Below are 440,070 nucleotides of genomic sequence, written 5' to 3'. Positions count from 1 at the left end.
AATGTTTGTAATTAATTTTTATCATTAGTTGTTTAATAGTGTAACAACAAGTTATAGACATCTGCTGTGTGAAGAAACAAATTTTTTAGATATATTGCAAAGATATCCAATTGATCACCCATTGATCTCGAAACAGAGAAGACTTCGAGTGCTCTCACCAATGGTTCGTTGAATTTCTCTAACAAAAATGCGTCGCTTTCAGAGCAGTAGTGGAACGAGGGAAGGATGCGTGGCGGACAGCTCTGTATCGCTCGGTGGAAAGAGATACCTGGAATTGTCTCGGTTATACCGGTTCGTGGGGCCAATCGAACGAGAGGCTTTCTCCTGGATCACTCGTTTGCACCGAGTCTTCTCGTCCCTTGGAGGGGATATTTATATAGGCTGTCCATTCCGGGTGAGCCCCTTCAAACTGTCCGCGATCTTAAGCCTGTACACGAGAGTAGTTTAACAATTTTAAGAAACTTATATTAATATTCGGTGTGTAAACGCAGTTTGAATCTTCGGTGAACGCCCTTTTGGAAAAAAGAAAAATTATTAGAATTGAGGAAGAGGAAAGAGAAGAAGAGAGTGGTGAAGAAAGGAAGGGATACGAGGGACATGGCTCGATCGTGGTGCGTTGTGAGAGAGTGCAACCGAGACGAACAGTAACGAGCGAAACGTAGTCGAGTTTAGCGCGAGCTTATCGTTCCGAGGCGGAAGTCCTCGAGTCTGCATTTGTGCTTGGTTGTTCGCTGGGACTACAATCACCCTGCACCATGGTGAGTAATTATTACGATTAGGGTAATATTGTGTTTAAGAATTGAAGAAATTTTGAATGCATTCTTTTCATTTATTTTTTACTTCTTCTTGGTCCTTTTTTTGTTTGTTTTGGAACTAAGTTTAAAATGGAATGGGTTGAAGTTGAGAAGAAGGGATACTTGTAAATTTTAATATAATCTTATTATAAGTTTCTTAATGGCTTTTTTTATACAGATTTATACAATTTCTTAAAAAAAAATTTCTTTGATATTATACACTATTGAGATAGGCATATAAAGCTACATTTTTTTGTCTAAATTAATGATAGTTCGAAAAAATATACTAGATTTCTGTCTTTTTTTAATTTAGGTAAGTTAGTGTGATTAGGTATACCGGTTAGTATTAATTGGTTTAGCTTGTCTATATTCGCTAAATCCAATCTATGAAATATATATCAAGTTTCGATGAATACGTAACATGAGTCAAGAAACTGAAATTAATTTTCATTTCCTTTTTTGACTTAGAATCGATTTATTTTCTTTCTTCTTTATAAATTGTTAGGATTCAGAAGTCTAATTTCGATTGACGTACGAAGAGATAAGTTGAAGGACAAATTTGCATTGTATACATAAATATTTAGCAATTTCCCGGATATTGCCTGTCGATTCCGGTTGTAGGTATACTTTCTATTGCAAAAGGTATTAGTAGATCGTGCATTGACTTACGCATATGCGTGTATAGAATAAAGGAACTAAATAGTGGAAAGTCGCATTCCTCTTTATTGCTAATCCACCTACACTAATATGAAATGTAGGCGAGTTATCGTCGATTAGTGACGCTTCAAAATCAATTTACTTTCTCATTTATGCTTACTAGTATAACAGTTTAAACATACAATCTACTTAACTTCATTTTAGTGAAATTTACTCATCTTCAGTAATAATTAAATTATAATCTACAAAAAAATTGCCAGACATACAAATTTTCTTTATTTTTTTTCTGTTACTTTAAAGATCCACTAATTATGAAATACGTAGTGCATCAAATACTTGGAATAGGTAAAAAAATTGTGTAAAGGATTCAAATGGAAAAAGCAAGTCACAGTTTTCTCTAAAAGGGAACAGATGTTTTCCATGATTGAAAGAAAAAACAAGTTTTCCTTGAAATCCGAATGAAGAAAAAGAGCGAAATACGGGATCGAGTAGTAGGCAAAATCAAAGCTGGTGCTATGCTATTTGCCGTGCCGGCGGGAAGGAAATGGGGGTCAGTGTGTGAACAGCTTCGCTCCTTATGTCGCAATTCAGGAGGTCGCCGACCGTCTTCCTCCTCCGATCGTGCTGCTATGCTTCTTTCTCTTTTTTCTTCTCTTTCTTTTTTTTTTTACTCTGTTAGAAAATTGGATCGTTGCCAAAGTTTCCATCCCTTCTCTGATGGGCATTTTCTTTAGCAGAAAGAGAAATTCTTTTGTCATTTTCTTTATCTTTATTCTTTTTTCTCAGTAAAGAATTATTATTGGTGGTAAATTTATTGTAACAAAATGAATGTTTATTACTATTATCATTCTTTGAAAATTTTAACATTTAAAGAGAGATCATTTTGATTTGATTTCACTGATATCAATTGAAAATATATAATATTTTTATTGCAATTATATATTTGAACATATTTTATATTGTCTGTTTAAAATTTGTATTGTTATAATTAATATCGTTTCGTAAAATAGTATCGTAAATTAATTCATACATATTGAATTTTCTCTTCTTTAAATGTTAAATGTTAAAATTTTCATATTTAAAATCTTACTGTTTTAACAATTTTTAATATGAATAAAATGATGCCGTCATAAAATGATCTTCTTATTTCCATTTTTCAGTAATTAATTCCCTTTTGTCATGTTTTCTTAATTCTACTTCTTGTAAATCCCCTAAACAAATTTTGCTAATTTATGCAACATTTTACTCTTCCTTGCAACTCTTCAGTTCAAATTATACGGAAAGAAAATTATACAATATTCGCAATACTTTTATTTTTAAAAATTATCATAATAACATAATCTCAACCAATAAATATAATTTACGCTATATGTACTTAGTCCAGCTAAAAGCGTAAGTCTAGTTCAAATAAAGTAAAAGTCAGCAAAAAGAATAAGGTTTGAAGTAGTCTAGACTAGGTAGGACGCAGACTCCTGTTTCAAAGTGATTCCAGCAGGGGCTGAAACCTCGAAGAGAGAAAACTCTTGTTAGCTATAGAACAAATGGTGAAGACAGAAAAGGAGGAATCAGGGAATTTCAGTGTACTGTTAGTAACGTTCGCGAGAAGGGTATCAAATCGCAGGAAGTATTCTTTGTTCTATTACTAATTGCTTTGTCACAAGAGGTGTTCAGTGTTCACGTTCTTTGATGTAAACGCATCCTTAAGGACGAAGTCTCGCCTCGCTGCATCGTGGTCGTGTTAATTACGTTGATACAGGAAACACAAACGAACAGAAATATCTTCATGATAATTTAATTTTATTTCTTCTTTCTTCTTTTTTATAATAATCTTTCAACGCTGGTAATAATTTTTTGATATATTTGTATTTTATTATGTCGAAAATTTATATTTTTCTGCGCAATAGACTCCATTTTTGTCTCATAACTTAAATCTAGTATTAATTCTTTGAAGCTTAAAGCAATTAATCTTCGCTTCATTTTCTGGGTCATAAATCTTATTATTAATATCTATTATAAACATCTGTAAGTTCAAAAAAGTTTGTGCAAGTTCTTTATATTTCAATAGTTTCAATATTTTTGTAGTGTTAGTGTACTCTAGTGTCCTTAATCGAGTTTTAATTAATGGATACGTTTGGAAAATCTACTACTATCTACTATTATATATCTCTACATACTATTAATCAATCAGAAACTCCTATAGTCATAGAATTATAGGTTAACGAATATAAATAATGATATAATCTATTTTTAATAAAATTTAACCTAAGAAGTAACAAAAATAGGATATTCTAAGATGAAGACACTATTTTGTCCAAGAGTTAACAGGTTAAGAGGTAACAAACTTAAAACAGGTTAAAAAAAACAGGTTAAACTTAAAGATAGTGATCAATAATCCCATGCTAATCATTTGTTCATCATTAACTAAACACGATCTTTGGGAAGATACGATTTCCGTTGAGCAACCAGAAATTGGCAGTCTCTGCTATGAAACAGAAAGACACGCGGGAGGGGAAAAGAGGCACGTTAGCTTGAAAACAGGAAGATTAGAATCTATCATAGAACGGAGAGGCTTAATAGACAATGAAGATTTGCGGCGTCGATAAGAAGATCCACAGGAATCCTTTTTCAGTTTTCTCTCGTCGCTCCTTTGTTGAAAGTCCACTCGATGAATTCGTCGTAATTACGACGCCGTATACGCGATCTATATTGCGTAAGCTCAACACTTATTACAATATCTACACTCCCGTTCAAAGGTTTAGAGTCTCCTTACCTTCTTAGATGAAACAAATTCTTTTTTACATTTGTCTGAAAAATAAGAATATTATAACTCTCAGGTGGGCAAGCAACAGAATATAAACAAAATTTTGATGAGCAATATAAGGACGTTAATATTTTTTATATTGCTGTGTTTTGCTTATGATTCTAATAGTACAAACCAATTTCATTTTTCTCCTGCATAAACGGCCAAATTAACAGAGTAAGAAGTCATAACCTTAAAAAGGTTCGACGACTAGGATTCATTTCAACGCCTTTTGGAACCGTTCACGTTCTATGGACAATTTAGCTTCCTTTCTCCTCGTTGGAATACATCAAAACGTTACTTTCCAGGAAGTGCTCTAATGCATTTCGTTTGGAAACAACGGCTTTATATTTGCCTTACGAATGGTCGCTATAGTGACCTACACATATCGGCCTTATACATCGTGAGGTCGATATTTTTTGAATTTATTTTCGAATATGAAAGATTTTTTTTTTTAATTAAACTTTACATCGATGCGTAAGATCGATCATTGCTTTTGAGCTTATTTTTCAATATTGGATTGTGTTCATACATTTTTCACTTTTCCGTTTTGATACCACTTGTGTGATATTGAATTATTGGTAACATTTTCGAGGTGGCTGTTATGTTTGATACGCAGAAATATATATGCGGCACCAGAACTTAGACCTTTCGCTTGTTGGAAAACTACGTACTTTGTTAACTAAATTATCTGGACTTCAGACTATAAATGCACAGGTATTGGAACATTGGATAATTAGCTGTTTCATATTTCAATTACTATTATCGTTGAAAGAGTAATTTAATTTTAAAATGTTTCGCTTTTTTAAAATAGTTGCTGCAAATACAAAAACTTTCGCAAATACTAAAAATTGTAAAAGTTCTGTATATTTCCTATATGCTAATTAAATTTATTGCTGGTTATAATAATATTCATAAAATAAAGTACTCTTCATAAATTAGGTGACAAGATATATCTATCAATCTATCAAAATATAATTAGTATACTTCGTAGCAATTGTCTGATTCTTATTGATAATAACAAAGCCTAGGATTGTACTAGTACGATAAATTCATGAAAAAATTCAGTAGCTCCATATTGATAAAGAAATGTATGTGAGATCAGAAGTGGTCCGATGTCCAAAAAGTTTGAAGGTGAAAGTATACATGAAAAAGAAGAAAGTCCATTCGATGAATACGTTAAGTAGAACGAACAAGACATCGAAAAGGACACGGGAATCGGGCCTGTTTCAAGTGGGGAGGGGTGTGAGAAAGGAAGTTTGATTGTCCGGATTGTATCTTTTTCTGTCGATTGTTCCTTTGTGAAATTATCGTGAAAGTCTTTGTGATAATGTTCCAACCTTTGTATTTTAAATCTTACATAATTGTTGTATTGGAGAGAATAAACAGTATTCTGTTATAATAGATAAGTTCGTGATGACATAAGTTATTGATAATCGCAGGTTACATCGTGTGATGGGAACGATATATTGTTTCGTATAACTTATTTTTTTATTGTATACCTGTTATGTTTGTAAACGTTTGTTACGTAAAGTAATGGTTACAAGGAAAAGAAAGTATGCTTCTATGAAACTTTTAATGTATTTAGCTTTTGAGAACCATTTTTTGTCATTTTAATGAAACTTAAAAATTGTACTAACAACATAATTGTCATAATTAGATAAAATATATTGTATTTCCGGTTCCTTTTCGTAATCTATTGTTTCATTTTCAAAATGTATGAATTTGTGATCGACAGATACTCATTAAACTCTCCAAATGTAAAACTTTATCTCCAAAACGACAGCCATCTTGATTATCATGAAACAGAAACCTATCAATAATCTAATCTCGACTATCGACTATATTATATATCAGACACTTATTAATCAAAAATTTCAACCTTCGGTTCATTACCTTAATTAAGAATCATGAAACGTAAGAAGAATTATTTAATTTTAATTATCACACATTCATTGTGATCAACAACTGACTAAAACTCTTCTGATTACAACATGGTGTTAACCTAAAAGTTTTATACAACTTGAACATTTCTAACTTCTAAAATTTCTTATTAAAGGAAATCATGCATCTACTTTGAAAATAACCTCAATTCTACCGATTATTGAAGCTTTCATCCGTTTCCAGCGATAAAAATGAAACTGACAGACAACTAATAGGTCTTAATCCAAGCAATTATAGTGGCAGCGAGTCTTTCCTCGGTAGGACACACTCTCGAAACGAAAGTCTCGCGAGAGGGACAGGTCGAACGGTTGCACAGAGATACGTAGAAGTAGAGCGTGAAACAGCGAAGGACGTCAGTGTGGTATTTTCGCGTGTCGTTTCCTCGATCGGGTTACAGCACGGGTAACCATTCGGCTGGTCACGTGTCGTTTCGTATCTGACCGACCGGAGGATCGAGTTGACTGGCGTGTTATCACGCTGCTGTTCATTTGGAACGAGTGAACATTGACTGGCGACCATTCCGGCATGTTTTCTCCATCGTTTGATCGCGTGCGATTTCTTTAATCGCCTGACAAAGCCTTTTGATTTAAAAGTATCCAACATGAACTTTAGAAAGGAAGATAGATTTCATAAAAATGAAGTAAATTGGTCTTTTATACAAAGTGCTTCAGAAATAGGTGACCAAACTTTGGTATCATATTTTACTCTCCCTAAAATGGTGTCTTTACTGAAGCAACAACCTTTTGTCTAACTATTGCATATTCCGAAACATTTCCAACAAACAGCAATTTATGGGAATATTTTGTCTACACTGAAGCAACATAATCTAAGGAACATTTAGGTTTTGGTTCGGTTTCAAGGCAATTTGTTGCCTTGTTCAGTATATGTATACTGAAGGAGCATTTGTTTCTTCCGTTACGTTGCCGCGCATAGGAATTTTTCTTTGATTTTACCGCTCTGAATAGAAACAGGCAACAGTGGTGACTTTTTCAAGAAACGTGGATTAGCAATAAAAAGCTCCTCGTTGTTGCTTCAGTAGAGATGAGGCTTAAGATTCGAAAGATTTGTAACATGAAGTGCAAGTAGAGGAAATTGTTGCTCTGATAATCTTAATGGTTTTAATGATAGGTTCTTTGGCGAACTTTATGGTTGTGCACAAGCCTTAAGTACCACTTTCTGCAGCTAGCCAGCATCGAATACTCTGATGAACTAGGAAGCATTCCAAAAGTAGGATATGTACTGGGGGTAAATAGAAGAACTTGCTACGGAGCCAGAGAAAGCTTAGATTTACGGGAATTGTGAACTTTGGACCATTCGGTAAATCACCTTCTGCATTCGACCGGTGTTCACATTCCAAATTGAAAATTTTCCATGAAATTCAAGCATATTAAGCTTGATGCCATTCCATTTATCTATTTATCCATCTGCCTTCCATTTGCCTTCCATTTCCATTTATTTAGCCATCTATCTCTTCTATCCAACATTGTTATATTATTTACATAAATCTGGTCATGTATGTTTAAAAACGTACATTTTTGACATGATTCGCAAATTTGTGAATGTGACATATGACAATGATTTGACATATTTCTTATATTAAAAGTAAGATTAAGTTAGGTAGCATTGTCAAAAAGCAAATAAATATATCAGAAACAAATATACAAATAGGAAAATAAAATATATGAAGAATAAAAATATATATTATAAAAAATTGCATATCTGAAATGGATCAATAGCTTTAACATTAGATATGCAATATGTAGACTACGGTAGACTAATATATACTTATCCAAATTTATATTTTCATAAACACAATGAAATATGTGGAGTCTAAAGAGGGATGTGTTTCATTTGCTAAATACTATGATGAATAATACACATTGCATATTTTGTATGCGAGTATTTTTATGTATAGATTATACGAATTCTGTGGATTTTTGCATTTTTAATTTTCTCATAAATATCTGTAGTCTAGTAAGATGTGACAATACTAAATTTTTTAAATTAAATTTTAATATGCCCATTTTAAAATACAAACGATGCATACAATAAATTATAATATATTCTAAAGTATAAAAAGTTACATTTATTGGACAACCTTTCTTCTTTTTCAAAGTCAACTTACACGGCGAACGAAAAAGAAGCTTGCGAGAACGGTTAACAACTAGTACTTCTTCCTCTTATTTGGAAGAGGTCCACTCGACGATCCTCTTCCATCGTTAAAGAAGCATTCTCGTGATTTTCTCCTCATCTTCAGTCCACTCAGATGTAAACAGAGATGTGGCTTTTGGCAGTATCCGAATAAGAGACAGTTTTTTGTCTAATGACTACCTCATGAATATTTCCTCAAAGAATGTCGAGGCTATCTAAAAGATGCTAAAGACTCTAGCTGTTTAATTTTTCATAGCTTGGCCATCCCTTCATATCGTTATTTACTTTCATAGTTTGCTTCCATAAAAATGATGATTGATTATGTGTAAGATGACAGAATACTATGCACTAGAAACATGATCGTCCTATTTCAGTGTTTCCTAACCTCTCTCATGTTCGGATTCTCTCTTATAATGTTTTATGAACAAATATTTTATAATAGCTCACCTTTATTATACTTGCATAAAAAGATTTTCTTTGTGAGAAGATTAAAAAACAAACACATTAAAAATAGGAACTTACATAAAGTTGCGTACCCGCGAATCTGATTATATACGTCGCATTAATTGTTGTGTCGTATACTTACAATTGAGGAGAAAATGGAAGAAATATGAGAGCATTTGTATCTACTGTTATCGATTCTGTTTTATTATGAGTCCTTATATGTTTTAATTACTTATTCAATTGTCAAATTAGTATATCTGTAAAAAATATATTGAATCTGAAGTATGATATTCACGTGTACTTTTGATAAAAAAAAGATGAAAGCTTATATAATTATATTAAAAAAATAGATATCTTTTTATTTACTTTATATACTAGGCAAATTGGTATTCTAAATTGTAATCTTTGCAATAAAGACCATATTATTCATATGTATCTTAATCCGAAATATAGTGTGATTTCATCATCAAGTATTTAAGTAGTAACATCAGTTAATGCGATATTACAGTCGCATATAATTCTCAATAGAGAATAAGTACCCGTTAATGTATAATTCATATCCATAGAAAGGTTTCAGGCTTTTCTTCTCAAAGTTTTATTCTCTTTATTATTCTCTCATCGACACAAATCAAATTGTAAATTATAAAGACAAATGGCTAATCAATATCATAACTTCTAGAGTAATCGCTTCTCAATTGTGATCATCTGAAGTGCAATAATATTGAAGTATAATAGAAGTATAATATATAATATACACATTATTATTATCAATATTTTTCATAAAATGACAAAATATGAACAGTACTAAGATTTATGTTTATGTACTTAATTCTTACTCTATATGAAGCGATTGATTCCATTAACAATTAAAATTTAAAGTTCAATCCTTAAACAAACTTAGGTTTGCTCCCTTTCTCAATACATTTCGTAGGAAAAGAAGCTGTGTTCCTAATGTGCTCTCTTCGAGATCAATCCGTCGACCGCGCCTTCGCAGAAGCGGCCACTTCTCTCCAAATGAGAGAAAGGTGGCACGACCTCGTTTCCAACTCCAGCGTTTGTGTCTGACCTCGTCGATTGATAATCTTTCGAATTAATCCTACATCTTACAGTATATCTTAGGTTACTTCTGAGAGAAAAAAGCTATGAGTAAATAGATTTTTTCATTCTATCGAGAGAAATAGATAGTTATATTTGCTGTAAGTAAAATTTTTAATGCGACTCTGTTACGTAATATCAGGACAAGGAACCTAAGACTTAAGACTAAAATAAATCTACTTCTTTCATTTTTAGTATAACAATGATGAGAAAATTAATAGTAAGTTTCTCCTATATGATGCTAACGAAATATAATATACATAAGAAAATTAGTCAAGAAATAACTATAATGAGCGATGACTACATAAACATAACCTTTTCAGCATCTCCATAGCATTGAAATTTTTCGAAAAAGGTTATGTATAGTAGCGAAGAAAGAAAAGAAAATTCATAAAGTTCCGAGACACGTAGGAGATCAGATACGTACAACCAATTTCTCGGCCGTGTTGAAGGTGCACCTCGGAAAATTCTGACAGAAGAAAGGAGAGAGAAAGTCGTCCAATCGGCTAACGAGAGAATTACAGGGAACGCCCGTATGAATCGAGGGAAAGATCGTCGGTAGGAGGATCTTCTATGCGTGTATTGGCTTTCTTTGATAGTGAAAGGAAGAGCTTTTTTCAATTGGAGATCCGGCAGATCGATTTCTCGTCAGAGGGAGCCACGAAAGCGTGCCGATGCACGTTAGGTGTTGGAAAAAGAGAAGTAGGCAACACAAACTATGTAGATCGTGAAGTTCATTATTGAAAACTTGTTTAAAATTAATACCTGAGTTGTCATGGTAGTCGATACGTATGTCGCATACTTTCATGAAAATGCACGATCACCTCTTGAAAATACTCTTCAAGTCGAAAATATAGAACAAATCTTTTTCGTTTGTGGCTTCGTTTTCGAGAAAATCAAATTTCATAATTTCTTTAGCGCATGAAAATCTGGCTAATTATCAACTGAATATAAGTAAATAATCAACAGGAGCTTATTCTAAATGTGAAAATAATCGTTTAAGGTCTCGTTTCCAAAAAAAAAAAGAATACAATTTGGACATGTCTAGTTAAGAATAGACCTGGTATGCGCGTACTCGATGTATGTATATGTGTATGTATATAATAACTATCTTTGTACTAGATTGAACATGAATGATCGAGATTTGATTCGGTATATCTTTTGTTGAACCTAAATCTTTCAGTTAAACTTCAAGTAGTATTACATTGAATGTAATAAAGTAATACATATGTATAATACCATTTCCATAAATGGCGACAGCTTGAAACCAAGTGATCGAAAAGGGGGGGGGGATAATTTGTGGTCATAAATGTTGCACAAGAGGAGTAGATAGGAGATCTTGATCTGGTTATGATTTCTAGAAATATTAATAAATTCACTCTGCATAGGACTATGTCGAAATCGAAATTAGTTAATGCAAAGTATATAAATTATTTATTATAAATCGTCTTACAGGTGAAATCTATAAAAATTTGAAGCTATTAAATTATAAATTTTCTGTGTGAAAATCACTATACGTAAACTGACAAAAGATAATACATACTACGTGATCGATGTTCTGATATCGAAATATGTATCAACACGGTTGCGCAGTCCGTGATGAAATTCAGCCCATCAATTCAGATTTAATAATTCATGAACACAATGTAAATACAAGGATTGATGAACTGTATCCTTCATATTCACCTGTCATCAATTCCACAACAAAATGCGCTTCAGTAGCATTCTACCTTTCTTTACCTTTTCTCTTTTTCATGTGAACACGACAAAGCTTCTCGATCCAAGTAATACCCTTCTCAGAACGAGGAAAAGTTTTCTTCTAAGACGATATTTAAAGCGTTCTTTCTGCTACAATAAAAAGAACTCGTTGATAATAAATAAATTAGTGCGAGAGTTCCGCCAAGTGTCTAGTGGCCTGTTCCTTCGAAACAGCTCATAAGAAACTGCCTTAAGGCTTGCGTAACACCAGACCGCACCGATTTTACGACGTTCGCTGCACGGTGACCGAAATTTTGATCAGAAAGCCGTCACGGGAATCCGATTCGCATAATACTGTGATGCAATGTAAGTCAATTGTGAATTACGAACGTCCGTATATACAGTAGGAATGAAAATTAGCTACTTGAGTAATGTTCTTTTACTTCTGCACTGTTATTTAAATATTGTTCATTTAAGATTATATATCATAAAACTTTATATTTAATAATATTTTTGTACTTTTTGAAAATATGCTAGATTTTTATGTTTTATTTATTATTTTTATCCTCTAAATACTAAATTTAGTTATTTCAATTAGTTTCAGAGTAGATTTAATTATAACTAACTGTGTTTTATTATTTTACTGTGAACAAACAAAATTGAATATGATGCATAAGTAATATTTACTTGATCAAATCCAAGAAGCAAGTTTTTCTGATGCCAATCATTTAATGATTTTTACGAAATTCCCAGGAATTTTTAGTCAACTTTTGTGAAAAAAAATGAAAGAAGATATCGATGTGAAACTTTTCTATTGTTCTCTGCCATTACTGGGCCATTATTGCATCCTGTAATTCCACATTTTGCACTCGGTGTATGTATTGGATTTCACAGTTTATGGGCCCGTTTCCATTGCGGGAACGACGAAGAAAGCAGAAAGACCACAGCCCGTGTCCGGCACGCGATCTTCCGCGATGTAAATCGTATCTACAGCATAATGTAATCGGAATGATGTCAGTAGTACGATCGCGGCATCGTTTTGGCAAGATTCTTTCAACGAAGGAAAGTCGGTAACTCGTTCAGTACTGTACAGGCATCGAGATCCGTGATCTATTAATCGTGATTTTAACAACATATATGTACGACGTACATATACGTTAATACTATACTATTATTACCACACTATTAATATAATATGAGAATTATTTTTATCAAAGAAAATTGAATTGAATTTTTTTATGTTTTTTTTCTTTTTAATATTTTTTGTGATATTTACTGAAAGTATGTTGCTTTAATATGAGATCTGTGATTCCAATATTGAAGCTAAAATTATACTGTTTATCATTTATGGTCTTTAAGGTTACTAATATGTTCGTTCGTCTGAGAATTTATGTACTCTTCAATTTTGAATGAAAATCGATGGCTTCGGTACAGTGATGTTGAGAAGTTTCATCGTAGCTGCTTGTTCTATACGATGTTTTCAGTTTGCGTTTGACAAATAGTTCTGTCGAAACAGAATATAACCAGTTTGTTATTGCTAACGAAGACGCTTGGAACAATACCAAAGAGTGTTTCCCCACTTTTCAGATAATTGCAACGACGCTTCTGCAATATTGTAGCATTGTTAAGCAAAGCAGAACTTGAAATTCTCTATGATTATAGAGTAAATTGAATAAGCCTTTATTTAATAAAACTGTTCTTCCATCAGACGACTTATTATCTGCCTTTAGTAATAATAATGTAATTGTGTAGAAGATTATGTAGTAAACAATGGAGTAATATTTGAACGTTGAAAAAGTTTTTATTATAACATTCCAATTCTCAATTACCTCTTCGATTTTAATTTCTTGATCACGATGTTGGATATGATATCTTTTCTATAGATAAATTAAATAGCTAAAAATAAGTAATAGAATGAAAAAGATAAATCTATAACATCATGAATATTATGAAATAAATAAAGTAAATTTATCTATCGGATGTAGTATCTACCTTCACGCTAGTGCACAGTCGGAAACCGTATTGTTATCCGCAAAACTGTATTATTTGAATTGATTGTTAAATATATAAATTATAAATATTGGTTTTTTGTTTGAAATATAACAGAATGAGGAATTCAATTTTATCTGTAATTGACAAAATCATAAGTATATATTGGTAGAAATGCACACCAATTAGAAAAAGAAGAATATGAATCTGAAAATGAATCTAATGTATTTCATAAATTGCTGAAAATAAAATTGATTTAATATCAAATTATTCGAAATAGAGATATTTGTAATTTTAAATTATTTGAAACGGAAACTAGTTATGAGTTAATTAACAAAAAACAATTTATGCCTCGATATTATAATTAAAAAGATAGTAAATCAAATTAATGTGATTAAAGAAAAATGCATTAAATAGTAATTAAATCGCAAATTGAAAGGACGAACGGCGAAATCTGTTTGGAAAATTCGAGTGAAAGATTTATAGTGGAAGTTCAGTCAGCGTAGGTATTTATTAGAAATCATCCGTTTCGTGAGTGTTATAGTTCGTTAACTATGGTTGCACTCTAAATATTTTCACACGCAATACCAGTAATGACGGTGATGACGATGATAATTTTTTCGTTAGAATAACGAATTCTTTTGAATGTGTCTGAGATCATCGCTTGTGTTTACAAGGATGATTAATTACCCCTCTTACTTATGAATGAATAATAAATGGAAAATTTAACCTTTAAAAATTTCTCATCTAGTGAATACGCTAAGGGTAATTAGTCACCTTTATATTCTCTTTACTATATTTTAAAAATGTAAAAATTGTAAATTAATATTAAGAATCATTTTTCGCGACTAATTCGCAATGTGTTATTACTTATTGATATTAACAGTATTATATATTTTTTATAATTATATATAATAATATTTATAGAGAGATTGCATGAAAAATCTAGATCGAAGAAATCGAAATCGAATAATCGACTTCCTTACGTAAAAACGAAGACGTTACGTGAACGTTACGTTTAGTTACGATTCTGTGATATGAAAATGCGAACCACGTAAGCTAAGTTTGCTAAACACCAAAAGGAGATCACGATAAGATAATTTTGTATTCACAAATCGTATACGACAAACAGAAGCGTGTAAACTGCTTACGTTGCCGAAATTGGAAATTAATTCTTTTCACTCTATGTCTAGGTATTATCCTACCATATTTTATCTATTGTCACTTTAGTATATCCTATGTTCCAACGTGTGCCGATTTAAAATCCCCGCCATTTTTCACATTTTGTCTGCAAAAATATTATTTTTATTCATCCTTATTATATAATATTTGCTAATGCATATAATATTATTTGTAAATTAAATTACCTTCTTAAAAATATTTTTTATTTTTCTTTTTGTATCTTTTTTCTCATTTTTTCTTTCGTCATCTTTTACCTACAACTTTTGCCTTAAATGCACAAAAAAAAATATAAATGTTTCAAATATCATTAAAGTACCATATAATTACTAGAAACTGAAATGTCTATACAACTATAACCGAATCTAAATGATTGAAATCGGAATTTGAGAACAGTCGATAAAGTTAATCATGTGAGTGGGTTTGAGATAGCAAATGCATATGACGCATAACGTAGCACACTACTTTTTCTAAATTTCCGAGTTCGCAGCTGGAAGGACGACTACATTCACTGATTATAAGTTTTCTATGCGCTCCGCATAGTTTCCGCCTAGAAACTTCGAAAAGTTCTTCGCGTTAGTAAATGCAATTGGTTAACAGAAATTAAAATTCATAAAAATAAATTTCTTCGTTCTCACTTGATATCATGTAAGATATCAGAATGTTCAGAAATTTTAAAATACTTTGTTCAGAAAAATTTGTGAACTGAAATCAAATTTGAATTGGTTCTTTTAACCGCTGAAACGAGCAGAATTTTTTATTACAAATTTCTACAAATATTTGAAACCTGTTTAAAATTATTTCGAATTTATTTAGAATTCATTTTTTCAAGAATCAAGAAAACTGTTATTATTGGGAAAATTGAAGAAGGAAATTCATTTCCTACTTAGTATTTGCCTTACTTTTTCCAGAGAAACTGCTTCCTTTCTCTCGAAACAATTCATTTAATCCATGCAATATCTCAAACACATTATTCACAAAACCAACCGATCTCCCAAGTATTTACAAGTGTTATTAATTTCTATCAATTAGGAAAATTTCTCTTCCAAATGGAAGATTACCGTAGTCGACGTTTATATAAATCCCATTAACACCGTGAAAGTATTTTCTATCATGTTTCTTTTATCTCCTTTTGCGGTTATGTTAATAGTTATGCCAATTGAATCGTGGTTAAGTATTTGTCATGAGACGGTTCAGTTCCTTGCGTTTCTGCGGATCATCAAGACTTGCGGTCGCGTTTTTTCTACCTCCTTACCGACCGACCAGAAAATCATCGTTCCGATCGTCCAACTCTACGATTCGCCATTCTGTTCATTATAATCTCTAGTTGCCATTAAAAATGTCGAAAACAAGTAATAAAATGCAAATTGTGTATAGAATCCTTTGACGGTGTAATAAAATAACAAAGAACTCGTATAACATTAAAGCTGCGTTCTGAATGAAAGCTTCCCTACAGAAGTTGATGGAGACAAAGATAGCCACTTAGCAATGCAAATATTCGGACAGTCAATGTATATAACAATATAATATATTCCAATATACATTAGGTATTTCTAACATATTCTAATATATCTCTAGTATATTCTACATTGTTATGCTTTGCTTATAGTTTTAATAGTACAAGTAAACAAATCTGCATTTTAACTCTTCATACTCTGCATTTTATGATTTCAGATTGTGCGGAGGTGTTTAGCATTAACGATATCGACTTGTTTGATACTGTCGGTAAAATTCGACGTTGTACAAGCCGAAAGATGGTCGCGACAAGTGTCAAACAGCGAATGGATACCGTTAGCGAATCCTAGGGCGACACAAACTCAACTCGAACAAAATAGCCCAGCTACGGCATCCTTGGCAAGCGGAAGCGCGCAGCTACCTCAACTTCCGCAGCTCTCCTTGCCGCCAGCACTTCAGCAACAGTATCAGGAGCAGTTACTTCAATTGCAAAAGACTCAGGAAAATATACAGAAGCTGTTGTTGCTGCAACAGCAACTTAGAGCTCAGCAACAACTTCTTCAGGTATAACGAAGAATGTTTCTTTTCTTTGTACGATTAAATACAATAGACTGTATACATATTTATTTGATAGATGCTTAATTCAAATAGACTTATTTTAATTTTTCTAGAATTATTCTAAAAAAAGAAGGATAACGTCAGAAGATTTAATATCTGGGTTTATTTTCAAACTTCAAACATAACCCTGTGTGTCTTCAATTTTACTATTTTGAAAGATTCTCTTTTCATTCAAATTCAAGTAAACTTGGGTCAATTTTTGTCAATTTGTTCAATAGATTAAATATCCATCTCTATTTTTCAATTTCAAATGCAAATATCTTCAATTCTGTAATCTTCAAAAAATCTCTCAAATAATTCAAATAAATTAATATCAATTTTTCTGATTTAGTAGTTCTGAAAATTAAGCAGAGTAAATATCTACTTTTACTTTTAAACCTCAAATAAATTCAAATATGTTTGATTCTATCGTTTTCAATCTCTGTTAATACAAATTTATATCAATTTTTCTAGATATATCTGAAAAATTAAATAGCCACTTCCATTTTTAAATTTCAAATTCTAATATTTTCGATTCTGTTATTTTTAAAGAATTTTGCTAATTCAAGCGAACTCCTTTTAAAACTTACAGAAGTCTTTGTTTCCCCAGTCTCAGACTTTCCTACCAAGCGGCTTTAGCAACACAGACCAGGAGAAGCAACTGCATCAAGTCGGATTAGAGGGTACGCAGGTGGCGGATCTTTCGTCGGAAGATCTAGTGCCACCTCTTCCTGCCTCTGAAGCACTACCACCAGTTTTCCCAGCGCAAAACTTCCTCAACCAACGACCTAGGCCTCACTCGCCAACGAAGCAGGATACAAGCCTTCCCCAGGAGTTCACGAATTTATCCGGTCAGGACATCAAGACTAGTCAGCTGTTGCAACAAGGGCAAAATATTGGAAATGTCGGACAAATTGAAGAGAATCAAAGACAAGACACGAAACAACTAAAGGAACCGAGTCAGGCCTCTTTGCTGCCTCATGGCGAAAGTGGCCAAGATGAGGAGGAGGAGGTTGGTCTTGAGTTTTATTTTGAAATTTCCAAACCTAATCCAAATTTCTAAATATTGAAATTTTCAGACTCCCAAATTTCCAAAACCTATTCTATTTCTTAATAATTGACAAAGATTCTTCACAGTTCTATTTTTCACTCGATTAAAGGACAAACATATTTAACTCCTTTTTTTCGATACTTGTTCTTCATAGGTACAATTAGTTTACGTGCCAGCCGAAACCTTGGCACAACGAGGTCAGCCGAAAAGAAATCGCGGAAGGAAGCAGTATCCCCTCCGTCAACAACATCAACAGCAACAACAACTTCAACAACCGCAGCAACATCACGAAAGTCCAAGTGTTGATACTTTGCACGATCAGGATGCGTTTGCCCGTCAAATACTACAACAAATCCAACAGGAACGGGAAGAAAAGGCTCAATTCTTCAAAGAAGAGCGAATGAAGGAGATCGCCAGGCTAAACGAGGAACAACGAGCACTAGAAAGAAAAGCTCGCCTTCAACAGGAAGCCCTACAAAGAGAGCAAGAGTTGCAAAGACAACGTGAGGCAGAAAAGAAGAAAAAGGAGTTAGAAAAATTGGAAGAATTAGCTAAACAACGAGAACTTGAAAGAATTCGTGAAGCCAGAGAGAAGCAACGGTTGGAAGAACTAGAGAGGCGAAGATTAGCAGAGATTCGAGCAAAAGAGGAAAAACGTCGAGCAGAGGAAGCAGCCAGACAGAAAGAAGCTGAAAGGCTAGCTGCTTTAGAAAGACAAAAAGAACTAGAAGTCCAGCAGGCTCTAAAGCAACAACAGCTCCTTGACAAACAGCGTGAAAACGAAGCCAAAGTGTCTGGACCAGAGAACCATGATATTCAAACTCATGCTCTTCCCTTAATTAGAGATGAACATCAACAGTTCCATCGTCAACATGTGTCAGAAACTTCTAGACAAAGTAAAAATAAAGTTAGAGGCAGACAAAGATCGAAGACACATTACCAAGATCAACAAAATTACAGAGAACCGACTACAACGCCATCTCCCAATCAGCCTCCTTTAGCAGTATATATGGGAAGTACCAGTTCAAAGACAGCTAATGTTAAAGTGTCTGACGTATTAAGGATATTAAAGGATGCCAAAACCATAGCTGTTCTGGACACAGTTGGCCCAGATACCCCTCAAGTATTCGTGGGTCCAACTAGTTTGGATCCACCAACAGGTTATGCCAAGTTTGATCTGCCTTATTTATCGTCTATCGATCACAATCGCGTGGAGAGGAAGGTCGACAAATTGCCTTTCTTCGTGGCACCACTCAGCTTCGATCCTCCTCCTGGATATTCCAAAATTCCCTTCCCAGCGCCACATATAGGATCAGTGGTAGTGAACACCTTAGACAATGCTCCAAATCCAAAAGACAGTGATGATCAAAACCCTAATCCAACTCCCATAATAGAACCTAACTCTTACATAGATGGCTTGGACAGTGTATCAGTTTCTACTACTCCTTCGTACGAGCCTCAAACAACTATAAGCTACTCTCCAGAACCATTAAGTACTCCTAAATATGAGCAGACATATACAGCATCACCATCTCCCGGATACTCTGGCTCCAGATTCAGATTCAGACAGTTTTATAGTGACAATAAGCCAGCTTCTGTGGTTAGTACTTCCTATTACGACGACCAGAGGGTAACTACAAAGAAGCAGAAGTACTATGATGAAAACTCGAGAACGACAGAGGTTTCTATTCAAAGTCCAAAAGTGGAAACTGCAGTGAGTCAAGTCGAAGAAGTTTCGTATTCTACTACACCTAGTTTCAAAGAAGAAACGATTGGTCAACAGGATCCGTCAGGCCAATTGACGTTAATTAATCAACAGTTGGCTCAGCAGAGGGAGACACAGGAATACAATACTGGAGGGCAATACAGTCAACAGAATTCCCAGTCCAACACTGGTCTCATTGATAGCTTCGGCGGTGAAATCACTACCGGTGACATTAACGACGTTAGAGCTCCCGTTGGACCCACGCAATATAGTTTACCAGCTGAACTACCAGCGATCTCTCCACATCTTCCTGGTCTGGTGAATTCTTTATTGGACAAGAATGAGGCGAAACTGCATGCTGCTACGACAACTACGACTACGAGCACCACTACCACTACAACCACTACAACACAGCGTACTCCTACGACAACGTATAGGCCACGTAGTAGACAGAGGTGCTTTTCGTTTGAATTCTTTATGAGAGAAGTATATTGAAACGTTTAGATTCTGAAAGAAATTTAGTTGGATAAGTACGTAGTTTATTTGAAGTTTAGATTTTGAGTAATCTTTGCTATTATAGTATACCTTGTTTATCCATACTTTCTTTACATGAACAAGTTTCCTATATGGACTATATCGTATGAATTGCGGTCGAACTTCAGTTATTCAAAATAAATGCAATAGAAATACGTACACTTATAATGAAGATAGGGACAGTCCAAAGACCAATAACACGAAGTGAAGGGCCTTGTCTTCCAATCTGTTCAGATAAACGAAGTTCCAATATAGTTAAAAAATAACGAATAATTAAATCTCATTCGGAGGACATTTCATGGTCTACAACTTCAAGGTCGTCTTTCATTATATTGTTGCTCATGATCTTCAAGTAATACTAAACAAAAAAAGTTAAAAGAACCTAGCGAAAAGAATCTAATTAAAAGAGAACGATTAGTTATGTCATAAAATTGAATGAGAGTGGCCTACTCTGGCAAATTTTCTATAATTAGTAAAAAATATATTAAATTTCGATAATTTTAGGAACAGATTAGTTTCTACAAGGCCAAGAACAACAACTGAAACCCCATCGACCAGATCGAACATAGATAGAAGTCGAAGACCGTACAACAGATCCAGATCTAGATTCACGACCACCACAGAGGAGTATCGCGAATCCGCTTACGAGCCAACTAAATCTAGAATCCCGGAAACTACGTTGAGGTATAATGTAGAGCACAGAAGACCAGCCAGTAGAACACATAAGTACAGGAGTCGAGATAAGACCAGTCAGCAATCTGAGGTAAATCGTCTTGCGAATTTACGATCATGTATAAACTGCTAAGCCAGCTGTAGCTCTGCTCTTGAAAATTAATCGAATCCTGACGGTATTAACAATAACTAGTAAATTCTTAAAAACAAGAAACTATCGGTTTTTATAGAAAGAAGTATATTTATTAATATTTTAATAAAGAAATTACGTTTATGTATTAAGTAAGAAGTAAATAACATATTAAAATTGACACTATGAAGATTGACGACGTGATGCTAGCGCTACATGAGTATTAACATTATTAACTATTAGTGTACAATATACATATATCTATTTATTTATTCATTTCTGCAATTATTTATTGCTGCCAGTTTTGTATTTTATGAAGTTGAAAATTAGATTTTGTCATAAATATAGAAAAAATTATATTTTTTTAATTCTTTACATTTAAACTACGCTCGAAACTAAACTAATTGATATTTTAAACTAATTTGATATTTTATTATAAATTCTGATATGATTATACATACTTCCAACCTCAATAATTTCCACACAATTAAAATACTATTCCAATGTCAATAGGTCCTAGGACACGCTCAAAACCCGCAGACCGAGCAATCGTACGAAACTGTGCCCCAAAGCGATTCGAATTCTCCTATGTCAAACGGGTTCATCGAACCGACCAGGCCAGAGTCGAGTATTCTTCGTCAGCTGGATTCATCGTCGAGCTTGAACGACTACACTCCCGAGAATTACCCGTCTACCATTGGCAGCACCACCGAGAACTATCCATCTCTTCACGATGTCACAGTGAATCATGCTACAGCGTTGGTTTCTGATGTTTACTCAAGAAGTCATAACTATCCTCAGAATATTCAAGAGGATCCACGTTATCGATCTAGTTATGATCAATCTACCTTAGAACACACTGGTCTTGAGAAGACTCCAGTGAATGGATTTAATTATCAAATTCAAAGTGGAGAATCACTGGATCAAGGAATTGTTCAGAGACCAAAAAATTATCAGTTAGATGGAAAAGCAGAAAACAGCGATTTTGAATTGGCTACAACTGTTGATCCAAGACTAAGGACACCGGAAGAGCAACGTTATTCTCCGGTTTACGAGGTGAACGTACCACAGAATCAACCGGAGTACAGTCTCACCGGACAGGATAATCTGCATCGCGTGGAGAGCGATAAGATTCAAACCGGTGTTGGCGATGGTAATTCTAACGAGCAGCCAATATTTATCCCATTGCCAGAGAATAAACAAGAGGATTATGAGCTGTCTGTTTCCTCCACCGAGCTTCCATTGTCAGATGTAAGGGATTTGTCTGATAGAGTTGAAGTTTCTTTAACCTTCATCTGTTGCTTACTTAAATCTTTGTAATTAAATTGTCCTTCTACTAAAAAATCAATATAAAGAAGAGATAAATAGTTATAAATTTACAAATTCCTTGATCAAAGATTTTACTTTGATTTTCTTTTTTTGATTTTGATCAGAGACAAATTTTTACATAGAGAGGAATTTACAAATTCATAAGTACGTATATTGATTTTTTATTAATTAAATTTCTGTACATTCAGATATAAGGTTATTTGCACTGATACAAATAACAAAGCAACGTGCAGACTATATTGATTTTATATTATTTATCACAACAAAGAAGACAGACAAAGGTAACTCAATCGTGACGTCAACACAATTTCCATTTCAGATAACAACAGAAACAATCACAACGAGTACCACTCCTGTGGTGATTCGACAACGAGTTCGAGGGCGCGTTGGCACTCGATTGCATCATGATCCTTCGGTTCAGACCCGAAATAGGGGTTCACAGGATGAGTACGTTCGTTTCAACGTGGTGAACCAGGATTCTACTCGAATCACATCCAACAGGCAGAGAGTCAGATCCAGACCTCGTACTCAGAATCATGGATCTCAAGTTCAGACAGACGGCAACGAATATATTAAGATTCATGCAGTTCAGCAACAAAGACAAGCCACTACAACGCCAGCGCCATCTACAACGACCACTACAGTGCGTCCAACTGAAGAGGACATTGATTACGGATTTATAAGGCCACCAAACTTCCGACCGGTACATCCGGTGGATAACAGATTTCAGACGGCTGTTACATACCGGCCCCAGCTTCCGGAGGTAAGTGAGGATATCGGAGGTCTTTAATAGGAACATTAAATCTCGTTTTTTATTATTTGTTCAAGTCTGAGTAGAGGAATTATTTGAAGTATCTTTTAATGAACAATTTAAGCAAGAGACACAATGGCGTCTTGAACAACAAATTTATTTCTTAACACGATTCTTTAATATTCAATGATGATTAATTTAATAACATTACATTACGCATAACACTTTGAAGAGACCAGAAAAAAATCTTTAAATAATTTATCAATTTATACAGTTATTATCACATCGCAGATATTTATGTAAATTAAATTAATAATTTAAAAAATGAAGCATATAGAATTGTTCTATATATTGAATGTTATAGTATATAGCATAACTTAGGTATTTTATATATTGTTGCATATTATATGCATTTTTATATGTTCAAATTTTCTAGTCGTTGTACTTCATATAATTATTATATTCTATAAATATAACATATAGGCAAAATTTAAAATGTATATAATTTAAAAATTGCAATTTAAACTTTACCAAAGAAAGCATAAAATTTGTAAGAACGAAAACATAAAATTTACTAACTACTAAACTTTACTAATAAGATATAGAATTTCTAAAATTTGTAAAATTCTCCAATTGCCAAGGATCTATAAAAACTTTCAAAAGATAACCATTTAAAATAAAACTTCTCGTTTCCAGGTGCCGCAGGAATCTCTGCTACCAAACGATGAGGCCGCAGTGGAATCGAGTCCTCCACAGACGCAGCTGTTGAAAAACCGTCAGAAGTATCATCCAACCCCCAATCGTCGTCTACCACTGAAACCTACAACCTTACCATCGCCCATAACGACGCCAGAAGTCACCACCACTACTGAAAGAATACCTGTTGCCACAGTGATTCCAGACGACACGATATACACTGTTAAGCCAAGATCTAGACCAGACGAGATAAAACAAACTAGAATAAGAAGTAGAATACGACGACCTGGTAGAAAACGTGTATCTACCACTAGTACAACAGAGTCCGTGCTAGAAGCGCATAACGAGCTGCCATTGGACGAAAACTATCCGCCTATACGACCACAATCTGTGACCACAGAGCAACAACAGGAGCCATACGACGATAATTACGATAACGGTGGAGGATTCTCCGGTGGAGTACGTAATCCAACTGAACATCAATTCTACGAGTCCTCTAGCGAGAACGTGAGTACAGTTGGAGGAATAAATGTTGGTTGGTTGTAAATTAGAATTATTGGGTGATGACATTTTGTCCTATACAACATGCGTAGTTCGTGTATATGGGATAAAATCTTACAACCCAATGCTCTGTCAATCAGTTGTAGTCGACTTGGATATAAAGAACCAAATGATCTAAGTCAATGAGTAAATTGAAGGACTTGAAAATTGTCAGTATCCTAAGAATGTCTCAAATTACGTGTTTGGACATGCTACATCTATTTCATCTAATATACAATATATAATGTTTCCAGCGACTAGTTAGGACGATTAGTAGGGACGTTAACGACAGACGATGCGATGCGTGATTAGAAACTCGAGCACAGTTTCTGTTGGTGTTCGTACACGGTATAACTGTAGTCTCTTGTTTCTGGCCTGCCTCTACGCCAGTTCGAAGGCTCGTTCACTGGCCCGCTTGTGGGTCGCGTTAAGGGAGAAATAATTGTCGCGTTGTAATTCACGATATGGAAATTTTATGGTTGAGATTATATTGAGACTCATTTTGAGAAGTACATAGTGGGAATTTTTAAACGATGCAAGAGCGTAGGAATTATAGTATATATATATATATATATATATATATATAGTATGATATTATTCGTATGATAATATTGATAATAGCATTTTATATGTAATAAAGATATTGTAATATATTATATAATGGTGAGTTACTAGGCCTTATGATTCCCGCCTTAATTAATTCGCCTATTCGCTCGCGTACTATGCTTCGCTCCGCCTCGCTTAGTCTATAGGGGCTTCTTTGTACGGTGATGTTAGGGTCGATCAAACGTATTTTCAACTATCCCATCTTTACGCGTGTACGCGGGAACCCCATAATAAACAAACTCTTAAATTTTTCGAGAATAGAAACCAATCGGTCTATATCTTCGCCGAGCACCTCGGTGTCGAGTTCGTTAATATCAATTTCGTTTTCGACGGTTTTATTGCAACTATTGACGGCCTTTGCCCTGCTAATAGTGAAACTATTTTGAGAAATATCTATGTTAAAACCTTGGTTTAGGATCTCGCGGCCTATTATGATGTCGCACTCTAGATAGCTGTCATCGAGGATATGGAAAGTTATTTCCAACGCAAAATCGTTGATGCGCACTACGGACGAAACTTGCGATGTGCAGTTAATGCGATTGTTTCCTATCCCTCGCATTACCACTACATCGGTCGTTCTTTTGCCGGAAAATTTCGAAGCTATGGATTCTCTAATTAGCGAACATTCGGCTCCAGAATCGAAACAAAATGAAAACGACTCACCCAGATGGCTTAGTTTACCCGTTGGAGACTCCACCACGCAGGAGTTGACTCGACGTTCGTTATCAGAGTCGCGGTTTGTTTTCCGCAGTAACGGGCAGTTAGGCGCGATATGGCCCTCCTCGCGGTACTTGAAACAGGACACCTTGGATGATACAGCTGGTCGGCTTTTCTCCGGGCGTCGTGTAGTTTCCTGTCTCTCGGTCTTCATCCTCGTACGGCACTCCGCTATTTTATGCCCGGGGACACCGCAATAATGACACTTAATCCGGGGGTCGGACAGCTTCCGTCATTTTGCTTCGGGGCCTGCCGATGGAGTTCTTGACGAAGGCGTCAGCCTCTTCTTCGCGTAGTGAAAAGCGTTCATTTCCGTCGCAAATTGGTCCAGAGTCTTGACGTCGCTTGTAAGCGCTATCTTCTCGACACGCTCGTCGCGCAAACTCAGGTGATAAAGAACGACGGCGTTGACTATTTCAGTTGTTGTCAAATGTTCCCACCTTGCTCCAAGGAGGGAGCGGAGACGCATACCATAGGCTCCCGTAAATTCACCCTCCAGCTGAGGTTCGGCCAGCATCTTCATTAACGCTGAGGTTGCCGTCTCTTTCCCACCGAAACGCGCAAGGAATTGTTCTTTAAACCTTGCCCAAGTAAAGTCTGCGACGAACGGTATCTGCGTGAGCCACTGCGAGGCAGTGCCCTTCAGCGCACGGCTTACGGTGAGAAATAATTCGTTGTTTTTAATGGGCCTTTTCTCCATGAGCCGACTGGTGGTTAAGCACCATGCGGCTGGATCGGCGCCTGCGTTTTCGGGATTGAATTCTGGTAAGGGTACTTCCTTCGGTTCCACGCTCACCCTTTGTCCTCTCGATTGATTCACGATGGCTATGAGCTGGTCCAACGTTACAAACGGCGACGATCCCACTTCTGATGTCGGGTTGACGTTGGGGCTTGGGTTATGGGCGTGTAAAGAATCTTCGCCTGGGTTGTTCATTGTTGTTGCACAATCGAGATAGCGTTTATTATCACGGATACAGATGAAATAAGATCGACCAGTGACCGCGGTAACTAGACGCTAATGGCAATGACCTTAGGTTCGATATAGCGAATCCACGGTCCACGGGCTCACTCTTTGTTAAACTCAGAATAGAATTTTATGCACAAAAGTAACGTTCGCTATGACGCTTGGTATATTGCTCTCTAGACGATGTCACTCTCCAAGAAGATCACAAGAATAATTGACTGATGGAAACTTTCCTCTCCTTACGATCGCGTTGGCTTTGTTGAACGTTGGCCCGGGATACCAATAAAACTGCAGCCACCGTTGCTAGGTAGACCCGCGTAGCTGCGACATTGCTCTTACCCGGGGTTTAATTGTTAACACAACGTGTGTCTCATAATATTGGCACTTTTCTGTTAGGTGGAACGTTCATCTCGTGACCGTGGCTACGCTCAGCGACCGGTTGTCGCCTCGAGCCTAAGCTCATTGTCTCAAGTTTCGAATGACTGTGTCTGGGTTATTTCGTGAATGCTATTGAGGTTTTTCCAAGTAATTCCAACGGGTGACCCCGTTGTACTTTCATTTCCGACATATATATATATATATATATATATATATATATATATATATATATATATATATATATATAATGAAAGTACACCGGGCCTTCTATGTTCGTATGATCCACATTGGTGGCACCTGATACGGAGGTCTGATGGCCTGCGTCGTTTAGTTTCGGGGCCCGCTGATGGATTTTCTGACGAAGACATCGGCTTCTCTTCATAAGAGAAAACTCTCATTTCATTTCGAAATTGATCCTCTGTTTTGATGTCACTCGTGAATGCTAGTCGTTTAAAGCGTTGATCTTGCAAGCTCAGTCGATGAAGAATGGTGGTGTTGATAATTTCAACATTAGTTAAGTTTTTTCACTTCATCTTCAGGAGGGAACGAAGACGATTACCGTAGGCTCCCGGGGATTCGTTCTCCAATGATTGTTCCCTGCATATCTTCCGAGGTTGTCGTCTCTTGGTCACCAAAACGCATAATGAAAAGTTCCTTAATTATTGGCCAGGTAATATCTTCATCGTTCAGTACTTGTGTAAGCCAATGCGCTGCAGAACCCTCTAGAGCACGATTCAAGGCAGAAAATAACTCGCTGCCTTGTAAAGGATTTCCTTTCATCATCAAGTTGACGGTAGTGCACCATGCAGCCGTGTCGGCGCTCACGATATCGGGGTTAAAACGTGGTAGCGCTAAATTTCTAAGTTCCGCACTCGATCTTTGTTCTCGCGGCTGAGTTGCTCGCGCACAATGGTCATGAGCTGTTGCATCGTTACAACCGGCACTGATCCCACTTCTGATGTCGGGTTATCATTAAGATTAGGGTTAGGGGCGCATAATCAATCTTCACCGGAATTATTCATCGTTGTCACACAATCGAGGTAACGTTTATTAACACAAGTATGGATGTTACAAGATTAGCAAGTGGCTGTGGTAATTAGACACTAATGGCAATGGTCTTAGGTTCGATAACGAATCCGCGGTCAACGGGATAACAGATGTACTTTACTCCAAAGTCTACATCGGACTCGACTTACTTCTCGCAATACAAGGATTACTTGACTAACTCTTTATTGAAACGTAGATTATTCACCGACCGTACAGACACTAGATAACTCGCTAATGAGACTGCAAGAAAGGGAATGAATTTCCGTCGCGATGACGCTGCAGAGGAAGACTATGATGGGGTGTGTCTAAGGGCACGAGATTATCGGATCCATTGGGGAAAGCCTCCGTTCGGAAAGTGAGGGGAATGGACGTTGTTGTTAATTGGTCAATTTCTATGTTGGTGGTTAGAAAAGGATGCTAGCCGCCCTTGGAAGAAAGTTACTAGCGGGAAGCGTCATGCGAGAGGAAAGCAGACCTCCCGTATCTTCCCGTAGTAGGTGACAGATTTACGGACTGTTAGGATAAAGACTGTTTATCAATTTGAAGGATCTTAGTTAACTAAATCCTAAGATTTATAACGGATCCTCAGGCTAGCTGGAGATATACTGTGAATGATGCATCGACATCTGGCAATCATCTTGCCCGAAGAATGGGGTCTGTGTGTGGCGAGCCACAGGGCAGAGACCGTTGGAATGTCTACTGTTGGGTGTCCGTACAACTATTTTTTTTTAGGGAGAGCTATGCAATTCTATACCTCTGTTAGGCAAAACATTCATCCCGTGACTACGGTACGTTCGGCGACTAGTTGTCGCCTTGAGCCCAAGCTTATTATGTCAAGTCTCGAACAATTATATTTCGGTTAATTTATAAAGACTACAGTATTGGGAACTTTTCCAAAGAATTCCAAAGGTGAGGTCCGGTGTCTTTTCATCTCCGACATATATAACAATTATAGTATTCATTTTAGTATTTTGTATGAAATGCATCTTGGATTATAATAAATTACATAAATATTGTAATAAAGATTATAATTATAGAAATAATATACTATTTTCTTATTATATAAAAATACCATAATGTACTACATTATACTACATATATTATAGTACACTACTGATTACACTATCATTTTAACAAAAATTTAAAAAATTTCTCCGGTCTACATATTTTTTTCTTAAAATTAAAATATTACCTAGAATACAGTGTATCAGATTTTCACTATAACTTACTAGGAATCCTTGTTAAAAACTCTCTTCGTTAACTTTACTTCTAAACTCTCTCTCGGTATACAATAAAGCCTTTAAGGAAAATTTATCCCTTTTCACATACACACAGCACTCATAAGCAAGTTTAACTTCTTAAAAGGAAATTGCACTAAACATTACAGCGTATCGATTTCAATGAAACTTTATATACAGAAGAATTAATAATACGTACTTCGTTCTAATGGAACTTACATAAAGCGACCTCGAAATACCAAAATCTGTACCTTTTACACTAATTGAGATATATGTATATCGGCATAATATATAATGTAATTGTACTTTGTATACGTTATAATATTTTAGAATATATATTTTAATTTTTTATATATTAGAATTCATAATTATAATGACCCCTAGAGGACTTTATTCTTTTTATATTTACAAAAATAGGTAAATCTTTCATACTAAAAAATATAAGATAAATAAAAATTTATTTATGAGAGGAGTAACAATTTCACAATAAGAAATAACAAATAAATAAAATATTCCATTTAGGTAGAAAATACACCCAGTTCTCTTTTCCAAAAATCTTCTTAATTTAATTTTTCTTAGAGACATGACAAAAGTTATGACTTATAATACCATCAACTTTCCTTTAAGCAAGACAGCGTATTTCTGAGTGCACATAAATCTATATTAATAATTATCATTCAATCACGCTGCTTATCCAAACCTCCATCCAATTAAAACTTCTCTGAATTTTCAGTATCCACCCGAGTTCGTCCTAAACTTTGGTAACTATCCAGCGCAGGCTGTTCAACGTGACGAATACGACCAAACTCAACTAGCCAATAGTTCACCAGGGAAATACAGCCAGACTTCAAGAACGAGACCTTCGGAAGACAACCATCAGACGACAGCAGACATTTACGGAGCTGAGAGTCAATGGTCTACAAAGCTGACGAGAACTTCGTTCCAGCCGAGTTTTGCAGTGAATCAGGTCCCAGAGGAGGCTTCTAAGAGCAGTCAATGGTTCCATGAATCCTTGAAAAATGTTAACCCACCAGAGATAATCACAGCAGCACCAGAAGTTTCATCTGTAACACTGGTAGTCTCTTCAGATGATAAGAAGATAGAAAAAACACAAAAAGAAGAAGAAGAAGATGAATCAATGTTAATGGGTACCACAATATTTGGTAGGAAAACTGGTTTACAGGATCATACTGAGAAGATGAATATGACTGAAATGAGCACTAATATAACAGAGATTAAACAGAAGAATAATAGTGAGGTTGAAGGTGATCAGAATGGAAATTCTTCTTTGATGGATAAGGTTGACAATTCTACTGAGCAACAAAGTATTAATTCCGAGAAAATTGTGAGGAAAAGCGATAATTCCGCAACTGGGAGGAAGGTAAGATATATTTGGATCTAGATCTAGAGTAATCTGGACTTATTAATTGTTAATAATTTTGAATAAGATTTTTGCAAAGTTTGAGAAGGTTCAAGGAAAGACTGTAATGGTTTATTTATAAGGGTGAGTCAATAGATATGTTAGATATTATTCTGGAAAAAATATTATTGGAATTAATAATCAATTATTAGTTGATATTATTGAATTGAGTTTGATAAGGAATAATAACTATATTTAATGTTTTATTTGCGTAACTTATTTATCTACTGATCCTTATAATTATCAATGTAAATATAACTATTTTTAATTAGTATTGAGCGACTCTTTGTAAATTTTCTTTTAAATTTTCCAAAATTTAGACGGTTTAAAACAAAGGAGATAAAAAAGACATAATTATAGAACATGGGCATCATAGTAGTTTTTTGTATCTGTAGGTGATGAAAATTTTTTCCACCTTTTGAAGGAAAATATGTGGTTTTTCTTTCCTGAAGACAGGGTAGAGGTACGGGAGGTTATTGGAGATCGTTAAAGGCAAGGTGAAGGAAAGCTTAATATTACTATGAGAGGTTGGTAGATCGTTATGGGGAGAGAAGGAGGATATTAATATCGACATGAGCAGTTGCGGTGAAGACAATCCTTTATTAAGGTGAACAGTGTTATTTTTGACGACGATAGGAGATTTAATAATTAAAATTATCACCAATATTACAATAAAAATTGAAAGAAGCAAGGAAACAGAAGAGTAATTGATTTGATAGTTTCATACAAAAAATAGAGAAAAATATATATGTATTAAAATATTTATCTAGCTTAAAAAATCGGTGAAAAAGTTGAAAAGAGTAAGGAGCATAGAATTAAAAGTTAATAAAAAATGTAATACTATACGAAATGTATAAATAATAATCTAATAGCAATGTTATAATAATACTACATAACATATTATAGAATAATACTATAATAAAAAATAATAACAAGAAATACGTACAACTATCTGCTTCAGATCACACGGAGAAGAAGAGTCCGCGTTCGAGTCAGACCAGCGGTGGACGATTTCGTCACTGCCGAGTCCCAGCACTTCAACTCTGCCCTAAACGGTTTATTCCGAGACCAATATAAGTACAAACCCATCCGTGAACCGAAACCTCTTGCAGGAGCTTCAGCTTCACCTGAGAAATCGATTTTACAAGACTTTCTATCAGATATTCTAAAGAACGACGAACCTACGAAAGTCACAACCACTGAGGTACCTGAAACCGCATGGACAATGTCTCCAGCCATGACCACTCCTATAGTGATCCCTGAAGATGTTAGTGAAACTACAGAAATCCAGTTTACCACAATTCCAACCACTTATAAGATTGAAGAAACAACAATCACAGAGTCGCCTTATGAAGATCTATTTATTAAATTAATTAAAAAACCACATAATAATATAAAGATAAACGAACAAGAGAAAAAAGAAAAGAGCGAGAATAAGATAGTTACTGGAGAGAAGGAACAGCAAACCTGGGAAACAACGAAGAAATGGAACCGGAAGAATTTTCAAAACACTCTCGGTTTTGTCTCAATAGCGGGTAAATATACAACCAAAGGTAATGATGAGAGCAAGTCGAATGATGAATTAAATGATTCAGAATCATTTCGAAATATAGAAGAAATAAGTTTTAATCAGAAAGAATCGAATAGGAAGAATGATGTGCTAGAGGATCGCAGTGAGATAGACAGAGACAGTACAATAGAGTTCGAAGAAAGTAATAAAGAATCAAAAGACGAAGATTATAACCATCCTAAGAATCACAGGGCCAAATGGAGCGAGGTGAGATATCCGTCTGCCTTCGATCACTCCAAATCATCCAGCTGGAATTACGATTCAAAAACGAGTGGTAGATCTGCAACAACATCGATTCCGGGGTTAGTAACGAAGAAGGAAGGAGACACCAGTGTGAAAACACTCTCAGACTACGTCCAAGCGATCTTCGATACCATGAAGAGTGCTGAGGAGGAAATAACAGTAACCAACACGGAAAATCCAGATGAAACCACCACCACTGAACTTCCTGTATTTAATACAGAGATTCCAAATCATGTTAATGAATCAAAGCAAGAAATATTAGCGGATAATGAAAAGATTTTTAAATTAAAAGACGATGAAGTTAAAATGACTACTCAAGTAAGTTTTGAAGAGTCACAGACAATTGGAGATGTTGATGAAAATGGTAAGGAATCGACGGGGACTGAATCCACAACGAATATCGATCTGGAGAACGCGACGACCTTGGGACGAATCGACATGATTGCAGACACAACGATGAGTTCTACGTCCGAGAATTATTTCGCAAGTGATCCTCCTCTGTCGACAACTCTGAAACCGAGTAGCACCACTTTATTAATTAATTCGACAGAATCAATATTAGGAAAGGTCCTGCGAACCTCAACCACTACCAAGGTCTCGCATATGACGGAGATTTGCTACAGAGGCCGATGTGTGATGACGAGGCCCAGTCGAGATGATCAGTTCAGATGAAGAGAAAAAGATTGGTAATCGATAAAAATGTAAGAGAATAAATAGCGTCGTTCCCTTCGATCTTATCTAGGGAATGGATTGTTTTTGTATATAGAGAGGGCCTCATTGACCGCGTTCTTCGTATCATGTCTCATTTTATTTATTTAATTGGAACTTTCTCTAAAAGCGATTTTCTTAGTAACTTTTTCTTCATGGAAGGTGCAGAGTGTAAGGCTTAACTCGTTGAGGATTAATTAGTAAAATGATGTGTAAAAATATATTGTGGATAGAAGTGTTCCTTTTGTTTACTAAAAGTATAATAATTAATAAACGTTAATTGTCAGATAATTTTATTGGATGATCTCACTCATTATGAGCGAAGCGGTGAGATGTGTAAAAGTCTTTGTAAGCAAAAATATGTCTCCTTTTCACTTGTAAATAGAACTATGATATTGATTATTGAATAAATGATTTTTATCTCAATGAGTGTAGATTAACCATATGCAGATATAATATAAAGAAGAACATATAAATGGAAATAAATCTAAAAAGTAGCTTCATTAACTCCTTTTTAGTTCTAATTAGTACTATGATATTAATTACTGAATAAAATATCTTCAGTCTCAAAGAGTTAAGACTAATCAAATGTATAATGTGAAGAAGAAGATATATGTAAATGAATAAATGTGGAAATGATTGAATTAAGTGAATTAAGAGATGCAACAGAGAAAGTAGTAAAACGTTACCCTAGTCAGGGTAAACTGATTCGATAAGAAATATCAAGCACCGTTGACGACGAATCGATAATGTGTGACGAAGTTTGTTTATGAAAATCGTGCCAGGGGATTCTCTGGTGTTTCTGACTCGGTTCGAAGCCGGAAACAGAGGCCCTGCTAGTGTTCCATCAACGTCTCTAATCTAGAGAGAAAAAAAAGGATAAAGAAAAAGATAAAAAATGAAACGATAAAGGGCTAAATCTATTTAATTGAAATCTACCTGTCACCTGCTGTTGGTATGCGTGTAAGTTAAACGTTTAAGTACTTTATTAAAAACAGAAGTAAGTAAAAACCAGTCTCTTTTTCACACAACCCTACGTAAGTTCCTTGACACTTCCTATGGTTGGTTTGTTAAACTGATCTCATTGACCCCTTTTTTGTTTATGCTGCAAACCTCGATGTCTGATTACAATTACTGTTTATTGAGCAGGTCACCTTATCTGAAAATTATTGTATGTTTATAAAAAAGTTGAGTACTATTTAAAAATTGAATACTGGGTGCTGTAGTTAATTTATGAATTTTTGGTGCTTAACTTATTTAACTCTAGAAATGAAACAGAGGATGTTGTAAGTGGCTAAAGGATTTTAGATTTTTTGGTGATATTACATAGATGAAGTTTATGATTAATAACTTTATTGAAGAAAATCCGTTCCTTATTAAATCTGTAAAAATTCCTTTAGATTCAATGCATTAGAACTATGCCAAATTATGACAAACAATTACTTTCAAAGAAATTTCGTGTTTCCTTTTTTTTTTACAGAAATATTCTTTTCTATTCAGAAAAATCGAAGTCGCATTTTAAAATGAACGAAAGAATATAGACGAGTAAACTGAAAATTTAATTAAAAATTTTCATTAATTATGGAATGTATAACGCTACACACACGCGCATAGATACACATATAAACATATACATAGAGTCCTAAATCTGACCCCGATTCAAGGCACAAAGGATAAGGTTTGAAGAACAGAATCGTTACAGCCGAAGGGATTAAATCATTCGTTGGAGAACAGAGCCAAGAATAAACGGTTCTCCTATTGTAGTTCCGCGATTTGAAGAAGGGTGGGAACGGGATGGCTGTGCACGTTTTCCTTTCAAAAGGAAAGACGCACAACTTCTTCAAACTCGCCCCTTTCGCGTTAAATTGAGCCAACAAACTCCCAGGACCAAAGTTCAATGGAGTTCATCAGCCTGGTTGCATCTCTTCTAATTAACCTTCCATTGTTTTTCTGCGAAAACTCTAACGACGGTCAGGTCGCTCGTAGGTTTAATTTTTATTGCACAATCCAATAATTTCTGCAAATGAGTATTATTAATTACCGTTTATCTGAAAATTTATAAAAAAAGAACAGATGAAGTTAACAAGAAAAGATTAAATATACAATATTTAACGTAAATACATAATATATAATAAAATAAGATAACTGTAACTTATAACAAGTATATGTATAATTCTTAAGTACACATACATAGAATGCATAAATGAGATATACAGGCTCTAAAAGCGAATGTTTTCAATTTTCGATCTTTATCATCTTAATAAATTTAATCAAAAAAGAAATGATCAAAAATATACATTTTACTTATAGTATATTATTGTATAATCTTTAATACTTGCCATTCGTTATTTAACTTATTACGTATTATACTTATTATACTTATGTTATATTTCGTGTTATATATTATATTACTTGTAATATACTGTAGTCTCTGTCATTTAAATCATCTAACATTTAGTGTTTGTTTACACTATAGTCTTTAACACTTAAATGATTAACCATTTAAGCTCTATTTCAGTATTAATTTTATAATTTACAATTTTTTAATTTTATAATTTATAAAAAAATGTGGAATCCATTATGTTAGTGAGTTTAATAATTCTGCTGTTATTTGTCTAATAGGAAAATTCCATATATGTATATAATTGTCAATATGGCGGTTGGAATTAATCGGTCAAATTAATTTGATTCGTCCGTGGCATTCGTTCGATCATCTTTAGAATTCTATTTCGAGGTTCTCGGGGTTGTTTATCGATGCACGGAACCCCTCTTGAAAGCCATCACGCCCAACGAAGAAAATTATCAAAGCGTACCGGAAGTCACATTACGATCATTTTCCAATAGCTACGCTTTCCTATCCTATCTACATTGTATCGAAGGGCCATACCATCGATTCTTGTCGATATCTGTGCCACGGGTACGACACCACTGTCACTTCTGATGGCCACTTTGAGTCCGGAAATAGGAAATAATCAACTCGACGATGTCTCGAAATAGACTAACGACGGGTTTGAATTTAGAGCGTGCCCTTGACACTGCCAAAAGATTCAATTTTCCCTCGTCATCCATGTCATAATTCGACACTTTTAATGGGTACTACGACAGTCAAAACACGATTCGGATATTCGATTTCTGGTACATGTTGCATGTTATGTCATTTCGCGATCAATCGACACTCCATATCGACTTAACTCTGCTATGTCCTTGAGCTTATTTTCAATACAATTATGATTTTTTATTGTCAAAATATTTCTTTAACTTGAAAAAATTGTTAGAAAGTTTATTAATATAGGTATAATTTCTTGTCCCACTTTGAATTGATCGGAAACCATATTGATTAACTCCATAAATTGAAAAGTAAAAAAGTATAAGGTTACAAACAAAGTCTATATTATATTGTAGAAGTTTATTATATGCAGTAAATTAAATAAAAAGTAATATTTAAGACAAAAACAGTCACTGTAAGAAAAAATCTTTTTCGTTTTGTAAAGACCAATTTTCGGATTCGAGTATATATCTGTTGTTATCATATTAGGTTAGCTATTAGATTATATAGCAAACAAAAGATTGCAGTATAGATTAATAAGGATTATAATTTACTACAAATCTTAAATGGAAAATGATTTAATGTTAAAAACTACAGTATATTACAAGCAACAACATATAGCATGTTACAAGTGCTAAATGATAAATGGTAAGTATTAAAGACTAGGTATAGTATATTACAAGCAGGGCGTACAGTTATAATCATTTCTTCCCCTCTAAATTCATTAAATGGTAAAGATGAAAAATTGATTATATTTTCCAAGGAATTTTTTTAGTTTCTTTTTTTGTAACAATATATTTTAAAAGATCTTTAAAGGAATTCATAAATTTGTGAGATATGAAGGTAACAGAATATTTGGAACATGTACTAAAGAGAAGTTTCATAGCAGGCGTAAATGTCTGCCGAATCCTCAACCTAATTTTCATATGCCACGAATACTCGACGTTCCCGGTGGTGTCACATGGCATAGGAAACGACGGGGAAAAGTGGAAAGAGAGAAAAAAAAAAAGAAAAAGTGGCACAAATCGTGGTGAGTAGTCAAGCGAGAAATGGCGTTGCACCGTTGCGTTGGATCGATCGCAAGTCGCTTTGTGTCTGAAGTTCGTCACAGATGGCGGCACTACATAGAAATGTTTCCCTACTTCGAGGAAAGAACAGGGTGAGTCATAGAACATCAACATCGGCGAGAGCAGTGGTACAACCGCGAATTTCGCGAGACAGTTCGCGCGGTTTCACAGTAACTTCATGTTACACGAGGTAAATCTAAAGATTTTTTTTTATAGTTTCTTTAAATTTACATTCACGTCTTGTTAAATCAATTTCAATCATCGAATGATTAAAATATCAGTTATTTATTAATAATTGTTCCTTAATATTATATATTTTAATATTTCTACTCTTAATGTGACTAAAAAATATTTCTTCATAAATTCTGAATTTTTAATTTTAAGTTGTTAATTTTCTATAAAGGAAATAATTGTAAATATTTTTTTAATATATAAAACAATTTGGAAATTGTAGAGATCCTCATTAAAGATCGTTAGATTTTCAATATTTAATCATAAGATTGTTATTTCTTCAAAAGGTTTTGTGAAATCTGTTAGTGATTGATCGCGATCAATCATACTCGATGATCTACTAATAATTGATCAAATTAATCAAAACGTTCGATTAATCATTAATCAATCCTAATAAAAACGACCATCGATCATAACCAAGAACATATTTAACTTAAATGTCACGTGATTTTAATCATTTCTACGGACACTTTTATATCAAACCTATTCTACTTATAGACGAATTGAATACGACTTACCATTATTACGATTTCGCCTTCATCCAGTCTTAATTGTCTTCGTCAATAAAACACTCACATTTTTCACGTTTATATTCAAGCTAACGATCAAGAAACTTTGCGATGTTTCATAACCGCTACCGGAAGAAAATTGCAAATTATTTCAGAAAATTGCCCCATGGTAATCCGTCGCAAGAGTGGCGCCACTATGCGGCTAGTGCCGTGAAACGATGCAACGGAGACGAAGGGCGAAGAGAGTTCGCGAATAGAGGGTGCATAGAGGGAGCGAGTTCAGTTCAGGCGCAAAGGTCCTCGGTTAAGGACGCGACGGTCCTGCTAATCGGGACACTATGCCAGGCGGCGAGGGGTCCCCGATCAATCTCCTCGACCACCGTACATCGACCACCTCCGGCGAGTGCGCGAACAGTGACGAAGATGAGAGGACGACAGGCACCGCTTCCAGCACGATGACGACCGTCCTCGCGGGCGACGGTCTTAGACGGAGGAAGGTCATACACGCGGCCAAAGAAACCTTCGACAAGGGTGAGTTTTAATAAATCTCCTCCATTTGTAGTACTACTGATCCCAAACTCATAAATCATCTTGTCATTCCTTATGTTTGATTTTTCATCAAGCAAACATAATGTAGTAAAATTCGTTCGGCGTAACGATAGTACATGCATTCATGTGAATACGAATAATTCGTAGCGATAATTAGTACATATTCTCAGTGATAAACACCAAATGCAACCAATCTAGTAACTGACAGAACCCAACGACTATACAGTCGAATTCGGTCATATTATTGGACGACAACTAGACATACAATACATCGGTATTCGGACCGTTATTCTTCGCCCCTGCGAATATACGTTTCAGTCAGAAAACATAAGAAAGAGTATATTCGCTGTCCGCAGTGCGCGCAGTCACGGATGCTATCTTAGCGGCGTTGGTGCGCGCGTTCTCAATGCCGCGCCGTTGTAAATACATGGGGCTGAGTGTATGTACAGAAGGTAGATGGGTTTCGTTACGAAAGCTCGCGCAATAATCGCGATGTGGGAAGGTGTCTATTAAATCACTGTCAATGATTTTCGTGTTTGCTTATTTTCATCCAGGAATCGATTCACCTTCTGAACCAAAAATGGTTCGTACACACGCCCACCCGGTCATCCCCTTCTTCTTAGCCCGCAAGCCCCCTCTGAATTCAGCTTATCCCCCTTTGCACCCAACTCCACTCGGCTGCGTACGCATGTCTTGATTCGCGGTTCTTTCGCAACCGCGTTCTCTTTGAGCATTGTGACCATTCTTTGGAGAGCGAGCCAATTTGTTTATATTATAGGTGAATATATTATCATGTTCTTTAGAATGACGTTAAAAAGAATCGGAATATAATTGTCCTCTGAATGTTGGATTCTTGAAATATATTTACAAATCATTGGTAGTTCATTTTGAAACATCATAGAAAAACAGCTGAGACAAAGATGAAGAACCTATATAAATATGGTACATCGTATACATATGTATCTCTGAAAAACTCATGTAATTGAAACTTTCCACAGTTTTTGAAGACTTAAGAACTTTGCTATTTCAAAACTTTAAATGAACCAATTACTTTGGAAGTACTGTATTATTTCAAGAATTCGTCTATAAATCATAGATTCAACTCTTTTTGTCACTAAAAATTTTACGAATGACGCAAAACTTAGAAAATCACCGTGTGTCGCCTCTCCTCGTGTCGACTCTTCGAGATTTAGATAGCGAAGTGGGGGTTAGACCAATAGAATAGGGGCCGGTAATCGCGTGCAAGCTGACGAGAGAGCGCATTATCGCCTAAGGGCATTGCATTTTCGAGCAAATTTCAGCGATACCAGTGTGGTTTAGTTGGAATTCAAACGTCGTATCTCGCATCAATGCTAGCGTTCGAACGGTCGAGTTTCTTCACCCTGTGACCGTTAGGATACAATCGGTCATGATTTGACCTTTAAAGCGATTAATCTATTTTATATCGTGCTTTTTTCCTTTGCGTTTCTAGAAATAGCTGAAGATCGACTACATATTTTTTCAAATGATTTTGGGCAAAAAATAATGTTAATATTTAAAAATTTCTTTTGAATCATTTCTCTGAGGATTTGAGATAGGAATTATCTAATTATGGAAGAGCAGCTAGATCCACAAATGAATTTTATTAGATTTGATCATGCTACTCCACAGAATTTCGCTGAAACGGATACTCCATATCTAAACGTGATAACTCGGCTCTCTGTGGTTTTATCTCCTACGCCGTGTCGGAAGTAATTGGATCCATCTATTTAAACGACTTTGTTCGGGGAACCGTATTTACATTTCCTTTGTGAATTATTCTATGAATTATTTTCAATAATATTGTTTTACTATGAAATTCTCTTTAAAAAATAATTCTAATGAGTTGTTTCATTTTTGTCAAAAATTAATTATATTATATTTATAAAATTTTAATCTGTATTAAAACATAGAAAATTTTCAATAAAAACTATTAATAAACCGATTTGTGATCTAGAAAATATAAAAAATTTCCTAATCTTGACTCATCACTAAAAAAAATTTCTAAAGGAATCCCTAAAAATTACTTCCGCGTAATACATCCAGTGTTGATTAACAAGCATCATCGAGAGGTAAATTAGAATTAAAGAACATACCACAAAAGCATACCATGTAAACCCTACTCTATTTCTCACCATGAATCACGTGAACGCGAACATCGCGTGATTCTAAAAATCCGTGCAACACCAAGAGACCTCATTCTATGGCTGTAATTGTGCATTTTCATTTAGGTTCGCATTTTCGATATCGGTAATCCGGCGAACGTAATTTTATGCGGCGTTGATAATCTCCACGGGACGAATACGTTTGATCATCTCATCGATGCACGACTACCTCGCGCCACAATGTGGCTATATTATTATTGCAGGGTGATATGCATAGTAGATGAAATTACCTGATTTAGTGGGATTTATTTCAACGATATACTTTACTTTAAGTATTATGAAGTTTAAAATGTGATTATATTAAATTAATTAATATTTTTTGAGGTTATGATCAGTTTTTAAGTTTGATATTTTTTAAGATTATTATTATATGATTTAATAGGATTTAATATATTTTATCTTAAATTTTCATGATTTTGACAATTAATGTAGATACTAACTTTTCTTGTATTGATTAATAAAAATAGAACATTTCTGTTCTTAACCGCAAAATTTTATACACTATCATGTATGAATTGTAGTTGGAATATCTAAATCCATTTTTGCGAACGATACCAGAAATGTTACAAAAAATGTATTGCAAAACAAGAGATCATTTTAATATTTATAGCTTTTCCCCTACATAAAAAGTCGCGATTAAAACTTGAATGGCGGTTCTTTTCACACGTTATATCTCAGGATGCAGCCTCTTCATTCTATATAAACAGCTCGTTAAGCACTGAGGAAGGTCACTGTATTAAAATCATTTCCCTCAAATTCTCCGCATTTTTAAAAATCCTCCTTCACTGAGATTGACTTTCTCAGCAATGACCACACATTTTCTAAACGATTAATCAATTTCATCATCTTACTTTTATAAAAATCGTAGGTTTTAGAATTCAAAAATTCATAGAATATACATTTCATATATGTTATTGAAAATTGTTTAAAGTGTAGTAATTTCATAATAATAAAACTGCATAGTTGCATTAAAAAAATATATGTTAATATATAGTGTATAATAGTGTAAAAAACAAAGTCAAATATTCTATCAAGTTTCTCTCATTAAATCAAACAACTTATACACTAAAATATCTTCTCATAATAGTTGAAGAAGCAATCTTTATGTGTTGCATGAAACACAAAAATGGTTAAGACGCATACTTTACTTTTGGAAAAGCAAGTTGACGTCATATGGCCTTGAATAAGATTTTAACTCCTCATATTGCTAAAAATGCCTCAAATTACGTGTTTTTACCCTCGAAACGTGCAAACTTTAGTTCCTGATCGTTATATCAGTTTCACCGATTATGTGTAGCCTTTTAAGAAAACTATCCTTTTCAGGGTCACCCTGTACATATACCGGGCTGTGAAATGGTGGTATGAAGTGTAACTGTATATACTTGAGCGTGACGTAAGAGAGTGCTCCATCCCCTCTATTACCTGCCAAAATGAGGCGTGTGAACAGTTCTCGAACGACTCCTATCGTCAATACACGAAATGGAGATTTCTAAAGACGCTTAAGTGATTTCCCAGTGTTTTTTGAGTGTTCGAATCATCAATTAGTAATAGGCCGACACAATGATATTCTTCGATATTTTATTTTCATATCATTCGACATGTTTCATGTGTTTTACATCCTTTGAATGGTTGATCTGGTTCTTCTAAAATAATAGTTTATTTCATTACGTTATTAATATTAGTATTACTTAAAAAAGTAGGAACTATATATATTAAAAAAATAAGATAGTGATTAAATAAAAATGATTTAATATTTTAAGTAATAATAATGTTAATAAATTGATTTATTAGAAATTAGAAACTTAGGTATGTTTTTAGAAAGTTATATTATTCGTATCATTTTTCAATGTCTTTCAAATGGCAAATTAAATAATTCTTTATTAAAAATAAGGAATTACAAATTCAAGTTACATATGCAATTCTCTCTAAATGAAATTAACGTAAGTCAATTAACAGGAATTAATTAGGTGGGTTAAGTTAAACAGAATACGACGCTATTTAAGGTCAGGAATGCGAAGCCATACGGCGAAAAGACACGTACACTGTAGCTTGAAAAGCACGTGCCACTGATGCTACCAACGCATGGAACGCAAAGAAATGGGATGATCAATACACCAGTCATAAAGTGCCACACGTTTGACATCGATTTGCTTTAAAAGACACGTAACATTCATGTCATATCTCGTAAATTAATTATACCAACTAAGTATGCTAAAAAAGATAGTAATAAAGTCCTAAGAATCACTCTGTATATAGTATATGGAGTTACTTCTACGTGTAATTTTCATATAAAAATATAAAATGTGTATGTGTGTGATAAATTATATCATTTTAGAATATATAATTTTGTATTACATTATATGAAATGATAAAGTTTTATTGTCAACCGATATCTACATACTTAAATAGTAAATACTGCTATTCCAGAATATTATTCTACGCTGCCGTTTAGTATGTATATATACATACATATCGAGTTAATTTCAAAACAACTTCAATCTCTAAATGCTATAATTCTATAATTAGACTAATAAATCCTATAATTCCAGAATATTATTCCACGCCTCGTATCTGGTAACAAAACTTTAGAGCCACCGAGTATAGTAATTTAACATCGAATAACAAACTCTACGACTTCAAAATGTCATCACACGCAGTATACATATAACAAATTTTCGACCAAACATTGCAATAATGATCCTGTATAGTGACTCACAAAAATATTTGGACACTTACCATAGAAAATTTTTTCCTTACTGCGTCTCATTATAGTGCTAAAGAAATTTTAAAACGTTTCGAACAACGTATATGTTTTAATACATATATATATGCATATATACGTATAGTCAGCAACAAAAATACGCGGTCAGTAGTAGAACTAAGTAAGTAGAAATAAGTATCAATGAAGTTTCGTTAAATGCAACTTACTTGCACAAAAATATGAGAACTAATTTCAATTATTGAGTAAATACTCTGTATACTATACAGATACGTAATAAATAAAATTATTATATATATATTATTAATACTAATTCGATTAAACTTCATTGATATCTACTTCCTTATATAACTTATCTTTGTCTCCAACTATATCTCATGTTCATTTCGAAACAACTAATATAGACAGAACATTTGTAAATTTTCCTTTTATACGCTTTAAGACGCTAAAATTTTAAGGGAGTCAAAAGCAATCTTCATATAGCATGACACAAATCTTTCTGAGATTTACGATTTACAATGCCGAGTTATAGACTAATCTACCAAAACTGTTATTTTTAAAAGATGATAATCTAGAATCTCTATGGAACTTTGTCTAAAACTTTCAACTTATTTTGTGCATCGTATTTTTTGTTCATTTTCATTAACGATTCTCTTAGAATCACGGTTTCAGTTAAAACTTAACGGTTCTACATATCTCCTTAATGATTTCGTAAACATTTTTAAAAATTCTGATAAATCTGTCGGTGCACATATTTTACTTTCACTACCTTATTTTATTTTTGTCCCTGACTATATTCATAAACATTTTCTTTGTTAAATGTTCGAATATTTTCATAAATCACTGTCCTTCCTTTAACCGTTCCTAAAGAAATCTTTCTAACTTTCGAAAGCAACGCTCGTTTCTACGATATTCCGTCTCTGGATGTTCGAAAGGTTTTAACTGATACTTTCCTCCTCCATGGAAACCAAGGCAACCGTCACCGTGCCTCTTCTAGAAGATAGTGTTCAGAGACGCGTACATAATATCACGCAACACTTGAAAGAACAGGCTATAGGTGAAATACGGTTGATTCAGTAGACTGGAACTATTGTATGAGATGTAAAATGTTGAAAGCGTACAAGCCTCTGTATCCTGCAAGATAACATTTCATCAATTCAACCAGAGTTTCGGGTTTATTCATTTCTTAAATTTATGCATAATTGCGGTCTCGAGATGACAGGATCTCGAACAAAACTCGATCAATTATTGTAGCAGCCACTCAACTGGATAGCGCAGTATAAAGTGTAGAGTACTGTAAAGATTAGGTCTATAGAGTCGTGTATAATTTGATGAATTAATTCGTGTCTATAGTGGATGACGAAAGTATTTAAACATATATTTGTTTTTCTCGATAATTATTTAGCGTGTAAATCGATTAGATGTAATAGAGTGTTTAGTATTCAATAGATTTACTTAACACACGAAAAAGCCATTAATATATTTTGTACCGTTTCTGTTAGGTATCAGGCATTTTTACTTGTAAATTGAGATACTTTGATTTTACAAATCATGTGAAAAATTTTATATATGTAGTCAACACATGGAAAGATAAATGTATTATTATGATACATATAAAAATTCACTTTTACATACATGCTTTAGAAAAGTTGCCTTTTTAAGTTGGCACTTAAAGCTTGGCTGTTCTATGTGCTTTATATTTATTTAAAAAAAATAGTATATCAGGCATACATAGTATCATATAAATGATTATGAATTTCTTAATAATAACTGAGCCAATTGTTACCATTAATAGTTACTTAATATAAGAATATAAAAATATGCTATAGTAAAGTTACTGTGTTTGTTATTTATATATGAAGATAAAAGTGGAAAAGGTTGCTTATTCTTCTGTCACCTATCTGAAGTTCGATAACGTAATAATATTCATGTTAACCATTGTATTCAATAATCTTTTAATGATTATTTATTATTATTTTAATAATTCAATGATGATTTTTTAACATTATTAAATATTACTTCATGTATCTATCATCTAATAAATCTCACATTACTTTTTACAAGAAGACATTCCATTTTGTAGAATATATAAAAAGTTTCAGTAAAATCTTATTATAAATAGAACTTATGTACGATATTTACAAAAATAAAAAGATGGTGCATTAAATTCTTCGATTTTATTCTGCTGCAATTTTAATGTCGTTCAATCAAACGTTGTCCACCGCAGTTAAATGGTCATAAAAGTTAAAAGTATAATAGGAATATAAAAATCATAATAACCACATTAAAAACATATCATGGCTAATTTAAGATAATTTTGTGGAGAAATAAAATCTATAAAATCGTTATTGGTCGTATGATAGAAATATGACACATTGATTGGTAATAGTCCAAAAATATGCTTATTTTATTTCACATTTACTCTTCGTTGATGTTCGTGCGATTTATAGAAGAGAAACTTTGCTAGAAATTCTTTAGTTCAATTTGCTTTCGTCAATATTCTATTACGTTGTATAATGATAATAATATAAAAAGAATAAAAGATGAATTACTAATATACAGTAGTAGTTAAATATTAATAATTTAATTTTTTACTGCAATTTAACTGTTAGATAAAGATACTTTTTTGTCATTGTTATATTTCACCTTTATTACCTTAAACAAATAAATCTCCATATGAAGTAACTTCTTATATAAATTATATACAATTTAAATTTTAAATAGAAATTAAATTACAAAAAAAAGAGAGGAAATCAGAATTACTTTGAAAAAAGAGTACATTTCGTTTTAAAGGAAATATACTTTTTGCACAACCCTGCGAAAAGTAAAACAAATGCTAGTGTGTTATTCGATTCTGCAAAAAATTAATACCACCGTTCTTTCTATCGATGGTAAAGCAAGTAACACACAAAGAACAATAAAAATCGAATTCCCCTTTGGAATTTCCGCTTCCTACCTCGCGAGCACCTCTGCAATGTCGTTTATCACCGGAAGAACGAGTAGAACGTTAAAAAGGGAAAAAAGGAAACTTTTCGTGCTCGTACCGCGTGTTGAACGTGCAAAATGATGTTCTAACGAACAAAATACAGTGCATTATACAACAAGCTCCGCCAGCTCGGAAAATGCAATTTTCCATAGAAATGGATAACGGAGGGTGGAACTCTTAACTTTCAGAATATAAACCATACAGAAGTTTATGTCCAGGTCTTTCCTGACAATGTTGCAGAATCTTACAAAATTTCTATTTCTCATTAATATATTTATATTTATATATAATAGAATATTAATAAAATAGGAAACATCATATATAAATATAATGTATTATATAATATAATAATATGTTTTTTATATTTTTTATATTAGGCTTTGGATGAATTTTAATGTTCTCAATTGAGGGAGCTACCTCCGTCTCTCTTAAGGAAAGCAATAGATATTATAAATTTAGTACAAAAATAGTAGTCACATTATTTAATTTTCTATAAAATTAAACAATAGTCAAATTATTTTCTATAAAAAGAAAAATAACTAATTCTAAATTTCAGACGAAATTTCGGGATGATACATTCTTATGTAGATTGAAACAAACATAATTCCTGCATCCAATGAAGCTACGATATCACGGCGGTCGCTGAGCAATTTCCTGATTCGTAACCGTTGGCCAGAAAATTACCTTCGGCATGGTAGCGTGAAACTCTTTTTATTGCGGTCTTGCGATAGGAGCTGGTTGCGAGGAAGTTTTCAAATCGCCATTAATACAACATGTCCTTGGGAGGTTTGATAGAAAACGTGGATTAAAAGCATTTCTTAATCTTACTTATTGAAAAAGAAAACGGATCACACAATAACGTCGCACTATCTCTTAACAATTGTCTATTTTTAAATTCGTTTAAAAGATTCATCTTCTTAAAAATTTTGGTAAGTTTGTCAGTTAATTAATGAATGTTGTCAAGTTACTTAATGAAGAGAAAAGGAGATGACATAATACTGTCACGCTATTTGTTGGTGTTATATATATCTTTTTTTTCCTTTGTTATTGTTATATATTTATAGTTGTCTATTTTTAAGTCTGTTAAAAAAATTAATATTTTTAAAAATAATAAATTTTTTAATTTCGGGAGATTTTTTAAAATTAGATCCACCTATAAAAATGTCAAAAAATGAACGATAATCCAACAAATGATAGAGTTTTAATAATTCAAAAGGTAGCGTTGTACATTGAAATTTATTAATGACTTCGCAACGCATGAACTAACCTAAATTTAATTTATTATCGAACAAAGGAAACTCATATATTTTACAGCCGTTCCACGTAGTTGTATCTTCTTTCTTCTGTTTTCTTATTTGTGACAGTTTGAACGTCCTCCGATATAACGACCCTATGCTCTGTTCCTCGTATTCTATAAAAGGAAACGGGTGACTGGAAATTGAAATAAGTATTATCGTTATATGAAAAAGGCAGTTCAAGTATTTCGTTAATGATCACCGCTGAATTGCCTGCGACTTGCTTCGAATTCGTTAAAAATTCTCAGTGCTTGGCTTTGATACTCGGCGATCTTTCCAATTCTTTATCTTCGAGTTAATTATATCTGTCGAGTATGTCTCCAGAAAAAATAGCTCTGCTTTTTCATTACATTAAAGAAAAAGATGTGCTATATAAGACACATGAAATGTGATAATTGAATATTTTCGAATGGCATAAGAAAATGAAATAACAAAATTTTGTATAGAAAAATTGTATAAGAAATTTATAATATAGCTATCGCAGACAAATTTCATATATCATTATAAATATATGTTACTACACGTGTAAACGACCTGTGACCCTAAATTCATCTACATATGTATATCAGTCGATATTAACAAACATCGCTTCAATTCATAACCTCACAATATCTGTTCCACCAGTAGTAACGTTTTCGAATATACATTACCTCTTTAAAATAGATAAAATCGATAAATCAACAACAATCAGAAATTCAGATTCGATTCATTTACATATTATTGTTTAATCGAAGAAGAGGACTGTTAGATTGGTTAGGCGAATTACAGCTCGGGGGCCGCTTCCATATCTCGTTATATGGATCGTCGCGTTTCCATCAATTACGCGAGCTATTAAACCCCGCAATTTGCCGCTTTATTAAGGAAACCCGCGTTCTCGCTTCATCACGTTCACGGAAAATTAATCCTTAGAAAAATAACACGACGCTAACGATGTGTCTCGTTAGGAGACACCAGGACTGACATGGATCGATATTTAATAACAACACGTCGTTACCATTTTCCTTTTCTTTTGCAGCATCTCGTCTACTCAGGCGGAAGATACCATGCACAGGCCACTTGATGACCCCCCGCCGCCTATGGATACAGAAGGTTCCAACTCAAGTACGTTTTCGAATCATTACATACTTCTATTATGTACCACTGTAGTCTCGTTGTGTCCTCTATTTACCATTTCCTTAAAAAGGTTACAAAAAATTATGAAACACATTTTAATAAGTTTATTATTTAATATTATTACTTTTTCATTTTTGGATAGCTTAGTGTTTCTGCATTTTGTTACATATATGATGGATTTTATACATTTATTATTTATATTTGCAATGTATCTGTTACACATCAGTTTGAAGTTTGAAGTTAACCAAATTCAACACAATCAGTGCTTTGGCAAATCTCTCTAAATATCTCCTTATATTATCAACTATTATAAATATTTATTATTTGGTGAAAAAAATTTTGTCATTCAATATACGTAATTTTAAACATTAAAAAAGGTTAAGTTTGCTTTTATATATTCAAAAAGGGAAGAAACGAAAATGCTTTAAAAGAAACACCTAGTACAAACCACAAGGCTTCTTTTTTCTTCGTCTATTTTTTCATGTAAAATGATAGAACAATTTTTCACTGTTATCGTAAACTATTTCCATGATTGAAAAAAATGTCAGCATTCGCTGTAACACATGTTCGACCAATATAACCGCTAATTACTCGACGATTGTCCGGATTGAATTATCCGTGACGAAGCAAGAAGCCAGTGGTGAGAACGTGTGCAAAAACATTCCAACTTGGTTCTACGCCCGAGCACACCGGATCCTTATATGCATCTGAATGGCTCATCTATCACCATATTCCTGACCAATTGAAATCAATACACGACGAGCACAGGGAATCCATCGTGTACAGTGTACGGTATCCACGTGACGTACAAACAAATTTTGTTGCACACATTCTCGTTATTCTACGTTACTACATACCCGGTTTATAATTGGGACTGGCTTTCTTGTTTACGGAAACGCGTTCTACGGCTATTGATTTTATCGTTATTGATCAAACGATTGCGTGTAGGAACGGGCGGAGCTTAGAAATGACGTGCAAATCCTAAATCATCAATTTATAATTAGTAGATTAGTATCGGGGCTGTCTAATACAATGATATAATGACCAATTAATAATATTAGGATGTTAGCGAGTTATTGGCATAATCGAACAATTTATGTATAATTTGTAAAATTTACTTGTAAAATTTTATTATTATCGCATTTCATATAACTACTTTACTTATTATTGTAAATAAAATATGTATATCCATGTACTATAAAACAACTATTAGAACTATGATTCGATACCCATTTGCACTACAGTCATTTGACGCGTCAGCCATCTAGAGAGGAATCTCAAGAATATCGTTAACAAGCGTGTAGGAATGAAAAGAATTGGGAAAGGTGGCGTTAGCGAATAAAACGGCCAACCAGTGAAATTGATTCCCCTACGATATGTTTCCAATTCTATCCTTTTCACATTATTGTTATACATTTGTAGCTATTTATTTATTTATTCTACGTCGATACATTTTTATATTCTAAAGTTTTCGTATTTTTACGTTCACATACATTTTCAGGCAATTTTTCTATTCGTGATACGGCGCATTATCGTTGTGCCGATATGTCAATAATACCGACATCGGAACTGCAATTTGGCAAGATCATCATTGTGTATGCCTTCACCATCGTCTGCTTGGTAGAAAAGTTTTGAAACAAATAAACTCCTGGCAACCGGTCAAACAAACTGTTTGATGATGTTGTTACAAGTTGCTTCGAAAGGAAATTGTAACGAGAGGTTTCAAGCCTGCCACTTATTCAAAGCTTGTTACGTGCTTTTATTAAGATGTCTGCTATTTCTTTTACTATGTATAGTAGCTCACAAGCGTATTCTAACACTTACAATAGGAAACTTTTATGTATATATTGTATGTGTTGTAGAAAATATTTTGAAATCTCATTAGCATCATAACGAGATAAGACTGTTATGATTATATTAATAAAGTTCGAGTATAATGTGAAAATGTTTATATGTAAAAGTTACAAAATATATCAAATTAATTAAATAATTAGTCATTTATTACATTAATAAGCTACAATATTTATCAAAAAATTAAAACTTACAAACAAACAAATTAAATAAATTAGTATATGTTGTGATAGCTTAAGGTGTAATAAATGTTAAAGATGGTCCTAGTGAATATCGAGGCTTATTAATGAAATCTCTAAAATATGTACTACACTAAATATCTTGTATCTTTTATAGAATTTGTTAATACCCAAAAATATCTTAATAAATTTTAAGAATTATTCTACACATATTCAATTCTAGACTTAATTCTAGATGTAATTTTCATGTAAATTATCAAATAGTGAATTGTATAATTTTAGAATATAATTCTGTGCGTTACATATAGTTATTGTGGTCGAATCTCATTACACTGTTAGAGACATTTCAAAATGTTCCATATCATGCACATAATATATTCATGAAAAATTTCTATGTATAAACATTCATGAGCTACTCTATGTACATGACACAGAATATGATGTAACGAGGTCGTAAGATCGGTCAGTAGTCAAAGTATTCATATTTCGGATACCGGGACAAAGAAAATGACAAGAACACTAGTGGATAAGGAATTTAAACCTCGACGAAGGTCATATGTATATCTATACATACAAAGAAAGTTTTAATATAATGTCATTTTATATGCATTTTGTAGGATAAATTTATATTTATGTTACTATTTCTTTTTTCCTATTTCCATTCAAAATATTTATATTTATATCGCAATTTGTTGAAATAGTGATTAATATTTGTAGTTTTCCTTCTTTGATATAGATATATATCTATATAGAAATATAGACCCTATAGTTTAATTCTTCAATTTCAGATTATCATGATTAAAATCATTTGTGTAAAGTTGATACGACGTGGATACAAATATATAAAAAGAAAGCAGGTTGACATTCAAATACTCACGGAAGATGTCTGTGTAATATGAAAAACGGTAAAACATGTAAAAATATAAGTACATAAGGGCTATAAAAATATACAAAATATGAAAGATGTAGTAAAACAGTAATAACGAGGCAAGGAAGTGAAAGCAAAAACCCATGAAACTTGTATTACCCCTCGTTCTAACGAATAATTCATTGAAACGGAGGCAGAAGATCAATAAGTTAAAGTGTGTATAAGACACGAACGAAAAAATACAAAACTAACGTGCAAACAATTATTCAAATCAGTAAAATAACGCAAAGAGCATCGAGATCTTTAAAGCGTGCTTTACCAATATTAAACATAAATATAACTCTTACTAGAATGGACACATACAGGATGTTCGCTGTGGCAAATTTCAATGATATTCATTAAAATGAATACAAAATTTTATGAACGAAACTTTTTTGTTTGCTCGTGTTTATTTATAAAGTATTCTTATTTATTTTAAAATTATACTTTTTAAAACAATATTGCTTTTTTAATCGGATATGCTTTTTCTAAATTAGTTTTCTTAAGAAAATCTGATCAAACAATGTCATGCCCGGAAAAAAGACTTCACCTAACTGTATTTCGACCAACCAAATGATCAAAGAACGATGAAAAAATCCATCTTGTATAACAACGTTGCAGAGGATTAAACGCATCTAACCACCGTTAAGATTTATTTATCTTCGCGTTCTTTTTGGATTTACGTGCTGCTCACTGATCGTCAGTTAATTTAATATAAGGTGACCTTTTAAAATGCGTCATTTTTATCCCGTAACGATAGTAGTTCCGATGAGATATCCTAAGACGTGCCCACGCGCGATTTCTATTCTTTGTTACGTAACTTTTTCCATATACCATCCGATACCAGCAGTCATTTGTGTTCCGGAAATTCAGCCTCCTCCGTGAGATTTTTTATTCGACTCACGTAGAAAAGTTGGCTTTATTAGCTGTTTTTCTTTTTTACGCATAATGTGGTAGAAAATTGAAAATTGTTGAGGAACTTGTTTAGCGAAGAAATATAATAGATAGGAAGAAGAAAATAGAAGTATTCTTTTCCACTTTACAATTTCATTGTTCAATATTTTATACTAAATACAGAAGTTTTAACTTGTGTCAGAGACTACATTACACAGAGACCGATATCACAGTACTACTCGTAATATAGTGACTCAAAATTAGAATTAAAGTTACATCAAAAGTTAATTGTAAACTCTGAAGTCTTTTTTCTTAGTTCCCTCTTAAACTATGTAATACAATCTAATTAGCGTTGTCGGTATATAGCGTAAGTTTTAGTTAGCACAGCAATTATAAATTAAATCTTCGTAACAAAATAGCGTTAAAGTTAGTCTTTGTATTTGTTTGGCTACGCTCCATGATTCGTCATTGTTATTTAGTGTCATGTTTTCATACACTGCTTTTTATGTATAAATATAGCAAATATTAGCAACTTCTGAGAAAGAAGGATTTCTTTCAATTCCAACAGAGTAGATAATACGAATAATAGAAGTGAATTTCGGCGGCGGTATTAGGTCAGACATGCCATCAGGATATCTTTGCGCGTAGATTGTCAATATCAAGCAATCTGCTGCCGTTTGGAAGACGGCCAGGGCGAACGACTTTACTCCCTGTGCCAGAACACATATATAATTCGCCCTACGATCTACAGTTCCATAGGGAAATAAGTTTACCTTGTCCAGCGAGAAGTACGAAATAACGTTACGGTTCTGATTTGTGGACATTCGAGTGTATCTTATTTCTTACGAGGAACCTGATTATTTCGATGATATGGAGATATGGAATAAAATCAGTAAACTAGTAAAATAGAGTCTCGAGGCAGCTAGCTTGAAGAACTTTGAGAACTCAAACAACTTAAAAAAGAATCCTAGAAGCCCGAGAAATTTTGCAACTTAAGAAACTCTACAACATTAAAGAGTTCTAAAACTTGAAGTTATCAAATCCCAAGAAACTAAAAAAATAGAAATCCAGAAATTTAAACTCTAAGAACCCTAAAACTAAAAATTCATAAAAATTTATTCTAATCGATAATCGATATTCGCCAAATATAAATGATTAATTGTACAGGAATGCGACGTCGTGATGATGTTTCCGAGCGGAGCAAGCGATGAAACTCTGATGTGGCTCCTAGGCCGTCTTCGGGCGGGAACCCCGGGCCTAGTGGTGCATGTGCGACATCATACTTCGTCAGACACTTATGGCTTTTATTTAACAGCTCCCTTTAGTGTGTAAGTATATTTCTTATATATTGTAAGTTATAATCACTATATTCTATTGATTATATGAAATCTCAAGAACCAAACTGATTTGATTAAAAAAATTGAAAATGATACTTATTTATTGATAGACTATTGAAAGCTGCCGAAGAGGTGCATTTACCAAAGACTTTACGTCAAGAGTTCGGTGGAGGATTGAAAGAATTCGTAGGTTCTGAATCGAGCTGTTTCGAAGGCAGCGATGACGAATCTCGATTCTTCACTACTCAGGAAAGGCAATCGCTGGTCCTGCACCTGCTGCATACTCTTAGGGCGGGTCCGCAGGATCTTCATAGTCTATCCGGGCTTAAGATGGTGGAAGGTCAAGCAATTATTCCAAAATGCCTTTCTGCTGGGATTATATCCCAGGTTAGTGTTATTCGCTAAACGATCTTTAATCAGCAAATACAGAATAATATAAGTTCTTTTAAGAATTCTTGTAAATAATCAAAATGTCTTACTTAAATTGAATCTATAAGAATTCTTAAAGAAATTTATATTATTGTGAGAAATTATTAATTATTATTAATTGTTGATAAGTTCTACTTCCTTGAAAATTTTTTAGCTTTTCATAGAGAAATTTGATTGTTTCTTTTCAACTTATTGTTGTACCTGTGCTTATAAGAAGAAATATATTTTCTTCCAGGTCTTCCCTCTTCACGAATTGCCTGCGTTGGAGAAACTGCAACGAACGTGGGTTCGCGCGTTTCTTAGCCCCCAACCCTTGGACGACATTTGTAAATACTTCGGAGTCAAGATTACCATGTACTTCGCATGGCTCGGTCATTACACCACCGCTCTGATCGTTCCAGCTGCAGTGGGTGCCATATATTGGGTAAGAAAAGAAATAAATATTCCTACAATCTACAAGTATTAACTATAATGTTTGTAGAACATGAGAATATTTTTTCCAAGTAACTATCCATAAAAGCAATTCTGTAATACCGAGCCGTGAAGGTCTCAAATTTTTAGCTAAGAAAACTTTCAACAAAGCTACAAGTCAAATTTTGAATACCCAACAATTCTCATATTTTCATTTTATAATTTCCAATAATGTTAATCTTGTAACTAATAGCTTTTTTATAGAGTATGTTCATGATTATTTTAGCTTCTCGAAGAAGATCGAACTCGTCTAAAGCGTTTCTACGAATAAAATTATGTTCTTTCTAACCATTTTTAACCACTTTGTCCTTAATTTCTAGTTTTACATATTCTTGCGTTTAGAATATGTAATGAGTTATGATAAGTGGAAATTCAAAAATCCACAGAATGCATATAATACGCAAAAATATGTGAAATATAGAAAATGTAGTATTTATTGTAATATTTACTAGATAAAACAGACTTGTGTCTAGATTCCACCTTTTCAATTATATTGACAAGGATATGAATTTACATAAATACCTTCAGCCTAATAACGACGCAGTATAATATTGTAATAAGATTTTGTGTAAGTGTAGTATTGCATTGTTAACATCTATCCCGTTTTAACTTGATCTTCCAGGTCGGCATCATCGGCAGGAATCAAGCGGTAGAAGACGTAGCGTATGTTCTGTTCTCCGTCTTCAATGTGATCTGGGCCACGGTTTATCTGGAAACCTGGAAAAGAAGGGGTGCCGAATTGGCCTACAGGTGGGGTACTTTGGATCAAAGAGATGACCTACTTGTCGAGCCTAGGCCCTTGTTCACGGTAAGTTTCCCGGTGATCACTAGCGCCACTCTCGCTTTCTCCCACACGTTTTTCGCTCTTTCGCTTTAAAACACAGTTAGTTGAAGTTAGTTGTAATGAGTGTAATTCCAATGCTATGATTTTTTTCCTCTTCTCTCTTTTCCGAAATTGAAGGGCACTTTGGAAACTTCAGCTGTAACAGGGAGATTGGAGCCAACATATCCTAGATGGAAGAGAAACATGTTCCGGTACTTTGTCAGCGTTCCGATTATCGCAGCGTGCTTATTCTTCGTTTTCATTGTGATGATACTCAGCTTTCAGATACAGGTTCGAGACATTTTTTGTACTTTTAGATGAACAAAAACTTATTGAATATGGAATACTTGATTAAATACATAATTTGTTAATTACATGATGAAAAAGTAGAAGTTTACAATAAGATAGATCTAAACAGATCTAAATTCCTGACACATACTTTAATGTTTTTTTAGATGCGTGTTATTGGAAAGAAAATTTTACTTTTGGAATTCCTTCTAAAGAAATTTACACAACATAAAACCATTTCTTAATTAGATATTCCTTTCAGCATACATCTGAAAGAGCATAATTTTTGTTTCATTCTTATACATATATATGTGATATAATGTAGATTTAACACTTCATAGAATAAAAATTTCATCGCTTTCCTAAAATTAAATACTTTTTGAAAACAAGGAAATCTAAAACTGGTGACAATTTTCTGTTATTAACAAAAGCATACTATAAATTATAAATTGTGAGTTGTAAAAGTTTATTTAAGAATAATAAATTAGATAGAATAACTTAATTCATTTTTTCCAGCTGACAAATTAAAAATTCCTTCCAACTTCTTGTTATTTGAATTCGAGCTTTAATAAATTCCTTCGAAATATTCAAGACATAAATGGAGCGATCAATGGACATTCCCAGTATTCACTGAATCTGGCAACGTGCCTAAAGTCGCGCTTGCAAACTTTTCTTACAAAATCCCATCGAGAAACAAAAAAGTCTGGGAACAATTTAGTTCTAGAGGCTGAGACGATATTTCTACCCAACTATCCAGAACTTGATGAGAAAAAACGCCGAATTCTTTAGCAATTAAAATCAGTTGAATAAAAGCCAAGTGCTGCACGATCAATTTGTCATTATGCTGATGAACTTTCGTCAAATTTGTTAAACTTCTTTGCGTAACGCACAAATTCCATTGCTTAATAGAATTACATTGTTTCCAGATTCTCTAAAATATATAATAATACTTTTATCAATACGCAACACTATGTTTTATAATAATGCACCGTTATCATATGGTGTATGTATTAATATTTTATCTTAAAATATATTATACGTCCACCTAGTATACTTTATATAATATATAATATATTATATAGTATATTATATTTATATAATATATTTTATCTCAATAAGCTTTTTATATTATCTGACAATATCATAAACCTCCACTTTTTGACTTTCAAATCCATAACATATTAGTAAAATTAAAAATTACCATTTTTGCATTCTCTTAATTAGAATTTCGTTTTTTAGAGAAATATCATAAAAGACTAATTGATCAATACTTCTCAATTATTTGGCCAGCAAGTAACAATTCTATTGTTTTCAAAATTCTGCTCTTCTACTTTTTTTTTTAAACTAAGCCAGATTCTCAATGTTTCACATATACCTATAAATGTATATGAAATACATTTTACAAATGATTACAGGATTGGTGGGACGCTCGTCTCGAATCGAGAGGACACGCATTCTGGTTGAGTTATGTGCCAAAAGTTCTACTGGCGGTAGTGATAGCTTTAATGGACGAAGCTTACTTCAAAGTCGCTGTATGGTTGAACGATATAGGTACGTATAGGACGTCTAGATGCGCCAAACAACGATTATGTACATTATCTTGGTTCCCATAGTATTGCTATCACTTTCATTCTCGACACGATTGATCAGCCGTGTGCGAGATACGACATGCGAGAGTGGATGAACATTTTCTATAAAATTCTTCACATTGATTTTGTGTATCTTCACGAGACACATCTGCACGTCTAGTTTTTCTTTTCTTTTTTTTCTATCAAAAGCCTATAGCATAAATACTTTTCGAATCTTTCCACGGCTTAGCTTCTTCTAGAGATTAATTCAGAACTATGTATAATCCCTGACTAACGAACATGATTTCAACAGATCTATAAAACAGAGTGTTTTTGTGTCCTCTTTCGTATTATAAAAATGATATCAAACAAACGAGATACGTTATATTATAGATTTTGTTATAATTATATTCCTCTTTCTATTCCACTAATTATTTTCTCAATTTCTTCCTTTTTTGCTTTTTTAATCTTTTCTTTTTCTCTTTCCTATTTTTCATTTCTTTACATACTGGAGAGCAGTCATGTTACAGTAGATAGTATTTGTTATTTTTGTGTGTTGGACGCAGAAAACTATCGGCTAGACACCGAGTACGAGAATCATCTGATCTACAAGGTGGCACTGGTAATAAGGAAGAACTCTCCATTTTCAATGATTAGAATTATTATTATTGTATGTTGTACTAGCTGTATTATTGTGTGTCCTCCTCTAACCGAATCATAGAAATTATACTATTTTCTTTTTCTTTATTTTTCCTTCTTTTTTTTCTTAAAATTCAACGTTTACATTGATTGATATTGACATTGCTTCTCAACCATGGCGATTCTGGAAAACCTAATACATGTCATTGTGAAACATATATCATTCAGTAATTCAAATAATGTTTTAAATATTACTGTGAAGCATGTGCATTTTTTAATGATAAAATATTCACTTATACACTTCAATTCAATCATATACATTCAGTAACAAAAAGAAGATACAATTTTCTTTTGAGATTTCACGCTAATGAAGTATAAAAAATTATCGTTATTATTACAATGTTAAAATTTTTCAATAAAGATAGTTTATTCTATTCTAGACAAATTTAGAGGTGGACCATTAATTATAGTATTAAATAAAAGCTCTTCGGCTTCGATTCGATCAATTGAAAAGTAAAAGTTTGCTCTGGCTGTCTCTGTCGCTGCATGAGAACTCAATACTCTCCTAGACTATTTTTTCGCTTGCGCTTCTTCAAAACATTGTTTAATTGTTAGAATATGACGTGATTTTATATATATGCGCTTATATTTCGTGCATTCTAGTGTGTGTTTAATTCACCACGACAGATAGAGTATACAGAAGAGACTATGTATTTCAGTTTCAGTTTGTAAACTCCTTCCTATCGCTATTTTACATCGCCTTCTACCTACAGGATCAAGAGAGACTTAAAGAGGTAAGGATCCCTTTAATCCCGGTTTTTCCTTCTTCTTCTTCTTTTTCTTCTTCTTCTTTCTTTATTCTATCGAAGTTCTTCTTCGAGAATGTCCATAGACAGAGTTTTTAGACAAACTTAGATATCGTCTCGTTTTTTCTATTGCAATTTATCTATCCTTGCAAATTCTTGTCTCTGTAATTAGTATCTAGAAGATATTAGATTGTTTTTGATAGAATGCAAACAGGAAAAGTATATTAATCATGATCACAATTTAGAAAACAGTGACTCTGAAAAATAAGTAGAATAGATCAGTCAAATACTAGAACCTAAATTTTAAATATATTTAAATGTATCTTGGAAATTTCTGCTCCAAATTAAATGAAACTTCAATAGAATATAAAGTCTTAATTGTGATGAAACAAATAAAAAATAATAAAAATCTGATCTATGAAAAATCCTATATTCTGAAATTTACTTTAACTCACAATTTAAACAAAAAATTCAAATGAAGGAATATAAAAATTTGTACTTAACAAATTAAAGAGGGTATAGAGAAAAATTACAATTTTAAGAGGTCCAAAAAACCATCTGTATTCTATATTCTAAAACTTACCCTTCGTTTATTCAAAATTAAAGAAACTAAATTATTAAAAAAGTTCGTAAGATTATAAATATTTTTAAGAAACAAATAATAAATCTTGTTGGTTATGATTTCAGCAATTAGCCGCACTGTTGATAGCGCGTCAAGTGATTGGCAATTTGAAAGAGTCCGCCGTGCCGTATCTGATAGAGCAGCTGCGATTGGCTAGACTGAGTTTCGAACTTTTTGGCGCGTTGAGTCCCAGCGAGGCTAGGCCGCCACCTGGTGAGGAGGATGACGAAGTACGAAAGAATACGGAGGATAAGAACGAACGTTCCGATGGCGGAAAATGCAAACAGCCGAGAAACGTCAGCCAGGCCGAACTGGAGAGTTCTCTCTACAGAGTAGGACATCCCACTAATTCTCTACTTAGTGACGTTACGTTCAAGGTTTGAAATAGATTTAGCTAATTTCTTTCGTTTCTGATGCACTCACGCAGTTGCGCACTGAACCTGATCCGCCTTGGTGGGCTTTTTAAACGAGAACTGGAATTAGACAACAAATTGAAAAACTTATAATTACAGTGACTACAAAAAGTATTTGTACATATTCTTATTTTCTAATGAAGCATTTTTTTATTTTCAAAATATTAATTTTTTACCTTCATATGAAAGTATTATTAAATGATATGAGATTTAACATACTTAGTCATAATTAAGTATTATATAAATATAGTGATAAATAGAATGTATACTTTTTCTAGCTACTGTATCCCTAAAAGAATAAAATCATTATATATTTTTTAATTATCCTATTGTCATTGTGTGTTCTTTCATTATTATATTGTAATAGATGTTTATATATTTTAGAAGTTGAATAATGAAGGATGCCAAGGTGGACACAGGTTCTTTTATTGATCACATCATAATACTCTATTTCTCCTTTACGGTATCTTTTTAACGATCCTTCGCTTGCGTGTACAGTCATTCTTCGTTCAATTAATTTTATTTTGGGGGCAATCGAAACATTTGAAAGGGATTCTGGTGATAGAAGAAGAAGGGTAGGATTAAACGGAAGAGGTAGAGCTAATGAATGTTGTCCTGTGTCGTCTGATCGGTTCTTTTTGCAAAATTTTAATGATTTTTTTTTTCCGTTTCCCACTGATTCTGTCGACAACGCACAGGTATCTACTAAAAAGGTAATGCCATCTGATCATCCTACCGTTAAATACTTCATCCTTTCGATTACCGACTGCACTTATCATCGCATTAAACGATAAAATAGAAAGAAAAAAATGTTATATAAACTGAAATATACAGTGTCTTTTATCATTCTTTCAACTGAATCAAGCAGTGAATGTTAAAGAAATGTTCTCTATGTAATAAAGATATGTTCAATCATGTTTTACTTTTACATTTAAAAGACGCCTACCCACTCACTATATTGGGTTCAATTTTCTGCCTGATTGATTCACAATCCTGAAGTACACTGTAAAAAGCAATAGAGTAATCAAAAGGGTGAATGGAACGACTCACAGCTTATCACGCTAACTCCATGTTAAGCGCTGGCTTCTTATGTTTTGTTCGAAAAGCATAGTGACCCTTGCACTACCTATGCTAGATACATATATTGTTCACCTAATAGAACATTTTTCTGAATGATATCTCTTAAATTATATATGTAATTAAAAATTTTGTTGCAGGTTTCTTATCCAAAAGTATATTATATTATATAATATTAATAATATAATAGAATGTACAAGTAGAATAATTATATATATATTTCAGATAATAAACCTGCAACGAATTGCCCAGGAAACTTAACTAATTATTTACAGTATCACTCTATTTTAAGAGTAATGTACATGTTATAATTATACTGATAATAATAATGATAAGTTTGCCTCTAAAAGATTTTCACAAACGATTTATGCAGAAATATTTCCATTCGCAGTACGACGGAGCATTTTCAGAGCATCTAGAGATGCTGTCACAATTGGGATACGTCTGTCTGTTTTCTTCAGCTTTTCCATTGGCTGCCATGGCGGCGTTACTTGGAAATCTTCTTGAACTACGCGGCGACGCTTTCAAACTCTGCTTCGTACTTCAAAGGCCATTTGGTCGAAGAGTTTCTAATATTGGAACTTGGCAAGTGAGTAGTAAATACATAAATAAATACAGCAAAATTTCATCTATAAAAGTCTCTGTAAAACCATTGTAATTATATTTATTTATTTATTTATTATTTATTAATTATAATTATCATCGTAATTAATAAAAGTTCAATTTACCAAAAGTTATCATAAATAAAATATACTAATATAAAACATACTACTATCAATTACAAAATGTTTATAGAATAATTCAATTTTTAAATAGAAATAACATGAAATTTTTTTATTTATTAGAATGCCATGGAAGCAATGGGCCTGGTCGCGATTTTAGTCAATTGCGCTCTGATCGGGTTAAGCGGGCAGGTGCAACGAATGTTCCCGGAGATGTCGGCCACGCAAACGATCTTGCTGATAGTCGCCCTGGAGCACATTATGCTGGGGATACGATTCATAATAATCTGCGCGATTCCGGATATTCCGCATTGGGTGGCCACGGAAATGGCCAAGGTAGAATTTTTGAGAAGAGAAGCAGTCAGAAGACTGTCGTCTACTCCGTCACCAGAACAACATCCAGCAACAGTGATAGGTAAATAAACAGTAATATCACGTTTTTAAATGTAACGAGCTACGTAATGTAAGTCTTGTCGCAACATTCTCCTCCTTACTCCGCTTCTTCTCCAACTAGAGACAATTCTCCTGCTTACGGGACCCGATCAGTATTGAATTCAATATTTTTAAAATGTTAAGGAGTTCCAAAGAATTCCAAGAACTCTGTGGAACCTAAAACAATCAAAAGATGATGAAGAAAATCTAAGAATAAAATAAGAACTCGCGGAACTTCGTGGAACTTAAGAATCTCTGGAACTATGGGAGAAGTTGGAAAATTCTAGAATTTTTTAAAAATTTCGAAAACTTAAGAGATTCGAAGAATCTAACAGACTTGAAGAATTCTAAAAACTTAAGGAACTTAGAATAGATCTGAAAAAGCTCAAAGAGCTCAAGAAATTCTGTACATTCAAGGAATTAGAGAAACTTCGGTATTCAGAGCTCAAGGAATCCCAAGGAACTCCAGGGAATTGTAGAATTCAAAGAATTTAGGAAATTTTAGCTACTCAAAGAACTCAAGAAACCTGAAGTACAATTTAAAAAACTCAAAGAACTTTAGAAACTCTGTAAATTTAAGGAATTAAAAAATTAACCTAAGATATTCCCAAAGCTCGAAGAATTCTAAGGAATTTTTAGATAAAATTTCATAAATTCTCAAGCTGACCGTATAATTTTTTTATTTCTAATAACAATTATTCACCGACTGATCGGGTAAACATGACGCCCACAATCTCTCGTCCTCCCTCCTACCATCTATTAATTTCGCTCGAACTCAGGGAGATTCGTGGTGAGTCCAGCAGACGGTGAGAGCGAAGAACAACAACTACTTTCCGACCGCACCGGAGAAGTAACATCCTCCAGTCTTCCGGATACACCGACCCTAGCGTCGTCCACCCAGACACCCAGTAGTCCCCCGACACCTAGCGCAGCATCCGTGCCAAGGATCTCAGAAACACCTTCCGCAGTCCAGACTCCTGGTAGCGCAGGCAGCAGTGACTTAAGCACCCAATTCTTGACTGAAAACACTATGGGCAGCGTTCGTGATATTCACAATTCACCTAGATGCTCTATTCCTGGTGCAGAACGAGGTTCGATAGTTTCTTCTTCTTTCTCCGCCCCCCTCCCTTTATAAGAAACGCTTGATAGAAGAATGTATTATATATATTTAATGTAATGTATAGTTTAGTATGCTTATTTTTAATTTAGTAAACATGAATTTTTTGTTAAATAGATCTTTAATGTTTCCTAACTATATAAAAAACATTTTCTTTTTATTTACAAGTAGGAAGGCGTTCAAGGGAATGGCTTCCGACTGAGTCAGAGGCATCGGGTGGAACTGACCACTACAGTCATCACTTAACAATTGGACCTCATGGAGGTGTTGATTGGGTTCGAAGATTAGGTCTCGAAGCTGGTGGTCGAAAGTCCAGCGATTCCGAGATCAGTGGAGCTGGTACGGTTAGTGGAAGCGGGGACGAGTTGACTCTTCACAGGTCCACTGATTGTATCGTCTCGAAAGATCTTGCATCCTCGTCGGACAGTGATCTTCTTAGGTAATCTAATATCTTTTATCCTGAAGTGTAAGATTAAAGAGAATGTCTTCTTAAAAATCTAGTGTATCAAACTATACTCATAATTCTGTTTAAAGATCTGCCCCACCATGGACAGTGGCTCACAGAAATCAAAAGTTCCGATTCTCCCCCGAGAGAGAAAGGGAACGAGAAAAGGCAGAGAAGCAACAGTATCAGCAACATCAGCGAGAGATGCAGGATTACAAACAGCAATCGTCCTATTACGCCGAGAAAGAGAAGGACTCGAGCGGTCTTTCAGACTCAAACAAAACAATTTCAAGTCAGGAGGAGGAGAAACCATCGAAAGAGGACAGGGAAGCGAAGAAGACCAGGGTGAAACAGAGTCTGATGAAGAGGGCCAGATCTGTGGCGATCTTCTCCTTGAAGCTGAAAGAACGGAGAGCAAGAGAGGCTGAGTTAAAAGCCAAAGTGGCGGAGAAAGAAGCTAGGTGGCAACAACCACAATCGTGCGTCGGTGGTGAGCTCTCTTGCATCCCCATAGAGAAGCTTATATCCGTGGACGACATCGCAGCCATGGAATTACGCAGACTTAATCATTAGTCGCTTGACGTTTCCACTTTCGTTTTACACGCTAATGTAGAAACGTTCGTCTGCGCCAGTGATACTCGCTACGGAACGAATATTGTATATGAATTTCACAGAATCTCTGAGGCCATATCAACAATGTATTTAAAAAGAGAAAAGGGATTCTGCGAATTAATCGATTTATGACCTACGTTCGTATGTAAATATCAAAGGAAAACTAGTAACGCACATAAAAGAAACAGGAAGTTAAATGAAGAACAAAAATGGGGGTAAGAACACTTGTTTATTCCTATAATGAATACTTTTTTTACATTATTTTTTGTACATTTTTGCAAAAATCTCTCTTCTCTGTTTACCACTTAAATATGGAACTAATATCAATTGAAATTTTCAATATCATTGTTGAACGAAAACTTGCTCAATTTGGAGGATAATGCTACTCACTGTTTTATCATTCTGGACTATAATGTTGACAACGATGGCGCTGAACTACAATGTACTTAAGCGAGCATTTAATGCAAATGGTTTCAAAGCTTCGAGTATTGACTTTATTTATGTTTTCCAATAGAGAAAGCTCATTTTCTTAAAAATTTTGATTCATTAATATAACAAGATTTCGAGTGAGTATCATTTGCGCAAGTGAACCATGTGCACCGAAAGGCTCATGAGAATTTCTAAAAATGTTTAAGAAATCATTAAGGAGATATGACCGTTATGTATCATCCGGAGTCGTGATTCTAAAGAAACGGCGCACAAAGTAAATTGAAAATTTTAGATAAAGTTCTATAGAGATTCTAGATTATCATCCTTTTAAAATCACAATTTTTGGTAGATTAGTCGATACCTCGGATAGTAGATCGTAAACTTCAGAACGATTTGTGCCATACTATATGGAAATTGTTTTTGACTTCCTTAAAATTTCATCATCTTAAAACGTATAAAAGGAATAATTACAAATGTTCTGTCTATATTGGTTGTTTTTAATTGAAAATAAGATACAATCGGGGATAAAAATAAATGAAAATGTAGCGGAATTAGGTATCAATGAAGTTTAATCAAATTAGTACTAGTGTTATATGTATATAAGTTTTATTTATTATATATGCTTATACTATATAAATTACTTAGTAAATTAATTTACACTTTTCTGTAAACAAGCCATATTTACCGAAACTTCATTGATATCTATCTCCATTATCTGCCCATCTATTTTTGCCGCCGACTGTATGTGTAAACATATACATTTTCCCTTTTAATATAGTTTTATATTATGTTAAATTGTTCTTATAATTTGCAAATACTACTTTATAAATCTTATATTAACTCTATGAAAAAGATAAAAAGGCAAAAGAAAGAAAAAATTGAAAACAATTTTGAAAGATGCGAGATAATGTTACAAGAAAGTCACCTGCGCACAAATGCATGCAGGATTTTAACTCATAACATATGCGCGGGAAAAATATTAGAATTTAAAGTTTTTCTATATTTTTGGAATGTTTCAATAAAATTCTCATGATAATTAGTTCGTTACTTGAAATTAAGTTTAGGTACGTTTTAAAATGACCATTCTAAAATGGGTTACCTATCGATTTTAAAAACGAACATTACATTATAAAAACTGGCGTCGAATAATCGACTGGAAATTATCATAAGAGTTTAAGATGCATAGAAAGAAACACTGTTACGACATTTGTAAATTATTTAAGCAGCTGCTGTTGGTAGCGGGAGCCATTCATATATCCAACTCGAAACTTAAAGAAATGACAAATGATCCTATTGTTGTTGCTGAAGTATAAGTTGTTAATTATATGTTACCTAGATGTTTATGGGTTAATGAATTTTCGCTAAATAGTTCTCTACGAGGTCTCTATATGATACAACGTACAAATGCACACAGAGTTCATACACGCCTACGATTAACTCCTTGCCTTATGACTTATTTTTTAACTAATCTCATTCAAATTTACTATGTTGTTTTAAATGAAACTGTTTTAAATGAAAATGTTGTTTCTACAAATGAATCTTTAACCGTACGTAATTTCTTTAAAACATTTCGGACTTAATCAGAGTAACGTCCACGTGATTCAATGTAGCTGAATTCAGGCTCAAACATAATTTTCTATATATTACTAGACTGAAGATTTTTATGCAAATTCATATGTTCGTAGATCTAATTAAACAAATGGAATCTAAGAAGAAATTTATTTTTTCCACTCAGTATTATAATAAGTACTATCTTTTGAATATTTTGTATATTCTTGAATATCATCATATCAGCATTTTTGGACTTTTTAATTTCCTATAAATGCATAAAAATTCACGGTCTATTATAATTCGATAATCGGTAAGTTACGAAAATGATTTTGTATATGATATAAGGCAAGTGGTTAAACAAAAAATAATTAAATGCAGTTTTCGTTCAACGAAGCACGATACACTTGTAAAATGTAAAGAAATATTTTGTTTTACCGTTCGATCGAGACAAATCGGTGAGATAAAACAGGAGCCTTAGGTAAAAAAATTACTATGAATGAAATTAGCTCGGTTGGTAAGCGACAAATAGTAGGGACCGTTTTTGTATATAGGAAATTGTTTACGTTTACAAGGCAACGCGAATAGTGAAAAAATTTGGTTCTGTGGCCTAGTTAAAGTCCCCGTCCGTTTGCTGAAGTAGTGCAGTCGTTCACTTGAGAGGCACTTTTTAACAACCTTACGTTTCGACTTTTTAACGACCACCATTGAGTAAATAAGTAGTGTTGTGATTAGGTATATGCGTCAACATACAAGCACTGTTGAAGCAAACAAAAAACATAAGTATCGCATTATACTTTAGCGTGCCCTTTGGGAACTGCAAGACTAGAAAAACGTCGCGAAGTCGATAGATTAGCCGCTTTCGTAAGGCGAAGTTTAAGGGAAAAAATGTCAGCGGAAAGCATCTGTGTTTCTTAGATGTTTTGTATAAAACAGAAACTGAGCCAATAAAAACATTCTACGAAAAAATGGTGTTTTGTTCATTTATACTTTTTCCTAACACAAATATATTACAATTATAATTATAATCTGGTAAAGTAAAACAGATAATAATTTTCCTTTTAAAAAATTTTAAAGTATCAAAGAATTAGTTCTCAACAATCACAATTCAGTTAGGAAAGTAGATCTTACTGAATAGAAATATGAATGTTAAAAAGAAAATGAAATGATTTAAAACATTGCAAATTTTGTTAAACAACTGTCTAATTACTATAGTTATTTATCTGTATAATAAAACGAAATTATATTATATTTAACAATGAGATTCTATCGGGAAAGTTATTGTTAGTGAAAGTATAGCTCAGATTTCAGTCCTCTGGTGGTAAGATTGCAATCTACTGAAAATAGACGGATTAGTTTACTACATGCACTCTCGACAATTTTTTGAAAAAATTGCAACTGGTCGGAATCGGGAAGAAAATAAAGTGAAAGCGAAGTGAAGTTCGCTTTTTATAACTTTTTTATCTGAGCTTGTGATGCAAATTTAAACAATACGTTTTATAGATTTATATCAGTTATATGTACATGCTGAAAATGTCATCGGTTAAAATTAAATAAAAAACCAATTAACGTTACTATGAACTACAAGCGGTTAAAAATATTGAAAATCACAATTCTTACAATATTCGACCTATCTATAACAAATCTACATCTTTCAATGCCTGATGCTTGTTTCTCCATGTCATACATTTATTAGAAAATACATTATGTTTTTCGAACACAACCTATAAATTAAGAAAACTGAATATATCTTTTGAGGTTAATTAGGCAAATATATCTGTTGCCACTTAATCAACTATATTAGGTTTAACAGCTCAATTTATATTACGGTCATATATTTATACATTTCTTATTTCTATGGTAAATACATACCATGGTACCATACATATAACGCTTTGAGATGCATTTACAGCGCAGAATCGCAGTGTAGCAGACAACTGTGTGACGGGAGGGTATTGTAGATTATAGGGTGAAAAATGTTGCGCTGTATTATGTTATCGCGTAAGTTTACGACAATTCTTTTCAAAATCATCGATTGTTTTCAGTAATTAAGTAAACTAACGATAAGTGCATATTGTAACATTGTAACATTTCTTCATTTGGAAGAAATTCTTCTCTAAATATACTAATATGTTTCATATATATTTACGTTTAATTTTATGGCTCATTCTCTCTAATAGTTCGTATTGCATAAGATGTAGCAATTTCAACTAAATTAGCTTTATTTTCTTACACTGAAGTATAGGTGTCATTTTCAAATTCTATTGTAACACATTTCATAACCTCACGTATCAACAAAAATCTTCAATAATAATAAAAAATTTATCTTTTACAAAAGTTGTGACTTATGTAACAGATAAATATTCATAAATGTAAATATAGTATAAATTAAATCACATATTTAGAAAATTAATATGGATAAATATTTTCTTTTTAGCCTCTTTTAATCAGGGCTTAGCATCCCTGATACGCAATAACATTGCTTTATCAGGATGTCCTGGAACTTTAGTCAATCAAGCCAAACATATGACCACAGATGCAGTAGAGCAAAAAAGTGGACCTTCCTTGCCACAAAAAGTAAAAAGGAAGCCCTATAGTCCTTTTCAAGATACCAACAATATCGCTGAATATGCAGTGGCACGATTAGATGATATTATAAACTGGGGTCGCAAAGGATCACTATGGCCTCTTACATTTGGTCTAGCCTGTTGCGCAGTTGAAATGATGCATATTGCAGCTCCAAGATATGATATGGACAGATATGGAGTTGTATTTAGAGCCTCTCCAAGACAAGCTGATGTTATTATTGTTGCTGGTACTCTCACAAATAAGATGGCACCTGCATTGAGAAGAGTGTATGATCAAATGCCTGAACCCCGATGGGTCATTTCAATGGGAAGCTGTGCCAATGGTGGTGGTTATTACCATTATAGTTATTCTGTTGTCAGAGGATGTGATAGGATTTTGCCTGTGGACATATATGTGCCAGGTAATATTTGATGTAACATTCATAAAAAGCTTAATGTTATGTCTTAGGCTTAATCTTTTATCTTAGTCAAAAATTGTTATATATATATATATTTAAACACATTTCAGGATGTCCCCCAACAGCAGAAGCTTTAATGTATGGCGTCCTTCAATTGCAGAAGAAGGTGAAACGTATGAAACATGTACAGTTATGGTACAGAAAATAATGTAAATGTACATAATAATTGTAATAGATTATATATACATGTTGGTATTATAATACAAAACATGATGAAAGTAAGAAATGAAACTATAAATTATTTTAAGTAGTAATTAAAAATTAATAGATCACTGTTTTAAAATGACTAATTTATTACACAACCATGTCTTTTCCTAAGATTTGTTTATTTTTATGGATTTTCTATCATCATGTACAACCACCAAAAATACATATAAATACTATAAATAAAGAACTCAAAGATGACAGTATTAATTCAAATAATATAATTTTCATATTGATTACATAAATACACGAAAACGATAAAGTACTTTTTTACAGGTATGTAGTCTTGTTATATTTTTTTCTCTGTTTTACTCTTTATTATCTTTACTATTTAAAATATGTACAATATCTTAATTTAAAAACAATGCAAAGTTAGGCGGAACATCTTTGCCACTTAGCTTACCACATAGTAAGGCCCCTTTATTTTTTTCTTTTCTCATATATTGCTCTATCTAATACTACTTACGATTGTGTTTATTTTAATTATACATTATATACATACATTGTTGAATAAAAACACATCAACTGATACGCACCACGCATACAATAGGTACGATATTTCTTTTGTTTCTCAAAGAACGTTTTGCAACCTATTGTACTTATCAACATATTTTCCCATATGTAAGGGTACGTTTATGAACATACAATTATTTCTGTTGTGTCCACAGCCCGAATTTTAAAAGCCTACTTTGGTCATTGAAGAGCATAGTACGTTGGAAATAGTATCAATATTTTATTCTTATTTTCTTCATTTTTACCAATTCAATCTTTATTTTCGTGAAATGTTCAATTTTATTTAAATTTATCTTCATAGATGTACAAATTCATAGTCTCTGAAATATGCACCCACGTATCATATCTCTGATCCATATTTATCTAGTTCTTTATTATAATAATTTTATCAGTCTCGATTTAAAATTTAATTCAAAACATACTTGCCAACGTGCTATGTAAACCTAAAAAGTTGTATGAATTATAAATTTAAAAAAATATGTGAATAAAATCAATGTAAGTTACAAAATAATAACGTTAGGTTATTCTTAGAATGTCAAATTTAGATAAATTACTTACAGAGAGCAACTAAGATATAAAGAAAAATTGATTTGGCCGGAAATATTGTTCTCCGTGTGAGAAATAAGATTTTCCAAGACTTAAATTATTAACGCATTTTAATGTGCCCTTTAATTTAGCACCAACAACAAATATTTCTTAACATTCGTATCAAAATCTATCACTTTTATAGCATAAATTAAACTTTTTGTTAATTTTAAAATAGTATTTGTGCAATGGTATGATAATTACATTGAAAAATGCGTTTAATTATTTTGATACTTAGAGCGATAGTACTGCCACTTTTCTCTCTTCTTTGCAGATTTACACTTATGAGGAAAAAAGTCTCGAGATAATTTACAATTTACAAAATAATAAAATATATCAATATTTTATACATATTTTCACTTTTTTGTGTGTATCTCTGTGACATAGAAAACGACTACAATAAATTGTTTGTACAAACTTATAGTATATATATAATCTTTACGAAACTCTGCAAATGAAATTCTGTGTGATTTTTAGTTACCCGAAAATATTTAGATAATAAACAATGAGTTTTTGTGGTATCATTTAATACCCACATTGAACAATTAAATTTTTGCTCTCTTCGATTTAATCGCAATTAATTAGTTCGTTTGTGATTCAACCTACTTCACTCTCTCGTTTAGGAGAGTCTCATGCTTTTATCATTATCTCTGATTCTATTGTTCACTATATAATTCGATAACCAAATTGTACAAACCTAACACCTTTCTGTGCTCCATCAAATAGTTTACACGCTTCGAACATACAAACTATCGAGTTTTTGGATATTATTAAAGAATTGCTTGTGACGTTGAAGGTGGTGGATTACTCGGCAAAGCAGGCACAGGCCCATCAGTCCACTGTATAAGATTATGTTCGCCCATCTGTGTACTTTGAAAGTGATCTTTCAAGAGTGTTTGCGAAAACGTGCAATGCATTTGATATGCTTCGCTTTCGCGATTCGGATCTCCACAAATTCTATACAAATCTATCGACAAAGATGAGTCATTTAAAGGTGAACCTTCTGTTGTTTAAATACATCCAAATTTCCATATACCTTTAAGTATGGCCGTAGCCCATAATTGTACATGAACATCAGGTATTTTAGAAGCTAATTGCATCGCAGGAGTAACCATGTTCATGGACTCTCTACTATTTCCTAAAGAAAGAAATATGTGTCCAAGAAGTACAAGACTACATGACGTGAGTCTGTTTAAATCTTCAGAATTGGCCATTTTTAGAGTTTCCCGGAGGTATCTCCTATAAATATATTTATATGTTTAGGTACATTTGATGGCTTTTTGAAAGATATTAAGTATAATAATAGTTATCGATTCGTACTTTGCTTCGTTGTATCTCGCTCCAAAAAACGCTTGAAGACCTTGAACATAATATGCTGCTGCCCTTAAAGAGTGCGAATGAGATGGTAAAGACTCGGGATTTATTCGTTCTAATAAAGCACCTAAATCAGCATCCCTCTTTGTCCTAAGATATACTATTGCCAAATTCAAATTCGCGAAAGTCCACAATTCCCTTTCTTGCGATGTCTGTAAAAGACATTATTTTACACAATACTACTAAAAAGTCACATTTAGTAATATTTAATTTGTTTATTATCCTACTCTTAAAGCAGCAGTAAATTGTGCTTCCGCAGCTTCCATACAATTCATAGACATTGCATATAGTCCCAATAAAGCATGCAATTGTGGCTTATGACCTTGAAGTAACCTTGGCTGCCTTCTACAAAGCTGACAAGCTTGAGAAATTTCTGCAAGAGCTACACTTTTATTTCCCATTACTAGTCTGCACATTACTATATGCTCCAACAACATTAGTTGAAAAACAGAAAGTATAGGTTTGTTGTCAACAACTGCAAAATACAATATGAATGTTAATTTAACTAGGAAGTCATAATAACATTACTAAAATGATAAGTTGTTGCATTCACTTTTGAGCTTTTCAATTTGAGTCAATGCTTTATCTGTATATTTCTGAGCTTTGTCCATATAACCAGCTTGCATTGAATGCATAACTGTTACTAAATACACCAAAACATATAAATGGTCCTTTGGCATCCATATAAACATATCTCCAATATTAGAACCCGTAACTATTTCATCTGGTGGCCAGCTAGGAGACATTATAGTTTGTATACTTTGTTGGAGTTGCTTTAAACAAGGTTTCACACTCTTAACCTGTCAAGAAAAATTTAAAATAAATAAATAGTTAGCATACATTTATTAAATACAAAATATTATTCATTGCTTACTTGTCCTGCCATTAAATAATGACAAACTTGAAGTACTAAAAAATATACTTTTAAATACTCTTTTTGATGTGGACTACCCTGCCAATTTTCAACATGGTGTCCAGCTGAATTTAAAAGTGGATGAACCTCAGTAAACTTTTTGTCTATTAATAAAAGCATACATCGGCTCAATAAGAATAGAACTCTCGTATAACTTGCATTGCTGATATGAGAATAATCAACACCTACTGCAAGTAGACTACTAGCTGCGACAAAATCTTTTTCTGATGCATGTATTTGCTAAATCACACAAAAATATCATTAAACAAGAACATCATTATTGACATTAATTAAAACAGTCTCTAACTTACTGCAAGTTGAAAAATAAGTCTGCAATGCCAATACACATTGTGTTGAGAAAGTTCTATAGCCTTCCGTAATATAGGTTTACTTAGATTTGATTGGTGCTGTTGCTCATATAGTTCTGCAACCACACTTGCTGCTTCAAATTTAACGTCATCAAAAGTGTTTATATTCTGGCTCAATCGCCACTAAAAAATGTCAATATTACATATCAATTAACAAATATCAATTATCCAAATATTAAATTATCGATTATTCAAAAATTAAACCATTGCTTAAGTACATACAGATTAACATATCAATTGATTTTTAATCACTCATAATCTTATACATGTATTACCGACTGTACCAAAATAAAAAGAAAGGTTAGAATCAAGATAAACAGATGTATCGAAATTTCCACGTAGTAGACGATAAAAATAAAATACAATATTAGAAGAAAAGGTTGAACGTAATTAATTAAAGTACAAATAATAGTACAACTTACCGCTTGTTCTAAATGAGACCGCGCCAAATCGATGTTTTTGGTATGCGTAAGAAGGATGTTACCAAGTTGAAGATGGGTGCGTGCTTCAACTCTTGGAGGCGGTTTAAAATTGAAAACCGCTTGTAAACACTGTATGCATGACTTGATATTCGGTGGACTCGAGGTTCGAAAGTTTTCTGCTAGTCCTAACAACGACAGATACCAAGCGTCCTGTGAAGACGCCATTTTGACATTTCACGGGTAAAATCTCCAACCGTGATAAGACACGGTCACTGGATTCGCACACGGGATTCAATTACACTTGGAACAAAACTGGAATCACCGTTCTGAGAAGAGAAGTTACGATCACGATTCGATTTACAATTTTCGCGGTGTCCCGTCAGATTCGTTTCCCCTGGAAACCGCTTATTGCGTAATGTTTACATACATATGTAACAGGACATTTTCTATTATTATTGCTTCACATTTTTTATACACGTACTAAGAATCATCGTTTCCAGGCACAGATAATTGATATTTCGATAACAAGAATAGTCTAGATAGACATCGACATTATTCATTTTAATAATTTCTATGTACAACGGTAGTGAACTATATATCATTACTTCGTTAGCTTTGGATACTTTGGAATATAACTAAATAGGGTTTTATTTTATTTAATAGGGAATATTGGTTTTCTAACCTCTGGGTGGTGGCGTTCAAATGATAACTAGATCGCGATTTCTTGAGCACGGTTGTACCCACGATCATATAAACAGGACTTGATACTTTTTACAGAAAACCGAAAATTGAGTCGTGAAAAATCAACATGGAAGACAACAAAATTTTCGCTTTTGCAAAATAGACAAAGATGGGTAAATTGTCTTAGTCTCTGTCTGAGATATTCATAGCATGTCACACATGTGCGAAACGAGACTTTTCTTACATTTCATATTGATTTTTAACGATTCAATTTTAGAATGCTTTCTTCTATGTGGCATATTGAGTGTCGAGACCTGTTTACATGATCGTGGCCTTGATGCTCGTATACCGAAAATCGCATAGAAGAAATTGTGCTAAAATTGGGCGTGAAATTTCAAAATTCTTAAACTCTTCCACCTGAGAAAAATGTTTTCTATTACGTAATAGTCCCCTCGTAACCAAACAATTTTTGTTTCAAATGTTTCTTTGTATCTCAAAAATTGAAAGAGTTATTTAAATGATTCGTTTTTGGTGATACACCTTGTATAATATAAACAAAAGATGAGTTAGGTTTGGGTTAGGTTAGGTCATTTTATCCAGCCGGCAACCAATACTAACGAATACGCTGCCACGAACTTACAATTATAGACAGAATTCACTGTAGTGGTATCAACAATTTTTTGTAAATATCTCGGAAACTAGGGTCGAGCACCGGTTACATGTGTAATAGAAAAAAATTGTTCAAAATCATGCCTCCGATAACATGTTCAAAAACCATCGAAATCGATAGTGAGAATAAACTTCTAAATAATTACCATTTAACCTAGTACGTGATTAATTTCCTATGCGTAACATGTTAAAAAATCATTTGCTGTTTATTATTCGAAAAGTCTTCACTCTAGGTGTTACAGGGAACAAGAGGTAACTCGCTTTTACCATTCTCAAAGTGTTGACATAGTAGTAGGATTTAAATATCAGCAAGAGATAATATGTGTAGATTTATTAAGATAACGCATATTTGAAGCTCTGTATCTGTTCCTATAACAATGTTTTACAGTTCATTGCTCGCTATGTTTCGATGTATCTCACTCAGTTTTGATGCATTCCGTTCGGTTTCTTCGTCGTACGTTACCTACGCAATTTAAGTAAATGGATGTGCCCGTTGCACAATAAGGGAAAGAGTTGGGTTAGGTTTAGATGACCCCAAAACGTGGGTACGAAAAAACATTGCATCATTGCATGTCGATGTCATATTTATTCTTTTTCTCGTCTGTGATCAGAGCTTGATGTTTTCATAATGAAAAAATGCATAAATAATTAATGAAATATTAGCTTTTGGAAGTTTGTCCCGATATAGTATCATCGATATATCGATACATATAAATATGTAAATGAATAAACTGAAAATGCATATCCGTTTTTTATTCATTTAAATAAAATTAAATATATTCAATAGTTTTCTTCTAACGTTAGTGTTAGTATTGGATAAAATGTTTATCAAAAAATACGAAGTAATAGTAAGTATAATATGAAATGTAATGAATTCTGACAAACAAATTTGCTAAATAAATTAATCTTTGAAGAGATTGAGACACATTTCGAAAGGAAATTGTTAGGTGATATTGTGTTTGCTTCAATTAACTTCATTTCAATTATATATGCATGTAATAAAATTATTATATGTAAATAAACAAATAATCAAATTAATATACATGCGTGCACATATTTGAGCATGCAATCCCAAACTCTGATTTATCTTTAATGCTTTACTCTATTTTTATTCTGATTATTATATAACTATCACTTAATTATTTTGTTTACATCTTTATGTAACAAACAGAATGTTTATTAACAATATTGCCTTTATTAATATGAAAATTTATTTTACTTATTATTATTATTATCATCCTATTCTTTCTTTAGTAAGTTTTTTTAAACAATAGTTGTTTTCTTTATGTATAAGTTTCCTATCACTTTTAGCAGATCTATTTAAAAAGTTAAAACTATGGAAGGTCATTCATATGTATCATGTATCAAGATTAATGGAATTCCTATTTTACCACCAATGGTATGCACTATATTATATAGGCATTATATTATATATAATTACCATTTAAGATTAATTTTGTGATAAAATATATCTTTTTTAGATAACTGAAGATATTAAACAGGAAATATCCAATTATAAGAAAAGTGCAATAAATATAGAAAAAAAGTTGAATGTTTTACACATTGCTAAAGAATGTAATAATAGTGATATTTATATAGGAAAAGTTACAAAAGAATCAAGGGATATAAAATTTAAAAAAAGAGTTCATGGTTCAAGAGAGAATTTAATTTCTTCTGAATACAAAAATATTAATTATAATGAAACTAATACTGTGGATAGAAACAATGTTCCAATAGAAATTTTTGAAAGCTCTAATGACAATTTAGAAAAAACATTACAGTCTAGTAAAAATTTAAACATGGAATGTAAGTCTGAAAATCAGGTAAATTTGGCTCCTGGTACTGTTTCAAAATCAAAATCAATAACTGCTAACGTTGATAGAGATCGCTGCTTAAATGAAACAGCTTCAATAGAATCTACTAGTACAGAAACAATATCAGATATTTGGAAACCACAAGTGCCTAAAACATTAAATATTATTCCATTAACACTGAATAACACTACATGTAACGGAGATAGAGATTGTCAAGAAAGTAATTTTGATAATTTAGGAGATACTCCTAAATTAGTACGTCAAGGTTCCTATGTGTTAGACACTCCAAGTCCAATATTATTAGCACACATGCAAATGGAACTTGCTACTTCAGCTTGTGCTCCATGTTCAGAATATGTTCCAACATCTTACGGGAATACGAACCAACAAAAAGAATGGAATGTTACACAAGCTAAAATTGAATGGGAGTACGAACCTGAAAATAAAGAATCTGTTCCTATAAGAAACTCTAATCGTAAAACTAATCGTAAAATGTGCAAGTCCGTTTCTTTACAAACGCAACCGGAATCTTCTTTTGTAATGTGTCCATCGACAAAGTCTGCGGATTGTATTCAAACGATGTTAGCTAAAGAGTGTATTAATAGAAGTGATATACAAATTAATCATAATGAAAAGTATATTGTAGATAATAACAATGAAAAGATAGAAAGATTACAAACATGGAACAAGTATAATAGCTCTTGCACTTTTAATCCAGTATGTAAACTTGGTGGTTCCTTGGAAGATCTAAATGAGCACAATAGCATTTATGCAACTAATAATTTGATGGCAAAATTTTCAAAAAATACAGATATAGATAATCCAATCCCTAAATTGAAATCTACTATTGCATCTGATAAACTTCTAACAGTTTACAAAAAGGTACAAGAGATGCATAAGAATCAGATGGCTGAATTAGTGTTTCGTCAACACAGAGAACAAACATTACTACAAAAGGAATTTGAAAAACAACAGTTACTTTTATTGACTGAGATTAAAAAATCCTTTCCAAAAATTTCAGTTTCTTTGCTCTCTGAAAATATCTTGTCTCCTGCTTTTAATGATGAAAACAATATGCAAAATGTTAGAACATTAAAAAATAATCTAGAACAAAAGAATGAAGTAGAATATTCACAAGATAATAAGACGAACATAACTTCCTGTCCATTGAATTATATTTATCCTGAAGTAAATTATGATAATGCTCCTTGTTCTACTAGATATTCATATACAGCTCAATCATCAGAAACAGAACCCTCAGTCAACATTAATAATTCTCTGACAAGAACAAATGGAAGAAATACAGAGATGCAATCAAATGATGTAAATTACAAAAAAAGATTATTAGAGGAGGGTGAAACAAGTAAACGTTCAAACGTTAGTCGAGAATTATTTCCTTTAGATAGCAAAACTACTCATGTACCAGTCCTTGAGAGGACAATATATGAAACTAAACATGCAAGTATTTATATTCTGTATTTAGATTTCCATTTAACTAGTAGTTCAAATTACAAAGTTATTTTCATGCTACAGATTAAAGCAGTAAATGTAATAAACGCATATGCAAGAGGGTATTTAGTACGTAGAATGATGCGAACCGAACGTGTGATCGCTTTAAAAAACACATACAAAGAAGCTTTACATTGCATGCTTAAACTTCATGTTGATGCACCTCTCAATCGTTCAGAATTTAACTTTTTACATCGGCTTCAATTACAGGTAATATTGTTAAATATTATAATAAAAAAATGTCACTCAATGCAGTTTGTTTTTTTATAATATTAAGAAGTTTACTAAAGTCTTGTTTCCTTTTTATCATATCGTCTATAAATTTAAGAAGTAAAATTTTCTTTTCACTTGTATCAATTTGATAGTAATTAGTTGACAGTAAGATAAAATAAAACAAATAATTTCTACTTATATTATTTTAATAATAATCTACTTAAAGTGTTTTAAAATCCATTATTTTATTACTGTTGATAAGTAAAACAATTGTTATTTAAAATATGAAAATTCTTAAGGAAAGGATATTTATCAGAATTTTATGATTTCTAAAAGTGTGACGCAGCTTCTATGAATATAGTGGAGTTATTTGCCCAAAATCCCCAGAAAAGAACGCAAGTAATAGCGCAAGATCGTGAAATTAAAAAATCCCGTATAGAACGTCCATCATCTGCAAGATCATACTCGTTTGCAACTCAACGGACTTTAGCCAGGAAAAAACTGAAGGAGTATGACTCTGCATAGTAAAATTTACTTTGTTTTTTTACAAAAATTTCTATGAATTCTTCAAATGTAGAATGTTATGTTATTGAAACAAAATAAATTATGTCATTATTTGCTATTAGATGCTTGTATTAAATGAATTTAATACCATAAATTTATCAATGAACATAATTAGTATGTAGTATGAAATGTATATTTAGTATTGCAGAAGTATGCTTTTTATTCTCAATATTTAGATTCTCAATATTTAATTTTTTCTATAGCAAATAGAATTTCTAAAATAATCGTATATCCAGTATATAGTTTCCATTTTTATATTAGCATAACATACTGCTGTTTAAACCAACAGCTATAATTACATATATATAAATTCCCATATATTTGTTGTTTATTTTTTTCCTGGTAGGATGGAAGAATATCAACCAACTTCGTTTGTTCGTTCATGTTTGTCTAGATCTAGATGTCAAACTTGGACTTCAGATATTAAGGAAAGACTTATCTCTTCAAACATATTATGTAAGTTATTTCCTTTTATTATAATGTCAGGTCATAATATTTGTTACTGCAATTAATTTACAAATTATATTAATACATATACATATGTATATATTATTATTTAACTCATTTACTACATGATACATAAGTCATCAATATCAGTGTATTATCGATAATTATATAACTTGCAGATGAGAGTATTAAAAGAAGTACCAGCGCTGGGACTGTACGAAAACCTTGGCGGTAAATTGATATAATGGTGCCTTCTATTATTTAATTTAATATGTGTACATTGTGTTAAAATATGTAAACAAACCCACTTTGTGCCTGAATTTTTTAATAAATTCGTTTCATACAAAATTTATTTTCATGTTTACAGGAATCATTTATACAATAAATAAATTTGGTCATGTACACAATTTGTTTTTGGTTTTCAACATAAAATTGAACTTTATATCAATAAACAAAGAAAACAAAAATTTGTGTGGCAAATGAATAATAAAAGCATATACATATATGTAACAATATTTTATAGCAAATTCGATTTATCCAACCACTGGTGCGCGCGCATATGCATACGCACACGCAGGCGCGTGCGCACACGTATACGCTTTACAACGGAACGAATACAGAGTAGTGTGCAGTAATCAGGAGAATATTTTGGCTTATTTTGCAATACATTTTAGGTTGAAAATTAAATCATAGCAATTTATTTTCGGAATAATTATGCTTGCAATAATTGTGATTGAGTTTTAACGAGAGAATCATGTGCGACAATGTGAATAACAATCCATTTGCTGGGTTGTTTTCAACTATCAACGATGCCGTGTCATTCTCCTCTCAAAGTCAGGCAATTATCAACGAAAGTAATAGAGTTAGTTATGTTGAGCAACTTGAAGATAAAAATGTTGACAATATTACGGAAATCAAAAATTTGCAAGGTTCCAAAGATTCTAGAATCGATAATCAGGTTAACCGCCTTCTTGGCGATATACTTGGAATAACATTATACGAAATAGGAGCAAATGAACACCAAAACCGAAGATTAGTTCTCGTTAATGTTGATTCGATCGAGCGAGCAGTTTTTGACCGATTAATGTTACCTGATCTTGAATCTAAATTAGTACCTATAGACAATTCTCAACAAATTCTTAACGATCCTCATACAACAGAAAAACAAGTAATACCTTATTTGTTTGAGAGTTATTGTCGATTGCAACTGTATCAAAACAAACCAGAATTATCTGATGTCCTTTGTAAAATAAATCAGACTATATTACAAAATGCAAGTATTGTGCTACAAGAGCCAGAATTGTTTGAAGAACAAGAGGTATATCAATGTACATTTAAATAATTAATGAGATTTATATTTTGCAAAGTTAAATATAATAAGTTTAAAGGACTTTCATTTATTTTTCTTGTTTTTTACAGATTTATAACCAGTTTATTGCGTTATGTATGGATGAAACTGGGCCCAAATCAGAATTTATATTATTTGTCAATGGTATTGTGTCCGAGATACAAAATGATAATGGAGACAATGATATGGATGCAATAACTGTGTCTTTTAATCCTATTCTTGATATAATTTACAAAGAAGCAGCACAAAGTAATCTTGTCCTTTTTCGTCAATATTGGTTTACTATATTAAATCTTTTTTCCTCGATAGAACCCTTAGCTAAATTAGTAATTGATCATAGTACTCCTAAAAGCAATCAAGGCCGAGCATATGCAGATACATTATTAGGTGCACTTTTTAGCTTGAGCTGTTTACCAAAAACAATAGATGAGCCCTTTTATTTTTTCGAGAAGCCATTGCAACAGGCAAGTAAACTGTATAAAAAAGAACAAAAGGAATTAAATTATGCATAGAATAATATTTATATATATTTTCTATCATGTAGACTTCAGTTGAAGGAAATATTTGGACAGCCTTAGATGCATTAAACGAATCATTGCAAAAGGTTTTTCATTTACTGTTAAAGTGTTCGACAGAAGTTCGTCATTTAACTTTACAATGGATAGGCAATTGTCTTCATTCAAATGCAAATAGGGGAAAAATTTGGAATACCCAGAATGATGTGAGCTTCGACTCACTGTTATGTGTTTCTGACGGTTTTATGTTAAATTTAGGAAATGTGCTATTGCGTCTTTGTCAACCATTTTGCATTAAACAAAATGATTCTAAAGTGCCTAAAATTGATCCAACATATTGTGCTGCAGATGTAAGTCAATTTACAAAAAATGATACAACTAAAATTAATTGTCAAATTTTTAACAATGTACTATTCTATAACAATTAACTATCTAGGTTAATGATCAGGATGAATGTATAAATTCAAATATACATTTAAAAGGAATGTCCTCAGAAACTTGTTTGATACCAATGTCAGAAGGTGGTGCCAGACCAGTTGCAAAAACATTTGGTTTTACTACTGAATGCTTTTTCTTAACTCATAGAGCATTAGATCTTGGATACAGAGTAGTGTTAGACAAACTTTTAAGGTTTGACTTTTAAATCTTTCTTCTCAATTTAATTAAGACTTATAATAAAAGAATATTGGTAATTAAGAGAATTATGTGTTGAATTTTAGAGCAAACCAGGATTTGGTAAGAATACAGAGAATATATCAGGATGCACAGAATGGTGGTAGATCGGAAGTATTTGATATAATAACTCAACGCATGGAAGGAGAAATGACCAAGTATATATTTATGATCCATAGGAATAAAAAAAAGATTTTTCTCTCCTTTTTTACCATAAAAATTTATATTGCATAACTTATATACAATTTATATATCAAATTTTAGGTATTTATCTTTAAGAGCAAGTCTTTTAGTACCAGAGATGTTAAAACTCTTAGCAAAATTTCATGCAACAACAGCATTTTGGTTAGTACAAGTATATTTAAATGATATAAAGATTGGAGAAAATGAAGAAAATTACATTCCAAAGGAATGTAAAGAGGTGAAGTTCCCTTTACCAGAAACTGTTCCAGATACTTTGAGGTATCTTCTAAATATTGTACTTTGTTTCAACTATATATATTAATAATTACAACTAATATTTAACAACACCATTATTTTTACATAGATGCATTCCTGAATTTGTGGTAGAAAATACTATTAGATTTTTGTATTTATTACGACGCATAAATCCAAATGTTTTTGAAGAACAAGGTCCATCCTTTCTAACGCCTATATTAACAGAGGTGAGTTAACAACAATATGTTAAAAACAGCAAAAATACATACGATTTATTAAAATAATCGAGTATGTGATATCAGATCATAGTATTAATGGAGTCTCAACAACGTTTATATAATCCTCATCTACGTGCACGTCTAGCAGAAGGCTTAGAGGCACTTTTACCTACAAATGATGAAACTATGAGCCCTGTAACACCAAACTTAGGGACATTCCATAGAGAACAATTATTTATCACACATCCATATAGACAATATGTATGTACCCTGCTTGAAATTCATAAAATGAAATATTTTTTTTTATCATAAAACTTTATTTTATTATGTATTATTTATTATGTATTTAGATTGTTCCGAATTTACTTAAAGTATTCGTGAGTATTGAAATGACTGGACAAAGTGTACAATTTGAACAAAAGTTTAATTATCGGCGACCAATGTATGTTGTTATGGAGTACTTGTGGAAATTACCAGAACATCGTAATAATTTCATGTAAGCAAAGGACAAAGATAATATATCTTCATAGTCGTTTATTAAATTTATTATTATTTATATTTTATAGTAACTCTATAATTTATATTATACGGTGTTGTATGATAATGATTTTATGTACAGTTCTTTAGCAGAAGAAGCAGAAGCCAATATGGAAGCAGCTCAGCCTCCATTATTTTTGCGTTTTATAAATCTTTTAATGAATGATGCAGTTTTCTTACTAGATGAAGCACTTTCAAGTATGGCTCAATTGAAACAATTGATTCAAGCAAGGTATTCAATTTGGTTATTACTTATTAATTTAATCAGCAATATGTAATTTTACTTTGCTAACTTGTATAAATCTTATATTTACTAAATAAGATTAATGAAAAATAATTTCAATCAAAAGGGAAAGTGGAGAATGGAACAAACTCCCACAACATGAACGTGATCAACAAGCCCATTATCTCTTACATCTTGGAATGATTGCACGATTTGACAATATATTAGGTAGAAAAACTATATACACATTAAAAATGTTAACTACAGAAATAAAATCCATCTTTTGTCATCCAACCATGGTGGATCGTATTGCCTCGATGCTTAATTATTTGTTGCTTCAGCTAGTTGGTCCAAATAAAAAAAATTTAAAGGTAACAAATATAATTGAATTATTAGATGTTCCTGTTTAAACTGTAGAATGCTGGAATTAACCATTTTAATTTTAGGTTAATGGACAGAAAGAGTATGCGTTCCATCCAGCAAATTTAGTATTAAATATATGCGAAATTTATATAAATCTTAGTCAGAGTGAATCTTTTACGCTTGCTGTTTCACAAGATGGTCGTTCATACAGTCCAGAACTGTTCAAACTGGCTGATAACGTTCTTGGTACTTATATTTATGCAAAATTTAATTACTATCAGATGCATAAAATATACCATGATTCGTATATTCTATATTCTTCTAATTTTTATAAATGATTGAAAATGCTGACTAAAGACAATAAAATTTCAGTTCGTATCGGTGGTGTGGGTATATTAGGCGATTTAGATCAATTTGCAAAAAATGTCGAGACAGCCGCAAGTCATAAGAAGGAGGAAGACGAAATTTTAATCGATGCTCCTGATGAATTTCTAGATCCAATTATGTCTACTTTAATGACAGATCCTGTTGTTCTTCCATCATCAAGGATAACTATAGATCGGCAAACCATTGCAAGGTTAGTATTTCTTTGTCATTGCTATTATTCAGGCCGTTTGTTATAATAAAATATTTATTTGATTATTTTTATCGTTAATGTTGTTTAGGCACTTATTAAGCGATCAGACCGACCCGTTCAATAGATCTCCTCTTACTATGGATATGGTAAAATCAAATGTTGAACTTCAACATAGAGTACAAGAATGGATACAACAGAAGAAGCAAGAAAAGACGAGAAATTACCATTGATTACCAAAGAATGAAACATAGTCAGTAAAGTTAAGCAAGTCAATATTAAAGTATAATTTTCACGTTTAATATTTTCTGAATTTTTTAAAAAAGAATTTAATTTTCAGATTTATTAAATATAATCAATGGTAAGTCCGATGTTTTGCGGTATTTGATTTAAATTTTGTTGTTTCATAACTTACAGAGAGGTATATATTTTTCTATATAAATCCTCATAGATATGTACAGATACTAAGTGTGTACTGTAATTATTGTCATTCTATAAAATTTTTAACACTGTACTTTGTGCAAAGAATTGTCTTGTAATGGTATATATATAACAATGTAAGCATAGAGCTGAACGTTGTTGTTATTGTATAATACGTGTAAAAACTATTCGTTATAAAGTTTTCTTTTCGACTCGAACAAAATAAATGTTATTGATGAGTTTAGAATAAAATTAATTTCTACCATCCGAGTAAACTATATATAATAATTTCAAATTTTGTAGATAAACGTGGTGAAAGTTAACTTTTGAGTAAGGGAAATATTATTAAAAAAACTGATAAAACTCTGATCCTTTAGTCATTGATTATTGTTAAAATTGTTCAAATATCGCAATATTTATAAGAAATATCGTATTGTTTACGTTTACAAAATATTGACAAGTTCATTAAAATCAGTAATATACCATAATGATTGCTGTTTTACGCTCTCTCTGATTACATTCCCTCCATATCCTGTATAATAAAAGTGATATTAAATATTAAGTAAAGTAAATTAAGAATTAAGGTAATGAAAAGGTATACCTATAAATAGGTCTACTACTGAAATAGTTTCTAAATCTGTTGCTCCATCACCAATATGAACAACGGTTGTAAATCCTTTTTCATTTTTGAGTTGCTCTATTATTTTTGCTTTCCCACCATTTATTGCAGTAGGTTGATCTTCATCAAATCCTGCATATTCTCCTACAAGTGATTTCATAAAACATTTGGATATATTATATTAAATTAATCTTATATCAATATGAACAAACCTGTATAATAGAATTTAAGTCTGTTTGCAAAAACATTTTCTAATGGAATATCAAGACATGTGGCAATTGGTGCAATTAAAGAACGAAATCCACCGGATATCAAAAATACTTGCTTTTTACGAATTTGTAGAGCTGTTATCAGTGTTCTGAAATTTTTATAAGCAATTGTAAAATCACCTATGTATCTAGTTTCATTGTTTCTCGTCGACTTAAAAATTATTTCTTACTTAATTCCAGGTGAAAGTTTTAATGGACGTGAGGTCAGAAGTTGCTTTATTTGCATAAAGCTTGGTTTTATAATATTCAACCTCTCAACCAAAGACTGTCGATATGTCAGATCTCCTTGCATAGCCCGATTTGTTCTAAAATCATTTTCGGATGTTATATATATACAAATAAGCAATTAAATACATACATAGATCATCTTTCCGTTAGAGCGATCACCCGCAAGTAATGTAAATAATAATGATAAAAAAAAATTATATTTTTTAACAAAAAAGATTAAAGTAAGAGAAAACTTACAACGCAATAACATCGTTTTCTTTTCCACAAAACTTTGCAAGTTCATCAATTCCTTCCTCTTGTATCACAGTCGAATCGACATCGAAGGTAATGGCATCGGCGTTCCTCCATATAGATCTTAATTCATTTGGATTAGCCATTTATCTCGTTCAATTCAACAAATGGTACGCCTAACTGACGAATCTTTTATCGTTACTGCGTACAAAACTGGGGTAATAATCATACTCGTTTAGTTTACATACATTGGTCGACCTGCTTTAATCACTGATAAAAAATGTCTTTTACGAAATTCGTTATAATATTCCCCAATTACATAAAATCATTATATGAATTAAGAAATATACTATAGCTCCGAAATTTCCAATATTCCAGCTTTATTAAAATTATGAGTGTTTTTTAAGGTTAAAACATTATTGATACGTTATGCAATTAGAAAATATACTCAAGAAGAAAGAGGAACGTTACGGATGAGAAGGTGAATTTTAAAGAAACTATTGTATTGTTGTGTATAGATATAACCCATTTGAAATTGAAGAAAAATTAATCAAATATACGAAATAAAACGCTTAGTATCGATAAATTGAAATATTTAATAGAACGTGTACGCTGCAATGCTAATGTGTACGCCTGCACAGGCCACAGGCCACAGGCCACGGATCAAGTATAGAATAGATCTGCTATCTTACGTTTCTTACTGTCACATGTACTGAAATACCGATTGTTGAAAATGAAAAACTTTGTTATATTAAGTATTTAAGATTTAGAGCGGCACGGTCATACACGACCGTACAGAGTGTAGAGTATTGTAAAGCGATTGAAAGGTAGAAATTATCACAAACGAGCTAGGGATGTCAAAAGAAACCAGTGAAAGTTGATAAAGTTGGAAGTAATGTTCCAAATTCATATTATCATTTGCTTCTGAAATTGTAAAGTACAAATACCGACTTTTGGGTAAAGCACCATGTTTAAAAGTTTGAAAAAATATAAGCATATTCTTTGAAGTTTAATTTGCACTTTATTTTCATTTTAGGAACTTAGATATTTAAAAATAAATAACGTGTTGCGAAGATCATGAGACTCGTAAAATTAATTTAATCAAAAGTGCAAATTTTTTTCGAATTAGTACATAATAGAGGACAAGATTTAATGACTCATTTTGAGATCAATTTTCAAATAAGTTGATCACACGTTTGTCTGTAACTTTTTAGTAGGGAAATTAGCTTGCTATACAAAACCGATAATTATTTTACAAAGCGCGCAAATAAGACGAAAAGAATATTATGTTCGTTTATGATTGATAGTTTCCCAAGTGAAAATTTGTTTAATTACTCAGGATGCAAGAAAATGAAATAACATTTTATTAGTATGAAACAAGATTGGTTTGTTATTTATACGAGTAATATTAAGAAATACAAAAGGAATAAGCGATGAAAAGTCAGAGTAAAGTCTGCCTCCTTTTTTTGTATAATTTTCATTTATTACATAACGTAAAATTAACGAAATTCTAAAGAAACTTATCAAATTTGTTATATACATATCGCATAAGTATGTGTGTCTAGAATTTAGTGCGTAATTTTGAATTTGACATCACTTTCAAAAGATTAATTATTTGTTGGTGGTAGGTAGTAATACTGATTAAAATTAAAACAAAGTATAATTGTGAAACCAGAAATGATATAGTCATAAACAAAGCATTCATAGAATTCAATAACTAATTTGATATAATATAATAATTGTTGATCGTTACACAGATTGATCTGCGTGGTTTACTTAGCCGTGTTCGAGTAAAGTGCTGCGCTCTAGTTAGCGATTGTAATGTTATCGAGATTGATGAACGAGTTACAGAATGAGAAAATGAAAAAGGGTAGTTGGAAGTGGAGACTGAAGCTATTCCGTAATACTATAGTATTTGGCTGGTACTCGTTCGGCATTGAGAGGAGCGCGCGCGCGCGCTCGCGCGTTACGATCAACAGAGGATCGAAAAATACTGAGGGCAGTTAGTCGCGAGCTTTGCGATTCATCGGGTGATCACCACCACATCATCGGTAACGTGGACTTTCACGATCGTGCGAACAACGATGATTTTTTAAAGCATACTGTTAGCCGGTGTTGAAAAAAAGGAAAATAAATAATTGGAAGAAACTAGGAAATCGAAATACACGTACACCTTGCAGATAATAGAGAAAGAAGTGGTAGAAAAAAAATAGTCGGAAGGAAGGAGAAAGGGAAGGGGATAGGGAAAGGAAAAGGAAAAGGAAAAGGAAAAGGAAAAGGAAGAGAGAAAAGAAAAGAAAGAGAAAGGGGGTGAAAGACAGTGCGGCGCGATCTTGAGCGCGGGAAGACGCACGGAAAGAGGCAATAACAATGCAACATTTTTGTACGATTATTCGCGTAATTTTGTTCATTCTAATTTATCGATTAACAGAAATCAATGGTAAGGAAATGGAGAGAGAAGAAGATTCATTTTGTCGTCCATTCCCTGAAATTATTTTGCAAGGAACTAAGATTGATAGATCCGAGAACGGAAGCTTAGTGCACGATAAGTTGGTGTATCCTGCTGGATTGTATCGAGTATTTGAAAATAAAACATACGGATGCACATGTAATTTACGAGCATGTTTGAGAAAGTGTTGTAAAAAAGACGAGATTTTAGGGAAAGGCATTCGGCCTAACTGTACTCGCTCATCAAACGGGTTGCCTGCTCCGGTTCTCGTTCTCAAGCAGCATCAACTCGCTACTGAAATTAAAGGAATATCCCGTATAGACGAACTGTTTTTTGTCGTGGAGGATATGCAGTGTCCCACGAGATTTATGCTCGAACCAGAACGTTTCGAAGATGATGAGTTCGTCCTGCTACCAAACGGTACCCTCGAAACTCCGACCGACAACTATGCAGCATGGAGTTACTGTTTCGACTGGCAAGAATCTTCCAAAAAGGTCGTCGCTCTAATTTGCTCCTCTAATTCGTCCATAGTAAATGCTTCTTCTGATCCGGAGGAGTCTTTCGACATTGGCATCGTTATTTCTATACCATTCTTTGTCGCGACCTTTTTCGTTTATGCGATTATTCCGGAATTGAGGAATCTCTATGGAAAGACGCTAATGTGTTATGTGGCTTGTTTGATACTCGCCTACTCTTTTCTCGTTTTCGCCAAACTGCATTACTTAGAATTTGTCTTCTGCTCCACAATAGGTAAGCAATCCTTCATTTTATGCTGCTTGCTTCTTCTCTCGCTCTCCCTCTCCCTCTCTCTCTCCTTCCCTGTTATACTTCTCTATCCCCTACGCATACACGCACTCTTTTTCTCCCTATCTCTTCATTCGTTTCCCATACCATTATCCCCTCTTTTAGGTACTTTGATTTCTTTGATTAATCAAACATTACGCACAGTATGAAAGCTATGATATCGTTGTCCTATCAGTTCAAATTTCCGGCACACCTTCTTTCTTTCTCTCTCTCTCTCTCTCTCTCTCTCTCTCTCTCTTTTTCTTTATGATAATTTTCTTTCACGAATTCGCGATAAAGCAAAGCGAAGGAACTGCGAGTAAATAAGATAATGTATCAAATTCTCTGTTATGAGAATTGCACGTTGATCGTTTATTTGGTACGCATTAAATGTATATTATTTTGAGAAGTTTCGATGAGTTTTTTTTGCAAGATTTCCACCACAGTTTCGAACGTCTGGGGAATTGTATATCGTTTTCGTCGAAAGATTAATCGAATTAACACTATGCCTCATTCGCGTGATGTCGTTCACTATATCATGGAATCGCACGCGCGCGTGCCTTCCTTTACATACATATACGTATTATATGCCATATAAGTATATATATAGATCTATTATGTATATGTATAGTCGTGCCCATAATTAATTTGTAAGTTATTGCTTATCATTTTAGCGAATTGACGAGAAAAAGACAAATGACGCAAGAAATCACATGATATACATTCGTTATAAGAATGAAGTATACAGGTGTATATATATCTACGTATATTTATCAACATTTTCGCGTTTATATGTTAATAGTAAATGCATATATTATCGGCAATCTTTATTTGGTACTTTGACTTTATTTACATATAACGTAAGCGTAATTTCAAAGTATTTAAAAGATCAGATACAATTGTCATTACAAGGCAATGAAGTTACAACTCATCGACATAAATATGATAATAGACGATTAACAATGTAAACTGTAGTTAAACAGAGACACCGGTTTTGTGAGCAATGAATAGTTTGAATATGATCATTGGTAATTTGAAAAATGCTTATTGTTAATGTCATGATGATCATTTACGCGAGAACGTGTAGCGTTCTCGTAAGGTACTCCATTAATCTTGCACGATAATTACGACGATGATTTGACGTTCGCGATGACAGCGATTCCATGTCGTTTTCCGAAATCACGGAACGTAAATAATATGCGTTTAACAATGTGATCGATCACGACAGAAATAACGTCGCTTCAGTTCTAGTTGCAGCTTTGTTCGTAGATTTAATAGATATACGATCGATATTTAGATTATTCTAGATAGGATTAGTTTTTCCGTTGATTCGCAAAATTGCTAAAAAATCGTCCTATCGATGCTCAGATTAGCTGAATGACGATACGCGTTTGAAAGAAATTGATAAGAGGCAAACTAACTATCGAAGTTACATGTACTTAGATTAGTTTGATCAAAGGGAAAGAAAAAACTTGTACAACTTCGGAAACTTGCAGAAACAAATAGGACGATAATTGTTCTTATTTTCGATGTTGCCGTTTTCCTTCCTATTGCCAAAACTGAACAAATTTTTATTTGTCCTTGATCAATAATCAGAATTTGCATTTCGACATAAGTTTTGTGAATTCCCTGTTTCTTATCTTACGAACATGGAAATGAAGAGCGAAGATGAGTCGTGACGTCTCTCCTTGTCATGTTGGGCACTGCCTAATGAGAATTTCGTCTTCGCTCTATCTTTTATTTATCTTGCTTTCTCCTACTTTGTCGTGGCATGTGCTATACTATATTTACGTATTTACATATTTACATATAATGAGCGCAAGCGGAAAAATATCGAAATATCTTGTGGGAACTATCTGCTCGATATCTACAACTGCGATCCAATAAGAGTTGGAGTTCTTGATCCTGGTGTATACGTAGGTATGTACCTCGATCGATCTTCCCGTCTTGCCCTCGATCGATCGGATTGCTTGACTAAAAATTGGCCCGTACATTGTACGCAGATACTTGCCACGCTTTGTTTTACCTGTCTTCTTCGACATGTGTATGCGTTGGTAATAATTTGCGAGCCATTCATCTTTGATATTCGTCGAGTTATCTTTCCTGCCGTACACTCATTATCCCTTCTCCTCTCATTCTGCCCCATCTCTCACTCTCTCTCTCTCTCTATGTCTCTTCCTACATTTTCTTTAATATTCCTTTCGATTCATAACCTTGAAACCTGTTTCGGCTGTTGGGCAGGAATGAAACGTTTAAGTTCAAAAAGAATGATAAAAAGAAGAAGAAAGAGAAAGAAATAGGGAAAGGGAAGGATCGAAGATGGGGGTGGGAGTGAGAAAAAAAAGAGAGGGAAAAAAGGATATAAGAATAATACAGGAGAAGGGAAAGAAAAAAGGAAAACGACAAAATCCATGGTAGTAGTTAGTCGGTTACAACGTGACGCGGCCAAGAGACGTTATAGACGTTGGCAATCGTTATATCGTTTCCTCATAACGCGATAATGTCTGTGGTCATTACGAATCCGGACGATTCACGATAAACAGTTGCTCAGCGAAAACCTACCTACTAAGATGTTTCGTGTGGTGATCATCGGCTTATTATCTACGATACTCGTGATACACACGATGGGACAACGATCCACGCGACTCCATGATACAACAATGTTTCCTCGTGGAGATCTCGTCGAAGACATCGCGTACGGATCGACGATGAAAGTGGAAAGTAGCGAGCAACCGGAATTGTTTCGATCGAACAAAAAGTATGTCAAAGAGGAGAGAAATGTTTCTACGATACCAAGTACAGAAAGTGTTGACTATTGGACCGAGTCGGCCAGTCACGAAGTAAGTCTGTTCATATGTTGCTCGTACGGACAGCGTTTGAGCAAGGACCGATGCATCGAAACGGCATCGAATGATACCTTTCGCTTCCCGGCTCTTTACGATTCCAACACCTTATCCTTAATCGACGAGGCGCCGAATTATCAACGCTATTTCAATTTGCTCATTAAAGATCCTTGCATCGGTCGTCAACGCTATAAACTTAACCCGAATAAGAATCCGATGGATGCGTTCATGTTTCTCGACAATGGTTCGATCTATATGAAACACGAGGGTAATATTCTCCGAGATGCCGACTACTGTTTTGGTATCCTCGATACCGAACTGTTCGATCTGATTCTTTGTTTCAATTTGGACGAGAACGAGGATACGCAGGGACCGACGAAAGTCATGGTACTGTTTCCTGTTGGATTGATCATATCGGTGCCATTCTTGTTTGCCACGTTTGTCGCCTACCTATTGATACCAGAATGGAAGAATATACACGGCCGTACGCTTCGTAACTATGTCGGTACTCTGCTGGTCGCCTATGTGATACTCGCGGTCGTACAGATGACTCCGCAGCAACAGATTTCGGATTCTCTTTGCATCGCATTTGGTATTCGTCGTATGCCGATTTTAACCAGTTTACCGTCATTTTCTCGATATTCTATGCTGCTTCTTATTCTACCTTTCCTCCACCTTACCATTGTTTCTAATTACGTAACGCAATTATTTTAGTCCGTACGTTCGTAGCACAACGCGGGTATTCCCATATTTATTCGCATGCTTACACATCTTACTCTATTCTTTGCAATTCTTTTTATCGTATTAAATCATGTTCACTCGCTTAGTGGCTCTATAAATTCATACTGTGTATTATATGACAAATGCGTTTTTACGAACGGTGTACTTAAATCGAATTCTGTTTCAGCGTTCATCATCCATTTTTCTTTCCTGGCCAGTTTCTTCTGGTTGAACGTTATGTGTTTTGATATTTGGTGGACTTTTGGGTAAGTTATATTTACATACGTATGTAAGATTTCGATCATTTACATATCGATTCCAAGCCTTTCTTCACCTTCAACATTTCTTCTTGATTCGATGGCGTTAAGTTGAGTCTAAGTACGACGAACTAAAGTGTAATTTGACTAGCAAGCTTACGACTTATGACCGCTTAATCGTTAAAAGCTTATTATAATCGATGGTATACGTGCCGTGAAACGTGTTACAAATACTATTATATCTCCTATTAGCCTTCTAGCTAAAGCAATTCGATAGTTGACGAACGTCGAAGAAAATTGATAGCGGCATAAACGCGAATTAATATCCGGTTCGTGACGGCACGTGTACACTTTGCAAACATTCTTAAATTAAGTTCGATCGGTCCACGAAGTGGAAGTGGCTCCTTTTTCGAGTACTTTTACTACTTAGACGTCTCCGTCCATGACGTATCGATTTAATGTCTCACGTTGTCGTTATCGTCAACAATGACAACAACAACGATAACATGTCTTTTCTCTGTTCTCTGTTCCAATTTTCGATCGATCCGATCATGTCTCTTCGTATACAGACCATTTTTTCCCAACCTGTTACTATTATGATAACCACCTAAAATTCATAATGGAATAAACGCATTCGTTGGTATCGCGTTCGTTTATTTCGATATATTAAAACGACAATGATGAGTGTATTTAAGTGGTAGAATCACGTGTAGGAGCGAAACGATTGCGTGTTAAAAATTGCAAGTAACGATCTTTACTTGCCGGAACGAATTCTTATAAAAGTAGCAGCTCTACCTACATATATATCTGTAAAGCGCCAGGTGTACAGCAAACAAATCGCGGCGTATTCTCTAAACAAACCTCGAAAGCTCGGAATTGCTCTTTTCCTCGACACCGACGCCGACGCCACACCGACGCGACGCCATACCGACGCCACTTCCATGCCATGCTAATGCCACACAGTGTCTATATACACACATAGTACGCGTATGCTATTATGTATATGTATATGTACGATGTGTACGTGCCGATATCGATTCCGATATTTTGCAAATATTAAAACTACGATAAAACACGAAAGTGCAAGGAATTCTAATTTTCGAAAATAAAATCAATGGATAAGCAACTATTACATGATTTGTATGATTTACATGATTTACAGATGTCCGAAACAGATTTCAGTTGTTAATCGCAACACGTACTGTAGATTATTTTATATTAGACTATGATGCATAACGATATTTCAATGTCTGAATTTTCTTCTCTCATCAGCTGAGAAGATTACCGCACGATAATGTTACATTATTTATTGTCGGCTATCTTTCCAACTTTCCTTCATTTGTCGAATTCTATGGAATTCGCTTTTTCAACGAAATCACACATTCTATAGTCATTGTATAGGCATATCGGTATTTTTAAACGTTCCGCGAATAGAATAACGTTTCAAGAAGAGAATCGCGTGACGAGAATGTCGCGCCCGAAAATTCTAACCACTATGCTACATTTTAATATCATTTGTAGTGCATGTATAATCGTAATACTACGAATGATCGTTCGTAGTACACACGTATAGTTGCTCTTTTTGCCAAGCCCTTTTTATTATATACATAAATTTAAGTAAGTAGAGATACTTAGATGTGTGCGAGTATAATTAAGGGCGTGACTTATACGCGGTGCGTTATACGTACCCATGTCGTCCCCTATTTAATGACCTATTTAATGTGATGATATACGTAATATGTACTTACTTATATACAATATACATACACACATACGTGTGCGGACACCAGTAACATCACTCGCCATCAATCACAAATTACTACCGCACTTAATTCGGACGATATATCCGTAATACTCGCTCCTCATATCTTTTCGCAAATATCACCCATCTGTTCGCAATTATTTTCTCCCGATAAAGTTAACCTCAACGAACGAACGAACAAACTAATTCCAATTCTAATTCTACAAATCGTCTATTTCTTTCATTTACGACTATTTACAATTGTTTTTCATTTTTCGCTTTCTTTATTTTTCTTCTTTGTTTTCGATCATGTCGATCAGTTGCGCCTATATCTCTTGAAAAATTCCAATGAATCGAATTGCGTTTTTATTTTCGAACATGTACTCGAACGAAGCTCGAATAAATAGGGTAAAATGAAACGAAACGGAATAGAATACGGAAATCATGATTTCGATATCACGATCGTGTTAAAGAAAGGTAAAAGCGTTATGTTTTTATGCTGTGCCTGTAAAAACGAAGAGTTAAAATCTCACTTTCGTAAGATGCGATAAGTAGGAAATACGAAATGCGTCATCCGGACCACAACTTGCGCGTATCATATATCCTATATGTCGGAACTAATCTGAAACCTGAAAGTGAAAGTGTGTCAATTTTTCTTTTCTATTTTATTCTGTTTGCTTTCGTTTTTTGTCGGTTTCCCACATTTTCTTATCCAGGGATTCCTGATTTTCAGAGGTTTCCGATCTCTACAGGGCAGCGTGAAGCAAAGGGAGCGAAAAAAGTTTTTAATATACTCCGTTTACGCTTGGGGTTGCGCATCGCTACTCACCGGAGTTTGTGCTATTATGGACTTTCTTCCTGACATTCCAGAGCATTTTATCAAGCCACAACTTGGCAGATTTAATTGCTGGTTTACGAGTAAGTGCTCATAAACCTAGTCTCGATAATTTGATTCTAATTTTTTATAATTTCGATACTGTTATAGCTAACAAGGCAAGAGCGATATACTTTTACGCGCCAATGGGCGTTACCGTGTTTTGTAACATATGCCTTTTCATCTCCACGGCGTTGAAGATCGTGCAACATAAAAAGGACACTGCTCAGCATCTTAAAAGCATAGACAGTAGGCGCCACGACGACAATAAACAATGGTACATTTTCTTTTTTATTCGTTTACGCAAAGAAATTGAAAAGTTCTTTCCGTTTGAAAGCTATTCAATTTTCTTACTTACCTACAAGTAACACTAAACTACCACTATGAAGATAGAATAGCTCCGTAATTACAAAATCGCGACATTTTGCTTTCTTTTCTTTAATTACATCAATGTAATTGAACGTTATCCCTCTTATTACACGCCTATGTCGATAAAATTATTTTCGGACCTTCTCTCGGAACGCGTAAAACAAAGATTTTCCCATGGTTCGATTTGTTTTCGTAATGACGGAAGAGACGAGTCCCTCTCACGTAACAAATACATCCGTCCGAACAGGGTCTCGCTCGTGATCGCACATTTCATCTTTCAAACTTGCCATCGTTTACATCTACGTACCAGCTGCTACTACGTACTTGGAATACGTATTACAAAACATGTACCATTCAAATTCTTTCTACAACGTTATTCATAGATAAGATTGCGCATATAAGATTTTAGGATACCGTATACGAAAATATATATACATACGTTATACATACGTTACGGGCGCAGTTCGCAGGATATATAAGCTCGATTTCGCCCGAACATTGTCAGTATCACATATACACATGCTATCGGCAAAGTAGAAGGAGTAGTTGAACATATGTCGTTGTAATGCGAGCAAGATTGACATTGTCCACTGTCAGTGGTATTGTCAGTAACTAATTTCTTTGCGATCTTTGACAATGCCGGCTCCGCATATTACTAGCCACATCCGCGGATATTTCTGTAATATACACATACACATACCTACTTTAATTTTTCACTTTACCATATTTTAATTTTAATTCGTTTTATTCAGGTTCAATCTATATTTGAAACTCTTCATCGTAATGGGCATTAATTGGTCAATGGAAATAATATCATGGCTCTGCAACAATTCACCGGCTTACATTTGGTATCTTACAGATCTTACCAATACCTTACAAGGTGTACTCATCTTTTTAATTTTCGTTTGGAAAGATAAAGTCAAACGACTGTTATTAAAAAGATTCAGTTGTCACAGAAGTAACATTCTTTCAAGAAACTCGACTCGCAGTGGTTGTCATAGTTCAGCGATATCTCGTACTTGCACATTGACAACGACAACACAGTTTCAGGAGAAAATCGACCCCTATTCGAATGAATCTTCTTCCGACAAAGCAATCGTTATGAATTAACAAGAATCACGATTAGCCTGGAAAGATTTAAATATATGTGTACTTTGATGTTTGCGCGATTCATAAATACGTATGGCCCATGCAACTATTTTTCGCAAAAACATCACAATTTTCTTCGTTTAATTTCATTCACATATCACATTCGTTACGTTTACATGAAAAACGTGAGAAAAATAGTGCAGCGAATTATATTGAATTGGAATGAAACAGAACGGATCGAACAGAAAAGGAATGGAAATTAATAAAAAATAAAATAAATCAATAAAAATAATATAGAAAAAGAAGGAAACATTGAAAAATGTTATTAGGTTGGTGCTCGTCACAAATGTGCACTCACTTAGTATTCGATTCACGTTGAATATTTAATCGATTGATGAAGAAACGAATAAATGTTGAATGTATATTTTATCGAAGCATATCTAGTCATCGTTAATGGGCTGTCTTTCTAACATTTAAACTTGCTACCGTATGATTGTCTGATATTTGCATATGAAGCGTTCAACTTTTATTTTATATCGTATAAGAAGTTGTAATCACCGCCGAGAATATGCAAATAAATAAATTAAGAATCTTTAGAAATTTTCAAGTTTAATATCATTGTACCGCCGAGATAATGTACGAATAGATTAGGGTTACTCTACTATAGTGACACTCTTTTCTCTTATATAAGTTCTAATAGTAATAATTTTATTCAGTGATCAATATGACAAAAATTTCATCGAATTTTACGTTATAAAATAAGAAAGTAACAATACCACATTGTTATGTATATCAAAATGTATATTATTTACTATTCTTATTATGTTAAATATGATAAACATTTTGTACATTTTTCTTATATGTATACTATACATGTTGTACATCTAATTAAACACACATTATATATATATATATATTTCTTTTTTATTCTACAAAGCTATTAAAATACAGTACAAAGTAATTAATATCTAAAGTAATACTATAACGAATCTATTTATTAAACATCACATATTATGAATTTCCAACTTTGTTATAAACCACACTGTTTGTATTAAACGGGTAAATGTCATAGTTGCTTTGCCGGAGTGACAAAATTCCGGTAGCATGGTAATATGAACTCCATAATTTATTACACCTCGGTCCCTTCTTTCGCTTTCATCCATTTATGCAAATACATCTTCTCTATCGGCTCCAACGCCCTCTCCATCCTCTAAGCTGGAGAAATTCAAAAAGTGGGCAGGTCTGTGAATTTCGTGATAGAATTCTTTCGGATTCGCCAATTGCAGCTCATATTTCATATTTGGATCATGTCTCACACCTGTGATTACCGAAAAAGATAATGATAAGATTGTAAAGTATAATATTCAGCTACCAACAAATGAGAGTATTCAAATCAATCACATATATCTTACCCATAAAGTTATAATTCCAAGACCCTTGACTCGGAACCATGAAAAATCCGAGGAAACGATCAGACAACAACATTTGTACCTTTTCATAATGACTCGGTAGATAACCTTTAGGGTTATTTCCTTTGTCGGTATTTTGCTTTCCCCATTCGAAACCACTAAAACATGAACATATGTATAGTTTGACAACAACCAGAGGAATCATGAGATATTTAAAGACAATTAAACCACATTTTGTTCGAAATACGAACCTAGGTGTTAATTTGTATGCCGTAAGAGAACAAGATCCTGGCGTAAAACTACAAGTAATAACGATAGTTTTTTCTCCATCCCAAATTGGATTTTCTGCCATTATTCGAGCATGCGTAGATATATCCTAATAAAATAATGCCGTATTAACACAATATATAATACAATGTATCATAGAACAAAAAATAGCCTTAAATCAAATTCGATTAATAAACATGTATCTAACAATATATTAACCTGCGGTGACAATTGTGGCAACTCGTTAGGTTGAGTATGAATCCAACCCAGAGGTTCCATCTCTTTGAGATATTGATGATTCGGAAGTGTATTAGGTAAATGAACAGTTTGATGGGTACCCCATTGCGGAGCCATAACTATACATCGTATTTCTTTAACTTGTGGATTATCTGGTGGACTAATCCCATATAAATACCCCGCGATCTATATAAAAGAGAAAGAAGAAAAAGGAAAGATTAATTATATTTTATCTGTAATTTCTCTGATATTGAGCCGTACATATATGTATACTTATTAAATCAAGTATTTCATAAGAGAGACATACCTGCGCTCTCAAGTCCGAAATGGTAACAAATTTCTTAAGAACATTCTTTGGCAAAATATAAGTGTAACCAGTCTCCTTAATGTCATCAGACGATACATATATATGATTGGTCCGAAGATGCAAATTAGTAGCTGAAATTGCTCTTACTCGCCATTCAGTCTTAGAACTAAACGTTTGCGTTTCATAATTAGAAGTTGTTGCTGTAATAATTTCGTCCCCGTGTTTGTTTACTGTTCGTGTAGTTGTCGCTGTAAGCTGCGATTGTTCTTTTGTTTGCTTTTCTATTTCAGCGATTTGTTGACGTTGTGCAGATGGTGCACTAATTTCCATACCCAAAATGATATCTCGAATTTCTGACTGTGTCAGCGATGCAACATTTACACTGAAACCAATACAAATTTTCCAGTTACTCTACAGTCATACTTTGTATATATTGCTATAAAGAAAGAAAAAGGCCAGATATTGTACGTACTTGTTCTTTTTACCATAATCGGCTAAAATAAGATCTTTTAATTGTACTTCGACTTTAATCCATTCATCATCTGTTAAAGAAGGCCATATATGATGTGGTTCTGTTATGGTTGTCTTGTCAGGTTTTAAAACAACCTTTGTTCTCTCAGTGTTGACATGTAATGCGCGAAGGATAAGAATCAAACGTGAGAAAGCCTATAAATAAATAAATAAAATGATTTATAAATCGGGGTTTAGAAAGCATATTAAAAAGGGAAATAGGATAAAAATAAACAGAGATGGAAGAGGAAGAGGAAAACATTTATTAATGATAATTACCGTGTACGATGAAATAGTTTTCAACCAATCATCATACAAGTTAAATAACACCATTTGAGGTTCTGTTGCCTTCAATATTAAGTCACCAAACTTTTCGACTTTCAAACAAGCCTGGAATGGTAATTGGAGCTCCGATCCTTTTATAACAATGTTCGGGAAATCGAGCAAATGCACTTCCAAGGGATCCAACATTCCCTTTCTTGTTACTATAATCTGCTTAGGTTGTTCTTCAACCGGTAAAGATCGAATAAGCGCAGCTACTTCTTCAGCAGTTTTCCATTTTGCCAACTGTTACATGAAGATGCAATTTTAACTACATTAACTACTTTTTTAATATAATATAATTTTCTAATTTAATTATAATACGTATGCTGAATACATATTACGTACCTGACCTAAACGCTTTTGACCAGCCCAAACAGAAGTATGAATAATTTTTAAAAATAATTGGCCAGTCCGGGGATTAAAAATAAAGATAGCTCCATTTATAGGCTTTGTCGTTAAATTACCTTCAAACGTTTTATGAATTGTAACACGGTAAACGTTAGTATCATCGACAAACCTAATAGATTCGAAAAATGAAAGATCTTTAATATAAGTGCATATTTTTGTTTCATACTAATGAAAATATGTAAAAGAGATAGAAATACCAAATAATTTGATTCGAAAAGAGTTCCCCATAATTTTGTGAAGATAGATATGGTTCTGTAGGTTCCGATGAATAAAGTTGCAATGCTTTTCGAATGCGTTCTCTCAATACGTATAAAGCCGGGTTAGCCTTCATTATTTTTGCCATTGCTTGCTGTATAAGAGGTTTACATCCTGGGAACCAGTTACCATAGGCGCTAATAAACAAAATTGCTATATTTACAAGATATTCCTGCAGTGGATAATACATTTTTATTTACGGATATTGACCGGTTACGATCATTTTTTCGAGCAGCGACGGAGGAAAAATCGCCTACTGTCTTTTGACTCTAATACGCATGTTTCAACTTATCCATTTGACTTTCAAGGAATGCATTCAAGTAAAGAGAATGCATTCCGACTCTGTATCCGAAGTATACGAACAAAATAAGACAATTATGGAATGAATAGTTGATGCAATGGAGAGGTATAATAGACACTATTCCTTAATAATCGTCGATCAGTCAATTTCTGCGAATTTCAGTACATCGTTACTGAATACAAATAATACTTAAAAATATATACCTATGTAAATTATAAGCCAAATCGATAGCAATTAATAGCCCTGTTGGTGATGGATAAATAGACATATTGTCTGTTGTGTAATCTAAAAATTTGGCCCTAGCATATCGTTCAATATCGTGAGAATCATAATCTCCCCACCTAAGCTGTACGTCTATCCAATATTTTTGTGTGGTAGTGTTATCCATAAGATCTCTGTTAAAGGAATGAATCATTAATAATAGATACTGAGTCCAATTCTAAGTACGATAATACGAAATTTATATAAAAAACTAAAAAAAAAAATGTGACTACTTACTTTGAATCAGCGAGTAGCGATGGCCTAGAGACATTCCACTTATATGCAGAGAAAAGCAAAATATCGGCGCAGGAAGAATTCATCTTGTACGATTTTCTAGGATGAATGGTCTCTTTTTGAACAGTCTCGATTTCCAATGCATCCAATTCTTGATCAAAAACTTGACAAAGATCCATCACTATCGATTCGTGTACTTTTTGCCACAAGTGAGCACGAAATATTTGAATTAGTGAAATCTTTAGCGTTGGAATTTTACCATGCATAAATATCCCTGTTAAATCCAGTTGTACCTAATGGTAAACAAACGATCCACTTATGTCAAGAATATATCTCTGACTATGATCCATCAAATAATTATAATCCATTAACATGATGAAATATTACCTGAAAACCAACGTATACGTTTGCTCTGTTAATAGTTGGTGACCACCATAAAGTGAATCGACGATTTGGAATTTGATTTAAACCAGACCTTTGAGCGTTAGTCAGTTTCTTATATTTCATAGATTCTTCAAATCCAGATGCTTTCTCCCTAAGTAAAAGAAACGACAAGTAACAAACTATCGATTCTCTTATCAATTTTAAAATTTTGAAATAAATTAAAAATAAAAAAAAAAAGAAAAGTGAAGAAAGAAGAAATCAATCTTCTTTGTTTCAATAAACATGGATACATATATTAAATGAGTAAAGTATGTATGTATACTTAAATTTGCAATTATTAAATCTGTTTTTTCGCTCTTTGGCTTGCAGTGTTGTTTTGCTTGCAAAACTGCTTGCTAATTGCATGTTTATATTCACGGTTATTAATTCTTTGCCAAGTTAACTAAGTTATTCCTTATTATGATTTCGAAAAATTACAAAATCTTACCAAAAGAGACCTTCCCATGTTGGGAAGTATGTCCCTTTAAAGAGTGTATGTTCCAAAATACCCTCTACACCGCCAAGAGCCTGTATCATATCTGTTCGGTAATTATTTAAATTCCATAATTTACCATCATGACGTTGATGGGTCCACCAGAATGGATTTTGTTTTAAGACCTGCAATTACGTATAAAAAATATAATATTTTCACACGCATAAATAAGATGAACGCAAAGATTAATATTACAATAAAATACGTGAGATAGTACCTGATACTGTTTAAATTCTGTACGTATTCTCCAACCCTTATCGTAGGCAAGAGTGTGTCTGTCTTTCTGGAACAGTGTATTTATTCTAGGGATACCACGATCCCAACTATCTTCAAGATCTTCCAAAGTAAGTCTACGATTTTGTGCATTTGCTTCTTGTCGCTTCAACGCATATTCCGCCCATACTCGTTGGGAATCTATAAACTCGGATTCCCAGGGTTGAATATACCGATATAAGTTTGGAATTAATTGATCTTCATCGTGACTCATGCCAGAGCGAAAATGCGTAATACCAACGTCGGTTTGTTTCGACCATCTTAAATCCGACTATAACATTTTATAGTTATATTATATATGTTGCATTTGAAAGTGTCTGAAAGAGTTAGTTATCGAAGAAATTAAAAAAAATAGCAATCTACCTGAGGTATAAGTACATGTCCCATCGAAAGCATTCCAAGCCCACCCAATTCCTTCGGTGTATAAAACACTACTGGTGGAAATCGCGAAGGCATTTTTGAATTAAGACCAATCTTGATACGCGTTTGAATTTTATTTTCGCATTTAACCAATAAATCTAGAAGTTCTTGTGTATTTACTACAGCTTCGCGGAAGTAGGTCATGAGTCCAATTAAAGCTGTATTCCATTTGTTAACGATCTTCGTGAAGGTTGTGGATCCAGAAGCCATAAGGATTTGCCTAACTCTGTTATGAAATCGTTGCAGACTTTCATCATCGACTCTCAAGAAACACTGAGCCGTTCTTTCTTTTGTAATTTCGTTTTGTAAATTCCACACACCATCCCTATGTGTGAACTCTTCGTGCGTAGTTCTACATTTTGGCAAAATTCTGCACTCAAATCCACTCATGTTAAATAACAAATTAGGATTATCTTTACTATATACACTAACAAAACTATTTTCCCATTGTATCGTAGTCGTGGAACGGGGTAAACGATTTTTAATATCCCAAAATACAGCGCGACCTCTGGAAATAAAAAAATAAGAAATTAAAAAAAAGGAAGAAAAAACAAAACGAATTCAAGATTAATCTACAGTAAATGAAATGACAAAAAAAATTAAACAATCGTTCAATCATTATTTACTTACAAATTAACGTCATGCTTCATAAGACGCATTCGCGCATCTCGGGGCCAACACTTTTTATTATTATAACCAACGATATTTTCATTATTAGGATCTGGATGTTCCGTTAAATATCTCTGAATTAGATCTCTCGCTTCATCGGCAGAAAACCTATTAACATAGAATACAAAATTAAACGTCAACTGACATCCCAACAACTTGATCAAAAATAGACAGAAATCTATGTTATGTATACATGAAGAATAAAACGATTCGTCGAACGATATGATATAAAATCTTACCTCAGAAACAAATGTATTCTATCTACATATCTGCAATATAATCTAATAGGATGTGCTGTTTCCGAAGCTACGTCTTGGAAAGTTAAAAAGTCATTTGGCATTTGGGGTGGGCCAGCCATTTCACTAGCTCTTTGTAATCCAAGAACCAACAAGTCTAATACCAGACCGTAATATTGCGCTATAAAAGACGCGAATTGTAATCCTCTAATTATTCCATAACTGTTAGTATGATTCATATCCTAGAAACAATATTATATTTTTACATATATTATATTTTTCTTTCTATTTAACAAAAAAATCGATACATGCTCTTTAATGAAATAAAGGATATACCTTATAATTTATGACAACGTTATTCTTTGCAGTCATATAATCGGCTATGTTATGATCAACGATCAATCGAAGTACTCTATTCAATAACGTCAAATCGATTTTTTCATACAGTTTCTCGAATTTTGATTCCAACAATACATTACATTCCCCTTCGCTAACATCCCAAACATCTTGTAGATTATTAATACCCTGACACCATTTATATACCAATAGAGGAGGTGGTTCTGTATCTGAAGGTTTAACCCATGGTGGAAATAATCTTCGCTTATCTGCTTCATACCACAAGTATTGATCTAAATAGGCATCCGTAATCTTTTCAAGCGGCTCGACGTCATAAACGGGAATCAGATGACTATAAAGATCCATGAATTCTATTCCCACCTACAAAGGGAATAGGTGTAAGTTTAGTAATAATGAACAAATCCAAAATGTAGAGATTAGAAAAGGCAAGTAATGAACAAAATTTTACCTCTTTGAACGTTCTTTGGGTGAGAAGATGACGTTTGATTCTAGACAGTGCTTCGTGAGGATTGTCATATGCTTGTTCTATCAAACCGAGTTCTTCGCGCTGACTTTGATTAAGCCTCGATTTGACACTATATGCTTCCTTTAATCGTTCCAAAGCTAATATCAAAAGCTTGGTGTCATGTTTATAAGACAATGGTGGGAAAGGTATAGGAGCAAATCTTCTCGATTCCAACCAATGTACAGTTGTAGTATATATAGCTACTGCTTCCTCTGGGGAAATATACGGACCATCCTGCGTGCACAACAGATGAAATGTTTATAAATTGATGATTAAATTTTAGAAGACATATGATAAATACACGAAGAGTGTACCTACTTCGTAATTGTTCATTTCTTACTGTACCTTCAAATAATTATGCTGTCGTTCTTGTTCGGCTTTCAGATAAAGTCGAGTGAGACGTCCAAGATTCTTTTTACAAACAGTTTTATCCACGGTAGCGCCACGTCTAATACGTTCTCGATTATAATGCGCAGTATTGGTCCACCAATCTGCCTTCATTTTAACATAACGAAGAATCATATTTTCGATCGGTATTGGTAATCCCGGAACCTACGGAAAGTAGTTAGTGAAAAGAAACCATAATAAGTTTTAAACAGAAATCATTAGCAATAAGTAAAGAAATCGGAAATTGATTACGATAGACGAACCTTCCACGGAATATTAGCTTTCCAACATCTCCACGCCTCGCTAAGATGCTGAAGTATTGTCCGGGCTTTATTCTGTTTGATTCCTTCTGGCATCATATCCACAATGTCGTGCATCACTGATGCTCTTAGCTCAAGATCAAAATGCGACTCTACTCGTTGTTTCGTTACAGTTTTCGCGACTCCCTTCGAATGGCGACCTTCGAATTGCCTAGACAACAAATTCCCTAACCATCTTTCCAATAATGGAGTAATACCCCTCATGAAGAAAAGCCATACTCTCCAGCCAGGTGCCCAGAATCCACATCCAGGACCTTTCCCGACAGGACCCTATTCATTTACATATCAAAAGCAACCAATGATTCGTTGTATTTTATTTAAATGATAAGAATAGCACACGATTTAATCTAACATCCTTACCGTATTAAAGCGATAATAAATTAAATGTTTTAAGTCTTTGCACATTCTGATTTGTCGCATTAGTTTATATTTATACCGATACATTCCAGTTAATTGACCAACGTGTGCAAAAATATATTGTAAACCATCCGCGAGTTGAAATGCATCAACATTATTCAAACGATATTGTACGTGAGAATCAATGATCAATTTTGTCAAACGGAGAATTTCACGACACAAATGGAAAGCTGAAAAAAGTCAAATACCCAGAAACTTTATGTCGAAATTCGTAAAATGTATACACTGTTTTTATGTGTTTAAACTGATAACTCACCATTTCCAAATCTAGATTTCTTTCTCTCCTTCGTCGTTAGAGTTTTTACTGGTTTTAGGTTAAAATTGTAATCTAAATGAAGATAATTCAAATTTTTTCTATGAATTAGTAAATTTAACATGTTATATCCTTGTCTACAGACTTGTAAACCAGCTTCGACCCAATCAATTGTAGTTGTTTGGAAAAATTTCGTGGATTTGAACGACCGGAACAAATAACGTTTCTTTTGTGGTTTAGGATGTCTGTGTTTCAGTGCATTCAACACAAAGTATTTCAACAACTTTTGATAACTAACTCGAACTTTAACGGGTTGTCCTGGTGGACAATGTTCTCTATACCAAGATTTCACTAGAGGAATGTCAATGGCCCTTCTTGTTCTACCGGAACGGGTATTAAATGGCCTTGGTGCCCATAATAAAGCTATACCATTCGCTGTGTTATCTGTATATAATGGAGTTTCTTGAAGGAAAGGTTGCACTTCTTCAGGAAGCACAAAATCTTCGTCATCTTCGATTTGTGGTTCCACAGTCTGAAAAAACACACGTAATTCATGCATTCTACCGATATAATGATTACTCCAATTAATTATACACTGTAAATCATGCTATTTACCTTGAGGGAATTTCTGTGAGAAATAGGGTTAATCAAGGGATCAAAATAAAATGCAGGTAAATCAGGATCTTCAGTTTTTATATAAACAACATTTGGTGCGTGATACCTGTAAATATCATTTGAGAATTTCATTAGAAAATCAAATTACATATTGCTATATTTTAACAATTTTTACAAAGATTGTAGGTGATTTCAGCAGTTGCCTTTTATACTTTACAAAGGATACGAATAACAATCACCACTACATTTCTTTACCACACTGCTAGTAAGACTTTAATATACTAAGCATAGACAAGTCTCAAAACTTATGTGGAATTATTTATTGTAGATATTTATTGAATGATATTACTTACCATGATAAATGTACAAAATGTGGCATGTTGTTATATAAATAAGGAAACGCAATACGGTATTCTGTTCTTATAGGCTGTCTAATAATAATTTTATTAATATCATTAAACTCATTCCAATCTTCATCAGCCGCGTTTGAATCCTTCACCAATGGTTCAAATTTTGGTCCACCTGGTATAGCCATATTTAATGCCTTCGCAGTAAAAAACGACTTTGGGTCAAAGAGATAAAAAAAGTTTTGGTCAACCAAATCTGTCAATAACTGATTAGCTAAACGATATAAAGTCGCCATTTGCGGTAAGGTCAAATTCCACCTTCGGTAAGTAGATCCATTTACGTGCCTGTAATGTTATTAGCAATTAAACAAGGTTTGATAAACAATATTTACATCGTAAAATGTATTTCATATACAAAGCAATAATTCAGTTTAGCGTTTTGTCCAGCTAATAGTAACTCGTAGTACTCATCTCGGATAAGACTGCCGAATTACTACAGCCATCAACTCACATGTTAGCTGATTTCAGGACCCCTACGCAATTCATCATAGAATATGATACTAACTATACGATACAAACAGATGTAATGAAATGTCTGTAATTAATTCAAACAATATTTAACACCTACTTCGTGCCAACAAGTGGTTTATGTTCATAGAACCATGATGCCACGGATTCATCCTCCTCTGAATCCAATTCAATTTGAATAGCTTCCAATGGTTCTACATCCAAAACATTGTCTGCGTAATCCAATGGAGGTTCTTCATCATCAAATGGCGGAAATCTCATTCTTTTGAAATGCCTACGATCCCTTTTTTCTCTTCTCATCATAATCCACATTGTACTAGATAATAAAAGTAGAATATGTATATATATATACTACACACACACACACACACGCACACACGCTTTATTTCTTAGTGGATATTGCATAAATACAAATAAACAGAACATTTTTCTCAGCTTACCCCCATTGTGCAATATATACAGGTTCAATAACCCAAGGAATTTCATTCACAAATGTAATTGCACCTGTAATATGATACAGCACTTTTACATCTCGAATTTGTTCCCAAGGCATAGGCATATTTTCTAGAAGTTTCATAACTGCATGAGGCATGTATTTTAATGCTCTGAAACAAAATTAATTAAATAGAGGAATTGTTTAATCTTTCTTTCACTTTATGAAGGACATCAAAGTTCAAATATATCCATTTAATTACCCTAAATAAACACGTTTATCATGTCTATATTTCCGACTGCTCATGTCTCCATGATCTCTAATAATTTTTCTTATATGTTCCGGGGGCATATGTTCTTTTTGAGCATCCACAAAACCAAACTTTCTTTTCTCTGCAAATCTTTTTGATTGAAGTTGTTGCCATTTTTGAGCTAAAATTGCATAAAATATATAAATATTTATAATATATTAATATAATTAATATATATATAAATTATATTATATTATATTATAAATTATATATATTATATATATATTATATATATATATAATTTACAATATAACACCAATATACAAAAGATTAAATTAATTTCAGCTTTATATAAACATTGTATCATAAATCTTTAAATTTATATTGTAATAATTTTATATTTTTTTTAAATTCAAAAGATGTTAATTTTTAAGCACCTTTTTCTTGAAGTTTATCTTCTGACAAAACTTCAGGTTGTTTAGGCATTTGTGGCAATGGGGGTCCAGCTATTGCTTGCATATGAGCATGATGTGCAGCTTGTGCATGTGCAGCTGCTTGAGCATGAGCCTGAGCTGCAGCTAACTGAGCATGGGCCTGTTGTTGAGCCATCATCGTGGCCCAAGGATTTGGGCCCAATAAATATGGTGGAATCGACATTTTCTTTAAATTAAATGACTAGAAAGAAGAAACGAAAAAGCTATTTATAACAAAAGAATATAATTCAAGTATTTTGGTAAAATGTTTGTATTTAACATAAATTGGTGATATATACATCCTATAATTGTAATAAAATATTATTTGGATTTCATATACATATGTATATAAAACAATAAATAATACATATTGATACAATTACAAACAGTTCCAAACAGAGATCCAAACAAAAATGCTGTTAGAAACAAGTAAATATAAAACCGACCAATTATAACCAATATGATACGATAATATAAATGTATTACTGCATATACATATCGTTATGTCGCGTGGAACATTACACGAGAGATATAAATAATTACAAATTTAATTTAACCAATATTTTATTTTTCATTTAGAAATAAATATTGATTTTTACTATGTAATTTAACAATATTTTTTCGAAAAATTAATAAATCGCAAACTTACTTTGATATTATATGGTAGACATTCAGCACGAACATAAATCAAACAGAACTAAATAATATAGATGTTCCACTCTATAGCATAATATTTAATTTACTAGCCATATACAATGAACGACATGGCAACACCGCTATACATGCCATTAACATTCAACTATGAATTAACATTACACCATCACTATGACCTAAGACAATTTGTTTACAAACAATTGTATTACACGCAAAAATAAGATATGAAAATGTAAAGATTTATGTAAATATGGAGCAAACCTACGCTATATTCGTATATCACACGCACATACACATGTTACACTACACTATGATTTAATTCATTATTCGTACGACTGTTTATGATCATTTGCTATAACAATGAACAAACATTTCATAAAATTATGAGAAGCTATATCAATTAGGTGAACTTATATCACGGTTAGGTTATATTGCAGGCACGAATTGTATTTGCATCACAACCAGATTCTTCCATTGTTGCCATTCAAATGGCTTAGTGCCATGCTAGTGTCGGTTGTGTTTAAATTTATCTTAGCTACTTATTGTAGATGTCGCATCGATAAACCTTTTCACTTTTTATTCATTTAAAAATATGCATGTCGTCAAAATATTTAAAAATGCAATAGAATTAAAAAAACGAAAGAAATTGTTTCTAATATAAGTTCACGTTGAATTGAATAACAATTCTTTATTTCAATTTAATATTTCCTTTCTAAACGGATATTTCAAATTGAGCTAAGGACCAATTCATAGAAATAGAAATGATTGTTATTATAGAATCCATTATTAAAAGCGTAAAACTATGTAAATTCAAATTAATGAAAAGTGTTTAGTTTTAGTGTAGTTTTAAGTTTATTTTTATTTTCAAAAGTAGAACAAAACCTTTGTGAAATTTCTATATATTTCATGATTCACCATAAACATATACATATGCCTATGTGCTAGAATGCAGTTGGCATTCACGTTGGACCATAGTTTGTGTCCAGAGTATATACTTGAATCGTCTCGTGTTTCTTTTTTAAAATTTTCCGTATTTCTTCCTGATTATTTTGTCATAAGATAGAAAAGAAAAAAGTAAGGAATATTCATGAGCCCATTTAATTGTAGATATATTTGATAGTTCACGATTATATATAGATAGTTTAATCTACCCATCAAAAAATCAGTGTGGAACACGCAAATAAAGGGAAATAGAATCTACAATTGCGTGTACGCAGATACGTAGATATCTACATTATTCAGACGCATTACGATCAATTAAAGTTTTTGACGAGAAAATCTTTTAAATGATTACTTTGTAAGAAGAATGGCTGGAGTATTTGACATAGAATTACACGACGGGGACTCCATAAGTCAAGACGAGTCGGACGATGATATTGTCGAAAATAGAGAAGTTTGTTTCTTGTCAAATTTCATAGATTTTAGATCGCTGTATCAAATCTGATATGTGTTTTCTTTTTTCTAGGATGAATACAATCATACTACAAATGTAAATACGATATTAGAGTAAGTAATCAAATGTTTGAAAATATATGATATCGAATTTATCGCTAAATCGTACCTTCTAAACAATAATAAAAGTGCTAAATTGTGTGTACAATTTCAATACAAAAGTTCTTCCTGCTTTTCTTCTTAGAAAATAAAAAAAAATTAAATCTTTTATAGATCTGATAATTTAGAAAGAGTACAGTTATCGGAACAGAATGTTAATGCAGGCCAAGAAAAAACTGGTCCACAAGATTTTGAACTATGTAAAATTCTTGGAGAAGGTGGATATGGAAAAGTTTTTCAAGTTAAAAAAGTGACTGGAAAAGACAAAGGCAGTATTTTTGCTATGAAGGTAAATATTTTTATATTTGTACATGCGTGTAAAAAGCTTTATAGTTCTTTATTTATATAGGTACTACGGAAAGCATCTATCATACGAAATCAAAAAGACACAGCTCATACAAAGGCAGAAAGAAATATTTTGGAAGCAGTAAAAGTAAGTAGATTTTATTGTGAATTTTAATATGATATTTATTCACTTTATTCTTTTTTCAGCATCCATTTATCGTTAATTTAATGTACGCATTTCAAACTGGTGGTAAATTATATCTAATTTTGGAATATCTTTGTGGAGGAGAACTCTTCACATACTTAGATAGAGAGGGCATTTTCTTAGAAGATACAGCTTGGTAAATTAATTAGTTTCTCAAGTAATTGTAGATGATAATAATATACATGTATTTTATTCTATTTGTCTGTAAAATTTATATACTTATTAATATCTTCAGATTATATATGTTAGTATACTTTTTGTACTTATAACTTGTCTTTTGTACTTATAGTTTTTATTTGTCTGAGATTATACTCGCATTGCAACATCTCCATAATCAGGGTATTATATACAGGTACAATATCCTTAATAAATAATATTATTAAAAAATCATTATATACATGTATATCTAACTGGATTAATTATTTTCACAGAGATTTAAAACCGGAAAATATCTTATTAGATGGCGAAGGTCATGTTAAATTAACAGATTTTGGTCTTTGTAAAGAACATATAGAAGAAGGTACAGTAACGCATACATTTTGTGGAACCATAGAGTATATGTAAGTAAAAAATTTTCGTTGCATTAATCCTGAATCCCATTGTCAGTATTAAAATGTAAGGAGAAAACTATTTGGCTGATCAGATTTCTGAACAGGGATTTGAAAACGCTGATCTTTCGCTTGTCAGGCGGGTATTTACCCAATTAAGCTACTTAAACCATCTGTGAATATTTTCTATCAAATTTTTAAATCTCAAACGGCCGCTGCCTATAGCTCAGAACTTAAGCATTTGGAAGAAAATATTCCGCGATGACTTGGATAGTTCAATTGGGTAAGTACCAATCCTACAGGCGGAAGATCCGAGTTCGAATTCCAATCCAGTAATAAATTGACCGGCCGAATATTTTTCTCCCTACAAACGTCTTCCATCTAGAAAAATAATTTAAAATAAATTATAAGCTATAATGATTTAATTCAAAATGTATGTATTACAATTATTATTATCATTAACATGATTAGGGCACCAGAAATTCTAACGAGAAGCGGACATGGAAAAGCAGTTGATTGGTGGAGTTTAGGTGCTTTAATGTTTGACATGCTTACCGGAATGGTATGTAGATTAAATAATAAATAACAAAATATCGTAAAAAATATGAAAATTCAATCAAATTACGCGACTACATACATTTTAATCCCTACAGCCACCATTTACGGGAGATGATAGAAGAAAAACAATTGAGAAGATTTTACGTGGAAAGTTATGTCTACCATTGTACCTAACACCCGATGCGAAAGACTTAATACGAAAGTTATTGAAGGTATGTCTTTAACTCCTCTTTACAAGATAATGCTAATTTGGTTATTTACTTAATTGTTTGTATTATGCGTAGTAAAAGTTAATATATATTTTGCATTCGATCAATTGTAGAGACAAGTGTCACAGAGACTAGGATCTGGGCCTGATGATGCTGAGCAGATTATGAAACATAACTTCTTCAAACATATTAAATGGCAAGATGTGATTTCACGTAAATTAGAACCTCCTTTCAAGCCTTCATTAGTGAGTATCCTTGATTGAAATAAAACGTGTTGCAATAATACATGCGAATAAATATGTATTTAAATGTTCGCAGAAAAGTGCCGATGATACTTCGCAATTCGATGAACAATTCACGGCAACTGTACCAGTTGATTCACCGGTAGAAAGTACTTTAAGTGAATCTGCTAATATGATCTTTCAAGTAAGTTTCGAGATATATTGTAAATATATCGTATTCGAAGTAATCATTAAAAAATTATAAAACTATGCACATTCAATGATATGGTTATAGGGCTTTACATATGTAGCACCCAGTGTCTTGGAGGAGATGTGTGCACAACCAAGAGTTGTGAACGCTAGAAGCCCACGAAAAGGTCTATTAAATACAGAATTTAGCGGAAGTCTTCACAGTTTGTCATCAAGATCACCCGATGCCCATCTCCATACAGCATCTCATTTTCACCAACATAGGTATTTTCAAACTTGATATTCCATTCACCATCTTAAAAAACAAAAATATCTTATATGTAAATTCAACGGTAATTATGTATTACTCGTTTGAAATATGCACTTCTATGCTTGAAAAGTTACTTTTTAATTTCTAGGCATCACGTTGTAGATTCAAATAATATGGAAGATACCGAAATGGCGGATATAGATCCGCTTTTTAATTTCTAAGCATTGCATAATAAATTTTAATGATGTAGAAGATATTGAATTAACAGTGGAATCATTTATAACGAGATACATATAAATAATCGAAGAAAACGTTGGATCTTCCATTTTAGATTCAGCAAAATCTTTGTAAAAATTATGTCCTACATTGCTTGTCTTTTATTCTGACAGTTGAACTATTATGTTTAATTATCGAATTTAATGCAATTTGTTTACACACACACACACACACACACACACACATATATATATATATTTAAAGACAACCAAGTCTAAATGTCGAAGAAGTTACGCTTATAGGGCAGTGCAATTCGCGTACAAATCGTATGTAGGCCTGCAATTGCTCTCTAATGTGGCTGATCATTGTTTTCAGTGCAAAGAAGAAATATTATATGCGTTTTCCTTATGTAAATATGTCCAGTTTCCTGATAATAAGTACATTCTGTTTAAACAAAATGCTATATCATTGAAAAACCTGAAGGATATTTTTTATGACATACCTTACTGTTGCAACGACTAATTCAAGTTTTTAAAACGTTCCATTCATCGACAAATACGAGTTTATCGTTAGTATATAAAAATTAAGTTAGTATATAAAAATAAATTTGTTTAGCTTGCATATATTTAGAGGTTTGCCATAAAAAGAATAAAATGAATTTACCGCCTCTTTGGAATGCATTGCTCGTGCAAATATGTAAATCGTGCAACTTTTTCATTTCTTTGTTGTTCAATAAACTAATTGTAAGTTCAAAAAAGTTATTTACACAAATATACATTCCGAAGTAATTCACAAATTTCTTAGGCGATAAACATCGTATTAAATTTATATAGATCATGTTGATTAAGACTAGAATATTGGATACAGCTAAATTTGAAAGTCTTGTTCTGCCATTAGAATAAAATTAATTTCTTAGGACCAGGGAAAGAGGAGAGCATGCAAATAAAATAAAGAAAGGAAAAGGAAGAAGAATAACAGTATAAAAATAAAAATTGTATTGATCTTTGTTAAAGTAGAATCGGAGAAGGATTATAAATATATATATTTTCCTCTGTCGAATAGTTGTAATCGTCGCAAATGGTAGCGTTTTGTAAGAGGAAAAAATTAGAATATCTCATGGTCGTATATGATATCCCATTTTAGAATTCAAACTTTAAAAATATATTTTATTTTTAATAATGATTAATGGAAATAGAATTAATCGAGATATTTTATACGACCTTTGATTAAAATTTGAAAAAAATGTTTTGTTGTTTTTCCCAACTTATATTCGATGAATTATTTAAGCATATGTATATTTCACTCAAGAATAAATTTATTGCTAGTCTTTATACATCTTTCATTGATTATATGTACATACATAACTTTGAATACATCCATCGATAGACAACAATAAATCATTGTTTTTATTCAGTAGTCAATCCGATTCTACTTTTTACATATAATCGTTGTGAAAATGACAATTATGCAAAAAATTTTAACTGCCCAAGTGTTCACAGCTACCGGCTGGATAGTATTAAATTTTCCATAGAAAGACTTATACGCGCTCATCTGCGCATGCGTGTGTAGTAATAAGTATGTAAAATTCTTGTTAATAGTTAATTATGTTATAAAAGTAAAATGTTGAGAGTGAGAAATTAACATCCTGTAAGATAAATATATGAAGGAATGAAAATGCTTTCTCGCTTTTTTCTTTAAAATATAATGCGTTAATGAATTTACTTCTACATATATCTTTTCATGACAAACTTATAACAATAAGAAGTGAGCAAAGCATTTTCAAATATATATGCCTAAATATCCAATAGTATCATTCAACTTAATTTAGTGACTATTTTGCTGTTTTGGTATCTGTAATTAGAACATATCAAAAAGCTTGACACTTAATTTCGTATAAACATTTATCTATTATACTATCTTAAATTGACATAGGCTACATTTTAAAACTAAATCATTCTCGTGTATATAATATTACAATAGAAATCCTGTTTATGTATTTATTAAGCAGTTACATTCTCCTGAAAACATTTTTCAAAACAAAAGTCCTATTAATACTTAATGATATTAATGTTACATATTCATAATAAAATACCAATTATAGCCATCTACGGACGAAATAATAACAAGTCTAAAATAACATTTGTGTAAAAAATTTCTTTAAACAATCTTGTTCCGTCTGAAATATATATTTATGAAACTATTATTTCTATTGTTCATTTGAAATTTATTAATAGTTACATATATTGTGCTTTTTATTTCATCTATATGAATATACAAGGTGAGTCAGATTAAACTATTGCACCTGAAATGAGCTATTGAGCATATTTATTGAAACATTTATAGTTTTGAAAGATAAGTCATGGTATAGGAAATATTTTTGTGTACATGTATAACATAAATTCTCAACTTTCATACTGAGAGTTATAGTTTTGATCGTAAAGCATATGAAAAAGAATGCAATTAATATTTGCTGGAATGACATAGAATATGTGACTCACTATGCATATATTGTACTTCTCGTACTTCACACAACTTACGTGAATACCAAATACAGCGTGCACCTTTATACCACGCGTATATTTTTGATGTGGAAAAATACATTTAATTGTAAGATCGTTTAATTCTCTTTTTGCTTTGATTTTCACTGATTTTGTCTTCGTTAAACTCTATGAACTTTCTTTTTCTGTACATATAACAATCTTTATTTTTATTTTCTTTCACATCTTTATCATAATATTTCTTGTATTTGGGTTTCCTTTCATGCTTAAATTCACTTCTTCTCTTCTGATTACCTGTTCTATCTTTCTCTTTTTTCCGATGACGATCTATAGAGTCACCATTTGAAATATAATCTGCTTTTTCCTTTTTCTTTTGTTTCCTCTTAAGCTTTTTTGATGTGTAATCATTTAAAGTTTTATCAATGGTATTCATGGAGCTACTATTACTACTTATGATGCTAGCACTCGAAGTATTAGTATTACTATCACTACAGCTATCATTGCTGCTGCTACTACTGTCAGTTTCTGATTCGCTATTATTTCTTTTGCGTTTATTTCGTTTCTCTTTCAATTTCTTCTTTTCCGCTTTTTTGGTTTTTTTCTCAAGTTGCTGTAATTTCCTACAATCATAAACATTATTAATTTAAGCATGTATGATCTCAAATTAACATTATTTTGAAATAAATACAGGTACTTGTCAAAATATAGATGCAAGAAATACATACAATAATAACTTTTTTTTTTCTTTTTTAGACAAGGTTTTCAAGAATGTAATTTCAGATTGCTCTTCATCATCTGATACCATAAGATGTTCATGCTCAGGGACTCGTAAATGTTGTTGAGCACTAAGAGCAGATCTACAAATAAAATTCAATATATAGTTTTAAAATAGGGAACTATTTATTTAATAGTTAAAACAACGGAAAAAGGAAAAGATCTTCCTAAATCTGTGCTCACTTTTTAAGTGCTAATCCATCTTCTCTCATTTGTTGTACTAAAGCTAAAGCATCTGGAGCAGATGTACTTGGTGAATTATTTGCCATTACTACACTCATTGCTTGACTGTACAGAGGACATTCTTTATCTGTGATCAAAATATGTATTGTTTAATATGGATAAATATGTGTGTGTGTGTGTGTGTACTTCAATATTATATTTATTATACAAACCTGTATTTATGTGTCCCCATTTATGACATTTGATACAACGAACATTTCGTACTTGAATACCAAATGGTTGATCTCTTATTTCGCTATCTCCTTTACAATAACTTTCTCTTGGTGCATTATACTTGCGTTGCCACTCAAATTTATACTCTGGCTCGTTATCTTCTTTCTCTCTTTCCTTTTTTGCTCCAGGTGGCGGTTCATACATAAAATTTACACTAAGCTTATCCTTGCTTTCTTTACTCAACAAAGCTCTATAAAACACACAATAAAATAAACAAAAAGTTATAGATAAAAATATATCAAAGAAATTTGCTGAATGAATATAATTTTGGTCACTTGTTATTGTGAAGATCCTGTTCCTTTTCATATTGAACACGTAATTCTTCTTGCTTTTTCTTATAAGCCTCTGCTTGTTGTTCAGCCATCCATACCTTAAAAAAAGGATCGTAAATTTAATCATAGTACGAACCATAAATAGCCTAAAAAGTATCAGTAGTTAAACCGTACTCGTTTCAAGTTGTCTCGGGATGCTGGATGGAAAAATTTTTTGCACATGTAATTATTAAATCCCTTTCCCATTTTGTATTGTTAAATAAACGTGTGTCAACGTTTACAATGAGTAACAAAGTATATGCGTAACCGCAACTTATCCTTTACCAGGATAAAATAACATGTATGTACGTATAACTTTTACTTATAGCCACAGGAACCTGTCAAGGAAGGTTAGTGTAATTGATTGCGAACATCGTAATTGTATTCTATATCAAATATTTCCTTCTTGTAAATGAATTGTTTTTTGTGTAAAAAAACAAATTTTAATAGAGTGGAAAAAGGTATCGTTTTAATACAGAGCATCCGATTAGTGTCATAAATATTACAGATTGCCACTGTATCATGTATTGTTGCGAGTGCAACTAAATACGTTTTAAAGATCATAAGGTTATTTCAGTTCAATATAAAAGTTGGAAACAAATTGCTTTCCTACTGATAAATATTAAGACGGATTAGATAAGAAAAACATTACGTGAAGTTAAAAGTTCTCTTTTGATTCGGTTAAAAGTATAATTTCAAATGCAATGAAAATAAACGAGAAAAATATGGTAGCTTTTGCAACTTCGGCAACACCAGTAGATCGTGAAGGTTGGTTAAACAAACGTGGTGAATTGAATCGTGGTTATCAAAGAAGATGGTTCGTTCTCAAAGGAAATATATTATTTTATTTCGACCGACGCGGTGACAAGGAACCTGTGGGCATGATAGTTCTTGAAGGTTGTACTATTGAATTAGCAGAAGACGAAGAACAATTTGGTTTTCAGATCGTATTTCATGGTCCAAATAATAGAAATTATGCTCTTGCAGCAGAATCTCAGGTAAAAGTATTTCTTCGTAAATTTGATTTTTATAATAGAAATTATTGTCTCTATGATAATGGTCAGTAGAGAACGAATCTATACTGTGCGGAATTTATAGGAATCTATGGAACAGTGGATGAAAGCTTTAGCATGTGCAAGCTATGATTACATGAAATTAATGGTAGCAGAATTACAAAGACAATTGGATGCAGCAGAAGAAGAAACAACAATGGTGGTGGCTCCTGCTCAGTCTCCAAAAGCTCCTCCAAGACAACGACATAATCCTTTCAATAGATCCGAGTTGCATCATCGCTCGCAGAGCGTTAGATCTGCTCCAGGAAGAACGGAAAATGTTCCAAGAACGAGGATAACGTTTCGCGAATTGCATAATATGTATGGTAGAAGGATTTTAGCAGACTTGAATGAATGGAGGCACACGAGAAAAACTGTAGAAGCTCCCTTAATTAGTTTTTAACGATGTATTATATACAGATTGTAAATATTTAATCGGAAATAAGGTGATGTGCAGCCGGCGAAAGAAATATAACGTGGTTGCAAAATCGATTATCATATGTGTATTATTTACACATTATAATTTTGCTACGATTCAGTTCATATTGAGAAAGATGGAATTCTACATACGCGCAACCTTGGATATTCCTGCGATCGATCGATCAACGATATTACTCGATATTTTAATTTAAGACCTGGCTATATTTCTTCCATCGATAATACGAGTATTAAGTATCATTGGAATGTACTGTACCATTTATTTTTATAACAACGAAATATTTACAATCAAAATGTAACAAAATACTTTTGATCATTAATAGAACATTACAAATTTTTACTATCGTAAACAATAGAAAGTGACCGTACAATATGGTCGTGCATCATTCTCAATTTAAGTTAAATTATATCTAAAATTCATTCACATACCGACGTTTCATTGTGAAATTTCAAACAAATCAAAATAATTAAAATGTATAATTGGAACATTAATTTCGGACCAGTAAAAACAATATCAATTAAAGAAAAGCGACTATTTAGATTTAGAAGACTAACGTTTTAATCCCGGCGCATTCACGGTACTTTAACTACTTAAGAATAATTTTATTGAAATTGTACAAGGAATTGCAAGTAAAACAGAATGCCGTTACCATTACTCGAATTTGAGTGATGAACGTATATGAAATTGTTCAATATCAGTTAATAGTTGAACAAATAATAAACCATATAGAGTTGTGTAAGTGGTTAAAAAACCGTACAAATATCGCTTGGCTTTAATAAAAATACTTGGCAATGCACTAACAACTTTCTTATTAAATATTCCATTAGAATAAATATTGCAATCCTATGTATATTTGTATAAATGAAAAATTCATCGAGTTACAAATCTAGGACGTTATTTAAATTTGAAAACACTTTTCTTCCTCACATCACCCGGTAGATGTCTGGCACCTAATAAAAGTCGGGCTTTATCTTCTTCTTGCGGAGCGGATTCTTCCTGTGGACCTCTTGGCTTTATTTGTAATTTCTGCTTAATAGCTTGACTTAATATTACACGTCTAGAATCGCTTTTCATAGCCAAAAGAAGGTCGAGCCATGTCCAAGTAACATTATGATATTCTAACGTAGGTATTACCAGAGCAAAATCCCGAACATCTTCCAAATTTTTCTCTTTATTTCCCTATTGGTGAATTGCATGTGTATGCGTGTGCGCGCGAAAAAACAAGTGATTTATTAATATTAGTTTGGTAACTCGTAATTTGTTTGAGAGCAATATGAAATAGAAATATGATGGTTTCGTGAAAATTGATTGTATATACCTTATAAGAGACACGAACGGGTACTTCAGGTATTTTGATATATATAAATAGTTTATTTTTATCTGCTCGTTCTTTCATTTTTTCCACGTCATCCCTTCTTTCGATTGGCACATAAAAAGAGGAATCTCGTTGCGGTGCAGGTGGCTCCTCTATTCCTTCCGGATCTCTCTCAGGAAAACAGAATTTGAGCATCGTATTGAAAAACTTTTTCGTTAATCCTAACAGTAAAACGATTGATCTTAATTAGCATTGGAAAACAAATGAAAATGTTAGGATAGAGAAAAAATTAGAAAGGTGTAGGAGGAGGAGAAGGAGGATATACGACAATATGCAAGTTACCTACCTATCGTTAGTGGAACAACATTGATTTCGAAATGTTCTTTGACGGATATTCCAGCAACCGGTGCTTTTTCTCTACAGAAAACGCGAAGAGCTCTTTGTCTATCAACAGGCATATTACTCTGCAGTTCAGTGGGTGTCAACACCTCCGTGTAAATTTGATTCGGCAATAAATTTGTCATTCTAACATATCCTAATTCAAGGAGATGTTCAACCGAATCGTCGGTTTTGCTAGTTTTGGTGTATAAGAAATTGGTTAATATAAGATCGGCGATTCCTAATTGACCATCTGCATCCGTTAATCTCCACTGAGCGTGTTTGAAGCAAATTTCTGCTACTCTAGCAACTGCTGCCGGTTTATCTTTCAACGTGGTAGAAGCTGTGGTTGGGGCGGTTGTTTCTTTATAACAGCTTAACATTACATCAAGTTCTTCCGCTTTTGCTCCGAGTTGTTCTTTACATTCGAAAACTCTAGCTTCTAGCCGTTCCATTTCTGCTAATAACTCAGGGCTAGATTCCTCCGCAAGAGCTTTTTGCACCAAATATGTCTCACGCTCCAATCTCCTTAATTTTGCCACTAAACCACGCACGGTATTTTGCAATTGTTGAATCGGCCGTTTTTGATCTTCAACAGAGTGTAACTGCAATTGAAATCGCATTCTCTGCAAACGTTCAGACGCTTCTTTTCTCCTCGGTTCTACGTAAAGAAGCAAATTGTTAACGATATCTAAAATCATGGCGTACTGCAACGAATTCGTGCAAACATCCAAATCGTGATGCATCAATGTAAACGCGTCAGCTGCTGAAAGATCTTTCCTTTCCCATGGGCTAACTTCTTCTCTTGGCGGTGGTGGAACTTGATCGATAGAGCCAACGTCTAAAGCTTGTCCATAACCAACGTAGAAGAATTCGCATTTACATCTCGAGACAATACGTTGTAGTTGGTGTTGAGGGCCACCGCCACCGCCAACCGTTTGACTTACCACACCACCGACGCTCTGTCCTGAACCAACCAGCGCCGGCACATCTGGTAAACCAGCTATCACAGTCGAATCTTTCTCCTAATTTAATAGGTCAAGAACTTTAGTTAACATCAATTTTAAACAATTTTACTTGTACAATTTACCTTCTAATTATTTTCAACTTACTTGTATATTGTCTAATGTCAACCACATTATATTATCGTCAATATTTTCGTCAATGTTGGCACTGACAGTCGCATAATACTGCATACATTCTAACGATCCGACCCAGGTTGTCTTTGATACTAAAGTTCTCTCTTTCCACACAGGTTGATGAACTCTTTGCAATATTTCCGCTTTAGCCGCGGATAAGATCACGTAGCCTCGCGTTTCGATACCTTTCAATAATACCTGACTATTCACTAAGGCGACTGCAAAATACAAAGCAATACAATTTTTTCTTTTCTTTTTCTTCTTCTTTTTCAGCTATACACCGAAGTTAAATAAAATTAGATAATCGTAAAATGCACACACATACTTAGCCAATTTTTGTGAAGGACATCATCTTGATGACAAGCTGCTAGTCCACGTAATTGTTGACCTCTCGTTTGTACCGATAAATCGTCACTGAACGCAACCGGTTTATTTGCAGCTTCGGCTATTAATCTTTGCAACATACCGACAGCTTCACCCTGTTGCGGTTTCGTGGCAGACGACGCATTTACTTGTGTCACCACGTTTTGCACCTCGACTGATCTTGTTCGATTTTTGTGCGGTGTCGATGAACTTTCTCTGTGAAAGCCTTTCAAGGCTGCGGTAGACAGATTTTTCTTCAGCTGCTGAGTTTTTATGAAAGAATCAAAAAGTGCAAACGCTACGTCTCTATTCGTCTTTGTCCAAGCCCCTTTCAAATCATGTACGACAAGTCTATGCGTAGGAGTATCCCCTCCGGTGACTCCGGTTACCATTGCCTCTCTGCCGTAACTGACCCGAGCTACGCTCAAACAGTAACACTTTTCAACCGGTTGTCGGAGCGATGCGCTCTCCTTGTCTTCGTGAAGCGCGCTTTTCAACCAAATTTCCGCATCGCTAAGTTCGCAATTCATATACACGACCGACCATTCGGCTCTCGGTCGATGTATTAGTCCGTCATCGATCGGATGCAAAGACAAATTGTGTTCGCAACTACACACCACTCTTCCACCAGTTACTTCGAAACCGCGTTGCATAGCGAATGACATCCAATAACTAACATGGAATTGATGGAAAGCCAGTGTCAACCGAACTTTCCTGTAATGCCTGCTCAACTGTTTCTTCCTAGGTCTAATATTCTTGAAAAGTGGCCCTTTCCTCGTCGGTCTTGTTGCGCCGGAGAGGATGAGTTTTAGATTTTCGAACCATCTGAGAGTGCTGCCGTAGAGTAAGGCGGTTGGTGCACTTGCTAACGCTGGAGATCCGGTTGGCTTCGTCTCCAGAGAAAGGCTGACATTCAAGTTTTGAGATCGGAACGCTCTGAACGAGTCGTGCTCTTGATTGCTCGAATATTCCGGTAATCTGTCCGGAGCACAAGGTATCGCAGCATGATGGTCTCTAGGATCACCTAAGCAAACCCACGCTAACTTTATGCTCAAACGTACATTCGGTAAATGAAGTAATCTGCAATCGTCGTATTTGCTGGCCGTACGGACATAAACATCCAAATCTCCTTTTACGATAATTCTTCCCTGCGTCCAATCGAGCTCCAATCCTGTCCATGTAAGTTCCATCTCCTCTGTGGTATTATACGGATCCAATGAACCATGTAGCAAAACTGTCAACTGCTTTACGCAAAGCGTTAATCTTCCGTGGAGAGCCAATCGCATTTTGTCCCAAAATGGTAATGGAGGGCTCGGATCTCGTGACGGATGGATGATTTTCTCGAAACTGAGATTGCATTGCGCTATGACCGGTTCCCAACAAGGCCCAAACGCATATCTGAACTTGTCGATATCCCAGTTCAGATCGTGATAATACTTCAAAGATGTCATGCCTCTTTCCACGACAATATCCTCCCAAGGAGTACCGATTTCGATTCTCACAGTTCGCCTGGCTCGTGGCGGTGCTAAAGCTTCGGCGCCGGCTAGTCTACCCCAAACGCTTAAACTCTCAACCAACAGTAACGGTTGCGGAAAATCCCGTAATTGTAATTTCCATTCGGCGCACTTTAAACTGATTCCCCTTACCCATAAGGTACTGAATTCAAGACCATCTTCTGGCCAGGGAGTTTCCGCGTCCATTTCTCGAAGAGCCCTCGTTGCATTTTCCATACCGTCGATCGATGGGTCGACTAAAGCCAATATCTCGATATCCGACATAGACCAAGCAAACAGACGCGTTCTAGCTGGGCCGGCACGCTGCATTTGTTTCCATCGTTGTACATATATCTCCGCATTTTTTTTATTTAAACTAGCGTATAGTTCCTCAACTTTACCTTGAGGAAGTAACAAATGCGCTCGACAGAGTTCTTGCACTTTAGTATCAAGCATTGCTTGCCTTTTTAAGCTCTCTTTATATTCGTCCTCCAATAATTCATAATTATCTCGTAAACGTACTTCAAACGGATCATCGCTTACTTCGAATATCCATTCTTTAATCTATAACATGTGAAATACTTTGGTTATATTTATTATAAAGAACAACTACTTACATGTAAATCTACGTGTACTATATAAACGTACTTTTATAATTAAATCGCACGGTAAACGCTTTTCTTTTCCCTGACTCGATGACGATGACGATGAAGAAGAGAACGATGACGACGACGACGACGATGACGACGACGATGACGACGACGACGATGAATGAATTTCTTTTAACCATTTTTTTATACTGAATAATTCATTCTGAATCGCGTCAGTAAATTGATGTTCGTACGGAAAGCAAGCTTTTATTGATTCGATGTTGAGCATCCAAGTTTCGTTCCAATCCAAAACAAAACCTTCGTTACTTTGTCGTTCTAGTCGCACTTCTTCGCTGCTCAATACTCTGATTAATTCGAATCCTTCGATCATAATTATATCAGCCATATCTAAAGTTACACGCATATAATTAAGTCTCCATTCTCCTTGCGTCCAACGTAACTGGTCCGATGAAAGCTCTAAAAAGTGTTTCGGAGAAATATCTATAGATAAACTGATTCCACCAGTAGCTAATATATCTATTAATCGTTTTTGCTGTTTATCAGTGTCTTCATCTGTAGAAAGAAGATTTAATAAAGTAAAAATGTAGTAGTAGAAAGATATAAAGAAGAATAATACAATAAAAGAAATGAAGGGTAAAAAAATAAAACGAATAAATGGATAAGGTATAGATCAACCTTGAGTGGTGTATGTCGATGAGTCTCCACTTATAATAGATCTAAAATCTGCAGACTCCAACCAAAGTTGTAAGAGGCGAAGATGTAAGTTTGGACTCCATGCTAGACTGGTACCATCTAAACTAATATTTATCGCTTCAGATGTAACTGCACTTTTGCACTTTCTTATAGCTAAAAATGGATGTGCCAATGCTTGTGCGTGCTGACAGACAATTGGTTCGTTTTTATTCAATGTGATCGCGCTAACACCCTCTGTTACGACCACTAATCGTTTTGTATTGTGCTCTAGATTTGCAGTATCCAAACGCATCATGACAGAGACTAAACAATCAATCGAGACATTGGTCTTGAACATCCTGATTAAAATTCTTAAATAGAATAGATCAATATATATGTAGTATTATATATATATATGTGTGTGTATATACATACGACTGTTTTCTGCGATAAAGAATAAATTACAATTTGTAATTTTGAGATTTAATTGAACAACGCTATCTGATTTTTTCGTATTTTTCATTGTTTCGGCTCTTCTATTGTACATTTGGCAACATCTGTCAAATAGCCAGTTTTTAGTAAATCGATTAGAATATTTATTTTTTATTTTTCTCACATATCTTACTTGTATGCCTCTTTAAGAAATCTAGCTAGTTCCAAACTCCATTCAGTTACAAGAGCATCAACGGCAATCCCTATGGCATTGGTACGGGTCGTAGCTAATAATACTCCAATAGACAAAGGCGTCCCCCATCGATGAGATGTTTCCGAAATAATGGTATTGGAACCGTTTAGGGTACAATACAAAGATTCCACTACTAACTCTGTGTTCCAACTGTCTATTATATCTATGAAATTAAACGATCATCAAATAATTACTAATAATTTACTATAATTAATATTAAGTTTAGTATGTATTAAGTATTTTAATATAAAGTAACAACTAAAACGTATCAATTACAAGCCACATTACACATACCCGTAAGTGTATTTAGCGAAAATTTCATATGTGCTACACCACACGAAGCTTCGTGAACATCCAATAATTTGATGCATAACGACGAATCATAAAGTTCAGTATTTACTCTAATGTCTAACCATGGTAATTTATTTTTTAATGTTATACTATCGACAGGTCTTGAAACTTCATTATCGGTATTACACAATATCGACTCCCAGTCTTTATGATCATAAATAATAGAAAGATTACTGATCTGTGTAGCAATTTGTAAAATGTCTTGCTCCATCTATGTGCATAAGTAATAATCATATTACATGATAAGATAATATAAATTTGTTAAAATACAATGTGAAACAGTAACAATCTGTAGACACAAGTCCCATAGTACCTTTGAATTTACTATTAACGATCGTAATGTCAAAACAGGGAGTTTACTACGAATTGATAATCCATCCAAATTTAAGGTGAAATTTAATAGCTGGTCAGATGGTTGGAATTTCGTGCTAATTTGTAAACCCTTCATTGTACCTTCCAAACCAAGTACTACGCCATCTTCTCTACCCGTAATTATGGAAGAATTACCTACTTTCAGGATAAAATCCTGAAAATATATTTAATTATGTTTATCTTTTTTAAATCTTTAATAATACGCGCTTTTGTCTATGAATTTGGATAGATCGGTGGTAGATAGTAATGAATTCACCTTTGGTATAACTGGTGCTAACCGAGCTAAGAGATTAGTAGAAGGATCGACACGTGCATCTGAATATGAAGATGCAGCATTAGTTAACGAACTTCTGTCTTTGAAGAATGTAATGAGACCTGCTCCTCCAGAACCCTCTGTCTGCGTTATTCCGATGTACAATTTCTATAAATTATATCCTGCTTGATTCCAATCTAATCCCATTGCAAAGGACAGTTGTTCAGGATCATCCATTAAGTGTGCTAAACACAAATAGCTATCGTTCAAAGCATTGAGCTACATCGTTAAATCACAACATAGTATCTCATTACTTTCTAGCCTTTGCAATTTGCGTGTTAGGACAAATAAGCTTGTGTAACATATACAAATCCTATAGACAGTCTCTTCATACCTCTACCGAAAGTTCCCCTTGCGCTTTTAGAGTCGCTTCAGCAGTTCCAGCAAAGGATATCTGTGAAAGACAAGCGTCTGATGCATGACGCAACAATTTCATGGCACCACCTATGATAGCAGCAGATGCAAGAAGAGTACGAGCTCCATGAACAACACTACCATCTAAAGTCAAACTCTCTGCACTTCCATTAGCTAGCCAACCATTACCCAAAATCAGAAGACTTAAATTTTCTATGTGAACAGCCATAAACTAAAACATTTCAAAACAGTTGTCAAGTTAGCGAGTAGTCTTAGTTGAAATCATTTCATTAGTATAGTATGATAAACTTGACAAAAATAAGTTATCGTATTCATTAGTATATAGATTTAGTATGATATACATACTTGTACAAAAGTTATAATTATCGGTGGAATTTTTTTATTTTGAAAATCCATTGGCTTCCTTGGTTTTCTTACTATCTGTACAGGTTTTATTGGAACATCTTTATTGATTCTGACATCCTTCATAATCACAGCTAAAAGTTTTGCGACATCACTGCTAAAAAGACTGCTTCTTATACTGATCTCTTCCACTTGCTAAAATTATAAGAAATTAAACACCATATATATAAATATAATTTGATTTTGTTAAAATTTAATAGATCGACTCCCTAAAGCTTTGGAAGATGAGAACACAAATGACAATGTAAATCCTTCTATCTTTTTATAGAGCAACTTACCAATGTAAAGCCATTTTTTGAAATATTTACGTCCCGTAATATAAAATATGGTAATGAAATGTGACCAACACGTAGATAAATTTTGTATCGTCTCTTTACTAACCATGCCAAGAACCTTGGTATCACCCTGATAGATAAATAAAGTAACATTACTAATCAATAAAAGGTACCAAAATATTATAAAAATTATAGTATAATATATATAATCATTATGTATCTTACCAAGTAAAACTACAATAGAGAATGAAACAAGTCATACACAAGGCGACTAAACCAGTCATTTTTACAAATTACATACTGCAGGAAGAATACGAATGTAATTGTTTGGTAACACTAACGCAAAAATTATTGTTAAAACAATTAAATAACAATACCAATTTCAGATCGAATACGCTTTAAAATTTTCTGATCACCAGCTGATCAAACTGCTACATACCCATATCCTATACCTGCTTATACGTATTTACATACGTTTTTACATATATTTGGTTCGTTCACAACATATCGATATATCGATGTTTTCGATAATGTGTTTGAAAACGAGCATAACTTGCTTATTCGAAACTTCGAAACACTCGGTATCATTCAAGGTGGTACATCGAAATAAATCACAAATTATTATTAGAATATTGTCAAGTGACGAACTTATTTACATATAGGGTTATCGTGCAACAAAGAGAAAGTATACTTTGCTCTACGAGTACCTTTACATCGTGCGTTAATATTGACAAAACTTGACGACTAACCTCACAGCTGGGAATTAAGAGTAAGGTTAGTCCATACATATGTATATTTTATTTTGACAATAGCGTAGTTCACTGTTTAATCGACAAATATATAACAGTACGTGATCGAATATCGAAACGATAAAAGATCAAGAATTCAAGTAGAGAATCTAATGTACAACGTACAAAAAAAGAAAATATGTAGTACGGGCTAGGGGAAATTCTAATTTCGTTATATGATATAAGCTGCGTGCATGTGTGCGGATGTGTGTGTCAAAATCGGGAAAGTTTTAATTCGACCGTTGTACGATTTTATATCTATGTTAATATGTAGACATATCATTCAAAGGGAAGACATAGGTGTGTAGAAGTTGAGATTACCACCCACGTTGGAAGAATCAGGATAATAATGATAATACCAACGATAATAATAATAACGATATAATAACGATAATAAAGTCGTGAAAGCGTTGACATTTGTAACGATATCATATTTTATTACAGAAAATTATAGAATATTGTATTACAGAAAATATAAACTTGTGAAAAAAGTCATAAAAATATCAAATTTTATTTGCCCCATAAAAGTGACGCACACAAATCGTAGTGGCATTAAATCATTCTATACCAAATGAAATGCGTAGCAACGGAGATTTCACATCAAGTATCATGTAACGCAAGCCACTTCTTTTTTAAAATACTTTACATGTATCTTTTTATACAACCACATAGTGATTGGTGTAGAGAATCTTATCATCTGCTCATCACGCATTTTTACATACATATGTATTACCGCAGAATGAACCAATGACACTGCCTATTTATTAAAATTTTAGACATTAACTTGTAAGAAATTATGACTTTGAGAGACGATATACGACTGGAAGAAAACACAAAATTAAACAAGCTCCTCGAGACTGCTTTTATAGCGAAAATGAACGTGTTATCTTACCGTTTCAAAATTTGTCAACTTTGAAGCTTTGAAATATGCGAATTTGTAAACGAATAAATACAGCGAATGCAGTACATGATATAAAGAAAAGAAAAGAGATATTAGAAAGGACGCTGGCGTTTGAAAGGCAGAAGTGGCTGGCAAAAAATATGCGAATACGTTGGTATCTATACGTGGATATGCATGTCGTATTTCTACAGCAAGAATCGGAGACATTTAAATTATTGGAAAGAGGTAATTGTATTTTACGACGATATCCATGAAAAATCTAAGACGTACGTTTCGGCTGGTTTACACAGGTTTATTAGGTTGCTATGCGAATATCGATTGAAACCGCGCGTTCCATCGAAAGGGGCATAAACCGAGTTTTACCGAGAATTCTCGAGAAGAGTCGCACGATGTGGAATCTAGTTTCTCGACAAGTGGGCCTTGTCATGTACTGCAGGATCGTAGACGACCACGATGAATCAAAAGTAAGGAAACAGAATCAAAATTAAAGTAAGAAGCAAATTTTTTAAAATCGATAGGATAAAGGACAAGAAAGAAACAAGAACAATTCGAGAGGACATGACACGACGAGGAATCAAAGAAAAAACGGTGAGTGAAGAGTAGGAAGAGCGATGAAAAAATGGAAGATGTAAGGAGGATGAGAAAAATTAAAGCTGGAAGGAAGACGTTATCTTTATCGTCGTCGTCGACGAGGACGAGGACAAAGACGGGGACGACGACGACGACGACAACGACGATGACGAAAACGACGAATACGACGACGAAGAGAGAAAAGTGACAGATTCGAGGATAATTTAGCAGCGGATGCAAGTATTTACAAACGATCTCCTTACGTTATGCGAAACGAAGGAAGTAGAATTACGAACGATATTCTATCGAAATGGTGCTCGGGGCAAAGCAATACGTTGATGAGACCGGAACGCAGAAAGTTTAGACGCGTGCATGGACTTGAGCTTCCGTTGCATCCCCAACAAGTGACCGGCTGGGTGGTGATTTTAATTATTGTGGTAAATACATTCGCGGTACTGACGCCGCTTCTCGAACCCAATTTACGTCCAATTTTTTCGATCGCGATAGCTGCTATCTTTTTTACGCATATTTGCTCTCATTTGGCGGTACTTTTATTGGACCCGGCGGACCCACGCGTCAGATCTCAGCCAACGAACAAGGTTTTACCGGAATTCGACCGAGAGAAACACTCGCACGTGATCGAGGACGGTAGATGTCATCTTTGCAACATAAACACCGAAAGCAAGAGGACGAAACATTGTTCGATTTGCAACAAATGCATCGTCCGATTCGATCATCACTGCAAATGGCTCAACAATTGCATCGGAGCTAGAAACTATCGCGCTTTTCTAGTTTGTTTGATTTCCGCTATTCTAGCAAGCCTGTTCGTTACTGGTCTTTCCGTCATCGAATTGTCCTCTTCTTTATACTTCGATCGATTCGCAAATCTGACAATGGAGAATAACACAACCGATCCCGTCATTCCCTTTATTGTTCCTGCCTCGGACACCACTCTTATAATTGCCATTTCCGCCATTGGAATTCTCTCAGCGATCGTAGCAATACTTTTACTTCATTTATGCTTTTTTCACGGTTACATCGCCTGTCTCGGATTAACCACCTACGAATACGTACGAAACAAAAGAGAGAAGAATTCTGTCGCTGCCGCCGTCGCGATCGCTGCAGCCGCCACTGCTGCCGCGGCTGCGGCCGCTGCCGCTGCCTCCACCACCTCTACTTCCACAAACACCACAATCACCGCCGCTACTACTGCTACTACCGCCGCTACAATCACCAATCAACCAACAACAGTTACGGATAAGGCTTCCACGATAACCGTGCAGCAAATAGTTGCCGAGTCTACAAGTACAAGGGTACGACACGGTTTCTGCGAGTTCATTTCCGCCCCTCATCCTTTAGTATCACCCTTTACGAATAATGCAAACTCATGTTCGCGTCGCGGTATAAACGACAGCCGAAACGAATTTCTCGAAGGAAAATCTCCTTCAACTCGATCCTCTTATTCCGATCGAGAAAACGAAAAGAAAAATTTCCGACTTTGTTTCTCGGCGTACAAGCTCGAATCATCGCGATTCGATGAAACCAGGTCGGCCATGGACATTTCGACGGTCGCGGACGCGTCGCCATCGCCATCGACAACAAAGAATACCGAACAATCTACGATATCTCGAGATTGTAACGCTACCACCGCTGGTTTATCAACACCGTCACCTGTCTTTTGTTGCTTCGCCGCACTCAATTCGCCATTAACTACGCATTGTTGTACGGCAAACGGCAGACCGAACGTGTTGGAATCCAAAAAACGGTCCAGTTGTGACGATACGTCTGACCAGGTGGTGCGCGTTTCGACAAACTCGTGCGAAACCGTTGAAAGAATAGCAAGATTTCTCCGGACCTATCTAAGTAAAGGAAAAAGGAGAAGAAGGTGCAGAAAGAAAAGGAAGAATCGACAACAGTCGTTGGACGCGACCAACACGTCGCAGACACCAAAGTCCAAGGATATTGATACTACCGATTTCAATCGGAATCGCAATCGCAATCGGAATGTAATGACGATCAAGGACACGGTAGCAACGGTGCCATCGGTGCCATCGTGGTCATCGTCGTCGTCATCATCATCACTCTCCCACACAGCCACGGCCTCTTCTTCGTTCATCGTTCCGTTGGAAACGCTGGCGTCTAACGCAACAGCAACAACATCAGCACGACGATCTTATTCGAAACCTCATGCGTTGCATCGTTCATCGTCAATCATAGAATCTGATTCATTGGACTTACAACAGAATCGGAACTTGGTCCGATCACAGAAAACGCTCGGATCATCCACAATATATAGGAGATCGAACACACGATCTTTTTTTCGAAGAGGACAAACAGCCAAAATCAAATCACAAATGACGCAATCTATCAAGCTGTCTCCTATTTTGGAATCGGAATTATCGAAACCTGCCACACCACGATCGACGCATTCTTCTCTGTCGTCGTATTCCGGCTTCTCCAACCGTTCCATTTGTTCATCATCGTCGTCATCATCGTCATCTGTGCCGCGCCCTTTGTCGTCTTCACAAGTCGCTCGCGACCCGTTTCATTTTCACGGGAAATGTGAAATCCATCGTATTGATTGATTACTCCGATCGTTTCCTCCGCTGCTTCTTCGGCTTAAAATGGCTCTAATACGCGATAAGCAGTAAACTCTAAAACCGCCATGTCCTTTTCTTGGCAAACTTAAATGTGAAAAGGGAATATGGTAGAGAAAAAGGGAAAGAAACGGGGGGAATAATTGTGTGAATGCACCACATCTTTCATCCTAGATTTAAACATCATAAAGTGAGTACCGTAAGTGAGTAATCGTTTCCATATCGTAAGAACAGAATCTTTCGAACAAAACTCATGCTGCTCGCTTAAATTGAAAACTTAATGAATTACCTTCTCTTACGTACTCATGATCGTATATTTTTGTAGATGTCATCAGTTTCAGTAAACACGTCCGATCAACTCGCCACAGATTCTGCTACATCTGAGACGAATATTTGGGAAAATGTATTAAGTTCTCCACGATACGTAGTTGCACCAATGGTCGACGCAAGCGAATTAGCCTGGAGGTTGTTAAGTCGTCGTCATGGTGCGCACCTTTGTTACACGCCGATGCTTCATTCTTCCGTGTTCTGTCGAGATCCGAAATATCGACGAGAAGCTCTTACCAGCACTGCCGAAGATCGCCCATTAATCGTCCAGGTATACGATTCACATCTCTCTCTCTCTCTCTCTCTCTCTCTCTCTCTCTCTCTCTCTCTCTCTCTCTCTCTCTCTCTCTCTCTCTCTCCCGACTTTAATCGCCGTTCTATCCTTAACACATATTCGCATTGATCTCGTTTATTACAGTTTTGTGGCAACGATCCGAATACGCTATTAGAGGCAGCACTTTTGGCAGAACCGTACTGTGACGCAGTGGATATAAACATTGGTTGTCCTCAAGCTATCGCGAAACGTGGTCGTTATGGTGCTTTCCTTCAAGACGATTGGGACTTGCTTCGACGAATCGGTCCGTAACATAAATCTTAAATATAACGTTACATCTTCAATTTATTTTCCCCTTACGAAATATTACAGTAAGTACTTTGAGCAAAAGTCTCCGTGTGCCAGTTACTTGTAAGCTTCGTGTATTTGCGGAGATCGATAAAACTGTTAAGTACGCGCAAATGCTCGAGACCGCTGGGGCACGATTACTTACCGTGCACGGACGAACTCGGGAACAAAAAGGTCCGTTAACCGGTATCGCGTCTTGGGATCACATCAAAGCCGTCAGGTATGATTAACAATTCCTCTTTGTATCTTCATTTGGCGTACATCTTCCAGTAAGTTGCTATTTCTTGTTATTTCAAACGTTCAGACAGGCCGTCACAATTCCAGTATTTGCGAATGGTAACATACAGTGTCTGCAAGATATCGAAAGATGTATAGAGGAAACCGGTGTTCACGGTGTAATGTCAGCAGAGGGCAACCTTTACAATCCGTACATATTCGAAGCTTGTTATCCACCTAGTTGGGAGCCAGCGCTTGAATATTTAGATTTGGTGGAACGTTATCCAGCCCCTCCTTCTTACATTCGTGGTCATCTTTTTAAATTGTTCCAACACACGTACGTATGAAAAATCAATTATTTGTAGCTTCCGTTTATTTTCAATCTCTATGTACATTATATAAATAATTTTCGAAATTACAAATCGACCTATGCATTCAGCGTTCTTTTAACTAGAGAGTAGACTTTGTTTAGCAGAAAATAAAGAAGAGAGAGAAAATTTGGCCCGAAACTCTACCATGGAATCCTTCAGAAACGTCGTATACGCTTTGAGGGATCGGTATCTGCCTTATCACGAAGGTCGTTTAATCTGGCAGGAAGAAATGTCCGGTTCGTAGGCTCTACCATTATATTCGATTATATTATAATCCATTATATACTTCATTCTTCATTCGCATGACATACATACATCCACTTTCCTTCTGGCTGTGTATACACTTTCCCTTTGTATTTTTAATTATACTATCGTTATGTACCATCAAAGTATGACTGTTGTTACTTACTTGCATTCTATATTTCAGATCATAACTTAAAACTACCTCCCTGGTTGTGCCAACCATATATACGTCATCTTCCAGAGGAGAATATACAAAAGCTAGAAATTGAAAGGATTGAAACGGTTGGTTTCCACTATTCTACTGCAAACAATATCCTTTTCCTATCCCTACTTTTATTTCTATTTCTACTCCTATTTCTATCTATATCCCTATCCCTATTCTTTTCTTCCGTTTCCTTATCATATGATATAATTGTTTTTTTATTTCGATATTCAATTTTTGTAGCAAAATGAAACGGTCAAGAGAAAATTCAGAGACGAAGAAGGAAATGAGATATCACGAAAACGCTTGAAGAAGCTCAAACGAATATCGCGCCGCCCCAACAGACCAGCTATCATCGTGAAAAGAGGATCTGATTTGTGTTGCGATTGTCCAAATCCAGTGGTTTGCAAAACTTCATTTTAAACATAATTTTTTGTTATCAATCCGAATAAAATTTATTAATCTCGCCGTTACATTTTCTCCCGTAGAGTCTCAAATGTGTTCATAAATTATGCCGACAGTGCTGTAGAAACAAATGTTTCACGGAAAATCTGGATTGTGCCGGACACAGAAATTTAACTAAAACTAGGAGACAAATGGCGATAGAATTTGCTGCGAAACGGAAAGCTATTCAAGATAAAATATGACACTGTATAATATTTTAAGTTATAAAAACAAAAATTAAATAAATAAATATATACATACTACTACATGTACGTAATCATATTTTGTGAATATTGTATTAATTTTTATACATGATCACAGTTATGATAACTGCTATTATTCACAAATTATACTACAAATTGCTTCATCAAGTATTATAAAGTCATCTTTATATACAACTTACAGCTTATTATGATTCCTATAATATCATGATGTAAATTTTAAGGTAGTTTATTAAGTGCCCGAAAATGTCGATGCAATCGTTTTCATTAAAACTGCATCGCTTTTTTCTTCGGAAAGTATCGTATCTCTCTGTCTATTGTCATCATTATACCACTGTTTCTTATTTATAAGCATAAGAACTATAAGAACAGGTAAATGAATCAATGAAAAATGAAACAGTTTGCGTGAACTTCTACTATCAGAGTGTTTATGAAATTCCCAAGCTAGAAAAGAGAAAACGCAAAGTTAAATTTACTTTCATTCCTCTTCCTTTTTTTTTTTTCAAAATATCAGTACAAATATGTTTTTGACATACCAAGGTAAAGAAAATATGCATTAAGTGGTGTCGATAACAAGGCAAACCAACAGTTTGTTACATCACAAACTGGTGCTAAATAACAAAGACCCATTAATGCAGCGGTATAACGTAATGCTGTTTTACGACAAAGCTTTGGATTCGTGACTGCCATCATTCTGTAACCGGCACGCGAATAATCGGGCCTCAAATTCCATGATAAAGCATTGAAATGAGGAAACTGCCATGCATATAATAGACCAGACATTATCCAAGCACCTGGAGATATTATATTGCCGACACAAGATGCCCAACCCATTAATGGTGGTATGGCTCCAACTAAATAACAGTTGATATGTAATCTCAGTTAATATGGTGAAAAACATTTAAATACAATAACAAAAGTATCATAATATACTTACCTATAGAACCCACCCAAGTATTTAGAATACTAATGCGTTTCATAGGAGTGTAAATAAGAGTGTACAGAAGCAGATTAGCTGCTCCTAAAGTAGCTGTTAATCCATTAACTTCAGTATATAATAATAATAATCCACTGAAGCCAGATATCGTTGCAAACATTACTGCATGGCCAGGTCTACTAGAAAAATTCTGTTATAGATATAACACTAGTTCTAAGCTAAAGAATCTGGATGCTTCTGCAATTGAAACTATATCCTACATACGTTAAGTAACCTCTAACCAACACTCTGTTCTTTGTTCTTGACATCTGCGCATCAAAAGGAACTTCAAAACATTGATTGATAGCGTTTGCTGTTGCAGACACTAATCCAGTACCCATAGAACATGCAACAAATGTAAAAGCATCAAAAGGCCCTGGTGCTAATGCATATCCAGCCATGGTTGTTACAACTACCAAAGCTAAAAATAATCATTTGATTCTTCATTTTTTCTATTTAAATTATCATATAAAATATCAATGTTTTTGTTAAAGATATTAGTTTCTCTTACATGTTAATCGTATCTTAGATAACATGAAACAATGTTTTCGAAGTTTGCCAGAATCTAATTTTATACACTGCCATTCTTGTTCATTTTGCATATATAAATTTTCTTGCTTTTCATTGTTCGTTATATTTACACATTGGGTAGGCTTTTGGTGATCAAACGATGTAACAAAGTTAGATGATATCTTCTGATTTTTGACATTTTTTGTGTCTAATAAACATCGGTATTTATGTGTATGGGATAATTTCTTTACGCTTGATGTAGCCTTGGTAGAATACTAGGATAATTTGTCAGAAAAAGTAACAAAATATTGAAGACTTAATAATATTGGAAAAAAGTAAACACACATACTGTAGCGTTAGACAGTTTCAACGATGATAGACATATGTTACGGGAGATCCTGATTGAGCAAAAAATAAATAACATGATAAAAATACGTCGTATAAAATCGTCAGTGTTTCCTTTTTTCTATCCTGAAAATAACATGGGGACCAATTGGTTATCGATTATAATGTAACCAATAACGAAAAATGGCAAGTAAAATGCTTTAAGGTTTCCTTAAAATCAAATGTTCAACTTACATCATGATATATTTTTGTTTTTACAACTTTTAGTTCGCGTTACGTAAGAAAGCTTTGAACAAAAACACATTGCGCTGAAACTTTAAATAATTTTACTAGACTATTACAGTCTACGCTTGCTTAAATAATGGAATAGAAACTCATTACACTGAACGAGAGCTCAGATCATGCTGTCTAGTTGGACCGAATGAAAGAGACTGTGAAATGAAATCCTAAACGCATCAGCATACGATCGAATTTTAGAGGAACGCGATCGCAAGATAGCGCTTCATGTTCAGAATGATATAAATCCTTGTAAGCAAGTCTCGTTTCTTAGTAAAGTATTCGTGATCGAGCAATTTATATATTTACTAATATATGAAAAGAGAAAGACAAATAATAGAATAATATGTATACCTCACGATATATATTTTTCTCTTTTTCATCTCCTTTAATTATAAGATGGCTCATTAGTATCGTGTTCCTACTATCCAAACTTTGCACATGTGATAAATATGTATACTAGTATTATTAATGGATGAATGATATTTATAACAAATTAGTTAATAACAGGCTGAAAATTAAATGAGTAACAATGTATTCATTATTATAAATAAAATAAATTATTGGATATAAAAGGAATTTGATAAAAATCTTGCAAAATAGAAATTCTTAATCTTCATATAAAAGAATTAAACGCGATATACATATGTATGCAAGTATACTACGTACATATACTGAGACTCATTTTGAGAACAAAGATAGTAGATTAAGAGAAAATCAGAAGGAAAAGCGAGATAAAAAATTTGTATGTGCCAACAACAACAATAAACGAAGAGTAGTGCAACACCGTGGTAGAAATAGAAACAGGAATAGAGGAAGATACAATATTACGTCAACACGCTTAATGAATAATTAAAGAGAAAAGAAGCGCTCGTGTGTGTACTTTACGTTTTACAAACAAATCTTAATGGTATTTAGTAACATTAAGTATTCATCCAGTAGGATAGTGGAATCTTCGTTGGCGACGTGTGCAGCACAAAAGGAGAAATAGAAAACCGATAGAAGGATGATAAGGTTATACCAGTGTATGTTTTATGAAATTTGACATAAATTTGGCGTATTAGTAATACAAAAATTGTGATTGGAACGTAGAGAAAAGAGAAGGGAAGGAGAGAAAGTAAGAAAAAAGAAGAGAGTAAGAAAATATTATCAATTTTGATCGTTATGCCGTGGAATCATAAAAATGTGATGTTCGCGAGGGTCGGTTCTGCCCTATTTTACGGGTTATCTTCATTTATGATCACAGTTGTAAATAAGACAGTGCTGACGTCGTTCGAATTTCCATCGTTTCAAATGCTTGGCATAGGACAAATGTTGGCTACGATCATGTTACTTTTCGCAGCAAAGAAGTTGCGCTACGTTGAATTTCCTAACCTAGAAACAACAACGTGTGTCAAGATATGGCCATTACCGATCATTTACATCGGTAACATGATCTTTGGATTAGGTGGTACGAAACAGCTGAGCCTTCCGATGTTCACCGCCCTTAGACGATTTAGCATTCTTATGACGATGATCGCTGAATACTATATTCTCGGAGTAAGAGCGCGTGTTTCCGTTCAGTTGAGCGTATACACGATGATAGTCGGGGCAGTGGTGGCTGCGTTAAATGATCTTGCTTTTAATTTGGAGGGCTATCTTTTTATCCTATTGAACGATTTTTTCACCGCTGCCAACGGTGTCTACATGAAGAAGAAATTGGACTCGAAGGAACTGGGAAAATACGGACTGATGTACTATAATTCATTGTTTATGATTGTCCCAGCGATTATCATTGCCTACTGGATGGGAGACATGCATTCTATCATAGAATTTCCACATTGGAACAATGTGTTCTTTCTTGTACAGTTTGGCCTTTCATGTGTGATGGGTTTTGTATTGTCCTACAGCATGATACTTTGTACACTTTATAACTCTGCGTTGACCACCACGATAATCGGATGTTTGAAAAATATATGCGTTACTTATCTCGGAATGATGATCGGTGGTGATTACATATTTACGTGGTTAAATTTCATAGGATTGAATTTAAGCGTCGTCGGTAGCTTGGTTTACACTTGGGTAACCTTTCGAAGGAAGGAATCGACCGAACCAAAGTATTCTCCGCTTTCCGATGACCAAACGACAAATAAAGTGCAAGCTGTATGATCGATGTACAGAGCAACGAAATCGTGCCATGTGTCGCCGCGGCTCTTTCTGTTCTTCTCTTCCTTTCTCTCTCCGTTGCTCTCACTTCCTTGAGCCCATCACCGCATTTCTCTGTTTAGTGTTTGTATCTGTGTTAGTGTTCGACACGTATCACGTGTCCTTGTTGTGGAATGATAAAGCTTTTGGGAGCAGGAAAAAGAGGGAACGAAATGGGAATAGGGAAAGAGCAGCAAGCGTGACAAACCATAGTAATAGTCTTAAATAAGATATAAGATTCCATACCAAAGCGATAAGACCGTTACCGGATAGAAGAAATGAATAATAAGATGTTGCGCGCCATAGCGTATCACCTTTACCTTGTGAAATACAACTTGTACATACGTACTTCGAAATCTCGAAGGTGCAATATACTACCACTAATAATGCACGTGTACAAAAGTACTTTATAGTGAATAAATTTAATTTCTGGAGAAAAGAAACACGATCGATTCTCATTCAGTCCTCCGTCAGTTTCAGGCTGGCCACTTCGAAGATTATTCAGCAGCACTGGCTGCTCGTCATCCTTCACGATGGATTACGCGAAACATCGTGTATCTCTGTCGCCAGTGCAACGTGCAATTTTGGCGGCCGGTGCAGCCGCGATCTCATTCGTTGATCCTTTTCGCGGCGACATGATCGCATGCTTGGCAGAAACGACCGGTACCGACGCTCTTTCCTACTGTCATCAAAAAATGCTCGCAACCTCCGAGGGATCTCGCATTCTTGCCAGGAAACCACGTATATCCTCGTCTACGATTGACTTTTCCGCGCTAAGACGATTACCACAAGGAACCCTTGGCAGGATCTATTGCGATTTTTTGGACGTTAACGTAAGCTCTTTCGACTTGACTCCATTCGATTCGATTCGATTCGATTCGATTTGATTCGATTCAATCCGCGCACACCCTTCATTTTTCATATTTCATTTTCCATGTTTCGCTACACGTATAATTCGTAATGAAAATTGTTACTGCATCGCGCACTAGATAGAGGTATACGTAGACGGTGATCACACCAATCGATCGGTCGTTTCTTACAAATTATATCATATACTGAAATTGTTAGCGCGTTTCTGCAAATTGGAACAAAGATATTGGTCTGTTACAGAACGTGTCTCCCGATTCTAGACCTGCGGTCAGATTCGTTGAAGATACTGAATTAGCATATGTAATGCAACGATATCGAGAAACACATGATATTTATCATGCTCTACTTCTAATGCCAACCACAATGCTTGGAGAAGTGACGGTCAAGTGGGTAGAAGCGTTACAATTACGATTACCAATGTGTTTCAGCGGAGCGATATTTGGAGCGTTTCGGTTGCGTCCAAGGTAAATTCATCTCGAAACACGATACTTGCAACCGGTTGATGGTTTTGTCTCCATCTTCTTTTTATTCAATTCGCTGGATTTTATCCAATCCAATTAGTTGGATTTCTGTTTGGCGTTTTAGGCAAAGGAAATTATATCTTGAGCATCATCTGCCTTGGGCCATCAACACAGGAATTGGTACAAAATTTCTCTTGGGTATCTACTTCGAAGAACGTTGGGAGCAACCCCTTGCCGATTTTCATCGAGAAACAAACATCATCCCTTTGGTGCCGACAGGAACCATTAGCAATGAAATCTGAAATTCCTCGTACGCTTTTCCCTCTAATTGTCTACTATCTTACATATATTATAACACCAACAATAGACACAGCTTATTAGATAGTGTATAACAATTTTTATTTACCGTAACGTTGGAAATATGAAGAATATAATTTTTAATGGGATACGTATGATTCGTATTACAAATGTCGATCAATGTAATCGCACATTTAAAAAAATTTATGCTTCTATAGAAACGCACGCGTAGATATCAACGCTCGATACGATGAGAGTACGATCGATTCACCCGTGAGGATACAATCCGATTGGTAATGCTTGGGTGTAATATCCTAAAATATTCGGTAAGTGTTAGCAAATCGATCGATAATTACTTTTTAAAGTCGCGTATCGTCTAATTTGTATGAAACAACGTTCGTGATATTGATTGTCCCATTTGGTTTGTAGTAACGCCCGCAAACCGCTACTTGCTATCTTTTTGATATGCAGTTTTATCTATTACTCTACAAATATTTGCAGCGTAACGGCGTAACCCATTCAAATGCAAAACTCGAGCACGCGAATTTATTCATGTATACATGCGAAACAATGCAATATCCCTTTTTGTAAACCATCTTCCGCCTATTTTTGATAAAAAGTAAATATTAACGATCCATTGAAAAGTTCACTTCTGCTGTATTCGTTTGCGTGCTCGATCGTTTAAATTCACTTATTTCTCTTGCCGCGCGTTTTTCCAAACCGGTAAATCTTATTTATTTTTCATATGCAACGCCTTATTCTTCGCACATACAGAATGAGCAGTATTGTAACATTATTGGGCGCTAAACAAGCTGAGGTACTAGACATTCCAATTGTAACGCAATTGCAACGTCTATTTGTTTCGCTGTTGGAATATTCATACGTAAAGAATCACGGTTGCAATGTTGAATCATCGATTGTTTTTGCATATTACAACCGATCATTTACAGTTGATCGAAGGACAAGACAATATGATTTCTTATTACGGTGCTTTGTGTTTCACAATTGCGGAAACTCACTCACTCTCTTTCTCTTTCTCTCTCTCTCTCTCTCTCTCTCTCTCTCTTGATGTATGTGAGTGTGTACAAGTGTAAATGTGTGTGTATATTTCTATATGCATAAAAGTTGATTTATATATAAACCTAATTGAGCATTAAAAGTTAATGGCCAGAGCATCCTGAAGCGATTACGAAGAGTGTTTGTAATGGAGGAAAGAAATAGTTTTACGATATTTTTAAGGTGGATTGAAATATACATTAGGAATAGATATAAAAAAGAAATTAATGAAGCGAAAATACAGGTTAAGTCAGCATAAAAAGCTGAAATTTACGTACAGGATGCTTCTTGGCTGATTGTAACCATTTGGTCCGTGCTACTCGATCTCGAGTATCTCGAACGTTCAATCGAGGGCTAGTCTCTCGAGGTATAGGTGAATTTCCGCAAACTGGGGTCTGTCCTCGATTCGTGTACTCCAACATTTTTTCATTATACGGTAGAGGTCATCAGGACAATGATCGGGTTGTGAAAGAATTCGATGATGATTTCTTTGGTCGTTGTTGTCATCGGGCTGTCCATTACCACCGATATACGTTTCGTTTTGGTAACAGCGGCCACAGTTTTCTAAAACCTGTGCCACTGTTAAATCCGCATATGGTATCTCCTTACAATTTAGAAAAATTTCCCAAACTGTTACAGCAAACGACCAAACGTCGGCTCGGCAACTACGTTTATCCTGAGAGGAAAAACAAAAATGAAAATAAATGGGATCCGTAGCGAAGTTACGATAGCAGAAACATATACTCAAGGGACACAAGACGAGGAGACGTAGCTATGACGATGATGTAGAGATGAGATGAAGAGGAAATAAGAAACAGTCACTTACTAGTAACACTGCTTCCCATGCCATCCAACGAAGAGGAACTTTTACATTATGCCCGTCGATGAAATAATGATGATCATATTTGTTACAATATATGGCATGATCCGACACCTTTATTGTCAGATCCTGACCAACGATGCAATTCCTAAAATATTACACAACGTATATATCGAGGATATATATACGGATTCTGTCATTTTTTTCTCGATTTACTTACCTGGCTGCTAAATCACAATGTGCAATGTTCATGGATTCCAAATACTTCATGCCAGATGCAATTTGGGTAACAAAGCTTAAATGGTTGTCATAGCTGCGAATAGAATATAATAGAATAGAAAGGAAATTGAAAAGACAAATACACTATTGATATATAATCACGATATTTTACTCACTTAATATCGTCCTTGTTGTCCAAATTACCACCGCGACTTTCTAAGAAGGTAAGGAGATCTCCGAATCGACCGAACTCGAAAATAGCTCCAAACGGTTCCTCTTCTACCAAGGCCATCATCTTTGCTATGTTTGAATTTTGAAGCATCGCCAAAACATGCATATCCTTCGTAAAGTCCAACCTGTGTATTGCTCAAGTCAAAATGCCATAAGAATATAAAGAAAGGTTTTTCGAACCGGCGTTACATTTCGGAATTAGTAACATACCTTAAAGAATCTACAACGCCTCGCCAAAGAGACCTAACGATCACAATTTGCCGACTTTGGATCGCTCCTACTTCGGGATTCGTGATTCCCTTTGCTTCGCATAAATGGACCTGACAAATGGAGCATACGTATTCGATTAAATTTCATATTCGTAAACTATCAGTTTAATACATCGATATTGTTTCTTCTTACCAAACCGAAATTTCCTTCACCGAGTTTGTCTAAAATTCTTAATCTGTGTCTGGAAACACGCTGAACGTTGTAGGAATCAATGGTACTTGGTAAACATACGGTTTCCTCGCGAATGTGAAGCGGTGTAAACGGGCTCATAGTCGACGGGATCTCCCTTCTTTTTATCTACAACCATACATCTATATAAAAATCTCTATATAATACCTTTATTAGAATTTTTATAAACACATCTGATCCATTATCCTACCGTTAAAATGTCTGTTGCCGCATAATACCCCTCGTAGATTCTTTGATTCGTGTTTCTCGATTGAAGATGAAACGCTTTTTTCGTCGAATATGTCATAGTCGTTGGCATTGTTACTTCCGCATACTTGTTTGTCGTGAAGCTCGACTTGCGCTTGAAATCTGAAATGGATTCAATTGGGTAGAAGAAAAATGAGATTTGGCGTAATATAACGCAACATAATATACGTAATAATAATATATATAGTATCATATATGCATACGCACATGCATAATACAGTTTACTAGAACAAATATGCGCGAAAATCAATAGGTTAGGGTATATAAACTGTCGTATAAAAAAGGTTGGTTAGATTCACCTGAACATGATTCGGCTGTACAAGTGGAGGACACGTTTGAGTTTGCAACTATGAGATTTTCTTCGGAGAACAGACTGTATGTTCTCTCGTATAGAGTGGAATGGGCATCAGAATTATCGAAGTGAGAATCGACGACAGCAGCTTTGGCATCCGTTTGGAAATCTGTATTGGATCGATCAGGCAAGTTATCGGAAGGGGCAATAATGATAGGTTTGCGAATCAAGGATAATCCGGTTACGATCGAATTCGAGAGTTTAACATCCTTCGGAGAGATCGCAATGCCTGGTGCGGATGAGTCGCACAGTAGAGCTGTATGCTTTTGCAACAAAGCGACTTTGTTACGGCCTCTTTGTTTGATCAAAAATGTTGTACATGTTAAGAAAAGGACAAACACTGTCAATAGGCCGCTGACAAGGCCGATATACGTTTGGGAAGTACCAACGGGAAAGACATCCGGTATCGAGGCATCTTCGTCGATTTGGTAAAGATCCGTTACATTCAAACTCACGGAGTTGATGGTCGAGTGAATGACGGAGCTGCTGGATTTTGCTCGTGGTTCGCTTCGATTTTGCTGAATTTCCGATGATTGATCATCAGCTAAAATATTCAAATCGTTCGACCGACTTGTGCTACCTGCGGTCAATACGGTTATCAAAGCGGTTATTAATTCGCGTTCAACTCTTTCTTTTTTCTTATATTCTTGTACTCGTATATGACTATTATTTAAACACTTACCAGTATAAAAGGTGATTTCGCTGAGAAGCAACCATTTCGCGGCAAGACTGAATTCCACTTTTACGAATTGTCCGATCCTAGATTGTAAAGGGATCGATACCAAAACCGTTTCGGCAGCGGACGATCTAGCAACGATCGGCCACTCGGATTTTTCTGCTTCCGATTGATAGTTCTCACCATCGGTGGAAAACCAAACGCGCATTTGCGAAAATGTCTAAGAAAAAAAAATAAGAAAAATTGTCAGCTTTGGAAAGATATTTATAAAGGAAATTCTAATTTTGAAATTTTTGTGCATGTGCGTGTAAGCTCGTTGTAAAAAAAGAATAAAGAAAACGAACCTCGACGTCTAGTTGTGGTATACGAGCGACGTGTACGGTACAATTCTGAAATTCTCGTGGTTCTTGAAAGCGAAAAATAATCTGAATTGTAGTACGATCCGACCAACCGATCCAGTTCGTAGCATTGGTCGAAGAGGAGAGAATTTCAGAAATTTCGCCTAATATTCCATCCGTCAATTGACCGAGACCGTTTACGAGAACAAGAGGCTCGATCTCGACACCGTCATACGAAGCATCCTGAACGTTTCGTCCTCCGGGACCGGGACTCGATCCCTTGGGCGCGTTATAACTCGCGACATACTCTGAGGATGAGAAAAATAGTCGATGTTCGTATAATGCGTACATATGTTATAATACGTACACGTTATCAAGATCGTAACGCGTCGAATCGATAGACGAGAAATGACGAAACGCCTAAACGGTAAGGCGAACGGTAAAATATACGGTATAGAAATGCTCACGTTCCAATACGCATCCGTAAATTTCGACCCGCATGCAAACCGTCCGGGGATGTTGGCTGTAAGGTACGAATCGCACTTTGCTCGCGACAAACGGTAAGTCCAACTTCTGCTTTTCCACCAAGTAGGTGTTGCTGTTGCCCCGTAGTACCTGAAACGAACGACGCTCGATCGGTGTATCGACGTAGGAATATCGGTAGCCGCATTGCTTCTCAGCATCAACGGTCACCGGAGACGTCTCGCCTTGCTCTCGAGTACAGACTAGAGCGTAGGACTGTGTTTTTCCTTGAATAACCGCTCGAAAGCTTACGATATCGTAACTTTCTTATATTTTTCTAATTCCTTCCTCGCGACAACCCATACATATGTATATAAGTATGTATGTAAGTACTTATGTATTCGATGCGACTGTGCTTGAATTCGAAGCAATGCAGACGATTTCCGGTCGATTTATCACACACAGACACGAACTCTGTCACCCATCAAGTTTCTATACTGATGCCATTTCGTGTCGCGCCAGTACTCGAGAAAGAAAGCCTCCGCATACTCCTGACCTTGACCATTGCCAAACCGTCCTTGAGTTTCGGTCCACGCTATCAGATGATTTTTCGTCAGATCGATCTCCAGGTATTCTCTTATCGCGCTACTGATTTGCGCTTTTGGACACCAAGCGCCACCATTCTTCTCTTGTCTTATCCTGCAAACGTGCAAACACTGATATCGCCGTTTCTTACCGACTGCTACGCTACAGTGCCATACCACACCATACTGCGTATACGTATGTATTTATATCGTTTTAAACTTTATTTTTCAACCGAACATCTCTTATCCTATTTTATTTAAATTCCAACCACTGGTAGTGTTTACGTTTAACGGAACGAAACTGACGCGAAGCTGATAAAAGAATCGTAAAACGTTGAAATTTAATCGTTCGAAGGTAAAACGCATCGAATAGTACGTATAATTTTACCTTTATCGACAACGATCATTTAAAACAATTTACCTTGCGTTTTGGGGACCCACGGATTTCGTTTCGTAGCTAGAAGAAGCGGTGATCGCATCATCTGGAATTTTTCCCTCTTCCATGCCAAGGGGAAAGATACACTGATCTGCAAGTTGCGAACATACGTATTCACATACAAGCCTTATTTCATCGATCATATCTTTTTACAATTAATTTCTTCGATATCGTTATCTTTACTCGCTCATTTCCTCACCGAAAACGTTTTTCGTTGAATTCTCTCTGCAGCGAACAGTTGCCAGAAGCACTCCCAATGAGACAACCGTTAGGATGCACCGCATCTCGATATCCGGATCTTCTATCGTTCTCGATTTCTTTACAGTTCATGATAGACCGAGTCCTTTGCTAACATTGTTCGATTTCTCAAGCTGTAACTGTATATTGCTTAATTAACTAATCGCATTAACTGTACATTAACTATACTTACTATATTTTAATTTCAACTATAATAACTTTCAGCTTAAATATTACGTGTTATCGATCATAAGTGTAATACGAGTAATCGCTATTTGCTTTTCAAGCCATATCGTGGCGCAATTTATTTTACTGTAAAAACGAAATACACGCGATTGATGGTCGTCGTAGGTGTGGATGTTGCATGTGGTACGTGATTAATCGTACCGCGCCGAAGAAAAAGAAACATGATTTATGAAATTAAAGGAGGGAGAAAGGACTAGAGCAGCGCGTTAATACACGCGAGACGCGTTCGATGTTCAAGTGTATCCAAAGAGAAAGAGCAGCGGAACTATATCCATTTTAGGTATCTGGTCGTACTTATGAAAGAAAGATCTAAAAAGAATCGATCGTAGATTGTCGATGGTTGAGAGGCGAAGAAATTGAAACTATCGAAACCGCTATTGAGTATCGCTATTACTATCGATATTAGATAGGTTAGCGCTTGTACGGTCGGCAGTTAGCAGCTGGCAATTCGCAGGTTGCACGTTAATTAGATTCACCGATGGAAAATGAAGACAAAGAGGGTTAGGGAATGCGCACGGGGTCCCGGATAAGTATTGGGTGTGCGTGCAACAAGTAAAGTACGATCAATACGAGCGTGCCGCAGGAAGAGGAAGAGCATGACCATGTTCGACTCGTTTGCACCATTTGTTTCGTTTGTTCGGACTTTCGTTCGTTTTCGACAAACGGTTCAATATTTATAATATTTATGTTATTTAACTATGTCATATATATACGTCATTGTGTAAACATAAATACAAACACAAAGGCAAATGTAAATATATACAGGATCATCGAATCATCCTTTTCTCTTACGATTAGAGAAATCTTATTATGTCCCGTTAAGTATTTTTCTCTCGATCTATTTACTATTTACACGTTGCACACACGCACACGTATTCGTTTTAATAATTTCTACGATAGATGTAATAATATCCGTTTATACTCGATATTATTCAAAATGAGCCGACGAAATTGAATTTATAAAAATTTATAAAAATTAAAAAAGTTGAATTTTTCTTTTCCTTATTGAAACTGATCTGTTTCATAATGTAATTTTCATTCGATTCGGCTATCAAAACTATAATTACCAAATTTTTTCTACATCTATTACATCCATGTAAAATGGATCGCATCAATTGTTATTAAATATGAAACATGTGCGTCTTCTTTTTCGTAATTAATGCGATATGACACTTATTATGTTTGGATCTTTATACCCGATAGGTTTGATAAAAAGCTCAATGTCAAAGGGTGCTTACCTTTTAAGCTTGACGCATGTCACTTATTGCGTATACGGGATACGTGAACACGGCAAATTTTGAAAAACGAAAGAAATTTAGCATCGTTGTAAAGCTAGCCACGAATCAAAGTGCACCAACTTATCGTAATTTCAATTTCTCTTTTAACTTTTCTCCTTTTTCCTTGTTTCTTTTCTCTATACATATACGTATATACATACGGTGCACGTCCTAATTAGGAAAAGAAAAAACGACAACTCGTAAGAATCGTTGATACCCGCACTATATAATTGACAGATTTTCTCACGTTCGGTTAGTTTTTCGGCTCTTTTCGGCGAATAAATTTGTTCGTCTTGTCGCGTTTCTCGCGAAACGTAGTTCAATGCAAACTCCGCCACCCTGGACCAAAGCTTTAGCCCAACATCCATGGTATCGGCCCGTGGTGGTGGTGAGTTTGCTCGAAGATAGGAGCGGCGGAGAAGAGTGGGGCGAAAGGGGATATAGGGGAATATCATCCCTCCAATGTATGTATCTCCGATCGTAGTAACGATGTTGATATCGTTATAATGGTATCGATCTTTCATGTACGTTACACTCAGCATAGAGCATAATTAACTCGAAGAAAATTGGAGTAATCACCATCAACTTGTAGTTGTATCGATCGATCGTTCGTTCTCTCTTTCTTTCTCTCTCTCTCTCTCTCTGTATCTTACTCTCTCTTTCTCTTTCTCTCTCTCTCTCTCTCCCTTCATGTAACAAAAGAAATAAGGTAATTCTGTGGTATTTCGCGCGTTTAAATGTGTTGGTTATTTATAATACGAGTTTCGAAACAACTTAGCTTAAATTAACGAGTTTCGAAACAACTTAGCTTAAATTAATATGTTTCGAAACAACTTAGCTTAAAATAAAATGAGTCATTTTGTTTCCTATTGTTCTTATTTCATTTATTTGAAAGACTGAACTCAAGGAACTGACACTGCCATCTGAAATGTGACTTCTTATAATCTCTCGCATTTTGTCTTTACAAATTCAACTTCAAGCAAGAGATCCTATCACGAATAGTTACTCAGCATCGACACTCCAACGAAACGGTATCTCGAATGATCGGTAAAATTTGTTTTCGCGTGGCACGTAGATTTCTTTGTTCATAAAGGAACAAATTAACATCTCCATCTTCTTGGTGAATTTTTCTAATCAAACTCAATTCGAGAGATGGTTGCGTAGACACCATTAAAGCTTCTATTATCTGTTAATAGTAACATTGACCCAAGATTGTATCTCTATCGACAGATCAAATAAAATAAAAACGGAAAGATTGTGCTAACCTTATCTCTTAGCCGATTAGCATGAGACGAAAAAATAGCGATATCTCGAGATATTTCTTGCGCATTAAGTTGCATTCCCATTAGAACGACGATCGTAGTGTTTTTACATTTGGCAAAATTTCCAAGACTTTCTAGATGAGCCTCTTGTAAATCGAGGAAATCCTAAAGTGCGATATGCAAATTGAATGAATTACAATTCATACGTAAAATTAAAAAAATACGTGTATGCTTTAGCTTTTACCTTCACCAACATAGGCAATCCAACAATCGGTATGCCAACAATTACTTTTAAATCTTTGATCAAAAGATCATCGATAGTCAATTCGCTAATATCAGATTTTGCTTTGATGAGCTCGTTGAATACTTTATCTCTGTCTAAATCTAATAGTCCAACTTTTTCCAGAGATTCCACGATTTCTACATCGACGGGAGTAGCACGATTGGCCTCTTTTGAAAAATTACAAGTATCGACCAAGATTGGACCTATAAAAATTGCAACAACTATTACGTTTAAATAACACAAAATCAATTTGATGTCTGAATAATATATTCGAGTAAAATTTAATCAAAGCAATTTTGTTTGTTTGCTTGCTGACTTGCTTGCTTACCTCTCAGAAGACTCGATATCTGCGTGTCTATTATTTCTGCATGTTTATCAAATAAATTTCGCGCCACTAATGTCGCGCAACTGCCTACGCTCTCCAGATGTATTTCTCTACCAGGCCACGGCCACCGTTCGTCTTGTGGTCTGTGATCGATTATTTTTACTACAGAATCCATTAGATAAATGTCTTCGTCCGGAAGGTTATGATGATCAACGAGCACCAGTTCCATTTTCGTTTCCACATTCTTCTTTAAAGCTTTCAAATCTATTTGATCCCTATAATATACATACGATCATCTATCTATATAATTTACTTTCATTTTTTCATTCTATAACATTTGTTAGAAAATCTTGTAACTTACCGAAATGTTAGCAAGTTGGAAGATATGTTATGACGTTTCAAAAAGAATACGACTTCAGTTTTTACACGATACTCTCTTTCAGATATATTCATCAACGGAATAACTGCTAAATCTGTTTCCTTCTTTTTAATTCCGTCCAAATATTCAGAAAAAGCTTGAATCAATGCCGATACGGCCGAGTCTAAATCGCAAGATTCATTACCCAAAACGATGCAGATTCTTTTGTAAGCCAACGGCTTCGACTAAAATAATATACAAACCAGTCCCTCGTTAAATATTTACTTTGTCCCTTCTAAAAATTTTTTTATAAAAAGATTTTTATTCCTATTATGCCGATATCATTTTCAATTCATTTTTACATATAGTTGCGCAAAATAACAATTTGTTGATAAATAACTAAATATCTTATATTTTTCAAGTTTATTTTCAGTTTTCTACACACATATTCAATTTATTATCTAATACTGGTTAAATAATACAATAATTCCAGCTATTTTATCTCTTTTTAAGCAAAGTAGGATAACATATTTCGATTTTTTAATGACTAACAATTTTAAATGTTTCAAAGATTTGGCGCGCAAAAGATGCGAACTGAAATTATCTGTGACATACTACGTCACATGTAACTGCTACCAACTATAGTTGCAATTCGTGGTATTAATTTTCTCGGGCAAAATTTTCTTAAGAAAAATGTAATTATAATTTTTCTCGTCACCTACGTAGTGATAGATGTATGTGGTATAAATTTAGACGAAAAATTATGAATGTCAAATTATTATTATAAATATCAAAATATAAATAGATATTGATATCAATATTAATTTTAACATGTCCTTAATACAATATAATAACAAAGGAATAATTACGATGAAACTAATGATATGGAAAAACATAGAAAAGTAATAATTAGTGATATAAATAAATTATCCAATTGCATTACATTAGCTTATCATATATACTACATACTATTATTTAGTACTTAATTATTATTTAGTAGAAGTGAACACGTGTATTACTGTCTTGTTACAATTCATGAAAAATATAACTTTATTCACTACAGCAAGCCAATTAAAACAAAACAGAAATTTACCAAGACTGCTTTCGATGCGGATAGAAATGATTCCATGCTTCTTTACTATGTTGCAGGATTTGTTTATGTACATATAATATAACTAATCAACTGACTTCATATATTGCGAATTCATGTCTGTTAATTACGTGTGAATTTTGAGATCTCTTGAAAAAGCTGTCGGTTTATTTGGTTGCTAGTATAGAACAAACAAGTAGATCGTTGTATTAAATATAGAAAAAAGTTAGCGAAGAAATGTATTGAAAATTATTGGCAAGTGTTATTGAATTTTGTCGAGCACATTAGAGCATACTCGGAGGTATTCGAGTTGAATCGGAAATCTTCGTTAATACACGAAAGATACCGAAATCGAACGAAGCAAACGACAGTATGGCTGCGACCACTTGCTCCTTTGTCTCATAGTCGTTGATAGGTGTCGTACGTCGTACGTCGTATGTTTCGAGATGCGAAATACGGTACACATTCATTTCACATTCGTTCGATAGTTATTTTGATCCAATAGCTTTGATCTTTGGATAGACTACTGGTGCATTCACATTTTCTTGCAAGCATGTTTTTTTATTTTCATATTAGCATGAAAATAGCCATCGCAACGCGATATATTTGAAATCTGATTAACGTGATATTAGTTGTCTCACTAGTGATTTTGGTACTAGGAATACGATATACGTCCGACAAGGTGAATTACGGCGAGGAGAAACTAATGGATTATTTGAGAATAATTTTCGGGAGGATATTAGAGCATACTCCCTACACGAAGATGCGGTACAATATATCTGCTTGCGGTTCTATCGCTTGTTGCCTTTGTTCTGCACTTTCGTTTGTACGTCCCCAGTGATCAAAATTATCCACTTCTCATTATATATTCGATAGATTAAACGATTCGATAAATAATATATCTTCTCCACAAATGCATGCTGTTGCGGAGATAGTGATAATAATGACATCAAAAGAAAAAAAAATGCAAGCGTGGAGTGCGATTATATGAAGGGGGGTTGGGGTTTAAGGGTTAAGGGGTTAAGGAAGGAGAAACATGGAAAAAGATGAGAAAAAAGTACAAGGTGTGTATGGGACAATATAGGTTATAGATTTCAGAGATCAATCTTTATATTCGTTCGCGTTCAGTAGAATTAGGAATAAGGATAAGATTACTTTGTTTTCCATTTCGTTTTATTCCACTGTTCTACGTTCTATTCCGTGTTTCGTTTCCATTTCGTTCCATGTTCCGTTCCGTTTCGTTTCGTTTTTTACTTTGGAAATTTGACGTAACACCGTGAAAGAAAGAGATGCGATACACGTGTCATTAAATGTTTATTCTTGATAGATAACAAGAAAGAAGAGTACGTGATCGCAGATAACGTGGAAGTTACCCACGGGTAGACGGGTGCCTTCCGCGATGCGGTTTAACAAGCAAGAATTGTTGACCCTGGCTACGCAACCTTCACAGAAATTCGAGAAGGAGGGTATATTGTATGTACGCGAACGTCAAGAAGGCTTCTTTCGCAGAACTGAGAGTGAGTGATCAGATTTAGTCCTTGACAAATAGAAATAATATTAGCGTGTTTGGTTGCCTATTTTTTTATCGATTCAATTGTACGTTGTACATGTAATTTTAAATGCTCCAATCAACGCATGTTCTTTCCTTATCTAAATTGTATATTTGATCATTGAAAATAAACTCACGTGATACGCAAATTCTTCGTCTTGTATTTAATATAGAGCCAACCTATCATCTGTTTTCCAAAAGGATACGATTCGCGCATCACGTACATATATTATCAGTTGATGAGATTTTCAGTTTTGTGAGATTCGTACAATGCTCGCGTGTATAACATAGGACTCCCGTTTACAGTCACCGATTTACGCGGCTATTGCCATTGCTGCCCTCACCTTTGCCGCTGACTTCAACGCTGACGTCACCACCGTCTGTATAAGCCAAACGATCATACCATTTTTTTTTTCTCTTTCAATAATTTCCCAAGTATCAACCAACCGATGAGCATCAAATATCGCGATCCGTTTCAAGCTATTTGTCTCCCTTTCCCGCCGAGTACGAAGAATTTGTCGAGCTCTCGTGTAAACCTATCGAATGCATAAGCATTAAAAACCTTTCGTATATTACATACTTACACACGTCGAAGCTACGAAACATCCCGAATCAAAACATATGTATTCCTATTTACACATGTACACGTACTAAGAGCGAAACATTATTTCATTTACATTGTTATTCCTTTGTTCATCCTTTTTATATTATCCTTGCTGTTATTGCTGTTGTTGCAAAGATTTACCGTAGCTGTTTAATGATTTTATTAAAATATCACCTACTGGACGAGTATAAAAATTATTCGATATTAATACACATTAATACAGATATTGCTACATTGGTAACAGATATGACAACAATAACAACAGCAATAATAATAACACAATTTTGATACGGTGTGTCATTTTGATGACGTATACTAGATTTTAATACAATATGCATTTAATTTCAATAAATAGCTTGAGAAAAGATGATTGAAAGATACTGTTATGTGTTAGAATACTATTATCCAAGGTACCAGAACATCTTACAAGATGTCACAATAAAATCAAAATCGTGATTTTATACCTGCATTAAATGGCAATTAACAAATTCGGTATGTCGCGTAGCTACTTGAATATTCTGTGTTTGTATATGTATGTGTGTATATACGTATGTATACATATATATTGTATATGCATATGTACATATGCATATTTTTCTATATATTTATACATATAGTATGTTGCATTTTATACTTAACATTGTAGATTTATTGTACTTTCTATCTTCAAGTTTGTGGACTTGTCAATTATATTCTTATTTTCTTTTTCTATTTTTTGTTTTAAAAACTGATTTCTGCGAATCGAGCATGCTTGGAAATTGTGACTGACGATCGATGGAAGAATCTCCCGTCGGACGTGTGCACGATCGTTCATGGATTGAAACCGTCTCGCTGCGACTCGATCGAATCGCTTATGTTCGCTAAACAAAGCTACCGCGATATAACCAATTCGAAAATGTTCCTTGTTTTTCTGGTCGAGATCGACTCGAGAACGGTGACAAGTGACAACGCGTATTGTAATAGACGTGATAAGAAAAAGAGGAAAACAAAATTGGATAGTGAGAGAGGGGCAAGGGAAGACGGGTGAGAAGAAGGTAGCGTTCGATCTTCGACTGTAGCTTGTAGTATGTATACTGTATATACTGTATATACTGTATGATGTATATGATCGCATTTATGACTCGAAGCGAGACGAATAAAATAGCTTGTATCAAGGAATTAAAAGACGAAAACATACCGCTTAGTGTACAGCCACGTCCGACTGCATTCAGATATTAGAGCACGTTAATTAAGCTACCTGTAGCTACGTATAATTTGCAGGTACAGGTAAAAAATCTGACAACAAATATCAAAAGGGAAAAACACATAAGACACTACGAGACCTCAGTTGTGTTACAGCCAGTACGAGTAAAGGTATATTGGAGTTTTTTTTTGTTTTTCATCCAAAATTTTCTCCTTCACACTGTCTTAACTCGATCAATCGCGATTAACACGCTTCTCGTTACGCGCTAACTTCAGTCCAGTCGAATCAAATCAAATTGATTTCTATCGATCGAGATCTCGTTCGTCCTTTTGTCACGTTTATCGATACTTATATTCTTTTCCTCGATCACGCTATATCCAACCGCCACTTCCATCTGGCACGGTGCTATTCTACTTTTACTGCATACCGTATTTACTCGTACGCGTGTCTTCCTTTAACATTTTCCTTAATTTTTTCACCTTAATCTCTCGATGGAATAGCACGATCCCGCGTCCCGCGTCACATAAACCTTATTATTCTACCTATATTGTTATAGATCGCATGCATTCTTAGCTTTCTTAGTTCTACAAATGTATGTTCTTTGCTCTACTAGTGTATCGCATAGTTGCCTTGTTTGACGAATGCCTAGAAATCGTATCTCCGTAAAACAATAGCGCAGCTAACCAGCCTCAGCCTGTCGTGTAATTTTCGCTCATCCCTTTCCATTTATTTACCTCAGTGACCTATGTGTATGTACATGTATATCGTATATGATGTCGGGTTTGCATTAGGACTTGGATTTGGGGCGTGTAAAGAATCTGCGCCTGGGTTGTTCATCGTTGTTGTACAATCGAGATAACTTTTATTACCACAAATACAAGATAAACAACTGGCCTCAATAATCAAACAATAATGACAATGATCTTAGAGTCGATATAACGAATCCACGGTCTACGGGATAACGAATATACTTTGCTTCAAAATCTACGTCGGACTCGACTCACTCCTCGTGATACACTGTTCGCACGATTCACTCTTCACTACTGATGCACTAGGTCTCCAGCTAGTCAGACTGCAAGCAAAAGAATGAATCCTCGTCACCACGACGCTGCCGAACAAAACTATGATGAGGTGTCCTTACGGCACCAGGTCATCGGATTCGCCGTTAGGTCGTTTATTGTCAAGTATCGGTATGGCCGATTCATTAAAGGCGGGCTATGCAATTCCACGTCTCCGTTTGGTGGAACGTTCATCCCGTGACCGTGGCTACGTTTCGGTGACCGGTCGTCGTCTCGAGCCCAAGCTCATTGTCTCAAGTTTCAAATAACTGTGTTTGGATTGTTTCGTAATTGCTACAGCATTCGGGTTTTTCCGAGTGATTCTAACGGGGGGTCCTGTTGTCCTTTCATCTCCGACATGTATTTACTTGGATGCGTGAATGTAACTTTGTCGGATATCTTCAACTCGCTACTTGTGACTCGTTCTTTGTTCCCTTTCTATTTTATTGTACATACATATATCCTTTTCTAGCCCGTTTCTTTCTTCCTAAAGACAGAAGAAAGCAACTTTGGACGAAATACCTATTTTCATCATAGATGAACATGCTAACAGACTAACACGGAGTTGTCGCTCTTCTCTGTTGCATAGTAAGTTTGGAGAGATGGTGCAGATTACGGGGAAACCTATTGTTTTATTTCAAATCACGGGAGCAATGGTCGGAACCTTTAGGTGTGATAATACTGGAACAATGTTTTGTTCGCATGGAACAACCGAGCAATCAGATCCCGTATGGATTCAGTATAGGTAAGCACATTTGGTTTTTCAAGAAACGATGCCCGTAACGTCTGACCAATGAGCAGCAATATAGCAAGAAAGGATTGATTTCAGTATTCGACGGAGGTTTATTCCAAGCGTTAGGTGCAAATTCGGCCGAGGAGAGGGACAGTTGGTTACAAGCCCTTCAGCTTGCCAGCTACGAGTGTATGCGAAGTCAGTTATTGGCATTGCAGCAACGCATAGAAGCGTTCAGTGGGCACAAACACGACACCGACATCCAAATGTTACGCTTGCAACGTGGAATTTCGACAGGTTCGCTATCTTCGTCTTTTTCTTACTCTATCCTTCCTAATAGGTATTTATTATTCTAGTTGTTTAGAAGCTGTCGTCGGACTTGACCCCTGTTTCAGATCCTGCCGAAATACCGATATGCGAGATATCGTTGGCATGCGACAACCTCCTTTGCGACGGTCATGGTCGACCACCTAATCCGGTTCTAGAGGTAGATGTGCAAGTGAAAAGTTCAAAAACTTGGATCAAGTATGCGCGAACCGAGGTAGTGGAGGTAAATTTCTAAACAAACTCATTCCAATGTGTTATATCGCTTAGTTTTCGTACCAATCTCTCCCTCTCTCTCACACATAAATATACACAGCGAAGCAGCAATCCCGGTTTTCTAACGACTGTCAGCTTCCGAGCTAGCGACGGGCTAACCACGGAGACCAAAGTGAGGATAACCGCATACGATGTCAGGGAACGCGTGAGCCAAACGGCGACACCGATTGGAAGCGCGATCGTGACGTTGAATGCGATTCAAGATACACCTAGGTAATTTGACCGACTCTTGTTTCGACCTTTTTACCCGTCCCTCGATTTCGTTACCAATTTTCCCATTCTATCGCCTGTCTGACTAGTGATCGAACGTTTTTAGATTGAGGATACCTTTGAAGTCGGCAAAAACAACAACCGTTGGCTTTTTGACGATCAACGTGTGGAATTTGGAAGCGGAAGACAGAGGGAACAGTACGGAAAGTACCCCATCCAAGGAACCTTCTTGCGGAATGAATCATCAGGTAAATATCGACCTATCGCCAATTTTTTCTCTTTCATCGCCAGATTTTTCATGTTCTATAGTCCTTATTTTTGTTCCTTTCGTTCCGGTGTGTGTATATGTTGATTTTTCTTAGATACTTTCGCACCGACGATCACAATCACTACCACCTAGATTGGGAACCAAAATCAAGTTGCCGCATCAAGGACAACTCAAGCTTCTCTTTGCTAATCCATACATACAAACATACAGGTACAATTTTAATAATAAATTAAATTTGCGTGTATCTTTTCTTTCTTTCTTTCTCTTTTCTCTTCTTTCGTCACATTTCTCTGGAATCGCGTGCATCGTCGTTTCAGGTTTCACTCTGGTTTAGGCGGCGATATTTGCGTACACGAAATCATGGCAGAGAGTAAACTTTGTTTCCAATTCCCACAGCATTTACTGTGAGTATTCTTCGTTTACCGCAACATTTTGTTCCGCGTAAGCCTGTTGTATCAAGTAGATAACATAGAAAATATTTTTTCCATTTCTACAGTGCAATTTGGATTCAAGAAGAGAAAGAACTGCTGCAAGAAGTAGCCGGCATGGGTGAACTACGAGAGCCCTGGCATACAAAGCAAATCGAATTGCTTGATCGCCATCTTCATCTTTTACATCTTTATTCACAAGCTAAAGAGAATTTGGCCGCGTTCAAAGGTAAACGAAAACGTTTACCATATGAAACGCCCTACCTTGTGCGCCTCACTAATCGTTGAAATAATAACATCTCTAGGAAGTTATTTCAAGCGGTCGTCGCGCAGAAACGATAGGACGCTCGAATTTGCACCTGTCAACTTACACCTTCAAAGAATGTGGGTGCATAACGATACGTTAAACAGATGCGGATTTTATGACTTTATCACTGTCGGAGCATTCACTGCGCATTCACATAAAAGTAAAAACGGCGGACTCATTAGGTAACTTATATATAAACTATAGAGTTTGAACAGTGTGAATAGAATCGAAAGACGAGCGGATCAGAGAATGGATAGATCGATAGATGATTAGGTAAATATGTAGAATATATCCTCATATCGTTGACTGTATACCGTTTGACAGGTTGCTGCAAGCGCTAAAAGAATCGCCAACGCGTGGCAATCAGTTGTATCAAGGAACATCGAAGATAACGATGGCGCACGATGCTATTCAAGCAATTAAGCAACTCCGGCGAGATGTTGTCGACGCTATGCGTGCTTTGATGAAACTCGCGAAAGACAAACAAACCAGTGGAATGTTACCAATTTGCGAAGATATGATCACAAAGACCAGAATTTTGCTCAGTCTGTGGGATCCTGGCTTGGTCGAAGAAGCATTAACTTTTCTAGAGGAATACAAAGTAGCCAAAGTTCATGAAACTTCGAACGAAAATTCTCTGAATTTAGACTTTAAAACGAACCAATCGTTGTCTCCTTTTAAGAGAATTACGCAACAGTTGAACTTTGACTTGAAAAGTCCGGACTTTGACGATTTCGTTACACCTGATACTCCGGAATGTGTGAGAGATCTATGGACAAAAGAGAACGAGAAAAACGGTTATACGGCCTCGTTTCCTTCGAAAAACGAACACGTTCATGTGAACCATCACGTTAACACCACTAATCAAGATAACGTTACCGATGGAAAGGACGAAGAAAATTTTGTTATTTTTCCAGATGTCGAAAACGATGCTAAAAATTCGGAAATTATCGAAACTTGCACAGAAACGTCGACCAGTGGAAACGTCAACGACGACGCCGATGACATCAACGACAGTGGGAACAATCCCGTTGTTAACGATACTATCTTGGCTACAAATGCTAGCAAATGCGAGGACAACGACGAACGAGAGGCGGATATTAAAGGCGACATTGATCCATGCAAACGGTTCCTAGATACTCAAAAGATGTGCAATTCACCGTCTGCTAATTACTACAAACCTACCGACGAACCCGAGCCGTGGGATCTGACCCAATTAAATATTGAGGCGAGTGTAATGTGTTTAGTGTCGAAAGTCAAGTTTCTTTGTGGAAGATGTAGCAGTCCAGCTGTACGATTGCGGAATAAAAATATCGTAGGCAGATCGCATAGCTTGAAAGGATGCGCTCCGATTAATCGTAACAAAACTGTTCATGTTGTGACGATTCAACCGAAAAACGACATTAAAAATAACGACGAGTCGAGCAAGTTACTCGATGCATCTGTGGAAAATCGTCCGAATTTTCGACAACAACCGAGTCCAGGTTCTGAAAAGATACCAGCCTTTTCTAAAGCCAAAGAAGGTAAAAAACTAGATTATCGATAATCTTTTACAACTTTTATTCCTATCGTTTAACTAGTGTTTCTGGTGCGTCAGAACTACGATTTGTTATCTTACTACATTTACGTATTTACGCATGTAGAAATCACGTTTTTTTTTTTTAAATATTTAAATCTAGTCTAAGGAAATGTATAAAAGAAAGAAATGAACAAACAAATTAGAAAATTATTGATTGATAAATCGGTAATTTTTATTCTTGGTTCGTGTATACGAGTAAACACAATATTGTGTTTGTTTTAAAGTGTGCCAAGCTGTCGATTCGATGACGCGAATGATTAAAAGCAATTCGGGACAAAGGAATAAATTCACCGAAGGCTTAGATTTTGCCTCAATCGTCGATTGGACTAGCGAGCTCAGACCGAGTATGAAAAAATTACGCCAAGCTATGGATGGATTGCTGAAAACTGCTCGATTGACGCATTCGGTATTTAGAGTGCAAGAGGATCCGAAAATGGCTCAACGCGCTTGTAACGTTCGGTATAGGCGAGACGTATGCTTTAGTCAAGCGGTAAGTTTTTTTTTACCTCTCTTTTTGCCTCTACTATTCTTCACTTGATTGATTACGCTTCCCTTGATCACTTCATCACTCGGTGATTCTTTCACTTAACAGCTGCTTAACAGTTGGATAACGATACATGTAATAATTTCGAATCATAATTTCAGTTGACTAGCTTGGTATCGGGATTGATGGCAAAGCTTTGGTGTCAAAGACCCGATCCCATGTTTCTTCTAATCTTGACCACCCTTGGTCCTCTGGTCTCGTTCGAGGGACTTGTCAGTTATTACGGAGACGAGATAGATATGTGGGGAGACATGACTGTAGCGGTAGAAGATATGCATACCGTAACTTTCACGTTGACCAGGTGTGGAATTGAACCGAGGTTAGTATTGCCGTCTGTGTCTCGGTATTAATTCAAGCTGTTCATGACAATTGGATATTAACGAATCCCGAATACATAAAAGCGAATAAATATATTCTGCAATGATAAATAGTCGCACAAACGTTTTAGGTTCGAGGGAAATTGTAACACTCCGTTTCAACAACCACTACCAAGAGTACTCGGTTCTCGAACAGCATTAACAGTGGTACTTCCTGTGCCGGATGCGATCTATTCTCTGCTGCCGTTGGTTCCTTCTTCTAGGCAAACGATTTCCTTCAATGTTACCCCGGTCTTCTTTAACGTCGGTATTAACGAAATGGCTTCCTTGGCGGAGAGTCTCGGAACCACGAAACCACAGGAAAAAAGCAATATGGATAATTTCGAAAGACTGAACGAGTATTATTTGCGTTTCAAGAAACTGAATTTGCCAACGGAAACGTCGTCAAAACGACGTAAGTTTCTTCTATTCGTGTTTCTTAATATCTTAGTATCTAAATGTATAGTACAGTGGTGTTCGATTCGCTCACACCCTCATACACTTTTCATTCATTCACCTTTTCTCTATGCTTTATCATTTTAATCCATTAGTTGGCGCAAGATCGCCGCTCGGCCAAACGTTAGCAGAACTGATGACGAATCTAAAGACAAGTGTCCAGGCCAAAGTAAACAAGAACGTGGAGGTGTTACAATTATCCTCACAAATTTGTCGAAGAATGCGCGGTTTGAGATTTACCAGTTGCAAAAGCGCAAAGGATCGCACCGGGATGTCAGTAACACTGGAGCAAGTGAACATCTTGACCGCCGAATATCACCTGGCCGAACACGAATACATCAGAGCGCTCGACTGTATGCGAAGGTTAATTTCTTCTATCGAATATGAAATTTCATCTAGATAGCAGTAACCATTGTTTCCTAATAATATATAAACGGAAAACAGTACCACTGAGAATACTTGTTTCTAATTGCAGCGAAGGATGTCGACGGGAAAACACGTGGAAAAATATCGGAATTCGGAAATACGCGTTCAATAGCTTGCAGATACTGACATTTCCGAAACTGTATCGTCCACCGACAGGAACTTATGGATCCGCACAAACTTAAAAACTTGATTCGTAACAAAGCACGATTCTTTCACAATACGTACGATGTCAATGTGCGATCGAACTTGTGTCGAATGATTATGAAAAAGAAAAAGTTGTTATGCGTGTGGGTGTACGACTGTGTGTGCGCGATCGAATCATCATGGAAACGAAAGAGAGTGCCATTTTATTTAATACTATCGCGTGTTAGTATAGAGATCGTGAAATTATGAAATGATGTATTTTTATTATTTCTGTACATAGAATTTTACCATAGGTAAGGATATACTCGTATATAAAAAGCGGCGAAACAGTATATATATAAAAATTTTATCGAAATTCACGTTATGTGCCAACAGTTATATATATATATAATATATATATATATATGTTATCGTAATTTATTAAAAGGAAGTGGATGTGTGCTCCACCACGGTAACGACCGTGTTCCATTAAGTAGGATATATATATTTTCGTCGGCAAAGTTATATCGTTCGATCGTCTATTAACGTCCTTGCCCTTAGCGTCTTCCGATAAAGCGCAACAGATATCGAGAATATGACGATAGATGGTGCGAGTTCAAGGATGTAACAATTGAAAGATTACGTTCAAGGATTACGTTAGATTTGATTTGACGAATCAAAAGAAATGCTTTTAGCTTTGGAAACTGATTGTTCGATCAAAGTAGAGATCAAAGTTGAATCACATCGGTGTTTGTAATATACATATGTAATACTAGACTCGAGACCGCAACTGAAAAGTGCGTAAGTGCGGGATCGTGCATATTTCCAGTAAAAGTATACAAATTTTAGATTCTATCAGGGTAACAGTTGTATTTTAAATAAACTATTATCCTCTGATTTACGTACATAAAAACGGACACCAAAGGAAATGAGATACGTATATATACAATTTTTCTCTGACTCGATTTACTTTTCCTGTTTTCATTAACCGTCTTACGACGAAATTCGACGCGCGGTAATGAAATTGACTCGCAACGTATGGCCATGTGGAAATATAATTTCTTAATCGATAAGTAGAACGCCGTTAATGATTCGTGAAGATTTCGACGAATCGAAGAATGTTGAGCGGTAGAGGATCGGTAACGGTGTAACGAAGGCGGCACAGCTTGCAGGCACGAGACAATGCGTGGCCATGGAGCACGTTGACTGCGTTAGCAAGCGGACACCTGCTCCTTGTGCTCTCTACCCCCAACCTTTCATGGGAAGGACGATATAAAACTGGTAGGGCGGCCGTCGGAGAAGCCAGTGAGGTTTCGGTGGTCGACTCGGTTACGTTCGACGTTTGACGATCGCAAAAGAAAAAAAGTTATCGTCGCGTCGATTCGCAGGTCATATCTAATAACGAAAGAGATCTTTGTAGTTGGCCGATGTTGTTTCACGTTCGATGCTAATAACGCGATCAGTCGAAATATGAATAGGAAAGATTGGCTGTTGTGCGTAACGTTGGTTGCGATTATTACCCGGAAAGAAATTTGCGGCGATGAAAATGTTTCCGATGCTATAAGGTCACTACGGGAACAAGTAAACGCTCTTCTCGATCATCGACAACAGGATTACAACGCTCTCGAGGCAAGCTTGAAGCGTGCGATCGAGAAAAATACAGAGTTGTTCGTTCTAAAGAACGAAATCAAACAACTGAGGTAAAAGAAAATGTTTGTTGGTTTGTTGTTGTTGCATCGTGCGCTCCATAGCTGGTCGATTTCCAATTAACGAGCAGGATCTCTGCTCTGGTGGTGGTGTGTTCTCGTTCTCAGAAAGGAAGTGATCTCTCTACGTGGCGGTAACGGGAACGAGGCGAAAAACGAAAGGTTGCGAGTGAGATGGCTAGGAAGCGCGGTGACCGAACTTCAAGGGGAAGTTGCCCAAGTTCTTCGTACGAGAAATGCGAGCGAAGAACTTGCCGAGAGATCGAGAATGAAAGGCGAGCTGTCTCTGTTGAAGGGAGACGTAGCTGCGGTTGGAAGAGGAATTGGAAATCTCGGCGGCAGAATCGCCAAAATCGAAGCGATTCTCGGAACGATTCGCGTTGATATCGCTGCGATGAAGGAACGCTTTAGTCTGTTGTTTCGCACCTGCGCCGACATTGCCAGTCAGGTAACGTTGCCGCGTCCCCTCTTTTTTATCCTTCTCCTTTCCACTTCCACTTTCTCCCGAGCTTTACATTTTTCTTTTTCTCTCTTTTTTCACTCTGCCATCCTGTTCATTCTTGCGTCCGCCGCGTGGCCACCTGCTCGTGTCCGATCGATCGCACGCGCATCTGCCAGCCACTCTTTCTCTTCCTTTCCTTTTCTCTTTTTGTTTTTCTCTTACCATCTTCTTCGCTTCCTACCAACCCCACCCCTTTTTCGTCGTATCCCTGATCGCAAATGGTTGTGCGCTATAAGTACTCACATACATATACTTAGTTACCTTGTTTTAAGACAGCTGCAGAAACGCTGTAATTCGATGTACGTACGCATTATACGTATATCGCGTCCATCGTGCACGTAGAATGCCGACAAACCGAAACACCTGCTGTTTCCAGCCGCTTCGTGCGTCAGCCAATCCAAATCGATTTCAGTGGCAGATCGTTCCATCGTCCTGCAGCTGCTCCTCAAAACTTTCGTCTTTGTTTTGCTTGGCTATCGGTTTCATTTTCATCGGTCCCTTTCTTTCAATCTCTTTTACATTCCGCCCTCTTCTCGTCCTTTGTATTTTATTTCCTATATCTTCTTGTGTATTCTGCCTCTCGCTGTCGTCTCTTTTCCTCTACGCGATTCTCTGCAAATTCCTGACAGATTTTCGTCTACTCTAGAACGAATACTATTGAAACGTGTAGAACTACGTTACGCGGATAACAGCATGATACTAATTGATAGTGACGTTTAATAACACGATATAATTTGAATTTCAGTTGAATTCCATGCAAATTGAGGTAAAGTCTCTTAGATGCGAACCGTTTTCCACTAATGCGGCAAATTCGGTGGCTCAACGTAATGGAGGACGACCAGGAGGAGAAGAAGAAGCGGAAAGGAAGACGAGAACAACGGCAGCAGCGGTATCGTCGTATTTTAATGGAATGGGTACAAGGGATAGCGATCGCGAGACTACAGCTGCCGCGTCTTACAGTGTACGATCCTCTCGACGCAGATTCGCGAGAAAACACGGATATTGGAAAAGAAAGGAGGAGGAACATCGAACGCGGCTGGACGATCGTTTAAAGAGTCTGGAGCGTAAAATTTTGTTGTCGGCTCGGAGACGAGCGTCGTTGGAAAAGCGTATCGCCACGTACGAGAATCAAGAATGGACGAGTTTGAGCAAACGAATAAAAAGCTTGGAAAAGGGTCACGTCGAATTGTCACGGAAAATTTCAAATGTTACCGAGAATGGATTTTTCACGAAGAAGGTGAACGAATCGCTTGGCTCACGACTGATCGACTCGTTGCGAACTCTCGAGGACGCTATGGAAACAAACAACTCGTTCACGAGGAGAGAATTGACACGGCTCGATGTAAATGTCGCTCGAAAAGCGGCTGAACTTTCGTTAACCAGGGAAGAGCTAAGCAATTTACGTCGCACCGTGCAAGCGTTAAGTGTAAGCGCGTCTAAGCTTCAAGAGAGGAGCGACAAGCAACAAGAAGCGATCGATCGATTAAACGGTATCTATTCGACGACTGATTTTCAAAGATACTTGTCGAGTATTGCGTCGGATACCATAACCTCAAGCACAACCACAACTACTACCACCATCTCGTCATCATCGTCGTCGTTGTCGTCCGACAACTCGTTGTTCTCGAGTTTCGAACACCTGGAGGATCGATATCATTTAATTAGGAAGAATTTGACGGGCGATTGCGAGCAAACGACAGCGAACGAACCTATGGACGGGCTGCGACTTTCGGAAGCAGGCAAAGGAGGCAGACCGATGTTGGTGTTTTGTCGCGGAGGTTGGATGGTGATAGCGCGTCGTATCGATGGGACTCTCGACTTTGATCGGAACTGGAACGATTATTCCGTCGGGTTCGGCTCTCCGGTTAGTGAGTATTGGATCGGTAACGAAATCCTTCACAGGTTGACCGATCACGGTGACAATTGTACCAGCCTTCGAATAGACATGTTGGATATTTACGGAGAACGTTGGCGCGCGGAATATCAATCGTTCAGGGTCGAATCTGAGGAGACCGGTTACCGGCTAGATGTTTACGGGTATTCCGGAAACGCAACTGACGCTCTCTCCTATCAGAACGGTATGTCTTTCAGCGCGAAAGATCGAGACATGGACGCTAGCACGACTCATTGCGCGAGAAACTATCGCGGCGGATGGTGGTTTAGTCGATGTCAACACGCTAACCTCAACGGCAAATATTCCCTAGGTCTTACGTGGTTCAGATCGGACACCAATCGATGGATGTCGATCGCTTCATCGGAAATGTCTTTACGCAGAAACTCTGATTGTCGATCCCGATAGCGTTTTACTTGATTCGATTCGATTCGATATCGAACCACCTTTTTTTTCCATACCAAAGACTTTTGTTAATCGTCGCATCGCAGCTGCTCGTTTGCTCGTAAGCGGTCCAGATACTCGAACTCAAACGATAGATCGCCGGGGTACGCTACCTTTTTAATTATTATCGCCGTTATTATTCGCGACTTTGTCCCTTGGAAAATATTCTTCGTTCCAGCTATTTCAACGTCTATATACCCCTATATGTATAATCGTCAACGAAAATAATCGCGAGTCAAACCAGATATCGCCATGATTAACGTTCTAGAAAACTGTTATTTCGATACGATAACAGTTAATTATTCCCTTGTACGAAATAAATAAATTACTTTTTTCTCTGGTGTTTACTTCTTTACTACTTTAACCATCTTGCATTTTGCGCTACTATCTTGTGTAAGTTGTTTCTTTTCCTTACTGGAAATCCCCCTTCCCTTTGTATCAATGCGAAAGAAACGAGTTTGCTCTTTAATATGCATCATTATCATTATCATCATCATCGGAATGTCCAAGGATTGGAATCATAGTGTCGGAATGCGGTGCCGATCTCGATGAAATTCAATAGGGTCGGGTCAGAGATTATCGTTCTTTTATACACACGTGTATATATATAATATATTATATATATATTATTTATTTTACTTATATCTTCTACTTATTCTTACATCGTTTCTTATGAACGAACAAGCTGCCAGAACTTGCATAGGAAGCACCACATGCCTTACAAACGTATGGTTTTTCTCCCGTGTGGGTGAATATATGTTCCTTTAAATATTTGTGTCGATAAAAAGACTTGCCACAAATTTCACAATGATAATTTGCCTCGCCGGAATGCAGTCTCAAGTGATATTTTAAACCGTTCGAAGAGGCGAACGTTGCGCTACAAAACTGACAGACGAACCGTTTGTCACCCGCGTGAATTTTCTCGTGTCTTTTCGCGTAACTGGGAATCACGAATCTTTTACCACAATATCGACAGGGATAAGACTTTACGGCATCATGCGATTTCAAGTGAAATCGCAGTCCAGATTTCGAGGCAAACGTTTTACTGCAAATGTCGCATAGATACTGTACTTGCGCCGCCACGGACGTCGCAGTATCATCGTAACTTTGCACGCTAAACACGTTACCGCCACCGCTTTCTGTCGACACGCGATTTTCCTCGTTGTTTTCGCTTTTTCCTTCTTCAACGTGACATCGCTCGACATGCTGACGTTGCGACAATCTCGCTATCGTCTTTCCATCTGCTTTCGCATCTTCGCCACATACGATTTCCGATTTCCGCCAAAGATGCGTTGAATTCGAATTTTCCTCCTGTTCTTCTTCGAATGTACTTTGCGCTTTCGAGTCGGCCGTTTCGGGTCTCGTAGTACACGCATGCTTTATTACAATGCGATCCTACAATCACGACACATTAAAAAAGCATTAAAATCCGTGATGTGCACCGTCTTCTATATAATTACCAAGTAGTCTCTTAATTGGTGCTTTCGCAGAATTTCCAAAAATAACTTGTATTAAACTTACACAATATTGATTAAGATAATTTTACTTACCGAACCGATTTTCCAATTGGATTCATTTATAGAAACTGATTTGTTTGCACGGCACGATTCGTACCGTAATCTCAAGACGCGGTCCGATTTTCTGCATTGTTCGCGAAATTCGAATGTAACGGCTATCTTCCCTTCGCATTCGCGACAAATCGTCTTTGGTAGTCTATCGTCTTCGAACAGCTAATCCGAATATATGTGTATATATAAAAAAGTTATAGACAAATAATGTATATATATGTAATTACGTATAAAAGCATCGTATATCAAACATGTAAAACGACGAGAAATGAAAAAGAAGAAGAAAAAAGCAGTGATCGATGAAGCGGTGAAGAAAGAAAGAATAAAAATTGTAACGTAAAAGATATGGGGAAACTACTTACCCTTATAGGGCAGCAATCTCGAATGCGAGAACGCAACTGTTTCGAGGTTTCTCCGTCGTCAAATATCGATATTAAACGATTTTCTACACGAAGGCATAACCTACATGTTCCACTGTTCGATATGCAGGGTTCCGCGTAGTTTACCAACTGGTTCATCCTTTCTGCCATTGTCGCTGTTGCTCCTTATAATTGATACGATAAAGTTATTAGTTCAAATACTCGTTTCATCAAACGTACGACACACTCGCACACTGTTTCGTGATACGTGAATCTTGGTTAGGGAAGCGAAGCCGCGTGTCCACCGTTTCACCGTTTATCCCTCCTGCTGTAGCCCAGTAGCTCTTCGCTATTCAATATTTCATTCACAAATTTCGCGTTTCGTTTCATTAACGATTACTTTGTTCGTGCCTCTTGTTAATCTGTAGTATCCGAAACGATATAAACAAGGTGGAAGATACATTAAATCAAGTAGAATCGTTTTTATTATGGTACATCCTTCGAAAGAGATACACGAAATATACATACTTAATAACGAGAACGGACGATCGAAGAACGGACTAAAGTTAGTCGAGAAAGGAAGTCGGTTGCGAAAGATATCAGGGAGAATGATCGATCGCATTCGACACCTAATCTCGATAGGAAATCTATTGAGCACGATACTCGTTGCGTGTATTCGCATTTACACATAGAAAATTACAGAATACAATGATAACAATAATGACAATGGGAACATCGTAATTGATCGTAAACGGCGAATTGCTCGCGTTAGATTTCGATGCAGTCGATCTTCGATACATGCCTACCACGAGGTCCCGTTTCTTCTCAACCGTTACTGGTATATCGTATCGTATCTAACAATAAGTAGCAATACACTCGCGACAGTTCCTCAGTCTCACAGTCACCCCACGGTATTGTCACGCTTTCGTCTGCATCGAAAAGAGGGGTATGATCGTTTCAACTTTTAAACGGTTCACAGCCGTTATACCGTGTAAAATCGGAACGGTCAAAGTGGAATAGAATAGACTTTAGGAAGAAGGATGAAAGAAATAAAGAGAGGGGAATATAGGTGAAAAATGGAAGAAGCGACAAACAACACGACAAAGTGGACGAAGGAAAACATTCGATGGGAAGAATAATACGGTCGACTTTATCGATCGACGACAACAGGTACTTACTTACTTACACACGACAAGTCAAAGAAATTTACGTTCTAGAATTGGAAAATTTCAATATTCGGCGTAGCTCCGCAATCGAATATGATTGTCATTTTCTGTTTGTACGATACAGTCGCGATACTTGGAATACGTGAGATCCTGAGACTCGCTTTTTCGCCGATAAACCGATGATGGCCGAAGCGATATTAGATGAACAACCGTTCAAATGTTTTCCACAATTACAATTTCGCCAATTAATTATTAATAGATGATTCGCAGGGACGCAAACATCATTCCGGCCAATGAAATTCAATGGGATTCGATTTAAAAGTGGCGTAAACTTTTTCGCGAGTTCTCGATCTCGATGATGATTGTCAACGATTGTCCAAGATTGACCAAGATTGTCCAAGATTGCCGAAAATTGCCCAAGATTGTCCACGCAGTTCTATCTCAACGATACTATCCGTTTCTGATCACGCAGATCGTGATCTAGCGAACGAAAACTAGTTCTTAGCGCGAATCTTAAGGACACTTTGTTTTCTAGTGCCGCGTCATTATCCAGAAAAGCAGTCAGTCTCCTGCGATTTGCCTGCTATTACGTTCCTAAGTACTCTTACGTTTAACTCTTATGTTAACGTTAACATATTTATCCTCTTCTCCGTTTTTCCATTCTTTTACATTTTCACGATTCTACGCATATCGTCTCGTACACCACACACGCACACACCTGCATACGTTCCAAAATATACTATAACAATATACTTTTTATCGAGAATTCAACAAACAAACTTCCAACGCGATCGAGGAGAGGAAATGTTGCCAAAGTGGAGATATTTAAGCTATCACGCGTACAACTGTGCATGTTTGATATGTATACATGTGCATCGAAATACACCTAGTTGCAACATCTGACATTTTTGCACGACACTTTTACACAAACTAAATTTTTCAACTCTCAATCGCTTCTATCAGATTGCAACACACAATTTATATTCTATACAACGTGTTCCTATTTTTCATCGACGTTTGTTACGTTGTTTGCGTACGTTTTTCCTCCGCCATAAGCGAACGCAAATAACGATAAGTTTGCTTACTAGTAATAATAGAATAAATAAAGTTACTTTTCTCGAAACGATGTACAACGAGATAACCTGTTATTATCTTCCAGGTAGTGAAAACAGTCAAATTTTCGCTTTCAACGTTACGTTTACAAGAAGTGAAATTTAGAGAAAAAGCGGATGCATAATATGAAGAAATTGATAGCATTACCTATAATTGACATGAAATAGTCGAGGTGACCCACGCATCGCGTTACGTAATTAAATTTGATTGTACTTGCGGGAACATGCATGGAAAAATGTTTTTCTCCTTTCGAGCGCCTTTTAAAACGCATTTACTCTCGCCACTTGGTCGGAAGCTCGCGTTACTTTCAACTGCACCGACTCTACGTGCAACGATAGGCCATGTATTAAACACATTCGTTCGTGTTTTTTCAGAATGTCTTAAACATTACACAGACAAATTGACAACTATGTTTTACTTATTATGGGATTAGGCCACTTTAGAAGGTCTCGAATAAATCGATATTTTCTGCAAGAAATCAAAGTCCTTACTCGTGCTACTACGTTTCTACGGATGACCGATACATTTTAGGTCTAAGTATATCCATCTCAAGAGTAAAAGTTATTCGACGTACGTACGATACGACTAGGTACATACATAGGATAATGTAGTGAGATCGATCAACCAAAAGCCACTTCTCCAACTTCAACGAGATCCCTATCAAATTATTCTTATTTGCTGCTGTTTACCTTGACTGCGTCGCGTCGTGTCGCGCGGACGGTAACCACCAGTAACTAGTAATTAGTAACTAGTAACCAATTGTTCGTTATGACAATGGGTACGCGGTATCCTACGAAGGTCACGGTTCAAGCGTCGAACTGTTTGTTGAAGAATTGGTACTGTAACGAAACAAAAGACAAGCGTATAATTACTGATGTTCGTTGTGCCATCGAAAAATGATACAATATGTTACTTTGCTTCGTCGATTTCCGAAAAATCATCCACGATATATACATGATATATGCACGCGATACAAGTAGCTGCGAAGCATTGGTGCTTGTACATACATATATACGTAAATCGAAGGAAATCGGAAGATCGCGAACAATAAAAGATTCGATAGACTATGAGTGGTAGATCATAGCAGGCAATCAGAGAAAGGTAGGAAGGAATAAAACTGGACGAGCGAGCGAGCGAGCGAGCGAACTAGTGAAGAAAGGAATGAAAGAAAAAGAGACAGAGAGAAAGAAAAAGAGAGAACATGGGAGAAAAGTAGGATAAGCAGGAATTGTCCGTTTGCTGTAAGAAAAAGATATGTATATGTTTTTGCTCGACAAACTATCCAAATTGCAAAATGCGCCACTACGTGAATATACGTAAATACCGTGAACGACGTTCACTTTACGTCGTAATCACAGAGATGGTGTTCCTTTTTCTTTCTTTTTTTCTCTACTTTTCGTTTCTCTTTTGAAAGAAAAGAAGACACAGCGTGACGAGAACGATGGACATTATCGATCTACGAGTCGCATATTACTAAAGAAAAGAAAAGAGAGCATCGGCGACGTCTTTGGATAAGCTAGTGAATATTCTTACGCTGCAGCTGTAACGAAGGGTCAGTGGAAAGGCTGTCCCGGTAGCTGGAGTAATGGAGAAAGTGTTGGTGGTTGTGGTTGTGGTGGTGGTGGTGGTGGTAGTCCATTGAGGTTGAGGCAGATGGGGGGTTGTTGTCTTACCATGCTGGAGCCAACCTGCTGTAGAAGTCCAGTCCCTTGCTGAGAAGACGTCGAAGAAACGGACGGACGCCTCGAACCTCGTATACTGTTCATGCTTGAACTAACCAAGTATGGCACACTGCTACTGGTAATCGGCATTCCTCCACCCTATCGAGAGAATCATATCTTTACTACTCCCTTACTGCAACCCTTCTTTCTTTCTTTCTTTTCCCTCTTTTTTCTCTTTCTTTCTTTCTTTCTTTTTCTTTCGTTGCTTTTCCTTTTTTTTTGTTCTTTCTCTGCCCCGTTGCTTCTCTACAAAAGCTAGTTCTTACTTTTTACGATAAACGGTCAATTTGTTTGTTGGTTTATTACGTTTTATATATTTCCTCTTATCTTTTCCTAGTTGAAACAACGAACCGAAAGAAAAAAGGATAACAGGGTAAACGATAGGATGATAAAAGTACGATACCAAGGGAGGCGATAAATTTATATTAGATCCTCGTCGATCTTGAGGGCCGGTACTCGAATGGCGCCGGATTGGTAATCCATCGCCGGGTGTAACACCTGGAGAACTTTCGCAAGACGGTGCTACCCGGATTTTCGGTGTCATCAGAGTGTTGTCCGATAACCGCCTGCTCGTAAAGGTATTCGCCACTTTCAGGAAATTACTGTTGTCGTTGTTCGAGGACGAGAACCATCTGAACATGGCTGATTCGAACAATGTTGAAATTATTAAAGAACAACGTTCGTCTATAAAGGAAGTAGAAGAAAGTACCATTACGCGTACGTGAAAAATCACTTACTTATCATCGAGTTCTTCCTCGCCATGTTTTCCGCCGAAACCGTCGACGACATCGAATCTACGAAACAGCGGGATTTATTATAAAGTCACGCGACTTGCGATTCCGCCTATACACGCATTTCGAACGTGATTTGCTTCTTTCGTGTCATTCTTACTTGTGCTATTTTTCCGAGCCATGTCTTCGGCCGAAGAAGTTTTACGTTGCTCGATCCGCAAGTTTGGTATGTTGAAAGGCGCGACGTACATATTATCCGTACTATGTTGATGCCGTAAACTTCGATATCGTTCCGGACTCGACAACGACAGATTGTCCAGGGTTAACTGATTCCTTTGATTCCTGTTCGGAAGGACAAAAAAGCAAAGCAAACGACGAAACAAAAACGAAAGAACAAACGAAAAAATGTGTAACAGCGATTATCGATGCTTTGTAGAAATTTCGCAAGTTATACGTAAAATCTATATTATCTGTAACAAACGTTTCATCACCTTTCGATGTGATTCAGCATATCTTGTAACACCTTGAGAAGTAATTCAAATTGTTCAAGAGTCAGTGCCGGGTTGATAGTATGAGGTAGCAAAGAAGGCATCGCTCGAGTAGCCATCCAGCTGACAGAAAGTCCGTACTTTTTGTCGGTTAACATCAATCTGTAAATCTCTGTCGGAGTCGAATCGTAACCTTGGTCTCAGTATCGAGTATGCATCAATCAACAACAACAACAACGAGGACGATCGTGGGTATGCAAGTGCATCGTATTCGCATACAACCCCGTTTAAAAGTTTCAGAATAGTCGTTGTCTTTATTATGTTACATATTCATGTATATGGCTGTGGATCAACGCTGATTTGGTTACACGTTATTTATATATACATAGGTATAAAGCATGGACGCGATTTTTATTCGAAACAACCACTATTCCAAGAGCTTCAATCGGGGAAGAAGGATGCGAACGTACTTATGTACCGTGTGTACTTACGTACAACCCGAACGATTATCTCTGGTTCTTGAAGCTTTACATTGAACAACAACGGTAAGATGCAATCGATGATTTTCTGCTTCTCCAACCGATTTAAAATGCAGGGGATCGCGTTCATAAGTACTCGAGAATCTACTAAATTTTTTTCAAACGCTTGAAGGAGTTTCGGTAGTACGATATTTCGAACGGACTCGTCGTCTATGTAGTCGGTCACGTTCGATACAGCTACGAATGCTGCGGTCTACGAACCATTTAATACGCATTACTTCTTTTACCTCTCCTTTCTTTCATTTTTGTTTCTTCTATTCGCTTTCTTTCTTATTTGACATACACTTGTGTACACATACCTGTACTTGAGTAGTTGAGTTCTCGAAAGATGTGTATAACATTGGAAGTACTTCACCTTCTATATATTCTCGAGATGTTTTCATTAATATCAAATGCAAATTTTCCAACAGCGTTACCGTACCCTGAATCGATTTCCGATTCGAAAAAAGTGACCTACGCGACGATTCCATTCGTCAATTAATAATAAATAAATTCGCAAATGAAAAAAGAAAAACAAGACGGAGATATTTTTATATAGTATTTACCGTAACGATGGAAATACAATTTGATCGTACTCTTCTTGTGTACTATTTTGTACGATGTAAAGTACCGGTTGTAGTACAGCCGATTGCACTTCTTGACTTTCCAACTCAGTTTGTAAATACGTCCAGATATGTTGATACCAAAGTTTCTGTTGATTCAAATATATTGTTTTCATATGGTGTTTCATGTCAGATATCACTTATTACACCACGTTGCATTATATCGTTAGATTATATTGTATTCCGTTATACGTGAATCTATTTTATATGTATACTATACGAATTACCCTTGGTATATAAGGCAATATTCCTTTCAAAGTAGTCGTATAAAAATGCTCTTTCTGCAATACGTCTTTCATTTTGCTAACGTCAAGAAACTGAAGCGCATATACCGGTGGATCTCTGCAAAATAAAAGCAAAGTGGAAGATGATTTCGCGTAGAATAATTACAATATAAATACAAAGGACGTGGAATGTTCGTTCGAAAGAAACGTATTTACGTACTGAAAATATTTGATCATGGATAAAACTTGAATGGTCGGCCTCTTTTCTGGATCTATATGTAACAGTCGGGAAACAGCTTCTCGTAGCGGAAGAGGAACTAGAGGTAGTATAACCTCAACTTGTTCTTTCAGCTGTGGTAATGGAAAAGGAAACGACGAACAAGAAAATAAATAGTTAAATATATCAGAGAAGAATTAAAGACACGAGCACTGATAACTAAGAGATAACACGAGATAATACGAGAACACGATACTACGTAAAAAGAGTTGCTTACGTTTTCCAGCTGTTTCAGGTACTCGGAACAACTATGATTCCCTTGAATCAACGGGCGTCCTTGGTTGAAAATTGCACATATCGTCATACCAAAGCTGTACATATCGCTGTAGAAGCCTCCCACTTTCTTTTGCTGCACTTCCGGAGCTGTAGCGTGTAAACGCGTTACGAACGCAAAGAAAAAGAAAAAAGAAAAAAGCAGATGGAAGAAAGATCGGAATATTCTTACATTCTTACCTATATAATCGAGATTCGGCTGCGTCATTTTCGGCATGCGGTTAGTCCAAGGTTGCAATGGTATCATCGGTACTTCGTTAACTTTTTCTACGACAAGAAAAAGCGAACGAATCGCAAAAGATCGTGTCTCGAAAACTGCGCGTCGAACGAGATCGTGCGATCAGACTCACCGATAAATTCGAGCCCTGACAATTTCCAAGTACCTCTTTTGGTTATTATAATACTGGCAGGACAAACGTTCCTATGAAGAACTTTGCAGGTTCCGTGAAGAAAAAGCAGAGCCTCCGTGATCTGAATGAAAGGAAGAGGAGAGAGTAAAAGAGGAGAAAAAGAAGACTATTATTATTATATAGTACATGACATGAGTATAAATTAGATTGAGCCCCAGTCGCGTTCCTCACCTGCAACAACCCATATTTGATTTCGATGTCGAGCAACTCGTATTCTTTCGCGTACGTTGCACGATGACCAGCGACCGAAGAAGTTTGTTTCGTTACGTTACTCGACGACTGACCAACGTTATTCGCTTGTTGCTCCTGATAGGCTAAAACATTGGCAAGACTAGCCAGCACTGGTTCCGACGCGAATGCCAAACTATCCGCGCATTCCTCCACCTTGAACGCCTAAACGGATAATTATTGAGGAGCGACGCTGATTTTTCGTGCATTTGTGAAAAAAGTGTGTATCCAATGAAAACAGAGGCAGGGATCTCTTACTTGTAATATCTTTGGATGAGAGAATCGTTCCATTTGTCGTGCTCCATTCCGTAAAATTTCCGTCACGGTCTCCTTTCGTTTCGGTTTGTGCAGCTTGTCAACCGATCTTTTGTCAAAGAAAAATATCGACACTTCCTAAAACGAAAGAAAAAGAAGCAAGTAAACGGGCAACAACGAGGGGAAAAGAGTGAGGGATGGGAAGAAGATGGATACTGGTCGTTGAAAAACTGTATTACCTTTCGATCGGTTTTCGTGTATCCGTCGTATATGCGCCAAGCGTTTTCGGGGCCCGCGGTAGCCGATTGTTTACCGACTTCGTATAAATTTTGAAGGGGATTCGGAAGTATAACGCTCGGTGTCGAGCCACTGCTTTTTGACTTGGCAAACATAACGACTTTCGCGTTAATCCTCAATGTTCATCGAATCACCTTGTTTAATCGCTTCGCTCCGGCCAAATTTCTCAACTTTCGATTATCCTCTTCCAGTCACTTGCTTCTCCCACGGATACACCTGCTGGATTATCAAGCACAAACGTATTCTTAGATCGATACATTTTTACTCGCTATCGTGAGTCAATATCGACGACAACGACGACGATGACAACAATGGCGGTGATTTAATCGATTATTCCGCGTGTGCAACGATCGATATACATCAAATGGTATTCCAAGAGCAACATTTTTACTAATCTGCCCATTCACAGTCTTTTTCTTTCTCTCGTGAATTCGTCTCGCGGCTCCTCTCGTTTCTCCTTACGCAACTCCTTATCGATTTACCACCTTGTACCTTCGTAGGCAATCCTCTATACATATTGCACAATCAACGAGTATAACTTGAGAGATAAATCGAATTGGATCGCATCAGTCAGATTCGTTACGTTTCGAATGGTCGCGCAATCAGGAATAAACATAATCCGAACAGACTAACAGACATTCGAATTAAGCACAGCTGTCAAGAGGGGAGGAATCGAGTTTCCACCTTTCCATTTATTCTCATCAATTCGTTCTATTTTCTATTTCTTGCTTCGATAAATATAATTGGTAATATGTCGCTAATGCTGTTTACCATTTGCCGTGTATAATAAATGGAAAATAAAAACAAATTCGAGGACTCGATGATTTTTCCTGAATTTTAATTCGATATTTAATCAGTTTCGGAAAAATTTGCAGCAAGTTTAAAGATTGACTAACAACCATACACACACATGTATTATCGATTCGCCAAAGACAAGACAGAGACAAAGTTTGTTTCGGTCATGGACGGTAAGAGAAAGCAAGATGCTGTCACGCAAAATTTATCACATTCGCACCGAGCAAAGAATTGTAAAGAATTGGAATCGATTTCAGGATCAGGATGGGAAGAGAATAGCGCGTTTCACGTACGAGTATGTCGTTTTTCTCGAATAACGGGTAACGGAACGAAACGAGCGAAACGTCGAGATTCGTTTGAGCGCGAAATGATTGAAAATCTATGATTTGATCTGTGATTGAAAATCCATGATCGTGTCGATTTCGAACGACAATACCGAACAGATGGTTGGAAAAGTGGTTGTCAAATGTCAAAAAGGGCAGCTTGAACGTTTGTCGACAGCCAACAATGGTAGTTAATTAAGGTAGCGGGTTAGTCGGCGATTCCATCTAGACCATTCGAGCGACTGTGGCCAACTGAAACACGATTCCTCTGGCACAAGTTCGCGGGGAAACTCGCGATCGATTAGAGTGTAATTCGTCTATTGTTGGGTAAATTATTCAAAAATAGCGGTAATACGTCGTATCATTAGTTAAATAACACCGTGTTAATAGAATCGTCGGTTAGCTTCAATAAAACAGCAGATCTTGGAACAGCGAGAACAAAATCGGACAAAGTAAAAAGAAAAAGAAATCGAACGAGATGGTAAGAAGATGAGAGGGGGAGTGAGACTTTGGGGGAGAAAGGAGGAGAGAGAGAGGAAATAAAAAGAAAAGAAACAGCGCGAAAATGATTGGTGAAAAACGAGGAAGAAGAGCACAAGGCAGCTGAAGGTTTGGAATGGCTCACCTGTTGCCGACGACAACGGGAATCGTGTACCGCGTATAGAAGCACTATAAGCATGAAGAAACTGAAAGAAGGGTAATGCGCGATGCGCGGTGGCTCGGAGCACGCGCGCGCCGCGCGATCCTCGCGCGAGCAATCCAAAGGAACAGTCGGCCACGATTGACGCGTGGCTGCATCACCACCGACACAGATATAAATTTCGACACTGCTACCGATAATCGGATCCTTCGCTTTCCTCTAAACTATCCTTCCTGCGCATCGCTTCCGATATTGCACATCTCGACAACCGTCCCACTAAGATTATTCTCTTTTACCCAAATTTCTCTATTTCTTCCTTTCTTCGTCTTATTCATTTTGGTTTTGTTTTGATTCTGTTTCTTTGTTTTCTTTTCGTCATGACCGCCGTCCACGTAGTAGTAGTCGTTTCTTGTTTTAACTGTTGCTGCTGCTGATCTTGTCCTTGTCCCTAATTCTAGCCCTGTTCTCGTCTTCGTTCCCATCTTTGTTTTCGTCTTCTATTTTTGCTAGTAGCAATAACGATGTAAGGTGATATTCGCACGATAGCCGATAACGTTGATACCGTGTTCGTTTTCAATCTCTTTCTTCTTCTTGTTCTCATCGTCTCTTCATCGTTGTTGTTGTCATCGTCGTTGTCATTGTCGTTGTCGTTATCGTCATCGTCGTTGTCGTTGTCGTTGTCGTCATCGTCGACGTCGTCGTTGTCTTCGTTGTCGTCGTCGTTGTCGTCATCGTCGTCGCGACGTGCGAATTAACGTTGTCGGCATTCGATAGGAGAACGAGAAAGTCGCAAGAAAATAATAAAAAGACGCATGCGCGTCCTCCGATCCCGGCTGAGCTATGGCTTTGCCCACCACCTCGGCTCCAGCTTGGTTCCAGCTCTGGCCAGGGTGTAAGCCTCTGCCTGGAAATTATAGGTTTGGTAGCTGCAGACTGCAGGTAGCTGTGGGTCACGGGACACCGGACCGAAGACCGGGGTTAGGGGATGTCATAGCTTGCTCCGAAGGTAGGGGAAATTGACTAGTCGGTAGGGGTTACCATATGTCGCAACTTACGGTTTACGGATTACGTATTAACTACAGATTACAATTTGTAAGTGTGGAATGGCAAGAGGTCAGAGGGCGCAACGGAAAACAGGGAACGATTAAGAAAAAGTGAAAATAGTTCTAGTTCCTTCCTGTGTATTATACGTATATGTATATGCATATAATGTATTAATATGACTAATTTCTCTATACATACGTATGCGTGTATGTATATTATACGTTACAGATTTTGTTATCGATCCAACCATTTAAATCTGTGTCTTATACGTGTTATTAGAAAAAAATATATACTACATTTGCAATTTTTCGGTGTACCATGTTGTTAAAGATATATGTAACATTTGTTACATTTTCTTTTCATCTATGCGAAAACCGCGTCGTTTTCATCGCCTTGTTAAAGTACGTACATACAGTACATATTTGACTGAAATTTGCCCGTTTTTATCTACCGAGCTTGCAGTTACTCGGTCGACATTACCAATCGTTGATATCATTGATATTTATACATACATACTATGCAACTGGATCGCGGCCATATTGTGGCTTTAGTATGTAACGCCACTATCGTTTGTTCAGTGTACTTCACTCTCCTGTATTCCCTTTCGCCTGCGCAACACATTGTGACCATTTTTGGCAAAGTGTTCATACTGCGAAGGTAAAGCAGAATACAGGAAAATGAAGTATTATTTGGGATTTTGTGTTTCGCGTTCTGAAATACGATCAACATTGGAATCACATTCGATTCAATCTTAGGGAATATCGCGGCATACATTCTGTTACCGTTCAGGGATCTATACCGGAATCAATAATATCTCGTGTGACACGATAATAGCAAGGGGGTAATAGTTAGGTTGTTAGCTGACCCTCAAGTCAAAACATGGAACATGAAGGAGTATGGATGTCAGATCTATTCTGTATTTAGCCAATGGCTATGCACCATGAATGTTTTGATGCGCATAGGAATCAAGTCGAATTTACCTGAACAGGAAAGTTCAGTGACTTATCTTCGATCAGCGCAATTTAAACGCTTTTCGATCAATCCTCGCTCAACTTTTTAAACTCAACTAGTGACAGATCTAGTAAGCATAATAAATTTTCTGATCTTTCTCATTTTCTAGTATCGTTATAATATTTATCTGTAATGTTTATCCTATCGTATTCGACCTAAAAACCCAATAGTTAGAAATAGTTTGTTATTCTGAAAAGATACGTTCGCAAAATTCGGAAATCACTGGAACTCGTCATAAAGTTCCTTCTTTTTATTTGACTGATGCTCGATACGTAGAATATCTGAATCGGATATAGAGTTTTTTTACTTGTAATGTTTGTGAACGTGCTTGAAAATGTTCCAAATTAATTGATGCCTAATGTCGAAATTTCAACGTTCGCAAAACAACGTTTAAATACGTTCCAAGCGCGCCTTCGTCCTCCTCCCCCTTTAATTTTTTAACCCTTTTCCTTTTCAGCCTCGTTCGCTCGATGAATTCGATCTACACATACTCTACACGTACACAATACACATATATGTGTATGTGTTATTGTCGTCCGGCAATCACAATTGCAATCTATTACTTTTCGAATAACAACTTTTTCTTTTTCCATGTGTTGCAACCGTTGAAGAACAAGATATCACGATCCGTTCTCCTCTCCCCTCTTCACTCCAAGTTCTCACGCGCTCTCTCCGTTCCTGTCATCGTCTGTTTCAACTGTCATAGTCACTGCACTAACGCCATCAACCCTTGGACGTTTTCCTTGTTTGCTTTTAGACCGTAAATAAGATTCGTTTACACGCTGCATGGGAGGCATTAATTCACGGAATATGGATATTGAACATGATCCAGGACTTGCTGCTGTCTTGCAATATCTAATACGCAGGTTGGTTCAATGTTATCTCATAGGCGAAAGGTTTAGTATCATTGTGGATCTTTCCTATGAACGTGTGGTATACGTATGACCGTTGATAGAAAGAGACAGGAAAGGCATAGAGGTTCCACAGAAAAGAGAAGTTGAAAAAATGACAGAAGGATAGAGAGAGAAAATGAACAAACGAGAGCAGGAGGAATTCTAACCTCTTCCTCTAATTTGTTATTATTATATATCTCGATAGATCTGCGCTACGATAATTCGCTTTTATAAAAGCGAAACATTCGCTTTCTGTGAGAAAATCGTACCCCTTTTTACCCTATCTGTCTCTGTTTTCTCAAGATAATCGAATATTTCCATCTGTCTTGTCTCTTTGGATAACCTAACCTCCTCGTTCACCGTCCCTTTAGTCTTTTCTCGAGCAAGCAGTTCAGCTTCCAACAATCGAGATTATTAACGGATTTCCGTTCTGGAATGTTGCAGCGGTCAATTACATATCATATCTTCGGATCATGATGACTCGGATGAGGAATACGCCGCAAATTCACAACCTCCAAGAATTACGTCTTTGCCAAATACATCCAGGCTAGATGTTCGTTATTTAGAAATATGCGGCTTACCAGCCGTTACTTTCAGTTGTTGTTTCAGATTCTATTTTCTTCTCGTTGTCGTTTTCTTTTTTGTTTTTAGAAAAGTGAAATAAGTCTTGCCACAAAGCAAGCATGTGGATTTATAGATAATATTGATAAGCGTAACCTCTCTGTCACATCGATGATTCAAAGAAGAGCCCTAGGTCCTAGTTTTAGTACAGGTGAACGATGCAGAATAAGTAGCAATTTTTTACCAAATAAGATGCATCAGGTTGCTAAATATAATACCAAAGCATTTTGTGGTTCTTACTCCAAAGATGGAAGATTTTTCTTAACTGCCAGTCAAGGCAAGTTACATACATTGAAATTGTCTTTCTATTCGGAGCAAATCCTCCCTCCGTAAATCGTTTCAATTTTTCACATTATCGAATCTAACGTTCTATGTTTTAACAGACAAATTTTTACGTCTTTACCGAACACACGATGGAGATTTTGTACAATTCAAAACCATTCCTGCACGTGACGTAGGTTGGAGTATCCTAGACACAGCGTTCAGTCCCGATGGAAATTATATCGTTTATTCCAGTTGGTCGGAATGTTGTAAGTATTATAAGTATATAGTATGCTGTTGAAACAATACAAATCGGTTAAGTTTTTCTTATCATTCCTTGTCTCTTACTTTATTTATTCCAGTATATCTCTGTCCCGTTTACGGAGATTCGAGTGCCCAAGAATCCTTATCATTGTGTCCAGAGGATCGACGATTTTGCGTATTTTCGCTTGTATTTTCTAGCGACGGCCGAGAGATTTTAGGTGGAGCAAACGATGGTTATCTTTACGTTTATGATAGAGAGTGTCATCAACGTGCTTTCAGAGTATGTGTCTGTATATTATTATCACAAGTTAGTGTTCCACCATTTATTGCTTACAGATTTTTCTTTTTTCTTTTCCCTGTTTTTCTAGATCGAAGGTCATGACAACGATGTAAATACGGTTGCTTTTGCGGACAATACTTCTCAAATCCTATATAGCGCTGGTGATGATGGCCTCTGCAAGGTGTTTATCACCATTTTATGAAAGGAATTATACATATATACGACACACGTTGTAATATATTATATTCCGTATATTATGATATATTTTCTGTTTGATTTATTAGGTTTGGGACAGAAGAACTTTGAACGAAACTGATCCACATCCCGTTGGAGTACTAGCTGGTCATATGGATGGGATAACGTATATCGATCCACGTGGTGATGGCCGTTATTTGATTACCAATAGTAAAGATCAAACAATCAAGTTGTGGGACGTACGTGCGTTTTCCGATCATAACGGAGAACAAAATACACGTAAAGCTGTTGCAAATCAAAACTGGGATTATCGATGGCAACGAGTACCAAAACGATGTTAGTTAAGAATAACTCTATTGATTATCGCCCAGTATGTCACAGTATTATGCAAAGTTTTTTACGTTTCCGTTACAGTGCATAAAGCGAGAAATATGTTGGAAGGTGATACCAGCATTATGACCTATCGTGGTCACTCCGTTCTTCAAACTTTAATACGTTGTCATTTTTCACCTTCGTCTATTACCGGTCAAAGGTATATTTACACCGGATGCGCCGCAGGCCGGGTAATAAGTAAGTTTGCACTGTGCTTGTATCAGAATTCGAACGATCACGCGATTTTTGCATTAAAGTTTATAAACGATTTTTAATTCTTTTCAGTTTACGATGTTTTGACGGGTAGGATAGTTAGTAGTTTGGTAGGACACAAAGGGTGCGTGCGTGACGTTAGTTGGCATCCATTTCATCAAGAAATTGTTTCAACATCTGTATGTATTATATATTATACATATTTCAGTTTTATATGTAGATATTATTATGTACATCTAAATATAAATATTAGTAAGCAATGAGATGTATGGATGAGAATGAAGAGTACGATCGAAAGAAAACATTCTGTTTCAGTGGGATGGTGCAATTGTTAGTTGGCGATATGCTGGGAAGACATCACTCGATAATTCCGATTCGGAAGAGGAAACTGACGCAGAATCACCTCCGCGTACTTTAAGACGAAGTCAACGAATAGCTGCTCAACGAGCAGCTAAACACAGCAGAGCAGTAGCGTGTTGAGTATCGTAAATGTCAACTGGGAAATTAAATGTTCTCAGGAAATCAGTCTTTTCGTTCCTACGAGAAAAAAGTTAATAATGCCTAGTGTTTGCGGCAGAGCAATTTTGTATCGGTGACTATTGTTACTCACCGAAATTCAAGAGACTAACTGTTTCTACAAGACTGAGTTTTCACTGAATATACGCACCATTTTGAAAATCAATGCTGCCATTCTGATATCGGAATAATAGTGCGTCATTAAACCTAAACGCATATTTGTAAGACAAAAGACGCGGGTATGTAAAAGCACCGGCTATGTAACTCATTCTCGTAGAACCGAATTTCTTTTTATCCGATATTTAACGATTGCTTTCTTTTATATTAAATCCAAGTGGAGGAAATTTTTAGGCGTTATTATTTTTTACCGCAAAGTGGGTAATACACTATACGGACAGACGAACACACACACATATGTATATATGTCTCTCTGTATGTATATATGAATGTATGTATGTATGTATGTATGTATGTATGTATGTATGTATGTACGCATGTACGTATGTATGTATGTATGTACGCATGTACGTATGTATGTATGTATGTACGCATGTACGTATGCATATATGTATGTATGTATGTATGTATGTATGTATGTATGTATGTATGTATGTATGTATGTAACTATTGCTTAAAAGTGTTTGAACTCGGGTCAGGAAAGTGTCTTTGTTACGAAGCGAAGGTTTTTCTCCATCTCTTTGTTTCTACTTCTCCAATAATTCCCCTTCTCTACCTCCCAGCATTCCTTCTGCCGATAACCAGCTGTTTAATTTACCATCTCTTTGTGTCTGGTTCTTCTATTTTAGAAATTTTAGAGGAGAAATATCTTTGATTCGTATCGCATTATAACAGTTCACTAATTATAAGTTTCTGTTTTAATCTTTGTCTGTGGGGAGTAAGTTATTGTTATAAAAATATAAAGAACATTTGCTTTTCTTGTTAAGAAGAAGAAAGTTATTATTTTTCCTCCATGTAATTCCTTGTACGAATAAAATTATGTATAATCTTATGAATGACGAGAAAATGAGTACGACAACAAACGGAAGTGAAGAATATGCAATGAAAAAAAAAAAAAAAGAAAAAAGTGGGGAGAATTTGTAATCGGATATAAGTTTGTTTTCAAAGTGACCAAATGTGGAAAAGATGTTGTTGTGTACATTTTTCGATGTACGTATTTTACTAGATATGTTTAAACGTCGCGCACGATTTTCCAAAAATGTACAGATATACATAAATATATAGAAACATTATACAAACACTCCACATAAATCCATCTACACACGCATACACACACGCTCACACGCACACACACATTTACAGACCTATACACTCGCGCGTGTATATATTTAGATATACATACATTATGTTATATTAAACATGTATACTAATAAATTACTAGAAAATAACGTCTAATTTCCATTCTTCATGGGGGAGTATCTTCTTATGTGAATCGGGGTAATAAGTCTCCAATGCCAATAAGGGAAAAACAAAGAAATATGTACTCGTTACTTTATTCATTGCTCATTGCTGATCGCTCGTGCTGTATGAATTTGATTCATTGTTCTATCGAATATGTAATTTACAGTTAAAGTACAATAATAATTACGTGGAATATCACGAATTTTGTGAGTTTTAATTTGAAAAGATAATCGAATAGATTTAATAAAATCGTCGACGACGCACATGTTACTTTTCTGTTTAGGTTTTGCGTGTGTATAACAAGCGATATAGATTTGATAAAAGAGAAGGAAATCGCCAGTGATGAGATTTTAGAAGAAACCGTAAAAGAGCTTCGAGCTCTGGTTCTCGTCCATCTATAGGCATGAAATATAGCCGTATTTGGAAGCCAGAATAGCGGCTGACTGTCAGCTGCAATGCTTATGAGATTCTTTTGCAACTATGCCTTACCGAATAATTATATTGGATTGTGTTTTACGATTAGATTTTGTCACAGATATCCTCTATATACTCTATCATGTTTTCCCCTTTCCCCCTCGTTCTTCTTCTCATCGTCTTCTCGCGAGAACCAGATCGCTTTCGTTTCTCAATTCCTCTTGCAATCTGTCTGTCCTACTTCTCTTTCCTTTTTTTTTTTTTGTGAAATGTGGTAAGGGATTTTCTGCTTCTGATAAGAGATCTCGACTAATCCAACGTACGTCTACGTGAATCTAATAAGCAGCGTTCCTCGAATGTGATAGCATACAAAATTGCAGGCATTAATAGCATAGCATATCTTGGTAACAACAATATACAGTAACTGTATTATATTATATCTTATTATATTATAATTTATTTGTTATCTACTAAAATAAAGAAATCCCTGTTTCTTATTCTTCCCTTACTATTTTCTACTTTTACGAAATTTGAAAAAGAGGAAGAGAGAGAATTTTGCTGTGGATTAATTCGAATTGAAACGAGGAACGAAAGTAATAGAGTATGTTATTAAATGAAAAAGAAAAAAAAACAGATAATCAAAAACAGAGACTTTTTCTCATATCGCAATCGGTACCATTGTCGTGCACAATAAAGAAGCGTACTTTCCTCTCGTTCGATATCATCGCGTGGTGAAAAGATCGGATGAAAAAGACAAGATGAAAAGTAATAGCATTAACGATTGCCGGTGGCTGTGGCAACGCGGTAGTATAACGTACAATGTATTTTTTAAACGTCGAGGAATTCTTTCCCCCTGGAGGTAACTCAACTATCCATACCGTACGACTCCACTAATCGATGTAAGCCGATAAAAGGTAGATTAGACTTGGAGTCTTCGTAGCGGAGCGAAGCCGATCGCAAATCGTCAGTCGTGCGCGACGATCATCACTGTCAAAACGACGACGCGACCTCCGCCGTTTCATATTCTACTCGGTATATTTCACTTGAATCTCTGCGAGTTTTCTCAAGGGTAAGTCTAGAAGAAGCAAAGTGACAATACGAGAAAGAACAGTAATTGTATCTACATAATACTGGTGCAGAGTAAACTGAACGAGCACTATTAAGAAGTAGGTGTAATCGCGTGACAAGTAGTAAGTGTCCGATTGTTTTTTTTTTCCATCCATTTTCTGTCATCTTGAATTCTCGAAATCGTCCAATTTTTCATTTTACGATCGCTGACCCTACGTCTTTTTTTTTGCACCTACCTCGTTCCAATTACCCCGTTTTATTCTTTATCGTGTTTCGTGTATCGTGTACCAGTCGACAAAAGGAAAGAAAAAAAAGGGAGAAATTCTAACGACAGAGCAAACGAGAATCGTGACTACCACGCGAAGGAAAATGAATTATTCGTGCTCGATATAGCATGTGGCACGGTATACATACTTTGGTTGGTTACATATCCGATAATCAAACGAGGACGCATTATACGTTCGAAAAGATAGATATTCGCGCGTTAAAGAACAAATTAGCAAATATTGGCATAAAATTAAGAAGGGAGTAAGAGAGAAAGAGTGAAGGTGGACTGGAGAAAATCGAAGGAACGCGAGTTTTCGAACAAAGTCGATTGAAAAATCCGTAGTCGTAGACGTAAGTGAGACGCGAGAAAAACAAGGGGGCAATTATTTACCCTTTGCGATCCTATGCCGACGATTGTAATTCGTTATCATTAGCTGTAAAATAAGTACGCCCATGCATATATAAATATGTTATTATAATATACTGAAACTCGACAAGTCGACGACGGTGAGCGAGGAAATTAGCGCGAATCGATTGGAAAGGAAATAGGAAAATATTGCGAACCGCAACGGGTTAAAAGAGATAACGCGACCTTGCGAATATGTAACGAAATAGCGTTGAAATTTTAGTCGTGACGTTGCAACCATTTCGTTGTCCAGAAACGACAATGCCCGATCAAGAGATAACTAGCAAGACGAAGGACATCGGAAGGAGGCAAGCGATTCCTATCATTTACACCAGAGGAACTCATTACGACGTCGGCTTTGATATCGTAAGAATTCATTCTTTTTCTTCTATCGTTGTTATATTGTATTAGATCGTATCTCGTCGTCACACGTGTAACGTATTCGCGGAATTTACATCTTTACGAGAATATAGTACAAGAGGAAATAAAAAAAAACTGCTCAAGAAACGGAATTATTAGTTACATAAGACAAATGCCGCAACATTCGATTATATTCAAAAAAGCAGACGGAAAATCACTGATTATAAGTAAATATCGTTAACTTGAGTTATTAATCGGATCTGATTCTGAATAAAATATCGAAGTACGTATATACGTGTATATTTGATAATACCCAACGTATCGTACTAATTCCATCGTACTTCCATAAGTTTTATGAATCGAAGATAACGCTAATACGGTTGCTATTATATTAATTAGAATTACAGCGACCGTATAGAAAGTGTAGAACGCGAATCTATATAGTCGTTGGTCGTTAATTATGTCTCATTTCAGAGACTCGTTTAACGATACAGGTTTTCCCCTTTTATCTTTTACTCGGTATTTACATGATCGGGTATATGTTTGATCATACTATAAAAATTACTGTTTATCGTATTTACATTCCATTGTTTTATTCTTTTATTTTTACATCCATCCAAATAGACCGCAAACGGTCTTAAATCATTCTCACACCTGTGTCTCCAGCCTATTGAATATGTTGCGTAACAATGGTTATGCAATATTATTGCAATCTGTGGCGTTTACTCTTTTAAGAAAATAATATATGTGTAGATTTTAGAGTAACGCGTTCTCACATCGCGTCGCGTCATGCACCAAACGCGAAAAACGCCATATTCTCAAGTTTTCTTTTTAATAACCTCTGTCACCATCTCGAACGTTGTCTTCGATTTGGTAAAATAATGTATGCTGCGAGATGGGTGGGCCGAGGGTGTGAGTGGTGAAAGACTGGACAGCGAAGGAGGAAAAGAAACCTCTAAACGCTAAACCGGTTGGAATCAGCTTATCATAAACTACGACGAATGATACGATTTTGCTCAATCTCAAAATTGGTATCATCAGGCATTTGCGATAAAAATTTCTTTTTACACAGGGTCGTACGTTTGCCGATCTAATTCAAAAGTTCGTCGACGCGTATCGACCACTCAATGAAACCTATTTGCCACTTTACGAAACGGAAGCGGGTAGAAAAATTTATGACGAGACTCTTGCCTGCGTCGAACAGCAATTTCCCGGATATGTTAAAGAAATTCAAGGAACGGCCGACGGTGCGAACGTTCCCTTTCACAAGGTACGCTTATATATTATGCATTTCGATCCTTTGACAACCTTAGCGTATTTTCAGCCAACATGTGTAAACACGTGCGCGCGCACCTCCTTCCCTCACGAATATACATCGTGCGCATATTTTCTTTCTACTCTCGTGTAAACAAATATTACTTCCTTCAAGATATCTTTTCCCTTGGAAAATCCTTTTTCAATCTAGTAAAGATGTTGAACGATTTCTTCCTTTCCAGTTGTTTCTCATGCATTTAGATGATATCGTGCCAAATGTGGCAAATGAAGGACAAGGAAATGCGTTACCGGTTGGTTGTTCTACCATCATGTGTAATCAGCCTGGACAGGTAAGTCAAACGACGAGCCAAACTCAGAAAAATAGTTGTTTCTGCTCCGGTTCTGATTCTAATAGTCACTTCTAGACAAACGTAATAGTAACTATCTTACATGTGCTTTTGTCACGTTGATTCTGAAAAACAGGAAATTTTGGGACATAACGAGGATGCGCTTAGCGAAACGTTAAACCATTGGTATTTAGTTTCCGCGCATGTAATCGAACCAGGATGCAAGCAAGAGAATTTTACGTCTTTGAGCTACGCCGGTTTTTTACCAGGATACACGATGGGTTATAATCAGTATGGTCTCGTTTATACCATCAATACGCTTAGTGCCGCTACCTTGAGATCTGGTAAAACACGTGAGTACGTTAAGTCGCTGCACCGCGTTTTCTTTTAGTTTCTCTTCTCGATTATTTCGAATACAAATGTACATTTTAAATATACTTATTGTACCATTTTTTTTCAATTTACTTTCAATTCTCTCTCTCTCTCTCTTTCTCCCTGTCTTTCGTAAATGGGATAACAACATACAGCCAGATACTTCTTAACCCGGGCATTGTTAACTGCGGAGAATTATGTGCAAGCTCAAGAAATTTTAAGAAACGAAGGTTTCGGCGCGGCAGAAGGTTTTTCGGTAAATATGACCTTCCTAATGCAAGAAGGAGATAGAATGTTTCATAATGCCGAGGTCGGTCCTTGCGAGATCAACGGCACGCAATCGCAACTGAGCATTTTGACTGTTAGTCCTGGAGAGAATACAGTTCACTGTAACAAGTATATTTTTTCAATATTTTTAACAATGACTTTTCCTCTCCTGTCTGGCGTCTCGAATCTTTCTTCGTCTCCTTCCTTTTTTAGGTATCTCCGACTGAAAATACCCGAAGTCGACGGTCTCATCGTTGATAGCAGCATCAAAAGAATGGCTGCTATTTGCAACCATCCTCCAGCAAAGTGTCGCCAAGATGTTATAAATATTCTAAGCGACCAAACGGATGACGACTACAGAGTTTATCAAGAAAAAGATAAAAACGACCCTGTAAAAACTATAGCAACTGGTAGGTTTTCTAATTTATCCATTTCTATCGTTCTTTCTTTTCGTCCAATTTGGCTATCATTATCATTGAATAACTATCGATACAAACTCAAATAATCATACAAATATAGGTATCTTTGACTGCATTGAAAGAACCTGGTCTATTTATACGAATAAACCAAATTCTACGGAACCAATTTTGGTAATACCACTGCAATTAAACGGCGAATCGACTGTTCCTGATATGTAATTTGCCGTTCAAACCGATGTTGCGATGTAATTCGTCTCCAAAGTAATTTATTTTTTCTTCGCAAAAAAAAAAAAAAGAAAAACACAGAACACAAAATCATCCGCTCAGTCTTTTCTTTCTTTTCATTTTACATCGCATTTATTTATGTTTATTATTCTAATCCACCACATAAACAGTTTCTTTCAACCAATTATAATATTTTTATTCCACTATCCAATTTCGATAATAACCGTATTGCGTTTGTACTTTGCACCATGTTTGGTGTTTGCCGACGCAGCTCGCACTTCATACAAATATTGGAGCTTTACAAACTATTTCTTTTTACTTACTGATGTAAACGCTGCGTTATATACATTGGAAAACATTTCGTTAAATAGCGTTAAAGAAAAGTTGAGAGTTTCCAAAAATAACAAGATACTCTTCTTACTTTTCATTATTCCTTTTCGTCCTTTTCTTTCTCTTCTCCTTCACTTTCCCTTTCTCTTTTAATATCGAAAAAAAAAACAGTTATAATTTATTGGAACACTGCTACATTTACAACTTAAAAATTGTACCCGATGCGAGATAGTTCAATATCACGCGACTAAGCTTTGTAAATGAACGAAATATATAAAAGTATAACATCGCTTGCAGTAATATAGAAATACATTGATTTTTTGTTTCTGTTTTGTTAGAAACGACAAATTTTTATAGTATTCGAGTAATGGATTTCAACGACAATACGTAGGTATTACTATTTTTGGTCGCTTCTTCGATTCCATTTCCGAGAAAAATTCCTTTATATCTTCTTCTCGCACGACTTTCTTGTTTTCAGCAAATTTTTGCAAATATTGTTTCAATCGTTCCTTCATATTATTGTATTCTGCCAACATATGTATACAAGCGAACGTGAATATAAAATAAACAAAATTATAGAATGACTCGAATAAATCTTTAGTCCGTAATTACCTTCGATAGCAGTCAATTGTTCGACATGACCTAAAGAGGCAAGAGCTTTCATACCCTTCTCGTATTGTGATTCTCGACTATTTATTTTACCAGCTTCCTCGTACGCGTGTACACTGTCTGTTGGATCAAGGAGGAACGCGATTTGTTTTTCTCGGTAGAGCTACGATCGTAAAAATGTTTTTAATTTGCGAATACAGAAAATCGAGGATTTATTTTATGCTGCATGAAAAGAAACCTTTTACCTCTTTGCATGTTTCACAAGTACATAGAGTAGCTCTCCATCCTTCTGTCCAAAAACAACTTCCCCGTAATACTCTTCGTTTTGCAGAATTGTTTCTTGGCATTCTACAACTTTTTGATTCACTTTCAACGTTAATCAATTCCTCCTCTGTATCACCGAAAGAGACTTCTGTTCCTGTCAAAGCTACAATCATGTATATGCAAAACTGTATTTTTGAAATAAAAATATACTACAATCATTGCCGTATATATATATATAACAATTGCTAAGACACTACAAAATTTTCCAATATACCTGTGTATTTGTTGGCATAATTCCACAGGAAGTCATTCTTTTTCATACAGCCATCACAAATCATTTCATCGTATGCACCATCCGCTGGCATTTCCTTTTCACATTCTAAATGCTAGATGTCATTAATTGCAATTAGTCCAAAAATATTTCAACTGGTATGAGGGCATATTACCTTTGAATGATACCAGTCTTCGCAAATTATACATTGTAACATTTCGTCATTAACAGTATCATCTGGATCTGGATATGGTCTCTGACAAATGCAATAAAGGCCATCAAAGTTGTGATTATATTGATTTTCAGAATTTAGTGAATCCTTTGACTATAAGTAAAACAAAACATGAAACAAGAGGAGGAAAAAGTACAGAACACAAAACGTAACAATAACAGAGAAATCAACATACAGGATCCAGGTTACATTTTTTTCCTCCAAACTTTGAATTACCACAGTCACATCTAAAATGTCTTTTAGTATATAATTCAATAAGTTCATGACCTTCGTGACAATGGAAACTACAAGCAAGGCAAACTGCTGCACGTACTGATTTCTGACAACAGGTTTTACATGCATAAAGAGCTTGCCTTGTATAACCCTGAAAAATCAGATGATTCATCTTTAATTAAATGTTACTTGTTTACTAGAGAAGGTTAGCGATTGTGTAAAAGTGAAACCTTGCTGTAAGTGCAATTTTTGTCATCAGATGCACCAAGAACCGCATACGCGTCCTCTTCTAACTGATTCTCTTCTCGAAGTACATCTAACATTGTAACAGAATTTTCTTCTTCGATAATTTCCTCGATATTTTCAGACATTTTGTTTCGTTTGTGTCCAATAGTAAGCCGAATTAATTTAAGTCTTCTTAATCATGTATTGAAAATCTGGAATCAAGGTTATTACCTTTATTACCCTTTCTTCTCTCTACCTTTCCCTCTTCGAATACGATGCTTGTCAACTGAACGCTATCGATAATCGTTTATTTACATGCTTGCATGCGTAATCTCTAAAACGAAATGAATTTGAAAACACAACTACATTGGGATATGAATGAATCGTATATCGTAACTGTGTTGCGTTGTTTCGCGCGGCTTCTTTACGCTACTATTACAGTTGGTAAATTAATCGCAATCACTACCGCGACGATAGCGCTCTTACCTTTACGGTTCGTACATTTTATCCATATAGATTATATGTACATACCTAGATAGATACTTACATATAGGGTTATTCTAACCATGGATACTGAATACATACTACTCGAAACCATACAGCTATACGGGTGTGCGCAGTATGCACTGACATCACCTTCTCTATATATACACAAACATGTGTAATGTATAATCCATAACAAATAACTAGTAAACTAGTAAAAAGTTAGGAAATATTGTACAAAATATCCCTTTATTGTACTTTTTTAACATTTCAAAATCATCTTTATCGTTTCTTTTTATTTTGATACTGAAATTTCGTCATCTCATTTGAATTTCTATAAGTTTACGCGCCAACAATTAATACGTACAAGTTTTTATATATCATCTATAATACGGATCATATACAGATGAAAGATAAACCTGACGTACACCATCTATAATGGTATTAATAGATATCGAGAGATGGCAGGCACGTTCAGTAGCTTTGCTTTTCGCGCCTTAATTATGCCTAACCTGTCTTAAATATATAAAGTTTTTCAACTTTTTTTGAGCAAAAGGCTACTAATATAAAAGCGAATATAAGAAGCTATTCGTTCTTTTTCTTATTACTTGACAAGTTGTTTGAAGTCACGAGTAATGGAGGAAGTAACCAAATGCAGATACATCGATTGTGTCGACACACGGGAAAAGGGGCAAATACTTCATGAACTTCCCGTTTGTGATACCGGTCTCTGTGTGAGGTGGTTGATCAACAGTGGTCACGTGGACCTAATTGGAAGTGATCTTGATGTTTTACGGTCTATGAGATTTTTCATTTGCGATAATCACTTTACGGAGGATTGCTATCTTAGTAAAGGCACTCTAAAGGAAAATGCAGTCCCTTCTCCGCATTGGAGTACTGTTTCGAGGACATTGAGGAATTCGAAAACACGACGGGTAGGTATTTTCTTCTATCGCAATCTTTAAAGGTCGAGTGTACGTGTAATATTAATATTATTATTACAAACTACTTCTCCGGGGATTATTGTTATTGTTTCTATTACTATTGTTATTGGTAGCAGATATTAATAATTATTGGAAAGGAAAATCACAAAGATACAAGTTATAACGTAAATTAATATTTATAAATTGATGTGATTCCATTATGGAGAAATGATTCCCCAATTGTATATGCCCTATACTCTATTACTCTACAGAGCTCCATGAAATTTCAGAAAATTCAATTAAACAATCAAGAAAGTTCTATGGAGGAAGTAGTAACGGGTGAGCATACAGAGAAAAATGTTTCTTCAGAACTTGAAGTGGATCAGTGGTGTAGAACGTGCGCGACCAAGAAACAGAACCTTGTAAGCATGATGACGGGAAAGAGCACAGACATGAGCCTACTATCAAAATTGAAGCTTTTGATAGAAATCGACGATGAAGATGCTTTACCCACAAAAATGTGCAATGAATGTGTTGACAAGTTGGAACAATCGTTCAAGTTTTTTCAACAGATTTACGTAGCAGACAATACATTGCGTCATGTGTTTCCAAATACACGACCGAGTAGTACACCCAGAAAGCCTTTGTATTCAATCAGTAAACATATGAGAAATGAACAAAAGGAAAAGGAAAAAGAGAAAGAAAAAGAGGAAGAACAGCAACAACAGCAAGAGCGTGCTCCAAAAATTACTCGTGGTATCTTTAGACGTGGTCGAGGTAGACCTCGCACTAGGGGCTATGCAGCCAGAGCAAGAGCAAGGCAAAGATCCGGTCATATACCAGTCTCAGTTCCAAGTACTACTAATTCCAATGCTAATCTGAATGATAATAAGACGTACGAGAACAGAGTGAACGAAACCACCGCATTGAGGAGCGAATCTCAGAGTATGATGCTCGATGAAGAAAGACAAGGTGATACCGTATTTTCTTTACTCACCGATACATGCCATATGGACGAAGAGTTAGATTGGTCGGATGTATTAAAAGTAATGAATGATCAAAGATACCAGCAGGTCATTTCTAGACAAGAAACAGAGACAAAGTTGAAGGAAAAAACGCAAAAGATGGAAACAGAGGAACAGGTAATTGAATCGGAAATGACTGAATTACAAGCGGAGTCAACATCGGAACCGTCTAAAGTGAAAATGAAGACAGAAACTGAAATTGAGATCAAAGAAGAGATTGAGATGGAGATAAAAATGGAGGTAGAGCCGGAGGCAGAAGCGGAGAAGACGGAAGCGGAACAGAAGGCGCAGTCTAATGAGGACAAATCGACAATGGAGGAGGTTCAAGAAATACGTTGTGAATTCTGCAACGAATCATTTAAACTTAGACTTCAATTACAAACACATTTATTGACCGATCATTCTCAATTGTCAGGATATATGTGTGTAGATTGCTTAATTTGCTATGAAAGTGAATCGTCACTGTCGAAACACCGTAGTTTACATCACGGAGATCGAAGATATCGCTGCGAACATTGCCACCAAGAATTTCTTGAGAAAAGAATACTGAGAGATCATATTAAAAAATGTGAATTGCACGATAAAACCAATTACTCGTGCTATTCGTGCGAGTTAATATTTTCTTCGAAACAAGAGCTGACCGATCATGTGAAAACTCATTCGGAAAGTTCGCTCAAACCGTTTCACTCGGATCTCGATAATTCGCAGAAAATTGAGAATGAATTGGTATCATCTGTGGAAGCCGCAGTAAAGCAAGAACCACAATCCGAATACCCTTCTTCCGTTATATCTCCGAAAGATAATACCGTCAGCGAAATTTCCATATCGAATCCAGATGAAAAATATAGCAGTAGCGTGATTATTTCGAGCGATACACTTAAGACTGATGCAGTCGAGGAGGAAATGCAACAGCCAACTGATGGCGAAAAATCGGTGATGGTGATTTGTCCCGATTGCAACGAGCAAATGCACGATGCAATGGAACTCAGTGTTCATCGAATGCGTCGTCATTCGATGAATAGGAAAGACGCGACGTGTCTTCTTTGCGACAACAAATCCTTTTCTTCTTTGGACGAATACGAACAACATGTACTAGATCATTGCAAGCGACTAAGAATATCACCATGATAAAATGAACGTTTTCTTTATTGCAAAGTAACATCTCAACGATAAAGAAGATTCATTATTTCGATCCATTATTATCGGTCGACACAATGTGATTTTCGAAGATATCAAGAAAAATTAAAGAATACCAAATTAATCGCTCTACTAAAATATCTCACATTGTGCACATTCGTGTTACGTCGATCTAATTGCCTCTTAACTAAAGCAAGGAATATGTATATTTTAATCGGATCAATGTAATGTGGCTAAACATTTAAAGTAATCGACCAATTCGATCGTTTCTTTCATTTAACTGTCATATTGAATAAATCATGTAAAAAAAGTACAAAAGTCGAAGGATAGAGAGCAGTAATATGACAGTGGGTCATAGATTCGTGATAACAAACATATGACTGGTATCTATAAAGAAACGTATCGATAGAAGTAAATGTTTTTTTACGCGAGAGGTCATGACGTGCGCTTTACATAAAGTAACATATTGTAATATGTTTACATAATTAATGTAAAAAATACAGTTCTTTTATTTCATTCGAAAGGTAAAGAGAGGGGTTTTGTGTGTGTGTGTGTGTGTGTGTGCGTGTGTGCGTGCGTGCGCGTGTACGCACGCACTTGTATAGGTTTAATATACGCGTAAATATATATGTATGTAAATAATACAGAATGTGCATAGACACACAACAGAAGAAATTGCCGATAGGCGTGCGAATGCAACAGCGAATCGCAAGTGTTGTTTATTATTTACAATCGGCCAAATTCGGCTGATAGCTTTTAACGTTATTCAGCAATAAATATGTCTTTTGCAAACGATACTGACAAGGAGTCAAGAATAAAAACTGCTATTCCGATCCTGATGAGATTTTGAGCGATGAGCACGGCGCTCGATAAACGCAACCATTCTAGAGGAAGGGATGGTCGCGCCAATCGATATCTGAAACAAAAATCGAGGTGCAATTTAATCTTTTGGAAGAAATTACGCGCAGATATATGGTAGAATAGAAATACGTATTACATAATTAGTTATCAAGCTAACGTTGCTGCTAATGGTGTGATATAGTGCGGTGCAGTGCGGTGCGGCGCACCATCACGAGTATGAGATCGAATAGCGTCGCGCAATTTCAAGCTATTTAATTTCTATTTAATTTGATGATTATTGTTATTCGACAATTGAATTTTCGAGATTTTAAAAAACGGTCAGTGATAGATGCCGTTAGTCTACGTTTACCGTTTCAGCAAAAGTAACTTGGTAATGCAAGTAAAAAGGTGAGTGGAAGATAATGTATTTGTTATAATCCGCGGTTACCTTAAACCAAGGCGATGATAAAATTAATTGAGCGGTTGCTCTGTCTTCTCCATGTAAACGCAGCAATGTTTCAAGAAGGTTTTTCACGTCGGTCGATATCTCGTTGAAATATTCGTCGGGAAAACAAAAATCACACTTAAGTATGTTTGCGGTAGTTTCCTCGATGGAATCGTCCAAGAAAGGTGAAAGCCCGCTGTAAGTATGGAACAGATTTTAGAAGAGAACTTTTTAACATTTTAACCGATAAAACATCACGCATTTACCTTAATAATACGTATAGAAAAACGCCGGCAGCCCACATGTCCGTGTAGGATCCCGTTGGTTTACCGAGAACCGATTCCGGAGCTGCAAATTCCAAATCAACGGGAGGAGGGACTACTTGGTCTAGTGGTACTGCTCTGATGGCTTCACCGAAATCTATCAATTTTACGATACCAGTTTCGCTATCAACCAAAATATTTTCCGGTTTTAAGTCCAAGTGAGCTTGTTTACGCGAATGTAGCCACTGTAACGCTGACAACAATTGACCGGTGTATTTTGCGACAGTAGATTCCGTGTACTCAACTTGTTCGCCAAGATACGCGAACAATGTCGACCCTCTGACCCTGATAAAGCAAAAGAGAATCACTATGGCAAGTAATTATAATAATCAGATGACGATTCGAATGAGGTAAATGCAGGAAAAGAGAAGAACTAAAAAAGAAAAAAAGGAAGCGAAATGGATAAATACTGACAGCTCCAAAACGATAGTATCGATATCCGGTTGAGGTGTATCCTCGAAGAGCGCAAACGCTCGAACAATATTATCGTGACGTATACTTCTGAGAAGATCATATTCGGCACGCGTTAGCGAGAGCGGCTGCTTCGATCGAGATATTTGTTTTAACGCTACTTCTCGATCGAATCCTTTTTCCCTCGCACAGCACACTCTTGCGAATCTACCGGTTCCTAATTCTTCCAATTCGATATATTTGTTAGTAAACTGTTCAATTTCCATATCGTTGGTCAATTTTTTCTTCGAATTAGGTAACGCAACGATCGACGAGGTTGTCTCGTTCATCGTGAATCCGTTGGATCGATTGCACTCGATCGTGTCGCACCAAGCGTTGGTCGCATCGATTCCTGAAAAAAAAAGAAGGTAAAGAAAGCGTAAAACGCGATCCACGATATAATAACGATGGGACGAAATAGAGTAGCACGATGTAATAACGATAGAACGTACCTATGATACGAAGGGGAATTTTCGCTGAACAGGAACCCGTTTCATGTTCGACGAAACAGTGGTAGATCCCGGAATCAGAGGGAAGGCAAGGAGCAATTTCGAGACAAAGGGAATCGTTCGTTCGGAAAAGTCGATATCGATCGGTTCCCTCGATGATGTCACATCGTTGCCCCTCCTTTCTCCAACGGACGAGCGCACGTTCCACGCGACGAGCTTCCAGCACGAGCCGAGCCACGCCACCGGCCGTCGCCCTGATCGAACACGGAATAGTCAAGATCGCGGGAGGACCGTTCTCTTCCGCGTGTATATCTTGCGGAAGACGGACGCTCTCTCCCGAACCCTCCGCCGAATCGATTCTTCGCGGACGAAAAGACCATGCGCGGCTGATGGATGAATTCGGAACGAGACTCGCCGGAATCCAGAATTCCTCCTTTTTCATCCCGATTACCGGGGAGACGATCAGCCCTGGACCGTCCACACGGAAGATCTCCAATTCTTCTCCAGCGTGTAATTTCCCCCAATCTGCGGTTAATCTTACTCTGCTTCCTGGAACGATCTACGGAATCTGCGGATTAACTTGCCGAATCTTTTCCCTTGTCCCACTTCCCGATCATGCACCTTTGACCACGCGCCACCCATCTCTCACCGCCCATTTCCACTCCCTTCGAAATTCACCTCCTCATTCTCCTTCTTCCTTAACCACTATCTTCCTTCAACGTTCTTCTGACTTAAACCGAACCAACCGCTTCATTTATTCTTACTATATTACTCCAGTAATATATATATATTTCACTCGACGTTACATACTACAATACATACACCTTCAAGTTAAAGAGCAAGCAATCTGACTGAATACGGCGATACTGTGAAATACCGACCCAATACGTTTAATAAATTCTTGATAGCTACAACATACATAACCAATTAAACAGGTATATCGTGATAAAATTGCAAGAAACTATAGCTTTTAGCGATAGAATACCAACGCACAAAACTATCGTTTAAAATACTATCACTAGATTAGTTGATTATATGCTATGTATCTATACGAGCATAGAGCAAGGTGAAGATGGACAACGATGGCGACCTTGGTAACGACTACAACGAATTCATCGATGATCACTGCGCTGATTACAATCGCGGCGGTGGCGACGCTACAACCACGAGGACGACGACGATAAGAATAATACGTAATATGGAAGGGAAGGCAGTAGTGATGCAAGAAGCAACAAACAAACTACAGATTCAAAATGTTTGAGAACGTTTCATTCGGTGTAAAATATGTACAAGATAATACTGGTTTCCCAAATAAGAGTAACAAATTGTTAAAGCCTGTAGAGTATACAGTGAGTGCAGTAATATCGTACGTTGGGAAGACGTACAACTTATCAATGAGAAACGATGTATTTCATTGTTTGCGTTATTCGTTTCACAATCGATGGGAACAGTGGAAAGAAATAAAAGTTATTACCGTACCAACGAAAAATTATACGACAGAGAGCGAATAGCAACAGGCATCAAGAGGAAGAGAAAGAAGAATCCTTTTGCTGCAATTGCAAGAGTTCTAATTACGAATAGAGGCAAATAGAATTGTATATAGTATGTATGTATGTATTTAGTTAATAAATAGTAGTAATTGCGATATTGTTGCTCACCGGAATAGAATTGTTGCGAACAGGCGATCGAGGTCGAAGGGTGCTTCTAAATCCCTCGAGAAAATTCAGTCTGCTTTTGCTAGGGCTTGACTGCGTTTGCGGGGAATCCTGATCCGTAGCTCCGGTACGAGGTCGGTGTAACACCGATGTTGTTGCCGTTGCCGTTGCCGTTCCCGTTGCCGTTCCTGTAGCTGTCGCTGCTACAGCTGCGGCTGTAGCTAATGTTTTCGAAGTAGCAGAGATGGTACTACCAGCGGCACCGGCCAATTCATTTCTCCGTTCCTCGTTTGTTTTAGACATGTTCGGTATTGTTGATGAAATCGTTGAAAGTACACTTCCTCGACACGGAGAATCCGGACTCACGCCACGACTGTACGTCAGCAAATTATAAATAAAATTCAAACACGATACTGCATCCACCGAAATATCTACGCATTTTTCTTACGTCGAGTTATTATAACTCGAACGAGGAGGTATCATAACTCGAATCAACACTCGGACAGATCGATTGCGCGAGAAACTCGATATCGTAATATTGTTAGAATACTTTGCTATACTTGGCTACCTTGTAGCAGTACGTAGTTTCTTTTCTGTATCTTTTCCTTTTCTTTTCAAAGAAAGAAAATTCGGCGTTTAAAATATCGTATTCGTTCAACATCAAGTATAAAGCAATTTAAGATTTTAGTCAGGCGTAAGATATTGATGCTGCAGTACCCTGTGCTCGTGGGAAATGATAAGACAAAACAAGCTGTTAGTCAAACGACGATAGTAAGTAATGTTAAAATAGGCGTGGGGAAAGGATGCATCACAATTAGAATTTTGACCAATGTACAATTTATTCTAAACAAAATGTTTACGTTTTTCAAGTCATTAGTTTTACTTTACGCAGTCCCTTGTGAATGCACATTTATGTACAGCATACTATCCCTCGCGTTCATTTAATCTTGCACTTATAAACATTATTAAAATTATTATACACTTGCAGAGTTACGTTGTTAATAAGTAATATATAGCTTTTGGTGGGGGTGAGTCAGCATGTTGTACATGCTCGCTGTCATGTGTTTTTGTTTATTGCGTTTGATCTTTATCGTTATTATTTTACATACGCGAAATTATTCGCGTACAGTTACATACAGATACGCGCATATAACTATCTTCTTTTTGTATGTGGAAACCAATGAAACCCACCAAACGTGCTCCCATAAACGACAAAACGAAGAAATACGAAAGACCAAAAAGACACTGTACATAGCTGTGTTTGTTCGTTGTTTCATTAATTTTACCTCTTATTCGACAATTTTTCGTATTTATCCAACTCTTGTAATTGAATCTGTCTCGCCCCCACCCCTCCTCTTTCTATTTTCCCTTTCAACGCGCACTCTTCATCTTTCTCTCTTTCTCTCTTGCACGTAACACGCACGCATACACACACTCACAGAGACGCGTGCGCCTTCGCGTTTACGCAAAATACATACATGCAGTTACGCGGCAGGACGTAACTCACATAAACAGAAGCATGCAACAAACACGCCTTTTCACTTTACTGTTATTCTTCTTCAAACAGCAGGACACCAAGGAGTAGTGACGAGGATGTAACTGATGTGAGTGAATACATTTTGTTATACCTACCCTCACCTGCACAGATGTGCAAACATAGCCGAGAAATAAGAGAAGATTTAGAAGATTTAGTAGATCGTATCGTATCGTACCGTACCGTACCTTATCGTATCGTATCGTATCGTATCGTATCGTATCGTATCGTATCGTATCGTATCGTATCGTATCGTATCGTATCGTATCGTATCGTATCGTATCGTATCGTATAGTATCGTATCGTATCGTGCCGTATTGTATCGTATCGTATTGTGCCGTATTGTATCATATCGTATCGTACCGTGGTGTGCCGTATCGTACCGTACTGTACCAGATAATATCGTATCATGTACTAACGTACTGTATCATATTATATTGCATTGTATAGCGTTATGTTCCAGTGAACCATGGCAAACGCAGTTCTAGGAACGTTAAAAACTACTCCAAAGGAGGTAGGTAATTATTATAGAATATAGTAGGAGACGCTCTCGCGATAAAGCTACTCAGCAGCAATAGCGAGGTAGATTCCTGGACTGCAATGTTAAGGCAAACAAGAGGAAGCACGTCGCAATATGGTGAAAAAGTAGTGTATACATAAATTGTGTGTGCTTAAAGAACATATTGTGAGGTAAATTAGGGGCAGAACGAAAGGAAAACAGAGATTCAAACGAATTTCGGTTTAGGAGACGACTACGGTTCTTTAGCATATACAGCGCTTCTGTATCTCTTTTTATATAAAATATACAAAAATATTTCGGAACGAATCTTCACGGGTCGAGCGTTGAAAGAGTGTCAATGTAAAGAGACATTGTGTTAGATAAAGAGACGCTTACAATGGATCTTTGGTAAGTTCCTTTTGGTAGGCAATCGGCGACTGTATCGCCTTAAGAAAGTCATGTTGGGTCTGCAGGATGGCAGTGATCGTATCTACCCACTCCTGCTTCCGCGGCCCATTTTCTTCTGCTGCGCTACAAGAAAATGCAAGGCCAGGTTTTCGAGGATCCGTCGAGCGAATTATGAACTTTTCCGGGTCGTCGTAAGGATTTTGTAAGCACAGTTTATTCACCTGTGTGTAAAAACAAAATATTTATCTTTGCAGTTTAAGTCTATTCTACGTACGAAAAATCCTGTTGTCTTTTCTATTTTTTTTTTTTTTCTTCTCTTAACCACGTTAGCTGTTAATCATCGACTGTCAAGTGTTCTAAGAGATTACGATAATATACTAATCGTTCTAGTTTCTTCTCTTTTTACGAGACGAGAAGGTATCCGAGAAGATGAAAATACAAGAAATTACTATTTCTATCCGTCCTTGTTAGTTTTTCGACAAGTATTTGATGAGTATCGCGTCTATATAGATAAATTACAAATATCGTACGGGATGTACATGCATGTGTATATCTTGTTTCAATCCTATCTTTTCTTCGTTTAATTTCAATCAATAGATTTTAAAACCAATCGTCGGTATTTGCATTTCCTTGGAATTTATCGATTTCACGATCTAATAACTTAACTGAAGTAAACTATAACTCGTTTATCTGCAAATATTTGTAAGGAAGTGGTTTATCGTTTGGTGTATAGTGTACGTTGGCAAGAGAAGAAGAACTTGTAGAGAAAATGTTAAATAAGTTTCACGATATCGTTGCTTTACCTGGATATGAGCTTTGTAAATGTAGACAGGATTCGTGAACTGTGTCTTTTTGCCGACAGCCTCGCTAAAAATAATATTTTGCTCGAAGAGGAAGACTTGCCATTCTTTTTCCTTACTCGGTAAATTCGAGGAAAATTCCGATACTAAAAGCGGTCCGTGCAACAGTAACTTTCCTTGCGCTGTGATCTTTCCCTGTGACAGTTGGATAAAATAAATAAGCAGTTCAAAAGATACGAGAGATACGAGAAATTGTACGGTGAAAGAGGAGAATAAAAATATATGGATACGGATCGAGCTACATTTTGCAGCGGGATAAAATTTAACTTACGTCAAAACCTTGAAGTCTGGCAACATCCATCATGTCATTGGCCGCTTTTGGAATAATGCGCATTACATGAACCGCAGCTGTAAGCCCTTCGATCTCTGACATTCTTTGAGTTCGTTCGGTAAGTCTTAGTGCTTCTCGAAGAAGAAGTTGATACTTTGTGATCCTTTGAACCGGCTTGATTAAAAGATCGCACAATTGTAACCGATGTCCGAGCTTTTGTCTCAAGTCCTAGACGCAATAATACTCAGCAATAATAAAGAATTGAAAGCGCATGAAAATTAGAGACGTCTTTATAGTACGACAACTTACCTCGAAATAGGTATCTATATATTCGGAAACGATATATTCGGAGACTGGTTTGTTTTGACAATAAACAACGTACATATGTAATTTTCTTTCGTATCGTTTAAATAGCGGTCCGAGCTCTTCCGGACGTTCCAAGCAACGTTCCAACGCCTTCAGGAAGAAACTGTATAAAAGAACAAATGAATCCAATTTCATTTGCATCTGGCGTGTAAACACACCGTACTGAGTACGATAAAAAGAGAAGAAAGTAGAAACGAGGCTTACTCTCTATGCCACTCGTAGATTGCTTCTATATTGCCGAAAACCATTTTATCTTTTCCACCACGCAAATCATCCGGCAATGGAACTTCGGACTCTGGATCTCGCATCAACGACATGTACCCTTCGACTATTTGTTTTAGATCATTTACATAATCTTTTTCCGTTTCCACCAATTCTCGAATAACGAATTGTCGTTTCGCTAACACTGCACTTTCCACATCGCACTCTTCCGAAGTCCCGTGAACAGGGCTACTCGTTGTGGTCGTTGTGGTAGTGGTGGTTGTCGTCGCCATCGTCGTTACCATCGTCGCCGCTGTTGTCATTGCTGTTGTCGGTGCCGCAATCGTAGTAGCAGCGATAGTTATCGCAGTTGACAGGGTACCTTCGTCATAATCGTCGTCCCCACCGATACCAACGTTCGAACTTTTACCACTGGGTGTCCGCATCAGGCTTTGTCTTTCTTGATTTTCCGTATGTTGTTCCTATTTTCACGTTCGATGTAGTATGAAAAAGACGAAAGAACCATTAGCAACAAGAGGCGTGGTAAATCACAAAAAACAATGACCCTTAATTTTTTAATTTAACGAACTTACCATCCTTTCTTTCACGATCTGTTCGATCTCAGCTAAATCGGCCGTCGTAGCACCGTCAAGAATTTTTGCCGATCGCTCAGACGTCTACGTACAATTAAAAGCAATTCAATTTAAAGTCGTTGCCTACAAATAGTATATTTAATTTATATTCGCATCCATTATATCACGGAGACTTAACATTTTGAAATTCAAGTTAAACTTTATCGTGCTTACTTATTCGTATATCGTTCCTTAATCGTAAGAAAAACGTACGGAACGGAAGGTTCACCCGCGTAGAGGCACACTAGGTATATTAAAACGGTTTCATTGATGCAAAGAATGGAACGTTAAAATTTCCTCACGTACGATTCATTTGTATTCATCGCATTCGCGGTCAAACGTTGGGACCAGGTAAAATAAATCGAGTTACAATGGACGGAAGAAGGTTCTAGATTAAAAACTAAGAGGAAAACGAAGGGAAGAGAATAAGAACGAGCGAGATCGAAAGCTAGGGAGAAAGAAGAGAAATAAAAAAAACGGAAAAATATTAGGAGCGGCAAGAAAGAAGATAAAACTTGCTCGAGATTTTCCACAGCTTTCTGTTGCAATTGCAGATTCCGATGAACCGTTAGCTGTTGCCACGAGTATCGGTTCGGTGATTGGTTTCATCGGCGGTGGAAGTTCCAATTCATCCTCGGCATCGTCCGCCCCATTTTGCTCGGAATACGTTAAAGCCTCGGTGTCGTCAGGTTCCGGCATCGTATCCTCTTCCAACTCAGGTTCCGATTGCTCGGTTTCTCCTTCCTCTTCTTCAGCTCCTTCGAGTCCTGGCTCGAGTTCCGTGTCAAGATCCGCCTCTGACACGGAGGTAGACACGCGCATAGATGCGGTCGCGGTTGTTAACGCAGAGATGGAAACAGAAGCGCTTCTTAAAGGTCGAGACTGTTCGGCACCACTCGGCAATCTAAATCGTTTCTCCGAGGCGTTCTTTTTCAAGGAGGATCGTTCGCAAGACGTCTGCACGATCGAGATCGCAGTCGACGTCGTCGCTGTTGGTGCTGTCGCTGTCGGTGTCGTAGTCGGTGGGGATTTCTCCACTTTACCTTGGCTAAGTTTACGCAACGGTGGAGGTAGCCACTTTCTCCTATGGAATAAGAAGAAGGAAAAAGGAGAAAAACAATCGAGCTTCTTGTTTATCGTTCGCGAGACAACGTTATCGTCATCGTCATCGATTCGACATTCGATCGTTATTACATTTGGTTGTCTCTGCTTACCCGCTGAAGCCACGTCTTTTATTGCCTGGAGAATTCGTGTTCGCAGCACCACTTCCATCGTTTGCCGCAGCAGCTGCAGCTGCAGCAGCAGTGCCGACGATAATATTTTCTGTAAAAGGAGACATGAACAAAAGTAAAATAAATCGCCAATGCAAGAACTATCAGTCGACGACGATATTTACCACGAAAAGAAGATTTTCAACGCGATTTAATAGCAATTTTTTAATAAAAGGAACGTTAAGTAGAGGAATCGCCGCGTCAAAATAGTTGACGACGATCAAACGTATCGTATTTTAAACATTCGCAAAGATCGGCCAACTCGATCCGAACGGTAAATTTGTTTCAAATAAAAATCTTTCATTCGAAACAACAAATTCGCCGATAATCGTTTAGCAATCGAATCGACCAACTCTTCAGGTTAAAAGGTTAGCGACCATCGATTTAAAGTGCGTTCAATATGATCGACGCATCGACTTTGTTCCATCGGCATGTCAGTTAAAGATTCAACCGGTCAAGGACACAGTTATCCCCCGTACATCGTATTGATCCGACACGACCGACTCGGAGTACGCGTACAATAGACCGTTTTGATCGTAAGCTACCAATGTCCTCGCAAACTTTCAACTCGTTCGTTTATCATCCGAACTTGCACGTAAATTCATCCTCGCGCCGCCCACCGTACCATCCTATTATCATGTTATCGACCACTGAAAACATACATTTCGTTTTATTCTTATTTCGTTCTACTCTAGCCTCGCTTCTATTTTACAATTTCTTATCGCATTCTACATTACCCTGTATATTCGATACTCGAACCTATCTTACTTGACGATCTTTATCTATCTCTACGATCGATCTATTCGCCGTATCTAATCTAATCTTTCCTTAACCTAGAGTCAACGGTAGAATCTAATCTTTCGGTTTGCATACATTTTTTTTTTTGCAATTATCAAGTGAAATATTCCTCTCACCTGTTTCGTCTGGCAATGTAGAACTCGGTGGCACATTTTGAGAGGATAACCCACCACTCGCTACTATGCCCGTTCCCACAACCGATGACGAAGATCCCGGTATTCCTGTAGCGCCAGATGATACTGTTGTGATGCCTCCGCTAGATGCGGCAGTTTGAATTTGACTGGTTGATTGCTGTTGATGATAATGAGATTGTTGTTGCTGTTGTTGTTGTTGTTGCTGCTGCTGTCCTGGAACTTTTCTAGACGGTGAAGTTTTACTGGAAACCGGTGGAGGCTGTTTGAGTGCGCTAGTAGGAACTAGTCCCTCTGGCGGCGGATCGACTTGTCCCGGGGCAACCAGTAAACGTACGTGGGTCCATTCGGACGTATTCACACCGCTAATATTACTTCCGTTTTCTAACACCTCGACTTGTTGACCCTTCGTTACTGTCAATTCCTTGGATCCAGGCGCGGCGGAATGATCGGCAATAACCCAGGTCACTTCGGCTACGCCAGTCTAAAGATTCAACAATAATAATACCCGATAATAAGAAATTCTACGTGAATGTACGTGGATCGATCGGTAATGCATTATTATATAAACCGTGCGAATTAATGTAGAGATGGCGTTTTTAAAACGGGACGATCATTTTTAACCCGCAGGCCTCATCCGAACGACTCGTGATAAAACGAAAAGGCGTGTAGATGAAAACACGCAAGGGCGTAAGGAAAAAAGAGACGGAAGGTGAGAGGAGGAGGAGAAAGAGTAGACAGAGAAGAACGAAGAGGAGAAGCGGGTAGGAGTAGAGTACACATAGATGGACACAGGATAGGACAGCGTGCACCGATCGTCTTTGACTTTGCGGTCCAATGGACCGTTTAATGGATTATTCTAGCTTCGGTGATTTCGATTTGATCGAAATAGCCTGACTTTGATAAAGACACGTACCAGCAGCTGTTTCTTTCGAAAATACAGCGACCGATGGACGCATCGAAATACGCCAGTCTAGACCGTCTTTTCCTCTTTACGTCAGTTATCAAGACTGCATATTTTCTTTTATCTCTTGCGTCACCTTGCACACCGTGCGATTCATTTTACAAACTTCCTCTCGTCCGATTGATTTCTCTCGATAAAGTTTACTTGAAAACTTATCGTATATTTACAGTACAAATACGCGTGATATACATACGTAACTGCACGGTAAGCATTTCAATTCGGAAAGAACGAAAGGAAACAAGAGGGAAGATATCGATACAAGTAGATTTTAAGATCGATCGTTTAAATTCTTACATGAAACGCAACTTTTCGGTCGATTCGATTTGATCGATTAAATTCGAGATGATAAACGCGGTCGGGATTCTCTCATTTCTCGATGCTGCAAGTTACGAACGCATTACTATGAACCGTGATGATGGTTCTATAATAGTTATAAGGCCGAGAGTCAAAACAGTCAGAGAGGTCGGTCGTCCGCTTTCGCGTCGCATTCCACCGACGAAAATAGACTTTTTCCACGTGCCAAATTTTGCCGATTCTCTTTCAATCCTCTCGATGCTCTCAACATGCCGAAGATCCACCTAATTACGAACGTTGATCGATCGTTGTTACCACCATCGAATTATATCGATTTCCTTAACTGATTTGTCAATGTCCACGCGATTATCGATTATTCGTTTACTTTCGATATTATTATGCCGGGTATTGCTGTGCTATTGTTATATTACGTAATACCTTCATTCGCGCTTTCCAGACGAAAAACGCTTTACCGGTATACGGTAGCCCGCCCGTTTACATTTACACCCCGAACCATTCGGAATCGAACCATTTGAACGTAGCGAGTAACCTCGGCAACAATCAAATTTCAACTTGGCATCGAACGGTGTGCAATTCGCGTCCCGATTCGATTCCCATCCGTAATGATTTCGAGACGGATAGACAGAAGAGAGGAACATTTCCAGTGGACGTCTTTTTGCGTAAGAAAATCCCAAAGAATGAGTATAGATTGTACACGGATTCAAATTAAACACGCGAATAACTGAAAGATTAAGCAGAGTAAGTGAATAAATTTCTATATATTTCAAGATAAGGGGCGGGAGGGAGGGGGAAAGAGAAAGGGGGAAGGGGAGGGAAGTGTAGGAGAAAATGTGTCAACAAAAGAGGCAGGCGCAAATATGGAAAAACGTTTCATACGAGGATACGAGGTTTAATTAACGAAATGTATTTATCGACAAGTTCGATTCTCGATACGTGACAAATGGAAATAAAACGATGACAATGACAATGCAACAACTTGAACGACAAATTCTTCGATTCGCGGATATAGGAACGACTGCGGATGTGGCTACGGATACGATTGCGGACGTGGATGCGGATACGAGCTGCGACCGCGTTTCCTTATATATCGTCTACTTGCAAATGTAAACCGTGGATAAATTTAAACGAACGCTTGGACCACGTAAACGTTTGTTAACGACGGATTATGAAAATTAATCAACATTCTCAACCACAAATTTTCAATCGGCATTTTCAATTCGAACTTCAATCTTTTCTATCCACGAACGCGGAATAATATATATTAGCAAATTAAGGACATTTGTTCAATATACCGAATACGATTTTCGTTTCTGTCGATCGTTAACCGTTCTACGAGAGAAACCATTCTCCATGACGTTGTTCTATCGAAGAGAGCACGTTGTTCTTTCCTACATCGCGGTATGTTATTATTTCCTCCTATTATTAATGTACTCTGAAAAAGTATCATTTTCAGGTGAATTTGCAGTTTCTACGAACGGAAACATCAAACATCCTGATCGTTCTACGTACAATCTAAAGGGGAAATCGTAGTACGCGAGCGCGCGTTTATGTGGGTGAACGAGTACTCGAGTACCTGGGAGAGGGAGGGTTGTCGGTGCAAAAGTCGAGCCTGGAACGAGCTCGGGGTGTCGATGGTATGCTGCCTAGAGAGGGCTGCGTGTGGTGGAGTTACAGAACTCTGTCGAAACCAAGGTAACGAGATCTTCCTGCGGGCTTTTTTCACGATTGTTGTAGGTTTTCCTGCCGGTGACGTCATGACAGTTCGTTTGCCTCGTGTTCAATTCACGTGCACGAACGCGATAACCGTGTTTAGCGCAACAAACGGGAATAAACGTGTTATCGAACGTATGAGCGACATGTTGCTCTTTTTAATGATTTTTCCCGATTTTCAAAACGGGTTGGAATAAATTTTCTCCGACGATTCGCCGCTACGCTCACCGTCCAACGGATCCATTCGACCCAAGTGTCGCGCCCGTACTGATCCCGTTACCTATCGTTCCTCGCATCCTCATCCTCCTCTTTACCCTCGCCACCCTTTACCTTACCACCTATTTCTCACCCCTCACTCCCTCCCCGCTCTACCCTCTCTCCCTCACTTTTCTTCCATCGTACCCTCTCGTGCACTTGCTGCAACGCGCTTGCTCGCTTTTCGATTATTCTCGAACCCCACCCAACCATCTTCTCTCGCTCTGTTCGCTGCTATCGCTACCCCACTACCAAACACCAACGACGAACCCACCGCTATCGCTTCTATCTAGCCCGCTTACGTTTCTTGCTTTTATCGCTCTCATCTATCCTCGCGCTCCTTTCCACCCATGATCACTTATATCTAAACTTTGTCTCAACAAACACGTCTAGATATCACGAACATTATGCCTTCCGTCTTTATTCCGTTTTTCATCTTCCGCCTTCAGAGATCGCAACTAAATCGATCCTGGTTTTCCTTCTTTTCTATTCGTTTCAAACTGCAATCAAATACTTTCCCTCGTTTTGAAAAGCTTTTTTTTTTTTTTTTAAATATTATCTCCTCTTAATCGAATCGAATGAAAAATGTTTATTCTACCTTTATCCTTTTAACAGCCAATTGTCCACAAGTACAAATATGGATCGAACCATCTTTTCAACCTTATACGTTAAAAATCGAAACGTTTCGCAAATACGATCAGAGGCAATCGGCCGCGACTAACCACTGGCAAACCCAGTATAGCAGATATGCGTATAGTATTTGCTTGCTCTAGACGAACGATACTGATTATCGTGCAAGCAAAACCCGGATTGATTCCAAAGCAATCATTAATTAGCTCAAACTCTCGTAAGACAATGAAAAAAGAAAACAGAACATCGAAAAAGCGAGATCCAAATGAAAAAAAGGAAGAAAGATTCTACCTACCTTATCGGAATCTGTGGTATTGGTGGAACCAAAAGATGCCAGGGAATTTCGATCTAAATTCTCAACGCTATCATCCAGAGAAGCACATTCTTCGAGATCCCTGCTAGAACGTTGACTCGAACTCTTTTTCGCAGGGCTCTTCGGCATACTTAAACTGAAATATGTTTCCTGAATAACCTCGCGTAGTCTTTTCACCCACAGTTGCTTAGCATCCATCGAATTAGCTCGAAGAACGACACGTGTATCGCTGGTTGGTGCCCGACCTGTCCAAACCGCAAATTTCCATTCGTCACCCTCGATATGTTCGGTCACACCCAGCTCGGAGGTCATCAAACGGCTTTTGTAAATGTACTTCACCTATATCGTGTCGGACAAAAGAAAACGTTTACGTTCACTCTCGATGGATTCAGCTTGAGTTGTTTTATCACGCTCGATCAACGCGGCATATATGTATTCCATATCGTTTTCCATATCGATTTTGCTTTTACCTACCTTTCCAGCCGAATCTTTCACTTCTTTGCTAAACAATAGGTACAATTCAAATAGAAATATGTGCCGATCCCTGCCTTTTCTAATCAGTTGTTTAGGGTCCCACACTGTAAAAGAGTCCTGCAGCACTACATCGCCTAGTGTGTCTATTCTTACATCGCAACCTTCCAGCATGCTTAAATGTAAGGCATCGTTCGCTTTCTTAGGCACATTTAACATTACTTCTAACCCATCTTTTATCTCGCCCTGTCCTTCTTGGCAACAAGCCTACATAATTTGAAAAATTGAATCGTGAAAAAACAGTAAGCACAAAGATACAATGTAAGAAAAGACCAACAGACAGAAGAAAAAATAAAAGATATGAAAAAGAAGAAAAAAGAACTTGTTTCAATCACTTATAAGTATACGCAGAGTATACGCAATATGAATTTTTACATCTAGCAAACGATACACCTATTACTATTGATATAGCGAGACTATAAAGGGAAAAGAGCAAAACATTTTCCTTCACCGATCATCCTACCTGAAGATCTTTGAGCAACAACTGATACTTTGTTATTCTTTGTACCGGTTTAATTAGGTACGCAGCGATCGGATGTTCAACTCGCTGTTTCCTTTGTAATTCTTCAAACCATGTCCCACCATGAGTAACTAACAATTGATTACTTTCCGGTTTATTCTTACAGTATGTCACGTACATATCAAATTTAGGTGCCTAATTGATAAAAAAAGAAGCAAATTAATCGTCTAACACATCCAAGTTATGATACAAGACATAGGTATAGCTTACCCATGTCACGAAACAATGCCCAACGTCTTCTGGCATAGTTTCATACTTTTCTAGCTCACGAAGAAATATGTTACTATGAAATTGATGAATTTCTTCCATATTGCTGAAAATTATTGATTCTCGTCCTTGTAATCCAGATGGAACGTTTCCTTTCCCGCATCGCGTTTCTTCCAAAAAACATCGAATACAAGTTTCCAAGTCCTTCACGTAGGTCCGTTCTGTTTGCAGCAGTTCAGCCATTATAAATCTGTGAACATGTTGCGGGTGATGAAAACAAAGACGCATGATAATTGTCATCGTTCGATTAAAGAGGAGCATACTCTTTTCTTCGTGCCGATCTTCTTTTCTCCTCGTTTAATTCTTTCAGATCTTTCCCCTTGATCTTCTCTTCGAGTAGAGGATCGGAATTGCGATCGATGGAAAGATCTTTTTGGCCATCGTCGGATTGAATTCCAAGATCTTCTTCGATTTGACTTTTATAACAGTCCATACGCGTACTAAAGTCCTTGTATCTTTGATCCACTTCAGCAACAGACTGTTTGATTGCTGCTGCATGAGCGTGTCCTTTTTCCACTAAATTATCAGCAAGTTGGATCAACAGTTTCACTCTTTCTCTTGTTTCCTGTCACATCACGCAGCAAACGAACGAACAAAATAAATCAGAAGGAAGAAAAAGGATAAAGAACAAACTCTTGTTCCTTTAAGTGCTTTCGTTTGTCGATTTGAGAAGAGAATGCAAGAAACGAACAAAACCTACCTTCGCAGCTCCCTTAAATTCATTGTGCTCCCGCAACAATTGTTCATTTTCGATACGATTTTTACCAACGTTAGTATGGGTGGCTAAATACAATTCACCTGTTTCTCTTATCCATTCTAAAGCCTGTTTAGCACTGCGCTCGAATAAGACATATTGATGACACTGATCCAATCGTTTCTTACGCTGTGTCCAATATTCCAACACACGATTCTCTTTACTAAGCAACTCTTCCAAAATACCTATAACGTCGTAAATTCCAGATTAAAAGGTGCAAATGACTTAAAGGTTATTTAGGTGTAAAACCTTATTAGAGTTCATACATGTCATACACGTTAACATGAAACTAACTTTTAACTTTATTCTCTGAGCCAGCGCTGTTCGCTTGATAACTATAAAACTGAAGACTGCGGTTTGTATATTTGAGAAATGTTTCCGCTGTCCGCCGTACCAACGTGCATGCTTTCAAGAATGCTTCCTTTTGTTCTTGATGTTTTCCAACAAGCGTTGGCACTTGTGTCGCCTTTTCACCAGAAGCACACCAATCTTCGTCTCGTTTGTATTCGCGTTCGAGGCTATCTAATACAGAGCGAACTTGTTCCGCCGTTTTGTAGAAATTAATGCTAGCAGTTACTAGCTTGTGTCTCTCCTCTGCACATGTCACTAGCTGTTGCCATCTCTTAGTTACATCCTCTGCCACTTCTCTTATACTCTTCGGATCGTAGTGATTCGCACTCACTAACGCATCGGCTCTGTGTTTGACCTGTAATGATCGATACACACATTTCTCTTTGTTACGTGTTCATTTCATCATTTTCATATTACAATGCTGCTACGTATAAAGAAGATACAACTACATACCTGAACAGCTGAAGTATGCGTTTTTTCTATAGCAACTTGGAACTGTTCGTGTTCTAAACGAAGCTGCTCAGCATCCTGCAGATTTTCTGGAACTCTCAACGAAGCTAGCAACATAGCTTCTCCATTGCGAATCCAATTGGCTACATGTGTAGCATCGGTTTGTAGTTGCACCAATTGAGAAGCTTGTTCTAAACGAACTCTTCTCATCTCCGCCAAATCTTCCGCGTCCATTTCTCTTTCGTTTAAAAATTCGAGAAGCACTTGAACTCTAGATGCAGCACTGTGTTGCCCGTCTGCCATTATGCAAACTCCTGCTTGTTCTAATACCTAAGTGTCAAGGTAACAGAAGCGGTCCGTAACACAATTTAATATAACGCATTTCTAAGATTTCTGTTATCGTAATTCAGTATCAGAAATAGACCTGTATATCTTAACCCTTTCTTACCTGAGCGAGTTCTTGACCTTGTTGCAAAACCTGAAATGCGGTATTCTGCATATGAGCAACACCATCATTGTGCACACGCAACAATTGTTCAGGGGAACCCTCCCGAGGTGGACCTTGTAGCTCCTGTGCCCACATTTCTAACTGACCACTCGCTTCTAAAGCATCTCTTTCGAACACGCGCAATCGTAGGCATAGTTCTAATCTCAATTTTCTTGTAGCCCACAAATCTTCTAATTCCTGCCTTAAACCCGCTAACCTGTCTAAGGCAGCTTCTACTGCAGATATCTGAAAACAGTTGCCTCCAGAGTGTTTTTTTCTCCTTTTTTAACAAATCTCACTCACATTCATATCATTTCATATTCATTCGTAAATGATAAGAATAAATGGAGAAAGAAGAAAAGTAAAACCTAGAGCATAGGTAAAACTCACAGAGCCCGTAGTATCAGGAGCATCAGTAGATTCTCGAAGTTCTCGAAGCAATGCTTCGCCCTGAACGATAGTCGATGCACAAGCTTCCATGCAGGAGGCTCGATGTTGAGCACATTGTTCCAACAGTCTTTCCGCAGTTTCCAGATTCTCTGCTACTTCGTCTTGTTGTAATTCTTGTCGCAATTCGTCAACCCAACCAGTTAACTATTGAAAATACATGGCCGTTTTTATATTTTCGGCGTTAATAACACGTATTATGTATACTTTACCTCTTTTTCGTGTGTATAAAACACAACCGCCAAATCTAATCTTCGACGACGCTGTTCAACTCTTGCCGCGAAGCTACTAACGTGAGCTTCTAATTCTTGCGCCACAGCGTATATTTCATCAGCAGCACACTCACCAGTGTGTGCCAATTCTTGAGCAGCAGTAAGTAGTTTAGTAGCATTCGTATAAGTATTCTGAGTGAATGAAAATACCGTTTATTTAATACTTGTATCGATATACCCACTTGTGAACAATATTATCATCAAGTTAGTACCTGAGCTACATTTTCGAAATGTTCGTGACTTTTCTGGTACACTCTCGCTTTTTGAAGATTCCGACCCACACCTGTATTCTTTCTAATAAAAACTTCGCCATGATTAGTTAACCAATCCAGAACTTGCTTTACATCTTCTTGAAATAATCTGCGAACAATCAATCACTAATCAAACTACTAGAAAACATGAAGTATAATAATTGATAACGCGAAATTAATAAATAACATATAGTAACCCGAAAAAGACGAACGAGAAAGAGAAGTGATGCATGAGGAATGCGAGTACCTTAACGCAAGTCGTTGATGCAGTTTAACTTTCCGAGCATGCCAACGAGCCTCCAACGCTCTGTGATGACCCAAGATTTGATGGATTACCGCCAATACATGGGATGCTCCCTCGCTATAATCCGCTGCTGGATTTCCGCTCATACCGGAATGTCCATCGATGCCGTGTCCATCTTGACTCTGAGCAAATTAATCATTTTATCCATTCGATCATTGAAATTTTTCATGTCAAAGCTGTCTAAACATTACTTGGCATGCACTATGATAGCGATTACATTAGTCAATGTGTACTCGTTGCTTAAACATAATTTATGAAAACATTTCACATCGGTTAGTACGACAATGATTACATATAACTTTCCTTTTTTTAATGAAAGAAAGAGGAGAAGGAGGGGAGAAAAACCCACAGATTAAATGAGCACGCACTCACACACGGCTATAGCGTAGCGTTATCGATAAAGACATGACCCATGCATGTACCATACATTTTCTTGATCAAAATGATCTATAAATAATTGATACGATTTACCGAGAAGTGGACTAGAATAATACATAAAGCAAAATAAAGAAGATTAGTTTGCAGGCATGTACGCATACATTCGTGCACACCAATAAACGTACATGTTTTCTGGCCGTATGGTCTATCCCTTGCGGCTGATTACAGACTTGCACGAGATGATCCAGTTGATAAAGAAGCTTCTTACTGGTACTATGCACCTAAACAACAGTAGGATTACCCAAAACCATAATTTAAATTCCGTTAAATATTAAAACCATATTTTAGTTGGACAATTCATGAAAAAAGAAAAAAAAAAGTTTACGAATACACGCAACGAGAAAGGACAAGTTTTATTTGTGTTCGGAATTATCGCATGATGCAACCGTTCCCTTTATTCGCAGGGTTAACTCTCTCTCTCTCTTACCATCTAATCCCTTATTTCTTTGAATATTTATTTTATCTTTCTTTTCTGTAAGACCCGCATACCAAGCAAACGACCACCGGTTAGAAGCTATTGAAAAAAAATGTCTAATCGTTTCATACATAATCGATGCAAAAACTCGTATCCGAGCTCGAACCGTGCGTCGAACTGAAGCCGTGACAAACTTGCAGCATCGAGCCTAGTCCACTCAAAAGTGCCTGATACGCGTCATATACCTGCCAAACATGATCGCCTTTTACTAAACATCACGTTATAGACAAAGTCACGAGTTGCGAGGCCAAACTACGATTAATTAAATGAAAAAAATCTATGTTTGTTGTTCGTTTCTTCGAGATTGAATTCCTTTATCGCGAACCGACGAGAACCAAAATTATGTACACGTTTGTGTCTCACGATATAGAAATGTAAAGTGAACATTACAGGTTTACATGAAACGACGATGGCGACGGCGGCGGCGACGACGACGACGACGACGACAATGACGACAACGATGTCGTATCATAAAGCGTATGAGGAAAGATTACCTCTGTGTAAGCTTGACACATCGCTTCGTAAAGAGTTTGGTGTTGCCGTATATGAGATTCCAAGATTGGTATTTCATTAGGTAAGTTTCCAGCATCGCAAGCTTGACTCCATCCTGCGACGCTATCGACGTATTGCTCTGCCTTATGATGAAATACAACGCTCAAACTGAGGACCGCGGTACGTTCATCAAGTCCTGCCGCGAATTCTTTCCAAGCTCGATCTAGTCGACCGGCTACTGCCCTAACGTGTCCGGCAGCATAATGTTGAGTTTCGAGCAAACGGCTAGCCATGGTTAAAATCTTATTTATATTCACGTAGACATTCATGGAACTCATAGTGAAATGTTTATGCTCCTCCTGCAAATTTTTAGCCAGTTGATAAGAACGTCCAATTTCGACATAATTCGCCAAAAATCCTTCTCTGTTGTGACAAATCCAATCAAACATTTTTGCACAATCCTGTTCGAAAAGCCTTAGTTGAAAGCACTGATCCAATTTCATCTTTTTAATGTGCCACAACTGTAAAAGATGCTGTTGCGCAGCGTGCACAGATTCTAAGTGTTGAATCACTAATGCTGCTAGAGCTCGTCCATCGGGGTCGGTGCCACCAGTTGCCCCGCTTTCTATACTACCGCCTTCGCCACTATTCGCTGCTATACCTATCACAAAAATGTACCAGTAAATGTTTATTTCATGCTTAACAATTAATTTGAATTAGCTGTTATTATGCACAGATGAGAAAAGATCAGGATTAAAATTAAAAGAAATGGTGGTGAACAATACAAATTGTTTCTTACTATTATCGAAACGTTGTAGTAATCGCTGACCGACAACTTCAATTTCTTCCACTGGAACTTTCATAATCTTTTTCTTCATTTCATTGTGCAAATCAATTCCGTGTTTCGCTCCAGCCACATCGTCCGCAAAATCATTTCGACTCAGATCTTCTTGTAAGTCGTCCAATCTATCAAGAAGATCAGCCGCCTGCCACGTAAAATCTTCTACGGCTAGTCTCGTGTCGATCCATTGTGCATGATCATACTGTAGCGATCCATCTAAATCCGCGGTCAATTGCGATGGATCGATCACCTTCGTCAAAGCTTCTAAACTTATTGTATTTATCTAAAACAGGGAAGGCGTTTTTAACAATTCTGCTGTTCAAACATATATTTCTTTTATAGTTTTATCTTTGCTTACTTCGAAATTATATTTCTTTTGCTTAGCCAATGACGTTCTTTGCTTTTGCCAGAAATTTTCAGGTTTGATGATGAAAGCAACATGAATTGATCGATGAAAGTGTTCATGTAACACCTAAAATTTGAAAATGTCAGTATTTTATAATCAAAGATCTATTCAAGCTTTCAATCAAAGTAGTTATTATTGAACGTAAAAAAAATATAGTGGAACAAAGAGTTGAGATAATGATTAGAATATGACCTTTAGGATGGGTTTGACAGAATCCCAAGTAGCACCACGCATATCCACAATGACTGTGAAGCGTAAACCTCTGGCTTCGTCGCTGGGTATGGTCAATAAATATTGCAAAAGACGTCGGTAATCTTCAGGTTTGGCTCTTTCGCGTCTTGCTGTAGTAGGAAACACAAGTACTGGTCCACCCCTGCGATCCCGACCACCTGGCAGAATAGCCAGACGTTCTTGGAGCAAAGGTAAAACCTCCGTAGCTCTTGTTCCATCCATTTCAACCACTTTTATTTGGTCAAGTCGTACCTACCAGAACAATTTTTATGGAAATATTTCTTTTTCCTTGATTAAAAAAAAAAAAAAGAAAATTAATTGCACAATTATATCATCGAATATTCTTGTCAAGATGTATCCACAATATTGGAGTCCACTATATCGTGATGTCATACCGAAAAGAAATAGGAAGATCAGATATATACATATTAACGAAACCACCTTTATTACATTACATCTGAATTGTGAGAAATATTTAGGAGATGTGTATATGATGCACGATAAATTTTCGAAATAATACGCACATAAAATCAACATCGCGTCATCGTCATCTTCGTCTATTTATATTCGAAGAAAGATGACAAAAATGCATTCGGTTTCGATAATCCCATTGTTAAGAACTGTTAGAACCGTCATTACGACCTGAGCCGTTGCTACCATCACTGTCACGTCATTGACGTAAAAAATTACATTCAACCGTCACTGCATTCATCTAATAATGTACTCATAGGAAGAAAAGCGCATTCAGTAAATATTTCCGTACTTTCGTGCTTCGTTCGAATGTATTTGTGCTCGGATCGAAATGTCTCTTTTGGTTTGATCCGTTTCCGTAAGTTCATACCTTCAGGCGGATCACGAATCAGAAACCACGGCCGAATCAGAATGAACATTGTTTCGCTTACCCGTGTGAAAGATCAATTCGATGAAATTTCGCTCGTTTCGACTTTCTTATTTCTACCATGCACATATACTTTGAATAAGAGGCGTTGCGATTCATATTGTTCGTTCGCCGGCATTAAAATTTGTACATTCACGATAAATCCTAAGCTCCGAAACCGCTACCTGCCAATGCCAGTCTGCCATATTCGAACTGGTACGAACGAGAAATTTTCAATGATCTTCTCGTTCGAACGTCGACGCACGGTCATGGGTACATTAATGCTTGTTAGTGCCGTACGAGGGCAGCACGTACCCCTTGGATTTTCCGCATTGTAAGTTTCCGTTAAAATCATAGATATAATCTGATATCACTTGTACAAATATAAATAATACATACACAATACGCACGAGTTCCGATTTTAACCTCCCGATGGTATTGTTGGCTCATTTGTTGCGATCAACCGGTAAAACCAAATTTATTTATTCATACGAATAAGTATTTTACACATATATCGTATGTAACGTTTCAATCCATTTAATTTTTACATCCTCGAATAAACAGTGAAACTCCGATGAACTGTTCGTATTAACATTTGAAATTATTCTACTAATTGTCAGTTTTTCATCATTTTATCTCAAATACTTGACATTTTTCAAATTTATACGGGTATAAAAACGCGGCATATTAACAAATAAATAGTTAGAAAATCATGTTCTGTTTTAATGACATTTCTAACAAACGTTTTCAAATTCTAACCTTATCGAAACAATTTATTTCCAATGATTTAAAGTTTGTTCAACCTTGTTTCGTTATAGGAAAATAATCGATGTATATATTGTGTATTTAAAATCCTACAAGTTATGGCGAATCCTGTTTTACGAAGTTTTATCAAAGATATATCTTCACGCTTAAAAATTCGTGTCGAACAAGTTCGACATGGACATCATCTTCGAGGAAAACCACCAACTATCGCTCTCACTTTGCAGCAACGGCTCCAATGTAAGTGGAACATATTTTTCGTATTGACTCTTTTCAAGAAGATTCTTTTTTCAGCAACTATATATAGAAGGGTCGACCTCACCGATTTTAATGATTTTCAAATATGTTTTTATGGTCAACATTTCGAACAACTTTTTCCTGTACATATAATTGCCGCCTGGCTTTAAGTTTTGCGATATTCATGAAAATACTTTTCCTATTTTTTATCTTAGCGTGGGATAGGTTTCGGTTAGTTTTCTGTACAGACATAATCATACTTTCATATGTCTCATGTTTGTAAACGATGTAATTTGTAAATGTAGTGAGATAAAAAAGTAACTGAACTTATTGTTAACTTAACTATGCAAAAACAACGAATATATATACATATAATATTATATCTGTACAGAAAGCTAATCTAAATGTAATCCATGTCAAGATAGGAAGTAGCAAGAGTATTTTTAAGGATATCTAGGAAATTAAAGCTGAGCATCACAGTAGTTATATGTATAAGTGAATTTGCTCAGAATTATGCACCACATGACAACATATTTGAAAAACATTCAAGCCAGTGAGCTGGACCTCTTTTGATATAATTACCTTTGATACCTTCTTTCTTTTTTATAGTGCTGAAAGGACCAAGTCCAACTAAAGTAAACATAGGTTTTCTTCCTTCAAAACCCTCATTCGAAAAGAGACAGGCTTGGATGACTGAACGAAAAACCAAACGAGCCAACATGGACTTTGAGAAAGAAATAAGGAGCGGACAGTGTAAGTGCTGAATTTCTGATTGAGACAGTCACATGTGTACATGTGGTATTCGTTATACCATGGTATCCTATATGTGTTTTACAGTGCCACTAAATTTAGAAGAAGCAAGAAATATTTGGTTAGAAACAACCAGTCCGTATGATATTCGAAAACTTGCAGATCATTATAACATTTTCCAAGATTTATTCGGAAATGCTTTTTTCTTTCCTGTTGTACAACTTGATATTAATTATAACATAGACGATAATGATACTTTAGTCAGAGTTTATACAGGAAATGTAATAAAACCTGCAGAGGCACGTGCGTTACCAAATGTTGGATACAAAGCCCAAAACGATACTTTATGGACATTGGTGATGTGTACACCAGATGGTAATTTGGAGAACTCAAACAACGAATATTGTCATTGGTTTTTGTAAGTTGGCAAGGTGTTTGTTACCTAAGCAACTCGGTCCATAGAATTAACTTACAATCATTCTTCTTTCTATTTAGAGGAAATATTCCAGGGAACAGAGTAGAGGAGGGTGAGCAAATAATGGATTATTTGAGACCAATCCCAGTTAGGGGAGTAGGATATTATCGTTACATATTTATCCTGTACAAACAAAGTCAACGTTTAGATTATACAGAATACAACAGACTTCAACCTTGGTAAGTAAGAAAGTGTTAAAAGTAAATCGTATATTGTGCGATAATATCATATCGTTACGTTTCAATTAGATCGCGTATTTACGTTTAAGCTTACAGTTAAAAGAACGTAATTGGAATACATTGGAGTTTTATCGAAAATATCAAGATTATCTTACTCCAGCTGGTCTAGCATTTTTTCAAAGTGATTGGGATCCCACAGTGAGAGAGTTTTATCATTCTGTACTAGGTGCGTGTAATCGGATTCAGTATTTCTAACGCACTAATGTATTATATGTCTATATATACATACTTACAAATTTTTACTTATAGATGCAAAAGAGCCGATATTTCAGTATGACTTTCCAAAACCATACATTAGACCGCAAACATGGTTTCCATTGAGACAACCATTTAATCTTTATTTAGACAGGTACAAGGATCCCAAAGATGTAATGAAAGAATTTTTGTTAAGAAAACTAAAAACCGTTCATCCTTTCAAAGAGCCAAAGGCACCTCTCAAGTATCCAAACGCGAGCAGTATCGATAAAAGAATACCCTCTTGGTTGAGAGTACAAATAAGAAAGGAACGCTTGGGGTGGGACCGAATTAATCTTCTGAAATAAAATATTTTATAAAGAAGAGATTTGATAGCTAAAGTCAGTTGTAAGATAAAGAATTTGTGTATAAATAAATAAAGGAAGAACATCATATACAAAAGAAATGTAAACAAATGTAAAGAGAACATCGAAACTCCATGCGCTCTATTCGAACATACATATAGACAGATGTTGTAACTTTTATCTCGGTGGAATGGAAAGAGAGAATGGCATCACTCCAGTCTTAAATAAGCTTCCACAGCTTGTTTACTCCTTAATTTAATTTCTGCCCGCGTTGGCACCGATGAATCAATTGCTTCATGTTCGACGATGAGACCTAAGAAACATTATGAACATATTATATTATGGAATCGAATGGAATAGTTCAAGTATTTGTTGTATCCTGTAGTGTCGGACGACTGCTATTATTATCACCCGTTGGTTCCACTTCCGCATCTTTGAACTTGATCTTTGAACGATAGTTGGAAACGTAAGTTTGGTACAAGTCTTTCGCTCTCTCTTCTCTGTCTTTGTCCAGTTCGAAATTACTCATTCCGAATAGTGCTCCTACTTTTCGACTAACAGTGGACAATAATGATAAACCTAGAAAAAGATACGGGACGATAAGAAGAATATGTAAGTTTCGAAAACTTTAATCGCAACTTTTATCGGTTTCTTTTCATCACCTTCTGTCTCCATCTTTTCCATCATTGGTATTTCGAATCGTTTATCAAATTCTTCCGTTGGCTTTCTCGCTGCTACTTTATTACCTCTTTTAACACAAATCAACATCGCTACCATATTCTGCAAAGCCGCTCTTACGTCCATCAGTAATTCACCTCGTTCCTTTTTTAAATTTTTTCGTTCAAGTTCACGCTTTTTTTGCATCGCGATCTGTTCTAGCAAGATATTTTTGTCCGCGTTATATCTAGAAGAAAATTTATCTGCATACACCAGTAGCAATGTGCATACTAAGAAAACTCTCGCATGACAAAACATCACCTACTCCTCAATAGTGGCTACAAGGGCGTGCTCGAAATTAGACAGAGTGGACAATGCCTCATTTTTCTTACTTAACAACAAATCACGCTCTTTCACGTTCCGATCAAATTGTTCCAACAGTCGTGTTCGTTGTTTCATTTGTTCTTCCAACCTGATGATGGTTTGCGAAATAAACGTTTTGAAAGAAAAGTACAGTTTATAATGAGAAACTACGTTAGTATCACGCTAATATTTTTTCAATTTCTCATTAACCTTTGTTAACCTTTATTTACCTTGAAAGCAATTCTCGATAAGAATGAACTAACAATGAATCCTTGATTTTATCGAATATCCCTTCCAAATGGCTTATTTGCTTTTCTAACGCTTTATTCGATATGGTTCCAGAGCGTATAATTTCTGTAGTTAACATCTCCTCGCTCTGTTACACACGCAACGACGTTTAAAGTTTAAACTTCAAAGTAGTTCATACATAGCCACGTACTTACTCGTATTACATTAGTTGAAATAATTTTCTGTCATTTCTTTTGTTTACTTTTATCAACAGCAGCAGCACGGCTTTGCTTTTTACCAAATTACTCTTATCGCAACTTATTTACTTTAACACTTACTTCGGTTCGTATGAGGGACTGCGCGTACGACCACAAGTCCTCTACTTGTTCACGTACGATCTCTAGCATACGTTCTTTCTCCTTCATGTTATTCCAAACATTTCGTGCTACACGTTTATACTTTGATTCGATGTCATTCGTTTCTTCGGTTGCAAGTTGACCCATTATCGTTGTTCGAAGTATCACTTTACATTGACTTATACGATCTTGTTTCAAGCTATCCAACAAAATTTCGTGATATACTGCATCCTACAAATACGAATTTTCAATTAGCTAATGAAAGGATAATCGTTTGATGTTAACTAAGTAAGTACCTTTTTTAAGATTTCAAGTATGTAAGCATATGTTAAATTTATCGCCTTTGCTGCATTTTGTCTCGCAACAGATTTTTGATATCGCGACACCAATCTTTGTTGCGCTCGAGTCCATGGCACGTCTTTTTCTTCTTCGTAAATATTGCACAGCTCTGCGTGTTCTACCTGTATTATGTACGTATATATGCATGTCGTGTATATAGTATATATTCTATGTATATAGTATAGTTTATTCTTTCTTAGGTACATACAATATGTATTTAGGTCGTTGGACGAAACATACTTGTAGTTCGAAACATCGTTTCATCTTTTGTTTCTTCTCGTAACGAAGCTTATCTAATTGACAGCGTTTCCTATGATTTTCCTCGTAAGTAGATTCACAAATGTGCTATGCGGGAGCAACGAAAAAGCCTATCATGAAATGTTTGAGCCGTTTGGACCGTATAAATAATAATAATCGAATAATAAAATAACAGGAAAAAAGATTTACTTCTATTTCTCGACCTTGGCATTTTAATCGTAAATTTTTACGACTTCGCAATAAACCACGCACATGACCTTTTGGAATTCCTTTCGTTATCTCGTTAACAATTTGACGATAATTGTTTACATCTCGTTTGTACGTACTTAATTGCCATGATATCTTTTTCTTTAATTTTGTAGCATCTTGCAGCCTTATCTTCTTTTCACGTGCTAGATTTTGCGAGAGTTTTAATTAACGATCAACAGTCTTATAACGTAAAAACATAAACGGTTAATTATGAAAAGTCGGTAAGTTGCACGGATGTTGCCCAAAGAAGGTGGAAAGAGAAAAGCAAAACATCGATGATGGAATTGGAAAATATTAAATTTGATTTGACGTTTAGCCGAAAATATCCGCGCGCATCTCGTGCAGTATACCTTCTTATAAGATATTTTTATTTCGTTGTAAAATCAACTATGACGCAAGTGACTACCACGAGATTCCCTTACCATGTAATTTAAGGATCCCACGATATTGTTCTAATTTATCTTTAGTCGACCATCTTACATCTTTGATTCTACGGAATGTCAGTGGAATTCGTTTCTGAAATAACATTTCAGTCAGTAGATCGTTGGTAGAATGATCGCCATTGATTCGTTGATATCACAAACATTATCGTTGCGGTTCGCTACGATTCGCGACAGTTTAATGGTTGTGTTGAAAAACCAAGGAATGGCTGACTAAAGTTTAATAGTTAGAGTAACTGCAAAAGATGAAAAACAAGAGCCCGAAATCTTAGAGAATAACGTAATTTTATTTTACATACAAAGATGTATCACATACAAGGGGAAAATGTGAGATTCTATAATCTTCTAAGGGTTAGAATTAGGCATCGTGTAATCTATATCGCATTCATTTATTGCACACGTATTATCACATACATTCTCTCTCTTTCTCTCTCTCTTCTTTTCCCTCCATTCTTCTATTCTTCTCTCTTTTCCTTCTTTATCATCTTTGTCGTCTCCTCATTCTATTTCCTATTCTAAATTCTCTTTTTGTCATTCTTGTTTTTAAATATCGTTGTTCCTCTTGTTTCCTTAGTTTCCCGGAATATATTATAATAATATTCTGTTAGTAAAAAAATGTCTGATATTATTACGGATCTGCATTTAAGCATTCACGTACAACGTAGCTAACCACGTTGAGCTGGAGTCTAACGGTAAGTTTATGTATCGTTGTCGAAATTGTTATGCACGAAGTATTATACATACATATCTCGAACAGCGATATAATGTCAACGCTCACGATATGAGATTGCAAGAAAACGACTGGTTAGGCGATTAATCGTTTCGAATGCATACAAATTCGATCGTGTAGCTTCGTTGATATGTATCATTTATTCTACGATCAAACACGATCTATTTTGTGCTCTAGATCGTATATGTTTTCAATGGAATCGTTTAGATTGCCGCATAATTTATTAATCGATGCAATTGGCAATTGGGCGATATGGTGACATGCATTTGCGTCTTTGTCGCGCCTTACAACACATTGGTACGACACTGGTTATCATTGATGAGATTTTTAAAGAATTCATTTTCTCTTTAAACATCTTTATATGACCTACAAGGTGGTGGGGGAGCACTCCATATTCCATTTTCTCGACAAGTTGGCTTCCTTACGGGTTCCAATGGTGTAACGTATCCCGGTGAACAAGTTACCTGTTAAGCGATCAACGTGATGAATAAAAAAAGAAAGATGAAAAATTCGATTTAATTCATACACACACACATATATATATATATATATATATATATATATATATATATATAGAGAGATAGATAGATCTATAAATAAGTAGATGAAAATTAGAAAACGAAATTAAGAAACGATAGATTAACCTGTTACCTGTATATTATCACCTGGTTTGTACCAAAATTTAAGAGGTGCGATTCGTCCGTGAGGCGGATCTCCTGGGTAAGGACATCTCACTTTACCTAATGATATGGAAGTGTTATTAGTAACAGAACGAAATAGATCCGTCCATCCGATTAAATACTATGTCCATGGTATGGAAACTTACAAACTGGTGGAGGATGAGACCATGTTCCGTTCTCTGTACATATTATAGAGGCCTCGCCTAACAATTGATGACCAGGCACGCAAGCAAACCTGACAAGTGCACCAACTTTGTACGTACGCGTTTGGTGTTGTTTTCTTCCTGAATTATGGCGATTCGTTTGTTCGATAATACGGCCACTCTTCGGTATCGACGGAGTCGGGCAGATGATTTCTGCAAAATTGCGTTTTTTGTGTTATCGATGTACAATATATATACAGTATATATATACTGCACCTTTTTACGCGAGTAAATAACAGGAAAAGAATTTACGAAGCCTACCCTCGCAACTAGGCGTACTTCCGCTCCACGAACCGTCACCTTGGCACTCTATGGTCTGTGATCCTAATAATCTATGACCCCACATGCAGGCAAATACCGCTCTACGACCAAACGTATTGTTGTATTCGAGAAGTTGCAACCTCGTATCATCGAATTTATCTATAGGTGGGCATACGATTGTTTCGCATCGCGGAATTTCAGCTGACCATTTACCTGGAAAAGTATTTATTAGTGATACCGCTGTCGTCACGATCTCACCTCAACTCTTCCTTTCATCTTTAATTTTGTCCACAGTATTATTTACACATGTATAATCCCTTACCGTTGTATTGACACGTTATACCAGCTGCGCCTTCTAGTTTAAATCCAATTGGACATTCGAACGTTGCTCCGTGACCCATACGTGCACCTTCGATCTTACCGATTAACGGTGGTTTGGGTAGGTTCAAAACGGGACACTGAACATCTGCAAATATGACAATGCATTTATTTCGTCTGATAATCGTTCGCTCGTACTGGAAAATAGAAATTTGCAAAAGGGGAAGGGAGAACAAAGAAAAGGGTAATTGAACTTACCCACAACGTGGACACGTATGGAGTTGGATAATCCACGAGGTGTAGAGCACGTGTAAACTCCTGAATCTTGCGTTTTCGCATAATATATCGATAATCGATACTTCCAGTCTCTTTCACGAGCAGCAATCGCCCATCCTGAATTGTCGAAAAGATTGTTACAATGACTAGAACTGTACTATGCGATTGTTAGTTGTCGATCCTAATGATCCTTAACGTGCTCGTCCAATCCCTCGTACTCGAAGGAAGAACTAAAACGTTAATCACGATATCGTTTCCCTTATGAATCTTGTCTTTTTCTTTGTCTTTCGATCGGCAAAGCCAAACATTTCAACATAAAACGAAACTTTTATCTAGCTTTTTGCTACACGTATGCGATAAGCGTCGAAATATCATCGTATAAATATGACCGATGTAATCGTATAAACTATTACAAGAATCGATTGGGAACCCATACATAGACCGATGTCCACGCTATTATGTTAATTTTTCTGAATTAAATTTGGCAAACAATGGTTGACCTCATTATGCATTGTATATATGTATATATAATCAACCTAGTAAACATCTCTTAATTAAAAGCGTCTCAACATACAACTGAAGAAAATTATCTTACAATTGTAGGAGACAATTTATTTATACATACGTATACGACAATTCGTACGCTCTGTATCGCAATGCGCAATTCGCAATAAAACGTCGACGATCGTTAGAAGCCTTACCGGTCAAGTATTGACGAAATGTCGAGGTCCAAGTCCATTCGGGATTACCAAGTTTTCTAGCGAATAGGCATTCTAGGTGAAGAATGCTTCCAGGATAAACGGCGAGAGCACCAGATGGCTCGACAGCAGCTGAACCGGCCGGTAATCCAAATACGATCGTTGGCGGTACATCCTCTGTTTCTCCTCGAACAATCAACGAGAGGAGAAATATTAAATGGAACAGGATTTCGTTTCGTTTTCTGATGGGTAAGGAAATTGCCGAAATGGGAAGAGAATTCCGAATAGCTAGGTCTTTCAACTTTATAAGGCTGTGCCCTAATTGGACGTCCCATAGCGTCAAGTGCGACAATACGACAGTGTTCATAAATATGTATGTTAATCGCATAATGAAATAGGACAGCGGTGGAGGTTGAAGAGGATAACCAGTTGATCGTAGGACAGTGCGATGAAGGAAAATCCAATGTAGCAGAGGGAAGATTCATAAGCCACTTGAGACGATCGCACAACAGAGCCACAGCAAAATAGGATCACTTCCCCTTCGTATGGGTCAGAAGATGATCAAGTCAGACGACGAAACCTTTTGAAATTTGAAAATTTTTTAATGTTAATACACATTTCATTAATACAATAGTGAGATTTTCCTAATTAAAACTAGACCAAACAGGATAAAAATTGGCAATGCTACACCATCCATATATAATACTTCTACATGAAGTTTACTAGAAAATCTTACAACGTGGATCCACGTATATCCAAGTATATTAAATCTGAGTATTACATTAAAGTATATTGTTTAGTACTACTTTTATATGTTTATACACATTTTATAATATGAAAATGAAATGTAGAAAGTGATACAAAAACGCTTCATTGAGAAGTAAGTTTTGCAAATAGCTTTTCTAGCTACTTTGTACTAGCTACTTTTTGTACTTTAAAAATCAATAAAGTATGATTTCTACTGGTAAAGTACGTAGTTTAGACCTTGTTGGCGGACCATGCGAAGAAGGATCAAATTTCAATCAACTGCAGTGACGAATACAACATTGTCGCATTGCACATGTTGTCACTCTGGACGCGGCCATAAAACATGCTATGTTCGTTTGGACTCGTGCTAATCGGTCCTATACGATCGTCGTTGTACAACGTACAATTAAGATACATAGAATAGTACATACCAGACGTAGATATTTCCAATGATTGTCACACCTACGTATACGAGCCGATATATTTTAACCAATAGTTTCTATCGCGTTTCTGCGATCAATTACCTTATCTTGTAATTTTTGTAAAAAATTACGAATAAGTAACGAATTATACAGGTAAGGGGGATTACAAGAAATTAGAAATAGGAGAAATATTAATTTACTAACCGGTATAATTTGAAATCGCTGTCGTTGGAGTACAAGAGGGTAGTTTCCCGCTCCAACTTGCATTACGACAATGCAACAGAGGATCACCGACGAGCTTGTATTTGCCAAGTTCTCTGCATCTTACCGTCACCCGTTCTCCGTGTGGTACAGTGATCTTGTCTACCTAGTGACAATAGTGCACATGATCGTGTTTATTCTAACAACTTATTTGACGAAACTGTAGAAAAGTTACGTCCTCTCTGATTTCGATAATTTTTGAATATGTTGTAAAGCTTAACATTTTGAACACCAATTTCCTGCGCATGCATCAATCGTTACATAAGCTGACGGTCATAATTTCCGAGATGTTTGCAAAAAATTATCTTCTGTTTATATATACAAACGAGGGTGAGACGAGCTTGTGGTAAGGCCCATGCACAATTGAATATGCGAGACTGTAAAAATGTCTATTATATTTGAATGAGAAATGAATATCATCTAGTGAGGCAGCTGGCAACGCTTGTGTTATACGATAACAAATATTTCATTTTGTAAAATAATATCAATTATTCGTTCCCCTATTATATTTCTAATTAATTTGTTATTATTTTACACAAGCGTTGTCAGATTGAAAAGCTGACACAAACTCAAATACCAAACATAAAGTCCAAAATATTAATGATATTCATTTTTAATTGAGTTATAACAAGTATTTCTTATAATCTAGCATATACAATTGTGCACGGGGCTTTAAACGTGTATGCCTTTACGAATGCACAGTTATGGACAGAATTCACTGTAGTGGTATCGATGGTTTCTTGCGAATACCTTGGAAACTATGATCGATCGACGGCTAAATGTACAGGAAAAAGTTTTTCAGAGTGTTAATTTCTACAACATATCCAAAAATCATCAAAATCGGAGAAGATGTAGCTTTTCTACAGTTTCACCATTTATTTTCATTATTCTCGGGAAGAAGGCGAGCTATAGCTAATCAGATCAAGCTAAACAAAGTAAAGAATGAAATACTATAATTGTTGAAGGAAATATATCGATGTTATTCCCCTCTATTCTCGTAACGAATCAGAAACACATTCAAAAGGCTAATGTCACAGGCAACAACTTACAGATATTGTAATATTCTTGTAGGTCACGATTAAAAACGGATGTAATCCTTCAAGTTTACAACCTCTATGAAATCCGTCGGAATCTGGAAAGAGATTATAGTTAACAATGCAACAAAAAATATGGATTAAAATGACTAACAATAGAAGATGACAATAATTATGAAAATAATACATTCTTAATTACTGATATCTTAAGGTTAGATTTTTTCTTTTGTGGTAGTATACTGCCTGCTATTTGTAAGAAGCCGATAAAACAGATTTTTGAAACAATTTTTATCGATCGGAAACACGAAGCACGTGTTCATCAGGGCATCGTGTGTATTTACGAGTAGTATTTGCTGTATGACGCATGCTCAGCGTGGTTTCACTGGACGTTCAATAATAGAGGTAACCGCTTTCGAAAGTACCCAGACAACTTTATCGATCCGACAATTTCGTTCGTAGAAAAGCATTCGGTTGAATAACATTTTTCGTCGGATCTACGTCACGTTAATTTGTCTTTTCGAACGGTCTTCATGGTCATTACAATGAAATTATTATTCCACCATCACACATGGGATCTACTCGTATTTGAAAACATCCATCTTACCGACAATGCACTACGGTTTTACAGATTTTTGATAGTTTCGCGACGTAAAGATAACATTAATATGTGATTCTATCTTGCCGGCAAGTTCATCTATTTGCATTTCGTCAAAGGCAGATAATGCGCGAAGTGATTTCTACACTTTCAATTACTTTCAAGTGGTATTTCCCTCGCAGAATTTATCGCAGCATACACTCACCTATTTGTTTCGCCGTGCAAAAAGTAACCGTTGTTACAAGCCCAAGTAACAAAACATAAAATCCTACACTCAGTTTCATACCATGCGCGCTTTCAAAGAATTTCCTTGTTCTTTCTTTCTCGATGGACATACTGTTGGTTTTTGCATATCAAAACGAAATGTTATTCGATTCACTACACTGGAACTTGATTTCGATGATAATTTCGCATCGAGAGTGGCTGGAATTTTCGTAACTCGGAAAATCGTTTGTTTTGTTCTTTGGCATTCTGTTTCACAAGCATAGTAAATTGCACGTATACGGATGGCAAAGATTCAACGTCACTGGAAAATGGAAAAAGAAATAAATCGAGGGAGAAGAAATGGTTTACGTGTGACAGAAATACGAACGCACCTGAGTTTCGAAGATTGACCAACTGACCGAAAAAACACGTATATAGTCCGCGAGGAATGATCAGCGGTAGAACCAACGTCACCACTACCTTCATCGCTACGCTCGTAAACGATGCGTACCACCACTCGCGGAATTACGGGGTGAGACGTTAGAAGGCAGCTTCGCCAGTGTAGCTTACTTGCAAAAGCGCAGGCGTGTAACTGACACATGTTACATCATACTTCTGTATTCAACACATGTGTACACGGAAAGCTTTCCAAAATTTTTGTTTCATCTTTAAACGATTTTACACATTTTGTAATATTCTTCTTCCTTTCGCATTCCACTTTCGTTTTTTGGTTTACGCTTGGAATTCTCAGCCTCTACATGTGTTTTCAAGAATTATGCTTCCCAAGTCCTCCTCCCAAACACATTTCGATGGATTACCGAATCTGGGATTTCCGAATCTGAAGTGCGTTCTGAAGGTTTACGTTTGAATCTTTGGACACCTAATCGGCGATCAGAATGGTCAGATCTAGGATTTTCGATAGCGAAATACGATTGCTTCCGCGGTCGTCAAGGTTTTAGGACGCTTTTGTGATCTGTAAAGTGGTGCCGCCCGTGGACTATCCGCGAAGCTGGTCGAGGGGTCGCAACAGAGATTTTCGGATCTCAAAGGGCAAATTCAAGGGTCATGTTTGAGATTTTGCCAACCCAAATATGTTTACTGGAATTTTTGTCCCTAAGTCTGTTTTAAAGAGTCACATTTGATATTATCGAAACCAAAGTGCATTTTAAATTGTCATAACCTGGATATTCGATATTCAAGTGCATTTCGAAGGGTCACGTTTGGCATTTTCAATATCAAGTACATTTTAAATGGTCATGTCTTCGATGGTAATTCTTGTAAATGTACTTAGGAGACGAAAATCTCAAACGTAAAGCTTAAAAATGTACTCAAGAGCTGAACATTTCAAGCATATGCCTTTAATAATACACTTAGGAATCGAAAAACTCTAACCGTATGTCAGACATAGATGGCTTGGTGTGACAGAGAAAGTATGGATGGGTTGAGATACAACAGGGCCGAAGAGGATCCTTAACGTTATTTCTTGAGCGATAGATAGGCTTGTTTGCTGTTCCGACAGGTTTTCGTCAGCTAAATCTAAGTAACAAATATAAGAAAACTTTACGTTGCTTTCGTACTCAGCCATCACGTTGCTAGGTTCGTACTTCGACAAAGAACAAAATGAGTACAAATGCTGTTTTTTACGATGCGATTATGAGTGTCGTCGATGATCGAGACGAATTGCAGTCTCATTGATGGGGTACGCGAGCACGTAGTAGTTGTATTGTGCCAGATTTATGGATCTGAGATTTATAGATTTTGCAAAAATTATTGAAATAATCGTCTCCTGATCAAGCAGAGAACGAATCTTTACTGATTAGCCGGATGTAGAACAATTATAGAAACTTGAACATTGTCTTGTCGGATGCGTCGAGTTTAAAGAAGTCACGTAATCACTAATCACGTAATCAAACGTAATCTAATGTAATCAAACGGAATTAAACGAAGATCACTGAAAAATTACAATATTTACAATATTTATAATATTGGAAATCAACTGTAAATTAATAAAATGAATTATATATATTATAATAATAATAAACTATATGTATTATATAATATATTTTTACAAAAATTTTAATTTCTATAAAAGTCCAGAACACGTCGATTGATATATAATAATCATATGTAATCGTGGCGGAAAGTAAATTAACGCTCCCGCAAAAAGTTTAAATGTAAGATCGTTAACTTATTTTCTGATGCGACTGTGTATGTAGTTTTAATTAAAATAATACAGCTTACTTTAATATCATTTTAATACAGTTATCACAAAAACTATTTAATTTTATCGTATAAAATTTTTCATATCTTCGATCATTGTAAAGCTGCTTCTTCGTTTCCTCTCTTTCAAATAAACCATTAATCTTATTGTTACAATTATTATATATTTTTAGACAAAAATTTTGTTTTTCTTATTAACTCGATAACATGCTAACCATTAATAGTCGATAGCCACAATTAGTTATCCAGTAAATACCGTAGTAAAAATAGCAACTTACTTTAATCACTACTCTCGCATACTGCCAATAATAATGATATTACATCATCTATTATCATGGTCATTTGAGCAATTTTTCCATACACAAAATTGCCATTATTCTCACGTTCAACTCGATTATAATCTGCAACCACTCGCGAGAAAATCTATCGGTTGTTTGATCATTTCTCGTACGATAACAATAGGTACGATAGCAAATGAACAAATAAAGATATCAGCTAACCACATAGAAACGCTGAAACCACAGCAACCGAGGAGGATCAGTCATAAATTTGTCGAATACTACGTTGAATCTCTAAGACCATAAGGAAATTTTTATTTAGTATGCATGTACCGCCATGCCTTCATTATCTTTTAATAAGAAGTACACGATTCGTTCACCAGAGCGCTTCGAGGGCTTAGATTCGTTAGGCAGACTGACGTTGTACTTTCGGCTGTCAATCATTGTCGTGCTTCGGTCTCTGCTATTTTTCTCTTCAAACTGTACGATTTACTTAAATCACGGTAAGTAACACATATTTTCACAGTAATTTTCACTTCAGTAACTTCTCTGACGATATATCGAAATAACAAGATAACGAATAAGCGATCAAAACCAGAGAACGATTGGACGACGAGAATTACGAACGCAACAAAGCAGACGATCTACGATAATAAACATTACCAACGATATGCATATATAAAATAGAGTTGCATAATGAGTTTCGGCACCAGGTTGATTCGTTAGTGAAGTTTTAAGTTACAATATGAATGTCTCTCTCTCTCTCTCTCCCTTGTCGATATTTTAACGAACAAATCTATCCTGTACACTAGTGGTTACTTTTTAATATTCTTCTCAGCGCTAGTTCTTTGATACTGAACAGACATTTGTTCGATGAAAAGAGATACAGTATTTTGTAGTATATTCATGATGCAACTTCGAAATCCGTTTAAGCTTATTGGATTAGTTCGGTCGGAATCACAGTTCGAACGGGAGGAGCCGTTTAAAAATCCAATATTCTGCCAGATCGATTTTCATTAAGACAGTGAGGCTCGTTAATGCCAGATTCGTTGGATTTTTTCCAGTCGATGAGAAGAAAATACTGTTGTACCATTTGTACCTGATGTGATATTTCAGTCCAGCCCGTTACAAGTTCTCTCCCCTTCTCCTCCCTACCCATTTGTTTGGCATATAACAGGTTTGTTGACACGTTCGGAAATCATAAAGGATTTTATGGGTTATCTAACTTTCCAATTTCCGCCTTTACGGCGGCTACAAATGAGTCGACTAAATTAATCGAGTAGACTCGTTCGGAGCTGTCCTTAGAGAACAAGCTTGCTATGCAAATTGACAGATCATACTTTATCAAGTAAAAAGATAACCAAGATGCTATTTGTAGAATTACCTGCTTAGTGTTATCTATAAAATATCTATAAAATTGTGTATTTATTTATTATTTATTCTGAGCTTATATCTTCTCCGTGGTTACATAAAAGAATTACTACCAACTACATTGATGTGTTAGCATTCAAAAAGAGAATTTTTAAAATAAGCTATCAATTCGGGAATTATCTGTAAAGCATAATCCATAAAAAATACATACAAATGATATATTTATGTATTATTATTTTGAGATCATGTTTAAATGAAAAAGTTTGTCGATAATGGCATTGATTCATTACTATTTAAATTAGCAATTTTAGAAACAGATTAAATACATTTCTATATTTAAAGAACAGTAGGATGTTTGCACGATTATAGATTAAATCTAAATTTGTTTTAGAGAGCCGCCTGCTGCAACATAATAAAAATATTCATATTGAATTATATAACAATGTAATTAAATTATACAATTATATTTTAAAAACTACATAATATTAAAAAGAAAAGAAAATACATATAATAATATACTGATCAGAATTAATTTTATTTTATGTGATATGTGAATTATTGCCGGATTTTTTCTATTGTGTTAAAGGATATAAACTTACACGGAGAGTTTGTATGGCCGGTTTTTACTCTTGCTATCACAAATTGACGTTTCCTGTTGAGTGATAAAGCTGGGTATATTTCAAAGAAATTATTTTTTATATTTTTATGAGTTCTAATTGACTAAGAATTTGTTTTAAAACTAATTTTTTACTAATTATTTTTTATGAGTGATTCTTCAATTCTTTTTGTTTTTAATAAACTACAGTGTTTAATCAATTTTATATCAGTTCTGAAGTTTACTGGAGCAATTTTTTTACTTTTCTTTCATTTCTACAAATACCGTTAACTGATAAAGCTAATTCAAATAAAGTGTGTATTTGTTTGGTTATGTAGAATTTCGTTTCATTTTTCTGTAATAAGTAATTGATATTCCCAATTTTGCAATTATAATTATCTATAGTGTAATTCTTTTACAATATACATATTATTCTCTATTATTTTTCTATAAGTATATTTATTATAATAAGCTCTTGAAATGGCATAAAGTAATCGAATGTTATACCACCTATTTCATTTTAGACAATTGTACATTTTATGCTTGATTATCTATTAATATATTAGTTTAAAAATTATTATTAATTATTATCTAGCACAGTAAATGGTCAATTATCCGAGTCAATTGGGACCGAGGTAGTTCGGAAGATCGAATTATTCGGATAATATCGAACAAGTTTAAATAATGAAACGTGCACCATGTACTTAGCTAGTTGATAACTATACGAATGAAGCTTAACATTATTTATTGGATAGAAGAATATTACTGCTGTAACTTGAAATGTAGTACAAATTACGCAAAATATTAATTAATTTTTGAAGAAATACTTTGAAGAAAAACATTTATTACATCTGTAGTATGAAGATTGGGGTTAGGTTTACGTATGTAGATACGTATCTCCCTTTAGATGAATAAAAAAGAAACAAATATATACATCAGTAACAAGAAATAGTAATTCGACACAGTTAATGTTAAGATAGTTTATTTTTTAAAATAATAATCATTCCGGTTCCAAGAACTGGTGCTGATAGCGACGATGCAATATAGATTCTGTGAATAGACGATTCGTACAATCGAACTGTACTTTGATAGTATTAGGTTGCCCCAAAGGTTTCTTCCGTTTTATAAGGAAATAATAGATGCACAACATTTTTTGTTTTATATTATTTTATTGAATTATGTATGATCCATTTTGTTCTATTGGAACAACCTTATAGTTTTTAGTTGTAAAAAATAACTTATAATTTACAATGTACATGTTATATAGTAAACTCTTCAAGTTTAAGTTCACAATTCGTTCCAGGAGGCCGATCGATTTTCAGTTGTTCGAACTTTAACTAGTTCAATTCATTTAAAATAACGTAAATTGAATTAATCCGTTCCAGACATTCAACACGTATTTGATATAAGACATTTGAAATGCCTATTTCTAAAGAACATATTGGTATATAATAAAAGAAACAAGTTTAATAATCGGAAATTTTTATTTATATACATGTACATAAAATATTTCATAATATCGCTTAATTAATAATTTTTCTGCAGTCTGTTAATTGAGAGAGAGCTGTACGAGTAGAGGTAAGGCCTGGGTAAGACGAGGCCTTTCTTCTCTTTCTTCTTCTTAGCTAGCATTTTGCTCGTCTGACCCGGGTTTGAGCAGAAAGATAAGGCGACCATGTGACGGTTACATGACGGTGACTCTGTCTCTTTGTTAGAACTTTGACTTTTCGTTCGAGTTTAAGAGCTGAATTTTCTTTCACATTTTTACTCGAACTTGGAGATTCCACTTTATTATCGGTATTTTTACAAAATATTTTGTAAGATATATAGAACGTAAGATATATAAAATATAGAAAAAATGCTCCATGTTTTGATAGATCAGAAGAATTTTGCATTTCCACGATTATCATTTTCGCTTTACTATCTGGCAAACAACTTTTTTAAAATATTGTAACACGATATGCTTCTTGAGAACATTTTATTCCGTTACAAATATGAGAATATTGTTTGCAAATATAATTTGACTAGTTAAAGATACCAAAGATTATTATTTTAATTTTATCATAGTACACTATATATATACGTATGTATATAGCTAATTACAAATAAATAAAATTGATACTTTTAGTATACGAAATTAATAGAATTAATCAAGTAATTTGAATGTGAAACACGAAAAATATAATTGAAATTAAATAAAATGTTAAAGAAAATGGCAAATTAATTTTCGGAATTGCGTTAACACGCAAGCGACGCGATGCGATGCAATCTCGCTACAATATCGCCAGTGTCAGGCATTATGTATCGGTTAACATCTTTTTGCTTTCATCCAGTAATTCGATTTCGTCGTTCAGTCCCCTTTTGCAAATGTATGTATATTCTCCACTTGACAACTATCCTGGAATCTCGATACGTGGCTATGGCCTTACGGCCTTCTTACAAGATTACCCACACCAACATAGTAATCGTTTTGTTTTCTGGACAACTACACGCAGGATAGAAAGCGTCGTGTTGCTATCGCGGTCGCGAATCATTTACCACTTTACCTCTATCTATATCGATAGATCTCAAATACATATTTCTAAAGATGTAAAACATTTGTGTATAGACTAATTATTATGTAACAAATTACAATAGATTATTACGATTATTATGAAATATTTATTCGTTGAATCGTTTGAGTTCTTAAGGAACTCGTTTAATCAGTCGATCGTATTTTTCCATTTGTAATTTATGATTTATTGTAATTTACATTTTACTGTAAATTCATTAAATTCACACGTAGCACAGTTTAAATAATCTTCTTTATTCTAATCAATTATTTTTATCGATTATTAACAATCTTAAAACAAATACACATGTATATACGATGTAGCATATAGAACGTAGGTGCTAAATTTTATTTCTATAAATTATTATCGATTCAAATTATATTACGATTTTCAAGAAAATTTATATCCGATATATTAGAATTTTATGTAGATATTGAATTTTACTATTTTTAGTGTACCTATATATGTATATGTATACAAAATTTTACAGTAAAATTTTATACACGTACCGAATTTTCTTACATATTTACTTTATATGATAGACTTTATATTGAGAGATCTCGTTAATCTTTGTCATTAAAAATAAAAATGTCCTTAAACATATGCAGTCAGAGGTCTAAAGAAACAGAAAAATGCTATTTAAAGCATTCTAAGACAGATGCTCAGTGTTCTTTCAATTTTAAAATACAAATCAAAATTGAACAACGAATTATTAACGTATGAAGAATTCAATGTTGAGAAATTCAATTGCATATCTTATCAGGTATTTAAATGAGGCTTAACGAAGGTTAATGTATGGAAGCCGAAAATAAAAGGTATCAGTCGACTGAAGCTTATTACGTACCTACTTTTTAGATTTATTAAGCATATCAATAAGATAATTCGTCGTAACTTCCAAGTTCACATATTTTTTTACGTTTAATGCCAATGACCGTGACTCGATAGTGATATTAAGACGTCAAAGTAACATTAAAAAAGAGAAGAAAAGATACAAAATTGTTTTCCCTCGAGTAACAGAGTATTTAAAAACACATTGAAAGGTTTCGATCTTTCCGAGGTTACCTCTATCTTCCACGAAGATGACCACATACGTATGTGTATACTTTTAACTATTAGTATATCTTCTACTTGGTATTAAAGTGAATTCAATAGCTTACATTGACAGAGTAACACGAAGAAAATGTCCATCGTTAAAAATTCATTATTTCAATCATTAGAAAAAAGAATATACGTAATATGATACGCATTTAGATATTTGAACTGCAATAGGCATTCGTTGTATTTATTACAAGGAAAAAAATGAAACCATATCAAACATTGATCCTCCAATCGATATAGAAGATATGTATCGATTAATTTTACGTCTAAACTAATATCGTATCTTTCGAGTATTACAAAACGTTCACATCCATTTTAGTAGCAAATAATAGCACGTAATAATTACTTAATCCATCACATAGATATTCTCATTTTTGAATCGCATCTGTCATCGATTCGATAATATAGCAATATAATAAAACCTAAATCGATAACGTGCAATTATGCAGGATTTTTAACGTATATTTATATACCGCTCGTTGCTTCCATCAACGATGGTATCTATTTAATGCAAAGTTAAATTATTACATAAACGATGAATAGCTAACAATAGCTGGCAAACAATCACTTTCCCTTTCGAGAATTATTGCCACACATTTGCAAGAAATTATGGCGTAATTCTTCCTTTCTAACCATTTGACTAATCGAACATCTCGGAAACTAAGGCCAAGCAGAGTTATACGTATAGGAAAAAGTTGTTGAAAACGTTGATCTTTACAACGTATTGATGGAGAATGGAAATAGAAATCGGTGAGGTAATTGTAAATATGTAATTACCTCCTTTTCTTTTTCCTGTCTACTTCCAAGCTATTTTTTCTTCTATTTGCATTTGTTGTATGACATCTAAATTTGTATAACAAATGTTTCTACACCTACGTGTTGAAGTGAAACGGGTGTATTCTCTGTTTTGCTCGTGTTTACTCGGTGGCTGTGAGACGAACCACTCCGACACCGTGCATACTTGCCTGTTTATTTCTGCGTGTGTGATTATTATCGAACTACTTACTACTGTTATTGTAGAATATGCTGTTACACTAGTAGATTACGATCGCGACCAAAATTACAAGCACTTGCACGTTACCTGTGTTATCGAAACACATCGAATCTGTTTGACTGATAACAGGCGAAGAGGAATTGATGTTAAATTATGATCCGTCATAAGATAATAGAAAATATTTCGTTCAAAGTACACGTAATATCGAAAGATAATTATAATTAAATCATAACCGTCAGTAGTTAAGATAAAATGCACGCAACGTGATATCTTTTTTGTTATTTTGAAAAATGAAAGGTTTTATTCAAATTTTAAAACTAATTTTCGTGTCAAGAAATTTGGTAAACAGTAAAACGCAGTCTGAAAATCTTTACTTAGAACGTTTAGATAAATGTCCTATAAAACGATACGTTATTGTTACGTTATAATTAATATAAAAGTATATGAAGTGCCGAATGCAAGTATAACAACATCCATTTATGAATTTATTTCTATAGCTAAGAGCTTGCCGAGAAAGTATTTTCTAACAATTGGGTATTCAAGCAGTTTCGCTTCTCAGAAGATGCATATAAGAATTTCATTCGCCATGACAAAAAGTTTATTATACCTCACTTTCACTGTCTCACTTTATAACGTTACACACGATACATACTATTCGCAATTAAGTAGGTCCTTTCATATGTTGTTTCTTCGTTTTTAGATCTAGCGACCTAGATTATGTACTTTATATTTATGTACTTTATACTATATTACATATCCGATTTTAAGGACCTGTCACGTGACAATACAACAAATATAACACCAAAACAGTTACATAAGTTAGCTATGTAGAAATAATAAGGAAATAAAAGAAATATTAATTTACAATTTAAAATCTCGAAAAATGTTAACATACATAAAAACAGCTATATAGAAATACGAAGAAACTATGGTATGCGACGATAATGCCATAGAAATACGCAATTACAAAGAGAAAAGAGAAGGTTGAATTCCGTAGCTTGGTATATAGCAATTACCAACTGTATCATACAGAGACGAATAAAAATAATAAGAAAATAAAAGAAGTAATAATTTGCAATTTTAAATCTCGAAAAAAGTTAACTTACATTAAAGGAGCTATGTAGAAATGCAACGATAATACCATAGAAATAAGCAATTACAAAGAGGAAAGAGAAGGTTGAATTCCGTAGCTTGGTATCTAGCAATTACCAACTGTATCATACAGAGACGAATAAAAATAATAAGAAGATAAAAGAAATAATAATTTGCAATTTTAAATCTCGAAAAATGTTAACTTACATAAAAACAGTTATATAGAAATACGAAGAAACTATGGTATGCGACGATAATGCCATAGCAATACGCAATTACAAAGAGTAAAGAGAAGGTTGAATTCCGTAGCTTGGTATCTAGCAATTACCAACTCTACGATATAGAGATGTATTAATAACGAATTTAATATTAATTAATAAACAATATAATATTCTTAATAAGGAATTTAATATTCTTTCTATCGGAGCATTACGATACAGCATTCGATCTTTCTCCCGACAAACTTATAAATTGCTCTGGACAAATATTTCTATGTTTAAAGTAGATACTCGAGGAGCAAGGCGGAATAATCACACGTGGTGGAACGCGTAAATCTTTCGTAACGGTTTGCTCCAGTTTATTTCCAGTATGTGCCGGCAAGTCGTACACGTCAGTCATAAGATACATCTCGATCTCGATGCAACAACCGTCCCGCAACTCGTGCCACGAAAACGGTGTACCTTCGTCTTTCAAGTAATTAATCCCGAGGCTAAAATTGAAGACGTTTCATAATTGGAGAAGGGGTCACGACAACGAGCTTGAAAAACTGGCAGCGCAGCGCCGTGCGTCGTTCAATTGACCATCATTCAATTTGATTCGTGTCAGTAAACAACTAGCGCAAACAATAGTCGTGTGGCCGAAATCCTTTCGAAAAAGTAAGTTTCTCTTTATTTTGATAAATATCTCTCCTTCGTTGCGACAATTTCAAATGAATACACAGCTGTATATATATTCAATTATATATTCAATAATTCGACGAGATAATTGAAATCCTGGGTTCTAACATTCAATGATTTACGAGAGAGAATAAAATAAAAGATAGTTTAAATTATAGTTTGTCGTAAATGGTATATATTCATCGTGGTAGGTTTATTAGACGCTTCTAATATTTTCTATCGTCTTGTCTGCTTTTTACGTTTATAATAATATACACATAGAAGAACGTTTTAATACCGCTTTGTTCTATTCATCACAGACAGAGGAAGCTTTGTTTTAAATGTGAATGCATTGGTTTTGTTCGGTGTTAGCGTTAAGTCCATTTAACCAGTCAACCGCGTTTGACGAGTATACACGTCAAATAAAAGCTTTGTTTCGTCGTATAAAATAAAATATTCCCAATTACTATAAAAAATCCAAATTTTAGTAAGAAGAAATGAAAACGTTATTTAGTGGTATGTTTACTTTATATCGCCAGTAAAACTGCTATGCATTTTACGAACAAAAATTGGATTATTTTCTTTGCTATATCGGTTATTCCTCGTATAATGTATTGCTCTTTACAAACTGAGTTGGTTATTTTCCCCGTTATATTGGGTATGCTCGAATTGCTTGTGCAATCTTGTCTCCTTACAAATTGGATGGATATTTTGCCGTGTATTACCCGATAACAATTGAAATATAATGTAATAAGTATAATATGATTAAGTTTTTTGGCCGAATGTGTTGAACAAATTATTGAGAATTGTACGATTCTACAAACACAAACTTCGAAAGTTGGTCGATCAATCAACAAGTTCAACTGCAAAACTTACTGTTATCGACTTAATGTTATAAACTAATTTGGATTTTCTTGTATTTGTCTGTTAATTTACTTGGGAAAAATTGGAAAATATATTTGCCCAGTTTATTGTATTTTACCACATTTACCTGTATATTTACTTAGTATACTTCGACGAGTATACTCGTCACGAAGAAATGGCAGTATTTTTTGTTGCGACGAGTATATTCGTTATGCGTAAAAAGGATTAAAACAATCATTTCGTTACAACTTAATTCTATATTATAACAGCCACACGTACGCCGTGCTTGACGAGTATACTCGTCATTGCTTACTTTTTGCGACACATCCTAGATACACTTTTCAAAGAGACCGCAACTGCTAATTGGTTAAAATAACAAATATATACTATTATAATAAATAATAATTTTTTCATCTACGACATAAGTTGCTTCATATTTATACATTTCCCATTCTCTGTCTTACGAATCGCGAAGCTAAAGAATTTCGTACAAACGTGAAATACTAAATATAATGAGTTCCCCTTTTTTTTATCTCCAACAGAATAAAAATTTGCAGGAAATGATATAGGTCTCTGTTTGTCGAAAGAAAGATAAGTTCTTCGAATAAACTTGTGATATTTTGCGAAAAAGCACCTACGTGTTTTTAGTACAATGAAGAATAAAAAATCGACTTCATTCAGTTTTGATTGTAAGCAAGTTCGATAGGTTTGGTATTGAAGCTACACGCAACAATGCCATAATGTATGTTACACGCATAATATCAAAATGATAATTTATACGAAATTCAAACGACGTTCGATTCGTTTCACTTCCATTTCTAGCGTGCGAGTTCAATTGAAAACATTGGACAGGTTCGTTGCATCCTGATAAGGAATATATATCGACTATCGAACAATCAATTTCTTTATGATACCTCTAACATTATCGCTACGCGACGAAACGCGACGATCGATTGATATTTCGTTGATTGCGCTATTACCTAAGCGCGCGAGCGCGAGTGCAATACTGCTAAGGGACAACATAGTGATAACCAACGTGGTGAAAAAATATGCAATACCATAGTTGGTAAGTGTACAGGTACACGAGTGTCAATTTTAAACACTCCTTTTATATCTGTTACATTAGGCATAATCATATTAGGTTGTTCTAAAAGTTTCTTTCCTTTTGTAAGGAAATAATAGATGCATGATATTTTTTGTTTTATATTATTTTATTGAATCATGTATGATTCATGTTATTCTACTACCACATAGTGGATTGTATATAATTCAATAAAATATTATAACGTCGTTCCACTACAATAAAGTGAATTGTATATAATTCAATAAAATAATATAACGTTGTTTTAATACAATAAAATGAATGGTACATAATTCAATAAAATAACATAACGTTGTTCTACTACAATAAAATGGATCGTACATAATTCAATAAAATAATATAATGTTGTTCTACTACAATAAAATGAATTGTACGTAATTGAATAAAATAATATAATGTTGTTCCACTACAATAAAGTGAATTGTACATAATTCAATAAAATAATATAACGTTGTTTTAATACAATAAAATGGATCGTACATAATTCTGTAAAATAATATAACGTTGTTCTATTACAATAAAGTGAATCCTACATAATTCAATAAAATAATATTACTTCCTTTTAAAATAAAAGGATTTTTTGGAACAACCTAATATAATCTCGAAAAGTACAAATTCTACTAACGATTCGTTTGTTATTTATCAAGTAATTCGTTTCATAGTTTCTTTAAGCAAGGTTATAACTCTAACTCAAAGTTATAACATTATGTATCTTAAATTTTAAATCTGAAAAACCTTTAACCCTGAACGTACAACACGTACGAGAAATAGTACGTATATCTATGGACACAGAAAAAATATGATAAATTCGCTTGTGTCAATTTTCTGACTTTTTCTAGTGTACTTGGTTTACAGTTTAAAACAGTATTTTAAAAACAATAATATAGTTAACGTTATAAGAATCGATATTTCTGAAATATCCGTGAAAGTGACAGACACACATACATATGTAAGTATACATATTTACTCACAAAATATATAAGAGAATAAAAATAAATTAATTAAGTAACAGATACACTCATAGGATCGATGATAACATATGGAATTTTAAAATTACTCTCTTGTCAAACGAAGTAAAAAAAATGCACAATTTATCACGTTTCTTTCGTTATATATGTACATATGTATACCTAAATAATAATCTAACTGTTCGTAATAATGAAGTAACAATCGTTACCAGAAAATGCTTAATTAGTTTTCTGGTTTTAAGTGACGTTTACTTGTTAAAAATAAAATAAAACAAACTAAAAAATGAATAAAGAAAGAGCTAAACGCGTAATTACTTAATACATAATTAATTTAAATTAATACGCGAATGAAAATGTTGTATGTATAACATAATGGAAAAAAGTTATTCACTGGTACCGTCAAAAAAAAAAAAAAAAAAAAAAAAAAATAAAGACAACCGTAGATTCACTGTGAAGAAAGTATTTCATCGAAATCTTCGTTATCATTATCTTTGTATTCTATTTATAATACGCACAGCACAAACGAACGTTAGTTAATAAATTGCAAATAGAGTACACGCTCTGTGTATTATCGTAAACGTAGATCCGAAAGAGTGCAAAAAGGTCAGAAGCACGATAGAAAGCAAGGCCATGGGAATTCAAAAATAGCCAATAAGGCAATACGGGATACCGTAACGCGTCAGTACCTTCAGCTGGAACAATTTACACGTCGAAGTTTATTTAGGGGAAAAAGCTATCGTCGAATGATATTATTTCGAAACTGGTAAGATAATCGATCTCACGGTTCATAGCTTGTAGCCGCAGAAATCGACGATATCCATACGGTATACGTGGTATACCAGCGATAAGGCATTGAGCATACAAACTATCAAGACTATAACTTTCAGTTTGATACAGCACGTGCTGCGAGAGGTTTTACGATATACGTATTTTCCCGTGTAGCGTTTCGCTCGAGAATAAAAATACGAAAAATTGTATATATGTATGCAAGTACGTACGTAGCTATGTATATTATTCGGACAAAAGCGGAATAACTTTTTTAAGATCGGCGACTTGCATTCTTTTCGACAAGTTTTTTAATTAATTTGCTAGTCGAGGCGTGAAGAATATGTTGGAAGAATTGCGATTAGTCGGTGTCGCGAAGGAAATAATAAAGTTCACTTTCTCTATCGAATTTATTTCTATTTAACCGAATCGATACAGTTTCGCTGACTTATGTCGATACACACACGATGCTAATTTTAACGATACGAAGTAAAGGAAAAAAGGAAACTTCATAAGTGAACAAGGGGAATACTATTCGTGTTAGTAGGTACCGCGTTAACTTTCTAACGTATCTCTATATGAAAGTTACACGCTGCATATCGAATACTATTTTATCTGCATATTAGATTATATTTCGATTATTGTCTCAGTAAAAGACAAATCTCCCTTTAAATCTGTAATTTTCTAGAAGGATTATAGAACGAAAATATTATAAAAGTATATGTTCGAACGTGTAGTTATCTAACGTTCAAATTTATGTGGCATTTATTTTCAGAATACTCGCTCTGCAATCGATCGGTTATCGATAACTTAATTATATCTAATTATAACTAATTATCGATTTTCTAAAACGATTATGAAATCATACTATATATTACTCACATGTAAAGGCGCGTTTCAAACGTAATAATTACGCATATGTATTTATTTCGCATTTATTTTCAGAACAATCTGTGGCAGATGTTACGACGTAAAATTCACGGAATCGACATCAGGAGAAGCGCGTAAGGAGGAAAATAGGTGGTAACGGTGCCAAGAGAATCCTGAATTTTGCAAAAAACGAGTGCAACGCATTCTCCGGATGCGACGAATCCGTTCAGCGGCTGTTCACGCTGGTAATTCTAGTCGGTTATCCAGTTCTCCGTGGGCATTAGAACAGTGCAGTTCACACGCAGTCCACGCTGTTACGTTACTTTTGACTCCGTCCTGAATTCGTCCCGTCTCGTTTCAACTAACTAACCAGTCGGCGCACGAGTGAAATATTTTTCAAGCGGAAGAAAGGATTTGCGAAAAGGAACATTACGAGAATATCGAAGTAGCGAAAGAGAAAAACAGTGACATTTCGATAGCGAAATTAGATCGACAAACGATACGTTAAACACGCCTTAGAAATGAGTTGGAAATGCTAAAAGGACAGATACTTAAAAGCTGATGGACATTGAGAAAGAAATAAAATCAAGGCGATTTTAACGCGAATCGCGGTTAGACAGATCGGCTAACGAGAAGACGACTGAAGAAACAAGTTTGCTAAGACGAAAAACGAAAGATGGCGAGCGTAGATAAAAATCTCGAGGAGCTGATGATGCATCTCGGCGAATTTGGTAAATACCAATGCTGGCAATTCAGCTTGCACATTCTCGGCGCATTGACTGCCGGTCTGCATATGCTGACCTTACTCACAGTCGCTGCAGTGCCACCGCACACGTGCAATGTTCCTCGATCCACGTTTCCGACAGAATCGTTTAATTTCACATCTCCAACATGGAACTCCTCTATCGCGTTTGACGACGTTCCCCGAGCGGTGGACGCGTGCCACTATTTGGACGTGAACAACGTTACGAAGGAGTGCGACTCGTGGACCTACGACACGGAGTACTTCCAATCGTCGCGCGGAATGGAATGGAATTTCGTTTGCTCGCAGCGATGGATGGGCGCAGCAGCGCAGTCCTCCTACATGTTCGGCGTGTTTATCGGAGCCGTAACGCTGGGCAGTTTGGCCGACAAGTACGGCAGAAAGATAATATTCTACGTGTCTGCTGTTGCCCAACTTGTTTTCGGAGTGACCGTAGCTTTGGTGAACAAGTACTACGTTTTCCTCATCCTCAGATTTCTATACGGTATCTTCGGTTCGGCTGGCGCTTACATAACAGGATTCGTCCTGACGATGGAACTGGTCGGAGCAACAAAGAGGACCGTTTGCGGAATAATGTTTCAACTGGCGTTCGCCGTTGGGTTCATGCTAGTAGCTGTTTGGGGTGCCGTGATTAAGGACAGAATGTGGCTGCAAATCGTCTACGGCCTTCACAGCGTGCTTCTCATCGGCCACTGGTGGCTCATGGACGAATCTCCACGATGGCTGTGGGCTCAAGGCCGCGTCAGCGAAGCGCTTACTATCATACGAAAAGGTCTGAAGATGAATGGCAACAACGTAGATATAGATACGGGAAAATTGATCAGCGAAGGGAAGATACGGCAGATGGATCAAGAGGAACAAGGTTCTTACGGAGCCTTGGATCTCTTCAAGACTCCGAATCTCCGAAAGAAAACGTTAAACGTATGTCTGAATTGGTTCGCCAATTCCATCGTCTACTATGGGCTGTCATTGAACGCAGGAAATCTCGTTGGAAATCCATTTCTGATGCTGTTCCTCAGCGGTTTGGTGGAATTACCTTCGTACCTGCTAATGTGCTTCCTAATGGACCGCACCGGAAGAAGATGCCTGGTCAGTACGTTCATGTTGATCGGCGGCGTGTGCTGTATAATCGCCTCCAGCATCCCGACTGGTACTGATACAGCTGCCACCATAATCGTAACCATCGTCCTGTTCGGCAAAGCTTGCATAGCTGGCTCCTTCGCGGTTATTTACAACTACACGGCCGAACTGTTCCCTACGGTAGTAAGAAATACCGCCTTGGGAATAGGCTCTATGTGCGCTCGTTTCAGCGGAGCTCTCACACCGTTGATAATGCTGTTGGATTCTCTGAATCCCAAAGTGCCTGCGGTACTCTTCGGTTTCGTCGCCCTGGTATCTGGTTTCTTATCGTTGTATCTGCCGGAGACTGTGAATCAGCCGATGCCTGAAACTATCGAGGATGGTGAGAATTTTGGCAAGCACGACACCTGTTTCGCTATGTATTTGCGCTCGGGCAGAAAAACCAGCGCCGCTTACGAAGCTACACAACTTACGCAACTCACCGTCGACACAGATGAGAAGGAGAAGCTGAATGAAGGAGGAAGCCCCAAGGAAAATTCCCACTAGAGAGCATCCGTTGTCATTCTTTTTTATTCTTATAGAAATCTTCAAAAACATTCCTACTATCGTCGATTTGTTTCTCGATTTACGTTTAACTCGACTGGACTATAAGCAGGTAAAACTGTGACGAGCGCGAGAGTACATATCGCGATTGAATTATTTTCCTAATCCTATACGATTCTAATCGTAAAATATGGCAGAAAGTTTTACCGGTAAATTTTCAACTTCTCGCGACCATCGTAAAATAATCCTTATTAAAACATTGATCCATTAAATATCGATATACGTACGTGTATTTACGTGCTACATTGGTTCACCACAGTATTCGTAGCAATCGAAGTTTACTAATTTTCCATAAACTCGTATACGTACAGGATACGGTCGAGTAACATGTATAAGGGAGCACGAAGTGATTCATTATGAAAGAATAAGAACGAAGTATGGAATAAAATTTTTTCATTTAAGACTTAGTTTTCGAGAAAATCGAGTTTGGAAATTTATCAAGTATACTTGAACATAGCTAATTACCGACTGGTATGAGTAAACGATCGATAAGATGTTATCGATAGAAGCAAAAGTAAGTAGAAGATATAAAATAAAACTTGTCCATTCAAAGTTATATTTTCAAGAAAACAGACTTCGAACATGTTTGGTTAAGAATCGATCTAGTACTTACACGCATACGATAATTTTCAAATTTATTTTTTCGGAAACAAAGCGCCTCGAGGAAATATTTTATTTTGCATTTTCCATTTATTTTCATGTGTAAAATGACCTGCTGTCGATTATTTAACCCTGTTTAGTCCGGAATTTTCAAACTCGATTTTCTTGTAAATCAAGCCTTAAATGAAAAAATTTTATTCCATATTGTGTTCTTATTTTTTTACAAGGAATCGCTTCGTGTCCGCTTGTACCGTGTTATTCGGCCGCACCCTGTACGTTTCAACCGACTACATACGTATCGCGTAATTTTAGTCTACTAGGAACTTTCACAAGTAGCTACTCTCTGCCTTGAATTTCCTATACATTTTTCCGAAATAAACTTTCATTTATTTATTTATAATTATCGACTCTTTCTTTCCATCTTGCAGCTTTCCACGCGATAAATTCTCTGTTTAAAGTTGAACATTTTTAGCGCACTTGACGGATTACTTTGACGTCATATTGGCTTTTAGCCGTCATTCGATTGGTCGCGCAGACGAGCGCGGAACCGAAATTGCCGGAAATTAGTTTGACTAGCGTAATCATAGAGCTATACATATATACATATATACAGATATACTTTTGTGTGTGTGTGTGTGTGTGTGTGTGTGTGTGTGTGTGTGTGTGTGTGTGTGTGTGTGTGTGTGTGTGTGTGTGTGTGTGTGTGTGTGATGATATTTATTTACAACCAACGACAACTCATTGCATGAATCGTGACTAGAAGCCAATATGGCGTCAATGTAAGCGATTAAATACGCTAAAAGTGCTCGATTTTATACAAGTACGAACGCGTAACTTTTGAACCAGTGGATGCTGCATTTTGAAACTCGTTTCTTAGGTCGGGACACATCGAAAACTACAAGTTAAGTCTTTTTAAGTTAAACCTTTTTACCTATTACATATATGTAGATGCGTATACGTTTATATATGCATCCCGAACATTTTGCTTCCTTTAAATTTCCCATGAACGAATAGAAATCGACGATTATGGCTACCTGTTTGTGGTAACTGTGCAGTTTACGATCAAATGCGGTTATGTTTGCCAGCATTAACGTCGATCATTCAAGAAACCTTGGATAGTGCTTTTTCTTTTTACATTCGATCCTTCTTTACAGACGCATCGATCGATACAGTAGGTTGGTAACACTAACCTTACCAGGTCCATTTCATATGACCGGTTTCAAAATCTAATTTAAAATTGTAGATTCATCGTTATTTCTTTCGTTCATCTAACTTTATGTGAATTCTTATATTAACAAAAATTGGGAAATCAATTAATCGGATAATATAAGGATTTACATAAAGTTAGGTGAACGAAGGAAATAACGATGAGATTAAATTTCGAAACCGGTCATTTGACTGAACCTCGTAAGGTTAGTGTTAAACATTCGGTCGAGATTGTAAATCGAGCTTCTCAGAATTTTTATTCGTTTTAACAAATTTTAATTTTAGAAAATTGGCTCGTTTAGAAAATTTTAATACGTACATGGTTGTGACGTTCGATTAAAATGCTTGAAATTATCTCTCGTTCGATAGAAAATTATATCGTGTAATAATTGTATGGTATTTTCATCTAATGCATATCGACAAGTTCCTTTTTTTTCTGTTCAAACTGTGTGATGTCTCTCTCCGAGTTATAGAAAATATACAATCGAGTTCTTTACGCTTTACACTTTACGCGATATGTATTTGTCGTCCCGATTTTCCACCAATTATGTCCAGAGACATAATACTGCAACGCTATATTATAGCCTGTAGTCTATATATTATAGTCTATAGTCTATAGTCTGCAGACCATCGGTATACCAACAAATAATTTTCCCTGTACGATTAATTTCTGTATTCTAAACTATACGCGTTCTAACCTTAAAGCATGAACATTTTCTTCGAAACTTCTGTCTTTTAATTTTCAGCCCGCCTTTAAATCTATTTAAAATAATCTATTTAACCAGTTAGCTGTTTTTGACGAGTATACTCGCCATGAAGAAATGGCAATAGTTTGTGTTACGACGAGTATATTCGTCATGCATAAAAAGTACTTACAATATGCTGTTTAAATTGCAATTTAGTAATCGCAGTAAATTGCGGTAATGAAATGAAAAAATAAGACATTCATATCATTACAAGTTAATTCTATGTTACAACAGCCACGCGTACTCCGTGTTTGACGAGTATACTCGTTATCGCTTACTTTTTCCCCACACATTTTAAGTACTACACACTTTTCAAAGAGGTCGTAACAGCTAACCGGTTAAAATATTTACGATACTTTATAGAAATATACTTTTTATAAAATTTATAACTTATGTAAAAAATATATTTATATATTAGAAGAATATCGTAAAAACTTACATGTACGTATATAGATACTTGGGTATGCGCTCAGAGATGGAAAGGAAGGTGCTGTGGAAGGTGCACGGTCCTGATTGGTTCTTTTTCGTAGAGTCAATGCTTACGTCGTAAATTTAAGCACGCGTATTGGCTGCAAGCGTTGCATATACAAACAAAAGAATGTAGCATCACGTGACGGTTAGCGATAGAGTGAGCAGTGCTTCCTTTGCCGCTGTGTTATCTTGTCACGCTTCTTTCCATCTCTAACTACATCTCCATCTTTGCGTTATCTACAAATCTGCATATATACATACGTACATACTTATGTAAGTGCAACCGTCTCTCAATTTACGCGGAGCATTCGTTTTAAGCGATCGAAAATCGCGTAAATAAAGTCTGTTTCGTAAATAGTTACGAAAGAAAAAATATGTACACATACGACGACTAGCGCAACGTAATGAGCTTTCATTCTTATTTCACACAGCGTTTCAACATCGCCGAATAAGTTACTGTATGTATATACTTGTTGCTTTTAAGACTTGTGGGAAAATATATTCTCCGGTCGCTTGAATGAACACATCGAGGACGGTACGCTTTGACAAGCATACAGTTTGAATTGCCGCGTATTTTTGCCGCGTGTTTTGAAAAGATTCAAAAGATCGCCCGGAAAGTTCGTTCCGATTTACATTTCGATTCATTAAATTTATATTTATCGACTTATATAAGTGCCATTTCCTTCCACCTTCCATCCTTCCGAAACCTCTCAGGTTTTCCAACGAAAAACTATTGAGTACGATGTTTTATTTCCACCAAATTCCTTAAAAAATCGGTACGGACCTCCCGAGCAGCATTTAACCAGCGTAGTATTTAATTAAAGATCGTAGTATTTAATTAACGAGCATATTTAAGCATACTTCTAGTAACGCTTTTTTAGTGTGAAATGCTTGAAAATAATTTCCCGTATGGATACTGGTGCTAAAGAAAATTTATTATTTTATTAAATTGCTTAAAAATCGGAACGAACTTTCCGGGCGATTAATATTACATCCAACATATCGATAACGGTTTCGTATTATTCAAACATGTAACGTACAAACATAATATTCACAACATTTCGTTCATTTTTTTTTTACTGTTTTGTTTAACTGTAGTTAACATTTTTTATAAGATATCGCATTAAGTGTGTAAGACGCGAACGCGTTAAAATCGCGCATAAAAACTACCGAGTAAATCGCGTAATTTATAATTTACCGCGTGAAAAGAATGGCGCGTAAATCGAGGGACGCGTGTATTTATGTGCAACCTACGTCGATTAGGGTGCGAAGCGTGTGCGGTAAACCTATTGCAAAGAATTGCATATCACCGCCTTCGTAAGTTTCTTCCATATTTGTTGTTTGAAGTAAGTAAGTTGGAAAGTAAACGCGAAAGTAAACGTAAACGTTTAACATGTATATTAAAAATATTATACATCTAGGTATTTGTTGCGCATCCGTTAACAAACTTGAACTGGCAAGACTGAACGTTTCTAGGACCTTCTCATTAAATCAGTGACTTTTGTCGATTTTACAAATTTTAAGCTATTCGTCGAATCGAAATACATACGTAGTACACATTCGTAGTACGTATAATGTAGACGACAATCTTTGAAACTTAGCTTTAAACATCGGAAAGTATACGCAATAATAGAATTTTTTAAACGTCCAAGATTTGTATATTTTGCATAGTTAAAACAATTATATCTACGTGCATCGAATGGCACAGTCGATAGAAATGTTAGAACGTGTAAAGAACAAAATACAAATACCGAATATCACGTTTCAATTTTTAATCTCGCATTTAACAGCACGTTCCTTTACCATATATCAATTTATAAGAAAAAGGAGAAAAGAAGAAGAAGAGAAGAAAAAGAAAGGAGAAAAACATGGGGATACAGTTTCGTTGTTTGCATTTTGTCTGATTTCCATGTTACCTTCTATACGACTAAACAAAAGCATTTTAACACAACAATAATTCGTAAGTCGAGCAAATTTTCTGCAAACCAAACGTGTTCATTGGCGAGGCAAGCGATACTCCGATATCTTCGGTATTTGAATATTTGAATACATAGCACCAAAACCAAATATGAAAGCTTTGGTAACACGAGATTGATCGACAACAATACACTACATTTTTAAACTAAACAACGTACTAAATTTAATGTAAAAAAAGTCGGAAAGTTTTCTTATATCTACCTATTATCTTTTTTTCGATACAAAAACGTTACCGTCTTACTTTTTTATGTAGCAAATAACTAAACTGTCGCGTATCTGAGATTCTCGCACAATTTACTACCAAAACCGAGTGTATATTATGTGCTAATGTAATAAAAAATAACTCATAAGAACTTGTTTAAATAACTCGAGTTAATAAAATACGAAGACGAGAGTATTTTTAATACGCGACGGTTTACGCACAAAATTTACCTATTTTCTGTTGAAATTGTTAAAACTGTTCTTTAACTGGAACATTAGTATTCGTCGCTTCTATCGATTATAAGGGCTCGCGATATAAATTTATTTTCGGAATTGCGGAATTTTCGGAATAATGAAACGCCCGAAATATTAAACACGTAATACAAATATATTGAATACGTAATTTCAGCTTTCTGTATTTCCTTTTGTTAGCAGAATCGTCGTGTAAAGTTTCAAGTTGAATGGTTCGATTGGCTTTATCGAAACAAGTTGCTAGAAAGCAGTATTACATAATTTAACGAAATTAATAATTTTGGAAGCAACACTCAGCAGGAGTGACATTTCTTTGAATATTTTTCTTAACGCCTATCGAAAGCGCGCCGTATAAATTAGAACTGAAGTTGTTGAAAAGTCCTTAAACTAATAAGCAAATGAAAATGATACCCGTCGTTACAAACATCGAGTTTTTGAATTTCTTGAATTAAAATCCATACGATTTAAGTGTGTGCCACTGTACTGGTAAATATACGTGTCTACGAAAGTTGCTAATTCTTTCTTTGAGAAATTTAAATTAATCGACCACTAGACCGCCGATACTTCGCAAATTGATATTTCTGTGATCATAATCGAAGAGCTAGAGTTAATTGTAAGTAATAATAATAAAATGCTAGTTTTGTAAAAAGAAATCGTTTAATCGGTCCAAATCTAAGCGTTTGGCGTCAAATATAGGTCAATTATCGTACGATGCTGAAACTGGGAATTTTCATCCATGAAAAATACATTTTCCAAATTTTACGCCTATCTATGATGGTGGAAGCTGCGTTGATTTATCGATATTTAAATTCAAATTTAAGTTCTTGATGAGGCAATGTTGCACAGGGGGCAAGTATCTTATAGAAAGAAACAAATATAGGAAGAATAATTATCGTCCTTTTCACATTGTCCTGAAACAAGATCGAGATATAAAAACCTGCGGGACTACGATAGAATCAAACTATTTACAGACTACTATCTCGATTATATGAACAAAAAGTGAAAAATTGAAGAACTCATGAATATCGTATGTAGAAATTACAAAATAGATATCGACAGCAAACACATAGATGAATATTATTATTAATAGTATTATGAATATTATTATGATGAGTAATCGACTGTTTAAATATTTGTCATCTCTGTGAAAGGTAGTAGTAAGCTTGCATCTTCTGACAAACTTACATTCCCAGTTTTCAGACAAAATTTCCATACATTTCGTGCGACACGCGTAAGACATTCGTGAAAAATAGCTATACGCGTTGGAGTACTTTGGCGTGCTATAATAAACAAATACGAGTAGCATTTGCTTTGCACGCAGGAAAATAAAAGAGAATGCGCAGAAACGAAATGAATGTAAGATCGTAATATTGGTAAAATATATATTTGCATCGCTTTTTTTCTTCTTTTTTCACGTTATATTGGATACATTGGATATTAATACCTATAATATATTGGATGTATCTCTAACGATCGGCATTTCTTATTAGTTGCAGGGTCAATACTTCTCGCAATCACTCTCAACAATTTGTATTCTAGTAACATAGAATGTACATTCCCGCCATCCTTTTCAGATTTCAACTTTTCTCTCCGCTTATATATACTCTTAGCATAATAATATTATGCGAATATAGATAGTATGCTGGATATTGTATTACGTTACGCGATACTTTTACCGTTTCGTCATATTTTGACAATGAACAATGGAATGAACAAGACGTGTACCGATTTACCGATCAACGATATGTTTAGTAGATCCAAGACGAATTTCTCTTCCGAATAACCGTGTATTATTACCTTGGTGTAGAATTTAGAAAAATTATCCTCTTTATCTCGTCTACGATTTTTCTTCGACTACTTTCTGTCGCGTTAATAAGAAAATAGAAAAAATATTTTTAGTAGGAAAAATTGACGATATATTTCTCTTTTTTAAAAATACTGAGACTGATTGATAGGTTTGTGAATAAGGTCGATCGATAAACTTTCACTACTGTATATGTCCTATTTAATAGAATGCTGTAAAAATTATTTAAAGAACGTCGCGGCACCTACTACGTACAAGTACAGGTATTTTCAATTTTTCACGAAGGATACATATTTACGAAGAAATAAGACAAATAAATTATTTCTTAATTATACAAGTATAGATGAATCGTATACGAAACGTGACAGCTAATACTTAACGCGCTATGATCTAACAAAAATGTGAATGAAACTACATGTTACTCGACCTAAGAAATCTGCTTTATCCAACGACTGTCTTCAGTTTCTAGCGACGAATTTACGTGTTCAATGTTGTTAGACTGTTTAGAGAATTTTCGAAGAGAAAGCACGATGTAGATATTCCTCTCTTTAGCGGAATTTTCAAAAAAATTCCGTCAATTTAATTCGATTAATTTTTGCGTTTTATTAATTGGTACCTACCGATCCATTGAAATTCTTCCGTTATCTCTTCAGGTTTCGTTCTATCAGAATTTACAGCATAATTTATCGTATCATCGAAATACGTTTCTCAAAATTGGTTTTCCAACGTACATACGTACGTATATATACAACGTATATACTATATACGTATTATATACTATATATTTAGGTATATACGTACGTTCGATACACGATGCAAGCTTCCAAAAAGAATCGGTAAATGGTAAATGACGTTAGACATGTCGGAATACTGTTGTCCAATTCGTTTACGATTAAATAGGAAACGATACGGACTATCTATCTTAGATTAAACGTTGTTCCTACAACGATTGATATATCGTTTAAATCGGGATCAATCGGTTAATCTGAGAATGATCTCAAACATACTGATAGAAATTTCCTAAAACAGACATATCTTTCCGCTATATTTCATTCGATACTGCTGAACTGGTTATATACATAAAATAAAAACAAGTCTTTCCGTTTAATACGATGAATATGTATGTCTAATTATAATTGTTATTGCCGAGGATCACAGCAGTGGTCCGATATTAGTCTTCGGATTCTTCCGCATCTAAGATAGTTTTGAAACAGAATGGCTGAAAAGGATAACCCTGGCCATCGTAGAATTTGCTCATAAATTCTACCCTGAAAAAAGAAAATTATTACTATTATTATTATTGGTATTATCGTCCTGCATACACGTAATGTTTGTACAAAACATTCTGAGATTTCACTAGGACGCGCGGCACATTCGTAAAAGTTTTCTATAGTAAGTGCACAAATGATTGAGAAAATATATTATATCTGTTCGAGACATTTACGTTGCTCAAAAGGATGAGAAAGGAAGACACAAGTGGCGATCGTGAAAAACAGCTAGCTGGTTAAAATCATTACTCAGCTAGCAGAGTCGCAGTTGCCTGGTCCCTATTCCTCTGGCTCCTACTAATTAGTTCCTATTCCGATTAATTCAAGCGATAATTATTCAAAACGACTAAAATGGATGAAAAGATAAAGGACGAATCGCGTTTCAAAGTTAGTAAGATGACGATATAGATATTGCTTTCCATCGTTATTTTTTCGTCCTTCTACTACTACTACTGTTAGAATTTAATCTTGAAGTTAAGAATAATAATCTGTGACACAATGTTTGTGTTGAAATAATATTCAGTGATGTTTATTAAATAGAACTACAGAACCAAATATATATAAGCGAGTGATATAATTAACAACGTATGGAGATTGTTGATTGTTGGTCAGTTACTCTCAGACTAGACTTCTTAGGTAATGACCCATGATCCCTTAAATACTTTGAACCCCACTCTATATACAGTAATGAGTATGACCTGTGTAAGTGTCCTGTTCAAATGCCTGTGTGGGTGTCTGTGTAAGGGTATTTATGCCTATGCGTGAAATATCATTGTATTCCAACAACTACTATAACTCGCGTATCGTCGTTAGACAGACATCAGCTAAAAAATCGGAATCTTAGGAACGTTAACCAACGGTTATCGATTCATTGCTTTCTACGTACCAATGAAGCCGAAGGGTATGAAGGAAAGCCGATAGCCCTTCCATCATCACAAGGATGGCGACGGTGAAAGAAGCCCACGCAGCGAATGTCAAAAACAATATAATGCTTTGTACATAGTTATCCTCGATAGCACCCAAACCTTTGCGTAACACCATATTCCACAACACTTCGGAAAGTTGTCAATGGGCCAACGACAAAGCCCATAAACGTAGATAAGAGGCAGTGTGAGATATCGTTGAGAGAACATATTCTATAGTATGAATAAACTGGTGTCTCATCACTTCACCGATTGTTTCCGATTCGTGAGCATCGGTGGCTTGACTAACAGCCGCATTATTTTGTAAACCTTCGGTTTGCAATTCGATGTCTTGAGATGGAGTTCCATTGCTCTGAAATTGAAAAGCGATCGCAAGTGAAAACTTTATACAAAACGAGTGAAAATTGTAGTCTTAAAGATACCATTTATTTATCTTTATCATTACCCTTTTACCAAATTATTTATAAGAAAAGTACACGTATGTATATGTATATGTATGAGTACAAGCATACGGATGTATGCACAAGGTTGAAAAATATTGGCAACTTTTAAACAAAGCGATTTCGATATAGCACTTTATAAATATCCATTTAATCCAGCAGCTAATGTAAAAACGGTTAACCAAGTCACCTATTACGTTGTAATTCGATTACGCGTTCTTTCTCCTTAACCAGTCAACTGCGTTTGACGAATATACACGTCGAACGAAAGCTTTATCTTGCAGCGTTTGATGAGTATACTCGTCGAACGAGAGCTTTATCTCGCAACGTTTGACGAGTATACTCGTCGTCGCTTGTATTTATTTGCGATCCAGCCCCGTGAGAAATTTCTAAAACTAAATTCCGCAGTTAACTGGTTAATTTGTCGACTCAGTTTCTGAGGAAACGATGGAAGGTAGAAAAACCGATTCGTTCTGCCGATCGACTGTAGATAATTCCAACGTGTCGATACATGATCATTGTAACGGAGATAATCGTACGAGAATTATATTTGCTCACCATGACTCGCCCGTCTTGTCTCTGGTTCTGGAATAAGAAGAGAAGAGGCTTGCCAAGAAGCATTACAGGCACACAAAACAGAGCGAGTATCACGCAAACCTTCTGAAGAATAGACTGACCCGGGAACATGAACTCCGAACAACCAAGCGGCACGGTAGCGTGACCCTGCAGTATCATATTAATAAACGTAATCAAAACCGATGGTGCGCACGAAGGACTGTATCTATGGTCTGTAAAAAAAAGCAATATCTGATTAATTTTACGATTGAATGGAAAATCAGATAGCAATGATAACAAGTATGATACGGTATAATACGTTACCTGTTGCAGCCGGATCATATAAAACCCATTTAACGAACATCAAAACTACCAGATAGAAAAATAATAAAACAAGGAAAAGTAACTATGGAAAGAATTCTAGGAATAAGCTCGAGTATCTCTTGAAATGCCTGTTGGGGAAACGCAGAAACACATGTAATTAATAAGGTATTTCGTGAACGTGAAAACTACTTACTAGTTACCATAGCGTATAATGTACAAAGATACTGTAAAATTTCGTTTCTATGTAAAATTTATTACACAGGCTGTTTCGTTCATCTTGCATCGCTTAACATACGTAGATAGGATTATTGTTAATCGGAGATGGCTGATTTCAATGACCTTGAAATACAGAACGATCGTCAAGCTCGATATCTGGGATAATATTTTCCTACGTATACATGCCGCTTAGCTATAGTTTTTTCTAGGTAGATATTTAATTTCTTACAAAACGCCTGTTCGTGTGACGTTTGTGTCGGATTTGGATTTGGTTGGCCGTAGCCCGAGAGAAGGGCAGGCCAATGGCAGATGGCTGTCACGATGCTGCGCGGCGTCGCGACGGCAGATCGCGATGGGGGTGTGCCGTGATACTTGTTACTATAGTCCCAAGTCCTACATCCCACAGCGGGCTAGCGTCGATACGACACAAGGTATATGCGTATTATTACGAGTTTCTTTTCAGAGATCCACCGACACGACGCGACGCGTTCAAGTTTTAACGAACCGGTAAGAATCCGCCGCTACCTGACATACTTGTCCTACGTTTCTTATACTTTACGATATTTTCGAACCAGTTACCGAAGAACCAGTCCAGTGCGTTCAACGCGTATACACGGGTCAATCTAAATGCATCTCGATGCGGTTGACGTATATACTCGTCGTGTATAAAATCAAGCGGGAAATAAACAATTACCATTTACTATAAAGATTCAAAATTTTAGTAAAAAGTAATATAAACTATATTTAGTGGCAATGTTTCCTTTATACTTCCAGCAAACCTGTTATGTATTTTATGAAAAAAAGGTTCGATTATTTGATTATTCTCTTTGGCGCGTATATCAACCGATTCGAATCATCCATGATTTTCAATAAAATTTCAAAATGTTTCCTATAGCTCGCATAATATGTTTGTGATCACCATATGTTAAGCGATTTTAATCCAAGATAATCGAAACACCCTATGTCTATATATATACCTATAAATACAGATTAAGGAACAATATCTAGCATGTATGGACCACTTCGATTTTCAGCTATGTGTAATATCTACATGGTTTCGTTTCTGTTTTCTCCAAACTTTATTAGAATATTTTACAAATATACACGTACGTGTAAGTAACAAAAAAAAAAAAAAAGAAAAAGACAGAAGATGTTATTTAAACGTGGCTCTTTCAAGATTCGTTAATGTAAGGAAAAGCGAAAGGCTGACGCTTTTTGTGGAAATGAAAAACAGAAACCTATACCTATCTATTGTAATACATGAATGCGCGTGATTATTAGGAAGACAATTGGATAAACTAATTAAAATTTCACAACTTATTTTCCTTTGAAATAACACTGGTCCAATTGCTATCCGATTTCGAGATTTTCAGTTCTCCGAGTTACTTTTACGAGTTTTGCTTTTACGAGGTGCATAGCATTTTAACACTTATACATATGTGTACACATATATACACGTACATGTATATATGCAGCGCGTTTCACGTAAAATTCCCTGTTAATATTATTCATTTTTCATCGCCTCTTTTGAACTATTCCGAGACATTCCATAAGCTGAAAAGCAAAATGATCGTTTCGTATTCCCATCAGTGTGCCCTACATTGCTGCAAATATACGTACGTAGACATTGATTTGAAATAATTTCCGACTATCGTAAATAGAAGCTTCCTTTTTTAAGAGCTACGATAAAATCTTCGAAAGAAATTATTTCCAACTCGATGTAGCGATCGATCGAATTATTTCTTTTGTTCTTCTCTAACTATCTCTGTGTTCGTTAGATATTTTCGTACTTATAGGTAAATACGCTAAATAAAAGATATAAAAAAGACTCGTTTGAACGAACAAAAAAAAAAAAAAAAAGAAAGGAAAGAAAAATAAATAAAAAACGATGATACGTTGAAATCGAAATCGTAACCGGAACCATCGTTGTATCAACTTACATAATATTAGGGATACTCATGAACACGCCAAAGATCATGTGCACGACACCGAAGATGATCGACAGCTTCATTTTGTACGAATTCAGAAATATTATCTTATTATCGGCTAATACTCAAACAGGATCCATACCCAATGGATAAGGCATTTGCACGTAGTTACTGGTAGCTAGATTCAACTCAATCATATCATCTTGCTTGATTGTATCTTCATACGATATGTGCCAACTAGATTCGAATATGTTAAATGACTTTGAGAACACGTCATTGTAGATGATGCCAGTGTAAATGGAAAACAAACCCATAAGAAGGATAATATAACGTCCGGCGAAAAATATATTCCAAATTTCGGACGCTGACTTTTGCGCCATAAACTTCTTCTCCAACGCGATCATATATACAGCGAACAGGCTCAAAATTATACCTAAAAAAAAAAAGAAGAAAAAGGAAAAAGGTCGTCGCTTTCCATATTCCTATCTACACACGTACATTCGTACGTTATAAGAAATATACGGTGCGTTTCGTGACTATATAAAACCAGTTTAAAATTTCCTACTTTTTACGATGTTCATCTTTATTTCAATTTCGCATCTAATTAGAAACGTGCAACGTAGAAGGCGCGCACGATCGAACTTACGTTCGACATTCAAGCGAAAGCTCCATGTTCAAGCTACGCTCACCGCGCAAACTGAATTTACGTAGAAATAAAATCAATAGAGTGGTCAGATTTGAAGTCGTTCGAGTCGAAGCAATCGTTACGATCGATTCTGCTACGTACGTAAAAATAAGCCGAAGATAGAGAAAAACGTTCGATCGATGTACGTGTAACGCTTCGTTTGCGAGAAAATGACATTTGGACGATAATATCGAGCGAGCAGATACGTCGATTCTCCACTAAACACGCGCGAATCACGATCTTCTTTTTCTTCGTGATTTGCCATGGTATTCCCGAAAAACGACACGTTAAACGAGAAAGCTCTATATCTTCTACACTTTTCATTTAATACGATACAAATTATACGCCGTAGCTTTATTTAGTAATTCTTAAGATCTGATTTATCAGTGTAAAAGTTGTTGAAAACGTTGGTTCTTGAAATGCTCTGCGAATTCAATTTTCGTGCACGCTTTCCAAAAACGTATTTTCCAGTCTTGCAGTTCTTCGAACGTCAAAATAATCCTCACTTTTAATCCAAGACTCGCGTTGCCTTTCAGAAATTAACCTCTGAATTAGTACGTACGTTTCTACATAAACGGATGAAGCAAACAATGGTTCGTATAGAGATCCGACCACGACACAGCCAAGTGCGTGCTCGGTGGAAATTCAAAGTCGATTTTTTCGAAAACGAAGTCCCTTAAATGAAAACAACTTATTGCATATTTTCGACTTATTTTCTCATGCACGATCATCATGTAAAACAGCCTGTATCTTCGACTTATTTTTTCACGTACAATCGCGCCATCTACCAACTGCCAACTGTATCATTGTTTTATTAGGACACCGTGTATTACTCTTGACACTAGTCAGTGTCGAGACGTAAAACGTTTATTTACCGTGTCCACAATCGCCGAACATGACGCTAAATAGGAAAGGGAAAGTGATAATCGTATAAAGAGCTGGATTAGCTTTGCGATACGATGCTACGCCGTAAGCGTCGATCAAATTTTGAAAACCTCTGGTGAATTTGTTGGTCCTGTTAAACGTCGGAGGATCTTCGTTCTTGTAGATAACATTAAGGAACGATGGTATCGTACTACCACAGAGACGCTTAAGAAAGTCAAATTTCAATGCAGTTTTTATTATATGCTTGTAATATATAATATATATATATCATAACTTGATATATAATATTATAATATAATTTGATTATAGTATAAACGGGAAAGCATATTTTCAGTTGAACGAGCCAGCAAAATATCACGAGGCGTGAAAGAAGAATATTTGAATATTATAGAATTTCTTCGAATATTGAAAAACACGAAAATTCGAAGAAAATCGCAGCGATGTTGAAGGAAGGACACGAAATATACCGCGTCTCGAAGGTATCCGGATATAATTTACGAGACATAATTTACAAGAAAATTTATCATCGTTATCAAATGCTCTAAATAACCATATTTCATTTCCTTATTATTCGACACAACGATGTATAGAACGACGTGTACGATAACAGGAGAAAATTAATTTTTAAAAGCTATTTTTTATAGTCAGAAATATGGTATAGAACTGTAGCTTGTTGCTGGAAGTTTTACTCCTATTCGAATTGTTTCGTTCTTGAAACGTATTGTAAAACTTGTATACGTAATATAATTTGAAAAAACCAACCGATCCTTCCGTGAGACAGTCTCGGACAATGGTGAGGTCCGCAACAGGTACCCAACATTCTTCTATAAGGCACTTTTTTGTTACGTCCACGTTGAACAGATTCATTGTATGATAAATGGCCTTCATCTTTCGAACCATAATCGTCCAAGCAACTCCTTGGCAACGTTATGTAACACGCGTTGACGATGATCTTGCGTTTGATTTAAAATCTGAATGATACGAAAAAGAAACGAAGATATCGACGATAAAAGATTCGACGATCCATTCCATATAATATAACCAACAAATTCCGGGTTTTTATATATTCGTCGTACACTTTCATCAGAAACGACTCGACAGTTATTCAAACGCGCGTAAACTCGATTTTGTTCGTACTGAAAATTATTGATCATATAAAATACCTGGACAAGCAGTATCTCTTCGGAAAAATATTTTTGTACATTTATGAGATATACGTAACATTAACGAAAAATATCTTACAAAAAGCCTGGAGAAAAGTGTAAATGACTTCCTTACATTTTACATTTTCTATCGCGCGTGAAAGTATTTCAAAACATAGAGTTATACATTTTTCGGCTGTTAATCTCCTACGATAGCGTCTACGGTCTATTTTAGCAGTTATTAATTAAATCAATATTTTTCGCACGTACTGTAATATTCGTAACAGAAGATGGAAATACCTGGATACTTCGACGAATCGAAACATTTTCATCTTGGAACAAAAAAACGTTTAAAAGCAAAAGGGAATCAATTTACTACTGTAGTTACTTTGCTAGCGAATTACATAATCCGCGTTAACCAGTTAGCTGTTTCTGACGAGTATACTCGTCATGAAGAAATGGCAATACTTTGTGTTATGAAGAGCACTGTCGGTAATAAAATTAAGAAATAAAACCGGTGATTTCGTTACAACTTAATTCCATATTATAACAGCCACACGTACTCCATGTTTGACGAGTATACTCGTCATCACTTACCTTTTGCGATATACTTTAGGTACATATCAGGTAGGTAGTATCACACATCATTATTATTAAACTCGACTATCATCATACTGTAAAAATTTGAAACAAATCCTAAAATATAGATATATAGCAATTACGTTCCAATTATTTAATAGAAATATGCATTAGGCTGATAAAACCTCGATATTCAATGGAACCATATTTAACACTTGTTTATATATATTACATATATGCTTGAGATTATATGGTTATTCATGTGATATACTAACTTTTTACTAGACACATGTTTGCAATGAATATCTTGTTGTAATTTCTCCGCACATTTTCAGATTCAGTTTCAAATTTTACCAATACGACGATGATGATGATAGCCGTCACGACAGTCGTTGTAACAGACGTTATAATGGAAATGAAATGCAAAATATTTTGTCGTAATACGTACGATATGGACATAATGGCTTTGTAACCGCTTTCGCGATATATATAAATGCACCGCGTAATAAGGTGGTATTTCTTAAAAAGAGCATGAAAAATCGTCGAGTTCTACAATATCTACATATTCTCTTCTGTCACGCATTATCCTTTGCAGATGGATCGAGCAACTTATCTTCTGTTTCCAAATTTCTTCCCCTCTTATCGAAAAATTCGGCATTTTCAGATTGCTCGAACGAAGGAAAAAAAGATTTTCACAGGACATCGAGACGATTAGCATTCAAATATTTAAGAGGACGTTAAACGTTTGTCGAATAGTCCGAAATATCATAAACCTGAAGGAAACTGTAATAATTTTTATCGTGGCTTGTCACGGAAGAAATCTGTAATCTGATGCATAAACCGATAAACTGACTACTACTCGTAACGTTTCTTTCGTCCCCCTTTTTATCGTTAAACGATACGATTATGAACGCTATTTGTCCAAATGAATTATTGTCGCAAGTATCGTTTCGGCAAGACTTCGCGAGATGTAACAAAGGACAGTACAAATCACACTCGACTGGACTCGATACTCTCATTATTACAGCGTTTATTAGGCTGCACGATTTTTAATTTGCAGAGAAAAGTACTTTTCCGAAGTTGTCTAGAACTAAACAATTTAAAACAACACCGTTTATACTTATAATACAACTTATAATCGAAGAGCAAAAGACGTAATTTATAGAAAAGTGATTTGAAAACTTTAGAATTTTTCAATGCTATGGGTGTTTGCCAAGCAAATCTATTCAAATAAAATTTTCTTTTCGATTTCTTTTTCACACATTAAGTTTTTCTCATTGACCTGAATATTTCGAAAATATCAAATTTCATAAGATTAGTTAGGCTCAGCAGATTGCTCTTACAAGCGTAAGCGTTGGGTTTGAAAACTGTTTAAACACCTTAAAAGTGAGTCTTTAATGTTTTTATGTGAAATTTTAATGTGAAAGTGAAATCGAGAGAGAAATTTTGTTTGAATTTATTCTCTCATTCTCAAATAATACACAGGAGCACCTTGCGCCCCGCTGCCTAGGCTGATCTCCTTTCGCTCGTGCAAGGTGGGTTGCTAGTGTGCAGGGGTATTTTGTCCGATCTTTAATTGTCAATAACTCAATAAACAAAAAATAAATCAATAAACAAAGCCGATAACGCAATTTCTTTATTCTTGATTCTCGTCTTATTTCCACTGCAAGAATCATCCCTTAAATTTTCTGGCACCTGTAGCTGAACACACTATATATATGTGTGTGTTATGCCGTAGGAACTTGTGTAATTGGTACTAAAATTCTCAGTTTAGGTACGAATTAGTAAGTTTCAAAATTCGAAAATCAACGAATCACGATTCGAGTCACGTCGTTCGCACATAATCTTCGATTACCGTTCTATATAAAAGAAGACGTCATAAAAAGAAGGACGTTGAAGAGAGGTTGTTTTTTTAAATATCCCGGACATATAGCAGATGTACGTGAACTGTGGATATTCACGCAAATTTGTACTACATATCGTCCAAAGGCGACTAAAGAAATAGAAGTTAAGCAGAGTATAAACAAGCAGTATAAACAAGTGTTACTTTACTTTTGAAATGTTATATTACGTTCTGTGCAGTTTTGCATGTTTCCCATAAACTTTATTTATGGAAAATAATGGCAATAAATATCGCAATTTTCCATAAATGGATAAGAATCCGCGCAGTCTATGTTAATTACTTGTTATTAAATTGGAAAACATACTCGAGACGTCCCTGACTTGATGCGCTTGGATTCTGTGGTTCCTCGTTAATTAGCGTCCTGGTGATAGAGTCATTGGCCTCTTCCTGTTGATATAGAAGATACGAATCTTGATTCTTCTACAGAATGGTAACATCGATTACACGAAGGAGGACGACGCTATGAGCAAAAGCTGCTGTGAACTACTTTAGCTACCTCCGTGAAAAATACTTGAGTCTTCTCGAGCACGTGTCGCAATTCCGTCAACTCGAGGTAGTTACTCTTCAGGTTCACCGCGTTTTGGCTCATCTCTAAAATGTCGTTCTCCGTTTCCTCGAGATGGGCCTGCAACCAAATAAAATACCTTTATTCTTTACCCTTTCGTTCTATCGTTCCAATACGATGGATGAAACGAAGAGTAGAGGACGAACAAACGATTGGAGAAATAATTATTCGTTTATCGTCGCGATTTCTCGCATTTTCTCTATCGAATACAAAAAATACACGCACGTATACTTTCAACTTCTTACAGGACGTAGGTATTAACTTTACAGCTACCGATCTGTAGTTCAGTCTAATCTACGTTTTTCTACCACATCAAATTAACCAGTTAGCTGTTTTCGACGAGTATACTCGTCATGAAGAAATGGTAATATTTTGTATTATGACGAGCTCTGTCGGTAATAGAATTAAAAAGTAAAATAGTCATTTCGTTTATTTATGACACATTCTTATAGTATACAGATTATTTAGTAAAAATAATTGAAATTAATATGAACATATTTGTGTCAAAAACAAACGATTTAAACAATTTAATGAAAGTAACTTTACGAAACCGTATTTCCACTTGCTGTTGGCTAATTCTTTCAGCCCCTTGCCCTCTGTATGCGCGTGTTCGCGACAAACGAATACATTTTACTTCGCACATATATTTTTTCTACCTATCTATCTATTTTATTTTTGTATATATTTTAGATTGGTTAGAAATTTTTGCCGATATTATCATACCTATAATGTTTCGTTACGATGCTAACGGAATTGTTTTTCAATATATAAAATTGATACGAACGATTAAAAGATCGAATACGATAAGAAGCTAAGAGAGAGAGAGAGGATAATCGTGAGGAAATTAATTAAGTCATTATCGTTAGGAAGGAAATAGAAATCTTACCTCGAAATCTATGATCATACGAGGATTCGGTGCTCGTGGTAGTTGGGTGAGGTTATCAGCAATCGGTACTCCGTCCTTTCTCACTTAAGCTTCGATGTACCAAAGTTTCCGTTCCATCTCGTCGCATCGACGCACTTTGTTCACGAATTTTCGTTGAAAATAATTCACATCGCTATTGAGCTGTGAACGAATCAAGAGCGAAGAGAGTAAGCAAGAAGATTGTTAATTTTGAACGCGTTGTCTAATTGAGCTGTTCGCTCGATCCCTATGCTCATTGCATGTACGAAGGTTCGTTTCATTTTAAGTTCGAATTGCAAGTTTTCTCGAGCAAGTGGCTGTTTCCAGTCAATGGGAAAGAAACTCAATTCAAAGACATCAAAGATATCGATGAAAGGTCGTTTACCAACTCGGAACGTATAAAACAATACCGATTGCGAGCCACCATTGCGTTGCGTTCATACGACACTTCCGGTTAAGCTAAGTTTCGAAGAAATCATTAACCAGTTAACTCGGGAATTTAGTTTTAGAAATCTCTCGTGGGGTTAAGTCACGAAGTGCGTAAATAAATACAGATGACGACGAGTATACTTGTCAAACGCAGCGAAATAAATCTTTTGTTCGACGTGTATACTCGTCAAACGTAGTTAACTGGTTAAACGAGATGTAATGTAGCCGACGCCTTCCTGACTTCTGTATAATCTTCTCTTCCACTATAATTAATTATCTGTACTCGCAAAAAAGCTATCGATATAGAAGACATAGGAGGTGGAAGCGATACAGCAAGGTCGTAAGATCGAACAGTAGTTAAAATCCTCGAGTTTCCGGCCACGTAAGTACGAAAGTATTTGTATTACATGTACTATGGGAAACATTTTCAACTTTCGTTCACATGGTAATGGAACACCACTGTGCCAAGATTATCTTGTATACGGAAAGTCATCGTCTAGTCGATCGGTCGACCACGTTTTGCGGGACCTCCTGTATACTGCAAACATATGCGGTTGCTCGTATTACACGTCGACGACAAAAAACTTAAGTCGTTTAGTCGAATTTTAAAAATTTTTAGAAAAGTTTAAAAAAATTCCGTTTTAAATGCTGTTCGAATATTAAAGCAATTGTGTAAGTGTACTTGTACTAACCTATGTATTACCTATAAATATAACCTATACATATATCTATATTTATAAATATAAATATAAATTTAACCTATATATATATATTGTATCTACTTATCTCGCAATTTTTATATACACGTGTATAATTTTCAAATTTTTTTCGATCTTTACCAAACGTAATCCATCAGAGTTCAAGTATATTTCATTCATATGAAACGTGTTATCACGCGTAATATCGCATATTCGTAAAAAATTTCTACGAGAGTCGAAATACTTTGGCGAGTCACTGCAAGTACTTAGGGGCTCGTTCAAGGTTAGGTAGAATATTAGCTCGGAACAAATTCTTTTTCCGTGGTATATTTAAAAATAAATACGTATTTATTTGCGTGTAAATACGAGCTTGTATTTTTCGTATCTCAATATCTCGAATTTCATTTTACTTTATAATCCCGTTCCGGTATGTAGCCGTGTAACGCTTCTACCTACGATATCAAAGAATTTAAAGAAAGATTACGCCGATAATTAAACTTACATCACGAAACTGCACCGTGCCCGTTTCCCCGAGTTCGGAAACGGAAAGATAGGCCGCCTCTGGTTGAATAAACAACTGGCAGAGGGCCATCTGCTCGCTCCTGAATAATACACCCATCCCAACAGCCAGTTATGTTTTGTCCTGCAATAACAAAAAAAAAAAAAAGATTTCCATTTTTCTAAAAGTATAAAAGGTAGAAAGAACGATTATCTTGCGTTAGGTTATACCAATGGCTATGTATAGAGAGTGTCTCACGTAAATAGGACGAACTACAACTCTGTGACGGTAGATGATAGAAAAAAGATTTCGTTCGGCAAAATTACATAGTTCTGAGTAATACACGATCCCAAATGGTATTTTTGTAGTTATTCTCGAAGTGACGCTATTTTCAAGATTTTTATTTGTCAATTTTTGTCGATACGTAACGTCGATCGATGAGCTTCTTTTTGATTTTCTATTTCTAACTTCTCTACAAAAGGACCGGATTGCTACTTTAGCCGGAAATACTTAATTTGAAAAATATTTCGATTTCATAATAGAGCGTACGAAAGCCAAGGAAAAGGTAAAAGTAATAGACCTGAAAGTGCCGTGTTGCAATTTCCGATATACAGTGTCATATAAAAAATGTAACGCGACCTTGACTCTTTATCGGAAATAATCTTTTGGACATTTTGCACGTTCGGTCGGCAGTTTCTTGCCGACTGGAAACCCATTAACTTTTATTCAAAACATTTTTTTATTGTGTATCCTCTGTATACACAGGTATAACATATACACATGTATAACGATACTAAAAATCGCATAATAAGAATTCGTTCAGTTTTAAGGTTTACTATTTTCATAACCACCGTTGTTATATAATAGTGTGATTTTCTTCGACTCAATAACAGCGACAGCGTGATTACATCTTTGTTTATCGATATTTCTTCGGCATTAAGTTGTGTAACGGAATTAAGCTTAAAGATTGCTATCGCTTTTTTCTTTTCTCGATTTCCGTTGTATGTATTCACGTATCTCGAAAGTTGTTAACTTATTATCGATCAAATTTTCTCCTGCGTATTTAATTGCGAACAGATGTTCGTGCGTGCTGTGATACAAGCACAGGCGGTGGTAGAAATATCTTTACAATAACTTCACATGCATACGATAGTGTATATCGTAAGACAGCTTTAATTATTTATACTATTTAGACTATCATATAAATGATAAACATTTACGTGAGTAATCGAAAAAAAAATATGATAAATACGTATTGTATTAGATTACAAATATAAAGACTATACGAGATAAACGTATCCTTTTTCGATCGAATTTAAAAACTGTCGTATATTATATTTCGATAACGTCTTTCTTCGATAACGATCACGGATGGGATCACGGAAAGAGATTGTCGAAGAATAAATCGCGATATACACACATATAATCTATACTTATACATGTATAAGAAATAAGAGCGTAGAGACAAGAAAAGCAAGGCAACGTGTTAAGTTCAAGGTGATTGTAATCTTTTTCGCATGGTTTGAAGTTACAACAACGTTTCCACGTAATGTAATTAATCTTGCTAAATTACTACTAAACACAGGTGTATTCCGCGACTCAACCTTAGATAATTCTACATGAGAACTCGTTACGATTACAACTGTTTCTATTCTACTAAATCTTACCAAACTGATACTTTTATTTTTCATTATTTCACTTTATTTTATTTTCCGCGTAATTCTGCTAGTGCCATTGTAATTCTTAATATAATAAAATATTTGTTTTCCTATGTTCGTTTAACTAATTATCAATTTAACCGAACGATATACTTTCTACGTTATATTTAGCTTTAACCAGTTAGCTGTTGCGACCTCTTTAAAAACTTTGAAAAGCGTGTACCCAAAATGTGTCGCAAAAAGTAAGCAATGACGAGGATACTCGTCAAGGAATAAGTATGTGTGGCTGTTATAATATAGAAATAAGTTGTAACGGAATGACCGTTTAATTGTTTAATTTTATTGCCGATAGGGTTCGTCATAACAGACCGTATTATGTTCATGGAATAGAGCGAGTGTTTAACATTCCTTGTAATTTTAAATTTCAGCTCGTATACATACGTATAGGTAAGAATTCCATCATAAATTTTATCATATTTATTAGTTATAATACTTGATAATATTAACGACACATTTCGTTAATACGTATTATTTATATGTAACAATTTTATTGTCGTCGTCGTCGTTGTTGTTGTTGTTGAGCGTTAATGAAGTTTGAAACATATACATATATTCGAAAGGCGAAATAAGTTGAAAAAGAAATGACACGTACACAGCTGACTTACTTATTTTAAATAATTATCATTTCAAAGTCTGACTATCGTATAAGAATCGCGACCGAGTTTCCGCTATCTATTTCGTCGATTTTTATCGTTTCGCCTTGTGGACGTTGCGTAATCGTAAATCATCCGAGATATGAATTTACGCAAAAACAATGGAGTTTCTGAATCGATGAAATTTTTGATAGGATCTATCTGACCGGATAACGTCGATAGTATAAGTTGTTTAAAAACGCCAGATGGAACGAAAGACAAGAACCGAGGGAGAAATAATAGAAGAAGCAACGAGAGCGTTAGTGGTTAATTTCGTTAAATGAGATGCGGTGTTTGATAGTGAAAATATTAAATCCTTGTTAACCGATATACGATAAAGATAAGCTAGAGACGACGAAAGGCTCGCGAAAGGTAAATTCAGAAACAATGAAAAGTTAAAGGAGAGCCGTTTGATTTAAAGGGGAACCTTATTTGTTCGTGTTCGTCGCGTTGACGGCTAATTGAAACTTTGGTAACGCGAAGAACAACCATAAACTGATCGAGGGCGTAGTGTGTAAAGCGGGGCTTAAACGCAATCATTGCGTGCGAAAACATGTTTGAGCGTCAGTTAGTCAATTAGCAATTAGCAGAACGAGCGTACGTTTCCTATAAACTGTGGGAAAGCATTAGGGCTTGAATTCTTAAGCGTTGACGTTGCTAGTTACCTAAGAAACCAAAAATCCGTTAACAATTCCTGTTACATTCGATAGTCTCGTCGTCTCGTTTTCCTTCGTTAATTTTTGATTTCTACCGATTAACCGTTCAGACACGGAACAGTTACGACACGGCTCCGCCCGCGCGATATTCGTTCGCAAATATTCTCGTACAGTGAGAAATAACATGGAACGGTTCGCACAAAAAGCGAGGCAAGAAGACAGTTCGTTGCTTCTACGATAGATAATACAAAATTGCCAAAATTGTGTCAATAAACGTTGCTCGAAAAATTAATATTTTAGAGGTTAGGAAGAATTGTTTGTTTCCGTTGATACGGTTGAGATTGCAGTTGTACTATGTGTTGCACTGGTATTTTCTATCGAGACGAATAGTTCGATGCTTGCACAGAGATATGTACAATTCCACCAAAAGAGAACTTCTATTTTGTCGTTTGCGTTTGTTTCACTTTCATCGCAACCCGGGCACGCTACGAAATCGTTTTTTCTTTTGTTTCACCCTGTATAGCGGATGTGAAAATAAAAAATACAGATGAAAAATACAAATGTCTATAAAAAGAGAAAACATACAATGTATACGTTCGGCATACGGAAAGAGCAAACCTGACACGCTATGGATGGATATTTATACCTGAATTGCTTTAATCTTATATTTTTCCACGAGAAAAAGCAATTAATCTTCCTTTCCGATGAATTCAATGATACACGCACGAATAAGATGCTTACCGATCGAACGACACGACAAACCTGTCACGTAATTTTAAATGATAACAGATTAGTTCAGTAAACGGCTGGCTTTATTAGTGGCACAATTAGGTCTTTTTGTACAAAAGGATTACAAGGATTGTCCAGACCCGTCTTGTACCATCAAGGAGGAAAGCTCGGTGTGGGTGTGCCCTTTTAAACTTAGAACGCGGATTTGACCTCCAAATATTTCGGTAGAAAAGTGAGGCTAACGATTCGCAATGCTCATTGGTTAATAAATGAAACTGTAAAGACAAAGAAAAGCAGATGTGGCTCGTGCGCATCCTTGTTCATGCGAACAGTCTGTTATCTCGACAGACGCCCGCTTTCTCCGTAATAGGTAAGACCGTACAACATACATAAGGTTATACGTTATAACGTATTGCTAAATAACGTTATAGGATATACGGTAATAGTATATAACGTTATACGTTATAACGTAATAGTATATAACGTTATACGTTATAACGTATTGCTACATAACGTTATACGATATACGGTAATAGTATATAACGTTATACGTTATAATGTACTACTATAAAACGTTCAACGTTGTAAGGTAATACCATATAATGTTATACGTTATAACGTAATAGTAAATAACGTTATACGTTATAAGGTAATGCTACATAACGTTACACGATATATCGTAATACCATATAACGTCATACGCTCTAACGTAATAGTATGTATTGTTATACGTTGTAAGGTAATACCATATAACGTTATACATTATAACGTAATAGTATATAAGCTTATACGTTATAAAGTAATAGCATATAACGTTATACGTTATAAGGAAATACTATATAACGTTATACGTTGTACGGCAATAGTGTATAACGTTTTACTTGGTACGGGAATGGTATATAACGTTATACGTTATAAGGTAATAGTATATAACGTTATACGTTATAAGGAAATACTATGTACCGTCATACGTTATAACGTTATAGTATATAACCTTACGCGATATAAGGTAATAGTATACAACTTTATACGTTATAAGGAAACACCATATAACGTTATACATTATAACGTAATAGTATATAACCTTATACGTTATAAAGTAATAGTATATGACGTTATACGCTATACCGTAATAGCATACAAGATTAAACGTTATAACGTAATAGTGTAGAACGTTATACGCTAGAACGCAATAGTATATAACGGTATACGTTATAAGATAATAGTATATAACGTTATACGTTATAAGGCAAAAGTATATAACGTTATACGTTATAACGTAATACTAGATAACGTTCTACGATATACCGTATTGCTACATAACGTTATACGATATACGGTAATAGTATATAACGTTATGCGTTATAACGTAATGCTACAAAACGTAACACGATATATGGTAATACCATATAACGTTATACGTTCTAACGTAATAGTATGTATCGTTATACGTTGTAAGGTAATACCACATAACGTTATAAGCTATAACGTAATATTATATAACGTTATACGTTATAAGGTAATACTATATAACGTTAGACGTTATAACGTTATAGTATATAACATTAGACGATATGAGGTAATAGTATATAATTTTATACGTTATAAGGTAATAGTATATAACGTTATACGTTATACCGTAGTACTAGATAACGTTCGACGTTATAACGTATTGCTACATAACGTTATACGCTATAACGTAATGTAACATAACGTTATAGGATATAACGTAATAGTATATAACGTTATACGCTAGAACGCAATAGCATATAACGGTACACGTTATAATATAATAGTATATAGCCTTATACGTTATAAAGTAATAGTATATAACGTTATGAGTTAGAACGTAATAGTATATAACGTTATACGTTATAGCGTAATGCTACATAAAGTTATACGTTGTACGGCAATAGTATGTAACGTTATACGTTATAACGTAATACTACATAACGTTATACGTTATAAGGTAATAGTATATAACGTTATACGTTATAAGGTAATAGCATATAACGTTATACCTTATAACGTAAGGCTACATAACGGTATACGTTATATGGTAATAGTGTATAATGTTATACGTTATAAGGTAATGCTACATAACGTTATACGTTATAAGGTAATAGTATATAACGTTATACGTTACAGGGTTATAGTATATAACGTGTAACGTTATAAGGTAATAGCATATAACATATAACGTAATAAGGTAATAACATATAACATATAACGTTATAAGGTAATAGTATACAACGTTATACGTTACAAGATAATAGTATATAACATGTAACGTTATAAGGTAATTGTATATAACGTATGATGTTATTTGGTAACAGTATATAAGGTTATACGTTATAAGGTAATAGTATATAACGTCCAACGTTATAAGGGAACAGTATATAATGTTATACGTTATAAGGTAACAGTATATAAGGTTATACGTTATAAGGTAACAGTATATAACGTTATACGTTATAAGGTAATAGTATATAACGTCCAACGTTATAAGGTAACAGTATATAACGTTATACGTTAGACGGTAATAGTATATAACGTTATACGTTAGAAGGTAATGCTACATAACGTTATACGTTACAAGGTAATAGTATATAACATGTAACGTTATAAGGTAATTGTATATAACGTATGATGTTATTTGGTAACAGTATATAAGGTTATACGTTATAAGGTAATAGTATATAACGTCCAACGTTATAAGGGAACAGTATATAATGTCATACGTTATAAGGTAACAGTATATAAGGTTATACGTTATAAGGTAACAGAATACAACGCTATACGTTATAAGGTAATAGTATATAACGTTTTACGCTATAAGGAAATAGTATATAAGGTATAACGTTATAAGGTAATAGTATATAACGTTATACGTTACAACGTAATGCTACGTAACGTTATACGTTATAGCGTAATGCTACATAACGTTATACGTATTAAGATAATAGCATATCACGTTATACGTTATAAGGTAGTAGTATAGAACGTTATACCCTATAACGTAATGCTACATAGCGTTATACGTTATATGGTAACAGTATACAACGCTATACGTTATAAGGTAATAGTATATAACGTTATACGTTATAAAGTAATAGTATATAACGTAAAACGTTATAAGGTAATAGTATATAACGTTATAAGCTATAACGTAATGCTACATAACGTTTTACGTTTTAACGTAATAGGATATAACCTTATACGTTATGAGGTAGTAGTATATAACGTATAATGTTATAAGGTAATAGTATATAACGTATAACGTTATAAGGTAACAGCATGTAACGTTATACGTTATAAGGTAATAGTATATAACGTTATAAGCTATAACGTTATGCTACATAACGTTATACGTTACAAGGCAATAGTATGTAACGTTATACGTTACAAGATAATAGCATATAACGTATAACGTTATAAGGTAATAGTATATAACGTATAAAGTTAGTAGGCAACAGTATATAACGTTGTACGTTATAAGGTAACAGTATATAACGTTATACGTTATAAGATAATAGTACATAACGATATACGTTATAAGGGAATAGTACATAACGTATAACGTTATAAGGTAACAGTATATAACGTTATACGTTGAAAGGTAATAGTAAATAACGTTATACGTTATAGCGTAATGCTACATAACGTTATACGTTATATGTTAACAGTATACAACGCTATACGTTATAGGGTAATAGTATACAACGTTATACGTTATAAGGTAACAGTATATAACGTTATACCTTATAACGTAATGCTGCATAACGTTATACGTTATAAGGTAATAGTACATAACGTATAACGCTATAAGGTAACAGTATATAACGTTATACGTTATAAGGTAATAGTATATAACGTATAACGTTATAAGGTAACGGTATATAACGTATAACTATATAAGGTAATAGTATATAACGTTACACGTCGTAAGGTAATAGTACATAACGTTATACGTTATAGCGTAATGCTACATAACGTTATACGTTCGAAGGTAATAGTATATAACGTATAACGTTAGAAGGTAACAGTATATAACGTTAAACGTTATAAGGAAATAGTATACAACGTAATACGCTATAACGTAATGCTACATAACGTTATACGTTATATGGTAATAGTTTATAATGTTATACGTTATAAGGTAATGGTATATAAAGTTATACGTTACAAGGTAATAGTATATAACGTATAACGTTGCAAGGTAATAGTATATAACGTATAACGTTATAAGGTAATAGTATATAACGTTATACCTTAAAACGTAATGCTACATAACGTTATACGTTATAAGGTAACAGTATACAACGCTATACGTTAGAAGGTAATAGTATATAACGTTATACGTTATAAGGTAATAGTATATAACGTAATAAGCTATAACGTAATGCTACATAACGTTATACGTTATAAGGTAATAGTACATAACGTATGACGTTATAAGGTAATAGTATATAACGTATAACGTTATAAGGTAACAGTATATAACGTTATACGTTATAGGGTAATAGTATATAACGTTATACGTTATAAGGTAATAGTATACAACATTATACGATGTAAGGTAATAGTATATAACGTATAACGTTATAAGGTAATAGTATATAACGTTATACGTTATAAGGAAATAGTATACAACGTAATACGCTATAACGTAATGCTACATAACGTTATACGTTATATGGTAATAGTTTATAATGCTATACGTTATAACGTAATGCTACATAACGTTATACGTTATAAGGTAATAGTACATAACGTATAACGTTATAAGGTAATAGTATATAACGTATAACGTTATAAGGTAACAGTATATAACGTACAACTATATAAGGTAACAGCATATAACGTTATACGGTATAAGGTAACAGTATATAACGTTATACGTTGTAGCGTAATGCTACATAACGTTATACGTTAGAAGGTAATAGTATATAACGTATAACGTTAGAAGGTAACAGTATATAACGTTATACGTTATAAGGTAATAGTATATCACGTATAACGTTATAAGGTAACAGTATATAACGTTATACCTTATAACGTAATGCTACATAACGTTATACGTTATATGGTAATAGTTTATAATGTTATACGTTATAAGGTAATGCTACATAACGTTATACGTTGTAACATAATAGTATATAAACATATACCTTATAAGGTAATAGCATATAACGTATAACGTTATAAGGTAAGAGGATATGACGTATATCGTTATAAGGTAACAGTATATAACGTTATACGTTATAAGGTAACAGTCTATAACGTTATACGTTATAAGGTAATATTATACAACGTTATACGTTATAACGTAATGCTACATAACGTTATACGTTATAAGGTAATAGTATATAACGTTATACGATATAACGTAATGCCATATAACGTTATAAGTTATAAGGTAATAGTATATAACGTTATACGATATAAGGTAATAGTATATAACGTATAACGTTATAAGGTAATAGTATAAAACGTTATACGTTATAACGTAATGCTACATAACGTTATACGTTATAAGGTAATAGTATATAACGTATAACGTTATAAGGTAATAGTATATACCGTTATACGATATAAGGTAATAGTATATAACGTATAACGTAATAAGGTAACAGTATATAACGTATAACGATATAAGGTAAAAGTATATAACGTTATACGTTATAAGGTAACAGTATATAACGTTATACCTTATGAGGTAATAGTACATAACGTTATACGTTATAGCGTAATGCTACATAACGTTATACGTTATAAGGTAATAGTATATAACGTATAACGTTATAAGGTAATAGTATATAACGTATAACGTTATAAGGTAAGAGTATATAACGTTATACGTTATAAGGTAATAGTATATAACGTTATACGTTATAAGGTAACAGTATATAACGTTATACCTTATGAGGTAATAGTATATAACGTTATACGTTATAACGTAATGCTACATAACGGTATACGTTATAAGGTAATAGTATATAACGTATAACGTTATAAGGTAACAGTATACAACGTTATACGTTATATGGTAACAGTATATAACGTTATACGTTATAAGGTAATATTATACAACGTTATACGTTATAACGTAATGCCATATAACGTTATACGTTATAAGGTAATAGTATATAACGTTATACGATATAAGGTAATAGTATATAACGTATAACGTTATAAGGTAATAGTATATAACGTTATACCTTATAACGTAATGCTACATAATGTTATACGTTATATGGTAATAGTTTATAATGTTATACGTTATAAGGTAATGCTACATAACGTTATACGTTATAAGGTAATAGTATATAACGTTATACGATATAACGTAATGCCATATAACGTTATACGTTATAAGGTAATAGTATATAACGTTATACGATATAAGGTAATAGTATATAACGTTATACGATATAACGTAATGCCATATAACGTTATACGTTATAAGGTAATAGTATATAACGTTATACGATATAAGGTAGTAGTATATAACGTATAACGTTATAAGGTAATAGTATATAACGTTATACCTTATAACGTAATGCTACATAACGTTATACGTTATATGGTAATAGTATATAACGTTATACCTTAAAACGTAATGCTACATAACGTTATACGTTATAAGGTAACAGTATACAACGCTATACGTTAGAAGGTAATAGTATATAACGTTATACGTTATAAGGTAATAGTATATAACGTAATAAGCTATAACGTAATGCTACATAACGTTATACGTTATATGGTAATAGTATATAACGTTATACCTTAAAACGTAATGCTACATAACGTTATACGTTATAAGGTAACAGTATACAACGCTATACGTTAGAAGGTAATAGTATATAACGTTATACGTTATAAGGTAATAGTATATAACGTAATAAGCTATAACGTAATGCTACATAACGTTATACGTTATATGGTAATAGTTTATAATGTTATACGTTATAAGGTAATGCTACATAACGTTATACGTTATAAGGTAATAGTATATAACGTTATACGATATAACGTAATGCCATATAACGTTATACGTTATAAGGTAATAGTATATAACGTTATACGATATAAGGTAATAGTATATAACGTTATACGATATAACGTAATGCCATATAACGTTATACGTTATAAGGTAATAGTATATAACGTTATACGATATAAGGTAGTAGTATATAACGTATAACGTTATAAGGTAATAGTATATAACGTTATACCTTATAACATAATGCTACATAACGTTATACGTTATATGGTAATAGTATATAACGTTATACCTTAAAACGTAATGCTACATAACGTTATACGTTATAAGGTAACAGTATACAACGCTATACGTTAGAAGGTAATAGTATATAACGTTATACGTTATAAGGTAATAGTATATAACGTAATAAGCTATAACGTAATGCTACATAACGTTATACGTTATAAGGTAATAGTACATAACGTGTGACGTTATAAGGTAATAGTATATAACGTATAACGTTATAAGGTAACAGTATATAACGTTATACCTTATAACGTAATGCTACATAACGTTATACGTTATATGGTAATAGTTTATAATGTTATACGTTATAAGGTAATGCTACATAACGTTATACGTTGTAACATAATAGTATATAAACATATACCTTATAAGGTAATAGCATATAACGTATAACGTTATAAGGTAAGAGGATATGACGTATATCGTTATAAGGTAACAGTATATAACGTTATACGTTATAAGGTAACAGTCTATAACGTTATACGTTATAAGGTAATATTATACAACGTTATACGTTATAACGTAATGCTACATAACGTTATACGTTATAAGGTAATAGTATATAACGTTATACGATATAACGTAATGCCATATAACGTTATAAGTTATAAGGTAATAGTATATAACGTTATACGACATAAGGTAATAGTATATAACGTATAACGTTATAAGGTAATAGTATAAAACGTTATACGTTATAACGTAATGCTACATAACGTTATACGTTATAAGGTAATAGTATATAACGTATAACGTTATAAGGTAATAGTATATACCGTTATACGATATAAGGTAATAGTATATAACGTATAACGTAATAAGGTAACAGTATATAACGTATAACGATATAAGGTAAAAGTATATAACGTTATACGTTATAAGGTAACAGTATATAACGTTATACCTTATGAGGTAATAGTACATAACGTTATACGTTATAGCGTAATGCTACATAACGTTATACGTTATAAGGTAATAGTATATAACGTTATACGTTATAAGGTAACAGTATATAACGTTATACCTTATGAGGTAATAGTATATAACGTTATACGTTATAACGTAATGCTACATAACGGTATACGTTATAAGGTAATAGTATATAACGTATAACGTTATAAGGTAACAGTATACAACGTTATACGTTATATGGTAACAGTATATAACGTTATACGTTATAAGGTAATATTATACAACGTTATACGTTATAACGTAATGCCATATAACGTTATACGTTATAAGGTAATAGTATATAACGTTATACGATATAAGGTAATAGTATATAACGTATAACGTTATAAGGTAATATATATAACGTTATACCTTATAACGTAATGCTACATAATGTTATACGTTATATGGTAATAGTTTATAATGTTATACGTTATAAGGTAATGCTACATAACGTTATACGTTATAACATAATATTATATAAACTTATACGTTATAAGGTAATAGTATATAACGTATAAGGTTATAAGGTAAGAGGATATGACGTATATCGTTATAAGGTAACAGTATATAACGTTATACGTTATAAGGTAACAGTATATAACGTTATACCTTATGAGGTAATAGTATATAACGTTATACGTTATAACGTAATGCTACATAACGGTATACGTTATAAGGTAATAGTATATAACGTATAACGTTATAAGGTAACAGTATACAACGTTATACGTTATATGGTAACAGTATATAACGTTATACGTTATAAGGTAATATTATACAACGTTATACGTTATAACGTAATGCCATATAACGTTATACGTTATAAGGTAATAGTATATAACGTTATACGTTATAAGGTAATAGTATATAACGTTATACGATATAACGTAATGCCATATAACGTTATACGTTATAAGGTAATAGTATATAACGTTATACGATATAAGGTAATAGTATATAACGTATAACGTTATAAGGTAATAGTATATAACGTTATACGTTATAACGTAATGCTACATAACGTTATACGTTATCAGGTAATAGTATATAACGTATAACGTTATAAGGTAATAGTATATAACGTTATACCTTATAACGTAATGCTACATAACGTTATACGTTATATGGTAATAGTATGTAATGTTATACGTTATAAGGTAATGCTACATAACGTTATACGTCATAACATAATAGTATATAACCTTATACGTTATAAGGTAATAGTATATAACGTATAACGTTATAAGGTTATAGGATTTAACGTATATCGTTATAAGGTAACAGTATATAACGTTATTCGTTATAAGGTAACAGTATATAACATTATACGTTATAAGGTAATAGTATATAACGGTATACGTTATAAGGTAATAGTATATAACGTATAACGTTATAAGGTAATAGGATATAACGTATAACTTTATAAGGTAACAGTATATAACGTTATACGTTATAAGGTAATAGTATATAACGTTATACGTTACAAGGTAATAGTATATAACGTATAACGTTATAAGGTAATAGTATATAACGTATAACGTTAGAAGGTAACAGTATATAACGTTATACCTTATGAGATAATAGTACATAACGTTATACGTTATTGCGTAATGCTACATAACGTTATACGTTATAAGGTAATAGTATATAACGTTATACGTTATAAGGTAACAGTATATAACGTTATACCTTATGAGGTAATAGTACATAACGATATACGTTATAGCGTAATGCTACATAACGTTAAACGTTATAAGGTAACAGTATATAACGTTATACGATATAAGGTAATAGTATATAACGTATAACGTTATAAGGTAACAGTATATAACGTATAACGTTATAAGGTAACAGTATATAACGTTATACGTTATAAGGTAACAGTCTATAACGTTATACGTTATAAGGTAATATTATACAACGTTATACGTTATAACGTAATGCTACATAACGTTATACGTTATAAGGTAATAGTATATAACGTTATACGATATAACGTAATGCCATATAACGTTATACGTTATAAGGTAATAGTATATAACGTTATACGATATAAGGTAATAGTATATAACGTATAACGTTATAAGGTAATAGTATATAACGTTATACGTTACAACGTAATGCTACGTAACGTTATACGTTATAGCGTAATGCTACATAACGTTATACGTATTAAGATAATAGCATATCACGTTATACGTTATAAGGTAGTAGTATAGAACGTTATACCCTATAACGTAATGCTACATAGCGTTATACGTTATATGGTAACAGTATACAACGCTATACGTTATAAGGTAATAGTATATAACGTTATACGTTATAAAGTAATAGTATATAACGTAAAACGTTATAAGGTAATAGTATATAACGTTATAAGCTATAACGTAATGCTACATAACGTTTTACGTTTTAACGTAATAGGATATAACCTTATACGTTATGAGGTAGTAGTATATAACGTATAATGTTATAAGGTAATAGTATATAACGTATAACGTTATAAGGTAACAGCATGTAACGTTATACGTTATAAGGTAATAGTATATAACGTTATAAGCTATAACGTTATGCTACATAACGTTATACGTTACAAGGCAATAGTATGTAACGTTATACGTTACAAGATAATAGCATATAACGTATAACGTTATAAGGTAATAGTATATAACGTATAAAGTTAGTAGGCAACAGTATATAACGTTGTACGTTATAAGGTAACAGTATATAACGTTATACGTTATAAGATAATAGTACATAACGATATACGTTATAAGGGAATAGTACATAACGTATAACGTTATAAGGTAACAGTATATAACGTTATACGTTGAAAGGTAATAGTAAATAACGTTATACGTTATAGCGTAATGCTACATAACGTTATACGTTATATGTTAACAGTATACAACGCTATACGTTATAGGGTAATAGTATACAACGTTATACGTTATAAGGTAACAGTATATAACGTTATACCTTATAACGTAATGCTGCATAACGTTATACGTTATAAGGTAATAGTACATAACGTATAACGCTATAAGGTAACAGTATATAACGTTATACGTTATAAGGTAATAGTATATAACGTATAACGTTATAAGGTAACGGTATATAACGTATAACTATATAAGGTAATAGTATATAACGTTACACGTCGTAAGGTAATAGTACATAACGTTATACGTTATAGCGTAATGCTACATAACGTTATACGTTCGAAGGTAATAGTATATAACGTATAACGTTAGAAGGTAACAGTATATAACGTTAAACGTTATAAGGAAATAGTATACAACGTAATACGCTATAACGTAATGCTACATAACGTTATACGTTATATGGTAATAGTTTATAATGTTATACGTTATAAGGTAATGGTATATAAAGTTATACGTTACAAGGTAATAGTATATAACGTATAACGTTGCAAGGTAATAGTATATAACGTATAACGTTATAAGGTAATAGTATATAACGTTATACCTTAAAACGTAATGCTACATAACGTTATACGTTATAAGGTAACAGTATACAACGCTATACGTTAGAAGGTAATAGTATATAACGTTATACGTTATAAGGTAATAGTATATAACGTAATAAGCTATAACGTAATGCTACATAACGTTATACGTTATAAGGTAATAGTACATAACGTATGACGTTATAAGGTAATAGTATATAACGTATAACGTTATAAGGTAACAGTATATAACGTTATACGTTATAGGGTAATAGTATATAACGTTATACGTTATAAGGTAATAGTATACAACATTATACGATGTAAGGTAATAGTATATAACGTATAACGTTATAAGGTAATAGTATATAACGTTATACGTTATAAGGAAATAGTATACAACGTAATACGCTATAACGTAATGCTACATAACGTTATACGTTATATGGTAATAGTTTATAATGCTATACGTTATAACGTAATGCTACATAACGTTATACGTTATAAGGTAATAGTACATAACGTATAACGTTATAAGGTAATAGTATATAACGTATAACGTTATAAGGTAACAGTATATAACGTACAACTATATAAGGTAACAGCATATAACGTTATACGGTATAAGGTAACAGTATATAACGTTATACGTTGTAGCGTAATGCTACATAACGTTATACGTTAGAAGGTAATAGTATATAACGTATAACGTTAGAAGGTAACAGTATATAACGTTATACGTTATAAGGTAATAGTATATCACGTATAACGTTATAAGGTAACAGTATATAACGTTATACCTTATAACGTAATGCTACATAACGTTATACGTTATATGGTAATAGTTTATAATGTTATACGTTATAAGGTAATGCTACATAACGTTATACGTTGTAACATAATAGTATATAAACATATACCTTATAAGGTAATAGCATATAACGTATAACGTTATAAGGTAAGAGGATATGACGTATATCGTTATAAGGTAACAGTATATATCGTTATACGTTATAAGGTAACAGTCTATAACGTTATACGTTATAAGGTAATATTATACAACGTTATACGTTATAACGTAATGCTACATAACGTTATACGTTATAAGGTAATAGTATATAACGTTATACGATATAACGTAATGCCATATAACGTTATAAGTTATAAGGTAATAGTATATAACGTTATACGATATAAGGTAATAGTATATAACGTATAACGTTATAAGGTAATAGTATAAAACGTTATACGTTATAACGTAATGCTACATAACGTTATACGTTATAAGGTAATAGTATATAACGTATAACGTTATAAGGTAATAGTATATACCGTTATACGATATAAGGTAATAGTATATAACGTATAACGTAATAAGGTAACAGTATATAACGTATAACGATATAAGGTAAAAGTATATAACGTTATACGTTATAAGGTAACAGTATATAACGTTATACCTTATGAGGTAATAGTACATAACGTTATACGTTATAGCGTAATGCTACATAACGTTATACGTTATAAGGTAATAGTATATAACGTATAACGTTATAAGGTAATAGTATATAACGTATAACGTTATAAGGTAAGAGTATATAACGTTATACGTTATAAGGTAATAGTATATAACGTTATACGTTATAAGGTAACAGTATATAACGTTATACCTTATGAGGTAGTAGTATATAACGTTATACGTTATAACGTAATGCTACATAACGGTATACGTTATAAGGTAATAGTATATAACGTATAACGTTATAAGGTAACAGTATACAACGTTATACGTTATATGGTAACAGTATATAACGTTATACGTTATAAGGTAATATTATACAACGTTATACGTTATAACGTAATGCCATATAACGTTATACGTTATAAGGTAATAGTATATAACGTTATACGATATAAGGTAATAGTATATAACGTATAACGTTATAAGGTAATAGTATATAACGTTATACCTTATAACGTAATGCTACATAATGTTATACGTTATATGGTAATAGTTTATAATGTTATACGTTATAAGGTAATGCTACATAACGTTATACGTTATAAGGTAATAGTATATAACGTTATACGATATAACGTAATGCCATATAACGTTATACGTTATAAGGTAATAGTATATAACGTTATACGATATAAGGTAATAGTATATAACGTTATACGATATAACGTAATGCCATATAACGTTATACGTTATAAGGTAATAGTATATAACGTTATACGATATAAGGTAGTAGTATATAACGTATAACGTTATAAGGTAATAGTATATAACGTTATACCTTATAACGTAATGCTACATAACGTTATACGTTATATGGTAATAGTATATAACGTTATACCTTAAAACGTAATGCTACATAACGTTATACGTTATAAGGTAACAGTATACAACGCTATACGTTAGAAGGTAATAGTATATAACGTTATACGTTATAAGGTAATAGTATATAACGTAATAAGCTATAACGTAATGCTACATAACGTTATACGTTATAAGGTAATAGTACATAACGTGTGACGTTATAAGGTAATAGTATATAACGTATAACGTTATAAGGTAACAGTATATAACGTTATACCTTATAACGTAATGCTACATAACGTTATACGTTATATGGTAATAGTTTATAATGTTATACGTTATAAGGTAATGCTACATAACGTTATACGTTGTAACATAATAGTATATAAACATATACCTTATAAGGTAATAGCATATAACGTATAACGTTATAAGGTAAGAGGATATGACGTATATCGTTATAAGGTAACAGTATATAACGTTATACGTTATAAGGTAACAGTCTATAACGTTATACGTTATAAGGTAATATTATACAACGTTATACGTTATAACGTAATGCTACATAACGTTATACGTTATAAGGTAATAGTATATAACGTTATACGATATAACGTAATGCCATATAACGTTATAAGTTATAAGGTAATAGTATATAACGTTATACGACATAAGGTAATAGTATATAACGTATAACGTTATAAGGTAATAGTATAAAACGTTATACGTTATAACGTAATGCTACATAACGTTATACGTTATAAGGTAATAGTATATAACGTATAACGTTATAAGGTAATAGTATATACCGTTATACGATATAAGGTAATAGTATATAACGTATAACGTAATAAGGTAACAGTATATAACGTATAACGATATAAGGTAAAAGTATATAACGTTATACGTTATAAGGTAACAGTATATAACGTTATACCTTATGAGGTAATAGTACATAACGTTATACGATATAACGTAATGCCATATAACGTTATACGTTATAAGGTAATAGTATATAACGTTATACGATATAAGGTAATAGTATATAACGTATAACGTTATAAGGTAATAGTATATAACGTTATACGTTATAACGTAATGCTACATAACGTTATACGTTATCAGGTAATAGTATATAACGTATAACGTTATAAGGTAATAGTATATAACGTTATACCTTATAACGTAATGCTACATAACGTTATACGTTATATGGTAATAGTATGTAATGTTATACGTTATAAGGTAATGCTACATAACGTTATACGTCATAACATAATAGTATATAACCTTATACGTTATAAGGTAATAGTATATAACGTATAACGTTATAAGGTAATAGGATTTAACGTATATCATTATAAGGTAACAGTATATAACGTTATTCGTTATAAGGTAACAGTATATAACATTATACGTTATAAGGTAATAGTATATAACGGTATACGTTATAAGGTAATAGTATATAACGTATAACGTTATAAGGTAATAGGATATAACGTATAACTTTATAAGGTAACAGTATATAACGTTATACGTTATAAGGTAATAGTATATAACGTTATACGTTACAAGGTAATAGTATATAACGTATAACGTTATAAGGTAATAGTATATAACGTATAACGTTAGAAGGTAACAGTATATAACGTTATACCTTATGAGATAATAGTACATAACGTTATACGTTATTGCGTAATGCTACATAACGTTATACGTTATAAGGTAATAGTATATAACGTTATACGTTATAAGGTAACAGTATATAACGTTATACCTTATGAGGTAATAGTACATAACGATATACGTTATAGCGTAATGCTACATAACGTTAAACGTTATAAGGTAACAGTATATAACGTTATACGATATAAGGTAATAGTATATAACGTATAACGTTATAAGGTAACAGTATATAACGTATAACGTTATAAGATAACAGTATATAACGTTATACGTTATAAGGTAACAGTCTATAACGTTATACGTTATAAGGTAATATTATACAACGTTATACGTTATAACGTAATGCTACATAACGTTATACGTTATAAGGTAATAGTATATAACGTTATACGATATAACGTAATGCCATATAACGTTATACGTTATAAGGTAATAGTATATAACGTTATACGATATAAGGTAATAGTATATAACGTATAACGTTATAAGGTAATAGTATATAACGTTATACGTTATAACGTAATGCTACATAACGTTATACGTTATCAGGTAATAGTATATAACGTATAACGTTATAAGGTAATAGTACATAACGTATAACGTTATGAGGTAATAGTATATAACGTATAACGTTATAAGGTAACGGTATATAACGTATAACTATATAAGGTAATAGTATATAACGTTACACGTCGTAAGGTAATAGTACATAACGTTATACGTTATAGCGTAATGCTACATAACGTTATACGTTCGAAGGTAATAGTATATAACGTATAACGTTAGAAGGTAACAGTATATAACGTTAAACGTTATAAGGAAATAGTATACAACGTAATACGCTATAACGTAATGCTACATAACGTTATACGTTATATGGTAATAGTTTATAATGTTATACGTTATAAGGTAATGGTATATAAAGTTATACGTTACAAGGTAATAGTATATAACGTATAACGTTGCAAGGTAATAGTATATAACGTATAACGTTATAAGGTAATAGTATATAACGTTATACCTTAAAACGTAATGCTACATAACGTTATACGTTATAAGGTAACAGTATACAACGCTATACGTTAGAAGGTAATAGTATATAACGTTATACGTTATAAGGTAATAGTATATAACGTAATAAGCTATAACGTAATGCTACATAACGTTATACGTTATAAGGTAATAGTACATAACGTATGACGTTATAAGGTAATAGTATATAACGTATAACGTTATAAGGTAACAGTATATAACGTTATACGTTATAGGGTAATAGTATATAACGTTATACGTTATAAGGTAATAGTATAGAACATTATACGATGTAAGGTAATAGTATATAACGTATAACGTTATAAGGTAATAGTATATAACGTTATACGTTATAAGGAAATAGTATACAACGTAATACGCTATAACGTAATGCTACATAACGTTATACGTTATATGGTAATAGTTTATAATGCTATACGTTATAACGTAATGCTACATAACGTTATACGTTATAAGGTAATAGTACATAACGTATAACGTTATAAGGTAATAGTATATAACGTATAACGTTATAAGGTAACAGTATATAACGTACAACTATATAAGGTAACAGCATATAACGTTATACGGTATAAGGTAACAGTATATAACGTTATACGTTGTAGCGTAATGCTACATAACGTTGTACGTTAGAAGGTAATAGTATATAACGTATAACGTTAGAAGGTAACAGTATATAACGTTATACGTTATAAGGTAATAGTATATCACGTATAACGTTATAAGGTAACAGTATATAACGTTATACCTTATAACGTAATGCTACATAACGTTATACGTTATATGGTAATAGTTTATAATGTTATACGTTATAAGGTAATGCTACATAACGTTATACGTTGTAACATAATAGTATATAAACATATACCTTATAAGGTAATAGCATATAACGTATAACGTTATAAGGTAAGAGGATATGACGTATATCGTTATAAGGTAACAGTATATAACGTTATACGTTTTAAGGTAACAGTCTATAACGTTATACGTTATAAGGTAATATTATACAACGTTATACGTTATAACGTAATGCTACATAACGTTATACGTTATAAGGTAATAGTATATAACGTTATACGATATAACGTAATGCCATATAACGTTATAAGTTATAAGGTAATAGTATATAACGTTATACGATATAAGGTAATAGTATATAACGTATGACGTTATAAGGTAATAGTATAAAACGTTATACGTTATAACGTAATGCTACATAACGTTATACGTTATAAGGTAATAGTATATAACGTATAACGTTATAAGGTAATAGTATATACCGTTATACGATATAAGGTAATAGTATATAACGTATAACGTAATAAGGTAACAGTATATAACGTATAACGATATAAGGTAAAAGTATATAACGTTATACGTTATAAGGTAACAGTATATAACGTTATACCTTATGAGGTAATAGTACATAACGTTATACGTTATAGCGTAATGCTACATAACGTTATACGTTATAAGGTAATAGTATATAACGTATAACGTTATAAGGTAATAGTATATAACGTATAACGTTATAAGGTAAGAGTATATAACGTTATACGTTATAAGGTAATAGTATATAACGTTATACGTTATAAGGTAACAGTATATAACGTTATACCTTATGAGGTAATAGTATATAACGTTATACGTTATAACGTAATGCTACATAACGGTATACGTTATAAGGTAATAGTATATAACGTATAACGTTATAAGGTAACAGTATACAACGTTATACGTTATATGGTAACAGTATATAACGTTATACGTTATAAGGTAATATTATACAACGTTATACGTTATAACGTAATGCCATATAACGTTATACGTTATAAGGTAATAGTATATAACGTTATACGATAAAAGGTAATAGTATATAACGTATAACGTTATAAGGTAATAGTATATAACGTTATACCTTATAACGTAATGCTACATAATGTTATACGTTATATGGTAATAGTTTATAATGTTATACGTTATAAGGTAATGCTACATAACGTTATACGTTATAACATAATATTATATAAACTTATACGTTATAAGGTAATAGTATATAACGTATAACGTTATAAGGTAAGAGGATATGACGTATATCGTTATAAGGTAACAGTATATAACGTTATACGTTATAAGGTAACAGTCTATAACGTTATACGTTATAAGGTAATATTATACAACGTTATACGTTATAACGTAATGCTACATAACGTTATACGTTATAAGGTAATAGTATATAACGTTATACGATATAACGTAATGCCATATAACGTTATACGTTATAAGGTAATAGTATATAACGTTATACGATATAAGGTAATAGTATATAACGTATAACGTTATAAGGTAATAGTATATAACGTTATACCTTATAACGTAATGCTACATAACGTTATACGTTATATGGTAATAGTTTATAATGTTATACGTTATAAGGTAATGCTAAATAACGTTATACGTCATAACATAATAGTATATAACGTTATACGATATAAGGTAATAGTATATAACGTATAACGTAATAATGTAATAGTATATAACGTTATACGTTATAACGTAATGCTACATAACGATATACGTTATCAGGTAATAGTATATAACGTATAACGTTATAAGGTAATAGTATATAACGTTATACCTTATAACGTAATGCTACATAACGTTATACGTTATATGGTAATAGTATATAACGTATAACGTTATAAGGTAAGAGGATATGACGTATATCGTTATAAGGTAACAGTATATAACGTTATACGTTATAAGGTAACAGTCTATAACGTTATACGTTATAAGGTAATATTATACAACGTTATACGTTATAACGTAATGCTACATAACGTTATACGTTATAAGGTAATAGTATATAACGTTATACGATATAACGTAATGCCATATAACGTTATACGTTATAAGGTAATAGTACATAACGTTATACGATATAAGGTAATAGTATATAACGTATAACGTAATAATGTAATAGTATATAACGTTATACGTTATAACGTAATGCTACATAACGTTATACGTTATCAGGTAATAGTATATAACGTATAACGTTATAAGGTAATAGTATATAACGTTATACCTTATAACGTAATGCTACATAACGTTATACGTTATATGGTAATAGTATGTAATGTTATACGTTATAAGGTAATGCTACATAACGTTATACGTCATAACATAATAGTATATAACCTTATACGTTATAAGGTAATAGTATATAACGTATAACGTTATAAGGTAATAGGATTTAACGTATATCGTTATAAGGTAACAGTATATAACGTTATTCGTTATAAGGTAACAGTATATAACATTATACGTTATAAGGTAATAGTATATAACGGTATACGTTATAAGGTAATAGTATATAACGTATAACGTTATAAGGTAATAGGATATAACGTATAACTTTATAAGGTAACAGTATATAACGTTATACGTTATAAGGTAATAGTATATAACGTTATACGTTACAAGGTAATAGTATATAACGTATAACGTTATAAGGTAATAGTATATAACGTATAACGTTAGAAGGTAACAGTATATAACGTTATACCTTATGAGATAATAGTACATAACGTTATACGTTATTGCGTAATGCTACATAACGTTATACGTTATAAGGTAATAGTATATAACGTTATACGTTATAAGGTAACAGTATATAACGTTATACCTTATGAGGTAATAGTACATAACGATATACGTTATAGCGTAATGCTACATAACGTTAAACGTTATAAGGTAAAAGTATATAACGTTATACGATATAAGGTAATAGTATATAACGTATAACGTTATAAGGTAACAGTATATAACGTATAACGTTATAAGGTAAAAGTATATATCGTTATACGTTATAAGGTAACAGTATATAACGTTATACCTTATGAGGTAATAGTACATAACGTTATACGTTCTAGCGTAATGCTACATAACGTTATACGCTATAAGGTATTAGTATATAACGTATAACGTTATAAGGTAATAGTATATATCGTTATACGTTATAACGTAATGCTACATAACGTTATACGTTATAAGGTAATAGTATATAACGTATAACGTTATAAGGTAACAGTATACAACGTTATACGTTATATGGTAACAGTATATAACGTTATACGGTATAAGGTAATATTATACAACGTTATACGTTATAACGTAATGCTACATAACGTTATACGTTATAAGGTAATAGTATATAACGTTATACGTTATAACGTAATGCTACATAACGTTATACGTTATATGGTAATAGTTTATAATGTTATACGTTATAAGGTAATGCTACATAACGTTATACGTCATAACATAATAGTATATAAACTTATACGTTATAAGGTAATAGTATATAACGTATAACGTTATAAGGTAAGAGGATATGACGTATATCGTTATAAGGTAACAGTATATAACGTTATACGTTATAAGGTAACAGTCTATAACGTTATACGTTATAAGGTAATATTATACAACGTTATACGTTATAACGTAATGCTACATAACGTTATACGTTATAAGGTAATAGTATATAACGTTATACGTTATAAGGTAATAGTATAGAACATTATACGATGTAAGGTAATAGTATATAACGTATAACGTTATAAGGTAATAGTATATAACGTTATACGTTATAAGGAAATAGTATACAACGTAATACGCTATAACGTAATGCTACATAACGTTATACGTTATATGGTAATAGTTTATAATGCTATACGTTATAACGTAATGCTACATAACGTTATACGTTATAAGGTAATAGTACATAACGTATAACGTTATAAGGTAATAGTATATAACGTATAACGTTATAAGGTAACAGTATATAACGTACAACTATATAAGGTAACAGCATATAACGTTATACGGTATAAGGTAACAGTATATAACGTTATACGTTGTAGCGTAATGCTACATAACGTTATACGTTAGAAGGTAATAGTATATAACGTATAACGTTAGAAGGTAACAGTATATAACGTTATACGTTATAAGGTAATAGTATATCACGTATAACGTTATAAGGTAACAGTATATAACGTTATACCTTATAACGTAATGCTACATAACGTTATACGTTATATGGTAATAGTTTATAATGTTATACGTTATAAGGTAATGCTACATAACGTTATACGTTGTAACATAATAGTATATAAACATATACCTTATAAGGTAATAGCATATAACGTATAACGTTATAAGGTAAGAGGATATGACGTATATCGTTATAAGGTAACAGTATATAACGTTATACGTTTTAAGGTAACAGTCTATAACGTTATACGTTATAAGGTAATATTATACAACGTTATACGTTATAACGTAATGCTACATAACGTTATACGTTATAAGGTAATAGTATATAACGTTATACGATATAACGTAATGCCATATAACGTTATAAGTTATAAGGTAATAGTATATAACGTTATACGATATAAGGTAATAGTATATAACGTATAACGTTATAAGGTAATAGTATAAAACGTTATACGTTATAACGTAATGCTACATAACGTTATACGTTATAAGGTAATAGTATATAACGTATAACGTTATAAGGTAATAGTATATACCGTTATACGATATAAGGTAATAGTATATAACGTATAACGTAATAAGGTAACAGTATATAACGTATAACGATATAAGGTAAAAGTATATAACGTTATACGTTATAAGGTAACAGTATATAACGTTATACCTTATGAGGTAATAGTACATAACGTTATACGTTATAGCGTAATGCTACATAACGTTATACGTTATAAGGTAATAGTATATAACGTATAACGTTATAAGGTAATAGTATATAACGTATAACGTTATAAGGTAAGAGTATATAACGTTATACGTTATAAGGTAATAGTATATAACGTTATACGTTATAAGGTAACAGTATATAACGTTATACCTTATGAGGTAATAGTATATAACGTTATACGTTATAACGTAATGCTACATAACGGTATACGTTATAAGGTAATAGTATATAACGTATAACGTTATAAGGTAACAGTATACAACGTTATACGTTATATGGTAACAGTATATAACGTTATACGTTATAAGGTAATATTATACAACGTTATACGTTATAACGTAATGCCATATAACGTTATACGTTATAAGGTAATAGTATATAACGTTATACGATAAAAGGTAATAGTATATAACGTATAACGTTATAAGGTAATAGTATATAACGTTATACCTTATAACGTAATGCTACATAATGTTATACGTTATATGGTAATAGTTTATAATGTTATACGTTATAAGGTAATGCTACATAACGTTATACGTTATAACATAATATTATATAAACTTATACGTTATAAGGTAATAGTATATAACGTATAACGTTATAAGGTAAGAGGATATGACGTATATCGTTATAAGGTAACAGTATATAACGTTATACGTTATAAGGTAACAGTCTATAACGTTATACGTTATAAGGTAATATTATACAACGTTATACGTTATAACGTAATGCTACATAACGTTATACGTTATAAGGTAATAGTATATAACGTTATACGATATAACGTAATGCCATATAACGTTATACGTTATAAGGTAATAGTATATAACGTTATACGATATAAGGTAATAGTATATAACGTATAACGTTATAAGGTAATAGTATATAACGTTATACCTTATAACGTAATGCTACATAACGTTATACGTTATATGGTAATAGTTTATAATGTTATACGTTATAAGGTAATGCTAAATAACGTTATACGTCATAACATAATAGTATATAAACTTATACGTTATAAGGTAATAGTATATAACGTATAACGTTATAAGGTAAGAGGATATGACGTATATCGTTATAAGGTAACAGTATATAACGTTATACGTTATAAGGTAACAGTCTATAACGTTATACGTTATAACGTAATATTATACAACGTTATACGTTATAACGTAATGCTACATAACGTTATACGTTATAAGGTAATAGTATATAACGTTATACGATATAACGTAATGCCATATAACGTTATACGTTATAAGGTAATAGTATATAACGTTATACGATATAAGGTAATAGTATATAACGTATAACGTAATAATGTAATAGTATATAACGTTATACGTTATAACGTAATGCTACATAACGATATACGTTATCAGGTAATAGTATATAACGTATAACGTTATAAGGTAATAGTATATAACGTTATACCTTATAACGTAATGCTACATAACGTTATACGTTATATGGTAATAGTATATAACGTATAACGTTATAAGGTAAGAGGATATGACGTATATCGTTATAAGGTAACAGTATATAACGTTATACGTTATAAGGTAACAGTCTATAACGTTATACGTTATAAGGTAATATTATACAACGTTATACGTTATAACGTAATGCTACATAACGTTATACGTTATAAGGTAATAGTATATAACGTTATACGATATAACGTAATGCCATATAACGTTATACGTTATAAGGTAATAGTACATAACGTTATACGATATAAGGTAATAGTATATAACGTATAACGTAATAATGTAATAGTATATAACGTTATACGTTATAACGTAATGCTACATAACGTTATACGTTATCAGGTAATAGTATATAACGTATAACGTTATAAGGTAATAGTATATAACGTTATACCTTATAACGTAATGCTACATAACGTTATACGTTATATGGTAATAGTATGTAATGTTATACGTTATAAGGTAATGCTACATAACGTTATACGTCATAACATAATAGTATATAACCTTATACGTTATAAGGTAATAGTATATAACGTATAACGTTATAAGGTAATAGGATTTAACGTATATCGTTATAAGGTAACAGTATATAACGTTATTCGTTATAAGGTAACAGTATATAACATTATACGTTATAAGGTAATAGTATATAACGGTATACGTTATAAGGTAATAGTATATAACGTATAACGTTATAAGGTAATAGGATATAACGTATAACTTTATAAGGTAACAGTATATAACGTTATACGTTATAAGGTAATAGTATATAACGTTATACGTTACAAGGTAATAGTATATAACGTATAACGTTATAAGGTAATAGTATATAACGTATAACGTTAGAAGGTAACAGTATATAACGTTATACCTTATGAGATAATAGTACATAACGTTATACGTTATTGCGTAATGCTACATAACGTTATACGTTATAAGGTAATAGTATATAACGTTATACGTTATAAGGTAACAGTATATAACGTTATACCTTATGAGGTAATAGTACATAACGATATACGTTATAGCGTAATGCTACATAACGTTAAACGTTATAAGGTAAAAGTATATAACGTTATACGATATAAGGTAATAGTATATAACGTATAACGTTATAAGGTAACAGTATATAACGTATAACGTTATAAGGTAAAAGTATATATCGTTATACGTTATAAGGTAACAGTATATAACGTTATACCTTATGAGGTAATAGTACATAACGTTATACGTTCTAGCGTAATGCTACATAACGTTATACGCTATAAGGTATTAGTATATAACGTATAACGTTATAAGGTAATAGTATATATCGTTATACGTTATAACGTAATGCTACATAACGTTATACGTTATAAGGTAATAGTATATAACGTATAACGTTATAAGGTAACAGTATACAACGTTATACGTTATATGGTAACAGTATATAACGTTATACGGTATAAGGTAATATTATACAACGTTATACGTTATAACGTAATGCTACATAACGTTATACGTTATAAGGTAATAGTATATAACGTTATACGTTATAAGGTAATAGTATATAACGTATAACGTTATAAGGTAATAGTATATAACGTTATACCTTATAACGTAATGCTACATAACGTTATACGTTATATGGTAATAGTTTATAATGTTATACGTTATAAGGTAATGCTACATAACGTTATACGTCATAACATAATAGTATATAAACTTATACGTTATAAGGTAATAGTATATAACGTATAACGTTATAAGGTAAGAGGATATGACGTATATCGTTATAAGGTAACAGTATATAACGTTATACGTTATAAGGTAACAGTCTATAACGTTATACGTTATAAGGTAATATTATACAACGTTATACGTTATAACGTAATGCTACATAACGTTATACGTTATAAGGTAATAGTATATAACGTTATACGATATAACGTAATGCCATATAACGTTATACGTTATAAGGTAATAGTATATAACGTTATACCTTATAACGTAATGCTACATAACGTTATACGTTATATGGTAATAGTTTATAATGTTATACGTTATAAGGTAATGCTAAATAACGTTATACGTCATAACATAATAGTATATAAACTTATACGTTATAAGGTAATAGTATATAACGTATAACGTTATAAGGTAAGAGGATATGACGTATATCGTTATAAGGTGACAGTATATAACGTTATACGTTATAAGGTAACAGTCTATAACGTTATACGTTATAACGTAATATTATACAACGTTATACGTTATAACGTAATGCTACATAACGTTATACGTTATAAGGTAATAGTATATAACGTTATACGATATAACGTAATGCCATATAACGTTATACGTTATAAGGTAATAGTATATAACGTTATACGATATAAGGTAATAGTATATAACGTATAACGTAATAATGTAATAGTATATAACGTTATACGTTATAACGTAATGCTACATAACGATATACGTTATCAGGTAATAGTATATAACGTATAACGTTATAAGGTAATAGTATATAACGTTATACCTTATAACGTAATGCTACATAACGTTATACGTTATATGGTAATAGTATATAACGTATAACGTTATAAGGTAAGAGGATATGACGTATATCGTTATAAGGTAACAGTATATAACGTTATACGTTATAAGGTAACAGTCTATAACGTTATACGTTATAAGGTAATATTATACAACGTTATACGTTATAACGTAATGCTACATAACGTTATACGTTATAAGGTAATAGTATATAACGTTATACGATATAACGTAATGCCATATAACGTTATACGTTATAAGGTAATAGTACATAACGTTATACGATATAAGGTAATAGTATATAACGTATAACGTAATAATGTAATAGTATATAACGTTATACGTTATAACGTAATGCTACATAACGTTATACGTTATCAGGTAATAGTATATAACGTATAACGTTATAAGGTAATAGTATATAACGTTATACCTTATAACGTAATGCTACATAACGTTATACGTTATATGGTAATAGTATGTAATGTTATACGTTATAAGGTAATGCTACATAACGTTATACGTCATAACATAATAGTATATAACCTTATACGTTATAAGGTAATAGTATATAACGTATAACGTTATAAGGTAATAGGATTTAACGTATATCGTTATAAGGTAACAGTATATAACGTTATTCGTTATAAGGTAACAGTATATAACATTATACGTTATAAGGTAATAGTATATAACGGTATACGTTATAAGGTAATAGTATATAACGTATAACGTTATAAGGTAATAGGATATAACGTATAACTTTATAAGGTAACAGTATATAACGTTATACGTTATAAGGTAATAGTATATAACGTTATACGTTACAAGGTAATAGTATATAACGTATAACGTTATAAGGTAATAGTATATAACGTTATACCTTATAACGTAATGCTACATAACGTTATACGTTATATGGTAATAGTTTATAATGTTATACGTTATAAGGTAATGCTACATAACGTTATACGTCATAACATAATAGTATATAAACTTATACGTTATAAGGTAATAGTATATAACGTATAACGTTATAAGGTAAGAGGATATGACGTATATCGTTATAAGGTAACAGTATATAACGTTATACGTTATAAGGTAACAGTCTATAACGTTATACGTTATAAGGTAATATTATACAACGTTATACGTTATAACGTAATGCTACATAACGTTATACGTTATAAGGTAATAGTATATAACGTTATACGATATAACGTAATGCCATATAACGTTATACGTTATAAGGTAATAGTATATAACGTTATACGATATAAGGTAATAGTATATAACGTATAACGTTATAAGGTAATAGTATATAACGTTATACGTTATAACGTAATGCTACATAACGTTATACGTTATCAGGTAATAGTATATAACGTATAACGTTATAAGGTAATAGTATATAACGTTATACCTTGTAACGTAATGCTACATAACGTTATACGTTATATGGTAATAGTATGTAATGTTATACGTTATAAGGTAATGCTACATAACGTTATACGTCATAACATAATAGTATATAACCTTATACGTTATAAGGTAATAGTATATAACGTATAACGTTATAAGGTAATAGTACATAACGTATAACGTTATGAGGTAATAGTATATAACGTATAACGTTATAAGGTAACGGTATATAACGTATAACTATATAAGGTAATAGTATATAACGTTACACGTCGTAAGGTAATAGTACATAACGTTATACGTTATAGCGTAATGCTACATAACGTTATACGTTCGAAGGTAATAGTATATAACGTATAACGTTAGAAGGTAACAGTATATAACGTTAAACGTTATAAGGAAATAGTATACAACGTAATACGCTATAACGTAATGCTACATAACGTTATACGTTATATGGTAATAGTTTATAATGTTATACGTTATAAGGTAACAGTCTATAACGTTATACGTTATAAGGTAATATTATACAACGTTATACGTTATAACGTAATGCTACATAACGTTATACGTTATAAGGTAATAGTATATAACGTTATACGATATAACGTAATGCCATATAACGTTATACGTTATAAGGTAATAGTATATAACGCTATACGATATAAGGTAATAGTATATAACGTATAACGTTATAAGGTAATAGTATATAACGTTATACGTTATAACGTAATGCTACATAACGTTATACGTTATCAGGTAATAGTATATAACGTATAACGTTATAAGGTAATAGTATATAACGTTATACCTTGTAACGTAATGCTACATAACGTTATATGTTATATGGTAATAGTATGTAATGTTATACGTTATAAGGTAATGCTACATAACGTTATACGTCATAACATAATAGTATATAACCTTATACGTTATAAGGTAATAGGATATAACGTATAACTTTATAAGGTAACAGTATATAACGTTATATGTTATAAGGTAATAGTATATAACGTTATACGTTACAAGGTAATAGTATATAACGTATAACGTTATAAGGTAATAGTATATAACGTATAACGTTAGAAGGTAACAGTATATAACGTTATACCTTATGAGATAATAGTACATAACGTTATACGTTATTGCGTAATGCTACATAACGTTATACGTTATAAGGTAATAGTATATAACGTTATACGTTATAAGGTAACAGTATATAACGTTATACCTTATGAGGTAATAGTACATAACGATATACGTTATAGCGTAATGCTACATAACGTTAAACGTTATAAGGTAAAAGTATATAACGTTATACGATATAAGGTAATAGTATATAACGTATAACGTTATAAGGTAACAGTATATAACGTTATACGTTATAAGGTAATAGTATATAACGTTATACGTTACAAGGTAATAGTATATAACGTATAACGTTATAAGGTAATAGTATATAACGTATAACGTTAGAAGGTAACAGTATATAACGTTATACCTTATGAGATAATAGTACATAACGTTGTACGTTATTGCGTAATGCTACATAACGTTATACGTTATAAGGTAATAGTATATAACGTTATACGTTATAAGGTAATAGTATATAACGTATAACATTATAAGGTAATAGTATATAACGTATAACGTTATAAGGTAATAGTATATAACGTATAACGTTATAAGGTAACAGTATACAACGTTATACGTTATATGGTAACAGTATATAACGTTATACGGTATAAGGTAATATTATACAACGTTATACGTTATAACGTAATGCTACATAACGTTATACGTTATAAGGTAATAGTATATAACGTTATACGTTATAAGGTAATATTATATAACGTATAACGTTATAAGGTAATAGTATATAACGTATAACGTTATAAGGTAATAGTATATGACGTATAACGTTATAAGGTAATTGTATATAACGTTATACCTTCTAACGTAATGCTACATAACGTTATACGTTATATGGTAATAGTTTATAATGTTATACGTTATAAGGTAATGCTACATAACGTTATACGTTATAACATAATAGTATATAAACTTATACGTTATAAGGTAATAGTATATAACGTATAACGTTATAAGGTAATAGTGTATAATGTTATACGTTATAAGGTAATGCTACATAACGTTATACGTTATAACATAATAGTATATAAACTTATACGTTATAAGGTAATAGTATATAACGTATAACGTTATAAGGTAATAGGATATGACGTATATCGTTATAAGGTAACAGTATATAACGTATAACGTTATAAGGTAACAGTATACAACGTTATACGTTATATGGTAACAGTATATAACGTTATACGTTATAAGGTAATATTATACAACGTTATACGTTATAACGTAATGCTACATAACGTTATACGTTATAAGGTAATAGTATATAACGTATAAGGTTATAAGGTAATAGGATATGACGTATATCGTTATATGGTAAAAGTATACAACACTATACGTTATAAGGTAATAGTACACAACGTTATACGTTATAAGGTAATAGTATACAACGTTATACGCTATAACGTAATGCTACATAACGTTACACGTTATATGGTAACAGTATACAACGCTATACGTTATAAGGTAATAGTATACAACGTTATACGTTATACGGTAATAGTATACAACGTTATACCTTATATCGTAATGCTACATAACGTTATACGTTACATGGTAATAGTATATAACGTATATCGTTATAAGGTAATAGGATATGACGTATATCGTTATATGGTAAAAGTATACAACACTATACGTTATAAGGTAATAGTACACAACGTTATACGTTATAAGGTAATAGTACACAACGCTATACGTTATAAGGTAATAGTATACAACGTTATAAGTTATAAGGTAATAGTATACAACGTTATACGTTATAACGTAATGCTACATAACGTTATACGTTATAAGGTAATAGTATATAACGTATAACGTTATAAGGTAATAGGATATGACGTATATCGTTATATGGTAAAAGTATACAACACTATACGTTATAAGGTAATAGTACACAACGTTATACGTTATAAGGTAATAGTATATAACGTATATCGTTATAAGGTAATAGTATAAAAATTTATACGTAATAACGTAACAGTATATGACGTGATACCTTATACGGTAATAGTATATAACGTTATACGTTATAAGGTAATAGTACATAACGTATAACGTTATAAGGTACTAGTATATAACGTTATACGATATAAGGTAATAGTATAAAACGTATATCGTTATAAGGTAATAGCATATAACGTTATACGATATAAGGTAATAGCATATAACGTATAACGTTATAAGGTAACAGTATATAACGTTATACCTTGTAACGTAATGCTACATAACGTTATACGTTATATGGTAATAGTATATAACGTTATACGTTACAAGGTAATAGTATATAACGTATAACGTTATAAGGTAATAGTATATAACGTATAACGTTAGAAGGTAACAGTATATAACGTTATACCTTATGAGATAATAGTACATAACGTTATACGTTTTTGCGTAATGCTACATAACGTTATACGTTATAAGGTAATAGTATATAACGTTATGCGTTATAAGGTAACAGTATATAACGTTATACCTTATGAGGTAATAGTAAATAACGATATACGTTATAGCGTAATGCTACATAACGTTAAACGTTATAAGGTAAAAGTATATAACGTTATACGATATAAGGTAATAGTATATAACGTATAACGTTATAAGGTAACAGTATATAACGTATAACGTTATAAGGTAAAAGTATATATCGTTATACGTTATAAGGTAACAGTATATAACGTTGTACCTTATGAGGTAATAGTACATAACGTTATACGTTCTAGCGTAATGCTACATAACGTTATACGCTATAAGGTAATAGTATATAACGTATAACGTTATAAGGTAATAGTATATAACGTTATACCTTATAACGTAATGCTACATAACGTTATACGATATAAGGTATTAGTATATAACGTATAACTTTATAAGGTAATAGTATATATCGTTATACGTTATAACGTAATGCTACATAACGTTATACGTTATAAGGTAATAGTATATAACGTATAACGTTATAAGGTAACAGTATACAACGTTATTTGTTATATGGTAACAGTATATAACGTTATACGGTATAAGGTAATATTATACAACGTTATACGTTATAACGTAATGCTACATAACGTTATACGTTATAAGGTAATAGTATATAACGTTATACGTTATAAGGTAATAGTATATAACGTATAACGTTATAAGGTAATAGTATATAACGTTATACCTTATAACGTAATGCTACATAACGTTATACGTTATATGGTAATAGTTTATAATGTTATACGTTATAAGGTAATGCTACATAACGTTATACGTCATAACATAATCGTATATAAACTTATACGTTATAAGGTAATAGTATATAACGTATAACGTTATAAGGTAAGAGGATATGACGTATATCGTTATAAGGTAACAGTATATAACGTTATACGTTATAAGGTAACAGTCTATAACGTTATACGTTATAAGGTAATATTATACAACGTTATACGTTATAACGTAATGCTACATAACGTTATACGTTATAAGGTAATAGTATATAACGTTATACGATATAACGTAATGCCATATAACGTTATACGTTATAAGGTAATAGTATATAACGCTATACGATATAAGGTAATAGTATATAACGTATAACGTTATAAGGTAATAGTATATAACGTTATACGTTATAACGTAATGCTACATAACGTTATACGTTATCAGGTAATAGTATATAACGTATAACGTTATAAGGTAATAGTATATAACGTTATACCTTGTAACCTAATGCTACATAACGTTATATGTTATATGGTAATAGTATGTAATGTTATACGTTATAAGGTAATGCTACATAACGTTATACGTCATAACATAATAGTATATAACCTTATACGTTATAAGGTAATAGTATATAACGTATAACGTTATAAGGTAATAGGATATAACGTATAACTTTATAAGGTAACAGTATATAACGTTATACGTTATAAGGTAATAGTATATAACGTTATACGTTACAAGGTAATAGTATATAACGTATAACGTTATAAGGTAATAGTATATAACGTATAACGTTAGAAGGTAACAGTATATAACGTTATACCTTATGAGATAATAGTACATAACGTTATACGTTATTGCGTAATGCTACATAACGTTATACGTTATAAGGTAATAGTATATAACGTTATATGTTATAAGGTAACAGTATATAACGTTATACCTTATGAGGTAATAGTACATAACGATATACGTTATAGCGTAATGCTACATAACGTTAAACGTTATAAGGTAAAAGTATATAACGTTATACGATATAAGGTAATAGTATATAACGTATAACGTTATAAGGTAACAGTATATAACGTTATACGTTATAAGGTAATAGTATATAACGTTATACGTTACAAGGTAATAGTATATAACGTATAACGTTATAAGGTAATAGTATATAACGTATAACGTTAGAAGGTAACAGTATATAACGTTATACCGTATGAGATAATAGTACATAACGTTGTACGTTATTGCGTAATGCTACATAACGTTATACGTTATAAGGTAATAGTATATAACGTTATACGTTATAAGGTAATACTATATAACGTATAACATTATAAGGTAATAGTATATAACGTATAACGTTATAAGGTAATAGTATATAACGTATAACGTTATAAGGTAACAGTATACAACGTTATACGTTATATGGTAACAGTATATAACGTTATACGGTATAAGGTAATATTATACAACGTTATACGTTATAACGTAATGCTACATAACGTTATACGTTATAAGGTAATAGTATATAACGTTATACGTTATAAGGTAATATTATATAACGTATAACGTTATAAGGTAATAGTATATAACGTATAACGTTATAAGGTAATAGTATATAACGTATAACGTTATAAGGTAATTGTATATAACGTTATACCTTCTAACGTAATGCTACATAACGTTATACGTTATATGGTAATAGTTTATAATGTTATACGTTATAAGGTAATGCTACATAACGTTATACGTTATAACATAATAGTACATAAACTTATACGTTATAAGGTAATAGTATATAACGTATAACGTTATAAGGTAATAGTTTATAATGTTATACGTTATAAGGTAATGCTACATAACGTTATACGTTATAACATAATAGTATATAAACTTATACGTTATAAGGTAATAGTATATAACGTATAACGTTATAAGGTAATAGGATATGACGTATATCGTTATAAGGTAACAGTATATAACGTATAACGTTATAAGGTAACAGTATACAACGTTATACGTTATATGGTAACAGTATATAACGTTATACGTTATAAGGTAATATTATACAACGTTATACGTTATAACGTAATGCTACATAACGTTATACGTTATAAGGTAATAGTATATAACGTATAAGGTTATAAGGTAATAGGATATGACGTATATCGTTATATGGTAAAAGTATACAACACTATACGTTATAAGGTAATAGTACACAACGTTATACGTTATAAGGTAATAGTATACAACGTTATACGCTATAACGTAATGCTACATAACGTTACACGTTATATGGTAACAGTATACAACGCTATACGTTATAAGGTAATAGTATACAACGTTATACGTTATACGGTAATAGTATACAACGTTATACCTTATATCGTAATGCTACATAACGTTATACGTTACATGGTAATAGTATATAACGTATATCGTTATAAGGTAATAGGATATGACGTATATCGTTATATGGTAAAAGTATACAACACTATACGTTATAAGGTAATAGTACACAACGTTATACGTTATAAGGTAATAGTACACAACGCTATACGTTATAAGGTAATAGTATACAACGTTATAAGTTATAAGGTAATAGTATACAACGTTATACGTTATAACGTAATGCTACATAACGTTATACGTTATAAGGTAATAGTATATAACGTATAACGTTATAAGGTAATAGGATATGACGTATATCGTTATATGGTAAAAGTATACAACACTATACGTTATAAGGTAATAGTACACAACGTTATACGTTATAAGGTAATAGTATATAACGTATATCGTTATAAGGTAATAGTATAAAAATTTATACGTAATAACGTAACAGTATATGACGTGATACCTTATACGGTAATAGTATATAACGTTATACGTTATAAGGTAATAGTACATAACGTATAACGTTATAAGGTAACAGTATATGACGTTATACGTTATAAGGTAATAGTGTATAACGTTATACGTAATAACGTAATCGTTTATAACGATATACGTTATATGGTGATAATATATAACGTTATGCGTTATAAGGTAGTGCTACATAACTTTATACGTTATAAGGCAATAGTACATAACGTATAACGCTATAAGGTAACTGTATATAAAGTTATACGTTATAAGGTAATAGTACGTAATGTTATACCTTATAACGTAATGCTACATAACGTTATACGTTATATGGTAATAGTTTATAATGTTATACGTTATAACGTAATGCTACATAACGTTATACGTTATAACGTAATGCTACATAACGTTATACGTTATAAGGTAATAGTACATAACGTATAACGTTATAAGGTAATAGTATATAACGTATAACGTTATAAGGTAACAGTATATAACGTTATACGTTATAAGGTAACAGTATATAACGTTATACCTTATGAGGTAATAGTACATAACGTTATGCGTTATAGCGTAATGCTACATAACGTTATACGTTATAAGGTACTAGAATATAACGTTATACCATATAACGTAATGCTACATAACGTTATACGTTATATGGTAACAGTATACAACGCTATACGTTATAAGGTAATAGTATACAACGTTATACGTTATAAGGTAATAGTATACAACGTTATACGTTATAAGGTGACAGTATATAACGTTATACGTTATAAGGTAATAGTATATAACGTTATACGTTAGAAGGTAATTGCATACAACGTTATACGTTATAAGGTAATGCTACATAACGTTATAGTTTATAAGGTGATAGCATATAATGTTATGCGATATAAGGTAATAGTATATAACGTATAACGTTATAAGGTACTAGTATATAACGTTATACGATATAAGGTAATAGTATAAAACGTATATCGTTATAAGGTAATAGCATATAACGTTATACGATATAAGGTAATAGCATATAACGTATAACGTTATAAGGTAACAGTATATAACGTTATACCTTATAACGTAATGCTACATAACGTTATACGTTATAAGGTAATAGTATATAACGTTATACGTTATAAGGTAATTGCATACAACGTTATACGCTATAACGTAATGCTACATAACGTTATAAGTTATAAGGTGATAGCATATAATGTTATGCGATATAAGGTAATAGTATAAAACGTATAACGTTATAAGGTAATAGTATATAACGTGATACGTTATAAGGTAATTGCATACAACGTTATACGCCATAACGTAATGCTACATAACGTTATAGGTTATAAGGTGATAGCATATAATGTTATGCGATATAAGGTAATAGTATATAACGTATAACGTTATAAGGTAACAGTATATAACGTTATACCTTATAACGTAATGCTACATAACGTTATACGTTATATGGTAATAGTTCTTAATGTTATACGTTATAAAGTAATGCTACATAACGTTATACGTTATAAGGTAATAGTACATAACGTATAACGTTATAAGGTAATAGTATATAACGTATAACGTTATAAGGTAACAGTATATAACGTTATACGTTATAAGGCAACAGTATATAACGTTATACCTTATAAGGTAATAGTACATAACGTTATGCGTTATAGCGTAATGCTACATAACGTTATACGTTATAAGGTACTAGAATATAACGTTATACCTTATAACGTAATGCTACATAACGTTATACGTTATATGGTAACAGTACACAACGCTATACGTCATAAGGTAATAGTAAACAACGTTATACGTTATAAGGTAATAGTATACAACGTTATACGCTATAACGTATTGCTACATAACGTTATACGTTACATGGTAATAGTATCTAACGTATATCGTTATAAGGTAATAGTATAGAAATTTATACGTTATAACGTAACAGTATACAACGTTATACCTTATACGGTAATAGTATATAACGTTATACGTTAGAAGGTAATAGTACATAACGTAATACGTTATAGCGTAATGCTACATAACGTTATACGTTATAAGGTAATAGTATATAACGTATAACGTTATAAGTTAATAGTATATAACGTATAACGGTAGAAGGTAACAGTATATAACGTGATACGTTCTAAGGTAACAGTATATAACGTTATACGTTATACGGTAATAGTATATAACGTTATACGTTATAAGGTAATTGTATACAACTTTATACGCTATAACGTAATGCTACATAACGTTATAGGTTATAAGGTGATAGCATATAATGTTATACGTTATAAGGTAACAGTATATAACGTTATACGTTATAAGGTAATAGTGCATAACGTTATACGTTATAACGCAATCGTTTATAACGATATACGTTATATGGTAATAGTATATAACGTTATGCGTTATAAAGTAGTGCTACATAACTTCATACGTTATACGGTAATAGTACATAACGTATAACGCTATAAGGTAACAGTATATAACGTTACACCTTATAACGTAATGCTACATAACGTTATACGTTATATGGTAATAGTTTATAATGTTATACGTTTTAAGGTAATGCTACATAACGTTATACGTAATAACATAATAGTATATAACCTTATACGTTATAAGGTAATATTATATAACGTATAACGTTATAGGGTAATAGGATATAACGTATATCGTTATAAGGTAACAGTATATAACGTTATACGCGATAAGGTAACAGTATATAACGTTATACGTTATAAGGTAATATTATAGAACGTTATACGTTATAAGGTAATGCTACATAATGTTATACGTTATAAGGTAATAGTATATAACGTTATACGATATAAGGTAATAGTATGTAACGTATAACGTTATAAGGTAATAGTATATAACGTATAACGTTATAGGGTAATAGTATATAACGTATAACGTTATAAGGTAATAGTATATTACGTATAACGTTATAGGGTAACAGTATATGACGTTATACGTTATAAGGTAACAGTGTATAACGTTATACGTTATAACGTAATGCTACATAACGTTGTACGTTGTAAGGTAATAGTAAATAACGTTCTACGTTATAGCGTAATGCTACATAACGTTATACGTTATAAGGTAATGGTATGTAACGTTATACGTTATAGCGTAATGCTACATAACGTTATACATTATAAGGTAATGGTATGTAACGTTATACGTTATAAGGTAATAGTATATAACGTATAACGTTATAAGGTAATAGTATATACCGTTATACGATATAAGGTAATAGTATATAACGTATAACGTAATAAGGTAACAGTATATAACGTATAACGATATAAGGTAAAAGTATATAACGTTATACGTTATAAGGTAACAGTATATAACGTTATACCTTATGAGGTAATAGTACATAACGTTATACGTTATAGCGTAATGCTACATAACGTTATACGTTATAAGGTAATAGTATATAACGTATAACGTTATAAGGTAATAGTATATAACGTATAACGTTATAAGGTAAGAGTATATAACGTTATACGTTATAAGGTAATAGTATATAACGTTATACGTTATAAGGTAACAGTATATAACGTTATACCTTATGAGGTAATAGTATATAACGTTATACGTTATAACGTAATGCTACATAACGGTATACGTTATAAGGTAATAGTATATAACGTATAACGTTATAAGGTAAGAGGATATGACGTATATCGTTATAAGGTAAAAGTATATAACGTTATACGTTATAAGGTAACAGTCTATAACGTTATACGTTATAAGGTAATATTATACAACGTTATACGTTATAACGTAATGCTACATAACGTTATACGTTATAAGGTAATAGTATATAACGTTATACGATATAACGTAATGCCATATAACGTTATACGTTATAAGGTAATAGTATATAACGTTATACGATATAAGGTAATAGTATATAACGTATAACGTTATAAGGTAATAGTATATAACGTTATACCTTATAACGTAATGCTACATAACGTTATACGTTATATGGTAATAGTTTATAATGTTATACGTTATAAGGTAATGCTACATAACGATATACGTCATAACATAATAGTATATAAACTTATACGTTATAAGGTAATAGTATATAACGTATAACGTTATAAGGTAAGAGGATATGACGTATATCGTTATAAGGTAACAGTATATAACGTTATACGTTACACGGTAACAGTCTATAACGTTATACGTTATAAGGTAATATTATACAACGTTATACGTTATAACGTAATGCTACATAACGTTATACGTTATAAGGTAATAGTATATAACGTTATACGATATAACGTAATGCCATATAACGTTATACGTTATAAGGTAATAGTATATAACGTTATACGATATAAGGTAATAGTATATAACGTATAACGTTATAAGGTAAGAGTATATAACGTTATACGTTATAAGGTAATAGTATATAACGTTATACGTTATAAGGTAACAGTATATAACGTTATACCTTATGAGGTAATAGTATATAACGTTATACGTTATAACGTAATGCTACATAACGGTATACGTTATAAGGTAATAGTATATAACGTATAACGTTATAAGGTAAGAGGATATGACGTATATCGTTATAAGGTAAAAGTATATAACGTTATACGTTATAAGGTAACAGTCTATAACGTTATACGTTATAAGGTAATATTATACAACGTTATACGTTATAACGTAATGCTACATAACGTTATACGTTATAAGGTAATAGTATATAACGTTATACGATATAACGTAATGCCATATAACGTTATACGTTATAAGGTAATAGTATATAACGTTATACGATATAAGGTAATAGTATATAACGTATAACGTTATAAGGTAATAGTATATAACGTTATACCTTATAACGTAATGCTACATAACGTTATACGTTATATGGTAATAGTTTATAATGTTATACGTTCTAAGGTAATGCTACATAACGTTATACGTCATAACATAATAGTATATAAACTTATACGTTATAAGGTAATAGTATATAACGTATAACGTTATAAGGTAAGAGGATATGACGTATATCGTTATAAGGTAACAGTATATAACGTTATACGTTATACGGTAACAGTCTATAACGTTATACGTTATAAGGTAATATTATACAACGTTATACGTTATAACGTAATGCTACATAACGTTATACGTTATAAGGTAATAGTATATAACGTTATACGATATAACGTAATGCCATATAACGTTATACGTTATAAGGTAATAGTATATAACGTTATACGATATAAGGTAATAGTATATAACGTATAACGTTATGAGGTAATAGTATATAACGTTATACGTTATAACGTAATGCTACATAACGTTATACGTTATCAGGTAATAGTTTATAACGTATAACGTTATAAGGTAATAGTATATAACGTTATACCTTATAACGTAATGCTACATAACGTTATACGTTATATGGTAATAGTATGTAATGTTATACGTTATAAGGTAATGCTACATAACGTTATACGTCATAACATAATAGTATATAACCTTATACGTTATAAGGTAATAGTATATAACGTATAACGTTATAAGGTAATAGGATTTAACGTATATCGTTATAAGGTAACAGTATATAACGTTATTCGTTATAAGGTAACAGTATATAACATTATACGTTATAAGGTAATAGTATATAACGGTATACGTCATAAGGTAATAGTATATAACGTATAACGTTATAAGGTAATAGGATTTAACGTATATCGTTATAAGGTAACAGTATATAACGTTATTCGTTATAAGGTAACAGTATATAACTTTATACGTTATAAGGTAATAGTTTATACTGTTATACGTCATAAGGTAATGCTACATAACGTTATACGTTATAACATAATAGTATATAACCATATACGTTATAAGGTAATAGTATATAACGTATAACGTTATAAGGTAATAGGATTTAACGTATATCGTTATAAGGTAACAGTATATAACGTTATTCGTTATAAGGTAACAGTATATAACATTATACGTTATAAGGTAATAGTATATAACGTATAACGTAATAAGGTAACAGTATATAACGTATAACGATATAAGGTAAAAGTATATAACGTTATACGTTATAAGGTAACAGTATATAACGTTATACCTTATGAGGTAATAGTACATAACGTTATACGTTATAGCGTAATGCTACATAACGTTATACGTTATAAGGTAATAGTATATAACGTATAACGTTATAAGGTAATAGTATATAACGTATAACGTTATAAGGTAAGAGTATATAACGTTATACGTTATAAGGTAATAGTATATAACGTTATACGTTATAAGGCAACAGTATATAACGTTATAACTTATGAGGTAATAGTATATAACGTTATACGTTATAACGTAATGCTACATAACGGTATACGTTATAAGGTAATAGTATATAACGTATAACGTTATAAGGTAACAGTATACAACGTTATACGTTATATGGTAACAGTATATAACGTTATACGTTATAAGGTAATATTATACAACGTTATACGTTATAACGTAATGCCATATAACGTTATACGTTATAAGGTAATAGTATATAACGTTATACGATATAAGGTAATAGTATATAACGTATAACGTTATAAGGTAATAGTATATAACGTTATACCTTATAACGTAATGCTACATAATGTTATACGTTATATGGTAATAGTTTATAATGTTATACGTTATAAGGTAATTCTACATAACGTTATACGTTATAACATAATAGTATATAAACTTATACGTTATAAGGTAATAGTATATAACGTATAACGTTATAAGGTAAGAGGATATGACGTATATCGTTATAAGGTAAAAGTATATAACGTTATACGTTATAAGGTAACAGTCTATAACGTTATACGTTATAAGGTAATATTATACAACGTTATACGTTATAACGTAATGCTACATAACGTTATACGTTATAAGGTAATAGTATATAACGTTATACGATATAACGTAATGCCATATAACGTTATACGTTATAAGGTAATAGTATATAACGTTATACGATATAAGGTAATAGTATATAACGTATAACGTTATAAGGTAATAGTATATAACGTTATACCTTATAACGTAATGCTACATAACGTTATACGTTATATGGTAATAGTTTATAATGTTATACGTTATAAGGTAATGCTACATAACGTTATACGTCATAACATAATAGTATATAAACTTATACGTTATAAGGTAATAGTATATAACGTATAACGTTATAAGGTAAGAGGATATGACGTATATCGTTATAAGGTAACAGTATATAACGTTATACGTTATACGGTAACAGTCTATAACGTTATACGTTATAAGGTAATATTATACAACGTTATACGTTATAACGTAATGCTACATAACGTTATACGTTATAAGGTAATAGTATATAACGTTATACGATATGACGTAATGCCATATAACGTTATACGTTATAAGGTAATAGTATATAACGTTATACGATATAAGGTAATAGTATATAACGTATAACGTTATAAGGTAATAGTATATAACGTTATACGTTATAACGTAATGCTACATAACGTTATACGTTATCAGGTAATAGTATATAACGTATAACGTTATAAGGTAATAGTATATAACGTTATACCTTATAACGTAATGCTACATAACGTTATACGTTATATGGTAATAGTATGTAATGTTATACGTTATAAGGTAATGCTACATAACGTTATACGTCATAACATAATAGTATATAACCTTATACGTTATAAGGTAATAGTATATAACGTATAACGTTATAAGGTAATAGGATTTAACGTATATCGTTATAAGGTAACAGTATATAACGTTATACGTTATAAGGTAATGCTACATAACGTTATACGTCATAACATAATAGTATATAACCTTATACGTTATAAGGTAATAGTATATAACGTATAACGTTATAAGGTAATAGGATTTAACGTATATCGTTATAAGGTAACAGTATATAACGTTATACGTTATAAGGTAATAGTATATAACGTTATACGTTATAAGGTAACAGTATATAACGTTATACCTTATGAGGTTATAGTACATAACGATATACGTTATAGCGTAATGCTACATAACGTTAAACGTTATAAGGTAAAAGTATATAACGTTATACGATATAAGGTAATAGTATATAACGTATAACGTTATAAGGTAACAGTATATAACGTATAACGTTATAAGGTAAATGTATATATCGTTATACGTTATAAGGTAACAGTATATAACGTTATACCTTATGAGGTAATAGTACATAACGTTATACGTTCTAGCGTAATGCTACATAACGTTATACGCTATAAGGTAATAGTATATAACGTATAACGTTATAAGGTAATAGTATATAACGTTATACCTTATAACGTAATGCTATATAACGTTATACGATATAAGGTATTAGTATATAACGTATAACGTTATAAGGTAATAGTATATAACGTTATACGTTATAACGTAATGCTACATAACGTTATACGTTATAAGGTAATAGTATATAACGTATAACGTTATAAGGTAACAGTATACAACGTTATACGTTATATGGTAACAGTATATAACGTTATACGGTATAAGGTAATATTATACAACGTTATACGTTATAACGTAATGCTACATAACGTTATACGTTATAAGGTAATAGTATATAACGTTATACGTTATAAGGTAATAGTATATAACGTATAACGTTATAAGGTAATAGTATATAACGTATAACGTTATAAGGTAATTGTATATAACGTTATACCTTCTAACGTAATGCTACATAACGTTATACGTTATATGGTAATAGTTTATAATGTTATACGTTATAAGGTAATGCTACATAACGTTATACGTTATAACATAATAGTATATAAACTTATACGTTATAAGGTAATAGTATATAACGTATAACGTTATAAGGTAATAGTTTATAATGTTATACGTTATAAGGTAATGCTACATAACGTTATACGTTATAACATAATAGTATATAAACTTATACGTTATAAGGTAATAGTATATAACGTATAACGTTATAAGGTAATAGGATATGACGTATATCGTTATAAGGTAACAGTATATAACGTATAACGTTATAAGGTAACAGTATACAACGTTATACGTTATATGGTAACAGTATATAACGTTATACGTTATAAGGTAATATTATACAACGTTATACGTTATAACGTAATGCTACATAACGTTATACGTTATAAGGTAATAGTATATAACGTATAAGGTTATAAGGTAATAGGATATGACGTATATCGTTATATGGTAAAAGTATACAACACTATACGTTATAAGGTAATAGTACACAACGTTATACGTTATAAGGTAATAGTATACAACGTTATACGCTATAACGTAATGCTACATAACGTTACACGTTATATGGTAACAGTATACAACGCTATACGTTATAAGGTAATAGTATACAACGTTATACGTTATACGGTAATAGTATACAACGTTATACCTTATATCGTAATGCTACATAACGTTATACGTTACATGGTAATAGTATATAACGTATATCGTTATAAGGTAATAGGATATGACGTATATCGTTATATGGTAAAAGTATACAACACTATACGTTATAAGGTAATAGTACACAACGTTATACGTTATAAGGTAATAGTACACAACGCTATACGTTATAAGGTAATAGTATACAACGTTATAAGTTATAAGGTAATAGTATACAACGTTATACGCTATAACGAAATGCTACATAACGTTATTTGTTACATGGCAATAGTACATAACGTATAGCGCTATAAGGTAACAGTATATAACGTTTTACGTTATAAGGTAATAGTTTATAATGTTGTACGTTATAAGGTAATGCTACATAACGTTATACGTTATAACGTAATGCTACAGAACGTTATACGTCATGTGGTAACAGTATACAACGCTATACGTTATAAGGTAATAGTATACAACGTTATACGTTAGACGGTAATAGTATACAACGTTATACCTTATATCGTAATGCTACATAACGTTATACGTTACATGGTAATAGTATATAACGTATATCGTTATAAGGTAATAGTATAAAAATTTATACGTAATAACGTAACAGTATATGACGTGATACCTTATACGGTAATAGTATATAACGTTATACGTTATAAGGTAATAGTACATAACGTATAACGTTATAAGGTAACAGTATATGTCGTTATACGTTATAAGGTAATAGTGTATAACGTTATACGTAATAACGTAATCGTTTATAACGATATACGTTATATGGTGATAATATATAACGTTATGCGTTATAAGGTAGTGCTACATAACTTTATACGTTATAAGGCAATAGTACATAACGTATAACGCTATAAGGTAACTGTATATAAAGTTATACGTTATAAGGTAATAGTACGTAATGTTATACCTTATAACGTAATGCTACATAACGTTATACGTTATATGGTAATAGTTTATACTGTTATACGTTATAACGTAATGCTACATAACGTTATACGTTATAACGTAATGCTACATAACGTTATACGTTATAAGGTAATAGTACATAACGTATAACGTTATAAGGTAATAGTATATAACGTATAACGTTATAAGGTAACAGTATATAACGTTATACGTTATAAGGTAACAGTATATAACGTTATACCTTATAAGGTAATAGTACATAACGTTATGCGTTATAGCGTAATGCTACATAACGTTATACGTTATAAGGTACTAGAATATAACGTTATACCATATAACGTAATGCTACATAACGTTATACGTTATATCGTAACAGTATACAACGCTATACGTTATAAGGTAATAGTATACAACGTTCTACGTTATAAGGTAATAGTATACAACGTTATACGTTATAAGGTGACAGTATATAACGTTATACGTTATAAGGTAATAGTATATAACGTTATACGTTAGAAGGTAATTGCATACAACGTTATACGTTATAAGGTAATGCTACATAACGTTATAGTTTATAAGGTGATAGCATATAATGTTATGCGATATAAGGTAATAGTATATAACGTATAACGTTATAAGGTACTAGTATATAACGTTATACGATATAAGGTAATAGTATAAAACGTATATCGTTATAAGGTAATAGCATATAACGTTATACGATATAAGGTAATAGCATATAACGTATAACGTTATCAGGTAACAGTATATAACGTTATACCTTATAACGTAATGCTACATAACGTTATACGTTATAAGGTAATAGTATATAACGTTATACGTTATAAGGTAATTGCATACAACGTTATACGCTATAACGTAATGCTACATAACGTTATAAGTTATAAGGTGATAGCATATAATGTTATGCGATATAAGGTAATAGTATAAAACGTATAACGTTATAAGGTAATAGTATATAACGTTATACGTTATAAGGTAATTGCATACAACGTTATACGCTATAACGTAATGCTACATAACGTTATAGGTTATAAGGTGATAGCATATAATGTTATGCGATATAAGGTAAAAGTATATAACGTATAACGTTATAAGGTAACAGTATATAACGTTATACCTTATAACGTAATGCTACATAACGTTATACGTTATAAGGTAATAGTACATAACGTATAACGTTATAAGGTAATAGTATATAACGTATAACGTTATAAGGTAACAGTACATAACGTTATGCGTTATAGCGTAATGCTACATAACGTTATACGTTATAAGGTACTAGAATATAACGTTATACCTTATAACGTAATGCTACATAACGTTATACGTTATATGGTAACAGTACACAACGCTATACGTCATAAGGTAATAGTAAACAACGTTATACGTTATAAGGTAATAGTATACAACGTTATACGCTATAACGTATTGCTACATAACGTTATACGTTACATTCTTAATAGTATCTAACGTATATCGTTATAAGGTAATAGTATAGAAATTTATACGTTATAACGTAACAGTATACAACGTTATACCTTATACGGTAATAGTATATAACGTTATACGTTAGAAGGTAATAGTACATAACGTAATACGTTATAGCGTAATGCTACATAACGTTATACGTTATAAGGTAATTGTATACAACTTTATACGCTATAACGTAATGCTACATAACGTTATAGGTTATAAGGTGATAGCATATAATGTTATACGTTATAAGGTAACAGTATATAACGTTATACGTTATAAGGTAATAGTGCATAACGTTATACGTTATAACGCAATCGTTTATAACGATATACGTTATATGGTAATAGTATATAACGTTATGCGTTATAAAGTAGTGCTACATAACTTTATACGTTATACGGTAATAGTACATAACGTATAACGCTATAAGGTAACAGTATATAACGTTACACCTTATAACGTAATGCTACATAACGTTATACGTTATATGGTAATAGTTTATAATGTTATACGTTTTAAGGTAATGCTACATAACGTTATACGTAATAACATAATAGTATATAACCTTATACGTTATAAGGTAATATTATATAACGTATAACGTTATAGGGTAATAGGATATAACGTATATCGTTATAAGGTAACAGTATATAACGTTATACGCGATAAGGTAACAGTATATAACGTTATACGTTATAAGGTAATATTATAGAACGTTATACGTTATAAGGTAATGCTACATAATGTTATACGTTATAAGGTAATAGTATATAACGTTATACGATATAAGGTAATAGTATATAACGTATAACGTTATAAGGTAATAGTATATAACGTATAACGTTATAGGGTAATAGTATATAACGTATAACGTTATAAGGTAATAGTATATTACGTATAACGTTATAGGGTAACAGTATATGACGTTATACGTTATAAGGTAACAGTGTATAACGTTATACGTTATAACGTAATGCTACATAACGTTATACGTTGTAAGGTAATAGTAAATAACGTTCTACGTTATAGCGTAATGCTACATAACGTTATACGTTATAAGGTAATGGTATGTAACGTTATACGTTATAGCGTAATGCTACATAACGTTATACATTATAAGGTAATGGTATGTAACGTTATACGTTATAAGGTAATAGTATATAACGTATAACGTTATAAGGTAATAGTATATACCGTTATACGATATAAGGTAATAGTATATAACGTATAACGTAATAAGGTAACAGTATATAACGTATAACGATATAAGGTAAAAGTATATAACGTTATACGTTATAAGGTAACAGTATATAACGTTATACCTTATGAGGTAATAGTACATAACGTTATACGTTATAGCGTAATGCTACATAACGTTATACGTTATAAGGTAATAGTATATAACGTATAACGTTATAAGGTAATAGTATATAACGTATAACGTTATAAGGTAAGAGTATATAACGTTATACGTTATAAGGTAATAGTATATAACGTTATACGTTATAAGGTAACAGTATACAACGTTATAAGTTATAAGGTAATAGTATACAACGTTATACGCTATAACGTAATGCTACATAACGTTATTTGTTACATGGCAATAGTACATAACGTATAACGTTATAAGGTAACAGTATATAACGTTTTACGTTATAAGGTAATAGTATATAACGTTATACCTTATAACGTAATGCTACATAGCGTTATACGTTATATGGTAATAGTTTATAATGTTGTACGTTATAAGGTAATGCTACATGACGTTATACGTTATAACGTAATGCTACAGAACGTTATACGTCATGTGGTAACAGTATACAACGCTATACGTTATAAGGTAATAGTATACAACGTTATACGTTATACGGTAATAGTATACAACGTTATACCTTATATCGTAATGCTACATAACGTTATACGTTACATGGTAATAGTATATAACGTATATCGTTATAAGGTAATAGTATAAAAATTTATACGTAATAACGTAACAGTATATGACGTGATACCTTATACGGTAATAGTATATAACGTTATACGTTATAAGGTAATAGTACATAACGTATAACGTTATAAGGTAACAGTATATGACGTTATACGTTATAAGGTAATAGTGTATAACGTTATACGTAATAACGTAATCGTTTATAACGATATACGTTATATGGTGATAATATATAACGTTATGCGTTATAAGGTAGTGCTACATAACTTTATACGTTATAAGGCAATAGTACATAACGTATAACGCTATAAGGTAACTGTATATAAAGTTATACGTTATAAGGTAATAGTACGTAATGTTATACCTTATAACGTAATGCTACATAACGTTATACGTTATATGGTAATAGTTTATAATGTTATACGTTATAACGTAATGCTACATAACGTTATACGTTATAACGTAATGCTACATAACGTTATACGTTATAAGGTAATAGTACATAACGTATAACGTTATAAGGTAATAGTATATAACGTATAACGTTATAAGGTAACAGTATATAACGTTATACGTTATCAGGTAACAGTATATAACGTTATACCTTATAAGGTAATAGTACATAACGTTATGCGTTATAGCGTAATGCTACATAACGTTATACGTTATAAGGTACTAGAATATAACGTTATACCATATAACGTAATGCTACATAACGTTATACGTTATATGGTAACAGTATACAACGCTATACGTTATAAGGTAATAGTATACAACGTTCTACGTTATAAGGTAATAGTATACAACGTTATACGTTATAAGGTGACAGTATATAACGTTATACGTTATAAGGTAATAGTATATAACGTTATACGTTAGAAGGTAATTGCATACAACGTTATACGTTATAAGGTAATGCTACATAACGTTATAGTTTATAAGGTGATAGCATATAATGTTATGCGATATAAGGTAATAGTATATAACGTATAACGTTATAAGGTACTAGTATATAACGTTATACGATATAAGGTAATAGTATAAAACGTATATCGTTATAAGGTAATAGCATATAACGTTATACGATATAAGGTAATAGCATATAACGTATAACGTTATCAGGTAACAGTATATAACGTTATACCTTATAACGTAATGCTACATAACGTTATACGTTATAAGGTAATAGTATATAACGTTATACGTTATAAGGTAATTGCATACAACGTTATACGCTATAACGTAATGCTACATAACGTTATAAGTTATAAGGTGATAGCATATAATGTTATGCGATATAAGGTAATAGTATAAAACGTATAACGTTATAAGGTAATAGTATATAACGTTATACGTTATAAGGTAATTGCATACAACGTTATACGCTATAACGTAATGCTACATAACGTTATAGGTTATAAGGTGATAGCATATAATGTTATGCGATATAAGGTAATAGTATATAACGTATAACGTTATAAGGTAACAGTATATAACGTTATACCTTATAACGTAATGCTACATAACGTTATACGTTATATGGTAATAGTTTTTAATGTTATACGTTATAAAGTAATGCTACATAACGTTATACGTTATAAGGTAATAGTACATAACGTATAACGTTATAAGGTAATAGTATATAACGTATAACGTTATAAGGTAACAGTATATAACGTTATACGTTATAAGGCAACAGTATATAACGTTATACGTTATACGGTAATAGTATATAACGTTATACGTTATAAGGTAATTGTATACAACTTTATACGCTATAACGTAATGCTACATAACGTTATAGGTTATAAGGTACTAGAATATAACGTTATACCTTATAACGTAATGCTACATAACGTTATACGTTATATGGTAACAGTACACAACGCTATACGTCATAAGGTAATAGTAAACAACGTTATACGTTATAAGGTAATAGTATACAACGTTATACGCTATAACGTATTGCTACATAACGTTATACGTTACATGGTAATAGTATCTAACGTATATCGTTATAAGGTAATAGTATAGAAATTTATACGTTATAACGTAACAGTATACAACGTTATACCTTATACGGTAATAGTATATAACGTTATACGTTAGAAGGTAATAGTACATAACGTAATACGTTATAGCGTAATGCTACATAACGTTATACGTTATAAGGTAATAGTATATAACGTATAACGTTATAAGTTAATAGTATATAACGTATAACGGTAGAAGGTAACAGTATATAACGTGATACGTTCTAAGGTAACAGTATATAACGTTATACGTTATACGGTAATAGTATATAACGTTATACGTTATAAGGTAATTGTATACAACTTTATACGCTATAACGTAATGCTACATAACGTTATAGGTTATAAGGTGATAGCATATAATGTTATACGTTATAAGGTAACAGTATATAACGTTATACGTTATAAGGTCATAGTGCATAACGTTATACGTTATAACGCAATCGTTTATAACGATATACGTTATATGGTAATAGTATATAACGTTATGCGTTATAAAGTAGTGCTACATAACTTTATACGTTATACGGTAATAGTACATAACGTATAACGCTATAAGGTAACAGTATATAACGTTACACCTTATAACGTAATGCTACATAACGTTATACGTTATATGGTAATAGTTTATAATGTTATACGTTTTAAGGTAATGCTACATAACGTTATACGTAATAACATAATAGTATATAACCTTATACGTTATAAGGTAATATTATATAACGTATAACGTTATAGGGTAATAGGATATAACGTATATCGTTATAAGGTAACAGTATATAACGTTATACGCGATAAGGTAACAGTCTATAACGTTATACGTTATAAGGTAATATTATACAACGTTATACGTTATAACGTAATGCTACATAACGTTATACGTTATAAGGTAATAGTATATAACGTTATACGATATAACGTAATGCCATATAACGTTATACGTTATAAGGTAATAGTATATAACGTTATACGATATAAGGTAATAGTATATAACGTATAACGTTATAAGGTAATAGTATATAACGTTATACCTTATAACGTAATGCTACATAACGTTATACGTTATATGGTAATAGTTTATAATGTTATACGTTATAAGGTAATGCTACATAACGTTATACGTCATAACATAATAGTATATAAACTTATACGTTATAAGGTAATAGTATATAACGTATAACGTTATAAGGTAAGAGGATATGACGTATATCGTTATAAGGTAACAGTATATAACGTTATACGTTATACGGTAACAGTCTATAACGTTATACGTTATAAGGTAATATTATACAACGTTATACGTTATAACGTAATGCTACATAACGTTATACGTTATAAGGTAATAGTATATAACGTTATACGATATAACGTAATGCCATATAACGTTATACGTTATAAGGTAATAGTATATAACGTTATACGATATAAGGTAATAGTATATAACGTATAACGTTATAAGGTAATAGTATATAACGTTATACGTTATAACGTAATGCTACATAACGTTATACGTTATCAGGTAATAGTATATAACGTATAACGTTATAAGGTAATAGTATATAACGTTATACCTTATAACGTAATGCTACATAACGTTATACGTTATATGGTAATAGTATGTAATGTTATACGTTATAAGGTAATGCTACATAACGTTATACGTCATAACATAATAGTATATAACCTTATACGTTATAAGGTAATAGTATATAACGTATAACGTTATAAGGTAATAGGATTTAACGTATATCGTTATAAGGTAACGGTATATAACGTTATTCGTTATAAGGTAACAGTATATAACATTATACGTTATAAGGTAATAGTATATAACGGTATACGTTATAAGGTAATAGTATATAACGTATAACGTTATAAGGTAATAGGATTTAACGTATATCGTTATAAGGTAACAGTATATAACGTTATTCGTTATAAGGTAACAGTATATAACTTTATACGTTATAAGGTAATAGTTTATACTGTTATACGTCATAAGGTAATGCTACATAACGTTATACGTTATAACATAATAGTATATAACCATATACGTTATAAGGTAATAGTATATAACGTATAACGTTATAAGGTAATAGGATATAACGTATAACTTTATAAGGTAACAGTATATAACGTTATACGTTATAAGGTAATAGTATATAACGTTATACGTTACAAGGTAATAGTATATAACGTATAACGTTATAAGGTAATAGTATATAACGTATAACGTTAGAAGGTAACAGTATATAACGTTATACCTTATGAGATAATATTACATAACGTTATACGTTATTGCGTAATGCTACATAACGTTATACGTTATAAGGTAATAGTATATAACGTTATACGTTATAAGGTAACAGTATATAACGTTATACCTTATGAGGTTATAGTACATAACGATATACGTTATAGCGTAATGCTACATAACGTTAAACGTTATAAGGTAAAAGTATATAACGTTATACGATATAAGGTAATAGTATATAACGTATAACGTTATAAGGTAACAGTATATAACGTATAACGTTATAAGGTAAAAGTATATATCGTTATACGTTATAAGGTAACAGTATATAACGTTATACCTTATGAGGTAATAGTACATAACGTTATACGTTCTAGCGTAATGCTACATAACGTTATACGCTATAAGGTAATAGTATATAACGTATAACGTTATAAGGTAATAGTATATAACGTTATACCTTATAACGTAATGCTACATAACGTTATACGATATAAGGTATTAGTATATAACGTATAACGTTATAAGGTAATAGTATATAACGTTATACGTTATAACGTAATGCTACATAACGTTATACGTTATAAGGTAATAGTATATAACGTATAACGTTATAAGGTAACAGTATACAACGTTATACGTTATATGGTAACAGTATATAACGTTATACGGTATAAGGTAATATTATACAACGTTATACGTTATAACGTAATGCTACATAACGTTATACGTTATAAGGTAATAGTATATAACGTTATACGTTATAAGGTAATAGTATATAACGTATAACGTCATAAGGTAATAGTATATAACGTATAACGTTATAAGGTAATAGTATATAACGTATAACGTTATAAGGTAATTGTATATAACGTTATACCTTCTAACGTAATGCTACATAACGTTATGCGTTATATGGTAATAGTTTATAATGTTATACGTTATAAGGTAATGCTACATAACGTTATACGTTATAACATAATAGTATATAAACTTATACGTTATAAGGTAATAGTATATAACGTATAACGTTATAAGGTAATAGTTTATAATGTTATACGTTATAAGGTAATGCTACATAACGTTATACGTTATAACATAATAGTATATAAACTTATACGTTATAAGGTAATAGTATATAACGTATAACGTTATAAGGTAATAGGATATGACGTATATCGTTATAAGGTAACAGTATATAACGTATAACGTTATAAGGTAACAGTATACAACGTTATACGTTATATGGTAACAGTATATAACGTTATACGTTATAAGGTAATATTATACAACGTTATACGTTATAACGTAATGCTACATAACGTTATACGTTATAAGGTAATAGTATATAACGTATAACGTTATAAGGTAATAGGATATGACGTATATCGTTATAAGGTAAAAGTATACAACACTATACGTTATAAGGTAATAGTACACAACGTTATACGTTATAAGGTAATAGTAGACAACGTTATACGCTATAACGTAATGCTACATAACGTTACACGTTATATGGTAACAGTATACAACGCTATACGTTATAAGGTAATAGTATACAACGTTATAAGTTATAAGGTAATAGTATACAACGTTATACGCTATAACGTAATGCTACATAACGTTATTTGTTACATGGCAATAGTACATAACGTATAGCGCTATAAGGTAACAGTATATAACGTTTTACGTTATAAGGTAATAGTATATAACGTTATACCTTATAACGTAATGCTACATAGCGTTATACGTTATATGGTAATAGTTTATAATGTTGTACGTTATAAGGTAATGCTACATAACGTTATACGTTATAACGTAATGCTACAGAACGTTATACGTCATGTGGTAACAGTATACAACGCTATACGTTATAAGGTAATAGTATACAACGTTATAAGTTATAAGGTAATAGTATACAACGTTATACGCTATAACGTAATGCTACATAACGTTATTTGTTACATGGCAATAGTACATAACGTATAGCGCTATAAGGTAACAGTATATGACGTTATACGTTATAAGGTAATAGTGTATAACGTTATACGTAATAACGTAATCGTTTATAACGATATACGTTATATGGTGATAGTATATAACGTTATGCGTTATAAGGTAGTGCTACATAACTTTATACGTTATAAGGCAATAGTACATAACGTATAACGCTATAAGGTAACTGTATATAAAGTTATACGTTATAAGGTAATAGTACGTAATGTTATACCATATAACGTAATGCTACATAACGTTATACGTTATATGGTAATAGTTTATAATGTTATACGTTATAACGTAATGCTACATAACGTTATACGTTATAACGTAATGCTACATAACGTTATACGTTATAAGGTAATAGTACATAACGTATAACGTTATAAGGTAATAGTATATAACGTATAACGTTATAAGGTAACAGTATATAACGTTATACGTTATAAGGTAACAGTATATAACGTTATACCTTATAAGGTAATAGTACATAACGTTATGCGTTATAGCGTAATGCTACATAACGTTATACGTTATAAGGTACTAGAATATAACGTTATACCATATAACGTAATGCTACATAACGTTATACGTTATGTGGTAACAGTATACAACGCTATACGTTATCAGGTAATAGTATACAACGTTATACGTTATAAGGTAATAGTATACAACGTTATACGTTATAAGGTGACAGTATATAACGTTATACGTTATAAGGTAATAGTATATAACGTTATACGTTATAAGGTAATTGCATACAACGTTATACGTTATAACGTAATGCTACATAACGTTATAGTTTATAAGGTGATAGCATATAATGTTATGCGATATAAGGTAATAGTACATAACGTATAACGTTACAAGGTAACAGTATATGACGTTATACGTTATAAGGTAATAGTGTATAACGTTATACGTAATAACGTAATCGTTTATAACGATATACGTTATATGGTAATAGTATATAACGTTATGCGTTATAAGGTAGTGCTACATAACTTTATACGTTATAAGGTAATAGTACATAACGTATAACGCTATAAGGTAACAGTATATAACGTTATGCGTTATAAGGTAGTGCTACATAACTTTATACGTTATAAGGTAATAGTACATAACGTATAACGCTATAAGGTAACAGTATATAACGTTATACGTTATAAGGTAATAGTATATAACGTTATACCTTATAACGTAATGCTACATAACGTTATACGTTATATGGTAATAGTTTATAATGTTATACCTTATAAGGTAATGCTACATAACGTTATACGTTATAGCGTAATGCTACATAACGTATTACGTTATATGGTACTAGAATATAACGTTATACCTTATAACGTAATGCTACATAACGTTATACGTTATATGGTAACAGTATACAACGCTATACGTTATAAGGTAATAGTATACAACGTTATACGTTGTAAGGTAATAGTATACAACGTTATACGCTATAACGTAATGCTACATAACGTTATACGTTACATGGTAATAGTATCTAACGTATATCGTTATAAGGTAATAGTATGAAAATTTATACGTTATGACGTAACAGTATATAACGTTATACCTTATACGGTAATAGTATATAACTTTATACGTTAGAAGGTAATAGTACATAACGTTATACGTTATAACATAATGCTACATAACGTTATACGTTATATGGTAACAGTATACAACGCTATACGTTATAAGGTAATAGTATACAACGTTATACGTTGTACGGTAATAGTATACAACGTTATACGCTATAACGTAATGCTACATAACGTTATACGTTACATGGTAATAGTATCTAACGTATATCGTTATAAGGTAATAGTATAAAAATTTATACGTTATAACGTAACAGTATATAACGTTATACCTTATACGGTAATAGTATATAACTATATACGTTAGAAGGTAATAGTACATAACGTTATACGTTATAGCGTAATGCTACATAACGTTATACGTTATAAAGTAATGCTACATAACGTTATACGTTATAAGGTAACAGTATATAACGTTATACCTTATAAGGTAATAGTACATAACGTTATACGTTATAGCGTAATGCTACATAACGTTATACGTTATAAGGTACTAGAATATAACGTTATACCTTATAACGTAATGCTACATAACGTTACACGTTATATGGTAACAGTGTACAACGCTATACGTTATAAGGTAAAACTATGCAACGTTATACGTTGTAAGGTAATAGTATACAACGTTATACGCTATAACGTAATGCTACATAACGTTATACGTTACATGGTAATAGTATCTAACGTATATCGTTATAAGGTAATAGTATAAAAATTTATACGTTATAACTTAACAGTATATAACGTTATACCTTATACGGTTATAGTATATAACTTTATACGTTAGAGGGTAATAGTACATAACGTTATAAGCTATAACGTAATGCTACATAACGTTATACGTTATAAGGTAATGGTATGTAACGTATAACGTTATAAGGTAATAGTATATAACGTATAACGTTATAAGGTAATTGTATATAACGTTATACCTTCTAACGTAATGCTACATAACGTTATACGTTATATGGTAATAGTTTATAATGTTATACGTTATAAGGTAATGCTACATAACGTTATACGTTATAACATAATAGTATATAAACTTATACGTTATAAGGTAATAGTATATAACGTATAACGTTATAAGGTAATAGTTTATAATGTTATACGTTATAAGGTAATGCTACATAACGTTATACGTTATAACATAATAGTATATAAACTTATACGTTATAAGGTAATAGTATATAACGTATAACGTTATAAGGTAATAGGATATGACGTATATCGTTATAAGGTAACAGTATATAACGTATAACGTTATAAGGTAACAGTATACAACGTTATACGTTATATGGTAACAGTATATAACGTTATACGTTATAAGGTAATATTATACAACGTTATACGTTATAACGTAATGCTACATAACGTTATACGTTGTAAGGTAATAGTATATAACGTATAACGTTATAAGGTAATAGGATATGACGTATATCGTTATAAGGTAAAAGTATACAACACTATACGTTATAAGGTAATAGTACACAACGTTATACGTTATAAGGTAATAGTAGACAACGTTATACGCTATAACGTAATGTTACATAACGTTACACGTTATATGGTAACAGTATACAACGCTATACGTTATAAGGTAATAGTATACAACGTTATAAGTTATAAGGTAATAGTATACAACGTTATACGCTATAACGTAATGCTACATAACGTTATTTGTTACATGGCAATAGTACATAACGTATAGCGCTATAAGGTATCAGTATATAACGTTTTACGTTATAAGGTAATAGTATATAACGTTATACCTTATAACGTAATGCTACATAGCGTTATACGTTATATGGTAATAGTTTATAATGTTGTACGTTATAAGGTAATGCTACATAACGTTATACGTTTTAACGTAATGCTACAGAACGTTATACGTCATGTGGTAACAGTATACAACGCTATACGTTATAAGGTAATAGTATACAACGTTATACGTTATACGGTAATAGTATACAACGTTATACCTTATATCGTAATGCTACATAACGTTATACGTTACATGGTAATAGTATATAACGTATATCGTTATAAGGTAATAGTATAAAAATTTATACGTAATAACGTAATCGTTTATAACGACATACGTTATATGGTGATAGTATATAACGTTATGCGTTATAAGGTAGTGCTACATAACTTTATACGTTATAAGGCAATAGTACATAACGTATAACGCTATAAGGTAACTGTATATAAAGTTATACGTTATAAGGTAATAGTACGTAATGTTATACCATATAACGTAATGCTACATAACGTTATACGTTATATGGTAATAGTTTATAATGTTATACGTTATAACGTAATGCTACATAACGTTATACGTTATAACGTAATGCTACATAACGTTATACGTTATAAGGTAATAGTACATAACGTATAACGTTATAAGGTAATAGTATATAACGTATAACGTTATAAGGTAACAGTATATAACGTTATACGTTATAAGGTAACAGTATATAACGTTATACCTTATAAGGTAATAGTACATAACGTTATGCGTTATAGCGTAATGCTACATAACGTTATACGTTATAAGGTACTAGAATATAACGTTATACCATATAACGTAATGCTACATAACGTTATACGTTATGTGGTAACAGTATACAACGCTATACGTTATCAGGTAATAGTATACAACGTTATACGTTATAAGGTAATAGTATACAACGTTATACGTTATAAGGTGAGAGTATATAACGTTATACGTTATAAGGTAATAGTATATAACGTTATACGTTATAAGGTAATTGCATACAACGTTATACGTTATAACGTAATGCTACATAACGTTATAGTTTATAAGGTGATAGCATATAATGTTATGCGATATAAGGTAATAGTACATAACGTATAACGTTACAAGGTAACAGTATATGACGTTATACGTTATAAGGTAATAGTGTATAACGTTATACGTAATAACGTAATCGTTTATAACGATATACGTTATATGGTAATAGTATATAACGTTATGCGTTATAAGGTAGTGCTACATAACTTTATACGTTATAAGGTAATAGTACATAACGTATAACGCTATAAGGTAACAGTATATAACGTTATGCGTTATAAGGTAGTGCTACATAACTTTATACGTTATAAGGTAATAGTACATAACGTATAACGCTATAAGGTAACAGTATATAACGTTATACGTTATAAGGTAATAGTATATAACGTTATACCTTATAACGTAATGCTACATAACGTTATACGTTATATGGTAATAGTTTATAATGTTATACCTTATAAGGTAATGCTACATAACGTTATACGTTATAGCGTAATGCTACATAACGTATTACGTTATAAGGTACTAGAATATAACGTTATACCTTATAACGTAATGCTACATAACGTTATACGTTATATGGTAACAGTATACAACGCTATACGTTATAAGGTAATAGTATACAACGTTATACGTTGTAAGGTAATAGTATACAACGTTATACGCTATAACGTAATGCTACATAACGTTATACGTTACATGGTAATAGTATCTAACGTATATCGTTATAAGGTAATAGTATGAAAATTTATACGTTATGACGTAACAGTATATAACGTTATACCTTATACGGTAATAGTATATAACTTTATACGTTAGAAGGTAATAGTACATAACGTTATACGTTATAGCGTAATGCTACATAACGTTATACGTTATAAGGTAATAGTATATAACGTATAACGTTATAAGGTATTAGTATATAACGTATAACGTTAGAAGGTAACAGTATATAACGTTATACGATATAAGGTAATGGTATATAACGTATAACGTTATAAGGTAACAGTATATAACGTATAACGTTATAAGGTAACAGTATATAACGTTATACGTTATAAGGTAATAGTGTATAACGTTATACGTTATAGCGTAATGCTACATAACGTTATACGTTATACGATACTAGAATATAACGTTATACCTTATAACGTAATGCTACATAACGTTATACGTTATATGGTAACAGTATACAACGCTATACGTTATAAGGTAATAGTATACAACGTTATACGTTATAGCGTAATGCTACATAACGTTATACGTTATACGATACTAGAATATAACGTTATACCTTATAACGTAGTGCTACATAACGTTATACGTTATAAGGTAATAGTATATAACGTTATACGATATATGGTAATAGTATATAACGTATAACGTTATAAGGTAATAGTATATAACGTATAACGTTAAAAGGTAACAGTATATGACGCTATACCTAATAAGGTAAAGGTACATAACGTTATACGTTATAGCGTAATGCTACATAACGTTATACGTTATAAGGTACTAGAATATAACGTTATACCTTATAACATAATGCTACATAACGTTATACGTTATATGGTAACAGTATACAACGCTATACGTTATAAGGTAATAGTATACAACGTTATACGTTGTACGGTAATAGTATACAACGTTATACGCTATAACGTAATGCTACATAACGTTATACGTTACATGGTAATAGTATCTAACGTATATCGTTATAAGGTAATAGTATAAAAATTTATACGTTATAACGTAACAGTATATAACGTTATACCTTATACGGTAATAGTATATAACTATATACGTTAGAAGGTAATAGTACATAACGTTATACGTTATAGCGTAATGCTACATAACGTTATACGTTATAAAGTAATGCTACATAACGTTATACGTTATAAGGTAACAGTATATAACGTTATACCTTATAAGGTAATAGTACATAACGTTATACGTTATAGCGTAATGCTACATAACGTTATACGTTATAAGGTACTAGAATATAACGTTATACCTTATAACGTAATGCTACATAACGTTACACGTTATATGGTAACAGTGTACAACGCTATACGTTATAAGGTAAAAATATGCAACGTTATACGTTGTAAGGTAATAGTATACAACGTTATACGCTATAACGTAATGCTACATAACGTTATACGTTACATGGTAATAGTATCTAACGTATATCGTTATAAGGTAATAGTATAAAAATTTATACGTTATAACTTAACAGTATATAACGTTATACCTTATACGGTTATAGTATATAACTTTATACGTTAGAGGGTAATAGTACATAACGTTATAAGCTATAACGTAATGCTACATAACGTTATACGTTATAAGGTAATGGTATGTAACGTATAACGTTATAAGGTAAAAGTATATATCGTTATACGTTATAAGGTAACAGTATATAACGTTATACCTTATGAGGTAATAGTACATAACGTTATACGTTCTAGCGTAATGCTACATAACGTTATACGCTATAAGGTAATAGTATATAACGTATAACGTTATAAGGTAATAGTATATAACGTTATACCTTATAACGTAATGCTACATAACGTTATACGATATAAGGTATTAGTATATAACGTATAACGTTATAAGGTAATAGTATATAACGTTATACGTTATAACGTAATGCTACATAACGTTATACGTTATAAGGTAATAGTATATAACGTATAACGTTATAAGGTAACAGTATACAACGTTATACGTTATATGGTAACAGTATATAACGTTATACGGTATAAGGTAATATTATACAACGTTATACGTTATAACGTAATGCTACATAACGTTATACGTTATAAGGTAATAGTATATAACGTTATACGTTATAAGGTAATAGTATATAACGTATAACGTCATAAGGTAATAGTATATAACGTATAACGTTATAAGGTAATAGTATATAACGTATAACGTTATAAGGTAATTGTATATAACGTTATACCTTCTAACGTAATGCTACATAACGTTATGCGTTATATGGTAATAGTTTATAATGTTATACGTTATAAGGTAATGCTACATAACGTTATACGTTATAACATAATAGTATATAAACTTATACGTTATAAGGTAATAGTATATAACGTATAACGTTATAAGGTAATAGTTTATAATGTTATACGTTATAAGGTAATGCTACATAACGTTATACGTTATAACATAATAGTATATAAACTTATACGTTATAAGGTAATAGTATATAACGTATAACGTTATAAGGTAATAGGATATGACGTATATCGTTATAAGGTAACAGTATATAACGTATAACGTTATAAGGTAACAGTATACAACGTTATACGTTATATGGTAACAGTATATAACGTTATACGTTATAAGGTAATATTATACAACGTTATACGTTATAACGTAATGCTACATAACGTTATACGTTATAAGGTAATAGTATATAACGTATAACGTTATAAGGTAATAGGATATGACGTATATCGTTATAAGGTAAAAGTATACAACACTATACGTTATAAGGTAATAGTACACAACGTTATACGTTATAAGGTAATAGTAGACAACGTTATACGCTATAACGTAATGCTACATAACGTTACACGTTATATGGTAACAGTATACAACGCTATACGTTATAAGGTAATAGTATACAACGTTATAAGTTATAAGGTAATAGTATACAACGTTATACGCTATAACGTAATGCTACATAACGTTATTTGTTACATGGCAATAGTACATAACGTATAGCGCTATAAGGTAACAGTATATAACGTTTTACGTTATAAGGTAATAGTATATAACGTTATACCTTATAACGTAATGCTACATAGCGTTATACGTTATATGGTAATAGTTTATAATGTTGTACGTTATAAGGTAATGCTACATAACGTTATACGTTATAACGTAATGCTACAGAACGTTATACGTCATGTGGTAACAGTATACAACGCTATACGTTATAAGGTAATAGTATACAACGTTATACGTTATACGGTAATAGTATACAACGTTATACCTTATATCGTAATGCTACATAACGTTATACGTTACATGGTAATAGTATATAACGTATATCGTTATAAGGTAATAGTATAAAAATTTATACGTAATAACGTAACAGTATATGACGTGATACCTTATACGGTAATAGTATATAACGTTATACGTTATAAGGTAATAGTACATAACGTATAACGTTATAAGGTAACAGTATATGACGTTATACGTTATAAGGTAATAGTGTATAACGTTATACGTAATAACGTAATCGTTTATAACGATATACGTTATATGGTGATAGTATATAACGTTATGCGTTATAAGGTAGTGCTACATAACTTTATACGTTATAAGGCAATAGTACATAACGTATAACGCTATAAGGTAACTGTATATAAAGTTATACGTTATAAGGTAATAGTACGTAATGTTATACCATATAACGTAATGCTACATAACGTTATACGTTATATGGTAATAGTTTATAATGTTATACGTTATAACGTAATGCTACATAACGTTATACGTTATAACGTAATGCTACATAACGTTATACGTTATAAGGTAATAGTACATAACGTATAACGTTATAAGGTAATAGTATATAACGTATAACGTTATAAGGTAACAGTATATAACGTTATACGTTATAAGGTAACAGTATATAACGTTATACCTTATAAGGTAATAGTACATAACGTTATGCGTTATAGCGTAATGCTACATAACGTTATACGTTATAAGGTACTAGAATATAACGTTATACCATATAACGTAATGCTACATAACGTTATACGTTATGTGGTAACAGTATACAACGCTATACGTTATCAGGTAATAGTATACAACGTTATACGTTATAAGGTAATAGTATACAACGTTATACGTTATAAGGTGACAGTATATAACGTTATACGTTATAAGGTAATAGTATATAACGTTATACGTTATAAGGTAATTGCATACAACGTTATACGTTATAACGTAATGCTACATAACGTTATAGTTTATAAGGTGATAGCATATAATGTTATGCGATATAAGGTAATAGTACATAACGTATAACGTTACAAGGTAACAGTATATGACGTTATACGTTATAAGGTAATAGTGTATAACGTTATACGTAATAACGTAATCGTTTATAACGATATACGTTATATGGTAATAGTATATAACGTTATGCGTTATAAGGTAGTGCTACATAACTTTATACGTTATAAGGTAATAGTACATAACGTATAACGCTATAAGGTAACAGTATATAACGTTATGCGTTATAAGGTAGTGCTACATAACTTTATACGTTATAAGGTAATAGTACATAACGTATAACGCTATAAGGTAACAGTATATAACGTTATACGTTATAAGGTAATAGTATATAACGTTATACCTTATAACGTAATGCTACATAACGTTATACGTTATATGGTAATAGTTTATAATGTTATACCTTATAAGGTAATGCTACATAACGTTATACGTTATAGCGTAATGCTACATAACGTATTACGTTATATGGTACTAGAATATAACGTTATACCTTATAACGTAATGCTACATAACGTTATACGTTATATGGTAACAGTATACAACGCTATACGTTATAAGGTAATAGTATACAACGTTATACGTTGTAAGGTAATAGTATACAACGTTATACGCTATAACGTAATGCTACATAACGTTATACGTTACATGGTAATAGTATCTAACGTATATCGTTATAAGGTAATAGTATGAAAATTTATACGTTATGACGTAACAGTATATAACGTTATACCTTATACGGTAATAGTATATAACTTTATACGTTAGAAGGTAATAGTACATAACGTTATACGTTATAACATAATGCTACATAACGTTATACGTTATATGGTAACAGTATACAACGCTATACGTTATAAGGTAATAGTATACAACGTTATACGTTGTACGGTAATAGTATACAACGTTATACGCTATAACGTAATGCTACATAACGTTATACGTTACATGGTAATAGTATCTAACGTATATCGTTATAAGGTAATAGTATAAAAATTTATACGTTATAACGTAACAGTATATAACGTTATACCTTATACGGTAATAGTATATAACTATATACGTTAGAAGGTAATAGTACATAACGTTATACGTTATAGCGTAATGCTACATAACGTTATACGTTATAAAGTAATGCTACATAACGTTATACGTTATAAGGTAACAGTATATAACGTTATACCTTATAAGGTAATAGTACATAACGTTATACGTTATAGCGTAATGCTACATAACGTTATACGTTATAAGGTACTAGAATATAACGTTATACCTTATAACGTAATGCTACATAACGTTACACGTTATATGGTAACAGTGTACAACGCTATACGTTATAAGGTAAAACTATGCAACGTTATACGTTGTAAGGTAATAGTATACAACGTTATACGCTATAACGTAATGCTACATAACGTTATACGTTACATGGTAATAGTATCTAACGTATATCGTTATAAGGTAATAGTATAAAAATTTATACGTTATAACTTAACAGTATATAACGTTATACCTTATACGGTTATAGTATATAACTTTATACGTTAGAGGGTAATAGTACATAACGTTATAAGCTATAACGTAATGCTACATAACGTTATACGTTATAAGGTAATGGTATGTAACGTATAACGTTATAAGGTAATAGTATATAACGTATAACGTTATAAGGTAATTGTATATAACGTTATACCTTCTAACGTAATGCTACATAACGTTATACGTTATATGGTAATAGTTTATAATGTTATACGTTATAAGGTAATGCTACATAACGTTATACGTTATAACATAATAGTATATAAACTTATACGTTATAAGGTAATAGTATATAACGTATAACGTTATAAGGTAATAGTTTATAATGTTATACGTTATAAGGTAATGCTACATAACGTTATACGTTATAACATAATAGTATATAAACTTATACGTTATAAGGTAATAGTATATAACGTATAACGTTATAAGGTAATAGGATATGACGTATATCGTTATAAGGTAACAGTATATAACGTATAACGTTATAAGGTAACAGTATACAACGTTATACGTTATATGGTAACAGTATATAACGTTATACGTTATAAGGTAATATTATACAACGTTATACGTTATAACGTAATGCTACATAACGTTATACGTTGTAAGGTAATAGTATATAACGTATAACGTTATAAGGTAATAGGATATGACGTATATCGTTATAAGGTAAAAGTATACAACACTATACGTTATAAGGTAATAGTACACAACGTTATACGTTATAAGGTAATAGTAGACAACGTTATACGCTATAACGTAATGTTACATAACGTTACACGTTATATGGTAACAGTATACAACGCTATACGTTATAAGGTAATAGTATACAACGTTATAAGTTATAAGGTAATAGTATACAACGTTATACGCTATAACGTAATGCTACATAACGTTATTTGTTACATGGCAATAGTACATAACGTATAGCGCTATAAGGTATCAGTATATAACGTTTTACGTTATAAGGTAATAGTATATAACGTTATACCTTATAACGTAATGCTACATAGCGTTATACGTTATATGGTAATAGTTTATAATGTTGTACGTTATAAGGTAATGCTACATAACGTTATACGTTTTAACGTAATGCTACAGAACGTTATACGTCATGTGGTAACAGTATACAACGCTATACGTTATAAGGTAATAGTATACAACGTTATACGTTATACGGTAATAGTATACAACGTTATACCTTATATCGTAATGCTACATAACGTTATACGTTACATGGTAATAGTATATAACGTATATCGTTATAAGGTAATAGTATAAAAATTTATACGTAATAACGTAATCGTTTATAACGACATACGTTATATGGTGATAGTATATAACGTTATGCGTTATAAGGTAGTGCTACATAACTTTATACGTTATAAGGCAATAGTACATAACGTATAACGCTATAAGGTAACTGTATATAAAGTTATACGTTATAAGGTAATAGTACGTAATGTTATACCATATAACGTAATGCTACATAACGTTATACGTTATATGGTAATAGTTTATAATGTTATACGTTATAACGTAATGCTACATAACGTTATACGTTATAACGTAATGCTACATAACGTTATACGTTATAAGGTAATAGTACATAACGTATAACGTTATAAGGTAATAGTATATAACGTATAACGTTATAAGGTAACAGTATATAACGTTATACGTTATAAGGTAACAGTATATAACGTTATACCTTATAAGGTAATAGTACATAACGTTATGCGTTATAGCGTAATGCTACATAACGTTATACGTTATAAGGTACTAGAATATAACGTTATACCATATAACGTAATGCTACATAACGTTATACGTTATGTGGTAACAGTATACAACGCTATACGTTATCAGGTAATAGTATACAACGTTATACGTTATAAGGTAATAGTATACAACGTTATACGTTATAAGGTGAGAGTATATAACGTTATACGTTATAAGGTAATAGTATATAACGTTATACGTTATAAGGTAATTGCATACAACGTTATACGTTATAACGTAATGCTACATAACGTTATAGTTTATAAGGTGATAGCATATAATGTTATGCGATATAAGGTAATAGTACATAACGTATAACGTTACAAGGTAACAGTATATGACGTTATACGTTATAAGGTAATAGTGTATAACGTTATACGTAATAACGTAATCGTTTATAACGATATACGTTATATGGTAATAGTATATAACGTTATGCGTTATAAGGTAGTGCTACATAACTTTATACGTTATAAGGTAATAGTACATAACGTATAACGCTATAAGGTAACAGTATATAACGTTATGCGTTATAAGGTAGTGCTACATAACTTTATACGTTATAAGGTAATAGTACATAACGTATAACGCTATAAGGTAACAGTATATAACGTTATACGTTATAAGGTAATAGTATATAACGTTATACCTTATAACGTAATGCTACATAACGTTATACGTTATATGGTAATAGTTTATAATGTTATACCTTATAAGGTAATGCTACATAACGTTATACGTTATAGCGTAATGCTACATAACGTATTACGTTATAAGGTACTAGAATATAACGTTATACCTTATAACGTAATGCTACATAACGTTATACGTTATATGGTAACAGTATACAACGCTATACGTTATAAGGTAATAGTATACAACGTTATACGTTGTAAGGTAATAGTATACAACGTTATACGCTATAACGTAATGCTACATAACGTTATACGTTACATGGTAATAGTATCTAACGTATATCGTTATAAGGTAATAGTATGAAAATTTATACGTTATGACGTAACAGTATATAACGTTATACCTTATACGGTAATAGTATATAACTTTATACGTTAGAAGGTAATAGTACATAACGTTATACGTTATAGCGTAATGCTACATAACGTTATACGTTATAAGGTAATAGTATATAACGTATAACGTTATAAGGTATTAGTATATAACGTATAACGTTAGAAGGTAACAGTATATAACGTTATACGATATAAGGTAATGGTATATAACGTATAACGTTATAAGGTAACAGTATATAACGTATAACGTTATAAGGTAACAGTATATAACGTTATACGTTATAAGGTAATAGTGTATAACGTTATACGTTATAGCGTAATGCTACATAACGTTATACGTTATACGATACTAGAATATAACGTTATACCTTATAACGTAATGCTACATAACGTTATACGTTATATGGTAACAGTATACAACGCTATACGTTATAAGGTAATAGTATACAACGTTATACGTTATAGCGTAATGCTACATAACGTTATACGTTATACGATACTAGAATATAACGTTATACCTTATAACGTAGTGCTACATAACGTTATACGTTATAAGGTAATAGTATATAACGTTATACGATATATGGTAATAGTATATAACGTATAACGTTATAAGGTAATAGTATATAACGTATAACGTTAAAAGGTAACAGTATATGACGCTATACCTAATAAGGTAAAGGTACATAACGTTATACGTTATAGCGTAATGCTACATAACGTTATACGTTATAAGGTACTAGAATATAACGTTATACCTTATAACATAATGCTACATAACGTTATACGTTATATGGTAACAGTATACAACGCTATACGTTATAAGGTAATAGTATACAACGTTATACGTTGTACGGTAATAGTATACAACGTTATACGCTATAACGTAATGCTACATAACGTTATACGTTACATGGTAATAGTATCTAACGTATATCGTTATAAGGTAATAGTATAAAAATTTATACGTTATAACGTAACAGTATATAACGTTATACCTTATACGGTAATAGTATATAACTATATACGTTAGAAGGTAATAGTACATAACGTTATACGTTATAGCGTAATGCTACATAACGTTATACGTTATAAAGTAATGCTACATAACGTTATACGTTATAAGGTAACAGTATATAACGTTATACCTTATAAGGTAATAGTACATAACGTTATACGTTATAGCGTAATGCTACATAACGTTATACGTTATAAGGTACTAGAATATAACGTTATACCTTATAACGTAATGCTACATAACGTTACACGTTATATGGTAACAGTGTACAACGCTATACGTTATAAGGTAAAAATATGCAACGTTATACGTTGTAAGGTAATAGTATACAACGTTATACGCTATAACGTAATGCTACATAACGTTATACGTTACATGGTAATAGTATCTAACGTATATCGTTATAAGGTAATAGTATAAAAATTTATACGTTATAACTTAACAGTATATAACGTTATACCTTATACGGTTATAGTATATAACTTTATACGTTAGAGGGTAATAGTACATAACGTTATAAGCTATAACGTAATGCTACATAACGTTATACGTTATAAGGTAATGGTATGTAACGTATAACGTTATAAGGTAATAGTATATAACGTATAACGTTATAAGGTAATTGTATATAACGTTATACCTTCTAACGTAATGCTACATAACGTTATACGTTATATGGTAATAGTTTATAATGTTATACGTTATAAGGTAATGCTACATAACGTTATACGTTATAACATAATAGTATATAAACTTATACGTTATAAGGTAATAGTATATAACGTATAACGTTATAAGGTAATAGTTTATAATGTTATACGTTATAAGGTAATGCTACATAACGTTATACGTTATAACATAATAGTATATAAACTTATACGTTATAAGGTAATAGTATATAACGTATAACGTTATAAGGTAATAGGATATGACGTATATCGTTATAAGGTAACAGTATATAACGTATAACGTTATAAGGTAACAGTATACAACGTTATACGTTATATGGTAACAGTATATAACGTTATACGTTATAAGGTAATATTATACAACGTTATACGTTATAACGTAATGCTACATAACGTTATACGTTATAAGGTAATAGTATATAACGTATAACGTTATAAGGTAATAGGATATGACGTATATCGTTATAAGGTAAAAGTATACAACACTATACGTTATAAGGTAATAGTACACAACGTTATACGTTATAAGGTAATAGTAGACAACGTTATACGCTATAACGTAATGTTACATAACGTTACACGTTATATGGTAACAGTATACAACGCTATACGTTATAAGGTAATAGTATACAACGTTATAAGTTATAAGGTAATAGTATACAACGTTATACGCTATAACGTAATGCTACATAACGTTATTTGTTACATGGCAATAGTACATAACGTATAGCGCTATAAGGTAACAGTATATAACGTTTTACGTTATAAGGTAATAGTATATAACGTTATACCTTATAACGTAATGCTACATAGCGTTATACGTTATATGGTAATAGTTTATAATGTTGTACGTTATAAGGTAATGCTACATAACGTTATACGTTATAACGTAATGCTACAGAACGTTATACGTCATGTGGTAACAGTATACAACGCTATACGTTATAAGGTAATAGTATACAACGTTATACGTTATACGGTAATAGTATACAACGTTATACCTTATATCGTAATGCTACATAACGTTATACGTTACATGGTAATAGTATATAACGTATATCGTTATAAGGTAATAGTATAGAAATTTATACGTAATAACGTAATCGTTTATAACGATATACGTTATATGGTGATAGTATATAACGTTATGCGTTATAAGGTAGTGCTACATAACTTTATACGTTATAAGGCAATAGTACATAACGTATAACGCTATAAGGTAACTGTATATAATGTTATACGTTATAAGGTAATAGTACGTAATGTTATACCATATAACGTAATGCTACATAACGTTATACGTTATATGGTAATAGTTTATAATGTTATACGTTATAACGTAATGCTACATAACGTTATACGTTATAACGTAATGCTACATAACGTTATACGTTATAAGGTAATAGTACATAACGTATAACGTTATAAGGTAATAGTATATAACGTATAACGTTATAAGGTAACAGTATATAACGTTATACGTTATAAGGTAACAGTATATAACGTTATACCTTATAAGGTAATAGTACATAACGTTATGCGTTATAGCGTAATGCTACATAACGTTATACGTTATAAGGTACTAGAATATAACGTTATACCATATAACGTAATGCTACATAACGTTATACGTTATATGGTAACAGTATACAACGCTATACGTTATCAGGTAATAGTATACAACGTTATACGTTATAAGGTAATAGTATACAACGTTATACGTTATAAGGTGACAGTATATAACGTTATACGTTATAAGGTAATAGTATATAACGTTATACGTTATAAGGTAATTGCATACAACGTTATACGTTATAACGTAATGCTACATAACGTTATAGTTTATAAGGTGATAGCATATAATGTTATGCGATATAAGGTAATAGTACATAACGTATAACGTTACAAGGTAACAGTATATGACGTTATACGTTATAAGGTAATAGTGTATAACGTTATACGTAATAACGTAATCGTTTATAACGATATACGTTATATGGTAATAGTATATAACGTTATGCGTTATAAGGTAGTGCTACATAACTTTATACGTTATAAGGTAATAGTACATAACGTATAACGCTATAAGGTAACAGTATATAACGTTATGCGTTATAAGGTAGTGCTAAATAACTTTATACGTTATAAGGTAATAGTACATAACGTATAACGCTATAAGGTAACAGTATATAACGTTATACGTTATAAGGTAATAGTTTATAATGTTATACCTTATAAGGTAATGCTACATAACGTTATACGTTATAGCGTAATGCTACATAACGTATTACGTTATAAGGTACTAGAATATAACGTTATACCTTATAACGTAATGCTACATAACGTTATACGTTATATGGTAACAGTATACAACGCTATACGTTATAAGGTAATAGTATACAACGTTATACGTTGTAAGGTAATAGTATACAACGTTATACGCTATAACGTAATGCTACATAACGTTATACGTTACATGGTAATAGTATCTAACGTATATCGTTATGAGGTAATAGTATGAAAATTTATACGTTATGACGTAACAGTATATAACGTTATACCTTATACGGTAATAGTATATAACTTTATACGTTAGAAGGTAATAGTACATAACGTTATACGTTATAGCGTAATGCTACATAACGTTATACGTTATAAGGTAATAGTATATAACGTATAACGTTATAAGGTATTAGTATATAACGTATAACGTTAGAAGGTAACAGTATATAACGTTATACGATATAAGGTAATGGTATATAACGTATAACGTTATAAGGTAACAGTATATAACGTATAACGTTATAAGGTAACAGTATATAACGTTATACGTTATAAGGTAATAGTGTATAACGTTATACGTTATAGCGTAATGCTACATAACGTTATACGTTATACGATATTAGAATATAACGTTATACCTTATAACGTAATGCTACATAACGTTATACGTTATATGGTAACAGTATACACCGCTATACGTTATAAGGTAATAGTATACAACGTTATACGTTATAGCGTAATGCTACATAACGTTATACGTTATACGATACTAGAATATAACGTTATACCTTATAACGTAGTGCTACATAACGTTATACGTTATAAGGTAATAGTATATAACGTTATACGATATATGGTAATAGTATATAACGTATAACGTTATAAGGTAATAGTATATAACGTATAACGTTAAAAGGTAACAGTATATGACGCTATACCTAATAAGGTAATAGTACATAACGTTATACGTTATAGCGTAATGCTACATAACGTTATACGTTATAAGGTACTAGAATATAACGTTATACCTTATAACATAATGCTACATAACGTTATACGTTATATGGTAACAGTATACAACGCTATACGTTATAAGGTAATAGTATACAACGTTATACGTTGTACGGTAATAGTATACAACGTTATACGCTATAACGTAATGCTACATAACGTTATACGTTACATGGTAATAGTATCTAACGTATATCGTTATAAGGTAATAGTATAAAAATTTATACGTTATAACGTAACAGTATATAACGTTATACCTTATACGGTAATAGTATATAACTATATACGTTAGAAGGTAATAGTACATAACGTTATACGTTATAGCGTAATGCTACATAACGTTATACGTTATAAAGTAATGCTACATAACGTTATACGTTATAAGGTAATAGTACATAACGTATAACGTTATAAGGTAATAGTATATAACGTATAACGTTATAAGGTAACAGTATATAACGTTATACGTTATAAGGCAACAGTATATAACGTTATACGTTATAAGGTAATAGTACTTAACGTTATACGTTATAGCGTGATGCTACATAACGTTATACGTTATATGGTAATAGTTTATAATGTTATACCTTATAAGGTAGTGCTACATAACGTTATACGTTATAACGAAATGCTACATAACGTTATACGTTATAAGGTAATAGTACATAACGTATAACGTTATAAGGTAATAGTATATAACGTATAACGTTATAAGGTAACAGTATATAACGTTATACGTTATAAGGCAACAGTATATAACGTTATACCTTATAAGGTAATAGTACATAACGTTATACGTTATAGCGTAATGCTACATAACGTTATGCGTTATAAGGTACTAGAATATAACGTTATACCTTATAACGTAATGCTACATAACGTTACACGTTATATGGTAACAGTGTACAACGCTATACGTTATAAGGTAAAAATATGCAACGTTATACGTTGTAAGGTAATAGTATACAACGTTATACGCTATAACGTAATGCTACATAACGTTATACGTTACATGGTAATAGTATCTAACGTATATCGTTATAAGGTAATAGTATAAAAATTTATACGTTATAACTTAACAGTATATAACGTTATACCTTATACGGTTATAGTATATAACTTTATACGTTAGAGGGTAATAGTACATAACGCTATAAGCTATAACGTAATGCTACATAACGTTATACGTTATAAGGTAATGGTATGTAACGTTATACGTTACAAGGTAATAGTATATAACGTATAACGTTATAAGGTAATAGTATATAACGTTATACCTTATAACGTAATGCTACATAACGTTATACGTTATAAGGTAATAGTATATAACGTTATACGTTATAACGTAATGTTACATAACGTTATACGTTATAAGGTAATAGTACATAACGTATAACGTTACAAGGTAACAGTATATGACGTTATACGTTATAAGGTAATAGTGTATAACGTTATACGTAATAACGAATTCGTTTATAACGATATACGTTATATGGTAATAGTATATAACGTTATGCGTTATAAGGTAGTGCTACATAACTTTATACGTTATAAGGTAATAGTACATAACGTATAACGCTATAAGGTAACAGTATATAACGTTATACGTTATAAGGTAATAGTATATAACGTTATACCTTATAACGTAATGCTACATAACGTTATACGTTATATGGTAATAGTTTATAATGTTATACCTTATAAGGTAATGCTACATAACGTTATACGTTATAGCGTAATGCTACATAACGTTATACGTTATAAGGTACTAGAATATAACGTTATACCTTATAACGTAATGCTACATAACGTTATACGTTATAACGTAATGCTACATAACGTTATACGTTATAAGGTAATAGTACATAACGTATAACGTTATAAGGTAATAGTATATAACGTATAACGTTATAAGGTAACAGTATATAACGTTATACGTTATAAGGTAACAGTATACAACGTTATACGTTATAAGGTAATAGTATATAACGTTATACCTTATAACGTAATGCTACATAACGTTATACGTTATATGGTAATAGTTTATAATGTTATGCGTTATAACGTAATGCTACATAACGTTATACTTTATAACGTAATGCTACATAACGTTATACGTTATAAGGTAGTAGTACATAACGTATAACGTTATAAGGTAATAGTATATAACGTATAACGTTATAAGGTAACAGTATATAACGTTATACGTTATAAGGTAACAGTATATAACGTTATACCTTATAAGGTAATAGTACATAACGTTATGCGTTATAGCGTAATGCTACATAACGTTATACGTTATAAGGTACTAGAATATAACGTTATACCATATAACGTAATGCTACATAACGTTATACGTTATATGGTAACAGTATACAACGCTATACGTTATCAGGTAATAGTATACAACGTTATACGTTATAAGGTAATAGTATACAACGTTATACGTTATAAGGTGACAGTATATAACGTTATACGTTATAAGGTACTAGTATATAACGTTATACGATATAAGGTAATAGTATAAAACGTATATCGTTATAAGGTAATAGCATATAACGTTATACGATATAAGGTAATAGCATATAACGTTATACCTTATAACGTAATGCTACATAACGTTATACGTTATAAGGTAATAGTATATACCGTTATACGTTATAAGGTAATTGCATACAACGTTATACGCTATAACGTAATGCTACATAACGTTATAGGTTATAAGGTGATAGCATATAATGTTATGCGATATAGGGTAATAGTATAAAACGTATAACGTTATAAGGTAATAGTATATAACGTTATACGTTATAAGGTAATTGCATACAACGTTATACGCTATAACGTAATGCTACATAACGTTATAGGTTATAAGGTGATAGCATATAATGTTATGCGATATAAGGTAATAGTATATAACGTATAACGTTATAAGGTAACAGTATATAACGTTATACCTTATAAGGTAATAGTACATAACGTTATGCGTTATAGCGTAATGCTACATAACGTTATACGTTATAAGGTACTAGAATATAACGTTATACCTTATAACGTAATGCTACATAACGTTATACGTTATATGGTAACAGTACACAACGCTATACGTCATAAGGTAATAGTAAACAACGTTATACGTTAGAAGGTAATAGTACATAACGTAATACGTTATAGCGTAATGCTACATAACGTTATACGTTATAAGGTAATAGTATATAACGTATAACGTTATAAGTTAATAGTATATAACGTATAACGGTAGAAGGTAACAGTATATAACGTGATACGTTCTAAGGTAACAGTATATAACGTTATACGTTATACGGTAATAGTATATAACGTTATACGTTATAAGGTAATTGTATACAACTTTATACGCTATAACGTAATGCTACATAACGTTATAGGTTATAAGGTGATAGCATATAATGTTATACGTTATAAGGTAACAGTATATAACGTTATACGTTATAAGGTAATAGTGCATAACGTTATACGTTATAACGCAATCGTTTATAACGATATACGTTATATGGTAATAGTATATAACGTTATGCGTTATAAAGTAGTGCTACATAACTTTATACGTTATACGGTAATAGTACATGACGTATAACGCTATAAGGTAACAGTATATAACGTTACACCTTATAACGTAATGCTACATAACGTTATACGTTATATGGTAATAGTTTATAATGTTATACGTTTTAAGGTAATGCTACATAACGTTATACGTAATAACATAATAGTATATAACCTTATACGTTATAAGGTAATAGTATATAACGTATAACGTTATAGGGTAATAGGATATAACGTATATCGTTATAAGGTAACAGTATATAACGTTATACGTGATAAGGTAACAGTATATAACGTTATACGTTATAAGGTAATATTATAGAACGTTATACGTTATAAGGTAATGCTACATAATGTTATACGTTATAAGGTAATAGTATATAACGTTATACGATATAAGGTAATAGTATGTAACGTATAACGTTATAAGGTAATAGTATATAACGTATAACGTTATAGGGTAATAGTATATAACGTATAACGTTATAAGGTAATAGTATATTACGTATAACGTTATAGGGTAACAGTATATGACGTTATACGTTATAAGGTAACAGTGTATAACGTTATACGTTATAACGTAATGCTACATAACGTTATACGTTGTAAGGTAATAGTAAATAACGTTCTACGTTATAGCGTAATGCTACATAACGTTATACGTTATAAGGTAATGGTATGTAACGTTATACGTTACAAGGTAATGGTATATAACGTATAACGTTATAAGGTAATAGTATATAACGTTATACCATATAACGTAATGCTACATAACGTTATACGTTACAAGGTAATAGTATAAAAATTTATACGTTATAACGTAACAGTATATAACGTTATACCTTATACGGTAATAGTATATAACGTTATACGTTATAAGGTAATAGTACATAACGTATAACGTTACAAGGTAACAGTATATGACGTTATACGTTATAAGGTAATAGTGTATAACGTTATACGTAATAACGTAATCGTTTATATCGATATACGTTATATGGTAATAGTATATAACGTTATGCGTTATAAGGTAGTGCTACATAACTTTATACGTTATAAGGTAATAGTACATAACGTATAACGCTATAAGGTAACAGTATATAACGTTATGCGTTATAAGGTAGTGCTACATAACTTTATACGTTATAAGGTAATAGTACATAACGTATAACGCTATAAGGTAACAGTATATAACGTTATACGTTATAAGGTAATAGTATATAACGTTATACCTTATAACGTAATGCTACATAACGTTATACGTTATATGGTAATAGTTTATAATGTTATACCTTATAAGGTAATGCTACATAACGTTATACGTTATAGCGTAATGCTACATAACGTATTACTTTATAAGGTACTAGAATATAACGTTATACCTTATAACGTAATGCTACATAACGTTATACGTTATATGGTAACAGTATACAACGCTATACGTTATAAGGTAATAGTATACAACGTTATACGTTGTAAGGTAATAGTATACAACGTTATACGCTATAACGTAATGCTACATAACGTTATACGTTACATGGTAATAGTATCTAACGTATATCGTTATAAGGTAATAGTATGAAAATTTATACGTTATGACGTAACAGTATATAACGTTATACCTTATACGGTAATAGTATATAACTTTATACGTTAGAAGGTAATAGTACATAACGTTATACGTTATAGCGTAATGCTACATAACGTTATACGTTATAAGGTAATAGTATATAACGTATAACGTTATAAGGTATTAGTATATAACGTATAACGTTAGAAGGTAACAGTATATGACGTTATACGATATAAGGTAATGGTATATAACGTATAACGTTATAAGGTAACAGTATATAACGTATAACGTTATAAGGTAACAGTATATAACGTTATACGTTATAAGGTAATAGTGTATAACGTTATACGTTATAGCGTAATGCTACATAACGTTATACGTTATACGATACTAGAATATAACGTTATACCTTATAACGTAATGCTACATAACGTTATACGTTATATGGTAACAGTATACAACGCTATACGTTATAAGGTAATAGTATACAACGTTATACGTTATAGCGTAATGCTAAATAACGTTATACGTTATACGATACTAGAATATAACGTTATACCTTATAACGTAGTGCTACATAACGTTATACGTTATAAGGTAATAGTATATAACGTTATACGATATATGGTAATAGTATATAACGTATAACGTTATAAGGTAATAGTATATAACGTATAACGTTAAAAGGTAACAGTATATGACGCTATACCTAATAAGGTAATAGTACATAACGTTATACGTTATAGCGTAATGCTACATAAAGTTATACGTTATAAGGTACTAGAATATAACGTTATACCTTATAACATAATGCTACATAACGTTATACGTTATATGGTAACAGTATACAACGCTATACGTTATAAGGTAATAGTATACAACGTTATACGTTGTACGGTAATAGTATACAACGTTATACGCTATAACGTAATGCTACATAACGTTATACGTTACATGGTAATAGTATCTAACGTATATCGTTATAAGGTAATAGTATATAACGTATAACGTTATAAGGTAACAGTATATAACGTTATACGTTATAAGGCAACAGTATATAACGTTATACGTTATAAGGTAATAGTACTTAACGTTATACGTTATAGCGTAATGCTACATAACGTTATACGTTATATGGTAATAGTTTATAATGTTATACCTTATAAGGTAATGCTACATAGCGTTATACGTTATAACGTAATGCTACATAACGTTATACGTTATAAGGTAATAGTACATAACGTATAACGTTATAAGGTAATAGTATATAACGTATAACGTTATAAGGTAACAGTATATAACGTATAACGTTATAAGGTAACAGTATATAACGTTATACGTTATAAGGCAACAGTATATAACGTTATACGTTATAAGGTAATAGTACTTAACGTTATACGTTATAGCGTAATGCTACATAACGTTATACGTTATATGGTAATAGTTTATAATGTTATACCTTATAAGGTAATGCTACATAACGTTATACGTTATAACGTAATGCTACATAACGTTATACGTTATAAGGTAATAGTACATAACGTATAACGTTATAAGGTAATAGTATATAACGTATAACGTTATAAGGTAACAGTATATAACGTTATACGTTATAAGGTAACAGTATATAACGTTATACCTTATAAGGTAATAGTACATAACGTTATACGTTATAGCGTAATGCTACATAACGTTATACGTTATAAGGTACTAGAATATAACGTTATACCTTATAACGTAATGCTACATAACGTTACACGTTATATGGTAACAGTGTACAACGCTATACGTTATAAGGTAAAAATATGCAACGTTATACGTTGTAAGGTAATAGTATACAACGTTATACGCTATAACGTAATGCTACATAACGTTATACGTTACATGGTAATAGTATCTAACGTATATCGTTATAAGGTAATAGTATAAAAATTTATACGTTATAACTTAACAGTATATAACGTTATACCTTATACGGTTATAGTATATAACTTTATACGTTAGAGGGTAATAGTACATAACGTTATAAGCTATAACGTAATGCTACATAACGTTATACGTTATAAGGTAATGGTATGTAACGTTATACGTTACAAGGTAATAGTATATAACGTATAACGTTATAAGGTAATAGTATATAACGTTATACCTTATAACGTAATGCTACATAACGTTATACGTTATAAGGTAATAGTATATAACGTTATACGTTATAACGTAATGTTACATAACGTTATACGTTATAAGGTAATAGTACATAACGTATAACGCTACAAGGTAACAGTATATGACGTTATACGTTATAAGGTAATAGTGTATAACGTTATACGTAATAACGAATTCGTTTATAACGATATACGTTATATGGTAATAGTATATAACGTTATGCGTTATAAGGTAGTGCTACATAACTTTATACGTTATAAGGTAATAGTACATAACGTATAACGCTATAAGGTAACAGTATATAACGTTATACGTCATAAGGTAATAGTATATAACGTTATACCTTATAACGTAATGCTACATAACGTTATACGTTATATGGTAATAGTTTATAATGTTATACCTTATAAGGTAATGCTACATAACGTTATACGTTATAGCGTAATGCTACATAACGTTATACGTTATAAGGTACTAGAATATAACGTTATACCTTATAACGTAATGCTACATAACGTTATACGTTATATGGTAACAGTATACAACGCTATACGTTATAAGGTAATAGTATACAACGTTATACGTTGTAAGGTAATAGTATACAACGTTATACGCTATAACGTAATGCTACATAACGTTATACGTTACATGGTAATAGTATCTAACGTATATCGTTATAAGGTAATAGTATGAAATTTTATACGTTATGACGTAACAGTATATAACGTTATACCTTATACGGTAATAGTATATAACTTTATACGTTAAAAGGTAATAGTACATAACGTTATACGTTATAGCGTAATGCTACATAACGTTATACGTTATAAGGTAATAGTATATAACGTATAACGTTATAAGGTATTAGTATATAACGTATAACGTTAGAAGGTAACAGTATATAACGTTATACGATATAAGGTAATGGTATATAACGTATAACGTTATAAGGTAACAGTATATAACGTATAACGTTATAAGGTAACAGTATATAACGTTATACGTTATAAGGTAATAGTGTATAACGTTATACGTTATAGCGTAATGCTACATAACGTTATACGTTATACGATACTAGAATATAACGTTATACCTTATAACGTAATGCTACATAACGTTATACGTTATATGGTAACAGTATACAACGCTATACGTTATAAGGTAATAGTACACAACGTTATACGTTATAGCGTAATGCTACATAACGTTATACGTTATACGATACTAGAATATAACGTTATACCTTATAACGTAGTGCTACATAACGTTATACGTTATAAGGTAATAGTATATAACGTTATACGATATATGGTAATAGTATATTACGTATAACGTTATAAGGTAATAGTATATAACGTATAACGTTATAAGGTAATAGGATATAACGTATAACTTTATAAGGTAACAGTATATAACGTTATACGTTATAAGGTAATAGTATATAACGTTATACGTTACAAGGTAATAGTATATAACGTATAACGTTATAAGGTAATAGTATATAACGTATAACGTTAGAAGGTAACAGTATATAACGTTATACGTTATAAGGTAATAGTATATAACGTTATACGTTACAAGGTAATAGTATATAACGTATAACGTTATAAGGTAATAGTATATAACGTATAACGTTAAAAGGTAACAGTATATGACGCTATACCTAATAAGGTAATAGTACATAACGTTATACGTTATAGCGTAATGCTACATAACGTTATACGTTATAAGGTACTAGAATATAACGTTATACCTTATAACATAATGCTACATAACGTTATACGTTATATGGTAACAGTATACAACGCTATACGTTATAAGGTAATAGTATACAACGTTATACGTTGTACGGTAATAGTATACAACGTTATACGCTATAACGTAATGCTACATAACGTTATACGTTACATGGTAATAGTATCTAACGTATATCGTTATAAGGTAATAGTATAAAAATTTATACGTTATAACGTAACAGTATATAACGTTATACCTTATACGGTAATAGTATATAACTATATACGTTAGAAGGTAATAGTACATAACGTTATACGTTATAGCGTAATGCTACATAACGTTATACGTTATAAAGTAATGCTACATAACGTTATACGTTATAAGGTAATAGTACATAACGTATAACGTTATAAGGTAATAGTATATAACGTATAACGTTATAAGGTAACAGTATATAACGTTATACGTTATAAGGCAACAGTATATAACGTTATACGTTATAAGGTAATAGTACTTAACGTTATACGTTATAGCGTAATGCTACATAACGTTATACGTTATATGGTAATAGTTTATAATGTTATACCTTATAAGGTAATGCTACATAACGTTATACGTTATAACGTAATGCTACATAACGTTATACGTTATAAGGTAATAGTACATAACGTATAACGTTATAAGGTAATAGTATATAACGTATAACGTTATAAGGTAACAGTATATAACGTTATACGTTATAAGGTAACAGTATATAACGTTATACCATATAAGGTAATAGTACATAACGTTATACGTTATAGCGTAATGCTACATAACGTTATACGTTATAAGGTACTAGAATATAACGTTATACCATATAAGGTAATAGTACATAACGTTATACGTTATAGCGTAATGCTACATAACGTTATACGTTATAAGGTACTAGAATATAACGTTATACCTTATAACGTAATGCTACATAACGTTATACGTTATAAGGTAATGGTATGTAACGTTATACGTTACAAGGTAATAGTATATAACGTATAACGTTATAAGGTAATAGTATATAACGTTATACCTTATAACGTAATGCTACATAACGTTATACGTTATAAGGTAATAGTATATAACGTTATACGTTATAACGTAATGTTACATAACGTTATACGTTATAAGGTAATAGTACATAACGTATAACGTTATAAGGTAACAGTATATGACGTTATACGTTATAAGGTAATAGTGTATAACGTTATACGTAATAACGTAATCGTTTATAACGATATACGTTATATGGTAATAGTATATAACGTTATGCGTTATTAGGTAGTGCTACATAACTTTATACGTTATAGGGTAATAGTACATAACGTATAACGCTATAAGGTAACAGTATATAACGTTATACGTTATAAGGTAATAGTATATAACGTTATACCTTACAACGTAATGCTACATAACGTTATACGTTATATGGTAATAGCTTATAATGTTATACGTTATAAGGTAATGCTACATAACGTTATACGTTATAACGTAATGCTACATAACGTTATACGTTATAAGGTAATAGTACACAACGTATAACGTTATAAGGTAATGGTATATAACGTGTAACGTTATAAGGTAACAGTATATAACGTTATACGTTATAAGGTAATAGTACTTAACGTTATACGTTATAGCGTAATGCTACATAACGTTATACGTTATAAGGTACTAGAATATAACGTTATACCTTATAACGTAATGCTACATAACGTTATACGTTATATGGTAACAGTATACAACGCTATACGTTATAAGGTAATAGTATACAACGTTATACGTTATAAGGTAATAGTATACAACGTTATACGCTATAACGTAATGCTACATAACGTTATACGTTACATGGTAATAGTATATATCGTATATCGTTATAAGGTAATAGTATAAAAATTTATACGTTATAACGTAACAGTATATAACGTTATACCTTATACGGTAATAGTATATAACGTTATACGATATAAGGTAATAGTACATAACGTATAACGTTATAAGGTAACAGTATATGACGTTATACCTTATAAGGTAATATTGTATAACGTTATGCGTAATAACGTAATCGTTTATAACGATATACGTTATATGGTAATAGTATATAACGTTATGCGTTATAAGGTAGTGGTACATAACCTTATACGATATAAGGTAATAGTACATAACGTATAACGCTATAAGGTAACAGTATATAACGTTATACGTTATAAGGTAATAGTACATAACGTATAACGTTATAAGCTAATAGTATATAACGTATAACGTTATAAGGTAATAGTATATAACGTATAACGTTAGAAGGTAACAGTATTAAACGATATGAGTTATAAGGTAACAGGATATAACGTTATACGTTATGAGGTAATAGTACATAACGTTATACGTTATAGCGTAATGCTACATAACGTTATACGTTACAAGGTAATAGTATATAACGTATAACGTTAGAAGGTAACAGTATATAACGTTATACGTTATAAGGTAACAGTATATAACGTATAACGTTATAAGGTAACAGTATATAACGTTATACGTTATAAGGTAACAGTATATAACGTTATACGTTGTAAGGTAATAGTACATAACTTTATACGTTATAGCGTAATGCTACATAACGTTATACGTTAGAAGGTAATAGTACATAACGTTATACGTTATGTGGTATCAGTATACAAGGCTATACGTTATAAGGTAACAGTATATAACGTTATACGTTATGAGGTAATAGAGTATAACGTTATACGTTATAAGGTAATAGTGAATAACGTTATACGTTATAACGTAATGCTACATAACGATATACGTTACATGGTAATAGTATATAACGTTATGCGTTATAAGGTAGTGCTACATAACTTTATACGTTATAAGGTAATAGCACATAACGTATAACCCTATAAGGTAACAGTATATAACGTTATACCTCATAACGTAATGCTACATAACGTTATACGTTATATGGTAATAGTTTATAATGTTATACGTTATAAGGTAATGCTACATAACGTTATGCGTTATAACATAATAGTATATAACCTTATACGTTATAAGGAAATAGTATATAACGTATATCGTTATAAGGTAACAGTATATAACGTTATACGTTATAAGGTAACAGTATATAACGTTATACGATATAAGGTAATATTATAGAACGCTATACGTTATAACGTAATGCTACATAACGTTATACGTTATAAGGTAATAGTATATAACGTTATACGATATCAGGTATTAATATGTAACGTATAACGTTATGAGGTAACAGTATATAACGTTATACGTTATAAGGTTAAAGTATATAACGTTATACGTTATAAGGTAACAGTAAATAACGTTATACGTTATAGCGTAATGCTACATAACGGTATACATTATATGGTAACAGTATACAACGCTATACGTTATAAGGTAATAGTATACAACGTTATACGTTATAAGGTAATAGTATATAACGTTATAAGCTATAACGTAATGCTACATAACGTTATACGTTATAAGGTAATGGTATGTAACGTTATACGTTGGAAGGTAATGCTACATAACGTTATACGTTATAACGTAATGCTACATAACGTTATACGTTATAAGGTAATAGTACATAACGTATAACGTTATAAGGTAATAGTATATAACGTTATACGTTATAACGTAATGTTACATAACGTATAACGTTATAAGGTAACAGTCTATAACGTTATACGTTATAAGGTAACAGTACATAACGTATAACGTTGTAAGGTAATAGTATATAACGTATAACGTTATAAGGTAATAGTATATAACGTATAACGTTAGAAGGTAACAGTATATAACGTTATACGTTATAAGGTAACAGTATATAACGTTATACGTTATAAGGTAATAGTACTTAACGTTATACGTTATAGCGTAATGCTACATAACGTTATACGTTATAAGGTACTAGAATATAACGTTATACCTTATAACGTAATGCTACATAACGTTATACGTTATATGGTAACAGTATACAACGCTATACGTTATACGGTAATAGTATACAACGTTATGCGTTATAAGGTAATAGTATACAACGTTATACGCTATAACGTAATGCTACATAACGTTATACGTTACATGGTACTAGTATATAACATTATGCGTTATAAGGTAGTGCTACATAACTTTATACGATATAAGGTAATAGTACATAACGTATAACGCTATAAGGTAACAGTTTATAACGCTATACGTTATAAGGTAATAGTATATAACGTTATAAGCTATAACGTAATGCTACATAACGTTAATGGTTAGAAGGTAATAGTATATAACGTTATAAGCTATAACGTAATGCTACATAACGTTATACGTTATAAGGTGATAGTATATAATGTTATACGATATAAGGTAATAGTATATAACGTATGACGTTATAAGGTAATAGTACATGACGTTATACGATATAAGGTAATAGTATATGACGTATAACGTTATAAGGTAATAGTATATAACGTATAAAGTTATAAGGTAACAGTATATAACGTTATACGTTATAAGGTAACAGTATATAACGTTATACGTTGTAAGGCAATAGTACATAACTTTATACGTTATAGCGTAATGCTACATGACGTTATACGTTAGAAGGTAATAGTACATAACGTTATACGTTATGTGGTATCAGTATACAAGGCTATACGTTATAAGGTAACAGTATATAACGTTATACGTTATGAGGTAATAGAGTATAACGTTATACGTTATAAGGTAATAGTGAATAACGTTATACGTTATAACGTAATGCTACATAACGATATACGTTACATGGTAATAGTATATAACGTTATGCGTTATAAGGTAGTGCTACATAACTTTATACGTTATAAGGTAATAGCACATAACGTATAACCCTATAAGGTAACAGTGTATAACGTTATACCTCATAACGTAATGCTACATAACGTTATACGTTATATGGTAATAGTTTGTAATGTTATACGTTATAAGGTAATGCTACATAACGTTATGCGTTATAACATAATAGTATATAACCTTATACGTTATAAGGAAATAGTATATAACGTATATCGTTATAAGGTAACAGTATATAACGTTATACGTTATAAGGTAACAGTATATAACGTTATACGATATAAGGTAATATTATAGAACGCTATACGTTATAACGTAATGCTACATAACGTTATACGTTATAAGGTAATAGTATATAACGTTATACGATATCAGGTATTAATATGTAACGTATAACGTTATGAGGTAACAGTATATAACGTTATACGTTATAAGGTTAAAGTATATAACGTTATACGTTATAAGGTAACAGTAAATAACGTTATACGTTATAGCGTAATGCTACATAACGTTATACATTATATGGTAACAGTATACAACGCTATACGTTATAAGGTAATAGTATACAACGTTATACGTTATAAGGTAATAGTATATAACGTTATAAGCTATAACGTAATGCTACATAACGTTATACGTTATAAGGTAATGGTATGTAACGTTATACGTTGGAAGGTAATGCTACATAACGTTATACGTTATAACGCAATGCTACATAACGTTATACGTTATAAGGTAATAGTACATAACGTATAACGTTATAAGGTAATAGTATATAACGTTATACGTTATAACGTAATGTTACATAACGTATAACGTTATAAGGTAACAGTCTATAACGTTATACGTTATAAGGTAACAGTACATAACGTATAACGTTGTAAGGTAATAGTATATAACGTATAACGTTATAAGGTAATAGTATATAACGTATAACGTTAGAAGGTAACAGTATATAACGTTATACGTTATAAGGTAACAGTATATAACGTTATACGTTATAAGGTAATAGTACTTAACGTTATACGTTATAGCGTAATGCTACATAACGTTATACGTTATAAGGTACTAGAATATAACGTTATACCTTATAACGTAATGCTACATAACGTTATACGTTATATGGTAACAGTATACAACGCTATACGTTATACGGTAATAGTATACAACGTTAGACGTTATAAGGTAATGCTACATAATGTTATACGTTATAAGGTAATAGTATATAACGTTATACGATATAAGGTAATAGTACGTAACGTATAACGTTATAAGGTAATAGTATATAACGGATAACGTTATAGGGTAATAGTATATAACGTATAACGTTATAAGGTAATAGTATATTACGTATAACGTTATAGGGTAACAGTATATGACGTTATACGTTATAAGGTAACAGTGTATAACGTTATACGTTATAACGTAATGCTACATAACGTTATACGTTACAAGGTAATAGTATAAAAATTTATACGTTATAACGTAACAGTATATAACGTTATACCTTATACGGTAATAGTATATAACGTTATACGTTATAAGGTAATAGTACATAACGTATAACGTTACAAGGTAACAGTATATGACGTTATACGTTATAAGGTAATAGTGTATAACGTTATACGTAATAACGTAATCGTTTATAACGATATACGTTATATGGTAATAGTATATAACGTTATGCGTTATAAGGTAGTGCTACATAACTTTATACGTTATAAGGTAATAGTACATAACGTATAACGCTATAAGGTAACAGTATATAACGTTATACGTTATAAGGTAACAGTATATAACGTTATACGTTATAAGGTAATATTATAGTACGTTATACGTTATAACGTAATGCTACATAACGTTATACGTTATACGATACTAGATTATAACGTTATACCTTATAACGTAATGCTACATATCGTTATACGTGATAAGGTAATAGTGTATAACGTTATACGATATAAGGAAATAGTATACAACGTTATACGTTATAAGGTAATAGTATACAACGTTATACGCTATAACGTAATGCTACATAACGTTATACGTTACATGGTAATAGTATATAACGTATATCGTTATAAGGTAATAGTATAAAAATTTATACGTTATAACGTAACAGTATATAACGTTATACCTTATACGGTAATAGTATATAACGTTATACGTTATAAGGTAATAGTACATAACGTATAACGTTACAAGGTAACAGTATATGACGTTATACGTTATAAGGTAATAGTGTATAACGTTATACGTAATAACGAATTCGTTTATAACGATATACGTTATATGGTAATAGTATATAACGTTATGCGTTATAAGGTAGTGCTACATAACTTTATACGTTATAAGGTAATAGTACATAACGTATAACGCTATAAGGTAACAGTATATAACGTTATACGTTATAAGGTAATAGTATATAACGTTATACCTTATAACGTAATGCTACATAACGGTATACGTTACATGGTAATAGTTTATAATGTTATACCTTATAAGGTAATGCTACATAACGTTATACGTTATAGCGTAATGCTACATAACGTTATACGTTATAAGGTACTAGAATATAACGTTATACCTTATAACGTAATGCTACATAACGTTATACGTTATATGGTAACAGTATACAACGCTATACGTTATAAGGTAATAGTATGAAAATTTATACGTTATGACGTAACAGTATATAACGTTATACCTTATACGGTAATAGTATATAACTTTATACGTTAGAAGGTAATAGTACATAACGTTATACGTTATAGCGTAATGCTACATAACGTTATACGTTATAAGGTAATAGTATATAACGTATAACGTTATAAGGTATTAGTATATAACGTATAACGTTAGAAGGTAACAGTATATAACGTTATACGATATAAGGTAATGGTATATAACGTATAACGTTATAAGGTAACAGTATATAACGTATAACGTTATAAGGTAACAGTATATAACGTTATACGTTATAAGGTAATAGTGTATAACGTTATACGTTATAGCGTAATGCTACATAACGTTATACGTTATACGATACTAGAATATAACGTTATACCTTATAACGTAATGCTACATAACGTTATACGTTATATGGTAACAGTATACAACGCTATACGTTATAAGGTAATAGTATACAACGTTTTACGTTATAGCGTAATGCTACATAACGTTATACGTTATACGATACTAGAATATAACGTTATACCTTATAACGTAGTGCTACATAACGTTATACGTTATAAGGTAATAGTACATAATGTATAACGTTATAAGGTAATAGTATATAACGTATAACGTTATAAGGTAACAGTATATAACGTTATACGTTATAAGGCAACAGTATATAACGTTATACCTTATAAGGTAATAGTACATAACGTTATGCGTTATAGCGTAATGCTACATAACGTTATACGTTATAAGGTACTAGAATATAACGTTATACCATATAACGTAATGCGACATAACGTTATACGTTATATGGTAACAGTACACAACGCTATACGTCATAAGGTAATAGTAAACAACGTTATACGTTATAAGGTAATAGTATACAACGTTATACGCTATAACGTATTGCTACATAACGTTATACGTTACATGGTAATAGTATCTAACGTATATCGTTATAAGGTAATAGTATAGGAATTTATACGTTATAACGTAACAGTATACAAGGTTATACCTTATACGGTAATAGTATATAACGTTATACGTTAGATGGTAATAGTACATAACGTAATACGTTATAGCGTAATGCTACATAACGTTATACGTTATAAGGTAATAGTATATAACGCATAACGTTATAAGTTAATAGTATATAACGTATAACGGTAGAAGGTAACAGTATATAACGTGATACGTTATAAGGTAACAGTATATAACGTTATACGTTATACGGTAATAGTATATAACGTTATACGTTGTAAGGTAATTGTATACAACTTTATACGCTATAACGTAATGCTACATAACGTTATAGGTTATAAGGTGATAGCATATAATGTTATACGTTATAAGGTAACAGTATATAACGTTATAAGTTATAAGGTAATAGTGCATAACGTTATACGTTATAACGCAATCGTTTATAACGATATACGTTATATGGTAATAGTATATATCGTTATGCGCTAGAAAGTAGTGCTACATAACTTTATACGTTATAGCGTAATGCTACATAACGTTAAACGTTATAAGGTAATAGTATATAACGTTATACCTTATAACGTAATGCTACATAACGTTATACGTTATATGGTAATAGTTTATAATGTTATACCTTATAAGGTAATGCTACATAACGTTATACGTTATAGCGTAATGCTACATAACGTTATACGTTATAAGGTACTAGAATATAACGTTATACCTTATAACGTAATGCTACATAACGTTATACGTTATAAGGTAATGGTATGTAACGTTATACGTTACAAGGTAATAGTATATAACGTATAACGTTATAAGGTAATAGTATATAACGTTATACCATATAACGTAATGCTACATAACGTTATACGTTACAAGGTAATAGTATAAAAATTTATACGTTATAACGTAACAGTATATAACGTTATACCTTATACGGCAATAGTATATAACGTTATACGTTATAAGGTAATAGTACATAACGTATAACGTTACCAGGTAACAGTATATGACGTTATACGTTATAAGGTAATAGTGTATAACGTTATACCTTATTACGTAATGCTACATAACGTTATACGTTATAAGGTAACAGTATACAACGCTATACGTTATAAGGTAACAGTATATAACTTTATACGTTATAAGGTACTTGTGTATAACGATATACGTTATAAGGTAATAGTATACAACGTTATACCTTATAACGTAATGCTACATAACGTTATACGTTATATGGTAACAGTATACAACGCTATACGGTATAGGGTAATAGTATGTAACGTATAACGTTATAAGGTAATAGGATATAACGTATATCGTTATAAGGTAACAGTATATAACGTTATACGTTATAAGGTAACATTATATAACGTTATACGTTATAAGGTAATATTATAGTACGTTATACGTTATAACGTAATGCTACATAACGTTATACGTTATACGATACTAGAATATAACGTTATACCTTATAACGTAATGCTACATATCGTTATACGTGATAAGGTAATAGTGTATAACGTTATACGATATAAGGAAATAGTATACAACGTTATACGTTATAAGGTAATAGTATACAACGTTATACGCTATAACATAATGCTACATAACGTTATACGTTACATGGTAATAGTATATAACGTATATCGTTATAAGGTAATAGTATAAAAATTTATACGTTATAACGTAACAGTATATAACGTTATACCTTATACGGTAATAGTATATAACGTTATACGTTATAAGGTAATAGTACATAACGTATAACGTTACAAGGTAACAGTATATGACGTTATACGTTATAAGGTAATAGTGTATAACGTTATACGTAATAACGAATTCGTTTATAACGATATACGTTATATGGTAATAGTATATAACGTTATGCGTTATAAGGTAGTGCTACATAACTTTATACGTTATAAGGTAATAGTACATAACGTATAACGCTATAAGGTAACAGTATATAACGTTATACGTTATAAGGTAATAGTATATAACGTTATACCTTATAACGTAATGCTACATAACGTTATACGTTATATGGTAATAGTTTATAATGTTATACCTTATAAGCTAATGCTACATAACGTTATACGTTATAAGGTACTAGAATATAACGTTATACCTTATAACGTAATGCTACATAACGTTATACGTTATATGGTAACAGTATACAACGCTATACGTTATAAGGTAATAGTATACAACGTTATACGTTGTAAGGTAATAGTATACAACGTTATACGCTATAACGTAATGCTACATAACGTTATACGTTACATGGTAATAGTATCTAACGTATATCGTTATAAGGTAATAGTATGAAAATTTATACGTTATGACGTAACAGTATATAACGTTATACCTTATACGGTAATAGTATATAACTTTATACGTTAGAAGGTAATAGTACATAACGTTATACGTTACAGCGTAATGCTACATAACGTTATACGTTATAAGGTAATAGTATATAACGTATAACGTTATAAGGTAATAGTGTATAACGTATAACGTTAGAAAGTAACAGTATATAACGTTATACGATATAAGGTAATGGTATATAACGTATAACGTTATAAGGTAACAGTATATAACGTATAACGTTATAAGGTAACAGTATATAACGTTATACGTTATAAGGTAATAGTGTATAACGTTATACGTTATAGCGTAATGCTACATAACGTTATACGTTATACGATACTAGAATATAACGTTATACCTTATAACGTAATGCTACATAACGTTATACGTTATATGGTAACAGTATACAACGCTATACGTTATAAGGTAATAGTATACAACGTTATACGTTATAGCGTAATGCTACATAACGTTATACGTTATACGATACTAGAATATAACGTTATACCTTATAACGTAGTGCTACATAACGTTATACGTTATAAGGTAATAGTATATAACGTTATACGATATATGGTAATAGTATATAACGTATAACGTTATAAGGTAATAGTATATAACGTATAACGTTAAAAGGTAACAGTATATGAAGCTATACCTTATAAGGTAATAGTACATAACGTTATACGTTATAGCGTAATGCTACATAACGTTATACGTTATAAGGTACTAGAATATAACGTTATACCTTATAACATAATGCTACATAACGTTATACGTTATATGGTAACAGTATACAACGCTATACGTTATAAGGTAATAGTATACAACGTTATACGTTGTACGGTAATAGTATGCAACGTTATACGCTATAACGTAATGCTACATAACGTTATACGTTACATGGTAATAGTATCTAACGTATATCGTTATAAGGTAATAGTATAAAAATTTATACGTTATAACGTAACAGTATATATCGTTATACCTTATACGGTAATAGTATATAACTATATACGTTAGAAGGTAATAGTACATAACGTTATACGTTATAGCGTAATGCTACATAACGTTATACGTTATAAAGTAATGCTACATAACGTTATACGTTATAAGGTAATAGTACATAACGTATAACGTTATAAGGTAATAGTATATAACGTATAACGTTATAAGGTAACAGTATATAACGTTATACGTTATAAGGCAACAGTATATAACGTTATACGTTATAAGGTAATGCTACATAACGTTATACGTTATAACGTAATGCTACATAACGTTATACGTTATAAGGCAATAGTACATAACGTATAACGTTATAAGGTAATAGTATATAACGTATAACGTTATAAGGTAACAGTATATAACGTTATACGTTATAAGGTAACAGTATATAACGTTATACCTTATAAGGTAATAGTACATAACGTTATACGTTATAGCGTAATGCTACATAACGTTATACGTTATAAGGTACTAGAATATAACGTTACACCTTATAACGTAATGCTACATAACGTTACACGTTATATGGTAACAGTGTACAACGCTATACGTTATAAGGTAAAAATATGCAACGTTATACGTTGTAAGGTAATAGTATACAACGTTATACGCTATAACGTAATGCTACATAACGTTATACGTTACATGGTAATAGTATCTAACGTATATCGTTATAGGGTAATAGTATAAAAATTTATACGTTATAACGTAACAGTATATAACGTTATACCTTATACGGTTATAGTATATAACTTTATACGTTAGAGGGTAATAGTACATAACGTTATAAGCTATAACGTAATGCTACATAACGTTATACGTTATAAGGTAATGGTATGTAACGTTATACGTTACAAGGTAATAGTATATAACGTATAACGTTATAAGGTAATAGTATATAACGTTATACCTTATAACGTAATGCTACATAACGTTATACGTTATAAGGTAATAGTATATAACGTTATACGTTATAACGTAATGTTACATAACGTTATACGTTATAAGGTAATAGTACATATCGTATAACGTTATAAGGTAACAGTATATGACGTTATACGTTATAAGGTAATAGTACATAACGTATAACGCTATAAGGTAACAGTATATAACGTTATACGTTATAAAGTAATAGTATATAACGTTATACCTTATAACGTAATGCTACATAACGTTATACGTTATATGGTAATAGTTTATAATGTTATACGTTATAAGGTAATGCTACATAACGTTATACGTTATAACGTAATGCTACATAACGTTATACGTTATAAGGTAATAGTACACAACGTATAACGTTATAAGGTAATAGTATATAACGTGTAACGTTATAAGGTAACAGTATATAACGTTATACGTTATAAGGTAATAGTACTTAACGGTATACGTTATAGCGTAATGCTACATAACGTTATACGTTATAAGGTACTAGAATATAACGTTATACCTTATAACGTAATGCTACATAACGTTATACGTTATATGGTAACAGTATACAACGCTATACGTTATACGGTAATAGTATACAACGTTATGCGTTATAAGGTAATAGTATACAACGTGATACGCTATAACGTAATGCTACATAACGTTATACGTTACATGGTACTAGTATATAACATTATGCGTTATAAGGTAGTGCTACATAACTTTATACGATATAAGGTAATAGTACATAACGTATAACGCTATAAGGTAACAGTTTATAACGCTATACGTTATAAGGTAATAGTACATAACGTTATACGTGATAAGGTAATAGTGTATAACGTTATACGATATAAGGAAATAGTATACAACGTTATACGTTATAAGGTAATAGTATACAACGTTATACGCTATAACGTAATGCTACATAACGTTATACGTTACATGGTAATAGTATATAACGTATATCGTTATAAGGTAATAGTATAAAAATTTATACGTTATAACGTAACAGTATATAACGTTATACCTTATACGGTAATAGTATATAACGTTATACGTTATAAGGTAATAGTACATAACGTATAACGTTACAAGGTAACAGTATATGACGTTATACGTTATAAGGTAATAGTGTATAACGTTATACGTAATAACGAATTCGTTTATAACGATATACGTTATATGGTAATAGTATATAACGTTATGCGTTATAAGGTAGTGCTACATAACTTTATACGTTATAAGGTAATAGTACATAACGTATAACGCTATAAGGTAACAGTATATAACGTTATACGTTATAAGGTAATAGTATATAACGTTATACCTTATAACGTAATGCTACATAACGGTATACGTTACATGGTAATAGTTTATAATGTTATACCTTATAAGGTAATGCTACATAACGTTATACGTTATAGCGTAATGCTACATAACGTTATACGTTATAAGGTACTAGAATATAACGTTATACCTTATAACATAATGCTACATAACGTTATACGTTATATGGTAACAGTATACAACGCTATACGTTATAAGGTAATAGTATACAACGTTATACGTTGTACGGTAATAGTATACAACGTTATACGCTATAACGTAATGCTACATAACGTTATACGTTACATGGTAATAGTATCTAACGTATATCGTTATAAGGTAATAGTATAAAAATTTATACGTTATAGCGTAACAGTATATAACGTTATACCTTACACGGTAATAGTATATAACTATATACGTTAGAAGGTAATAGTACATAACGTTACACGTTATAGCGTAATGCTACATAACGTTATACGTTATAAAGTAATGCTACATAACGTTATACGTTATAAGGTAATAGTACATAATGTATAACGTTATAAGGTAATAGTATATAACGTATAACGTTATAAGGTAACAGTATATAACGTTATACGTTATAAGGCAACAGTATATAACGTTATACCTTATAAGGTAATAGTACATAACGTTATGCGTTATAGCGTAATGCTACATAACGTTATACGTTATAAGGTACTAGAATATAACGTTATACCTTATAACGTAATGCTACATAACGTTATACGTTATATGGTAACAGTACACAACGCTATACGTCATAAGGTAATAGTAAACAACGTTATACGTTATAAGGTAATAGTATACAACGTTATACGCTATAACGTATTGCTACATAACGTTATACGTTACATGGTAATAGTATCTAACGTATATCGTTATAAGGTAATAGTATAGGAATTTATACGTTATAACGTAACAGTATACAACGTTATACCTTATACGGTAATAGTATATAACGTTATACGTTAGATGGTAATAGTACATAACGTAATACGTTATAGCGTAATGCTACATAACGTTATACGTTATAAGGTAATAGTATATAACGCATAACGTTATAAGTTAATAGTATATAACGTATAACGGTAGAAGGTAACAGTATATAACGTGATACGTTATAAGGTAACAGTATATAACGTTATACGTTATACGGTAATAGTATATAACGTTATACGTTGTAAGGTAATTGTATACAACTTTATACGCTATAACGTAATGCTACATAACGTTATAGGTTATAAGGTGATAGCATATAATGTTATACGTTATAAGGTAACAGTATATAACGTTATAAGTTATAAGGTAATAGTGCATAACGTTATACGTTATAACGCAATCGTTTATAACGATATACGTTATATGGTAATAGTATATATCGTTATGCGTTAGAAAGTAGTGCTACATAACTTTATACGTTATAGCGTAATGCTACATAACGTTAAACGTTATAAGGTAACAGTATATAACGTTATGCGTTATAAGGTAGTGCTACATAACTTTATTCGTTATAAGGTAATAGTACATAACGTATAACGCTATAGGGTAACAGTATATAACGTTATACGTTATAGCGTAATGCTACATAACGTTATACGTTATAAAGTAATGCTACATAACGTTATACGTTATAAGGTAATAGTACATAACGTATAACGTTATAAGGTAATAGTATATAACGTATAACGTTATAAGGTAACAGTATATAACGTTATACGTTATAAGGCAACAGTATATAACGTTATACGTTATAAGGTAATGCTACATAACGTTATACGTTATAACGTAATGCTACATAACGTTATACGTTATAAGGTAATAGTACATAACGTATAACGTTATAAGGTAATAGTATATAACGTATAACGTTATAAGGTAACAGTATATAACGTTATACGTTATAAGGTAACAGTATATAACGTTATACCTTATAAGGTAATAGTACATAACGTTATACGTTATAGCGTAATGCTACATAACGTTATACGTTATAAGGTACTAGAATATAACGTTACACCTTATAACGTAATGCTACATAACGTTACACGTTATATGGTAACAGTGTACAACGCTATACGTTATAAGGTAAAAATATGCAACGTTATACGTTGTAAGGTAATAGTATACAACGTTATACGCTATAACGTAATGCTACATAACGTTATACGTTACATGGTAATAGTATCTAACGTATATCGTTATAGGGTAATAGTATAAAAATTTATACGTTATAACGTAACAGTATATAACGTTATACCTTATACGGTTATAGTATATAACTTTATACGTTAGAGGGTAATAGTACATAACGTTATAAGCTATAACGTAATGCTACATAACGTTATACGTTATAAGGTAATGGTATGTAACGTTATACGTTACAAGGTAATAGTATATAACGTATAACGTTATAAGGTAATAGTATATAACGTTATACCTTATAACGTAATGCTACATAACGTTATACGTTATAAGGTAATAGTATATGACGTTATACGTTATAAGGTAATAGTACATAACGTATAACGCTATAAGGTAACAGTATATAACGTTATACGTTATAAAGTAATAGTATATAACGTTATACCTTATAACGTAATGCTACATAACGTTATACGTTATATGGTAATAGTTTATAATGTTATACGTTATAAGGTAATGCTACATAACGTTATACGTTATAACGTAATGCTACATAACGTTATACGTTATAAGGTAATAGTACACAACGTATAACGTTATAAGGTAATAGTATATAACGTGTAACGTTATAAGGTAACAGTATATAACGTTATACGTTATAAGGTAATAGTACTTAACGGTATACGTTATAGCGTAATGCTACATAACGTTATACGTTATAAGGTACTAGAATATAACGTTATACCTTATAACGTAATGCTACATAACGTTATACGTTATATGGTAACAGTATACAACGCTATACGTTATACGGTAATAGTATACAACGTTATGCGTTATAAGGTAATAGTATACAACGTGATACGCTATAACGTAATGCTACATAACGTTATACGTTACATGGTACTAGTATATAACATTATGCGTTATAAGGTAGTGCTACATAACTTTATACGATATAAGGTAATAGTACATAACGTATAACGCTATAAGGTAACAGTTTATAACGCTATACGTTATAAGGTAATAGTACATAACGTTATACGTGATAAGGTAATAGTGTATAACGTTATACGATATAAGGAAATAGTATACAACGTTATACGTTATAAGGTAATAGTATACAACGTTATACGCTATAACGTAATGCTACATAACGTTATACGTTACATGGTAATAGTATATAACGTATATCGTTATAAGGTAATAGTATAAAAATTTATACGTTATAACGTAACAGTATATAACGTTATACCTTATACGGTAATAGTATATAACGTTATACGTTATAAGGTAATAGTACATAACGTATAACGTTACAAGGTAACAGTATATGACGTTATACGTTATAAGGTAATAGTGTATAACGTTATACGTAATAACGAATTCGTTTATAACGATATACGTTATATGGTAATAGTATATAACGTTATGCGTTATAAGGTAGTGCTACATAACTTTATACGTTATAAGGTAATAGTACATAACGTATAACGCTATAAGGTAACAGTATATAACGTTATACGTTATAAGGTAATAGTATATAACGTTATACCTTATAACGTAATGCTACATAACGGTATACGTTACATGGTAATAGTTTATAATGTTATACCTTATAAGGTAATGCTACATAACGTTATACGTTATAGCGTAATGCTACATAACGTTATACGTTATAAGGTACTAGAATATAACGTTATACCTTATAACGTAATGCTACATAACGTTATACGTTATATGGTAACAGTATACAACGCTATACGTTATAAGGTAATAGTATACAACGTTATACGTTGTAAGGTAATAGTATACAACGTTATACGGTATAACGTAATGCTACATAACGTTATACGTTACATGGTAATAGTATCTAACGTATATCGTTATAAGGTAATAGTATGAAAATTTATACGTTATGACGTAACAGTATATAACGTTATACCTTATACGGTAATAGTATATAACTTTATACGTTAGAAGGTAATAGTACATAACGTTATACGTTATAGCGTAATGCTACATAACGTTATACGTTATAAGGTAATAGTATATAACGTATAACGTTATAAGGTATTAGTATATAACGTATAACGTTAGAAGGTAACAGTATATAACGTTATACGATATAAGGTAATGGTATATAACGTATAACGTTATAAGGTAACAGTATATAACGTATAACGTTATAAGGTAACAGTATATAACGTTATACGTTATAAGGTAATAGTGTATAACGTTATACGTTATAGCGTAATGCTACATAACGTTATACGTTATACGATACTAGAATATAACGTTATACCTTATAACGTAATGCTACATAACGTTATACGTTATATGGTAACAGTATACAACGCTATACGTTATAAGGTAATAGTATACAACGTTTTACGTTATAGCGTAATGCTACATAACGTTATACGTTATACGATACTAGAATATAACGTTATACCTTATAACGTAGTGCTACATAACGTTATACGTTATAAGGTAATAGTATATAACGTTATACGATATATGGTAATAGTATATAACGTATAACGTTATAAGGTAACAGTATATAACGTTATACGTTATAAGGCAACAGTATATAACGTTATACCTTATAAGGTAATAGTACATAACGTTATACGTTATAGCGTAATGCTACATAACGTTATACGTTATAAGGTACTAGAATATAACGTTATACCTTATAACATAATGCTACATAACGTTATACGTTATATGGTAACAGTATACAACGCTATACGTTACAAGGTAATAGTATACAACGTTATACGTTGTACGGTAATAGTATACAACGTTATACGCTATAACGTAATGCTACATAACGTTATACGTTACATGGTAATAGTATCTAACGTATATCGTTATAAGGTAATAGTATAAAAATTTATACGTTATAGGGTAACAGTATATAACGTTATACCTTATACGGTAATAGTATATAACTATATACGTTAGAAGGTAATAGTACATAACGTTACACGTTATAGCGTAATGCTACATAACGTTATACGTTATAAAGTAATGCTACATAACGTTATACGTTATAAGGTAATAGTACATAATGTATAACGTTATAAGGTAATAGTATATAACGTATAACGTTATAAGGTAACAGTATATAACGTTATACGTTATAAGGCAACAGTATATAACGTTATACCTTATAAGGTAATAGTACATAACGTTATGCGTTATAGCGTAATGCTACATAACGTTATACGTTATAAGGTACTAGAATATAACGTTATACCTTATAACGTAATGCTACATAACGTTATACGTTATATGGTAACAGTACACAACGCTATACGTCATAAGGTAATAGTAAACAACGTTATACGTTATAAGGTAATAGTATACAACGTTATACGCTATAACGTATTGCTACATAACGTTATACGTTACATGGTAATAGTATCTAACGTATATCGTTATAAGGTAATAGTATAGAAATTTATACGTTATAACGTAACAGTATACAACGTTATACCTTATACGGTAATAGTATATAACGTTATACGTTAGATGGTAATAGTACATAACGTAATACGTTATAGCGTAATGCTACATAACGTTATACGTTATAAGGTAATAGTATATAACGCATAACGTTATAAGTTAATAGTATATAACGTATAACGGTAGAAGGTAACAGTATATAACGTGATACGTTATAAGGTAACAGTATATAACGTTATACGTTATACGGTAATAGTATATAACGTTATACGTTGTAAGGTAATTGTATACAACTTTATACGCTATAACGTAATGCTACATAACGTTATAGGTTATAAGGTGATAGCATATAATGTTATACGTTATAAGGTAACAGTATATAACGTTATAAGTTATAAGGTAATAGTGCATAACGTTATACGTTATAACGCAATCGTTTATAACGATATACGTTATATGGTAATAGTATATATCGTTATGCGTTAGAAAGTAGTGCTACATAACTTTATACGTTATAGCGTAATGCTACATAACGTTAAACGTTATAAGGTAATAGTATATAACGTTATACCTTATAACGTAATGCTACATAACGTTATACGTTATATGGTAATAGTTTATAATGTTATACCTTATAAGGTAATGCTACATAACGTTATACGTTATAGCGTAATGCTACATAACGTTATACGTTATAAGGTACTAGAATATAACGTTATACCTTATAACGTAATGCTACATAACGTTATACGTTATAAGGTAATGGTATGTAACGTTATACGTTACAAGGTAATAGTATATAACGTATAACGTTATAAGGTAATAGTATATAACGTTATACCATATAACGTAATGCTACATAACGTTATACGTTACAAGGTAATAGTATAAAAATTTATACGTTATAACGTAACAGTATATAACGTTATACCTTATACGGCAATAGTATATAACGTTATACGTTATAAGGTAATAGTACATAACGTATAACGTTACAAGGTAACAGTATATGACGTTATACGTTATAAGGTAATAGTGTATAACGTTATACGTAATAACGTAATCGTTTATAACGATATACGTTATATGGTAATAGTATATAACGTTATGCGTTATAAGGTAGTGCTACATAACTTTATACGTTATAAGGTAATAGTACATAACGTATAACGCTATAAGGTAACAGTATATAACGTTATGCGTTATAAGGTAGTGCTACATAACTTTATTCGTTATAAGGTAATAGTACATAACGTATAACGCTATAGGGTAACAGTATATAACGTTATACGTTATAAGGTAATGCTACATAACGTTATACGTTATAAGGTAACAGTATATAACGTTATACCTTATTACGTAATGCTACATAACGTTATACGTTATAAGGTAACAGTATACAACGCTATACGTTATAAGGTAACAGTATATAACTTTATACGTTATAAGGTACTTGTGTATAACGATATACGTTATAAGGTAATAGTATACAACGTTATACCTTATAACGTAATGCTACATAACGTTATACGTTATATGGTAACAGTATACAACGCTATACGGTATAGGGTAATAGTATGTAACGTATAACGTTATAAGGTAATAGGATATAACGTATATCGTTATAAGGTAACAGTATATAACGTTATACGTTATAAGGTAACATTATATAACGTTATACGTTATAAGGTAATATTATAGTACGTTATACGTTATAACGTAATGCTACATAACGTTATACGTTATACGATACTAGAATATAACGTTATACCTTATAACGTAATGCTACATATCGTTATACGTGATAAGGTAATAGTGTATAACGTTATACGATATAAGGAAATAGTATACAACGTTATACGTTATAAGGTAATAGTATACAACGTTATACGCTATAACATAATGCTACATAACGTTATACGTTACATGGTAATAGTATATAACGTATATCGTTATAAGGTAATAGTATAAAAATTTATACGTTATAACGTAACAGTATATAACGTTATACCTTATACGGTAATAGTATATAACGTTATACGTTATAAGGTAATAGTACATAACGTATAACGTTACAAGGTAACAGTATATGACGTTATACGTTATAAGGTAATAGTGTATAACGTTATACGTAATAACGAATTCGTTTATAACGATATACGTTATATGGTAATAGTATATAACGTTATGCGTTATAAGGTAGTGCTACATAACTTTATACGTTATAAGGTAATAGTACATAACGTATAACGCTATAAGGTAACAGTATATAACGTTATACGTTATAAGGTAATAGTATATAACGTTATACCTTATAACGTAATGCTACATAACGTTATACGTTATATGGTAATAGTTTATAATGTTATACCTTATAAGCTAATGCTACATAACGTTATACGTTATAAGGTACTAGAATATAACGTTATACCTTATAACGTAATGCTACATAACGTTATACGTTATATGGTAACAGTATACAACGCTATACGTTATAAGGTAATAGTATACAACGTTATACGTTGTAAGGTAATAGTATACAACGTTATACGCTATAACGTAATGCTACATAACGTTATACGTTACATGGTAATAGTATCTAACGTATATCGTTATAAGGTAATAGTATGAAAATTTATACGTTATGACGTAACAGTATATAACGTTATACCTTATACGGTAATAGTATATAACTTTATACGTTAGAAGGTAATAGTACATAACGTTATACGTTACAGCGTAATGCTACATAACGTTATACGTTATAAGGTAATAGTATATAACGTATAACGTTATATGGTAATAGTGTATAACGTATAACGTTAGAAGGTAACAGTATATAACGTTATACGATATAAGGTAATGGTATATAACGTATAACGTTATAAGGTAACAGTATATAACGTATAACGTTATAAGGTAACAGTATATAACGTTATACGTTATAAGGTAATAGTGTATAACGTTATACGTTATAGCGTAATGCTACATAACGTTATACGTTATACGATACTAGAATATAACGTTATACCTTATAACGTAATGCTACATAACGTTATACGTTATATGGTAACAGTATACAACGCTATACGTTATAAGGTAATAGTATACAACGTTATACGTTATAGCGTAATGCTACATAACGTTATACGTTATACGATACTAGAATATAACGTTATACCTTATAACGTAGTGCTACATAACGTTATACGTTATAAGGTAATAGTATATAACGTTATACGATATATGGTAATAGTATATAACGTATAACGTTATAAGGTAATAGTATATAACGTATAACGTTAAAAGGTAACAGTATATGAAGCTATACCTTATAAGGTAATAGTACATAACGTTATACGTTATAGCGTAATGCTACATAACGTTATACGTTATAAGGTACTAGAATATAACGTTATACCTTATAACATAACGCTACATAACGTTATACGTTATATGGTAACAGTATACAACGCTATACGTTATAAGGTAATAGTATACAACGTTATACGTTGTACGGTAATAGTATGCAACGTTATACGCTATAACGTAATGCTACATAACGTTATACGTTACATGGTAATAGTATCTAACGTATATCGTTATAAGGTAATAGTATAAAAATTTATACGTTATAACGTAACAGTATGTATCGTTATACCTTATACGGTAATAGTATATAACTATATACGTTATAAGGTAATGCTACATAACGTTATACGTTATAACGTAATGCTACATAACGTTATACGTTATAAGGTAATAGTACACAACGTATAACGTTATAAGGTAATAGTATATAACGTGTAACGTTATAAGGTAACAGTATATAACGTTATACGTTATAAGGTAATAGTACTTAACGGTATACGTTATAGCGTAATGCTACATAACGTTATACGTTATAAGGTACTAGAATATAACGTTATACCTTATAACGTAATGCTACATAACGTTATACGTTATATGGTAACAGTATACAACGCTATACGTTATACGGTAATAGTATACAACGTTATGCGTTATAAGGTAATAGTATACAACGTGATACGCTATAACGTAATGCTACATAACGTTATACGTTACATGGTACTAGTATATAACATTATGCGTTATAAGGTAGTGCTACATAACTTTATACGATATAAGGTAATAGTACATAACGTATAACGCTATAAGGTAACAGTTTATAACGCTATACGTTATAAGGTAATAGTACATAACGTTATACGTTATAAGGTAATAGTATATAACGTTATAAGCTATAACGTAATGCTAAATAACGTTAATGGTTATAAGGTAATAGTATATAACGTTATAAGCTATAACGTAATGCTACATAACGTTATACGTTATAAGGTGATAGTATATAATGTTATACGATATAAGGTAATAGTATATAACGTATGACGTTATAAGGTAATAGTACATGACGTTATACGATATAAGGTAATAGTATATAACGTATAACGTTATAAGGTAATAGTATATAACGTATAACGTTATAAGGTAACAATATATAATGTTATACGTTATAAGGTAACAGTATATAACGTTATACGTTGTAAGGCAATAGTACATAACTTTATACGTTATAGCGTAATGCTACATAACGTTATGCGTTAGAAGGTAATAGTACATAACGTATAACGTTATAAAGTAATAGTATATAACGTATAACGTCATAAGGTAACAGTATATAGCGTTATACGCTATAAGGTAACAGTATATAACGTTATACCTTATAACGTAATGCTACATAACGTTATACGTTATATGGTAACAGTATACAACGCTATACGTTATAAGGTAACAGTATATAACGTTATACGTTACACGGTAATAGAGTATAACGTTATACGTTATAATGTAATAGTGAATAACGTTATACGTTATAACGTAATCGTTTACAACGATATTCGATATGTGGTAATAGTATATAACGTTATGCGTTATAAGGTAGTGCTACATAACGTTATACGTTATAACATAATAGTATATAACCTTATACGTTATAAGGTAATATTATAGAACGCTATACGTTATAACGTAATGCTACATAACGTTATACGTTATAAGGTAATAGTATATAACGTTATACGATATCAGGTAATAGTATATAACGTATAATGTTATGAGGTAACAGTATATAACGTTGTACGTCATAAGGTTACAGTATATAACGTTATACGTTATAAGGTAACAGTAAATAACGTTATACGTTATAGCGTAATGCTACATAACGTTATACGTTATAAGGTAATGGTATGTAACGTTATACGTTACAAGGTAATAGTATATAACGTATAACGTTATAAGGTAATAGTATATAACGTTATACCTTATAACGTAATGCTACATAACGTTATACGTTATAAGGTAATAGTGTATAACGTTATACGTAATAACGTAATCGTTTATTACGATATACGTTATATGGTAATAGTATATAACGTTATACCTTATAACGTAATGCTACATAACGTTATACGTTATATGGTAATAGTTTATAATGTTATACGTTATAAGGTAATGCTACATAACGTTATACGTTATAACGTAATGCTACATAACGTTATACGTTATAAGGTAATAGTATATAACGTATAACGTTATAAGGTAATAGTATATAACGTATAACGTTATAAGGTAACAGTATGTAACGTTATACGTTATAAGGTAACAGTATATAACGTTATACCTTATAAGGTAATAGTACTTAACGTTATACGTTATAGCGTAATGCTACATAACGTTATACGTTATAAGGTACTAGAACATAACGTTATACCTTATAACGTAATGCTACATAACGTTATACGTTATAAGGTACTAGAATATAACGTTATACCTTATAACGCAATGCTACATAACGTTATACGTTATATGGTAACAGTATACAACGCTATACGTTATACGGTAATAGTATACAACGTTATACGTTATAAGGTAATAGTATTCAACGTTATACGCTATAACGTAATGCTACATAACGTTATACGTTACATGGTAATAGTATATAACGTTATGCGTTATAAGGTAGTGCTACATAACTTTATACGATATAAGGTAATAGTACATAACGTATAACGCTATAAGGTAACAGTATATAACGTTATACGTTATAAGGTAACAGTACATAACGTATAACGTTATAAGATAATAGTATATAACGTATAACGTTATAAGGTAATAGTATATAACGTATAACGTTAGAAGGTAATAGTATATATCGTATAACGTTATAAGGAAACAGTATATAACGTTATACGTTATAAGGTAACAGTATATAACGCTATACGTTATAAGGTAGTAGTACATAACGTTATTCGTTATAAGGTAATAGTATATAACGTTATAAGCCATAACGTAATGCTACATAACGTTATACGTTATAAGGTAATAGTATATAACGTTATAAGCTATAACGTAATGTTGCATAACGTTATACGTTATAAGGTGATAGTATATAACGTTATACGTTATAAGGTAATAGTGTATAACGTTATACGTAATAACGTAATCGTTTATAACGATATACGTTATATGGTAATAGTATATAACGTTATGCGTTATAAGGTAGTGCTACATAACTTTATACGTTATAGGGTAATAGTACATGACGTATAACGCTATAAGGTAACAGTATATAACGTTATACGTTATGAGGTAATAGTATATAACGTTATACCTTATAACGTAATGCTACATAACGTTATACGATATATGGTAATATTTTATAATGTTATACGTTATAAGGTAATGCTACATAACGTTATACGTTATAACGTAATGCTACATAACGTTATACGTTATAAGGTAATAGTACATAACGTATAACGTTGTAAGGTAATAGTATATAACGTATAACGTTATAAGGTAACAGTATGTAACGTTATACGTTATAAGGTAACAGTATATAACGTTATACCTTATAAGGTAATGCTACATAACGTTATACGTTATATGGTAATAATTTATAATGTTATACGTTATAAGGTAATGCTACATAACGTTACACGTTATAACGTAATGCTACATAACGTTATACGTTATATGGTAACAGTATACAACGCTATACGTTATACGGTAATAGTATACAACGTTATACGTTATCAGGTAATAGTATTCAACGTTATACGCTATAACGTAATGCTACATAACGTTATACGTTATATGGTAATAGTATATAACGTTATGCGTTATAAGGTAGTGCTACATAACTTTATACGTTATAGGGTAATAGTACATGACGTATAACGCTATAAGGTAACAGTACATAACGTTATACGTTATAACATAATAGTATATAACCTTATACGTTATAAGGTAACAGTATATAACGTTATACGTTATAAGGTAACAGTATATAACGTTATACGTTATAAGGTAATATTATAGCACGCTATACGTTATAACGTAATGCTACATAACGTTATACGTTATAAGGTAATAGTACATAACGTATAACGTTATAAGGTAATAGTATATAACGTATAACGTTATAAGGTAACAGTATGTAACGTTATACGTTATAAGGTAACAGTATATAACGTTATACCTTATAAGGTAATAGTACATAACGTTATACGTTATAAGGTAATAGTATATAACGTTATAAGCTATAACCTAATGCTACATAACGTTATACGTTATAAGGTAATAGTATATAACGTTATAAGCTATAACGTAATGTTGCATAACGTTATACGTTATAAGGTGATAGTATATAATGTTATACGATATAAGGTAATAGTATATAACGTATAACGTTATAAGGTAATAGTATATGACGTTATACGATATAAGGTAATAGTATATAACGTATAACGTTATAAGGTAATGGTATGTAACGTTATACGTTACAAGGTAATAGTATATAACGTATAACGTTATAAGGTAATAGTATATAACGTTATACCTTATAACGTAATGCTACATAACGTTATACGTTATATGGTAACAGTATACAACGCTATACGTTATAAGGTAACAGTATATAACGTTATACGTTACACGGTAATAGAGTATAACGTTATACGTTATAATGTAATAGTGAATAACGTTATACGTTATAACGTAATCGTTTACAACGATATTCGATATGTGGTAATAGTATATAACTTTATGCGTTATAAGGTAGTGCTACATAACGTTATACGTTATAACATAATAGTATATAACCTTATACGTTATAAGGTAATATTATAGAACGCTATACGTTATAACGTAATGCTACATAACGTTATACGTTATAAGGTAATAGTATATAACGTTATACGATATCAGGTAATAGTATATAACGTATAATGTTATGAGGTAACAGTATATAACGTTGTACGTCATAAGGTTACAGTATATAACGTTATACGTTATAAGGTAACAGTAAATAACGTTATACGTTATAGCGTAATGCTACATAACGTTATACGTTATAAGGTAATGGTATGTAACGTTATACGTTACAAGGTAATAGTATATAACGTATAACGTTATAAGGTAATAGTATATAACGTTATACCTTGTAACGTAATGCTACATAACGTTATACGTTATAAGGTAATAGTGTATAACGTTATACGTAATAACGTAATCGTTTATAACGATATACGTTATATGGTAATAGTATATAACGTTATACCTTATAACGTAATGCTACATAACGTTATACGTTATATGGTAATAGTTTATAATGTTATACGTTATAAGGTAATGCTACATAACGTTATACGTTATATCGTAATGCTACATAACGTTATACGTTATAAGGTAATAGTACATAACGTATAACGTTATAAGGTAATAGTATATAACGTATAACGTTAGAAGGTAACAGTATATAACGTTATACGTTATAAGGTAATAGTATATAACGTTATACGTTATACGGTAATAGTATACAACGTTATACGCTATAGCGTAATGCCACATAACGTTATACGTTAGAAGGTGATAGTATATAGTGTTATACGATGTAAGGTAATAGTATATAACGTATAACGTTATAAGGTAATAGTATATATCGTATAACGTTATAAGGAAACAGTATATAACGTTATACGTTATAAGGTAATAGTATATAACGTATAACGTTATAAGGTAATAGTATATAACGTTATACCTTATAACGTAATGCTACATAACGTTATACGTTATGAGGTAATAGTATATAACGTTATACGTTATAACGTAATGTTGCATAACGTTATACGTTATAAGGTAATAGTGTATAACGTTATACGTAATAACGTAATCGTTTATAACGATATACGTTATATGGTAATAATATATAACGTTATGCGTTATAAGGTAGTGCTACATAACTTTATACGTTATAGGGTAATAGTACATGACGCGTATCGTTATAAGGTAACAGTATATAACGTTATACGTTATAAGGCAATAGTATATAACGTTATACCTTATCACGTAATGCTACATAACGTTATACGTTATATGGTAATAGTTTATAATGTTATACGTTATAAGGTAATGCTACATAACGTTATACGTTATATGGTAACAGTATACAACGCTATACGTTATACGGTAATAGTATACAACGTTATGCGTTATAAGGTAATAGTATACAACGTTATACGCTATAACGTAATGCTACATAACGTTATACGTTACATGGTACTAGTATATAACGTTATGCGTTATAAGGTAGTGCTACATAACTTTATACGATATAAGGTAATAGTACATAACGTATAACGCTATAAGGTAACAGTCTATAACGCTATACGTTATAAGGTAATAGTACATAACGTTATACGTTATAAGGTAATAGTATATAACGTTATAAGCTATAACGTAATGCTACATAACGTTAATGGTTATAAGGTAATAGTATATAACGTTATAAGCTATAACGTAATGCTACATAACGTTATACGTTATAAGGTGATAGTATATAATGTTATACGATATAAGGTAATAGTATATAACGTATAACGTTATAAGGTAATAGTATATAACGTATAACGTTATAAGGTAACAGTATATAACGTTATACGTTATAAGGTAACAGTATATAACGTTATACGTTGTAAGGCAATAGTACATAACTTTATACGTTATAGCGTAATGCTACATAACGTTATACGTTATAAGGTGATAGTATATAATGTTATACGATATAAGGTAATAGTATATAACGTATAACGTTATAAGGTAATAGTATAGAACGTATAACGTTATAAGGTAATAGTATATAACGTATAACGTCATAAGGTAACAGTATATAACGTTATACGCCATAAGGTAACAGTATATAACGTTATACCTTATAGCGTAATGCTACATAACGTTCTACGTTATATGGTAACAGTATACAACGTTATACGTTATAAGGTAATATTATAGAACGCTATACGTTATAACGTAATGCTACATAACGTTATACGTTATAAGGTAATAGTATATAACGTTATACGATATCAGGTAATAGTATACAACGTTATACGTTATAAGGTAATAGTATATAACGATATAAGCTATAACGTAATGCTACATAACGTTATACGTTATAAGGTAATGGTATGTAACGTTATACGTTACAAGGTAATAGTATATAACGTATAACGTTATAAGGTAATAGTATATAACGTTATACCTTATAACGTAATGCTACATAACGTTATACGTTATGAGGTAATAGTATATAACGTTATACCTTATAACGTAATGCTACATAACGTTATACGTTATATGGTAATAGTTTATAATGTTATACGTTATAAGGTAATGCTACATAACGTTATACGTTATAACGTAATGCTACATAACGTTATACGTTATAAGGTAATAGTACATAACGTATAACGTTATAAGGTAATAGTATATAACGTATAACGTTATAAGGTAACAGTATGTAACGTTATACGTTATAAGGTAACAGTATATAACGTTATACCTTATAAGGTAATAGTACTTAACGTTATACGTTATAGCGTAATGCTACATAACGTTATACGTTATATGGTAATAGTTTATAATGTTATACGTTATAAGGTAATGCTACATAACGTTATACGTTATAAGGTAACAGTATATAACGTTATACGTTATACGGTAATAGTATATAACGTTATACGTTATACGGTAATAGTATACAACGTTATACACCATAGCGTAATGCTACATAACGTTATTCGTTTGAATGTGATAGTATATAATGTTATACGATATAAGGTAATAGTATATAACGTATAACGTTATAAGGTAATAGTATATAACGTATAACGTTATAAGGTAAGAGTATATAACGTATAACGTTAGAAGGTAACAGTATATAACGTTATACGTTATAAGGTAACAGTATATAACGTTATACGTTATAAGGTAACAGTATATAACGTTATACGTTATAAGGTAATATTATAGCACGCTATACGTTATAACGTAATGCTACATAACGTTATACGTTATAAGGTAATAGTACATAACGTATAACGTTATAAGGTAATAGTATATAACGTATAACGTTATAAGGTAACAGTATGTAACGTTATACGTTATAAGGTAACAGTATATAACGTTATACCTTATAAGGTAATAGTACATAACGTTATACGTTATAAGGTAATAGTATTTAACGTTATAAGCTATAACCTAATGCTACATAACGTTATACGTTATAAGGTAATAGTATATAACGTTATAAGCTATAACGTAATGTTGCATAACGTTATACGTTATAAGGTGATAGTATATAATGTTATACGATATAAGGTAATAGTATATATCGTATAACGTTATAAGGTAATAGTATATGACGTTATACGATATAAGGTAATAGTATATAACGTATAACGTTATAAGGTAATGGTATGTAACGTTATACGTTACAAGGTAATAGTATATAACGTATAACGTTATAAGGTAATAGTATATAACGTTATACCTTATAACGTAATGCTACATAACGTTATACGTTATATGGTAACAGTATACAACGCTATACGTTATAAGGTAACAGTATATAACGTTATACGTTACACGGTAATAGAGTATAACGTTATACGTTATAATGTAATAGTGAATAACGTTATACGTTATAACGTAATCGTTTACAACGATATTCGATATGTGGTAATAGTATATAACTTTATGCGTTATAAGGTAGTGCTACATAACGTTATACGTTATAACATAATAGTATATAACCTTATACGTTATAAGGTAATATTATAGAACGCTATACGTTATAACGTAATGCTACATAACGTTATACGTTATAAGGTAATAGTATATAACGTTATACGATATCAGGTAATAGTATATAACGTATAATGTTATGAGGTAACAGTATATAACGTTGTACGTCATAAGGTTACAGTATATAACGTTATACGTTATAAGGTAACAGTAAATAACGTTATACGTTATAGCGTAATGCTACATAACGTTATACGTTATAAGGTAATGGTATGTAACGTTATACGTTACAAGGTAATAGTATATAACGTATAACGTTATAAGGTAATAGTATATAACGTTATACCTTGTAACGTAATGCTACATAACGTTATACGTTATAAGGTAATAGTGTATAACGTTATACGTAATAACGTAATCGTTTATAACGATATACGTTATATGGTAATAGTATATAACGTTATACCTTATAACGTAATGCTACATAACGTTATACGTTATATGGTAATAGTTTATAATGTTATACGTTATAAGGTAATGCTACATAACGTTATACGTTATATCGTAATGCTACATAACGTTATACGTTATAAGGTAATAGTACATAACGTATAACGTTATAAGGTAATAGTATATAACGTATAACGTTAGAAGGTAACAGTATATAACGTTATACGTTATAAGGTAATAGTATATAACGTTATACGTTATACGGTAATAGTATACAATGTTATACGCTATAGCGTAATGCCACATAACGTTATACGTTAGAAGGTGATAGTATATAGTGTTATACGATATAAGGTAATAGTATATAACGTATAACGTTATAAGGTAATAGTATATATCGTATAACGTTATAAGGAAACAGTATATAACGTTATACGTTATAAGGTAATAGTATATAACGTATAACGTTATAAGGTAATAGTATATAACGTTATACCTTATAACGTAATGCTACATAACGTTATACGTTATGAGGTAATAGTATATAACGTTATACGTTATAACGTAATGTTGCATAACGTTATACGTTATAAGGTAATAGTGTATAACGTTATACGTAATAACGTAATCGTTTATAACGATATACGTTATATGGTAATAATATATAACGTTATGCGTTATAAGGTAGTGCTACATAACTTTATACGTTATAGGGTAATAGTACATGACGCGTATCGTTATAAGGTAACAGTATATAACGTTATACGTTATAAGGCAATAGTATATAACGTTATACCTTATCACGTAATGCTACATAACGTTATACGTTATATGGAAATAGTTTATAATGTTATACGTTATAAGGTAATGCTACATAACGTTATACGTTATATGGTAACAGTATACAACGCTATACGTTATACGGTAATAGTATACAACGTTATGCGTTATAAGGTAATAGTATACAACGTTATACGCTATAACGTAATGCTACATAACGTTATACGTTACATGGTACTAGTATATAACGTTATGCGTTATAAGGTAGTGCTACATAACTTTATACGATATAAGGTAATAGTACATAACGTATAACGCTATAAGGTAACAGTCTATAACGCTATACGTTATAAGGTAATAGTACATAACGTTATACGTTATAAGGTAATAGTATATAACGTTATAAGCTATAACGTAATGCTACATAACGTTAATGGTTATAAGGTAATAGTATATAACGTTATAAGCTATAACGTAATGCTACATAACGTTATACGTTATAAGGTGATAGTATATAATGTTATACGATATAAGGTAATAGTATATAACGTATGACGTTATAAGGTAATAGTATATGACGTTATACGATATAAGGTAATAGTATATAACGTATAACGTTATAAGGTAATAGTATATAACGTTATACGTTATAAGGTAACAGTATATAACGTTATACGTTGTAAGGCAATAGTACATAACTTTATACGTTATAGCGTAATGCTACATAACGTTATGCGTTAGAAGGTAATAGTACATAACGTATAACGTCATAAAGTAATAGTATATAACGTATAACGTCATAAGGTAACAGTATATAACGTTATACGCCATAAGGTAACAGTATATAACGTTATACCTTATAGCGTAATGCTACATAACGTTCTACGTTATATGGTAACAGTATACAACGCTATACGTTATAAGGTAACAGTATATAACGTTATACGTTACACGGTAATAGAGTATAACGTTATACGTTATAAGGTAATAGTGAATAACGTTATACGTTATAACGTAATCGTTTATAACGATATTCGATATGTGGTAATAGTATATAACGTTATGCGTTATAAGGTAGTGCTACATAACTTTATACGTTATAAGGTAATAGCACATAACGTATAACCCCATATAGTAACAGTATATAACGTTATACCTCATAACGTAATGCTACATAACGTTATACGTTATATGGTAATAGTTTATAATGTTATACGATATAAGGTAATGCTACATAACGTTATACGTTATAACATAATAGTATAAAACCTTATACGATATCAGGTAATAGTATACAAAGTTATACGTTATAAGGTAATAGTATATAACGATATAAGCTATAACGTAATGCTACATAACGTTATACGTTATAAGGTAATAGAGTATAACGTTATACGTTATAAGGTAATAGTGAATAACGTTATACGTTATAACGTAATCGTTTATAACGATATTCGATATGTGGTAACAGTATATAACGTTATACGTTATAAGGTAACAGTATATAACGTTATACGTTAGAAGGTAATATTATAGAACGCTATACGTTATAACGTAATGCTACATAACGTTATACGTTATAAGGTAATAGTATATAACGTTATACGATATCAGGTAATAGTATACAACGTTATACGTTATAAGGTAATAGTATATAACGATATAAGCTATAACGTAATGCTACATAACGTTATACGTTATAAGGTAATGGTATGTAACGTTATACGTTACAAGGTAATAGTATATAACGTATAACGTTATAAGGTAATAGTATATAACGTTATACCTTATAACGTAATGCTACATAACGTTATACGTTATAAGGTAATAGTATATAACGTTATACGTTATAACGTAATGTTACAGAACGTTATACGTTATAAGGTAATAGTGTATAACGTTATACGTAGTAACGTAATCGTTTATAACGATATACGTTATATGGTAATAGTATATAACGTTATGCGTTATAAGGTAGTGCTACATAACTTTATACGTTATAGGGTAATAGTACATGACGTATAACGCTATAAGGTAACAGTATATAACGTTATACGTTATGAGGTAATAGTATATAACGTTATACCTTATAACGTAATGCTACATAACGTTATACGTTATATGGTAATAGTTTATAATGTTATACGTTATAAGGTAATGCTACATAACGTTATACGTTATAACGTAATGCTACATAACGTTATACGTTATAAGGTAATAGTACATAACGTATAACGTTATAAGGTAATAGTATATAACGTATAACGTTATAAGGTAACAGTATGTAACGTTATACGTTATAAGGTAACAGTATATAACGTTATACCTTATAAGGTAATAGTACTTAACGTTATACGTTATAGCGTAATGCTACATAACGTTATACGTTATAAGGTAATAGTTTATAATGTTATACGTTATAAGGTAATGCTACATAACGTTATACGTTATAAGGTAACAGTATATAACGTTATACGTTATACGGTAATAGTATATAACGTTATACGTTATACGGTAATAGTATACAACGTTATACACCATAGCGTAATGCTACATAACGTTATACGTTTGAATGTGATAGTATATAATGTTATACGATATAAGGTAATAGTATATAACGTATAACGTTATAAGGTTATAGTATATAACGTATAACGTTATAAGGTAAGAGTATATAACGTATAACGTTAGAAGGTAACAGTATATAACGTTATACGTTATAAGGTAACAGTATATAACGTTATACGTTATAAGGTAATAGTATATAACGTTATACGTTATACGGTAATAGTATACAACGTTATACGCTATAGCGTAATGCTACATAACGTTATACGTTATAAGGTAATAGTATATGACGTTATACGATATAAGGTAATAGTATATAACGTATAACGTTATAAGGTAATAGTATATGACGTTATACGATATAAGGTAATAGTATATAACGTATAACGTTATAAGGTAATAGTATGTAACGTATAACGTTATAAGGTAACAGTATATAACGTTATACGTTATAAGGTAACAGTATATAACGTTATACGTTGTAAGGTAATAGTACATAACTTTATACGTTATAGCGTAATGCTACATAACGTTATACGTTAGAAGGTAATAGTACATAACGTATATCGTTATAAAGTAATAGTATATAACGTATAACGTTATAAGGTAACAGTATATACCGTTATACGCTATAAGGTAACAGTATATAGCGTTATACCTTATAACGTAATCCTACATAACGTTATACGTTATATGGTAACAGTATACAACGCTATACGTTACAAGGTAACAGTATATAACGTTATACGTTACAAGGTAATAGAGTATAACGTTATACGTTATAAGGTAATAGAGAATAACGTTATACGTTATAACGTAATCGTTTATAACGATATGCGTTATATGGTAATAGTATATAACGTTATGCGTTATAAGGTTGTGCTACATAACTTTATACGTTATAAGGTAATAGCACATAACGTATAACCCTATAAGGTAACAGTATATAACGTTATACCTCATAACGTAATGCTACATAACGTTATACGTTATATGGTAATAGTTTATAATGTTATACGATATATGGTAATGCTACATAACGTTATACGTTATAACATAATAGTATATAACCTTATACGTTATAAGGAAATAGTATATAACGTATAACGTTATAAGGTAATAGGATATAACGTATATCGTTATAAGGTAACAGTATATAACGTTATACGTTATAAGGTAATATTATAGAACGCTATACGTTATAACGTAATGCTACATAACGTTATACGTTATAAGCTAATAGTATATAACGTTATACGATATAAGGTAATAGTATGTAACGTATCACGTTATAAGATGATAGTATATAACGTTATAGGATATAAGGTAATAGTATATAACGTATAACGTTATAAGGTAATAGTATATTACGTATAACGTTATAAGGTAACAGTATATTACGTTATACGTTATAAGGTAATATTATAGAACGATATACGTTATAGCGTAATGCTACATAACGTTATACGTTATACGATACTAGAATATAACGTTATACCTTATAACGTAATGCTACATAACGTTATACGTTGTAAGGTAATAGTATATAACGTTATACGATATATGGTAATAGTATACAACGTTATACGTTATAAGGCAATAGTATACAACGTTATACGCTATAACGTAGTGCTAAATAACGTTATACGTTACATGGTAATAGTATATAACGTATATCGTTATAAGGTAATAGTATAAAAATTTATACGTTATAACGTAACAGTATATAACGTTATAGGATATAAGGTAATAGTATATAACGTTATACGTTATAAGGTAATAGTATATAACGTATAACGTTACAAAGTAACAGTATATGACGTTATACGTTATAAGGTAATAGTGTATAACGTTATACGTAATAACGTAATCGTTTATAACGATATACGTTATATAGTAATAGTATATAACGTTATGCGTTATAGGGTAGTGCTACATAACGTTATACGTTATAACGTAATGCTACATAACGTTATACGTTATAAGGTAATAGTACATAACGTATAACGTTATAAGGTAATAGTATATAACGTTATACCATATAAGGTAATAGTACATAACGTTATACCTTATAACGTAATGCTACATAACGTTATACGTTATATGGTAATAGTTTATAATGTTATACCTTATAAGGTAATGCTACATAACGTTATACGTTATAAGGTAACAGTATATAACGTTATACGTTATAAGGTAATAGTATATAACGTTATACGTTATACGGTAATAGTATACAACGTTATACGCTATAGCGTAATGCTACATAACGTTATACGTTAGAAGGTGATAGTATATAGTGTTATACGATATAAGGTAATAGTATATAACGTATAACGTTATAAGGTAATAGTATATAACGTATAACGTTATAAGGAAACAGTATATAACGTTATACGTTATAAGGTAACAGTATATAACGCTATACGTTAGAAGGTAGTAGTACATAACGTTATACGTTATAAGGTAATAGTATATAACGTTATAAGCTATAACGTAATGCTACATAACGTTATACGTTATAAGGTAATAGTATATAACGGTATACCTCATAACGTAATGCTACATAACGTTATACGTTATATGGTAATAGTTTATAATGTTATACGATATAAGGTAATAGTATATAACGTATAACGTTATAAGGTAATAGTATATAACGTTATACCTTATAACGTAATGCTACATAACGTTATACGTTATAAGGTAATAGTATATAACGTTATACGTTATAACGTAATGTTACATAACGTTATACGTTATAAGGTAATAGTACATAACGTATAACGTTTTAAGGTAACAGTATATGACGTTATACGTTATAAGGTAATAGTGTATAACGTTATACGTAATAACGTAATCGTTTATAACGATATACGTTATATGGTAATAGTATATAACGTTGTGCGTTGTAAGGTAGTGCTACATAACTTTATACGTTATAGGGTAATAGTACATGACGTATAACGCTATAAGGTAACAGTATATAACGTTATACGTTATAAGGTAATAGTATATAACGTTATACCTTATAACGTAATGCTACATAACGTTATACGTTATATGGTAATAGTTTATAATGTTATACCTTATAAGGTAATGCTACATAACGTTATACGTTATAACGTAATGCTACATAACGTTATACGTTATAAGGTAATAGTATATAACGTTATACGTTATAAGGTAATAGTATATAACGTATAACGTTACAAAGTAACAGTATATGACGTTATACGTTATAAGGTAATAGTGTATAACGTTATACGTAATAACGTAATCGTTTATAACGATATACGTTATATGGTAATAGTATATAACGTTATGCGTTATAGGGTAGTGCTACATAACGTTATACGTTATAACGTAATGCTACATAACGTTATACGTTATAAGGTAATAGTACATAACGTATAGCGTTATAAGGTAATAGTATATAACGTTATACCATATAAGGTAATAGTACATAACGTTATACCTTATAACGTAAGGCTACATAACGTTATACGTTATATGGTAATAGTTTATAATGTTATACCTTATAAGGTAATGCTACATAACGTTATACGTTATAAGGTAACAGTATATAACGTTATACGTTATAAGGTAATAGTATATAACGTTATACGTTATACGGTAATAGTATACAACGTTATACGCTATAGCGTAATGCTACATAACGTTATACGTTAGAAGGTGATAGTATATAGTGTTATACGATATAAGGTAATAGTATATAACGTATAACGTTATAAGGTAATAGTATATAACGTATAACGTTATAAGGAAACAGTATATAACGTTATACGTTATAAGGTAACAGTATATAACGCTATACGTTATAAGGTAGTAGTACATAACGTTATACGTTATAAGGTAATAGTATATAACGTTATAAGCTATAACGTAATGTTACATAACGTTATACGTTATAAGGTAATAGTACATAACGTATAACGTTTTAAGGTAACAGTATATGACGTTATACGTTATAAGGTAATAGTGTATAACGTTATACGTAATAACGTAATCGTTTATAACGATATACGTTATATGGTAATAGTATATAACGTTGTGCGTTGTAAGGTAGTGCTACATAACTTTAAACGTTATAGGGTAATAGTACATGACGTATAACGCTATAAGGTAACAGTATATAACGTTATACGTTATAAGGTAATAGTATATAACGTTATACCTTATAACGTAATGCTACATAACGTTATACGTTATATGGTAATAGTTTATAATGTTATACCTTATAAGGTAATGCTACATAACGTTATTTGTTATAACGTAATGCTACATAACGTTATACGTTATAAGGTAATAGTACATAACGTATAACGTTATAAGGTAATAGTATATAACGTATAACGTTATAAGGTAATAGTATATAACGTTATACCTTATAACGTAATGCTACATAACGTTATACGTTATAAGGTAATAGTATATAACGTTATACGTTATAACGTAATGTTACATAACGTTATACGTTATAAGGTAATAGTACATAACGTATAACGTTTTAAGGTAACAGTATATGACGTTATACGTTATAAGGTAATAGTGTATAACGTTATACGTAATAACGTAATCGTTTATAACGATATACGTTATATGGTAATAGTATATAACGTTGTGCGTTGTAAGGTAGTGCTACATAACTTTATACGTTATAGGGTAATAGTACATGACGTATAACGCTATAAGGTAACAGTATATAACGTTATACGTTATAAGTTAATAGTATATAACGTTATACCTTATAACGTAATGCTACATAACGTTATACGTTATATGGTAGTAGTTTATAATGTTATACCTTATAAGGTAATGCTACATAACGTTATACGTTATAACGTAATGCTACATAACGTTATACGTTATAAGGTAATAGTACATAACGTATAACGTTATAAGGTAATAGTATATAACGTATAACGTTATAAGGTAACAGTATATAACGTTATACCATATAAGGTAATAGTACATAACGTTATACCTTATAACGTAATGCTACATAACGTTATACGTTATATGGTTACAGTATACAACGCTATACGTTATAAGGTAATAATATGCAACGTTATACGTTGTAAGGTAATAGTATACAACGTTATACGCTATAACGTAATGCTACATAACGTTATACATTACATGGTAATAGTATCTAACGTATATCGTTATAAGGTAATAGTATAAAAATTTATACGTTATAACGTAACAGTATATAACGTTATACCTTATACGGTAATAGTATATAACTTTATACGTTAGAAGGTAATAGTACATAACGTTATACGTTATAGCGTAATGCTACATAACGTTATACGTTATAAGGTAATAGTATATAACGTATAACGTTATAAGGTAATCGTATATAACGTATAAAGTTATAAGGTAATAGTATATAACGTTATACGATATAAGGTAATAGTATATAACGTATAACGTTATAAGGTAATAGTATATAACGTTATACCTTATAACGTAATGCTACATAACGTTATACGTTATAAGGTAATAGTATATAACGTTATACGTTATAACGTAATGTTACATAACGTTATACGTTATAAGGTAATAGTACATAACTTATAACGATTTAAGGTAACAGTATATGACGTTATACGTTATAAGGTAATAGTGTATAACGTTATACGTAATAACGTAATCGTTTATAACGATATACGTTATATGGTAATAGTATATAACGTTATGCGTTATAAGGTAGTGCTACATAACTTTATACGTTATAGGGTAATAGTACATGACGTATAACGCTATAAGGTAACAGTATATAACATTATACGTTATAAGGTAATAGTATATAACGTTATACCTTATAACGTAATGCTACATAACGTTATACGTTATATGGTAATAGTTTATAATGTTATACGTTATAAGGTAATGCTACATAACGTTATACGTTACATGGTAATAGTATATATCGCATATCGTTATAAGGTAATAGTATAAAAATTTATACGTTATAACGTAACAGTATATAACGTTATACGTTATAGCGTAATGCTACATAACGTTATATGTTATAAGGTACTAGAATAGAACGTTATACATTATAACGTAATGCTACATAACGTTATACGTTGAAAGGTAATAGTATATAACGTTATACGATATATGGTAATAGTATACAACGTTATACGTTATAAGGCAATAGTATACAACGTTATACGCTATAACGTAGTGCTAAATAACGTTATACGTTACATGGTAATAGTATATAACGTATATCGTTATAAGGTAATAGTATAAAAATTTATACGTTATAACGTAACAGTATATAACGTTATAGGATATAAGGTAATAGTATATAACGTTATACGTTATAAGGTAATAGTATATAACGTATAACGTTACAAAGTAACAGTATATGACGTTATACGTTATAAGGTAATAGTGTATAACGTTATACGTAATAACGTAATCGTTTATAACGATATACGTTATATGGTAATAGTATATAACGTTATGCGTTATAGGGTACTGCTACATAACGTTATACGTTATAACGTAATGCTACATAACGTTATACGTTATAAGGTAATAGTACATAACGTATAACGTTATAAGGTAATAGTATATAACGTTATACCATATAAGGTAATAGTACATAACGTTATACTTTATAACGTAATGCTACATAACGTTATACGTTATATGGTAATAGTTTATAATGTTATACCTTATAAGGTAATGCTACATAACGTTATACGTTATAAGGTAACAGTATATAACGTTATACGTTATAAGGTAATAGTATATAACGTTATACGTTATACGGTAATAGTATACAACGTTATACGCTATAGCGTAATGCTACATAACGTTATATGTTAGAAGGTGATAGTGTATAGTGTTATACGATATAAGGTAATAGTATATAACGTATAACGTTATAAGGTAATAGTATATAACGTATAACGTTATAAGGAAACAGTATATAACGTTATACGTTATAAGGTAACAGTATATAACGCTATACGTTATAAGGTAGTAGTACATAACGTTATACGTTATAAGGTGATAGTATATAATGTTATACGATATAAGGTAATAGTATATAACGTTATTCGTTATAAGGTAATAGTATATAACGTTATACGTTACAAGGTAATAGTATACAACGTTATACGCTATAACGTAATGCTACATAACGTTATACGTTATAAGGTGATAGTATATAATGTTATACGATATAAGGTAATAGTATATAACGTTATACGTTATAAGGTAATAGTACATAACGTATAACGTTATAAGGTAATAGTATATAACGTATAACGTTCTAAGGTAACAGTATATAACGTATAACGTTATAAGGTACTAGTATATAACGCATAACTTTATAAGGTAACAGTATATAACGTTATACGTTATAAGGTAATAGTGTATAACGTTATACGTTATAACGTAATCGTTTATAACGATATACGTTATATGGTAATAGTATATAACGTTATGCGTTATAAGGTAGTGCTACATAACGTTATACGTTATAAGGTAATAGTATATAACGATATACCTTATAACGTAATGCTACATAACGTTATATGTTATATGGTAACAGTATACAAAGCTATACGTTATAAGGTAATAGTATATAACGTTATACGTTATAAGGTAATAGTATATAACGTTATAAGCTATAACGTAATGCTACATAACGTTATACGTTACAAGGTAGTAGTATATAACGTATAACGTTATAAGGTAATAGTATATAACGTTATACCTTATAACGTAATGCTACATAACGTTATACGTTATAAGGTAATAGTATATAACGTTATACGTTATAACGTAATGCTACATGACGTTATACGTTATAAGGTAATAGTATATAACGATATACCTTATAACGTAATGCTACATATCTTTATACGTTATATGGTAACAGTATACAACGCTATACGTTAGAAGGTAATAGTATATAACGATATACGTTATATGGTAATACTATATAACGTTATACCTTATAACGTAATGCTACATAACGTTATACGTTATGAGGTAATAGTATATAACCTTATACGTTATAAGGTAATAGTATATAACGTATAACGTTATAGGGTAACAGTATATAACGTTATACGTTATAAGGTAACAGTATATAACGTTATACCTTATAAGGTAATTGTACATAACGTTATACGTTATAGCGTAATGCTACATTAACGTTATACGTTATAAGGTACTAGAATATAACGTTATACCTTATAACGTAATGCTACATAACGTTATACGTTATATGGTAACAGTATACAACGCTATACGTTATAAGGTAATAGTATACAACGCTATACGTTATAAGGTAATAGTATACAGCGTTATACACTATAACGTAATGCTACATAACGTTATACGTTACATGGTAATAGTATATAACGTTTATCGTTATAAGGTAATAGTATAAAAATTTATACGTTATAACGTAACAGTATATAACGTTATACCTTATACGGTAACAGTATATAACGTTATACGTTAGAAGGTAATAGTACATAACGTTATACGTTATAGCGTAATGCTACATAACGTTATACGTTATAAGGTAATAGTATATAACGTATAACATTATAAGGTAACAGTATATAACGTTATACGTTAGAAGGTAATAGTACATAACGTTATACGTTATAGCGTAATGCCACATAACGTTATACGTTATAAGGTTACAGTATATATCGTTATACGTTGTAAGGTAATAGTACATAACGTTATACGTTATAGCGTAATGCGACATAACGTTATACGTTATAAGGTACTAGAATATAACGCTATACCTTATAACGTAATGCTACATAACGTTATACGTTATATGGTAACAGTATACAACGCTATACGTTATAGGGTAATAGTATACAACGTTATACGTTAGAAGGTAATAGTATATAACGTATAACGTTATAAGGTAACAGTATATAACGTTATACGTTATAAGGTAACAGTATATAACGTTATACGTTACAAGGTAATAGTATACAACGTTATACGCTATAACGTAATGCTACATAACGTTATACGTTATAAGGTGATAGTATATAATGTTATACGATATAGGGTAATAGTATATAACGTATAACGTTATAAGGTAATTGTATATAACGTATAACGTTACAAGGTAACAGTATATATCGTTATACGTTATAAGGTAACAGTATATGACGTTATACCTTATAAGGTAATTGTACATAACGTTATACGTTATAGCGTAACGCTACATAACGTTATACGTTATAAGGTACTAGAATATAACGCTATACCTTATAACGTAATGCTACATAACGTTATACGTTATATGGTAACAGTATACAACGCTATACGTTATAAGGTAATAGTATATAACGTTATACGTTATAAGGTAACAGTATATAACGTTATACGTTACAAGGTAATAGTATACAACGTTATACGCTATAACGTAATGCTACATAACGTTGTACGTTATAAGGTGATAGTATATAATGTTATACGATATAAGGTAATAGTATATAACGTATAACGTTATAAGGTAATAGTATATGACGTTATACGATATAAGGAGATAGTATATAACGTATAACGTTATAAGGTTACAGTATATAACGTTACACGTTATAAGGTAACAGTATATAACGTTATACGTTATAAGGTAATAGTACATAACGTATAACGATATAAGGTAATAGTATATAACGTATAACGTTATAAGGTAACAGTATATAACGTTTAACGTTATAAGGTACTAGTATATAACGTATAACTTTATAAGGTAACAGTATATAACGTTATACGTTATAAGGTAATAGTGTATAACGTTATACGTTATAACGTAATCGTTTATAACGATATACGTTATATGGTAATAGTATATAACGTTATGCGTTATAAGGTAGTGCCACATAACGTTATACGTTATAAGGTAATAGTATATAACGATATACCTTATAACGTAATGCTACATAACGTTATATGTTATATGGTAACAGTATACAACGCTATACGTTATAAGGTAATAGTATATAACGTTATACGTTATAAGGTAATAGTATATAACGTTATACCTTATAACGTAATGCTACATAACGTTATACGTTATAAGGTAATAGTATATAACGTTATACGTTAGAACGTAATGCTACATGACGTTATACGTTATAAGGTAATAGTATATAACGATATAGCTTATAACGTAATGCTACATATCGTTATACGTTATATGGTAACAGTATACAACGCTATACGTTACAAGGTAATAGTATATAACGTATAACGTTATAAGGTAACAGTATATGACGTTATACGTTATAAGGTAATAGTGTATAACGTTATACGTAATAACGTAATCGTTTATAACGATATACGTTATATGGTAATAGTATATAACGTTATACCTTATAACGTAATGCTACATAACGTTATACGTTATAAGGTAATAGTATATAACGTTATACGTTATTACGTAATGTTACATAACGTTATACGTTACAAGGTAATAGTATATAACGTATAACGCTATAAGGTAACAGTATATAACGTTATACCTTATAACGTAATGCTACATACCGTTATATGTTATATGGTAATAGTTTATGTTATACGTTATAAGGTAATGCTACATTACGTTATACGTTATAACGTAATGCTACTTAACGTTATACGTTATAAGGTAATAGTACATAACTTATAACGTTATAAGGTAATAGTATATAACGTATAACGTCATAAGGTAACAGTATATAACGTTATACGATATAAGGTAACAGTATATAACGTTATGCCTTATAAGGTAATAGTACATAAAGTTATACGTTATAGCGTAATGCTACATAACGTTATACGTTATAAGGTAATCGTGTATAACATTATACGTTATAAGGTAATAGTATACAACGTTATACGTTATAAGGTAATAGTATACAACGTTATACGCTATAACGTAATGCTACATAACGTTATACGTTATATGGTAACAGTATACAACGCTATACGTTATAAGGTGATAGTATATAATGTTATACGACATAAGGTAATAGTATATAACGTATAACGTTATAAGGTAATAGTATATGACGTTATACGATATAAGGAGATAGTATATAACGTATAACGTTATAAGGTTACAGTATATAACGTTACACGTTATAAGGTAACAGTATATAACGTTATACGTTATAAGGTAATAGTACATAACGTATAACGATATAAGGTAATAGTATATAACGTATAACGTTATAAGGTAACAGTATATAACGTTTAACGTTATAAGGTACTAGTATATAACGTATAACTTTATAAGGTAACAGTATATAACGTTATACGTTATACGGTAATAGTGTATAACGTTATACGTTATAACGTAATCGTTTATAACGATATACGTTATATGGTAATAGTATATAACGTTATGCGTTATAAGGTAGTGCCACATAACGTTATACGTTATAAGGTAATAGTATATAACGATATACCTTATAACGTAATGCTACATAACGTTATATGTTATATGGTAACAGTATACAACGCTATACGTTATAAGGTAATAGTATATAACGTTATACGTTATAAGGTAATAGTATATAACGTTATACCTTATAACGTAATGCTACATAACGTTATACGTTATAAGGTAATAGTATATAACGTTATACGTTAGAACGTAATGCTACATGAGGTTATACGTTATAAGGTAATAGTATATAGACGATATAGCTTATAACTTAATGCTACATATCGTTATACGTTATATGGTAACAGTATACAACGCTATACGTTACAAGGTAATAGTATATAACGTATAACGTTATAAGGTAACAGTATATGACGTTATACGTTATAAGGTAATAGTGTATAACGTTATACGTAATAACGTAATCGTTTATAACGATATACGTTATATGGTAATAGTATATAACGTTATACCTTATAACGTAATGCTACATAACGTTATACGTTATAAGGTAATAGTATATAACGTTATACGTTATTACGTAATGTTACATAACGTTATACGTTACAAGGTAATAGTATATAACGTATAACGCTATAAGGTAACAGTATATAACGTTATACCTTATAACGTAATGCTACATACCGTTATATGTTATATGGTAATAGTTTATAATGTTATACGTTATAAGGTAATGCTGCATTACGTTATACGTTATAACGTAATGCTACTTAACGTTATACGTTATAAGGTAATAGTACATAACTTATAACGTTATAAGGTAATGGTATATAACGTATAACGTCATAAGGTAACAGTATATAACGTTATACGATATAAGGTAACAGTATATAACGTTATGCCTTATAAGGTAATAGTACATAAAGTTATACGTTATAGCGTAATGCTACATAACGTTATACGTTATAAGGTAATCGTGTATAACATTATACGTTATAAGGTAATAGTATACAACGTTATACGTTATAAGGTAATAGTATACAACGTTATACGCTATAACGTAATGCTACATAACGTTATACGTTATATGGTAACAGTATACAACGCTATACGTTATAAGGTAATAGTATACAACGTTATACGTTATAAGGTAATAGTATACAACGTTATACACTATAACGTAATGCTACATAACGTTATACGTTACATGGTAATAGTACATAACGTATAACGCATTAAGGTAACAGTATATAACGTTATACGTTATAAGGTAATAGTATATAACGTTATACCTTATAACGTAATGCTACATAACGTTATACGTTATAAGGTAATAGTATATAACGTTATACGTTATAAGGTAATAGTATATAACGTTATACCTTATAACGAAATGCTACATAACGTTATACGTTATAAGGTAATAGTATATAACGATATACGTTGGAACGTAATGCTACATGACGTTATACGTTATAAGGTAATAGTATATAACGATATACCTTATAACGTAATGCTACATATCGTTATACGTTATATGGTAACAGTATACAACGCTATACGTTACAAGGTAATAGTATATAACGTATAACGTTATAAGGTAATAGTATATAACGTTATACCTTATAACGTAATGCTACACAACGTTATACGTTATAAGGTAATAGTATATAACGTTATACGTTATTACGTAATGTTACATAACGTTATACGTTATAAGGTAATAGTACATAACGTATAACGTTATAAGGCAACAGTATATGACGTTATACGTTATAAGGTAATAGTGTATAACGTTATACGTAATAACGTAATCGTTTATAACGATATACGTTATATGGTAATAGTATATAATGTTATACCTTATAACGTAATGTTACATAACGTTATACGTTATAAGGTAATAGTATATAACGTTATACGTTATTACGTAATGTTACATAACGTTATACGTTACAAGGTAATAGTATATAACGTATAACGCTATAAGGTAACAGTATATAACGTTATACCTTATAACGTAATGCTACATACCGTTATATGTTATATGGTAATAGTTTATAATGTTATACGTTATAAGGTAATGCTACATTACGTTATACGTTATAACGTAATGCTACATAACGTTATACGTTATAAGGTAATAGTACATAACTTATAACGTTATAAGGTAATAGCATATAACGTATAACGTCATAAGGTAACAGTATATAACGTTATACGTTATAAGGTAACAGTATATAACGTTATGCCTTATAAGGTAATAGTACATAAAGTTATACGTTATAGCGTAATGCTACATAACGTTATACGTTATAAGGTAATCGTGTATAACATTATACGTTATAAGGTAATAGTAAACAACGTTATACGTTATAAGGTAATAGTATACAACGTTATACGCTATAACGTAATGCTACATAACGTTATACGTTATATGGTAACAGTATACAACGCTATACGTTATAAGGTAATAGTATACAACGTTATACGTTATAAGGTAATAGTATACAACGTTATACACTATAACGTAATGCTACATAACGTTATTCGTTACATGGTAATAGTACATAACGTATAACGCATTAAGGTAACAGTATATAACGTTATACGTCATAAGGTAATAGTATATAACGTTATACCTTATAACGTAATGCTACATAACGTTATACGTTATAAGGTAATAGTATATAACGTATAACGTTACCAGGTAATAGTATATGACGTTATACGACATAAGGTAATAGTATATAGCGTATAACGTTATAAGGTAACAGTATATAACGTATGACGTTATAAGGTAGCAGTATATAACGTATAACATTATAAGGTAACAGTATATAACGTTATACGTTATAAGGTTACAGTATATAACGTTATACGTTGTAAGGTAATAGTACATAACGTTATACGTGATAGCGTAATGCGACATAACGTTATACGTTATAAGGTGATAGTATATAATGTTTACGACATAAGGTAATAGTATATAACGTATAACGTTAAAAGGTAATAGTATATGACGTTATACGATATAGGGTAATATTATATAACGTATAACGTTATAAGGTAATTGTATATAACGTATAACGTTACAAGGTAACTGTATATAACGTTATACGTTATAAGGTAACAGTATATAACGTTATACGTTGTAAGGTAATAGTATGTAGCGTATAACGTTATAAGGTAATAGTATATGACGTTATACGATATAAGGTAATAGTATATAACGTTATACGTTATAACGTAATGCTACATAACGTTATACGTTATAAGGTAATTGTACATAACGTATAACGTTATAAGGTAATAGTATATAACGTATAACGTTACCAGGTAATAGTATATGACGTTATACGATATAAGGTAATAGTATACAGCGTATAACGTTATAAGGTAACAGTATATAACGTATAACGTTATAAGGTAGCAGTATATAACGTATAACATTATAAGGTAACAGTATATAACGTTATACGTTATAAGGTTACTGTATATAACGTTATACGTTATAGGGTAATAGTACATAACGTTATACGTTATAGCGTAATGCTACATAACGTTATACGTTATAAGGTTACAGTATATAACGTTATACGTTGTAAGGTAATAGTACATAACGTTATACCTTATACGGTAATAGTATATAACGTTATACATTATAAGGTAACAGTATATAACGTTATACCTTACAAGGTAATTGTACATAACGTTATACGTTATAGCGTAATGCTACATAACGTTATACGTTATAAGGTATTAGAATATAACGCTATACCTTATAACGTAATGCTACATAACGTTATACGTTATATGGTAACAGTATACAACGCTATACGTTATAAGGTAATAGTATACAACGTTATACGTTAGAAGGTAATAGTATATAACGTACAACGTTATAAGGTAACAGTATATAACGTTATACGTTATAAGGTAACAGTATATAACGTTATACCTTATACGGTAATAGTGTATAACGTTATACGTTAGACGGTAATAGTATATAACGTTATACCTTATAGCGTAATGCTACATAACGTTATACGTTATAAGGTAATAGTATATAACGTTATACCTTATAACGTAATGCTACATAACGTTATACGTTATAGCGTAATGCTACATAACGTTATACGTTATAAGGTAACAGTATATAGCGTTATACCTTATACGGTAATAGTATATAACGTTATACTTTAGAAGGTAATAGTATATAACGTTATACCTTATAACGTAATGCTACATAACGTTATACGTTATAAGGTAATAGTATATAACGTTATACGTAATAACGTAATCGTTTATAACGATATACGTTATATGGTAATAGTATATAACGTTATGCGTTATAAGGTAGTGCTACATATCTTTATACGTTATAAGGTAATAGTTCATAACGTATAACGCTATAAGCTAATAGTATATAACGATATACCTTATAACGTAATGCTACATAACGTTATACGTTATAAGGTAACAGTATTCAACGCTATACGTTATAAGGTAATAGTACATAAGGTTATACGTTATAAGGTAATAGTATATAACGTTATAAGCTACACCGTAATACTACATAACGTTATACGTTATAAGGTGATAGTATATAATGTTATACGATATAAGGTAATAGTATATAACGTATAACGTTAGAAGGTAACAGTATATAACGTATAACGTTATAAGGTAATAGCATATGACGTTATACGATATAAGGTGATAGTATATAACGTCTAACGTTATAAGGTATTAGTATATAACGTATAACGTTAGAAGGTAACAGTATATAACGTTATACGTTATAAGGTAACAGTATATAACGTTATACGTTATAAGGTATTAGTATATAACGTTATACGTTATAAGGAAACCGTATACAACGTTATACGCTATAACGTAATGCTGCATAACGTTATACGTTATAAGGTGATAGTATATAATATTATGCGATATAAGGTAATAGTATATAACGTATAACGTTATAAGGTAATAGTATATGACGTTATACGAAATAAGGTAATAGTATATAACGTTATACGTTATAAGGTAATAGTATATAACGTAATGCTACATAACGTTATAAGTTATAAGGTAATAGTATATAACGTTATACGTTATAACGTAATGCTACATAACGTTATACGTTATAAGGTAATAGTACATAACGAATAACGTTATAAGGTAATAGTATATAACGTATAACGTAATAAGGTAAAAGTATATAACGATATGAGTTATAAGGTAACAGGATATAACGTTATAAGCTATAACGTAATGCTACACAACGTTATACGTTATAAGGTAACAGTATATAACGTTATACGTTGTCAGGTAATAGTACATAACGTTATACGTTATAGCGTAATGCTACATAACGTATAACGCTATAAGGTAATGGTATATAAGGTTATACCTTATAACCTAATGCTACATAACGTTATACGTTATAAGGTAATAGTATATGACGTTATACGAAATAAGGTAATAGTATATAACGTTATACGTTATAAGGTAACAGGATATAACGTTATAAGCTATAACGTAATGCTACACAACGTTATACGTTATAAGGTAACAGTATATAACGTTATACGTTGTCAGGTAATAGTACATATCGTTATACGTTATAGCGTAATGCTACATAACGTATAACGCTATAAGGTAATGGTATATAACGTTATACCTTATAACCTAATGCTACATAACGTTATACGTTATAAGGTAATAGTATATGACGTTATACGAAATAAGGTAATAGTATATAACGTTATACGTTATAAGGTAATAGTATATAACGTAATGCTACATAACGTTATACGTTATAAGGTAATAGTATATAACGTTATACGTTATAACGTAATGCTACATAACGTTATACGTTATAAGGTAATAGTACATAACGAATAATGTTATAAGGTAATAGTATATAACGTATAACGTAATAAGGTAACAGTATATAACGATATGATTTATAAGGTAACAGGATATAACGTTATATATTATAAGGTAATAGTATATAACGTTATAAGCTACAACGTAATGCTACATAACGTTATACGTTATAAGGTAATGGTATATAACGTTATACGTTACAAGGTAATAGTATATAACGTTATACGTTATAACGTAATGCTACATAACGTTATACGTTATAAGGTAATAGTATATAACGTTGTACGTTATAACGTAATGCTACATAACGTTATACGTTATAAGGTAATAGTATATAACGTTATACCTTATAACGTAATGCTACATAACGTTATACGTTATAAGGTAATAGTATATAACGTTATACGTTATAACGTAATGCTACAAAACGTTATACGTTATAAGGTAATAGTATATAACGTTGTACGTTATAACGTAATGCTACATAACGTTCTACGTTATAAGGTAATAGTACATAACGTATAACGCTATAAGGTAACAGTATATAACATTATACGTTATAACGTAATGCTACATAACGATATACGTTATAAGGTAATAGTATATAACGTTATAAGCTACAACGTAATGCTACATAACGTTATACGTTAGAAGGTAATAGTACATAACGTTATACGTTATAGCGTAATGCTACATAACGTTATACGTTATAAGGTAATAGTATATAACGTTATACGTTATAAGGTAATAGTATATAACGTTATACGTTATAAGGTAATAGTATACAACGTTATACGCTATAACGTAATGCTACATAACGTTATACGTTACAAGGTAATAGTATATAACGTATAACGTTACAAGGTAATAGTATATAACGTTATACCTTACAACGTAATGCTACATAAGGTTTTACGTTATAAGGTAGTAGTATATAACTTTATACGTTATAACGTAATGCTACATAAGGTTATACGTTATAAGGTAATAGTACATAACGTATAACGTTATAAGGTAACAGTATATAACTTTATACGTTATAACGTAATGCTACATAAGGTTATACGTTTTAAGGTAATAGTACATAACGTATAACGTTATAAGGTAACAGTATATAACGTATAACGTTATAAGGTAACAGTATATAACGATATGCGTTAGAAGGTAACAGTATATAACGTTATACGTTATAGGGTAATAGTATATAACGTTATACGTTATAAGCTAACTGTATATAACGTTATACGCTATAACGTAATGCTACATAACGAAATACGTTATATGGTAATAGTATATAACGTTATACGTTATAACGTAATGCTACATAACGAAATACGTTATATGGTAATAGTATATAACGTTATACGTTATAACGTAATGCTACATAACGATATACGTTATAAGGTAATAGTATATAACGTTATAAGCTACAACGTAATGCTACATAACGATATACGTTATAAGGTAATGGTATATAACGTTATACGTTACAAGGTAATAGTATATAACGTATAAAGTTATAAGGTAATAGTATATAACGTTATACCTTATAACGTAATGCTACATAACGTTATACGTTATAAGGTAATAGTATATAACGTTATACCTTATAACGTAATGCTACATAACGTTATACGTTATAAGGTAATAGTATATAACGTTATACCTTATAACGAAATGCTACACAACGTTATACGTTATAAGGTAACAGTATATAACGTTATACGTTATAAGGTAATAGAATATATCGTATAATGTCAGCAGGTAACAGTATATAACGTTATACGTTATAAGGTAACAGTATATAACGTTCAACGTTATTGGGCTACAGTATATAACGTTATACGTTATAGGGTAATAGTATACAACGTTATACGTTATAAGGTAACAGTATATAACGTTATACCTTATAACGTAATGCTACATAACGTTATACGTTATAAGGCAATAGTATATAACGTTATACGTTATAACGTAATGCTACATAACGTTATACGTTATAAGGTAATAGTATATAACGTTGTACGTTATAACGTAATGCTACATAACGTTATACGTTATAAGGAAATAGTACATAACGTATAACGCTATAAGGTAACAGTATATAACATTATACGTTATAACGTAATGCTACATAACGATATACGTTATAAGGTAATAGTATATAACGTTATAAGCTACAACGTAATGCTACATAACGTTATACGTTAGAAGGTAATAGTACATAACGTTATACGTTATAGCGTAATGCTACATAACGTTATACGTTATAAGGTAATAGTATATGACGTTATACGTTATAAGGTAATAGTATATAACGTTATACGTTATAAGGTAATAGTATACAACGTTATACGCTATAACGTAATGCTACATAACGTTATACGTTACAAGGTAATAGTATATAACGTATAACGTTACAAGGTAATAGTATATAACGTTATACCTTACAACGTAATGCTACATAACGTTTTACGTTATAAGGTAGTAGTATATAACTTTATACGTTATAACGTAATGCTACATAAGGTTATACGTTATAAGGTAATAGTACATAACGTATAACGTTATAAGGTAACAGTATATAACTTTATACGTTATAACGTAATGCTACATAAGGTTATACGTTATAAGGTAATAGTACATAACGTATAACGTTATAAGGTAACAGTATATAACGTATAACGTTATAAGGTAACAGTATATAACGATATGCGTTAGAAGGTAACAGTATATAACGTTATACGTTATAGGGTAATAGTATATAACGTTATACGTTATAAGCTAACTGTATATAACGTTATACGCTATAACGTAATGCTACATAACGAAATACGTTATATGGTAATAGTATATAACGTTATACGTTATAACGTAATGCTACATAACGAAATACGTTATATGGTAATAGTATATAACGTTATACGTTATAACGTAATGCTACATAACGATATACGTTATAAGGTAATAGTATATAACGTTATAAGCTACAACGTAATGCTACATAACGATATACGTTATAAGGTAATGGTATATAACGTTATACGTTACAAGGTAATAGTATATAACGTATAAAGTTATAAGGTAATAGTATATAACGTTATACCTTATAACGTAATGCTACATAACGTTATACGTTATAAGGTAATAGTATATAACGTTATACCTTATAACGTAATGCTACATAACGTTATACGTTATAAGGTAATAGTATATAACGTTATACCTTATAACGAAATGCTACACAACGTTATACGTTATAAGGTAACAGTATATAACGTTATACGTTATAAGGTAATAGAATATATCGTATAATGTCAGCAGGTAACAGTATATAACGTTATACGTTATAAGGTAACAGTATATAACGTTAAACGTTATTGGGCTACAGTATATAACGTTATACGTTATAAGGTAATAGTATACAACGTTATACGTTATAAGGAAACAGTATATAACGTTATACGTTACAAGGTAATAGTATATAACGTATAACGTTATAAGGTAATAGTATATAACGTATAACGTTAGAAGGTAACAGTATATAACGTTATTCGTTATAAGGTAACACTATATAACGTTATACGTTATAGGGTAATAGTATATAACGTTATACGTTATAAGGTAGTGCTACATAACGTTATACGTTATAAGGTAATAGTATATAACGATATACCTTATAACGAAATACTACATAACGTTATACGTTATATGGTAACAGTATATAGCGTTATACGTTATAGGGTAATAGTATATAACATTATACGTTATAAGGAAATAGTATATAACGTATAACGTAATTAGGTAACAGTATATAACGATATGAGTTATAAGGTAACAGTATATAACGTTATACGTTATAGGGTAATAGTATATAACGTTGTAAGCTATAACGTAATGCTACACAACGTTATACGTTATAAGGTAATAGTATATGACGTTATACGTAATAAGGTAATAGTATATAACATATAACGTTATAAGGTACTAGTATATAACGTATAACTTTATAAGGTAACAGTAAATAACGTTATACGCTATAACGTAATGCTACATAACGAAATACGTTATATGGTAATAGTATATAACGTTATACGTTATAACGTAATGCTACATAACGAAATACGTTATATGGTAATAGTATATAACGTTATACGTTACAAGGTAATAGTATATATCGTATAACGTTATGAGGTAATATTATATAACGTTATACGTTATAAGGTAATAGTATATAACGTATAACGTTATAAGGTAATAGTATATAACGTTATACCTTATAACGTAATGCTACATAACGTTATACGTTATACGGTAATAGTATATAACGTTCTACGTTATAACGTAATGCTACATAACGTTATACGTTATAAGGTAATAGTATATAACGTTATACCTTATAACGAAATGCTACACAACGTTATACGTTATAAGGTAACAGTATATAACGTTATACGTTATAAGGTAACAGTATACAACGTTATACGTTATAACGTAATGCTACATAACGATATACGTTATAAGGTAATAGTACATAACGTTATACCTTATAACGTAATGCTACATAACGTTATACGTTATAAGGTAATAGTATATAACGTTATACGTTATAACGTAATGCTACATAACGTTATACGTTATAAGGTAATTGTATATAACGTTATACCTTATAACGAAATGCTACACAACGTTATACGTTATAAGGTAACAGTATATAACGTTAAACGTTATTGGGCTACAGTATATAACGTTATACGTTATAAGGTAACAGTATATAACGTTATACGTTATAGGGTAATAGTATATAACGTTATAAGCTATAACGTAATGCTACACAACGTATAACGTTATAAGGTAATAATATATAACGTATAACGTTATAAGGTAACAGTATATAACATTATACGTTATAAGGTAACAGTATATAACGTTATACGTTCTAAGGTAACAGTAAATAACGTTATTCGTTATAAGGTAATAGTGTATAACGTTATACCTTATAACGTAATGCTACATAACGTTATACGTTATATGGTAATAGTACATAACGTATAACATTATAAGGTAATAGTATATAACGTATAACGTAATAAGGTAACAGTATATAACATTATACGTTATAAGGTAACAGTATATAACGTTAAACGTTATTGGGCTACAGTATATAACGTTATACGTTATAAGGTAATAGTATACAACGTTATACGCTATAACGTAATGCTACATAACGATATACGTTATAAGGTAATAGTATATAACGTTATAAGCCACAACGTAATGCTACATAACGTTATACGTCATAAGGTAATGGTATATAACGTTATACGTTACAAGGTAATAGTATATAATCTTATACGTTAGAAGGTAATAGTATATAACGTTATACCTTATAACGTAATGCTACATAACGTTATACGTTATAAGATAATAGTATATAACGTTATACGTAATAACGTAATCGTTTATAACGTTATACGTTATAAGGTAATAGTATATAACGTTATACGTTATAACGTAATGCTACATAACGTTATACGTTATAAGGTAATAGTACATAACGAATAACGTTATAAGGTAATAGTATATAACGTATAACGTAATAAGGTAACAGTAAATAACGATATGAGTTATAAGGTAACAGGATATAACGTTATATGTTATAAGGTAATAGTATATAACGTTATAAGCTACAACGTAATGCTACATAACGTTGTATGTTATAAGGTAATGGTATATAACGTTATACGTTAGAAGGTAATAGTATATAACGTATAACGATATAAGGTACTAGTACATAACGTATAAGTTTATAAGGTAACAGTATATAACGTTATACGTTGTAAGGTAATAGTGTATAACGTTATACGTTATAACGTAATCGTTTATAACGATATACGTTATATGGTAATAGTATATAACGTTATGCGTTATAAGGTAGTGCTACATAACGTTATACGTTATAAGGTAATAGTATATAACGATATACCTTATAACGTAATGCTACATAACGTTATACGTTATATGGTAACAGTATATAACGTTATGCGTTATAAGGTAGTGCTACATTACGTTATACGTTATAAGGTAATAGTATATAACGATATACCTTATAACGTAAAGCTACATAACGTTATACGTTATATGGTAACAGTATACAACGCTATACGTTATAAGGTAATAGTATATAATGTTATACGATATAAGGTAATAGTATATAACGATATACCTTATAACGTAATGCTACATAACGTTATACGTTATAAGGTAACAGTATATAACGTTATACGTTGTCAGGTAATAGTACATAACGTTATACGTTATAGCGTAATGCTACATAACGTATAACGCTATAAGGTAATGGTATATAACGTTATACCTTATAACCTAATGCTACATAACGTTATACGTTATAAGGTAACAGTATATAACGTTATACGTTGTAAGGTAATAGTACATAACGTTATACGTTATAGCGTAATGCTACATAACGTTATACGTTATAAGGTAACAGTATATAACGTTATACCTTATACGGTAATAGTATATAACGTTATACGTTAGAAGGTAATAGTATATAACGTTATACCTTATAACGTAATGCTACATAACGTTATACGTTATAAGGTAATAGTATATAACGTTATACGTTATAAGGTAATAGTATATAACGTTATACGATATAAGGTAATAGTATACAACGTTATACGCTATAACTTAATGCTACATAACGTTATACGTTATAAGGTAATAGTACATAACGTATAATGCTATATGGTAACAGTATATAACGTTATACGTTATAACGTAATGCTACATAACGTTATACGTTATAAGGTGATAGTATATAATGTTATACGATATAAGGTAATAGTATATAACGTATAACGCTAGAAGGTAACAGTATATAACGTTATACGTTATAGCGTAATGCTACATAACGTTATACATTATAAGGCAATAGTATATAACGTTATACGTTATAAGGTAATAGTATATAACGTTATACGTTATAAGGTAATAGTATACAACGTTATTCGCTATAACTTAATGCTACATAACGTTATACGTTACAAGGTAATAGTACATAACGTATAACGCTATATGGTAACAGTATATAACGTTATACGTTATAACGTAATGCTACATAACGTTATACGTTATAAGGTAACAGTATATAACGTTATACCTTATACGGTAATAGTATATAACGTATAACGTTATAAGGTAATAGTATATAACGTTATACCTTATAACGTAATGCAACATAACGTTTTACGTTATAAGGTAGTAGTATATAACTTTATACGTTATAACGTAATGCTACATAACGTTATACGTTAGAAGGTAATAGTACATAACGTTATACGTTATAGCGTAATGCTACATAACGTTATACGTTATAAGGTAATAGTATACAACGTTATACGCTATAACGTAATGCTACATAACGTTATACGTTATAAGGTAATAGTATATAACGTTATACCTTATAACGAAATGCTACACAACGTTATACGTTATAAGGTAACAGTATATAACGTTATACGTTATAAGATAACAGTATACAACGTTATACGTTATAACGTAATGCTACATAACGTTATACGTTATAGGGTAATAGTATATAACGTTATAAGCTATAACGTAATGCTACACAACGTTATACGTTATAAGGTAATAGTACATAACGTATAACGCTATAAGGTAACAGTATATAACGATATACGTTATAAGGTAATAGTATATAACGTTATAAGCTATAACGTAATGCTACATAACGTTATAAGCTATAACGTAATGCTACATAACGATATACGTTATAAGGAAATAGTATATAACGTTATAAGCTACAACGTAATGCTACATAACGTTATACGTTAGAAGGTAATAGTACATAACGTTATACGTTATAGCGTAATGCTACATAACGTTATACGTTATAAGGTAATAGTATACAACGTTATACGCTATAACGTAATGCTACATAACGTTATACGTTATAAGGTAATAGTATATAACGTTATACCTTATAACGAAATGCTACACAACGTTATACGTTATAAGGTAACAGTATATAACGTTATACGTTATAAGATAACAGTATACAACGTTATACGTTATAACGTAATGCTACATAACGTTATACGTTATAGGGTAATAGTATATAACGTTATAAGCTATAACGTAATGCTACACAACGTTATACGTTATAAGGTAATAGTACATAACGTATAACGCTATAAGGTAACAGTATATAACGATATACGTTATAAGGTAATAGTATATAACGTTATAAGCTATAACGTAATGCTACATAACGTTATAAGCTATAACGTAATGCTACATAACGATATACGTTATAAGGAAATAGTATATAACGTTATAAGCTACAACGTAATGCTACATAACGTTATACGTTAGAAGGTAATAGTACATAACGTTATACGTTATAGCGTAATGCTACATAACGTTATACGTTATAAGGTAATAGTATACAACGTTATACGCTATAACGTAATGCTACATAACGTTATACGTTATAAGGTAATAGTATATAACGTTATACCTTATAACGAAATGCTACACAACGTTATACGTTATAAGGTAACAGTATATAACGTTATACGTTATAAGGTAATAGAATATATCGTATAATGTCAGCAGGTAACAGTATATAACGTTATACGTTATAAGGTAACAGTATATAACGTTAAACGTTATTGGGCTACAGTATATAACGTTATACGTTATAAGGTAATAGTATACAACGTTATACGTTATAAGGAAACAGTATATAACGTTATACGTTACAAGGTAATAGTATATAACGTATAACGTTATAAGGTAATAGTATATAACGTATAACGTTAGAAGGTAACAGTATATAACGTTATTCGTTATAAGGTAACACTATATAACGTTATACGTTATAGGGTAATAGTATATAACGTTATACGTTATAAGGTAGTGCTACATAACGTTATACGTTATAAGGTAATAGTATATAACGATATACCTTATAACGAAATACTACATAACGTTATACGTTATATGGTAACAGTATATAGCGTTATACGTTATAGGGTAATAGTATATAACATTATACGTTATAAGGAAATAGTATATAACGTATAACGTAATTAGGTAACAGTATATAACGATATGAGTTATAAGGTAACAGTATATAACGTTATACGTTATAGGGTAATAGTATATAACGTTGTAAGCTATAACGTAATGCTACACAACGTTATACGTTATAAGGTAATAGTATATGACGTTATACGTAATAAGGTAATAGTATATAACATATAACGTTATAAGGTACTAGTATATAACGTATAACTTTATAAGGTAACAGTAAATAACGTTATACGCTATAACGTAATGCTACATAACGAAATACGTTATATGGTAATAGTATATAACGTTATACGTTATAACGTAATGCTACATAACGAAATACGTTATATGGTAATAGTATATAACGTTATACGTTACAAGGTAATAGTATATATCGTATAACGTTATGAGGTAATATTATATAACGTTATACGTTATAAGGTAATAGTATATAACGTATAACGTTATAAGGTAATAGTATATAACGTTATACCTTATAACGTAATGCTACATAACGTTATACGTTATACGGTAATAGTATATAACGTTCTACGTTATAACGTAATGCTACATAACGTTATACGTTATAAGGTAATAGTATATAACGTTATACCTTATAACGAAATGCTACACAACGTTATACGTTATAAGGTAACAGTATATAACGTTATACGTTATAAGGTAACAGTATACAACGTTATACGTTATAACGTAATGCTACATAACGATATACGTTATAAGGTAATAGTACATAACGTTATACCTTATAACGTAATGCTACATAACGTTATACGTTATAAGGTAATAGTATATAACGTTATACGTTATAACGTAATGCTACATAACGTTATACGTTATAAGGTAATTGTATATAACGTTATACCTTATAACGAAATGCTACACAACGTTATACGTTATAAGGTAACAGTATATAACGTTAAACGTTATTGGGCTACAGTATATAACGTTATACGTTATAAGGTAACAGTATATAACGTTATACGTTATAGGGTAATAGTATATAACGTTATAAGCTATAACGTAATGCTACACAACGTATAACGTTATAAGGTAATAATATATAACGTATAACGTTATAAGGTAACAGTATATAACATTATACGTTATAAGGTAACAGTATATAACGTTATACGTTCTAAGGTAACAGTAAATAACGTTATTCGTTATAAGGTAATAGTGTATAACGTTATACCTTATAACGTAATGCTACATAACGTTATACGTTATATGGTAATAGTACATAACGTATAACATTATAAGGTAATAGTATATAACGTATAACGTAATAAGGTAACAGTATATAACATTATACGTTATAAGGTAACAGTATATAACGTTAAACGTTATTGGGCTACAGTATATAACGTTATACGTTATAAGGTAATAGTATACAACGTTATACGCTATAACGTAATGCTACATAACGATATACGTTATAAGGTAATAGTATATAACGTTATAAGCCACAACGTAATGCTACATAACGTTATACGTCATAAGGTAATGGTATATAACGTTATACGTTACAAGGTAATAGTATATAATCTTATACGTTAGAAGGTAATAGTATATAACGTTATACCTTATAACGTAATGCTACATAACGTTATACGTTATAAGATAATAGTATATAACGTTATACGTAATAACGTAATCGTTTATAACGTTATACGTTATAAGGTAATAGTATATAACGTTATACGTTATAACGTAATGCTACATAACGTTATACGTTATAAGGTAATAGTACATAACGAATAACGTTATAAGGTAATAGTATATAACGTATAACGTAATAAGGTAACAGTAAATAACGATATGAGTTATAAGGTAACAGGATATAACGTTATATGTTATAAGGTAATAGTATATAACGTTATAAGCTACAACGTAATGCTACATAACGTTGTATGTTATAAGGTAATGGTATATAACGTTATACGTTAGAAGGTAATAGTATATAACGTATAACGATATAAGGTACTAGTACATAACGTATAAGTTTATAAGGTAACAGTATATAACGTTATACGTTGTAAGGTAATAGTGTATAACGTTATACGTTATAACGTAATCGTTTATAACGATATACGTTATATGGTAATAGTATATAACGTTATGCGTTATAAGGTAGTGCTACATAACGTTATACGTTATAAGGTAATAGTATATAACGATATACCTTATAACGTAATGCTACATAACGTTATACGTTATATGGTAACAGTATATAACGTTATGCGTTATAAGGTAGTGCTACATTACGTTATACGTTATAAGGTAATAGTATATAACGATATACCTTATAACGTAAAGCTACATAACGTTATACGTTATATGGTAACAGTATACAACGCTATACGTTATAAGGTAATAGTATATAATGTTATACGATATAAGGTAATAGTATATAACGATATACCTTATAACGTAATGCTACATAACGTTATACGTTATAAGGTAACAGTATATAACGTTATACGTTGTCAGGTAATAGTACATAACGTTATACGTTATAGCGTAATGCTACATAACGTATAACGCTATAAGGTAATGGTATATAACGTTATACCTTATAACCTAATGCTACATAACGTTATACGTTATAAGGTAACAGTATATAACGTTATACGTTGTAAGGTAATAGTACATAACGTTATACGTTATAGCGTAATGCTACATAACGTTATACGTTATAAGGTAACAGTATATAACGTTATACCTTATACGGTAATAGTATATAACGTTATACGTTAGAAGGTAATAGTATATAACGTTATACCTTATAACGTAATGCTACATAACGTTATACGTTATAAGGTAATAGTATATAACGTTATACGTTATAAGGTAATAGTATATAACGTTATACGATATAAGGTAATAGTATACAACGTTATACGCTATAACTTAATGCTACATAACGTTATACGTTATAAGGTAATAGTACATAACGTATAATGCTATATGGTAACAGTATATAACGTTATACGTTATAACGTAATGCTACATAACGTTATACGTTATAAGGTGATAGTATATAATGTTATACGATATAAGGTAATAGTATATAACGTATAACGCTAGAAGGTAACAGTATATAACGTTATACGTTATAGCGTAATGCTACATAACGTTATACATTATAAGGCAATAGTATATAACGTTATACGTTATAAGGTAATAGTATATAACGTTATACGTTATAAGGTAATAGTATACAACGTTATTCGCTATAACTTAATGCTACATAACGTTATACGTTACAAGGTAATAGTACATAACGTATAACGCTATATGGTAACAGTATATAACGTTATACGTTATAACGTAATGCTACATAACGTTATACGTTATAAGGTAACAGTATATAACGTTATACCTTATACGGTAATAGTATATAACGTATAACGTTATAAGGTAATAGTATATAACGTTATACCTTATAACGTAATGCAACATAACGTTTTACGTTATAAGGTAGTAGTATATAACTTTATACGTTATAACGTAATGCTACATAACGTTATACGTTAGAAGGTAATAGTACATAACGTTATACGTTATAGCGTAATGCTACATAACGTTATACGTTATAAGGTAATAGTATACAACGTTATACGCTATAACGTAATGCTACATAACGTTATACGTTATAAGGTAATAGTATATAACGTTATACCTTATAACGAAATGCTACACAACGTTATACGTTATAAGGTAACAGTATATAACGTTATACGTTATAAGATAACAGTATACAACGTTATACGTTATAACGTAATGCTACATAACGTTATACGTTATAGGGTAATAGTATATAACGTTATAAGCTATAACGTAATGCTACACAACGTTATACGTTATAAGGTAATAGTACATAACGTATAACGCTATAAGGTAACAGTATATAACGATATACGTTATAAGGTAATAGTATATAACGTTATAAGCTATAACGTAATGCTACATAACGTTATAAGCTATAACGTAATGCTACATAACGATATACGTTATAAGGAAATAGTATATAACGTTATAAGCTACAACGTAATGCTACATAACGTTATACGTTAGAAGGTAATAGTACATAACGTTATACGTTATAGCGTAATGCTACATAACGTTATACGTTATAAGGTAATAGTATACAACGTTATACGCTATAACGTAATGCTACATAACGTTATACGTTATAAGGTAATAGTATATAACGTTATACCTTATAACGAAATGCTACACAACGTTATACGTTATAAGGTAACAGTATATAACGTTATACGTTATAAGATAACAGTATACAACGTTATACGTTATAACGTAATGCTACATAACGTTATACGTTATAGGGTAATAGTATATAACGTTATAAGCTATAACGTAATGCTACACAACGTTATACGTTATAAGGTAATAGTACATAACGTATAACGCTATAAGGTAACAGTATATAACGATATACGTTATAAGGTAATAGTATATAACGTTATAAGCTATAACGTAATGCTACATAACGTTATAAGCTATAACGTAATGCTACATAACGATATACGTTATAAGGAAATAGTATATAACGTTATAAGCTACAACGTAATGCTACATAACGTTATACGTTAGAAGGTAATAGTACATAACGTTATACGTTATAGCGTAATGCTACATAACGTTATACGTTATAAGGTAATAGTATACAACGTTATACGCTATAACGTAATGCTACATAACGTTATACGTTATAAGGTAATAGTATATAACGTTATACCTTATAACGAAATGCTACACAACGTTATACGTTATAAGGTAACAGTATATAACGTTATACGTTATAAGATAACAGTATACAACGTTATACGTTATAACGTAATGCTACATAACGATATACGTTATAAGGTAATAGTATATAACGTTATAAGCTACAACGTAATGCTACATAACGTTATACGTTAGAAGGTAATAGTACATAACGTAATACGTTATAGCGTAATGCTACATAACGTTATACGTTATAAGGTAATAGTATATAACGTTATACGTTATAACGTAATGCTACATAACGATATACGTTATAAGGTAATAGTATATAACGTTATAAGCTACAACGTAATGCTACATAACGTTATACGTTATAAGGTAATAGTATATAATGTTGTACGTTATAACGTAATGCTACATAACGTTATACGTTATAAGGTAATAGTACATAACGTATAACGCTATAAGGTAACAGTATATAACGTTATACGTTATAACGTAATGCTACATAACGATATACGTTATAAGGTAATAGTATATAACGTTATAAGCTACAACGTAATGCTACATAACGTTATACGTTAGAAGGTAATAGTACATAACGTAATACGTTATAGCGTAATGCTACATAACGTTATACGTTATAAGGTAATAGTATATAACGTTATACGTTATAAGGTAATAGTATATAACGTTATACCTTATAACGTAATGCTACATAACGTTTTACGTTATAAGGTAATAGTATATAACGTTATACGTTATAAGGTAATAGTATATAACGTTATACGTTATAAGGTAATAGTATACAACGTTATACGCTATAACGTAATGCTACATAACGTTATACGTTACAAGGTAATAGTATATAACGTATAACGTTATAAGGTAATAGTATATAACGTTATACCTTATAACGTAATGCTACATAACGTTTTACGTTATAAGGTAGTAGTATATAACTTTATACTTTATAACGTAATGCTACATAAGGTTATACGTTATAAGGTAATAGTACATAACGTATAACGTTATAAGGTAACAGTATATAACTTTATACGTTATAACGTAATGCTACATAAGGTTATACGTTACAAGGTAATAGTACATAACGTATAACGTTATAAGGTAACAGTATATAACGTATAACGTTATAAGGTAACAGTATATAACGTATAACGTTATAAGGTAACAGTATATAACGATATGCGTTAGAAGGTAACAGTATACAACGTTATACGTTATAACGTAATGCTACATAACGTTATACGTTATAGGGTAATAGTATATAACGTTATAAGCTATAACGTAATGCTACACAACGTTATACGTTATAAGGTAATAGTACATAACGTATAACGCTATAAGGTAACAGTATATAAAGATATACGTTATAAGGTAATAGTATATAACGTTATAAGCTATAACGTAATGCTACATAACGTTATAAGCTATAACGTAATGCTACATAACGATATACGTTATAAGGTAATAGTATATAACGTTATACGTTATAACGTAGTGCTACATAACGATATACGTTATAAGGTAATAGTATATAACGTTATAAGCTACAACGTAATGCTACATAACGTAATACGTTAGAAGGTAATATTACATAACGTTATACGTTATAGCGTAATGCTACATAACGTTATACGTTATAAGGTAATAGTATATAACGTTATACGTTATAAGGTAATAGTATATAACGTTATACCTTATAACGTAATGCTACATAACGTTTTACGTTATAAGGTAATAGTATATAACGTTATACGTTATAAGGTAATAGTATATAACGGTATACGTTATAAGGTAATAGTATACAACGTTATACGCTATAACGTAATGCTACATAACGTTATACGTTACAAGGTAATAGTATATAACGTATAACGTTATAAGGTAATAGTATATTACGTTATTCCTTATAACGTAATGCTACATAACGTCTTACGTTATAAGGTAGTAGTATATAACTTTATACGTTATAACGTAATGCTACATAAGGTTATACGTTATAAGGTAATAGTACATAACGTATAACGTTGTATGGTAACAGTATATAACGTATAACGTTATAAGGTAACAGTATATAACGATATGCGTTAGAAGGTAACAGTATATAACGTTATACCTTATAACGAAATGCTACACAACGTTATACGTTATAAGGTAACAGTATATAACGTTATACGTTATAAGGTAATAGAATATATCGTATAACGTCAGCAGGTAACAGTATATAACGTTATACGTTATAAGGTAACAGTATATAACGTTAAACGTTATAACGTAGTGCTACATAACGATATACGTTATAAGGTAATAGTATATAACGTTATAAGCTACAACGTAATGCTACATAACGTTATACGTTACAAGCTAATAGTATATAACGTATAACGTTATAAGGTAATAGTATATGACGTTATACATAATAAGGTAATAGTATATAACGTATAACGTTATAAGGTACTAGAATATAACGTATAAGTTTATAAGGTAACAGTAAATAACGTTATACGCTATAACGTAATGCTACATAACGAAATACGTTATATGGTAATAGTATATAACGTTATACGTTATAACGTAATGCTACATAACGAAATACGTTATATGGTAATAGTATATAACGTTATACGTTATAAAGTAATGCTACATAACGAAATACGTTATATGGTAATAGTATATAACGTTATACGTTACAAGGTAATAGTATATAACGTATAACGTTATAAGGTAATAGTATATAACGTTATACGTTATAAGGTAATAGTATATAACGTATAACGTTATAAGGTAATAGTATATAACGTTATACCTTATAACGTAATGCTACATAACGTTATACGTTATACGGTAATAGTATATAACGTTATACGTTATAACGTAATGCTACATAACGTTATACGTTATAAGGTAATAGTATATAACGTTATACCTTATAACGAAATGCTACACAACGTTATACGTTATAAGGTAACAGTATATAACGTTATACGTTATAAGGTAATAGAATATATCGTATAACGTCAGCAGGTAACAGTATATAACGTTATACGTTATAAGGTAACAGTATATAACGTTAAACGTTATTGGGCTACAGTATATAACGTTATACGTTATTGGGCTACAGTATATAACGTTATACGTTATAAGGTAATAGTATACAACGTTATACGCTATAACGTAATGCTACATAACGTTATACGTTATAAGGTAATAGTATATAACGTTATACCTTATAACGAAATGCTACACAACGTTATACGTTATAAGGTAACAGTATATAACGTTATACGTTATAAGGTAACAGTATACAACGTTATACGTTATAACGTAATGCTACATAACGTTATACGTTATAGGGTAATAGTATATAACGTTATAAGCTATAACGTAATGCTACACAACGTTATACGTTATAAGGTAATAGTACATAACGTATAACGCTATAAGGTAACAGTATATAAAGATATACGTTATAAGGTAATAGTATATAACGTTATAAGCTATAACGTAATGCTACATAACGTTATAAGCTATAACGTAATGCTACATAACGATATACGTTATAAGGTAATAGTATATAACGTTATACGTTATAACGTAGTGCTACATAACGATATACGTTATAAGGTAATAGTATATAACGTTATAAGCTACAACGTAATGCTACATAACGTAATACGTTAGAAGGTAATAGTACATAACGTTATACGTTATAGCGTAATGCTACATAACGTTATACGTTATAAGGTAATAGTATATAACGTTATACGTTATAAGGTAACAGTATATAACGTTAAACGTTATTGGGCTACAGTATATAACGTTATACGTTATTGGGCTACAGTATATAACGTTATACGTTATAAGGTAATAGTATACAACGTTATACGCTATAACGTAATGCTACATAACGTTATACGTTACAAGCTAATAGTATATAACGTATAACGTTATAAGGTAATAGTATATAACGTTATTCCTTATAACGTAATGCTACATAACGTTTTACGTTATAAGGTAGTAGTATATAACTTTATACGTTATAACGTAATGCTACATAAGGTTATACGTTATAAGGTAATAGTACATAACGTATAACGTTGTATGGTAACAGTATATAACGTATAACGTTATAAGGTAACAGTATATAACGATATGCGTTAGAAGGTAACAGTATATAACGTTATACCTTATAACGAAATGCTACACAACGTTATACGTTATAAGGTAACAGTATATAACGTTATACGTTATAAGGTAATAGAATATATCGTATAACGTCAGCAGGTAACAGTATATAACGTTATACGTTATAAGGTAACAGTATATAACGTTAAACGTTATAACGTAATGCTACATAACGTTTTACGTTATAAGGTAATAGTATATAACGTTATACGTTATAAGGTAATAGTATATAACGTTATACGTTATAAGGTAATAGTATACAACGTTATACGCTATAACGTAATGCTACATAACGTTATACGTTACAAGCTAATAGTATATAACGTATAACGTTATAAGGTAATAGTATATAACGTTATTCCTTATAACGTAATGCTACATAACGTTTTACGTTATAAGGTAGTAGTATATAACTTTATACGTTGTAACGTAATGCTACATAACGTTATACGTTATAGGGTAATAGTATATAACATTATAAGCTATAACGTAATGCTACACAACGTTATACGTTATAAGGTAATAGTATATGACGTTATACGTAATAAGGTAATAGTATATAACGTATAACGTTATAAGGTACTAGTATATAACGTATAACTTTATAAGGTAACAGTAAATAACGTTATACGCTATAACGTAATGCTACATAACGAAATACGTTATATGGTAATAGTATATAACGTTATACGATATAACGTAATGCTACATAACGAAATACGTTATATGGTAATAGTATATAACGTTATACGTTATAAAGTAATGCTACATAACGAAATACGTTATATGGTAATAGTATATAACGTTATACGTTACAAGGTAATAGTATATAACGTATAACGTTATAAGGTAATAGTATATAACGTTATACGTTATAAGGTAATAGTATATAACGTATAACGTTATAAGGTAATAGTATATAACGTTATACCTTATAACGTAATGCTACATAACGTTATACGTTATACGGTAATAGTATATAACGTTATACGTTATAACGTAATGCTACATAACGTTATACGTTATAAGGTAATAGTATATAACGTTATACCTTATAACGAAATGCTACACAACGTTATACGTTATAAGGTAACAGTATATAACGTTATACGTTATAAGGTAACAGTATACAACGTTATACGTTATAACGTAATGCTACATAACGATATACGTTATAAGGTAATAGTATATAACGTTATAAGCTACAACGTAATGCTACATAACGTTACACGTTATAAGGTAATGGTATATAACGTTATACTTTACAAGGTAATAGTATATAACGTATAACGTTATAAGGTTATAGTATATAACGTTATACCTTATAACGTAATGCTACATAACGTTATACGTTATAAGGTAACAGTATATAACGATATACGTTATAAGGTAATAGTATATAACGTTATACCTTATAACGTAATGCTACACAACGTTATACGTTATAAGGTAATAGTACATAACGTATAACGTTATAAGGTAACAGTATATAACGTTATACGTTATATGGTAACAGTATATAACGTTATAGGTTATAAGGTAATAGTATATAACGTTATAAGCCGCAACGTAATGCTGCATAACGTTATACATTATAAGGTAATAGTATATGCCGTTATACGTTATAAGGTAATAGTATATAACGTATAACGTTATAAGATACTAGTATATAACGTATAACTTTATAAGGTAACAGTAAATAACGTTATACGTTATAAGGTAATAGTATACAACGTTATACGCTATAACGTAATGCTACATAACGTTATACGTTATAAGGTAATAGTATATAACGTTATACCTTATAACGAAATGCTACACAACGTTATACGTTATAAGGTAGCAGTATATAACGTTATACGTTATAAGGTAACAGTATACAACGTTATACGTTATAACGTAATGCTACATAACGGTATACGTTATAGGGTAATAGTATATAACGTTATAAGCTATAACGTAATGCTACACAACGTTATACGTTATAAGGTAATAGTACATAACGTATAACGCCATAAGGTAACAGTATATAACGATATACGTTATAAGGTAATAGTATATAACGTTATAAGCTATAACGAAATGCTACATAACGTTATAAGCTATAACGTAATGCAACATAACGATATACGTTATAAGGTAATAGTATATAACGTTATAAGCTACAACGTAATGCTACATAACGTTATACTTTATAAGGTAATAGTATATAACGTTGTACGTTATAACGTAATGCTACATAACGTTATACGTTATAAGGCAATAGTACATAACGTATAACGCTATAAGGTAACAGTATATAACGTTATACGTTATAAGGTAATAGTATATAACGTTATACGTTATAAGGTAATAGTATACAACGTTATACGCTATAACGTAATGCTACATAACGTTTTACGTTATAAGGTAGTAGTATATAACTTTATACGTTATAACGTAATGCTACATAAGGTTATACGTTATAAGGTAATAGTACATAACGTATAACGTTATAAGGTAACAGTATATAACGTATAACGTTATAAGGTAACAGTATATAACCATATGCGTTAGAAGGTAACAGTTTATAACGTTATACGTTATAAGGTAATAGTATATAACGTTATACGTTATAAGGTAATAGTATATAGCGTTATAAGCTATAACGTAATGCTACATAACGTTATACGTTATAAGGTAATAGTATATACCGTTATACGTTACAAGGTAATAGTATATAACGTATAACGTTATAAGGTAATAGTATATAACGTTATACGTTATAAGGTAACAGTATATAACGTTATACGTTACAAGGTAATATTATAGAACGCTATACGTCATAACGTAATGCTACATGACGTTATACGTTATAAGGTAATAGTATATAACGTTATAAGCTATAACTTAATGCTACATAACGTTTTACGTTATAAGGTAGTAGTATATAACTTTATACGTTATAACGTAATGCTACATAAGGTTATACGTTATAAGGTAATAGTACATAACGTATAACGTTATAAGGTAACAGTATATAACGTATAACGTGATAAGGTAATCGTATATAACGTTATACCTTATAACGTAATGCTACATAACGTTATACGTTATAAGGTAATATTATGTAACGTTATACGTTATAACGTAATGTTACATAACGTTATACGGTATAAGGTGATAGTTCATAACGTATAACGCTATAAGGTAACAGTATATAACGTTATACGTTATAAGGTAATAGTATATAACGTTATACCTTTTAACGTAATGCCACATAACGTTATACGTTATATGGTAATAGTTCATAATGTTGTACGCTATAAGGTAATGCTACATAACGTTACACGTTATAACGAAATGCTACATAACGTTATACGTTATAAGGTAATAGTACATAACGTATAACGTTATAAGGTAATAGTATATAACGCTATACGTTATAAGGTAATAGTATATAACGTATAACGTTATAAGGTACTAGTATATAACGTATCACTTTATAAGGTAACAGTATATAACGTTATACTTTATAAGGTAATAGTGTATAACGTTATACGTTATAACGTAATAGTATACAACGCTATACGTTATAAGGTAATAGTATATAACGTTATACTTTATAAGGTAATAGTATATAATGTTATACGATATAAGATAATAGTACATAACGTATAACGTTATAAGGTAATAGTATATGTCGTTATACGATATAAGGTAATAGTATATAACGTTATACGTTACAAGGTAGTAGTATATAACGTTATACGTAATAAGGTAATAGTATATAACAATATACCTTATAACGTAATGCTACATAACGTTATACGTTATAAGGTAATAGTATATAACGTTATAAGCTGTAACATAATATTACATAACGTTATACGTTATAAGGTGATAGTATATAATGTTATACGATATAAGGTAATAGTATATAACTTATAACGTTATAAGGTAATAGTATATGACGTTATACGATATAAGGTAATAGTATATAACGTTATACCTTATAACGTAATGCTACATAACGTTATACGTTATATGGTAACAGTATACAACGCTATACGTTATAAGGTAATGGTATATAACGTTATACGTTATAACGTAATGCTACATAAGGTTATACGTTATAAGGTAATAGTACATAACGTATAACGTTATAAGGTAACAGTATATAACGTATAACGTTATAAGGTAACAGTATATAACCATATGCGTTAGAAGGTAACAGTATATAACGTTATACGTTATAAGGTAATAGTATATAACGTTATACGTTATAACGTAATAGTATATAACGTTATACGATATAAGGTAATAGTATATAACGTTATAAGCTATAACGTAATGCTACATAACGTTATACGTTACAAGGTAGTAGTATATAACGTATAACGTTATAAGGTCATAGTATATAACGTTATACCTTATAACGTAATGCTACATAACGTTATACGTTATATGGTAACAGTATACAACGCTATACGTTATAAGGTAATGGTATATAACGTTATACGTTATAACGTAATGCTACATAAGGTTATAGGTTATAAGGTAATAGTACATAACGTATAACGTTATAAGGTAACAGTATATAACGTATAACGTTATAAGGTAACAGTATTTAACCATATGCGTTAGAAGGTAACAGTATATAACGTTATACGTTATAAGGTAATAGTATATAACGTTATACGTTATAAGGTAATAGTATATAGCGTTATAAGCTATAACGTAATGCTACATAACGTTATACGTTATAAGGTAATAGTATATAACGTTATACGTTACAAGGTAACAGTATGTAACGTATAAACGTTAGAAGGTAACAGTATATAACGTTATACGTTATAAGGTAACAGTATATAACGTTATACGTTATAGGGTAACAGTATATAACGAAATGCGTTAGAAGGTAACAGTATATAACGTTATACGTTATAAGGTAATAGTATATAACGTTATACGTTATAAGGTAATAGTATATAACGTTATAAGCTATAACGTAATGCTGCATAAGGTTATACGTTATAAGGTAATAGTACATAACGTATAACGTTATAAGGTAACAGTATATAACGTATAACGTTATAAGGTAACAGTATATAACCATATGCGTTAGAAGGTAACAGTTTATAACGTTATACGTTATAAGGTAATAGTATATAACGTTATACGTTATAAGGTAATAGTATATAGCGTTATAAGCTATAACGTAATGCTACATAACGTTATACGTTATAAGGTAATAGTATATACCGTTATACGTTACAAGGTAATAGTATATAACGTATAACGTTATAAGGTAATAGTATATAACGTTATACGTTATAAGGTAGTGCTACATAACGTTATACGTTATAAGGTAATAGTATATAACGATATACCTTATTACGTAATGCTACATAACGTTATACGTTATATCGTAATCGTTTATAACGATATACGTTATAAGGTAATAGTATATAACGTTATAAGCTATAACGTAATGCTTCATAACGTTATACGTTACAAGGTAATAGTATATAACGTATAACGTTATAAGGTAATAGTATATAACGTATAACGTTAGAAGGTAACAGTATATAACGTTATACGTTATATGGTAACACTATATAACGTTATACGTTATAGGGTAATAGTATATAACGTTATAAGCTATAACGTAATGCTACACAACGTTATACGTTATAAGGTAATAGTATATAACGTATAACTTTATAAGGTAACAGTATATAACGTATTACGTTATAAGGTAATAGTGTATAACGTTATATGTTATAACGTAATCGTTTATAACGATATACGTTATATGGTAATAGTATATAACGTTATACGTTATAAGGTAGTGCTACATAACGTTATACGTTATAAGGTAATAGTATATAACGATATACCTTATTACGTAATGCTACATAACGTTATACGTTATATCGTAATCGTTTATAACGATATACGTTATAAGGTAATAGTATATAACGTTATACGTTATAAGGTAACAGTATATAACGTTATAAGCTATAACGTAATGCTACATAACGTTATACGTTACAAGGTAATAGTATATAACGTTATACGTTATAAGGTAATAGTATACAACGTTATACGCTATAACGTAATGCTACATAACGATATACGTTATATGGTAATAGTATATAACGTTATACGTTATAACGTAATGCTACATAACGTTTTACGTTATAAGGTAATAGTATATAACGTTATACGTTATAACGTAATGCTACATAAGGTTATACGTTATAAGGTAATAGTACATAACGTATAACGTTATCAGGTAACAGTATATAACGTATAACGTTATAAGGTAACAGTATATAACGATATGCGTTAGAAGGTAACAGTATATAACGTTATACGTTATAAGGTAATAGTATATAACGTTATACGTTATAAGGTAATAGTATATAACGTTATAAGCTATATCGTAATGCTACATAACGTTATTCGTTATAAGGTAATAGTATATAACGTATAACGTTAGCAGGTAACAGTATATAACGTTATACGTTATAAGGTAACACTATATAACTTTATACGTTATAGGGTCATAGTATATAACGTTATAAGCTATAACGTAATGCTACACAACGTTATACGTTATAAGGTAATAGTATATAACGCTATACGTTATAAGGTAATAGTATATAACGTATAACGTTATAAGGTACTAGTATATAACGTATAACTTTATAAGGTAACAGTATATAACGTATTACGTTATAAGGTAGTAGTGTATAACGTTATACGTTATAACGTAATCGTTTATAACGATATACGTTATATGGTAATAGTATATAACGTTATACGGTATAAGGTAGTGCTACATAACGTTATACGTTATAAGGTAATAGTATATAACGATATAACTTATAACGTAATGCTACATAACGTTATACGTTATATGGTAATAGTATACAACGCTATACGTTATAAGGTAATAGTATATAACGTTATACGTTATAAGGTAACAGTATATAACGTTATAAGCTATAACGTAATGCTACATAACGTTATGCGTTACAAGGTAGTAGTATATAACGTTATACGTAATAAGGTAATAGTATATAACAATATACCTTATAACGTAATGCTACATAACGTTATACGTTATAAGGTAATAGCATATAACGTTATAAGCTGTAACGTAATATTACATAACGTTATACGTTATAAGGTGATAGTATATAATGTTATACGATATAAGGTAATAGTATATAACTTATAACGTTATAAGGTAATAATATATGACGTTATACGATATAAGGTAATAGTATATAACGTTATACCTTATAACGTAATGCTACATAACGTTATACGTTATATGGTAACAGTATACAACGCTATACGTTATAAGGTAATGGTATATAACGTTATACGTTATAACGTAATGCTACATAAGGTTATACGTTATAAGGTAATAGTACATAACGTATAACGTTATAAGGTAACAGTATATAACGTATAACGTTATAAGGTAACAGTATATAACCATATGCGTTAGAAGGTAACAGTATATAACGTTATACGTTATAAGGTAAGAGTATATAACGTTATACGTTATAACGTAATAGTATATAACGTTATACGTTATGAGGTAATAGTATATAACGTTATAAGCTATAACGTAATGCTACATAACGTTATACGTTACAAGGTAGTAGTATATAACGTATAACGTTATAAGGTCATAGTATATAACGTTATACCTTATAACGTAATGCTACATAACGTTATACGTTATATGGTAACAGTATACAACGCTATACGTTATAAGGTAATGGTATATAACGTTATACGTTATAACGTAATGCTACATAAGGTTATACGTTATAGGGTAATAGTACATAACGTATAACGTTATAAGGTAACAGTATATAACGTATAACGTTATAAGGTAACAGTATATAACCATAAGCGTTAGAAGGTAACAGTATATAACGTTATACGTTATAAGGTAATAGTATATAACGTTATACGTTATAAGGTAATAGTATATAGCGTTATAAGCTATAACGTAATGCTACATAACGTTATACGTTATAAGGTAATAGTATATAACGTTATACGTTACAAGGTAATAGTATATAACGTATAACGTTATAAGGTAATAGTATATAACGTATAACGTTAGAAGGTAACAGTATATAACGTTATACGTTATAAGGTAACACTATGTAACGTTATACGTTATAGGGTAATAGTATATAACGTCATAAGCTATAACGTAATATTACATAACGTTATACGTTATAAGGTAATAGTGTATAACGTTATACGTTATAACGTAATCGTTCATAACGATATACGT

General features: G+C 32.6%; 31 protein-coding genes, 3 long non-coding RNA genes and 1 pseudogene across 94 annotated transcripts; 19 read left to right on the top strand and 16 right to left on the bottom strand.

The window, feature by feature from the left end:
• Nucleotides 1-234: 234 nt before the first annotated feature.
• On the top strand, nucleotides 235-34,113 carry LOC139992053 (uncharacterized). Of its 2 annotated transcripts, XM_072012582.1 has the most exons (11): nucleotides 235-394; nucleotides 492-758; nucleotides 16,426-16,770; nucleotides 17,414-17,815; nucleotides 18,009-20,014; nucleotides 20,598-20,856; nucleotides 21,409-22,146; nucleotides 22,544-22,987; nucleotides 23,672-24,178; nucleotides 29,895-30,542; nucleotides 31,543-34,113. In XM_072012582.1, the coding sequence occupies exons 2-11, from the start codon at nucleotides 756-758 to the stop codon at nucleotides 33,064-33,066; spliced, it is 6,876 nt and encodes a 2,291-aa protein (XP_071868683.1). In that variant the 5' UTR covers nucleotides 235-394; nucleotides 492-755; the 3' UTR covers nucleotides 33,067-34,113. The 2 variants fall into 2 exon arrangements, with proteins under 2 accessions (XP_071868683.1, XP_071868674.1); XM_072012573.1 differs by lacking the exon at nucleotides 235-394 and having other exon boundaries at nucleotides 418-758.
• A 4,180-nt stretch (nucleotides 34,114-38,293) lies between these two features.
• On the top strand, nucleotides 38,294-64,702 carry Wwk (anoctamin 8 white walker). 8 transcript variants are annotated; one of them, XM_072012674.1, is made up of 16 exons: nucleotides 38,294-38,486; nucleotides 48,703-48,788; nucleotides 53,799-53,959; nucleotides 54,079-54,355; nucleotides 54,633-54,821; nucleotides 55,491-55,676; nucleotides 55,830-55,982; nucleotides 57,395-57,530; nucleotides 58,114-58,169; nucleotides 58,906-58,980; nucleotides 59,680-59,946; nucleotides 61,496-61,693; nucleotides 61,950-62,241; nucleotides 63,038-63,349; nucleotides 63,544-63,814; nucleotides 63,910-64,702. In XM_072012674.1, the coding sequence occupies exons 1-16, from the start codon at nucleotides 38,294-38,296 to the stop codon at nucleotides 64,391-64,393; spliced, it is 3,336 nt and encodes a 1,111-aa protein (XP_071868775.1). In that variant the 3' UTR covers nucleotides 64,394-64,702. The 8 variants fall into 8 exon arrangements, with proteins under 8 accessions (XP_071868775.1, XP_071868765.1, XP_071868755.1 ...); XM_072012664.1 differs by having other exon boundaries at nucleotides 59,680-59,991; nucleotides 63,062-63,349; XM_072012654.1 differs by having other exon boundaries at nucleotides 59,680-59,991; nucleotides 63,059-63,349.
• Nucleotides 47,653-49,694, bottom strand: LOC139992328 (uncharacterized). 2 transcript variants are annotated; one of them, XR_011801074.1, is made up of 2 exons: nucleotides 49,249-49,694; nucleotides 47,653-48,861 (listed from the first exon to the last, which is right to left on the bottom strand). It is a non-coding gene; the product is annotated as an uncharacterized lncRNA (long non-coding RNA). The 2 variants fall into 2 exon arrangements; XR_011801075.1 differs by having other exon boundaries at nucleotides 47,653-48,761.
• A 3,600-nt stretch (nucleotides 64,703-68,302) lies between the features above and the next one.
• On the top strand, nucleotides 68,303-69,702 carry LOC139992291 (NADH-quinone oxidoreductase subunit B 2). The gene is made up of 3 exons (XM_072013028.2): nucleotides 68,303-68,410; nucleotides 68,847-69,398; nucleotides 69,506-69,702. Exons 1-3 carry the CDS (start codon nucleotides 68,386-68,388, stop codon nucleotides 69,601-69,603), a joined length of 675 nt encoding a protein of 224 aa, XP_071869129.1. The 5' UTR covers nucleotides 68,303-68,385; the 3' UTR covers nucleotides 69,604-69,702.
• Nucleotides 69,703-69,857: 155 nt separating this feature from the next.
• Nucleotides 69,858-74,548, bottom strand: Mau2 (Mau2 sister chromatid cohesion factor). 3 transcript variants are annotated; one of them, XR_011801056.1, is made up of 9 exons: nucleotides 73,835-74,548; nucleotides 73,356-73,535; nucleotides 73,006-73,284; nucleotides 72,685-72,931; nucleotides 72,359-72,606; nucleotides 72,078-72,283; nucleotides 71,794-71,996; nucleotides 70,731-71,724; nucleotides 69,858-70,615 (listed from the first exon to the last, which is right to left on the bottom strand). XR_011801056.1 is itself a non-coding variant. In XM_072012915.1 (8 exons), exons 1-8 carry the CDS (start codon nucleotides 74,057-74,059, stop codon nucleotides 71,528-71,530), a joined length of 1,785 nt encoding a protein of 594 aa, XP_071869016.1. In that variant the 5' UTR covers nucleotides 74,060-74,548; the 3' UTR covers nucleotides 69,858-71,527. The 3 variants fall into 3 exon arrangements, 1 of the variants encoding a protein (XP_071869016.1); XR_011801057.1 differs by having other exon boundaries at nucleotides 71,455-71,724; XM_072012915.1 differs by having other exon boundaries at nucleotides 69,858-71,724.
• A 530-nt stretch (nucleotides 74,549-75,078) lies between these two features.
• LOC139992232 (uncharacterized) lies at nucleotides 75,079-80,079 on the top strand. Of its 3 annotated transcripts, XM_072012889.1 has the most exons (7): nucleotides 75,080-75,436; nucleotides 76,496-76,583; nucleotides 76,666-78,456; nucleotides 78,532-78,717; nucleotides 79,057-79,229; nucleotides 79,631-79,740; nucleotides 79,911-80,079. In XM_072012889.1, the coding sequence occupies exons 2-7, from the start codon at nucleotides 76,521-76,523 to the stop codon at nucleotides 79,964-79,966; spliced, it is 2,379 nt and encodes a 792-aa protein (XP_071868990.1). In that variant the 5' UTR covers nucleotides 75,080-75,436; nucleotides 76,496-76,520; the 3' UTR covers nucleotides 79,967-80,079. The 3 variants fall into 3 exon arrangements, 2 of the variants coding, with proteins under 2 accessions (XP_071868990.1, XP_071869001.1); XR_011801051.1 differs by lacking the exon at nucleotides 79,057-79,229 and having other exon boundaries at nucleotides 75,079-75,436; XM_072012900.1 differs by lacking the exon at nucleotides 79,911-80,079 and having other exon boundaries at nucleotides 79,057-79,244.
• Nucleotides 80,080-80,318: 239 nt separating this feature from the next.
• Nucleotides 80,319-85,304, top strand: Ube4a (Ubiquitination factor E4A). Of its 3 annotated transcripts, none has more exons than XM_072012728.1 (15): nucleotides 80,319-81,049; nucleotides 81,151-81,543; nucleotides 81,624-81,944; nucleotides 82,031-82,224; nucleotides 82,314-82,424; nucleotides 82,531-82,728; nucleotides 82,814-82,931; nucleotides 83,007-83,183; nucleotides 83,273-83,418; nucleotides 83,542-83,691; nucleotides 83,810-84,053; nucleotides 84,129-84,291; nucleotides 84,418-84,622; nucleotides 84,711-84,872; nucleotides 84,960-85,304. In XM_072012728.1, exons 1-14 carry the CDS (start codon nucleotides 80,486-80,488, stop codon nucleotides 84,850-84,852), a joined length of 3,126 nt encoding a protein of 1,041 aa, XP_071868829.1. In that variant the 5' UTR covers nucleotides 80,319-80,485; the 3' UTR covers nucleotides 84,853-84,872; nucleotides 84,960-85,304. The 3 variants fall into 3 exon arrangements, with proteins under 3 accessions (XP_071868829.1, XP_071868811.1, XP_071868820.1); XM_072012710.1 differs by having other exon boundaries at nucleotides 84,711-84,881; XM_072012719.1 differs by having other exon boundaries at nucleotides 84,711-84,890.
• Nucleotides 85,305-85,397: 93 nt separating this feature from the next.
• Nucleotides 85,398-86,779, bottom strand: Aay (phosphoserine phosphatase). Its single transcript, XM_072013039.1, has 5 exons — nucleotides 86,393-86,779; nucleotides 86,098-86,232; nucleotides 85,871-86,016; nucleotides 85,641-85,802; nucleotides 85,398-85,571 (listed from the first exon to the last, which is right to left on the bottom strand). The coding sequence occupies exons 1-5, from the start codon at nucleotides 86,530-86,532 to the stop codon at nucleotides 85,483-85,485; spliced, it is 672 nt and encodes a 223-aa protein (XP_071869140.1). The 5' UTR covers nucleotides 86,533-86,779; the 3' UTR covers nucleotides 85,398-85,482.
• Nucleotides 86,780-88,005: 1,226 nt separating this feature from the next.
• LOC139992251 (G-protein coupled receptor Mth2) lies at nucleotides 88,006-98,428 on the top strand. Of its 2 annotated transcripts, none has more exons than XM_072012945.1 (5): nucleotides 88,006-89,585; nucleotides 93,369-93,447; nucleotides 95,913-96,097; nucleotides 96,165-96,330; nucleotides 97,175-98,428. In XM_072012945.1, the coding sequence occupies exons 1-5, from the start codon at nucleotides 88,757-88,759 to the stop codon at nucleotides 97,530-97,532; spliced, it is 1,617 nt and encodes a 538-aa protein (XP_071869046.1). In that variant the 5' UTR covers nucleotides 88,006-88,756; the 3' UTR covers nucleotides 97,533-98,428. The 2 variants fall into 2 exon arrangements, with proteins under 2 accessions (XP_071869046.1, XP_071869038.1); XM_072012937.1 differs by lacking the exon at nucleotides 88,006-89,585 and adding an exon at nucleotides 91,690-93,053.
• Prp8 (pre-mRNA processing factor 8) lies at nucleotides 98,412-110,217 on the bottom strand. The gene is made up of 30 exons (XM_072012560.1): nucleotides 110,073-110,217; nucleotides 109,388-109,625; nucleotides 108,963-109,131; nucleotides 108,708-108,872; nucleotides 108,368-108,583; nucleotides 107,746-108,084; nucleotides 107,393-107,498; nucleotides 106,781-107,309; nucleotides 106,468-106,694; nucleotides 106,051-106,377; nucleotides 105,746-105,952; nucleotides 105,344-105,634; nucleotides 104,875-105,255; nucleotides 104,542-104,780; nucleotides 104,264-104,410; nucleotides 103,577-104,141; nucleotides 103,158-103,484; nucleotides 102,896-103,065; nucleotides 102,412-102,559; nucleotides 102,028-102,317; nucleotides 101,733-101,924; nucleotides 101,171-101,365; nucleotides 100,911-101,082; nucleotides 100,521-100,808; nucleotides 100,204-100,397; nucleotides 99,732-100,113; nucleotides 99,407-99,610; nucleotides 99,172-99,296; nucleotides 98,924-99,078; nucleotides 98,412-98,829 (listed from the first exon to the last, which is right to left on the bottom strand). Exons 2-30 carry the CDS (start codon nucleotides 109,605-109,607, stop codon nucleotides 98,675-98,677), a joined length of 7,125 nt encoding a protein of 2,374 aa, XP_071868661.1. The 5' UTR covers nucleotides 109,608-109,625; nucleotides 110,073-110,217; the 3' UTR covers nucleotides 98,412-98,674.
• An 801-nt stretch (nucleotides 110,218-111,018) lies between these two features.
• On the top strand, nucleotides 111,019-116,544 carry LOC139992261 (ribosomal protein S6 kinase beta-1). Its single transcript, XM_072012957.1, has 13 exons — nucleotides 111,019-111,470; nucleotides 111,543-111,583; nucleotides 111,743-111,917; nucleotides 111,978-112,061; nucleotides 112,121-112,254; nucleotides 112,408-112,470; nucleotides 112,550-112,678; nucleotides 113,138-113,228; nucleotides 113,320-113,436; nucleotides 113,547-113,678; nucleotides 113,752-113,859; nucleotides 113,950-114,128; nucleotides 114,263-116,544. Exons 1-13 carry the CDS (start codon nucleotides 111,384-111,386, stop codon nucleotides 114,333-114,335), a joined length of 1,413 nt encoding a protein of 470 aa, XP_071869058.1. The 5' UTR covers nucleotides 111,019-111,383; the 3' UTR covers nucleotides 114,336-116,544.
• On the bottom strand, nucleotides 115,607-118,620 carry LOC139992277 (corepressor interacting with RBPJ 1). Its single transcript, XM_072012992.1, has 6 exons — nucleotides 118,505-118,620; nucleotides 118,334-118,428; nucleotides 117,998-118,248; nucleotides 117,786-117,912; nucleotides 117,554-117,685; nucleotides 115,607-117,448 (listed from the first exon to the last, which is right to left on the bottom strand). The coding sequence occupies exons 1-6, from the start codon at nucleotides 118,574-118,576 to the stop codon at nucleotides 116,932-116,934; spliced, it is 1,194 nt and encodes a 397-aa protein (XP_071869093.1). The 5' UTR covers nucleotides 118,577-118,620; the 3' UTR covers nucleotides 115,607-116,931.
• Nucleotides 118,609-121,239, top strand: LOC139992308 (sesquipedalian-1). The gene is made up of 2 exons (XM_072013049.1): nucleotides 118,609-119,367; nucleotides 119,468-121,239. The coding sequence occupies exons 1-2, from the start codon at nucleotides 119,074-119,076 to the stop codon at nucleotides 119,822-119,824; spliced, it is 651 nt and encodes a 216-aa protein (XP_071869150.1). The 5' UTR covers nucleotides 118,609-119,073; the 3' UTR covers nucleotides 119,825-121,239.
• Nucleotides 120,090-129,060, bottom strand: Hob (bridge-like lipid transfer protein family member hobbit). The gene is made up of 17 exons (XM_072012596.1): nucleotides 128,982-129,060; nucleotides 128,830-128,904; nucleotides 128,608-128,734; nucleotides 128,273-128,464; nucleotides 127,887-128,138; nucleotides 127,496-127,660; nucleotides 127,181-127,393; nucleotides 126,811-127,078; nucleotides 126,457-126,679; nucleotides 126,267-126,388; nucleotides 125,835-126,155; nucleotides 125,197-125,711; nucleotides 123,018-125,112; nucleotides 122,666-122,910; nucleotides 121,522-122,578; nucleotides 121,179-121,396; nucleotides 120,090-121,039 (listed from the first exon to the last, which is right to left on the bottom strand). The coding sequence occupies exons 2-17, from the start codon at nucleotides 128,886-128,888 to the stop codon at nucleotides 120,755-120,757; spliced, it is 6,357 nt and encodes a 2,118-aa protein (XP_071868697.1). The 5' UTR covers nucleotides 128,889-128,904; nucleotides 128,982-129,060; the 3' UTR covers nucleotides 120,090-120,754.
• Nucleotides 129,061-129,237: 177 nt separating this feature from the next.
• Nucleotides 129,238-136,145, top strand: Dus1 (Dihydrouridine synthase 1). 11 transcript variants are annotated; one of them, XM_072012825.1, is made up of 10 exons: nucleotides 130,379-130,518; nucleotides 130,593-130,757; nucleotides 133,786-134,058; nucleotides 134,206-134,365; nucleotides 134,434-134,629; nucleotides 134,714-134,962; nucleotides 135,087-135,232; nucleotides 135,424-135,521; nucleotides 135,685-135,843; nucleotides 135,930-136,145. In XM_072012825.1, the coding sequence occupies exons 1-10, from the start codon at nucleotides 130,468-130,470 to the stop codon at nucleotides 136,086-136,088; spliced, it is 1,656 nt and encodes a 551-aa protein (XP_071868926.1). In that variant the 5' UTR covers nucleotides 130,379-130,467; the 3' UTR covers nucleotides 136,089-136,145. The 11 variants fall into 11 exon arrangements, 10 of the variants coding, with proteins under 10 accessions (XP_071868951.1, XP_071868926.1, XP_071868935.1 ...); XM_072012834.1 differs by lacking the exon at nucleotides 130,379-130,518 and adding an exon at nucleotides 130,812-130,881 and having other exon boundaries at nucleotides 130,618-130,757; XM_072012816.1 differs by lacking the exon at nucleotides 130,379-130,518 and adding an exon at nucleotides 131,948-132,176 and having other exon boundaries at nucleotides 130,629-130,757.
• On the bottom strand, nucleotides 135,271-138,403 carry Cox10 (Cytochrome c oxidase assembly factor 10). 3 transcript variants are annotated; one of them, XR_011801065.1, is made up of 8 exons: nucleotides 138,172-138,402; nucleotides 137,942-138,063; nucleotides 137,594-137,867; nucleotides 137,308-137,503; nucleotides 137,044-137,219; nucleotides 136,643-136,960; nucleotides 136,289-136,550; nucleotides 135,271-135,497 (listed from the first exon to the last, which is right to left on the bottom strand). XR_011801065.1 is itself a non-coding variant. In XM_072012971.1 (7 exons), the coding sequence occupies exons 2-7, from the start codon at nucleotides 138,014-138,016 to the stop codon at nucleotides 136,339-136,341; spliced, it is 1,251 nt and encodes a 416-aa protein (XP_071869072.1). In that variant the 5' UTR covers nucleotides 138,017-138,063; nucleotides 138,172-138,402; the 3' UTR covers nucleotides 136,144-136,338. The 3 variants fall into 3 exon arrangements, 1 of the variants encoding a protein (XP_071869072.1); XR_011801064.1 differs by lacking the exon at nucleotides 135,271-135,497 and adding an exon at nucleotides 135,842-136,026 and having other exon boundaries at nucleotides 138,172-138,403; XM_072012971.1 differs by lacking the exon at nucleotides 135,271-135,497 and having other exon boundaries at nucleotides 136,144-136,550.
• A 756-nt stretch (nucleotides 138,404-139,159) lies between these two features.
• Nucleotides 139,160-143,928, top strand: LOC139992326 (uncharacterized). The gene is made up of 2 exons (XR_011801073.1): nucleotides 139,160-139,238; nucleotides 143,721-143,928. It is a non-coding gene; the product is annotated as an uncharacterized lncRNA (long non-coding RNA).
• On the top strand, nucleotides 139,378-142,176 carry LOC139992316 (ubiquinone biosynthesis protein COQ4 homolog, mitochondrial). Its single transcript, XM_072013055.1, has 4 exons — nucleotides 139,378-139,639; nucleotides 140,872-141,230; nucleotides 141,508-141,731; nucleotides 141,853-142,176. The coding sequence occupies exons 1-4, from the start codon at nucleotides 139,378-139,380 to the stop codon at nucleotides 142,028-142,030; spliced, it is 1,023 nt and encodes a 340-aa protein (XP_071869156.1). The 3' UTR covers nucleotides 142,031-142,176.
• Nucleotides 142,111-150,412, bottom strand: LOC139992146 (discoidin domain-containing receptor 2-like). 4 transcript variants are annotated; one of them, XM_072012757.1, is made up of 15 exons: nucleotides 149,626-150,412; nucleotides 148,104-148,281; nucleotides 147,890-147,995; nucleotides 147,358-147,583; nucleotides 146,890-147,037; nucleotides 146,429-146,730; nucleotides 146,091-146,304; nucleotides 145,356-145,988; nucleotides 145,001-145,158; nucleotides 144,754-144,918; nucleotides 144,562-144,671; nucleotides 144,297-144,476; nucleotides 144,122-144,214; nucleotides 143,908-144,049; nucleotides 142,111-143,757 (listed from the first exon to the last, which is right to left on the bottom strand). In XM_072012757.1, the coding sequence occupies exons 2-15, from the start codon at nucleotides 148,186-148,188 to the stop codon at nucleotides 143,425-143,427; spliced, it is 2,895 nt and encodes a 964-aa protein (XP_071868858.1). In that variant the 5' UTR covers nucleotides 148,189-148,281; nucleotides 149,626-150,412; the 3' UTR covers nucleotides 142,111-143,424. The 4 variants fall into 4 exon arrangements, with proteins under 4 accessions (XP_071868858.1, XP_071868842.1, XP_071868849.1 ...); XM_072012741.1 differs by having other exon boundaries at nucleotides 145,356-146,304; nucleotides 149,626-149,835; nucleotides 149,912-150,412; XM_072012748.1 differs by having other exon boundaries at nucleotides 145,356-146,304; nucleotides 148,104-148,275.
• Nucleotides 150,413-150,521: 109 nt separating this feature from the next.
• On the bottom strand, nucleotides 150,522-156,362 carry LOC139992284 (exopolyphosphatase PRUNE1-like). 2 transcript variants are annotated; one of them, XM_072013014.1, is made up of 6 exons: nucleotides 154,669-156,362; nucleotides 151,896-152,137; nucleotides 151,538-151,809; nucleotides 151,171-151,412; nucleotides 150,930-151,091; nucleotides 150,522-150,850 (listed from the first exon to the last, which is right to left on the bottom strand). In XM_072013014.1, exons 2-6 carry the CDS (start codon nucleotides 151,985-151,987, stop codon nucleotides 150,671-150,673), a joined length of 948 nt encoding a protein of 315 aa, XP_071869115.1. In that variant the 5' UTR covers nucleotides 151,988-152,137; nucleotides 154,669-156,362; the 3' UTR covers nucleotides 150,522-150,670. The 2 variants fall into 2 exon arrangements, with proteins under 2 accessions (XP_071869115.1, XP_071869105.1); XM_072013004.1 differs by lacking the exon at nucleotides 154,669-156,362 and adding an exon at nucleotides 152,986-153,226.
• Nucleotides 153,356-164,355, top strand: LOC139992071 (inositol polyphosphate-4-phosphatase type I A). 4 transcript variants are annotated; one of them, XM_072012618.1, is made up of 18 exons: nucleotides 153,356-153,440; nucleotides 154,310-154,499; nucleotides 156,379-156,488; nucleotides 157,966-158,121; nucleotides 158,206-158,406; nucleotides 158,505-158,659; nucleotides 158,750-158,922; nucleotides 159,026-159,167; nucleotides 159,282-159,397; nucleotides 159,505-159,591; nucleotides 159,684-159,844; nucleotides 159,921-160,104; nucleotides 160,247-161,445; nucleotides 161,726-161,991; nucleotides 162,147-162,364; nucleotides 162,494-162,816; nucleotides 162,953-163,220; nucleotides 163,333-164,355. In XM_072012618.1, exons 4-18 carry the CDS (start codon nucleotides 158,079-158,081, stop codon nucleotides 163,463-163,465), a joined length of 3,669 nt encoding a protein of 1,222 aa, XP_071868719.1. In that variant the 5' UTR covers nucleotides 153,356-153,440; nucleotides 154,310-154,499; nucleotides 156,379-156,488; nucleotides 157,966-158,078; the 3' UTR covers nucleotides 163,466-164,355. The 4 variants fall into 4 exon arrangements, with proteins under 4 accessions (XP_071868719.1, XP_071868710.1, XP_071868718.1 ...); XM_072012609.1 differs by having other exon boundaries at nucleotides 153,405-154,046; nucleotides 156,396-156,488; XM_072012617.1 differs by lacking the exon at nucleotides 156,379-156,488 and having other exon boundaries at nucleotides 153,405-154,046.
• Nucleotides 164,356-164,497: 142 nt separating this feature from the next.
• LOC139992217 (protein scabrous) lies at nucleotides 164,498-168,283 on the top strand. 2 transcript variants are annotated; one of them, XM_072012876.1, is made up of 3 exons: nucleotides 164,498-165,106; nucleotides 165,221-165,560; nucleotides 166,360-168,283. In XM_072012876.1, exons 1-3 carry the CDS (start codon nucleotides 164,877-164,879, stop codon nucleotides 167,911-167,913), a joined length of 2,124 nt encoding a protein of 707 aa, XP_071868977.1. In that variant the 5' UTR covers nucleotides 164,498-164,876; the 3' UTR covers nucleotides 167,914-168,283. The 2 variants fall into 2 exon arrangements, with proteins under 2 accessions (XP_071868977.1, XP_071868971.1); XM_072012870.1 differs by having other exon boundaries at nucleotides 165,221-165,917.
• Nucleotides 168,284-168,552: 269 nt separating this feature from the next.
• LOC139994726 (uncharacterized) lies at nucleotides 168,553-204,743 on the bottom strand. Of its 2 annotated transcripts, none has more exons than XM_072017638.1 (4): nucleotides 204,043-204,743; nucleotides 169,880-170,730; nucleotides 169,500-169,679; nucleotides 168,553-169,344 (listed from the first exon to the last, which is right to left on the bottom strand). In XM_072017638.1, exons 2-4 carry the CDS (start codon nucleotides 170,045-170,047, stop codon nucleotides 168,598-168,600), a joined length of 1,095 nt encoding a protein of 364 aa, XP_071873739.1. In that variant the 5' UTR covers nucleotides 170,048-170,730; nucleotides 204,043-204,743; the 3' UTR covers nucleotides 168,553-168,597. The 2 variants fall into 2 exon arrangements, with proteins under 2 accessions (XP_071873739.1, XP_071873746.1); XM_072017645.1 differs by having other exon boundaries at nucleotides 168,553-169,326.
• On the bottom strand, nucleotides 170,344-182,169 carry Bma (SCY1-like protein bma). 5 transcript variants are annotated; one of them, XM_072017453.1, is made up of 19 exons: nucleotides 181,983-182,169; nucleotides 179,944-180,862; nucleotides 178,143-178,708; nucleotides 177,907-178,041; nucleotides 177,592-177,813; nucleotides 177,361-177,481; nucleotides 177,191-177,277; nucleotides 176,955-177,100; nucleotides 176,681-176,811; nucleotides 176,464-176,578; nucleotides 176,180-176,325; nucleotides 175,934-176,087; nucleotides 175,587-175,827; nucleotides 175,099-175,267; nucleotides 174,768-174,949; nucleotides 174,614-174,670; nucleotides 174,280-174,518; nucleotides 173,689-173,975; nucleotides 170,344-172,994 (listed from the first exon to the last, which is right to left on the bottom strand). In XM_072017453.1, exons 3-18 carry the CDS (start codon nucleotides 178,293-178,295, stop codon nucleotides 173,709-173,711), a joined length of 2,565 nt encoding a protein of 854 aa, XP_071873554.1. In that variant the 5' UTR covers nucleotides 178,296-178,708; nucleotides 179,944-180,862; nucleotides 181,983-182,169; the 3' UTR covers nucleotides 170,344-172,994; nucleotides 173,689-173,708. The 5 variants fall into 5 exon arrangements, with proteins under 5 accessions (XP_071873554.1, XP_071873572.1, XP_071873563.1 ...); XM_072017471.1 differs by having other exon boundaries at nucleotides 178,143-178,424; XM_072017462.1 differs by lacking the exon at nucleotides 181,983-182,169 and having other exon boundaries at nucleotides 179,944-181,248.
• On the top strand, nucleotides 171,322-176,363 carry LOC139994759 (uncharacterized). Its single transcript, XR_011801713.1, has 3 exons — nucleotides 171,322-171,436; nucleotides 171,477-173,955; nucleotides 174,214-176,363. It is a non-coding gene; the product is annotated as an uncharacterized lncRNA (long non-coding RNA).
• LOC139994675 (DDB1- and CUL4-associated factor 11) lies at nucleotides 182,281-187,034 on the top strand. 2 transcript variants are annotated; one of them, XM_072017567.1, is made up of 11 exons: nucleotides 182,281-182,387; nucleotides 182,771-182,879; nucleotides 183,351-183,459; nucleotides 183,558-183,804; nucleotides 183,911-184,057; nucleotides 184,151-184,332; nucleotides 184,421-184,513; nucleotides 184,617-184,863; nucleotides 184,942-185,097; nucleotides 185,185-185,291; nucleotides 185,428-187,034. In XM_072017567.1, the coding sequence occupies exons 2-11, from the start codon at nucleotides 182,800-182,802 to the stop codon at nucleotides 185,590-185,592; spliced, it is 1,533 nt and encodes a 510-aa protein (XP_071873668.1). In that variant the 5' UTR covers nucleotides 182,281-182,387; nucleotides 182,771-182,799; the 3' UTR covers nucleotides 185,593-187,034. The 2 variants fall into 2 exon arrangements, with proteins under 2 accessions (XP_071873668.1, XP_071873661.1); XM_072017560.1 differs by lacking the exon at nucleotides 182,281-182,387 and having other exon boundaries at nucleotides 182,582-182,879.
• On the top strand, nucleotides 188,372-193,360 carry Tan (C45 family peptidase tan). Its single transcript, XM_072017629.1, has 8 exons — nucleotides 188,372-188,530; nucleotides 189,456-189,568; nucleotides 190,635-190,832; nucleotides 191,059-191,166; nucleotides 191,300-191,516; nucleotides 191,691-191,931; nucleotides 192,016-192,212; nucleotides 192,322-193,360. Exons 2-8 carry the CDS (start codon nucleotides 189,464-189,466, stop codon nucleotides 192,438-192,440), a joined length of 1,185 nt encoding a protein of 394 aa, XP_071873730.1. The 5' UTR covers nucleotides 188,372-188,530; nucleotides 189,456-189,463; the 3' UTR covers nucleotides 192,441-193,360.
• Nucleotides 192,511-195,410, bottom strand: LOC139994739 (putative E3 ubiquitin-protein ligase UBR7). 5 transcript variants are annotated; one of them, XM_072017667.1, is made up of 8 exons: nucleotides 195,332-195,410; nucleotides 194,596-194,802; nucleotides 194,328-194,516; nucleotides 194,096-194,245; nucleotides 193,924-194,035; nucleotides 193,631-193,812; nucleotides 193,389-193,548; nucleotides 192,511-193,302 (listed from the first exon to the last, which is right to left on the bottom strand). In XM_072017667.1, exons 2-8 carry the CDS (start codon nucleotides 194,734-194,736, stop codon nucleotides 193,151-193,153), a joined length of 1,086 nt encoding a protein of 361 aa, XP_071873768.1. In that variant the 5' UTR covers nucleotides 194,737-194,802; nucleotides 195,332-195,410; the 3' UTR covers nucleotides 192,511-193,150. The 5 variants fall into 5 exon arrangements, with proteins under 5 accessions (XP_071873768.1, XP_071873762.1, XP_071873758.1 ...); XM_072017661.1 differs by lacking the exon at nucleotides 195,332-195,410 and adding an exon at nucleotides 195,077-195,194; XM_072017657.1 differs by lacking the exon at nucleotides 195,332-195,410 and adding an exon at nucleotides 194,906-195,053.
• Nucleotides 195,483-254,814, top strand: LOC139994638 (uncharacterized). 2 transcript variants are annotated; one of them, XR_011801691.1, is made up of 3 exons: nucleotides 195,483-196,008; nucleotides 196,287-198,694; nucleotides 253,497-254,814. XR_011801691.1 is itself a non-coding variant. In XM_072017491.1 (2 exons), the coding sequence occupies exons 1-2, from the start codon at nucleotides 195,709-195,711 to the stop codon at nucleotides 198,147-198,149; spliced, it is 2,163 nt and encodes a 720-aa protein (XP_071873592.1). In that variant the 5' UTR covers nucleotides 195,483-195,708; the 3' UTR covers nucleotides 198,150-198,955. The 2 variants fall into 2 exon arrangements, 1 of the variants encoding a protein (XP_071873592.1); XM_072017491.1 differs by lacking the exon at nucleotides 253,497-254,814 and having other exon boundaries at nucleotides 196,287-198,955.
• On the bottom strand, nucleotides 198,837-222,104 carry Trio (trio Rho guanine nucleotide exchange factor). Of its 8 annotated transcripts, XM_072017387.1 has the most exons (36): nucleotides 221,898-222,103; nucleotides 221,520-221,707; nucleotides 220,957-221,247; nucleotides 220,717-220,830; nucleotides 220,317-220,641; nucleotides 219,520-220,178; nucleotides 219,097-219,210; nucleotides 218,676-218,771; nucleotides 218,056-218,234; nucleotides 217,770-217,917; nucleotides 217,498-217,689; nucleotides 217,229-217,432; nucleotides 216,800-217,084; nucleotides 216,355-216,681; nucleotides 215,845-216,256; nucleotides 215,497-215,735; nucleotides 215,060-215,361; nucleotides 214,740-214,986; nucleotides 214,473-214,664; nucleotides 213,953-214,216; nucleotides 213,461-213,817; nucleotides 209,277-209,775; nucleotides 208,306-208,414; nucleotides 207,611-208,175; nucleotides 207,053-207,136; nucleotides 206,463-206,941; nucleotides 206,202-206,361; nucleotides 205,893-206,120; nucleotides 205,565-205,756; nucleotides 204,750-204,982; nucleotides 202,324-202,693; nucleotides 200,669-201,224; nucleotides 200,181-200,568; nucleotides 199,710-200,051; nucleotides 199,447-199,639; nucleotides 198,837-199,074 (listed from the first exon to the last, which is right to left on the bottom strand). In XM_072017387.1, exons 3-36 carry the CDS (start codon nucleotides 221,215-221,217, stop codon nucleotides 198,967-198,969), a joined length of 9,423 nt encoding a protein of 3,140 aa, XP_071873488.1. In that variant the 5' UTR covers nucleotides 221,218-221,247; nucleotides 221,520-221,707; nucleotides 221,898-222,103; the 3' UTR covers nucleotides 198,837-198,966. The 8 variants fall into 8 exon arrangements, with proteins under 8 accessions (XP_071873488.1, XP_071873481.1, XP_071873492.1 ...); XM_072017380.1 differs by lacking the exon at nucleotides 221,520-221,707; XM_072017391.1 differs by lacking the exons at nucleotides 218,676-218,771; nucleotides 221,520-221,707.
• On the top strand, nucleotides 222,205-225,004 carry Mrpl38 (mitochondrial ribosomal protein L38). Of its 3 annotated transcripts, none has more exons than XM_072017602.1 (7): nucleotides 222,205-222,338; nucleotides 222,691-222,874; nucleotides 223,481-223,624; nucleotides 223,709-224,039; nucleotides 224,117-224,275; nucleotides 224,365-224,501; nucleotides 224,585-225,004. In XM_072017602.1, exons 2-7 carry the CDS (start codon nucleotides 222,736-222,738, stop codon nucleotides 224,875-224,877), a joined length of 1,203 nt encoding a protein of 400 aa, XP_071873703.1. In that variant the 5' UTR covers nucleotides 222,205-222,338; nucleotides 222,691-222,735; the 3' UTR covers nucleotides 224,878-225,004. The 3 variants fall into 3 exon arrangements, with proteins under 3 accessions (XP_071873703.1, XP_071873712.1, XP_071873719.1); XM_072017611.1 differs by having other exon boundaries at nucleotides 222,242-222,388; XM_072017618.1 differs by having other exon boundaries at nucleotides 222,267-222,453.
• On the bottom strand, nucleotides 224,185-227,988 carry LOC139994670 (uncharacterized). Its single transcript, XM_072017547.1, has 10 exons — nucleotides 227,747-227,988; nucleotides 227,265-227,467; nucleotides 227,058-227,162; nucleotides 226,775-226,939; nucleotides 226,461-226,709; nucleotides 226,125-226,270; nucleotides 225,857-226,003; nucleotides 225,537-225,778; nucleotides 225,286-225,453; nucleotides 224,185-225,187 (listed from the first exon to the last, which is right to left on the bottom strand). Exons 1-10 carry the CDS (start codon nucleotides 227,850-227,852, stop codon nucleotides 225,084-225,086), a joined length of 1,635 nt encoding a protein of 544 aa, XP_071873648.1. The 5' UTR covers nucleotides 227,853-227,988; the 3' UTR covers nucleotides 224,185-225,083.
• On the top strand, nucleotides 226,639-252,684 carry LOC139994652 (organic cation transporter protein). Of its 4 annotated transcripts, XM_072017505.1 has the most exons (3): nucleotides 236,972-237,194; nucleotides 245,088-245,268; nucleotides 249,913-252,684. In XM_072017505.1, the coding sequence occupies exon 3, from the start codon at nucleotides 250,514-250,516 to the stop codon at nucleotides 252,224-252,226; it is 1,713 nt and encodes a 570-aa protein (XP_071873606.1). In that variant the 5' UTR covers nucleotides 236,972-237,194; nucleotides 245,088-245,268; nucleotides 249,913-250,513; the 3' UTR covers nucleotides 252,227-252,684. The 4 variants fall into 4 exon arrangements, with proteins under 4 accessions (XP_071873625.1, XP_071873606.1, XP_071873615.1 ...); XM_072017524.1 differs by lacking the exons at nucleotides 236,972-237,194; nucleotides 245,088-245,268 and adding an exon at nucleotides 226,639-226,766; XM_072017514.1 differs by lacking the exon at nucleotides 245,088-245,268.
• Hig (locomotion-related protein hikaru genki) lies at nucleotides 228,031-235,419 on the bottom strand. Of its 2 annotated transcripts, none has more exons than XM_072017580.1 (11): nucleotides 234,586-235,419; nucleotides 234,195-234,515; nucleotides 233,410-233,492; nucleotides 232,304-232,466; nucleotides 230,934-231,116; nucleotides 230,215-230,349; nucleotides 229,961-230,104; nucleotides 229,639-229,851; nucleotides 229,321-229,530; nucleotides 229,146-229,234; nucleotides 228,031-228,958 (listed from the first exon to the last, which is right to left on the bottom strand). In XM_072017580.1, exons 2-11 carry the CDS (start codon nucleotides 234,322-234,324, stop codon nucleotides 228,842-228,844), a joined length of 1,467 nt encoding a protein of 488 aa, XP_071873681.1. In that variant the 5' UTR covers nucleotides 234,325-234,515; nucleotides 234,586-235,419; the 3' UTR covers nucleotides 228,031-228,841. The 2 variants fall into 2 exon arrangements, with proteins under 2 accessions (XP_071873681.1, XP_071873690.1); XM_072017589.1 differs by having other exon boundaries at nucleotides 230,934-231,107; nucleotides 234,586-235,398.
• A 4,290-nt stretch (nucleotides 254,815-259,104) lies between the features above and the next one.
• Nucleotides 259,105-273,621, bottom strand: LOC139997944 (V-type proton ATPase 116 kDa subunit a 1-like; annotated as a pseudogene).
• Nucleotides 273,622-440,070: the final 166,449 nt, after the last annotated feature.

Source organism: Bombus fervidus, chromosome 2 (genome assembly GCF_041682495.2).
Source record: "Bombus fervidus isolate BK054 chromosome 2, iyBomFerv1, whole genome shotgun sequence".
NCBI lineage: Eukaryota > Metazoa > Arthropoda > Insecta > Hymenoptera > Apidae > Bombus > Bombus fervidus.
Note: the sequence above shows the minus strand (reverse complement) of the source record. Positions and strands in the feature narration are given on the sequence as shown.

Coding starts and splice junctions, on each gene's coding strand:
- LOC139992053 (XM_072012582.1), top strand. Junction 22,988..23,671: donor ACCGGCCCCAGCTTCCGGAG/GTAAGTGAGGAT, acceptor TCTCGTTTCCAG/GTGCCGCAGGAATCTCTGCT. Junction 30,543..31,542: donor ATTCCGCAACTGGGAGGAAG/GTAAGATATATT, acceptor TATCTGCTTCAG/ATCACACGGAGAAGAAGAGT.
- Wwk (XM_072012637.1), top strand. CDS start 38,294: ATGCCAGGCGGCGAGGGGTCCCCGATCAATCTCCTCGACCACCGTACA. Junction 58,170..58,905: donor TGATCTACAAGGTGGCACTG/GTAATAAGGAAG, acceptor TATGTATTTCAG/TTTCAGTTTGTAAACTCCTT. Junction 58,981..59,679: donor ATCAAGAGAGACTTAAAGAG/GTAAGGATCCCT, acceptor TTATGATTTCAG/CAATTAGCCGCACTGTTGAT.
- LOC139992291 (XM_072013028.2), top strand. CDS start 68,386: ATGTTGCGCTGTATTATGTTATCGC. Junction 68,411..68,846: donor GCGCTGTATTATGTTATCGC/GTAAGTTTACGA, acceptor TTTTCTTTTTAG/CCTCTTTTAATCAGGGCTTA. Junction 69,399..69,505: donor TGTGGACATATATGTGCCAG/GTAATATTTGAT, acceptor AACACATTTCAG/GATGTCCCCCAACAGCAGAA.
- Mau2 (XM_072012915.1), bottom strand. CDS start 74,059: ATGGCGTCTTCACAGGACGCTTGGTATCTGTCGTTGTTAGGACTAGCA. Junction 73,285..73,355: donor GACTTATTTTTCAACTTGCA/GTAAGTTAGAGA, acceptor TGTGTGATTTAG/CAAATACATGCATCAGAAAA. Junction 72,284..72,358: donor AATTTACTGCTGCTTTAAGA/GTAGGATAATAA, acceptor TGTCTTTTACAG/ACATCGCAAGAAAGGGAATT.
- LOC139992232 (XM_072012889.1), top strand. CDS start 76,521: ATGGAAGGTCATTCATATGTATCATGTATCAAGATTAATGGAATTCCT. Junction 78,718..79,056: donor TACATCGGCTTCAATTACAG/GTAATATTGTTA, acceptor GATTTCTAAAAG/TGTGACGCAGCTTCTATGAA. Junction 79,741..79,910: donor TATCTCTTCAAACATATTAT/GTAAGTTATTTC, acceptor TATAACTTGCAG/ATGAGAGTATTAAAAGAAGT.
- Ube4a (XM_072012728.1), top strand. CDS start 80,486: ATGTGCGACAATGTGAATAACAATCCATTTGCTGGGTTGTTTTCAACT. Junction 81,050..81,150: donor AATTGTTTGAAGAACAAGAG/GTATATCAATGT, acceptor TGTTTTTTACAG/ATTTATAACCAGTTTATTGC. Junction 84,623..84,710: donor GATCGGCAAACCATTGCAAG/GTTAGTATTTCT, acceptor AATGTTGTTTAG/GCACTTATTAAGCGATCAGA.
- Aay (XM_072013039.1), bottom strand. CDS start 86,532: ATGGCTAATCCAAATGAATTAAGATCTATATGGAGGAACGCCGATGCC. Junction 86,233..86,392: donor GAAAACGATGTTATTGCGTT/GTAAGTTTTCTC, acceptor AAATGATTTTAG/AACAAATCGGGCTATGCAAG. Junction 85,803..85,870: donor ACTTAAATTCTATTATACAG/GTTTGTTCATAT, acceptor AATCACTTGTAG/GAGAATATGCAGGATTTGAT.
- LOC139992251 (XM_072012937.1), top strand. CDS start 92,189: ATGTTTCGTGTGGTGATCATCGGCTTATTATCTACGATACTCGTGATA. Junction 93,448..95,912: donor GATATTTGGTGGACTTTTGG/GTAAGTTATATT, acceptor CCTGATTTTCAG/AGGTTTCCGATCTCTACAGG. Junction 96,098..96,164: donor ATTTAATTGCTGGTTTACGA/GTAAGTGCTCAT, acceptor ATACTGTTATAG/CTAACAAGGCAAGAGCGATA.
- Prp8 (XM_072012560.1), bottom strand. CDS start 109,607: ATGTCGATTCCACCATATTTATTGGGCCCAAATCCTTGGGCCACGATG. Junction 106,378..106,467: donor TTTATTATCGCTTTAATACG/GTAAGGATGTTA, acceptor GTAAATGAATAG/GGTCCTGTCGGGAAAGGTCC. Junction 105,953..106,050: donor AAGCTAATATTCCGTGGAAG/GTTCGTCTATCG, acceptor TACTTTCCGTAG/GTTCCGGGATTACCAATACC.
- LOC139992261 (XM_072012957.1), top strand. CDS start 111,384: ATGGCTGGAGTATTTGACATAGAATTACACGACGGGGACTCCATAAGT. Junction 113,229..113,319: donor TTGACATGCTTACCGGAATG/GTATGTAGATTA, acceptor TAATCCCTACAG/CCACCATTTACGGGAGATGA. Junction 113,679..113,751: donor CTCCTTTCAAGCCTTCATTA/GTGAGTATCCTT, acceptor AAATGTTCGCAG/AAAAGTGCCGATGATACTTC.
- LOC139992277 (XM_072012992.1), bottom strand. CDS start 118,576: ATGGGAAAGGGATTTAATAATTACATGTGCAAAAAATTTTTCCATCCA. Junction 117,913..117,997: donor ATGGGGACACATAAATACAG/GTTTGTATAATA, acceptor TTTTGATCACAG/ATAAAGAATGTCCTCTGTAC. Junction 117,449..117,553: donor GAAAAAAAAAAGTTATTATT/GTATGTATTTCT, acceptor TTATGATTGTAG/GAAATTACAGCAACTTGAGA.
- LOC139992308 (XM_072013049.1), top strand. CDS start 119,074: ATGAAAATAAACGAGAAAAATATGGTAGCTTTTGCAACTTCGGCAACA. Junction 119,368..119,467: donor CTCTTGCAGCAGAATCTCAG/GTAAAAGTATTT, acceptor CGGAATTTATAG/GAATCTATGGAACAGTGGAT.
- Hob (XM_072012596.1), bottom strand. CDS start 128,888: ATGACTGGTTTAGTCGCCTTGTGTATGACTTGTTTCATTCTCTATTGT. Junction 127,394..127,495: donor TAGCACCAGTTATACCAAAG/GTGAATTCATTA, acceptor ATATATTTTCAG/GATTTTATCCTGAAAGTAGG. Junction 126,680..126,810: donor TTCGCTAAATACACTTACGG/GTATGTGTAATG, acceptor TTAATTTCATAG/ATATAATAGACAGTTGGAAC.
- Dus1 (XM_072012777.1), top strand. CDS start 131,130: ATGCGAAACGAAGGAAGTAGAATTACGAACGATATTCTATCGAAATGG. Junction 134,630..134,713: donor GATCACATCAAAGCCGTCAG/GTATGATTAACA, acceptor TCAAACGTTCAG/ACAGGCCGTCACAATTCCAG. Junction 135,844..135,929: donor GCGATTGTCCAAATCCAGTG/GTTTGCAAAACT, acceptor TTTCTCCCGTAG/AGTCTCAAATGTGTTCATAA.
- Cox10 (XM_072012971.1), bottom strand. CDS start 138,016: ATGTTATTTATTTTTTGCTCAATCAGGATCTCCCGTAACATATGTCTA. Junction 137,220..137,307: donor TTGGTTAGAGGTTACTTAAC/GTATGTAGGATA, acceptor TTTTTCTAGTAG/ACCTGGCCATGCAGTAATGT. Junction 136,961..137,043: donor TACTTGGGTGGGTTCTATAG/GTAAGTATATTA, acceptor ACTGTTATTTAG/TTGGAGCCATACCACCATTA.
- LOC139992316 (XM_072013055.1), top strand. CDS start 139,378: ATGCCGTGGAATCATAAAAATGTGATGTTCGCGAGGGTCGGTTCTGCC. Junction 139,640..140,871: donor ATTACCGATCATTTACATCG/GTAACATGATCT, acceptor GTCCTCCGTCAG/TTTCAGGCTGGCCACTTCGA. Junction 141,231..141,507: donor GCGATTTTTTGGACGTTAAC/GTAAGCTCTTTC, acceptor GGTCTGTTACAG/AACGTGTCTCCCGATTCTAG.
- LOC139992146 (XM_072012748.1), bottom strand. CDS start 148,188: ATGCGGTGCATCCTAACGGTTGTCTCATTGGGAGTGCTTCTGGCAACT. Junction 144,919..145,000: donor CGGCAACAGACATTTTAACG/GTAGGATAATGG, acceptor GTATGGTTGTAG/ATAAAAAGAAGGGAGATCCC. Junction 144,477..144,561: donor GGCGTTGTAGATTCTTTAAG/GTATGTTACTAA, acceptor AGCAATACACAG/GTTGGACTTTACGAAGGATA.
- LOC139992284 (XM_072013004.1), bottom strand. CDS start 153,021: ATGGAATCATTTCTATCCGCATCGAAAGCAGTCTTG. Junction 152,138..152,985: donor CCGCATCGAAAGCAGTCTTG/GTAAATTTCTGT, acceptor ATATTATTTTAG/TCGAAGCCGTTGGCTTACAA. Junction 151,413..151,537: donor GATATCGAGTCTTCTGAGAG/GTAAGCAAGCAA, acceptor CAATTTTTATAG/GTCCAATCTTGGTCGATACT.
- LOC139992071 (XM_072012609.1), top strand. CDS start 154,382: ATGCGGTTTAACAAGCAAGAATTGTTGACCCTGGCTACGCAACCTTCA. Junction 154,500..156,395: donor CTTCTTTCGCAGAACTGAGA/GTGAGTGATCAG, acceptor TATAATTTGCAG/GTACAGGTAAAAAATCTGAC. Junction 162,817..162,952: donor GGAAACGTCGTCAAAACGAC/GTAAGTTTCTTC, acceptor TTAATCCATTAG/TTGGCGCAAGATCGCCGCTC.
- LOC139992217 (XM_072012870.1), top strand. CDS start 164,877: ATGAATAGGAAAGATTGGCTGTTGTGCGTAACGTTGGTTGCGATTATT. Junction 165,107..165,220: donor AACGAAATCAAACAACTGAG/GTAAAAGAAAAT, acceptor TCTCGTTCTCAG/AAAGGAAGTGATCTCTCTAC. Junction 165,918..166,359: donor AACGCTGTAATTCGATGTAC/GTACGCATTATA, acceptor TTTGAATTTCAG/TTGAATTCCATGCAAATTGA.
- LOC139994726 (XM_072017638.1), bottom strand. CDS start 170,047: ATGGCAGAAAGGATGAACCAGTTGGTAAACTACGCGGAACCCTGCATA. Junction 169,680..169,879: donor GAGATTGCTGCCCTATAAGG/GTAAGTAGTTTC, acceptor TATTCGGATTAG/CTGTTCGAAGACGATAGACT. Junction 169,345..169,499: donor CCAATTGGAAAATCGGTTCG/GTAAGTAAAATT, acceptor TCGTGATTGTAG/GATCGCATTGTAATAAAGCA.
- Bma (XM_072017453.1), bottom strand. CDS start 178,295: ATGTTTGCCAAGTCAAAAAGCAGTGGCTCGACACCGAGCGTTATACTT. Junction 177,814..177,906: donor CTCATCCAAAGATATTACAA/GTAAGAGATCCC, acceptor TTATCCGTTTAG/GCGTTCAAGGTGGAGGAATG. Junction 176,326..176,463: donor TATTGCCTTATATACCAAGG/GTAATTCGTATA, acceptor TTGAATCAACAG/AAACTTTGGTATCAACATAT.
- LOC139994675 (XM_072017567.1), top strand. CDS start 182,800: ATGGGAGGCATTAATTCACGGAATATGGATATTGAACATGATCCAGGA. Junction 184,864..184,941: donor GCAACGAGTACCAAAACGAT/GTTAGTTAAGAA, acceptor TTTCCGTTACAG/TGCATAAAGCGAGAAATATG. Junction 185,292..185,427: donor AAGAAATTGTTTCAACATCT/GTATGTATTATA, acceptor ATTCTGTTTCAG/TGGGATGGTGCAATTGTTAG.
- Tan (XM_072017629.1), top strand. CDS start 189,464: ATGCCCGATCAAGAGATAACTAGCAAGACGAAGGACATCGGAAGGAGG. Junction 190,833..191,058: donor CGAACGTTCCCTTTCACAAG/GTACGCTTATAT, acceptor CTTCCTTTCCAG/TTGTTTCTCATGCATTTAGA. Junction 191,167..191,299: donor TGTGTAATCAGCCTGGACAG/GTAAGTCAAACG, acceptor TCTGAAAAACAG/GAAATTTTGGGACATAACGA.
- LOC139994739 (XM_072017667.1), bottom strand. CDS start 194,736: ATGTCTGAAAATATCGAGGAAATTATCGAAGAAGAAAATTCTGTTACA. Junction 194,246..194,327: donor AAAAATGTAACCTGGATCCT/GTATGTTGATTT, acceptor TTTTACTTATAG/TCAAAGGATTCACTAAATTC. Junction 194,036..194,095: donor AAGACTGGTATCATTCAAAG/GTAATATGCCCT, acceptor AATGACATCTAG/CATTTAGAATGTGAAAAGGA.
- LOC139994638 (XM_072017491.1), top strand. CDS start 195,709: ATGGAGGAAGTAACCAAATGCAGATACATCGATTGTGTCGACACACGG. Junction 196,009..196,286: donor GGAATTCGAAAACACGACGG/GTAGGTATTTTC, acceptor ATGAAATTTCAG/AAAATTCAATTAAACAATCA.
- Trio (XM_072017387.1), bottom strand. CDS start 221,217: ATGGATGGAACAAGAGCTACGGAGGTTTTACCTTTGCTCCAAGAACGT. Junction 213,818..213,952: donor TGAAAGATTCGGCTGGAAAG/GTAGGTAAAAGC, acceptor GACACGATATAG/GTGAAGTACATTTACAAAAG. Junction 208,176..208,305: donor AAAAGACGTGGCTTCAGCGG/GTAAGCAGAGAC, acceptor CTTATTCCATAG/GAGAAAGTGGCTACCTCCAC.
- Mrpl38 (XM_072017602.1), top strand. CDS start 222,736: ATGGCGAATCCTGTTTTACGAAGTTTTATCAAAGATATATCTTCACGC. Junction 223,625..223,708: donor AGAAATAAGGAGCGGACAGT/GTAAGTGCTGAA, acceptor TGTGTTTTACAG/TGCCACTAAATTTAGAAGAA. Junction 224,040..224,116: donor GAATATTGTCATTGGTTTTT/GTAAGTTGGCAA, acceptor CTTTCTATTTAG/AGGAAATATTCCAGGGAACA.
- LOC139994670 (XM_072017547.1), bottom strand. CDS start 227,852: ATGTTATTTCAGAAACGAATTCCACTGACATTCCGTAGAATCAAAGAT. Junction 227,468..227,746: donor TGGGATCCTTAAATTACATG/GTAAGGGAATCT, acceptor CGCAAAATCTAG/CACGTGAAAAGAAGATAAGG. Junction 226,271..226,460: donor AGTCCCTCATACGAACCGAA/GTAAGTGTTAAA, acceptor CGTGTGTAACAG/AGCGAGGAGATGTTAACTAC.
- Hig (XM_072017580.1), bottom strand. CDS start 234,324: ATGTCCATCGAGAAAGAAAGAACAAGGAAATTCTTTGAAAGCGCGCAT. Junction 232,467..233,409: donor ACAAGAATATTACAATATCT/GTAAGTTGTTGC, acceptor TATTGTCACTAG/GTAGACAAGATCACTGTACC. Junction 229,235..229,320: donor GTCTCATCCTCCACCAGTTT/GTAAGTTTCCAT, acceptor CCATATCATTAG/GTAAAGTGAGATGTCCTTAC.
- LOC139994652 (XM_072017524.1), top strand. CDS start 250,514: ATGGCGAGCGTAGATAAAAATCTCGAGGAGCTGATGATGCATCTCGGC.